The following is a 505,510-nucleotide window of genomic DNA, read 5'->3' as shown; positions in this document are numbered from 1 at the left end:
AGACACAAACACACATGCACACCCTGGTACTGCAAGCTCGCCCACATTGCACTGGCCCTGTTTCTGGTGCTCACTGAAACTGGGCTGCGATGCCCGGCCACAGAGTGTGTCAGGCAGACCACCGAGTAGATGCTCTACCTGGTATTGGCTGTGATCAGCTGCCAGAGCATCTGCTAAACAACGCTGTGGCATCCACATTCAGAGAGCCGACCACGGAGCATTCCGGGTATAGTGTTGGTTGTAGGCCCCAAGGGAGTCAGGGAATGAGCAGCGTTGGGGGTGGGGCACTAGTTTTGGTCACAGGAGGACTGGTTTCAGCAGCAAGGAAGGTCATGGTAAAGTTTTTAGCAGGAAAAAATTGGTAGCATGGGAATTCAGGAGGGCAGCTAAGGCACCGGCAGGCCACAGGGGGGAACCCAAGGGATGCATGTGGCTGATGGGCCATGAGTTGCCACCTTGTGTACAGTGTAGGCTGGTGGCTCCGATGGCAGTGGGGTGGTGGATATGCTCTGGGTTTCAGTCTGAACCAGTCAGAACTCTAAAGGAGCTATCCAAGTTAGATAGCTCCTTTGTTGTTCTGACAGGTTCTGGCTGAAACCCGGAGCAGATTCACCGCTGTATTGACATCAGAGCCACCAGCCTACATTGCTCGTGTTACATAAAGATTGAAGTGGGTCCTGCAGTGCAAAGTGCTCCTGTTCAGTGTGCCACCCAGCCAGCACTTCCCTTTTGCAGGCTACTCCATTACGTGTCTCCTTTCCCCAACAGTCAGTCAACATTCCATGCTGTCTTGGATGTGGATGATGCCATTTTGGCCGTATGAGGATCTGCACCTGGAGAATGTTGAAAAGTCTGGTGTGACTTACAGCAGAGCTGGTTTAGATAGAGAAAGTGTGGCAACACAGCATCTAGTACTGGAGGCAAAAAATGCAGGGTAAAGCCAGTTTAGAAGAAGTTCAAACCGACTTACTTTATTTGTGCTTTTATTCACATCGTCAGAGAAGGCTATCTAACACTGTTTAACTACAAGCGCCCCCTAACGCTGGGTGCATATGTAAGTGAGCGAAGGCGTGAGATGTGATTACTTGCTTCCTCTCTGGAGAGGCCACATGTCCCTTGTTGCAGAGCCAGGAGAAGGAAGAGGAAGGGGAGGGAGCAGGAAAAGGAAGTGATCAGACAACAAAGGGGATGAACAAGACATGCAGCTGTTGCTGCAGCAGATTCTCTATCGCCCCCTTGTGTCTGGAAGCATGTGGAGTTGTTCCTATTACCAACAGAGAATGAGTTCACTATCAGAATATAGGATAAACGGTGATGTGGGATCCTTCGTTTCTTTTTTTTATCTTTCATCCTCTCCCCAGTTAAGTACTGAAATTGTCTTTTCTTTCAAATTAGTCTTGTCTCTTCACATTCTGCCTTTCTCGTGATCAGCTTCATCTCACTTCTTCCATTCTTTATTGCTGTGTTGCATGAACTATTTCAGTACAGCCAAGCATCGTTTAGTCCTTAAGTTCACTTTTTCATTTCATTCCGTAGATTTTCCTGCACCGGTAAGGAGGTGAGGGGAATCTGTTGGTGTGTTCTTTAGTATTGTTTAAAAAAAAAATTATAAAGAGGTTGGTCTTTATAAAGAGCTATAGAAAGAGACAGTGATGTGCAGAATAAAGATGATAATGTCAAGCCCCAACAGATGGCATCAAATGCAGGAATGCTTGTTACCCAGCAGGGAAAAGACAAGTATAAGAGGGTTTTTTTTTCCTTTGGGAAGTAATTACAAGAACATGTTGCATTTGAACAAACAAAGTTCAATTATGTGCTTATGTTTTTGTACATGTTACCTTCATTTTGGCATAATCCCCATCTTTTGATCAGTTAATTCTTTTTTGGAAAACAAGGCCTTTATATTGCTTTAACAAACCAATGTAACAGGGAGGGAGGGAAGGGAGGGATTAGTTGATGGTGCATTAGGTGGTTTGATTCTGGGCCTGGAATGTATTATTGATACAGTGTCATCAACATACATGGTGTTTGAACGAGAATCGGGGCCCGGTATTGCTGGGAGCGAGTGCTGTACTGAAAATGTCTCCCATTTTTTCCCGACCATTCTCATTCAATTGGATAGAAGAGAAATTGCTTTCGAAAAGAAATCCAAAGGAGAAGAAATTTCAGAGAAACTCTCATGGGTTGGGTTCAGGGTGCTTGTGCTTGCCTTACTTACGAGGTGGCCGAGGGGTGCGTGTGAGGGTCCCGTCATTCATTGTACAATAACCTCTGTGGCAGCCTGTAGCCTCCTCAGCTCCCCGCATTTAGTTAAAGCCCAGGAAAAGACAGCGTGAGGCAATCCCTCCCATGGGGCCTTTTCAGTTCAGGAGGAGCAAGCGGCCTGGGAGGCTGCAGAGCAACGGAGAGCTCTGTAACAGAAAGAAAGCACTCACCCAGCGCCCTTCGCCACCTCGCCGAGATTAGGGGAGCTCAAAAACACCACTAAAGAAATTCACATAAATTATGAAATGCCTCGAGAACGATGCAGAACAGCGGAAGCCTCGATACCGTTGATGCTGTCGCCACTTGCAGTGGCAGCGGACAAAAGGAAAACCCTTGGGGGGCGGGGGAGAAGCTGCCACAGTTCCTACCAATGGTGAACCAAATGTGAGAAGCTGTTGGGGAACTTCTCCTCCTCTTGGAGCAATTTGGTGAAATGGTGTCCCCCTGCCCCATTTCTCTGCCCGCAAATAGTCTGGAGAATTTTGAGAGGCCGTTTGCGCACAGCATTAGCGGGAGCCGCAGATGTTACTTCAGCCTAATCTTGGAGGGGGAAGAGGTAATCCAGCACCACGTTTTCTCCTCCTCCTCCTCCTGCAAGGGTCATCGTGAACCACACTTCTGAGCTGGCCCAGGGATTCCTCCCAGGCTTTCATCTCTGCTGGCTACTGAAATAGCTAGCAGGACCCAATGCCTGTTCCTGTTCCCTCGATCGTGGGAGATCCGCCAGTCTTGCAAGAGCAAGACCTCAGATGGCAGCCCTCCCAACGAAGAGTAACATAAACACTGCCTCCAAGGAGCTTACAAACTGAATTCCCAGCAGGGAAGACAATGGGTGGTGGTGGTCGGGGCGGGCCGGGGCGAGGGGGATGAATGGAGGAAAAGGAGAGGCAAGAGCAGCAAACAACACGAAGACGAGGAACAGGAGCGGGAAGTGAAACGGGATGAATGTAAAGAAAAGTCGTTTAGGGTGCAATCCTATGCATATTGAGAGAGAGAAAAGTCCTACAGTTCCCAGCATGCCCAGCCCCTGGACTTGGGCCAGAGAGCACCAGGTTCAAATCCCTACACAGCCATGAAGCTCCCTGGCTGAACTTATGCCAGCCACTGTCTCTCAGCCTCACAGGGTTGCTTCGAAGATTCAAGGAGGGAGAATTCATATATACCGCCCTGAGTTCCTTGGGAGTTAGGGTAGTATAAAAATGCAATAATTTCAGATTGGGACCAAGACTAATGTAATTTCATTTATTATATTTCTGTACTGACCCATAGCCAAAGCTCTCTGAGCAGTTCACAGAAATTAAAAACCATAAAAAATACATTATACAGTGTACAAAACTATTTACATAAGAACATATAAACAGATGGCACACACACAGACAACATACACCTAAAAATGAGTTTAAACAATCAGCCAAAAACAATCCAGGACCTGATTAATAACTCCTTGTATGCTGCCAAATGCATGAGAGAAGAGGGCAGTTTTAGCTTGGCGCTGAAAAGATAACATTGTTGGTGCCAGGCAGGCCTTGTTAGGGAGGTCGATCCAGAATCAGGGGGCCACCGCTGAGAAGGCCCCCTCCCTTGTTGCCATCTTCTGAGCCTCCCTTGGAAGAAGCACCTGGAGGAGGGCCTTAGATGGTGAATGTAGTGTATGGGTCAGTTCATGCTGGGAGTGGTGCTCCATCAGGTATTGTGGTCTTGAGCTGTGTAAGGCTTTATAGGTCAAAACCAGCACCTTGAATCGGACTTCAAAACATACAGGTAGCCAGTGCAAGCGGGCCAGAATCTGTGTTATATGTTTGGACCTTCTAGTCCTTGTTATCAATCTGGCTGCCTCATTTTGTTCAAGTTGCAGCTTCTGAACCATCTTCAAAGGCAGCCCCATGTAGAGCGCATTGCAGTAATCTAACTGGGAGGTTACCATAGACAACTGAAGCCAGGTTATCCCTGTCCAGGTAGGGGCATAGCTAGGCCACCAACTGAAGCTGGTAGAAGGCACTCTATGCCACTGAGGCCACCTGAGCCCCAAGTGACAAAGATGGTTCCAGGAGAACCCTCAAGCTACGAACCTGCTTCGGAGGAGTGCAACCCCACCCAGAACAGGTTGAGCACCCTCCATCCAGTCAGGAGAACCGCCTTAGGGCAAAGACCTTGTGGCAAAGGTGGGTTCTGAAGGGGGTTTGGAGAGTCCTGGCTGCATGTGGGGGTATCAGGCATAAGGAGCAGATGGGTGAGAAGCAGAGCTGGGGGAGTGAAGGGTACCTGTATGAATATCTGGGGAAATTGGGGCAAGACCTTGGGGAGCTCTAAAGAGAAAGACAGTGGTGCTTTTGATGTAAAATACTTTTTTTCCAGGTGTACGATCAGTGGGATGTGATTCTCCTGATCCTGCTTGAGATTGTGTGCTTACAAATCCCAAGATGTACTTACCTAAGTCTCTTTCCTGACTTTGTGTTTACAGAACAAACATTGTCTGCTTGAAGCTGGAATCAGCTGCACAAAAGATTTAATCAAAGCCAAGATATATCCCATTGTTCTCTTTATTAGAGTCTCGGAAAAAAATATCAAGAGGTTCAGGTACGTTGAATGTCCTGATAATTCTGTTGTATTCAATGGACGTCGCTAAAAGGATGTTATCAACAAGAGGGACAAAAACTTGCCATTTTTTCCCTCTCATGTAGCATTTTTCTTTCTGTTCTATCCCATATTTTGCTCCTTCCTCCTCTTGGGAAATTCAACACGAGGGCAGATCAGGGATGCAAAAATCCAGACACTCAGTAACCACTGGTGACTTCAATTAGTCTTACATATAAACATAATAGAAAATTATAGAAAATGATTACACAGTGGCATTATACCCCATGGAGGATCGAAAGGATGTCTAATTTATCAGGGTTACTTAGACTACACTGTCAGGTCCCTGCTCTCAAGGAGCTTACAGAGGGTGCTGTTTGTTGAGTTTTGTATTGTAATTTACTCTTGTAGCTTTTTAATTTGTTCCCAGAAAACGTTTGTTGTTGGGTGGATTAAAAACAGAATTAATGAATGTGGGATGTAGGGAAGGAAGAATGCAAGGAAAAGTGGTTAAAAATGCTTAAAGACCTGTTGCAGTTGGGAATGAGGATTAAGAAGATAAGCCCAAAGCCACACAAAAGAGGCTTGATTTCATTTATCATGCATTTGTAAACATGTGTCCTACAGGTATGTCTATGGGAGAGCCAGGGTCAGCAACAGCTCTCTGTTGGGTAAACATTTTGTAGCACTTTCTCACGATTTTCAGTACCCGTTTTTGCTCAGGTGTGCAGAAAGAGGTTTGCAGGACTTTGAAAGGAAGGAAAAAAAGTCACGTACGTGTGTGTGTGTGTGTGTGTGTGTGTGTTAACACGTGTCCCTTGTTCTTTGTATTTGGCCTGCTTGCACAATGCAGGAAGCTGCTACCAAAGCCAGAGATAGAAGACGAGTTATTACGGATGTGCCGTCAGAATGAAAAAGAACTGGAGGGCTTGCCCTGCCTTTATGCCTCCTTGGAAGCAGACACCTGGAGCAGTATTGAGGACCTCCTCCGAATCATCAAGGAGAAGGTTTGGGAGGAACAGCAGAAAACCATCTGGATCGATGAGGATCAGTTGTGAAACACAGATCCAACCTGTGACCTGGATCCTGCTTGGTAACCTGACAAAGCAGTGCTGGAGGCTTTGAGAAATCTCTGATGTGAAGCCCGCAGTCCCTGTTCCATCTTTATCGGCTGCTGGGGACTCTCAGCACTGGCAGAATGTTGAATGTGAGAGAACGGTAAAGCCAAACCGAACAGGGAGCATTCAGCAATGGGCACCCCGGATGCCACTTTGGGATTCTGATCCGGATTCTGCCACCGGAGAGCTTTGCTCCTGGGCCACAAGCGTCCATCTGTTCTGGAGCTACAGCCACTGAAGGTCGGAGATCTCAAAGAGGCATTTGACTTATAAATCTAGTACTGTGGTTCTCAAAATGGGAGAAGGACAGTCACAGTAAGGGAAGTTTCATAATTGCTAGGGAAGACACAGATGCCCATCAACACGGATGCCCATCGACATAGACACCCATCAACACAGCCTCTTTGGAGAGGTGGATTTAACCTGATGGTTGGGGTGGGGTGGAGCGGTATGCTCAAGACCATAAAAGAGCGTATTCCACTGGAGAGATTTCAGCCTGCTTGATAGCAAAAGAGCTCCTAGGCCGTATCTTCACTACAAAATGTGTATGGGTTTTCTGCCAGTTTGTCATGGCTTCTGCCAAAGAATCCTAGGAATAATGATTTTGAAAGGGGCGCACAATTATCTGTTTGAGATCCCTAGCCACCCTCCCTTTCCCCACATGGCATTACACTTCCCAGTGTCCCCTCAGGATGGGGAATGACTGTTACATACAAAGGTCTCAAATATTTTGCAGTTTCAGTTTTCAGATAGAAGATAGCAATTTCAGAAGGCGCAAACTATTGCCTGAAAATACTTCAGTTGTGCAAATATTCACCTTCTGCCCAGTCCAGCTCTGTTCAGCACCATAGTTTCCCATGATTATGGGTACTGCTGCTTTGGCATCATTATCCCCCACCCCCCCTGCTACTGATGCTTCCTCCTTTTTGGATTAGCCACATGGATGATCCCACCCAGGCAGGGATCGCGCAATTCAGGATGACATCACATCTCCACATAGCCAGTCAAATATGGCTATGTGATGACATCACTGAGAGCCATGCAGAATGCGGGCAAAGCAAATGAATAGGTGAACACTTTCTCAAGGAGTGCTGAAAACAAAACAGGAGTAATTTTTCAGCAGTGCTGGAAATGTTAAGAATAAACTCTTCAGTAGTTTTGCCTGAGCTCTCCTGTTAAATCAGCTTAAGTCCATCAAGTAGGTATGCCCTCAGTCTTAAAAACTTTGGCCATCTGTACTATAAAAGAATAATTTGCCAGGCACTGCTGCCATGTGCCTATGCACCTCACTGGGGCTTGCATGGGGCTAAAATAAATTGCGGTTGCACAGCTGTGCCTGGCAGATTGTGTCCTGTGTCTGCAGTAACCAAGCACTGTTCCTATCCAGCCCTTTGAAGAATACAGATCGCCAAAGGCTTTGTAGCTGGCAGCTAGAACAATTCCCCTACTTTAAAATCTTAAATTAAGTGGTGAGTTTTTCCACATACCCATAGCAAGCTGCCTTGTCACTTGCCATATTTTCTTCTATAAAAACATTTATGAGCACATAAAAATAACAGGCGCGCGCGTATATATATATATATATATATATATATATATATATGTGAAATGCTATGGTTTTTATTCCTTTAGCTGATTGCAACCAGCTCTGGATTGAGAGAAACAGATGCAAGAACTGAAATCAAATGTGGTTTTTGGTAAAGTTGGTACCAGTACTTGAAGAGGGATTGTGTGTGTGTGTGTGTGTGTGTGTGTACACATGTGTATGTGTGTGAATGATGCTTTATGGTTTTAAGTTAAGGTGGAATTCAGTGCCTGCAATAATACAAACAAGTAAATTACACAGCTTTTCTCTTCCAATCTGCTTTGCCCAGATGATCAAATGATTTTGTATTATATAAAGCCAGTATCATGCAGTTCAGCACATAAGGGATTTGTTTGCTTGTAAGGATTTCCTACAAACTTAGTTTCACAGCATTTGATTTTTCTTTTTGAGCCAGCACACTGGCTGGAGGCAAACCCGTCAATCATTTCTTGCTGTAGCAGGGAGCACAATTTTGGGGAGGGGGCAGGCAAGGAAGTGAGAATGTTTCTCCCCCTATGAAGTTTAAAATGGAGATTAGCTCCCGTGGTTGTAAATGCGTCAGCAGTCCGCTTAGATATTTCTCTTCGGAGAGCCCTGCTGATTTGGTTTCAGGGCCTTCGGTTGGCAGCACGGGGTGCATGATCAAACTACAACTTACACACACTGGGCAGACTAATCAGAGAGCTGCAGGAATACTGAACATTTGTATCATGAGGACCACTGGCCCAGGCCAAGTTCGTACACAAACTTCTAAGGGTTTGGGGGTTTTTTGAGCAGCACAAATTACTGTTCTGTGCCATAGGAGCTTGAGGGAGACCAAGCGAAGCTCAGCATAGGAGGCAGCGGAGGCTGGTGGCTCCAATGTCCGTTGGGCAGTGAATCCATTCTGGGTTTCAGTCCGAACTAGCTTGGTTCGGACTTAAACCTGGAGCCAACGTATGGACTGTGAAAAATCTGCTCCGTCTGTGTTTTGTGGCTTATCGGGCACCTTGAGTTCCTCGTCCGCTCACAGACTGACACAATTTTTTTGTCATGAGGAAAAATACGCAAATAATTACATAAGAGGTTTCGTAACAATTTACCTAATTTGCCTTAGTATGTAGCATTTGGCGTATTGTCCCCCATTCCATTCAACTTTTCCTCAGCAGAAACCTGCGTAGTTTTCTACGAATAAATATGCGTAAATTTTGGGAAAGTAAAAAAAAAAACTCTGCGGACTCTGCGCAGCCTGGCGGGGGGGGGGGGGGCGCTCCGCAGCAGATTCCACAGGTCGGATTCTTAGAAATCCGAGCTCATTTTAGCCCATCTCAAATCTCTCCAGCATCCCTATTCACCACCCCACTGACGTCAAAGCCACCAGCCTCCACTGGTAGGAGGGTTGAAACACATCATGGGCTAGGGGGAATTTAAAGATCATCCAGTACAATAGAAATGCTGAACCTCTTTCAGCCAGAGAGCCAAATTCCATTTTGAAGAAACTCTCGGGGGCCAAATTGCAGGGGTGGGCCCAAAAAGCAAAGGGGCAGGGTGAAAATACACCCAATACTGGCATATTTTAGCTTATAGCTCTTTCTGCCAGCAACGAAGCCTTAGGAGAGGCATTTCTACCTTTTAGATTGGGGAAAAAACTACAGAAAAGCCGGGAAAACACCAAACGATTGACCGTTGAGTGAAAGGGGTGTGGCCATCTGGGAAACTCCATAGGGCCAGTTTTATCCCCCAAGCAGGCTGGATTTGTCCAGCAAGCCTGGGACTCTGCAGTCCTGCAGTACAGGGTGACCCACAGACCAGGCCTTGCTCCCAAAGCAATTTTGTCTGGCCCCTGATGAGCCTACCAGATTTTAAACGAGGTGCTGTTTTTAACTTTTCCTTGAAGCGGACAAGTAAATGAGACATGTTTGCTTCAGAGACATTGTAGGTATTGGCCATGTGCCTTCTGGAAAAGTGAACAGTCATTCAGGAGATCTTTCATTCATTCCTCCATCCCCTCCCCGTCTCCACCTGACTGATTATTTTTTCCTGCCGTGGCCCTGTAAAAATGCCCAAACAACCTACCGGTCCACCTTAACCACATATGCCATTGTTCATTGTTTGGTGGATCCTCCAAATCAGGCTTCTTGAACCAGGCACCGGGCAGATGTGTTGGACTACAAATCCCATCCTCACCAGCCAGCATGGACATGGAGGATGCTGGTTTGGGAAGGCTGCTCCAGGTCTTGGAGAGAGTTTTCATGCCAGGGAGAGATGCCTCCAAGAACATCCAAGGCCCATAAATTACTCTGCATGTGATTGGAACATGACATCAGTGGCGTAGGGGTAAGAGCAGGCACTCATCATGACAGTGCCCCTAGCCATGCCCCCCGAGAGAGCCCCCAAATGCAGGCAGCTGTGTTGATCCTTATCAACAGTTCTAGCAGTTTTCATCTCCATCAGGAGCAGGTCTTTTTTTCAATTGGTCTTGATTACCCATTAAAGACGGAGCCATGACAACAAGGATAGAGTACAACCATATATTGTTGCTGGGACCATCCATTTCTCCCCCAGCTACTATGAGGATGACAGCTAAGCTCAGAGAAAACAGAGACCCCTGATGGGTGGCCGACGTCGTCATTGTCTCTGCTAATCAAAATGTCCCGGTGCTTCTACCCTGGGAGCCCTGGCCCCACTACACTGCGTAACACCAGTGGAGTGACTTCAGAGATAAGTGATGGTGCAGGCTGGCCCTAAGGTAGCTTTTTATAGCCTTGGACATGGTAGGCAAGGCGAGTCAATCAATTGTTAAAATCAAAACACTTAAAACCTAATCAAGACACTAAATCCTTTAATTGGTTGGCAATCCTGCGAGAATGCTTAACAGCTTCTGTCCTGGCAATGTTTTCAAGCAATGTTACAAATGTTTTCTGCATTTATACAGAATCAGTTTAGGGCCAGAGCAAATTTTTGTGGGCTCTGCACTATCTCCCTTATTGCACCTTTTGTTAAACATAGGAGATTTTGCAGTTTGGAAACCTGACTCCTTCAAACACCCGGTCCTGTGTGACATCTATTAAGTGATTATTGACTTGGAAGTTGGTGCTGCATAGATCTTGCTGCTCTTTGAAACCAAAGGATGAGTTATGCCCTCACGTTTTACCACAAAGAACTGTTCCCAATGCAGCTTTTACAAGGTTAAGGGGTTGTTATTTCTGCTTCACTGTTTCCTTGTTGCCCATCTGAACAGCATTAAGAAAGCATGGGGAAATGGTCAGGTAATAAATATGGCTTTGCTCTTATACTACTCTTTTTATTATTTCCCATCCCACAGCTTTTCCCATTCATGAGGACTAGCTGCTTTATTAATACACTGGATTAGGGGACTTGCATGTTACTCCAGAGTTTTTCTTGGACTGACCCCTTCAGCATTATTAATGAGTGGGTTAGGGGAGAGGAGGGGCCGCGGTGGCTTAGTGGTTAAGACGCTGGACTGCAGACCGGAAGGTCGGCAGGACAGCAGTTCGAGACCCGAGTGCCGCGTGACGGAGTGAGCTCCTGTCTTCAGTCCCAGCTTCTGCCAACCTAGCAGTTCGAAAGCAAGAAATTGCAAGTAGATAAATAGGTACCGCCTCGGCGGGAAAGGTAGCAGCGTTCCGTGCACCTGGGTGTTCAGTCATGCCGGCCACATGACCACGGAAGCGTCTTCGGACAGCGCTGGCTCTTCGGCTTAGAAACGGGGATGAGCACCGCACCCTAGAGTCGGGCACGACTGGTTGGGGACACCTTTACCTTTTAGGGGAGAGGAAAGGTTGTTCAGTGGCAGAGTAGATGCTTTGCATGCAGAACACCCCAAGATCAATTCCCAATACTCTGCCACATCAGGTGGTAGGTGAGGAAGGGTGAAAACCCTGCCTGCAACCCTGGAGTGCTGCTGCCAATCAGTGTTGACAGTAATCGGATAGACGGACCAGCGGCCTGACCGCGAATCAGGCAACTTCAGATATTCTAATGGTTATCTTCGAAAACAGCCCCACATCCCTGCGAGTCTCTCAGTCTGGCTTTTCACCTCCTCATCCATTTTGCTGCTGTGGGCAGCGAGGTATCATTAGAAAACTGAGAAGACGAGGAAGATGATAGATTACAAGGCTTTCTTTTCTTTTCTTTAAAAAGAATGTGATGCATATGGTCACAGCAGGCACGTTATTGGCTCGCAGCATTGAACAAATATACCGCCCAGCATCCATTTAGTAGTGTAACTATTGTTCCAAAATTCCACATGCTTCATCTAGTCACTGTGAAACAGATTCCACATCTATATTCCGATTTCTCTCATTGACTAGCATTGCCAGTTACTCTAATTGGGTGTCAATTTCTAAAGTCTCACAGCATTTAACAAGCTCATAACACTGTTATGGCTTGGATCCAGTCTTAGTTCATAACACTGTTATGGCTTGGATCCAGTGGGGCATGACTAACATGCCCCACTAAGTGCAAAACCTCAGGTCTTCCTGTCCCAATCTGGCCGCTGGTGTATCCCCGAAGGCCATCTCCCTTCCCCTGGCCATGCCTCCTTCACTTGGCCCCACCTCCTTTTCCCCAACCACCAATTGTTGGCTGGCTTCCCAGGTTTTGCGCCAGTTTTTCCCCATTGTAAAAGGCTCAAATGCCTTTCCTAGGGCGTAGTTACTGGCAGGAAGAGGTTTAAGCTACAATAGGTTGGCATTTTTGGCCCTGCCCCTTTTGCCTTTGGCCCTGCCCACCACTTGTGGCCCCCGAGAGCTTCTCTTAAATGGAATTTGGCCCTTGGGCTGGAAGAGATTCAACACCCCTGGCCTAGTCTAAGTATGACTAAGGGTCTGTATCCCGTCTGTGTCACTTTTGCATGTATTCCGTCATAGGTCCATTCCACCTCAATTTCTGCATCGTTCCGTGATTATTATTTTTTAAACAGCATGAAAATTTACATTCATTTTCATACACAATTTTCTTTAAAGTATGCACTTTTATATGCAATTTTTGAGCCAAGAACTGCACTACAAAATTGCGGAGTGCAAAGGAGAACTGTCTTCCAATCCACGTATTCATCCAGGAAGTGCGAATTAGGTCAGGCTTTTAAGGTCAGGCCCTGTATCTGCAATTTGGAGATAATAATAGCAACCTACTTTACAGGTGGGTTTTTAAAGATCGCCACGGTAATGTTCGTGATGAGCTTTGAATGCTCTAAGCATTTTATAAGTGCTAACCATCATTACTACAGAGCTTAAAAGTACTTTCAATGTCACTTCGGAAAACGGCCTCAGAGGATAAACACGGCAATCCTAAAAGTGCCCCAGTACAACTTCTCATTTGAATTTTTAAAACCCTTAACTCAGAATTCCAGCATGTAACAACTGGGAGCTTGAGCACAGCTGAATTGTCTTCTATAAGTTCACCTTGCCTGGCACGTTTTTCTCTCTTCTGTTCTTCAGCTGCAGAAGCCCTCTGATGTTCAGATCACAAGCAGCCTTTTCAGGATTACAACCACGATTAGTCAACACAGAGAGGGTTAAAAGAGCGAGAGAGAGAACCCCTTCCAACCAGATGGCGAGCGATAGGAAAACTGCTTGAGTGTAAATATCTACCCCAGAGTGACCGCTTCATCAGATATTGGGCATCAAAAAGCATCCGACATCTTAGAAGCAACAGCTGTATTGATTTTATTCTGATACGTGGATAGAAGAGAGAGGAGTTTTCTGTTGAAGCAGGGACAGTGGCAAGCAAGTCAGGATGGCTGCAGGGCTGCCTTGACCAGGGATCTCCGATAGCTGTTGCTTTTCACGTTCACGGCCTGGATGAAGACTGGGGTGGGTGTCACTAGCTGGTCAAAGCTGAGGTATCAGACTGAAATGAGTGGGATTTGGGAGAGGCATACAGGCAAGCATGCGTACAAGGTGGCGGCAGAGTGCAAGGAAGTAGCCAGGCAACGTCTAGGCAAGATCATGGCCCAGGTGACCCCTCCAACCTGTCCCGGAGGCATGTATGGCCCGGCCAAGGCAGGGGGAGCAAATGGAGTGCCTGGGGATGTCGAGCCACGCTGCAGGGCCAGCATCAAGGGGAGGCATGGTTGGGCACCGCCAAGGGCCCACATCCCAGCTGGGGCCCACTGACAAGGCCTGCTTGGAATGGCTCCTCCTCTTCCCCACTGCAACTTGCTTGTTCACCCGCCTCTTGCTCTGGCCCAGGCAACGGCGGTGGGGCAGCAGATGCCATGGGCTACTTGTTCCCTGGCTTTCTGCCTGCCAAGCCAGCAAGTGGTCGCAACAAGGAGGAGAAAGCCAGAGCAACTGGCAACAAAGGGGAAGAAGGGAGGCTCACCGAGGGAGGGCCCCATGGGGGGTATCTTGCCCAAGGGCCCTCAACAACCTGGAGCCGGCACTGCCGTGCTGGAACCTGAAGTGCCCTGCGGGCGGGGGGGGGGTGCTGGTGGTGAGCCTCCTCTCTGCACCTGCTTGCCTTTTTCGGCGTTTTCCACGGTGTCCCTTGAGCCTCCTGAGCTGACTTCACGGCCCATCCCTGGTAACCCTGAGAAATGGAGCCATCCTCTCGAAGTCGGCCTCCTGTCAGCAGACAGCAGCTCTCTGCCACCACCGCTTCTTCTTTTTCTGCACGGAAGCAATCCGTGCTTCCCTGGCTCTCGCAGCCATCGGGAAGCTCTGCTCATTATCAGATTGCTCGTTATTAATCAAAGCAGCAACAATGAGACGGAGGAAGCTAAAATACGGCACGGCCGGTGCTTCATTTGTTCCCATTGATTTCCCCATCACGGTTTATTACTGGTATTTACTTCGTAAGCCTCCAAAAATAAGCCACACGACATGGCACGGCGCATTCCCGAATTCTTCTGCTAAATGGTCTTGGCGCTGGTTTATTTCCATGGTGATAAGAGCAGCCAACTGGGGTCATGCTCTTCTTGAGGGTGATGCAAAGTGCCCTCCTGTTTCCATGTAAAAGAAGCCACAGTTTTTCAGAGCCAGTAAGACACAACTGTGGTAGCACCAGTAGGCCTGTGTAAAATGTCTCACTTTTCCAGAAAAGGCCTGGAATGTAGTATCAGTCACAGGATTCAGTTTCCAGAAATGTCATATTTAATTAGTAATATTTTAAAGCAAGTTTCTAGCCCTTAAGACTCTGAAGATACGCCTTGGTGTCCTGCATAGTTCCTTGCTCCTGCATATGGCTAGCAAAACCAGAATAAATTATGCAAAATAGTGAAAATTACAGAAGGGGCGATGCAAAATAGATAAATTATACAACCATGTTTAATTTGCATTATTTACTCAGGTTGCAAAATTCGGCTTTTCTTGGTGCAGAATGTTTATGTTTTTAGTCCTTGGTTATGTGCCATGGGTGCTCGGTAACTCATGAGGCCATTGCCCAGTTAAAGAAATCTCAGTCCACTAATCATATGAGCTTTGTTGTTGTTGTTCAGTTGTTCAGTCGTGTCTGACTCTTCGTGACCCCATGGACCATAGCACGCCAGGCCTTCCTGTCCTGCGCTCTCTCCCAGAGTGTGCTCAAGTTCATATTCATTGCATCGGTGATGCTATCTAGCCATCTCATCCTCTGCCATCCCCTTCTCCTTTTGCCTTCAGTCTTTCCCAGCATCAGGGTCTTTTCCAGGGAGTTTTCTCTTCGCATTAGGTGGCCAAAATATTGGAGCTTCAGCTTCATTATCTGTCCTTCCAATGAGCGGTCAGGGTTGATTTCCTTTAGGATGGACTGATTTGACCTCCTTGCAGTCCAGGGCACTCGTAAGAGTCTTCTCCAGCACCACAGTTTGAAAGCATCAATTCTTCGGCGCTCAGCCTTCCTTATAGTCCAGCTCTCACAGCCATACATTACTACTGGGAAAACCATAGCTTTGATTAGACGGACCTTTGTCAGCAAGGTGATGTCTCTGCTTCTTACTATGCTGTCTAGGTTTGCCATAGCTTTCCTCCCAAGGAGCAAGCGTCTTTTAATTTCATGGCTACAGTCACCGTCTGCGGTGATCTTGGAGCCCAAGAAAGTAAAATCTGTCACTGCTTCCATTTCTTCCCCTTCTATATGCCAGGAAGTGATGGGGCCAGATGCCATGATCTTAGTTTTTTTAATGTTGAGTTTCAAACCAGCTTTAGCTTTAGTCAGTCAGTTTAATCTCTTGATTGACATTTGCATACGTTTGCATATGGGTAAAAACGATAGCTGGTTTCTTTGTTTTAGATGATGGGCAGCGGATGTGGTGGCAGGCATCGTCTTAGAAGAGGTGTTCCCTGAGAAAAGGGAATGGCTGTTGTTCAAGCTGGTATTGGCACTGGCCGTTACAGATTTTATATTTAAAAAATGCTGCCTGGTGAATCAGGGCATTTTTTTAAAATTAAACATTTCAGCCCTAGTAGCCAGTTATTTACTTCTCTTGTCGCCTTGACCATGTGACTCCCCTCCTTAAATCCCATCCATTGGCTTCCTGTCTCCCCCCTCCCCCAGCTCCTGCACAAGCTTTTTGTCCTTCAGACCCCCAAGAGCCTTGCACCCCCATTATATCTCCACTCCTTTCCTGATACATCCCTTCTCTGTAGCCTTGCCTCATTCAGCACCCTCAGCCATCCAAAAGTCTCCTGCTCCCTTGAGTGATTCCACCCTTTCTCCCTTCCTGCCCTTTACGCCCCCGGAACTGCTTCCTGTGATGCCTTTATATGACCACCTCCCTTACTTCTTCAAGCTCCTCTTCAAAGCTCTCCTTTTCCATGAAGCCTTTGGAACACTCCCCTAATTCCAATACCTTATTGTAATTGTGCCATAGGAGAGTCTGGCTTTCCATGCAGAAGGTTCCAGGTTTGATTCCCGGCTTCTCCAGGTAGGGCAAAAAAAAACCTCCTGCCTGAAATCCTGGAGAGCCTTGGCTGCCTGTCACTGGCCTGGCTTGCATGGCATAAAGGAGGTTAATAAGCCACGGTGGCTTATTAATCACCTGCACACATGCAAACCTTGTCACTGCCAACAACACTGGATTGGGTAGACCAATGGTCTGGCTCAGTAAAAGGAAGCTTCCAGTGTTCTTTTGCTAAAGTACATGTAATTTTTTATCTGCATCTATTTTAGATTGCGAGCCCCTCAGTTAGGGACATATCAGTCTTGTTCTTTCTACAGTGCTTATAAATAAAGCACTTGATGATACACAAACTATCATACCAATGTCATAACAATCTTATCAGTCCTATCAGTCTACGGAACCCCGGTATATTCCCATTTTATACATAGTCTTCATTGGGAACTCCTATAGACAATTCTTAAGGTACATAACACACTCTAAAAACAATCTCTAATAACTGATATTGTTGAATGATTGTTTCACTTCCTGAATAGATAATTTTTTCAATGGTGTGCTGGTCAGTGTGGCAAAATAGCCAATTATGTTTCTAGGTAGCGAGGGAGATAGTCCTTCTAGAAGAAAACCCCAATACTGTCTTGAAAGTAGGAATTCTGGTTTTCTCCAACGCACTCTTCCCAAAATGTGTTAGTACTCCAGAAGCCAGTCACCAAACAAAAGATAAACGCCTCCAATCAAAAGATAAATGCCACTATATGAATAATAAATAACCACCTCTAGCACTGGTTTACAGTTGTTTCTTTTCCCTGTCTGGTAATTCATGTTCTTTTGGGTTCAACCTCCTTAACAAGATAGGACAACACTGCACGCCTTGCCTGGGCCGCATAGATAATCTTGGCCAGGTGTTCAAGACCTGGTGAGATGCAAATGCTTCCCAAGGGATGGCGACCCAACACCCCATACACCCTACGGAATGCTGAATGCCCCAGCTGAAGACGTTCTTGGGTTTACCAGCCTTTCCATTATTCTGCTCCTGCTTACCCTGTGAAGTTCATTCAGCCAAGCCTGTGGCATGCCAGGACAAGGGGTCAAAAGGTCCCATCCCCCCGCCTGTCCGAACAGATCAGAGATGGTGGATGATCCAACAGAGATGAATAAAATACAAGGGATGGAAGATCTTGACATCTTACCCACAACCCCAATAGATGTGTCATCCCCAATACAACTGTTTTGAACCTACAGATCCAGCGCCAAATCAGCCCTGTGGGGTTTCATACAGTCTTTCCTCGAAACGCAAAGGCTGCAGCCATGGCTGTGGTCTAGGCAGAAGTCGGTTAATTTGGGACTTAATGCCTCTGCCTGCTGCCTCCCTTCTAAAACTTGGCGTGTGTCAAGAAACAAATCTGAAGGAAAACAGCGTAAGACTGCACTGCGAGATCTGATGGCTTTAAAAGAGGGTTGGATAAATGGAAGGAGGATAGGTCTCTCATTCGCCATCACAGAGGACCTCTGCAAAGAGAGGCAGTATATGTAGCTGTGAATATCAAATGCTGTAGATAAACAAGGGAAGGCCCTGTCTCTGAGCCTCTCAGTGATGCAGCTAGGTGATGTTAGACCCAGAGCTTCATGGTCTTACAGGCAGTGGGGGCTGGTGGCTCCACACCTTGGATCACTCCTTTAGAGTTCTGACTGGTTCTGACTAAAACCTGGAGCGGAGTCACCACCCTGCTGACCTCAGAGCCACCAGCCTGCACTGCTTAAGGGGGTCTCCCCTCTTTAGATGGTAATGTGTATTACTTCACTTACGTCAAAAGGTGGTAGGCCAGCCCTGCTATATTCTATAAGTGGGACCCTGGATGTCTGCCTACCCCCCCCCCCGCCTGCCCGCCCGCCGCAAGTCCTGCCTTGATGGGAGAAAGAAATCCTGGAATATTTTCCCCATGGCATGCACATGATCTGTGAAACTCACCATTGCAAGAAATCTTGATAGCCAGTGGGGTAAGTTCAGAGGACGACTAGGGATACGCTGAAGAGGAAGGAATATCAATAGCTATTAACTAAGGTGGTCTGGGAATGCATGTTCATAATGAGTATTTGGCTGTTTGCTGGAAGTCAATAATGGGGAACAGACTATTAAGTGAGTCCATCTGGAACTAACTACCATCAGGAGTGCAACAACAGAGGTTGCATAAACCCATTGGTCTGAGCAAGCAATGCCCATCTTATGCTCTCAGCTGAGTGATGTCAAATTCCGCTAGAGTGAGTTTTATTCTTCTGGCTTTTTTTCCCCCTTTCCCCCCATAACTTTTGTCCTTGGGCTGAACCTTTGGTTTCCTTGCTAGTTTTCAGGAGTAGCAGGAAGGATAATTGAGCAAATGTGCAAGAGGGCACCAGGCCAGTAGGGGTTAAATGAAAGCTAAGTTGATCCCATCAGCAGGACCAATTTGGGGGTCACAGTTTGCTGGAAAGAAGGCTGGGAAATATCAGTTTGAGGCCTTCATATCGTAAATGTGTTTTTACAAGAGCAAGCTTTGTGACTGATGGGAGGAAAAGGTTGGAAGGAGGGATACGAGCTCATTCTCTCTCTCTCTCTCTCTGTCTCACACACACACACACACACACACACACACACACCAGTGATGGATGGGACCAGAACCAGGTTCAGAAAGGTGAGCAAGATTCAATTCAACGGTATTGATTAGAGACTGGAAGCATTAAATATCTTTGTTAATCTGGCACTGGTTTCATTCATACTTTATTATTGTTGTTATTAGAGCCCATAATTTCTTGCAGTCATCTTGGAATACTGACAACTGTTTTTTTTTTCCCAAGTTTTTCGCCCTGTGCTCTTTCCTCTGTGTGCATTTATAGCAATGGAAGACAATTTTAAGACACTTACTGGGGTTTTGTGTGTGTGTGTTTTTGTGTGAAGAGGTGTAGCTCCCTCTACTGCTGAAAGTAGATTGAACTTCACTTACCACAAAATATTAAGCCATGCAGATGCAGAATGCCTGTTTAGGTATATAATAAGCCATGAAGCTTGGAAACAGATGGCTCCTTCTGTATTAACCATTTAGTTTGGAAATGCTACCCTTTGTTCACTCACTTTTTATGGGACAGCGAGCATTTTACTTGTTAGCAGCACTATCCAGAGGTGCTTACAATATTCTCACCAAAAGAGACACATGTCTAGTGCAGTCTATCTTCTGGGATGCACACCCCAGTGTTCATGCACACACTAGGGATGTCAGAGAAATCCGCAATGGAATCAAATGAGTTTGGATTTCTTTGACTTTGGCCCATGGATTCTGCAGTGGTTTTCCTGAGTAGCACAGATTCTGTGGACATGCGTACTGTGTTTTTTGTTTAATTTCCAGAATTATATGCAAATTTAGTCATAAAAGAAGAAAAAATACACTGGAAAATGCACATTTTCCCCACAGGCTAAACACTGGGGGGGTAGGATTTGCACATTTTGGGGGAATACGTGCATTTTTGCAGGTGCAAGTTTGTGCAAATGCAAATTTGCACATGTGCGAGTTTGTGCAAATTCAGGAAATTGTAAAAAATCTGATTCCATCAATGAGTGGACGATGGAATGAAAGGCACCTGGCCATCCATTAACGCAGACAGAATGGATTTTAGAAAAGCCATACAGTCCTATATTTCACTTGGTTCTGTATGCCTGCTGATTGGCAGCTCTGAGCCATTCAAAAGGTTACACAGAATGAGGTGGTAGATGTCTGGACTCTACCACAGCAAACTGCAGCTGGGAATGGATTGTATTTTTGAATACTCCCTTCTCTCCTCTCCCCTCCCCACCCCACCCAGCAAAAAGCTCCTTGCATGTTTTGTGGTGTAGTGGCTAGAGTGTGAGAGTAGAAATGAGGAGACCCAGGTTCAAATCCCCACTGAGTCAGAAACATCCCTGAGTGGCTTTGGGCCAGTCACTATTTCTCTTCCTAATCTACCTTTCAGGGCTATTGTGAGGATAAATGGGGGGGGGGGCGGCATAGAGGAGAACCATGTACACTGCCTTGAGTTCCTTAGATATAAATGAAATGAATAAATTAACACTTGGGGGGGGCTTTGCTAAATTTTGCCCTCTGATGTGTTCGTTTTCTATATAGAGGGAGTAAATGGGAGCATTCAAAAACATGACTCCCCATATGTAGCTGGAAGTGTTAGAGTTCAGAATGCCCCCTTCTCCCCAAACCCTGTCACGAAAAAAGGCGAGTAAGGGGAGACATGGAAGAGCTATACAAAACTGTATGGTGTGGAGAACGTGGATAGGGAGACATGTTTCTCCCTCTCTCAAAATACTAGAACCCGGAGTCATCCTATGAAGCTGAGTGGTGAGAGATTCAGGACAGAGAAAAGGAAGGGCTTCTTCACACAGCGCAGAGTATGGAACTCGCTACCACAGGATGTAGTGATGGCTACTGGTTTGGATGGCTTTAAAAGGGGGTTAGACAAATTCCTGGAGGAGAAGTCTATCAATGGCTACTCGTCCTGATGCCTAGTACATGCTACCTCCAGTTTCAGAGACAGTATACCTATGTACACCAGTTGCTGGGGAACATGGGCGGGAGGGTGCTCTTGCACTCATGTCGTGCTTGTGGGTTTCCTGTGGGCAGCTGGCTGGCCAGTGTGTGAACAGAAAGCTGGACTAGATGGGCAGCAATGTCCTTTCCCTTTGCTTGGAAGAGCAGATAGGAGCCCTGCTTTTATTTGTCTGCTGTTTTTTGCACGATGCAATTTTCCTCTTCTCTCAACGTGGCGACATAGGGTAAAGCGTTGGGTCAGGCCCCGCTGCTTTATGATGGGAAGTAATGGAACACATTATGTTTGACAAGGGGGAAAAGAACCCAGCCACCCTCTCTGGATCAAGCTGTTTTCAATTCTGCAAGAGCCACACTCGAGACCTGGTCACCTTTCAAGCACCGAGCAGAGCCATATGATACAAACGCACTCGAGTGGAGCTTTATTGATTTGAGCTCTATAAAATACATGGAGAGCCTGGAACTTTTCAGCAGCTCTCCTACTTGGGTCCAAATTAGAGACAGTCAGTGCCCCATGGGCTCACTGCCCCCATGTCATCAGGTTTCAGGTCTGCAAGGGTACTAGCTGCCAAATGGAGGAGACAGAGGTAAGTGGCATGGTCAAGGACAGAGACTAATTTCCAGAGGTGTCTGTAGGCCAATAGTGTAATCCGTTACAAGTAGGCAGGCTGGTGCTGGGTCAAGGTCTGGCAACACAAGTTAGAACATCTCATGTTAGGGAAGCCTAAGGCGGTAGTTATATCGAGCCAGCTGGATCCCTGCTGGCTTCCCAAATCAACTAGATCACTAGGCTGATGAGCTTCAGTACACCTTTTAGCCATTATCCAGGTGGTGCTGGAGAGCAGCAAGGGTCGAGCCGGTAACTCCCTCTGCCTGTGAGCTGCTCTGGTGACACCGAAAATTTGGATCTTACTGGCTTTTCAGCTTCCTGTTGTGGTTACCTGATTGAACATGGTTTAATTAATAAAACTGGTAAAAATACTGGTTGGTGGGTAACTTCATCTCTGTATTCAGGCCAGTCCACTGTGCAACATGCACAGGGCCGGACTTGCCATTACACAGCCTGAGGCGATTGCCTCAGATGGAAGATGTTGGGAGGTGGCCTCAAGGTGCCAAGCAACCTGCCCTGTGCCCCCTAAGTTAGCTTGCTGCTTTCAGGCATGGTGGAGAATGCAGTCTGATGGCCAGTGTTGAAGAAAGATTCAACTGCCAATCCAATTGGCTTTTGTACATGGAATGGGACAGGGCACCATCTTGCTGTTTGCCTCAGGCATCAAAATGTCTTGAGCCAGCCCTGATCTTACACCCAGAATATCCAGTGGGTTTTGCAACAAGGAACTCTAAATTCTGCCATTGGAATATGTTAGCAAAAGCAAAGGATTTATGCCCATTTCCTTAATGTGGCCACAAATTATTGCTCAGCTGCAGTTGAAAAATGCAGAATTTTTAGAAGGGACTGGAATGGTGGTGGGCAGTGAAGGGGAGCAGAGAAGCAGGCAGAGGAGGAAATGGGGTGTGTTGAGGCTGAGCATTAGCTCAAGCCAGAGGAAGTGTTGTTCATCATTCTGTACTCTCTTGAGTTGCAGTCCTAGATGCAGTTACCTGGCCCACCAGGTAACTGCGTTTAGTTGGAATTAAATCCTACAGAGTTCAGTGGGCTGAAAAACTTGTGGTCCTCCAGATGTTTTGGCCTACAACTCCCATCGGCCTTGGTCAGTGTAGCCAATGGTGAGGGGTGAGGGGAGTTGTAGGCCAAAACATCTGGAGGACCACAAGTTTTTCAGCCCAATGAACTCTGTATGATTTAATTCCAACTAAATGTATAAAAACTCAGGCTCCACATCACGGTAAGCAGGGTCCCCATGCCAGCCTTAGCATCTGATAGCTACTTCTGATGTTAGCATTTCTCAATTTGTTTCCGCAGGTCACACCCATGTCTGAGACCTTTATGTTTGGGTGGTTGGGTAAAGCAGGAGGATTCTGGCTTTGTTCCCTGCAGGCAGAAGAGGAGGGTGGACAAATGGACTACTGGAGGACGGGCATGGGAGGTGCCGCCATATGAGGCCTTGGCAAGGGTCAGGATTGAGACAGTTAGGTCCTAGGGAAGTTGGCAATTGGTCCAAGTGAACTAGCCAGAAGAAGCAAATGCCTGGTCCAAAACAGCGAGGAATCAAGACCAGCAAACAAGGAGCAGAGAGGCCAGGGGTAGGTGTGTGTGTTATGATCCAGGTAAAGGTCAAGATCCAAGACACAGCGGGGGAGGGCGGGAGGCACTGGAGCTTAGGAAGAATCCTCAAACCAAATTTCTCAGACTGAGGAGCAAGTTCTAAGACTAGGCCTTTATAAGACTTGGTGGACCAAGACTGGTCCTTGGGGTCACCTGACGGAACATTCAGGGAGGCCGGCACTGCAACCTAAATGGTGCTGTCACAGCCCAGAGCTTAGCGATGGCGGACTTGCGATGAAGCCAGAACACTGTTGGCTCAGGAGGGTAAATAAAGCACTGGAGCAGACCTCCCAAACCCACCGCCCTCTAGATGTGTTCGACTAAAGTGGCCATGCTGGCTGAGGTGCTGGGGATTGTAGTCCAACACACCTGGCAAGCTTTGGATTAAAGAGCCCTTTGTTGTTGCCCACTTCTCATCTGGGAGAAAGCAACTGAAGTACTTGGTTTGGGAAGGTTTGGGAAGGCTGCGTTGGATTCTAACTGTTGCTCTCTCTCTCTCTCTCTCTCTCTCTCTCTCACACACACACACACACACACACACACACACACACAAGCACACACAGAGAACACCAGCCCCTTACAGGCATCTATTCTCCTGGTAGGACCTGAGACCAAGAGATTGTGGCTTGCCTATGGGCCACCCAGAGAGCTGGTAGCTAAGCTAAGATTTGAAGTGGCAAGGCCTTGAGGACTCGTATCACACGTTCTCGCTGGATACTTGAGGATACTGTGCGAAACATTCCTTCACACTTCCTGAGCCCGCCCTTAATCATCCCATCTGCTTTTCCTCCAGCCAGTAAATATCTATTTCATGTCCAATCTTGAAAGCTCAGTGATAAAATATGAGGCTGCATTCAATGATCTAATCATAATACGTCAATATTTTTGGTGCATAAAATTGAGCTGATTGGACGCCAGGATGATGGAGTGTGATAGTACTGGAATCCTTTGAAACCGCTGCCCCCTCCCCCATTTCTTCTGAGAAGCGTTGCATTTCTCCAGATCCCCCTTTTCTCGTTGACACTGCTAACGTTAAAGTTAAGAATAAGCAACCGGCGCTCCGGGGCTAAAGTCAGCCCCAAAGGCAAAATTTCCATCTGGCTCCCAGTATAGCCCCTGGTACCAAGAAAAAAACCCCCACAATACACACTACTGTTGTAAAGCACAGGGCAGGGGGAGGATTCGAACTGGGGCTTCCAGCAGCCAGCACCTAACATCCCATGCCACCAGCACAAGTCTGGCAAACTGATCTTAATCCTTCAAGGACATGCTCTAGGCTGCAGTACCCCCACCCCCCACCCCACTTCCTCACCCCTACCCTGGATCCTGGAACCCAACAATCTGGATCCTGAGCCCTGACAGATATTTCAGTTGCTTTCTCCCAGATGAGAAGTGGGCAACAAAGGGCTCTTTAATCCACTTTCCTGCAAAGTGAACAGCAAGAGGGAGGCTTTGGCAAAGCCCTTCCTTCAGGCGCCTTAGCTGCTCCTGTCCAGGCATGAGCCAAGATGGAAGGAAATTGGAGTGAATAGCTGCTGAGGTGCCAAAAGGAATGGCTCTTGCCAACACCCTTCATGCTGTTCACCCTACAGGAGAAGGGGTTAAAGAGCCATTTGTTCATTTCTCAGATTGGGAGAAAGGGGCTGAAGGAGTTACGGAGCCCTTTGCCCAGGTCTTGGCTCAGCTTAGCAAATGTGAGCTAATGTTGCTGGCCCTTCAGGCCTAGCTCAGCTGAAAATATGCCCCCTCTTACAAATTAATGCCTTCCAATGGGAAAGACTAGAGATCTCTTCAAGAAAATTGGAGATCTCAAGGGAACGTTTCGTGCAAAGACGGGAATGATAAAGGACAAAGAAGGCAGGGACCTAACAGAAGCAGATGACATTAAGAAGAGGTGGCAAGAATACACAGAAGAACTATACAGGAAAGATCTGAATGTCCCTGATAGCCATGATAGTGTGGTCACAGAACTTGAGCCGGACATCCTCGAGAGTGAAGTCAAGTGGGCCTTAGGAAGCATTAGTAACAACAAAGCTAGCGGAGATGACAGTATTCCAGCCGAGCTATTTAAAATCCTAAAAGATGATGCTGTTAAAGTGCTGCATTCAATATGCCAACAAATCTGGAACACTCAACAGTGGCCACAAGACTGGAAAAGGTCAGTTTACATTCCAATTCCAAAGAAGGGCAACGCCAAAGAGTGTTCAAACTACCGCACAATTGCGCTCATTTCACATGCCAGCAAGGTGATGCTCAAAATCCTACAAGCTAGGCTTCAGCAGTATGCGAACCGAGAACTACCGGAAGTACAAGCTGGGTTTCGAAGAGGCAGAGGAACTAGAGATCAAATCGCCAACATTCGCTGCATCATGGAGAAAGCAAGAGAATTCCAGAAAAACGTCTATTTCTGCTTCATTGACTACGCTAAAGCCTTTGATTGTGTGGATCACAACAAACTGTGGCAAATTCTTAAAGTGATGGGAGTACCAGACCACCTTACCTGTCTCCTGAGAAACCTGTACGAGAGTCAAGAAGCAACAGTAAGAACCAGAGATGGAACAACCGATTGGTTCAAAATTGGGAAAGGAGTACGACAAGGCTGCATATTGTCGCCCTGCTTATTTAACTTATATGCAGAGTACATCATGAGAAATGCCGGGTTGGATGAATCAGAGGTCGGAATTAAGATTGCTGGGAGAATTATCAACAACCTCCGATATGCAGACGATACCATCCTAATGGCAGAAAGCGAAGAGGATCTAAAGAGCCTCTTGTTGAGGGTGAAAGAGGAGAGTGCAAAAGCTGGTTTGAAACTCAACATTAAAAAAACGAAGATCATGGCATCTGGCCCCATCACTTCCTGGCATATAGAAGGGGAAGAAATGGAAGCAGTGACAGATTTTACTTTCTTGGGCTCCAAGATCACCGCAGACGGTGACTGTAGCCATGAAATTAAAAGACGCTTGCTCCTTGGGAGGAAAGCTATGGCCAACCTAGACAGCATAGTAAGAAGCAGGGACATCACCTTGCCGACAAAGGTCCGTCTAATCAAAGCTATGGTTTTCCCAGTAGTAATGTATGGCTGTGAGAGCTGGACTATAAGGAAGGCTGAGCGCCGAAGAACTGATGCTTTCGAACTGTGGTGCTGGAGAAGACTCTTACGAGTGCCCTGGACTGCAAGGAGGTCAAATCAGTCCATCCTAAAGGAAATCAACCCTGAGTGCTCATTGGAAGGACAGATAATGAAGCTGAAGCTCCAATATTTTGGCCACCTAATGCGACGAGAAAACTCTCTGGAAAAGACCCTGCTGCTGGGAAAGACTGAAGGCAAAAGGAGAAGGGGACGGCAGAGGATGAGATGGCTAGATAGCATCACGGATGCAATGAATATGAACTTGAGCACGCTCTGCGAGAGAGCGCAGGACAGGAAGGCCTGGCGTGCTATGGTCCATGGGGTCACGAAGAGTCGGACACGACTGAACGACTGAACAACAACAACAAGGATTTAGCTAGGGTGAAAGTGCCTCTAGCTCTGTGGTATGTTCAGAAAGTCCTACAAGCAAAACCATGAAAATCCCAGTTTCTAAATCAATATAACACTAAGGATCAATCCACATAACCATTGAGCATGTTGCTGGTTGATCCCAAATAGGTTTCCGCTTCCATCCCTCTTATACTATAGTTTGCTTGTGGCTAATGGGTTGTATATCAAGGTTCCATTACAGGCTGACATCCTGGTTGGGTGCACCACTGCTCAGCTCAGTAGAATATCTGAGGATCTCCACAATGGCTGCCAGGATCCAAAGAGCTACTTTGGGCATACCCAAGAGCTGGCTTGCTCCCAGTGGGATTTTTTATTAAACAACAAGCTTTTAAGCCTATATCACAAATGGCTTTTGGGAGCCCCTTCAGGCTCAAATGATGTATGACATGAGACACTGTGGGTTGGGTAGTACCAATCAGGGATCACGTAATGAATGGCATTGTATCACAACATTATGTAGCCAATCAGGCGGGATATAAATGTAATAAATAATGAAATAATGAAATAATCAGATTTGGCTATACGATGACATCCATGAGGGAGGCTGAGAGGGAGGTTCCTGGTTTTGATCCCACCCAATCTAGAATCACACAGTGAAGAGGAGATCATCATAATGCTACATAGCCAATCAGCATTGCCTAGGTGATTACATTCCTGAGTGCACGTGAAGGCAGCTTGATATTGAGAGCAAGTGAGGCCAGTGTAAATGAACAGATGAACACTTTTGCAAGGAATGCTGAAAAAGTGACACTAAAAATGTTCATGCAAAACCTCAGCAGTATTAGCTCTGCCCTATTAAGGCATTAATCTGACACATAGAATTGGCAGATTTCCCTAAATTGGTCCAGAAATTCCATGTGTCAAACTTAATTCTGCCTGTTCTAGTGGTAGTGGTAAATTTTGAAGTGCTTCATAGTTCTTACAGCCACGCCAGACCAAATATGCAGACAGCTGTGTTCTCTCTCTCTCTCTCTCTTCTCCAGTGTGTGTGTGTGTGTGTGTGTGTGTGTGTGTGATATATGTCTTTGTAAAGCTAATGTGTCTTAATTTCTCATTCAAGACCAAGCCACTCCACCCCAAACCACTCTGCATTACAACAGGGATAGCTCAGAACAATATATCGCCCTGGTTCTCAAGGCATGGTCAGTTCCTCGGTTATTTAAGACAGGAATTGGCATGGCCATGCAGGAGCAAGTGACCATACTGTCTCCCACCCACTTGCCACTTCTGCTTTCCAAAACAACCCAGGAACACCCCATTCCTGGGGTGTTATCATTATGGTCGAACTCAGAACTCTGTTAAGGGCTTAAGCAAACCACAGGTGATTGTTGGGTTAACTCTGGGTAGTTTAATCCTTAAACAACCCAGAGTTCTGGGTTTGGATATCATGATAACAATGCAGGAATACTGAGCCTGGGTTATTGGTTGAAAGTGGAAGTAACGAGCACACAGGAGGCAGCGTGCTTGCTCAGTCCTGACAACTCCTGGGTTAACAACCCAGGAATTGTCATGATGTGTGAACCAGGGCCATTGTTGCTGGAAAAATCCATTTCCCCCCAGCTACTGTGAGGATTGCAGCTAAGCTCACAGGGTGACAGATTGCATCACTGTCCCTGCTAACCAAAGGGTCCTGGCACTTCGACCCTGTGAGCCCTGACTCCACTACAACTCTGGCCTGTTCTGACATGATGGACATGCTCCAGACACTTCTTCCTGCTTCCCTGCACATGGCAGAAAGGGCTGTGGAAAACTGGCTTCAGGATGACCTTCATTTGATGCCAGCTCGGTTTCCTTTCTTCCAACTGCTCTTGCCCTGCACCATCTTTCTTCTGCCTCTCTTTCTGCTCCTGCTCCTCTTCCTTTCTTCAAGTTATAAATTAAAAGTCAATCTCATTAAAATCACAAGTAATCATTCAGTAGCTGGCGCTCCTAACAATTCTATACAGGGGGACCCCAGCTGCCTCCCATCGCTGTAATTCAATCGGGACTCAGCGGCTCTTGTTCGCAAACTGCTTGAGCAGCATTTTCTGTCCAAATTTATGGTGCCGGTAGTGTCCAAAGGCTGAATTACAGCTTTGGGGTTGGATGGAGGGGCTGCATTATTCTGCATCGAAGCCCTGCATCTTGACAGGCGTGGAGCGAGGAGGAGCCCTCTTGTAATGCAGGCGTCACTGTTCCCCAGCTTTTATGTCAACCGCTAGAAAGCCTCTGGGAATCAGGAAGCTGTCAGCACAACGTTACCAGTAAACAACAAGGTTGCGGAGTCGCCAGGCAATAAATAAAAACTCTAAATAATAGGAAATCCAATCAGCTGGTACTAAAATAGGATTTCTGCGTCTAGCTGGCATTGTGTGGTGAACAGGTGCTGTCTCGCAGCCATATGTACATGTTTGTTGTACAGCTCCACTCCTTAGGGGCATTTTCTCTTCTGAGCTTTTGCGCCACCATGGGGTGGCATTGCTTTATTTGCACATCATATCACCATCAGTGAGGATGCTGTGTGGTCTACTGCAGTGCAGAGAAAAAGGATCGGTATTGTTCTCCCAAGTCCTAGGATGATTCCACTCCTCAAACATCCCGTTGATTCTTCCTGACCTAGCAAGGCTATATATACTTCTGGGTCATGCTTGGTTCTTTATCTGGGAGACAGGTAAACTCTCTGTACTTGTGAGGCTCACTTGATCCAGGTATCTGTTTCTCATCTTTCTCCCTCCCTTGACCTGGCTGTTTCCCTCTCAGCCTTCCAACTGCAAGCATTTGTACCCTTGTACTAGATAACAGAATCTTGACTCTTCTGCCTGGGAGAAATGATCGTGTGAATAGGAGCAGAGCTGTTAGCTTTGATGTGTGGAATTCATCACCCTAGAGGATGTGTTCTGGAATGTTCCATGCATGTCAGCACAGAAGAGTGACTGAAACTGCCTAGTTACACTTGATGATGGTGTTTATGTCAGGATAACAACACTGAGGTTTTCACCTTGGAACGCTGATTGCCCAGGCGATGTCAGTGTTGCCTCTTGCACGAGTCTTCTGGGATTTGCAGATGTCTCCTCTTGAGTATGTCAAGATGCTTGCCAGATTCTTATTACCTGTGTCCAGATGCTTCTCAGGATCATTTGTTCCTTCCCATTCCATCGTTTTACTCCTTTCTTTTCCTGTTCAGATGGAAATATATTTTTCTTTTCCTAATTAACTCCCTGTCCCTCTGCTCTGGGTGGGTTTTGAGTGTGTGGTTTTGTTTTTTTTAAAGCATGATTTATTTCTGCCTTTCTGCATTCAAAGAGATGTGATACTTAATCTCTGCTGTGTGGACTCCCAACATGGCATCTCAATGAAATATCTATCACTCATATGGCTCACCTGCTGTCAGCTATCTGTTACTTTCCAAGTTTCACAGTGCTTGTTTCTTTATGGTCCTCTGCCCTTTATCTCTTATGCCATCAGAAACCAGTGTCCATGATTCAAGCTCATTTATTATTCTGATTTCTTAAAAATATTTACCACTTGGCCTTCCAATAGAATGTTCATGTTTTCCCACAATGCTGGTGGCTTCATTGTTCAGGTCTATTTTTATTAATCTGCAGGCCATTGGCTGTGGAATAATGATTTCATTAGTCAAAGCCAAATGAACTGATGTGGAGTCTTTCTGTCCACTGAAGAAGGGGCCAGTTGGTACTAACGATGTCAAAGAAATCTGCAATGGAATCAAATGAGTTTGGATTTCTATCAATCCGACCTGAAGATTCCAGAGTGCACCAATTTTTCCCAAGTTGCATGGACTCCGCAGACTTGTGGAACATTTTTTTTTTAACTTTCTGGAATTTTGTACAAGTTTGGTTGTAGAAAAATACATAAAATTTTAAAAATCACTGGCTGAAAATGCTCTTTTCCCCCATTGGCTAAAGCATGAAAATGTGCATTTGCACATTTGGGGGGGATTTGCACATTTTTGCAAATGTGAATTTGCGCAGATGCGAATTTGCATAAAGTTCTCTCTAAACTTCTGCTTTGTATTTAAATAGTTAAGTCCTGATCCTGTGCCCCTTGTAGTGTTTCATTAGGGACAACCCCAACATTCCACACAATTCATGTTTCCCTGAGCTTAGAATCCTGCACTAAACGGCGTCCAGAAATAAGCAGACAATGGGACAAAAGGCACCTGAAAATTCACAAAACACAGATGGAATGGAATTCACAAAACCCATACATCCCTAGCTGGTACCTCTGATATACAAAAGTAATAACAATGACACTGTCTTAAGCCCAAACACCCATAAAACAATTGCAGCTGGCCATGGTGTTTTTCAATTATGGCCCATAGAACCATTACACTGCTGTACCTCTGATATACAAAAGTAATATAAAAGTAATATAAAAGTAATATTTGCAGTGGTGTAGTGGAGTCAGGGCTCACAGGATCAAAGCACCGGGATTTTTTTATTAGCAGGGACAATGACATCATCTGCCACCCCCCTCAGACTTCCCTGATCCTTCTAAATTTAGCTGCAATCCTCTCAGTAGCTTAGGGATGTGTGAGCAATTCGTTCCGGTTCTTTTTTGATCAGGATCAGGATTTTTTGATCAGGATTTACCAAGTTCACACCTTCCGGACCACACGGACCCGGACGCATTCTGCAGTCAAAGTCTGTACGTTTCCGAGTTTGCCGTGTGATTCGCAGACCGCAAAAAACACATTTAACTGCATGCCTACATTTGAAAACTGCACGTGAAAAAATGCATCCTTTTGAAAAATGCTCACAAATATGCTGTAATCAATGGGAGAAGAATGACAACATTTAAAAGATGCTCACAGTTGATGCATGCACTTGGAATAACGCCCACGAAAATACACACATATTTGCAGGTGAAAAGGAAAAAAACAAAGCTTGCAATCTGATTTGGGCTCAACTCAGAATGAGCTTCAACATGGAGTTTGTAGAACTTCAGTGAGCCCATCCCTAGCTAGGAGATAAATGGATTTTCCTGGCAACAGTGCATTCTTGAGCTACCCCCACCCCCCACACACAAATATAATACACAGATAAGTTTCAACGCAGCTACCTGCATTTTTGGACTCTGGATGTGTGGCAATGAGGACTAGTATGATGAGTGCCTGTACTTCACAACTTACCACTACACTACTGCATATTTGTATGTAGTGCTGTGCCTGAGCACATGTGTTCTTTAAGGCTTAGAATGCAAGCCTATGCATGTTTAGACAGAAAATCCTATGCATGTTTAGACAGAAAATCCTATGCATGTTTAGACAGAAAATCCTATGCATGTTTAGGATGGCTGGGGAATGCTGGGAGTTGTAGGACTTTTTGTGTGTGTGGTCTAAATAAGATTGTGACTTAAGCTCTTACTGCTGGATGGCATCATTAGTGATGGGGTCGCTGGCCCTTGGACCAGTGTCTGGAGAACAGAGACGCCTGAGAATGCGGCAGTGGGCCTTCCACTAATGTTTAAAAACATCAGAGTTACAGCAAGCTGGAGCAACCAACAGAGCTTTTGCCGGGAACTGAAGCTACCAGCTAAAGCGAACATCTGTTTCCCCTTCAGATGTGGCGCTGCAATTGCCAACCATACATGAGTTTTATGAAACCCTGCTAATTTCCTGCTGGCCGTGGGATCTATTTATTACCCACCCACCTCAGTCTCTCTGTTTCAGTATTATCAGATGAAAAGTATTTTTGCTACACACTGCAGCGGGAAGGGGGAGAGTCCATGGCTGGCAGAGGGTGTGACGGCAGCTCTAGCCCGTTATTATTTGTTGTTGCTCTTGATGTTAGTAAGCAGTATAGCAGTTTGTAAAAAAACCTAAAAACTAAAAAACTTTACAGCCCCTTATATTTCATGACTGTGACATCTGCTGTTTTGCATTTAAACAGTTAAGGCCTGATCCTGTGCCCCTTGCCGTTTTTCATAAGGGACAACCCCAATATTCCACTCAGTGCATGCTCCCCTGAGCTTAGATTCCTGCACTAAAAGGCTTCCTGAAAATGCATAAGAACATAAGAAGAGCCCTGCAGGATCAGACCAAGGGTGATCTACTCCAGCATTCAGTTCCCAACCAGCTGCTCACGAGAAACCCACCAACAGGACATGAGTGCAACAGCACCCTCCCGCCCATATTCCCCAGCTACTGGTGTACACAGGCATATTGCCTCTGATACCATAGGTAGCACATAGCCATCAAGACTAGTACCTATTGATAGCCTCCTTGTCCTCTGGGAATTTGTCCAACCCCCTTTTAAAGCCATCCAAATTGGTGGCCATCACTACATTGTAAGGTTAAACTATGTACACTGGGATCATCTGTGTAAATTTTGTTCACTTAGATGGTTTGTCACATGGAGAATCTTGTGTAGGGATGAGGAGCCCAAGGCCCTTCAGATTTTTTTTAAAACTCTAGCTCCCATCAGCCCCAACCAGCTAATGGTCAGCTAGCAACATATGAAGGGCCACAGGTGCCCCAGCCCTGAGCTAGAGGATCCTGTAGCAAGAGCCCACCCTACAGAAAGCAACACTGCTTGCAGAGAACCCTGATGTAAGAGCCCTGTCGGATCAGACCAAAGGTCCATCTAATCTCTCTAGTCCAGCAATGGTGAACAGATGTCCCCAGGAAGGCCATAAGCAGGGCATGAATGCAGTGGCTCTTTTCTGTTGGCTCTCCTATCTGGTATATGTTGGATTGTGGGACTGCAACTCCCATAATCCAACACATCTGGACAGCACCAGGTTGGTGAAGACTGTGGCATTGCTTCTGTATACTGCCTCTGTGATTGGAGTTTCTGTGTAGCCATCATGGGAAATAGCCCATGATGTACCCTCCATGCTCAAAAGTTGACAACCACAACAGCTGATGCCCACCCCCACGACAGATCCCCCTAATCTGTCATGATTAACTAGATCCATCATTTAATGCGATCTATTTGCATCCTGGGCCTCCATCTTGGCTATTTAAATTTCTAGCCCTGCTCCTGACTCATTTCCTGTGTGTTGCCCAGTTAAGTACCTTGCTGAAGAACATCGACGGGAGAGCCCACACATCAGGTTCAAAAACATATTCTGCATCTCTCAAGAATTAACAATTTGAACAGTAGTTGGAAGCTTCGTGTTTTGAAAGTAAACCAACTCATTTGGCAACCCTGGCTTGGAATTCTAATGAAGGTGAACAGGCTTTGCTCCAAGAATTATGGAACGGGTGAAGATTAATTGACAAAGGAGCCATGACACACATATTTTAGTATTTACATTTTATCCCCCTTGGGAGCAGAAAGAAGAATATGTGAGGAAAATGAAAATTAAATGTGGCACACCTGACACAAATTAATAATGGAAATAGACTGATTTTGACCCTAAGGGCCTAGTTGAGGTTTCCATAATATTTAGCAGATATGTGCCAATGTTAGCAGGGTGCATGATGGGAAATTACCCTGGAGCTTAAGGGGGGAAATTAGTAGAACTTCAAAGTACTTACTGCAGCCAGAATATACTCACTGAGTGTAGAATACACTCTAACCACATTGTTTAATTACATTAAGCAAGACCCAGGCAGAGTTAAGCATTTTAAAATCCCACTGATGTCAATGGGAAAGTTATATACATGCTTAAATAAATCAATGGGAGTTGAAAGTGCTTCGTTTTGATTGGATTGTGCCCTTAGGGTGTAATCCTATGCATAGACAGGAAAAAATCCTACAACTCCCAGCATTCCCCAGCAGCCATGCTGGCTGGGGAATGCTGCGAGTTGTAGGACTTTTTCCTGTCTAAATACGCATAGCATTGAGCCTTTAATCTTTTAAATATAGATTTGGAATCTGCATCACTAATGCCTCACGGTCATTATGGTCCCATGTAGATTATAATCCATGTTTCCTTGGAAATAAGTTCCACTGAGCAAAATGGGTTGTGCTCTCAAGTAAGAGTGTGCAGTGTGGCTGCCTATTTATCCTACACAGCAACTTCAGTTTGCAGAGTTGAATGTTAAAAATTAAGGCCTGACCGTATGGACCCTGTAGTGTTTAGTATGGGATAAGAACGCAAGAAGAGGCCTGCTGGATCAGACCAAGTATCCATCTAGTCCAGCATTCTGTTCACACAGTGGCCAACCAGCTGTCGACAGGAAACCCACAAACAGAACATGAGTGCCACAGCACCCTCCCGCCCATGTTCCCCAGCAACTGGTGTACAGAGGTTCACTGTCTCTGATACTGCCACATTACACTTCACTTGTGCTCAGTTCCAACGCAGTGGTTGTAAGAAGACGTTGTCTAGTTGAGAATGTGAGGTATTGACCACTCTGTGAGGACTCAGCTTTGTTCTGCGGGTTTGGGGCAACCATGATAAGGCAGGCAGGAGCCTACCCAACAAATGCCCATGCCTGCAGCTCATGTATGTTCAGACACATCTGTTCCCTCCCCTTAGTGGGAAGGGCCTCACTAAACCAGCCTTCCATGGCTTGGTGCCCTCCAGATGTTTTGGACTAGAACTCCCATCATCCCTCACCATTGCCCATGCTGACTGGGGCAGATGGGAGTTGTAGTCTGAAACATCTGGAGGATGCCAGGTCTGAGAAGGTTACGCTAAATTCTAATGGATACCTCGTTCAAAAGACACAAAAAATCCCCATCCAACAGCATGCCATCTTCTGCCCATTAGTTCCCACTCATAAAACATCAGTCAATCATTCCAGACTAGCAATCTGCTTAACAAAGCGACTGGTCAGCTAGCAGCTGTAACATTTTCAAGCTGCATTCGTTGAAACATTGGTAACCTAAGAACAATTCATAAAAGCTCCAGTGAAATCGTGGGGTTGGATCCAGGATCTGCCTTCCACAAAAGAAAGGGACCGCCCGCAACTGGAAGGACTCTGCTCACGATTTGGGGGGTGCCCCCTCCTCCACCCCTGCAGCTCACCCCATTCAGCAGGCTCTCCTCCCTCACTGTGTAGCATTTTTAGGGGGTTGGGGGAGCGGAGAAGTCTACTTCTTGCCAGAGCAGTTGATCCAGCTTAAACCTGGATCCAACCCAAGGGGCCTTTCTTCCAAATAATGGGTTCCAGGTTAGAGTGGCATGTAGAAATTATGCTGAAGCTAAGCTCGTGGCATCAGCTGATGATTTGCAGCTGGCTGTTTGGGAAATCACTGCTCTTGAGAGGCCATGGACGTTCTGCCTGTGGTGTTTGGGTTATGAGGGCTCTCTCTCTCTCTCTCTCTCATGCACGCATGTCACCACTTGTTACCACAGCCTCTGTGATAGCCCTGTATACGTGAACCAGCCCTGGATGGGGCTTATTCTCATATGCAAAAGCAGGCATAACACAATGGCCCTAAGTTTTAAGTAACGTACGAAATTGGAAATGTAGAAGGATGGAAATAAGTGGCTGATACTGCTGGCTAGTGGCACAGGGCTGTCACTACTCACCTGAAAAAGATCGGTGCTGATTGTTTTTGCAGCCTGTGAGTGACGCTCATGGAAATGGTTACCCATTTCCTACACAGCACTGGCCGTACCATGCAGCAGGCTAAAGCAGTCTGCTTCAGAGCGCACCAGGAAGGGGTGGACAGATGAAGGCAACAACTGGTTTCCATGAATGGTGCAGCAGCAAACCTCTTTAAAACATTGGGGCTACTTTAGGTAGCAAAGGTTGCAATTCTAGAGCCACTTACCTGGGAATCATTGAACTCAATGGCACTGCCTTCTAAGTAGGTGTGCATAAGATTGTGCTGAACATGTCTTCATTCCATTTCATTTCTTATGTTTCTGTACCGCTCAATAGCCAAAGATCTCTGGGCAGTTTACAAAGATTAAAAACCTTAAAAATACATTATAAAAACCATTTACATACAAACATATAAACAAACAGCACACACAGAGACACACACATATCTAAAACAATTTTGAACAATAAAAAATCCAAGACCTGTTCAAAACCTCATCATATGCTGCCAAATGCCTGAGAAAAGAGGAAGGTCTTTTCACTGGCAGTGAAAAGATAACAGTGATGGGGCCAGGTGGGTCTTGTTGGAGAGATCTGCCATAACTCTGGGCCCACCACCAAGAAGGCTCCTTGGGCTGGTGTTGTTCCTAGATCATGGGTGGAGAACCTGTGGCCCTCCAGATATTGTTGGACTTGTTGTTTGTTCGGTCAGTCGCTTCCAACTCTTCGTGACTTCATGGACCAGCCCACGCCAGAGCTTCCTGTCAGCCATCACCACCCCCAGCTCCCCCAAGGTCGAGTACGTCACCTCCAGAATATCATCCATCCTTCTTGCCCTTGGTCAGCCCCTCCTCCTTTTGCCTTCCACTTTCCCTAGCATCAGCATCTTCTCCAGGGTATCCTGTCTTCTCATGATGTGGCCAAAGTACTTCAGTTTTGCCTTTAATATCATCCCCTCAAGTGAGCAGTCTGGCTTTATTTCCTGCCCTGACCATTGGCCATGCTGGCTGGGACTGATAGGAGTTTGAGTCCAACAACAGCTGAAGGTCCATAGGTTCCCCTCCCTTGTCCAAGATGTTTTCTTTACTATAGCATCTGCAGATGGTGTAATTCCATGCATCTGATGAAATTGGCCCTTTTCTCTGAAAGCTTCTGCCACAATCAACCTGTTTAGTCTTCAAGGTGCCACAAGACTCTTGTTTATAGATAGCTTTTTTTCTGTTAGCCATTTTTTTCTTTAATTGGCAAATTTTGTGTTTGTTGTTTTTAAGTTCCTTCTTAGATTTTTGGGGCAGTACTGATCGACAGTGGCAGGATCTCTATTTGTTCGGTGCTATGCTTTCCTAAATTTTGCTGCAGTTCTATTTCAGCTGATGTGATTTATGTTCATTCCCCCCCCCTTGAGCACAGCTGTGAAATAACATGAAATGTGGTCTGTCATAGAGATAGCATATTTTGAGCCATCATTTTCTTATTATATTAATATTGATCAGAAGTCTTCTCCTCCTGGTTTTGAAAAATGCACACTTCAAGAACAAGAGGAAAAGAAGAGGGTTTGATTGGTCTAGTTATAATAAGAATACAATGATCCGAAAAGTGCTAACTTCATGGAACACAAGTTTCTTTTTTCCTTTGTCGTCGTCTTTTTTCTTCTTTTTTTGCACATATAATAAAACGGAGAGAATGAAATGTGTTGGCCATCAACTCAAACGGCTTTAACAGGAGATTACACAAATTCATGGAGGATAAGGCAGTCAGCATGCCTCTGAATACCAGCTACTGAGGAACACGACCAGGAGAGTGATATTGCACTCATGGGCTTCCCAGAGGCATTTGGCTCTTGGTTTTGGGAAGCAGGATACCGGACTAGATGGAACTTTGGTCTTCTTCTTTTCTTATGAAGCCTATCAACTTCTGTTAGCCATGATAGCTAAATGGAACTTCCACATCCAGAGGCAGTGTACCTCTGAATGCCAGATGCTGGAGACAAATGATAAGGGAAGACTATTGCTATTCATGCCCCACTTATGGGCTTCTCAGAGGCATCTGGTTGGTCACTGTGGGAAACAGGATGCTGGACTAGAAAGGCCTCTGGTCTGATACAGCAGGGCTTGTCTCATGTTCTAATATTATGGTCTTATTGTCATGACCCCTGTCCCTTGGCCTTTTCAGGGTACAGGAGACATCTCTGACAAGGAAGAGGATCAGACTGCTCTCCCAGGGGAAGGATGGTCAGTCCTGTATTCAGGCCTTGCCCAGGCAGAAGACACAGCATTGCCAACATCCTCTGAATCAAAGGATGAACCACTGGCAGAACCTATATCTCCCCAGCCTTGCAGAAGTCTGAGACTACACAATCAGGTGAAGGCCTTTTAACAGTCCATCTAGCTCCTCCAGAGGGGTTGGAGCTGTCCATACAATGGATCATGGCTGTCTTCGTAAGGCTTCAGCTTGCTGCTGAGACAATACCCTCCTATGGTTCTAGTAGGAGAAAACTCCAGCCAGCAAAGCTCACTCTGAGCTATCCATGGTCCTGTTTCAGCTGCCCTTTACATAAGAGGGCATCCGCCTTTCCTTAGCTTGCCACCTTGACTGGATTCTACTTACCTGGCACAACTTTACCTGTCTAGATTTGACTGTTCTGCCTAGGCTGAACTCTCCTTGCTCAGATCTGGTCCTGACAGTTGCCTCTGGTTTCCTCTGGGAGCCTCAGGAAACTTCAAAATGTGACACTTACATTCTATGAGAGTTCCATGCTAATGTTCACTCCTACTTGCAAAAAAGGATTATTAATAATCTTACCTCCTGCTCATATATTATTTGCAGTATGTTGGTGGTTTTCAACTTTTTCATGCCTAGGACTAGGGATGCACTGTTTAATTGATCAGTCAGATTCATTGGGTGTTTTTAAATAACTTTTAATCAACTGAAAGGGGGCTTATGATTAAACAGGCAATAGATGGGGGGAGGGATTCAATGCAAGTACTTTAAAAACTTGTGGATGGCAAGTATTATCTTCAGAGGCATTCCTCTCTTTCTCTTGAATACAAGAATGACTCTTCTAAGATGTCTGCCATGACTCGTGTGTGCATCTTCTAAAAACAAAGTATGCTTCTTGCTGGACAGTGATTATTCTACCACATGGAAGCTTATGCAAATTGAACTGATCAACTAATCAACCAAAACTCATATGACTGAGCAGCTAAGATTTCTTTAATGGGATGACAGCCCTACTTAGGATCCACCTTTAATTAGCCCCAGTATTTGCTCCAAACATTTGTCAATTTCAGGGAGCGGAGGCCACAAGAGCAGTTGATGGAAAACTACAAATTTGGCGGCAAAGGGCAAGGGCTTGACATTAGGAGTTGAGGCAGCAGAAGGCTCAACTTTTTTTAAACAGTCACAGCTGCTTTCTCTTGGAAACCTGGCACATAGGAAAAGGACCCCTTCTTTCCAGTGTGGTTAGCAACTGAAAAATGTCCCTTTATTGGGCATCTCAGCTACTTGGCCTGCATCTTGGTTTGCAGATGCGAGTCAGCAGCTGATGTGTGTGATAGAACTGCTGTGGTTCACACTGGAACAGAAAGGGGTTAAAGAGCCCTTCTCTGCATTGGCTGCTGCAAGCTTTTTCCCACCCCATCAGAAAGTGTTAATAGGGGCATTAACAACACAAGAGCCCCCCTTCTAAATTAGACCAAGAGGCCCGTCTTATCCAGCATGTTGTTTCTCACTGACCTGGCTCACACCTAACGAGAAGCCACCATGGATGAATTCCCCCACAGGGCTTTTTGTCGCAGCAGCCATTTTGAATATTCAGGGAGGTGCACCGTAGCTTCTCGTTACATGCAAACATGGCAAGGATGGGTTGTTGAGATGGTTGACAAGCCACCCACAACCCATGGGCTGTTTTAGGGTGGCTTATCAACTGCCCCAACAACCCACCCTCGCCAGGTTTGCAAGTAATGAGATGCTACGGTGCACCTCCACTGCACCCTGAATATTCCGAATGGTGGCTGCTGCCACAAGTGGAAGTCCCATGGGGAAATTCATTGGTGGTGGCTTCTTGTTACATGTGAACCAACCAGGTGCCTCTGGGAAGCCCGCAAGTCAGACATAAAGACAGCAGCCACCCCCAGGATTCATCCCTGATATCATAGTGGCATATTCTGGTCACCTAACACAGATCTCATTGAGCTATCATGGCTAATAGCCGTTGATAGACCTCTCCTCTTCCATGAATGTGTCTACCCCCCTTTTAAAGCTATTGAAGCTCTTGATCACACATCTTGCAGCAGCGAATACCATAGATCAGTTACGCACTGTGTGACAAAGGACTTCCTTTGCTCTGCTTAGGCTAGCCTTCCCGAACCAGTACGCTCCAGATGCGTTGAACTGCAACTCCCATAATCCCACAGCCAGACTATGGGAATTGCAGTCCAACACATTTGTGGGGCACCAGGTTGGGGAAGGCTAGCATAGATCTGAATCTACTCCTAAATAATTTCCTTGGATGACCTTAATATTACAAGAGGGCAACCTCCCCCCACAACCCCAGCCCTCAATATGCTTTCTCCACACCAAGCATACTTCTATAAATCTCTATCATGCCTCCCCACACCCATTTCGTTGCCTGTTTCCTCCCTAAACTAAAAGGCTTTGGGGGCTTTCTTTGTGGGGAAGATTTCCAACCCGATTACTTTGGGATGAGTATATGACACATTATACACCTTTACCAGGGCTCTGTGCAGAAACTGATTAAGGAGGGTAACACCAAAGGGAAAAGAGATCTCCCTAATATACAGGGCTAGGTGGAAAGAAGAACCTATTTTGTTTCCAGAAGTCTTGAGACTTTCTTCTTTGTGGAGTAATGGTGACTCCTGGTGGATGAAGTTTAAAGAACGGTTGCACTTCTAGAGAGAGTCTGTGTGTGGGAAAACAGCATGCACTGCGCATGGCCACAGAGGGGGTGTGCATTGCCAGAGTTTACTGTGTGCCCAGTACAGAGAAGGTTCTCCATGGATCTGTAGAGATTATCTCAGCCAAGGAAAAATGTTGCATCGAAAGCTACCCTAAACGCACAGTTCTGCCTGCTCTCTAAACAGACAGCACAAAATACCGCTTCTCATTATTCCAGATTATCTAATTTGGAGCAAATATTCCAGTTTTTCTCATCTGGAGCACTTTATATCTTTATATCTGAAACTTTATATCTGTTTGGAAAGTCAGTGCTATAGTTATTAAGGCCATACAGAGACAAACTAGTTATCGAATGAAAGCACAGCACAGACTTCCCCTCCTAGAACCCTCCAGACAAGTTGGAGCACCACTCCCATCATTTCCAGCCAGCACTGCCAGTGTAGCTGTGGATGATGGGATGTGCAATTCAACACATCTGGAGGGCACCAGGTTGAGGAAGGGTGATGCAGAACATAAGAGTTTGGCAAATATCAAACAAAATTGGCATCAAAATAGAAAAAACCAGAAACTTGCAGTAAACACAAATTTTTGAAACCTCCACATTTTTTGGCTGTAAGGCCTCTGGTTTCAATATATTACCATGAGCCTCCCTGAATAACATTTTACAGATGAAAATAGGGATACCCTTATCCTGAAAATCCCCTATATTCTCACACCTGTGCCCCCAAAATCTATTGTATTGCTCCACAAGCAGTCCTTTGCATTTATTTATTCTCTAATAATAGGCTGTCCTGCACTGGCTTAGTAAAGCCATCTTATAACTGTCTATTTTAAAAGCATATTTAATAGACTGTTTAATCTCAAAACAGATATGCTTGTACTTACTACAAAATTCCTGTAATTCTAACATATTCACCAGTATCTTGGCAAGCGACTATGCAAGAGATGAAGGGGACGTAATAGACGTACTCTGAGGCAGTATTATTTAAAAGCAAAAAAGGGTATTAACATTAGAGAGCATAATTGTCCTATAGTTGGTTCAAAATGAACCTCGCCAGCTACAACATCTGAAATGGCAGACTGAGCCCTAAAATGACACCTTCATGTTCTTCATATGCAGCTTCATGCATGTGCACTAGAGGCAAGGTGAATCCATCCTCTGCTCAGGAATTCTCAAGATCAGTCCAAGCACAATGCGCTAGTACATGCCCAGTATTTTTAAGACATCCCCCAAATCTCCCTGAAAGTCCAAAAAACAGGGATAGTGACTTAATAATGGCAGATTTCAGGGAACAGAAAATAGGGACAGTTGGAGCACATGCCATTGGCTCAGTACTGAGGAAGATTTAGGAACATCCAAACTGCCCACAAGTTAGTTTTTTCTTCTTTTAATCATTGCACTAGGTTAAGGATAGAGGGGCCTGCCAGAGGAGGAAATATGAACCATTACCAGTGTATTCATTGTGCGCTTGTGTCTGTATTTGTGCACTTGTGTGTGTATAGCACAGCTGTTAACTGAGGTAGCCATGCATCTGGTGGTGGGCTCAGATTCGTGAAGGTTTATGCCACAATAAACTGACTAGCATTTATGGTCCTACAAGACTCCAGATTATCTTACCAAACTTATGTCTGTGCTTTCTCTCTCACAATCCTTTATGTTTGGATTTCCCTTCCCCTGCCCGGCCTCCTCTTTGTTCTGGTTTTAGTTATGAAAACGTATTTGTATTGTCCTATCTTCTTCTTGATGTTGTATTTGACTTTGTTTCTATTTCTGTTCAAAACTTAATTTTTGTATTAGAGTCTACTTCAACTCTTGGGGGGGGGGGGTGTTCCAGTCTTACCAATGTAAAGCAAAGTCCCTGCAAGTTCCCTCCCCTTCTGTCTCATGTTCTTTAAATATTCTTTTAATATGCTTCAGTTTATTTCTGTACAATGCCTCATCTATTTTCACACATATTTATATATAATGATGATGATTATGATGATGTTTCAAAGGGAACATTAGTGAGAGTAGTAACCAGAAGCCTTCAATGAAAGCTTGGACATCTGGGTCCCTTATCAAGGTGGGTGATGTCTGTTATGTTCATGAGTAGCAAGTCCCCAAAATAGGAGCTCCAAATTTGTGTCCAGTTCTGATGCTGGACTTTAAGAAGGATGTAGACCAGACACAAGGAACTTCCAGCCCATGGAGCCTCCCTGCGTCCCTCCAGGTTTGGGCTGTGCCCTGCAGAGGGCGTGGGGCAGGTGAGGCCAAGGAGCCTCACCTGTTTGTGATCGGAGAGAACAGTGGGGATTCTTCTGTGCGCCGCTCCCCCTCCCAACAGTGAGGATGCATATGGTGGGGGACTCAGCTGTCACTGGGAGGCATGGCCACTCTTCCCAGCACTGGCCAAGTCCCTTTCTCCATGCCTCTCTCAGCAGGGAGAAAGACAAAATGGGTGGGGCAATGACATCAGTGTTGCCTGCAGAGGGCCTAATGGGGGCAATTTGCCCCCCCCCTTCAATGTGTTCCCCACCGCTGATGTAGACAAACTGGAATTGGTTCAGAGGAAGGCAACAAAGATGGTCAGTGGCGTTGCCTGTTTCCTCCCTAAACTAAAAGGCAATTAACTTCATAAACTAAATTAAAAATAAGTTCTGTGAGGAAAAGTTGAAGGAGCTGAGTATGTTTAACCTGGAGAAGAAAAGACTGAAGGGGGACATGATAGCTCCCTTCAAATACCTGCAAGGCTGTCACACAGAAGAGGGCAAAGACATTATCAACTGCTCTAGAACCGCCCAGAGAGCTTTGGCTATTGGGCGGTATAGAAATGAAATAAATTAATAGATAGATAGATAGATAGATAGATAGATAGATGGCAAGACTAGATCTACTGGGCTTAATTTACAGGATGGTAGATCTGGGTTAAACCTTTGTAAGAACTTTTTAAAAATTATTTTTAATTCTGGTTATATAGGTCATTTATTTTATTTTATTTATTAAATTTATTAATCGCCCATCTGGCTGGTCACCCAGCCACTCTGGGTGATGTACAACATATAATAAAACAGTTTAAAACAATAAAATTCTACAATAAAAACATTTTCTAAAATACCCTAACCCACCCCAAATGCCTGCCTGAACCACATTTTTAATGCACGGCGGAAGCTTATTAAAGAAGGGGCATGACGGAGTTCCTTAGGGAGGGAGTTCCACAGAGTGGGGGCCACCACAGAAAAGGCCCTCTCCCTCGTCCCCACCAGTCTAGCTGTCCTGGCTGATGGGACAGAGAGAAGGCCATCCGAGGCTGATCTTGTTAAGCGGCCTGTCTGGTGTTGCTGGAGGCTCTCCTTAAGATAGGCAGGTACCCAACCATGCCTACCTTTGTCAGACAAACAAAATCTTCATTCAATATCTGATATTTCAGTTTCTATGAGGTATTTCAATATTACTTAATCGATTACTTTTATACTCCATAATTCCTTGCTTCCAGTTCTTAATTCCTAGGTCACCACTGACACATCAAGTTTCATTTCAGACATATTGAGAAGGGAGTCATGTTCCCCTAGATCTACGCTCTCCAGAGTACTGTATGTGCCGACGGAGGCATACACCTATGTTCTACGGAATTAACAAATTTGGAAGAACTTCTCAAAAGTAAAATAAGTTTGAAAATGGAACCAATTATTGGGGGGGGCGCTGATAGGCTCTCCCTCATTGAAGGTCTTCAAGCAGAGCGCTGCTGGCATCAAAGGTAGGCATGGCTGGGTACCTGCTGAGGGTCAACACTCCCGCAAGGACCCACCGATGAGAGCCCCAAGAGTTGCTCCTCTTTTTCACCTTTGCAACCTGCTTCTGCACCTGCCTCTCATTCTGGCCCAGACAACAGTGGTGGTGGGAAGAAGGAGCAGGAGATGCCACTGGAGATGCAGTTTCAGCTCAAACCTATAACAACGGCCATTCCTTCACCCACTGAGCCGAATTTGAATCCCTGCAGACTACATTCCACTTTGGGAGGAGCCTGAACTTGCAGAAAATGTGACCTCCCCATCATTTTTGAGAAGTGTGTGCCTCAGTGGGCAATTTTCATGTTTTTCACAGCTGCTATGCCATTTTTTCTGATTTTCATTATGCCTTAGAGAACTCCTATGCTGCATGGGTGGACAGCTTTTGTTCCTCGAAAAGGTCGCCTACCTTTGTTTCTGCATCGCACCCTGTTTTGTCTTAAGAAACTCCTATACTGCATAGATAGCCAGCTTTTAAGCTCCTCTGCCTTTATTTCTCCAGGACAATGTTGAACCTTTGGCTCTGCCATGGTGACCCCTTGGTGCCATTTCCTTGTTTGTGTGTATGGCTTGAGGTTTGCATGTGTGTGTGTGTGTGTGTGTGAATGAGGATGCCTGTGCATGTGAAAGGGAAGCAGACTGTGTGTTTTGCAGAGCGTTCCTGTTGCCTTCCCAAGGGATATCATCATCATCATATGCAACGGATTGTAATTATACTGTAACTGCAGTGTGGTATCAAGGAAGGCTGTGCTTGTTTGGCTGTAGTTGTCCCTGGGCTGCTTGTCAGATCTCAGAAAAAGGGCTTTGCAGGCTGGACACTGAAATACTGGGAGAATAAAAAAGGTCTTCACTTGGTGCCGGAAGGAGTACAACATAGGCGCTAGGTGAACCATTCTTAAGACAGCTCTACTGTGTTGTGCGGAGCAGGGTGTTCCCCTTTTCCTGGGAGTTTTTTCACATCCCTTGCTCCAAATAAGCTTCTACTGGAGTTCATGATGCTTCTTGAATATAACACTCTTTGGCATTAGAGCTGTGCAACTCCCAGGACTTTCTACTCCTGTGTAGGCTTCGGGGAGAGCAATCCTGTGGCCCCTAGGCAGCATCTTTGGGCCCATAGGATACCTTGGATTCTGGGATCCGAGGTTGAAGTCAGCACGCTGACCTTGCACGCAGGAGTCCGAGCTCCCCAGCCCCTCTCCTCCCAGCTGGCATGGAGAGAACTGTGCTGGCTGCCTCTACAAGGTCGCAGATGCTCCTCGGAGGGAAGGGGAAGGGGGTGTGCCGGTGGGCAGGGAAGAGACTGGGGAGGCCGCCTTACGCTAGAGCCAGGGGCCACCCCAGCCTCCTTCCCAACGCCTCAGCTAGATGGGCGAAAACTCCCACTTAGCTAAAATGCAGAGTGGGCGGAGCACGGAGGCGAAGGTTGAGGCTGGGGGCTCCAATGGCAGCAGGGTGGTGAATCCGCTCAGGGCTTCAGTCAGAACTCTAAAGGAGCTGTCCAAGGTGCAAAGCCAGATACTGCGACCCACCTTGGATAGCTCCCTCAGAGTTCTGACTGAAACCCAGAGCAGATTCACCAGCCCCTGACATTGGAGCCACCAGCCTCCACCCTGCTCCTGCTCTGCATAGGATTCCAGTCGGAGGCTGACAGGAATCGCAGTAGGACTGTGCCTTAAACGCGACGCTAAGCAACAAAGAGCGCTGGCAAGGGAAGTGCACCGATGAGCTGTAGTGGCCCATGCACTGCGCACTAATTACAACTACAAATGGCTGTGCAGCTTTGCCCACCCCGCCCCCTGGAAAAATCCCAGCAGATGCCCACGTTTTCAGGGTGCCCTCTTCAAAGCTCCTATTGAACGTTTTCATGGCTTGTGTCTCCCCAATCACCACCCATGTTGCTTTTGTCCGTTGTTTCTCCGTCATGCTGTGTTGGTGGCATCGGTTGCAAGGTGGGCACTTGGAACATGGAATGGGAGCTTCAGTAGCATAATAGCTTCAGTTGCATAGACTCCATGGGCTGATTCCAGAGAACAGCCAAAGCTGGGATTGAGGTCCACCACTCTGCCCCTGACAGCCGCCCAGCTCCAAAGCAGTGATGAAGCTGGAACTAAGCACAGCATAGGATACCGTCCCAGGCGCACAATGTGAAAGCAACACATCTGTTAAAGGTGTGGCCCTTAACAGCTCTGATTTCCTAACATACCAGAGTTTGAGTGAATGTGGAAAGCCCTTAAAAGATATGTTAAACTGAACGATGATAATTTTAATTGAGTATTTTTCCTCGTGGGCTTGATGCTTTTAAAATGAAGGGCTGTGCTCCATTTGAAGAGCTTCCCACATTCCAAAGATTGCCAGGATTTACAGATTTTAATTTTTTATTTAAAATATTTCTTGGACAACTATCAGGGCAGAAGCTCTCGCAAAGTGACTTATGGAAATAAAATAAAGAAGCACAGTTAAAATATTAAAAGTGATAAAAACATGAACACAGTGAAATAGTAATAAAGCAACAATAAAAGCCAACAATAAAACCTAGATTCCTTCATATGTGTCTTCTTTGACATGATTTCCGGCAGTTGTAATACTGGAAGCTCTTTCCACATTCTGAGCATTCGAAGTGCTGCTCCGCAATGTGAATTCTTTGATGTTTTTTAAGGCACATGCTAAGAGTGAAGCTCTTCCCGCATTTCTAAGCATTTATAGGGCCTCTTCCTGTGTGGATCTTGTGATGGCTGCTAAGGCATGAGGTCCTACTGAAACTCTTCCTGCACTCTAAGCATTTATAGGGCTTCTCACCTGTGTGAATTTGTTGATGTCTTTTACAGGCTCCACTGCGAATGAAGCTTTTCCTGCACTCTAACCATGTATAGGGCTTCTCACCTGTGTGAATTCGTTGATGTCTTTTACAGGCTCCACTGTGAATGAAGCTTTTCCTGCACTCTAACCATGTATAGGGCTTCTCACCTGTGTGAATTCGTTGATGTCTTTTACAGGCTCCACTCTGATTGAAGCTCTTCCCGCACTCTAAGCACTGATAGGGCTTCTCACCTGTGTGAATTCTTTCATGCGAGTTAAGCACTCCTTTCGTACTGAATTGCTTTCCACACTCTGAGCATTTATACAGTTTCTCCCCTGTGTGAATTATTTGCTGCAAGTTAAGGTCTGAGCTGCAACTAAATTGATTTTCACACTCCAAGCATTGAAACCTTTTCCCTTTTGTGTGAATTCTTTGACAGTCAATAAGGTTTATCTCCTCAGTGAAATTCTTTCCACAGTCAGAGCATTTCCACAGTTTCTACCTATTGTCAATATTCCTTTTGTTGGCTTCAAAAGGTGCTTCTGGTATTGGACATTCATGGAAGCTAGCCCCTTCAAACAAACTGGATTTGTTTCCTGACTTCTCTTCATCTTCTGTTTTCATTCTCTGCTGTTTGCCATTTCTATTGCTCTCCCTCCCATCAGCTGAAAGAACAAACCCAAGAGATGGGTATTTTAATTATCAGAGTAGTGGGGAGGAAGAGTCCTTCCAAATATATTAAATGGCCCTTTATAATCAAGGAAACTGACAACTGGAGTGGGACACAGACTTATTGTATTAATTATCACAATATGTATAGGCAGCCTTTTCAGACATACTGGCGTGGTTCACACATCACACAGCAATGTGTGTTTTTTAAAGAAGAAAACTCTGGGTAACTGTGAGCAAGCCAATGTACTAGTGTGTTCCAGCTTGATTGCTCTTCCTTGGCTGCTCCTGGCAGCAGAAGGAGCAAGAACAAACCCTGGGTGATGAGTGTGGCTAGTGTGGGGAGAGGAAAGCCAGAGTTCATGTACCGGCATCACACGAACCAAGCCAGGGATGAACCAAGCGGAAGAAGTCAACACGCAGACACTAGTGCCTGGCAACCCTGGGTTTAAAAAACCTCTGGATTACTGTGATGTGTAAAGCCTCCCAGTCCTTGCATGGCGGCTCACAAGTTAAGGCAGAATAAACTCATAGGAAAATCCAGACTGCAGTGCAAAATTCATTTTATAACATAGGTCTGGTTAAAGAAAAATAATCAGTAACCAAACTGAGCAAGCCTGTTTAGAAGAATATAATGGTTGATGGTATCTAAAGCTGCTGAGATCTAACAGGTTTGAACTTCTCCACACAAGTTCCCAGTGTATGGTGACCAAGGCTCTTTCCGTCACAAACCCATGAGGGAATCTGGGATCCAAATAGTCTCCACCAAGACCACCTGGCTTTGAGAGGCCACTATCCTCTCCCAAGCCTTGCCCTGAAAAGGCAGGTTAAATATTGGGAGATAACAAACACAACTTCCTGGTTCCAGGCTTGGTTTCTTTGACAAAGGCTGCACCGTGGAATCCTTTAAATTGGTGCGGACCGTGCCCTTTGTCAAAGTAGGATTAATCACCTCCGAAATCCCTAAATCTGACCTGGCTGCTTTTAATGGAACCAATGACCTAGGGAGGTGGTGGGCTCTCCCACACTGGAGGCATTCAAGACAAGGCTGGACAGCCATTTGTCAGGGATGCTCTGACCTGGATTCCTGCACTGAGCAGGGGGTTGGACTCGATGGTCTTATAGGCCCCTTCCAACCCTACTATTCTATGATTCTGTTACTCAAGAAGGACATGGATCCAGAGAACAGGTGAAAGGCCTCATCCCTGAGAGCAGCTCATGCACATCCTCAAGTTGCACAAGCTGAAAATATCCATAACAACATGACAAGAATGGTCCCACCTGTTTCCGACTTTCCCAGAACCATGGCATCCTAGACGGTGAGAATACAAGCGATTTTTCCCTTGAAGCGTACAGTACACACATCACATCAGGCTCCTGAACATGCCCTACTCTGCTCTACTGAGCCTCCACCAAGGAGACCATTAACCATCTTGAATAGCTCCACCCACCTCATTATGAACCAGTCCATCCATTAAGATGTTGGGGGTACCATTACCCACAGAGGCATGGTTGACAGGCATGCGAGAAAAAGCTTTTCCCAGACGGTGGAACATGCTACTCCAAGGACTCCAATTGGCCCCCGCTTTCTTGGCTTTGAGAAAGGAAGTGAAGAAACATCTCTATAATTAAGGCTTCCAAGTAAGATAGTTCTTTTAAAGTTTTACTATTTTTTATCATTCTTGTTTCTTATTGCTTTAAGCTTTTATTGTTTTATAATGTTAAAAATTAACAAATAAATAGGACCATTTCGGACAGTTTGGCCAGGGAGACTGTTGACAGCCAGGTGGACAATACACCAACAGAAACCCTGGGCTGCCTTGAGTTCTCAACACTTGGACAGGCACTCCAAATGGGCCGACGCTGGAACAGGGCACCTGACTAAGGAGATGCAATGTTTTCCAGGCCTAAAGTCGCAGGTTCAACCCCTCTCTACATGAAGGCATTCAAATACCAGTGTTGGGAAGATGCCACCTGAGACCTGGGGCGATCAATTCCAGTCAGAGCAAATAATACTGGGAAATATTTTTTGTATTTAAGACCTAGCATTCTGTAGATGTTTCCTCCACACACAGGTAATACACAAATGACCCTGTTCCCATGTGAGAGACTCCCATCCACCTTTTCCCTTAGCTGTTTCTCTGATAGATGTCTCAAGTGTCAAGCAGGTGACATTGAGCCGAAAGAGGTACTGGCCAGGAGAATGGGGAGCCTGAGAGACCTGACAAAGGGTACCCCCAGACCTAAGCACATGGCTGCTGCTGTCTCTCCTTCCTCAGCGGCCCCAGGGAATGGATCTGCCCCTTCTTTCCTGCCAGGAGAGGAGATCGGATCTGGGAACTGGAAGGCCTTTTAAAGAAGGCAGAAATAGTAACATTACTTTTGACATTTCCCACTATCACAAACATTCAGAGTGTCTGAAGCCCCTCTTCTCTATACCAGCCCAAAGAAGGTCAAAAGGAGGGTGCCACTGTTACCCTCGATGACCTTCTCACAATGCGCCAATACAAACAAAGAAGGGCTGCAATTCCACCTTCCAGGATCTGTCAACAAGACAAAGAGGAAGCCACATCCAAAGGTCCCCATTCCTTACCCAGAGAAGCCAGGTTCCCACAATTCTCCTCCATGACATCCTTATGCAGAGCCCTCTGGCCTGGATCCAGCAGAGCCCACTCCTCCGCGAAATGCACAGCGACCTCCTCAAACGTCACCAGACTCCGAAAGGAGAAGAAAACAATCATTTTCTCAGGACATATAACGTAGCAGTCCAAGAAGTCAATAAAGTTGAGGTAGTTGGAAGTTCTCCTTCTGAATGCCAGAGCTTCATGAGTGACTTTCAAAGCCTTCCTAGCAGCCATCTTGGATAGGAGCAAAGGGAAAGGGGCCAGTTTCTCCAGGCCCAGAGACTAGGGATGGCAGAGAATTTCTCCCCGAAACTTCGGGGGGCTGAGCGCCAACGTGTTTGGCCCCCCGAACAAGTTTCAGGAAGAAATTCTCCGCACCCCCCCACCCCCCCGGGACGGGACTTACCTTTGGCGAATGTCCCTCCCAGCGGCGGGTCCGGCCGGTGGTTCGTCAGGTCTTCGTCCGGGGCGGGAGCGGCAGCCAGTCTTTTGACCGGCTGCCGCCGCCGCCATTCCAATAAAAGAAAAAAAAAACGCCCCCGTGATAGGCTACGTGACGATTTACGTAGCCTATCACGGCTGACTTTGCAGATCTAGCCGTGATAGGCTACGTTAATCGTCACATAGCCTATCACGGGGGTGTTTTTTTTTTTTTTAACTTTTAATTTCGCGGCCGGGCGAGGCGCCTCCTCCCCGGCCTGAATTTCGGCCGGGCGAGGCGGGAAGCCTCCCCACCGGCCTGAATTTCGGCCGGGCGAGGCGGGAAGCCTCCCCCCCCGGCCTGAACTTTGCGGGGGGAGCAGTGAAGCGCCTCCCCCCCACCGCAAAAAGCTGCGAGACCAGGTAAGTGACTTTCGTGCACCCCTACCAGAGACATGTGCAGGAGACAAGAGGCACCCAGGCCTCCCCTACCTGTTCCGGCTGTGCAGAAATTGATTCCACTCCACCACAAAGCAAACGAGGCCTAGAAAGAACCCCCAGTGTCAGTTCACTCTCTCTGAATAACGTTCCTTCTCCTGTGAGGAAGACAACAAAGGTGGGAAGATATTTCATACTTCATAAGCGTTTTGCATTTTAGTTCTGTGAGCGGAATCAATCTTTTTGCACGTTGTGTTTGCACATAATTCGAAGTGCTGGTTTTTTATTTCTATAAAGGCTGAATGTACTGAAACACGACTGCTCTTTTTGACTACGTTAGAGAAAAGAGTCTTCTCCCATGTTGAAATAGGCTCCGCTAATCCTTACGTAGGAAGCTGGGACCTCCATCCTCCTCCTGCAAGATCCACCCGATCAGCGGCCTCCATGCGGTGTCTCAGGGAGCCTTCTGTACCTCAGGGAAATCCATGCCTGCTTTGGCTAATAGCCTCTCCGCCTGGAAAAGGAATGAGGAGCCCTGGCAGTGAAGGGAGGAAAGGGATTAGGAAAGAAAAGAAATGGAAGAGGCAAAGGCCATGGGCAGTGTTTTCTTACGGTTTTAACATTGTTTGACCTATGTGTCTACCGTTCAGTACTTTGGGACCTTTGACTGCCTGTTTACTCCCTATAGCAGTTAAAAACACTTCTAAACAAAGAGTACACCAAAAATTATTTTAGGTGGATCCAGTTTTGGTTTTGTAACAAGAATTAGTAAAGGAAGATATTTTTTGATCCCTTTATTATTTATATTAGATATATATTCACAACATCACATCAAAATATATTGTGCATATAATGACGTAAAACGCTTCTGTGGTTAAGCAGGTCCAATAAAGCAAGATCAGCTATTACCTAAAATCCAGGACAGTTGGCCAGTCTACTTGCATTCAGGTCTTCTTCTAAAGTTATTCTACTTCCTAAGTCCTGAGCACATAAGGATTTGGGTCAAAAACATATCCCTGGCATTAGAGAAAGTTGAATCCAAAACTCCCCCCCAAAACCGACTAGGAGGAGAGAAAGAAGCTCCCAGGAGTTCCCTGACACACATCTGTTGTAGGCACAGAAGCGTGGCGCTTATAAGTGCTAATCTTGTTCTGCTGGAGCGACAGTGCTGCTGGTTGAAGAAAGACCCCCTCCTTCCCTGGAACATCATAATCTCCCCGGGTGCCTTGTGATCCCCTAAAGAGGTCCTGCTATACACATTCAGAGCTTGCAGGGTGGTTGGAGGAGGCGGAGGACAGGGGATGAGATTGGGATGTCGCTGCCTTGATTGACAGGTAGAACATGTTGGGATTCTAGTGTGAATTTTTAAGACCACACTCCTCTGGAGCTCCAAGATGAAATGCTCTCACCTGCACCTGCTTCTCTGCCTGGCTCAGGAGGAAACCTTCTGCCAGGGCCACTGCCTGGGAACTGGTCTCCACTCCACATTCTCTGATCCAGCTCTCCATCTCCAGGAGCAGGATGGCCAGGAACTGCTCCAGGATCACCAGGTCCAGCATCCGAGCTTTCATGTTCCTTTCTGGCTTCAGCCACTGACAGCAAAGGTGGTGGAGTCGGCTGCAAACCGCTCGGGGCCCCTCGCCCTCCTGGTAGCAGAACTGCTTGAAGCGCTGGGGCTATGCATCTGAGCTGGTGCTCCTCCCAACCAGATTCTCCTGCACCATTCTCTCCCAGAGCTCTGCAGCGCTCCCTTCCTGGATGGTATGGGGGCTTTTTCCTGCCAAGTCAAAAAAACTTAGGTCAGCTAAGTCTTGTTCTTCCATCTCCACTGCCAACCGCATCTTACAGATCTCCTTGCTTTGCTGCCAACATCTTTCTTGAGGCAAGGAGTGCGTGAATCTGATGTAAGGTGAGCACATATTACAAAGGCTACAAGCCTCTCTCTCTGCATATATTACCCCCAAGGAAGAGGAGCAACCTGGCTAAGAAAGGCAGGTGAACGCCACAATTCAGAGGGACACTAGAGATAGGGGGTAAGCATCAGTCAGGGGGTTCCTCCTCCAAGGATGTGCCGACCCAAACCTTCATCTGGTTCATGACCAGAGACAGCTCGCTGCTGGGACAAAGAGGGCACAGCCCTGCCTATCGCTTTCCACCTCCCTTCTCGATCTCTTAGTCCTAAAAAACAACCCAGACCTGAAGAACGTTGGGCAGCCCTGTAAGTTCACATTTCTCCATTCTTTCTCTTCATGTCAGGAGCAGGGGGAACATCCAGGTTTCTGTGCTGCAGGGTGAGGGGTGCAGCCCTGTCCCATCACGCAAAGCAGAGGCCCGATGCTCCGGGCTTGGAAAGAGAAAGCAAGCAACCCCTTTCTTGCAGTCCATATCACAGCAGTTCTGTGCTGACTGTAAAGCAGACAGCTCCCTTCCTGGCCCACCATCTGGACATGCACTGTGAGGAAGCCAGCCCCCTACCTCCCACCATAGAAGCCAAACATGGAAGAGAGAGAGAGAATGTGGCATGTGCGACTATATGTAGAAGGAGTGACTGGTAGATGTGCGTGCATTTCAGGTGCTTCTGTTGGGGGCTTTCAATTCATGGGGTGGGGTGGGGACCTTGCCTATTATTAAAAATCAGTGTATGGGTTGGGGGCCATTTCATATTTTAGAAAATCAAGTTATGGGATAGGGGGTCCTTGCATATTATTTTTAAAGCAATTTGTGGTTCTTGGGCGGGGGCTCCTCATCTTTTTCAAAATCAGTCATCCATAATGCTATAACAATGCCTTGAGTAGGCCAGCCAAAAGATCAGAAAACGCACGCAAGCGTTTAAGATCTCCAGACCTCTTTTTTTTAATTTATTTACAATATTTATATACCGCTCCTCATCAGAAGATTTCGGAGCGGTGAACAGCATGATAAGAATAAAACAATGGTTAAAAGGGTTTTAAAAGTTAAAACATTTTTTAAAAAGACAATCCCAATGAAGTGGAGTTCAACAAACCACGGCTGGTCACGCAAGGAAGGCCTCTTGAAAGAACGTCTTCAGGAGGTGCTGGAAAGAACACAATGTTGGCGCCTGCCTGACCTCCAAAGGCAGGGAATTCCACAGGAAGGGGGCCACCACACTGAAGGCTCTTCTCCTGGTGGCCTCCAACCGGACCATAGGTCCATGTGGAACCACCAGGAACATGCCCTCTGATGACCTCAGTGACTGGGCAGGTTGGTAGGGAAGGAGGCGCTCTCTCAGGTATCCAGGTCCCGAGTTGTTTAGGGCTTTGTGCACTAGTGCTAATACCTTAAACCTGGCCCGGCAGCGAACAGGCAGCCAGTGCAGTTCCCTCAGCAAAGGAGTCACACGCTGAAAAGGGGCAGCTCCCGACAACAGCCGAGCTGCTGCATTCTGCACTAGCTCCAGCTTCCGGACCAGCCTTAAGGGCAGCCCCACACAGAGCGCCTTGCAGTAATCCAGTCTTGAGGTTACTAACGCCTGTACCACCGTGGCCAAGCTATCCCTGCCCAGGAGAGGCCGCAGCTGGCGAACCAGCCGGAGCTGGAAAAGGGCACTCCGAGCTGCCGCGACCACTTGGGCCTCCAGCGACAGCGATGGATCTAGGGGTGCCCCCAGACTACGGGCCTGGTCTTTCAGAGGGCGCGCGACCCCATCAGAGCAGGCAACGAGCCTGTCTCCCGGACCCGGGACCCACCCAGCCACAGGGCTCTTCGTCAGGCAAGGCGTCAAAAGGCAGGTTCGAGGACGGGGTGGGGTGGGACGAAGAGAGGAAAATCCGACCCCCTCAGACGAGCCCCAGGGTGCCCGGTGAGAGGAGGAGTCCCACCTCTTCCGACCACTAGGTGATACTACCAAAGCGGGCTTCAGTTTTCTTCCGTTGTTTACACCAACATCTAAACTCGCCTCCTGCTCGGGATGCCAACGCGGGAGCCGCTGAGCGTCTCCTTGCGGCCCGCTGGTCAGAGGTGCTCGGGGGCAGCCTTGAGAGCGCTCGGCCGAACTGTCGACAGGGAGGACGCGGCCCTCCCGCGCCGAGCAGGCCGCCCGCTGCCCGCCAAGCAAGCCCGCGGCGGCTCCGACGAGGACGAGGGCCCCGCCCGATCCGCGAGGGCGTCCGCCTCCTCTCCGTCCTCGGGATGGGAAAACTCCTCCCACTGCTCTCTCTCGAGGGGCCGGGGCTCTGTCCCCGCCCCTTCTTTCGGCCTGCCCCTCCTGGAGCGGAACTGCCCGATCTCCACTCCCACACACGCACGCTCCTACTGGCCCGCGGGCGCCGAGGCCCGCCCCTCCACTCCAGCGGCCTCCCTCCCCTTCGTTCTCTCCCTCCTTCCCGTCCCCAGGCTTCTTCCCGTCCCCGCCTCCGCGCGCGCTCGCCCAACGACAGCGCACGACGGCCCCTTGAGTGACACGAGCTAGCCCAATGCGTGGAGGAGGAGGAGGAGGAGGAGGAGCGGCAGCGGCAGCGGCAGCGGCTCGGCTCCGCCCGTTTTGTGGTGGGCGTGAGGAGTAAAAAGGGGCGGGGGGAGCGGAGGGAAGGGTCGGTAGAGTGAGTGACCGAAAAAGTATCGCGGGAGCGCGGCGCGGCGGTGCGCCGGGTCCCCTGCCGTCCCCGCTCCCTTCCTGAGGGAACGTCAACGGCTGAAAAGCGACGGTTGGGGGCCGCGGGGGGGGAGCTTTGCGCACAGGCGCGAGGATTCTCTTTCCCGCCCTTTCCGAGGCGGGGGGGGCAGGGAGACGCTTTTCTGAGGGGACGGCGGAGGAGGCGGAGGGGGAGGGAGACGGCGCCCCCGCCCCGCCCCGCCCCGCCGTGGGCCGCGCCTCCCCTCAGCAGCAGCGCCGAGCGACGAGGGGAGATGGGCGGGCCCGGCTCGTAGCTGCGGCGGCGGACGCGGCTGGTCGTCGTGGCCCGTCCCCCCGCGCCCACCCGCCCTCCTTCGCTGAGGCGGCGGCCCATGCCGGAGAGCGCCCCCCGCTCCGCCTGACGGCCGCCGACGCCTCCCTCCGCCCCTCGCCCACCCGCCGCCGCCGCCGCCATGTCCGGGGTGGTGCGGACCCTGAGCCGCTGCCTCTTGTCGGCCGACGCGGCCTCCGGCCGAGGAGCGAGCGGGGACGGGCCGCCGCCCCGTGAGGGGAAAGAAGGGAGCCGCGACGCGGAGCGCGAGGCGCGGCGCCGCAGCCGCGAGATCGACGCGATGCTGGCCCGCGAGCGGCGCTCCGTGCGGCGCCTGGTCAAGATCCTGCTGCTGGGCGCCGGCGAGAGCGGCAAGTCGACCTTCCTCAAGCAGATGCGCATCATCCACGGCCGCGAGTTCGACCAGAAGGCGCTGCTGGAGTTCAGGGCCACCATCTACGAGAACATCCTCAAGGTAAAAAGCGGAGCAAAAGAGGATAAAATACGTGTTGGGCGGAGAGGGGGGCGTTGGCGGCGGGGGGGAGAGCTGTATCCGGCGTTCGTCGAGCGTAAGCCCCATTCGTTTCTATGGGTCTACTCTGAGTAAGACCAACCTGGCGTCCAACCCTGTGTTACTCCGGGAGGGGGGACTGCGAGGCTCAGTAGACGTGATCGATTTGGGGTGGGGTTTCTGCCCCGTCCGCCTCTTTCCCAAATTCTTGCTCTCTCCTACCTTGCAGGCCTTGTAAATTTAAACCAAATGGGTTGGAGCCAGATTTAGTCGCAGTTGGAGGAGACCCATTGAAATCAATAGGACTTAAGTTGCTCGTGACTGAACCTCAGCCCCACTGATTTCAATGGGTCCACTCCAAGTATGACTAAATTTGCATCCAAGCCAGTGTATGTGCAGCAATTACATCAAGCCCTTCTTGTACTTCCAGTTAAAACTTTACGACAACCCCGTAAGGTAGGAGAGGGTTGAGGGAAGAGGCGTTTGAGGAAGGTGGGCTGTCAGGGCATGATAAAACACACTGCATATGCTGCTTTTCTTTAGTCGTCCATGCTAATCGAGGGTGGGCAGCGTGTGGCCCTTCAGATGTTTTGGCCAACAACTCCCATCATCCCTCACATTACCTATGGTAGGTAAGGCTGATGGCTGTTGTGGTCCCCCAGCTGTTTTGGCCTACAAGTTGCCTACAGCTGATGTAAGTGTTCAATATACACCGGCTTGGATGCAGATTTAGTCATACTTGGAGTGGACCCATTGAAATCTGTGGGGCTGAGATTCAGTCACAAGCAACTTAAGTTCCATTGATTTCAGTGGGTCTCCACTAAGTGTGACTAAATCTGGCTCCAATCTATTTTGTTTATCTTTACAAGACCTGCAAAGTAGGAGAGGGCAAGAGCTGGAGAAGAAGTGGATGGGGTAGGAATGGAATTGTCACAGTGCTTGGTAAGCATGGATTGCTGAGGTAGCATTGGTGCTTCATATACACAGTTAATGTTTCAACAACCAGGTAGGAGACTGCTAGAGCCCAGCAACAGGTGGAAGGGGCTTGGGAGAATCTGATGGCTAGGAGGACATGAGAGATGGGTTTAAGGTGCATTGATTTTTAAGGAAAGGCAACATAAGTGGTTCTTATTCTCTCATTTACTTATAACAACATTGTAAGGTAGGAGAGGGAAACTGGAGGTGTGGAGGTGGAATTCCTTGTTGCTTTGAGCAATTTGAATTGTAACTAGAGGTGAAATATGAGTGTTCTTAAAATAAATACACAAACTGGAGGGGGGCATATGAGCGATTAGTTGTCAGGGCATAGAAAATGCTTACTATAAGATGCCTTTCCTCCATAATCAGTGTGAAAGCTTCACATATTTCCATTTAATCCTTGCAGCAGCCATGTAAGGTAGGAGTGGGGAGAGCCAGGCAACTGGCACAGGGGATGGTATCAGTGTGGATACAAAGAGATGGGCTGTCAATGCATAATAAGGTAGTAACGATAGTAGTGTTATGCTGACTCCCCCCCCCCCCGAAGTGAGGTAACAGCAAGGTGTTAACAGATCTCTCCTAAAATCACAGATGGTGAAAATGAATACCTTTTGCCAGGGCTCTAGGAGGGAAGAAATCTGTAAAGTACACACTGTGTGGGCTCAGTATGTCCCTTTCTTTACCCCCACCCCAACCTCTAGAATTCAGAACAAATGCAATTCAGCAACTTGTGCTGAGATGGCAAGGCTTGTATAATCATAAAATGTGTAGTGATAAGGATGGAGGGAAGGAATAGTACTGGAAGAATACAGCTGAGCAGGCTATACACGCCCTGCTAACTGCACAGACTTGTTTTCAGATTTTGCTCTCCAGCCCTCAGGGGTAGAAACTTGCTTTAAGACACAGGAATCCAGATTTTCCATGGCACAGAGTATATAGTCCTAAATATTACAAGCAGATAGATTCTAGAATATTGGTTTTGGTGGCCATATTTTGCCTAAGGAGTAGCAATATTAGTTTGTTTCATAGAAAAGAGGACCATGCCTGTTTACAAGACTTAAAAATCCATTCTAGTGTGAGCTTTCGAGCCTACTTCATCAAATGCTTTTTTCTACAAATACTTATGCCATAATTAGCTTGTTAGTATTTAAGGTGTTGCAAAACTTGGTTCCCACCACTATCACCACAGTAGCATTTGTATGTTTGTGATAATGCTCAAGAGCATACTGAATGTTATTCCTAGGCAAAATACATCCCTTCTTGTTAATAGGGATAGAAATGTGCTCTAAAAATGGCCTGGACTACAACATTAGCATGACTTACTGCATAAAGTATATATGGCTACATTAGTGCTTTACAGGTCAATCATAGATGTTCTCATAATCATATTATGGACATATTGTGTCTAAAACCAAGAGGTCACTATGAGCAACAAGGTGGATAGTTGGTATTTGCAGGTAGATCTTGAGAAGGAGTGGTATAAACTAGAAAGAATAATTTAAAAAGAGCAAGAATGGTTTAGACTATTAAAAGCAATAAGTGATGAAGATTCAATAGCTGAAGAGGAAATAAGTGTAAAAGGAAAGGAGATAGTTTTTATCCTGGGGATGGTGAGGAAGGTGGTACACCTTGCTACAGGTTTGAATTGATCTTGTTCTTACAGCAGCTTATACCGTTATTAGTGGGTTGAATACAGGAAGGTGAAGAATCTCAGATCTAGCACTGAATTCTTGTGGGTAACATGCAAATAGATAGGGGTCTAGCATCTTTTCTTGTCACAATTTGTCTCATAGTAGTCATTTTTATTTTACATTTATATCTCGCCTTTTTCCCCTCCGAGGAACCCAAGGAGGTTTACATAATCTAACTCCTTGGCATTTTATTCTCACAACAACCCTGTGAGGTATGTTAGGCTGAGAGTCAGTGACTGGCCCAAAGTCACCAAGTGAGCTTTATGGACAAGTAGAGACTAGAACCCAGATCTCCCAAATCCCAGTCCAACAGTAACCACTTACCCACACTGGCTCAGAAACATTCCCATGATGGTAAACTATAATGCTGGAAGCAATTTGTATTGGTATTGTAAAAGCAAATGGGTATCCTCTGACTTTGTATAATTCGGTGTTTGCCTCTTTATTTATGGCAGTAAGGAACAATAGACAGAATACTCTGTGAAGTAAGCATTTTCACTGGATTTTGTTAGATTTTTTTAAGGTGCGATAACTGGTTAAGGTCGCAATCCTGTGGCCGCTAGTCAGCAGCTAGATGGCCATAGGATAGGTTGGTTCCCAGGAACCAACCTCCACCCCCTCCTGTGCTGCCTCGTAGGGTAGGCAGTGCGGAATGGGTCTGCACTCAGAAGAGGAACACGGAGCGGTGAAAACAGGGCGTTCCTGGGGGTGTGCCGAGGTGGGGAGGGTGGAAGTGGTATTCCAACGCTTCCTATGCATTGTCCAGCATCCACCCACCTCCTCTGACTTCCTGCGGCTAGACAGCTGAAATCAGCTGTCTAGTCATGAATGTGGGGTGGCTGAAGCGCAGAGGGGATGATCCCCTCTGCAGTGCTCCTGCCTTACATTGGATAGGCAGTTGCCTCAAGTTCAGAGTTGGTCGCCTATCCCAATAGGATTGTGCCCTCCATTTATAAAATAAGTCACAACTTGAGACCTCTTTCCTTGATGAATGATAATTATAATACATTTTCCCAGTGCACTTAAAACATGCCTTATTGACAGCTAATTAATAGAATTTTGAAATGTGGACTACCTTGAGCACATATAAAACTGAACATCTATTGTTAAATTATTTAAGAGCTCTTAAAAATGCCACCACCTGTCTGACCACACTACTGCTTTTGTATCTCTCTGAACCATTTGCCAATATTGTCCTGAGCATTAAAGTGCGAAACCTGCAAGCGTTTCGGTTAGACAAGCAGTACAGTAGACTATTTAGACAAAATACATTTTGATTTACCTCATTAAGTTTAATAACACTAACAGTTGCCATTAGTAACTAGTATAGGTATTTTTAATGAAGAAAGGAAGATATATGTTACATGCTCCAAGGTTTGAGAATGGATGCTTTTCCTACAATAAAAATACAGCCACGTTGGATTGAATGGCCAGTTGGCCATTTGTCATTAAAAAAATGTTACTTTTTCTGGTACTTCACAGATCTTATAAATGCTCCCCCTTGACTACAGCTCATAAAAGGATTTATAATCTTTTTGTGTTTAAAAAAAGTATTGGGGGAGGAGATATGTAGCCCTATATAAAAGTATTACTTAAAAGTGAGTGGTGGACTGCTTTAAATCAAAGCAATTTAAATCACCAAGAAAAATATACCAATTTAAATCTGGCTTCTGATTTCTAAACTCTTTCTTCCTGAGCAAGCACACATTATATCTCATTGCTTTAACAATTAGAATATATTGGTTTGGAGCCAAATAAAGCTTTTATGTAACCTGATGGCAAAATTCAGAACCTTTGACCATGCAGCCCACATGCTTTTTATACTATAAAATTGTGTCTGCTTATAGATGAGGTATGTACACATGCAAGTATACTAAGCAAGATCGCTTACTTGAAGGCTGAGGTTTCCAAATAAGGGTGCATAGAATTGAGGCAAGTTCCATTGAGCAAAGTGGAACTCACTTCTACGTAAATATGCATAGGGTCAGGTTGTCACCTGTCCAGAACTTTGTAGAAGGAAAGGGTGGATGGTAGTTACAGAACAAAATAGTATTTTTCCATCAGATGGGAAATTAATGTTTATGCTGTTTTGATGGTAGAGGTAGAGTAATATTAACAATGTTGGAATGAAACACAATGCAGAGCTCAGGGTTGTTGTTGTTGTTGTTCAGTCGTGTCCGACTCTTCGTGACCCCATGGACCATAGCACGCCAGGCCTTCCTGTCCTGCGCTCTCTCCCGGAGCGTGCTCAAGTTCATATTCATTGCATAGGTGATGCTATCTAGCCATCTCATCCTTCTCCTTTTGCCTTCAGTCTTTCCCAGAATCACGGTCTTTTCCAGAGAGTTTTCTCTTCGCATTAGGTGGCCAAAATATTTGAGCTTCAGCTTCAGGATCTGTCCTTCCAATGAGCACTCAGGGTTGATTTCCTTTAGGATGGACTGATTGGACCTCCTTGCAGTCCAGGGGACTCGTAAGAGTCTTCTCCAGCACCATAGTTCGAAAGCATCAATTCTTCGGCGCTCAGCCTTCCTTATAGTCCAGCTCTCACAGCCATACATTACTACTGGGAAAACCATAGCTTTGATTAGACGGACCTTTGTCGGCAAGGTGATGTCTCTGCTTCTGACTATGCTGTCTAGGTGTGCCATAGCTTTCCTCCCAAGGAGCAAGCGTCTTTTAATTTCATGGCTACAGTCACCGTCTGCGGTGATCTTGGAGCCCAAGAAAGTAAAATCTGTCACTGCTTCCATTTCTTCCCCTTCTATATGCCAGGAAGTGATAGGGCCAGATGCCATGATCTTAGTTTTTTTAATGTTGAGTTTCAAACCAGCTTTTGCACTCTCCTCTTTCACCCTCAACAAGAGGCTCTTGAGATCCTCTTCGCTTTCTGCCATTAGGGTGGTATCGTCTGCATATCGGAGGTTGTTGATAATTCTCCCAGCAATCTTAATTCCGACCTGTGATTCATCCAACCCGGTGTTTCTCATGATGTACTCTGCATATAAGTTAAATAAGCAGGGTGACAATATGCAGCCTTGTCGTACTCCTTTCCCAATTTTGAACCACTCGGTTGTTCCATGTCTGGTTCTTACTGTTGCTTCTTGACCCTCGTACAGGTTTCTCAGGAGACAGGTAAGGTGGTCTGGTACTCCCATCACTTTAAGAATTTGCCACAGTTTGTTGTGATCCACACAATCAAAGGCTTTAGCATAGTCAATGAAGCAGAAATAGACGTTTTTCTGGAATTCTCTTGCTTTCTCCATGATGCAGCGAATGTTGGCGATTTGATCTCTAGTTCCTCTGCCTCTTCGAAAACCCATTTGTACTTCCGGTAGTTCTCGGTTCGCATACTGCTGAAGCCTAGCTTGTAGGATTTTGAGCATCACTTTGCTGGCATGTGAAATGAGCGCAATTGTGCGGTAGTTTGAACACGCTTTGGCGTTGCCCTTCTTTGGACTGGAAATGTAAACTGACCTTTTCCAGTCTTGTGGCCACTGTTGAGTGTTCCAAATGTGTTGGCATATTGAGTGCAGCACTTTAACAGCATCATCTTTTAGGATTTTAAATAGCTCAGCTGGAATACTGTCATCTCTGCCAGCTTTGTTGTTAGTAATGCTTCCTAAGGCCCACTTGACTTCACTCTCTAGGATGTCCGGCTCAAGTTCAGTGACCGCACTATCATGGCTATCAGGGACATTCAGATCTTTCCTGTATAGTTCTTCTGTGTATTCTTTCCACCTCTTCTTAATCTCATCTGCTTCTGTTAGGTCCCTGCCTTCTTTGTCCTTTATCATGCCCGTCTTTGCACAAAACGTTCCCTTGAGATCTCCGATTTTCTTGAAGAGATCTCTAGTCTTTCCCATTCTGTTGTTTTCCTCGATTTCCTTGCATTGTTGATTTAAGAAGGCCTTCTTGTCTCTCCTTGCCATTCTCTGGAACTCTGCATTCAGTTGGATATATCTTCCCCTTTCTCCCTTGCTTTTCGCTTCTCTTCTTTCCTCAGCTACTTGTAAAACCTCATCAGACAGCCACTTTGCTTTCTTGCATTTCTTTTTCTTTGGGATGGATTTAGTTGCTGCCTCCTGAACAATGTTACAGACCTTCGTCCATAGTTCCTCAGGCACTCTGTCTATCAGGTCTAATCCCTTAAATCTATTCCTCACCTCCACTGTATATTCATAAGGGATATGATTTAGGTCATACCTGAATGGTTTAGTGGTTTTCCCTACGTTCTTCAATTTAAACCGAAATTTTGCAACAAGAAGCTCATGATCTGAGCCACAGTCAGCTCCAGGTCTTGTTTTGACTGACTGTATAGAGCTTCTCCATCTTTGGCTGCAAAGGACATAATCAATCTGATTTCGATTTTGACCATCTGGTGATGTCCATGTGTAGAGTCGTCTCTTGTGCTGTTGAAAAAGGGTGTTTGCTATGATCAGCATGTTCTCTTGGCAAAACTCTATTAGCTTTTGTCCTGCTTCATTTTGTGCACCAAGGCCATGCCTGCCTGTTATCCTGGTGATTTCTTGACTTCCTACTTTAGCATTCCAATCCCCCATGATGAAGAGGACATCTTTTTTTGGTGTTAGTTCTAGAAAGTGTTGTAGGTCTTCATAGAACCGATCAATCTCAGCTTCGTCGGCCTCAGTGGTTGGGGCATAGACTTGAATTACTGTGATGTTGAATGGTTTGCCTTGGATTCCTACTGAGATCATTCTATCGTTTTTGAGATTGTACCCCAGTACTGCTTTTCCCACCCTTTTGTTGACTATGAGTGCTACTCCATTTCTTCTAAGGGATTCTTGCTCACAATAGTAGATATGATGGTCACCTGAATTAAATTTGCCCATGCCTGTCCATTTTAGTTGGCTGATTCCCAAGATGTCGATGTTCAGTCTTGCCATCTCATGTTTGACCACCTCCAGCTTACCTTGATTCATTGAGCTGACATTCCAGGTTCCTAAACAATATTGTTCTTTACAGCATCGGATTTTCTTTTCACCACCAGACACATCCACAGCTGAGTGTCCTTTCGGCTTTGGCCCAGCCGCTTCACTCTGGTGCTACTTGGAAATACCCTCTGCTCTTCCCCAGTAGTATATTGGACACCTTCCGACCTGAGGGGCTCATCTTCCGGCGTCATATCTTTTAGCCTTGTGTTACGTTCCATGGGGTTTTCTTGGCAAGAATACTGGAGTGGGTTGCCATTTCCTTCTCCAGTGGACCACATCTTGTCAGAACTCTCCGCCATGACCTGTCCGTCTTGGGTGGCCCTGCACGGCATAGCTTATGGCTTCACTGAGTTACGCAAGCCCCTTCGCCACAACAAGGCAGTGATCCATGAAGGGGAAGATGTTTACATTCAGTTAGTTTTTGAGAGGTTAAGTTGTTATAGATGGAACTTCAAAATAAAATCCATCTCATTTATTTTTTTAAGAAATTTAATTTTTTTAAACCATCAATTTTTATCCACCTGGAAAGTGTCCAGCTTTCAAAATTGTGTTCCTCTATCTGAGCAATTACATTGGATTATAAAATGCATTCATTCAGCAAGGCATTAGTTGTTTTTGGTAAACGGGAGTACTTAATGTCAATTAGTTTGTTATCCTGTTTTACTGAAACTCTTCTGACATCAAGGTGTTGTCTTTTCTCCCTCATATCTTTCTGTTACAGGGCACAGTTACAAAAGGATGAAAGAAAGCCCCTAATCCAAAATTTACTTTCCGTTTCAAACAGGCAGTGGTCTAGGGTTGTTTTTTTTCCCTAGCATTTGTGGGTAAGGCTTCCCAAACATAATTTTTGCTTTGGCTTAAGTAAATATTCATTGGCTAACTATGGTTTTGTTTATTAATCAAGGCTAAGCTTCAGGGTAGTTTTTTAAATGAGAAGCACTAGTATTAGGAGTACACAGGCTTTGTTAGTTCAACATACCCACCTGGTATAGAAAAATATATAAAACATGTATGGTAGGGTTGTCACCTGAGCAACACAACTGACTTGGTCATATTGTAAGGGAAAAACCGGAGGCTGACATTTTAGGATCCCTGGAACTGGATACCTAAGCTCACCTACTTTAAACAGCCTCAGCTTGGCCCTGTGATGTTGTAGGCGAGGTTCCTTTGGGGACTGAGATAGTGTTCACATTCACTCAGATCTACTTAAATTCTACAAATAAGTACTAGAATAAAGACATAAGTTAAATGCATTTATTAAAGAAAGATTAAGTTTAACAAGCACACAAACCTTCCACTCAGCAACAAAGCAAAGATAAGGCATACTCACACATCCTACCTCTCACACTTGTGAACGTAAATACTCGTTCAATCTTGGTGACCTCCTTCCTAATACGTACTCCAAAATCTTTACATCTATTGGTCCACATCATCTCATGCGTCCCATCTCATGACACATTTCCCAGATACCCCCTCCAATCTCTGCTGCATCTTATTTCCCCACAGAAGAGGGGAACTGAGATACTTTGGGGGGTAAACAACTCCTCTTTACTTCTTTTCCTTCAAACCAGTTGCCCTTTGACAACCTTTTACTCATAGCCACCTCATCCTTAGAGAGAGATATGCAACCCCACCTAATAGCGTACATGGTATCAATTAAACCCCTAATCCTGTTACCCCTCTAAACTCTAGCAAGCTCCTAAGATAGCCATCTTCCCTACTTGCCTTGTTGCACCTTAACATTAACCCCTTAAACTCTGAACTCCCCATACCCCATATTGTACCCAAATGTAAATTGCAAGGCCCAAGAAAATCCTTGCAGTATGACTCATGCAGTGAAATTCTGTGTATGTTTGTTTGGAAGTACATACACCTATGTTCAATGGGCCTGACTCCCCAGTAAGTGTGTTGAGCATTGCAGCCTTAATGGATTAAGGGTGCAATCCTATGCATGTTTAGATGGGATAAAAGGCCTACAACTCCCAGCATGTGCTTTGGCAATTTCCATTTTCTAAAGATCTTATGCACATTTCCTCTTGACCACAATCCCACAACCTGCGAACAGGTTGTGTTAATGCTGGCAAGTCACAACTACGTCTTTTCTTGCATAATTTGTCTGCAGTTCTGTCTTTTATTATAGTTTCGATACTATAAGATGTCCACCATCACCATCATCATCATCATCATTATTATTTACATTTCTATATTGCCCCACAGCCGAAGCTCTCTGGGCGGTTTACAGAAGGACATCAACTGATGAGCCATGATTTCCTGCAGCAGTTGCATAAGCCTGATTAGATATTTGATCTTTAGACCAAGTTATATAAATGAGCTTTGAATAAGTATAATCCACACAGCCTCTTGGAACTGCATTATATGTAAAGTAATATGCAAGCATGTCTAAAAAGCATGAAATCTTGATCTGCTTGGGGCCAGTAACCTCTCAGCTATCTTAAGATTTGGGAAGCAAGGGACTTCAAATAACTTTTGGGTTGTCCATATCTAAGAAAAGTTCTGCAAGTTTCTTAAAACTGAACTTCACCTGAACAGATACAGGCAGACTTGAGAACCAGCTACAGGAGGTAACCTGGGGTAATGTTGTGAGTTCCTAGTTCCATTGTGTTTAAGATAGCAAAATTATCTTTTATGCTTGGGCTAAGTCTTTTGAGAAGTGTCCTCTTCATGTAGAGAACCTCAAAAGCTGGTTTGCTTCACTTCCTTGGACTTGTATGTAGATTAATTTCGTGATTAGCTGGTGATTGTTTGACCTTCAGTTGTCATCAGCGTAAGAGCTGAAATCTGGTTGACTTCTTGACAGGTGTATTCCGATATGCTGTAATGTTCTCTGTGAGCTGGGTGTGACACAACAGCACCCCTCCCCCCCCCCCGGTAAATTAAGCCACAGTGGGTTGTCATGTTGTGCAAACCAGGTCACTATCTTATTCCAAGTAGGTGGTCTTGTACTCCTCATCTCAGTTTCTTTATGGGATATAGAGGAAGATATGGCCAGCTGACTATGCTGTGACAGAGGCTAATGCATGCCATCACCATTTAGCAGTAGATGCTGCTTTCTTCCTAGTAAATAACCATTTACCTCTAACTAGTTTTTAGCATTCATAGTTCTAAGTATTTATTTATTTATTTCTATACGGCCCAATAGCCGAAGCTCTCTGTACTTACCAATGTTGAAAAACGATCCTTGAAGACATTCAGTGGACCATGAACTTTTCCAGAACAACAGTTCTCCTTTTATAAAATCTACCCTCCCTTCAGTGGGGGGGCGGGGGTATTACAACGCTTTCTTCCAGTGTTCTTGGGACAGAATTTAGTCTGAAAGATCAATACAGCCCTCAGTTGTCCCTGTGTCTTTCTTTTTAAGGTGCCACATTATATCTTCCAATCTTCTGATATAATGAGGTTGATGTTTTAGTTAAAAGATGAACAAGTTGACATTTCATTTCTTATATTTCTATACCGCTCCATAGCTGAAGCTCTCTGGGCGGTTCACAAAAATTACATTTTTTGCAGACATTTGCAGTCTATAGCTTCCTTACTCAACTACAATTCATATCTTAAGGGAGGATAACCCTTATCTAACACAGATAATCTTCTGGTGCTTCTGTCTTGTTGGTGGCTACCGCAGAGAGCTCTTTCTCAGTAGTAGTCCCTAAATTATGAACCAGTTGCCTAGTGAGGGCCACCATATTCAGGACCTTGATGTTTAAAAGTGGGATTGAAAGAGTTGTTTTTTGGGCAAGTGTGTTTGTTAGCTTTTATTGGATGCTGTATTTGTGTTTTCCACTAGAACAGAGGCCTGGAACCTCTGACTTCAGAGAGCTTAACGCATGCTTTGGGTGCTAAAAATTCTACTTACTTTTGATCTTTTACTAGAGCAGGGAACTACTCTGAGGTTGTTTCTAGCATTAAAATTACAGGTTAAAGTGTGAACACTATAAACTATAACAATTAAAAATAATTTTGTGTGTGATTATTCAATTCCAGTGCACTGTTACATATCGAGTACAGTTCTGAGCATGCATGTTTGGAGCTTTTTCAGTGAGTATCTCAGATCAGTTTGCACCTCCAAGGTTCCACTGTCATTTCTGTGCTTGCATTAAGACAACCCGCTAAGTCTCTTCTAACTTTCATTGGATTTACTTGGAGCCAGAGAATTGTCTTATAGTTTGCAAATATAACTGTAGCTGCAAATACGAAGACCTGGTCATTAAGCAGATTGCTTAAATTCTGGTAGGCTAAATAAAGTACAGTTTCTTTTGTTCCCGTACCTGTCACTTTAGTGCAATATAGAAATCTTGAGCTTTACACTACTCAGCTGGGGATAAATGATGAAATATGTTGTACTATTTAGGATGCTTGGCTTTAATTTCGTATGTGTAAGACTCATAAGGGCCAGAAGCCATGTGCATGGAGCAGGCAACCTAAAAGAGCAAAACAGACAATATTAGCTCATATCCTGGTTTCTCCAGTCTCCTCCCCTCCCACCGAAATGCACCCTTCTCCAAGGTTGAGTTCTTGACCTCAGAGAGCAGCCAATGTGTTTCTTTCTGTGCCGGCTGCAAGGGGGACATGGAGGGGTATCGGAGCTCCGATTCTCTCCTCCAAGGTTGGATTACTGTCTCTGACCTTGGAGCTGGGAATCTGAAGTATCCTGTGGCCCCTCAGATGGTTTCTGGGGGCCATAGGATTGCTCCCTAAGTCCTCTACTGTGCAAGTAGGGTGAAGAATTTCTACTGGTACTCTAAAAATCATAGTAGATCATACATCCTGGGTACTGTGTCATACCCATTAACCAATGAACCCTGGTCCCTGCCCAGCACTAAATATATGGCCTATATGCTCCAGTGTTCCAAATGCCCAGTGCTTTCTACCCATATTCTAGTCTAATGTGATGTATAGTTTTGGTAGAAATAACGTAGCATCTCAACTGATTGGGAAGATATGTAAAAAACAAAGGTAAATTTGTCAGCATATTAAAAGGGGGAACTGGGTGTATATGGAAATATTTGTTGTGTTTATTTGATATTTAGTACCAATGTTGGTGATGTCCTTGTCGCCTGGGAATAAATAACCTGCCATGAGATTATCATGCAGATAGATATTCATGTTTTTAGAGAAAAAGAAGTTTGGACTTAGGATACCAATGTGTTTCGTAGTAAGTTATACTGATGTGATGTATCAAATTTTTGTTTACACATCTTCTGTATTGTGTACATCGTTTTGCAAGGGCATGGCCATAGAAAGCTGCCAACAATACTTTCATTTTAAAAGGTCTGCATACTTTGTTGTTGTTGTTCAGTCGTTCAGTCGTGTCCGACTCTTCGTGACCCCATGGACCATAGCACGCCAGGCCTTCCTGTCCTGCGCTCTCTCCCGGAGCGTGCTCAAGTTCATATTCGTTGCATCCGTGATGCTATCTAGCCATCTCATCCTCTGTCGTCCCCTTCTCCTTTTGCCTTCAGTCTTTCCCAGCATCAGGGTCTTTTCCAGGGAGTTTTCTCTTCGCATTAGGTGGCCAAAATATTTGAGCTTCAGCTTCATTATCTGTCCTTCCAATGAGCACTCAGGGTTGATTTCCTTTAGGATGGACTGATTTGACCTCCTTGCAGTCCAGGGGACTCGTAAGAGTCTTCTCCAGCACCACAGTTCGAAAGCATCAATTCTTCGGCGCTCAGCCTTCCTTATAGTCCAGCTCTCACAGCCATACATTACTACTGGGAAAACCATAGCTTTGATTAGACGGACCTTTGTTGGCAAGGTGATGTCTCTGCTTCTTACTATGCTGTCTAGGTTGGCCATAGCTTTCCTCCCAAGGAGCAAGCGTCTTTTAATTTCATGGCTACAGTCACCGTCTGCGGTGATCTTGGAGCCCAAGAAAGTAAAATCTGTCACTGCTTCCATTTCTTCCCCTTCTATATGCCAGGAAGTGATGGGGCCAGATGCCATGATCTTCGTTTTTTTAATGTTGAGTTTCAAACCAGCTTTTGCACTCTCCTCTTTCACCCTCAACAAGAGGCTCTTGAGATCCTCTTCGCTTTCTGCCATTAGGGTGGTATCGTCTGCATATCGGAGGTTGTTGATAATTCTCCCAGCAATCTTAATTCCGACCTCTGATTCATCCAACCCGGCGTTTCTCATGATGTACTCTGCATATAAGTTAAATAAGCAGGGTGACAATATGCAGCCTTGTCGTACTCCTTTCCCAATTTTGAACCAATCGGTTGTTCCATGTCTGGTTCTTACTGTTGCTTCTTGACCCTCGTACAAGTTTCTCAGGAGACAGGTAAGGTGGTCTGGTACTCCCATCACTTTAAGAATTTGCCACAGTTTGTTGTGATCCACACAATCAAAGGCTTTAGCGTAGTCAGTGAAGCAGAAATAAACGTTTTTCTGGAATTCTCTTGCTTTCTCCATGATGCAGCGAATGTTGGCGATTTGATCTCTAGTTCCTCTGCCTCTTCTAAACCCATTTGTACTTCCGGTAGTTCTCGGTTCGCATACTGCTGAAGCCTAGCTTGTAGGATTTTGAGCATCACTTTGCTGGCATGTGAAATGAGCGCAATTGTGCGGTAGTTTGAACACTCTTTGGCGTTGCCCTTCTTTGGAATTGGAATGTAAACTGACCTTTTCCAGTCTTGCGGCCACTGTTGAGTGTTCCAGATTTGTTGGCATATTGAATGCAGCACTTTACTACCCTTTTATTAATGGGAAGGGCCATAGCTCAGTGTGATAGAGCACCTGCTTTGCCTGCAGAAGGTCCCAGATTCGATCCCTGGGTTCTCCAGGTAGGGTAAAGAAAGAGGGTTCCTACCTGCAACCCTCAAGAGCCACTGCCAGTCAATGTTGATGGTGCTGGGCTGGAGGAACCAAGGGTCTGACTCAGTATAAGGCAGCTTCCTATGATCCTAAGCGTTAGTGGTCACTTATACAAGCACTGGAGATGGGGAGAATGTCCACCACCGCCCACAGCCCTAAGATACTTCTGTGAATGTGAACAGCAATTCTGTACTACATGGAACTTCTAAATTAGCAAATTGACCATACAGGCAAGTTCTAGGTGGTTGCCAGAGTACCAGCAATGGTTACTTTTTGGTCAAGAATGGGACAACAGCTAAGTCTTGAAAACCTGTCATCCCTTATTTGGTGTATTCAGTAGAGAGTTTCAAAACTACTGATGGAGGGGTTGTGCTGTATTTAAATGGTTTTGTAACTCTCATAAGTGCTATTTCTGGTATTTTAATTAATGAAGGAGAAATGTGATGTTGCTATTTGTCTTAAAAGGAAAATGACCACCTGGAAGTTATACTTTTCTTTACCACATCTTGGAAAGCATTTGGGGAGGGGGTGGGACGAAAAATGCAGCCATTCCATGGGAGTGAGCACCACAGAAGAAACGCTTGTAAATTAAGAGAACGGGTATTGTGCGTTCCATGGTTCTGATAGGAAACTATTATGATCTCATTCCTCAGTGCAGAAAATCTTTCAGGCAGGAGCTGCAGCTGTGTGATGCACAGCTGTGTGATTTTTTTTTTAAAAAAAAAACTATATGAAAGCTGCCTGAGTGTAGTGAGACTGCAACTGAATGAGTTAAAAGACCTTTAGAGTCCTGGAGCCTAAGCAGGTGAAAGGTCATAACTGGCTTGTGTGGGCTGGGATGCTACATGCATATTTTCAATCCAGTTTGAGAGGCAACTGGAAAGTGGCAATGGGCACAGCTAGCACAATATGGCAAAAGTGTCAATAGTTTCCTTGTCATTGCTGGTCTATTTTACCACCTCTTGAGTTAAATGCTATTCTGCAAACAGGGCAAAAAGTACAGATGTAATGGAAAATATTGTTCAGTAGTTAGTTTCAATTTGTCTTTATTTCAATAAAGAAGGCTGCTCTGGGAGTGTAAACTTGGAGTTTAATATAATAATGTGATTAACCTTTCACATTTGTAAGATTTTTCATGCTGGTAACCCATTTCATCCAGAATGGAAACTCGCATAAGTGACATTGAATAGAATTTTACAAAATAGCATCAATTTAGAATTGCATTTTGCCTCTGCCGTTCACCTTTTGTTTTTCTCCAGCATGGAAAGTCCCAACTAATGCAGTGAATCCTAACACTGACAGTGGGTGGAAACCAAACAATACATGGGAATGAGAACAGGGTTTTAAGTGTTTGGTTGCAGTTCAGTGAAACAGAATCCTAACTGCATAACCTGGATTCATAGCTTCCTTTTACTAGGTTTAATAATTGTACGCTGTGCTTTGTACTGAAAGCATGCTCTTTGAACAATTTGTCTGAAGGATTACGTTGTATGAAGATGAAGTAATAGGCATTCAAGCTTAGTGTTTACATTAGGGAAGCTATGCTAGAAAGAGCCCAACTTGATAATAGTTACTTGAAGACATTTTTAATTAGCTGCCCTTGTACTGGGGATGGTACAATTCTTCCACCCAACTGAAGCTAACAGCTGTAAATCATTTAGCACAAATCAGTTGGAGTCTTCTGTTAATATGTGGAGATGTGGATCTTTTCCTGCTAAATCTTACATTTGAAACTTATTTTAAATCCTTTATCCTGAGGAAGACAATTACTGAGATACGCTCCTTGATTGTGTGAACAAATTCTGACGTTGATGCTAATTGAGAGGGGGTGATGAAAGAACTCCCGAATAGTCAATACCACATTGTAAAGTTGTAAAAATGGGTAGGACAATGTTTTCTGCTGTGATTCTTATGTGGTTTTAGCAGACATACCTCCATTTTAGAAAATGCCATAATGGACAGAGGTTGCTACTAAGAGTGCTATGATTGGGCTCCCTTTCTCTCTGCTTACCAAGAGCAGGAAAGCTGGGGGAGAGCAAAAAAATAATAATGCATATAAAACCTGGATAAAAGTCCAGTCATTAAAAGAAATATGCTTAGTTAAAACCTTATAGTCAACTCTGTTTATTCAAACTTGCTTTGCACTTAAAACTATGGGTGTTTGAAATCTGAATAAGTGTGCTTAATTAAAGCCTCTACAGATAGAAGGAAGCTGAACAGTAGATGTTAACTGATTGTACCAACAGAAATTGTAAGTACTGTTCTCACGAGTGAAAGCATTAACTGCAGGTGCCATGTCTGAGTTCATACTGGAAGTACTATTTTTAAAGATTTCAAAATATGACAATAAACTTAACAGCTTTCATCTTAAATGTTTAAACCTTGTTTTTAAAAATATTTTGTATTGCACTCCTACACAGTGTGGAAGCATTTTGCAGTTTGCAACAGTAGGGGTCAATGAACTTTTTCATAGAAATAGCCTCCCATTTCAACAAACTCTCTGAAGCTATCATGGCCTGTCGTATATTACGGTGACAGAACTGCCGAGTCAGTCTTTGCTGGGGGATACCAAACTAGGAAGCTTTGTGAAGGCTTCCATATATAACATTGTTCATTCATATCCCATACAGATTGTCCTAGTGTTTCTCACCAGTTCTGCAGCAACTATTGCTTTGATGGCTTGGTCTACTGTGAACAGAAATATATTGGGCATTGGGTACCATTTGATCCAAATTGTATTAGGGTTAGAATTTGACTGGTGAAAAAGAAAAGCTTAGTCAAATGACTAGTCAAATAAGAAGGAAGTAATTAGTATTGACAACAATAAAAAAACCCAGAATCACAAAACTGCTGTAGAATACTCCAGTCTTTTCCTGAAGGTTGCCAGAGCACCATGGAGGCATCTACTCCCCACGACAAAAGCTAAGGACTTAGTGGCACTCCTGACTTCCAAGTACTTGTAATCTCTGTTGCATTGCTATCTCCCCCCCCCCCGCCCAAATGCTGGCATCTAATGTAATGTGCCCTGTAAGCATGTGCAGAGTTCCTCCTGCTCAGAAAAGCTAGCAACTGAAAAATGACCAATAGGAGAAGCTAGGACATGTAGACAAATTGGGGAGGGAGAGGATTTTGTGGGGCAGAGGTGTAGTCAGGGTGTGCTTGTTCTTAAATGAGGAGATATGCAGGTATAACCTTGCAGAACTGGGGGCAAGGGGGCATCACATTTACCATTGTATCAGATGATCCTAAGAGACAGTTAAAAAGATTTCATAGAATATTTTACCACAGTCAAATAATGAGTGGACTATTTTTTTTCTGGCATTTCATTCCTAAATTATGTATTAAAAAAAAGGTAAAGGTGTCCCCAACCAGTCGTGTCCGACTCTAGGGTGTGGTGCTCATCTCCATTTCTAAGCCGAAGAGCCAGCGCTGTCCGAAGACGCTTCCGTGGTCATGTGGCCGGCATGACTGAACACCGAGGTGCACAGAATGCTGTTACCTTTCCCGCTGAAGCGGTACCTATTTATCTACTTGCAATTTCTTCCTTTCAAACTGCTAGGTTGGCAGAAGCTGGGACTGAAGACGGGAGCTCACTCTGTCACGCAGCACTCGGGTCTCGAACTGCTGTCCTGCTGACCTTCCGGTCTGCAGTTCAGCATCTTAACCACTAAGCCACCGCGGCCCAAATTATGTATAGTTATTTCTTTGAATGTATCATTTCTATTTTATTTTTTTGTATCACTAAGTGTGTTTTCCTTATTCTGTAGGGTTGCAGGGTTCTAGTTGATGCACGGGACAAACTAGGCATCCCTTGGCAGTACACGGAGAATGAGAAGCATGGAATGTTTCTAATGGCCTTTGAAAACAAAGCTGGGATACCCGTTGAGCCATCTATGTTCCAGTTGTATGTACCTGCCCTGACTGGTCTGTGGAAGGATTCTGGGATCAAAGAGGCTTTTGGCCGTCGAAGTGAATATCAGCTGGTGAGTAAATGGTGTGTTGAGCAAGTCTCTCCACAGTAATCTGAATGCTCCTTCAGTTTAAGAGCAGTCTTCTAAAATAACGTTCTGTTCACCATCCAAGAAAGCAGCTGAAGTTATATAAATTCTGATATAGGTAGTAGTTGACAATAATTTGAAACAGAGTTTCAAAACCTGTATTCAGTAAGAAATGAGACTACAAGAAGCAATGTAGTTATGAGATGCACATCTTCCTGACAGGAAAACTAGTTTGGTCCTCGGTTGGCTTCCTTGCAATTTCTTCTAGTTCTCTCTGACCGAACTTGATATTTTGATTGCATTATTTTATTTTCATCCTTTTACAGTTCTTAGTTTCTTAGCATATGCTAACTATATTAAAATGCACTAACCAGCTCCCCCTAAAACGCACTAACCAGCTTCCTCCCAACTGTGGCTCCTGGTAAGTCCCACTGTCTCTTTTATGCAAACAAGTCTTTGTATGACAAAAGCTTCATTGTGTATGTCAGTTACGTTGTCAGGTCTCTGTCCTTTTTCGGGCGGGCGGGGGGAGCAGGGGTGGTTAGCTACAGAATAAGAATTCTTTTGTAATCAGTATGAGACTCTCCAGCCCCCATATTTTTCTGTCTATGTATTTGAAAGGAATATATTGCTTTCTAAAGAGATCATATATAAGACCTACTTTGGGGGACTGCTTCTGTGTCAACCCAAACTGTAGAGAGACCACTTGATAGGCGGACTATGCATGGTATTTTGAGTGGGATGCTTGCTTTCCCATATTGTTGCAGAATAATCTTGTAAGACATAGCACAGTGATTCTTCTGGGCTATACAGCACCCAGGATGATATACGGATCTTGGTGTGGGGGGCAGATTCAGAACTTTTGGAAACAGAGGCGTTCAGGATTTTAGGAAGTCTTTTCTCCCCTTTTGTAATGGCTTCTGACAGCCAGCAGAGGAGAGTTGTTGTAAACTGTTCACCCCACCCTGAAGAACAAATCCCAGATCCATGATTTATCTCCCAGCCCTTAAAGTGGCACACAACAAAAAGGAAGCAAACAAGAATGCCCCTGCCTCATAATACTACAACCCAGCATCATCCCATGAAACTGATTGGTGGGAGATTCAGGACAGATAAAAGGAAGAACTTCACGCAGTACTTCTTCACACTTTAAATTATGGAATTCACTTCCACAAGATGTAGGGATGGCCACCAATTTGGATGGCTTTAAAAAGGGATTGGACAAATTCATGAAGGATAAGGCTATCAATGGCTACTAGTCCTGATGGCTATTTGTGACCTCCAGTATCAGAGGCAGTATACCTATGTACACCAGTTGCTGGGGAACATGGGCGGGAGGGTGCCGTTGCGCTTGTGCCCGGCTTGTGGGTTCCTGGTTGACAGCTGGTTGTCCACTGTGTGAACAGAATGCTGGACTAGATGCACCCTTGGTCTAACCCAGCATGGCTCTTAAGTTCCTATGCTTGGGCAAAGATCAACAGAAATAATATCCCATCCATTTACAATGAGACCAAGTATGTGTGATCAGCTTCCAGAAAGAAAACTCCCATCAGCCCCAGCCAGCATGACCAATGGTCAAGAATGTTGGGAGTTGGAAGTCCAAAACATCAAGAGGGTACCAGGTTGGGGAAGGCTGTACTAAGGAGTTTACTGAAGGCCATCAAACACAAGGGTCTTTTTTAATGTGTGCCTGAGATCTGTGTATCATATGCATATAACAAATATACCTATAAATGAGAATAAAATTGTGTAGTCTTGTGTGCTTTTTTGTCTTAATGTTTTACTTGTTGCTTGGCAGGCATTCAGTGATCTTGCCTACTTGGTGGGCACTAGTAAATTTAAGGGTTAAGAACCACTGACTTTGCACTTCATACATATTCAGTAGTCTTTACAACAGCCCTGTAAGGTATTTTGGTGGTATCCCCATAGTGCAGTTAGATGACTACGGTAGCAGCTTGCCTAAGGCCTTCTACTCCGAAATGGGATTTGAACCAGACGTTTCCCAGATCACACTTATTCATTGCACTATACCAGCTCTTGAGATGACTCTTATAGATCCAGTTCAAAAAATATTTCACTATTCTACACCCAAGAGAACAGGGAACCTGATCTCTGTATGAACCTGTCTAATAATTAAGATTTCATTAGAAGCCCTTTCACAAATGCTTCCATCATTGGAGGCGAGGTAGGTGGAAACTGAAGAAGAGACACTTTCAGTGGTGGTCCCCAGTCTGTGGAATGCCTTCTACAGAGAGACTTGCCTAGTGCCATTGTTAAGTTTTAGGTATATTTTTCCTTGTGGAAATATGAGATGGCATATCAACTACACAATTTGATCATGTATCTTAATGTCATAAAGTTCTTTAAATTGCTAAAAAAACAAACAAACCGGTAATTGTAAAAGCTGCTTATTTTGTAATATTAGATATTTTATCTTCTGTTATGGCTCAAAACTGCATTGATGCAGACTGGATAAAACGGTTCAAAGATGCAGTTTGGCCAGCTCATAAGAGGCTATCAGTGGTTACTAGTCCTGATGGTTACATGCTACCTCCAGTATCAGAGGCAATATACCTCTTTGTCTAGTTGCTGAGGAACATGAATGGGAGGGTGCTATTGCACTCAAGTCCTACTTGTGCATCCCACAGGCAGCTAGTCGGCTAGTGTGTAAAGAGAATAATACTGGTCTGGATGGTCCCCTGATCTGATTCAGCATGGCACTTCTTAGGTTCTTAATGCATTCTCTTTACATTTTTAATGCAGTAGTTAGTGCAGGGCAAATATTTATTGCAGAATCTTGAAAACTTGGAAATTCCAACTTTTGTTGGGAAGGGATGACACAACGTTTATCTCAGATACCACTTTACTGTGTACTTGACTATGGCATACATAAGGCTGGAAAGGTTAGTCTTGAATACAGCGTGGCAAGTCAACAGTTTGAAGTCTATTTACTGTATACAGCTGTAATGAAATCTGTTCTGCATTTGGGCTGATAGTTGCTCCATATGTATGATCTGGGACAATGTAGAGTAATGGTACCAACATAACACAGGATGCTGGATTAGATAGACCTTTGGGTCAGATCTAGCAGGGCTGCTGCGCTTAACTTAAGACAGCAAAATAAATTGAACTATTTTGTGGCTTAGCCTGTGTGCCAAAATGTAAACTTCAGTTTGAATGTCTTTGTATAGCTTCAGAAATAAGAAACTTAGGATGCAATCCCGTACTCACTCACTTGGGACTAAGTCCCATTGAACTCAATAGGGTTTAATTCAAAGTAGACTTGTCTAGATCGCATTGTTAAAATTGTTTGCAGTGGTATCTGCAGATGACCTAAACTGCAGACATACATTGAATGAGCTGCAGGTATTGAATTACTTATTAGGTGTTGCTTACTCCTTACCAGCATAAGTGAATGGTTGAAAGAGGTAATATGTTCCTGGGTTCATATATTCAGGAAAAAAACATCAGTGACCCATGGCTTCCATATGTCAGGGCTATCTGTTCATCACCCTGTCACAAATAGAGCCCCAAGAATGTTCTGCAGCAATTAAAGCTCAAAGATGATGCGTAACAGACTATAGTTTTCTGATGGTTGATACAACTTTGTCTAGCGATTTCCAGCAAGTACATATACATCAATAATGATCTTGGCCATCCATGCAGATGGTCAAGGAGGCTATTTACATTGTCAGACAGGGCCACCTAGGGTGTCTACCATCAGTAGAGATGCTCTAACCCTTTCAAAATAGTAATGGTTTAATTATCCCATGGCTAGTTCATATACCCCAGCTTCAGGCTTTCAGGAGTCTCCAGACGGCCATAGCTAGTGCATTTTCTCCAACTTTGAGCTAGTTGGGAAGGAAAGTTGTATTACTCTGAGAAGGAGCAGATGGCCTAATTCCTATTCATCACCAGCAGAAGGAAAGGAAGGGCAATGCCAAAAAGTAAACGAGAAAGATGCAAAACCTCAAACGGATACTCAGAAAGCAAATGTATTGTGGTGTGTAATATGCCTAACACATTTTGAATGTCTTCAGAAGCAAGAACACTTGCTCTGCAGTTGTTTAACAGCAATTTACTTAGAGCAGTTCTGTTTGGCGGAGTCTTGCTGAGAATTACCTGCATGGAGGAAGAAGAGAAATGGAGGAAGGGAAGGGTCCTCCTTCTCTGTCTCTTTGATCCTGCAACTCTGCATGCAACTTTGCCTGTATATCAATCCCATTGGTTTCAGTTGAAACCAACGTATGCGCAACTATGTGCAGATCTGAACCTTTCCTATTTTGGATACTCATTTTGATACTTTGTGTTGATGAAAACAAATAGTTTTCCAGCAGTGTTGTTAAATACTATGGCTGTACCTTGAAATATTTCACAATCTTACCTTTGGAGATTAAAACACTGTACTTAAGGGCAGCTAGGCTTGGAAACAGTCTGTCCATTCCCATCAGGAAATGTTGGCAGATGATGTGAGAAATGAGGGAGGAAACCACAGATCAAACTCTTGCTGAGCCAGTACCAAACAGTGGTAAAATCACTAGCGTAGCCTGCCCTTTTTTCTGTCTGGCACGGAAAAAGCTCTCTGTGCAGATAAAACTCAGTCCGGTGGGAAGGTCTTGGCTTTTGATGAAACAACTTACACATGACTAGGCAGGAATTCAGTCTGAAAACTTCAACAAATCTGCAATTGTTGTGAAGTAGCCAGCTTGTAGTTTTTCTTGAGATATAAGAAAAGATATAAGAAATAAGCAAAGATTCTTGAATAGGCAGTGTCAACCCTATCAATAATGACAAGAGGGCACATTGGTGCAAGTTGCAGAATCTGTGCTAGAACCCTGAACTACTTAATCAGCCCTCAGGTGTAAAGCTGAGAGCACATAGATTCTCAGGGGTTTTGTAGTAATGGCTTCTAACTGTCAAAAGCATGTGAATATAATGCTAGATAAATACTTTACATTGCTTACAATTCTGAGCATAGTTACACTCTGAATAACCAGACATCTGGGTTTTGTCTTTGGAGGTTTTTTCCTGTATGGAAGCCCTGCATGTTTACATTTCTTATTAAATGTATATCCTGCTTTTCTTCCAAGGAGGTCAAGGTGGTATAAGTGTTTATCTGCCCCTCCCCCATTTTCTCCTCACAACAGCCCTATGAGGTAGGTTAGTCATAGAGAAAGTAAGAATTAATTGGTCTGTCTGACAGAAAGACTGTCATCAGGGATGGGAAGGGGTGATGAATGAATATGTTCAAGAAATAAGATGCTTTGTTCAATTTTCTGCTTGGATTTTGCTCTGAAAAAATCAAAATATAAAAAGTTGCTTACTGGAGGCTTGCTATGTGTGCATGTTCAGACCACTTTAGTCACAATACAATCTCATGTCCAGATCTTGATTTTACTAGAAGCTAAAAACAAACAGGAAATGGTCATCACCTTCATTCTGTGCTTGCAAGTTCCCCAGAAGCATCTGCCTGGCTGCTGTTAGAAACAGAACATGGGACTAGATGGACCTTTTGATTTAGGAACATAGGAAGCTGCCTTATACGGAGTCAGACGGTTTGTCCATCTAGCCCAGTATTGTGGACATTGACTGGCAGCAGCTCTCTAGGGTTTTAGGCAGGATTTTTCCAATTGTACCTGGAGATGCCAGGATTGAAATCATCTGCTCTACTACTGAGCCACAACCCTTCCATGTATGTGTGTGACCTGAAGTCACACAAAAATATGAGTGCTTAGACACTAGGATTAGATGTGGAGGTCTGCAAACAACCATAATCTCACATTTTCCCCTGCTGTTAGGTCCCCAACCTCTAACTTCAGATTGTCCTGTTGATAGGATATCTAGTAACCAAACCAGGAAAAACCTCTTGTCTAGACATTAAAGAGAAATTGTCTAGCCTGACAATAGTTGGACCACTCATTTGAGTCAGTACTCTGTAATTCTTCATTCAGGCTTGTTCACTAAAAAACTTTATGTGAAACATTTGCAGTTGCATGTTTCACAACTAAAGGTCTACTATCATGAATCCCTCATTCTTTCACTTAGAGTGTATCCTTTATAAAAGGAAGATGGGTTGTTCTTCTTTCCCCTGTTTTTTAGCTGTGTTAAAAGAAAAGACTATGTGAAGCAACTGTGTAATTGCCTTTACTATTTACTTTAATGTCTCTCTTAAAAAAAAAAAAAGGTTCCAGAAACATCCTTCAAGGTGTTCTCTTGAGAAGATGGAAAACGTTGCTTTGAGTAGTAATTTACTGACACCTTTCAGATATCTTCTCTGTTTGCAACATTGATTTCTGCAATTTAGACTGTGGCTGATTTGTGCTTCATTTGGCTCCACTCCTGAACAAACTGTTGGTATGTGTCCAGAAAGGGTAACTTGCCCTACCGCATCACCAAAAGAAGCTGCTTAACTGAGCTCCATTTATTCATTTAAGCCTGGCAAATAAGCTTAGAAAACGTCTAGCAGGAAAGAAATGGCATATAATACATTGCCTTATGCAACATGTTTTGTCATTGATTCCTAATACTTTGGATCCCTCTCCGGTAACACTGTTAGCTCACGAGAAAGAACGTTGCAGTCTTGGATGCTAACGTTTTGCCACTCTTCAGTGCCATTTTAAGGGACATCTGAGTTGTGGTGTTGTCTGGACTATCTTGAAGAGATGTAAATATTTCCTGTTGCAAATCATTATGCTACAAAACAGTGTAGCCTTTAAGCCTGTGAGCAGAACATTGCAACTATTATCTAAGAATTGGAGCCTGTTACCTCCCTAGAAAGTTTATAAAAAGTTATTTAAATCAGTGTTCTAAATTGATCCCTTTTCTTGGTAATTTAAATCATTCCACCCTGGCCCCAAACCATACATTCATTGGATGAGATCAGCAGGAATGCTTGGTGCTTTATCAGGTGTGCAGATTATTAGAAATAGTACATTTTTGCAATTTAGAAGAAAGGCTAGTAGGACCCGCGTGACTATGTACGCACATCTCTAGTGAAAGCCCAGTAGCCTCAGAATAATTGTAATGTTATGGAGGGCTAGAAGATATAAACTTCAGCCTGGTGAGCAAGCTTTTGACTTGCTAGACAAATGTGAGAAATTTGTTAGCATCTAGTTTGTCAGACACCACTTACCCTTGAAAACCCGAACCTCAGTGCGTTGCTTGCTATTTCAAATTCTCAACTGAGAGGGGTTCCTGATACTAGCTTTATATTCCATTGCCTTCTAAGCCATTTCAGAAAGTGAACTGTTTAATAAGCACTGTTCTGGTGAGTCACCTTCAATCTCTACTGCTGTTTAGAGGTGCATGATTATAAAACTCATTTCTAATTCTGATATGTTATGATAGTGAATCACATTATACTTGAGAGAGGGCTAAGTGCCAAGTCCTTGTTGGTGTGTTTCTTCTGTGAGTATTTCAGATTGACTTAGACTAAGAAGTGTTTTAGGCCAAAGTTGCTGCATTCATATGTTCCCTTGCAGTGCCTAGCTTTGCCTGTTAAGAAATGAAAGACATGTTAACGAGTATCTGCAAAACTAGAGTCCACCCTATTGACATTTTTCATTTACTGAAGATAGCTTTGTTATCTTGGTTCACATCTTGTTTGCTGAGGTGGATACAAAAGGGACAAAAAACAGCCCCTGTTCTCATTCTGAAAATGCCATATGCCTCTCACTGGTGAAGGAGATCAGGAAGGGTCTGAAGCTGAGGCCATACCATTGGGCGGATTAGAAATGTAATAAATAATAAAAGCAGCTTTTAGCTAATAATTACTTTTGCTAATAATTAGCAAAATTAAAGAATTTATACAAAATGTTGCTTCAGAGCTACTGGAAATTGTGTGGTAGTTACTCTGTTGCGCAATGGAGGAAAAATCTGAATTAGGTATTACGTACAATTAGGTATTCCAAGGCTTTGTATTCTTAGAAGCATGCTGAATAACTTGTACCATTAACTTTTAGGGAAAGCTCTAGTGTAGAAAACTAGGTGAAAGCTCGCTGCCTTCTGACAACAGGGTTATTGTAGTCTGCAGCTGCAATGCTAGACTAACCCATTGCCAATTCACTACTAATGTGTTATATCAAGTTCAGTATCTAATTCATAGGGTATTTATTACAAGGTTTAGTTGCAAAGCATGCTAGGGCATCATTTCGAAAGGCAATACTGTTATCTATGTTCATGATGTCAGGCTCAAGAGCAACTTGTTTACTGCTCTTAACTCCAACTTGTACCAGTCTGCTTCCATTTCATTGCAGTGGCTCTTGCAATACCTATCCATGAATATAGATGTCAAAATTTGGGTTAGTTTGTGTCAAGGCACTGTTGTGGATTGAAGAAGTTCACATTCCTGAACTGTATAATCAGCTGTTTGTGAATTTAGTTTACAGTTGTAGTAGGGGGGAAAATGCATATATGCATTCATCATTTGTAAGTTAATGGAAATGCTGTTTGCCCTTGAAATCTATTATTTATTTTAGATCTCAATTATTTATTCAATTGCTACATCTTTTTACAAGTGGAGTTTTCATCTGTGCTGCAAATCATTAATAACAGTTATCTTGCTCGTCTGTATAGTCCTTACTATTCAAGGTAACGATTCTTTATGTAAAACATTGGTGGGCATCACATGGGCTGCATGCGGCCCTCCATGGCCATTTGTGCAGCCCCCACCTGGTCCCTGCCGCTGTCGCTGTTCCTGAAATCCTAATGATTCTGCTGGGAAACAAGGCACGCAGGGAGCATGTGCTTGTTTCCCAGCAGACTCATGTTCCCAACAACCCTGCAAACAGCTGTTTCCCAGAAGAATCATTGTTTTTGCAGAGAAATAGGGCATGCAGGAATGGCTTCCCTTGCACACTGTTGTCTCTCTGCAGAATGGGGCTCCTGACAGCCCACGAAACAGCTGTTTGGCAGGCTATTGGGCGCTCCATCCTGCTGGGATTATGGCAGCAGCAGCCATTTCTGCCAGTGGGGGAGCAGTATGACCCTAGCAGCATTCCGGGGGCCAGTACAGTCCCTCAAGCCCTGGAAGCTGCCACCCCGATGGAAGAGATGCTTTTCAAATCTTTTCATTTTTGTACAGAACTATCTAAATTGTGGTTTCACTAAAACATCAGATCTTTAACAAGCATGTGCAAGAGCTAACACTGAACAGAAGCCATTTAACACCTATGCAGTGTACTGTGTTAACTTCTTGTTTTGAATGCAAGTGTTAATACTGTGAATCTTAGATGAAGCTAATGTGTAAAATTCATGCTATATCTGCTTAACTCTTCACTTACTGATTAGTAAGGATTCCCAAGTTTCAAACGTGTTCTTTAATAGCATACATAATATGTGGCATGTTTTTGAAGGTGAATTAAAGGGAAATGTGTCAGGAATTGGCCCTTGGTTAAAAAATAGTAACCTTGCAGCCCTATCTTGCATTATCTGGCTTAGAAATGTTTACAGATCTGTAGTGATTTTTTTTATAAGAGGCAACATGGCTGCCTTGGTGTTACCTGTATATCTTCATGGACTTCAAGATCAGCTGAGAGTGTTCTCTTCATTATGTATCATCCAGGTGTCAGGTGTCTGCAGGGGGCATGCCAAGAAGGCCATTCCAAGTTTCTTTTCCATGAAGCATTTGGCAGGACCCCCAAATCCCCATAACCTACTATTACTAAACCTATAAATATGAAGTACGAGGAAAAATTAACAAAAATTGCTAATTTTTTAGTAACCATTACTATGGCATTTAGTGTGGTTAAATATTATTGAATTCAATTTTATAAATATACAAGTATATTTCTACTCAATTACATTATAAAGATTATATTCTGATTTCCCCCACTAAAAATAAAGTTTTTGCATCATGAGACTGAGGTCTATGAAGTATTTCTAAGACTTGACAATGAAACCTCGCTCACTGTTCACTATAGTGTTCTGACCCTTACTGTGTCTCATCAGGTTGTTAATAAATGAAGCTGTCGGGAGCAGAAAACTTTGTTAGTAAATTTGGTAACAATAAATCAACAGAAATCTTATCCAGTTGCTATATTGTTGCTTGATGCTGAAAAGCGCTTGATAACTTGCATTGGAGGTTTATCATTACTACCCTATCAAAATTTGGGCTTGCCTTGACTTGTAAATTGGCGTAAATTCGCTACTTTTTCCCTCAGTCACAAGTTTGGAAGACTGCTCTATCACATATTTATTAAATCCATATTATGTCTGTATAAATAGTTGCTGAACAAGATCAATTTTGATATGCTTAGAGATGAATGGAAATATGGAATTGGAATGTCTTGTATACAGACAGCAGCAAAATGCTGCTCTCACCCCTGTACATCTTGTTTCACTTGACCAGAAATTAAGGTTAATTCATCAGAAATTATTTTGAACATACTGGATGCCTTATCTCGTCAGGGGGGAAAAATACTTGTTTACTTATGCTAGTTGTTAGCAGTTCAAAAATCAGTATCACAGTGCTATCACTTGGTGTGGGCATGCCTCATAGTGGCTCCCTTTGGGGTAGAGCTTTTCCTGCATATTGCTTTAAAGACTTCATTGAAGTTCAGAGATACTCACATACTCCTGATCTGTGAACAAAGCAATTTTCATTTGTTTTGGGAATTGTCAGAACCAAAAAAAGAGGACCTTGTGAGCCTACATGATTACGAAAAGACTCTTACTCTAATATTGGAAGGACAAATCCATATCATCCATTTGATGGACAGAAGATCTTACTGCTCTTTCCATATTGAACATGCAGCTGTCTATCAGCAACAGCTCCCGGACACTTATTTGGACATCTACATCAAATAGCCCACACATTCACACACCTAGGTGCGCTCCTTTTTTTCTGTATGAACTGTAATCTTTCCCCTTCTACCTTAACTTCCTACCCCCTTTTCATTGTTGTGTTTAAATCAAACCTCAAAAAGTATAAATTAAACCCTCTGTGTCCCTGTTTTGCCACCAGACAAATCACAAGATATAAGGATACCATAGCTTTATGGCACCTATTTATAACATTGGATAGGTTTGTGTTTTGTGTTTTAATACAAGGCATATATATTTATAAATATTCCATATTTTTAAAATAGTATGGTTTAGGATTGATAAATATTGCATATATTTAAATCCCACCGACCCTTCTCGCCCCATAGCTTCAGAATTTCCAGAAATGTGCTTCTGTCTGCGGAAGTGCCCTTTTCAAAATCGGGATTAAGTAGGATTTGGTTCCATCAGCTTATTCTTGTCATTTGATTTTAACTTTTGTCTCACTTTGTCTATTGACACAGTGTGCATATTGTCAACAGCCCATGGTTAACATGGTTGTTGAAAATGCAGCAGGAGCGTGCATGCATGTTGGTTCCTGTACACATGCCTGCTCACTCCCACTGTGACAAACAACTCCGAGGCTTTACACTCTGGGTTATTTGTCCCCCAACAGCCCAGAATTCTAGGTTCGGATGTCATGATAAACGACCCAGGGACAAGGTGCAGCAAAAGTGGGTGGGTTCGTGGGAGACAGCGCACAGGCTTGCTTCTGCTGCATGTTCAACAACCACATAAAATGGGTGATAGTTACCTGCTCAGAGTCTTTGGCAGGAGAGTAAATCAGAAAATTGGTTGACTGCAATGGTAGATGTCCATACTGAAGAATGGAAGAGTTCAAAAATTTCAACCAGATTTATTTGTTTATTATATTTCTATACTGCCCAATAGCCGAACCTCTCTTTTCTCTTAAACTACAAAATATTGAATCTGTTCTTCCTGGATGAAGTGAGTGCTTGCAGGAGTTGTAATATGCCTTAGAGCAAAAGTCAAAGTAGGCTTAAACATGTCAGCACGTTAGACAACTTCTGGGGATGATTCTAATGTACACATTTGCTCAGAAGAAATATAGTGATAATAATTCTTATAGTCTGGCTTATGTATGACATACAACTTTGAATAACTGGCAAAATGGAGAACAGACATCACAGGTTTTCTGTTCTCATATATTCTTGGGACTTCTGAACTCTGCTCTACCAGAGTGGCTGGTATTTTTTCTTCTACTTGTGGAAGAGATAACATTGGGAATTTAGACTTTGATGCTCCCTTGTTCCCTCTGGGTAAACAAACAAAATAGGTGGCACTTTAGAACGTCTTTGTATGACAGCATGCTGACATATTACTATCAGCTTAGAAACATCATTGCATAGGCCTCTCATTCTAGATTAAGAAAAGATCTGTACTGGTAATAGCCATACCATGATAGAAGCTCTGTCTGTCCAAAACTGGATTTCTGGCTCTTATAAACCCCTATGCCTGCTGTGGTTGTGTAGCGGAGCTACTGGGGCAGCTTGTGCATCTTAACATATATGATCTGCCAAAGCTTGACACTCTAGCGTTTATGTGTTGCATTACCCGTGAAGGATTTGCTAAAATGGAGGTAATTTTTATAGTTGCTTTCTCTCTTTGTAGAATAAACTTTATTCTCAGTAACTGTGTACATTCTGGTTTTACTTGTCTAATCAGAACAGCAAAAAAGAAGAAGAATCTAGTTAAATCATTGTACGTGTGTGTGTTTGTTTTGTAACTGAAACGTTTGCTCTTTTTTTCAAACTTCTGGCCTGAAACGGTCTGGGCTAAATTTAGCACTGAGTTTCATAGCAGCATAATCAGGAAGGTAAAACTAATTGTGTTTCCTGGGACAAACAAAATAAAATGGCAAATATAGAGTGATAACCCTGTTTCTGATCTTCGTCGACAACACATTATTTTTCCTGAGGTAGTGGTTAATATGATGGAGATTTTTAGCAATTTGGAGAAAAATACCAGAATTGTTATGGCTTAAAAATATGTTTCAGCATTTTTAACACTAATGTTTCTCTTGGAAGCTGTCTGTTTGGGTGCTTCTGCATTAGTCTCCTGTCAGTTTTCCTTGGTGGCTGTTCCAAATGTCTAATGCATTAAACAAGGCCTTCTGTTTCTTTGAAGTATCACAAATGAAGAAGACACAAGTGTGTCCATAGAATGCCTTTAAAGACCAACTAATAAAAAGCTCCACAGGATTGGTCAGAAATACACTAAGAACAAGATATGAAGCTCGGAGTAATGTTGAAATATCGAGCCTGGCTTATATCTGGCCTGCTGCTCATAGTTCTGGATTCTCCAATTCCCAGATGTGGAATGACTCATTGCTGCTGCTCAACAATGGGAACTACTCCTCCTATGTGGTCCCACTTGACAAGACTGACTCAGAGGATATACAGCATTAGCAAGGAGATGTACAGTGCTAAAATGAATCATTTGTGTTTTTCTATTAACCCTTTCGGCAGGAAGAATAGGGATATTGATGAGAACATAACTTCTTATACAGAGAAGTAAACTTGCTTTTGGGAACTGAGCAACTTCATTTTTTCAAACTGAATAATAATAAATATAGCTTTCAGTGTTCTTTTTTTTAAAGATGGCTAAAGTAGGGCCAGAGTATTTCAGAATTCCTTTCTATCTTGTCAACATTCATTGCTACTATTTGCTTAGAGTCAGAAACAGATAAGACTTAATTCTCAGAGGGTGAGCAAACTGTGGATGTTTCAAATGTGAAACATGAGTAATTGTGATCTAATTCTACTGAATTCTGGGAGTTGTATCAGAATGTGTGAATTATGGCTGCCCACAAGTCTGGTTCTCTGGTATATATGTAATATGCTGTAACTGGCATAAACTGCTAATTTCCACAATTGATGGACAACATTAATAGCCCTAGATATTGGGATATATCCTCAACAGTTCTCTAGCACTGTGCATTCTTCTCTCCATTTTATGTTTGAAGATTGTGAGGTGAGTGTGTTGCAGTTGCTAGACTGTGGTAATACAGAATCCAAGTGTTCCCAGTCAGCAAACTTTGGCATGCCATCTTTGGCTCTTACTCCTGCATGGCCGCTTCAGTCATCTGGAAGGTATCATTTCCTCCATGGCTTGTTTCTAGACATGAAAGGATTGGAATTTTCATGTGAAGGCTACCTTCTTTAGATGAGAAGTGTTGAGCTTTACTCTGCTCAGGTCAGCTTGGCTGTATGTGTACCTGTTTCCATATACTAAGCTAACCAATTCAGAGGTGATCAATGAGATGATACTGCTTTAAAATCACTTCTATAAAATGGGATTTTTTTAACTTTAGGGGGAAAAACCTTACACAGATAGTGATGAAACAAATAGACTTGTGCCATCAAATTGCACAGCCCAAACCTACTGGGTTCTAATTTACTTGAAGCACCCTGCCTCTGGTACTAAGCCATTTTAGTTCTTCTGCCTGCTAAGGAAGCTCTGTCCCCCCAAATGGCTGCATATCTCTCAGCCTGAAAGTCCCCATAAACTGCTCCGTAAAGGGGCCGTTGTTGGCCACAGCAAAGGAGTGTAAACACCTCATAGAGGACTGCTACATCAAGGGCATTCTTCAGTACCGTGCCATGTGGTATGCTATAATAGACTTCTGCACATCAGCATATAAGCTATCGCCAAAGTATAGCTGTGTATAGAATCCTTGGTTTTAAATCTGAATTGAGATGCTTATTGTGTTGTGTTGTACATACAGACAGAAGACTTCCAGATGTTTGTAGGTTTTTTAAACTTTTCATTTCACTTAACAACTGCCACCAAGGATTATGGAGGGCATAAAAGGTTGACATACAGTTATGAGGTGAAATAAATCTAGTTTGGAGGAAACAGCTGCAATTCTCCCCTTTCTCACAAAATACTGAGAAGACCTGTTGAACTCAATGGGAGTTTTCAGTGTGTGCTGAAAACTCTCCCATTAACATCAGTGGAACTTAAAAATCTATCTAATTTGGCTGGATTGTGCCCATTCTCTAAAACAAACACACACACACACCTGTAGCATGAGTCTCGCAAAAACTTAAGGTTTTAAAGTTTTGTTGTAACTATTCAAGTGCTGGCTTAAACTCTGCACTAGAGGTTACTCTTCAGGTGACTGGCAGTGTAAAGAAATGGAGCACATTTACACTAAATGTGGTTTGTGGTGTTGCCTCCCTGTATGTTGAGGTTCTAAACAGTTAGGATGAAGGAGACGTATTCATAGCTCCATTTCAAATACCCTATGAATTCTGAACCCTTGATTTTTGCAAGCGGCAACTCTAAATATTTTAGTGTCCTCTGGTAATTTACTGTAAATTACACACCCCTGAAATTCAGTAGAGCTCCAACAGCATAATCTGAAGTATCTCTACTCTTCTGGCTCTCTTAATTGTCTTCCAATTTCATTAGCAACAAATTGCACAGAGTATTATGGAATATTACTATTTCTTTTGTATTTTTTTTTTTGGTAATTGCTGCAAAAGCTGTTTGTAGTTCAGAACTGCAGCTGCTTGGTCAGCATGGTGTGGCAAAGCGTGTGTGTGTGTGTGTGTGTTTTAATTGTTTTGATTGTGTAAACCTAGTCCAGGAATAAGATTAAGCCACAAATACCTTCTTCTCTCAACAGGGCGAATCAGTGAAATATTTCCTAGATAATCTGGACCGGATTGGCCAATTGGTGAGATCTGCTGCTTCTCTGCCCTCACCCCCTATCCCCATTACTTTTATGTATTATACCTTTTTATATGCTTTGTTTAATACATTTGAATCATATGACTATGAAGAGATCCAAGTATTGATCTTGAGAGTCATTAAGATGTGAAAAAAAGTAATAGGATTGAATGTTTGCACAAATGTAGAATATGCAGAACTAGAATCTCAAAGCAGAATTACTGTCTGTTTACTGTCTTCCACTACTGTCCTATAACTGTTCCCAGTTCTTTCTACTCTGTGGAGAAAAGCAGCTGGTCTTAAATTGAGGGGGAAAAAAATTAACCACTTTATGTACTATGTTCTGAATTTTAATGCCCATATTGAAAGCATTAGGATAAAAAGGATGTTTGTGTGACAGAGTAGGCAATACGGATATAGGCCACTTATATTTTCTAAATGGGATCTGAGCTGTGTGTATCTGTTGGTAAGTCAGACTTGTATGTTAACAGTGCACACATTATGGTTACCACATATAGACATGGAGTTGATTCTGTGTCTGCCAAAACATAACTCAATCAGTTCATAGAATATAATAAGCTGGGTTTTTTGGGTACCATTTGGTTTTTTGGGGTTTTTTTGAGAGGGTGTAGGTTTCCCCTGAGGCCATTGTTTAAAAAAATGAAGTTGAAGCATGAAGATAAGCCTGCATTGTTTCTTATACTGATTACACAACCTTTAAACATACCTCACCCATTCACTCTGTATGTAGCAGTGGCAATGAAACTTGGCTAGTGCTAGCAACAGTGAAACTTGCAGGACTTAGCTTATCAGAAACTCTGGATTTTATTGCATATGTTGCAAGGTTGCTACAGAACTTCAAAGGATATTTTCATGATACCGCGGAGGCTTATAAACTATTCAGATTCCTCCTTGAAATAGAATTTGCTTAAGGCCAGTTCATGAAATCAAACAAACATGGCGCAAATAGTTTGAGTGAAAGTGAGCTGCTTGTTGTGTGGCAAACTGGCCACATTATTTAACCCAGATTTTGCAGCTGAATAGGTCATGAGAGATTGGCTTTTAGTTCCTTCTCTTCCGCATTTCGTACCACCGAGCCACACTGCAACTTGTCTCTTCCTTGGTGGAACCAGCTGTTGATCCATTTTGACATGTCATCTTTCCCCTGCTTCCCTCTGTCTCTTCCTGCAGAACTATTTTCCCAGTAAGCAAGACATCTTGCTAGCTAGAAAAGCTACCAAGGGGATTGTGGAGCATGACTTCATCATCAAGAAGATTCCTTTCAAAATGGTGGATGTTGGTGGACAGAGGTCTCAGCGCCAAAAGTGGTTTCAGTGCTTTGATGGGATAACATCTATACTATTCATGGTCTCCTCAAGTGAATATGACCAGGTCCTTATGGAAGACAGACGCACAAATAGACTAGTTGAATCCATGAATATTTTTGAGACCATTGTCAACAACAAGCTCTTTTTTAATGTCTCCATCATTTTGTTCCTTAATAAAATGGACCTCCTTGTGGAGAAAGTGAAGAATGTTAGCATTAAAAAGTACTTCTCAGACTTCAGAGGTGACCCTCACCGGCTGGAAGATGTTCAGCGTTACCTGGTACAGTGTTTTGACCGAAAGAGGCGGAATCGCAGTAAGCCCCTCTTCCACCATTTCACCACTGCCATAGACACTGAAAACATCCGCTTTGTGTTCCATGCTGTGAAGGATACGATCCTTCAGGAGAACCTTAAGGATATTATGTTGCAGTGAAGGAAAATTGACCTCTCTTTATTGAAACCTAAGCCTAGTTGTAGACCCAACTACTACTTTTGTGGCTCTTGCGATGGGTTTTTTTTTTTAAAAGATCCATACTGTTTACTTGGCTCAAGAAGGCTGCAAAATAGCCAGTCCTGACAGAGGAGCAACAAGAGAAGGACTGTGAAAGCTCAGCTACTGAATCGCTTAACTTAGAAGCACTACTGAAAAAGTGACTGTTGTAAGAGCAGTGCCTTCTTCTGAACACTGAATAACATGGCTGCCTTCTGCCTTTTGAAAAGTGACCCTGAACTTCAGGGGGGGAAAACCATGTAAATAAGTTTTGTGTTTTTAATTAATGTTATTGTGCAACAGTGCCAGAATTTGCTGGCTGTAAAGCCTGTCTGCCTCACTGGTTTTGGGTGCTGAATTAACAAATCCAATAACATACTTCATTCTCTAATTGATACTTCTGTTTGGAAAATACATTGCAATATATTACATTCCTGAGTTCAGTATCCAGGTTTGACACATACAAAATTGTTCACCAGTATCCAGACTGTGTTTGCCAAGGTGGCTATCTAGCTTTTGTCTGAAAATCTCTCATTAGCTTCCCTCATATGGAAGTTCAGAACTGTAAATTGAATTTAACGGGCCATACAAGTACATTGATTTTTTTTTTAGCAGTTTTTATCAAAGGGGGCAGAAATCCAAAGCCTAGGCTGGTGCAACACAAGGCTTTACTTTGCACTACATATACAGAGTTCATTGCATGATGAGAAATAAGATTTCCACAGCAATACAGCATGAGGCCAGCACTCAAACAACTGATGCTCTAGCAAGATATCGTCAACTCTGTTCTCAAACCTAAAATGGGAACTATAAGAAAACTCCCTTTCAACATGACTGTTATCTGTCTCTAATATGGCAGCTGATGCTACCCTTTAGCCAAATTTTTGGTAAGCAGTGGCTGCCCATAACACCAAAGCCAAATATTCTTGAGAGCTCCACTTTACAGCTGCACTGAGTTTGGATAGAAGGACCCTGCTTTGACTTAATCCCTAATTTTGATGTAAGGATTTACTAGTCTATATAATATACTTTCAAAATATTGTATCAAGTCTAAACTTGTCCCTTTAAGGCTACTACGGAGTACTTGTGAATTTGCAGGAGGCTGTGAATAATGTTGATGTGAGCTTATTTTTAATTCTAAAATGTTGAATTTAACTATGGGTGCCTTTTCTGTGTATACAGATATTTCACATTCTGTCTGCTATGAGGTATGTATTAACCCCAAACCAAGACCTTCCTTTTCAGTGCGATAGTCATTATTCAGGGATCTTCTTAAACATAAGAAATGTTTACTGTGACATTGGTACCGTACTTGTCATAATAAAACATAAAGGGCTTTGTCTTTCCTGTATCATGTTAACAGAATGCTGTAGCTTATGCCCTTTTGGGACAATCGTGTCTTAAATGGGAGGCAACACTCCAGATGTTAATGCCACAAATAACACCAGCCTAAGAATCTCTTGTGATTTCTGCTTGGAAACATTTTAGGATATATTTTTTTCTTGTGTGGGTTACTCAAGTTTATATAAGCATGTTTTTGTGTGGTGTACTATACTTAGTAAACCAGAAATCTTCACTTGTAGTGATGTTTTGTGCAAATCAAACTATGTTTTGAAAATAAGGAAAATGTTTGTCTCCTAGTTTTTATGCAAAATTAAATATAAAAGACAGCAGCTACAGACATTTCAACATTTTGAGGATTCCTTACACTTGGGAAGTTACCTAGTGACACATCTTACTTTCTAGGACCAATTATTTTATTTCTTTATCTACTTCTAGACAAAAAAATAATGTTGCCATTTTGCCACATATAAGTAAAAGTATTAAAACAATTTTGCAGGTTATAAAATGCCTATTCATATATAAAGGGGAAACTGTCTCGGCTATGATTCCTAAATTCTCTTGAACGGCTAGAGTTATGTACGGCACAATCCTGTGCATGTTTAGGCAAGAAAAAAAAGTCCTATTACTCCCAGCATCCCTCCCTTGTAGGACTTTTTTCTGTCTAAACATGCATAGCATTGCACTCTTAACATATTTACTGGGATTCTTCATTGCTCCTTCTCTTGAAAATCATAATTCTGCATGTCTGACCGGACTCTTGATTTGCATTTTCAAGTAGTACTCTTTCCATGGCAAATGGCTGAAACTCTGAAGAGTTTCAAAAGTAAGTTGTGATACAACATATGTATCTGCTTTTAAAAGAAGTCAGAATTCCCATTGGACATTTTCACATTCCTAAAATAGCTCTTCTGTATCCTAGCCACTATATTTTAACTTGGTTCCTCACCAGTAGTTTCCTATCTAGAAGAAGACTTGAGTATTCAATTAAGAATTTAACTTGGATTCTTTCGCTTCCCGAAAGTGCCTCAGTTTTACATATAAATCTTTCTTTGGCCTTAATTGTCAGATAGTAGCACAAACTATTTTATAACAAGTCTTTAAAATCTGGACTATGCTACCATTTGAATTTTAAAATAAAAACCAAGAGCTAATACATTGTAGTTCTCAAACTGTTATTTTATTACAACTCCGTACCCAGAAATATACTTGTTTATAGAAGTATGGGCTACTATAGTAGACACTTGTAGAATGTAATATACTACTATGGCTTCTTTTAGTGTACTAAATACCGTCCTCTTTTGGTATGATGGGAGCCCCTTGCTGGGGCAAACATACTTGGTCATAGCAGGTTTTTGTAGCCAGATCAACTTAAATTCAATCTGGTCCACCCAGTGGACATTACAGTCAATTTATTTTGTGTTTAGGATGTGGTTAATTCTAGTTCTCCAGCTCTTCATCCCTTCAGAATTCTGTGGTAGATTTGGTCATGGTTAAACAAAAGGATTACAGCTATGACATTACAGTTGAAGCTTGATAGCGAAACTCTTTTCTGTGGCTCCGTGTGTGTGTTGTGTGTATGTACACACAGTTCAAGATGGATCTGTTTTAACAGTTTCAGAATTCACAGGGCAACCCAATTTAGATTATTCTCATTACTCAGTCCTATAAACCTTTTAATGTATGGCTTTGTAGGCAATATAATAAATCTCTCTTCTAATTATAGCACTTGACATATGTATGCCAATATTTTGCTCAGGACTCAAAATACATTTCCCTAGTCCAGCACAGTGGTATTGCGCTTTCTGCAGTCACCAAATTACTCCCACTTCCTTTCTCTTGCCAAAGCCACAAGACATTTGCCTTTAATTGTAACCCTTGAGAACAGTTTGTTCTAAGTACAATTGGGGGAGGGGGAGGATTCGTAGATGAAATGCTTGATGTAATGATTCTGACTAACCAGGAAATGGGATAGGCATAGAACAATCTATTAGAGGCCTTGAACTTTCGCTTTGGCATATTTTATACCCAATAAATAGTATTAAGCTATTGGCAGAGTTTCTCATCTGTTAGTGGAAGATTGCTGTGAAGAGTGTTATACCATCTATGATGAAGAGAGAGGAAAAGCATTCCCCATTATATATAATAAATACATGCATGTGCACACACAGTAAATAGGCTTGCTTATTTATATAAACTTGGCAGGAGCAAGGCCTTGAAAAGCATGCAATTTTTGTTTTCATGAAGTGGAAGCTGAAAGATGGTGTGAGTAGGAGAGAGCTGGAGTGTAGTACAATTCTGCCATCCAGACCAATTTCTGCAGGATGGGCAGAACTTACCTGGCCAGTTGTGAAACCATAACAAAATTTCCATGCACTCTGCAATAGTGACTGAATTGGCTGCTGCTCAAGTGGATGACATGATTTGCTACTTCAACCACCAGTTCTTCATGCTGAATTAAAGAACCTTCCATCAACAAGCCACGAAGTTATCTAGGGCTTGGCTCTCTTCCCATAGTTTTAGCCAGCTTGAAAGTTGCCACACTCCATATGGAAAAAAAAAACACCCTGCACTGACCTCCATGGTTGGCTTCCTGGTGATGCGCCAAAAATCTATTGTTGGAAGGGAGAGATGTGGAGGAGGGAAGGATCTAATTTCTAAATAGATTTTCAAGCACTGCTGCTTAAACACTGGCAGTCTGTGTCTATTGAAACAAAATGCCATCAATGGAGAGTCTGTGTGCTTTGATGACTGTCTCCAGAAGAAGGATTTGGCTGCTTATTAAAATAACATTGGCATCACTTGTAGCTATTGGCACACACATTATAAATCTTTTTTCAGCTTGCCCATTTGTTTATAACTGGGACATGCAAATTCAAGCCTCTTCCAGTGTAGTGTTAAAGGCTCTGGCCATGCAGAAGGTCTAATAAACTTCCTAAAAGCCAAATGTGTGTGTCCTTTTATAAATGCTCACAAAAGGAAGCCCTTTACAGCTGGAGCCCTGCATACCTTAAAAGATGGCTTACTGCATTGTTTCATGTCCATTAAAAGTAACCAAGAATGCCCTTTTTGTTGTATAATCAGTGCGCCAAGTTCAAACTGCAAAGGAACACAGTAGTCTTTTCAGCAGTTGCCCCACAATGCTGAAATTCCATTCCCCTGTTAAGGCGTGCCCGGAATGCTTTCTAGAGGCATTCAAAAACTGCAGGTAGCCATGTTGGTCAGTGCAGGGGTGGGCAATCTACATCCTACAGCAGGAGTGGGCAACCTCTAGGGGTCAATTCCACACCACCAGGAACCTACTGGGCGCTGCACCCTTCCACTACTGCTGTGCCACCAAAATTTGGCAGCAAAAACCAGCCAATTGTTCTCTTTGAAAGGTCAGATAAGCCTCCCCCCTTTTGGGGGGGCCAAAATTTGGCATGCTAACTGTGGCTTGTTCTATTAAAAAAGGAGAATCAGCCCTATTGTTGGCAAATTTGGTGGTGGGCACTGGAAAAAAGGCCAGGAGACCACATGTTGCCCACCCCTAATCTATAGTGTAGTAATACCTTTATTAGAACCTTCCTAAAGTCATGAGCAAGCTTTTTAGTTTCTAGAAGCACTGTAAGAGCCAAAGCAATTTAGCACTTTGTACTGCAGGGAGTGGCAGCACAATCAAAGGGTTGAATGCTGCTCCACACAAAAATCTACCTGCACCCACAAACTGAACCTGTTTGGGGTTATAGGGAGAGGCTAGCCCTGACTTGCTAGTTTAGTATGTTCAGGATCTCTCTTGTGGGCCCAAACAGCTGATCCACCAACTTGCATCATCAAAGATACAGCCCAGCAATAGCTATATCACATGAGACAAATGTGATATAGCTCCTCTCCAAAGACGTCCCTTAGCACAACTGGTTTATGGCATGTTGTGCTGGTTGAAATTGTACATAAGATGAGAGGTAAGTGGGTGGTACCCCCTCCTTTGCCTGTCTGAGAATATCTGCCATTTGGCTTGCCCACACCCCCATTGGTGGTTGAAGAAAGCAGCATAGATCCAAGTTGATGTGATTTTTGTTTTGTAAGCCACCTTGAGGGCTTTAATATTTTATTTATTTTATTTGCAGTACTTTTAAAGTGCCCAGTAACTGAAGTTCTCTGGGCGGTGTACAATGCATTAAAACATACAGTATAAATATTAAAATAAGAACAGCACAGAAAAAAACAAAGAAAACCAGTAGCAAAGAACAAAACCATTACAACATCTTAAAACCAGCAGCAGGATAGAGTATGAAAAGCAGTTTTTAAAATGCCTGGGAGAATAAAAAAAAGTCTTCACCTGGTGCCCAAAAGACCAAAACATAGGCACCAGGTGAGCCTCTCTGGGAAGGGCATTCCACAAATGGGGTGCCACCACTGAAAAGGCCCTCTCGTAGCCACTCCACCTCACCTCATTTGGCAGGGGCAGCTGGAGGGGTTTAAAAAGACCCGAAATAAATAGGGAACTGACAAAAGGGCTGTGTGTCCTCTTGTCCATCAAGTTCCCCAGTGATGCATATATACAGGAGCATAATTGTTAGTGTTTATATTGCACTTTTCAAACATTTGAAGTGCTCCACGTATATTCAGTAAATCCGTAAAGTAGGCCAGTATTATACCCATATTGCAGACAGAACAGTGGCTTGCTGAAGGCTACCAGTGAAGCAAGATCTAAACCAAGGGCTTCTCATGTATTGTTCACATGTATCCACTAGACCACATTAGCTCTAGAACAGTATACCATGCAACATACATCTAAAGGAAACTGGTGAGTTCTAAAGGGGCAAGAAAGGTATATGTTAGCTAATTTCTAACTTCAGCAAAACCTAAATTACTATCGAAAGGTGGTGAGAAACCTAGAAAAGAGTTGAGATGGAAGTGCCATAACATAACCTACTTGGAGTACTCTTGAATTGTGTGTGTTTTTAAACTGGTGACCTTTCGTAAGCACTAAAAGAGCATCCATAATACTTTGTGGCCTATTTTGCTGTGATAGGATCAGTTTATGAAAGCTGTGTATTAGATTTTTAAAATATTGTGGTGTAAAAAATGTACTTTTTAGCTCTGAATCAGCTTACTGTTCTGTATATATGAATTTTGTAAATCTATTAAAATGTGATTTGTTATTACTGTGCTTTAGAGTGTCTGCAAAACCATTTAACTTCCTTTAGGGAGCAACTGTTGTGATGTAAGCTAAAGCATACAAGGTCAGCAACCAGTGGCCCCTGTGTCAAATCCTACCTCCTTAGAAACTGACGGGCAAGACTGCTGCTTTTATCTAATTCCTCCCCTTCCCTTGCCAGAAAAATAGGGGTGAGGCAGGAAGGATGAGTCCATTCTGGCAGTGGTGGTTAAAGGAGGTTTTGCTATCTGACTATTTTTTGAGGAAGTTGTGGGGCTGCCCTGTCCTACCGCTATTGCTGCCTTAACAGTGGCCCCTAGTTACTGCTTAGATACTGCTTTTAAAGAATTCCAAATGATACCAGTTAGTCCATTGCAGCAAAAACAGTGATGTTAAGTTTGTTTTGTGGTACCTCAAAGACATAACAGATGTGGCATAGGATTTTGTAGGCAACAGCCTACTTGCATTAGATGCAAGGAATGGCAGATCTTGGAAATATATACATATACAACATTTCGTTTTGGAAGGTGAAGTTTAAGAGAAGGGTGACACTGTAAAGCACCGTACAAGTGCTGTCCCAAGATACACTGAAACTGAGCTACCTTCATTAAGTTATTTTTAAGTGAAGATAAAGGCATACAGTAAATATGAAAAGGTTGCAGTTAAAAGTGCCCCCGCCTAAAAATGAGTACCTTGGGAAAGGGAGGGTAATTTTAAACATCATTAGTTTTTGTTATTTGTAGGGGAGTTCTGCATGGTGCTTTGTTTTCTGTATTATATATTATGAAAAACCAATAAAACCCCAGCTTAGTTTGAAAAGACTGAAGACTGATTTACACATAGTAGCAATCTGTTGATGATAAGTCTCAATAACCTAGGAGTCAACAAACTGAGATATTGAAGAACTCTTGAGCTGTTTAAACTTTACAGCTCTGATTTGTTTTCCAGCCTTTCTGTAGTTTCCAGAGAAAGACATGGGAGTTGCAGCCAGAAGCCTTTCCTCTTGTAGAGGCATTTCATGCTCCACCATGGAATTAGGACTGCAGTTGGACTCAGCTGACAGCACCTGTTAAGTCATTTCAGCTGCATAGCATCCAATAATAGCAATGTGACCTACATCTGCGTCCCTTTCCCAAAGTTGTGCCAGATTTTTGCCTGCCAGATTTTTGAAAACTTTCAAGGCTGAACATATGAGAGTGTGGGATGCTCTCCCCACACCAATGCCTCCAAATCTGGGCTACTGCTAAGCACTCTGACCAAGACCGGTTGTTTTCCTTACATTCTGTTCTCCCCATCACTGCATACAACTGGAACTCTTCATAAAGGTAAAGGTGTCCCCAACCAGTCGTGTCCGACTCTAGGGTGCGGTGCTCATCCCCGTTTCTAAGCCGAAGAGCCAGCGCTGTCCGAAGACGCTTCCATGGTCATGTGGCCGGCATGACTGAACGCCGAGGTGCACGGAACGCTGTTACCTTTCCTGCCGAAGCGGTACCTATTTATCTACTTGCAATTTCTTGCTTTCGAACTGCTAGGTTGGCAGAAGCTGGGACTGAAGACGGGAGCTCACTCCGTCACGCGGCACTCGGGTCTCGAACTGCTGTCCTGCCGACCTTCCAGTCTGCAGTTCAGCGTCTTAACCACTAAGCCACTGCGGCCCTGGAACTCTTCATACATTATCATTTTTAGGGAAATCTGAAAGCTAAATTGAATGAGTAGCAGGAGTTTCTACATCACTTGGTGAAAGGAACACACTAGTCCCTGAACAAGTGGCAAACATCTATTTACAGGATGAATATGATCCTCATGTGCAGCAGGATAGATTCATTGAGATATTAAGGGGTGGTTGACCCAAAGTGCTTCCTCCCTTCCCTACTCACCTACTTGCTTTAGCTTTGGGTTTAAGAATACAAAGCTGGCTAGGGCTAGCTCTGATGCCATGTGGAGGATTTGGCTAAGCACAGCCGCCTTAGCCAAAGAGTAGTGTGAGAGAGTGTGAATGAGCCACTCCATCTAGGAAGGCAGTCTGGGATCAAGGTAACAGAATCTGCCTAGCTGTTTGTGGCCTCTGGCCAACAACTTGTACAAAGGGAGGGCCACTTCAGCGAGAGCATGGAAAGCCATCCCCCTGCTTGAAGGGGATTTCCAGTCAACCCCACAGCCATTGTTCCTCAGTGCATCCCTTTTGCCTTTGGATTGGCACCTGGGGCCAGCTGGTGGTACTCTGGATTTGGCCTTGGGGGGGCTCCAGTTGCTGATCCATACAGTCACCTCAAGGGTGAGAAATGAGTTTCTTTTCTCCAGTCGGTTTACTAAATGCTCACTCAGGATATCCTATCAACACTCATATTCATCATGTCACTATTTGAGACGGCAGGCAAATCATGTAAACTTACACGCAAGGTGGATTAAGGCAAAGCATCTTGTCTCCCATTGCTCGGAATCCTTAAGAAGTCAGCATCTAGTGGGGATCCCAGTGGAGCTCTCAGCTGTGTGGTCCAAGTATGTGGTGCGAGTCCTGAAGCGTGAGCTCACCGTGCTCACTTGGAGGCCATTTAAAAAGCCCCCTTGTGAGCTGCAGCTGAGAGACGTGAGAATTTCACAGGCAGGCTCCCAGTTCAGAATGAAGGCACTGGCCATGAGGGGCCTGGTCTTTCTTCCCTATTATACTGAATAACAATGGAGCTCTGTGTGCACATGGCTTGTAATTTTAAGTGGCTCCAACCAGTACGACAACTGGAACTCTTCTCACCCCCACCCCTCAGTCTGCAGCGTGACCTGGAGTTTGGTATTCAGCTTGCTCTCCCTTGCTTGCTGATCGGCCCTCAGCTATTCAACGTTTTAGCTCATGAGCCTGAAATCTAAAACAAATATAAAACTAGAAAGCCTCACTATATTCTACAACAAAGTGGCTGCAACCTCTGCAATTTACAGATTACTCCTGGTTCCACCCCAGTCAATCTATTCTGTGAAGCAAGCATCATTTAGAATCTGGGGCCTATCCTTTATCCACTGCTCATCTTCCTAGTTGCCATCCTGCCCTTCCATTAGCCCAGCATCTGAGCAAATGCTTGGTTTGTTCACCTGTGGTTCCCTGGAGAGGTATGCTTCCTGCCCCGTTACGTATTTGGGGGACTGTTCTCGATACTTCACATGAGGATAATTCATGGGTGGGGCACAGAAACGGAATACATAAGAACATGCAGGTGTGTATTGTGTACTTGTTCTTTGACACATGTCGAACGCTTGTCTTGTTTGTCTTATGAGCCTCTGCACTGCTGTAAATTATTTTTATTTCTAAAAAATATTTCCATATATTCAAGAAGAATATTTGCACAACAATTACACAACATTGGGCAGGATAGGGTATTAGAAGACAGAAACAGAATTCAAAGAGATCTTGATAGGCTGGAGCACTGGGCAGAAAACAACAGAATGAAATTTAATAGGGACAAATGCCAAGTTCTGCAAGTTTCTAGGAAAAAGAAACCAAATGCACAGTTAAAAGATAGGCGATACTTGGCTCAACAATACTACAAGTGAGAAGGATCTTGGAATTGTTGTAGATTGCAAGCTGAATATGAGCCAACAACATGATGTCCCTGCAAAAAAGGCAAATGCTATTTTGGGCTGCATATGAACTTCAGCACACTCTAGGAGAGTGCGGAGGACAGGAAGGCCTGGCGTGCTATGGTCCATGGGGTCACGAAGAGTCGGACACGACTTAACGACTCAACAACAACGAATAGAAGTATAGCTTCCAAATCCCATGAAGTACTAGTTCACTTCTACTCAGCACTGGTTAGGCCTCATCTGGAGTACTGTGTCCAGTTCTGGGCACCGCACTTTAAGGATGCAGACAAACTAGAGAGGGTTCAGAGGAGGGCAACCAAGATGATCCGGGGACTGGAAACAAAGCCCTATGAAGAGAGACTGAAAGAACTGGGCATGTTTAGCCTTGAGAAGACTGAGAGGAGATATGATAGCACTCTTCAAGTACTTGAAAGGTTGTCACAAACAGGAAGGCCAGGATCTCTTCTCGATCATCCCAGAGTGCAGGACATGGAATAATGGGCCCAAGTTACAGGAAGCCAGATTCCAGCTGAACATCAGGAGAAACTTCCTGACTGTTACAGCAATATGACAATGGAACCAATTACCTAGGGAGGCAGTGGGCTCTCCCACACTGGAGGCATTCAAGATGAAGCTGGACAGCCACTTGTCAGGGATGCTCTGACTTGGATTCCTGCATTGAGCAGGGGGTTGGACTCGATGGCCTTGTAGGCCCCTTCCAACCCTACTATTCTATGATTCTATAATTCTAGTGCTGAGTGGTCTTCTCCCTCTGCTTTAATCCACGACCATCTTATTTGTGCAGTCTTCATGAGGCGTCTCACAAATATCAAAAAGCAGCTTCGGGAATTGGAGTGGTGTGGATGGTGTGTTGTGAGGAGATGACACATACAAGACACAGGTACCATGTATCAGCAAAAAATTGTGTTTTTCTAGCACGTTGAGCATCCTCATTTTGTGTGTTAGTGTTTCAGCCAATGCAATTTGCCAAGCTCTTTCAACCCAGCCCTTTGGAGCACTTCCAAAACTTTGCTATCTCCAGCCCAACCACAGCTAATTGCATTCTGAGGTCTTTGTGGACTAGTGTTGTTTTTTTTTTTTTGACTCAAAGACTGCCAAAAGCAAAAATGCTCCGGACCTCTGAAGTGGATGCCCCATCAGGTATAAGCTGGAATACTTGTTTCTAGTACTTGGCCAAAACAGGACAGTGCAACCACATATGAATTTAAAAAAAAACCAAAAACCTTTGCATAGCATTCCCTACAATCTTTAGGTGAAAAAGATTTATTCATGCGGTGTGATTTAGTTGGAGTTAGGTGCCATCTATGCAGTAATTTTAGCATGGCTTCCTTAATCTGTGCAAGCGCCATTTGAAAGGCAAGTGTCTCCATATTGATTCCCATTGAGAAGTAGAGATACAAACTTCTACATCCACCTCCCACACTGCTTTTAGGATGCTTCCAGATAATAGGCTCCTAGCACTACCGATCAAAAGCCATTATGCAGGTATTCTGTCTTTTCCTCCTTGATATTGATCCCCCCCACCACCACATTAACAAATAGAATTGCACCCTTATGATTGCTCTTAGAAAACCAGCACCTCAGGGAGAAAGGTTCTGACTTTTTCCTAGTTTTGAATGTTTTCGTGGAGGAGCTGATATTACATGAGGGAACATTCAAGTGTTTGACTCTCCCCACCTGATCTGCTTGCTGAAGTGGTATAGATCACCGGTTAGATCCTTCATGTGAGGCTGCTTTGCCTTGCTTGCTGGAACCAACTTGTGGATGTAGGGGTATCCCTCAACTCTTAATACACAACAGGGAGCTGATAGAAACTCCTGTTCTTCTTGGATTTGTAAGGAACCCGCAGATTGAAAACTAGTTCCAGTGCTCAGCCCTGTGCCAAATTAAGCTCTGGGAAAACATGATGTGAATACATACACACACACACGCTCACGCACACATGCACCGGTTCTTGCTTAAAGAAGTGCTAGATAGATCCTCTTTCCTGCTAAAGCAGTTGCCATAGCAACGGCCAGGGTGCTGCAAACGCTTTTGTTAGCTGAGGAGGGAGGTGCGGACACATCTTTGCCCTCCCGTCTCCTTTATCACTCGGTGATAAAAATGGAATTGTCTAATCTAAATGTTTACTTTTAAAACATTCTCTCTTTCTCTTTCTTCCTCCCCTGATCTTTTCCGCACCTCCACTGGTGCATTCTGAATTTTACATTTATTTGCTGTTTTGTTTTCAAGTGCCAAACAGAAATATGCAGTGTTTGGGTTTATTTTCCACAAAGCATTAAAACAGCGGCAATATTTAAGCAACCAGCAGGGGGCAGCAACGAGGTTGGTTCACTCTGGTTTTCCAGATGTGAAGTTTTATTTGGGGGCGGGGGGGGGGAGTTTTCACCCAGTAACTCGCACACATCATCAGCCTTACTGTATTCCCAAGCCATTTTGTTTTGGCCTCTGCAAAATTACTAATTCTGCACATTATAGATTTCAAACTATGTTCTAGGAAGCTCTGCTTCCACCAACAACAGAACAGCTCCTTGAAAGAGAGCTTGTTGACCATCACTAATCTTCCTTTGCAATGTGCAGAGGCTAGAGAGTGTGGGGTGCGCTTCAAGTCATGTTCTCAGTTCAACCAGAGCAACGGTGCAACGGAACATCTGTCCTGTGTCCTGCACATACTGGGGATGTGGTGTCTTAGAACTCCTCCCAAAATCCTCTGCAAGTGCTGGAGTTCTGGTGCGGAGGTTGTCTAAGTTCCGCAACTCAAAACCCCATGTTTGTACACTATGATTGAGATGGTTTTATTGATTTGTTAGGAAGATTTATACTTTGCTGCCTGCTTCTAAAGTAAAATGTTTCTTTTTCAAATTTTTTACTTCAAGGAACAATTTCCACATCAACCTCTCCTCTGCTGCAAAGGCTTCAAGTGTCTGGGGACGCCAGGATGCTACAAAGCATGCATGCCTCTGAACTGCTTCATGACATGGTAAAGGAGCTCTACTTATTTATAGCTGGATCCTTAAGAAGGTGATGTTATCAGAGAGGTGGGGATGGGTCAATGCTTTAATCTTGGAATTCTAGTACTGATATATAAAACAAAGCTCATGAGTTTATGGCTGGGGGAGGAGAGTGGAGAACTTCCTTGTCTAAAAATATCTTTAATTCTCAAGACCGAAAACAAAATCCTATGCCTGGACCGGGTAGCCTAATATCACTCCACCTCTTCTCAGTATAGGGAAACTTTAGACAGGAGCCATGATGTGGCACCTTCATGATGACATACAGTTGTTTCCAGTGGGATGATAAGAGAAGAGGTGATAAGAGAAGGAATTTTTTGATGCAAATGGCTGTTGTTTTTCCAGTCCTTTTGCTGAAACAGGTGTTATATTAGCCTGAGCCTAATACAGAGTAAGGAAAGGGTGGGTTTCACATGTGCATCATAAAGCACAATTTCAAAAATCTAGAGTGCTTTCAGACAGATAGTTCCTAGTGCTTCCAGTCAGAAGGCACTGTGCAGTTAGTCTCTCATATTTCACCTTAATGGATTTTCTGTAGTGTGTGTGTGTATGTATGTGTGTGTGTGTATGTGTGTGTGTATATATATACACACACACACACACACACATATACACAAAAGAAGTAGTGGAAAAACATGGAAGTGTTAAGAGTAGAAGATGTTGGCCTGGTTTACACATAATGACAATGCAGAGTACAGGTTGAGTATGGGTTGTCGTTGAATTATGGGTTGTTGAATTGTGGATTGATGCTATGTGCAAACCATGCACTATGATTTAACTGAGTTGTTAACTATGAACAACCCAGCAAGCGAAGCCATGGTTTCTTTTTGGGTTGTGAACTCTGCCTGAACTCGGTCAATGGTGGACTATTTATTTATTCGTTCGTTACATTTCTGTACCACCCAACAGTTGAAGCTCTCGGGGTGGTTCACAAAAATTAGATTGCTTAGTCTGATCATTGATCTGATCTAGCATGGCTCTAGGTATCCTAGAGCAGTTCCCTTTTAGCAAATATCAACCACCCTGCAGGATGGCTTATATAAACATATGAAGGTGCCTTCTGCAAAATTACATCTGTTTATCCCTGTAGCAGCTCTCCACCACCTTGGGCAGAAATCTTTGCCTAGTCTTCAACCTGAGATCATTGATATGACTGAACCTGAGATCTTATGCACACAGAGTATATACTCTGCGACTGACTTGTGGGTTAAAAGAAGTGGCACTTTCCCCAGATTTTGTGTGTGTCTGGTGGTTGTGGTGGTGGTGCTTCTACCATTTCAACAAAGTCCAGCTGCCAAAGTCATAGAAGCCTATGTCAGACAGTACTTATGTACTGTTGATGTGGAAATTGTTCCTTGAAGTACAAAATTTGAAAAAGAAACATTTTACTTTAGAAGCAGGCAGCAAGGTATAAATCTTCCTAACAAATCAGTACTTATTCCACCTGGAACTGTGATGCTCTTTCCCTGGGCTGGATCCAGTTCTGTGCTTTTGAGGATGGCTTTATATATTTTGAGGAAGCAGCAACAGAGAATGCATGACAGCAGGAGCAAGCATGGTCCATTGGTTAGACAACTAGTGCCTGGGATTCTTGCAACAAATGTTCTACTAGGTGGACCTTGATGGGATCCAGCAAGGCACTACTTAAAAGTGATTTTATTTAAATTGGTCACCACAAATTAGCTTTGCCCAATGGCAAAGTTCTGGCATTCATCATGACATTCTACAGAGCTACACCCCCAAGGAGAGTCCAAAAATGCAGGCAGCTGTGTTGATCTATACCTGTGCGTGCGTGCATGTGTTATAGGTCTTTTGTGAACCAAATTGGTCTTCACTGTCCATTGGAGACCAAGCCTTCTCAAAACACTTCGCATTTCAACAGGGATAGCTCATAACAATATATTGTTGCTGGAAAAATCAACTTGCCACACCTCCCCACCACCCCAGCTACTGTGAGGACTGGAACTAAGTTTAGAGGGAACAGGAAAGCCTGAGCAGAGTAGCAGATGACATCATCATCCCTGCGAATCAAAAAGTGTGGGTGCTTCGACTATTTGAGCTCTGGCTTCACCACACCACTGGTTGTGCCTTAATTACTGAGCAATCCCCAGTCCACACTCCTGGCTTCTAAATGTGCAGTTAAAAACACACTGGTGGACCACAAGGATTTGTCAGTCCATCCCTGCAATAGAGCAGATGTTTTAAAACTATGGACTTAGTAGGGAAAATAATATTATTTTCTAAGGCTCTCTGATTTTTTAATGTAAATAGTCTGACCATGCATAAATGCATGGCCCTTTTAGCTGAGACACCCTCACTACTTCACATCAGTGAAGCTTGTGCTGACTTTATTATAGAGCCTGTCGACCTGTGTGGGAATTGGACAGTGCAGTAAAATACACTTTCTTGCTGGGCCCGTGTCAAGGGTTGACATGATGGGGCATCTGCCAGGGGCCCACAGCCCAGCAGAGGGCCCACTGACAAGAATTCCTGGACCTGATCCTCCTCTTCACCATGGCAACCTACTCGTTCACCTGCTTCCCGCTCTGGCCCAGACAATGGTGGTGGTTAGGAGGAGGAGCAGTAGATGCCACTGATTTCTTGCTCACTGGCTCTCTGCCGTCAAGCAAGGAAGGGGTAGCAGTGATGAGGAAGCGGAGGAGCAGCAGCAGGCAACAATGCTGGTGAGAAGGTAGACTCACTGAAGGTGTCTTGCCCAGGGGCCCCACAAAAACTGCAGCCAGCACTGACTGTCTGGCTTATGAACCACTGTCTGCACAAGAGAATGCAGAATTTGGTCATCCATCTCCAATGGAAGTTAGCTTTCTGATCTCCCAGGTTTCAATAGCTGTAAACTTTTCTCACCTACCCCTTGGTGTTCAATGAAGTTACAAGAAATGAATCTCCTGCTAAGAATGTCTGTGTCTGGATGCAGCAAACCAAGGATCTGCATCAGGAAGGACAATAAAAGACACCAATAGAAGAAGCTTGTTTTATTGCACTCGGGAAGTTCTTGGTTCTTTCTCTGACAAAACGATGAGAACTTGCAGTGAAACAGACGAGAGGCATAACAAGAAGAAACAAGACTAACAAAACCCACATTTAACCCACTGAAAAAATGTTTAGAAACAGGCAAAGTGTCTTGAACAGGGCTAGGTCTCTTCCTATTTCCACCGACGGGGGGAAGATTCTGCTCTCGCCAGTTTCCTGGAGCTGAGTTTCCTTCTCAAAGAGGAGAACTTGTCTCCCAGGACTTTTCTCAGCCCTGGACTGTCACTGGCAAAAGGCAGGTCTCTCCGGGTGTTAGGCAGACGTCCCGTGAACATTTCCCACCGTGCCAGAGCATCTACGGCCTGGTCCACTTGCAGAACCTCCCCCTCAGATACGTCCTTCTCGAGAGCGGCAATGCACATCTCGAGCCACATCGTGTACTCCTTAATCATATCCGAGGGCTTGAGGGCACCAGCCAACTGTTCCTGGCTGGGTGCGTCGGCCAGAGAACATGACTGTTCGTCAAGGTCGAGATCCTGCAAGGTGGAAATGGCTTGGCTACAAGTGTCTGGGGTCAGGGGCTCCGAGAGGGACGTTACCGCCTCGGAGTCATTCTCATAACCCATGCCGGAGTCTGCGCTGTGTGGCAAAATGTCCTCTGACATAGACAGATCGCTCGATTCTTGGCTGAGCCAGGTAGACGAAATGGTTTGCATCCAGGCATAGAGTTTCTGTGCCAAAGAACAAAGACAAACAAACCCGCCAAAAACCAGATTCCTTCTGTTGCCATTTCAGAGCACTGCAGTAATAATCAGGGCTGTCTGTGCAACGTGCGTACATACAGAATTTTGTACTGGCTGTGAATCCAGCATCGTAACAACCTTATCTTTTTCTCTCTTTTTTTTTTTGTAAGAAGAAAAAATGTTTCTAGCCCTTATGGCTGCAGAGATCAATTTGAAAGTGTGTGCAGACCATGCATGGTGAAATCTCGACACCTGGAGATAGTTGGGTGGCTGGGTCTGATCTCCAACAGTCACAGGATGGGACTTCAGTGCCATGCATAGCCCTTCCCTAAGCAGAATACATGATGCAAACAAAATGTGCACGTTCTCCTGCAGTGGAGGAGGATATCCTTATACAGCTTGCTCCTCCGACTCGCTCCGATAGGCAGAAACATGTGAATTAACTGAACTGCCCTCTCACATGGGGGAGCAACCTACCTCCAATTTCATTTCCTGCCTCAGCTCTGAGCAGGCGGCTGGAGTAGCTCCTCAGGCTCTCCTTTATAGGAGTTTCCTTTCTTCAGCCCTTTATAGCTATAGTTTGCCGCACTTCTTTTCTCTTTCTTCCTTTTCTGTCCTTCTCTACCTTCCCCCTTTTAGAAACAGACAGACAAACTTTCCTCTCTCCTTTTTAGAGTTAGGAGGTTTCCTAATTGCAGTGGTGACCAGGCCTGCGCTCGCAATGCCTGACTTCCACCTCAGAAATAGACAACCCTGGAATGTCAGGGGACTCTTTTGTGGAACCTATAGAAGGGGCCATGGGGACCTCCGGGAGCAAGTCTGTCTGGCTGAATAAGACTCCATCCGGCACCAGCCAAACACAGGCCAAAGCAGCGCCTGCCCTCCTAAGCACAGGTGGGCCTAGTAGGTGCAAGGCAGGCCTGACCCCGCTCAGGGACTGGGCAGAATCCAAGGACTCAGATGGGGTAAGTCCCAAGGGGCCCCTACCCCAGCCAGCTGCCCCCAATTCGCTCCCACCACCCATCACTGATGGCCAAGCACTTCACCAAGCGTTCTGTTGATGGACCCAGCAAATTGTCGCAAGGGAGGGAGTCCACCCGGATAACCCCCCGGAGCGAGCCAGCGCCTGGGATAAGTCCTCGGGCCTCCCCTCAAAGCCAGCTGGGAGCAAGCGTTGGAGAGATAACAGGGTCCAGGAAAGGAATTCTTCCTCTTCTCTTCCCTCCTCCCCCCAGTCAGGCATAGAGGCTGTTCCCTCATGGAAGCACCGCCGCCTTTTTTGTTCCCACCCTTCTCGGCATGGCCACCATTTTGAGCAAGCCACATGGGACAAACAGGCCATTCCCCCTTCCACGCCTCCTCATAGGTTGGCCTATTCTGCAAGGGGCAGCAGACACAAGTCCACAGAAGATCCTTCCCCTTTACCCAAAAGGAGACTAAGAAATGTCCATCCTGCCCCCAGATCATTGGATTCAGAGGCATCCATTTCTCTACTCATGTCTGAGGGAGAGCAGGGAGGCCTTTCAGCTGAGGAAGTCCCTACCCAAAAGCCCAGCCTCAGAGAGGCTTTTTCAGAGTGAGGACTTCTGATTAAATAAGGCCGTGAAGACCCTGGCCCTAAATTTTGAAAGGGGGCAGGAAAAGAAAAAGGACTCTGATCTTCCAGAGGGGGTGGCAGAAGTTTTTCCTGAGCACTCCCCACCCTTTTCTGTTGTTCACTTCCCAAGCACCTCTATGGAAGTAAAACAGGAGGAATGGGGATAATCCAGGCTTACCCAGGCCAAAAAGCTCTTTGCAAAAAAAAAGTTATACAATTTGCCAAAACAGGTGATGGGCAAATTGAAAGTGCCCCTGGTGGATGCCCCCATGGCTACCCTTGTTTCTGGCACCTTATCTTCAAAGGATGGGATGATACCCCCAAGAACCCAGAAAACAGAAAGGGGGAACTGCGGCTCCGTAGGGCCCATGAGGCTGCCTTATTAGCAATACGGGCCTCCTCCACAGTGTCGATCATGGCCAGGGCCTCCTGTATTTGGGCGAAGGACATTCTAAAAGATATTCCAGGGAATAATATTAAACTCCACCAGGCTGTTAATAAACTGCTTAAGTCAGAGGCCTTCATGGCCGATGCCAGCTTGGATGCTGTCCAATTTGCTGCCAGAGCCCAAGCAGCAGCTGTGTCAGTCAGACACCAAATATAGCTATTGGAATTGGAATGCAGATGCACACTCAAAATCTAACTTGGTCCTGGGTCCCTTTGGGAGCAATAAGCTGTTTGGGGATTCTTTGGAAGAAGTCCTTGTTGAGACAAAGGATAAGACAAAGGCCCTACCCTCCACCTCCAAGAAAGAGGAGCATAAGCCTTTTCTTCACGGCGGGGGGGTGTGTGTCTTCCTTTCATTCCTTTCGCCAAAACTATAGATCCCAAGACAGCAGAGGGTTCAAGTCCTCCTGGGGTGGGCAGGATCCCTACACAGGCAACAGCAGAACCAGGGGTTCAACAGATCCCCCCACCAATATATCCCCTAAGGGTCACTGGAGACAGCAACAAGCATGACTATCCAGCTCCCCCAGTGGGAGGGAGGCTTCAGTCCTTTTATCACCAATGGGAAGTCTCCACCACAGATCAGTGGGTGTTACGCACAATCAGACAGGGCTCTGTTTTTAACTTTCTTCAGACTCCACAATTTTTTCATCTCCTCCCCGAAGCCCAGGAAATCGGAGAAGCACCACCTAGTCCTGCAGGCCATATCTCATCTCATGGACATCGGAGCGATCGAGCCAGTGCCATCCTTGGAAAGATTGAAAGGCTGCTACTCAATATTCTTTATTGTCCCCCAAAAGAACGGGGACTGGAGGACGATATTAGACCTGAAACGTGTATATTGGTTCATAAAAAAGAAGAAGTTTTGGATGGAGACACTCCACACCATCCTCGAGTCTCTTCAGTCCGGAGATTTTCTGGCATCACTAGATCTCACAGAAGCTTACTTGCATGTTCCAATTCACCCGGCTCATGGACAATATCTGCGATTTGCCTATCAGGGGAAGCACCATCAATACAAAGCCCCCCCCCCAAATTCGGTCTCTCCTCTGCCCCCAGGGTCTTCACAAAGATCTTGGTAGCATTAGTGGCACACCTGCGGAGGCAGGGGATTCACCTCTATCCTTACCTTGACGATATTCTAATCAGGTCTCCCCCACTTCAATAGGGAATTTAATTTGTCCACAGGACGTTACCATGTCTTTGGTCACACGGTTTCCTGGTGAATGTCACAAAAAGTCAACTTTGGCCTTCCAGGGAACTGCACACCTCGGGGTGGTCCTGAACACACAAGCAGTTATAGTCCACCTTCCAATGGAGAGATCAGAAAAACTCCAGACCACGGTAAGACTGATCCGTCAGAATCCCATCGCAGACCTGATGGCCCTAGTGCAGTTGCAGGGGATCATGATTGCTACCATAGATTGTGTACCATGGGCCAGGAAAATGCTAGGCCCCTTCAGTGGCTTATCTTCCCATTCCAGAAGGACATAGCTGCCCAGAGACACATACCAGTACAGTTATCGCTGGAGGTCAGTCTTTGATCTTGTGCCTCTCCCCCACAATCCTCAAGGGCCGATCCTTCAGAGAGAGCCCCTCATTCCAAATTACAACAGATGCCAGCCTTCGGGGTTGGGGAGCCCACTGCGGATCTGCCAGGACTCAGGGGAAATGGAACCCAGAGGAAGTATTACACAGCATCAACTGGCTGGAGCTGAGGGCAATCCATCTGGCTCTTCTCGCCTTCAGCCACCTGATCGGTGCTTGACAACATGACAGGCAAGGCACATGTGAATCGCCAGGGAGGGACCAGTTCATGCACTCTCATGGCTGAGGCAGACCACCTCCTATGGTGGGCGGAGACAAATCTCATCTCCCTGTCAGCCAAGCATGCATTAAACACCACTGCAGACTGGCTGAGCAGACAGGACATCAGCCAGACAGAATGGAGCCTCAATCTGGTGGTCTTTCAGGCCATAGCTCAACATTTTGGTAGACTTGTTCACATCTCCTGAGAACCACAAGTTGAGAAGATTCCTTTCCAGGTATGCGGGGGAGGGTGCAGGAGACACAGTTTCCATTTCTGCTCCTTGGCCTACAGGCACGCTGTATACCTTTCCTCCAACCTCTGTGATAGCTTGCTCCTGCACAGAATCCAGACAGAGCAGGTCCATGTGATCCTAGTGGCACCAAACTGGCCAAGAAGGGCCTGGTACTCCGATCTTCTACACCTCTCGGTGGCATCATGGCCTCTACCAATAGCTCCAGATATTCTATGTCAAGGAAAAATCCTCCATTCAGACCTCAGCTGGTTACAACTCCACACCTGGCTTTTGAAAGGTTAGCACTAGAACACAGGGTTTACGACACAAGAATTGTATCAACTATCTTATCTTCCCACAAAAATCCCACTAATAGGATATATGAGCTCATGTGGAGAGCCTTTTGCAGGTGGTGCAGGAGGAAAAGAGAGAATACGATCACAGCCGACATCAGTGTGGTCCTGGCCTTTCTGCAAAATGGGTTGGACCAAGGTTGTCAGCCCAGTGCTCTCAAAAGAGATCACAGCCTTATCCTCAGTGCTATCTGGGTCTTGTCATAGATCCCTGGCAGCGCACCACCATATGAAATGTTTCCTGAGGGGTGCTTCCTTATTGAAGCCACCACCTATACATTATCCTACTTGGAATCTGTATAAGGTTCTTTAAGCCCTTACCAAACCCCTCTTTGAGCCTCTACAAAAGGTTTCACTGAAGTTTCTATCCTGGAAGGTCCTTTTTCTTGTAGCGATCACTTCGGCTTGTAGGATATCAGAGTTGGGAGCCCTATCAACTAGAAAGGAACTATGTGTTTTCCAACAGGATGCGGACGGACTTTGCCTGGATCCAACCTTCATTCCTAAAATCAATTCTGTTTTCCACAGGGCACAGGAAATCATTCCGCCATCTTTTTGTCCTAGGCCACATCAGGCCCTAGAGAAAGAATGGCACACGTTGGACAAAAAATGCACCGTTAAGATCTGTCTTAAATGGACTAAAGGTTTTTGTGTCTCTGAATTTCTTTTCATTTCTTTTCAGCCTTCCATCATGGGCAAGAAGGTATCCAAATCAATGTTGGTGCGGTGGATGAAGGCCTGCATTTTCCTTTGTTATGATACTTCTGGTTCTGCGCAGCCTAGGGGGAGTTCCGCTCACTCTACGTGGAGTGCAGCCACCTCTGCTGCCTTGGGGACCAATGCCCCCCTTGTTGACATTTGCAGGGCCATAACATTGACATCCGTGTCTTCCTTTGTGAGGCACTATAGACACCTTTGCTTCAGCCGAAGCATCTTTCGGCCGGAGGTTGCTTCAACAGGTGCTTGTGATTTGATTATTAGGGTTAGCAGCAACTTACCCTCCCAGTTTAGGCACCGCTGTTAGATGTCCCATATAAGGATATCCACTGCAGGAAAAAGGAATGATGGTACTTGCCATGATACGTTCATTTTCTGCAGTGGATGGAGGATATCCTGCCTGCCCGGCCGTAATCTGTCACTGCGGGGGGTGGGGCAGTATTCCTTAATTAGTTTTCTTCTTCTGGAGGTTTTTAATAATAAAGTTACTGAAAAATTTTGAGGCTGAGACATCTCCCATACTGGAAGTAGGTTGCTCTCCCACGTGAGAGGGCATTTCACTTCATTTGCATGTTCTTGCCTATCGGAGCGAGTGGGAGGAGCAACACAGATAAGGACATCCTCCATCCACAGCAGAAAATGAATGTATCATAGTAAATACCAACGTTCCTTTCGAAGCAATTCACCCGAAGTCTTACTGAGCGCTATCCTAGATTTGGAGACTTTGCCAGCCAACGCCCTCACATTCCTTTTTTAACTTGTGCAGCTCATAAGAACTAGAAACTTATAATTTTAGAAAAAACATATTAAAATGGGATTTTCGGGGATTCTTCACCCCAGTACCAAATTCCGTTCTTCTGTTGCAGTTGCGAGGACTCACAGAATAAACACAGCCCTGCCAATAGATATTAACACAATTGCTTCTGTGACTGTAAGGTGGGAAAGCTCTTTCAGCTCGAATTCAGTTTTGGAGGAGCTCTCAAGAGCACATTCCAGTGGTGGGCAGGGCCAAGGGCAAAGGGGGTGGGGCCAAAAATGCCAGTATACTATATCTTAAAGCTTTTATTGCTAGTAACTCAGCCTTAGGAGAGGCATTTCAATCTTTAGAACGCAGCAAAAACTGCACAAAAGCCAGGAAGCAGCCTAGGGAACTCTGGAGGGTCTGATTAGGCCCCCAAGACGGCCTGATTTCACCCCCAGGCCTGAGGTTTCTCACCCCTGCTATAACGTGAGCTGAGAGTCTTTGGCAAGGTGACACCATGCTTGCATGATTCCTGATTGCTTGCCATATGGAGGCTACATTCATGCTTTGCTGTCACAACCCAGTTAGTAAATCTAAGGCGGAGGAGGCCAAATCTAAGGCCGGAGTTCCCAACCCTAAGCCAGCTCAAGGTCCATAGAGGCATAGAGTGGGAAGGGACCCTGGAGGTTCTCCAGTCCAACACCCTGCTCATTGCAGGATCTGAGACACCCACACCAAGGGAGAGCGTTCTGCAGATTATCCAGAGGAAGAGGACTTGACGCCTGACTCTGCCCAATAGGCTGAGAGTTCAGGCTTCTCGCACCAAGGATCAGAATCCACAACTTGGCCTCTGCCCCACAGTCCCTTCCTCTTCCCTCTAAGGTGGAGATCACCAAGCCATAATGAAGAGCATGGCTGCAAGTTAGGACTCTGCCCCTTTAAATTCTGGCTCTTCCTTAAAGGGTGGGGCTTGGGCATTCAGCAGGCCCAATTGGCTCTTTAAGCGCTAGTTCAGCTCAGACAGAAGCATCAACCATCTTCCCTAGAGTGTTCATATATCCTGCAGGGTTCGCCTGCTACATCTGGGACCTGCACCTGCTCCTTGCTGCTGGATGACCCCTGCTTACGCTCAGTCCCCTGCAGCCCTTGTTCGGTGCCAAATTCAGTGCCTAACCTGGCCAGAACAGGACTTGTATTAGGAGGTCCACAGAGTGCATGTACAGGCTGATCTCACCATATTTATAGTCATGAGGACACATTCTGCTAATTCAGATTGGCTAGTAACCGAGTAGTTTTTGTTTCCCCCTCATAATACATGGCTTGGCTCACTTGTTTGAGCCGCCTATTGGTTTGTTTGTTTGTTTGTTTATAGGGTTTCTATACCGCCCAACTGGCAAATGCCGTCTGCTGTCAGGGTGGCTTATAATAATAAAAGACCAAAACAATGACAACAAAATAACCAAAGAAAACATACAACAATAAGGGCGCAATCCTATGCCTGTTTAGACAGAAAAAGTCCTGGCTGGGGAATGCTAGGAATTGCAGGACTTTTTTCTGTCTATAACAGGCATAGGATTGCGCCCTTGAAGTACCAGTATTAAACGTATTAAAATACTTAAAACATTAAGGAGTTGATTAATAATGAATAATCTTTAATTAAATCAATTTAATTATTAATTAAAATTAATAACCAGAGCAAGAGATTAAAGTTCAAATGCCTGCTGGAAGAGGAAGGTTTTAATCTGTCATCTAAATGTATACAGGTGGATTTCTCCGGGAAGGACATTGCACAGATGTGGGGCTGCTACAGAAAAGGCTTTTCCCTGGAAGCCACCCATCACACCACTGTAGCCAGTGGCACCCAGAATTTCTGCTCTACAGGCACCTTTTCTGTTCTTTGCTTCTGATACCCTCTGGTGGGGATTATAAACTGATCGGTGTTGAGCCAAAGACTAAATTATCCTGCCTTGCAGAAAGGAGGAAAACGACCATGACTATTCCTGGATTCTCTTACCCTGTAGCGCTCAATGAGCTTGAAGCCGACGACGTACTGCAGCTTCCGAAGGCATATTGGGCAGGGTTCCAGCGGCCGCAGCAGAACCTCATCCAAACTCAAGGCACCTTGCATGATGCACTGAAGCCAACGACAGTTTCCCAAACCAATGAGACGACAGATCTCGTGGCACGTGACCTTTCATTTGAAAAACCAAGAATAAATCAGGCCTTTCATTCCCTTGCGCTTCTCTTCCTCGCCTTGGGCGAATTCTGTTTCCCTTTCCCCTCTCTCTACTTGTCCCCATACAGTGAGGCACCCCGCCGCTTTGTTTTTTGCAGCCTTTCATTTTCTCCAGATGAGCTTTCCAAGAGCCAGTTCAACCATGCAGAAGTAGTAGGCAGCTTCAGCCCTTCCTGCACTGTACTATTCCAAGAGTTCAGGTCGAGGTTTTTCATATTTGAACTCTCCTTCAAGTCAAAAACGATCTACACATTGAAAACTAGCATGTCAGATTTTAGCATAGCTATCTCCCTGGCACTCCACTTTTCCACCTGCAGGGAGGGAATTTTTTAATGTGGGGGAATGTTCAAACAAGTGACTCCAACACCTGTAGTCTACTGTGGTGCAGTCCAGCAAGGGCTGCAGCCCTGCTTCAAATCCCCAAACTGACAATGCAAGACACTATTTAGGCTTAAAAGAGACCTATCTCATTGTGAGAGCGGCAGTAGTTACAATTACAGAGAGAGCCCTGGATGCATGTAAAAAACACTCTTTTACGTGGCGTTCCTTACGGATACGTGGAATCGGCAAACCTGACAATAATGCGAGGAAATGATTTGTAACTGCATGTTCCCATTCATTTCAGCTAGAATTGGGTTAACTTCATGGAACTGCTCGCATGAGATGCGAGCCAGAGGTTTTCACAGGCAAATGAGTGTCACACCGCTGAACGGGGAATTCATTTCAGACAGATTTGTCACCGTTTGTTCTGTCTGGTCTGAGTTGGTATCATTGCTACAAACCGCAGTTTTGTTTGTTCTAGGCAGAAAGGCTATGAATACATTGTATAAATAACATTTGTAAATAATTAACACTGACTTGGACCAAGGAAACACAGCACAACGCTTGCTAGGGAGACCTGTGAGACCTGGATCTAAACTGACCGGGTGACGGACCAACTCCTGACGATCGTGCTCACTTCCATGGTTTGACCTGCTTGCTGAATATATTCGGATTTTACTTTCTTAATCTATTTGCACATTTTTTCATCTCGCCTGTCCAAAGAGTCCAACCCACTACTACACGCTCTCTCATCCGATCGTCAAGCAAAATGGGCAGTAACCCATGAAATATTGCACCATCACAACCTTCCCCAATTTGGTGCCCTTCTGTTGTTTTGAACTACAACTCCCAGCATTTCTAACCATTGGCCATGCTGGCTGCGACTCAGTGGTCAACCAGGACAGCTTGCCTACTGTCTTTGGGTATACCGTTTGGATGGGGAGATGTTTCAGTTTCACGTCAGGCTTAGGGTTGAGCCTCAGGCTTGGGTTAGGGTTGGGAAGGCATGGGTCCCAGTGCAGAAACGGGGCCTCGGTAAAGCCTAGCTTGGCCAGATACACTGAGTGGTCAACCAGGACGGCTTCATTACTGTCCTTGAGTATACTGTGAGGTTGGGGAGATGTGAGGTATTGAGCTCTGACTTAGTCCGTTTTACTGTAGATGCTCCATGAGCATTTGGATTATAGACTAAGAATTACATTGAGTGAAATCCTTTGTTTCTTGATTGATCTTGATCTATCAAGTATGTTCTTTTCGTTGCCTTTATTTTGTTAACTTTAATTTGAAATAAAATAAAATGTCATGGAGAAACGCAGGTCCCATGTTAAGGGTCAGTTAATTGGTTTGGATCATAGGAAGCTGTTTTACGCCAGGTCAAACTCCCTGTCCATCAAGCCCACTGTTGTCTGCTCCTAGCTTGCAGTGGCTGCCCGGGCACTTAGTTCAAGAGGGATCTTTCCCTTTCCCAGCTACCTGAAGTCCTTCCGATTGGAGATGCCATCGGCTGAACTAGTGGAGGCCGGTGGCTCTGATGTCAGTAGGGTGGTAAATCTGCTCCGGGTTTCAGTCAGAACTCTAAAGGATCTATTCAAAGTGTGAAGTTCCTTTAGAGCTCTGACTGGTTTTGACTGAAACCCAGAGCGGATTCACCACTTCACTGACATCGAAGCCACCAGCCTCTACCAGACTGAGCCTGTATGCAGACCAAGTGCTCTTGCAACCGACCGATGGCTTCGTGGACACTGGACAGGTGCGCATCTCACCTTGCAACACTGGAGCATTTCCAGCATGTTGAAGAGCAGCACCTGGTTTCTGGCCTGCTCCACGACTTCATCGTGCGCTTCTTGTCTCCATGGAGATGGGTTTAAAGTGGTACAACCCACGTGGGGGAAGTCGCCAGAAAACCTGGCGAAGCTGCAAACGCCCACTTCTACAGAGAGAGGAAACGAGAGGTCAGCGAGGTCAGTCTTGTTTCCACAAACGCCCAGTCATCCGTGCTACACAGGAAAGCCACCCTTACACATCTGTGTGTGTATATGTGAGTCATCGGCTTTATAATTAAGCCATTTCAAAGATATGATTTTAAATCTGTTTCCAGCATTATTAAACCTCCCAAAAATTAGCTCATTAAGCAAGAGGGAGCTGCAGCTTACGATGATTATGGCTTGGATTTATAATGTGCATAGCAAAGAGATATTATAGCATTGGAGGTTAGTACCAATTGATTATTTATAGGGAGTGTGGGGGGGGCAGCTGGTAAATTTGTAGTTCGCTGACTCAATTCCCAGCATAGCTTACAATATAGAAATCAAAATTACAAAACGGCAATTAAAAACAGAAAGATCAAACAGTAAAAAGCAGCAGGTTTTATAAAAGTGCAGCATAAAATCATTAGCAGAGCTAGACCAATTAAATTACCATTTTAACTGGTAGGCTCCTATTTTTTGCACTTCTTTTCAACTTTCTTTCATCAACCTGCCCAATGTTCATTTGGTTGGTTTACCAGCATAATCATGGCCCTATATAAAGAGGGGTCTAAAGCCTGTCCAGCTAATTACCACCCCATGAGCCTCACCGACATCACCACCACATTACACATGCAGTGTCTGTTAAAGGAACTGGAATAGGAGGTTATAGAAAACTCCATAATAGCAGAAGAACTGGCAGGATTTCAGGATGTGAGGTTCACAATCCACCATTGTTTCACTCTTAATTACGCCATTCAAAAATGTACGGGAAGCGGGGGGTGGGGTGGGGGGAACTATTTGTCTGCTGCCTTTCAGGATCTGGCTTCGTCATTCAATTTCACTCCCTACTGCTCCAAGGAGCTTAAAATCTCAAGTTTGGCAGTGGGAGGGCAAATGGAGGGAAGAGAGCAGCGCGGGCAATGGGATGAATGCAAGCAAAAGTAGTCACTAGTGCTCAGATTTGGGTGCTTCCAGTCGAGGCTATTATTGTAATTGCCCTGCTTCATTCACAGAATTTTACAGGAGGGCCAGATGATGTTTTCTTCCATTTGTAACCTTCCCTCATTTTCCCACCACTTCTTCTGTCTTTTCTCTTAAAAGAAAAAGATCTGTTAAGGAGAGAAAGATGAAATAGCCCCACAGTGCCTTTGGACTGATAGCACTAGAAGATGTTGGTGTGCAAACACCCTTTCTAGCAGGTTGGGATCAAGACTGACAGGGTGTGGGGTCAGAAAGGGCTTCATGGAAAAGGTGGGTTTAGGGCTGGGGTTTAAAGGAAGTGAGGGACATTGATTGATTGATTACATTTCTATACTGCCCAATAGCCAATGCTCTCTGGGTGGTTCACAACAATTAAAACCATAAATACAACATGATGAAATAACACATACAAGTTTAAAACTACAATATAAAATAAAAACCCACATAGCACTGAGCAGCAGTGCAAATCGAATGAAACCTAGCAGCAGATGGCACCACACGAGGAGGAGTTCCACAGATAGGAGGAAATGAGAGAGAACCCGCAATTGCTTCTGGAACGGTGGGGTCCTAGTGTTACCAATCAAAAGGCACTGCATAGCTAATCCATCTTTGCCTCCTTAACAGATGTTGTGTGGTAAGGGAAAAAAGAAAACTGGAAGAAGCAGAAGGGAAACATGGAGGGGCAGGGTTACAAATGAAAGCCGAAGACGTCTGGACCAACTAAAAATCCCAGGAATGAGGCAGAGTGATTGCACAATAATATCCTCATTTGGAAACACCCAGTGTTATTCAGTATTCTAACACAGGGGTGGAGAACATTTGGCCCAGGAGCCAAATACAGTCCTCTTGGGGGCCACATCTGACCCTCCGGGTTCCCCCAGTCACCGATTGCACAGTTTTCCCCCCATTCTCAAAGGCTGAAATGCCTCTAAGGATTAGTTACTGGCAGCAACAGCTTTCAGCTACAATATATTATTTTTTGTAGTACTTTAGCCCCACCCCCTTTGCCTTTGGCCCCACCCCCTTTGCCTTTGGCAGTGCCCACCACTGGAATGCAGCCCCCCAAGAGCTTCTTTGAAATTGAATGTGGCTCTCAGGCTGAAAGAGGTTCCCCACCCCTGTTCTAAACAATTAATCGATACTTCTAGCTTAAAGCAGCCTTCCCCAATCTGGTGCCCTCCAGACATGCTGGCCTACAACTCCATCTGCCATTATAACCCCCATCATCTCCAGCCAGCATGGCCAATGGCTGGGGATGAAGGGAATTATAATGGGCATGCTGGAAATGGTAGCCCGACACATCTGAAGAGCACCAGGTTGGTGAAGGGTGGTGTCAGGGTGGAAACTGAGCCGACAGAACCCCAGAGCAGTTCTGATTCTGAGGAGGATCAGCAATTGGTGGGAGAGCAGCCAGCTCATCCCTCACAGGCACAGCAGCTGGCAGAAATTCCTCCTACTGGCATTCCTGAGATAGACAGTGACCCAGGCAGTGAGAGAGTGCGGGAGGGGGGCTTGCTGGACGCTCGACGCAGACGCAGGGAGCGATGAGCGATGGAGGGCGCGGAAAGGAGGCATAGCGCCCATTTGGCGCGCAAGCAACGGCCGCGTCCCATGGACCCAAGGGAAAGAGGGAGGATCTCTCCCTAGCCCATAAGTTCAGGGTCTTCAAGTGATTCTCCTTCAAACGGGGACCAACTGACTACCCGGAGCATAGGCTACTCCGCTGTTCATTGCTTAGTCGCTGGTGATAGCATCTGATAGAGTCATTAAGTTGTAAAAGGATTAAAGCCTTGAAAATAATCCTTTCATCTGTGTCTTGTTGGCTATTGGAGTGTACTGAAAGAGGCTGCCAGGGCGCTCCTGACAGGTGGCTTAAAGCATTAAACCATCAGCTTCTCTTTCTAGGATTAACAGATCGCGGTGATACTGAGCCATCATCAGATGCCACGTACTTTCAAAATTAAGTCATAGAAAACAGCAAGCTGCCTTATACCCGGACAGGCTCTTTGTCCATCTAGGCCAGTATTGTCTAACTGACTGGCAGGGTCTCAGGGGGAGACTTTGGAACTTCTGCCTGTCAAGCACAGGCTCAACCACAGACCCACAGTCCCTCGCACACTCGGTCACCAGGTCAGCATTTGAAATATAAGGAGCATTCCAGCCTTGCAGTGTCTAGAATATGGAGCATCTGTGATGTCCACTGGGAAATGAAGTCTGGGAACAGAGGGCAATGTTTTGAAGTATGGGGCAACTGGCAACTCTTAGTATGGGGCAACTCCCATGCAAGGAGCCTGTTTCCATCCCAGTCGCTCCATTCCCATTAAGTCGTGTTGCTTAGACAAATCCCTTTGGGTTGAAGGGGGGGGGTTAATTCGAGGACCCAGTGTGCTGTAGAGGTTAGAGTGTTGGACTAAGACTGGGGAGGTCTGGGTTCTAGTCCCCACTTTGCCATGCAGCCAACTTTGAGCCAGTCACTAACTCTCAGCCTAACCTACCTCACAGGGTTGCTGGGAGGATAAAATGTAGGAGAATGTAAGCCTTGGGTTCCTTGCAAGATGGGAAAAAGGCAAGATATAAATGTAATCATAAATAAACGATAATAATTCCCCTTCCCTGTTGCCACCTTGGAAAGACTGCGGGATATAATGCAAACCTTGGCCTGGCAAGAACTTGCTGAAGGTGAAGCTCCACGTCTCACATGGGTAGAGGTCAGCAAGGGTGAGACCCAGGACACAGAGGGCGTCCATTGGCTTGTTGTTCTTCAAAAAGGTCAGGATCCCATCTACAGGAGCAAAGATGGGGAAATACCAAATGAAACCTGCTCATTAAGACTTCGGTTGCCTTGGTAGAGAGATCTCGGCAATGTGGTTTGCGTGTGCATGTTTGGTTTCCATCTGCCAGTACAGCCTGCCCTATGTAAGGCATTGCAGACAAAGGGCCAGTTCACACAACCAGCAGCAGCCTCTGGGACCATTGTGGGAGCTGCTGCTCACACAGGGATTCCGTTTGTGGGAACCAGCAGCACCTCCAGGTGGAGGCTGCAATTTGTGTGAAAATGTGTCCTTCCTCGGCAAGGAAGAGACTTCCCAGTGATTGATTGGTTCTTCACTGACCGCTATCCTGCCCCCTCCTTTTATTTTCCAAGCCTTCTTCCTTTATCTATATTCCCTTTCTCTAATTTTGAATGTATGCCAATGTACACGAGCATCTATTCACCGTATAGGCACCTTGTTCATTTCTTGTGCTGCCCCTCCCCATTTTTTTATCAGAAGCTCAGTGCCAGCTCCAGGTTTTGGAAGGCCCTTGGGCAAGACACCCTTAGCAGAAGAATCATAGAATTTTAGAACTGGAAGTTCTTGGAGGTCATCTAGTCCAACCCCTGCTCAGTGCAGGTAGAACTGCTCCTACTTATAAAGCATTAGAACATAAGAAGAGCCCTGCTGGATCCAATCAAGGGTCCATCTAGTCCAGCATTCTGTTCACACAGTGGCCAACCAGCTGTCAGCCAGGAAACCACAAGCAGGACACAAGTGCAACAGCACCTTCGCACCCATGTTCCCCAGCAACAGGTGTACATAGGCACACTGCCTCTGATACTGGATGTAGCATATAGCCATCAGGACTAGTAGCCATTGATAGCCTTCTCATCCAGGAATTTATCTAACCCCCTTTTAAAGCCATCCAAATTGGTGGCCATCACTGTGTCTTGTGGTAGCCAATTCCATAATTTAACTATGCCCTGTGTGAAGAGGTACTTCCTTTTATCTGTCCTGAATCTCCCACCAGTCAGCTTCATGGGATGACCCCATTCTAGTATTATGAAAGAGGGAGAAAAATGTCTCCCTATCCAGTTTCTCCACCCCAGGCATCATTTTGTACACCTCAGTCTTGTCTCCTCTTAGGCACCTTTTCTCCAAGCTAAACAATCCCAGCTATTGTAACCTTCCTTCATAGGCTGCAATCCTATACCCTCTTACCTAAGAGTAACTTCATGGAGCCTGCTACTGAGTAGACATGGATAGGATTGCACTGTAAGTTCTCTAACCGGTTGTTATTCCAGTAATATTTTTAGAGTTCTTTTTTACACCTTAGTTTAAATCCCAGCAGAAGCTGGGTCCCGGGTAGCTGGCTCAGGTCGACTCAGCCTTCCAGCCTTCCGAGGTCGATAAAATGAGTACCCAGCTTGCTGGGGGAAAGGTAGTCACGACTGGGGAAGGCCATGGCAAACCACCCCGCTACAGTCTGCCATGAAAACGCCAGCACAAGTGGCGTCCCTCTAGGGGTCAGCAACAACTTGGTGCTTGCACAGGAGGAACCTTTCCTTTTCCTTAAATCTGATATAAACTTTCCTGAGCTCCTGGGATAGGTCAGGATGAATCTATCAATAGAACACAACCATAAAGCAATGCATCAGTCTAATCCAAGGTCTGTCATCTATACACACCCCGGCCAACTCCCAGTCTGTGTTAACAGCTTTTGCCTTGACAACAAAAGGATGAGTATATTTGAAAATAATGCCCCCCAAGGAAAAGGTGATCACAACTGTCCACCTGGTTGTTTGTTGTTGCACGTGCTGGGCATGACATGCCCTCCCATGGAAACATGTTGTTTCCTGCTTCACTCCTTTCCTCCCTGCTGTGTGGTCAAGGGGGAATACACTATCTAATGGAACTGAGGTGGAGGTGAGGGCAAGCTAAAGTTCCAGGCCAGGTAACTCACCCGCACCACGCCAGCTTGCTCTCCTGTCACCTTACCGGCATGGAGTTGCACTCTGTCTGAGTCCTGGTTGTGTCGGTAACAGCAATGGATGGAGGAGACCGAGACAGAAGGAAGGCACTTGACCCGGAGGCCCCAAAAGAAAGACTCGACACAGCTCCGGAGGGAATTCAGTAGCAAAATCCCAATGGGCCCTTCGCTCAGGTCTAAGGGCAGAAGCATCAAGGCAGTTACTTCGGGACTAGCTCTTGCATAGTAAAGCCGAGTGTGAAAAAAGTGACCCCACCCCACGGTTTTGCAGGAAAGAAAGGGGAAATCCCAGGGGTACAAACCTCTGATCTTATTATCTGCACAAAAGCCTGAGATAACGCACATGTTAAGTAATAATTGGTCTTTGCCAGGCAGGGCGGCGGGGAAAGCACTTGATTAAGTTGGGGAGTAGTATGCATATTAAGGATAGTTTTATAGGTAATGGGGATGACTTGTCTGCCAACTGAGAAAGCACCAACATCTCCAGTGGGTGAGAGCAATGTAGCAAAAAATCTTCCAGGTTCTTCAACTACATCCAAAGTAACATGAGAAAATGGATCCAGGGGATTTTGGACAGGGCCAGTTGCAAGGTTGAAGATGGTGGTATTGGTCCTGGTGGATATCCTATGGGGCTGGGAGGCGGCACTTCAAAACCCGGAGTGAGCCCTGACCCTGCCTGGGCCCATAGAGCACCAGCCTTAAATGTATTTCCCTGGACCTCAGATCTATTCCCCAAAGATCTGGGCGTCCATTGATGCCAATGGAAGATTTTTGTTCTTAGCTTAAATGTCAGAGAAAAAACTTAGAAAAGCTTAGAAAAAACTTCCATTTGTGGCACTGGAAGCTTTTAAGCTTAATTGTATGGGTTGGGGGCAATTTTCCTACAGGAGCGGAAAAGAGAGAAGTGGGAAGGGGAGGCAGAAGTGGGGAAGGGACAGGGAGACTTTGCAAATGAATTGCAGTTGAAGAGGAACTACTGATTGGAGTAATCTTGGCCAGTGTGCAAAAATAATTAAAGAATTTATTTTATCTGATTTGGATGAGAAATTAATTGGTTGTCATTGCCTTCTGTGAAATTTAAATACTAGTAATGATTTCTAAATGTGCATATATAGATATAAATTGCAATTGCAAATTGAACCTTTTGTAATCTGCCCAGAGAACATTAGTTATTGGGCAGATTAGAACTTTAACAAATACATAATAAACAAATTTTATGCAGATTTGTGTCCCAGGCCCCAAATCGTTTAAGTGCCTAGCAATGCTCCTCACCTGTACCCTAAACCGAAGTGATCTTGGGCAAAGATTCGGTTGTGCGTCATCACCAAGTGGTGGGCTAAGGAAGGAACTACAGGGAAACTACAGGATGGCAACTGTACTGCATGGCTGGTGTGGGCATAGTGGCACATCCATGGGCAGCCTCCTTGTTCCCTTACCTGCCTCCGGAACTCTGTCTCACAAATCAGGTTCCAATCCCCAGCGGGGCAGCTAGGTAATCTTAGACCATGGGACCAGTTGTCTAACACCAGCCTCCTCCATCCTGGTGTCCCTGAGGTATGCTGGACTGCAACTCCCAGCATCCCCCAGCCAGCATGTCCAGCCACATCTCGGGGTGGCAGGTTGGGGAAGGCTGTCTTACACCCACACACACTATGCAGCCAGTGTAAAGCTTGCACTTCTCTCCTCCCTCCGCCATTCCGTGCTTTACAGCTGCTTAAACACACTCAAATCAGCACTGCAGGAATAAATCAGGAGTTTGCCTCTGTTGCCCTGATGCTAAACACACGTACTTGGGAATAAGCGCCATTCTGGGGTAGAAAAGGATAATATGTTCTAAAAGTAAAAATAATAACCTGAGCATCTGCCTCACTATGCACATCCCTGCCTATTAACTATTTTTAAAATTAATAAGGGAAAAAAGGATGCTGCAGGGAGTAGCTTCAGCCCGGTATGCTCCTGCCAGCCCCAGGTGCTGACCCGGGCTGGTTTGCCACAGCCCCCATCACCTGCTGCTCTCTGAGATTCTATTTGGGGGCCCCCTGGGCTGTTGGGCTCTGGGTTTGCCTCGGTTTGCTGGCACCAAAGGCCTGGCCGTCGAGTTACCTATGGGTTGCAGGTAGATGTGCTTGCAGCAGAACTGCTGCTTTCTCCTCCGCAGGGAGCAGTAGAAGGTTTCAAAGTCCTCAGGGGCGTCAGGATGGCTGAGGAGCCAGTCAAAGGCGGTGCGGATGAACAAGCCACAGAACAGCGTCCTATGAGGGTTGTAGGCCTCGGAGAGGAAGAGCTTCTCAGCACTGGAGAAGGCCTTGGTGTAGAGCTCCTGCAGAGCCGGGTTGGTGGAGATCAGAGCATCCTTCAGTGCCCGGGGCCCAAAGCTGAACTCCTGAGCATGTCTGCACTGCAACATCGCTGACGACAGGCTCTGGTTCTGCAGTGCCTCTTTCTGTGAGGAGAGGACACAATGGTCAACGCCCAAACCCCGCCCTTTGCACTCAGGCAAGGTTCCCAAGGGAGTCCGCACGCTCAGAGATCCCCAGCCCTTTCAGGTCGATGGGCACATTTGGAATGTTGAGTGTCATGGGTGCTCTCACAAAATGGCTGCCATGGCAAGGGGTGGGCTTGCCATCCATAAAATGGTTACCATCAGCAGAGGCTGGTGGCTCTGATGTCAGTGGGGCGGGTTGCAGTGAGAACCAGTCAGAACTCTAAAGGAGCTATCCAAGGTGCTGCTGGTTACCGCAGCAGACATAGCTGGTCACAAAACACTCATTTCCCAAAAGGCAAACTGGGGAGGCTAAAAGGAAAGTAACCTGGCCAGGAACCTAAATACAAGGTAGAAGGGGGTGGGGGGGGTGTCTGAGTCCCAAAACCACTCTTTTGAACCCAAATAAAGGTGGTGCTAGAGGATGGCACTTTGCTTTTTGGCATGCCAGGCTCCCAGTTGATTTTTTAAAAAACACTTCTGAAATAAAACTAAAATCATGAGGGACAGGGAGCCTGTTGGGCACTAAGAGGGGTGTCTGTGGGCACATCGATGTCCATGGGCACCACATTGGAGACCCCAGTCTTAAGCACTGCCTGGAAGACTTGTGCTCCTGTTTAGGGAGCTGCAGTGTAGCTTAGTGCTTGAGTCAGAGCTGCGAACCAAGAAGTTGAGGGGCAAGGCAAGGGTAGCATCCAATGTTAGACCTACGTGGAATAGACCTACTGAAATGAGCGAGGCTTAAGTTACCATAGTGAACATTAAGTCCCATTCTTTCAGTGGGTCTACTCTAACATCGGATACTATCCCAGGTTTCCTAGCCCTGCTCTTGAATATCTTACAAACTAAACAGCAACAAGAACAGGGTGTATGCCGTTCGTGTTGTGTGTATTTAGGAACATTAGGAAGGTGCCTTGTACTAGATGAGACTATTGGTCTATTCTGACTGGCAGCAGCTTTACAGGATTTCAAGCAGAGAACATAGAAAGCTGCCTTCACAGAATCATAGAATAGTAGGGTTGGAAGGGGCCTACAAGACCATCGAGTCCAACCCCCTGCTCAATGCAGGAATCCAGGTCAGAGCATCCCTGACAGATGGCTGTCCAGACTTGTCTTGAATGCCTCCAGTGTGGGAGAGCCCACCACCTCCCTAGGGAATTGGTTCCATTGTCATACTGCTCTAACAGGAAGTTTTTCTGATGTTCAGCCAGAATCTGGTTTCCTGTCACTTGAGCCCATGATTCTGTGTCCTGCACTCTGGGATGATCGAGAAGAGATGCTAGCCTTCCTCTCTGGGACAACCTTTCAAGTACTTGAAGAGCGCTATCCTATCTCCCCTCAGTCTTCTCTTCTCAAGGCTAAACATGCCCAGTTCTTTCAGTCTCTCTTCATAGGGCTTTGTTTCAAGTCCCCTGATCATCTTTGTTGCCCTCCTCTGATCCCTCTCCAGTTTGTCTGCATCCTTCTTAAAATGTGGTGCCCAGAACTGGACACAGTACTCCAGATGAGGCCTAACCAGTGCTGAGTAGAGGGGAACTAGTACTTCCCGCTGTTTGGAAGCTATGCTTCTATTAATGCAGCCCAAAATAGCATTGGCCTTTTTTGCAGCCACATCACAGTGTTGGCTCCTATTCGGCTTATGATCGACAACAATTCCAAGATCCTTCTCGCTTGTAGTGTTGTTGAGCCATGTATCCCCCATCTTGTAACTGCATTTGGTTTTTGTTCCTAGGGCGGAACTTGGCATTTATCCCTATTAAATGTCATTCTGTTGTTTTCTGCCCAGCATTCCAGTCTATCAAGATCACTTTGAATTTTGTTTCTGTCTTCCAAAGTATTAGCTATCCTGCCCAATTTGGTGTCATCTGCAAATCTGATCAGCATTCCCAGCACCTCCTCCTCCAAGTCGTTAATCAAAATGTTGAAGAGCGCTGGGCCCAGGACTGAGCCCTGCGGTACCCCGCTCGTTTCCTCTCCCCAGTTTGAGAAGATCCCATACTGGGTCAGACCACTGGCCTACCTAGCCTGGTGTGGCTGGCAACAGCAATCCAGGGTTTCAGGCAGGATTCTTTCCTAGCCCTTTCCGGAGATGCCAGGGATTGAACCTGGGACCTTCTGCATGCCTTTGTCTGTTGATTAAAAAAAAAAGTTATGTTCCTAGCCTTCGTAACAGAAGAGCTGTGCTGGATCAGAGGCGAAGACCTATCTTGTCCAGCATTCTGCTCGCACAGCAGCCAATAAAATGCACCTGGGAAACCCACAAGTAAAACACAAGCACAATAGCACCCTCCAACTTATGTTCCCCAGTGTACTGCCTCTGATACTGGAGGTAATATATAGCCATCGCGACTAGTAGCCATTGATAGCCTTATCCTCCATCCTCATAGTTTAAGAGATGTTCATATATTCTTATTTTGGAAATCAGCAGGGACGTAACATATGACACAAGTAACTACCATGTCCCCCGTAATATGCGAGAGGCACATCCGACCATTTCCCATTGTGGGCACACTTTGTGGGCACACTGTGAAGAGCTGGAACCAACTATGCTTCATTCTCCCGCTGAAATACACTCTAACTAAACTCACCTTTTTCTCTCTCTCTTATGATAGTATAAACTTTTGCAAATATTGATTGAAACTTTTTTCAGCCCTGTGTACCCTAAACATTTGACACCGCAGAGTAGACATTTTTGGCTGAGTAGTGACCATATGGCCTTCGGTTTGCAAGTTTGTTTTGTAGTGCGATAGCTCTGTTTAAACATAGAGATACTGGAATGAAACCAGGTACACATATCCAGGGCACAATTCTACATTTCAAGTTTGAATACCACTTTGACCTGTTCTCCAGCAAAGGCAAGAAAATGCAAAATGCGACACCATCTCTCCCTTAAAGTCTGAGACATCAGAATGAATGCTGGGCTGACCATGTTAACATCATTCTGCATTTCATGTTCAAATACAGATTCAAGCCCCACATCTGCTTTCAAAATGTCCAGAAGCGATTGAGGCCTCTCAAAAATTAGTAAATATTTCCTGATCCCTGGGAGCTACAGCCGAATGGGCTTGATCAATGCTAGCCTCTTCTGTGATATTCCATTGGACTTTCTTCCCCGGATATAGTACAATAGTGTTCAGAGCCACTGTGGTGTAGTGGTTATAGTGTTTTGGAATGGGACTTGGGAGACCCGGGTTTTAATCCCCACTCGGCTATGAAGCTCCCCGTGGGTGACTTCGGGCCAGTCACTGACTCTTGGCCTAACCTACCTCACGCGGTTGTTGTGAGTACAAAATGGAGGAGGATCATGTAAGCCGTCTTGGGTTCCTTGAAAGAGGGGAAAAAAGCAGGATATAAATTAATAATAAATAAATAATAAAAATCATGCCACACTTCCCTAAATTACACTATATGCAATTTGCTGCCATCTCTTAATACATTATTCCCTTTGTAAGTCAGCTGCTATCAAGAGTGACAAGTACCGATGAATTATTCTCTTTGAAAGTTCAGCTCCATGCCACTCATTTTCTGCTTTGCTCTGGCACCACCTTCCTTTGATAGATATACTCTGGGGCGATAAAAACCAACAACAGCAGTACCGTAAAACACGGCAAGACCGTGCAGCAGAATGAGGCTGAGGGAAGAGTGTCAAAAGGTTTTGCATGCTGGTGTTACTTTTTGGAGCAAACGTCCTGGAAAATGTTCTACATTTTATTTTTATGCATTCTCTAGACAGTCATGTGTGATTTAGTTACAGGCTAGTCAAGCTTCATTATTTCTCATCTATTTCTCATTATTTCTCATCTTCATTATTTCTCATCTAGATAACTGCGTTATCAGTAACCAATAAAGCCAGGATATAGTTGACAGTGTCTTACCAAAATCCCCTTTAATTTATGTGCTATTAAGGGTGCAATCCTATGCATATTTAGACAGAAAAAGTCCTACAACTGCCAGTACCCCCCGGCCAGCTGGCTGGCTGGGGGATGCTGGGAGCTGTAGGACTTTTTTCTGTCTAAGCATGCATAGGACTGCATCCTAATTTGTTCAAGGTGCACAACTCGTTACATGTCTGTTTCTGACCTTACAGAGGTCACTGAAAATATACTTAATTCTCAGTGGAGGTTCTACACCTTTTGAACCAGCTACCCACAGAGACCCTCTGGGTTAAATCAACTGCTGACATTTAGACAGAGATATATTGATTGATTTTTCCCCCAGTAATTTTAAATGGATGTGATTTAGCAGTTGTATTGTTTCAATGGTTAATTGGTATTTTTTTATTCTATTCTTTTTATTAAAAAAAATTACAAATTGTACATTCCCTAGTCTTCCTATCAGCCAGGGAGGCAATGATAGATGGACATCCATCCATAGGTAGCTTGCAAGCCATCAATTTGGGCTACCTCTTCATCAGAGATGGAGGCATACATTATTCTTGTAGTCATTTGCATGCAAACTTGCAGAGATGCAACCTAGTCTGGGAGCCAATATTGATAAAGTGCTGGAATTAGATATGGAGTTGATAAAGTATTTTAAGTAAAGTAAATATTGATAAAGTGCTGGAATACGATATGGAGAATTTTCCAACGGTACGAGCTGTCCAAAAGCGGAACAGATTGCCTCAGAAGATAGTGAACTTTCCTTCATTTGAGGTTTCTAAGTAGAGGCTGGATAGCTACCTATCAGGGATGCTGCAGCAGCAGATTTCCTGCATCAGTGGGAGATTGGACTAGATGACCTTTGATGTCCCTTCAAATTCCATGACCTCAGTTCAGTTCCTGGCTCAGCCACAAAGCTGAGCCAGTCACCATCTCTCAGCCTAGCCAATCTACATCACAGGGCTGTTGTGAAGATAAATGGGAGGCAAGTGCATCAGCCTGGGTGTAAGGTATAACATTATTATTATTAATAATAAGATAACAAATAATAAATATTTATTATCGTACATGCTTTGTTTCCTGACGGGGCCCTGGCCCAAGACATCTTAGGGCTGTTCACACAGCACGCTAACCCATACTCAGTGGTTGAACCATGGGTTGTTTGTTGAACAATGGGTTAGCATGTTGTCTGACCCCAGGACATTTTTCTGCAGGGTGGCTTGTTAACTATGCAGCGTGGCATGTTAACCACCCTGAAGAACCCAACAACAAACCCTAGGTTCTCAAGGTGGCTTGTTCAAGAAAAATAAGCCACACTGCGTGGTTAACAAGACACCCTGCGGAAAATGTCCTGGGTTCAGACAACCTATGGTTCAACAAACCACTCACGATTCAACAACAACCCACACTCAACCACTGAGTGTGAGTTAGTGTGTTGTGCAAACACAGTCCTTATCTCCCCAAAAGACTGCACTGCAGTAAGCTCTCGCAATGCTCCAGAGCATCCTTTCTCAACCAGGTGCTTAACTCCCATCATCACCCAGAAAGCATGGCCAGAGAATGTCAAGTCTCAGCTCAGCCTGAGCACTGCATCTTAATTTGCCCTGCAGCATGCAAGAAAGAAATGCTGGAAACAAATCTCAGATTTGTTGAGAACTTCCTAAAATGCTGACATCTTAAGCAACTGCCTGGGTTGACTGTAGGGTAGGGTTTTTCTGCTTTGTTCCACCCCACGGCCAAATTCCCACCTCACTTTTCATATCCCAGCCATTCTGACATGCAGTAATTTAAGACGGCATTGTCCACATCTGCAAGGCCTGTCAGCTAAATCTACTAACACAGATGAATCGCTTAGTCACTCCCCAGTAAATCAAGAGAAAATTCATAGGCTATCAACCTAAATGAAAAGCCCAGAAGGCTCATAACGAACAACTGAAAAATGCCAGAGTCCTGAAAGTCATTCCTTTGCCAAGATTGACAACAGTTGTTGCTGTCGAGCCTTGTGGATTAAAGTTGTGGTCTCAATTTATTTTGTTGACAGGTCTTGAATAAGATTGTTCTTGATGGGGAGCCTGAGCTGATGACATGCAAAGAGGTCTTGAAAAAGCAGAAAATCTGAGAGAAGAGCACATACTGGGGAAAAGCTGAGGTGTGTCATTCTCAAAAACAGAAGACGCGTGTTCCTAGAGTTGCCAGTTTTGTTGGTTTGTTTTCTGGCAAGGCTCTTGAACTGTCAGTAGCAGCCTAGACTGTCGAAATGCAGCACAGCAGCAGTGTCAAGGGTAGGCATGGGTGGCCACCTGCCAAGGGCCCACAACCCAGCAGGGGCCCTGGAGTTGCTCCTCTTCTTTGCCATCACAACCTACTTGCTTACCATAGGTGCCACTGCCAACTTGCTCACTGGATCTCTGCCTGCCAAGCAAGCAAGTGGTAGTCATGGTGACAAAGAGGAGGAAGAGCAAGAGCAGCTGGGTGTCATCCTGCCCAAGGGCCTCCAAAATCTGGAGCAGGCATTGATGCAGCAGGTAACCATTTCCCCATCCCTTCACAAAAACTGGGGAACCACCAAATGATTGGTGGTTGGAGGAAAGGGGCAGGACTATCTGAGGAACCTTGGAGGGCCAGGTTAGGAGGCCAGGTGGGCCGGATTTAGCCCAAGGGCCTGAGGTTCCCCACCCCTGCTCTAAAGTAACTCAGGTTTCCCTTTTCAAACTAGGAGACTCCCACACGAACCAATTAGCCAGTGTGGTCTACTGTTTAAAGTCTCCACAGCAGCTAAACATGCAGAAATTAAGCTGGTGATGCTTCCCCCATCACTTTATCTCTATGCTATGAAGAAAAGAAAAACTTTACCAACTTTATTTTCTTGGGCTACAAGATCACCGCAGATGGTGACTGTAGCCATGAAATTAAAAGATGCTTGCTCCTTGGGAGGAAAGCTATGGCAAACCTAGACAGCATAGTCAGAAGCAGAGACATCACCTTGCCGACAAAGGTCCGTCTAATCAAAGCTATGGTTTTCCCAGTAGTAATGTATGGCTGTGAGAGCTGGACTATAAGGAAGGCTGAGCGCCGAAGAATTGATGCTTTCGAACTGTGGTGCTGGAGAAGACTCTTACGAGTCCCCTGGACTGCAAGGAGGTCAAATCAGTCCATCCTAAAGGAAATCAACCCTGAGTGTTCATTGGAAGGACAGATCCTGAAGCTGAAGCTCAAATATTTTGGCCACCTAATGCGAAGAGAAAACTCCCTGGAAAAGACCCTGATGCTGGGAAAGACTGAAGGCAAAAGGAGAAGGGGACGGCAGAGGATGAGATGGCTGGACAGCATCACCGATGCAATGAATATGGACTTGAGCACACTCTGGGAGAGAGCGCAGGACAGGAAGGCCTGGCGTGCTATGGTCCATGGGGTCACGAAGAGTCGGACATGACTGAACGACTGAACAACAACAATATAACAGGCTGCTGCTCAGGGCACAGGAGCAGGGGAAAAGTTGGCAACCTAGTCAATAGAAAAATAACCAGGCTAGTGAAAACCTACTGAAACTCCTGGGAAGCAGGGGTGCAAAACGTCAGGCCCTGGTGACCCAAGTCAGCCTCTGGGGTTCCCCAGATGGCCCTGCCCCATTCCCTTGGCCCCACCCCTTCCCCCAAACCTCCAGTCATTTGGTGGCTCCCCAACTTTGTTGGAGTTGTAGTTTCTTTTTGTTGCAGTTTCTTCCCCATTCTAAAAAGCTGAAATGCCTCTATAAAGCTTAGTTGCCGGCAGTAAGAGCTTTAAGCTAAAACCTGCTGCTATTTTTTGCATTTTTGGCCCCACTCTTTTGGCCTTCAACCCTGCCCTCCACTGGAATGCAGGCCCCAAGAGAGTCCCCCGGAAAGGAATGCAGCCCTCGGGCTGAAAGGCGGCTGAACATCCCTGGGTTATGGCTCAGCAACCTCTGGATCTGTATAGGCAAACTCATCATGGCCTTGAACCTGAGAAACGTGTGTGTGTGTGTATGTGCAGTGGAGGCGGGTAGGTCCGATGTCAGTGGGGTGGTGGATCCGCTCTGTGTTTCAGTCAGAACTCTAAAGGAGCTATCCAAGGTAGCTCCTTTAGAGTTCTGACTGGTTCTGACTGAAACCCGGAGCGGATTCACCACCCCACTGACATTGAAGCCACAGTCTTGCACTGTGCGCGCGCGTTTCTAAATCCTGTTTAGCATCACTGTCACTGAAGGTGCCCTTGGGCAAAGCCACTGCCTCTCTCCTCCTGACTTCCCCATTTGTAAAGCAGAGATGATCATGAGCAGGATGGGAGACCTCACTGTGCTAAAACCCATCACGAAGCTGTCGCAAAGTTAATAGCATTCGGCTCCCAGGTTCATAACACTCTGCCGAGCTCCCCCCCCCCCCTACGCACACATGCATTTTTGTCACTCCATATGAAAGCTGAGTGGAACACTACTTGGCCCAAAGATCCCAAAGTCTCTTCCTCTTCCTGATGTTCCCATTTTGTTTGTCCCCTGGCACTAGGAGACATTCAGGGGCATGATTCTCTTCTGCCATTTCTGATGTATCCGGTATTGAGACGACAAGGAACCAAGCGTAGATCATCATCTAGCGCTTATCAAAACAGAAACCGTGTCTGGAGAGGAGCCCAAGGGCAAATTGCAGCACTGCAAACTGCTCACGGCACCTTGTCCTTGCTTCGTGCTTCTCGGGGGAGACTTGATGCTTTTGGCAAATGGATCTTAATCTGGGTTTAACATAATGCCAGTTGTGTGTGTTTTTAAGTGGCAATATTACCATTTAAAAATTGCATACACAATCTAAGCACAGGCTTATGTATTCTCAAGATTCAACCGCTGTAGAACAATGGAACATGGATTTACATTACAGGGGTGGGCAACATGCGGCCCTCAGGCTCATTTCATGCGGCCCTCGGCCTCATTTCAAAAGCCCTCTGTATGCGATCAGTTCAGACTTCTGGCAGGAGCGGTCTGTCTCTTCCCTGGCAGCCCACTGCATCAGAAGGGGAGGGAGGGAGGGAGGGAGGGAGAGATAAGGAGCGCCCCCGTTGTCAAGTGGCTCCCAACAGATTACCCACAAGGAAATGAGGCCCTTGACAGAAAAAAGGTTGCCCACCCCAATTTACAAACTGGATGCATGTTCCTGAATACTGACTCCATTGAGAAATGAAGGGCAACATAACTTATGTGGTAGGCCGGTGTGCAGTGTGTGGTGAAGGATCATGCCCTGGGGAAGGAGCCCAGGCTGTCACTCCTTCCTACACCAGGATCAGCTCCCTTGGAAACTAGGTCAACTCTGGTGTAGGGAGGGGCTGTGGCCTGAGCCTTTTTCGTTCTGGTCAACTACACAAGCAGAAAAATGAGGTGGTAGAATGGATTCCACAGAGTTCAGGCTGCAAGTGCGAAACCCCATGTTCAATTGCTCTTCTGTGCGAAAATGCCCTGCAAGTCGAAATCTTTCTTCCAGTTGTGCTAGTTTTCTGCTTAAGGAAGGTGGTGGTTTTTTTAACACAACAAAAATGTGATGCTCCGCCTACAGCCTCAAGTGGTATCCTCCATTCAGCCACCCTTCAGCGTTCTTCCACCTCATTCAGCTACAGGTATTAGACCCAGCCACACCTTACCTTCATGGCATGGGAAGATTCTAAGAAAATAACGGGGGGGGGGGGCAGAATGTTCCCTCAACCTGCATTCGAACCTACCAGTGGCAAGAACAACGTCAGTGGAAACATGTAGCGGGGCTATTAATCATAGGAACATAGGAAGCTGCCTCCTACCGAGTCGTATTGTCAACACTGACTGGCAGCAGCTCTCCAGCATTACAGGCAGGAGATTTTCCAGCCCTACCTGAAGTTGCCGGGGATCGAACCTGGGACCTTCGGCATGCAAGGCATTTGCTCTGCCACTGAGCCACAGCCCCTCCCAATCCTTGTGGCCCAGCACCTTTTCAGCAGGGTGGGGAGAGAGTCCCATCTCTAGCACCTACCATTCTCAAAAGCTTTTTGTTTGTTTGGGCATGGAAACTCTCCGAACAGGAGTTTCCTTGCAATGGGGGCATGCTTTATTTAAAAACTGGCCAAAACCATGATGTTAACAGATATGCTACCCTAGGCCTTCCCCAACCTGGCACCCTCTAGATGCATCTGTTTGTAATTCCCATCAACCCCAGTGTTAAAACAACCAACAACCTATGCCAGCTGGGGATGATGGCCATTGTAGTCCAACACATCTGGAGAGCACCAGGTTAGGAAAGGCAATTTGAAGTCTTCCCCCATTTTTGATTTCCAGAGGGTATCCGTGTTAAGCCCCTTCATGGATCACTGCCTTGTTGTGGTGAAGGGGCTTGCGTAACTCAGTGAAGCCATAAGCTATGCCATGCAGGGCCACCCAAGATGGACAGGTCATGGCGGAGAGTTCTGACAAAATGTGGTCCACTGGAGAAGGAAATGGCAACCCACTCCAGTATTCTTGCCAAGAAAACCCCATGGAACGTATCACAAGGCTAAAAGAGATGACGCAGGAAGATGAGCCTCTCAGGTCGGAAGGTGTCCAATATACTACTGGGGAAGAGCAGAGGGTATTTCCAAGTAGCGCCAGAAAGAGTGAAGCGGCTGGGCCAAAGCCAAAAGGACACTCAGCTGTGGATGTATCTGGTGGTGAAAAGAAAGTCCGATGCTGTAAAGAACAATATTGTTTAGGAACTGGGAATGTAAGATCAATGAATCAAGGTAAGCTGGAGGTGGTCAAACATGAGATGGCAAGATTGAACATCGACATCTTGGGAATCAGTGAACTAAAGTGGACAAGCATGGGCGAATTTAATTCAGGTGACCATTATATCTACTACTGTGGGCAAGAATCCCTTAGAAGAAATGGAGTAGCACTCATAGTCAATAAAAGGGTGGGAAAAGCAGTACTGGGGTACAATCTCAAATACGATAGAATGATCTCAGTACAAATCCAAGGCAAACCATTCAACATCACAGTAATTCAAGTCTATGCCCCAACCACTGAGGCTGAAGAAGCTGAGGTTGATCAGTTCTATGAAGACCTACAACACCTTCTAGAACTAACACCAAAAAAAGATGTCCTCTTCATCATAGGGGATTGGAATGCTAAAGCAGGAAGTCAAGAAATAACCGGGATAACAGGCAAGCATGGCCTTGGTGCACAAAATGAAGCAGGACAAAGGCTAATAGAGTTTTGCCAAGAGAACACGCTGATCATAGCAAACGCTCTTTTCCAACACCACAAGAGGCGACTCTACACATGGATATCACCAGAAGGTCAATATCGAAATCAGATTGATTATATTCTTTGCAGCCAAAGATGGAGAAGCTCTATACAGTCAGTCAAAACAAGACCTGGAGCTGACTGTGGCTCAGATCATGAGCTTCTTGTTGCAAAATTTCAGCTTAAATTGAAGAATGTAGGGAAAATCACTAAACCATTCAGGTATGACCTAAATCATATCCCTTATGAATATACAGTGGAGGTGAGGAATAGATTTAAGGGATTAGACCTGATAGACAGAGTGCCTGAGGAACTATGGACGGAGGTCTGTAACATTGTTCAGGAGGCAGCAACAAAATCCATCCCAAAGAAAAAGAAATGCAAGAAAGCAAAGTGGCTGATGAGGCTTTACAAGTAGCTGAGGAAAGAAGGGAAGCGAAAAGCAAGGGAGAAAGGGGAAGATATATCCAACTGAATGCAGAGTTCCAGAGAATAGCAAGGAGAGACAAGAAGGCCTTCTTAAATTAACAATGCAAAGAAATCGAGGAAAACAACAGAATTGGAAAGACTAGAGATCTCTTCAAGAAAATCGGAGATCTCAAGGGAATGTTTTGTGCTAAAACAGGCATGATAAAGGACAAAGAAGGCAGGGACCTAACAGAAGCAGATGAGATTAAGAAGAGGTGGAAAGAATACACAGAAGAACTATACAGGAAAGATCTTAATGTCCCTGATAGCCATGATAGTGCGGTCACTGAACTTGAGCCGGACATCCTAGAGAGTGAAGTCAAGTGGGCCTTAGGAAGCATTACTAACAACAAAGCTAGCGGAGATGACAGTATTCCAGCTCAGCTATTTAAAATCCTAAAAGATGATGCTGTTAAAGTGCTGCACTCAATATGCCAACAAATTTGGAACACTCAACAGTGGCCACAAGACTGGAAAAGGTCAGTTTACATTCCAATTCCAAAGAAGGGCAACGCCAAAGAGTGTTCAAACTACCGCACAATTGCGCTCATTTCACATGCCAGCAAGGTGATGCTCAAAATCCTACAAGCTAGGCTTCAGCAGTATGTGAACCGAGAACTACCAGAAGTACAAATGGGTTTTCGAAGAGGCAGAGGAACTAGAGATCAAATCACCAACATTTTCTGGATCATGGAGAAAGCAAGAAAATTCCAGAAAAACTTCTATTTCTGCTTCATTGACTATGCTAAAGCCTTTGATTGTGTGGATCACAACAAACTCTGGCAAATTCTTAAAGAGATGGGAGTACCAGACCACCTTACCTGTCTCCTGAGAAACCTGTACAAAGGTCAAGAAGCAACAGTAAGAACCGGACATGGAACAACCGATTGGTTCAAAATTGGGAAAGGAGTATGACAAGGCTACATATTGTCGCCCTGCTTATTTAACTTATATGCAGAGTACATCATGAGAAACGCCGGGTTGGATGAATCACAGGTCGGAATTAAGATTGCCGGGAGAATTATCAACAACCTCCGATATGCAGATGATACCATCCTAATGGCAGAAAGTGAAGAGGATCTAAGGAGCCTCTTGTTGAGGGTGAAAGAGGAGAGTGCAAAAGCTGGTCTGAAACTCAACATTAAAAAAACGAAGATCATGGCATCTGGTCCCATCACTTCCTGGCATATGGAAGGGGAAGAAATGGAAGCAGCAACAGATTTTATTTTCTTGGGCTCCAAGATCACCGCAGACAGTGACTGCAGCCATGAAACTAAAAGACGCTTGCTCCTTGGGAGGAAAGCTATGGCACACCTAGACAGCATAGTCAGAGGCAGAGACATCACCTTGCCGACAAAGGTCCGTATAATCAAAGCTATGGTTTTCCCAGTAGCAACGTATGGCTGTAAGAGCTGGACTATAAGGAAGGCTGAGCGCCGAAGAATTGATGCTTTCGAACTGTGGTGCTGGAGAAGACTCTTACGAGTCCCCTGGACTGCAAGGAGGTCAAATCACTCCATCCTAAAGGAAATCAACCCTGGCTGCTCATTGGAAGGACAGGAACTGAAGCTGAAGCTCAAATATTTTGGCCACCTAATGCGAAGAGAAAACTCCCTGGAAAAGACCCTGATTCTGGGAAAGATCGACGGCAAAAGGAGAAGGGGACGGCAGAGGATGAGATGGCTGGATAGCATCACCGATGCAATGAATATGGACTTGAGCACGCTCTGCGAAAGAGCGGAGGACAGGAAGGCCTGGCATGCTGTGGTCCATGGGGTCACAAAGAGTCAGACACAACTTAACGACTGAACAACATCTGTGTTAAGGCTACTGCAGCAAAAACAACATAGGATCTTGTGGCTCCTTAACGATGAATGCATTGATTTTGGCATAAGCTTGCCTGAACTATAGCCCGCTTCATCGTGAGGTCCACACCTGTTTATGACCAAATCAGTGTGTTTGTCTTTAAGATGCCACAAGGCTCTTCGTCCTATTTTTAATGTGCTTCTGTTCTTTGTATGCCACTTTGGGGGAGCAGGGGCCTCCTGGCTGCCTTTTTAAAAAAGCATGAATAACCAGGAGTGCAACGGTAAATAAATTTTGAAGTGCAGGCACTTCATCATGACAGTTCACGTAGCCACGCCCCCAAAGAAAGCCCCCCAAATTCAGGCAGCTGTGTTGATGCATATAAGCAAACCAGTCCTGGCACTTTTCATCTCGACCAGGTTCAGGTCTGTCGTGAAGCCGATGGGTCTTAATCGCCCATTCAAGACCAAACCACCCAAAACACTTTGCATCACCACAGGGAACGCATCGCTGCTGAGAAAATCCACCCCCCCCCCCCCACTGCGAAGAGCGCGGCTAACCTCAGAGGGAACAGGGACGCGGGGGGGGGGAGATGACGTCAGCGTCCCCGCTAATCGAAATGTCCCGGCGCGCCACCGCTGCTAGGAACCCCGAAGTGCCCAGTCTCTCTGGAGAGCGGGGTGGGGAAGAGAGAGAGAGGGGGACGTGCCCCGGGAAAGCCCTCCAGCTCGGGGCGGGGAGCGCAGCCTGCTGGCGGAAGCGAGCGAGAGCGCGGGCAGTCGCAAGCCGGCCGGCCGGCCCTGCCTTGACCCGCGTCGATCAAGTTGGGAAGCCGCCCTGTCCACACGGACCGGGCCGGGGGCAATGAAGTCCTGCGCGCGGAGGGCCCGCCCGTCGCGCTCTCCCGGTCGCCCGCGCGCCCGGCTCCGGAACGGGTCTCCGCCGCCTTTGCAGCCCGCCCCCCGCCCCCGGCGCCGCCGGCTCCGATCCGCGGCGTCGCAAGTTGCCGCGGCGGCGCGTCCTCCCCGCCGGCGCGCCCCGGCGCCACGCGCCTCGGTCTCTCTGGGCCCGGCCGGGCTCGAGCACGCGGCGAGAGCGGCCGAGCGCGCCGACGCGTCACGGGGCCGCGAGCCGCTTCCCTTCGCCGGAGCCCCGCCCGAGTTGCCCGCTCCGCCGGCGCGCCCGGGCGCCTTCCGCTCGCCTGCGCTGCTGCGGCCGTTCCCGGACTGCACCTGCCCGCCCGGGGGAGCCGCGGAGCTCATCCTCCCGGAGGATGGGCCGGCCCGCCGCGCCCTCGGCACGAGCCGGCTGCCGCCTCTCGCGCCGGCCTCTCCCCGGCGCGCGACTCACCGCTCCGAGCTGCGCGGGGCGGGCGAGGGTCTCCGCTCCGCGGGAGAGGGCGGGGGCAGCTGGGGCGCGCGGCGGGGGAGAGCCGGAGTGGCGGCGGTGCTTCCGAGGACCTGACGTCGCTGATGGAGCGCCCTCGGGGGGGGATCCGAGGAGCAGCCGGGGGAGGGGGAGGCTGTGATGGCGAAGGGGAGGGGGGGCGCTCGGGGGAAGCCGGGGGGGAGTTCCGACGGGAGGGAAACGGACCGCAGGAACTCCCCCGCCCTCGCCGCGGCCGAATTGCTCTGGCCTTTTCCTGGCCGTTTTCCAGGGCAGCGCGTCAGGGAGAGGCGCTTGTGTGCAGGCCGAGACGACCCTTTTTTTTTAAGAAATCAGCGATAAGAACGCAAAAGATAACACCCTTTTATTTGCTTGTTTCTATCTATCCCGTTTCCCCCCCCCCCCGGGCCCAACAGCACAAGGTGGTGTATGTAGTTCTCCAGTCCGCCCCCCCCCCCCGGTTATCCTTGCATCAACCCTGCGAGGTAGGTTAAGCTCATAGCAACCGGTGGCCTCAAGACATCTAGCCAGCTTCAGCATGGCTGAGTGGGGGTTTGGAGCGGAACCTCTCCGGTTCACCAACTCGCCTACACCCTTCAGAGAGAGACAGCACTTTGCACGCGCTCTGTGGCTTCTGCCGTTACAAGTGCCGATGACCCATTGCAAAGGTAGTGCGAGAGAAAAATATTTGCTCCCCCTCCCCCCATCCATCGCTGTCTCTTTTTAAAAATTGCTTTCCATCAGTACGGAGAAGCAGTTGGCATGTTCTCAGAGGGCCTGGTTCACCCCCTCCCCAGAGAATCATTGGTTCCCTTTACGATGGCGAATGGCACTCTGTGGAAGCTCAGATACACTCTGGATCCTTACCCTTTTTAAAAAGTGCTCTTCCCTTTGAGGCCAAGGCACTCTGCAGATGCACAGAGGCACTCTGCTTAAAGTGTGATAATTTTGCAGGGGTGGAGGGAGGAAACTAGTACCAGGAGGCCAGGAGAAGCGAGGTGGAATTGCTATAAGGTGAGGGTGATATACCTGTGAATACCAAATGCTAGAGACAAACAACGAGGGAAGAAGGATTGTAGTTTTCCTGCTGTGCTTCTGAGCCTCCCAGGGGCATGTAGCTTGCCACTGTTGGAAACAGGAGATCGGGCTAGGTGGACCTTTGGTCTGATCCTGCAGGGGCTCTTCTTATGTCATCGTGGGCAGTGGCTGCAGTTTGTCTCAGATTTGTCCCTTGGCGGCGAGCGCTCAGCTCTTGCTCGCCTCTGGCATTTGCAAGAAGGTTATTAAGTGGGGAATGTCTCTCCATCGTAATTTCTCTCTTCCTTTGCCAGTTAATCATATCCACCTCCCCAAATAAAAGCCTGTGTCTGGGACGTTCCAAGCCACCCTTCCCTTTGCAGGGAAAGGATGAATTTAAGCATCGTCACCCATTTAAAGTCTGCCCCTTGGAAGGAGAGCGAGAACCGAGTTGTGCTCTGCTCTTTTCAGAAAGGAGGGTCAGTTCTGGAAACCAGTCTGTCCAATTTCACTAAAGTGTTTTAGGAGGGAGGGCCAGGATAAGGCGGGGCAGACCTCTGGGATTCCTGGCTCACCCCCGCTGGGGTTTTGCTGTTTACGCTTCTACATCCACCTCCTTGTCCCGTCGACCTCAAGTGCTTCGGCCGTGTTGCCTTGTGTGTCTGGAGCCTTGCCAGGGCCGAGCAGAAATGTAACAAGAGGAGCGTGCAAGACGGAACAGACTAAAGAAGTGTATTAAACCACAACAGAGTGTGTAATGGCGAACATCCGATTGAGCTGGTGATAGAAGGCCCCTGAGGAGCAGGATGTGTTACCAGGGAATGCTGCCTCTTTAAATCCCCAGCAATTTTACTTGAGAGGTGCAGTTCTGGTAGTTGACATGTCCTGCTGGGGGATATAAAATCTCAGACAGGCTCTCTGAAGTCTGCCGGGTCCAGATTGGCTTTCCTTGGAGTTTTCCCAGAATCAGTGGAGGCTGGTGGCTCCGATGTCAGTGTGGCAGTGAAGCAACTCCAGGTTTCAGTCGGGACTCTAAAGGAGCTCTCCAAGGTGATTTGCAATGGAAATATACCTTGGATAGCTCCTGTAGAGTTCCGAGGGTTCTGGCTGAAATGCAGAGTGGATTCACTGCCCCACTGACATCCAAGCCACCAGATTCTAGTGCCCAGAATCTGAGCTGCCCTTACCTGCTGTGTTACCTAGCGCTTCTGCCTTGGACCTGCTCCTCCTATTGAGCGACTCCAGCTGAAGGTTAGTACTTGCTGGAGCTGGCTACGTGCCCTGCAGGATCGTAGCCTGTCTGCACACAGGCTGATATTAAGAGCTATGAATCATATCAGCCCCAACAATGATGACTTTTATACTTCAGAGTTTCTCTGATGTAGCTGTGTGCATTTAATTATATCTCGCTCAGTGCCAATAATGGAAAGTCAACATAGGCCTCTAAAGTGCAAACAATCCATCCTGCATGTCATAATGAAATGGAAGAGCAAGGAAGACTAATGATCTAGAGAGTTTGCAGTTGGAAAAGGACTCAAAGTGGTGAGGAGGATGTGTAGCTCCATGGCGGGACGCTCGCTTTGCATGCGGAAGGTTCAACCTTCAGCGGGAAGAACCATCTTCGTTAGCATGGCTGGAAGAAAACAAATCCCGGCTGAGTATGTTTCCATTGATTAGGGCTCATTCACTACTGTATCATATTTGTTTTTATAAGATGCGATGTGTTTTGTAGGCCTCTCCTTCAGCTGGAAATGTGTCATTCTGTGATAAGATTGGGATTTCTTTGCATGCTTCTGAAACTATAGTTCCTATGGTCCTCCCGTCCACCAGTGAGAGCTACTGGAGCAGGTGGCCTGTGTGAATGTGACGTAGGAAGTCCCGCAGTTCAAATCTCAGCGATGAACCCTCTAGAGGATTTTGGGCAGGCCTCTATTATCTCCAGTTTAGCCAATCCCCATCTGAAAGATACACTATTGGGTTACCTTTCAGGGCTGTTGTACGGATTGCTGCAACAGCGTATGCAAAGCACGGGGTACTGTCTGTTATTATTTATGTATTGTTATTTAAGGTATTCTTTTTTTCTCAGCCAAAAAAAGCTCCCAGGGCAGTTTACAATGAATCAACAAAAAAGTCAATCGCTGTCTGCAGACTTACAGTCTAAAAAGACATGACACACAAGGAAAAAGCGATGGGGAGGGAAGAGGAAAAAAATTAAGTGGACTTTCAGCAGGGCTGGTGGAATCACCCTGCTTCCTCTTTCATCTCTTGCAGGGGGGTGAGGAGGAGCAGGCCAAATGGAGCAGGCCCTGATGTTCCCTTTGCTTGCTCCTGTCTCTCTCACTCCTTCTTTCCCACAGGGCAGTTGATGTCAGTTAAGCCTCTGTGTGTTGTGGGGTCGGGGGGGATGTGCCCTCTATCTTATGCCTTTTAGGGGGCAATCCTATGCAGGTTTACATGGAAAACATCCTACATGCATAGGATTGTGCCCGTAGATAGATAGATGTAAATAATATTTAAGAAAGGTTGCATTCTCCTCCAAAATCGTCCCTTGCAGATGTATAGGACTGGCTTTCTGTTGATAACAGAAAGGGGAATGTTTAACTACATTTGGTGCATTCTCATCTTGCATTTCCCTGAAATGGTCATTTTGAAGCATGAAGCACCAGTGGCATCTCTCCTGCAGTGCCAGAGTTGGGGGCGGAGGTGAGCGCAACCTGGCCCAAAAGATCATTAGGTTTCCGAGCCTTTGGTAGCCTCCCCTCAGTGAATAAATGGTGGCTTCTACTTTGCCAGCTAGAGAATTAGACCGAAAAATGCAGGTTTCCCCAGCATTAAGCATGCAGCACTGGCATGCAAAACTGAGCATGTCTTCCATAATCCTTCTCAGACAGATGAAAATAGGTGCTTGATGTCTCACTGCTTGGGGGGAAATCCGCCGTTGATCGTCTTCGGTGTTGCTGAATGCTGTTTGCTCCTAATTGCAGAAAGTGCTTCTAATCTGTAATTTGCACTGTTTATTTTCTCTCTTTCAAGCATTTATAGGAACACAGAAAGCTCTCCATGGCTTCAGGCAGTAGTTTTTCCAGCCTGGCTTGGAGATGTTGGAGATCAAACCTGGGATCTTCTGCATGCAAAGCAGGTGCTGTAGCATTGAGAAAAAAAAATGTGCAAAAGCTAGGAAACCACCAAAAGATTGGCAAGTGAGGGAAAGAAGCAATCCCAGAGGGCCAGATCGGGACCCCAGGTGGTTCAAATTTGGCCCATGGCCTGAGGTTCATCACCCCTCCATTTGATGTTCCCGCAATGGCCCGGAGTAATTGGGAGAATGTAAGGAGGGTGGGTGGTTCTAAGGGGCCCATAGCAGATTTCAGTGGTGCTTCTGCTCGCCACTGGTGAGCCCACTGGTTAGAACATAAGAACATGAGAAAAGTCATGCTGGGTCAGACCAAGGGTCCATCTAGTCCAGCATTCGGTTCACACACTAGCCAACCAGCTGTTGACTAGGACCTCACAAGCAGGACGTGAGTGTAACAGCACCCTCCCGCCCATGTTCCCCAGCAACTGGTATCCATAGACTCACTGCCTCTGGTACTGGAGGTAGCACATAGCCATCAGGACCAGTAGCCGTTGATAGCCTTCTCCAGGAATGTGTCCAACGCCCTTTAAAAGCCATCGAAACTGGTGGCCATTGCTACATCCTGTGGTAGCGAATTCCATAGTTTAACTATGCGCTGTATGAAGAAATCCTTTTCTGTGTCCTGAATCTCCCACCAATCAGCTTCCTGAGCTCCCTCCAACTGTGTGTCACACAGGGAAGAGAGTTTGCTTGTTGCTGCTCATCAGAGATGCTTCCCCGCCATTATGGATCTTCTCAGATCAACCTGTATTCAACTTCTGCAGTAAAGGACCCAGGATTTCCTGGCACACAGTCTGCAAACCATTGCCTTGGAGACTACCTAGTTTATCGAAGCATGAGCTATAACAGCTGACAATCAATAGCCTACTTTCATCAGGTGTGCTTATCATCCCAGACGGTAGTCTGTTTTATAGAGAGAGAAGAATGGCAGAATTATGCAATGCAGGTAGCCAAAGTCTCGGCTTTGGCACTGGGCAAACGTTCCTCAGACTTTGGGGTGCTTCTTTATATTCAAGTCTCTAGTCCTTGTGGCTGTGAAGGGGCAGCTTGGAAGTGCCTCTGCCTGGACTCTTGGAAATTGTGTGTGTGCTCATGAGAAGTTCCAGTGATCGGGATGGCGGCTTGTGCCCCCCTGTGGCTAGCAATATTACCGTGATAGTGGAAATGATACACAATAGCAAGCATGGCAATTTGCTGAGTAAGGATACCTTATACAGTAGGGGTGGGGGACCTCAGGCCTGGGCGCCAAACCTGGCCCTCTGGGGGTCCCCAGATAGCCTTGCCCCCTTTCCCCCAGCTACCAATCATTTCGTGTTTTCTTGGCCTTTGTGCAGTCCCCCCGCTCCCATTCTGAAAGGTTGAAATGCCTCTCCTAAGGCTTAGTGACTGGTAGTCAGAGCTGTAAGCTAAAACAGGCTGGCATTTGGGGCCTGCCCCCGTTGCCCCTGGCCCCTCCCACCACTGAAATGTGACGCCCCTCCGAAATGGGATTTCGGCCCTCGGGCTGAAATAGATTGCAGAATCTGGTTCCTCTTGGTACGGACGATACAGGGGTTAGAGCGGCCTTGCCCAACTTGGTGCTCTCCAGTTGGACTACAACTCCCATCATCCCCAGCCAGGGGCAGTCTAGCTTCTCTGGAGGGTACCAGGTTGGCGAGGCTGGGTTAGCACATTGGACCCAGGGTAGAGGAGACCTGAGTTCAAATCCCCACTCAGCCATGAAGCAGACCGGGTGACCATGGGCCAGTCGTTTTCTCTCATCCCAACCTACCTTGCAGGGTCATTGTGAGGCTAGCACGGGGATGGGGAGAATCAAGCATTCTGCCCCGAGGTCCTTGGAAAAAGGGCAGGATATTAGTGTAATAAATAAATTAAAAGGCAGAATGCAAGCACCCTTGTTTATAACAGTTATCAGCCATGGCTCTTGGGGAGGATTATACTGTGACATCCAGGAAATCATTTAAAACACACACACTTATCTGTATTGTCCCTGCCTCTTTGCTTACTATGATTTAAGAGCTACACGCATTTTCTGTCACTCAGATTGCTCGTTATTGGCTTTGCTTTTGCCCTTTGATAATTAAGCCATCTGACACGGCAGGGCCTTGGCTCACTATGAATTCTTGCCCCCGAGGCGTATGGAAGTGTGCTCCGGCAGGCCTGGCAGCCTGAATCAACACTGTATCGTTTTCCGCTCCAGGATTTCTTAATGTGATTATATGTATAATTTGCATCGGTGATGAGGAGCCGGATCCTGCTCTCCTTGGCGTCGCCTGGGAAACGCCCCACAGACTTGAGTAGGGGCAGGATCTGTCCTCAGGAGACATTCCGAGCTGAGATTTTCTGCAGTCTTATTAAATGCACTAGTGAAGTATGTTGATTAGAGGCGGACGGGGATTCTTCGCAGTCAGTTAAATCGCTCAGTCTGTTCCGCTTGGTTGGTATTTTGAGGGAAGTGCATTTCCAAAATGTAGGCCTCATTAAAAAGGTAAAGGTGTCCCCAACCAGTCGTGTCCGACTCTAGGGTGCGGTGCTCATCCCCGTTTCTAAGCCGAAGAGCCAGCGCTGTTCTGATTATACACTGTCCAGATTGATGCGTGGATTGGAACGTAATTATCCTTAGGATTCTGCACTTCTTCATTTTTTCTATTTAGTTCTCAGCTCAAAAAACATATGTGCGTTTAGAAACGTGTAATTTAGAACGAAATTCATCTTTTGCAATGAAAGTATGTTTATAAAGGAGTTTGAAAGTTGTTCAGAAATACCGTTTAAATATGATGTTTGTGAGGATTTTTTATTTAAAAACCTGCAAATTGACATGAAGGCGGAACGGAATGGGCACATGGACAAGCGTGGGCAAAACAAGCACAGCCCAGACATAGACTGATCCGTCCATCTCTATTCCTAGGTAAGTGTGCAGAAGTTTGCAGCCTGTGTGTTTCCTTTTCTTTCAGTTCTTTTCTGTGTCACTGGTTTGGGATTGGGGGGGGAGAATCAACCCTCCCACATCCCCCTCCAATGTTGCTCTGAGTAGAGGAGTCATCCCATCAAGGGCTCAATCTGCAAGACTGCAGCCCTATGTAATGCTCCAATATGAGCCCTTCTGTGCATTTACTCTCTTCCTTTTATTCATGTGTGTATCTCTTCCTCTAAGGCATTATTCAGCTCAAAAAGGACTCTTAAACCCTTCCCTCCCTGCTCCTGTTGTAGTGCCTGCATTAAGAAGCATAGTTCTTCTATGTAGTCCATGTGCTACATCCAGTGTGCCAAACGGCTGTGTTTCCTTGGGATTAAAAGTGCACAAGTCTCCTTAAAGCAGAGACAGCTTTGGGCTCCAGACTTAAAGCCCACCTACTCTTGGGTAGAATCCCAACTGTGGTAGCTTTCGCAGGAAGTGAATTGGGCTGATTAAAAGTACAATAAATAAGCAAGCTGCCTTATAGCAAGACAGACATTTGTCCATCTAGCCTTGTATCGTTTACTCCTCGCATCTCCAATGTGGTACCCGTGGGCACCAATGTGCCCCACGGATACCTCTCTTGGTGCCCGCTCAGCTCCCTGCCCCTCCTGGTTTTGCTTTCCTTTTCTTTTTTTAATTGGCTGGCATGCTGAAAAGCAAAGTGCCGTCGTCCAGCACCATCTTTATTTGGGTTCAAAAGAATAGTTCTGTGTTTTGGGGCATAGACCCCCACCTCTGCCTTGGACTTTGGTTCTTGGGCCAGGTTACTTTCAGCTTTATCAGTTTGCCTTTGGGACAATGACCGGCCACATCCACTATCGTAGCCATTTTATGGAGGGCCTGCCCTTTGCCCTTGTGGGCACTCTCAAAACCATTTTGTGAGAGTGCCCACAACATACTTGTACTTCCAAATGTTCCCCAAAGGGTTGGGGATCCCTGGTCTACTCTGATGGGCAACGGCTTCCCAGGGTCTCCAGCTGAGACGTTTTCCCCAGCTTTACTTGGGAGTTTCTAGAGAGATGGAGCCTGGGCCATTCTCCATGCTAATAATGTGCCCCAGCACTGAGCTATGGTCCTCCCACTAAGAAGTGGGGGCTGCCCACTGGGGATTTAGGCCCAGCTCTCCATCATGACAGATGCAAGTGCCTGCCGCTAGGAGATGCTCTCCATGTTCTCACGCAGAGAAGGGTCTTTCTCACCAGGTACTACCTGATCCTTCTCACTCAGGGGTGGTCCTCCAGATGTTGTTGGGGTCCAACTCCCATCAGCCCAGCCAGCATGGCCAATGGTCAGGGATGCTGGGAGTTGAAGTTCCAAACATGTGGGGATCTACCTTCTGCCCACCTCTAATCTAGATTAGCTCCTCCCTCTTCACAGGTTCTTCTGATCACTCTTGCTCCAAACCCCTCCTCTCTCTTTGATGGAGGACAAGAAGCAGAATCCAACAACAGCTGGTGGACCACAGGTTGCCCGACACTGTTTGAATGGGAGATGCTGAGAACTGAACCTGCTACCTTGCTTGTGCAAAGCAAGGGCTCTACCCCTGAGCAAAGGTCCCTTTCAGAATTTAAAACATGCACAATAGAATTCATAGCTGTAGGAGGAAGCATAAAAAATCGGACATAACATCAGAACTGTCTTGGTGGATCAGACTGAGCTGCACTGATCCAGCCCAGTATTATGTTCTCAACAGCAGGCAGCCCAATGTCTCTGTGTGCTCACAAGTGGGGCATGAGGGTGGGGGCCCTCCCGGGCTCGCATGCTTGTCTCCCTCCTAGCATTTGCTAACCAGGAGTGGAGTGCTTCTATCCAAGGGTGTTCTGCTGAGCTATCCCAGGTCATTGCTTTCGATAAACAAATGCAAACATGCACCAGCAAAGATGTTGAGCCCCTCAAAGTCCATGCGTGTATCCCAGCCTTCACGAACCTGGTGCCCTCCAGATGTGTTGGGAAAGCAACTCTCATCATTCCCACTCAGCTTAGCCATGCTAGCTAGGAATGATGGGAGTTGCAGTCCAACACATTTGGAAAGCACCAAGTTGGTGAAGGCTGGGATACACTATATTTTGTGACCTGGAAATCTCCCCGCTTAGCTTGACAGTGAGAAACGACACTGGATTTTTTATAGTCTCTACTTGACACTAATGGCCCACCATAGTTGCTTGTGTGCCCAAGTTTTTGTCTCCCAGTGAAATATGTTTCCCTCCCACCCCTGCAACTAGATAGATAGATAGATGATAGATAGATAGATAGATAGATAGATAGATAGATAGACTGACGACAGAGTATTAAAAATATATTTTAAGCTAAATGTTTTGGCTTCCGCCCTCCTCAGTAGCTGTGCTGTTACCCTTTAACTTAAAATATATTTTTGATGCTCTGTTGTCTTTCTATCTTCCGTATACATTTTACCTTAAGACTGACGGCATCCACAGTTGATCCAGGGCTGCCTCGTTGCTTTGCTGTTGTGCTGCTTTACACCATCCTCTCTCCCCCCGCTGCCCCCAAGTGAGAAAGATGCTTTAACAGTATTGACGTGATACTTTGCAAGTCCTTAGGAAAATGCAGTTGCTTGGTACAAACACTGGTCACTTAGCAACCAAATCTTTCATTTGTACGTGTTTCTAATTTTTAAGGAAATGAAGCTTTTGTTTTTTAATGGAGTGCAGCTTAAAAGCTTGTCCTGCTGCTTCTGAGAGTGAGTTTATGAGGATGGTGACAGTAAAATGGAGGCCAAATAGTCCCGTCCCCCCCCCCCCCCGGCAACACTTTACAAAGTCTTGCTGTGCTGTTCAGACACTACTTAACATAAGAAGAGCCATGCTGGATCAGACCAAAGGCTGTCATATCTCGTCCAGAGTTCTGTTCCCACAGTGGCCAACTAGCTGTCTGAGGGAGACCCACAAGCAGGACAGGAGTGCAACGGCGCCCTCCCGCCCATGTTCCCCAGCAACTGGTGAACCTAGGCTCGCTGCCTCTGATACTGGAGGTAGCATGTAGCCATCAGGACTAGTAGCCGTCGATAGCCTTCTCCTCCAGGAATTTGTCCAACCCCCTTTTAAAGCCATCCAAATTGGTGGCCATTGCTACATCCTGTGGTAGCGAATTCCATGGTTTAACTGCGCTGTGTGAAGGAAGAGTTCCTTTTTTCTGTCCTGAATCTCCCACCCATCAGCTTCATGGGAGGAGCTCATTAGGTTCTAGTATTATGAGAGAGAAAAATGTCTCCCCATCCACACTCTCCACACCATGCATAATTGTGCACACCTCTGCCATGTCTCTCCTTGCCATTTTTCCAGGCTAAACAATCCCACCTGTTGAACATCTCCCCTATGAGAGAAGGTTACCAGCCCCTTGATCAGTTTAGTTTCCCCTTTCTGTGCTTTTTCCAGCTCTACAATATCTTTTTTTTTTTGGTGCGGTGACCGGACGTGTACACCATATTCGTAGTGTTGTCGCACCATAGATTTCTGTACAGGCAGGATATGGGCGGTTTTATTTCCAGTGCCTTTCCCAATGATGCCTTCCTTGGAATTTGCCTTTTTCACAGCTGCCACCACATGCTGGGTCAACGTTTCCATCAAGCTGTCCACCACAACCCCAAAACCTTTCTTGCTGAGCCGCCGCGAGCTCAGATCCCATCAGCAGTCCTTGCTGCTTGACATGGCGAGGTCAGGGACTGGCAGGGGCATGTGGTTCCCGGCCTGGTTTTAGCCCTCCTGCGTTTGGAAGAACGCATGAATACAGCTGCAGCGTTGAAGCCACTGAGTGATAAACTCAGATGTGAACTCAGACAGGGCGTCAGCAGCTATTACATACCAACACCTGCCTTATACAGAGTCAGACCTTTGGTCCATGTAGCTCAGTACTGTCTGCACTTTACAGTGGGTGGACTGCAACTTCTGTCAGCCCCAGTCAGCATAACCAGTGGCCAGGGATGATGCGAGCTGTAGTCCAACACCACGAGGGCCACGTGCCTCCCACGTCTGATGACACTTGTGCGTATGCTGCAATCCCATTGCACAAGTGCCAAATTTGCTAGTGAGGGCAGAATTCAGCATTGCGAGAGTTTCAGAGTCATTTCTTAAAGAAGCCTCCAACTTTCAAGGTTGGCTGAGAGGCCTCCTGAAAGAAACTGGGCACAGGGGCAGTGTTATGCCTGTACACCAGCGGCCAGGAGAGGACGTTCTGTTTATGACCCGGCCCACAGGTCTTTGGGTTGGCATCTCCTCTCATTCTGATCCTGAACCAGGACCATCTGCCCAGGAGAGGTCATGGCCCTCTGCATCCATCGGACCAGGAGCCTGAGATGGAACTCCCCCAAAACCTCTCTGCAGACCAACAACATCTGGAGATGGCAGGGAATGAACTCAGGACCTTCTGAATGGAAAGTATCTGTTCTACCACTGAGCTACAGCCCTCTGCTACTACATCAGATTTTATATATATATATATATATATACACACACACACACACACACACACACACACTCACTCACTCAAGTTTTCCAGGAAGTTGGAACGGGCAAAAACCAGAAAGTTGCCTGTTGCTTCAGAGCTGGGTGCCAGCCCAAGACACATAGTCACCTGAGCTGCAAAAATCTAAACAGGGAGGGTGGTCGCTCCATCAGAGAGCATATTTTTTGCAGGCAGAAGGGTACCACATTCAGTCCTCAGCAATTCCAGTTCAAAGGGGAGTGGGGGCAGTGGGGAACCAAAGGTCAAGGTTTTTTTTATTTTTCTAAGAGGCATTTTTAAGATGGGAAGAGGCATTTCAACCTTTTAAAATGGGGTGGTAGTGGGGGGGAGAGGAAACTGCACAAAGGCCAAGAAGCCCCCAAATGATTGGTTGGGTGAAAGGAGGTGGGTCCAAGGGAAGAGACGTGGCCATTTGGGGAACCCAGCTGGGCTGTATTGGGTACCCAGGTCTGAGGTTCTGCACCTGTGCTTTACGTGTTCAGCCAGGGGTCTTTCCCAGCCCTCCACTTGATTCAAAAAGCCACCCCTCCTGCTAAGGCGGCCTGTGCTCATACTCCAAACGCAAGGCACATTTTCTCGAAGGTGTCTTCGAAGGTTTCTTGCTGTCCTAGCAAAGGAAAGCTACGTCTGTGCCATGCACAGGCAAGTCATCCAAGCCTGAGTTGATGAAATCAAACTGCAAGAAAACTAACTTTTATTGGCAACAAGACAAAAGTCCCGGTAAGACAACCAGCTACCTTACTCTGCAGGGACAATGGCCAGCAGGGTCTAAAAACACAGTTGGGCCAACCTGTCTGCGATACTAAATGAAAAGGGTTATTCCAAGATCAAGGATAGATTGCGCCATCGCAGAGCTCACCCCTGGAAAATGCCTGCATCGACGATGTAGCATGAAACCCACATCCAGATAACTCTGATGCTCATACAGAATGGTTCTTTTCTGGAAAGGTGCAGCCGGTTGTTGCTTCGCTACACGATTTGCTGCATATATGCGTAGTTTACATGTATACAGCGTAACAATACGTCCTGTGCACCTATCACAGTTACAAAAAAATTAGTCAAGCTGTATCTAGATCCCCCTTGAAATATCTCAATATCCATCAGTAACGGACTGCTCTTTAAAAATCACAACACCCTCTGAATACAGTAAGTCCTTGGCAGAATCAGCTCCCAAGGACTTACTGTATTAACAGTGTGCTATTGTTTTGAAGAGCAACGGGCTCTCTGTATTGCCAGGGGAGCCTACCTTGATACTGATGGCTTCGCTGGAGTTTGCATGTTGGTGATTTTATAGATCCATTCTTAACTATATACTAATCATAACCTTGTGACTTTGTTCGTTCCCTGCAGGTGTCTCTCAATTTTTCTTACATGCCATTTAGCCCCACTTTGGTTTTGACTCCTCTTGGATTATGTCCAGAAATGGCTTCCTCCACGGGGATTTTGGGCAGCGCCCATCCACACAGGAAGGGATTTTTGCAAAGTGGCCTGTTGTGCCCTTGGGGGTGGGGATGCCTTCTAGAGCAAGGACATTTTCCAAGCTGGGGGCCTCTGGGCCACCGCTTCAGTAACAGTCTGCTTCATTCTCTTCCATGCTCCCTGCAGCAGCCAGGATATCTTGCAAGAGGGACCGGGGGCTCTGCTCCAGGTGGTCACTGCTGACGTCCAGGGATCTCTGCAAACCCTCCAGGTCTGTCGTCTCTAAAATCAGGAGCAGGCGCTCTGGATCCTGGGAAGCCCTTTCAGCAGAGTCCCTGAGGGGATGGATCAAAGCAGATAGAGTTGCTCCCCTCGGCGCTTCCTCTGGCCCAGCAGCGGCGTCCGGCTCTAACCTCTTTCCCTGCTCCAGGCAGTTGTCTGTGCAAATCTTCGCTTTCACTGCTCGAAGGACCTCGCAGGCTTTCAGCGCGACCGGCCTGTCGCAGTCATGCAGGGCTCCAAAGAGGAACTCAAAGAGCTGCACTCGGCAGAATGTCTGCAGCAATTCAGAAAGATAGCCAGGCGGTCTGGCGGGTGACGAATGGGCCGCGTGCAAGCCTTCGATGAGCCCAAAGCGGCCGAAGGTCTGGGCAGCAAACACTGCGGCCAGTTCCAAGCCGGTGACCTTGACTTCCCAGTCCAAGTCTCTGTGCACGGCTTGGATCGCTCTGGAAACAAATTGCTCGGGGTTGGCCAGGACCTCCGGGTGGCCTTCCCGCAGCCAGTCCGTGAAGACGCCGACCACGGCTCTGCGGGGGAAGCCTTCAGAGTCGGTGGACAAGATGTCCAGCAATCGCGCTCCAACGCCGGCCTGGGCAACAACAACGAGAAAGGGGGATCTCAACACTGTTTTCATCCTCACCCCCGCCACCACCGCTTTTAAATCGTATGCCGCTTTCCCACGCGTTGTGCCCAAAGCAGCGCGCAACACAAGAACAGCAGTACCAGAACAAGCCTGCATATCCATACAACAGCTGCAATGATACATTACCATAACAACCCAAGCCATTACTTTCACTAACACCAACATAAGATTTTAGTATCAACCATTAAGGCACAATACCCATTTTTATTAATCTGAGACGCATCAGCCAAAGACAAACATGCCAAACCTTTCCAATGCATCGAGGCATTAACAAATATACAGCCAAGAACCGCTTCGCCCCAAAGTGCCAAATGCAAGAAACAGCAGCCAGGTTTCTCATAACCTGCAGCAGCTGATCTCTCCCATGCTAAACTCTCTCATCCTGGTGCAGTTCTTAGGGCTCCAGAGGAGACAAGGGGTGTGCGCGCGATGTTTAGTCTCTTCCCTTGTGCTCTGGAAGTTCCTGCTTTTTCTGTTTGTTCCGTACACTTTCTTCCTTTCAATCTAAAATACAGCTATACAGTATGGGGAAACTCTGACGGCCAGATTAGGCCCATGTTCTAGAGGTTTCCCTCCCCTGCTATATGCAATAGCAAACCCATTCACCAAGTGTGGACCTGTATGTAGCCAAAGTAATATCATCCAAGCAGACGGAGGGATTGTCAGGCTTGAGGGAACCCCAAGGTTTGTAGAAGTACAACGTAAGTTAGGAAAAAACCTAAGAGCCCCCCCACCCCCACCCAGAATAAAACCGCCAAATAAGGACTGAACATGCTCACTGGCCACAGAATTCTAGCTTATTGTTGGAAAGGCAAAAATAAGGAAAATTGGGGGTCGGGGGAGAATGCGATGGAATATCCTGGAAAAAGGCACATCATGCCAGCTGACACCCTAAATAGCAACACTGCACACTTGTTACATGTATGCCCCACCTTTCTTCCAAGGAGTTTAGTGCAGTACACATTGTTCCTCTCCCCATTTTATTTTCACAACAACCTTGTGAGGTAGGCTAGGCCAGAAGGGAGGGAATTCTGCAGCTTTGGTGCCTTCACTGAGAAGGCCCTGCTGCTGGTACCCATCAGCTGACTATCCAGCAAAGATGGACTAGAGGAAAGGGCCTCTCATGCCAATCTTAAGGTTTGGGTGGGTGAATCTGGGCAAAGGAGACCATTACGTCCCAGTCTGTTCAAGGCCTTAAAGGCTGACATGAGAGCTTTAAAAGTGAGCCCCGAAATGAACAGATATGCAAAGCAACCGATCTCAGATCAGCGTGATGTGCTCCCACCACCACTTGCCAACCAAGATCCTTGCCATTTGCACTTTCTGCAAAGCGCCGTTTCTGCAGTGCCTGTCGAGACGGGCCCCTGTAGATATCATCGCAATGCTTCCTCATCTGGGAGTCACCAGGGCACAACCTGCTGTGCTGCCTGGTTGGGCAAGCAGGACAAAATGTTCTTTGCAGGCAAGCACTGTACCTCTTTGTGACTCCCATTGTTCTCCAAGCTGGGCGTCGCGGGGCCAACGCTGCCAAGGAGGGAAAACTGCCCTGAGGCTTTCACAGCGCTGGCTCGCACGTAGCTCTCCGGGTCGTCCAGGAGGCCCCTCGCGAGCACCGGCACTTCGGAGCAGAGCAGCTCTCGACAAAACCACTCCTGCCCTGTGGAGATAAAGAGCGCTGCCAGCTGGCACTGCCTGTTATCTTGTTAGCTGTCCATGTCTGTCTCCAGAGGGAGGCAGCGTCTCTCTCTCTCTCTGGCTAATTCAGCATCTGCTGAGGACGGGTTTTGCCAAGAGCACACTCAGGCAGTATGGGGTGGCTTCCTGGCCTCCAGGCGCCTCACCAAAGCCCCCAAACCAGAGCAGACGCAGGAGCGTGGACATCTGTTTGCAGGAATGTTCCTGGCAAGTTACGTGTTGGCCCTCTGGATGCTTCTAGAAGCTCACAGACAGGGATGATGGGGACAAGACAACCCTGCTCCCACCTGCTCTCAAATCAAGGTAGACTGCTCCTAAATGTGGAGGTTCCCCTTAACCTCATCAAGGCTAGCGAGGAACCTCTCCTCTACGATGGTCCCTGGCCCCTCTGCACTTACCTCTCAGACCCTTCAGCGACAGCGTGAAATACTCCAGGGAGGAGTCGCGCACTTCCCAGCTCGGGCTGCACAGGCGTTTCTGTAACACGGGCAACATCTCTGCCCAAAAGGGGGAAAAGGTCACAGGCAGAATCATCAAATGTCAGAGCTGGAAGCCCTTGGAGGTCATCTAGTCCAACCGCCTGCGCAGTGCGAGTCAGAACTGCTTCTGCTTATAAAGCATTATGGCTGCGATCCTATACACACTTACCTCTGAGTAAGTCCCATTCGGGGCTTACTTGTGAGTAGACAGGTGCAGGATTGTACTGTAAATTAGGAACATAAGAAACTGCCGTATATGGAGTCAGGCCCTTGGTCCATCTAGCCGATTATTGTCAACACTGACTGGCAGCAACGGCTCTCCAGGGATGCAGGCAGGATTCCTTCCTAGCCCTACCTGGAGATGCCGGGGATCGAACCTGGGACCTTCGGCATGCAAACGGCCCTTGGTCCATTTATTGTGAACCGCTGAGGGATTTTATTAGATTCAGCGGCATCTAAGTGCCACAAACAAACAAACAAACAAATAAATAAATAACATGCAAAGCGGGGGCTCTACCACGGAGCTATGGTTCTTCCCTCTAAAGATAAGTCAAGATTCTAGCCCTCATGGCTGTGATTCAAATAGGAAGACAGGATTCTGCCTTATGCCCAGTCAGAGCCTTGGTCCACCTAGCCCAGTACTGGCGACACCAACTGGCAGCGAGGGCTCTCCAGGGTTTCCGCCCTACCTGGAGAAGCTGGGGATCGAACCTGGGACCCTCAGCATGCAAAGCAGGGGCTCTGCCACAGAGCCACAGCCCCTAGGCTAAGTAGCTGTGGACCCAGTCAGTGTTTGATGGGAGGCCAGTGGGAATGCCCAGGTCTCTGAAGGTCACTGTAGTCACTCAGATGTGCATTTTTGTACTTGTATATACAAGTCATCCTAGTGTCTGGTTCATGCAGTGCAGCAGAAATCGGCTTCCCCGCCTCCCTGAGCCACCATTTTACATCTGTTTCCCAAGCCATTGTTTTGTACCTGGTTCTGGCTCAGGAGTGTTGAACCTCAGGCCTGAGGGCCAAATCTGGCCCTCCAGAGTTCCCCAGAAGGCCACATCCCTTTCCCCCCAACCACCAATCATTGGGTGGTTTCCAGGCCTTTGCATAGATCCCACCCCACCGCCCCCAAATCTAAAAGGTTGAAATACCTCTCTGAAGGCTTCGTTTGTTGTTGTTTATTTGGTCAGTCGCTTCTGACTCTTCGTGACTTCATGGACCAGCCCACGCCAGAGCTTCCTGTTGGCCGTCGCTCCCCCCAGCTCCCCCAAGGTCGAGTCCGTCACCTCCAGAATATCATCCATCCATCTTGCCCTTGGTCGGCCCCTCTTCCTTTTGCCTTCCACTTTCCCTAGCATCAGCATCTTCTCCAGGGTACCCTGTCTTCTCATGATGTGGCCAAAGTACTTCAGTTTTGCCTTTAATATCATCCCCTCAAGTGAGCAGTCTGGCTTTATTTCCTGGAGGATGGACTGGTTTGATCTTCTTGCAGTCCAAGGCACTCTCAGAATTTTCCTCCAGCACCACAGTTCAAAAGCAACTGGCAGGAAAAGCTTTAAGCTAAAACTTGCTGGCACTTTTAGCCCCACCCCTTTGCCTTCAGCCCTGCCCAACACTGTGATGCGGCCCCCGAGAGCTTCTCTGAAATGGAATTTGGCCCTCGGGGTGAAAGGGGTTCTGCACCCCCGCTGGTGGATCCTGGGGGTTCTAGTAAAAAAAGAAATCCCCACAAAGCAAACCGTACCAGCTCAAGGCTGTGCACACTGGTGAAGTTGATGAAGCTGAACTGGCTTAAAATCTAAGCCGTCCAGCTCAAGGGATGTGTTTTCCGTGGAAAAATATGCTTGACTGCAATTGCGCACATCAGCTGCTAGGGGGCCTCTGTCATCCCAATTTTGGAGAAGCTCTCAGGGGCTGCATTCCAGTGATGGGTGGAGCCAAAGGAAAAGGGGCGGGGCCCCAAACACCAAAAACACCGGCGTATTGTAGCTTAAAGCTCTGACTGCCAGTGACTAAGCCTTAGGAGAGGCATTTCAACCATCTAGAATGGGGCGAAAACTGCACAAATGCTGGGAAACCGATGAACAATTGGTGGCTGGGGGAAAGGGGGTGGAACGCGGCCCTCTAGGGAACCTGAAGGGCTGGAGTGGGACCCCAGGAAGGCTGGATCCGGCCCCCCGAGCTCGAGGTTCCCCACTCCTGCTCTACTGTAACTGTGAGCTAATTTATTTATTGCTATATATGATGTTTATACCTTTGTGAAACTGTTTGTGCCGTCTGAAGTTATCAGCGGAACTGGATGGTTCCAGGACGCTCAGAAGCCATTTTAATGCTGCTTGAAATGCCTTCTTCAGAACCTGAAGGGAATAAAGGGGGACTCCTAGAAGCCTGCCAAAGAAACTCCCCCAAATTTGGCAACAGAGGAGAAATCTTTGCCTGCCTCCTCTCCAGCATTACATACAGGACCTACGGCACTATGCCTTCAGCAAATCCTCTGTTTGCCAGTGGCCACTTGTTCTCGATTGTAAAGGGGGCCTTAGACAGAGGGGGGAAGGCAAAGGCCCCCTTTACAATCGAGAACAAGTGGCCACTGGCAAACAGAGGATTTGCTGAAGGCACAGTGGCGTGGGCAAGGAACGTTCCCTCCTTCCAGACTGGGGAAGGTCATATCCTACAGTCAGGATGGAGCCTCTGGTCCAGGGTCAGGGTCGGGGTGAGGAACCATTTTTCTGTCAAGGGCCACATTTCCCCAGATGTAATCTATTGGGGGCTGCGTGCTGACAGTGGGCAGGTCCTCCCCTTTCTCTCTCTCTCTGTCACCCCCTTCTCTCTCTCTCTCTCTCTCTCTCTCTCTCCGGCACCCCCTTTTCTCTCCCTCTCTGACACCCTCTTCCTATCCAGCAGGCTGTCATAGGAGGGACAGTTCACACTTGTCAGAGGTCTGAACTGATTGCCTTTTGAAATTAGGCTGAGGGCTGTATGTAGTCCTAGGGCTGTAGGTTGTTCACCCCTGCTCTAGTGCCAAATCAGAAGCTAGTAGCCACCCCCCTCCCCCAACTGAGTGGAAGGGTGGTGGTGATTTAAACCTGAATTCTATTGACTCCACACACCTCCCGCAACATGCAGTGGTAATTATTATACCATGACCACAGAGGTGTTTGTGATAAATTTGCGGGAGGGAGAAGAATCCAAGTTCGGTTCTTCTGATCCGTATAGTCCAAATGAGAGGAGTACTTAAAACTGTAATGGCAGTATATGCCAGGCACTTATATAGGAAGCTTAAAGACTGGCTGGAACAGGATATGATATTGGCGGAGGAGCAGGCAGGCTTCAGGGAGGGTCGCTCTAGCATAGATCAATGCTTGGTGCTACAGCATCTCATTGAGAAATACATCTCAAACAAGGCCACCTTGCTCTATGTAGCCTTTATAGACCTTAAGGCAGCTTTTGACTCTATCTCGAGGGTCAAACTATGGAAGAAATTAGAGGCCTCTAACATTGATAGGCGCCTGCTCCTACTCATTCAGACTCTACATAGGGACACCTCCCTTAAGGTCAGATGTAGTGCTCACGGCCACCTTACAAAGGCTGTTCCAACACAAAAAGGGGTCAAGCAAGGCTGCATTCTCGCCCCACTTTTGTTCAACTTCTACATCAATTCAATGGTAGACCAGCTAAACCATACCAATTTTCATCCCCCCAAAATTGCAGGGAGGCATATAACTACTTTACTATATGCAGATGATGCAGCTATTATCTCAGGGACTCCAATTGGGCTTATAAGAGCATTGCGGAAGTTGACTGAATACTGCGAGGAAGAAGATCTGATGATCAATTATCAAAAAACAAAAATCATGACGTTTGCGAAAAGACCAAAAATCAGATCATGGATGATAAACCAGCATAAGATTGAGCAGGTCTCCCAATTCAAATATTTAGGGGTAGTCCTTCAAGCAAACGGTTCCAGGAAGGCTCACGGCGAATATGTGGCGTTAAATGCACAGAGAAGCTGGTCAGCAATAGCACAATTTATGAGAACGAAAGGCGACCACTATATCCCTTTAGCCCTCCAATTATACCAAGCAAAAGTACCAACGCAACTATTGTACGGCTCTCAATTGGGGCCTTTCCCGAATACCCAAATATTAGAACGTGTACAATCAAAATTTTTGAGGGCAATATTGGGTGTTCCTAGGGATGTCTCCAATGCAAAGATAAGATTAGAGACTGGCCAGATCAAAATTGAAGCTAGGGTTTGGGTGGCTATTCTTGTATACCGGCTTAGACTGTCATATTTTCCTACTGGCCTTGCCCCACTAATTTTGCAAGACGATTTTAAATCCAATTGGATTCAGTCAATTGAACAGAAAATAGCTTTCGTGGGTCTTCCCTTGCGGACTTTATTAAAGATGGGTTTTGAACAGGCAATGGAGACTATCAAGCAGCACATTGCAGATATTGAGAGACAAAGTGACCTCAACAGTGCCCCAGAATTCTATCTTATGGAGGACTACAGATACATCGTAATAGCTGCACCCTATCTTGAACAACTGGAACTGCATAAACATAGAAGGGCATTTACCTTGGCCCGTCTAAATGGACTCCCCTTGGCAGTTTTGGAGGGACGGTACAAAAAGATCCCCTGGTCAGACTGCCTTTGCCCCTGTGGCATGGAACAGGTAGAAACTACAGAGCACATTTTGCTGTGGTGTATATTTTGTAGAGATATTTGTGCCACACTCATCTCCCCACTGATGAATCGCTTTCTGGGACGTACAGGACAACAATATACCTACATATGGTTGTCTGACACTAATTCGACATTTACATACAGTGTCACCAAATTTTTTGCGGCTGTGATAGGTGTTCAAAGAAGGATGCTGAGGGAGCGCGGACTTACCTAGCTGGATGAAAGTCTGGAGTGTAATGCCATCCACCCAATATAGCTGATTTGCATTACATTAGTACTACACTGTGTTGAAGTGTCTATTAATTTGATTGGGGATATATGGCAGATAATTTTAATGTAGTTCCTTTTTTGAGCTGGTCTTTGACCTTAATAAAGTTTTATTCTATTCTAAACTGTAATGGCGCCCCGGCAGTCCATATCGCTCACAGAGATCAGGGTGAGCTGGCAAATTTATACAGCTGGCCTAGCATTAGCAGACAGTATGGGATTTGTTTATTTAGATTGTGTTTTACCCCGAACTTCAGCCAAAAAGACTCCCAGAGTGGTTTACAAAGATGAATAATAAGAGAGTCCCTGCCCTTAGACTTACAATCGAAAAGACACAGCACACAAGGGAAAAGGGAAGCGGAGGGAGGAGGAAAGACGCAAGTTCAGGCACCAGTTCTTAAAGTTACAGTTCTTACAGCTGCGATGGAAACAGTTCAGGTAGCCTGATGGAATGGCTGCTGGCCAGGTGACAGCTGGGAGAGCCAAAGGCAGCTGATCCCTCAGGACAGGCAATGAAACCGTGTGTTACTCGTCTCTCCCTCTGCTCTGCAGCTGCCACAAGGTGCCAGTTCTAAGAGACTGACCCCAAGAGAAACAGGCCTGCCTACAGGAGCCAAGAGCATGCCAGGGAAGCTAGCCTCTAATATCATCATCCTTAGCAACATTTATTTATTTATTTATTGCATTTCTATCCCGCCTTTTTTCCTCTTGCAAGGAACCCAAGGCGGCTTAGATGATCCCCCTCCTCTCCATTTTAGCCTCACAACAACAATCCTGTGAGGTAGGCTGGGCTGAGAGTCTGTGACTGGCCCAAAGTCACCCAGCGAGCTTCCGTGGCCGAGTGGGGGCTAGAACCCGGGTCTCCCGACTCCCAGTCCAGCACTCTAGCCGCTACACCATGCCAGCTCATTGCTGAATACTCCATATTTCATACTTACAGTAGGGCTGGTATCTGGACTTTTCAAGTACATGAGAAGAACATCAAAGACTTGATCCGTGGCTTCCTCATGAACCGAAGCTAAACACGTTGAGAAGAACAGTCAGGAATGATCATCGGGAATAAACAGAACTCCCAGACCTGCAGCGCACTTACAAATACAGATTTCCGTGTCTAATTTAATAGGGAAGATGGTTGAAACCAGGGGGTCTAGAATTCTGCCCATCAAAACAAAACTCAGATTTTGTGACTAGAGGACCAGATCTTAAGCAGGGACATTCTCAGAATTGCCATTGCCGTGCAATGGAAAGAGCCCCCTCTATTGTGGCACCACAATTATAGACCCCCCTCCATGCAATACAAACCCAGGGTTAATTGTGGGTTAAACAAACTTAACCTACAATTAGTTGATATGTTAATTCTGAGTGGTGTAACCTACGATTCACCCACAGTGTCCGGGTTTGCACGTAATGAAACAACCTCCGATCGGGCAAATTGGAGGTTGTGCACACGACATGGCTAATCGTGGCTTAATTAACCCACTTAATTAACCCATGATTTGATGCCGTTACATGCAAATGGGGCTGTTGTGTTATAAGGTGACTGTCTGAAAGGAAAGGTGCAAGGCAGGTGAGCATCCAAGATCAATGCAAAAGGAGAGAATAGTTTGAAAAGAGCCATCAAGGGAATTCAAACGCTCCCACTGCCCCAACGATCCTTGCACTGTTGCAACAACCCTGAAATCGAAGAATGCAGAATTAGGAATGGAGAGAAAAACTACTCACTTGCCCACCGAGAGAGCGCCCCAAGGAGACCAAGGGCCGCCCTCTGAACCCGGAAGCAGCCGATCAGGATTTTGCCAACTGTTGCTCCCAAGGAGGACACCGGAACGGCGAGGCCGACGCAAAACTGCAGAATGGTCACCACGGAGTGTAGCAAAGGCTTATGGGGGAAACCCACTGACAAGCAAGCCTGGGGAAGGAAAGGATACGTGAATTCCGGGCCAACACCCGAGGTGTATTACATACAGCGAACACGTGGCCCTCCAGATGTTGTTGGACTGTAATTCCCATCTATGCTGACTAGGGTAACTCCCTAGTCAGCATAGCCAGTGGTGAGGAATTATGGGAACTGTAGTCCAACAACTCGAGGACCACACCCCCACTCCTGATATACTTGTGTGTATGCTGCAATCCCATTGCACAAGTGCAAAATTTGCTAGCGAGGGCAGAATTCAGCATCGAGAGCGCTTCAGATACATTTCTTAAAGAAGCCTCCAACTCTGAAAGCCGGCCGAGAGGCCTCCTGAAAGAAATTGGGCACAGGGGCAGTGTTAAGCCTGAATGCCAGCGGCCAGGAGAGGACGTTTTGTTTGTGACCCGGCCCACGGGTCCTGGGTTGGCATCTCCTCTCATTCTGATCCTGAGCCAGGGCCACCTGCCCTGGAAGGGTTGTGGCCCTCCGTATCCACTCACTGTTTTTAGATGTCTTGCTGCCTTTTTATGTTATAATTGTTTGATGTTCTCCAATTAGTTTTACCTATATTTTAACTTGGGGGGGGGGGGATTTACGTGGAAGGGTTTCTTCCTGTGTAAACTGCCCTGGGAATTTCTACTGAGGAGCAGTATGGACATTTCTATCATGAATAAACAAATTATAAAATGAGATGCCTGTCAAGGGCACTATGGTGTGAGGCTTCCTGTCAGAAAACTGTCCCTTTAAACCCCCTGAAACGTAGCCTGCCGGGCAGGGCTCTGGGCAGCTACCAGGCCCCAGCTGGGGATATCAGAAATCGTTTCAGCTCTGAACTCCAGATTAATCTCTGCCCTCACTGTGGAGGCGACTGTGACCCTCTGAAATCTCCTGTCTGCCTGTCACCTGGCTGGAACAAGGCATGTTCTGGTACCTTCCAGAGCTCTTGCTTCTTCCTGAGAACTAGAAACCACAGAAAACTTAATGAAAGTATAATGTCAAGGAGAACGGGTTGATGCAATTCCCACATGTTATGCTCTCAGGGTTCCCCTTATGACGTGGACCCCCTGAGCAACTCCGTAAGGATCTCTTGCCTCCTTAAGAGTCCCATCTTCCTTCTTTTACCTTCCCCTTTCCAATAACATGGGGTTTAGGCTGTAGAAGTGGGGTGACTGACACTCCAGACACTTGGGGTTTAACCACAACAGTTTACTGGTAAATTAAAGCAAGCAAATGACAACTAAAGGTATTTACAAAATAGAGCTGGGTTACACAAAAGGCTTTAAGAGAAAATAAAAGTTGCAAAATGCAAGCTCCTTTACCCTAGCTGTCCTTAGACTTTTCCAGGCGGCTTCTTCCTGCTCCCTCTTCAGGCTCTGGTCTCCCCGACTCTGCTCTTACTGCTCTGGTCTTTCTGACTCTCTTGTTTTATACCCTCCTCCCCCCAAACCAAAAGTACGGTTTCAAACCTGATGAAATGAAACTTAACTGGGGAAATGAAACTGAAACTTAGCCCGGGAAATGAAACTGAAATGTGCTCCTTTCAGGGGTGTCCCCTCCCAACAAAAAACACCTAGGCCTCTAAGCCTGACCTTTTTTCCCTTTGCCTCTGTAAGCCTCACACCTTCACATCTGCAAATGAAGCTTATGTGCATAATGTATGCAGGTTGCATCGTTCAGCATAATTTAGCTGACAAACTTCTTCTCTCGCTCTTGTTTTTAAAGCATAAAACCTATCCAACCCTTGGCTATGCTAAGACGATGGTGTTATTGCCAATTAGCGCTGCTGCAAAAGGTTGTTTTGAATAGACTGACACTCTTATTGAATGGTCACAGGCTGTACTCTTCGCATTACATTGCCATTTAATGCCAGCCTCTACCCTTTGTCCCCCTCCTTACAGCACTGAACCTCTTTCAGCCCAAGTTCTGAACTGAATTTCAGAGAAGCTGTCGGGGGTCGCATTTGAGTGGTGGAGGGGCCAAAGCAAAGAGGGCTGGGCCAAGTTTCCAAAAATACAAGCATATTTCAGCTTAGATCTCTTCCTGCCAGTAACTAAGCCTTAGGGGAACAATTTCAGCTTTTCAGGATGGGGAAAAAATGTGCAAAAGCCGGGAAACCACCCAATGAGTGGTAGCCGGGCCAAAGGACAGGGGGGCCAGATGGGGACCTGAGGTTCTGCAATCCTGCATGCCTACATATACCTGACAACTGAAGGTCACACTCCATAAGAACATAAGAAGAGCCCTGCTGGATCAGACCAAGGGTCTATCCAGTCCAGCATTCTGTTCACACAGTGGCCAACCGGCTGTCAACCAGGAACCCACAAGCAGGTCATGAGCGCAACAGCACCCTCCCACCCATGTTCCCCAGCAACTGGTGCACATAGGCTCACTGCCTCTGGTACTGGAGGTAGCACATAGCCATCAAGACTAGTAGCCATCAACAGCCTTTTCCTCCAGGCATTTGTCCAACCCCCTTTTAAAGCCAACCAAACTGGTGGCCATCACTACATCCTGTGGTAGCGAGTTCCATAGTTGAACTATGCGCTGTGTGAAGAAGCCCTTCCTTTTCTCTGTCCTGAATCTCCCACCAATCAGCTTCATGGGAGGACCCTGGGTTCTAGTATTTTGAGAGAGGGAGAAAAATGTCTCCCTATCCACATTCTCCACACCATGCATAATTTTGTAGACCTCTGTCATGTTGTACTGGAACGGTCTTTAATATTCACTGATGTACACGCATTTTTTAATTATTTACCTGCTTCATGGAAATTAACAAATGGTCAGTGTAACTGGATTCTCTGCGCCCTTTTGACAGCTAAAAGACTGATATTACAACACTGGAAGGATAAATGCTCACCGCCTATAATGCAATGGATTGAGAACCTTACGACACTTTCAATATTTGAATGGGTGGCATATAGACGCCACCTTCAAATGGATCCTTATTTGGATATTTGGTCCGCTTTTGTTGATGCCTATATATATTGCTAGAAAGTCATATGCATTCCATATGTATTCATTGCTATGGATATATTCAAATCCACGTATGTATCTTTTAAAAAATGGGAAAAAAATTTTTAAAAAAGTTTTGCGGGTGCCTGCGCATGCCACATCGAGGACCCCTGCTCTGTATCATTGACTATCCTGGCTGGGGATGATAGAAGTTGTAGTCCAACACATCTGGAGGGCCCCAGGTTGAGGAAGGCTGCTCTATAACCTACCAAGCATTGGATCTCTTCAAGATAAGCCAACGACTGGCACAGAAGACTGACGCAGGAGGACCTCGAGGAGAGGAGGGACTCCACAGAGGTAGCGTTGGTGGGAGGCCCATCCAGCAAACCTGGTGGGGAAGAAAATGACATTTATAGAGCAAAATAGTTGTGTGATATGACTGGTAAGGGTCTGCAAAGGGGAGAAATCAAGCTGGTTGTTATCTGCAATGGAGGCATTCTAGATGAGAGCCAGTGTGGTGTAGTAGCTAGAGTGTTGGACTGGGAGTCCGGAGATCTGGGTTCTAGTCCTCACTCGGCCATGGAAGCTCACTGGGTGACTTTGGGCCAGTCACAGGTTCTCAGCCCAGCCTACCTCACAGGGTTGTTGTTGTGAGGCTAAAATGGAGAGGAGGATTATGTACGCTGCCTTGGGTTCCTTAAGGAGGAAAAAAGGCAGGATATAAATGTAATAAATAAATAAAGATGAAGCTGGACAGCCATCTGTCAGGGATGCTTTGACTTGGAATCCTGCCTTGCGCAGGGGGTTGGACTCGATGGTCTTATAGGGCCCTTCTGACCCTGCTGTTCTATGATTCCTCCACCCAGAAGTGGGGGGACACCATCTAAGACATTCCTGCAGATATTATCATCATTTCAATGTAGGCCCACACAAACGGTTTTGGGGCCTGTTCACCCTATTGTCCCACCTGCGCCTCCCGCTTCATTGGCATGGGCACTTAGCTTTGAAATGGCCTTGTAACTCAGCATCATACCTGGGAATTCTATGGAGTCCGAAGCAGCTCTACAAACGCAGCCCATCGGCAGGAGCAGAACATTCAGACTTTGCGTCTTAATCGCCTGTGGGCTTCAAAGGAAGAGGGGGCCGTTATGGCTCTCTGGCATTCTCAAGGACAGAACATCCCTGTGGCTTAATGCAGGAGCAGGCAACCTTTTCAGGCCTGTCGGCACACTTTGCAATTTGAGAAAGCATCGTGGGCACCGCCACAAAATGGGTACCCTGTAGATGAAAGCTCGGCCCACAACTGTCCGCCATCTTCATTTCCTAAGAACGTCCCTGAGCCCCATGCGTGGTCCAGAGACATTCACGGGAAAAGACAGCGACGGCAGCTAGAGGCCTCACTTGGCTTTGAGGAGATCCCAGTTGCCAGGAAGAAATTCTAATTTTGAAATAATTAAAAAGTAGGAGAGGTCGGGCACCTCAGCGGACACCAAGAAAGCTGTATGAGGCTGTGCTGGTGCCTGTGGGTGCCACATTGCCTACCCCTGGTTTAATGAATCTGAAACATTATTTTGTATATTAATATAAAATCCAAACACTCACTCACACACATGCACACAAGAAGATCTCCAAATCAAGTCTGGTTTGAATCATTGTGGTCTGCAAATGGAAGAGAGTGCTTTAGGTGGAAGATGATGCTTTAGGTCTGTGTTCCAAGGAGATTACAGATTGAGGTTTGACCATGGGGAGAGGACAGAAGGGGTGGGAGAATCAAGGACATCAAGGGGGGCAACATAATTCTCTGCTGGTTTACTCAGGAGTAAGTCCCACTGGTTTCAGTGGGTCTTATTCCCTAGTAAGTGTGCATAAGGATCACAGCCTTCGGCTTCATTTCACCTGAGGATGAAAACTAGAGGGCTTTGCATGGCTCTGTGGGAAAGGTGGGTCTGAATCCATTACAGCTGCCTTCCCCAATCTGGTGCCCCCAACAGATGTGGTGAACTACGACTCCTATCATCCCCAGCTGGCATGGCCATTGGCAGCTCATTGGGCCACACTGGCTGGAGATGACCGGAGTTGTAATCAGCACATCTGTTGGCAGGAACCAGGTTGGAGAAGTCTACGTTAAGGCAACCAAAATACTTAATGATTGCTTGGCAGCCCTAAGTCAGGAGGCCCATTAGCCATTTGGCTTCAAAGTTCAAGAGCATCCACTCTTACCATGCCTCAAGCTTCAAGAGTCCCAAGGCCAGGGGACCAGCTTGCGCCAGGCTTAAGTTCTTCAGAGCGAGGGTTACCGGCTTCCAAAGGCTGCACTCGTGACAGCTGAATGCAGGAGACCTACAGGAGGGAGGCACAGGGTGAGTGGGGTGTGCGCACAACCGGCACGGAGCGGCATAACTTCTGCCTATGCAACCTGTCTGCCAAGACCCTACTTCATGCCCTCCCATTCCCACGGCTCATGTAAACCCCTTCTGAAGTCTGTTCCAAGAACATCCGTTGGTTCTAAATGCGACAGCCGACTTACCAGGTGGAGTGACCTCTGCCAAAAGTTTGGCAATGGTTCCCAATTCATTTACAGGCATAATTCAAAGCACTGGTTTGAACATTTAAGGCCCTAAACAGCTTTGATCTAGATTAGGGGTGGGCAGAAGGCAGATCTCCAGATGTTTTGGACTTCAACTCCCAGAAGCCCTTGCTGGCACAGCCAACGGTCAGGAACGCTGGGAATTGAAGTCCCAAACATCTGGAGATCTGCCTTCTGCTCACCCCTGATCTAGTTTACCTCCTCACAAGTCCTTCTGACGAGGCCTTGCTCCAAACCCCTCCTCTCTTTGAAGTTAAATTGATGGAGGACAAGAAGCAGGGCCTTTTGCACAGTGGCACCTTCATTATGGAAATCCTGCTGAACTTGGGCGGGCATTTCTGTTTCTACCTTCCAGAAAGTAGTGAAGACTTCTATTCCAGCAGGTGTTTGTAGGGCAAGGCTGAAGTTACTAGGGCTGTTCTTAATTGTGGCTGATCTGCTGCTTCAGTATGTTTAAATTCTTGTGTTTTTTGTTGGATCTTCATACTGCCCTTAATTGTAGGCTCTACTGTATTTCATTTTAAGTTGTGAGCTGCCTAAATGGACCCAGGGGACCATGTGGTCAGCAAAACATTTCAAAGAGTGGGAAAAAAACCCTAGGAATGTACAGATTTTGTATAACCCATTCCGTCTGCATTTTGTCAGGTGCCTTTTGTTCCAACGTCTGTTCACTGATGGAATCGGAGGGTTTCCAGTTTCCTGCATTTGCGCAAATTCACACTTGCACAAATGCGCATCCCCGACACAAATGTGCAAATCCCCCCCTGCACATTTTTGGCCAGTTTTTTTTTATTTTATGTATTTTTCTATGACTGAAATTGTGTAAAAAAAACCTGGTCTGTAAGTCCACAGAATCTGTGTGACTCGAGAAAAGCTGGTCCATTGTGGAACACGTGGGATGGATTCAAAGAAATCTGAACTCATTTGATTCCGTTGTGGATTTCTCTGACATCCCTAAAAAACCCTGATGTATCCTCTCCGCTTTGTCTTGCAGTCCAAGGCCATTCAAAGGTGCCATAGCGTGACACTTTGAACCAGAGCTTCCCCTGCAATGTGGCTGGAGGGACAAGGCTACAGACACAATCAGGCTTTGGGGTATAAAGCAAGGGTGGACAATGTGTACTCCTCCTGAAGTTGTTGGAGCGCAATTCCCACCATCCCTCAACACTGGCTATGCTGGCTGGGGCTGATGGGAGTTGCAATCCAACAACATTTGGAGGGCCACACATCCCCCCTCCCCCAACATAAGGTCTCCCTTATGAAGGTCTTTCAAAGCTCTGGTTTTTGCTTGCTTAGCTTTGGCAGGATTTCCAGAATGAGGGTGCCACTCCAGAAAAGGCCCTGCTTCTTGTCCTCCATCAAGATACAAAGGTCAAATGTGACCCCGGTTCCCCAGAAGGTGGGCCTGTTGTCTGGAACCCATGACCTGCTACTGAGCGACTCCAGCAGAAGCTCCCAGGACCCACTAGGTTTGGCTTGACTGGGATGGGCCACAGCTCTGGGAGAACCAGTCGAGGTGTGGATGCTGTCCCACTATCTTCCCCCACGTGAACTAACACTGCCCTATAAAAAGAGTAAGACCTGGTTCACACGTAATGACAACCCATGGTTTAATTAACCCATAGGTTGTTGCCTTACCCAGGGTTTACCCATGATTTGGCTGCCAGACCAAGCAAACAGCAGGTTGTTTTTTCAATTCCTGGGATGTTTGGTTCCCATCCCCTTTGCCCACTCCCTCTCTGTATCCCACATGCCTTTGCAACAGTGTAGTACTGGCATGTAGAGCAACTGGGTTTTCTTTTACTGCTCTTGCCTGCTGCTTTTGTAGCCTGGCAAAACAAACCATGAACAGCCTACAGTTCTGGGTTTGCCTATAATGACAACCCATGGTTTTGACAACCCAGACTTCACAACCTAACAACAAACCATGGGTTTTTGTGGGTTGTTCATGGTTAACAACACATATTTAACCCTGAGTTCCAGATTCACACGTAACGACAACCCATGATTCACCAACTCATACTCATGTAAACTATGGTTTAGCATCACATGCAAACCCAGCCTAACCGTTGGTGACTGAACAGACCACCCACCTTGCCATGCTAAGGAACAGATCCACCAGCGAGTGTCCAGCCAGGACCGACTCCTCCATCAGAAGGGACCCAACCGTTTCTGCTATCCGGGACCAAAGCACTTCCGTCCATTCATCCTGGCTGTGTTCAAATAACGTCGTTAGGAGCTTCAAGGAATGTTGGACACGGGAGGAGGAGCGGGACTGAAGCGACTCCTCCGCTCGAGCCACAATCATTCGCGCACAGGCCGGCCAATCGCAGTCCTTCGTACTGAGAAGGCGAGACGGTTCGGACTGCACCGAGAAGATGAGCATGTGGGCAAGAAGCCGATTGGCTCCTGAAGCAACGAATAGGCTGCGGTCTCCTTGAAGGGTGAAAATCACGTCCAGGGCTCCTGGTTTAAAAAAAAAAAACCACACAAGGGGGCTGACAATATTGTGAAAATACAGCTCTTCTGCAGGAAATTGTCTCTCTTGGGGCTTTTATTGACTTATCAATGACAGTATTTTCAGTGACGGGGCTGAATTTGATGGCGCAATTATGTGTGAAGATATTTTGACTCTGCTGCAGTAGGGGTGAAAGAGAAAACGTTAACGATGGCACCGGCTAACAATGCGCAGTAGCTTTTGTTCAATTGATTATTTTGTTCTTTCTTTGTTTGTTACATTTAAGGAGCCCAAGGCAGCATACATCTGCCTACTCTCCATTTTATCCCCACAACAACCCTGCGAGGGAGGTGAGGCTGAGAGTCACTGATTGGCCCAAAGTCACCCAGTGAGCTTCATGGCCAAATGGAGACTAGAACGCAGATCTCCCCAGTCCAACACTCTAATCAATATACTGGCTCTCAGATTTAAATCTCACATCTTCCTGTACTCTTTTCACTCTCTCAGTACTACTTGTATTAAGGTGTGAGTAATATGCACATTAAATTCAATCATTTAAAAGGCAAGGCGATCAGCTGTAAGTGCTTTATAGTACAATCCAATATACAACTACTCAGAAGTAAGCACCATCGCGTTCAATAGGCCTTCCTCCCAGGTAAATGCATATAAGATCACAGCCTCAGTTACTGGGCAGTCATTTAAATGATGCAGCTGGTCTACCAATCTGAGCTGTAAGCCACAGTCGCCAGTAGGGCCTTGTATACTATAGGGAGAAGGTGGGCAATACGCTGAAATAATAAATAATAAAAAGTGAAATAGTTAAAAGGTTTCATTTATTCGGCAGTGTCACTTCTGTTACCAATGATCTCCACAAACAAGCAGATATTTCTACTAGCCATAAGGAAACACAGGCATGAAGCCCATATCTATCAAGAAAACAAGCTGCCCAACCAGCAAAGCCAGGAAAGGAGAGTTCAAAGGACTTTAGAGTTTGAATGGTGTCCCACCAGCCCTAAATGAAATTAACATCTCCTTCTTTTTCCCAATTGGGGCTGTTGGTAGAAGCCATGGCTCTGCACTGAGATTATGATGCTTTATTTGTTTAGCATCATCAGTGTGCACACCGCTTTACAGAGTACAAAAGAACAGCTCCCTACCCCAAGGAGTTTACAGTCTAAATTTGACAGAGAGGAAACGGAGGTGAGGGTAAATGGGGGAAGAACATTTCATTTCTATACCACCCTGTACCAAAGCTCTCTAGGCGTTTGCAAAGATTAAAACCCTAACAATACAATATAATAATGCAAAATCATTATCAAACAATGTTAAACAATTATCAATAAAAATCCCAGGACCTGTTATAAACCTTATCATATGCTGTCAAATGCCTGGGAATGGAGGAAGGTCTTGATCCGGCACTGAAAAGATGACAGCATTGGCACCAAGCAGACCTCCCTGGGGAGAGTGTTCCACAACTGGGGAGCCACTGCTGAGAAGGCCCTCTTCTTTGGTCCCATCCTCTGAACCTCCATCGGTGGAGGCACTTGAAGGAGAGCCTCAGGTGATGTTCACAGTATATGGGTTGGTGCATACCAGGAGAGGCTCTCTGTCAGGAATTGTGGTCCCGAGCTGTGGAAGGCTTTATAGTTCAAGATGTGATTAATTCAGCTATGGGGTTCAGCTTAGTTACAGGAGGACATGGGAGCTAGGGACTGGAAACAGGATTCCTCGGGTAAGACAGCCATGGTTGTCAGAGATGGTTTTTCTTTTTGAAGGTTTAGAAAGGCCCAGTGCCTCTGCTATACTCTCAGCTGCAGACACAGGTGCGACGTACACATCTGGGCAAGGAAAGCATCCAAGCAGCACTTACCAGAGTTGCACAGGAACTGGAAGGCGCTGTAGTGCTGCAGCATCGTGTACGCCCCCTGCACCCAGCCACTGCGTATGGACATGTCTTCCCACAATGCACTGCCAAGGGGTCCCGCTTCTCCGAAGGCACCAAACACCACTTCCCCCTGCTGAATCAAGAACAGTGGGTGAAAGAGGATAAATATAAGTTACTCCAGGCATTTGACAGCATATGATAAGGTTTTTAATGGGCCCTGGGATTTAAGATTGATTGTTTAAACCTGTTATAATTTTGTACATCAGTTTTATATTATTATATTCTTGGGGGTTTGATCTTTGTAAACCACCCAGAAAGCTTTGGCTATTAGGCGGTATAGAAATGAAAAATGACCATGAAATTACGAAATTATCATAAAGAAAATATCCAAGTGGTCAATGGGTTTCACCTCCATTTTTGTCTGTCAAGTAGAGTAAAGATGTTAAATGGACTACCCTCTGTCAACAACTAAGACTTAAATTTGATGCTTTTTGGTTTGTCTTTGGATTTAAAAAAAATATTAGAAAAAAGAAGAGTAGGGAAGGAAAATCATGTGTTGCATTTCTAGAGCTGCCTTCCTGACAGAGATCTCACTGTATTGAAGTAAGGCTGAAGGCTGCCCACAAAAGATACGGGCAAAGCTGGGACAGAGGCTATGAAATCCTGCCTCCCACCCCCCATGCCAAGCCAAATGCAGGGTCTCTTGTCAAATTTTTCAGCTTCCATTTTTAGTGAAAAAGCAACCCTGGAGGTTTCCCCCTGCACTTAATACAGATGTAAGGAAAAATCTGCAGGTGGTACTTACCCAACTGTCAGTGGAGGCTGGTGGCTCCATTGTCAGTGGGCCAGTGGATCCTTTAGAGTTCTGACTGGTGCTGGCTGAAACCCGGAGCAGATCTACCGCCCCACTGACATAAGAGCCACCAGCCTCCACTGACAGTTGTTTAATAAGTAGTTGATGTGCCCTTTACTGTTCTGGCCAGTCACAAAAGGGCTTAGGAAGTTGAGATTGTTGGTCCATCTAGCTCAATATTTTCTACGCTACAGATAGGCTACTTGGCGCCCTCCAGGTGTTTTGGACTACAACTCCCATCACCCCCAGCCAATGGGGGCTATGGTCCAAAACTTTTGGAGGGCACCAGAATGCCTACCCCTTGTCTCCAGTGATTGGCAGCGGCTCTCCAGGGTTTCAGACACAAGTACTCTTCAGACTTGCCTGGAGATGACAGGGATTGAACATGAGACCCTCTGCATGCAAAGGATGTGCTCTACCACTGAGCTACAGCCCCTCCCCAAGGTGATAGATTTGGGGGTGCCATTAAAGGGTGGGAAGCAGTCAATCATTTATTTGTTGCTCTATTTTTACCACCAGTGTTTGAGGGGGAGTATTTTGTACATCAGGCGTCAAAATCCCTTGGGCCGCTTCCGCAAAAGTACCAGGATGAATGACAAAGATTTGGCACTTGCTTCCTAATTGCATTTCATGTAAAATTAGTTAACAGCGCAGGCCTGTATCCTCACCTCCTAACAGGATTATTCCTGTTCAGGATTTCAGCCAGCCACTCCCTCAGGCTCCCCAGCTTTTGTCTTTCTGAAAATCTGGATTTCCCCCTGAACATGCTGCGAACTCCCTCTTGTTTCTCAGTAACCCCATTTTGGCTTCAAACCTGCTGGCACTCACCACTCCAGTTTGCTATTAGGCACAGCGATAGTCCTAAGGTTCCGCTTTCTGTCTTTGCAGCGATAAAGTCTAGAAACCCTATCATCTGACGATGCATCCTGATGAAAGGTTCACCGGCAACACGCACTGTGATGTGATCAAATGCAAGCGTACAACAGGAAGCATCGTCTTTACAGCCTACAAACACCTCCAGCATTTCACAAGTACAAGCGCTTGTACCATCTCAAAATCTGACTGACCTGTAGGTGTTGGAAACTGCTTTCGGAGGCAGCAAATATCCCCGTGAGCCGAAGGACAAAGGAAAGGATACTGGGATTTGGCTCCTCTTGTCTGAGCACTGCAAGGATCAGCTCCGTCAAACATGGATTTTCCTCTAACAGCAGCAGGCTGGGTCCTAGAAGTGTGGCGGGGAGACATCAGGGAAAGATCCTGTTCAGATGTTTAGTTACGAAGCAGCAGTCTCACAGTGCAAGCCTATGCATGACTACTCAGAATTAAGTCCTATGGAATTCAGTGGGACTTCCTCCTAAGCGAGTGTGTGCAGGATTGCAGCCTCAACCTATTAAGAGATTTGGCACACCCTGAAAATACCATCTTAATCTGGATATGGAATCATCGTGATATTATGGCCCCAAACTCCTAGTCTTGTTTGGGGGTGGGGTATCTGTGTGATACCACATTCAAATCCACATGGTACAACCTGAACCAGACATCACTTTCTCCCCACTGGGAGGGATCAGTCTTTTACTGGCTGAATCTTTTACTTATCTCCATGACTCCACGACAAGTAACAAAGCCTTTGGCAGGGGGGACACCCCAAAATGTATCACAAACACAAACAACCTGGACAGAATTTTTAGAGACCTCTGGAGAAACCAGACCTAGAAATCAGCCTAGCTGCCTAGATTATAGGTTTATAAAACCAGAAATATCAGAAATAAATAAAATCATGATGGGTGTTTGGAATTATACAGCCCATGTCTCTTCTGCTTCTTTAATCTTAATAATATTTAGGGTAAAATCCAACATCAGTCTTACATAGAGTAGACCCATTGAAATGAATGGGACTTAAATGCATCATGATAACAAAAGTCCCACCCATTTTAATGGGTCTACTCTATGTAAGACTGATGTTGGATTTTACTTTTAATCTTTATAGAGAGTTTTCAAGTGTTCAAAGCACCTCACATGCATTGTCTAGCTGTAATCCTTACAACAACCTTGTAAGGTAAGCCACTATTATTACCTACCATAATATGGATATGCTAGATGGGGTGACAGGAGTTCATTTCATTTATTACATTTCTATGCCACTCAGTAGCTAAAGCTCTGTGGGTGGTTTACAAAGATTAAAAACTTTTAAAAATACAATATTGTGCATAATATAAAAAGAGTTTTGCTACAAACATATAAACAGACAGCAGACACACATACACACACACATATCCAGACAATATCCCATGAGCTGATTAAAAACCTATCATATGCTGCCAAATGCCTGGGAGTAAAGTTTTAACGTGGCGCCAAAAAGATAACAATGTTGGTGCCAGGCAAGCCTTGCCGGGGAGTTCATTCCATAACCGGGGTGGGGGGCAACACCAAGAAGGCCTTGTTACCACCTTCTGAGCCACCCTTGGAGAAGGGCCTGAGACGATGAGCATAGTGTAAGGGTAGGTTCATGCCAGGAAAGGTGTTAGCAGTCCAGCACTTCAGGTCAGCGCCAGGTTGGAGTAGCCTGCCCTAAGGCACAGCATCAGTGGATGGGTTTCTCACCCCACCTGTGAGGAGCCCTTACAAAATCAAAGGCTAAAATGTCAACCTACCAGTCTTGGTCAACGTCTTAAACCAGTCTAGTAACTTTTCCAAACAGGTGTCATCTGAAACAGGGGATCTTGGGTCTGCCAGAATGGTGCAGACTGAAGGCAGGAGTTGGGAACACTTTATGTCCATGCTGCGCTTGAGGCTTGGTTTGGTCTTCTCATCAAAGGGATGTAACAAGACTGAGCCTGCAATACAGGGAGAGCTTATCCTCTTAAGGGAAAACTGAAGATGCAAAACTGCATTAGAGTTAACAGCCCACCAACGCACAGATTATTGGGGGGGGGGGTGTCCCTTAGCCACTGCTTTTGAAGGCTACAGAAGGGGCAGAGAGGCAGGATTTGGCTAAACTGGGTAAGAGACAGGAAGTGGGGATTGCAAATTTCACCAAGAGTGCAATCCTATGCATGTTTAGACAGCCTACTACTCCCAGCATGACCCAGCCAGTAGGCTTTTCTTCTGTCTAAACATGCATAGGATTGCACCTTAAGGGGCCTCTTATTTTCCCCTCCATAATCCAGACCTGTCTGCAGCCCAATCCTATGCCCATTTACAAGCCCTGCCTGTGAGGCCTGTCTGCAGCCCAGTCCTTCGCCCCAAATAAAGAGCGGACAGTTACACTGAGCATACTCCCAAGTAACTGCACACAGCATGGCCTCCTGGAAATACAAAACCATGCACACCCACAGAAGACCGACTTTATCCGTGTTTACTCAGAAGCAAGAACCACCGATTTCAATGGGGCTTCCTCCCAAATACGCGTGCACAGCCGATTGCTGTCTTACTTGCGAGTCAGCCCCAGGGATCCCAAAGGAACTGGCTTCTAAGCATGCACGCAGAGGACCGCACCGCAAAGGCTGCAGCCCTGTGCGCACCGAACTGGGAAGGCAACTCCGCTGCGCGAAATGGGGACTGCGCTCCTGCAATGGCCCATCTCGAAGTGAAGGCGCGACATCCTTTCACCTGGCAGCACCGGGGACATCCTTACCTGCTCAGCTCCTTCCCTAGCAAGAGCGACTGAGCATGCTCAGTTCATCTCAAGCATTGAGCATGCTCAGTGGGCGTAACGGAAGCCCCCTGTTCTTTTCTCGCCAGCCCTTGACGCCTGTGCACAAGGGGGGAGTCTTGTTGCAGAGCGGGGCTGGGCTGAAGGGGCAAGTGGATTTCCTGGTAGATTTCGGGATGAGTTGTAGCAGATCGGCAAGGATGGTGTAGCAGCAGCAGCAGCAGCAAATTATAGTGCTGAAATGAGAAAGGCTTTGGGGAACCAGGCGCGAACGTTTGTATGGAATGGGGGAACTCTGCCCAGTTCTGGGACTCAAGAGAAATCCTTGGGCTCCGAATTCTGTCCTTCTAAGGGCGCAATCCTAAGCATGCTAGACAGAGAAAAGTCCTACAACTCCCAGCATGCCCCACGCACCCGGACTGGGAAGAAGGTAGGTGGGGGACTCTGCCACTGCTGAGGACTTCAGAGGAAGAGGAAGCAGCGGCGCTTTCGCTCTGTATAGATCCAACTCCGTGATGACCTGCTGAACTTTGCAACTAGGAATTTAGTGCATCGATTAGTTTTTTTTTTCCTTCTGCCCCCCCCTCCCCTTTCCTTGTGTGTTGTGTCTTTTAGAGTGTAAACCTGCAAGCAGGGACCGTCTTATCTTTGCAAGCTGCCCTGGGGGCCTTTTTGGCTGAAGGGCAGGATAAAAATGCTATAAATAAAGGTTGGTAGTAAATAAAGTCTGAACGAATAAACGACAACAACAAACTAATCCTGATGACTATATGCTACCTCCAGTATCGGAGCCAGTGTGCCCATGTACACCAGTTGCTGAGGAACATGGGCAGGAGGGCGCCGTTGCACTCATGTCCTGCTTGTGGGTTTCCCCTCGACAGCTGGTTGGCCGCTGTGTGAACCCTCGGATCTGATCCAGCATGGTTCTTCATACCTTATGTTGTTTTTCAGTAGGTCAGCAAGGGGTCCTGACTCCCAATTGTTTAACAAGTAACAAGAAAATGATCCCCCTACCCACCCACCCACCCCTAAATGAGGCTGCTGAAAGGAAGAAAGTTTGGGGAGGAGAGGGAAACGAGTGGCCTTTTACATGAAAAGACTGTGAGCTGCTCAGTTCAGTTACTGAAAATAAATTCCTAGGCTCAGAATGTGCTCAGAGGCACTCCGTTCTTTAATTCTAAGGGTGCAATCGTATGCATGTTTACTTAGAAAAAAGGCCTACAACCCTGGCTGGGGAATGCTAGGAGATGTTGACTTTTTTCTGTCTAAACACGCATAGGATTGCGCCCCGTTAAGTGCATTATGCCTTTTGTGCCTGGCTCTGGTTGGCCGACCTTGGGGTGCTAATCAAAATCAAAGTAGATCCTACAAGTCTGACGGCACTCCTGTACCTCATTCCTCTAAAGCAGCGGTGAGGAGACTTTAAGTCCGCAGGATCTACTTTGTTGTTGATGCCGTTGATTTTTTTTGTTTAATAAACCCTAAGATCCACCAGCTGCAAAATACACACACTTAGCATGCAATCCTATTTACATTTAGACGGAAAAAAAGCCCTACAACTCCCAGAATTTGTGATATGTTAAAGTTAGAGCAGGCTAAAACACATATGCAATGAGATGTTACAGGTAGAGCAGGCGGAGGGGATATAAATTGTATCTTGAGAAAAATCCAGAAAAAGTATATCCAGAAGCGCAGGACATCTGGCACAGATGAAGCATGCTGTGTTTCCAAATTCAGCGATACCTACAAATTATATTTGTGTGTGTGATGCGGTGACTTTAGGCCTTAGACTGCAATTTGGTTGATTCAGTTGCACAGCCAGATCCCACGCAGGGTTACACAGAAGCAAATCCCACTTGTTCAGTGTGGCTTACTCATATGGAAGTGTGCACTGCATTAGAAGAACCATGATTACAGAGTAAATCCCGCTGACTGCAACAGTGTGCTGGAGGATCCCTGTACACGTTGACTCTGAAGTAAGCCCTGCTGTGACTGCAGGGTAACCGTGTAAAGCAGCCTCCCCTGACCTAGTGCTCTCCATATTGTGTTGGACTACAACTCCCATAATCTCACAGCCTGCGATCATGGGCTTTGTAGTCCAAGCATCCGGGGGTCCCAGGGTGGAGAAGGTGGCTGTAAATTGCTCAGAGGTAACAGGCAGGCAGCCCAGTCCTACGTACTGGGAAGTACGACCCAGTAGGCTCCGGTGGCACGCAACTCCCTGGCAAGTGTGTGCACAGGACGGCGCCCTGCAGTCTTAAAACACATGCTCGCTTTAGGGGAAGCCCCACCGAGCGCAGCGGGGTTTACTTTTGAGTAAACCCGCATAGGATGGATCGGGGCCCTTGCGGGAGTGTCGGCGGTGTGCAGGTCCGAGTCGAGGGGCCCTGATCCCGTGCACGTTTACTCGAGAGTAAGTCCCAGGGGGGCGTGTCTTACGCGCGCGTAAGCGCAGCCTCCCGCCTCCGTCTGAGCCGCCGGACCCGCTGCTCAGCGGAGCCGCTTCTGAGCATGCGCGCCCGGCCCGGCCCGGCCCGGCCCGGCCCAGCCTTGCCTTCCCGAGGAGCAACGCCGGGCAAGCGCTCGTTCGTCCGGCGGCTGCCTGGCAACTCCGGGAGCGGAGCCGCTGGGCCCAGGCGCGTCCCGCCCCGCCCCGCCCGATCCCATCCGGGTCCTCGGAGCCTGGTTGCCGTGGCCGGTTGCCATGGACTCCCAAACCCGGAAGCTCGGAGGCGGCCGGACGAAGCCCGCCTGAGCCGCCGCCGCCGCTTCTGCCGCAGCTCCCTCGGGTGACACGGTGGTTGGCCTGGCCTGGCCTGGCCTGGCCTGGCGGGCGGCGCGCGACGTGTGGCCCCCGGCGCCTCCCCGTTATGTCTCAGGGCCCCAGCGAGGCCGCCGCGGAGCGGGAGCTGGAGCTGGTGAGGGCGGCGGGGAGAGGGGCGGCGCGGAGCTCGGGCGGCGCGGAGGCGCGAGGGGCGCCCGGGCCGCGCTGGGAACGGCGTGTAGTGCTGGGGGAAGTGGCTGCCCCCCCCCGCCCCGGGCCCGAGCGCGGGTGCCCCTTTCTCCCCCCCCCCGCCCCGGGCCCGAGCGCGGGTGCCCCTTTCTCCCCCCCCCCGCCCCGGGCCCGAGCGCGGGTGCCCCTTTCTCCCCCCCCCGCCCCGGGCCCGAGCGCGGGTGCCCCTTTCTCCCCCCCCCCGCCCCGGGCCCGAGCGCGGGTGCCCCTTTCTCCCCCCCCCGCCCCGGGCCCGAGCGCGGGTGCCCCTTTCTCCCCCCCCCCGCCCCGGGCCCGAGCGCGGGTGCCCCTTTCTCCCCCCCCCGCCCCGGGCCCGAGCGCGGGTGCCCCTTTCCCCCGCCCCGGGCCCGAGCGCGGGTGCCCCTTTCTCCCCCCCCCCGCCCCGGGCCCGAGCGCGGGTGCCCCTTTCTCCCCCCCCCCGCCCCGGGCCCGAGCGCGGGTGCCCCTTTCCCCCCCCGCCCCGGGCCCGAGCGCGGGTGCCCCTTTCTCCCCCCCCCGCCCCGGGCCCGAGCGCGGGTGCCCCTTTCCCCCCCCCGCCCCGGGCCCGAGCGCGGGTGCCCCTTTCCCCCCCCCGCCCCGGGCCCGAGCGCGGGTGCCCCTTTCTCCCCCCCCCCGCCCCGGGCCCGAGCGCGGGTGCCCCTTTCTCCCCCCCCCGCCCCGGGCCCGAGCGCGGGTGCCCCTTTCTCCCCCCCCCCGCCCCGGGCCCGAGCGCGGGTGCCCCTTTCCCCCCCCCGCCCCGGGCCCGAGCGCGGGTGCCCCTTTCCCCCGCCCCGGGCCCGAGCGCGGGTGCCCCTTTCCCCCCCCCGCCCCGGGCCCGAGCGCGGGTGCCCCTTTCTCCCCCCCCCCGCCCCGGGCCCGAGCGCGGGTGCCCCTTTCCCCCGCCCCGGGCCCGAGCGCGGGTGCCCCTTTCTCCCCCCCCCCGCCCCGGGCCCGAGCGCGGGTGCCCCTTTCTCCCCCGCCCCGGGCCCGAGCGCGGGTGCCCCTTTCCCCCCCCCGCCCCGGGCCCGAGCGCGGGTGCCCCTTTCTCCCCCCCCCCGCCCCGGGCCCGAGCGCGGGTGCCCCTTTCCCCCCCCCGCCCCGGGCCCGAGCGCGGGTGCCCCTTTCTCCCCCCCCCGCCCCGGGCCCGAGCGCGGGTGCCCCTTTCTCCCCCCCCCCCGCCCCGGGCCCGAGCGCGGGTGCCCCTTTCTCCCCCCCCCCGCCCCGGGCCCGAGCGCGGGTGCCCCTTTCCCCCCCCCGCCCCGGGCCCGAGCGCGGGTGCCCCTTTCCCCCGCCCCGGGCCCGAGCGCGGGTGCCCCTTTCCCCCCCCCGCCCCGGGCCCGAGCGCGGGTGCCCCTTTCTCCCCCCCCCCGCCCCGGGCCCGAGCGCGGGTGCCCCTTTCTCCCCCCCCCGCCCCGGGCCCGAGCGCGGGTGCCCCTTTCCCCCCCCCGCCCCGGGCCCGAGCGCGGGTGCCCCTTTCCCCTGCCCCGGGCCCGAGCGCGGGTGCCCCTTTCCCCCGCCCCGGGCCCGAGCGCGGGTGCCCCTTTCCCCCCCCCCGCCCCGGGCCCGAGCGCGGGTGCCCCTTTCTCCCCCCCCCGCCCCGGGCCCGAGCGCGGGTGCCCCTTTCTCCCCCCCCCGCCCCGGGCCCGAGCGCGGGTGCCCCTTTCTCCCCCCCCCGCCCCGGGCCCGAGCGCGGGTGCCCCTTTCCCCCGCCCCGGGCCCGAGCGCGGGTGCCCCTTTCCCCCCCCCGCCCCGGGCCCGAGCGCGGGTGCCCCTTTCCCCCGCCCCGGGCCCGAGCGCGGGTGCCCCTTTCCCCCCCCCCGCCCCGGGCCCGAGCGCGGGTGCCCCTTTCCCTCCCCCCCGCCCCGGGGCCGAGCGCGGGTGCCCCTTCCCCCCCCCGCCCCGGGCCCGAGCGCGGGTGCCCCTTCCCCCCCCCGCCCCGGGCCCGAGCGCGGGTGCCCCTTTCTCCCCCCCCGCCCCGGGGCCGAGCGCGGGTGCCCCCCGCTCTCCCCTGGAGTGGAGCGTGGTTGCTGCCAGCTTCCTCTGCTTTCCCCCCTCCAGTTTAAAATGCATTCTTAAAATGACGAATAGTCCTGTGAAACCTTAAAACCCAAGAAATACGCCATGGCATAAGTTGTCTTTTTTTGGCATATGGGCTAGAAGTTCAGTTTGGCAGTTACATGAAATAGGCAGAGACTGTCACGTGCGTATCTATGGTGGTTGCACGCTGAGATGGATCAAGAAAGGTGGATTAAAACGTCCAGTGAGGTAGAGAACCTGCCCTCCAACGAAACATTTAATGCTGCTGGCCTGTGTGCACTTTCTTGGGAGTAAACTGCACTGGACTCAGCTGGATTTGCAAATACACACTCATAGGATTGGATTGCATGAAACTGGGGCTTCTTAGATGAGAAAACTAAGATGGGTTGGGGAGAAGGGCTGATAGAGGTTTATTTTTTTATTTATTGAATTTATTAATGGCCCATCTGGCTGGTCACCCAGCCACTCCTATGTTATGAATGACATATGGACAGTGTGCAAAGAGAACTTCCCCCTTCCTTATTAATACTTAATTACTAGGGTCACCCAGTGGGATTGATAGGCAGTAGCTTCAGGACAGGTCAAAGGAAGTACTATATGTGGCACATCATTAATTTCTGGAATTTGCTGCTGCAAGGTATGATGCTGGCTGCTGGTTAACATGACTAAAGTAAAGGGTTATACACATAAAAGGTCAAGTCTGTCAATGGACATAGCCGTGCTGGAACCTCCAGGTTCAGAATGCCTGATCCAGTTTCCAGTGGCAACCAGTCACAAACAGGACATGAAAGGAATGGCCATATCCTGTTCTTTGCTCCCAGCATCTCATACTCAGAGGTTTTTCTTAACTATCATGGTTCATGGAAGATTTCCCCAACCTGGTGCCCTACAGATGTGTTGGACTACAATGCCCCTGCTGACTGGGGGATGCCGAGAGTTGTAGTCCAGCACATCTGAGGGACACCAGGCTGGGGAAGGCTGCCTCATGGCTATTGACACACCTCTCTGATACATATTTTCTTGTGTGCCAACATTCACACTCAACGGTAAGATCACACAGCTGTGCCAATGCTCTTCCCCAGAGGTGGGCAACTTTTGGCCCTCCAGTTGTTTTGGACTACAACTCTCATCAGCCTTAGCTGGCAAAGCCATGGTGAGGGATGATGGGAGTTGCCAAAGCATCTGGAGGGACACAAGTGGCCGATCCCTGTTCTACCCTTTCGGTCCTTAAGATGTTTCAAATTTGAGATCTTCTGCTGTGCTGTTTCTGTTGCCCAGGCTGACTTCTTCTATAGATGGGAATGTGGCCCCTGCATTTATATCTTGTGGCGAGAGGAGTGGCCTTGAATTACAGTGGATTTTAGAGTGCAAGGATTAAGATGGGCTCACTTTAGGAGGGGCCGTGGCTCAGTGGTAGAACACATGTTTTGCATGCAGAAAGGCCCAGGTTTGATCCCTGGCATCTCCAGATAGGGCTGGAAAAATGCCTGCCTGAAACCCTAGAGAGCTGCTACCAGCCAGTGTCAACAACATTGCGCTAGATGGACCAACGGTCTTACTCAGTATAAGGCAGTTTTCAATGTTCCTATCTCAGTACGACATCTTCATATGCATTCTGTCTTAAAATTGTCGATGAGGCTGCATCTCAGAGGTGCTATGAGTAGTTTATTAGCGGGGAAGAAGACATTTACAACTCAATCCTATGTATGTTTACTCAGAAGTAAGGCCCACTGAGTTCAGTAGGGATTACTCCCAGGTAAGAATGCATAGGACTGTAACCTTAGAAAGTTTATTTCTCAGTGCCTCAGAACCTTCAGAAAGAAAGAAACATCCAGTGTCCACTTAATTTACCGCTTGATAGATTAAAATTTGCTCACTTCTCTAAAAACTGACACATACCAATTAATGAGCCAAAGTTTTATTTGATTAATGTACTACTTTAACCAGACAGAGCTTTTAGGCAGCCATAGATCTAATCTGAGGTACCTGTGACATGCAGATAGTAGCATCTAGTGTTCTCAGTGTTTGCATGTTTGAGATCTTCTGCTGAATGTTGTTCTATCTCTGCCTGTTGAGATTTATATCTCTTACATTTAACTCTTCCCCAGTAATGAAACAGAGAATATCCTGAATTGTCTAGTTGCTAGAAAATCCTACATACATTGCACTCTTCTGTCATTTGCCTTCAAACTGTGCAGTTTTGCCTGTTTTACACTCTGATCACTACCATAGCTGAGTAAATTGGATAGGGAGATGTAGACCAAGATCAGATGCTTGAAGGATAAAACAAATAATCTGCCAATATGCTGTGAAGAATGTGACTTCAGGAAATTAAAAACTCTGATGTGGCGGAAATGGCACATGCCCGCCTGGAGTGAGCCGTCAGAAAACTGGTTTATCTTTTCGTGGTGCCTCCTTTCCTGCGATCCAGCTTTGAAAAGGCAGCCTCCCCCCCCCCCGCTCCCCCATCTTTTCAAGCAGTGTGAGCTCTAGATCTAATCTAAGGACAGGGCTGGGGTGTATAAGACATGGTGAAGGCAGCAGCGGAAATGAACTGCAGGGCCCTTCCTTCAAGGATGACATATTTGCAAGGAGTAAATAAATCCACACACCACTGTTTTTAAAGGAAATTAAAATTTTAAGCTGTTCTTTCTTGCCAGTATCAGGAAAGGACTGTAGATCTTACCCATGGAGGAATGAATTAATTGCAAAATGTATTTCTACACCTCTCCTAGTCAATCATAGAAGTGCAGTATTTGGTTTGCAATTTGACCTACTTGAATTTCTCAAGTCATTAGAAAGAAGCAATATCATAGTCCTCATGGTTTCAGAGAGAAACTTCAAAAATGTAGCATGTATTGAATGGTGTGTTCAGAAGCTCAATTCGCCTTATTGGTGTTCCTGAATGCAAATGTCTTTTTTCTTTTCTTTTTTATTGTGCATTTTGGCAGGGAGTTGTGCATTTTGAAAAGTGCACATTTTTCCAGTTGAAAAATGCATTTCCCCCATAGGCTAAAGTGTAAAAATGCTGATTGTGGGTGTGGATGTATTCATTTGCACAAGTATATATTTCCAGAAGTCTGCGCTTGTGCAAATGTGCATTGTTGAATGCAGATGCAAAAATTGCAGAAAATGTCTGAGAATTGCATTCCTGTTGGTGTTCACATTCAAGGCTGAGAATGGAACACGTTCGCTTGATTTGAGAACAGGAACAAAAGTCTCATACATACATACTCAGAAACTAGAGAAGGGCTGGCCAAGGCTTCCAGTTTCCCTTCATGGCTTCCTCTCCCAAGGTTACTATGCCTTGAGACTACAGCCCTTTCCCGTCAAAGTACACAACGATTTCCCTGCACTACAGCGATTGTTGCTCAAAACTCTTTAACATCCCAAGTTGTTGACGACTGAGGTAGCTGGCTTCAGAAGAAGGCTGGGCAAGTGAATGGAGTGCAGGAACATCAGGGTCCATTAACTATGGCAGGAGTTCTCAAATGTTCTGCCTTTAGTGAACTTTCTCCACATCAGTCTGTTTTTCAGTCTGTAAGCCCTTTGGGCCAGAGACCTGTCTTCTCTTCCTCAACCATATATGTGTGTGGATTTATTTATAAATAAATACGTGATGGTGATGGTAATCGTTCTTCAAGGAACCTCCTACACGTTGCCAAGGATCCTGGGGAATATTTAGGGACGTGTGTTTCGGATGGGGTTGCTGGTGAGGCCTGTTGGACCTCCCTGTTTCTCACATAAACCACATCCTAGCGCACACACCCAAAGCTCTCTTGAGGCTGCACATTGCAGGGGAAGATCAGGTGTGGCTGGCCAGCTGCCTGTGGAGGAATCTTGTCTTTGTTGCTGAGCTTCTCTGATGAATCCCCTGATAAGCTTCTGAGTTTGTAGAATCGGAGTTGGAAGGGGCCATTTAGGCCATCGAGTCCGTGCCCCACTCAGTGCAGGAATCCAGTTTAAAGCATCCCTCACAGATGGCTGTCCAGTTTCTGCTTGAATACCTCTAGCAATGGAAGGCCCACCACCTCCCTAGGCAGTTTGTCCCATTGTCTGACTGCTCTGACCTTTAGGACGTTCTTGGGAACACCGTTAAAAAGCACTGAACTACGGTTGCTACACAAATCCTATAGTGGAGAGTTATATGTTACCTAAACATTACCTAGCTGAAATGGCTTGTACTGTTATCTGCTTCCAAGTAGCATCTCACCATCACAGATGGGCTACTAGGCTGGGTTCTTATGAATTTCCTGGAACAATTTCGATTGCATGCAGAAGTTCCCAGGTTCAAGTCCAGGCATTTCCAGTTAAAGCAGGGGTGTAGAACCTTGGGCCAGGGAGCCCAATCTGGCCCTCCAGGGATCCCCATATGGCCATGCCCCCTTCTCTTGGCCCCACCCCAACCACTGATCGTCTGATGGTTTCCTGGCTTTTGTGTAGTTTTCCCCCATTCTGAAAGGTTGAGAAGCCTCTCCTAAGGCTTAGTTGCCGACAGTAAGAACTTTTAGCTCAGATAGGTTGGTATTTTTTTTAGTATTTTAGCCCCACCCCTTTTGCCTTTGGCCTCACCCACCACTGGAACGTGGCCCCCAAGAGCTTCTCCAAACTGGAATATGGAACTCGGGCTGAAAAAGGTTTGACAGCCCTGAGTTGAAAGTTTTCGGGTGACAGTGCTGGCAAAGTCCTTGGAGAGCAGCTGCCAGCCAGAGTAGATCAACCTTCCCCAACCTGGTGCCATCCAGATGTGTTGGACTTCAACTCCCAACAGCCAGGGAGTAAGCCAGCACTGCCAATAATGAAGAATGATAGGACTTGTTGTCCAACACATCTGGAGAACACCAGGTTGGGGGAGGCTAATGCTGATGGGCCCGTGGTCTGACTCAGTGCTCCTACTTGCATGTTATGCTAAGCAGTGGTGGGTTAATTAACCCCTGGAGCTTTGCAGCATGTCCGGATGGCAATTTTGCATATTCAAGCCACAACTGCAGCTTGTTGTGTTGTGCGAACCCAGCAAGGGCGGGTTGTTGGGTTGTTAACAAACCACACACATCCCAGGGGCTGTTTTAGTTTTGTGGATGGTTTGTTAACCACGCCAGCAACCCACCCTCACACAACATGACAAGCTGCAATCAGGGCTTGAATATGCAAAAGTCACCTGGACACAACCCACTATGTGTGGCTTAAATAAGCTGCAGTGATCATGTGAACAGGGCCACTATATGGCAGCCATGTATGCAGATATTTTTACATATCATTCTTTAATAGTACCATATGTTACAATATATGCATATTTATTCCACAGGTAGAGGACAGTCATTCTGCAGTAACCTATGACTCTGACACAGAAACAGTGAGTTGGACCAGGAATGTTATGTTTTTAAGTTCTCTGGTGTTTGCTGGTGAATTTCAATACAAAATAATTTTCTGTTTCAGAAACTGAAAAAGAAAACATCTCACAAGCCTCCAAAATCACCAAGTAAGCACATCCAAATCTTTCAACGTGACGCCCTTACCCTGAAACAATCTAACTATAGTGAAAGATGTGATTCTGTCTGGCCTTCCTTGGTATGAGAGAGGTTCCTAAGCAAGAGGCAGGAGAGTCTGAATTTTCTGGGACTGGGAACTAGGATTTTTTCTCCAAGAGCTTTGAGAAAGGTGCCTACTGCAGAACGAGTAGAGTTCCCAACTGACTAGTTTACTAGTAGCTACTGTTTGCTACTTGGCTAAGGAGTTCAGCCTCTATTATGTTAGGCAGCGGTCAGGAACTACATATATTCCCATATATGTGCATGACTCCGAGTTCTCTCCCTTCCCCAAGATCAGTAATGACTCTACGGTGAAGGGCCCATTCATCCCTCATGACTTTACTCACATGGTTTGCAAAAAGCTTCCTTGTTTCATTTTAAACTTGTAGTGCTGAGGGGTTTTTTTCTTGCCGTAGAGTCTCCATACACCTCTAGCACGTGTCTTCATTCTAAAAAGGCTGGATTTCCGAGGTCCTTTAAGGGCACAGAGAGCAAACGCCGTGAAATCCCCTTGGTTAAAGCATCAAGGCAGCTGTGGTGTGGATCTCTCAAGCAAGGTAACCATATGGGAAGGCAGTTCCTCCTTCTGCAAGCTTCTTATTGGATTGTCTTTGTAATGTGAGAACAGGTGCAGCGCTCTTGCTCCCCATGCCATGAAGATAACATGAGAAGCTTTGGCTCATGCTGGGAGGAATTCACCCAGGCGTTGTCCCATGTTCTGTGAGGGGTGATGCTGGCATGGGGAGGAGGTGTAGGGCATGCTCCTCCCACGTGGCCCTACGTGTCTCACATTACCTTTGGTGGTGTGGAAAGGAGCATGCTGCAGTGGCTGCTGTTGCTGTTGTTACTTCTTTTCGCTTACACCCTGTCTCTCTGCCTGAAATGAGGCCCCATGTTGTGACGGTCACCCGAGGAGGGATCTGAATAAAGAATGTGGACTCTGCTGTCAGTGCATAATGTCGTTCATAATTGATATGCAGGTGATAAAACAATATGCTGAAAATCTTAGCGGCGAAAGTCTGCTAGTGCAGCCTTCCCCGACCAGGTGCCTGCCAGATGTGTTGGACCACAGCTCCCATCAGCTCAGCCATTGGCTGTGCTGCTGGGAATTGTAGACCAACACAGGTAGAGGGCGCCTGGTTGGAGAAGGCTGTGTTCATGTTACTTCTTGTTTAGACAGTGAAAGCAAGATGGAATGATGCCGATTGCTTCATCATAGATAAAGAACCAGGGGCAGACTTCAGGATTGTACATTCGCACCAGATCCATTCTTGTGGCGGGTTGAATGCACCATCCCATAGGCTTCTCCCACTTGCATTGGTTACTGGTGCATTGGACCTGAGTACACTAGTAGGCTGTTGGAGCCCTCAAGTAACACCTTGATTAAAATGCCTGAGTGGGTTATTCCTACTCTGTCGTCATCAGCTGACACCAAATGAATTTGCAGTGAGATACTGTTTTGTCTTAGTGCTTTGACATATCTGTTCTAGAGCACTGCTAGCACACTGGCCACTTTCACTGTCCTAACAGCCCAGTCCTAAACACTCTACCTGCTGGGCTGGGCTGGGCTGCTTTTCTTTGGCTATAAAGTAGTTCAGCCCAAACTGATGCGTACTCACCTCTGGGTTCCCTCCCCCTCTCCCTAGGTACCTGGATGGGTCATGCAAAACCAGGCCTCGACATAGGTCCTGCACTCTCTACTGTCCCTGGCAGCACTCCAGACTATCTGAAGGAAGCTTTGGGCATGAAGAAGCCAAAACATGCTCGCTCCTCCATCAGCGGTGAGTTGACTAAAAAGGAATTGCAGCCCTGTTTATTTTATTGTTTATCTGTAGCATTTTTAATGCTGGTCCTCAGCCAAAAAAGCTCCCAGAGCGACTTACATATAATCAATTAAACAAGATAGGCCCTGCCCGCAGGCTTACTGTCTAAAAAGGCATGACACACAGGGAAAAAGGAATGGGGAGGGAAGAGGAGAAAAATAATTATTTTAGCAGGGTTGGTGGAATGACCCTGCTCTCCCTCTCATCTGTCTCTGTACAGCTTTCTGGAATGGCCGTTAGATGAGGATTAGAGCAATGGTGTATAATCTTTTAAAATCAATAAACAGGATGTACTTATAAAATACCATTTTCATAAAGCCATTGATTGTCAAATGATTTCTCATCAAGCCTCCTACAGAAAATAAGACACTGAACCTCTCCAACTATAATAGCCCCCAGCCCAAAGCATGAAGATACCCATGCTTTAGCATAGCAGATAGTGAACTGTGAAGCAAAAAGCTTGCCATGGAGTCACTAGGTGGCCTTAGGCAAGCCGCGCCTCTTAGCAAGCCTCGGCTCTCCATCTGTGAAGTAGGTATAATAAAACTAGCCTTCCTTGCAGAACAGTTGTGAGGATGATTGAGGGGACATATGTTAATTGCTTTGAACACTTGCTCAGCATTATATAGATGCTTGGTATTACTTGTATCTTTCTTTGTGGCCATTGTGCTGCATTTCTCCCATGAAGAATGAAGGACTTGCTCCGTGAGGAAGAGAAGCACCACATCTCCTGGTGTACCTGCACTTCTTACTTGTACGGGCCAATTCTCAAGCCTTGTGAGGCTTGGGTTGCACATCGGATCCTGTGTGATTTGACACTTGTGCTCTCATCCTGCAATGGTACCAGCCCCAATTTCCAGATGTTTTCACTGTCGGCGCCCGTTGGGTTAATCGGGTTGCCTCCTCAGAACTCCTATGCACTGGAAAGGTTTCTGGGGTATATCATGAGGAATGCCAATGATGTCTGTTGAGCCCTGCGGTTGCTCCATGTGACAGAGAATGCACCCCTAGATTGCGCTCAAACCACTCTGGCATCCATATGGAGTTGAGGAAGATCATCAGTGGTGGACAGGCTGTCCTTCATGGAAGCTTGTCACTGAAGAACTCCCAGGGTTCCTTGAAAATCCTGGAGCACAGCAAATCAGTTTCAACTCAGCAGTATCCCATGGTGAACTTGTGATGTAGAGAAGGCCTTTACAACCTATGTGTTGTAGCAAAAAGGTGCAGCGTATACGTTTTTGTTAATGGCGAATGTCCCAATGAAGCTGCAACATTTGCAGTGCTATGAAGCACAATTGTTTTATTTAACCTCAGCCTTCCCTAACCTGGCACCACTCTCCAGATGTATTGGACTACATCTCCCATCATCCCCAGCCAGTATGGCTATTGGCCTATTTTAGCCTCTCAAAAATATAGGAATTGACTCTCTGAATTGCTATCTGTGAGGTTTTTGTAATGGAAAAGGGTATTGTGGTCTCGGAATGGTTCTATCATTCTTTATAGCTGCCACTTGCTTTCTTTTGATGTGTGTGTGGGGGGGTCTTTTCTAGGCTACATCCCTGGAACTCCGGACTACAAAGAAAAGGAAGATATGTATGATGAGATAATTGAACTAAAGAAGGTATGGATAAACATTTACATATTCTGCATATCTGTACACTGTGCAGGACATAGTTACTGGAGAATCTTAGTTGTCATTAAAAAAAAAAAAAGTTTGATCTTCACAGTTGCAGAGAGAAGTTGGAAAATGTGCAGGGAGCATCTGCTCAGGAACCACAAGTGCCATGGACAGGATTTCCTGGAGGAGAGAAGAATCGTGTGCCTGTATTCTGTGTGGTTCTGGTCCATTTTCATGACATAATGTCCCTATTTGGCCTGTCCCAATCCTCTCTTCCCTCCCTGTTTGCCTTCTGCTACCATATTCATTGCCTAACTATTTTGCTACCTATCATTTAGTGAGGTTTCTCCAGTTTCCCCCTCCCTGGTTGCATTGAAAGATTCCCAGGACAGTATGGATGGGGACTATGGAACTGGAGAGTGATGAGGGGTGGGAAGCACATGGGTGAAAAAGCAGCAAAAGACAAAAAAAAATGTTTTACTGCTTCATCCATTCTCTCCATTAGTTTGCACATTTCTAAAGGTTGATGCCTGTAGGCTGGCAGCTTTGTCTTGCTTCTTTAGAAGGAACCAAACATGTGCAAAATAAAGAATATCACAGATTTTTATTTACCAAGGAGCTGCAAGGAGAAGCTTGTAAGGAGCCTGAGCCATTTCCACCTCCCTCTCTTTGTTGTAGACAATACATGCCCAGAAATGTGAAGCAGATCGGATGAAAACAAAGCTTCGGCGACTGGAAGAGGAAAATAACCGAAAGGACAAGCAGATTGAACAGCTGCTGGATCCCTCTAGGGTAAGCCATGTGCTCCTTGGTCAGTAGTGCAGTTAGCTCACTCAGCAGTTACAAAGCCAGTTACATTTTAGCTTCTAAATATCTGTGTTCCAGACCAGAGATAACTGATATGCTGTACTACTTAGGCTGTTGTTGTTGTATTGCACAATTGTAGAATAGAAAGAAACATTTACTATTGTTAAGCTGCTTGATTTGATGGGTGCTTAGTAAGTAGTTCTAAAAAACCCTACAGTTGTACAGCCCAAGACACATTTTATCTTTATATTATTTGTATCCTGCCTTTTTCAATTACTGAAGTCAAGCTGAGAGGCATGAAGGTTGCCATCCAAGCAGTGACCAGATCCATACCTACTTAACTTCAGTAAGGCGGCTGCATCATGTTCCACCAGATCATGTCCTGGGACTGTTTATGATTAGAAAATCTGTACCAATGTGTTAAGAGGTGGGAAAATCTGAAGAATAGAAGCTTAAGGGTGCAATCCTATGCATTTTTAGACGAAAAAATGTCCTGCAATTCCTAGCATTTAATGCTGGGCGTTGTAGGACCATTTTTCCTTTTAAACATGCATAGGATTGCGTCTTAAAACATGTAAGAAAATTTTGTGAATGAGAACTAGAAGAATAGTGGCTAAGTTACTGAATTGTGGCCCAGGAATATCCCTGGTTCTTATCTTTCCCCTACCATAGAGCCACTAAGTGGCTTTAGGCACTCTCTCTTTCTCAGCTCCCATCTGCAATATGGAGATAGAAATACTTGCCTACCTTACAGGGCTTTTGTGAAGACCACAAGACAATGGACGTGAAGTACTTTGAAAAAAGTGCCATACCAATGCTAACTAGTAGTATCCTTGCTGTAAGCCTGTTGGCCAGGCTCATCTTTCTTTTTATCTTGTGCAAAGTGCTTGGTTTCATGAAGCGCTGTGTAAATAAATAATGATGTTTCACTCCTTGTTTTTACAGGGCTCTGAGTTTGGCTGGCTACGGACAGAGCAGAAAAATGATACTAGCACGGTAATTGCACCATTTCTTTCCATCTTCCTAGTTTAATGTTTGTTGATGGGCCTGCACGTTCTGGATTTGTACAGCGACCATGTTATGAAACTACATAAAACAGTGCACAACTTGAAAGTGAGAATAAAATGCCAGATTCCCTGTGGCATTTCAGTGCATTCATGCTTGCATCTGGATTGTCCTGATATTCAGAACCCCGTTATTTATTAAAGTGTCTAAAATTTCTAAGAACTGTACAAGAACAGTTGAAAGACTAACATCCATCCAATGAGAGAGTGGAAAAAGCAGCAGAAATTGGTTCAAGAAAGGAAAGAATAAGGTTGGCTGAAGAACTGTCGAGTTTGTAGGTCATTGGCATAATCGTTGTATTGAGGACCCAATGAACAGAATTGGACCAAGGGGAGGAATGTAAAGAGAAGTAGGCCTAATACTGATCCCTCAAGAACTCCTACAGAAAGTGCAAAAATTAGTTATACTGTTAAAAATTCTGTGGTCAGACTATAATACATTAAAAACATAAAATACAAACAATAAAACAATGAATAAAAACAGCATGAAATAAAACTAAGATAAAATCACCAGTAAAGAGTAAAAACACCCCACACTTTGTTTTCCCATGCTTTCCCTTGCAGTGTTGCCAGATGATCTCAGTCCCTCAGGAGGTTCATATTTATCTCTGTTGTGCTAATCTTTGTCTTGCCTTGTATGGGTTTGTAGATGACACCGTTTGGAGTGGGGGGATTCTTGATTTATAATTGTGTACATGCAGCATTATATGCGACCTTTGTTTCAGGAGAGGCCCTGTGTTCTTTCCTCTTGATAGATGATCAGTGGATTGAAGCAGAAGATTCTTAGATTGGAACAGCAATGCAAGGAGAAAGACAACACTATTAAGTAAGCTGAATTTTATTTATCTAATACAGTGTTTTTACCATGCCTTTCCATCCTTGCGGAAGCTCAAGGTTTCTAACAATAAATCAGTCCTAAAACAGATTAAAAATGTACACATCATAACTACGCACCAGTTAGCAAAAAAATAAAAATAAAAAAATCAGAAAACCAAGAACAAACCCCTATAAAAGGACCAAATGGCCAGTGTGCTTTTGGCACAGACCAAAAACATGCTGAAATAACAGCATCTTGACTGGGCATCTAAAGGCAGAGAGGGAGGAAACCAGCTAGATATTCCAGGGCAAAGAACTTTGCAAAGTGGGTACCACTGAGAAGCCCCTGCCGCACCTACCCATGGGTGGGGTATGGAGTCACGAGTGTACCTTAGCCATGGCTGAGATATGGGGCAGGCCCCTCTGATGAAGTTCTAAGAACGAGATGAAACCTTGGGGGTTCTCCTGGAGCTTGAGGTTCAGGTGGCCTCAGTGGCATGGGGTGCCTTTTACTAGCTTTGGTTGGTGACCTAGTTATACTACTATTTGGACAGGGATAACCTAGCTTCAGTAGTTTATGCTCTGGTAACTCCCAAGTTAGATTACTGCAATGTACTCTACATGGGGCTGCCTTTGAAGACAGTTCAGAAGCTGCAGCTTGTGCAAAATGCAGTGACTAGATTGATAACGGGGACCAGACGGTCTGAACATATAACCCCAATTCTGGCCTTCGTGCACTGGCTGCCTGTACATTTCCAAGCATGATTCAAGGTGCTGGTTTTGACCTATAAAGCCTTAGATGGCTCTGGACCTGACAGAGCACCTCTTCCTGTATGAACCCACCCATACACTATGCTCGTCATCTCAGGCCCTTCTCCAAGTCCTTCTTCCAAAGGAGGTTTGGGGAGCAATCCTGTGCCCCCTAGACAGCAACTAGGGGACACAGGATTTTTCAGTTTGGGGGCATTGAGGTCGGAACCAGGGCTCCGACCTCACAGCACAGGAACTGTGCTCCCTGCCCCCCTCCCTGCAGCTGGCACAGTTCTCTCCACACTGGCTACATCTCTGCACTTGGAAATGGAGTGTGGAGACAGGGAAAAGGATGCGGTCCTGGTGGCGGGGAGGGGAGGCTGCGTTACACAGCTTTCTATGTGCCACACAGCCTCCTCTCTCCCACTCCGAAGCTCCCTGGCTAGAGAGGCAAAATCTCCTGCATAGCCAGACATGCAAGGCAGCTGGAACATGGAGGCAAGGATCACCTCTGTGCTTTGGCCACCCTGAAATGGATATATGTCAGCCTCTGAGTTCGGAGGCTAACGACTATCTCCATAGGATTGCATCCTTGGAGGATGGGACCAAGCTTGAGGGCCTTCTCGCTGGTGGCCCCCCAATTATGGAATGCTCTCTTCAGTGATGTCCACCAGGCATCAACACTGGCATCTTTTCAGTGCAAGGTTAAGACTTTCCTCTATTCTTAGGCATTTGACAGCATATGATAGGGTTTTTAACAGGTCCAGGGATTTCTTACTGTTGATTGTTAAGATTGTGTGTGTGTGTGTGCATGCGCACGTGCGTACATATATTTGTATTTAAATGGTTTTTATATTATGTTACAATACTGTATTTTTAAGGTATTTAATCTTTGTAAACCGCTTTGGGTGGCATAGAAATGTGATCAGTGAAATGAAACTTAATGAGAGTAAGGTCATAGGGGAGGAGGTGATCCATACAATATCCAGAGCACATGCATGGCTCTTGCATTAAGGATTGTATTGTCATGGGTAGAGAAAGAGATGGAGAGATGATTGCAAAGCATTTTGTGGCCAAAGCTGATGGCAAAAGCAGTCCAGTTCAGGAGCAAGCTGGCCCCTCTCTGACCCTGTTTAACTATAGATTGCCCCTTTGATGATTGCCCCGTTTTTGACAACCTTTAAATTATATGGAAGTGCAGTTGCTAGGAGGTGCAGTTGCTTCTGCCATTGTGTGACCCAGTATGGTTCCTCAGGACACTGGGAATTTCAGCAGTCGGGTGGCCTGGCACCCCCGTTGTTCAAGAGAATGTAGTGCAAGCTGGGAGAATAAAATAGGTAATGTTGTGGTTCTCAGGCCAAATTTTTGCTATAAATATTGTTGGAACAATCATTAATATTTGTGATGTTTGGGACTGCTGATGATATTTTTGTGTATGAATATGGGGTGGAAAAGGAGTATAAGTTGACTTCACTGTTAACAAATCTTTATAGTTAATTTTTGCCGTTTTGGTTCTACCCATCATACTTCTGCTTGTTTTTGGATTATTAAAAAGCAAACTCCAGACAGATGTGAAGAGCACTAATGTGGAAGAAATGAGAATTGCCCTGCAGACCTATTATGAGGAGGTAGGCCTTTATTAAGCTCTTGCTTGTTGAAAATAGGAGAATGTAATTAGAAAATTTAGATGGGAACCTGGAGCGACATAGTTTCGCCTCTTGGAGCTCAGTCAGGTGTAGTGGAATGTATACACTAACTGGACTTGAGGTCCTCTCCCAGAGGATCATGGGTAAATATGCTTATTGTTGGTGCTGATCTACCTTGTACATTCTTAGAGTAGAACTTCACTGCAAAACCCCCACTCCTTTCCAGTGCTTTGTTGTCGGAGTTTCTTAGGGCTGTAATATTTAGGGGTGCCAACAAAGCCGTGTGTGACCTCAGAGGTGCACAGTCATGTACTGTGATGCAAGCTTGGATCACAAGCGGCCACGTACAGTGTCAGTGTACAGAGTTGTGTTCTGGAAACCCTCTGCAGAATTGTGAGGAGTCCTGGTAGTCAGCTCTTGGATCACATGGCACAACCCCTTGAGCATCAAAATGTTGCCATATTGTCTTGCCTTGCTTCTTTTTGTCCCTCTGATGCAGCATTGCATATTTACAAGATAGCTTCTTCTGCATCTTGGTCCTTGCTCTACCTTTCTGTTAATATAGTCTGTCTGTTACAGATCCAGCGACTCCAAACCCTGCTGGCAAAATCAAAGGCTGTGCAACGAAAGTATGTTTATTTCCTTGGGGCTGTATGCATGTGTATAAGTTTTTACTGTCTGATTTCTATACTTCACTAATTGCGGTGAAGTAAGAGGATGTGAAAAGCTTTAAAAAAATTCTCATCATATAGATGTTGTTTTGGGTTTCTTTCCCCACATTTGTTTAACTTCATAACATTCCATGTCCTAACTATGTTATATCCATCGGACATTTTCATTTTGGTTAGAGGTATTTACCTCTAAGATATTTAATCAGTTGCAGTTTTAGATTCCTATCCACATATGATGAAAGCTGTACCTGTTAAGTCAAGGCAGTGGCTTCTTAAAGGCTCTAGTGCCCAGCCTAAAACCTAGTTAAGATGAAATGTTTGAATTTAAGTTAATTAAGGCCACAATCTTAACAGCCACTTACGTAGAAATAGGTTCACTGAAATCAATAGGATTTACTTTAAGATTAAAGTCCCACTGAAGTTTGTACCTTCCCTGATCCTATAATCCCTATTGATTTTACTGCACCTTATTTACAAAGAAGTGAAAAGCTTCAGTGAAAGCACTTCAGACTCTAGCTAAACCGTCTTAAATTCAACTATTTCATTTCCACTGGATTATTGTCAAGGACACATTCCTCTAAAATAGAGGCATACATTTTATACCAGAATCAAGATGTAAACCATTTGAAAGCAGATGATCAGAAGCAATGAAGAAAATTCTGACATACTTTAATTTAAAAAGATGATCCCTAGACCTGCCTCCCAAATGGATCCTTTTAGACTAGAGATTGATGGTATTCTGTGTAGTTATTTAGCCACTTAAAGAGCAATCCTGTGGACCCTAGACAGAGTCTGGGGGGCGATAGGATAGTTCGGATTCCTGGATCTAAGGTTGGGGTCAGTGTTCTGACCTCAGAGCCAGGAATCCAAGCTCCCCTCCCCTTCACAGATGGCATGGAGAGAATTGTCTCAGCTGCATCTCCAAGGTCGCAAAGGTGTCCTTGGAGAGGAAGGAAAGGGGGTGTGCTGGTGGGCGGGGAGGGAAGGGGAGTGGGGAGGCTGGCTTATGACATATCTCCTGGGCTCCCCAGCCTCCTTCCTTCACACTCCACAGAGCCCCAGCTAGATGTGCGAAAACACCCGCTTAGCTAAAATGCAGAGCGAGAGGAGCGCAGAGGTGAAGATCGCTTCTGCCACTCCTCCTGCTTGGCATTGGATGGCCATTAGCCTCTGAATTCGGAGGCTTGCGGCCATCCCCATAGGCTTGCACTCTTAGGTGCTCTCAGGTAAATGCTTCAAGGAAATTGTAGACCTTCCAGTATAGAAATAATGCAACAGGTCAGGGCTGTATTTTGCGTAGTTAGTAGTAAGGAATAGATTTGGAAACTTGGGAATCTAATTTTGTATTGGTTAAAAAGAAGCACATGTTCCTAGTCCTTATGATTACAAAAGGGGAAAAACTTGGAAAAAACGCAAAGAATATTAATCTACCCAAAGTTCAGAAAGAAGTGAAGCCACTAGGCAATACTTCCAGTAGTCCAAGGGATGGGGTCTTTTAAGTCCTGCACAGCCATTCCTCCCTCTACCACTAGGATGGGTAAATAGTGATAAATGGATGAACACGTTTCATTCTTGCAAAAAAAAAAAAGCCCTAAAGATTCAGCTTGCGTTCTAAATTTGTGCTAGTAAATATGAGAACACCCCTTGTTAGGGCAAACCCTTCTGGAAATATGCAGTGGAAAGAGCATAAGGTCATTACCCTTTTTTCATTAGTCATTAATTCCATCAATTTGTGTGATCAAAAGGGCAATGTTTTTTAATCAATTTTTTTATTGTGAGTTTCAACAAACCAAACAGAAACAAAACAAAGAACTGGAAGTATAACAACATGCTTTAAAGTCCTCAGTTTCAAATGTTACAGCATTTTAGGAAAAAGGAAAGAAGAATAGATCACACATAGTCTTCAGTAAAAAATATCCATATATGTGTCCATTTGCAAGTGATACCTATATACCAAATGCTGCTAGTGTTGTTAGATTTTCAATCCATTTCATTATGAGCGGTGAGCTTTTATCCTTCCAGTACTGTAATATCAGTCTTTTAGCGGCTAGGAGGGAACGAAAAATCTATTTACGCTGACCATGTGTTACATTCCAAGAAACAGGTAAATAGTTTAAGAGAACATGTACATCAGTAAATATTAAAGAGCTTTCCAAAACGAAGTTTATCCATATGATAACTTCCTCCCGAAAGGAGGCAACTATTGGGCATTTCCAAAACATATGAATAAAAGAAGCATTGACTGCATTACACCTCCAACAGCTACCCGAGTTAGACAGACCTTTGTTATTGAGATGTTATGGCGTCCAATAGACCCGAAACAAACGTTTTGCTGAATAAGACATAAGCAGAGGTCCAAAAAGGCAGTGTTAAGGTTACTAAATCTGTGCCATTTCATGTTTCATCATACGGCCTAAAGCAGGTCCGGATGTTGCATTTCTGGCATGTCTTTGGTACAGGCTAATGGGCTGCAGTTGGTCCCACCTAAATCTACTTAGGGTGCAATCCTATGGCTGCTAGACAGCGGCTAGATGGCCATCGGATTGTTTGGTTTCCAGGAAGCAACCTCAGAGTCTGCGATCCAAGGTTGGTTCCTGGAAAACCGCCTCCCCGCCCCCTCCCCTGCCCCCTCATAGGCGGCGTGGATTGTCCCCGGGCTCCACACTTAGATGAGCAGCGTGGAGCGGTGCAAAAGCAGGCGTTCCTGGGGGCGGGGAGGGGCAGGGAATGTGGAAGTGCCGGTACAACACTTCCTATGTGTCGTCCAGCCTCGCCCCACCGCTCTGAAGTCCTGTGGCTAGATGGCCAAAATCAGCTGTCTAGCCGCAAATACAGGGCAGCCGGAGTGCGGAGATCCCCTCTGCGCTCCTCCCACCGTGCACTGGATAGGCCGTCGCCTCCGCGTTCAGAGGCGGCTGCCTATCCCAATAGGATTGCTCGCTTACTAGCTTTATATGAACCATGCCTCAGTTTCTTTCTGTTTGTCTCAACTTGAGCACTTGCGCTATATCTTCAAGTGGCCCCTTGTAACACACAGACACACGACGAGAGGGACAAAAAGTCCAGCCTGGTTTAAGGCAGCTTCCTTTGTTATAAATATTGTGAATTCATCCAGAATAAAGTAACACAATCTTGTGAAGGGCTCCTTCTTGCACACATGTAAAAATTGCTGATTGGATGGAGTGAGAAAATTGATATAGTTTGATACAGGTGATATAGAATATGTACCTTTTTGTTCCTTTCTTTAAAAAACAAACCCAACAACCTTAGTTAATAGGTTTGTTTCATTAACATGAGCATTTCGGGAGTCCAAATGGGGATGCATTCTAGTGGGACTTCCTATTCCTAGAAAAAGATTCTTAACTCTAAAAGTTGACCAGATACTATAGACATCAGGTGAAAGATTCAGAGGAGGAAGAAAATTATGGAAGCTCTGAAGGAAGAAGATAGAGAAAGGTCTGTGCGATCAGAGGAAGACTGGAGGAGTGTGGAAATCAAGGTAGCTTTGGGGAAATATAGAGTAAGATTAACTTAATTTTGTTTCTTGAATGCCACTGATACGAGCGACATATGTGTAAGGGTGGGAATGCTGGACCGGTTATCTCAAAGGTGAGGCTTTCGTCCTGGGATGGCAGTACACAGAACATGATCAGACATGTGCCTAAACCACGAGGACCACTGAGGCTGTGATCCTAAGGATGCTTGCATATAAAATGCTTATAGGAGAGGGGGCTTATGCCTGGGTTCTACATCTCAGATGTAAATAATGCATTTGTTCCCTCTTTGGGGCCATTCCATACTTACCTCTGTTCCCATGCTTTATTGGAACAAGTGGATTAAGAATGGTGGTGATGATAATACTAGTAGCATAGCATATACATAGTGCTTTACACAGTACAAGAGGACAAGACCCTGTCCCAGGGAACTTAGAATCTAAAATGTTTCACAGGAGAGAGAATGGAGGCAGGCGTAAATGGGAAGAATGTGCAATTTATTTATTTATTTTTATTCCATTTCTAGCCCTCCTGTTTTCCTCATGCAAGGAACCCAAGGCAGCATACATGATCCTCCTCCTCTCCATTTTATCCTCACAATAACACTGTGAGGCAGGTTAGGATGAGAGTCAGTGACTGGTCCAAAGTCACCCAGCAAGCTTCATGTCTGAGTGGGGACTAGAAACCGGGTCTCCTGAGTCCAACACTCTAACCACTACACCACACTGGCTCTCTTATTCTGATTATTTCAGTTACAGATACTGAGGCCTGGTATGAAGGCTAGGGATTTGTGTCAAACGCTTTATGGAAAGGGTGGGTTTTGAGGAGTAGTTTGAAAGAAGTGAGGGATGTGGTATCACAGAGAGGTTCTGTGAGGCAGTTCCAGGGATGAGAAGTGAGAAGGAAGGAAGGGCGGAGTCATTTGAGGGAGCAGGAGATCTTTGGATGGCTGAGGGCCTGGAGGCGCGAAGGTCATGGGCAGGGATGTATCAGGATATGAGCCCAGAGAGATGGGGCCGGGGTGGGGAGGCCATAGAGGACTTTGAATGTTAGGTTGTCTGAACAAGGTTCAGTTTTCTCCAGGGCACCACTGGCTCCAAGTTTTCGAGGGCCCTTGGGCAAGACACCCTCAAAGGGACTCTGCCTTCTCACCGCCATGGTCACCAGCTGCCCTTGCTCCCCCCCCCCCATTGCTACCACTTGCTTGTTTGGCAGGGAGATTGCCCGGGAGCAAGTAGCCAGGGGCATCTGCTGCTCCTCCCCAGCATTGCTGTTGTCTGGGCCAGAGCGAGAAGCAGGTGAACAAGCAGGCTACACTGGCGAAGAGAAGGAGCAAGTCCAGGGGGCCCTTGTCAGTGGGCCTCTGCTGGGATGTGGGCATGCAGCAGGGGCCCAAGCATGCCTGCCCTTGACTCCGGCCCTGCTCCCAGGCCCAGCAGCACGATCTTTGGACAGAGCTGCTTCTCCTTTCTGAAGGCTTAGTTTCAGAATTTGGTTTTAAGTTACAGGTGAAACTACTTTATATTTTAGTTTCTTTGCTTGTCTCATCCACAGCAGCTTTTGATCTGAGTAATTCCTGCCAAGTTCATGAAGGGCGACCTTTGTTCAAAGGCCCTTTTTCATCAGCCTTCAGTATCCTGGCCTTTTTGGTCAGATTTTGTTGCAGATATACACACTGAATATGAAGTCACAACTTTCTCTTGAACTAGATATTTTTTAAAAACCTCTTTGTTTTTTTAAACCTAGTCTGGAAACTGTTAATTTATCATTAGGATCTATTCCACACTCATAAAGTGCACAAAATCTATTGTACATAAGAGAGGTGTCAGTTAAAGACAAGTATATCTGTAAGTAGAATGTTGTTTATCTGGGACCTAGGAAGGAGAGGTTCAGAGCAATGACCCACTCTGACCTTCTCCCAAATCTCCTCTGTTGTGGCATAATCCATTGCCTCTACAGTATTAAATGGACTGAAGTTTAGAACTTCCCTTCAATCTGGATACTTCTACATGCTGTGAAGCAGGCTGGTATGGGACCAGCTTTGTGATGTATGAATTTTAAGGGGCAAGATAGCACTCCGTCACTGATGGGTAACTTGTCAGGAGTTGTATCCAGTTCATGCAGCATGCTGATAGCATTAACTCCTGTCTTGTGTCATTCTCGAGATGCTGCTGATGGTATTAATGATATTTGTAGCTGTTTTTCCTCTAAGGAGGTTGGGACATTGCACATGGGGGTATTCCATGTTATCCTTGTAACAACCCTGTGAAGGAGATTAGGCTGAGAGGATGTAAGCGGCCCAAGGTCACTCTGTGAACTTGATGGCAGGGCGGGCATTTGTACCCAGGACTCACTGTTCCAAGTCCAGCACTCTGTCCACTACATCACACCAGCTCTCAGTTCTGCTACATGTGAAAATAACTATAGAGGGGCACGTTTGCAATTAATTGCTGCTGTTTTGTGGCTCGGTCAACTTGTTGGTCCAGTTAGTTGCATTTTACATTATGCTTTTGGTCTTGGCTGCAGCAGTGTTTTCCCCATTTGTACCTGCAGATCTCCTCCTGAGAGGAAACAGCCGAAGGTGCTCAACACTGCTGTCCTGCAATTATCCAGGAGCATCAAAGAGTTGCAAGATGAGAATCGGACACTAAAAGTAGATCTAGACCAAGCTCTGCGAAGCTCTCCTACCTCCAGTAAAGCAACAAGTAAGTGCTGTCGGAAGACCAGTGGAAGAGGTATGGTCTGGCTGTCCTGGAAGAGGAGTGGACTGCAGAGGTATGGCCTGGCTGTTTAAGGCTTTACCGCATCCTGGGTGGGCCAAATCTCCAGCGTTGAGGTGGAACCTGTCATGATCCTCCAGGACTACAGCCAATAGCCCTTAGCTCTGCCGCATGCAGTGAGCCTCCAGGACTGACATTTGGAGCATCTTCTGAGGTAAAAGTGTTCTCAAGCTCAAGACTGGCCTGCCCACCATAGCTGACCATTGGGACCTCCTAGTCAGAAAGAGCTATAAAAGGCTTCCTGCTTGAGCTGGGACTTCCCCAGGGCAACAGCAGCCTTCCTGGATCTGGTGTGTTTTGGTTTCCTCTTTGGCTCTGTCTTCTGGCTTGTCCTTCAGCATTGGCTCCTCGTTTCTGGCTCATGGTTCTACTCTGACGACTGCTTACAGCTTTGAGGGAACCAGAGTGTAACTGAACAGACTCCTCAGGTGTGGTCTAACATAGGGGGAAGTGGAAGTACAAAAAGCATGAAGGGCAAACTCAAGCATTTGTGGGGACCTAATAAGAGGCAGGAATGATAGGGCAACCCGGAGGTCATATAAAGCAGCTTCATGGGTTGTCAGTTGGCCACCCCTGGTGTTAAGCAGAGGGAGTGCTCAGAAGACACTCCTTGGGCCCCTACTAAGCCTCTCTGCAATCTGATACCTTACTTTTCAGCAGCTCTCCTGAAAACATGCTCAACTATTTAATGCTGAAGAAGAAAGTATTATATGAGAACAACTATTTTAGTAGCTGTTGAAACACTATGTGATCTTTTCCTGTTTATAAAACCAGGGCATGTCCCTCACTTGCCCCACCTTAGTTAAACCAGTAGGAGGTAGCTTGATTTGATGTCAAAATCTCTCAAGATAATCTGCTGTTCCAGCTTTTATAAATAGTGTCTCTCAGATTCCTGCGACTCGGACCTTTCCTTTCAGGGATTTATGTCTCTTGCAAGTCTGACTTCCAGTTTGAAAACTTCGTTAACTTTCCTCAGATCACACTGAATGGAGCAGACAGAGGCTGGTTCGGCGGATTTCAAAGTTGGAGAAAGTGAGTGACGGATAGCCATCTTAGAGCTGGTTGGACAGAAACCATTTCAGCTGCTGAGTTCATTGGGCCACTCCCATTAATCTGTGACAGAGAGACACAACCCAGGAACTTGCTTGTTTTTATACAATATTATGGGCCAATTGGCATATTTTTAGGGTGTGGCCATTACTTTACCGTGCAGTCTTTTTGGTCAGGGGGCTCCAGAGTTGATCTGGACTGGGGTTTGCATTCAGATGAGAGACAAAAGAAACAAAGGCCTTTTCAGGAAGTGGCCTCTGCTTTTTTGAGAGGGTATCCTGGCTTATAAACTGCTTCTACTTTCAGTCAGTTCCTACTTGCAGGAACTACTCAAACCTCAAAAGTGTTCGCTAGTAGTTGCCTCTGGCATAATGTTCTGTGGCCATAGGTGATTCCTGCAGGTGAATGTTTTCATGCTAGAGCAGGGTTTCTTGTGCCCCTAGATCAGTAGAAATACATGGAATGGGGTAATGTGCAGGAAAGGACTGTCAATGACCATTGCTTGTTTTCCATTTCCAGAAAATGGATGAGAAGCAGAATGGCAGGTTGCAGCTTTCAGAGACCAACATGTCACCGTTGCTCTCTCCATTGGCTTCTGCACAGCTGGATCAGTCAGTTGCTAAGGAATACAATCCCCCAGAAGAATGTGAGCATCTCTGTAGACTAGTGAAGAAGCTGAAAAGCCAAAGGTTTGTCCTTCAAAATCAGCTGGCTGTTAAAGAGTTAAGTGTCTAGGTGTCGTCTGACATAGTCCAGGTCTCTTTTGTTGCAGTCTTGGAGGATAAGGTGAAAGAAATTGTCTGAAAAACTTCTTGTTCTCTCTGAAAGCCTTACATCATTTAATTTCTTTTTCTTTGTCTATTTCTGCTGGTTAAAGTATTAAAAAAAGAAAATTAAAAAATAAATCCTGGGAAAGCTGCTTTGCATACAGCAAATATGTGCAAAAGCCAGGTTTTTGTTACCCAGTATCTAAACTCATACAGTTTGCTGTAGGATTTTCCTCAATCCCCCTCCACAATCTCACCAAGTTGATGGAGACCCTGAACCTGTAGGATAGTTGTTCGAACCCACTAGGAGCCACAGAACTGGCTTGGCAACAGCTGCCTCAGGGAGTGTCTTTGCCTTAGAACCATGAATCCAACCCTTCAATTTCAAGCACAGATATGAAGCATAAAGCTTCCCAAGCACAGGTAACAAACTGATTGGATGATCATTGGAAGGGTCTGATCACTCTTCTTTTTTATATAAAAGCAGCATCTTCGCTTTCTGCCAATTTACAGGCACTTTCCCAGAATTGTTTACTATAGTGAAAAGTGTGGAATCTACCACCCATTATTGGCCTCGGCAGGTATGCCGTCGGGACCGGCAGCCTCTTGAGATGACAGTCTAGAAATGTTCTCTAGAAGTAAGGTCACTAATTTCTCAGTGGCTGCTAGTCCTAATGGCTACATGCTACCTCCAGTGTCAGAGGCAGTATGCCAGAACACCGGATGCTGGAGAACATAGGTGGGAGGGTGCTGTGTTTGTGGGTTTCCCATCAACAGTTCATTGGCCACTGTGCGAACAGTATGCTGGACTAGATGGACTGTTGGTCTAATCCAGCATGGCTCCTCTTGTTCTTATGTCCTTACAGGAGGGTCACCAGTGATTCCAAAAGCACAGAAGAGTCTAGAAACATGCATTTATTAGGATCACTAAGCTTATGGAAATATTGTTCCCATAAATATGGTGGACTTCTTCTTAAGGTGCCATCTCCTATCGGAGGTCAGCTATCATTACAGCTATTTTCGTTTTTGATGCCACCGCCGTGAATAGTTGTATAGAAGTACAGCTGAACCATTCATCAGATTCTTTAACTGTGATGTTCATCTTCTTCCTATTGATCTTTTTCCCTCCATTTTCCCTTGTATAATGAGTTGGAGTATGGCGTCTCTTTCGCCTCGAATAATATGACCAAGGTATTGTAACTTTCTTCTCTTGATGGTCTTTGCCAATTCTGTTTGTTTGCTTACTCTGCATGGTATCTTCTCATTTGTTACTCGATCAGTCCACGGTATTTTCAGCATGCATCGGTATATCCACATTTCGAAGGATTAAATTTTCCTCAGATTGTTCTTCTTAAGTGTCCAAACCACTCAGTAAAATAATATTGAGAACACGTAGCATCTTACCATCTGAATCCTTACAGCAAGTTTAGGGTCCCAATTACATAATAAGTGTTTAATTTTAACAAACACTGTTCTTGCCATCTCCACTCTTGCGTTTATCTCTTGTGTTCATTCATTTCTTTCATCAAACCAAGTTCCTAGGTATTTGTATTTTGTGACTCGCTCAACTGGCATATTTATTGTAATTCACCAGTTGGACATATCAATGCTCCCGATACTAATTTCCAAAAATTCACTAGTATTTCTAGTTAGTGAAGCATTCAGCAACATTTGCTTTCTTGTGAGTTTGCCATTTCCTTAAGGCTATCATATGTTTATATTCCTTTGTAACCTGAAAATAGATATTTGGAAAGACTCTTTCATTATTTGAGCTATATTTATAATCTGTCTTAAGTTTTCCCCACTTCTTATAACAGGATTTAGCAATCCAATTTGTTAACCTTATAGAATAAGTATGGTCAGTTGCTGCTCTGTATGGATTTGCTTCAGATGCCTTAGCATTGGTTGTACAAGCCACATGCTCACCTCTTGCTGCGGGTACTTTTATTAGGAACGTAGGCAGAGGCATGCTGGATCAAACCAAAGGCCTCTCCACTCCAGAAACAGATTGAACAGATGGAAGCCCACAAGCAGGACATGAGTGCAACAGCACCCTCCCACTTCCCCAGTTGTGTTCCCCAGCAACTGGCATACACAGGCATACTGCCTCTGATAATGGACAAAATATATAGCCATCATGACTAGCAGCCATTGATAGCCTGATCCTCCATTAGTCTGTCCAATCTACTTGTAAAGCTGTCCAAGTTGGTGGCCATAACTACATCTTGTGGTAGCGAAATCCATAATTTAACTGTGTGTGGTGTGAACAAGTGCTTCCTTTCCTCTGTCCAGAATCTCCCATGACTCAGCTTCATTGGATATCTCCCTATCCACATTCTCCACACAGTGCATAATTTTATATACCTCCATCCTGTCGTGTGTCCCCCGCACTTACTCACCTTTTTTCTCAGCTAAAAAGCCCCAAATGTTGTCACCTTTCCTCATAGGGGAGTTGCCCTTGATCATTTTAGTTGCCCTTTTCTGTACCTTTTCCAGCAGTGTTGTAAATATCCCTCATGTTTGTTTGAGATATTTAGATAGAGATACAGCTTTTCTTATAAAACTTGAAACACTTTACACAGTAACAAACAGCAGCATTACAATAAAAATACACCCCCCCCAAACCCATTGCCCACCTTTGGGGGCAGTTAGGTGGGCAAGTATACAAGAGAAGGCCTTTTTTGCCGTGGCCCCACACCTCTGGAATGGGTTGGCATCTGGGATCTATCAGGCCCCATCACTGCAGGCTTTTAGGGAGGTCTTGAAGACTTCATTTGTTTACTCTGCCGTTCTCCTGATTATGTTTTATTGGACTGTTCTGATCTGTAGCTGCAATTACGTTGTAAGTTTTTAGTAATGTTTTATTTCTGGTGTTCATTTTATGAATGTCTGCTGCCTTATTATTGTATAAGTTTTTATTATATGACTTTTAACGTTGTAAGCCATCTTGGGAAGGTTTCTGCTCCGAAGGCAGCCTAGAAATGTTTTAAATAAATATAAATAACCTAACAATAAAAAAGAAACTAAACTTCATTTTTCTTCACTCCCCCTCCCCCATTCCAAAAGCAGTAAAAGTTCTCTCAAATAGAAAGGTTTCCACTGGATTTTAATACTGTCTGCCACCCTGTGTATGCAAAATAGGAAAGCCATTTTTAGATCTTAAAAATGAATGAAGGATTAAACCGCTTTTCTAAATGGTAACAGTGTTGGGCATCTCAGGTCAGATCAAGAAAGGTTGACACACCAGGAAGGCTGTCCTGCAAGATCTGACAGGTACGCAACAGGATCTCCTGTAATGTGGAAGAGATGCACAATCCAAGCATTGTGCCCTGGCCAGAAACCATCATGACATTGCAAAGCATCTTTGGGTGTGCCTCTCAGGTGACTCACTGCTTCCTCAGTGCCTCTAAAAATGTAGCCACTCCAAACCTCTGCCTGTGTTGCTTATGCTGTAGGGCTGGCACTGTGGATGTATGTGGGCTTAACAGTTCTGTGGGAAGCTCCGTGCTAATGATTCGTTTCATGCTTTTGCAGGGAAGAAATCCAGAAGCTAACAGAGAAGGTGAGAGAACTGGAGGAAAACCAAGAAGCAAATTGTAGACAGGCTAGAAGTAATGCCACAGAACCCTCCGATCAGGTAAAACCCACAGTTTGATGTGTCTGGTACAGCATGTCGTCTCCTGTTGACTCATCTGGCTTCTGTCGAAGCCTCTGTGTGGGATGCTTGATGCTTCGGCATTGTTTGGCTGTGGATTTTAATAGTTTCTTGGATTGCTTCCCTCCTGAAGCCTTCCTCCAGCCAAGTATTGAATTTTACATTTATAGTGTGTGAAAGAGAGAGTGAGAGCGCCTTTGGTACTCTCATGGTAGGTGGCTGGTAGAGAATGATGCATGGCCTCATAACAATTAAGACTGGATTGGTGGGAATGTATAGCTTAGGGTATCAATGGAGAGGGAATGCATCGTCACCAGTAACCTGGCTAGGAGATCTCTGTCCTTGCTTGCTCCCATGCTGATTAGTTAATGGCAGGAAACTCCTCGGTGTGGAAAGGCCACACTCTCTCTTTGCCTTGGCTCTCATGCAGGATCAGTGTTTGGAATTGGTGTTTATTCTCTCTCTCCTCCATCCACTCCTTCCTTTTCTCCCCCCTAACCCTTCTTGTCTCAGTCCCTTCTTTCACTTGTCTGTAGTTCTTACCATGCTGCTTTCCTTTTGCTCTTGGCCATGTCCTTTATTTTTTTCCTGCTTTTCTCCCTCATTCATTTGTTGTTCTTTCCATTTCTCTAGCATACCCCTCCCTCCTTAATTCTCTGTCCTTGCACACATTGTCCACTCTTTTCATCCTTCTCTCCTCCTGCACCAGTTACCTTTCTTCTGCCATTCACTCTTTAATTCCCTCCCATTTCCAAACCTTTAATATAATAGATAGGAAAGGCATATATCAAATGACTGCTTATTGTTTAGCCTTATAGTGGCCCAGTTTGGACTTAATGCTAAATCATAGAGTAGCACTATGAGAACAAACCTGATCAAGCCTCAGGCTCACGAACTCCCCATTCTTTCTTTGGATCCATCCTGAGGAGGAGATTGGAAGCTTCTGCTTCCTGCTTTAAACTAACTGCAGTTTGTCGTTGTGTCCGAAGTGGTCCAAACTGTGGTTACTTTAAACCATGGTTTATTGAAACAAGCAAGATCAAACCGTGGTTTCTGATCTTAGATTGTTTCAATAAATCAACTTAGACTAACTGCAGTTCCTGGTTTGGATATAACAAAAAACTCTGGTTAGTTTAAACCAGGGAGCAGATGCCTCCACACTCCTCCTGCTTGAGCATGCTCATTCACATAGCGCTGAACCAGCCTTCCACAACTTGGTGCCTTCCAGATATTATGGACAACTCCCAGCATTTCTGACCATTGGCCAGGCTGTCTGGGGCTGATGGGAGTTGAAGTCTAAAACATCTGGAAGGTGCCAGGTTGGAGAAGGCTGCACTAAAGTATGGTTCAGCATTATTTCAAAATTGAGCAAATAATATCATGTATGTCCAGACAGATCGACAAAAATTATGTATAATGCAGATTTTTTTTCCTGGACAGTGGTCAAGAAATAGGTGGTCAAATGATCAGCATTCAACCCTATCCTCACCTCCCCCAGAGATTTATGGGGTTTTAAAAATGTGTGTGTGCGTGTTTGTAAGTATTAATTAATTAATTGTTTTGCAGTGCTGGCACAAGGAGGTATTCATTAATGTTGGTATCTTCTCCCCAGCTGCCACTTTGCTTTGAGGCAGTAATTCTCACTCCTCTGGACTGCTGCCTGTCCATTCATTTTTTTCCTCAATGTTCTTTTAAGGGCCAGCAGGAATTTCACTCCAGATGTCAAGAGTTGCACCCAGCTTGCGTGCTTAATTTCAGGGGTTCAAATTTGGGGTTTTCACCTCCTTGCCCTCCTGAACATCACAGAAAGGAACAAGCTGCTCGAGCCATCCAAAGACGATGGAAAGCTTATAAAACCAAGGTGAAGCTTTTTTAGTTGTGCATCGGGACATATTATGGGAGCAGAAGAGCAAAGAAAACTTAGCAGGGGATGCGGGGACAGTTGTGCAGGGCAGTGACACCCTTTGGCATCTGGCCCCTTTTGGCTCCTGAGCTTTCACCATGTAAATGTTCACATGGTTTCAAATCTATCTTTGCAACCATAGGGACTAGGAATTTGGGTGTTTCTTTTTCTGCACGTGTACAGTGCAACTGCAGACTTGCTTAATGTTCAGTGCTTTCCGTGTATGCACTAGGCACAGGGATATTGGGAACAGGCTTTAGCTTAGTGGTAGAGCATGTGGTTTGTACACAGAAGGGCCCAAGTCCTGGCATCACCACTGGAAAAGGATTTCAGATGGCAGAGCTGGGAAGTACCCTTGTCTGAGACTCTGGAGAGCCACTGCCAGTCAGCGGAGACAAAACTGAGCTGCATGGACAATGATGTAACTCCATCTGTTCAGACATAAATGTTCAGATACGGTTGAGTAATATGAATTACACTGGGGGGCAAATATGACTTGACTTTATATGCTTCATTTTGTTGCAGCTGTTAAGTTCCTAAATTTTCCTGTAAGCTCCTCTGGAAAAACTTGTTTGTAAAAATGAAATATAGATATAGATAATAACTGCAAAATATTTTGTGGGCCTCTCAAACTTTGTTTCCGAGTGCCAGGGGCATATCCCGAATCTAAGAGATGGCAGTGAGAGGCACACACAAAATATGTGAGCAAGCTTAATTCAAAAGAGTAGGAAATACTTTATTTTAATCCACTGTTCATCCATTTCAGATTAAAGGGGTTGCACTGGATAAGGTGAGTAGGTCTCACCTCCATACGTGTCAGTTCAGGGATGCTTGGTGTCTGTGTGCAGCATGTACACCTGCATGCCAGGTGGAATTCTTGGATGGCCAAAGAGGAATGCAGTTGATTTTGTTGAGGCTAATGGTGGAATACCATGTGTGTTACTCAGAAGTCAGCCCCACTGGGTTTTATGGGGTTTACGCCCAGGTAAGTGTGTATAAATGAACTTGAGCACGCTCCGGGAGAGAGCAGAGGACAGGAAGGCCTGGCATGCTATGGTCCATGGGGTCACGAAGAGTCAGACACTTCATATGTTTCAGCTGCCCCTATTTTCTGGTCCCTGTCTTTATTTTTGCCCTTTTGAAGGCAGAGAGTTTGTCTGTAAAATGTTGTTAGTGTGAGTGTCAAACTGCACCTGAGGTTAAATGCATCTTTGCATCTAACATGCATGTTGTTGTTTTTTAATGCAAATTGTATTGGGTGGGTGGGCAGTGCTGATAATTAACAAAATCAAAGCAGGCATAGGAAGGGGTTTTAACCCTTTCCTTCCCTGAAGAAAATTCCTCTTCTCTTCTAATGTGGGTTTTTGCTTTGGGAGGGTGGGGGAGGGGATCCCTCATTGGTACTTCATTTAAGGTTCATTTACCATCTGCTGTGTTTTAGTTTATGTATTTTAGTCAATCTTGATCTCATCTTTCCATTTCAGAAATTGCCCAGAGCAACTGACAATCCAAATCGGAAAACAATTTGAAAGACAAACACACACAACCACTTAATTGTATCTTTAATCGCTTTAAAAAAAAGAGAATTAAACAAAGACAGGATAGCAGATAAAGAAGTAACCAATACAAATTAACCAGGCAAATTAAATGCCTGGTGGTATAGAATTGTCTTAAGGCGCAACCCTATGCATGTTTAGACAGAAAAAAAGTCCTACACCTCCCAGCATTCCCAAGCCACCATGGGTGGCTAGGCTATGCTGGGGGTTGTAGGACTTCTTTCTGTCTAAACATTCATAGGATTGCACCTTTAAGGTGGCAAAAAGAAATCCGGGAGGGAGCCAGATGTTTCTCCTAGGGCAAGGAGTTCCACAAGCTGGGTGCAGCTATGGAGATAATCTATATACCATATATATTAACCATATATAATCATATACCATATATATTAGCATATTTTAGTTTAAAGCTCTTTCTGCCAGTCGCTAAGCTTTAGGAGAGACATTTCAACCTTTTAGAATGTGGGAAAAACTAAAGTCGGGAAACCATCAAAGGAAGGGTGGTTGGGGAAAAGGGGGCATGGCCTTCTGGGGAACCACTGAGGACCAGATTGGGACCCTAGAAGGGCTGGATTTGGTCCCTGGCCTGAGGTTCTGCACCCCTGCCTGAGGGTATCCTGGTCCTAAATGGTTTAGGTTGGAGATGGGGAACCTGTGGCCCTCCAGATGTTGTTGGACTGCAGCTTCCAACATTCCTCGTCATCGTCTTGGACTGAAAGAGGTTCAACACCCCTGAGCAGTCTTGCTAGACTGATGGGAGTTGAATCCAGCAACATCTGGAGGGCCACATGTTCCTCACCCGGGGTTTATTAGGGCTTTAAATTAATAACCACTAATAACAAGTATTTACTGTAAACAATTGTGTGTGTGCACGTAGTCTGCTGCCTGATTAATCAGGGTACATTTTTAGTTGGTTTTTAAAGAATCAATTAATCTAACCATTTAATTGATTTCAAAGTTGCAGGCCTACAACTGGTAGACAGTTTACATTGCTGCTGTTTTGAGTCAGGCAGTGTCCTGTACCGTTGTCATATTCTGTACCAGGAATGGAGACTTCCATATGATGCAATCACCAGGACACGACGCTTGATGATTTCATCAGCTGGCAAAGCCTCATGGGTAGATGAGCTCCCAAGACATTGACATAGCTTCACCAATGAAATGTTAGCTGCTAAGATACAGTTGCATTTGACAGGTTGGATCATGTGTAAATTCCCAAATTGAATTTTTATTGTGGGGTTTGCACATGGGTAGGTTTCTCTTACTGTTTCTTTTCGGCCAGAGCAGTCTTTTGAATTGTGGTTCAGCATGCTTTTTGACTGGCAGGGAAACATTTGTTGCACAGGGAAAACAGTCCTTTGCTGGAATACCATTTCTCCCTCGGGCTGTACTTTAATTTGTAGCTGCCATCTTACAAGGGAGAACACCCGTTTATTTTTCTCTTTCTCTGTGTGCGTCTTGTTAGGTGGCTGTTGTGCTCCAGGCAGCTTTCAGGGGACATTTAGCTCGGCAGAAACTATTATCAAGTAACACGCAAGGTCGAAACTCCCCCAACATACCAAGCACCGGAAACAAGGTAACCATCGAGGCAAGCAATGATAAAAGTCAATCTGCCCCTGTCTTTTCCTATGGTATGCAGGCAGTCTGCAGGGCAGAGGGGCAGAGGCCCAAATTTTAATCCTGGTTTGATACCAACAAATTCCTCCTCAATCTCTATCATGTGAGTTTGCTATGATATTGTTCCATGTTCTCCCATGTCCCCAAGAGGGAAAACCAATCTTTTACATCAGGGGGGTTGATGTAAAAGATGTAACCTCTTTCAGCCTGAGTGCCACATTGCATTTTGGAGAAGTTCTCGGTACAGGGGTGGAGGGGCATTCCAGTGGTGGGGCGAAAGGGACAGGGCCAAAAATCCCAGCACGTCCCATCTTAAAGATCTTACTGCCAGTAGGTGAGCTTTAGGAGAGGCATTTCAACCTTGTAGAATGGGGGAGAAATGTGCAAAAGCTTGATGATCCGGGGAAGGGGCATGGCCTTCTGGGGAACCCCAGAAGGTTGGCTTTGGCCCCATGGCATGAGGTTCTGCACCCCTGTTTTACAGGTTCATTTTCTTTGTGAGAACTGAGTAACATAAAAAGAGCCCTGCTGGATCAGACCGAAGTCTATTCTCCCACTATCTTGTTCTCTACCAGATGCTTCCAGCATGTCCACAAGGAGGGCATGCAGGCCTCCTCTGTTATTGCCCAGGAGCAGCTGCAACCCAGTAGCATATACCATCTCTGAACCTGCAGGACCTATATAGCCATATCATAGCATGAAGACTTTGGCATGGATCCCTAAAACTGCAAGCAGGGTTCAGGGAACAAGGCTTTTGCCCTCCCTGCCTGCTGCAGCTCCTAGTGCCCCACCAGAAGCCAATCCTGAGGGTCAGGGGGCCCTTGGACTGGGGAGGGATATGGCATGAAAGGCTGCAAGTGGTGGCAGGGACTCAGCAGAAATCATGACCCCTCGCTTACTTTAGCAGAAGTGCTGTTCTGCTTTCACTAGACACCTTGGGATCCATTGTGGTTTTTAAAATGTCTTTATATACAAATATATACAGTTTCACTTTAGGGGAACAGGCAAGCACCCAGACTGACAGTATTATGCATTCAGTGGAACCAGTTCCCCCAAAGCAAACAACATTCACTTCGAATCCCCCAAACGTTGCTTCTTGTCAACTTCCTGCAAAAACTCCGGTTTCTCTCTTCTTTGCTGGCTACGTTCTAACTCCCAAACTATTTCAATTGAGACCTCACCCAAATGGTTGGGGATGTCCAGTATGTAGTAACTACCACTTCAAAAGCCATCAGTGGCCATTTGAGCAAGCAGTTTTTAGCCATCGGTGCCCATTAAAGAAACACATATTGTCTCTAAGCTTTTGTATCTATATCTTCACTTGACACAACAGAATAGTGTTCCTGTTACAATATTACTCCTTAAAAGTTGCAGATTTATTCAATACTTCCAAACACTCCATAGAAGCTGTTGTTCCTTCTCTAATATATAGCATCTTGTTTAACGTTGATTGTATTTCTTACCAAAGGCTAATTGTTGAGGCAAAGCCTTTTTCTAGGATTGTGCAACAGGCAACTTTGCTCTTACCAGAAAGTTAAACTTGATGTGATGTTTACTTAAGTTATCTTTCAACTAGCCCAACAAAACTACCCTTGAGTCAAGGGAACAGCTATCTCATCCTAGGACAAGCTTGATAGAGGTCTGAGTTTCCCTGTGGCCTGTTTCTAATTCCTGTTATCCAGCCAGAATCTGAGAGCCACCCACATCCTGTGAGCGGAACTCCAAATTAAGAAAATAATGTTCTCTTTAGGTATTCAATTAATATTTTGAATAAATAAAATCAAAATACATTCTTTTAGTTCTCATGTTCGCTGTTACTATTGGTTGATTGGAATTTTTGGCAGGGATTGATAGCTGGGTAGAACTGGGAAAGCACTGGTAGACAGAGTTGGACAAGATCTTGGGGGAATGTGAGTATCACTGGATTACTGGCAGCTGAAGCACAGGGGAGGAAATCATTTGCAAACTGCTGCTGCTAAAGATTTCAAACCTGAATTGCCTGAATCTCTAGAATATGTGATTGGAGGTCCTAATATTTAAAATTCTGCGTACATGAGCATTTTCTACAAAACACGAACAAGCATCAAATCCCCCGCAGAGCCTGCCAAATTCTCTAAAACATTCACAATTGGGAAATTTTGAGAGCCGTAGATTCCTCTGATGTTCAGCACTTCTTGGCCAGTCCAGTGTGCTGCCTCTCAACCCAGAGGTGTCTTATCTTGAAGGTTTGAATACTTCATATTCAGCATCCTTTGTTATCTTGCAGCCACATACTGATGGTGCCATTTTTTTGTTACTTAGCAAGTTGCACAAATCCCAGATCAGCTGCAGGAATCTAGTCCTATCCACAGAGGACTACAAAAGCAGGCAGTTGCTGCTTGCTGCTGATGGCTAAGGAAGGCTCAGAACTGAGGGTGGAAATATCAGAATCTGTTAAGGTGCCAAAGAATGTATTAAAGACCCAACACCTGCTTGTTCTGATTCCCCTTCTAGAACCTGGATTTATCTCATGGGCCCAGCTCTTTGCATTTAGCTGCTGATTGCACAGCAGAAGAGGAGGCTGCGAGGCTCATCCAGTCTGTTTTCAGGGCTCACGTAACACGCACACAACTTCAGGAAAGGTGAGTCGGGAGTAGATTGTTTTCATGAGCCTCAAATTTCAGTGTTTCAGTACTAGAATAGTATCAATAGCTGTATAAAGTTTGACCGGTGTTGCAAGGGAGGGGTGGGGGAGAGTTCTGAAGGCCTGCTAACACAATCAGTAGTAATCTGGAGCCAGTTCTCCTAAGATTGCAATCCCTATGTTCACAGACAAGGAATTCCAGGCTGTTTCAGGAAAAAGACGTGGGTTTTTTTCTGACTGGATTGTTTGCAGGTTGCTGTAATTGCCTATAGAACTGTGAACTCCTCTCCCCAGAAGGGGCTGAAGGCTGCTGCTAAGATACTGATCCTCTGGGTTCAGTCCCTGGTGTCCCCAGTTAGAGACTTCAGGGAGCAGAACTCCTGCCCAACACCAGAAAGAAGACTTTGCCTCCAGCACAGGGGTGGGCCACCTGCAGCCCCCGGCCTAATTTCAAAAGGTCTTCGCAAGCAACCAGTTCAGACCTCTGGCAAGCGTGAAGGATGAAGAGAGGGAAGGGGTGGCCCCAGCCCCCACCAACATGTGACCCCTGGCAGATGACCCCAGGTGAAGTGTGGCCCTTGACAGAAAAAAAGGTCCCCTACCCCCACTCTACCCCGTGGCTCCATAGATATATGTACAGCTTTCTGAGGACACAAAACAATGGTGGGGAACCTCAGGCCTGGGGGCCAAATCTAGCCCTCCTTGAATCTTGATCCAGCCCTCTGGGGTTCCCCAGATGGCCACGCTCACTCCCCCAGCCCCACCCCCTTTCCTCCAACCACCAATAGTTCGGTGGTTTCCCAGCTTCTATACAGTTTTCTCCGCATTCTAAAAGGTTGAAATGCCTCTGCTAAGGCTTAGCTACTGTCAGTAAAAGCTGTAAGCAACAATATGGTGGTATTTGGGGCCTTGCCCCTTTGCCTTCAGCGCCCCCCCCCCCCAGCACTTCACTGACATTGAATTTGGCCCTGGGGTTGAAAGAGGTTTCCCACCCCTGACATAAGAGGTTGCCTGATTCACACCATATACCCCACTACTGTCAACTCCAACTGGCAGCAATTCTTCAAGGCCTCAGGCAGAGTAGTTTCCCAGCCTTGATGTCTGAGAACCTTTTGCTGGAGATGCAGGAGACGGAACCTGGGACTGTCTGCAAGAAAGCTTATATGCTTTTCTAATAATCTAGGACCCCTCTTTGAAGACAATAGTGTTGTTGTTTTTAACAAAAGGAGCATTTAGAAATGCAATTCTCCCTGCATCTGGAGTCAGAAATGTTCTAATTCCACAAGCTCTCTATATACGATTTGATTTTGCTGAGCATGTTGATCAGCCCTAATTGGCCTCCGTTCAAATCCCACCTCTTGTTGTGGTCTGTAGACAAACAGGTGTTTTCCCCATGTGTCCAAGTGAAAAAAGCAATAACAGCACAATAAAGATTCTGAAACCCTTTGACGATTTCAAGTGCTGTATAAACGGATAAAGTAGCAGGACAGGGTAATGGAGGCTGTCACAAATGTGATATGTACAGCTGTCTTGTGACACAGCCGTTTCTGCATGGCCTGTTCGCTATATGTGCACGGCAGAGTTGTGAGGCATCACAGTCTTCATGCCAGAGTGAGATCAGATATCCTGCAAGGTCTATACATGATAAGGCTTGAGTCCTAAGGACATAGCCCATCGTGAGCTTTCTCAAGGCGCGTGTTGCATTTAGGTGCCATTTGCACAGACATGCAGGCGAAAGGCATGCATGCAGTTTCCACGCGTAAAGATATCACAGGCAGAATTGTCATCTATTCCTGATGATTGTCTTTTCCATGTCGGAATATCTTTGCTTTTGCAGGTAAGCCATGACTTGGGTTCCTTGGACTTGATTTCTGCAGTGCAGGAAATGTATCCTCCCCCCCCCAGTTGATGTATTGCCCCACCCCTCACAGTAGCTTTAAATCCTATTAGATGGTTTCCAGGTAGAGATTAAACAAAGTGATGGATTATCAGAGCACCCGCCTGCCTACATACCCTCTTCTGATTTAGAGCTGCAGACCTCTGAGAGTTCTTATCGTAGATCTCATTCTTTATGGCTGGATCCCTCTAACGTTCAACTTCAGTTTCTGCTGGGAGGCTGTTTTACGACTCATGCCAGTTCTCCACATATTTTGCAGGCCTCTGATCTCCAACCCTGGGAGTGAGAGAGCAAGCCCAGCTGCTAACTGTGGAGAGAAGAAGCCAGTCTGGTCTATATTTAAATATTCACCTCTAGTCTTCAGTTCAGCACTTCCTGGTAATCTCTTACTTCTACAGTCTGGGCTGGTGGTCATTCATATGTGTGCACAGTCACACGATGGGTTCTGGGACAATTAATCTTCTCTAAAAGGTGAATGCTTATATATGGTAGGATCAGCCACTGTCATGTTTGGCAAGGAGTTACTACAATTCCTTGCTTGGCTTGTGGCAGATATCCATAACAAGCATGTTGAATTTGTTGTTGCTATGCACCTAAAATGTCTACGCGATGTACAAAAATTACAACAGGTCCTGCTCTCTGTCAGGGTGGACACTGAGCCCATAGAATCCCAGAGTAGTTCTGATTCTGAGGAAGAGCAGTCGCTCCTGGGAGAGGAGCGCGCTCCTCTTTCCCAGGGCCCGCAGCTGACGGAGATTCCTCCCATCAGCATTCCTAGATTAGAAAGCAGTCCAGGGAGTGATCAAGCGTGGGAAGCAGTCTTGGTGGACGCGCGACGCAGACGCAGAGAGCGGCGCCAGATGGAGGGCGCGGAAAGGAGGCGTAGTGCCCGGTTGACGCTCAAACAACGGTTGCGCCCAGAGGATCCAAGGGAAAAGGGGAGGGATTCTCCCTAGTCCTTAAGTTCAGGGGTCTGCCAGTAATTCCCTTTCAAACGGGGACCAACTGTTCCAACTTAGGGCATAGGTACTCTGCTGCTCAGATCTAGTTGCTACCTGTAGAGTTGTTAAGTTGTAAAAGAAGAATAAAGCTTTGAAAAGAATCCCTTTGTCTGTGTCTGGACTTGGCTACTGGATGAGACTGAGAGAGCCCTCCAAGGAGCCCTTGACACTCTCAGCCTTACAATCCAAAGGTAAATACATTAGGGAGGAAAGGAAATGGAGAGTAAAAGGGAAAGAAAAGTGATGGGGAGAGTCAGAATAAAAAGCTGTTTTATGATCTTTGGGAAAGGTCATCCTTTCCATCCTGGCAACATCTGAAGCACATTTGGTGGGGACTGAAAAGAGGGCCTTTTTGGTGGCTGCTCCCAGACTCTGGAATTTCTTATCAAGGGAGGCCTATCTAGTCCCAGCTCTGAAGATGGATAAACTTAACTTATCATGGCTACTCTAAATTGGTGGTGTGTTTTACCTGTGTTCTGTTTTTTCACTTCGTATTTTTATTGCTGTATTGGTCGTTAGCCACCTTGAGCACTATTGGTGGAAAGGTGGGATACGGATTTAACCAGCAAACAAATGAAGACATAAAGCAGGAAGGAAGGGACTTTTTCTCCCTCTTCCCGTGCATAATAGCTGGTGGAGGCTGCTGCTGGAGCCCCAGAGGGCAGAGGCAAGTTGGCAGCTGCACCAGTGGGAAGGGCCGTCATGTTCTCTCCCTGTGCTAAACTGCCGATGAAGACTGCGTTGGTGATCGTAGTAGCCGCTGTAGATAGTGAATCTACAATGTGCGTATCGGCATTCTCCAACCTGGTGCCCTCCAAAAGTGTTGACTGGCTGGGGGATGGCACCTGGTCGGGGAAGGCTGGTCTGTATCTGTCAGGGTGGAAACTGAGCCGATAGAACCCCAGAGCAGTTCTGATTCTGAGGAGGATCAGCAATCTGTGGGAGAGGAGCCAGCTCATCCCTCACAGGCACAGCAGCTGGCAGAGATTCCTCCTGCCGGCATTCCTGAGATAGATAGTGATCCTAGCAGTGAGAAAGTGCGGGAACGGGGCTTGCTAGACACTCGACGCAGACACAGGGAGCGACGAGCGATGGAGGGCGTGGACAGGAGGCGTAGCGCCCGTTTGGCGCGCAAGCAACGGCCGCCTCCTATGGACCCAAGGGAAAGAGGGAGGATCTCTCCCTAGCCCATAAGTTCAGGGTCTTCACGTGACTCTCCTTCAAATGGGGATCAACTGCCTACCTGGAGCATAGGCTACTCTGCTGTTCCTTGCTTAGTTGCTGGTGATTAGCATCTGAAAGAGTCATTAAGTTGTAAAAGGATTAAAGCCTTGAAAAGAATCCTTTCGTCTGTGTCTTGAGTTGGCTATTGGAGTCTACTGAAAGAGGCCACTAGGGCACTCCTGACAGCATCTGTGTGCAAGGCTTTTAATTCCATTTGCCTTTCCTCCAGTGGTGGGTGTTGACCCAGAAATTTGCAGGGGGTGGTTCTGGCTATAGGGGCCTTGTCTATGAGCCCCATCCCATGTTTTGCCATATTTACCTGCCCACAGGTGATTCATGATGATTTCATATTTGTTTGGTTATAATTCACCCTTTTCAGAGGGCTCAGGCAGGTAACAGCAGTTGTCTTTTGAAATGCTCATGAGCTTAAATAAAAATCACATTGCTTATTCCCGCTCAGCTGCAAACTAACTGGCACCTCCTCGTTTGAGCCAAGACAAGGAAGAAAGGGAGCGGGTAACCAGAATACACAAACAGGCTCCTCCCATAGATGACGGAAGTTGCAATATCCCATTTTGTGAGATTTCTACCTGCCTGTGTTTCTGTTACACAATCACTTCCAGTGGAGACGTTTTCCCCTCTTCAAATCGGTACAGCTTTTGGTGTGGCGCTTGTGGTGTCAGTGTGGGCATCGTAGCTCAGGTGTGTTTTTACAAGCCTCAGATCGGCCGTGCAAATGAGGTTCTGACTTGAAGGGGCTCAAAGCATGCCTAAGGCTAAATAGGGCCTCAGCTCTCGGCCTTTCAGTGGAGTGACCGCTTCATTGATTTTTCAATTGTTATAACTTTTATATGTCGACAGCCGCTTCATCACATCGATTTTTTTTTTTAACACAGGCCACAGAGTAGGTATCAATTACTGTTTACTTCACAGGGTTGTTGTGAAGGTTAATGACCATCATTATTTAACTGCTTAACTGTTCTAGGTGAAACCAGCAGTCCAAAATGCAATTCAAACTTATCAAGCAAAGGGGTCAGCCCATGGGGCCAGGGGAAGGAAATAGCTGCAGTGTCCATTGCATTGATGCTATTTATTACCTGAACTGGAGTTGAACTGATCATACAGAAATGGATGGCTTTCCCTATTAGTATTCCTTGATGGCTGTCTTCCATTCTGACTTAGAGTAAGTTTATATCTTGGACTAAGCACAGGAGAAACTCTTGTCTGTATTTAGAAACTCTAGTTTGGAGGATTGGGGAAGAGCCCTGTGCTTGCACGCTCGCTCACTCCCTTACACTCCATGTGTGTTTTATTGCATTACCTTATGGTTAGATGAGATCATACTTTACTGTGTTTGGCCGCAATGCCCATCTATGGTTTGATCAAGCCCGGAAGTAATGCAATAAGTTGTCTGTTTGACGAGGGAAGGGAAGTGGGGAGCATACTAGCATAGGGCTCCCTGTTTGGAGGATTGTCAGAATGCACTTCCCTCCTCTTTCTCTCTCACTGTGTATGTGTAAATAAACGCTAGAAACCCTGAATGTTGGCGTTTACCAGTAATCATTACCATTTTGGGAGGCCAGTGGTAAATGTCAGATATTTCTGGTTTGGTGGTTCTTGAACCAGTTCAGTGGTTCTTGAGATTTACCAGTAAATGGCAGATATTTCTGACATTTGCTGGTTAATCTTAAGAACCACCAGATGAGGCTTTTGATGATGGTTTCCATCTTTTACTGGCAAATGATGCCATTTTCTAAGGCAGAAGCCTATGATAATTCCAGTACATTTCCTTTGCCCCACTGCTGGGCAGAAGTCATTAAATGCAAATCATGTCCCTGATTTGACAGTGTGTATTAACATGGTACAGGTGTGTGTGTGTGTGTGTATAATCCTAATAATTGGCCTCAGAAGAAAACGTATTTGGCCTGGATAAAAGGGAATGTTGTTTGTTTTAGGGGTATCTTAACCTACATGCCAGGGGACAGTGAATTCATATAACTGATAGGAAGTTCAGATGAATGAGGCTCAGAAAAAGTTGGGGGTTGTAATTGTTTTTTAATTGCTTAGAGCCTAAACTTAATAGAAATATATACTGGGAGACAAATTGTGTTGTGTTTATCTCCATCAAAACATAATTAGAAAGTCTCAGAAGGTCCTGAAACTAAAATATACCAGGTGGGGGTGTGGTAGGGGGTTACAAAAGCACAAAAGTGCAACGAAGTGATCAGGCTAATAATTGGTTGTGTCTAGTTCCAGAGACAGAACTTGACCTTTTTTTAGATCTAAGCAATTTGTTTTGTGAGCTGGACCTCTTAATTATTCTGTCTTCTCCAAGGGAATTTTCTTTGTTTGCCTCTATCCTTAGCACAATTAGTCCGTACATCATCCCATTCAAAATTGTTCTCCCCCCCCCCCCAACACACACACACTCATTCTGTCTCACCCCAGTAGCCCATAAGGTTACATATGCCGATATAGTCTTTAACTTCTCTGACTTGTATCACTTAAAAAAAAAATCCAAATGAGTGCAAGATTTGGCTACAGTTCTCGAATAGTTTCTCAAAATATTACCTAGTTTATACAGGGCACTTTACATAATAACGTAAGAAGAGCCCTGCTGGATAAGAGGGAAGGGCTATAGCTCAGAGGGTAGAGCACAAGCTTAAGATGCAGAAGGTCCCAGCTTCGATCCCCGGCATCTCCAGGTGGGGCTGGAAAAAACCCTGCCTGAAACCCTGGAGAGCCATTGCTGCCCGTCAGCGTCAACAGTTCTGGGTTAGATGGATCAAGGCTCTGACTCGGTATAAAGTGGCTTCCTATGTTCCTGTCTGTCTTTCCATCAGACCCAAGATTCATCTAGTCCAGCATCCTGTTTCCCACAGTGGCCAGCCAGATACCGCACGGGGAAGCCCACAAGTCAGGCATGAAAGTAACAATCCCCTCTTATTCTTTGTACACAGTGTCTGATACTCAAAGGTAGACTGCCTCTGGTCATGGAGATTCCATATAACCATCATGGCCATTAGTCCTTGTTGAACATCTCTTCCATGGATTTGTTCAGTCCTCTATTAAAACCATCTAAGGTAGAGGCCATCATCCCATGCAGCAGGTAATTCCAGAAATTAATTTACAAGCTTGAAAGAGCTCAAGCCAGTTCAGCCTGATTATCTTTGCAGCTGTGCGAGGTACCAAAACGTTCTAAGAGGCTGACAACAAAGCAGCCTTCACTTTGAGTGATGGTGTACCCCATGATGTCTTACAACATTTTAGAGGGTTCCCAGGACACAACTCTTGGCTTGCAGGCAGCTACATACCATCCAGAGACTGCAGCCCAACCTTCTCTGTGCTGTTGCAAAGGATCCTGAGATGTACCTCTCAGATCATGTGATGATCCAGCCCTTTGGACCATGGCCTTTCAGAGGTCAATGCAGTCAAAAGCCAGAATATTCGGTAATTTTGCACGTTTCCTGATCCATGAATATTTGTTTGTTTGTTTGTCATATTTTTATTCTGCTTTTCAGACAAATATTGTGTCTCAAAGTAACTCATGCCATTAAAAAAAAAATGAGACACAGGCCCTTGCCCCAGGTTTACAAACTAAAAATACAAAAATAAAGATAAAGCATACAAGAGAAGGGGAGGAGAGAGACAAGGTAGAGAAGGAAAATCAGATTGACAATGCCAGAAAGAAGTGGTGAATTAACAGGAATTTATATCTCTTTGGGGCCAGGTTAGTCTTCCCTTGCTGATGGTATTCTTGCTGGGATAGAGGCGGTGCAACTTCCTGGTTCTGGCCAATGACTGGAACCCATAATATAAAAGCTTTTGTGTGACTGTTCCAGTGAACATGACTTTATTTTTAGTGTTGTTTTTCCTTTTTCATTTTTAGGACTGATCATAAATGTTGCTGTATATGTTGAGCGAGTACTTCAGTGCAAAATGTTGCTTACACCGTGCGCTACCATTTGAGAAGGATTCATAATATTAAAATCAGTCTTGCGTGGCCAGTAGTGATGGTTTAATACCTGTCTTTCATTTGCTCAGAACGGGAGATGCCATGTTGCAGTAAAACCAAAAAGGGGGCAGTCAGATTTATATGCGACTGCAGGCCATTCTGGAAACCTAATGGCCCCAAGAACATTATTCTTCCCAGAAAGATTTGTGCTTCTGCCCATTTTGTATCAACTCTCCTGTTTCCTTTGTTCTTCTTTTAGCCACATCCTCCCAGACTCAGCTGCAGTCCTCTGCCTCACCTCCTGCAGATGAGGCTCACTCGGATGACTCGGATGATATCATCATGGTGTTGACATCACCGGTGAAGAAAATATCGTCTTTGGAGTTCAGTGGCCATCTGTAGCACTCTACCATGCGCTCCTAGCTTTTTGAAAAAAATACATCTTGGCTTTGCTTGGCCAGGTGAAGCTGTCCAGTGATGACGCAGGGCTTAGTTCTCCATGAAGGAGATAGCTAAAGGTGGTTAAGGCTGCATTTGCTCAGTGGTTTTGATGGGGATTAGAGGGGGCATCCATTGTAGATCCATTTCCCCACAGTTCACGTGCACTGGGAAATTCTACCCTTTCTGCTCCCTGACAGCTGCAGATAGAGAGAGGTACCGCCTTTTTTTTTTTAGGTATCTCTTCTTTCCACAGTTTAGATACTGCGTGCTCAACACTAATGGCACAAGACACAGCCATGCCAGTTCACCTGGTCAGTGAAGCTGCACAGCATGAGGTATAGAAGTGGGAGTGGGGGGACCACCAAACCAGCAGCTGTGTTGAGTTCTCCCCTCTGAGGATATGTTGCGTTAGATGCTTTGGAGAGGAAGGACTCGGCAAAAGGCTGGTTTTTTGATCTGCATTCCTGTGTTACTTGTAACATGTAGCTGTGCCTTAAAACAGCCAGGTCTGTGGAACCACTGTGCTGGCACAAAATACAGAAATACAGCGAGCTTTACTTTATTTGAGCCAAAAGCAACCAGAGCCAAATGCTTCAAAGACTCCAAACCACAATGATATCTCCTGGAAGAGGGAGACAATTTGCTGAAACTATAGATGATAAAGGAGTTAGGAGTCACATCTGGCTGTTGGCTTTTGCTAAGTAATACCAAATCAACAGAACAAGGCTTTAACTTCTTTATCTTCTGGCTCTCGTCAGACTGTCTCTCTCCCTCACTGGAGACATTCCTTTATCTCTAAACCATTGTTGTATTAACAACCATAGTCAACTGGCATAGACCATCTCTTTACCTTTTTTTTTTTTAATCATTTTTTTAAAATCACACTTACTTTACCATTCATAAGAGTTAAGTGAACCTTTAAAGCTTGCTTTGAGCTTGCATTCCGACCAGTAACTTTGTGTGATCACCTTAGGGCACAATACTATGCATATTTAGAGAAAAAGTTCTACAACTCCCAGCATGCCCCAGCCAGCTGTGCTGGGAACTGGAGGGCTTTTTTCTATCTTAAATGCATTTCTATCTTAACACTGTGCCCTTGGGAACATAAGAAGCTCCCATATATCAGGTCAGACTATTTGTCCATCTTCTCTAGTGTTTTGTATTTGGACTGGCAGCAGCTTTCTAGGATCTGAGGCAGAGGGGCGTCTTTCCTGTTACCTGATCCTTTTAACTGGAGATGGCAGGGATTGAACCCGGGCCCTTCTGCTTGCAAAGCCTCTGCTCTGCCACTAAGCTCTAGTTCATTTTACCACCGCGGCCACTCAAGATAAGCTTTGGAATCCAAATTATTATTTTTTTGTACGAAGGATACAGCACCCTCCTCTGTCATTATTTGTGACTAGACCAATCATCCAGATTGACTGATGGTATTAAGGAGCCATAGCAATTGCTCATCTTCTTTCCTGACCTTATGAAGCATAAGGTGGAGGGGCTCCCCTTCACCAGTGATCATCCTACTGATTGCACTTTTACTACTTTGCAACCAAACAACATTTACAATTGAGAAGAAATGCCTGTGATCACCATCCTGCCCTGCCGGCAAGTCCCAGAAATGCTGAGGATGCTCCCTACTGTAAATAAAAAAGTTTCAATGATAAGATCAGGCCCAATACGTCCTCAGTGGGAAGCAAACAGGAGTTGTTGCAAGATTACAGAAATGTCACACCAGGGCAAACTGGAAGCGATATCATTATCAGCTGAACTAATGGGCGGCACTGGCTATGCTGCCTATGTCCTGAAACAACATTTCGGAAACCAGCATTAGGGAGGGCATGAGTGGATCCAAGGGGAGAGTCTCTTCTCCCAGTTGCCATGCAACTTCTGTTTACTAGCTCTGCTTTACTGGGGCACCCAGAGGCTCCCCATTACCTCTTGAGGTGAGGTGGGGAGAGAAATGGGGGGGACTGTTTACCAGCTCTTAGAGCAAAGCATACATGTTCTACAAAACCTCTTGATAGAATTCTTCCCAGAATGTACATCCTGTAGAAAACTTAACACACCAAGAAAAGAAGCTCTAGATAAACTCTCTCCCTGATGTACTAGGTTTCTGCATGTGGGGAATCTCTGTAATGGTGTTTTTTGAAATGGTAGCATTCAAGCATGCAAGACCCCATTCTTCACTTGCAGTTTAAAGTGATACCGCCCAGGTTCTCCACTATGTATTTCGCTGAATGTGAAGGTCAGATATGAAAGAAAGCTTCCTGAAAAATTTCCTCAAGAGACAGATTTTGAAATGGTTGTTTACTTTCCAGAGTGAGCATGAAATAATAATATAAGGAACATATATGTAGGTTCGTCTTTACAAGTAAAACAGAGCCAAGATTTTAGCACACCTATTTTAGCACACCTTAATTAAATTTAGTAAGTACAACTGGGCACAAATCTGTTGCACAAGGCACTGGTTGGCTGCTCCTAGTGTAAATTATTCCTCAGAAAGAACCAGCATCTTATTTTGGGGATGGACGTATGTAGGATAGTAAAATATACAATCCATTGAGGTCCAAATAACAGGCATCCCCTATGTACAAGTCCATCTTTTAGGGCTAAGAGAAAGCTACCTTTGGGATAAGCTTACTTTTAGTAATTGTAAACATCATTGCCAACAATGTTTGCAATTAAAATATTTCCAAGCACTGTGGTGTTTTATACGGTATGTATTGTGTACTGTAATGCTGTTATGCGGGGAGTGTGGCTGCAAAGCCACTGCCCAATAACTACATTCTTCTCGTGGGGTGGGGAAGCATGTGAATTGTCACTGATGTCATACAAAATGTGATTCTGATATGAGCACAACAGACACTTGTAAATGCTCAAATGAGACTTAAGAAAAAAGAACCTAATTAACGGCACCATCCTATGCATGTTTACTCAGAAGTAAATCCCACTGTGTTCATTGAGGTTTACTCCTACTGTGTGTGCTTAGGACTGCAGCCTGAGTTTGATTAATTTAGAACAAAACCAGTTACAGTACAGTTGGCAGTGCAGGTGGTGTGGAGTGGGGCTTGAATGCACAAGCCAGCACATACTCTCCCCTTCTAGGTGTGAGGTACACAGCTCAGAAACTGTCTTCCTAAGGCTCTTGCCTTTTTGGAGTTGGGAAAGCAGAGACACCTGCATGTCCACACAGTTTGCCAGGAGCTGCTGCACATAATTATGCCCCCGGAAAAGTCGCAGCTCAGGCCTGCCCTGGAGGTAATGCTGTGTTCTGAGCAGGGTGGCACCAGTTGGCTCTGCATCTTGGATCTATGTTGCCCCACACAATGATGAAACAAAGAACCATCCCCTCGATAACAAGAGGCCTACCAAGTCAGACCAAACAGCCATCTATTCCGGAATCCTGCTTCCCAACCAGATGCTCTGGGAAGCCCACAGGTAGGGTTCCCCCACTACTGCTTCCAAGCAACTGGTATTCAGTTGCATACACTGCCTCTAAATGTGGAGGTTCCATATCGCCCCCATGACTCATGTCCACAGAAGTTGGCTCTTTGTATGCAGGCTTGTCCGCTAGAGTTTTGTAGCGCTTAGCAAAGAGGAGAGGAAAGACTCATCTGCTTTATTGGCTGGAGCCGCTCAGCCTTCATAAGATATCATTTCATACAAAGTCAAGGAAACCCATTGGCTCTTTCAATGACAAGGGTTGCGGGAAAGAAACACATTGGCTTTTTGTGGCAAGGATGACCGTTTGAATCTTCCGTAAGCATAAAGCTCTGTTCCTTGGAAGATACTGCTTGTTGTTCAGCTTCCAGTGAGTCCCCTGACCCCCACCCCACCCCGCCACCATCCTTAACATAAAAGAAAGAAATTGGCTCCTCCACTTATGCTGAATGCTTGTTAAGTCAGGGTCAGAGTCTGTTCTTTATCTGACACTTACTGTCATTCATGCCAGTACTTGCAGCCAAGAAAGATGGCTACAGCACAGAGCAGATGAGTTTTGCTTAATCCCATCAGTGGAAATGCTGTCTGTAGCGTTTCCAGGGGCAGCTGCTGGGAGCTGTCCAGAGCAAAGGCAATCAGCAAAGAGAGGTTTACACACGATCGGGTAAATTAATTCCGGCTGCTGTTGCAGTCACATGATTATCATTGTCAGGGACAGAAGGTGGCTCTGGTGTGTCTTCTGTACAGCTCTATATGCAGTTAGGTACTATCAACGCAGGGAAAGATACTGGCATGCAGAAGTTCTGTACTGACATGGGAGTGGGGGGATTGGAGGCTATAATTAAAGCTCAAGAAGTATCTCTGCAGATGACAGTGAGTCGTCAGACTTCGATAGATAACTTGGAGGATGTACAAGGGCCAAGACAGGAGTGAAATGTTTCCCAGACTCTCTTCCTAAGGGAGCTACTAGTATGAGTAATTTGAAGGAACTACATCTTTTGCACAACAGCGAGCAGTAATAGAGAGCCAATAACAAAGCACCTATGAGCAAGATGCAAGGAAGAGAGGTTTGCATTTCTGTAGGACCATGAATTGCTTTCAGTTTGGTTAATCTGTTGGGATTTGGTGCTCACTGAATAGCTTGTTGCAAGGGGTGGGTGAGTATAGACCCCAAAGGTTCCTGGTTCTAGCCCAAGAAATTTCCTCACAGCATAATAAGCTGCATGGGTCAAAAGCTAAACCTCCAACCCCTGGAATCTAGATGAAACAATCCATATCCATTCCCTTTGAATGCCTATCTTGCTTTCCTGACAGAATCTGGTTCAATATCCTGGAGACAGAGGTTATAATTGTGCTAAATTCCTCCAGAGGTGATTCGGTGGCTGCTGCTTTTACTGGTCTGTTTTTCTTCATTTTTTTTTTTTAAACCTCTGAATTTAGATGACTCCTTGTTTAATTAACTTACGGTATTTTGTTTTGTTTAGTGTAAGCCACTAAGGATATTTTAATAGAAAATAGGTGTACAAATGTTTTACATGAATAAAATTAAAAACTCAACACTTTTGAGTTTCAGCCCTCATTCTTTTATAATATTTTTTTCTGTTAAGGAGTTAGTTGTTAAGAGGGAAAACTCCAAGTAGATTATGGAGATAGGCCCTTAAATCCTATGAGTCTGGGATATCTCTCCACCAGAGAGATTTCTGTGAACCTCCCACAGAGCTTCGTCTCTTGGGCGGTATAGAAATAGAATGAATGAATAAATCTTCCTTTAATGACAGATTGGTATCCAATGTTAGCCCTACCTCAAGTAGACCCACTGAAATGAATGTGACTTCAGTTAGTTGTGATGAGCTTAAGTCCCATCATTTCAATGGGACTACTCTAGGGAGGACTAACATGGGATACTACCCACATGCTAGAAGGTGTAATTGCCTCAGCTTTGCAACTGCATGGATGCATATTGAAACCACTCTGTACAATGACTTGGGCCTCTAAAGTGCTTTAGGTAAATCTTATGGACATCTTTGGGATTGTTAAATCCTGGGTTAAGGTAGGAGATGCCCTAGGTCCATACCTCGTTGTGTGGTAAGTAACAATCACATCCAGGCAAGGGGAGAGAAGGTGGAAGAGAGGGCTGTATTTTTTTCAACTGCCTGTGTGTGGACAGGTGGGTCAGCCCGTTCATTTTTTTGAGGACTTATCTAGAAGAGTGGTCTTTTATGTTTATGTGCTTGCTATTTTAATTCTGTTTTCCTAAACAAATATTGATTTTGTTAAGCAGTTGCTTGATTTGCCCCAAGAGATAATTCAGCTACAATGTTGTGCATGCTTATTTCTGGAAAAAAGATGCAGGGAAGTCAGGAGATGAAGCAGCAACAGCTGAGGAAACCTTGGATATGAATGTGAAGATAAATAGTAAAAAAAAGCTTGCTCTCTCTCAAGAAAACATTTCAGAGGAATTTTGGTGAGAAGAATCTTGCGAGTAGCCTTTACAGCCCTAGTGTGTCTCATTCAGCTGGGGAATAATGTGACAAAGAAACCTTTGTTGGTGTAGAGAGCCAAGAGCCATTTCATGCAGGTTTGTACAGCCGAAGGTTAGCAGCCTTTGAATTTGCTAGTGGAGTAGAAGAGGGTGCCAAGAGCAGTGCTGACGGACATCTGGTACATCAACCTCTTTCTGACTTCCTGTTGTCTACTCCCCCAACACAGCAAAGGTCATAGACTGACCTTCTGGCATTTGTCATAAGTAGGGGGGGAAATTGCATGCAATTTTTTTTGTTTAATCCAGCTGCCCCCCCCCCCTCCATCTCTGAGACCTCAGTTCCACATCACAGACTGCTGGATACTTCGATATAACATAAACTAAATTTCTGGTATCCTAATTAAAAGCAGGCATTGGTATCCAGGTGTCTGAAAGTTTCCATCATGTGAGGTGCTCCTATAGATTCATTGCTCCCTTCAGTAACAAGAGCTACATTCAACAAGCAGAAGGATGAGCATGAACATTTTTGTGATGGACAAAATGTTAGAAAATAATGAGTGGTTACACCAGCAAATACATGTTTGCAGTGACAGTGCAATGTTATGCATCCAGGTGTTGCCATGTAGTAGTCACATGCATCTCAACCTGCTCCTCTAATGCTGGAGTATGTGGGTGTAATGATGCCTTTGGCTGGGTACATGTGCATAGGAGTCCTACAGTAGGCACATGAGCATATGGCATCATCTTGAATGTGCTATTTACCCACTTGCTGCAACAGCACATTTTTTGATGATCCAAGTCGATGAGAAGCTGCCACTAGCAGGGAAAGCAACAAGGTAATGATTCATCTAAGAGAGAGAGGCACACCCACGCCTCTGCCATGGAATGCATGCCTGTAATGAGCAAAAAGAGCCATATTGAAAGTGTTTGCCTCAACCGTTGCCACTGGAGGTACAGGATGAGATGTACCAGTGAGCACTTTGTAGGTTAGCAATTCATGGATGTCCAAATTTCCCAACACTTCTATGGTGTCCTAAGTAGGAAGTCGTTTCACCCTACTTCATGGTAGGTGGACTGCTCTTGACTCTAACATGCAGGATATTTATTTATTTATTAAATGTATTAATCGCCCATCTGGCTGGTCACCCAGCCACTCTGGGCGATGTACAACACACCATAAAACAATTTAAAACAATAAAATTCTACCATAATTTTTTTTTAAAAATACCCTAACCCACCCCAAATGCCTGCCTGAACAACCACGTTTTTAATGCACGACGGAAGCTCATTAAAGAGGGGGCATGACGGAGTTCCCTAGGGAGGGAGTTCCACAGAGTGGGGGCCACCACAGAAAAGGCCCTCTCCCTTGTCCCCACCAGTCTAGCTGTCCTGGCTGGTGGGACAGAGAGAAGGCCATCCGAGGCTGATCTTGTTAAGCGGCCTGTCCGGTGTTGCTGGAGGCGCTCCTTAAGATAGGCTGGGCTGGCACCATATAGGGTTTTAAAGGTCAAAACCAACACCTTGAATTTGGCCCGGAAAACAACTGGTAACCAGTGCAACTCCTTCAGCACTGGAGTGATGTGGTCTCGCCGGCGGCTGCCTTTAATCAGGTGAGCCGCCGCGTTCTGTACCAGCTGCAGCTTCCGAACCGTCTTCAAGGGTAACCCCACATAGAGCGCATTACAGTAGTCTAAACGAGAGGAGACCAGGGCATGTACTACCGATGGGAGCAGATGGTCGGGAAGGAAGGGGCGCAGCCGCCGTATCAGATGGAGTTGATACAGCGCTGTCCGGCTCACAGCTGACACCTGAGCCTCCATGGACAGCTGGGAGTCCAAAATGACCCCCAGGCTGCAGACCTGGTCTTTCAAGGGTAGCCGTACCCCATTCAACACCAGGTCAACATCCCCCAGCCTCCTCTTGTCTCCCACCAAAAGTACCTCGGTCTTGTCAGGGTTCAGCTTATTCCTCTTCATCCAGCCACTCACCGTCTCCAGACATTTGGACAGGGATTCTACGGCCAACCTTGGTGAAGATTTGAATGAGAGGTAGAGCTGCGTGTCATCCACATATTGATGACACTGCACCCCAAACCTCCTGATGATAGCCCCCAGCGGCTTCACATAGATGTTAAATAGCATCGGGGAGAGGATGGAACCCTGTGGCACCCCACAAGTAAGTGGCCACGGGTCCGAAACCTCCTCTCCCAGTGCTACCCTCTGGTACCTGCCGGAGAGGAAGGGCCGGAACCACCGCAATACAGTGTCTCCAATGCCCAACCCCTCCAGGCGGTCCAGGAGGATACCGTGGTCAACGGTATCAAAAGCCGCTGAGAGGTCGAGAACAAGGAAGGAGCATTCACCCCTATCCAGAGCCCTCCTCATATCATCCACCAAGGCGACCAAGGCCGTTTCTGTCCCATGCCCAGGCCTGAAGCCCGACTGAAATGGGTCTAGATAATCAGTTTCTTCCAAGTGTGCCTTCAACTGCACCGCCACCACCCGCTCAATCACCTTGCCCAAAAATGGCAGATTTGAGACTGGGCGAAAGTTGTTCAGAACTTGAGGATCCAAGGAGGGCTTCTTTAAGAGCGGTCTTATCACTGCCTCCTTGAGGGCTGATGGCATCACTCCCTCCTCAAGGGAGGCGTTCACCACTGCCTTGATCCCCTCACCCAGTCTCTCTCTGCAGCTCATAATGAGCCAAGATGGGCAAGGATCAAGTAAGCAGGTGGTCGGCCTTACAGATGAAAGCACCTTGTCCACTTCATCAGGAGGAAGAAGCTGGAACCGATCCCACAAAACCAGTTTGCCACAGGCCGCCTCTTGCTCACTAACAGTATCCACAGTGTGCAGAGTAACACACCTAATCTGATCAATTTTATCTGCAAAGTGCCTTGACAAAGCCCCACAGGAGGCCTTAGAATGCTCCAGTGGTTCCGGAGCCACAGGACCGACCAGGCAGGATGGAACGGTCCTTATATGCCTTGCACAGGCATTGGTTTAAGACTAGAATACCCAGTTATCCTCTCTTAGCAGACAGATGCAGACATAAGAGGGGTTTTTTAAGTGGAGCACCTCCTTCAACGCGTCTTCTCTGTATTTCCATTTCTAAGTCTTTCTGGTAGGTTCAGGACAGAATTCACTGTCACAAGATAATCGCGATGGAACTTACCTTTGATGGCTTTAAAGGGGAATTAGACAAATTTATGGAAGAGACAGGCTTATCCATGGCTATTGGTGATGATAGCTAAATTGATCATCTGTGTTTAGAGGCAATACAGCACTGAAATACTAGTTGTGGGAGAGGAGGACAACAGCACGCATCGCATCTGCTTAGCCTTGGGGGAAGCAGGATGCTAGATGAGAGCTGCTTTTGGTCCACCAGGGCTCTTATGTGAGATGTGGACAAATTCATGGAGAAGGCTATCAATGGCTACTAGTCCTGATAGCTATACACTACCTCCAGTAACACAGGCAGTATGCTCCCCAAGTTTGCTGGGGAACTTGGGTGGAGGGTGCTGTTGCACTCGTGTCCTACTTGTGGGTTTCCTGTGGGCAGCTGGTTGGCCACTGTGTGAACAGAATGCTGGACTAGATGGATCTTTGATCTGTTCAAGTGTGGCTTTTATATTCTTATGAGATAAATATTTACAATGGAGCCAATGAGATTTTTATTCTTTTCCTCTTCCATTGTATATACATAAGCATATTCTAATCCATGCCGCCGCTGCCACCTACCCCACAAGATTGCTACTTAACAAGGCTGACTCAAGGCCTTTTTTTATCCTGTGTCAGTTGGTTACCATTTTTAGTTCTTAAACGAAATCAACAGAAGGTGTGGGTGGAGGAGGGTGGCAGTAGCAGTCATGTGGGAAGCACCTTTAAAATTATAGAGTGGAAGACATAATCGAGTCATAATTGGTATGGGACTGCTCACCATCTGCTTTCGTGTAAGCAACATTTCCTAAATACGATCAAGTTGATCCAAGATATTAGACTCCCTTCCCCCTACCATATCTGGGTACCTGCTTCTTGCCACATGGTTAGACTGGGCCTTTTATTAAAGCGAACTTGCAAATGCTCACCTGAGAGTGGGATTGTGCATAGAGCAGCTCTCTGTTTCCAAACTCATTCTTGACTCTTCCAAGTTTGCTCAGCATAGTTGTATAGTCCCCTTCACTTAGTGTGAGGTATGTTTATTTAATATTATGACATTTTTATGACACCCACTAACACAAGTTCTCAGGGCAGCTTGCAATAAAAGAGAACTGATACCAAGGTCATCTCCAAAGGCCGTTCTCCAGAGGTCCCCACTAAACGGGGTGAGGCAGGTGGCTTCTGGGAAGACAGTCTTCTCAGTGGAGGTGCCTCAGCTCACCTGGCACCAACGCTCTTCAATGCCAGCAGAAGACCTTTTAATTTTCCCAGGCTTTTTATTCAAAGCCTTTTAATGATCTATAGATCTTGTGACATTTTTAGCATTTAAGAAGACCTGTGAAATTTCTGGTGCTGCTGTTTTATTATATTTGTTTTAACTTCTGCTGCTGCATTTAGGATATTATCGGTCTGTGGTTTTCCCGTTGATTTATCGGTTCTCTTTAATTGTAAGCTGCTCTGAGAACATTGGTTTCTGGATATGCAAATAGGTCTGAGATGAGAGCAGAAATCAGCAAACACTCCTGCTGTTAGAAAAGCACCGATGGCTCCCTAAAGCAGCTGGCAAAAGCAGTGATTATTTCCTTGTGCAGTTCCTAGCGGGGAGGGGAGGGGGGAGGGTTGCAGGATTTTAAGGCAGAATTAAGTTCATATTCATTGCATCAGTGATGCTATCTAGCCATCTCATCCGGCAGAGGATGAGATGGCTAGATAGCATCACTGATGCAATGAATATGAACTTGAGCACGCTCCGGGAGAGAGCGCAGGACAGGAAGGCCTGGCGTGCTATGGTCCATGGGGTCACGAAGAGTCGGACACGACTGAACAAAGGCAGAATTACCATCCCCATCCACTCAGCTTTCCAGTGATACCTCTGCCCCTCCAACTTGCAAAGAGGTTCAGAAGGAGGACAGCCTTTCAGAGGTGTGGGGGACAAAGATAGAAGAGGCTGGATTTTTGCTGCCACTTATCCTCAGGTTGGGCCAATGCACTGAAGTATCACATTGCTCTACATAAGAACATAACAGAAGAACATAACAGAAGAACATAAGAGCCCTGCTGGATCAGACCAAGGGTCCACCTAGTCCAGCATTCTGTTCACACGGGGGCCAACCAGCTGTCGACCAGGAAACCACAAGTAGGACATGAGTGCAACAGCACCCTCCCACCCATGTTCCCCAGCAACTGGTGCACATAGGCTCACTGCCTCCAGTACTGGAGGTAGCACATAGACATCAAGACTAGAGGCTATTGATAAGCTCCTCCTCCATGAATTTGTTCATTTGGCAGACTGCGTCTGTGTGCGTAGTGGCTCAGCGCATGGATTTGGCTGTTTTCTCTATCTCCCCCCGCCCCCGCAACTCCCATGCACAAAGATGGCATAGAGACAAACCTCTGGAGCTTTGAGTCGGGCAGTTCAGAAAGGACTGCCTCAGTCAACATGTGTTCTCAAATCAGCACCTATGGTTAGGAATGCAAGAAAGCTGCCTTATCAGTTGTCAAAACTTTTGCCCATCTCGCTCAGTATTGTTTACAAAACTTACACTAATTAACAGCAGCTCTCCAAAATTATAGACAGGAGCCTTTCCCAGCCCTACCTGGAGATGCTAGGAATTGAACCTGGGAACTTTGGGCATGTCAGAAGGCCTTGGGGGTGAGCTAATACAGATCCGCTACTGGATTGATATGCAAGGCTATTTTTACAGTGGCGTTCTTTTCTAATAATGTTCATAGACTCCGGAGATTATGTTGCTATGTTTTGAAGCAGTTTTTAATGGTTTTAATCTTTTGCAAACCGCCTTGAGGATCCCTCAGGACTGAACATGCAGGGTCTTAAATATTTTAATAGCTTGCCACAGGGAGCTATTTAGAGTAGCATCTTCATGGCTCTGCTCATGTACACTGGCAATCATTCTTAAATTATACATAGGTGTTTCATCGATTCTTCCCAGCAGGATAACTATCAGTTAAAACAACTTTCTGAATAGTGACAGGTGAATCTGAACTTTATCAGGAAGAGATTTTTATCCTCCTCCAAAATAATTATTTCATGTGGCTCCATGATACTGATACAGCTTATAGTGAAGAATTCAGAAGCCTAGAAACACGGCAGACACTGAGTTGGACTGAGACCAGAAAGCCCCCAAGTTTACATCCTCATATCGTTGTGAGGCCAGTGTGGTGTATTCCTTTTTATTTATTTGTTTGTTACATTTATATACCACTTTCTTTCCTCCAAAGAACCCACGGCAGCTTACATGATCCTCCCCCCTTTATCTGCACAACGCTGTGACGTGGGTTAGGCTTAGACTGGCCCAAAGTCACTCAGACTGCAGTTCTATGGCCGCTAGCCAGTGGCTAGATGGCCATAGGATTTTTTGGTTTTGGGGAACTGACCTCAGAGCCAGCACTCCAAGGCTGGTTCCCAGAAAACTGCCTCCCCTCCCCCGCCGCCTCGTAGGTGGTGCAGTTTGTCCCTGGCTCTGCGCTTGGAAGAGCAGCACGGAGCAGGGGAAAAGGGGGCGTTCCCAGGGGCAGGGATGACAGAAGCATTGGTATGACACTTCCTATGTGCTGTCTGGCCTCCCCACCCCCACCCCGTGTTGCTCTGGCTAGACAGCCAAAATCGGCCGTCCAGCCGCAAATGCAGGGCGGCCTGAGCACGGAGGAGAAGATACCCTCCGCGCTCTGCCTGCCCTGCATTGGATAGTCGGTCACCTCTGAGTTCAGAGGAGACTGACTATCCTCATAAGATTGCGCCCTCGGTGAGCTTTATGGCTGAGTGGGGATTAGAGTCTGGGCCTCCTGAGTCCCAGTCCAACACTCTTAACCACTACTCCACCCAGTAGCGAATAGAGTGTTGGACTTTGACCGGGGAGACTTGGGTTCAAAGTCCCATTCAGCCACAAGGCTGACTGGGTGACTTTGAGCCAATCACTCTCTGTCTCAGCTTAACATGGTTGTGAGAATAAAAGTAGAAAGAAGGGAGAGATGTATGCTGCCCTCAGCTCCTTGGAGGAGGAGGAACTTAAAAAGGATAATGCACCTGCTCACTAGGTCCTCCTTCCCCAACGTGGCACCCTCCAGATGGGTTGGTCTACAACTCCCACCATCCCCAGCCAACATAGGAGTTGATGGTGGGAGTTGGAGGGCAGCAGGTTTGGGAAAACTGGTTTACAGTGATCTCTCCTAACAGGAACCAACCATACCCACTCAGGAAAGCGTAGAGCATGTAACACTATAAAATGTACTAGCCTATCAAAGGTTTTATTGGCCAGCTTGCCAAAATATACCTTTATTAGTCCTTGCTGATATACTGTTCGCTTGAAAGGAAAAAAGAGAAACAGTTTTTATAAAGCTTACCTACTTGATCACTTGGAAGCAATGCTTACTTGCCATAGTTAACCAGGCAACCATTGCCATTTACCATCCAGGTAAAGGTGGCATTACATTCTCTGTACACTGATAAGCATATGTATAAGACAAAATATATCTTGCATGTTGTCTGAAACAGAAAAAAAAATCTGTTGAGAAGATGCTCCACAGCCATTAAAATAGCAGCAACACATTTATTGGGACAAAAAACACACAGTGTACACAAGAATTGTTAGAGATCAAGGGTTGTGAAAAGTCCCTCACTTTTGATGGTATATAGTTTTAAAAATGGAGAATTCCACATCCATACACAACGCTTGATTGCCTGCCTTTTTGAAACTGCTTTAATTAGATAAGTTTTCCCATTTTAGTATGTAGAACAGTTGATGACCGGCCATTTAATCTTGACTAATCTCATTGTGCTGACTTTGTTACTATTTTTTTCTTGGGAAACATTACTTTAAATGTAGCTAAAACGGGTTTTTCCCTCTAATGCACTGGTGATAATTAACACAGGGCTATTGCTTAAAGACAAAGAGATGTGGTCCATAAGTTAAGCAGGAAAACATGTGATCTACTTTCTAATTAAAATGGGATCCACACTTTGGACAAGTTAGAGAATTTTTATGATATACAGCAAGATGTAATTTTCATCTGGCACATTCTTCCCTAATGCAAAACATTTCCATGAAGGTCCCCCCTCTCCCTGCCCATACACAGACGCCTTTGCATGAGGCCCAGCAGTAAATTTGGGATTTTTTAAAACAATGACTACTTGTTATCATGTTCTGTTTCTTTACGCCATCTTGAAGCTAATCAGAACAAACTTATTTCTAGTCCTAAGAGGATATATTTTCCTTCCATTCAGAAACAAAGGTTAATTTCACACAGCCAGGATTGGCTCTGGATTATTCCAACATGGGGCTGGCCTAGAGCCAATTTTATGCTATATATGTATTCAGTTACTCCATGGTAAGCATGTGACCAAGGCTTAATTTAAGCCAGGGTACCCATAGCTTTGTTCCAAAGCCCAGGGCCTGTTTTCAATGCCAAGCAGGACTCAGTCCTGGGAATGAATTAATATGAAAAGTGTGTGTGCGCCTATGTAGAATGGTAAAACAGAATTAGGTCCCGCATCACTAGGATTAGAAGAAAAACATTCCAGGTCAGAAGGCATGAGTTTGGGGTTAGATTTATACTTGGCACTTTCACAGTTTAGAAAATCACTGCATGTGACAAAATGGCATAAGAACATAAGTGCCCTAGCTGGATCAGACTAAAGGTCCACCTAGTCCAGCAATCCGTTTCCCAGAGTAGCCAAGCAGATGTTCAAAGGAAGCGCACGAAAGCAGGACTTGAAGACTCTGGACCAGTTTGCATGATCAAATTAAATAAGCCATGGTGGGTTGCAGCATGTGCTGGCTGCCATGGCTTGTCGTGATAAACGAACCCAGGCAGGGTGGCTTGTCTCTGTGGTTAACAAGCCACCTCAGAACCCAATTACAGCCCATTGGTTCTGGGTGGCTTGTTACTCACAGCAATAAGCCACCCTGTCCAGGTTTGTAGGTCACGATAAGCAGTGGCAACCACCCGCCACGGCTTGAATATTCACAATGGCAGTCGGCACGCGGTGCAACCCGCCATGGTTTATTTAAGCCATGGTGGGTGCTGGCAATCATGCAAACCAGCCCAGAGTCTTTAAGTCCTGCTTTTGTGGGCTTCCTGGAAGCATCTGCTTGGCTACTCTGGGTGCTGGATGGGGTGGACCTTTGGTCTGATCCAGCTAGGGCACTTGAATAAGCCACAATGGGTGCCACTGATTGTGTGAACCAGGTCAATAGCTCTCTCTTGGTGATTCCCCTAGCAACGGGATTCCATGGCATGCTCCCTCTAATATAGGCATCATGACTAATAGCCACTGATGGTTTCCTCCACGAAACTGTTTATTCCCCCTTCAAAGCCATTGAAACTAGTGGCCATTGCCACATCTTGCAGGAATGAATTCCATACCTTAATTATATGTTGTGTGAAGAGGCCCTTTCTCTTGTCTACCTATCCATTTCATTACATGACCACAAGTTCTAGTATTTGAGAAAGAGAAAAAGTTCATTCTATCCACTTTCTTACCACCATATGAAGTTTTATAACCCTTTATTATATCTCCCTTTAGTAAGCTCTTATTACTTTTTCCTAACTAAAATTGTTGGATGGACGTTTAGCATATTTGCTTGGGATTTTGAAGTGATCCCTCATCCTCATTCTTCATGTTATTTATCTGAAGCATTTTTACACTGCTCTTCAGCTGAAAAAGGCTCACAGAGCAGCTTACAAGGATCAATAATAAGCCAGTCCCTGCCCTCAGGCTTATAGTCTAAAAGACATGACACAAAAGGAAAAGGGATTGGAGGGAGGAGGAAAAAAGCAAATTCAGGCACAAGTTCTTAGGACACTTGCAGACACAGGAGTCCTCCTAGCACTAGCAGTAGTCAGAAGGCATGGGGCAGTTATTTCATTAAACCTTTAATAGATTTTTCATGGTAATAAAGAAGATAGACGAAGTGGTGGGAAGGAGGATGACACGTGGATGATACAAAAATATCTGCTCCATCAGCCTGGGTGTTGCTTGATTTAAATATATACAGTCATAGAGTTGGAAGGGACCATTTAGGCCATCAAGTCCGATCCTCTGATCTGTACAGGAATCCAGTTTAGAGCATTCCAGACATGGCTGTCCAGTCTCCGCTTGAATACCTCCAATAACAGAGAGCCCACCACCTCTCTGCACTGCAGAGAGGTTCCATTGTCTGAGTGCTCTGACCATTAAGATGTTTTTTCTGATGTTCAACCAAAATCTGCCTTCCTGTAACTTACACCTGTTATTTTGCAAAGTGGAACTATCAATTCCCGTGAATTTGAAATTATAGTTCTATTGATACAACCTAAAATCACATTTGCCTTTTTTGCAACCACATCATGCAGCTGACTCATATTCAGCTTGTGATCAACTACAACTCCCAAGATATAGGAAAGGAAAGCCTGTTTAGAGTTTTAAGTTTGTCCAGCCTGTATATTCTGCTGTCGATAGATTTTTTTCCTAAGATGTACACCAGCCTCTCCAAATATGCATGGCCAGTAGTCAGAGATGTTGGGAGTCCAAAATATCCAGGAGGCGCGAGGCTGGTGTGCAGAAATGCACACGCAAATATGCTCAGCAACTTGCCTAATTAGCCTGTGTTTTACAGGTTCAAAAGCAGCCTGTGGAAATGGTTTGTGAAATGCCTGAACTTGGGGTAAGCGGATTGCTTGCTTGATGCTAGCAGTTCTGAGGCTTCAGGAATGGCAGGATTTGCTGGTATCAAACTTCAAAGCCAGTTGCTAATGATGAGCCTAATACATTGGGTTGTTACCCAATTAAAGCACTTTTCGTTGATTAACTGTGCTGATGTAACTCATTAATTACTTAAATATGCTCTACTCTCTGAAGGTAAAGTTGCCTTCCCTGATGTAACCTGGAAAAGTTAGCTGTGTTCACCTTACTTTTTAAAGACATTAGTGTAATGTATAGCAGGGGTATCCACATTTTGCCAATGTAAGCCTCCCAAAGTCAAGAGAACTATTAACACTGTCCAAGAGTAATGTAGAAAACCACTTTCCTTAGGATACACTCTGCAGGAAACTGCAGCCACTCACAAGTTCCTGCCCTGGGTATCCATATCACAAATATTTGGGGGGGATAAGTTTAGAGTGTGCAAGAGATATACAGTAAAACACAACACAACACCATATTGCTGCAAACATCCTTTCTGGATATGCAAACTCACCACCTCTAAGCTTTTGTCTATCATGCTGGTGGAAGAAGCTTCCTGAAAGGCTTTTGTTGGCTTGCACTGGGCAAGTGGGGACAGAAAGGGAACAGTATAAATGTAACCCAAAATGTTGGGTGGAAACTGAAAGGGAACAGTATAAATGTAACCAGGGCAGTGTTGTGGTAGCATCAGTGTGCCAAGCTGGTGCACTGACAGTGGCAGTTATGTCAGCAGTGAAGGCCCAGCAGTGTGCATGTATGGTTAAGTGATCTTGTTTTATAAAGCAAGTGGCATAGGCAGGACAGATGCCAAGTTAGTAGTTTGGTACGAAGAATAGTCACATTGTTGAGCCAAAGCAGCCTGCTGCCTGTGTGGCTACAGTAATGCCAAAGCAGCAATGTGCATGTGAAGCGTGCATGGCAAAATGATGTCCGATTTGCTTTAATTAAGTGAATGGTGTGAGCAGCACAGATGTTGGCTTAATAGGCTTGTATCTGAAGAGCGCTGTAGCAGCAGTGGCTGTTGTGCCAGTGGTGTGGCCACATCAGTACCAAGGCACTGTGTGTCTTAAAAAGCAATTTGGTAGCATCTGAGGGCCAAAGCAGCATATAAGTGGCAGCTGCCACATCAGCCAGTGTAGCAACAGTGATGCCAAAGCAGCTTGTGTGACGTGTTTCTGTGGTAAAACAACATAATTTGTTTTAAGGAAGTGATGTGGGGCAGCAGAGATGCTGATCTAATAGACCGGCATCGGGACAGTACTGTGGTGGCATCAGTGCGCAAAAGAGATGAGTAAGCAGCAACAGCTGTTTAGTGGTGTGGCGACAGTGGTGCCAGGGCAGTCAATATAGTCAAACAGTGTTATTTGTTTTAAGCGCCGAGGTGGTGTGTCGGTGTGAGAAAGCAATGTGTAAGCAGCGGCTGCCATGTCATCCAGTATGGTGCGAGTGGCGCCCTGCCAACGTTCGTGTGGAGCACGTGTGGGAAATCAACATCCGATTTGTTCCCAAACAAGCGACACGGAGCAACACTGATGCCAACCCGATAAGACTGGTATCAGCACAGTGCAGCAGTGGCATCGGTGCGCCGCAGCCACGCGCTGGCGTTGGCTGTCTCAGTGCTTTGGCAACATCGGTGTGCCAAAATACCACGCGTCTGGTGAAGTGATACAATTTGGCGGCATCATTGTGCCCAAAGCAGCGGCTGCTGTGTCAGCCAGTGCGGCAACAGGGGCGCCAAGGCAGGATGCACGCCGAGCGTTTGTGGTTGGAAACCCATGTCAAGATGTGTGTTTAAAACCCTGCGTCAAGATTTGTGCTCGTAAAGGGGCTGGTGTGTGGGCCACACAGATGCCAAGCTTACCCACGGCTAACAGGGTGGCCTGGGCATGTGTGCCACAGCCGTGGTGCCAAGCGTGTGTGTCTGTGTGTGTGTGTGAGGCCTTTTCGTGCGAGTGTATGTGGCAATGATGTAGTTTTGCTCTCCCCCAGAGCCGAGGCCTGCTCCAGGAGGCTGCTGCTCGCCCTCGCCCTCAGTGGGGCTGGCTGAGCCCCCCCGCTTCCCTCGCCCTCAGTGGGGCTGGCTGAGCCCCCCCGCTTCCCTCGCCCTCAGTGGGGGCTGGCTGAGCCCCCCCGCTTCCCTCGCCCTCAGTGGGGGCTGGCTGAGCCCCCCGTCCCTCGCCCTCAGTGGGGGCTGGCTGAGCCCCCCGCTTCCCTCGCCCTCAGTGGGGGCTGGCTGAGCCCCCCCCCGCTTCCCTCGCCCTCAGTGGGGGCTGGCTGAGCCCCCCCGCTTCCCTCGCCCTCAGTGGGGGCTGGCTGAGCCCCCCGTCCCTCGCCCTCAGTGGGGGCTGGCTGAGCCCCCCGTCCCTCGCCCTCAGTGGGGGCTGGCTGAGCCCCCCCCCGCTTCCCTCGCCCTCAGTGGGGGCTGGCTGAGCCCCCCCCCCGCTTCCCTCGCCCTCAGTGGGGGCTGGCTGAGCCCCCCCCCTTTCCCTCGCCCTCAGTGGGGGCTGGCTGAGCCCCCCGCTTCCCTCGCCCTCAGTGGGGGCTGGCTGAACCCCCCCCCTTTCCCTCGCCCTCAGTGGGGCTGGCTGAGCCCCCCCCTTCCCTCGCCCTCAGTGGGGCTGGCTGAGCCCCTCCCCTCACAGCCCGCCCCCCGCCGCTCTTCCCCCCTCCGGCCCGTCCCTTTTCTCACCCCACAACGGGCACCGGCGAGCGGCTCGGGCGGCGCCAAAAGGGAGCCGGGTGGGCGGCGCCAGCCGAGGAGGCGGAGAGGCGAGGCGAGGCTCTCGGCGAACAAAGAGCAGCAGGAGCCGGCGCTGAGGGGGCGGCTGAGCTGCTTGGGTCGGGGGCCGGGGCCATGTGGGGCCGGGGGCCGCCGCCGCCGCCGCCGCGGAGCTGCCGCCAAGGGCGCCGGGCCTCTGTCGCCTGAATCGCCCCGTGAGGCGAAGCAGGAAGGCCGGGCGGAGCGGAGCGGAGCTGAGGCGGCGCTACCCGTTTCCCCCTCATGGCAACGGCGGGACGAGGCTGCGGGTGAAGGCGGCGGCGGCGGCGGCGGCGGCGGGCCGTCTCTGAGGGGAGCGAGCGGAGCGGAGCGGAGCGCAGCGCGGGCCGCGGGCGGGCGGGCGGGGCGGGGCGGGGAGAGGGAGCGCGGGGCTCTCTCCCCTCGGGCCGGGCATGGCGGCGGGCGTGAGCTACTCGCCCCCCTGGTGGGTGAGCCTCTTGCACCGCCTGCCCCATTTCAGCCTGCGCTGGGAGGCCGTCGGCGACGACTTCCGACCCGAGGACTCCGAATACCAGCAGGTGAGGAGGACGGAGGGCGCGGCGCGAGGAGGCGGGCGGCGCGGGTGGGTTCCTCGCGCTGTTGCCGAGTTATTCTCCCCCCACCCCTCCCCAATTGCCCTGGTGCCCACGTTCCCCTCCACCCCTATTCCCGCTTCCTCTGACCCCCTAATTTTCCCTCCACCGACCCCCTAATTTCCCCTCTCCCTCTATTCCCACTTCTTCTGATGCCCACTTTCCCCTCCACCGACCCCCCACGTTCCCCTCCACCCCTATTCCCGCTTCCTCTGACCCCCTAATTTTCCCTCCACCGACCCCCTAATTTCCCCTCTCCCTCTATTCCCACTTCTTCTGATGCCCACTTTCCCCTCCACCGACCCCCCACGTTCCCCTCCACCCCTATTCCCATTTCCTCTGACCCCCCAATTTTCCTTCCCCCCCTATTCCCAGTTGCCCTGATTCCCAATTACCCCTCCACCCATATTTCCAATTTCCCTGATTTCCAATTTCCCCTCTACCAACCCTCCAATTTCCCCTCTACCCCATCCCCAATTTCCCTGTTTCCCAATTCTCTCCCCTGCCCCCAAATTTCCTCCTATCCCAATTTTTCCTGATTCCACCCTATCTAGTCACAATCTGATTTTCTTATAGTGGAGTTCTGGAACTCCTGTTTGGGTTTTTTAATTGAGCCTCTCCTTACCCCCCATTCTATCCATATCCCTCCCCCATTTCTCTCATTCATTCTCCTTCATCACTTCCTGACTTAACCCCATTCCACCCCATCTCCCACACACCTGAAGTCTTAATTTCTTTTTTACTCCCCTCATCCCCAATTTTAATATTTGGGGTTCACTCTGAGGGGGAGTTTGGGAACGGTCTGCTTGTATTTATCCTCATACAACCTCACACCTTCTCACCTCTTCTCCCCTCCTTACCTACGCAGTCAAGCTCCCTTCCTAAGAGGAATTCAAGCAGTTTAGTATTACATCTGTTATATTTTGTATTGGTCTTCCTCACTCAGTCCAGGAACACCTCACTTTTTTTCTTATCGGACACACTTGCTACACATGCAGTCCCCCCCCCCTCTTTTCCTCATAGTGGGCTCACCTCTATTCATGCTTCTTTTCCTCCTCCCCACATGAATTCCAGTGTTTCCCCTGCATATGTCCCTTGTTAGTATTTGATGAGGGGAAAGGTAGAGGGGCTTAATGAAACCCACAACGTGCCCTCTCCCCAGCCTTCTAAAATCATGAGCTGAGGGGGCTGTCAGAAAAGGTAAGGTGACTATGTCCCATCTCATTCCCTATAATTCAAACACACACACACACACACACACACAATATGCAGTCTTGCTTTCTAACAGGAGTTTTAGCATAACCTCTTTAATCTTCTTTTTCCCACCCCCTATCACTCTCCCCTTTTTCTTTCCTACAAATGCTTCAGGCTGAGGAGACATCTTCCTGATCTGTATCTTTCTACATTTATATCAAACTTCTCCATTCACCAGCCTATGCTTGTTTTGTTTCCACATTTCAGGTTTCCTACCCCACTTCCTCCTTTGAGTCTAGTTAATATTTTTAGCAAAAGCAAGATTTTTTTTCCTAGAACAGCCCTTCCCCAACCTGGTGCCATCCAGATGTTTTATATTTCAACTCCCATCAGCCTGAGCCAGCTGGGAGTTGTGGTCCGAAACATTTGGAGGATGCTAGGTTGGGGAAGGCTGTCCTAGACTGTACTATTTGAAGCTCTGAATGGTTATTTATTTACGTGTTCGAATGGTCCCCAGTGCACCCAAATGTAGAAAACAAGCAAATTCAGAAGGAAGCCAGGCTGGACTTTTATCCTTGACATGCTTGTGTTCTACATGCAGTGAGGTCTGTTTATGAACAGTATTCCAGCAGAGGGCTTCCCTGTTATGATGTGAACTGGTGCAGCCTAGGGATAGCTTTAGAGCTTGATTCAGCTGAAAATAAAAACTGAGCTTTAGAGGTTTAGGAACAGTCCCTTCATTTAGCATCTACATGTTGCCCTCATTCATTCTTGTTTTCCCCACATGTGCAAACCTTGAAGCTTTCAATTCTCTATCCTCCTTTTCTTATAAGAATTCCTCTGCTCTCCTCCCTTCTTACACCCCACTCACATTAAAAATAACTGCTACCCAAAACAATACGGGAACTTGGAATAGGCCCTGTTCTATTTGTCTCAAAGGATTTGCGGCTGTGGAAAGTGCTCTCCTCCTTCTCACAAATGTCTTTCATTATGGAAGTTCCTGTTGAAAAAGTGGGGGAGGCTGAAGGAGTGTCACCTCATATTAAGGGTGACTGCAGAAGACCTCTCCCTCTCAATCTGCTTCCCCCCCCCTCGGGGTGGAGGTTGGGGGTTAATTTACAGCAAATCATCAGTATTCCATCTTTGCATACTTAGGTATGTGGAGGTGGCAGAGGAGGAATTCAGGCTTCAGGGATGAGGGGTTGGATTTGAATTCCCCCTGCCCCCTTTCAGGTTCAATATGAGTCCATATTGCACTGGGTTCTTCTTTCTTTTTGTTCATTCATTCGATATTTTAGGCTGGAATGGCTCATGTCTTTGAATCCTAGACAGTTGGGAAAAACTGTGGTAGTTTTTTCACTTTGCCTTTGATTTCTCCCCCCGCCCTCATCATGTAGTTTTGTTTTTGGCCAAAGTATTGGTGTCAGCCTTTCATAGTAATTACTTTCTGAATGTGTATGTGGGGGAACACAAGAGGTTTCATACCAAGTCAAGACAAAGGTGCATCTGTACCCCATCCAGCAATCCTGCAATTATTTGGTCTTCGACTGAAAGGTCTGTTGTCACTCTTAAGAGTAGCTAGCTGTATCCTGCTGTTATTAAAACAAGTGGCATAATATCTCTTTGATGCTGAATTTACAAGGAGTCCATTTTTTCCACAACTTAACCTGAAATCTTTGCTGATGGTTTGACTAGCCATCTAATTGAAATGCCCGTGGACAGCATTTACCTTTGTAGTTTTCTTCCTGGCTGTCATTTTTGGAGTGGAGTTGGTGTGAGTGCTGTCTTGTTTTGCTGTGATCTTTAGCTTGGAAAATACGATTTTGCATCTCTTGGTGTACTTGGTTACATTGGCTGCAGTAGTAATAAGCCTGGAAATGGTAGTGTATCTGTGCCTCTCTTGAACTTTCTTTCATACACAGAGGCATTGTTTGAAAGCTGATCATTTACAAAATTGATCTGAAAATGAAGTGTGCCTTCACCCTTATCTGCCTGCCTGCCCTTCATGATCAGCATCAAAGCCCTTTTCACTTGCCAACCTTTAGGTGCAGTTAGGTGGACAAGGACATGAGAGAGGGCCTTTTCTGCAATGGCATCATACCACTGGAATGGGTTGCCATTGGGGTTCTGTCAGACCCCATCATTGCAGGCTTTTATGAAGGCCCTGAAGACTGGCTTGTTTACTCTGGCTTTCCCTTGACTATGTTTTACAGGATTGTTCTGGTTTGTAGCTGCAATTGCACTGTAGAATTTTAGTACTATCTAGGTATTGCTGGTATTGTTTTTATGAATTTTGTTTTATTTCTGTATTTGTTTTTATTATATGGGATTTATTGCTGTAAGCCATCTTGGCAGGGCTCCTGCACTGATAGGCAGCTTATAAATATTTTAAAGACAAAATAAATACAGTAATTAAGAACTCCCCTTCTTTCTCAGATCAAACGTATTTTTTGCCTGTGCAGTGTGGCTTTCATTTCTTTTAAGGGTATACGTGTTCTGTTTTGTGTTGAAATAAAGGCATGTGGGGTAAAATTCTCTTTACACTAAAGCTCCCAGTTTTGTATTCTGTCCTGTTTGTTACACAAAAAGAACTGGCTTCTTGGAGGAATATATTTGATAGCCTAATAATTGGTCTTGATTATCTTATGAGACTTATTTTTCTAGGCTGTTTTAATATGCACCTAGGTACAGGCTCCTTAGCTGCAGGAGCCTTTGAAAGACCTGGATGTAAAGAATCTGTCAAGAAGATTACTTTAAAGATGTTGCGTATGCAAAGTACTGAATAAGCTGCAGTGTCATTTCAGTATTGGTGTATGAAGAAATAATTTATTTGCATCTTTGATTGCAAATGAAAGCTCGGATTTCTGCCCATTCTTTTCTTAGTACCTTGTATCCTTGACTTTGTACTGTTGAAGTAATTGTGATTGACAGCAGCATAGGAGTAAGGGTAATGAGAGGATAAATAAAGGTAGGGAGGGATAGGAGAATGTGCTTGTAATGGTGTGATAAGTATTGAGATGCTGTACCTGGGTAGTGACAGACCTTCACAACTTGTCTGTGCTAAACATTTGTAATAGGATTTATATTACACAGAGAGATTTCAGTTGTTGAGATGGCCTTCTGAGAAATCTGAGGTCAGTTTCTCAGATACAGTGCATTGACTGAGAGAAGCATTTGCCTCTAAGTTATTTACATTCTTTGTAAACCCACCTCCTCAATGCACTTAGATGCCATTTTCTGTTTTGTATATACCTCTATTTGTTCCTGTTCTGTCTCCTGCCATACACTGTGGGCCAGACAATAGCAGACCACCTTAAAAAAAACAGCCAATTGACAATATAGGAACACTGAGAAAATATCTCTGAATAGAATAGTTAATAATATCTGATTTCTACTCAATCTGTGATTGTGACCAAATACTGGTGAGTTTAAAGTACATTAAAGGCTTATTAAGTTGCACAGGCTTTTGAAATGAGAGGAAAATTTAATATGGTGATAGTGGTGTTCTAAAATTTAAAGGTTAGCTAGAATTGCATTCAGCGTTACGATTGTTGTAGTGTTTTGTTTTTCCCTTAGTAAATGAGCAAATTTTATCTCCAGGGAAGTACAGTATAGACATGAAATTTCTCACGAAATTAAGGCATAGATGTTCTCCATTCCAAAATATATCCATTAACATTTCTAGTCTTGTCCTTGTTGGGATGGGTGAAGAGGGTGGGGTGGAGGAGGAAAGGGAATTGCTTATGCAATCGTTAGTTACTGAATGAGTTTGGATGTAGTCTTTTCTTTTTAATAGTTAATACTAGCTGGGTTGTCATCAGTATCTGTGTACAGTGATCAGTATAATTGGTAAGCTGTAGTGGAAAGCAACAGATGAAGGATGTCCCTTGAAACCTATGCACAGCATGTGGAGTTTTATATTGTACTCATTCTGCTGCTTTGAAATAAAAATCCTTCTTGTGTTTTGAGGAAATCCTGGAACATTGTTCTGAGTGTATGTATGTACACACTGAACTGTGTTCTATTCCTCCTCTCTCCAGAGAGACCACATACAAGGCTTTATTTGCCTGGAGGCTGGAGCCTCTTATGCATTAAGCATCTAGGCTTTCTGCCGTTGATACATGATGTGATCTTCATTGCAAAAATGATTTTGGAAACTAATGAGTTAGTGACTCTTGGCCAACCTTTCCTATTGTGATAAGAAATCCTCATTTCCTTGCTCTGTTTGGTCTAAGCTATGTGAAGGTTTTACATGTCAACATCAGAACTGCCCTTGATTCTTTTCTTTGTTTACAGAATTCTTCCTTCCCCTGCTTAACTTCTTAGGGCTTATTCCTTAGCCCTCCTTAAGCCCAGTATGAATGTGTGAAAAAGCCGGTCAGTGTGTCAGAGTCAATATTCATGCATTATTGCCAGAGGATGTGATGTGGGATGTAAAATACTTTTGGTTTTTGTTGTTGTTATAAAGTGAGACTGTTGATTCCAGGTATCAAAGCTACCTTAGTATCCCTGCTAGCACAAATTAGTATGGCTAATATCTTGAACCCATTGTATCTTGAACAATGATACAATGGTTGTATCTTGAACCCATATGTCTACAGAGTCTTTCTTTGGATTTTCATCTTCCTTGGAACATATGCACATACACATGCAGCTTTCACTTTTTAGTACAGGTTGTCCGACCTCCAACTTCCATGTTTGCTTCCTTTCTTATGTCCATAATTGCTCGAGGGTTAAGAGAATGGGAAGCTGAAACATATGGAGCTTCCCTGAATCTCTCACTTTTTCCAGGAGTGTGTCTGGTCCTACTCTTCAGCTGCCTAGCTTGTTAAATGAAAGACTGATGTGCATACCTTCAAAGTACATTGCCCTTTTCTTTGGTTTCAGTCTTTGAGAACTATAGCTCAGCAGTAGAGTATATGTTTTTCATGCTTAAGGTCCCAGGTTTAATTTCCAAATCAACTAGCTAAAAAAGGCCTCTTGCAGGAGCACTGGGAAAGACCCTACTTGAAACCTTGGATAGCTGCTGCCAGTCAGAGTAGATAATGCTGGACCAGCAGTTTGTTCCAGCATATGGCCCCTTTATATGTTCATATCCTGTAGAGTGTTCTATCAGGCAAACCTTCCTTTTCCCTATCTCAGCCTTCTGTCCCATTCAGTATGAATCATTGTGGTACAGAAGCATTTCTCTTCAGACAGGAAAGTCCTTTCTTCCCCCCCTCCCCCCAGCTTTATCTGTGAGTCATACCGTAATGTTTTTTACTTAATAATGAATCATAAACCCAATGCTAAGGATAAGGAGCTGTGCAGAGCCAATGTTTCTGACAACATCGTGCCAATGCTGCTTTCAACTGCTTTGTTTCTTACCAACAAACTAAAGAAATAAAATCTGTAGAACACTGCAATGCTTACACTTTCAAATTAGCACCTGATTCAACATACCACTCTTTACATGCTGTAGTGGCACCCTTGACTGTTTATGTACAGGAAATAGAACCCCCCCCCCCCGGGTTTTAGTCCAGGTAAATTGATTTGCTGAGATCATAACTCATGGAAGCTTCCAACATACATGGTTAATTTATTTCCTAGTAGCTCTAGTCCAAGAAATTAAAACAAAAATAGTGTAGCAGTTGCTATTTGACTATCTTAGGAGTGATTGCTGTTTGACACCACATTTTTCTAGCAGCAGTAAAAGCACAATTCTTGGCAGGAGCTGTTTACATATTTCATTATAATTGTGTTTTTATCTTCAGTACAGTGCCCAGATATATGGTGTCTTATAAATCTATAAAGTTAATTAGGGGCCATGCATTTACTGCTTGCATTCTTGTCGGTGCAACTTAGTCTTTTTGTGTAAACAGATCCTTGTTTGTTGAGATTAGAGAGTATAATTTTTGTCCAGGCTTTGAGGTTGGATGGTCTCTGCACAGCTACCAAATTCTATTTCCTTTGCAGCTACATTTAGGACTAATTCAAAACAAAGTTTTTCAAATGTGTAGGATCAAAGTGCCTTATGGATTTATCTTTTATATTTACACTAGCTGGTAAGAAATAACTGTCATAGGAATAGTGACACACACAAAAACATTGGTAGCCCAAACAAGAAAAAAACAAAACAGCATCTTCCCACCGTTCTGAAGATTAAATGGCTAGTTCTTATGCTGTGGAAATTATTTTTTTTCTGTTTATGTAGCAGGTGGCAGTGTTTTTTATCTAGTGTTAGAAATCTAGATTGAAGAAGGGAGGTCTATAGTAGCCAGCCGTTCCTGTAAATTTTCTCTTCTGAACAATGGATTGGTTTCAGTGGGTCTACTCTAAGTATAAGTTTGGATCTAACCCATAGACTGGGTTTGGACAATCAGCAGGGGAAACAATGCAAGGTTAGTTGTTCCCCCTGCACGTGCTGGTTGTTTGACTGAGATTACCCTAATTACCTGTGCCATGTCGTGGGTTGCCGTGTTGTCCAAACCCAGTGCGCAGTGCGGGCCTAGGTCATTATCACCCACTCTGCGTGCCATGTTCAGATGACACGTCAACCCACGGCACGGGTATTTAGGATAATCCTGGTCCCGCGGCTGGCACACATAGGGGCAGGGGAAACAACTGATGCTGTGTTTCCCCTGCTGATCGTCCAAGCACACCCATTGTTTGATAAATGTGGAACTACCTCTGTATGAATTTTTTGTCTTTATTGTCTCTCTTTAACCAGGGAATTCATCTTTTCTGTACTGAGCAAATATAATGAAGTTACTTTGTAGGGTTTTTTTTAAAACTCAGAACACCTAGATTCAAGGGTTTGCTCAACTGGCTGGTCTTGGGCAAGTCTATCTACCCCAAACTGAGTTATGAGGAGAAACAAAATGAGACTTGTAAAGAATTCTGTATACAATGATCATAAAACTCTACTGATGCCTCACTTCTTCCTTGAAGTTCCTGCATTGAACACACTATTGCTGTCAGCTGTCTTAAGCACCATTTGACGGAAAGGTGGGATACAAATTTAACAAACAAATGCAATCAGGACATTGTTCTGTTTAACCAAGGACTGTCTTCTTTGACTGGCAGCATCTCAAAGGTTTTTCCTATCCCTACTGAGATCCTTTAACTGGATATTTTTGGGGACTGATCCTTTTTCATGCACAGTATATGCTCTGCCACTAAGCTATGGCTTGTCCCCTCAGTTTGGTGATACTGGGGTTTGAACTTGAAACCTTGTACATTCAAAGCTTGTGCTCTATTGCTGACCTCTGAATCCAAACTCTGCATCCAAACAAAGGTGCATTGTTTTTCTATGGCTGCTCTAGGAGCCTTGTGGACTAGTAGTGCAGGGCACACATTTTGGAAATATAATAACAAATTTGGTGATCTTGTTCACTAACTGACATGTCATTTCTTCAACTCTGGAGAAGTTAGATCTGTTTCAAGTGTGGGTACGTTACCTCTTCGCCTCTGATTTTGCATATTGCATTGAGGCCATAGCTTGCAAATTTGAACAGACTTTTCAGTACCCTCGACAGTTCCCAATACTTTTTTTAAAAAGACATCACAGGGTGCAGTGAGCCAAGTCTCAGATGTGGAACATGGTTTGAAGCATGGTTTCAGCCCTGAAAAATGACTTTGAATGCCTCTGAATATAGACAGTGGATTTTCCATGTCACTGATTAACCACAGCACCTACAATTAGGGGCAAATATTACATTCTAGAATATTTGGCTCCCATGAAGGCTTGAACGTTGGCACTTTTCTTCTTAAAAATATATCCACTAGGAAGCTATGAAAGTTTAAACAAGTGTTTAAGACTAATAATAAATATATATCTTGCTGGAGCTGAGACTTGTCCTTGTATCATGTGGAAATGGCTTTTAGGCTGAGTGTATAATGTTTTGGTACACGACAGTCCAAATAAGTTACCTTTTCCTTTTTAACTCTGGGAAATGCTCCACTAAAGCATCCCCATATCTTTGTGTTTTTAGGAGGTCTTCCCAAATGCCTTCACATTTTTACCTGTAACTATGAGGACTACAAAACATGTTTTAAAATGCTAAGATTGTCTTATGTCTGACAGTTGCCTGATTTTCATATTTTGCAGGCAGATTTCTGGGCAAAGAGATGTGAATGTTGCCAAACAAGTTTCCATCCTTTTTCTTCCATCTCTTCTCTCCTCCCCCACCCCACCACCATTATTAGATTTCCATTTTACTGGTGTTTCCCACTTGCTGTGCTTTTCTACCCTCCTGTCTCAAACTTTCCAGTGAGAACTAATGTTCTGCCTCTGTCAACAGATGAATGTGGTGGTACCTGATAAGAATTATTTCTTATTCTTGGAAAAGTGACAGCAGTGAGGCAGAACATATAGCCAGGAATGCATCCCTCCAAATTTATACATTACCCCAAAAAATCATTCCAAGTTCAGGTTTGTATCAGCATACACATCTTTCATGAGCATCTGGTGTGCAGATGTAAAGAAGGGAAGATTCAAGCGAGAGAGAGAGAGAGAGAGAACATTCACTTGCTTGAGTTAGCCTGCATTTCTCTGTGCTGGCATTCTCCTGAGAGCTGTTCAGTATTGGAAACTTGAGACTGTAGTTCAGGATGAAATTATTAGAAAACCAGTAGGTCTGAATACATCAGTCTTTAGCAAACAGTACACTGAATTGGCAAAAAGTACTTGCTTAGGGTGAGGTATACTCTGTGCCAGAAAACTGATATTCATCTATATCAATGTGGCAGACTAGAGAATTATCTATGTCTTACATGTTTTCTCCTTTACTATTTTGCTCTGTTTTTTCTGCAATTTCCTTGGTGCATATGGTTTATAGAATATATACGGGCAGAAGGCAGTCCACAGTCCACTGGTAGACCACTTAGCACCTGCTGGTTGCTGGGATTCTTGCAAATAATACTGTACTAAGTGGAGCTTGGGCTCATCTGCAAGGCACATCTTGTATACTTAAGCAAGAGTGCATATTGAATCACTTTAGACAGATTTGATATGTGTTGAGACTTGGTGTGTTTCCCATGTTGTGGTGTCATGTCATGAGTCTCCTGCCAATCTTTTTTGTTTATTTGTTTGATAACCAAATGTGGATGTACTTGTGCAACTAGGCCTAGGAAAGGCATGAATTTTGAAAGAAGAGAACAAATTCCAACGCCATAGAGATGCTTAACAATAATTTCCCTTCTTGTCTTAAAACACTGTTCTTTTCAACAGTAGAAACTAGCAATAAGGATCCAATCAGCGTTTCTCTAATTAAATTTCTTCTTTAATATATGTGCTAAGCTTTGTGCAAAGATTTGTTTGCTCCTTTTGCCATTGCTTGGGACTGTCTTCAAATCACTAGATCACCAAACTGCAGGTATATAGTACACTTCCCGGAATTTCTGTGGGCTTTGTATTGTATGTATTTGTGTTTGCAAAGAGCAAGATTTAATAATTGTACCTAAATGACTCATATCACCATTTTACATGGGTTATAACAGAAACCCATTTTACATGGGTTATAACAGAAACCACAGTATATGCCAGTTCCTATGTTTTGAGGAAGTACTGTGTTGTTTCTCACTGAAATGTTACAAATGGCTAGTAGAAGGAAATAACCTCAGCATTTATATGGTGTGCTAGAGCAGAAGTAGGCAATGCAGTCCTCTCCAGATGATCTGGACCACAATTTCCATAATCCCTGACCAATGCTCATGCTTGCTGGTGCTGATGGGATTCATAGTCCAAAACATCTGGAGAGCACCATATTGCCTACCTTTGTGCTATAGTGATAAAAGAAGTTCATGTATAAGCCAGGGTCCGAAGATCTGTGAAACTAGCTCCATGAGAGCTTCAGTAGCTCTGTATGCTGCATATTAAAACTGCTTTAGAAACGGAGGGAAGTTTTGCATTGATATGGTATTGGAGCCAGCTGTTTAAAACAGCATGGAGACAACTTCCACTAGACTTACATAAACCCCTTGTATGAGCCTTACCAGCTTTTGGGGCCCATGTACTTAGTATATAAGTAATCTTTACAACAGCCTTGTAGACCATCAACATTTCACTCATAATGTAGGGAAGGGGGCTGAGACGATAAAGAGAGGTTTGCCTTAGGCCACCTAATGTTTATAGCAGAGGTAAGATTTGAACGGGGGAGCTGCAGTTGCATATCGGAGCCCAGTGTTAGTATGATAATAGTGACGATCTCTTTTGAATATATTCTGGTATTGTCTGAGGGCGGCTTAGGCAGACATAGAGAAGATGAGGTGGTGTATAATTTGCACAGTAATATGTACCACCCCTTTCTGTTCCTACTTGATATGTGCAAAAAAATGAAAGTAAGAGCAGCATACGCATGTGTTCCCTTGATTTATTGTACTGTCTTTTGGAGGAAGACCTCCATAATATGGACTGGAAACCTTCTCTGACCAGGAAGTGGAATTTTCCAGGCACCTGTTTTTACTTTTCTTCCACATTTAAATGGGAAACATGCACGGCAGAAGATGACCCCCCCCCCCCACTAGCAATCAGATGATGATAATTGGAAACATCCACTTAATTTTCTTATCCTCTGGGGTGATGGTGGGGAACTAAAGAAACTTTTTCACAATTATATTTCTTATTGATTACCTCTGTAGATTATGGTTGTTATGCATTGGACAAACAGTATTTGAATATACTATTCGCCTTCCTGATTGCTAGTGAGTTGTGTGGCCATACGGGGATGTAACCACCACCTTCCAGGCAACACTAGTTGCTACCTTTAATCCATCTGAGTAGTCACTATACTTTGAATAGAGCTTCATGTAATAGATGAAGCTACCCAACTCAGCTATTAATGACTTCTTTTAACCTAGCATTCCATCCAGCATTAACCTCCAGGTTTGCTATTATAAAAACTGCCCTGTTCCTCATTACTTTTGTTACCTACCTAACAAGGGACTTATGTGTTCAGCTTAAGTCTGGAGACAAATCTGAGTAACTGCTGGATTTTGTTTTTTCAAAAATGGGGAATTGGCTATTGTGTTGTGTTTCTTTGTCCCAGCATCTCTAGGAATAACTTGAAACCTGCATAGCACCTAGGAGAGCCTAATCCAATTAAGTCTGCCACCTTTCTTACATTCCATTTTAAGAGTGTGAGCAATGCAAACCTTAGGGCTTTAATACCAACCCAGATTCACTGCCCATCCCCCTTTTGTGTAACATCCAGCCTGATGAGTTCCTGCGAACTTGAAAGCTTGCTCACAATTAGGACCAACCAAAATGAAACACAATGAAGATATTGCTCTACTGGGGAATGAAAAAACTGGATACTGCCAGAGAATGGCAGGGGCTGTAGTTCAGTGGTTGTGCACTTGCTTTCCATGCAGAACATCTTAAATAATAATAGATGCATGATTTTGACTTGAACAAGGGTTCTGGATAGAGGAGAGAGGTTTGAAGTATGAGCACTGAAGGCCAGAGAGAAGATTGCAATAGTCAAGGTGGGAGAGGACTGAAGTGTGAACCAGAGCTTTGCTAAGTGGGGTTGATATTTTTGATATGTTGTAGAGGGAGGAACAACATGAGTTGGCTGTAGTCCGAATACAGAGAGCACAGGAGGAGAAAGAATGAAAAATAAAGCCAAGACTTCTTGCCTGATCAGCAAGGGTGAATGGTGGCGTTGTCACTGGATACAAAGAATGTATGAGGCAAAAAGAGAAGTTCAGTCTTGGATGCAAGACAAGCAGTTAATTCGAAGCAGTCATACTAAGAAATGATGTTTTATCTTAAGATAGGGTAACTTCATAGCTACTTCCAAAGATAACTTCATAGCATCTTCCAAGATGTGAAGGGGAATCTATTTTATTCTTAGTGTTTCACTTAATTAAAACTTTAATAGCTAAGTAAGTGTTTACAAATAAGGGGCCCTGCAAAATGTTGCAGCGTGGAGCATTGTTCAGGATTCCAACTGTTCTATTTCATTCCCCCACCCCCTTGGTTTTCCATTACCTCCCCCATGCAACCATCAAATCATTCCATGCCCACTAAGCATGCTCAGTCCTCATTAGGCTGGTTTGGGGGAGTCTCCCCTGTTGCGTTCCCCCGCCCAGGATTATTTATGCTGCAAACTTTGGAGTCCCCCCACTTTGTGTGTGTAGGTGGCACCATTTTGGCTACATGAACAACAGCACTTACCTCTGAACATTTGAAATTGGGGAGTGGTGATAGTAACTGAAAATGGTTTATTTTATGTCATTCTTTTCTGAACGTTTAGAGTGGGTTTACCTTACTAAGAGAGAACCCCATAAAATCCAGACAAAACTTTAAATTACATCTGAACCCTAGCTGCAAAATGCCAGCCCAAATTTCAAAATCTTACGTAGCACGCCTGCATGATAACGTCTCCAAGAGGATGGAATTCACAATTGTGGATCAACCACTGAGAATACTCCTCTATTCCTTGTACAGACTTGATGAGTAGAGTTAAATCTGGGCAGTTCCAGTAGATTTTGAGGATTATGGTGGGGCATGCAAGATTAGTTTTTTTTCATCGTGCTGCACTGAAAATCTCTGAACCATTTACACTGGGAATGTAGGAGTAATAACTGTTCATGTAGTTGTGTAACACTCCATAAATATTACCTGTTTAATGAATAAATATAAATTAGGATTACTAATGGGAGACTATGAAAACTTATGGCACAATAAATTTTAGTTTTTAAGGTGCTACAAGGCTACTTGTTTTTTTTTTTTTCCAGATCTTATTGACTTATGTTTTTGTGTTTGAAGTTCAGACTTTCAGGATTTGTGTCTTTTCCCCTTAAGATGTTGTTTGGACTGACTTAGAATTCATATGAAGTTACTGTAAGAGTTCTCTATTTCATTCCAATAACTGTGTGTTTGTGTATGTGAGCCAGAAAGCGTTAGCTATGGTTTAATTGTGCTTGTTTGTAGAAGTAGAACAAGGTTGCAATGTGATTGCTGCTGCTGATCTTTTTCTTTCTGTCTCCAACCCCCCTTCAGTTCTCAGGAAGGGCTGAGAAAGCTGATGGAATTTATGAAATTCAGGCTTCGCTGTAGTGGAAATCTGTTTTCAATTTTTGCCTGGTCTTGAGAGATTCAAACTGAACTATAATTGTTAAGTTCTCGAGTGGAGTGGGGGGTGTGGAGCTGGGTATTGAATGTGAAAGTACAAAGTAAGCACTTTGCAGACTTCTATTTTGCTGCCTTGTATTCAAAGGAAGATTTATGACGGCATCAGAAGCCCTTTGTATTCAGTTGCCTGACTTGCAATGACATTTCTCTACTAAGTTCGATCCAGCTGTCACTTGCTGGAGGGACAGAACCTATATGACATATTGGATTGGAATGTGATGGAGAATGGCTTGACTTGTTTCTTCTAATATTCTTTTAAATGAAGAAATGGGAGAGAGATCAGCAATTGTTAATCAAGGTTTGGTATAAAACTCTATGGTTCAATGAATACCTGATAGAATTTGCTTACTATGTAGTCCAATAAAAACTGCTGAAATGTATAATTTCATTGATATAGAGCATTATGACACTTGAAAGTTATGTGATAAACCACTCTTGCTAAGATAGAGTGCATGAATTAAGGGGTTTGCCATTCTTCTGTGTTTTATTTCTAGACAGCCATGGGTTCATAAAGTGTTGTCTTCCCATTTGTGGAGCTACTAACAGAAATAATGGAATGATGGAAGGTATGTCTGGGGATGTAGTATTTACTTGTCTAAAACAATTTATACCCTGTCTTTATGCTATGTATTCTCCAAGTTGCCTTATAATCAAGAAAACTGTAAGATAAAATTCAGTTTTTCCCTAAAAACTATAAAACACTATGCAAGCTAAATTACAAAATTAAAATGGCAGCAATAGGCAACCAATTAGAGCAACAAAACAATTTGTTTGCTGATTGTTTCATATCTTAATACATTGGTTTCTGGGCAAATGATGCTAACTTCAACATACTCAGCAGTTGGTGCATAACTTCAGCACAAACCTTCATGAGTGTTGAAGCAACAACCTTATATAAATGTTCTGTTGAGATTGTTTTAAGTCGTCATAGACCTTAGTTTACTTATATTAGGAATAAGCCTAACGTGATGTTGAACCATAAGAAGTTTTGTTTCTCCGTGTTCACTGTGCATCCCTCCAGAGAATGCCTTGGAAACTGGCATATGCTCCCAGTGTGCCTCTGCTCTGCACTATGAAGAGTGCATTAGTAGTGTGCATGGTGTGCAAGAAGCATTCGACTGGGGTGTGAATAACAAGTTTGGACACTTCCTGTGGCTTGACTGTTTTTATTCATCCTGAAAAAGTTTAGTCTCTGTTGCCTGCCACACTCTCCGTTCCTGGGGACATTTGGGGGGAAGTGACAGATGCAATAAACTCTTGTTGACAAAAAGGAAGGATGGGGAGATGCCAGTCTATAAGACCTCTGTCATTTTCATGGAAAAATATTGTTCAGGGGAGTGCTTGCTTGCATCCATATGAGAGAACACTCTTAGTTTCCTAAATAGTTCTTCGTATTGTTTGGTCTGGGATTTGCTCTGTCCAGGGGCTTGCAATTTGGTATTAAAAAGTTCTGCAAACAAGTTCTCTTTGTCTTCTAAAAGAGCGCTCTCTTCCCAGCCACCTTCCAGTTGCTTCCGTGGTGCACAGAAGACTCTTGCTAGATCTTGGGTATTTTTCCATGCTCACAACTGACCCTTCTGTTGCCCTCTTCCAATATATTCTGTTAATTATGACTGCCTGTTAGTCTTAAGAGGAAGCGAGGAGAAAAAGTGCAGGATCTGAAATCTTGAACTGGTGATTTCTGGGTATTTTACTCACTACTAGCATTCTGAAGATGAAGTTCAAGATAAGAAACCCTCTTGCTAAAAGTGCTAGTGTGGGGTAGTGATTAAAGCAGGGTTGAGAAACTTGTGGCCTTTCAGTTGTTTTGGGCTACAAATCCCAACATCCCTTACCATTGTCTATGCTGTCTAGGGCTGATGTTAGGCCATAACAGCTGGAGGGCCACAAGTTGCCCACCCCTGGGTTAGAGCGTTGAACTAGAAATGGGAAGTCCTGAGTTCAAATCCCTACTTGGCCATTAAGCTTACTGGGTTACTTTGGACACCTCATTATCTTTCAGCCTAATTGCAGGGTTGTTGTGAGTATAGTGTGTGTGTGTGTCTGTGTATAGGAGCCATGTATACCACCATGAGCTCTTCAAAGAAAAGATGGGAAAGAAATGTAATAAATAAATATGTCCAATCTTGGTAGTGCATTCTACAAAGTAGAATAACAGAAACCTGGAAAAGAACTATCATGTTTCTGATTCTGAAACCAGGTAAAGATCCAGCAAATAAGCAATCATATAGACCATCGCTTTAATGAATGTGAACTATAAAATCATGGCCACTGCACTAGAAAATATGCTAAGTGCAATTATACCACATTATCTAATTGTGGAAAAGGTGTGTTTCATGAATGGAAGGAAACTAGCAAATAAGTCATAAGTTGTATAAAGGGATTATTGCAAAAAACAAAACAAAAAATTAGAACATCTGTTTATGATGCACAGAAGGCATTTAATATGATGGAATGGCCCATTGTGGAGGCTGTATTAACTAAGTACTGAGTAGGGAATCAAAAGGGATTCAGTGATATATGATAAGCATATTTCAAGGATTACTATGAATAATAGATGACGATGATAACAACACAGCCAAAGAGAGCTGCTTGCAAACTTTTGGTTGGTCCTAATAAGTTGTTGTTGTTATCATTGTTATCATTTTTATTATTTATTACATTTCTGTACCGCCCAATAGCCGGAGCTCTCTGGGCGGTTTACAAAGATTGACATAAAGGAATTGCCAACTGGATTTTGGATTTCCTGACAGATCACAAATAGGTTATCTATAATATTAGAAAAAGGAATACAGCAAAGTTGACCCCTGTCCCCAACATTGTGTCTTGAAATGTTAGCAGTAAGAACCAAAAGGACAATTAAAGGTATGATTCTCTGAGATATGGAAAATAAATTGTACTATACGGAGATGATATAGCACTAACACAGTGTTCTTTACTGGAAGACCTGCGAAACACTGGCAACACTCAAGCATTTCAGGTGCAGCTCTCCGCCCCCACACGCACTCACTCACACTCTCTCTCTCATATTAACTGTCCTTTTGCAGTAGCGATTCGCTCTTAGCAGAGGTTGTTGAGCAGTGGGCTGGCTGCTGGGATCTGGGCTACCAGAGGAGACATCGGGGTGGGGATTCAGGAGACGTGGCACTCATCAGCTGTAAGGTGGTGATGGTGGGAGGAGTAATCAGCCAATTAGCTGTGGTAGGGGAGAAGCTCAAAAAACAAAGAGCAATATGATCTGCTCACTGCAGTGCTGCACTGTATAGGTACTGCAGGTGGAGGGGAAATTGAATGTGCAGGTAAGAGGAAAAGCAAGATGGGCCTGCACTGGGCGATTGCCACACTGAGTAGAGCAGAGCCCTCTCTTGGGGATGGGAAAAAGACTCATCCTCATCCAAGGACTAAGTGAGCCTATTAGAATTTGCCTGCCTGGTGACTTGGTGACCGACTGCTGAGGCCTTGCTTGGACAATGGGGAGGTGAGGCCTGAAAAGACCTCCAGCCAAGCTTGGTGTACATCAGTCATTGCTTGACAGGAGGGGAGAGAGGAAAGGCCACCCACAGCTCAGTAATTGCCCCCAAGTGGCCCTTGGTGGTGGTTCCTGGAGTCAAAGTAGCTGCTGCTTGAAAAATAGTGAAGATCACTGCACTAACAGATTCAATAAACTCTGAAAAGGATTTTTTTTATTAACCATTCAGGAATATAGTTGAGTCTTGAGACATAAACTAAATGAGTCTAAGTCTGAAATATTAGGAATCAATAGAACACAACAAGTGTTTTAATTAGGTAATATATCTTCAGAAAACACCTTGCAAAAAGGAATTCAAATATTTGGGTATATATCTAGCAGCAGAAGTATCAGAATTGTTTTCCTTGAATTGTATCCTAGGCTTCAGCAGTATGTGAACCGAGAACTACCGGAAGTACAAGCTGGGTTTCGAAGAGGCAGAGGAACTAGACATCAAATCACCAACATTCGCTGGATCATGGAGAAAGCAAGAGAATTCCAGAAAAACGTCTATTTCTGCTTCATTGACTACGCTAAAGCCTTTGATTGTGTGGATCACAACAAACTCTGGCAAATCCTTAAAGAGATGGGAGTACCAGACCACCTTACCCATCTCCTGAGAAACCTGTACGAGGGTCAAGAAACAACAGTAAGAACCGAACATGGAACAGCCGATTGGTTCAAAATTGGGAAAGGAGTACGACAAGGCTGCATATTGTCACCCTGCTTATTTAACTTATATGCAGAGTACATCATGAGAAATGCCGGGTTGGATGAATCAGAGGTCGGAATTAAGATTGCTGGGAGAATTATCAACAACCTCCGATATGCAGACGATACCACCCTAATGGCAGAAAGCGAAGAGAATCTAAACAGCCCCTTGTTGAGGGTGAAAGTGGAGAGTGCAAAAGCTGGTTTGAAACTCAACATTACAAAAACGAAGATCATGGCATCTGGCCCTATCACTTCCTGGCATATAGAAGGGGAAGAAATTCAAGCAGTGACAGATTTTACTTTCTTGGGCTCCAAGATCACCACAGATGGTGACTGTAGCCATGAAATTAAAAGACGCTTGCTCCTTGGGAGGAAAGCTATGGCAAACCTAGACAGCATAGTAAGAAGCAGAGACATCACCTTGCCGACAAAGGTCCGTCTAATCAAAGCTATGGTTTTCCCAGTAGCAACGTATGGCTGTGAGAGCTGGACTATAAGGAAGGCTGAGCGCCGAAGAATTGATGCTTTCGAACTGTGGTGCTGGAGAAGACTCTTATGAGTCCCCTGGACTGCAAGGAGGTCAAATCAGTCCATCCTAAAGGAAATCAACCCTGAGTGCTCATTGGAAGGACAGATCCTGAAGCTGAAGCTCAAATATTTTGGCCACCTAATGCGAAGAGAAAACTCTCTGGAAAAGACCCTGATGCTGGGAAAGACTGAAGGCAAAAGGAGAAGGGGACAGCAGAGGATGAGATGGCTAGATAGCATCACTGATGCAATGAATATGAACTTGAGCACGCTCCGGGAGAGAGCGCAGGACAGGAAGGCCTGGCGTGCTATGGTCCATGGGGTCACGAAGAGTCGGACACGACTGAACGACTGAACAACAACAATAAAAAAGATAAAGGAAGATTTGGACAAACAGTCCAGATTGCAACTTTCTTAGACAGCAACAGTAAAGGTGGACATAATTCCAAAATTAATATTTTTATTTTTAACATTACCAAATTATATCTGAAGAGAAAAAATTAAGTATTTTCTTCCTTGGGCCAACTGGTATTTTAAAGATGGTTGCAAACTTTAGACTTTCACAGAAACATCTGGAATATAGGAAGCTCCCTTATACTGAGTCAGACTATTGGTCCACTTAGCTCATAGCCTAGTGCTATGTGCATGAGCAGAAAAGAGGCTACGCAAAGCCTTGGGCTGATGCGCTTCCCCTCCTGCATGACCAGGAGGAGAAATAAACCAGAATTTCAGTGTCACTTTAGCAAATGTTTTTCAGTGCAAGTACATAATGGACATATAAGGACCACTCTATACTGGAAATCTGTAGACATCTACATGCTTCCAGCTTCCACCCAGAACACACCATAAAATCCATTTCTTATAGCCAACCCCTACAATAAAACCCATCTGCTCAGATTTGTCAGTACCCACCCAACAAAGTGAAAAAACAGATCAACAGAGCCAGGCTGCTGCTCAGGAATAACCTGATAGACCCAGATGAGAAACAAAATAATACAATTTGTTGTCACCTATCATTCTCAGCTAAGACCACTCAAACATATCAGGCAGTATCTTATACTGCTGCTGTGCTCCCATTGTTTCTTTTACACTAGTGGGATTCATTGCTGGCACTACAGGAAGCTAGCACTGTTGTTCTTGCTGCCACAGACTTACAGCTACTCTGGAAATCTGTGAACTAGGAATCCTGGTTTAAACAAACCAACAACAAATGCTGGGTTGTTAACAAACTAGAATTTATTTTAAACTCTGGATCATTATGCTTTAGGTATTAAGTGATTATTTGATATTTATGTATGTTGTGATTGCTTTTGATGTTTAGAAACAAGTGCACAATGCAACCCATATCTGATGCAGTGGTTGTTACAAGTTGCATAATACTCTGTGAGAAGAAGAAGAGATCTTTAGACTGGGTTTTTGTTACACTTTGGTCTAGCAGTAGGGCATATACATTTGCTGCATTTACATTTGGTTGTGTTTTTTTTACAAATGTCATTGCCATTGAATGGGAGCTGCATGATTTTGTTTTTAAAAGAATGAAAAAATGTAAAAGGCGGATACCTTCAGTGTTTAACTTACTTTGAAAGGTACAAAAATACCTTCCAATAACCCTTGTCCAGTACGAATCTCTGAGCACTGTATACTAGAAAAGCTGTTTGAAATCTTAGAACATTGCTACATATTTCTCCTTCTGCAACATGTTGGATCAATACAACCCATCATTCACTCTTTCCTCTTGCTTTTTTTTTTTTACTAGCAAATAATAAGATTAACATTTCATCATATTCCCTTTCCTTCCAGCTTGACTGCTGCTAGCTTTGCTAAACCCAGACTATGTAACCTACCCACCAGCATTTTTTAAATTCTCTCCTAAAATTGAGATTGTATAACAAGATGTATGGTTTAGCCATCTAAACTGTCTCGGAAATGGGCAATAACTCAATGGTAGAGCACATGTTTTGCACACAGAAGTTTAATCCTCTGCATCTTCAGTTAAAGAATCTCAGGTAGTGGGGCTTGGAAAGACCTGTCCTTGAATTCCCAGCCAGCATGGCCAATGGTGTGATTCTGACCAACGGCCTGATTTTGTTGAAAGATAGCTTTGTATGTTCATAAGAACCTTTCCTTCTCTTCCCGATTGGTGTTTATTATAGACCCAGTATAGTATTTATATCTATTTAAAACAACTATGCCACGTAATGCCTTCGACCTCAGTCCAATTATAATGTTGCTGTTGGTACTTAATGCTGTCAGCTGCAAGTTTGCTAAGCAAGAGAACTTGGATTTAAGCCTATTGTGTAGATGGAGTGTAGTTATCGAGCTGCCTGAAGGTTTCCCAATCTGTTGTTAAACTGATTGATCATCTGATCCAAAAATAAATTTTTGTGCAAATAATACTGATGAATTACTTGATAAACTCCTGTTAACACTTTCAGTGAAACGTACATAGAAAACATGCTACCCACTGGACACCATAAAGAACAGCTGTGGTGAAAATCATTTAGGGAGCAATCCTATGGCTGCTAGTCAGTGGCTAGATGGCCATAGGATATGTGGTTTTCTAGGAACCAACCTCAGAGCCTGCTCTCTGAGGTCAGTTCCCAGAGAACTGACCTTCCCCCCCCTTCCATGCTGCCTGCGAGGCAGCGTGGAACAGCCCTGTGTGTGGAAAAGGAGCACGGAGTGGCCAAAACAGGGTGTTCTGGGGGGCATTCCAGGACGGGGAAGGCGGAAATGCCAGTACGACACATCCTATGTGTCATCTGGCAGCCTCCTTCCCTGCTCTGCCTTCCCGCAGCTAGACAGCCGAAATCAGCTGTCTGGCCGCAAATGCAAGGCAGGAGAAGCGTGGAGGGAACAATCCTCTCCGTGCTTCTCCTGCCCTGCATTAGATAGGCAGTCGCCTCTGAGTTTGGAGGCGGCCACCCATCCCCATAGGATTGCACCCTTCATTCTTTTGGATACCATTTGAGTGGATATTTACTTGAATGCAATACCTTTTTCATCAGTTTTTGTAGTGTTAAAGGAAAAAAATTAAAATAAACGACCACCCACATTTTAAAGTTAAAAATTCCAAAATGTAGTGCAATTAATCTTTCAGATTCTGCATATATATTGTTGTGTAAAGAAATTAAACACTAAGCTATTTATGAATGAAAAATCAAATTTATGAGTATAAATTTAGGGATATTATTTCTTATATTCCCATCCTACCTTTCAGACAAAGGACCCCAATATAGAACACTAAGAACATTAAAACAATTCTATAAAACAGTTTAGCAGCACAGATAAAGTTGTGTCTTTAGCTGGGAGAAAATATTAAAGAGGAGTGTAGAAGTTGGCAGTCTTCAAAAGATCTTAAAAGTGCCCAAAAAGCAAGGGAGGAGGAGATTGTGAAGGACTACAGGCAATAGGTTTAAGTTGCTGGAACACAATTTTTGCCTAAAAAAAAAAAAAAAAAAAACTTCCCACAAAATATGACACAACTTGTAATAACCACTGTATCAGTCTTTGGGTTGCTTTGTGCACTTGTTTCTCATATTCAACAGCAGTCAGAAAATACACAAATAGCAAGTAATCAGTGAGCCCATCTAGCTGAAATGCAGAGTGGGAGGTGTGATGTGCTTCCCCCTCTGCATTGGATACTCATAAGCCTCTGAGTCTGGAGGCTTCCGAGTACCCATGGTGGATCCAGTAGGATTGTGCCTTCAGTCTCTAATGTGTCCTTTTGGGGGTCTTCTACAGAAAATCAGTAGACAGCAGTTTTTAAAGTTTTAAAAGGAGCATTTCTTCATACAGTACTATGGCGGACTTGTGGCTTCCGGAAGGCTTACTGTTTTGAATCAGAAGCTTTGCTGGGCATTCAGAATTTGTCATGCACTTCTCTGGATATTGGCCCAAACTTTAATCCATGGACTAATGGATTACAGGACTAATCCAAGTCCTGTAAAAACAACAACACATACACACACGGTTTGGTTCCTGAAAACTTTATGGGCTTGGCCAACATGTGTTCAAAATGTTCTTTAGCCATGAGAGGTAAAAACATTTTAAGACAAAGGACTGAGCTTCTAGGGTTTCCAAATCTATGGTATATGTGAAACTGCAGATGTACACAGTGCTCAGCCCTGAGCAATGATTGTGAACAATTCTGTTGCGTGACTGGAAGGACACAAGATGAATGAAAAGCTGTTCACCAGATTTTGGGTTGTCTTTTGCAGTTGGATTGAATTTATAGGAAATGTGGGCTGCTTTTCAGTTAGCTAAAGTGAAATGGAACAAGATGGCTTTTCAAGGCCTTAATAAATTGGTTCACGTGGAATATGAAACCAAGAGTCTGTATAGTGTGTGCTCGCTCTCTCTCTCTCTCTCTCTCTCTCTGTGTGTGTGTGTGTGTGTGTGTGTGTGTTTAATGGGCTTCTATTCTACAGTACACCTGTGTGGAATTGTTCCACAAAAGAACATCTGCTGGAGCAACAGTTAAAATTCATTTTCTCTCCCCCCCGTCCCCCAGCTTGAAGATAGATGCCTTACCACAGCTTATTCTCTAAGCAGAAGGTGGAGTGGGACATGACATTGTGCAGAGATCTTTAGAAAAGCCTTTTAGAAAGCTGGTTTCTGCTTTTATTACCTTAAAATATCCCATTAAGTGCCAAGGGAAATCTAGTTTTTTGTCCACCTTCATTTGTTGCAAGGAAGTGAAAATACTGTTCTTATTCTTTCTACTCAACATGTATGCTAGCATGATTGTTGACATTAACATTGCCTAACTATGGCTTAGATAAAGGGTGAACAAAAGATAGGCCATGATCCACCAGTGGACCACTAGCCATTCTTATGGTGCTGTTTGCTGAAATTATTGCCAAGAATGATGGACTACGTGGACCTTGGCCGGATCCAGCAAGGTACTTCTTACATTCTCAGGCAAGAGTGGCTATGCAGGGTCAGTTAAAACAAACTGGTTATGCTTCAGCTGTCATAAGCTGAAGCATTCAGAGATCATAAATATGCACTCCAGCTTTGTAAATGTAAAACACGTCGGTCAATTTCAGGAGTTCTGGTATGAAAAAAGTAGACCAGGTGCAAGACAGAAGTTAGCCCACTATTGGTTTATATAGAGTGTTTGCTGTATATATCATTTGTGTCTGTTCCTTGCTTTTCTTTCTAAGTGGGTGTCAGTTGGGCTCTGGATAGAGGAGAAGTCACTCAAGGCTCGCTTTTCCTATGCCTACAAAGAAAGAGGGAAGTGGACAAGCTTTTCTGGCTCCTTTTCATTATGGCTTAGGTAAAAGGGCTACAAGGTCATAGAGAAAAGGGATTCCTGTAAACCTGGATTCTCGTAATCTATGGGGCTGTTTCAACCACTGGGTTGGTTTGAACCATGGGTTGTTTGTTGAACTGTGTGTTAGCGTGTTGTCTGAACGCAGCCAGGGTGGTCTGTTTAACCATGTAGTGTGGCTTGTTAACTACCCTGAACAACCCAGCAACAAACCATGGGTTCTCAAGGTGGCATATTCAAGAAAATAAGCCACACTGCATGGTTAACAGGCCACCCTGGCTGCGTTCAGACAATACGTTGAGTGTGGTTTAGTGTGTTGTGTAAACAGCCCCAAAGGCTTCAAGGTAGAGGGAGCAGGGACTCAAGCTGCTCCTTTCATGGTTTTATGACACCTGCCACCTTGCCTGCCAGATATAATGGGCAGGTTTTAAAAACAAAACAAAGTACTCCAAATATATACATATCTAATTTTCTTCACAGGGTTTAAATCAGATGATGCTTTGGATTCAGACATGTGTATACATGTGTATCACGCACTCACACACACCAGCTAAACCCATGCAGCTTATTTATTTTATTTCTTGTGATATTTATATACTGTTAAATGTAATAAAATCCCTAAGTAGTTCATATATAAATATTAAAATCACATTTATAATACAATATTAAAAACACAACATTAACCCCCCCAATTCCTTTTAAAAGAACTAGAGAACATTATTATGAGTTAAATCCGATATAGGATAGCATGTACCTCTCAGAGAGCAAGGCCTAGATGACACATGTGTGTGATTGAACATAGCAATTTCCTTTTATTAAATTTGAAAATTGGTTCTTAAAAGCCTTCGCAAACAAGCCTGTTACTGGATTATCCTAGCAAGGGCATCTTGAAACCGCACTTATAAGATGAGCTTGTTTCCCTATGACAACCACACAATTAATTGTTTGGCTGTTTGATCCTCTTTAATGCTTTTTGCAGGATAGGAAGCTGGGGCTGCATGAAATACATTGGCAAGGAAATGGAGTAGTTGGGATGTAAATGTGAGTTCCTGCTAACTGCACTTGCAACGGGAGATGACACCTGTGAAGTGTTATAGTAGGAATCTGCATTCTTTTAGAGAGAAGCTAGGATGAATTTATATAAACTGTTACATTTCTGATCTATTCTGGTAGATTTATTCTTTAGGAAATAAGATATTCTAAACATGCTTTTCCTTTTAATTTAAAAAAACATTTTTTATATCCTTGGAGGAAGCTGTGGGTGATGCAGGTTGAAGCAAAACGTCAGTTCCTGCTTTTTACGCCCTGGGCATGAATTCCAACAGGATGTTTCCAGGAAAAGGATTGTAAAAGTGTGTGAGGAGAATGAACTCTGATCTAGAGGATTATATGTAACTGCCAAGATTCACAGGTTGCCCAAAACACAGTTTTTCTATGTACTAGAGTAGGGGGTAAAATAGGTCTGAAATTCCAGGAGAAAAGAAGAATTATTTCGTCAATGATGGGCTAGAAGTCAACATAAATAATCGAGAGGCAAATCCATGTATGTGCCAAGTTGTCATCCTTTCTTACATCCTACAAACATATATTAGTTTGTCTTAGAAGCATATGTACTTGGGCCAAATAAGGTTTTGAGCTATATGACAATACAGTATAATGTTGAAGAAGTTGTTAATATAATATATATCTTATTAATTAAATAAAATAAAATAATGATTAAATAAATTAAAATAAATAATATCTACAACATATGACTGACACTTCCTGCTGTCTCTTAAAACTGGGACAAACATAATTTATGCTTCCTTCATCTTGGTGACATGCCTGTTTGTACAGTGCTTCACATGAATCTGGCAGCGGTTGAACCCAATGTGTGAATGTTTAAACTGCTGTATCTAAATGGAGGAAATCTATTCCCAAAGCAAGAAGAGATTGACCAAGCTGATTTTGTACCTGTAACTGAATTGGTTTGTAGCTTATACATTTTAAAAACTGATGCATCATTCTTGGGTAGACAAGCCCTTAGGCTAGCTTTCCACATTCACTGTGATCACTTTTATGTACATAATAGAAGCAAAGCGAGACATAATTAAGCTGCCACTTTCTCATAGGGAAATCAGAAAAGTGCTGTCTTCATATACGCTGTTGGAACAAAGGTTGTGGCATTACTGGCATACATACCACCAAGTTTCCATTTGGTTGCAGTTTTAAGATCTCTATGTGGGTGTCTTTTGCTCACTTTTTACTATATATGGAAGCTTGTTTCTGGCTTCAAACCACTTCTGAAGAATGATGAGCTTTTAAAAAAGATGCAGAGTTTGCTAACTGCCTCTGTCTTTCCTGCTCCTTTAACACTGAAGCTGTTTTCTTGCACTCACTGTAGACGTAATAGTCCTGATAAATATGCTCAGTCTTATTGTTTCCCCTTATGCTATAGAGATAAGGACTGCCAGGAAGAGGTATTGGTATTTATGTCATTTTGTTGTTTATTGGGGAAGGCAGCTCTCAGCAAAGCTAAAAAGAAATAGTTTAAGCAGAAAGAGTGGACAGAAATAGGTCACACAGAGGAGACAATCAGCCACCGTGCATAATTGTAGTAGTATCTGCAAATATGCATACTATCCCAGCCTAAGTACTCTTATCAAGCATATTAATTAAAAATCTACTGGCCCACACAAACCTCTGCCAGCCACTTGGAGCAAAAAATAAAATAATTCTAATATAGATTTTATATGTATTAAAATAATGGGACCATAAACGTATTACTGTAGTGGCAGAAGATGTGTACTGGCTCCAGAGGTTAGGGTGGTGGTTGACAGAGAAGGGCCCATTTTTGTGGTGGCACCTCACTTACGGAACTCTTCCTGCAGATGAGGCCCACCTGGGACTTAGGATGTGGAAAAGTTTTGCCTTGACGCTTTGCTAACCACACAAAGAAGACAAAAGATTTCACAAACAAGCAGGTATTTCTCAGGGGTGAGAGGAGAGGAGCTCTCAAGGAGAAAAATTCAAATTGATTCAAATTCAAACTCTGAGGACCTGGTCATGCATCTTCCAAGTGGTTTCTACAGTGTTCTCAGCTTAAGTGTTCGAGCTTGAACAAATCAGACATTTGGAAGGAGAGGGACAGAGCCTAATGCAGGGTGGGCAACTTGTGGCCCACCAAATTTTTTGGCCTACAGATCTCTCACAACAGTATAGTCAGTTGTGAGGGATGATGGGAGTTGTAGGCCAAATCATATGGAAGATCACAGGTTGCCCACCCCTGGCCTAATGTATTGGCTTAAAATATCAGGTTGGTTAAAAACCTGTCAGAACAACCTGTCTTGGAATAACTCCATTTCTAAACTATCTTTCATCCAGACTAGTTCTCAGTGTGGCTTAAACAAATAAGCATTTGAATTAAAACCAATTAAAAATAAATTCTGAAAAGTCTGGCATATAATCACAATTTAAAAGTAGCAAGAGGCATCTCTTCAGCTGGAACTGAATACAGAATGATATTGCCTTAGGGTATTGCTCCAAATAGGTTGTGCACTTCCTTTAAGAGCCATTGACATGCTATCAGAGGAAGTATTGCTCTTTCAAAACAGCAGATTACCTTGCACCTGCATCACCTTGCTAATTATTCTAGTGGTGCCAGCATGAAGTATTTTGAGAGACATGAGCTGCATTCCTAAAAATACCTCCAAATTGGAGGCAGGGGTTCAGATACTACTGGTGCCTTGCAAACTGCTTTTTATTGGTTACTAGCATGAAACAAGTCCAGTTTGGTGGTGGTTCGCAAGACAGAGGCCTCCCTAGGCAAGGACCAACTGTTACCATAGGAGATGTGCCCCCTTTTTGTCAATGGAATTTGAAAGTTATTCATAACAAAGACATAATATTATTTGTACTTGCTGTAACATTCAGTAACATCAGTATTTTAAGAATCAAGAATCTCCACCCTTAATCTCCCCTCTGTCATATGAATGTAACGTTTTTCTGTTACTGCAGCTTTCCATATTCAGCCAGCCCGCAATTGATGGGTGGTAGAAGTAATTTTCCTGCTCTGGCAGCAGTGATTTTTGCTGCTCTTAATAGGGTTATGTAAGACACTCCATGTCTTCATCTACAAACATAAAAACTAGTCTAATGTTTTGGCTTTCCCTTCTAACAGTAACGTGACTTGGAGTTCCTGATTTCCGTCTTTGCTACCACAAATTCAACTTGCATGTGTGAGTTTTTTAAATAAACTAGAAAAATCATTAGCAAGGTTGGTTTATTGCAATGTACAATTAGCCATGAGGGGAGATATGGGCAATATTGACAACAGGGCGTTCCTGAGTTAAACAATCCAGGAATTGCCTTTGTGATGTCCTAACCAGCTCGTTAGATGGTGTGTGCTGACCATTTTCTTTACAATGTGATTTCTAATTGCTTCATTCTGAGTGTGCAACAGTACAGAATTTCTTTAGACCTGTCAGTTACAGCCATCACTTGAGAAGTGTTTCAGTCCTGAAACACCAGACGCCATGACAGAATGACTCACAGCTGTAAGAATGATGGCAGAAATAACTTCCCCTCAGTTATTTGTTCTAGTCTGGAGCAGGTGGTAATGCAAAGGGGTGATTGCTGAAAGTCTTTAATGAACCCATGCAGCATGTGCTGCCTGTTAATTAAGACAAGGAGTTGGTAAAATGCAGTGTCCTCTTCTTGCTTCCCCCATGTGCTTGCACGTGCGCTCTCCCTGGAATTCCCTGACAATTTAAACCTCAGCTGAAGGTTTCGTAGCAAATGCTGAATACCAGTAATATTTTCTTCTAGTCTATAGTACAGCTGAAAGATATTTCACAATTGGATAGCAATACAGCATTGAGAGAAGCATATGCATGAAGTATAATCTTACAACACCTGCCTGATCTAACCTTTCCATCAACTTATTCTCTGTCAGGGAAAAGGCTGATCTATGCAACTGTTGGGAATTCAACAAACATCTTAGACTCTCAGTTGCTCATACCCAGCTCTAAAGTCTTATCCATGGCTGAGTGAACTCCATACATCTCTGGGTTTGTCATGGAGACAAAGAATCTGGGGCAAAATGTGTCACGCTAGGAATCTTTGTTTACTTTTTAAGAAGTTGCTGGTCATTATGTTTGTGGAGAAGTGCTTTGCTGTTTGTTTTTTGAATGTTGAGTCTATTGAATATTTGGTCAAAGTGTTTAGTGATTTGGAGATAGGGCATTGACCTGCATCTCCCATTGGCTAGGCCTATGCATTCACCTTTTCTGATTGCTGCACGCTACCCTGCATCTCTTCATATTTGATATCCTAATCCTTACCAAAAATGTCCAAAGTTGGCAGGAGGGAGGATGAAGAATAATCTGCTTCTCAATCTGTAACTGGGGCTGGTTACAAGGAGCATGTGACTCCCTTGTTACAACAGCTTCACTGGCTACTGGTCTGTTTCCGGGCAGAATTCAAAGTGCTGGTTTTGACCTCTAAAGCCCTATACTGCTTGGGACCAGGCTACCTGACGGACCACCTTTTCCCATACAAGCCTGCCCAGGTCTTAAGATCTTTGTGAGAGGCCCTTCTTTTGACACCAGCTCCAGAGGCACATTTAGTGGCAATGTGAGACAGGGCTTTCTCAGGGGTTGCTCCCAGGCTGTGGAACTCCCTGCCAAGAGAGGCTAGGTTCACTGCTCCCTCTCTGCTGTCCATCTGCCATTAGGCAAAGACCACTTTATTCAAGAAGACCTTTGGTGTGTAAACAGGTCTGTTGGGTTGAGTGTTGTTCTGTTGTTGCTCTGTTTTTATTTTATTTTAATGCATTGTTTTATTGTTTTAATCAGCTTTTATTTATGATTATAAGCCACCTTGAGTGCTATTTTTTGGTAGAAAGGTGGGTACAAATCAAGTAAGTGAATGAATGAATGAATGAATGAATAAATAAAGAAACATTCCTTCTGGTCCTTCTCACTGGGTGGAAAGGGTTTTTTTTTTCCCAAGAGCTTCCTGTTAGATGTACAAATTAACTAGTGGCAAGGGCCAAGTTCTACCTTGCACTGTTCTTGAACAAAGGGTTTTCTCCTTCTAGCAGTGAGAGAAAAGCAGTGATATTTTTACTGCTGGAACAACAATTAGATCATGCTTCCTTTGGGTAAGTCCATGGGAAGTTGTCTGAGGAGAGGAGATCAAAAAGCATTAGGTTGGTCAAGGAGGAAATGTGTCTGAGACGCTAATGCTGTGCAGACTTCATTTTTTGGTACCAAAGGATTTTTTATAATGTGTTACTTGTTTATCACTTCTGTTTTGAAATGTGTGTTAAGTAATCATATTCATCTGAAACTCTGTTATCCTAAACTCGACTTTTCCTTCCACCAGTACCACCCACTTATCATAATGTGATATTCAGAGCACAACTGAATACAAAATCTTGTTGAATATTGTACTCATTGGTGCTCTTCATAGAACTGTAACATGTTTGCTATCACTTGCATTTCTTGCCATTTTGGCTCTATTCTGTAAACTGTTCCACCCCTCCCACTATAACCATGAATAAGTATAGATCAGGGTAGGCAACCTGGTACCCGCCAATGGTCAGGGTTTATGGGAGTTGTAGGACAAAACATCTGGATGGCACCAAGGTGCCTACCCCTTGTATAGATACTTGGGAGATGGTAAAAGCTTATGCTACAATAGCTTTGCAAGTCCCTAAGCCTCTAAGGTGCCACAGGACTCTGTTTTTCTTAAGCAGGCTAATACGGCTATCCCCCAAAATAAAATTGTATAAATACCAGTCTGCTTGTTTGCACTTCTGATTACTGGCCTTAGCGAATGTACAAAACATTCAGATAACTTCAGTCCTTTCAGACCCAGGACCCACCTTTCAACTTCAACCTGCAACATGGGATCCATTTTTATTTTGTTTATTATATGTCTATCATCTTCGTTACGTTGTTTGTCTGGTCATGTAAAAAAGACAGGGCTCCTAGCTGTGCAAAAGATGGAATTGTGGTAGGTTCAGTTTGACACCCACAATTCCTTTTTCTACATACCTAATTCGACATGGAGCTCTGGCTGATTATAATTATAATATTATTATATCACACATACATGAAAAGCAACTACACACACACACCATAACTTCATATAGATAGGAAACATCATTAAATAATTGAATCCAGTTCATTTAATTACATGTCCACCGGTGCTAAATTACCTGGCCCATATTGATTCAAAACATTGGATAAAATCCAGTTTCTCTGAAAAGTCCTTTGTTGAGTTACTTCTTCCTTCTCACAGGTGGTTTATATGCAGTAATCTTATTAATCAGCATCATATTCCAGATTTTCCTTCTCCATTGAGAATAAAAGGTGATTTCAAGGAGCTCTGACCTCTTTAGCATCTGGTCTCTTCTGCCTTCTATTTTTCTTGAGGGGAAAATAGTGATGCTACTCATGCAACCGTCAGTCAGGTGTGACCTACTTGTGACCCATCCATTGAAAACCAATGCATTAGGCAAGTAGGTGAAATTGGGCTATATTGTAATATAAAATTTGCCTAGATTATGGGCAGGACAGGACTGGCTCCAGGTTTGAACAGGCCTCAGCAAAGTGTCCTCTAATGGGCCCCCTTCTCTGTCAGTAGGCCTTGGTGTAATAGCAGCACTCCAAGCAGTTCTAAAGAGCTGTATCTGCCCACCCTTTTAACTTCCCATGATGCCTTGGAGTGTCAATAGGTTGACAGCATTGTGGAAAATCCAGCTGCCTGGACCTACTCAGGGTGCCTTTTTTTTAAAAAAAAAGAAGGGCTGAGGGTAGACATCCGGAGTGGGCCCTGCTATGGTGCTGATTTCCTGGCAAGCTAGCCAGGGATGCCAACTGCTGATTCAGGCCCTGTTGATGAGTAAGTGTCATGGATCTTCTTTTTATAAAGTATGTACATGTTGACTCACTGCTTATACAAAACTATTTTCCTCTTCAAGCCTTTGGAGCATCTTGAAAAGGAGAAAGGGAAAAAGATACTGTCTTTGTGCATAAACGTATTTTTGTATACAGAAGTGATGCTCCTCCTTTGCTGGTATCCCCTGACCACTGAGGGAGGAATGGCATGCGCTATGTGAGGTTGTAGCCATTGTGTTGAAGCCATTCTGACACTCCTTGAATGGAGGAGGGATGGAGGGCTGAACTCTCTCTGACAGCCATCCTCTTGCCTCAATAGGTTTTCATGTTGCTGTGCAACTGTGAAATTCATCAGCCCATCACAAGTGCGGTAAGAGTGAATAAATCTAATATGCCTTATTCAATTGGTTTTAAGCATAGACAGATTTTCTTAGCTCACTTTTCACGTGAGGGAAGGAAGCTTAGAACATAAGACTTGTCTTAAGTGCTAACCTCTTTCAAAATACTTTTGTGCTTAAATAGAAGAGTGATCCATCAGCATCATCAAGCAGATTTCTCACTCCACCAATCTAGTGCTTTTGAGTCCACAGATAACATTCCTGCCAATCCATGAAGGAGTCTGATTGGGCTGTTGCTGTTTTTGGAAGCTCTAGTTTTCCTTCACTGTAGCAGTATTGTGGGTGTTTCATTTCGTTTTTTTTATGCCCTGCTTTCTTTGCACTCGGGGAGAATTTTTGACATGTACATTGCTCAGACAGCTGTCTCACAAACTAGGTATCGGTTTTGGGTCTTGCTTCTATAAGGATCGAAACTTGTGTCATTTCTCAATACGCTGAGATACCTGGCAGGGCCAAGAGTTTGTGCTCTCACCACCTAGCCATTGAAAGTTTAGTGTTTCCTTCCCTCACTTCCTAATTTGTGATTGACCATGCTTTTATCATTACATATGAACTGGGTAAACTATGGTTACTGAAAACCATAGTTTGCCCCGATATCAGAATTGGAGGCTGTGGTTTGAACTCAGTTTCTGATTCTGATTTGGAAGAAAACTATGGTTTTCAGTTTCCATAGTTTACCTGATTTGTATACAATGACGGACTGTGGAAATTGCAAGCCAGGAAGTGAGGGACAGAATTAGAACTTGCAGTCCTGAGGTGCTGCAGCCCCCAACCATATGTCAGTTGTGGTGAACCTGGCCAGTGTTGACTGCTGGAGCACTATGGCAGGATAAGGTGGGCCGGCTACAAAGCGGTACCCTTCCTGGTCAGGTCAGGAGTTGGGAACTCTCTTGAAACAAGGGAAGTGACTTGATCATACACAGTTTTAGTGTGGTAGCCACATTCCCATGGCTATCGCATATTTTCTTTCTACGTTGCAGTCCATGAGGGCAGTGTAAGGAATAGATTTATCTTGCTTTGTATATGGTGAAAATTAATGCAAAACCATCTAGCAAGTCCCTAGTCCCCTAAGGTTCACTCAAGATCCTGATTCCCTCTTTCTATGATAGTTGATTCCCATAAGATAGAGGAATACTTTGCTACTCAGTCGTATCCAACATTTGAGCAGCAAATGTTGGATATAAGTGTGCAATAATGGCAGAGGTGTGTGTGTGGAGTAGATGCAGTATAGTTCTCCAAAATGGTGTTCATGTATACAAAATAGGTTTCCAGTATGATAGACTTTCAAGGAGGGTTTGGACAGCTGTTTGTGTGCAGATGGTTGTCACTTAGAACCTTCTCGTAAACATAACCAAGTAGCTAGCCTTCAGTTAGCTGGATCAGGCCTGTTCCTGGAATAGACTTTTTTTCCCTCAAGTTATTTTCATTATAACTGGAATGTGCATGCAGAGTGAAAGTTTTGGCTATGTGAAAAGCCTGTTTTGTTCTCTCCAATATTTGGCAGCTTTCAGTATGTTCAGGGAAAATCTACTGTGTAAGTCATTTAGGCAGTTTGATTGCTGTTAGGATCAAAATAGTTGGGCTCTCTTTCTCATTGGCATGACATAAAGTTTCGAGACCTGAAAACCTTATTCACAAAAAGAGTGATGGGATTTTGAGCATCCTGACAGAAGTTTGTGGGTTGCACAAAACCTCCACTGCTCAAGCTGCAAGTTTCACCCCTGGTTTCGAAACAATTTTGTTACTTGTGTCCTTCAGTCCTTTAAAATTTAAAGTCTCTACTGCTAACAGATATTTATTTCAAATAGTTCTAGTTGTGGAATACCCTTCCAGAGAAGTCCACCCCTTCCTTTCTGTTCTTGGAAAGTGGAGAAGGGCTGGGGTATTTAGGAGGACTTTAAAAAATTAGAATGGTAATTCAGGCTGACAAACTGAATTTGAGACAATGATTTAAAAATTCTTTGTGTTCTTCTTTTGCATGTGTGTACTTACAGGGGCCGCGGTGGCTTAGTGGTTAAGACGCTGAACTGCAGACTGGAAGGTCGGCAGGTCAGCAGTTCGAGACCCGAGTGCTGCGTGACGGAGTGAGCTCCCGTCTTCAGTCCCAGCTTCTGCCAACCTAGCAGTTCGAAAGCAAGAAATTGCAAGTAGATAAATAGGTACCGCCTCAGCGGGAAAGGTAACAGCGTTCCGTGCATTTCGGTGTTCAGTCATGCCGGCCACATGACCACGGAAGCGTCTTCGGACAGCGCTGGCTCTTCGGCTTAGAAACGGGGATGAGCACCGCACCCTAGAGTTGGACACGACTGGTTGGGGACACCTTTACCTTTTTTACTTACATGTACACGTTTGTGTAGTCCTTCTAATTTAGTACTGTCTATACCAGGGGTGGGCAAAGTTAAAGAAAAGTATACCTAGGATTTCAGCCTTAAAGCAGGGGTAGGCAACATGTAACCCTCCAGATGTCTTGGCCTACAACTTCCATCATCCCTCGTCATCAGCTATACTGGCTCAGGCCGATTGGCATTGTAGGCCAAAACATCTGGAGGGCCACAAGTTGTTCACCCTTGGTCTACATTAACCGGTAGCAGCTCTCCAGAATTTCAGACAGAAGCCTTTCCCAGCCCTATCTGGAGATACTGGGGACTGAACCTGGGATTTCTGCATGCAAAGGATGTGCTTTATCACTGGGCCATGATCCTTTTACCCCATCATCATGCCTTCTGAATTGTGCTTCTTGATCATTAAAACCATTAAAATGTTGCAGTTGTTCAACTCTGAATATTCTTTCTAGTGGTCCATACCACATTTATATCTCATGACTCAAACAGGCTCTGCTTCTGCTGTTCTAATAAAAGACCAGTACTTTCATCCAAGAGCATGTAGCTATATTCTTCCTGGTCTCTGTATCTTAGATGGGGACCAGTGAACTTCAAAAGCAAAACTTTGCAATATGACCAATCCTAAATTTTCTTCACGAGAAAATATCCATTTTTCATTTTGATTGCAGAAAGACACCTGGGTTTCATATTGTTGGCTTTAGCAACAGAAGAAACTCAGACTGTTCTATACTTAAAGCCAGCCAGAAGTCCTAATTCTTTCTAGAAATCTGCAATGTTCCTGCATGAGGCCTCTCGTTGCTGAGTAGCTACCCTTGGCAGGGCCTGCAGTACCAAGGAAAGAACTTAATGAGGCTCTAAGCCTTGTCAGTGGTTCAGAAATACAGGCTCCAGCTGTAGCTGTGGTGGGTCTTGGCTGGGCTTTTTATATGTTTCTTGTCTGTTACAGATCTTAAGCAGCAATGACCTGGTTCACATGATCACCACAGCTTAAACAAACCACAGCAGCTTGTTTAACCCCCAGCACATTCTGGGTGCATGCCGGGCACAATTTGAATAATCGCTGCCTGGGCGTGGCATATGTTGTCCAAACCCAGGTGGCATGGCTTATTGGAGGGTTAAACAACCCTCAGATAACCCATAGGCTGTTGTTCGTGTGATCGTGCAAATTGGCCCAATGTTTGTTCCTTGATATTTTGGGGGGAAGGCTTTATTTACTGTAAATACGAAGCTGGAAAGCCAACTGAAAAGTGCCGCCCCCTTTTATAGCAATCTCTGCATTTATATAACAAAGAACTGACTTTTGAAATGCACAATTTTCAGAATGTCTTTTGCTTGGCTTCTTTGTTAGTATTGAGTTTGTGGTGAGGGGAAAGTCTTTACTGCTCGGAATGGCTGATTGTGTGTGCAATCTGTTCTTGTTTAAAGAAAGAACAATAGTATTTGGTGCTCATGGTGGCAGAGAAGAACTTAAAATCAAGGACCAGAAAAAAATTGGTTAGTTACAATTATATTTTTAGGAATGATTTTCACTGTATTTTTTAATAGATGGACACACAAATCCCAATGTAAAAATCACATGTATTCCATCAAAAGTGAACGTTGCATGCATGCGTTTCTTTTTAAGGCATGCGTTTCTTTTTAAGGAATGCTGAAACAATGCCAGGAAATGATATATTTATGGTAAGTGACAGAAAGATTGGCACCCGCTGATCTTAGGCTGAGCGTGTGAACATTTGATCATATTAGTGATATGCTCTTACTTTGAAATAATCTATATTTACATGCATCGAATTTTCAGATTTTATTTTCATGCAGTTGAGGTGCATAGAAAGGGTTAATTCCTCCTAGTTCAGATGCCATAACAGGTGAGAATTGGGGTCCGGAGGGATGTGTGTGTGTGTGTGGGGGGGGTGGCATTGCTATTCTCTTGAGTCTCAAGATCAAATCCTAACTTTGGGTTTAGAAGCTGGCACTGATCGTACTTCCTAACATTTTTCTCCAGTCAACTGCTCGATGTGCACCATGTTTTAGCAGTACTGCACAACTTCATAATCACACTGCTTTGTGGGTGTGTCATTTGCCACTTGATGTTCACAGTAGGGTCATCTTGAGGTCTGCTGTTCTTATTTCTTTGTCATCATAGCTGCCAATGAAGGTTCATCTTTTGTTGTATCTGATGCTTCAAAAGAGGGAAACAGGACTCCCCCCCGCCAACCTATTTAGTTATACTGCATCACATTGCTGGAAGGAACCTTTGTCAGGCTGTACTGCATGCTGTACATTCAGGGGTGAGGAATATGTGGCCCTCCAGATGTCGCTGGACTGCAACTCCCATCAGCCCTAGTTAGCATAGCAATAGTTAGGGATAACGGGAGGTGCAATCCAGCAACATCTAGATGGCTACACGTTCTCCATCCCTGCTATACAGAAATAGGAGTAAGATGAGTTTTTCCAAATGTTTCTGATAATCCCATGAAGCTTTCCAACTAGTACAGTCTGAGTTTGCATTTCCCAAACCTTATCACTAACTAGTGTTTGAGTGATGTCTTCCCTATAATAATAAGCATCATGATCACAATATTTTTCAGGTGCATTTATCTCTCTGCTGTGTATTTTCTCCATATTGGAGTATTTTCAACCTCTTCTTAACTCTGATCTGCAACATGAGATCTGCTTTTAATTTCCCACCTGTATTTGTTTTTACCTTCTCTCTCAAAAAGAAAAATGGTTGTTGTGATGCTGGTGCTACCCACATTAGTTTGGGTCTTGGTCCAGTTCCGAGTCATGCCCAACCACTTGACCTCCAGTGCTAAAATTTCTGGGTCTTGCTTGTGCTCTCCTATATATTTCAGAAATGAATGTTGTTGGAAAGTATGGGCAACTAATATATAAAACACTTTTCTTCTCTTTTTTGGCAGACATCCTGCACATAATCAGTTTTATATGTGATCTTCCAGTGATTACACATGAGTACTTCCTTTTAAAAAAAAATCTATTCAGTATAGCAAGCCAATCCATCTTCAGAACAGTCAAGTAGATTTTGTTTGTGCTTGTGCCTTGGTAAATATGAAGAAAAGGTTGCTGCTTGCTAAATGTTCATACTACAGCAAACCAATTAGCCTTTAAAGCACTGCAGTACTTGAGAGGCTGTATGCCTGCTACAGACTAACATGGCTGCTCTGCTGGAATTTGTCGCAATACAGCTAAATATATTTTGTCTGTGTTTCACTAAGGGCATGTCACAGCCCATGCAACAGTCAATGCTGTTGGTGATACAAAAGGATGGAGTTCCCAGCTAGACTGGGTACTGAATCCGGCTTCAAAAAACTGACCTAAAATCGCCCATGTCCCTGTAAACCAACTGTAGTTGTTAAAGCAGCCTGAGGACGTTACATGTGGCAAAACCTCAGGTTGTAGGTTGGATCGTCTCCTGAGCTGAGCTGATTTTATCTGCTGCCTTCTGCTTTTAATTCTTTGAGCTTTAGGGTTTAAAATATTCAAACCACTTGTTTCAGCAGCCTCTGGTAACATGCCAACAGATTAGCTCATCTCTGTCACAATTTAGGAAGCTTAGATATAGTTTGGCATAATGTCTGAATTGAGAAACCGCCATTGCCACAAATGCTCCATCTCCAGAGGTTGTCACAGTGTTGGAGGAAGGAGTGAATGTATGTTGTGAGAGGACCAGAAGCTGATCTGGCAACATCACGGTTAGACTATTGCAATGTGCTCTATGTGGGGCTATCCATAAAAAGCTACCAGAAGCTTCAGTTGGTGCAAAACGCATCAGCTAGGCTGCCAACCAGTGCACGTATCACCCCAATACTGAAAGAACTGCACTGCTTGCAAATTGTTTTCCAGGCACAATTCAAGTTGTTGGTTTTTAACCTTTAAAACTCCAAACGGCTTAGGGCCTAGGTATCTGAGTGACCATCTATCTCACTATGAACCTGCTTGGTTACTAAGATCAGCAGGAGAGGGCCTGTTGAAGACACCCTCACTTACAGAGGCCTGCGTGTTGAGCATGCAAGAAAGGGCTTTTTCCTGTGTTGCTCTCAGACTCTGGAACGCCCTTTGGAGTTGCAACCGTTCCCCACTCTCTCTGCATTCAGGAAGGGGGTAAAGACACATCTTTTTAATTTGGCTTTTTATATTGTTATGGTTTTTAAAGTGTTTTAAAGGTTTACTATGTTTTTATTTGTTTGATTTTTGTGTTGTTGTTTTTTGTAAACCACCTTGATGTGTTTTTCCAGAAAGACAGTATAGAAATGTTCTAAATAAATAAATAAAACAAATAAAACAGACAAGTAGCACCAAACTGTAGTTTGCCTGTTGTACATTTGTAAACTGAAACCATGGTTTTGGTTCTCAAATCTCTGGCAGTGTGGTATCTGAACTAAGCCATTAACTTCTAAAAAAGAGTTTTTAGAAAGCATATCCTGCCACTGCAGAATATTTGTGAAGGATACACAGTAGCTGATACTTCACCAAACTCAATATAATAATTTACTCTAATACTGAATGTGATACTGACTTCAGTATCTATTTCTTTAAAGCTACAAGTATCTTTGATCAGGATGCTGGCATCCGGAGCCCACTTGAAATTACACATGCCTTTCCCAGGGCTTCCAGATCCACAAAACTGGAAGCCTTTTGATGTATCCAGTCTGCCAGAGACAGCAAAAGCCATCTCTTTTTAACTGACATTTTGATAGTCCATCTCCTAGACCCAAAAGCTCAGAAGAGGATCTTCTTGTTTACATGCTGCTATTCTGATTGGTGAAACTTATTGGTCAGTCACCCCTGCCCCCCAATTCAGCCAAACATATCAACATTGGAATATGGGTCTTTATTCCTTTGTCACTCAGGAGGGCCAGACCTCCTTTAACAACCCGAAGATGCTGTGCATATTGCAACTTTCTAAGTGATCTCTGCATTGTGCGTATTTTACCTCAAAGAGTTCAGTTTAGTTTAGCAAGCTTTTTAACTTTATTTTCAAGTATCCGAGTGGTGGTGACCTGCAAGGTGTGTGCCATGTTTGTTTTCTTGCCTGGGAACAACATGGCCTACACGTGCAACAAGTGCAAGTTGATCACACTGCTGGAAGAAAAAGTAAGAGGACTGGAGGGGCGAATGTCGACCCTCCAGGGAATAAGAGAACACAAAGGGTTCTTGGACAGAATGATGGAACTACAGCAGCAAAGCAAAGTACAGGAGTTAGAAGAGCAACAGCAAGCTGAGGCAGAAGAGGGAAATGCTGAGGTGAGGAAAAATGAAGTAGAGGATACTCCTTGGAAAAGGGTGACAGTTAGGAGCAGAGGAATTAGAAGACACTCAGCACCAGTGGAGGCAGTGGAACTAAGGAACCATTTCCAGGTACTTGAGGATGAGACTGGAGGAAAGCCTGCAGAGGAAGAATTACAGGGGAACCTGCATGAGAGCGAGCAAGAGGCTGAAGGTCAGCCAAGCAGAAGCGATGAAACCAAGGCCTACAACAACAAGAAGAAAAGAGGAGGAGGAGTGGGAGACTCCTTGCTGCGTGGGATCGAAACCCAAATATGTCACGAAGACCTGTGGACTCGCCAGGTATGTTGTCTCCCGGGAGGACGGATTAGAGACGTGACTGAAGGGTTGCCTGCACTCATAAAGCCCACTGACAGGTATCCCTTTCTTCTCATCCATGTGGGAACAAATGATACCGCCAAGCAGAGCTATGAAGAAATCATGTCAGACTTTGAAGCTTTGGGAAGGAAACTCAAGAACTTTGGGGTCCAGATAGTTTTCTCATCCATCCGCCATGAAGCCAGATTCCAGCTGAACATCAGGAAAAACTTCCTGACTGTTAGAGCAATACAACAATTTGTAACTTTGTCCAGTTAACAGACTTGAAAGTGAAATGGAGCCACTTGAGAATAAGGTAGTGGTTTCTGCATATCCATATTATCTGGGACTCTCCAGATAAGCGGAATTACACTAAAGAACATTAAAAGAAAATAAAAAAGTCCAAGACCAGCCCAAGAAGGACATATGTTTTCAGGACTTTCCAGCATCAGCAGTATGTAGAGAGCGGTTGAGCCACAATGTTGAAGGTGTGTGAAGGGGGGCAGGGAGTAGAGAAAAACTGAGGAAGTGAATTGGTCTGCTTAAAAGTCATAAACCACATCAGCCTAATTCTAATCCCCCTCACTCCATGATACAATAACCTGTATCCTGGAAAGAGGGTGGATTCCAGGAGGGCAGAAAAGATAGCACCGTTTCCTTTACCCACGCTCCAGAAACCAACCCCTCCCTGCTTTATAGCAATAAAATACTCAGGCTTGGAACTGACAGCCGGCCTTGAATTTGAACCATCTAATCTAGCAGGGAGGGCTTACAGGAAGGTAGTAAGGAAAAAAATTCCCTCTTCTTCATCCCCTGGATACCTTCCCTGCCTGCACGCTTCCAGCACCACCATAAGAAGTCTCCTGGGCCACTGGAAGTGATTGTGTATACGTGGTAAGGGATGGTAGAGCTCAGTGGTAGAGCACCTCCTTTGCACACAGAAGGTCTCAGGGTTAATCCCCGAGATCCCTAGACAGGGCTGGGAAAGTTCCCTGTCTGAAATCAGGGAAAGTCTCTGTCACTCAATGTAGAGTAAATAATATCGAGCTAGCGATCCGACTCGGTATAAAGTAGTTCTTTATAATCATAACATTTTGTTTTGGATCACCACTTTTATCATCTTAATTGTGTTTCTGAAGCAAGCAGAACTGTATTGTCTACTGCACTCTCATTTAACAGGAAAATCTCTCTCAATATGTTTCCACTGAAATGTTCCTCTGGTACCGGATAAAGTTTGTACATGTGTTGCTGAGTCTCCTCCCCCACCCCTTCCATATATAGTAGACTTGCTTCCTTTTCTCCTTAATTTTCCTGGTAATTTGTTTTTAAAATACATTTCCAGTCATTTTATATTATTGTGCAAGGTGGACTTAGGAAAAATAAATGGCTGCTTAGATAATGGATTTCCATCCATTGCTTTTTGGTAATGTCGGTCCAGTTATTTATCTTGATGGGTGGGGTGGCGGCAGCTATTCTAAAAGGTTCCATTTGCTTTAAAGATGGGGATCTTAATGTATTTTTTTATATCCAAAAAGCTTCCATAACTTAAGTTGTAACAAACTGGACCCAAAGAAACTTCAGCCAGAACAGGCTTTATAATCCCATATCCAGTGCCTAGAGATAAACTCTGGGAGGGTGGGAAAGTGACACCCAATCTTATGTGAATTCTGAATCTGCTTCCATCGTGGCAAAGCGTAATAGCATAACTGTCTTTCAGGATGATGGCCTATCTAGCCCAGTTCATCTTTACTTTCTCTTACTGGTGGATAATTCATATTAGGGCAAGGCTAATGTTGTTTGTAGCCATCACTGGTGACAGTCTTTCTGGATTGAAGTGCTGAATGCCGCTTGTTATGACCTATAAAGTCCTATATACAGCTTGGGACCAGGCTCCCCCAAAGCCTGCATTCTCCCACACAAGCCTGCCTGGGCTGTCCCCCAGTTGGAGGCACATTTGGTGGGGACATGAGAGAGGGCCTTCTCAGCAGCCGCTCTCAGGCTCTGGAACTCCCTGCAAAGGGAGGCTAGGTTGGCCCCCTCTTTGTTGTCATTCTGTTGGCAGGCAAAGACTCTTTTATTCAGGCAGGCCTTTGACATATAGGATGGTCTGTTGCTGAAGGAGGTTTTAATTGGTTGAGTGCTGTCTATTTCTTTTATTCTGTTTTTAATTGTGTTTTAATGGCTCTGTTTTTATGTTACGTTTTCATTAATTTTTTGTTCTTAATCTGTATTTTATTGTTAGCCAGCTTGAGCATAATTTTTGGCAAAAGGTAGGACATTGAATGAATGAATGAATGAATGAATAATCAAATGCCTGAATCTAAGATGAGAATACGTGTTCCTTTAGTGTAGGTCACCTGAGGTCAATTGCTGGAGCTGGAGGCTTGAGCTGACCAATCTGGGAAAGCTGGCAAAGCTGAGAGGTCCTGGTCTGTTGACCAAGGGCAGAAGCCAAGACTTCTAATATTTATATTGAGCCTGGCCAATCCCGCTTCATGCTGCCTGTCGGTCATAGGCATTGATGGAGGGTGCTGTTATGCTCGTGCCCTGTTTGTGGTTTCTTGGTTGACAGCTGGTTGGTGACTGTGTGAACAGAATGTTGGACTAGATAACCCTTGGTCTGATCCAACATGGCTCTTATGTTCTTTCACCCCTATCATTTTCTCCGACACCAAACGTAGGTAGTCCTGTGACTTTCTGTTTGAAAGCAAAATGGGGCTACCCCAAAATGGGGTAGTGGTTTTTGCATATGTGGGGACACAGGCATGCTGACTTGTATTTGTCTGTCAGTTTAAAAGAAAAATAGTTTAAAAACAAAAACAAAATTACTCAGGAAGGGCTTATGTTCAGTGACTTTAAGGAACTGCAGAATGTTGAGGTCATTTGAGCCATGTTGAAGGTGGAAATAAGAAAATGGAGGTGGTGGTAGTGGGGTAGGGGGAATTGGCCAGTTTGAGCCCCTAACATCCTGGGTGTATGGGGGGGATGCATGCAACAAGATTTGTTGTTGTTGTTGTTCAGTCGTGTCCGACTCTTCGTGACCCCATGGACCATAGCACGCCAGGCCTTCCTGTCCTGCGCTCTCTCCCGGAGTGTGCTCAAGTTCATATTCATTGCATCAGTGATGCTATCTAGCCATCTCATCCTCTGTTGTCCCCTTCTCCTTTTGCCTTCAGTCTTTCCCAGCATCAGGGTCTTTTCCAGAGAGTTTTCTCTTCGCATTAGGTGGCCAAAATATTTGAGCTTCAGCTTCAGTATCTGTCCTTCCAATGAGCAGCCAGGGTTGATTTCCTTTAGGATGGACTGATTTGACCTCTTTGCAGTCCAGGGGACTCGTAAGAGTCTTCTCCAGCACCACAGTTCGAAAGCATCAATTCTTCGGCGCTCAGCCTTCCTTATAGTTCAGCTCTCACAGCCATATGTTGCTACTGGGAAAACCATAGCTTTGATTAGACGGACCTTTGTCAGCAAGGTGATGTCTCTGCTTCTGACTATGCTGTCTAGGTTTGCCATAGCTTTCCTCCCAAGGAGCAAGCGTCTTTTAATTTCATGGCTACAGTCACCGTCTGCGGTGATCTTGGAGCCCAAGAAAGTAAAATCTGTCACTGTTTCCATTTCTTGCCCTTCTACAACAAGATTACCCTCCCTAAAACTATACGGGGGTGATTAGAAGGATGGAACAGAAAAGGGATATATTTTCCCTTCCCTACTTTCCAGACCCCCTCCCGCCTAAAAAAAGATACATAGTGATATGGCATGGTGGGGAAGAGTTTCAGGGGAGTGGGAAAGGAAAAAAGAGGTCCCTTCTTACTCCCCCCCCTTGAAATTCCCCATACCACTATAAGCCCTGAATAGGCTTCTGTTCCATGCTGGATAGGAGGACTCCTTTTTAGAGACTTCAGGCACGCTGCAACATTTTCTTACGGACCCTCACTTGTTCCCTTCCATGGCTGTGCAGTTACCTGATTTGGCTAGGTTTCAAGCCACAGTTCCGGGTCTGTCCTAGAGTCATTGACACTTGATACTGAGAGTTCTTTTCACAGAACGTTGCCAATTTTTCTCTCCCTTCCCCCCATAGAATCTGGAGATTGAATAAAGGTTCCCTCACTCTGTAATGTGTAAATGTTTCACCCGTATCCCAGTACCTCTCAACTCATAGAGCACAAGGGCCATAAAGAGAAGGAAAGAGTTTATGATATCTTTCCACACAGCCTAAATGGTTCCCACATTATGAAATAATGTTAATGAAGTATGATGTTCAGCTATTTGGGGGTTTACTGTGTGCAAATAGTTGTGCAAATAAACTGGTGCTAAATTTAGTAATCTAGTTATATGGAGTATCTCTTAAAAGTGTAACCCCACTTGTATTACTGTGTCTAAGCTAACCTGTATGTTAGGAAATGCAAAACAACCGAAGCATCCATTTTGTTGGACTTTGAGAAGCCTTGAGTGAGGAAATCCGTCTTTTCAGCAAGCGCATTTGGTTGACAACCTGCCAAATTTGAGCTAAGCTTCATTTAATAATGATTTAGTCTGTGGGGATGTGTCAGTACAAACTGCATTTGGAGAGTGGGAGCGATTCTCCTTGTCTAGATCATTGTTCTGCGGAGGGGCTTTCAGCAAACATTACAGGTAAAATGGAAAAGAGCAACTTCCCTGCAGGAACATCTGTATAATTTGTGAGTGGGTCCTTGTTTGAAAATGGGATGGGGGTGGGGAGAGAAGCAGGTTGTGTTGTCCTTGACACATGCAGTTCCTGACTGAGATGTGACATCATCTCAAATATGGGGAAAGTCCTCTCTGTCTTCTTCTAATGCTGCTTTTAAGTAGGAAGCTGCTGCTGGTGGTGGTGGTGATGATGATGATAAACAATAGTATTTTATCCTACCCTTCCTCCAAGAGTTTCAGGGAAGTATACATTCCCTCTCCCCTTTATCCTTACAAAAGCCCTGTGCAGTAGATTAGGCTGAGATGATGGCTGGCTAAAAGTCACCAAGCAAGCTTTGTCTTCACCCCAGTCCAGGTCGAATACTACAACATTTCTCTTCAGTGTTTGGAGGGCAGAGCTCTCTGGAGGGCAGAGCTACATGCTACTTCAGCAAACTTGTGTTTCCCGTGTGTTAGTTAGACTCATGCTGCTGATGCTTTCCTCCATACTTCAATGCAGTTGAGAGTTTTGGAATCCTATGTGCTGGTGGGCATCCTGTCTAGGAAAGGGGCTCCATCTGTTGCTAATCCCTCCTAGCAATTAGATTTGTGGAGGCCTGATATTTGCTGATAGCAGCTTCCTGTGAGCTAGTAGTCTCACCTGGTATAAGTCAGCTTCATAGGTTTGTCTCTGTGTTCTAAACAATATCTATATTCTGAAAGCCTGGGCCAACTTATCTGTCACTCCACAGGCAATCTGAATTTGGCATTATTGGCGGTATCATTCTGCAAACACTGGTATTTGCTTAGCTGAAAGCCTGTGGAGCTATGGCACAGAAATTCCCAGCAGGGTAAAGTGCAAATCTATGTACTTTCTCTTTGGTAGGTGCGTTTATATTTCAATTGTGTAGTGACAGACAACCTCTGTTTTTAGGAACACCGTTTCATTTAATTATACTTTTTCTCTTTTAAAAATGTATTTAAGGAATTTATAAGCTGTTTTTTTAGAGCCATGCCCTCCCACAGTGATACATTACAAGAATAGATACAAGACAGCAATATGTAGGCATATCAGAGGGGAAGAAAGCAGATACAGACAATTGTTCTTTAACATATGAGCCTATGAGTCATTTGCAGGTTAGTCAAAAGCAATTTTTAAAAAAGAGGTTTTGAAGACTTGTTTAAATTATTTGAATAGTGGAAGTGAGGTGCAACCCCATTGGGAGGGTGTTTCAAAGCTGAGAAGCCACCACAGAAAAGGCTCTGTCCTTTGTGAAGAGAGCTTCGGCTATTGGGCGGTATAGAAATGAAATAAATAAATAAATTTGTGCTCGATAACCTAACTGATCTTACAGGTGGACATGCAGGCATGGCCTCCAAAGCAGATCTCAGTGTCTGGGCAGTGTCATATGGCTGAAGGATGTGCTTTGTATAACCTGGTCCCAAACTGTTAGGTCTTTGAGTGTTAATAACAACACTTTTGACTTGGCTTCAAATAGTATAGGCAGCCAGTGAAGCTGGCACAAAACTGGTGTAATATGTTCAGATTTCTTGATCCTAACCAGCATCCATATGGCTGTATTCTGCAGTAGCTGAAGCTTCCGAAACATTTTCAAAGGCAGCCCCATGTAAAGCACATTGCAATAATCTGGTTTGGAGGTGACTAGCATGTGGATAACTGAGGCTAAGTTTGGCTGCTCTAGACAGGCGAACCAACCTAAGTATTCCTAACCTCTGTCTCCACCTGGGTTTCTCCAGATAGTGGTGAGTCCAGAAGTGCCCCAAGGTTCTGTTCTTTCAGAAAGAGTACAAGCCCATCCAAGATCATCCTAGATTCTACACTATCTAGGTTAGCTGATGTCCCAACCTACAGAGCCTCTGTCGTGCTTGCTTCTGCTTGTTCTCCCTAATCTATTCCAACACGATATCCAGATATTTAGTCAGGAAGTCCACTGCCTCCCTTGGACTCTTAGGTGGAAAAGAGAGATAAAGCTACATGTCATTGGTGGCACTGCAGTCCAAACGTCTGGATATCTTCTCCCAGTAGCCTTCATATAGATATTGAAAGCCGCTTCTTTGACTGAGGAAGTCATCTTACTGTGAAAAATGCAAGTGCTTCTCTGTAATTTTATCAGAATTGCAGCAGGAGGAGAAGGGCAAAAGAGATGTAGCTGATTAAAAATAACATCCTCACTACTGCACATTTCTGGGACAGATTTGTCTGTGGACTGAAGGGTACTAATATTACTATGTTGGCACAAATCGCTTGGGCTCCGTTCCAGGTATTTAAGCAGAGTTGAAATTTGGGCATATTTTATAGTCAGCAACTTCCAGATTTGTGTCCAAAAAACAATTGGTTCAGGTTTTTCGGGGGGGGGGGGGATTCTGCATTTAAAGTGCAGAAAATGGATAGATCTGAATGATAAAATGTATTCCTTATGTGGGTTGATTCAGATGTAATGCCAAATTATGATTTGGTACTATGTGAATGAGCATTTAAGGACTCTCAAGCTTTTACATTTCCTTATTCCCTTGCATGCCTTTTCTTCTTGGCTTGCAGTGAACCATTTGCCATTATACCCACCCAGCAAACTGATTTGCAGTTTCCATGCAAACCAGCATTGGCAATCAGATAGTGGTGTGGGTTAGGGTTGAGTGGAAAGTACTCACTGTTTTTTGTTAACATTTTCAGCAGAGTTGAAAGACACCACTCTCTTTGGCTTTTTTGTCGGGGGGAGGCGGTGATTTGCTTGATAAGTATTTTGCCTATTCAGGAAGCATGACTCTCACTCTGAGTTGGTTCTGCTTTGTACTTAGGGGTGTCATTTGCGAAATCTGATTGGCTACATAGCATTATGACATCATCACATTTGTGCTGTGATTCTTAATTGGCTTGGATTGCCCATGCCCAGTTAATCCAGAAAGAAAGCACAGTATTTAGGAGTGGGGGAAGTGGCACAGCAGCAGCAAGGGACATAACAGAAGTGAACTGCATTGGCCTGCGGATGGGGTGGTTGTGGGAAATGCACATGGTAAAAGGTTTTTGGAAAACTTTTTTAACTCCTCAAAAGCATCACTTTGGCACAGACCTAGTAAGGTAGAGATTGGCTACTGACCGTGTGAGGGTTCATCCTGACCCAAAACGTTTTCCATCTGGCCCCTAAAATAGCCCTTTACCTGCTACACTGAGAGGACTCCTCTTATTATGCTTTTCAGCTGCTTTCTTGCCTGCAACCTGCGGGGGGGAGGCCTTAACCGTACACATCCCCCATGTATTGGTATGTTTAAAGCCCATTTGCCTGTGTCGTGGTTTGAGTTGCTATCATATTTTATTAAGAGCCTAAATTATGGTACTATGAAGAATGTTCTTTGTTTGGCTTTCAATCTAATATTGTGCATAAAGGAAGGACTCTGCAAAGTCTCTGTTCCCATTCTTGTTCCTGGGAAGGAGTGGAGCTGAGCTCTTTATGTATGCCTTAGCCTTTCCCAGCCTGACGTCCTCCAGACGTGTTGTAGTCCACTTCAACAGGAGGGCGCCATGTTGAGGAAGGCTGCCTTTGCTCATGTGAATGTCAATATTGTTGTCCTTCAGCCCTCTATAATTCAAAAGATGGCTCTATTAAAAATTAGTTGTAACGAGTCGTGTCAGGGTATTTAGCAAAAGTGGAAAGGATTTTTTATATGAAAACAAAAATATTTATATGAAAACAAAACAAATGTTTGGAGCAATCTCCTGTTGCTTAAATAATTCAGATTCAGGGTCACATTGCCATACACATATCTTGTGGGAATTTATTATGTGCATAATCATCTAGGACAGATTCTGGTGTCCAATTCATTTTGTCAAGTGTGATTATAAAGTCCATCCACCTGAATAATTTACTTTAAAATGTTATTGCATGTTGCACTGGCAATTATATGGAACAGAATCTTCATTTAATGATGAAGGTGGAAAAGCTGTAAATGTGAAATAGCCCTGAATTAAAATTCAGCTCCCTGATGTCATGACTTGCCCTGGATTTAAAAGAGGAAGTCCAAATTTGTTGGCCTCTCTGAGGATTTTGTGAGCAAGTTACTTGCTCATAAAATACTCCAGTCTATAAGAATATTCATACAGGTATCGCTTTTTAAAAGAAAAATCAAGAACCCAACCTATACACTTTTAAACATGAAGAAAGACAGTCCCTGCCCTCAGGCTTAAAATCTAAAAGTGTTTGTCAGATTCATGTCAAAGTGCTAACATTGTTAAGTTAAAATTTGAATTTTGCTACATAGTAATGTCAGGATGGATTTTGCTCCTTGCTTTGCCTGTGAAACGTACACCTTCCAACAAACTGAGGAATACAGATAGGAACACACATTGCATAAAGTATTCCGTATGTAGGGATCAAGGGGAGGAAGTTACTGTATCTTGTTGGCAGTTTTAAGCGAGAGTATGACTGGCTGCAGATTTACCACTATATACGTGAAGCCTTGCCAGATCTTTATGGCTTTGAGTTGCAGTCCATTATTGGGTATACATCAAGTGTTCATGGGTAATACTGCCCACATCAGATAAAGGCTTTAATTTAAAAATACATGGAGATAGCAGCTTTAAGACATAAGAAATTGTGTTGAGTAAATGTCATTTAACTATATGTATATATATTTGTCTATCTCAGGCCCTGTTGTTGTTGGGTGGCGTCGCTTTGTCCTGCCTTGCTCTGGATCTTCTCTTCCTCCTCTTCTATTCCTTCTGGTTGTGTTGTCGCCACCGCAAAACTGAAGAACAGCTGAATGCCGATTGCTGCTGTACAGCCTGGTGCGTCATTATTGCAACTCTAGTTTGCAGGTGAGTCCTACCCCTTGCCTTTTCCTCCCAAACTAGCTGAAAGGTGAACTAAGCTAACCTTAGAGAAGCAAAATGAAGTTGCCTGCTCACTTTGCCAATGCCACCATCTTACCCATCTATTTACCCAGAGTTATAGCTCTTCAAACATAACCTTTACCGGTCTCATTTTCATTTATTTACACTCCTAGTAAGTGTAAATATACGTTATTTCCCACATCTAGACAATGCTGCTCACTGTGCTGTTTAAATCAGTGTACATCTGTGGTGAACCTACTGAGGAAGTTTGCGTTGGCTTGTGTCACCTCTTCCCTCCCCATTTCTTTTTCTTTTTGTATCATGTCTATTAGATCATGTGCCAGTGAGCAGGGACTATCTTATTTTTTAAATCTAGATGCATTGTAAGTTAATAATAATAATAATAATAATAATAATAATAATAATAATAATAGCTATTTTAGATTATCTTCATGTTGCACTGAGAAATAAGCCCACTTTACACATTACTTACAGTGGTGTAGTTATAGCTGCCTCTAGCTGGTTTGTAAACCTTGTTCAGCATAAAGGTTCACCAGGGTTATACAGACTTGGGAACAGAAATCCACATCACAAAAGGGAAATGTACAACTCAGTTTTATTGATTATTGGCCCACAAGTGTCCTGGCTAGGCTAGAAGTACAGGGGAAAGAGCATTAGTCCTGGTTAAGTAGGGTTATGCTTGGTAAAGCAGGGTCACAGCAAGGTAAGGAACGGTCAGAAGCCTCAACACCATACTGTAGGGGCTTCTGTGACTGGAGTGTTTCCTCCCAGGGAGACCTGTTGTCCCAGCAAGGGACTGCAGGCAACTGAGGCCTCAAGGAGGCTGGCGGGCTTAGAACTTGCAGAGGATCTGCCCCTGCTAGATGCTAGCTCTAGCCCTTAAAGGACCCATGGTTATTTCAGGAGCCTCTTGCTCCTTTGTAGCCAATGGACAGGAGAAACTGTGGAAGAGTAATTCTCAGAGTGTGAGGTTGAGGGGAGGGCTATGTCCTCAGGCCTGGAAGATATATGAAGAGGTGCTGAGGTGGTTCTTGCTTAGACGTGTCTCTCTGCCAGGTGTTCCTTTTATTTTCAGCAAAGCCAGTATGCAGAGATGCAAGCTTTATGCTACCCTGCAGTACTAAGGTCATCCAAACAATGTAGTAGTGTCAGCAAACCAATATAGCAAGCTCAGCAGAACAATCTAGGAACATGAGTTCACAAATGTTAGCAACATGTCTATGACTACTTTTATAATTAGATCTTAAGCAACCTCTTAAGCGACTTCTCTCTACCCTCTTAGTAATGTCTTGTTTTAGTTCCTCCTGGACTATGTTCTTTAGGCCCTCTCTTTATGCTCATGTCTGTGGCCCCTTGCTAACGTCATCAGCAGTTGTGCTATATGCATTTGTTTCATCTCATCAGCTGATGTTCATCCTCATGAAAGCCCTGATCCACACTGTGTGCACAAAGAGCACCCCCTGTAGCCAGGCACTCATTTTCCTTTGGAACCTAGGCTTTCAGGTTTTATGCTGATCCAGGGAATGTCCACATCTTTGGTCCACTTTATTAAGCTGTGTTACGTGGCTATGCTCCACACTGGCATTGTCATTGTGGTCCATGCCCACAAAATCTGCCTTAATCAGATAGATGAAAAATATAATGCCCCAGAGCAGCTTGAGAGCAAATGCACCAGTCCTGATGACATGACCATTCCCAATGGTGAAAATATTCCAGGCACCTGGAACTAATTGTTCCATTGTTATATGGATGCTCTAACACCTCATGCATTTGTGGGGAGGGAGTGGCACCGCATTCAGTTGGCCACACATACACCCACACACCACTCCCTTTGCGTGTGCCAATCAGGATTTCTCCTTGCTTGGATACATGGGAGGAACTCTGTGTGCATGTGTAAATCATCAGTATGTATACAGCCTGATCTTGTCTGATCTCGGAAGCTAAGCAGGGTCAGCCCTGGTTAGTACTTGGAAGGGAAACCACCTGGGAATCAGGCTTCCTGCACGGAGCAGGGGGTTGGACTCAATGGTCTTGTAGGCCCCTTCCAGCCCTAAGATTCTATGCCTATGTCTCACATGCGCTGGATGTGTTGATGGTGGGGGTGTGGCTGCTTGGGAGGCTGGGGGGCAGGGACCTGGTGGGCATGGGTGGGGCTAGCCTGTGTGACCCTGTAGACCCTTCATGTGGTGTTATAGTTTGCCTTATGTTTGTGAAATAGGAGCAGCTTGTACATTTTATATCATGAAGTCAAAACACTTAGGGGGGGAAAGCACTTTCAGTGCATGTTAAATAGGAAAGTATTCTTATCAGGCCCTCATATGTCCTTGAAAGCTAATTTGCAAGCATCTGATTGTGGAAATAGGGTGGTGGTGGAGATTTGGAAAGTTACCTGGGTTTCATTTTGACTTATCAGTATCTCCATGCACAGAGCATACTGAAAGCTGCAGGAGGGGGCTCCCATGATCGTAATGCTTTCCTCTGAGAGAAGCATGTGGAAGTAATCTATTCAAGGTCATGTTGTCCTCTGGTTAGAAACAAACATGCCATTTTGCAGTGTCAAGCTGGCATGCTATCTTGGTTTGTTTTTCTTGCTTTCAGGAATATCTCAAGTATCCTTCAAGGGCCTGTTCTTGTGTGCTTCTCCCATAATTTTTCTAAAGTCTGTGGAAAGCAAAACTTCGCTATTTTGTCGTGTTGCTATTTTTTTTTTAAGGCTACTTTAAAACAAAAGGAAAAAAGGGAAATTTCCCCACCCAAAAGATATTGATAATTACTGAAATCTGTGGAGGATTTATTGGCTTGGGTTTGAACAGCAAAAGCTTCAAGTGCAAACAAGTGAGTTCGTTCACCTCCTGAGGTTTTTAAAACAGGGCAGACAATTGAGGGGATGGGATCCCTCATTTCTCCACTCTTGGCTGTGGGAGGATGAGGATGATTGGGATTGGGATTGTGGCATGTAGATTCTTCTGGTTGGAAGGGTAATAATGGGATTATTTGCCAGCAGATAAATCAGCTTTCATGGGGCCCTTTTCTGAAGTGGTGAAACATATTTAGGAATGGGAAAAAGTGCTGGCCTACGAGCACAGAATCTTGAGACAGATTTGCTTTCAAAAGATGTCTTTCGCTACATGAGAAATTACCTTTACCCATCCACAGAGCTATTTTAATGCCTCTCTGTAGATTGCCCTTTTCAAAAGGCTGAACAGTAGTTTAGATAGAAGAAACCCCACCCAAGGGTCCTTGTAGCAATTTCCGATCTTGGTACCTTGACCTAATAGAAATATTCACCCCAGTCTCTTGAAAGTGCAGTATTTCTAGCCCTCTTGTTGGAGCTTTCTTGGGAACTCATTGCCACATGACCAACAGATGCATGAGTCTATAGCAAGGAGGTCAGAGAGATCAAAGGAGAAGGTCAGTGTCTCAGGAGAGGATGTAATATTTTAGTTTTGAGAGGAACAGTAAACTTTTGCATTATTCTTTCCCGTCCTGAATGTATAGTTGGGTCATCCTCTAGCACCTTTCCTCAATCTACGATGAAGCATTTCATTTGCACATTTTGTTTTTAACAATGCATGAGTTGAGGAGAAAGTCATTACAGCAAATTTTATTAAGCACTGTGATTTGATGGCTATAATTATTTTGTCCTGGATGAAACTGGTGTTAACTGTTTCCTGATTCAGATTAAACTCCACACTAGATCTTGAGCACTATAGCAATTGCATATGCTTGAGAGACTGAGGCAGCTAGAGCAAGGATGCTGCTGCTGTCCTGATGCAGCATTTGAACAGGTGATGAGGATAAATGAGGCAATGCCATCAAGTCCTTCCAGACTGAGGAAAACCTGAGGGCATTCACACTGTTTTCAATGGAAGGAAATAACACCTTTCTTTTCTTCAGCAGCATTTTGATTCCAGGACATTCCTGTCCCTGGCCAGGGAAAGATGTAATGCTGCCCCATCTCTTAACCATGGTTAGGTGATTGGGAGCACCCACTGGCTCACATGCTTTTCTCCATTTTGTGCAGGCATTCTCCCTTCTCTTTCAGTTTCAGAGCAAACTCCGGTTAGCATTACACCTACACCAGCATTACTGTGAAATGTAGTTCACACTAAACCACAGTTTACAGCCATCATTAGAAGCTGGGGCAGACATAACACTAGCCACAGTTTCCTCTGTTTGCCCTGTCTGTTGGCTTCCAGAATTCAGAGGTGCTGAGAAAGTGATAAGATACAGGTTTGCTTACAAGGAGATTTTACTTGTACTTACAGTGCATAGGTGTACCCAATCATTGGATCAGACAAAAGCTCTGAACAAAGAGCTGTGCTGCAAGTTGACTTGCATAGCAGTGAGGTAGTATGACAGGTGCAAGCATTAATTAGAGTTCATCTACAACTTTCCCAGCATAGCCTAACAGTGCATAGTAACATATTTGGCAGAAGCAAGACTACCATAACTTTCCCAGCACATACACCTTGTTCTGTTTAAGATAAACAGAGCTTCACTTCTCAGGCTCATCCTAGGTTCTGATAAGATAAACAGTGCCAGGCTCGTTAGTATGGAATGTGTGGTGGGGGGACTATATTGGCCTTTGACTTATCTTACAAGCTGAGAGGCCTGCTTGCAAGGGATTGCAAGGGATTGCTATTAATAATGAACCAAAGCAGAGAGCATTATGGATCTCTAAGCCTCTCTAAAACTACTATTAGCTTGCTTACAGGCCTGGGGCCTTACATCCTCCAAAACTGAATGGGAGAGGGTATATACAAGTGAGATGGAAGGATGGAGAGGAATGTGAGAGCCAGCAGGCACTCCTGATGGCCTAACTATGATAAGCAGATGGAACTGCACCTGGCCTTGGAAGAACTGAGGTCTTCCTTTGATATTTCTATATTCTTAATTAGTTCAAACTTTTTGGTGTTTCACGTACCGGCTTACCAGTGAGTAGTTCAACAGGGCATTATCTTTCTTTTCTCCCCTTCTTTCTGGAATGCTGCTATCTTGATTTCCCTAGCAAGTAGATCTACTGTTTCTGATACTTATTTGATGCTCAACTGGTTCCTTGTTCCTCATATAATGGGAAACCCTCATATCTAAATTTCTCTGAAAGTACTGTGCTCTGTCCTCTGCCTATGAAGCTTATTTGGCATTCTACAATTGTTAAAACAGAAAGGGGAGAGAATAGATTGATGTGGCTGACCAGCAGAAGAGTCCAGGAAAAAATTCCCCCTCTGAAATTGAAGCTGCTCACTTACAAATTTTTTCTTTATTGAGAACAATCTTCAATTCTACAACTGGAATTTAATATGTATGTCTGAGTATAATGTGAGTGCTTGCACACTTCTTTGTGCAGCAAAGGACTGTTTTGTATCAGATTTTGTGAGCAGTTCCAGAGAGATAGCCTTGTATTTGGCTCTTATGCCAGTGGTTCTAATTCAGGGTTTCTCCAGTGCAGCTACCAGAACTTGGGATGTGGCCACGGAGGCTCTAGTTCTATTGACTTTTATGGTATATGTTTGTGCTGTGGAGGTACTTGCAGCTCCCCTATATGTTCAGTGGACTTGCCTGTAACCACTCATAAAAGTTCAAGAATTACTGCTCTAATTTTTTAAAAAGGCATTTGGCATGTTTAACTTGTCATAGGACTCTCTGTAGATTTTGTGAGATGTGGGGGCAGGTTTGTGGCCTTGGGAAATAGTGGATAGTATTGGGACTGAGGAAAAAACTTGACAAGCAAGTGGACAGGAACTGGGCGCTATGAGTTCAGGAAATGGTGCAGATTGGAATTGTGCACTGGAAAACATCTCAGACCACCTCGTATCTTGAACACTGTAGCAGATATAATGTGCAAACAAATGTTGAAAGATTACTTTTACAGCTCCCCCAGAAATAGCACTTCCCTAAGTGTTGAAGAATAAGGTGGTAATTAGATGGAAAAATTAACTCATCCCCAGGAGTAACTTCAAGGTGTAGGTGTATGGGTGTGAGTGTGTGTTTAAAGGGCTCAGCTTGTAAAATTCCCTTTTAATTAAAATGTCTTGCTGTCACTAGAGTATTAACTTGTAAAGATGAGACTATAATGGGTGGCGGGTCTCGTATTGGCCTGGGACAGGGAGGAGAGGCTTTAGCTGATGTCTATCTTCATCAGTTAATCAATTGCAGCCAGGATCCTTGTCTTGCTGCTTCAGTTTTGTGCTGAAAGAGGAAAACGGGTTCTTGGAGTGTCCACACATGGCACCTACTGTCAGGGCACAACTCTGTTTCTGTATTTTCATTGGTGATTTAAGCCATGATGGGCAGTTTTATAGTCTCTGGATTGTACATGTTCTCCAAAGATGTTTATTTCACCCCATAGGTACTTGTTATAATTCTGAATATCCCAGTTTTCTTTTAATTATGCATAATTAGTGAAAGACCTGTCTTATTTAGTGAGTGGAGAAGGGGGAGAGCTGGAGACTTCCAGTCCATTTCCCCAACTCCACTCGACTCCGCCCATTATCAGTTCTGGATGATAGAGCAGGGACACATTTTGGAACATACACCTCTTCCTGCACCTTGCTCCGCCTACTACAACAATAACAGCCTCAGGGAGGACCATCCTACCCTCTACTGTGTCAGGGGTGGTAGGCTGGTTTTGCTCCCCACCACAACACTGGTGAAGGTGTAGCACTTTGCTTTTTCTTCCTTAGAAACAAACAAATGACAGCCATTCATTAATATGGAATAAATTAAAGGACTATGCCTTGGGGCTAAATGTTTTCCTTGCCACTGATGACTTGAACCATTAAGAATTAAGCCTGCTCCTGTCTGCATAGCCTCTTCATGTGTTCTGCATCTTGATCACACTACAGTGTGACTACACACTAGAGTGTAACCAAGATGGCCTGATGTAAAAGAGGACAGGGCTCCTGCACTTTTAGTGGTTGTGCGGAAGAGGATATTTTAGCAGATAAAGCTTGTCATGCAAGCTACACCTGCTCAAATTCCCTCTTCTGCACAGCTGTTAAAGGTGCAGGAGCACTGTCCTCTTTTGCATCTGGCCACCCTGAATGTGACAGAATGTTGGGGGAGTGGATGGAGAGTGAGAACTTGGTTCATTTTATAGAGCTGTAGATATATTAAATAGTATAGGTATGCATTTTTTATGGACTGCCCAGACAGCTTTGGCTATCGGGCAGTATAGAAATGTAATAAATAATAAATCTGCTCAAGGTGCGTGTGTGTGTGTGTGTGTGTGTGTGAGAGAGAGAGAGAGAGAGAGAGAGATTTTCTATGGCAAGCAAAATGGAAATGGAGACTAAGACTGGGTTCACACAACACAACAGGCCACACTCAAGGTTGTCATTGAACTGTCGGTTGATGTTGAAACATGGGTTGTTGTGTTGTGTGAACAGAGCTGTGCTAACAAACCATGATTTGTTAACGATGAACAAATCATCATTCACAACCTGACAACAAACCATGGATTCTCTTGGTGAGTTGTTTCTGGTTAACAAATCATGGTTTGTTACCGCAGCTGGATTCACACAACACAACAACCCATGGTTCAGTGACAACCCACGTTAAACCTATACTCAACTGAGTGCGGGTTGTCATGTTGTGTGTACCCAGCCATTGTCCCGAACCTTTCCCCGTTGTGCTTGGAGAGAAGCCCTCATGGCTGCAGAAATATCTGAATGCTCTTTTCAGTGCTGGGCTAACCTCATTGCTGGTAACTGGGCCCAGATATGGGCTTGGAAATCTCTATTATAGTAAACTTGATATGATACAATGTATTTTTTATGTTAAATGTTGTGATTGAAGTATTGGGTTTCGGTTCACATTGTACAGAATACAGATCTGGAAAAGCAGACCCCATTTCTTTTAAAGAAACTATCCCCATCCTGATGCTGTATCTTTCAGCTTATTAAATTATTTCATCAGGGCATTTGCCTTTTCGCATGGCAAAGGAGCTTTCTTCTCCCATGTGGCCCATTATTTCACCTCCAGCTGACCTCTGTTCAGTTCATACAAAAACTGTGTGCATTAAAGCTTTTTTTTTTTTTTTTTAATGGATCAGTTACAATCAGTGGGGGATTATCCTCTTTTTGCCTGATACAAAGATGAAAGCTTATCTCATCATGAAATATCTGCCGTTATTCATGAGAGAAAGTTACGTTCAGGAAATGGTGATCTTATTAGACGGTCAGTATTTATTTCTGCCCTTGGTCTTATGTCACGCTAGGTGACAGATTATTTTCACTTCTCTCCGTCTGGTGGAGTGGCATCATATAACTTAAAATCTCAGTTCTCCCACTTTTCACTGAGAATAAAATATGCATCCACAGGATACACAGCATGACTGCTGTTCTTGCCAGCATTGTCTTCCCGCCGTTTAGATGATGGGTGGATAACATATTCCTTTCCAAGTCCATGCAGCACTGCTTATTCAGAAAAATCATACCAGTGTGTCAGATTTATTTTTATTTAAAATATTTCTACCCCACTTTCCCTTAATACTTGAAATGGCTTATGATTAAAAAATCATAAAACTTAAACAAAGAATAAAATAAAATTAACAATTTATTTTAAAGAACAATAAGCAGAATCAAATAAGAATTTCCAAATCCATATCATTATACTACTTTTATTAGGTCAATGCAAAGGTCACAAAATACTGTGCAAGCTTTCAAGCTCTACAGAACTCTTCAGCAGGCAAGATAGTAAACAGAGAAAAAAAATGGTGAGGGGAGAAAGTGGCTGATGTTCAAGCCATGGATTGTGTATTTGGTTACAGTCTTTAAAATGGAAAGTGGAAGGAGTCTGCAGACATTCAAATTAGGCTCCACCAGGTACAGAGATGGCTCCAGGTTGCACCTGGGATATTCCCAAGGATTGGTGGAAAGAAAAAACAAATAATGGTTGATCCCCCAATTTTGAAAATATAAAATCCAGGTATTACTCTAACACTATATCCTTAGATATTTTCAAAATTGGTTCCTTGGTAGGTAGAAAACAGAAGAAGAGAGAAACTAGGCAAAGTTTATATTAACAAAGCTGGAGATAATTTTAGACAGTGTCTGAATCAAATGAAATTCCAAGAGAATAACATCTTCACCCAATGCCTAAATGACAGCAACATAAGCACCAGGCAAACTTCTCTGTGGAGGGTGCTGCAGAAATGCAGCCCCACTATTGGCAAAGGCCCTGATGCTCTTCTCCTAATCTCAGAAGGTGGGGGCACGCAGAGGAAAGCCTCAGAGGATGGCTTCAGTTGATGGGCAGGTTTATGGGAGAAGGCAGAACTTCAAATACCCTGGGACATGGCTGTTGTGGGCTTTATAGGCCAACCCCAGCACTTTGAATTGTGCCAGGAAGCAAACTGGAAACTAGTGACTGGAGTATTACTGTCATCATTGTATATACTAATTGTGAATTCGTTCTCTGAGTGTGGATCCTTATGTAGCCAAAACTTTCACGCAGTAGGCAGGTATCAACAGGCTGCAACACCAAGATTTGGGAGAGGGGTGACCCCCCGCCCCGCAGTCTAATGAGGACTGAGCAAGCTGAGTGGCTACAGAATTCTGGGAGGTGGGGGGGTGGACAGGAAAACTAGGAATGGGGTGTGGCCAAAGGAGAATCCTGAAAGAAGGCCTGGCTGGAGCACATCTGGTTGCAGGTCCCACTTTTTACTGCTTGTTGTGGATTTGTAGCTGCCTGTTGCATTGCAGAAGCAATGCTTTGATTTATTCTGACCTTCTATAGGTTTCTGGATAGGAATTGGTGTTTCTTGCTTCTAGAATTGTACCTTGTCAAGAGTGTGGCTGAAATTTTTTTATTATTACCTCCATCTTCTTCCAACATCATCACTAAATTCAGGTGCTGTTTTCTTTTAACTGTATTTAAAACATTATTTGGAAGAAATAGGTTATCTATTGTTTGATTCATTTTTTAAATTAATATACCTCCCAGGGGGAAGTAGATGTGAACAATTAGTTGCTTCCATGGTGGAATGAGGATGGGAACAATACCTCTAATGCCAAAATTCCCAGCATGGGAATTTGGCTTCTCTCTCACCCTGTGGTGGTGTAGATGTGACAATCTGTCATGCCGATAGGTCATGACTGCAGTTAGCTGATGGGAGCAATGAGCCCTGCTTGGGCATCCCCCTTCTGGACTTAAAAGGCTAGAAGAGGCAGCAGTGGTCACTTTTTTCAGCCTGGGTGGGTATTTTGTGAGGGAGAGGAGGCTAATGTCGCGATGGAACCTTTAAAAAAAAAAAAGCAGGTCCTTCAAAAGTGACATAGTATACATGGTAACTCTTATCATAAACATACCAAACATGATGCAGGAAAGCACAGACTCTACATGCTGGCTTTGTCTCATTCTAAAGCATGAAATGTCTGCAGCTGCTTCCTCCTGGGTCTTTCCTCTTCCTAAATTCTCTGACTGGAAGCTGCTGCTGTTCTAAGAATAAGTCTTTCCTGCACCAAACAAGTCTGAAGGGTTTGGGGGGAGGGGAAGTTCTTTTTAGACAAGGGAGGCGACCAAAGAATGCAGATTCTTCAGTTTGAAATGGAGGTTGCCACTTTCTGACATCAGTAAAACCCTCAATTCATTCTTCCTATGTGTGCATTCCAATGCCTATTCCACAGGTTTCTCTATTGTGTGCCTTGTACTTCGCCGATTTCCCCCTCCTGAGCTTTAGTTTTAGCTAGGAGCTTGTGCAGAAACACGAGCCCTGGGCCCAGGGTGGCTGCTTAGGGTATTGGAGCTTGTTGCTTCTATGTACTCCATTGCTCAGTGCCAGAGCGCATTGTAGCATTCTGCTCAGCCTGGAATTTGTAGCAAGGGCAGGACCTGTAGTTTCCCTTTCTGTAATCAGTGTTTCCAACTGAAATGATTTCAGCATGCTAAAGGAAAGACTTACTAGGGTGGGAAAGAGGGACTGAAAAAATATTTTCTTGTAAATAGCATTATAACAGTGTGCCTTTTGCTTCTTTGAGAAGTTGCTAAGATAAAGGTCATCCGACATGACAGCTGACAAAGAAAAGGCAGAACTGCTCAACTCCTGTTTTGGCTCAGTCTTCTCCCAAAAGAGGATCTGTGTCCCACCTGGCATGTGTGACTGAAGGGTGCAGGCTGAAGTGCAGCTTGAGATTGACAGAGAGATGGTCAGGGAATATCTAAGCACCTTAAATGAGTTCCAAGTTGCCAGGTACAGAGGAATTGCACCCTAGGGTGTTGAAGGAACTAGCGAATGGACTCTCAGAACCATTATCTATTATCTTTGAAAAATCCTGGCGAATAGGTGAAGTACCAGAGGACTGCAGGAGGCATGTGTTCCAATCTTCAGAAAGGAAGATCCGGGGAATTATAGACCAGTCTGACATCTATACCTGGGAAGATTCTGGAACAGATTATAAAGTGCTTGATCAGTAGGCACCTTGACACTAATGCAGTAATCACTAGAAGCCAGTATGGATTTGTCAAGAGTAAGTCCTGCCAGACTAATTTCATTTTTCAGTCGAGTAACTTTCTTAGTAGATGGTGGAAATGCTGTGGACATAACATAGCTTGACTTCAGCAAGGCATTTGACAAAGTGCTCCATGAAATTCTGATTAGCAACTTAGTTAGGTGTGGGCTGGATGGTACTACTACTAGGTGGATCCACAGAACCATACTCAAAGAGTAGGATGCCTGGGCCCTGTACTCTTCAACATTTTTGTTACTGACTTGTAGGAAGAGGTGGGGGGAATGCATATCAGCTTTGCAGATGACACAAAATTGGGTGGGATAGCTAATACCTTAGAAGACAGAAACAAATTCAAATTCAAAATGATCTTGACAGATTAGAAAACTGGGCAGAAAATAACAGAATGAAATTTAACAGAGACAAGTGCAAAGTTCTTCATTTAGGGAAAAAGAAATCAAATGGGATGGGAGAGACCTGGCACGGCAATAATATGTGTGAAAAGGATCTTGAAGTTGTAGTTGATCACAAGTTGAATATGAGTCAGCAGTATGATGTTATTGCAAAAAAAGCAAATTCAATTTTAGGTTGCATCAACAGAAATATCGTTTCAAAATCATGGGAAGTGATAGTTTCTTTCCATGCCCTCCCTTACTGCACATAGATCACTTCTTTCCTATGTCAACATTAGGTCTTTTTCTGAAGGGTTGGTAGTCCTAATAAACGAACCAGGCAGATAGTTAAAAATTGGCAGAAAACAAATCATTATTTTGCGAGACCCATTTTCCCCAAGCACATTCCCACATGACGGGACACTTTGTACACAGGGCTATGCGGTACACAGAAGCATATCCATTCACTTTAGTAACATCTGAGGCATAAATCTTTCACTACGCTAATGTTCTGGTTAACACATTGTGTGGATTTATGAAGATAACTTCCTATAGTTATGTTTGTGCAGCATTTAGCCTGAAGAGCAAGTGCGAATGTTGCTACTAGTTTTCTTTTGGAATGGATGGTTACTTGCCTTGTTTAAAAATGAGAGGTTTTTTTGTGTCGGTAATGGTTTCTTCTACTTATGAGGCAGGAAGGATACAGAACCTGGCAGGAGTTTAAGATGGTAACCTGGAAGTATTGAGATGGAATCCAGAAATTAAGGATCTCCTGTTTCATCTTCTTAAACTGAAGACTTAAAGCAAAGGTTTCCAAACTGTCATCTCCTGCACTTTGGAAACTTAACAGGGATTCCTCAATGGGATCAGTAGTGGTGGACAGTCTTTCCTGAAAGACTGCCTGCCCACAACTCCTAACATGCCCTGACATGTGAATCTACAAGGGCATGTGCTTGTAGTTTGTGCAGAGTGAGGTCCAACAGGCCTGTCCAGTCCACCCACAAATTATATGCATCCTTGGACATGCCTCAGACTCCTCTGCAACGTGTTGGGGTTCTCAGCAGATGGAATTGTAAACTGTTCCCCAAATGTAGCAAGCTTGAAAGCACTGTCTTAACGCTCATATGGGTGGGCCATCAACTTTGTATATTACAATATTAGCTACACTGAGCACAAAATCCAGAAAGAAAGCCAAGGAAAAACAGTATTTTTTTCATATCCCTCCTCTATAGTTGAATAGTTCTTTTGTTTGTGCAGTACGGAGGGATTACAATTACCCAGCTGCAATCTTGCTTACAGCCCAGAGCATGCTGTTCTCTTCCTGTGGAGAACTTCAGATGAGGAGGAGGAAGCTTGCTTTTCAAGTCAGTAGCTGCCCATATAGATTGAAATGTGCTACTCTGTTGTGTTTTGTCTCTTCGCAGTGCTGGCATAGCTGTTGGCTTCTACGGAAATGGGGAGACCAGTGATGGAATTCATCGCTTGACGTATTCCCTACGTCATGCCAATCGCACTGTTGCTGGGGTCCAAGACCGGGTGAGTGGAAGAAGGCTCCCCTAAAGAGTAAGGGTGGGTGTGAGATTGATGAAACCTTACGCTCAGGTTCTCATCCACCTGTGTGTCTGCCTCTCTGTTCTTAACTGCCTCTCAACAAGTACTTGACAGATTCCATTAGCAGAGGGAGAAGCATTTGTATTCCCTTTCTATCCTTGTTCTAAAAATATCCAAGCAAGTCAAACCTGTTAAATAAAGTAACATTCTGTCATGATTATGCTTGGTTCAAGCTGCTGTGTGTTAATGTTTTTCCTACCCTTCTGAGCACTGACATTCCAAACAACAACAACAACAAAAACCACACAGTTAATTTACAACTGTGCCACCCGATAATGAGGCTGTAAGGGACTGCCTTGTATGGAAAACATAGAAAACAAAGATCGCAGTGCTAGTCCATTAGGAAAAAAAAATCCACAGTTGGATAATACCTTTATTAGGATCAAATTAAGTGCCACAAAAAAGTGTGCAAGCTTTTGATTTCTCCAGAACTCTTCAGGCTAGATTGTACAGAAAGCAAGAGGTGGGGGAAACAAAAAAGTACAAAGATTTGGGCAGATGTTGTGACCATGAGGCCTGCAGTCTCTTAGACTCAGTCTCAAGATGGAGATTGCTCAACTGGATTTTGCTCTTTTTTTGCCTTATATGGATGGACTCATACCAATGATACAGTCAGGCCAGTATTTTCTACTCTGACTGGCAGTAGCAATCCTGAGCCTCAATTAGTAGCCTTTTCCAGTCTTACAACCTGACATTACTAAACTAGAGATGCAGGGTTCAATTCTTGGCAAAGCATTGATGGGCCATTTTATTCCAAGGCAGAAAGCAAACTTTATAGGGGAAAGGATCCCTATTTCTGAAGGTCTCACAGTGGAGATATTATGAGTGATATCTGAAGCACTTGTGGTTTTTACTGTGAGAAAGTGGAATGTTTTGCTCAATGGATACTGACTGCTTTTGTAAGGTTCTCAGTAGAATATGTGAGCTGGTCACGGAAATGTGAAACCAGCTAAGTTATCACATCCTTCTCCATTTTCCAGTGATTCGCAATGTATTATAGTATGATGGAGCTTTGGCTTTATAAATCCAGTTTGTATCCACTAAATACAGAATTGTCAAGATCCACTTGTGCATAAATTACTTAGGAAATTTGGCTGACCTCAGAATTGTGGATGCACTTTCAGAGCTGATCTGCAGACCATGTTTCAGCACCACACTGGTCCCTTGATAGTAGAGCCAATTCAGGTTGTGCCACCTCTGGGTATTGGACAAGGTGTTTTGCTGCAGCACAATCACAAAGAGAATGGGGTTCTCCCTCTTTTCAACAGAGCCCCCTAAATCTCTGGTCAACAAAGCCCCCTATCTGTAGAAGAGGCAGGCAGAATTTGTCAATTTTCACTTAAGTAGATTGTGCTTGTAATAATGACTGGTCCTTGTCCTCCAGCAGCAAGAGGTAGGATGCTAGGTGAAGCTCTAGGAGTGAATCAGTGCTTCCTGCCTACCTGTCCTAATTTCTTGCTAGCAAATAATTGAGATTGTTGGTGTGCGTTTTTGTGTATGCTTGCATTGCCAAGGGCATGCAAGACAGTGTCCTAATGGGACAAATCTGTGGAACTCGTTCTGCTCCCTCGTATATTGGGGAGCTACAGGCAATGAAACAGGCTGGACATTGGCTAGAGCACAAATGGCGCAAGTCTCGAAGCGAAGATGACCGAGCACGCTCTAGAGCACATAATCGTGCCTATTGTGCAGTGGTGCAGACAGCAAAGAAGGCTTACTTTGCTGCCTCCATTGCATCCTCAAGTAGTCATCCAGCGGAGCTCTTTTGCATGGTCTGGGGGCTGTAAACCTCCCCAGTGAATGGGGCCCTGGTCCCCTCAAGGACCCGCTGTGATCTTTTTACATCACACTTTGAGGACAAATCACTTGTCTCTGCAGTGAACTTGTTGCTGTTGTTAGAGCAGTTCCAGTCGAGGTGTCTGACCCCACCATCTGCCCCATTTTGTGGGATCAGTTTCAGTTGTTGCGGCCTGATGACATGATCAAGGTGCTTGCAACAATGCGACCAACCACGTGCCCTCTAATAAAAGCTAGCCAGGGGGTATGACTGGGTGGATCCAGGGTGTGGTGAATGCTTCCCTTTGGGAAGGGGTGGTCCCTGCTGTTCTTAAGGAGACAGTAGTGTGACCACTCCTGAAGAAGCCCACTCTGGACTCAATGGTGTTAGACAACTGCAGCCCAGTTGCAAATATCCCTTTTCTATGGAAGGTTCTGGAGAGGGTAGTGGCGGAACAACTGCAGGCAGTCTTGGAGGATACTGATTATCTAGAATCATAGAAGAGTAGGGTTGGAAGGGGCCTACAAGGCCATCGAGTCCAACCCCCTGCTCAATGCGGGAATCCAAGTCAGAGCATCCCTGACAGATGGCTGTCCAGCCTCATCTTGAATGCCTCCAGTGTGGGAGAGCCCACCACCTCCCCAGGTAATTGGTTCCATGGTCGCATTGCTCTAACAGTCAGGTAGTTTTTCCTGATGTTCAGCTGGAATCTGGCTTCATGGAGGATGGATGAGAAAACTATCTGGACACCAAAGTTCTTGAGTTTCCTTCCCAAAGCTTCAAAGTCTGACATGATTTCTTCGTAGCTCTGCTTGGCGGTATCATTTGTTCCCACATGGATGAGAAGAAAGGGATACCTGTCAGTGGGCTTTATGAGTGCAGGCAACCCTTCAGTCACGTCTCTAATCTGTCCTCCCAGGAGACAGCATACCTGGTGAGTCCACGGGTCTTTGTGACATACTTGGGTTTCGATCCCAAATCCCAAATCTGGCTTCCTGTAACTTGAGCCCATTATTCTGTGTCCTGCATTCTGGGATGGCCGAGAAGAGATCCTGGCCTTCCTCTCTGGGATAACCTTTCAAGTACTTGAAGAGTGCTATCATATCTCCCCTCAGTCTTCTCTTCTCAAGGCTAAACCTACCCAGTTCTTTTAGTCTCTCCTCATAGGGCTTTGTTTCCAGTCCCCTGATCATCCTCGTTGCCCTCCTCTGAACCCTCTCCAGCTTGTCTGCATCCTTCTTAAAGTGCAGTGCCCAGAACTGGACACAGTACTCCAGATCAGGCCTAACCAGTGCTGAGTAGAGGTGAACTAGTACTTCCCAGGATTTGGAAGCTATGCTTCTATTAATGCAGCCCAAAATAGCATTGGCCTTTTTTGCAGCCACATCACATTATTGGCTCATATTCAGCACGTGATTGACAACAATTCCAAGATCCTTCTCGCTTGTAGTGTTGTTGAGCCACGTATCCCCCATCTTGTAACTGTGCATTTGGTTTCTTTTTCCTAGGTGCAGAACTTGGCATTTATCTCTATTAAATGTCATTCTGTTGTTTTCTGCCCAGTGCTCCAGTCTATTAAGATCACTTTGAGTTTTGTTTCTGTCTTCCAAAGTATTAGCTATCCCACCCAATTTGGTGTCATCTGCAAATTTGATCAGCATTCCCTGCACCTCCTCCTCCAAGTCATTAATCAAAATGTTGAAGAGCACTGGGCCCAGGACTGAGCCCTGCGGTACCCCGCTCATTACCTCTCCCCAGTTTGAGAAGGTCCCATCAATCTGGGATCAGTCTGGGTTTCGTTCTGGTTTCAGGACTGAATCAGCCTTGGTTGCCCTGATGGATTACCTTTATCAAGAGAAGGACAGGGGGAGTGCAACCCTGTTAATTCTGTTTGATCTCTCATTGGCTTTTGATACCATTGACCATGGTATTCTCCTGGATCGACTCCATGGGATGGGTATCGGAGGCACTGTGTTACAGTGGTTCTGGTCCTACCTGCAGGGACAATTTCAGAGAGTAACATTGGGTGACCATTCCTTAGCCCCTTGGCAATTGAGCTGTGTGGTTCCGCAAGGTACCATCTTGTTCCCAGTGTTACTTAATATCTATATGAAGCTGCTGGGAGTGGTCATTAGGGGATATGACAAGTGCCATCAGTATTCTGTTGACACACAGCTCTATCTCCTTGTGACATCTGAGCTGTGCAAGTCCTGGACCAGTGCCTGAACTCAGTAATGGGCTGGACGAGGGCCAATAAACTGAAACTGAATCCTGGCAAGACAGAAACCCTGAGGGCGAGTCATTCCTGAGTCCGGGAGATAGGCTCATTGCCTGTTCTAGATGGGGTTGCACTCCCTCTGAAAGATCAGGTCCATAGTTTGGGGGTACTCCTAGATCCATCACTGTCACTGGAAGCCCAAGTGGTCATGGTGGTTCGGAGTGCCTTTTACCAGCTTTGGCTGGTTCAGCAACTATGGTCCTACTGGACAGGGATAGCTTGGCCACAGTGGTACAGGCGCTAGTAACCTCAAGACTGGATTACTGCAATGCACTCTATGTGAGGCTGCCCTTAAAGATGCTGTGGAAGCTGGAGCTAGCGCAGAATGCAGCAGCTTGGCTATTGTTGGGAGCTGCCCCTTTTCAGCATCCAACTCCTTTGCTGAGGGAACTGCACTGGCTGCCTATTAGCTACTGGGCCAGGTTTAAGGTTTTAATACTCGTGTACAAAGCCCTTAAACAACTCAGGACCAGGATACCTGAGAGAGCACCTTCTCCCTTACCAACCTGCCCGGTCACTGAGATCATTAGAGGGCTTGCTCCTGGTGGTTCTACATGGACCTATGGCCCGATTGGAGTCCACCAGGAGAAGAGCCTTCAGTGTGGCAGCCCCCTTTCTTTGGAATTCCCTGCCCCTTGAAGTCAGGTAGGCAAAACACTGTGTTGTTTCTGGCACCTCCTGAAAACAGCACTGTTCCAGGAGGCATTCCTTAATTGACCGGTTATGGTTTTTATTGGCATTGTGTTTTTAAAGAAGTGTAATTTTAATGTGATGTTTTAATCTTTTTATGTTTTTACTGTTTTATCCTTTGTGTTCACCACTCCAAAACCTGTTCTAGATATGGAGCTGTATATAAATATTGTAAATAAATAAAATTCATCTATAACATTGCACCTGGCTAGATTACTCATTCTTGAAGTAAAAATGTTGAATTGCTGCCTTGGGGCATCTCTTGTGAAGTTGCCCTTCAGCTTGTTGGCCCTTGGCTCTTCTACTGGTGCTCATGTGGAGACTTTTCGTTGAACATCAGTCTTTGTTTATCCACAGGTTCATGACACTGCCATCGCTTTGAACAAAACAGCAGAGCCCAACTTGGGGGATCTTGAGGTAATGTTCACCAAGCATGCGGATTACCTGCGCATTGTCCAAAAACTCCAGGGACTCTTGGATGAGCTGGTGAGGCAGACAACAGAGATTCCTTTCTGGAAGAATGATGAGGTCTCGCTAGAAGAACTGGCAGTTCGTATTGATCTGTATGACTGGTACAGGTGAGCAGTATGTACTCTTGTGGGAGATTTAAATACATTTGTTCTGGCTGTTGTGGGGTTTGTTTACTCTGAATGTGTACCATGTTAATTCAGCTTTAGCTTCCTATATAATCTGCCATTATAGTTTAAGGCACTAGGGCCCCCCACCCCCCGCCTTTCACATAGAAACATTTTTAAGCATTGGCCAATGGTAATAGGTTACATCTGAATTGGCTTAATGATATGATGGCATGTAACTCTAAGCAAAAAAAAAAGCAGTCATGTTTTTACACCAATGTAATTTCATTTACTTCTTAAAATCCTGGGGATCTTTATCCTGGGTGTGGGAATTGAAGGTCACATCTCTTGTCTAAGACTTGTTTGACTGTTTTGTATGCTGGAATTGGGTTTCTTAACCATACTTTTTTTGGGGTTGCCACAGATGGCTGGGATACCTGGGCCTGCTCTTGTTCCACGTACTGATCTGTTTGCTGGTGCTATTTGGACTAATTAGAAACTCAAAGGCCATTCTTATAGGGTAAGTTGATGTGGGATCAGTAACTGAAGGATGTTAAAATAAGTTGATCTTCATTTCTATGCCATTCAGGACTTTCATATACTGACTAGGTTCACACAACGTGATAACCCATACTCAGGGGTTGAGTATGGGTTGAGCATGGGTTGTCGTTGAACCATAGGTTGTCATTGAACTGCGGATTATCGTGTTGTCTGAACCTAGTCATGCTAACAAACCATGGTTTGATAACCATGAACAACCCATGAAGAGAACCAATAGTTTGTTGTTGGGTTGTGAACTGTGGGTGGTTTGTGGTTAACAAACCATGGTTTTTTATCACAGCTAGGTTCAGACAACACAATACGCATTTCAACAGCAACCCAGGGTTCAATGACAACCCATACTCAGCCCTAGAATGTGAGTTATTGTGTTGTCTGAACCCAGCCAATATTTTGGGTAGTGCTTACTCAGTGACTCAGTTCATACAATCACCACAGCTTAAACAAGCCACAATGGCTTGTTTAAGCCGTGGTGCATGCCAGACACCATTTGCCTAATTACCCTCTTGGCCGCAGCTTGTTGTGTCATCCGAACTGAGGCGGCTTGTCTTGTTTGAGAGGGAAACAATCCTCAAATATCTCAGCAACAGGCTGTGGGTTATTTGATAGTTGATTCCCCCTCAGACAAACCACACTGCCCAGATTTGGACAACATGACAAGCTGCACCCAGGTGGGCAATTGGACAAATACTGTCCAGCATGTGCTGGCACGTGGTGTGGCTTAAACAACCCACCATGGCTTATTTAACCCATGGTGATCATGCAAACCGGGCCAATGAGTCACGCTTGCCACATTTGGATAGGTCATCTAAAGTTTTTCTGATAAGACCATGGATTGGATCTAGGTTTAGGCATGTGCAACTGGGCTTGTGGAAGTGGACTTCCCTGCCCTCTCCTCCACACAGCAGCTCCTCCAGCCCCCTGAGAATGTTACACAGAAGGTCAGGAGACCCTGCTGTAAATGGGGTGAGCTATGGTGTGTGTTGGGGAGAGGGATCCTCCAAAATCTTTCGTGAGTGGAGCCCTTCTGTCAATGGAAGGCAGATTCTGGATCCAGTCCACTGACTTTATTTGAGGTGCACTGACAGATTTTATTGGTGAAACTATTGCAAAATTTCACTGCTTTTGTGTCCATCTTCAAACTTGGAAAGATAAGTATTGCTCCCCAGAGCTAACGTAATTCTAGGGGTCTCTGGCCTTACCTCCCTATGGAAAAGAAAGGTAAACACAGTACTGTGACTCCAGCTGAATCTCTCTTCTCATGCTGCAGAATTTATTAATTTATAACATTTATATCCTCCCTTTTCTCCAAGAAGCCCAAGGCAATGTACATAATTCTCCCCCTCTCCATTTGTTTCCTCACAACAATCCTTTGAGGTAGGTTTGGCTGAGAGTCAGTGACTGGCCCAAGTCACCCAGTGAGCATTATGGCAGAGTGGTCACCCCAGTCCCAGTCCAACACTCTAACCATTGCACCATATTAAGCCCCATGCACCTATGGGTTAGAAATACTATATTTGAATAGCTGCCATGTCCCTGCCTGTAGGAAATAGGGCTAGACGTTGTGTAATAATAAACTTTGTTTAATATGGCCAAGATGATGACCTTTATCTGAGCAATTCACCTGCCCATTGGTCATTTGTAGCATGCATAGGATCTTACTTATTTTTCAGACACATTCAGGTCACCAGTATCTAGCTTTATTGAACCCAGAGTTTAATTAGCGATGGGCTTTAAATTATTGGGGGGGGGGGTAAATCTAGCCATTTCTGAAAGAAAAATACTTCCTAGGAGAATATGCTTCTTGGCAACAAAATGATAAACATGCTAAATGAAGACATCTCGTTGCTTTGCCACATGCTTAGGGAAAATGCAGAAGAGCAACATAGTTCAAGCTCTCTGATCTATACACTTGATTACTAATGTGCATAAGGATAGCCTATCTGTGGCTTCCTTGCTGCTAGTGAAAGTATATTGCACAAAATATATTCACACAATGCAAATCGTTATCTCAATTAAAGCCCTTGTTTTGACAAGTTGAAATCTTTCAGGCATTTACATGTGTTGGTTTTTGTTATGACTTGAAGTCACAAGACGTGGCTAGAGCTTGACATTTAAGGATTTGCAAAGCTCTCTACACAGCTGGTGCTTCTGTGGTACCACAAGATTCCATTGAACTGGATACAGACTTTTATTTAAAGATGCAGTCCTCTCCTCACCTGACCTGGGAGTAAGTCCTATTGAACTCAGCGCTTCAGAGTAAATATTCATAGGATTAAGCTGTTCAGCTAATAATATATGGCAATTTTCAGGGTTGTAATTTGTGTATGCAGGAGGCAGGGATTTTGAAATGGAAAAATGTTAACTTTTCTTTTAATTGCCCAATATTATTATCATTCCCACTCCATATTGCCGACCAAGCATTAAAAAGAACTCAGAGTGGTTAACCGACTTGTAATGGATCTGCCTAGAATACTGCACTAAAACAAATGTTTGAAGATTATCTGCAGATCCATGAGGGCCAGAAACATGATCCAGTTGAAATCAGATTTCCCCCCCTCCCCAATGATCTTGAGCCCATCATTTCCTGTAATTGTTAACAAAACCATCTATATTTGTACTGTTGAGACCATGTAACAATGCACCTTATAAAGAGCATACATCACATCCTTACTTGGATGTAACAATATTATGTTAGGCTTGAGCAGCATCTGCATACATTGGAGAGCCAGTGTATTTAGTGGTTAGAGTATTGGACTAGAACTTGGGAGATCTGGGTTCTGGTCCACGCTCAGGGCATGAAACCCACGGGGTGACTTTGGGCCAGTCACTGACTCTCGGCCTAACCTACTTCACAGGGATGTTATGAGGACAAGTTGGAGAGGAGGAGGACCATGTAACCCACCTTAGATTCCTTGCAAGAGGAAAAACGGCAGGATATAAACGTAATAATAAATAAATATACATTGAGCGGGTTCGCACGATCACAGTGGCTCAGCATGACTTATTTAAGCCATGTCGATCTGTGGTGCCTGCAGGTGCCATCCTGAACCAAGCCATTATCCCTTTGACTAGCTATAATTTTTGCAGTCTCTTCTTTCTGTTTGGGCTTTTGTTTTTGATATAGGAGAGGTGTTTCCTGATGCTTGGGTGTAATTTTCCATGGTAACTGGCTGTGTGTTTTTCTTGCATGGGGAAGAGCTTAAATTTTAATGAAGAGTTAGCTTATTGCCATCTATGTACACTGTACTGAAAACCTATCTTTTAGTGTTGAAAAGACTTGGTTATTAAAGAAGACAGCATTTTCTGGTGGTTTGATATTCCAGGCATTGGAGACCTAACAATTGGTTGTTGGTTCTTAGGAATTCAAATAGCAGTGGTGGTAAGGGCTGAAATCCAAAGAACTCATTTAGGAGTGCCCAAAGCTTGCGGATAACCAGTGAGACTCCCCCCCCACACACACACACACCCCTTTGGATTGCTTGCCCCATGCCATATCAACACTCCTTTTGAAATGTCCTTTAGTTTCAAAAGTTTTTCCATGACGTTTGGGTTGAGTGGGGCAGATGCTGTAGAAACATGAATCTGCTGTCACCTTGGGCATACCAAATTGCTTGTGTGGATCTTCAGTTCCTGCTTGTGGTACTCTCAAGAATGACTGGTGGTACCTGTTAGCGTTCCAAAATATATATGTATTCACTCCAGTCTGCAATATGTGTATTCTATTGATCATCATCTTGGCAGCACCAGCTCCAGGTTTTTGAGGGCCTTTGGGCAAGACACCCTCAAGGGGTCCCCTCCATCAGTGATTCTACTTTCTCACTGCCATTGTCCCTAGCTGCTATTGCTCCTTCTCCTCTTTCTCATCATTGCTTCCACTTGCTTGCTTGCCAGGCAGAGAGCCAGTGATCAAGTAGGCAGTGGCATCTACTGCTCCTCCTTCTCACCACCACCGTGATCTAGGCCAGACAGAGAGGCAGCTGAACAAGCAAGGTGCAGTGTTGAAGAGGAGGAGCCAGTCCAGGGGACTCTTGTCAGTGGGCCCCCACTGGGGTGTGGGCCCTTGACAGATGCCCAACCATGCCTACCCGTGATGCTTCCTCTGAGATCAAGGATGGCCCATCAGGAGCATATGGGCCTGATCAGGCATACAACCTGATTGGACAAAAAGTGTCATATACATAGTCACATAATATAAGACATTTTCTTCTGCCCTACAGAATTACAATCAGTATGTAGTAAAGATTTTGCCAACAGTTTCACTTGCAAAGAAAAGGAAAAAAGCGAGTAGTTCCATGATGCTCCATGCTTCAAGGTTACATCCATGGTTGGGCTTTGTATCTAATGGCCAGGGTGATGGTTACTCACTGGAACTTTTAGAGATCGTGGGGTGCAAAGTAGAGTTCCAGGCCAGCCTCTTGCACAAGGATACAGAACTTTGCCATCCCTGGTTTTGGCAGTAGCACCAAACCTTCATCACAGTGCCTCCTCATAGTCAGTCCATATAGGATGGGAGGATTTAAAGCTATTGCTAATGTCCATTCAAATGTCATATCCCCTTTCAAGGTTGTGAACCAGTAGCATTTGGTCTTGTGGAGTCTGGGTGCAGAAAGGAAAGAGCAAGTGAGTTTCATTGAGTTAAAATTTGCAGAGTCTGAAGAAAATGAACTGCAGTCCTTTGGCTTCATTCACGTTTTCTGCCAAGCAACCATTTCATTAATAAGTGGCCTGGTTTCAGGTTTCCTGTAAAGAATTCCTTATATAGTGCTCATCTGAATTCTGTATTAAGAGGCCAGGGTGCTTACTTAAGCAGCCACATCTTCAAATTGCCAGTTACAGAAAAATAAGTTGATTGGTAGCTTCCCCTCTTCCTTATTGTTTTGAACTCTGAATTATAACCTTCATTGAAGATTAAAGGTATTAGAGCTGGAGCCAATGTGTCTGCCAACTGAGTGTGTTTCTTCTCCTTCCCCTCCTGCAGAGTGTGTCTTCTAGGGGTGCTTGCTCTCATTGTGAGCTGGGGGTCCCTGGGTCTGGAGCTAGCTGTTGCTGTGGTAAGTGGCTTAGATACAAAATTTGCACACTTTGCATTGCAACTTAACAAGGCAAGTGAACAAACCTCTCCACTGGCACTATTTGCTGCTAGATACTAATTAGTTGCCTGGGCGCAGCCTGTCATGTCATGTTATCCAAACCCATGGCTTGTTTGAGGGGGAAACAACCCTCAAATAACCTTACAACAGGCCATGGATGTGGGTGGAGTGGGAGGTCTGTGTGTGTGTTCCATATCCCTACACCTGATGTCCACATAGGTGGGGAGAACAAGAATGGGAATCCTCCATCCATTGTACTCCATCCATTGCAACGCCTCTGTTTTTGGCAGCAGGCATTTGGGATTGAGGTTCAAAGATGGTGTCCGTATAGAGACAATGGAGCCTTGCTCTTGTTTTTGTTTTTACTGGATATGTTATTTTTCTCTACTTCAAGGAAATGGTGAGATATATCTTGCCAAATGAGAGGTAGTTAAAATGAACCTTAAACCCTTTACAGCAACTGGAGAGCTGCTATAGGTATTACCTATTGCCTTTTAAAAAAGAACAGTTTATACATTCAGCAGAATCAAGTGGTAATGTTTTTCCTAGACTGGACTGCTTCAAGTATGTGTGTGTGCTGAGGGGACGGGGGGGGGGGGGGGAGTTTCCATATTTGAATGCTCCTCCACCAAAAAATAAAATATCCCTGCACTGAGAAAACTAGCCAAATTCTCCCTACCAAGCCAATTGTCTCCCTTTGGGGATGCAGGGTGTTTTTTTTTAGGGTGGGAGAACATTCAAACATGCACGTGGGTTGTACATTTTTCATCCTGTCCAACACAAATCTGACTGACTGATTGAACTTGCACCTATTCTTCAGGAGCGCCACAAGTTCTTAAGTATATCAGCTGGAAACTTTCTTACCCCAGCTTCCCAAGACATGATTGAAGATCAAATTGGGGAAACAGTAATATCCAATGGGGCTGAGATGCTCAGCTATTATTTCTTCTCTTGCAATGGATTGTACCCTCCGTTTTTGGCAGCAGTTCCTTACTTCTGCATTGTTTCTGCTCTTGTCTAGGGTTCCAGTGACTTCTGTGTTAACCCTGATACCTACATCTCCAGAGTGGTAGAGGATCATGCAGTGCTTGCTACTGGTAAGGATTGGTAGAGCAGCTCTGACAACTGCCCGCATGTTGCTTTTAATCGGTACTGGTGTTGGCAGCGGTTTGATCACATGTTTGTAGAATGGCAAAGAATGGAGGAACACGTTACAGAGGAAGCGGTGGAAACAATACTGGGGTAGAGGAGTTTCTCATAAAACAAAGGATTGCTGTAAGGATGGATAGATCTATACCAGGGGTGGGCAACATGTAGCTCTCCAGTTATTGTTGGACTGCAAATCCCATCAGCCCTGGCCAGTATAGCCAATGGTGAGGGCTGATGGGAGTTGTAGTCCAACAACATCTGGAGAGTTACATGTTGCTCACCCTTGCTCTATGCACTCCTTGAGGTTTTTCTTGCTTTCTCTAGTCCTTCACATTAATAAGGTGGCAGGAGATGGAGGGCAGGAGAAAGAAGGACTTTCTGAAAAGGCAAAAAAAATCCCAGCCAGACCCCAAACACTATTGTCAAGAGTTCAAACTGCTGAACTGAAATAAGTCCAAATTCTCTCAGAGAAAACCAAAATTATGTAATCAAATTATTCATATTACACACACGCACGCGCGCACACACACACACACACACACACACACACACACAGAGTTTAATTAATTCTGTTTTCAAGATGTGTCAAATGAGTTCTGAATTTTAAGGTTTGGAGAAGCTGAGGAAAAGAGGGATATAGATGGACTTTGTCCTTGCTGCCCAGCAGACACCAGAGAATAAGTTGTTAAAAAGTAACAGAAGACTTTCCTGCTGACTGATAGGAGCAGAGCATAGTTTTTTGTGGTTTTCTGAGCCTTCAGCAAACATTGGCCAAGATGTTCTCAGCAGCCATGAGAGCTAGAGACTTGCTTCTTTACAAACAACAAAAAAGAAGTCCAATTGTTACTATGAATTCTTCTTTGTGGCCTCTGTGCATCACACGTATGGGCTCTGTGCCTGCGCAGAGCCTCTACTTGGGAAACTTCCATAGCTGAGGAATGCTGTTTTGCGCAGGAACCCTCCCGCACCATCCCACTGTGCATATCCTAGCAGGTTTCCACCAATCTCCTCAGTTCCTTTTTGACCGTCGTCACAGTTGCCTCTCCAAGAACTTTGTCCATCTTGTTAGTGCGGAGGACTTTAGTGCTGAGGTTTATGTTCATTTTTCGCCCTTTCTCTTTCTGTTTTTTTCTTACTGTTATTTGTCTTTTAAAAAAAAAAGTAGATTAGAATAGTTCGTTTCCTTTGTCTCTTGGCATATGGCACTGAAGGCCCCCTTCAGAAAGTGTGTCTGCTGTGGCAGTATTTGCCACCATCTGATGGTCACTCTTTATGCCTTCTTTTTCGTGGGGAGGCTCACGTCACTGAGACTTGCCACCATTGTCAGTCTTTTTTGGCAAGCTCATAAAAATCGTTGCAATTCTGTGTCAAAAAGCTCTTTAAGTAGTGGACAGTGAGAAGTCCAAAGCTCATTCAGGAGCCTCAGGAGCTAAGAAAATGCCGAGATCCGAATTAGCCTCTCCCCCTCAATCCTCATCAGAGGTGGAGAGAGCAGACCCACCTACTCCTGGCTGTTTGCTGGTAGTTTCAGTGGCTAAGAAAATCTCCAAAAAGGCCAAGTGCACTAAGCCAGTGGCGGAGGCAGTGCCTAAGAAAGAGAGGAAAAAGGAGGTTAAAAAGACCAAGATCCTTGGAGTCGGGGATCCATCCTCCCCCACCTCTCGGTTCCATTTGCCTCTTTGGTGTTATGACAAAGAATATCATAGTAGACACGACTCCCCCTCAACAGGAGTTGGATTGATACTTGGGCTGGTTTATGCCTCCTCCAAGGTCGTATCACTGTGGTGACTGGTCACTCAGAAGAGATTATGATCCGTATTACCATCATGCGAGATATTGAGGAGCAGCCTCTCCTCAATACAGATTGCGCCCATCAGCTTTGATTTCATGTCCTTTAGATATTGATGCGTTTCAACAGCCACCTCCAGCACCTCCGAGTTCAACCTCATTGCAGCTACCTAAAGACAACACAGAGTGAGCTCCTCCAAGTCACGCCTTGCCGGCCCCAGCTGTCCAGGAGCAGAGTGGGCAAGTAAAGGCTATGAAGCAGATGGAGTTATCTAATGACTCAGTAGAGGATTATCAATCTGATTCTTCTTATTCTTCCATCCCGCCATCTATTTAGTCTCCGGATGATGTGGTGGATACCTGGAGTAGACCTTCTCCTTCGGAGGATTTGGGCCATTTTTCAGAACAAGTCTTATGAATGGCGCAGTCTTTGGGAGTAGAGGTGCAACAGCTGATGGAGAAAGTCCAGGATCTGGTCTTTGATGTGGTGCATGCTGAGTCCTTGGTGCTGGTATCAATCCTGTTTTTGCCAACTCTTCTTCAAACAGTGAAGCAAATCTGGTCTGTACGGTCTTCGATGGCTCCCACATCTAAGAGATTGGAGTTGATGTATAAAGTGCAAGAAAGGGGTTGATGTGTAAAGTGCAAGAAACATCCTGATTTGATAACAGTCGAATCAGCTCAGGGCCGGTCTCAACAATTTCATGTGTCTCAGGTGGACAAAGAAGGATGTAGGTTTGACCTCATGGGTCAAAGATTTTATTCATCTGTAGCATTGGGACTTTGTGTTGCTAACTACCAGGCCATAATGTCCCATTATCAATTATTTCTGTGGGAGAAGATGGATTCCCTATGCGTGTATCTGCTGGACGATCAGAGAGAATTGGCCAGAGTGTTCCAATCCAAAGCAGTTCAACTTTCACGCCAGCAAATCAATACTGCACATCATCAGGTGAATTGCAGCATGAAGTCAGTGGGGGATGCAGTTGCACTGAGGCGTCATGCATGGCTCCGGTCCGCAGGCTTAACCCCTGAAGCCCGTTCTAGGATTGAAGACTTGAAGATAGAAGAAGGCCAGGATCTCTTCTTGATCATCCCAGAGTGCAGGACACGGAATCATGGGCTCAAGTTACAGGAAGCCAGATTTCGGCTGAACATCAGGAAAAACTTCCTGACTGTTAGAGCAATACGACAATGGAACCAATGACCTAGGGAGGCGGTGGGCTCTCCCACACTGGAGGCATTCAAGATGAGGCTGGACAGCCATCTGTCAGGGATGCTCTGACTTGGATTCCTGCATTGAGCAGGGGGTTGGACTCGATGGCCTTGTAGGCCCCTTCCAACCCTACTATTCTATGACTCTATGACTCTATGACTTACCTTTCAATGGAGAAAGTCTGTTTAATTCTAAGATGGATGACCAAATGGATTCCGTACAGAAGTCTAGAACAACAGCAAAAAAGATGGTACTCGGACAACCTCAACAACAACAATCATACAGATCTTGTCATTGGTTTGGACAATAACCTTCATATTATTGGAAGCAAGTGGCGGACCATACCTCTTGATACCAACTGCAACAGCATCAACAAAGGAAGCAGTATTTCGTTGCTAGGTTTCACAACAACCGTTCCAAGCCTGACAACTTCTCTAAGCGGCATCCTTGAGTCTGTCCCAGTCCCAGCTGGTCATCATCTCCCCGTCCTGCAGTTTCACGATTGTCTTTCTTTCTTCCTCCCTACTTGGTGTCTGATAACTTTGGATCTATGGGTGATGGCTGTTGTTAGTCACAGATAACAAGATTGAATTCAACAACCTTTCCCCAGTGGGAATTGTACAAGTGACTCCACCATTGGTAGCATTACATCTAGAAACTGAATCCCTCCTTCAGAAAGGACCCATCCAGTGTGTCTCCTCCAAACAGAAGAACGAGTTTTTTCTCCCTTTACTTCACAGTTCCAAAAAGGGACAGCAGACTGTGTCCCATTTTGGATCTACGGAAATTGAACGAGTTTATCACACCCAAGAAATTCAGGATGACTACACTTTCAACAATTCTCCCCCTCTTTCAGAAAGGCATCTGGTTTGCAGTGGTGGATCTCAAGGATGCTTATTTCCAGATAGCAGTCAAAGAGTCATTCCAGAGTTTCCTTTGCTTTGCAGTAGGTCCATATATGTTTCAGTTCCGTGTACTACCATTTGGACTTGCGACAGCACTGAGAATATTCACGAAATGTGTAGCAGTAGTTTGCACATATCTCCGACTCAAAGACATAGAAGTTTAAAAAATGCTGCATACAAATCTGTCAGTACAATACACTACTTTAGACATCTTGAATTCTCCCCATGTCCCCAGCATTTGGACAACTAAAAGGTGGTGGCTTAAGAAAGCCTCGGCATGGAAGAAGACTTTCTGAGACATGGGAGAACATTGTGGAAGTATATGTGGCATAATAAAGGAGAGAGAAGGAATGGGCATTTCACTTTATGCAAGCTTTTGTTTTTCTGTAGGTTCATTATGGAATAATGTATATTTATGTATATTTATGTGCAAATGGGGCTGAATGCCTGAGGAACTGTACAACTTTGACCAGTTTCCATAATGAACCTGCATTTACTTGGAACACAAGTAGTTCTGTATATAAGGAACAGTTGGGGCAAATATAGTTCTGAGTTGCAACAGCTTGTACTATGTCGATGATTTCACTTGAAAAGATCAAAGTGGATTTGGCATGATGGTCGTGTAAACAATAGGAAACCCATTCATGTAGCAAAAGTGCAATTCTTATTTCTGCAGATTGATTTTTTGGCTTTTTGTAGTTCTGGGAATCTGAGAGATCTCCCTTTAAAAACAAACACAAGAGCTATAATCTCTATTTAGATGTATGCAGCCCCCCCATTGTACCACATTTGGCAGTTAAATAGACTGGAACAATGACAGAGAAAAAATAAGTGTTTCCACCATCCTTAAAAATGTAGCTGTAGCTCTGAAATATAAATGCAACCCCTTGAGAATAATCTCTCCTTCTGTTTTCAGGGACTATTTTAGACACTGACTATTTAAAAAAAATCATCTGCTATTTAATTTTTCAGATAACATGGGTCTGTAATAAAGTGTGGAAGCAAATGCTACAGCAATAAAGCATTAAACAATGAAATCCCATTTTAGTTGTGTAGATCAAAGGTTGCTAACTTCAGTTTGGCATGGCCTACGTGGTGTTTTTTTATCACTGTGATTCACTTCTGTGTGTTTTAAAGTTACAGAACAATACTGCACACTCAGGATCTCTACTACAGATACAGACCTGGTTTGCACATAAAGCTAACCCATGGTTTATTTAACCCATGGGTTATTGAATTCTGGGTTGATGTGCAAACCCAGCCATACTATCAAAGCATGGTTTGTTAGCCACAAACAACCCAGAAAGAAAATCCATGGTTTGTTTTCAGTTTGTGAACTCTGGGTTGTTTAAATCATGGGTTGTCGTTACGTGTGAACCCAGAACCACTGGCTGTTTTGCCAGGCTACAGAGGTGTCAGATAGAGAGTGGTAAAAAAAAAAAAACCCCAAACAGCTGCTGTACATTCTAGTGCCTCAAATGAATTTGGGATACAGGGAGGGAATGGGTGAAGGAGAAGGGAAACAAACAACTCAGGGACTGAGAAAACAAATGATGGTTTGTTCAATCATCTGCCAGTTAAATAAACCATGGGTTAATCATGGGTTAAGAAAACCATGGTTTAGTGTTACATGTGAACTGGGTCTATGGCTTGAGTGATCCTCCTGAATTTACTCTTGCTCAACATTCACCTTGTCCAGCATTCTTTGCAAGAACCTCAGCAGGTAGTAGGCAGTGCCCTGGAAACAGGTCATTTGTTGCCCTCATATAGATAAATGAATGATTTGTTGCAGTTCAGCAGTGGGGTGGGAATGATTTGCATTACTGCCTAATAAACAGGTGCTCAGAATTCTCCTTTATGGGATTTTGACCGTCAGCAATACCGATACTTAAAAGCTAACAACTGCAATGCTATCATTTCACTAAACTTTCTATTTTAATGGTCTTGCTTTTAGCTGATAAAATAAAACTATTAAAATGTTATAATTTGTGAATGCAGTTTATAAGTTAAGTCAATAAGCATATAATGATCTCAGCAAAATATAAAGTAACTCATTTTCTCTCTTTGGAAAAGCATGTGTTACATATTGCCATAATCAATGAGATGCGTATATATACAGCTAAACACTTTTTTTCACCAGGAGACAGCACTGATTTTAAATTGGCGCACTTTATAATCAGTCAGTCATTAAATGGTTAATGCATCAGCTGATGTCTCTGCACTCTGTATTAACAATTCAAAGAAAATTAGGAACGAAGGTAAAGGGAACTGAAATGTTTGCCCAGTTTCTGCACAGATGTTGATAAACAGTCAGGGGATGAAATCCAGGTTTCCTGTCTCAGGGTCTTTATATAAACCCGGCATTCCACTGTATTTAGCACCGGGAACCCAAAGCTCTCTGTGCTAATTTATTAGGCTTAGTAACAGAGGCTCTTGACACATGTGACAAAGGGGTAATTGAACATCCTACCTGAGTAATGTGCTCTCTTGGGCTTTGTCTCACCTAATCTAGACTGAGAAAGGTAGTGGATGAATGATGCCTTCAATTTGGGTCTCGGTAGGTAACAGTCCGTTTGACAAAACTGTGTTTCGATAGCAGCCAAGGTGGGAAGGCGGGGAGAGGGAGGATAGATCACTGAACAGCTCCTTGGGTGAGCAGGTGACAGCTGTAGAACATGTGTAGGATTCATTCTAATAGAGCCTTGAACAGTTTTTTTAAATGGCAAAGATGGTTTTGTCAACAATATATTTAGCTTCTTAATGTTTTAGCAGCTGTATCTCTGTGCTGATAACTCCCAGGGTACTTGCAAGGCAGCATTTGTTAGTAACTAGTGCTCTAGGATTTCCCCTGCAGAAAACCCAGATTGGTTTCTTCATGATTCATGAAACAATCCTCATCTTACTAACCTCTTTATTTAAAAAAATAAAAAGATACAGTGGAAGGGGACAAAAAACTATTTAGTCCATCCATTGTACAAAAGGCAGGACTATCCACCCTTCATATAACATCATGCTGCAAGGAAGAGAATAGGGCTGCTGCAGAAAGGTATCTTCAGGACAAAATGGCTCCAGAATTTACTTGAGATAAGAGAGCCAAGCCACACACTGCAGTCTGGGTGGCTAGAAGTGCACAGAGACAGCACAGAAATAGCAGAAGCACAGCAAAGGGTTTGGGGGCAATGGAGATAAGTTAAAATCCTGGTCAGCAGCTAGTTTTCCTGGGAAAGCTATTGTGAGAACAGGTGGAAAGTGGCAAGCCAGACAGCATCCTCCCCCGCTCTCAAGGTGGGACTGCCTGAAAGTTCCCTCGCCACCACTCCATCCACATATGCACCTCTTGCTTCAATGGTATTCTTCAGCGGTTTGCATTTTTTATCTTATTAAAAAAGAAAATAAAACTTTTGCAAGTGTATTACACTGTACCTTAAATGCATCTTCAGTTGCTGATATATTATAACACACTAGACATGAATAAAATGTCTCCTGGTTTGGTTTTGCCCCAGAAGCTTTTCTAATTACTTTGAACCTTTCAGAAGTTCAGTCACTTTATCCTCCATATTGGGCTTGATATTGACAACTTCACAATCTGCAGGCTGGTTATTGCAAAGATAAAAAAGAGGAAATGCAAGGTTTACTCCATCGATACTACCCGTTTTTTTACCCTGGTTCAGCTACTCTGGATTTGCTATGGGGTTAAGTGAATGGTAGTAGGCCCTTTGGTGTAGGGAGGTCCTAATGCTCACTGAGAGGTGTTGAGGTGAAGTTGCAAGCCTGCACTGGGCCAGATAGAGCAACTGTTATAGCTATAGTGCAGGTAGGGGGAACAATCTAAGGGCAGAATCCAATGGGGTGCTTACGTCCCCACCAATTCTCTTTTGCCCCACAGATTCTGTTGCGCAGGTGGTGGGTCATGCTGATTCCATTGCACAAGCAGGACTCACCACTTGTGCAACAGAGATTTAATGCTTCCCAGAGGAAGCCCCCAAATGAGCAGAAACCATCATTTCTGGATCGGGACAGGTCGGCAGAACGCCCTTATGTGAGTTCCGTTGATTTGTCCTGTTCCAGAAATGCGTGTTTTCGCTTGTTTCTGGTTGCCTGAGAAGCATTAAATCTGAGGGTGCCACTTGCGGACAGAAATTGCAGGAATCAAGAGAATCTGCAGGGACATAAGCACCCCACTGGATTCTGCCCTAAGACTCATCAGGATTTGACAGTCCACAGAGCCAGGTCGAATGGCTGAAGAAGGGTGACCATTTGGAAGAGCACTGCGATCAAAAGAGAAGGAGGGTAGCTCTTTCATACTTTACTTACATGGTCCAAATAATGCCCAAAGCTAGATGGGTTGAGTTTGAAGAATTACTGGTTGTCTTGTCATCTTAGGAGATGTCCTTGAGCTGGGAAACCTTTAATATCAGAGTTTTCTATTGTCTTGGCTTAAGAAAAAACAACATAAAAATTGATCTCAGTGTTCCTCAACAAGGATATATGTTGGAGGTCAATAGCGTTCTAGCCTGGCTAACATATGTGATCTTCTGAATGACCTTGTGATCCTGATATCCGTAGTTGATATATGGGACTCTTTCATTTAATTGCAAGATAATGTGACATTTCACCTTTCCCTTTAGAAAACAGCAGTGAATAGCAAAAATTGAAGTACTTTAAAAAATGCCAAAGTTGTGCTGGCATTTTTCTAATCTTGCAAGTTAAATGACACAGAGATAATCTGATTAAGTGTTTCATTATCATCTCCACTTGTCAGTGTAGAGATGTGCTTCTTTGTTGTTTTTCCACATGCTGTGTGTATAGGGTGGTGGGTGGGAATGGAGCAGAGGAGGGAAATTAGACAATGTGATAGAAGGGGAGGCTGGAGTCTTGTATACCCAGCTCATCCAGTATTCATTAACTGTGATAAAGTCGGTGGAGTCAAACACTGATGGCATAATCATCTCGCACTGCTAGGAAAACCCCAGAGCAGCCAATGTGTTTGTTTTCAAGGCAGGAGACCATTTGCTAGTCCCAGTCATTTTCACTGATTGTGTTTTATTACCAAATGATTTAGTAAAGTTGAATGATGAAGTACAATCAGGCTTCTGTGTCCGGATAACTGGCTGGAATTATGCCATATCTGGACTGAAGACTGCCTCATTTCTGACAGTTCTATTATGGTTGGAGGTGGAGAGTAATGTGCAAGGATGGGAGTGCTTGCTCTTAAGCAGTTGGCAAGGACTTGGAGCTAGCCACCATCAGTCTTTACATGTACCATGTGTGGTCACAACCCACTCACTAAACATTAACTTTTTAAAAAGAGAAATGACACTGTGGGAGGGATTGATTTTGAGTGAAGAGGGTTATCGATTCTTTCTCCACCCACTATTTCTTCACTCCAGATCATCCCCCCAGTTGCTTCCCCCAAATATGCATTTGGAAACCTGCAGGGGAGAAGTGGCTGGGTAGCGGGGAGGTCTGAAGTGGCAGGGACAAGTGAGTAAAGGTGAAATAACCATTCCTCTGTTGCTTCTCTGCCCCAAATTGCCACCCTTCCATGCAGCTTTGCAGCAAAAAAGCAGACTGTCCCAGTTTTGTTACATGCATTTGTGTGTAATGTTCCTGAAACCCAAATAAGCCAAAGCACAGGCAAAAGGGCTTTTCAAGGAGCTTCATGGATTCCTCTCTATTATACACAACAGCCACTCAGAGAGGCAGGCAGTTCGCATGACACGGCTGAGTGATTGTGGATTATTTAACCTATCATGAGCTGTGGGTGTGGATTATTTAACCCACGATGAGCCGTGGGGCTTGCAGGGTGTGTGCAGCCACCATTTTGAATACACAACCCCCAGTTAGGGGTTGTACCATGTTATGTGACCTGGTTATTCAAGGCTTAAACAACCTTTGCATAACCCTACTACTAATTGAGGGTTATGCAAGGGTTGTTTAACCATCAGATAACCCATGCAGACTGGTTTTGCATAACAGAGCACAACCCCTGATCACCCCAATCTGGGGCTGCGTATTCATAATGGCAGCTGCATGCACCCAGAACAGACCACAACTCATCATGGGTTAAATAATGCACAATGAGCCGGTCGTGTTGTGCGAACCAGGTCAAGCCTTTCAGTCCCCCCCCCAACCCAGTGTGAATTGGGTGTGGTCAGGTTAAATCTCATTTTGCATGTGAGAAAGCAGGGGCTCTTATTGCAGGATGGGGCTGTTCTGGATGCTGAATAGTTCTTAGGCACCTGTTGCCTATTCCTAACATCATGTTACTACATTTTCTCTTGCCCTTTTTCTAAGAAACTCAATGCAGGATACATGTTCTCTCCCCCTCTTCCATTTAATCCTCACAACAACCCTGCAAGGTAGGTTGGGCTGAGAGAGTGTGAGTGGGGATTTGAACCCGCACCCTCCTAGTCTACTGCCTATTCACTTAGACCACGCTGGCCCGACACCATTCTGGTCTTGCTTGCAGTTGAGCAAAGCACAAGGCAGGCTGCAAAGACTGAATTCTCCTTGTGTGTGGGGAGAACTTCCTGGTGTTGACTGAGGCATAGTGACAAGGCGGTCTGTGCTCTCCTCTGCTTCTGCTATTCATGCTCTGTGAACAGGATTTCAATTTCCAGAGCTGTCAGTGTGGCATCCCCCCCCACACACACATACACACACACTCACAGAGGTGAATCAGAGACACACATGACACAACCTGCTGGGTACATTTGGAAGTTGAGCTGAATTATTGATTTTCTTGGCTCTTCTCCTCGAGCTATTGAAAAAGCAGTCCATTTGGCTGATACAGTTACAATCGGCAATAAGCAGGGACTTAATTTTGCATTCTTCTCACCAAAGTAGTCACTCTCTTTTGGGACCTGAGTAAGCACTCTCACCCAGACATGTAAACCAGTATGCTCAAGTGACTCAAACATGCATGTGTGTGATACAGATGCGTCCGTGTGGTTCTTTGGAAGAGAAACAGGTGTGCATCCAGATCCCATTGTCCACATTGCATATGGCATCAAATGCAGAATCAATATGGGCTTTGTGGCTTGCGCAGCAGGGACTCTCAGAGGTACTTGCTTTGACTCATTTCCTATACTTCTGATTTGGTGCTCAAGCACTGAATGGAGAGTATAGCAAGCTACTCTTTGGGAATGCCTGAGAGGCTGGCTGTGACAATCATGCAGGCTATATGGATGCTTCAAGGAGAAAGTGCATCTGCTTCTCAAATCTAATGATCACCACTGGGATGCTTCTCCTGCTTAATATTATTAAGCCAGTGCTGTGAAGGAGTGTGTCTTTTCATTATTGATTCATTACTACTTAATAATCACCTTGAGCTAGGACTAGACTAGCTGGAGCACTCTCTATTGATGTCTGATAAGCTCTTGATCTGTGTTGAATCATTCAACGGATATGTTATGCCCATCAATCCAATTTGTGCTATTTTGAAGGAATGGTCATGCCCTAAAGTTAGTCCCATCAGCCTGAAGTTGCGTTTCCATAACCATAAGCCAACCGCATTAGGTTATTTAGGCGGATGTGCTTTATCTTTGTGTTTCGCTACAACATGATCCAACACAACAGTTGTGTGTACTTAAGCCCATTGAAAATAGTAGATTTATGTGTGCTTGGTGTTGGACTCTTTATTTTATTTGTTGTATAATTTTGCTCAAAATATATAAAAAAGTTCCTCCCCCACCCACACCAGCCTACTATCCAAGGAGAGATCATGCATGGCTATCCCAGCAATCTGCTTCCAACAGTACAGAAAGCTACACTCTTTCGATGGAAGACAAAACTACCTTGGAAATGTAGGACCATACTTCTGCAGCCCAGGAATCAAGAGCAATGTTTTGTTTTAAAAAGAGATTGTACTCTAGTTCCCACCTCGCTTTAACTTTAACTTCTTAACTATAGTTAACAGATGGGGATTTCCCATTTCTTTCTGTCACTTCTATCAATCCCCCCGCCCCCATCCTTAACCCAGTGGTTTTTACCATGATTACGGGTTACATATGCTTCAATTTTCACCGTGGTTAACTAAGCAGGGTTCTTAGGGTGATAACAATAAGTTAAACAAAGAATATTTATATGTGGACAAAGGAGAATCTGGTGGAATAAGTTTTCATTAAACCACATTTGGGTCTTTCTCAACTGGGAATCATAGAATAAGGCCACATTTATGTCAGACTTGATCCCCAAAAATATGTGCCACGGGGCAAGTCCACCCTACAAGAGTAAAAAGATACTAATTTCACTTTGAATTAGACTTCAGTTGAACCACATCCTTACCAAGAGAATGAGCTATACTGCTTATGGATCAGGTGCAAACAAACAGCTGTCATAGACCAAGAGTGAATTAGTTTCAACTAAGTTTGGCCACACTAGCATGCTTATGCCGAGTCATAAACATGGTCCAACCCTGAAGAGCTCACAGCTAACATAAATAGAATCTAGGGACATCCTTTGCTGTGTGTGTGTGTGTGTGTGTGTGTGTGTGTGTGTATGAGTATATAGGTCTGTATATGTGTACAGTTTGTGGATCTCTAGTACGCTGACTCCGCTCAGAAAAGTCTTGCTCGTCAAAAGAGATCTGGATGCACAGGCTTTTTCTCTAGGTCAGATACTTAATCTCATGGACAGCTGTCCATGCATAGCCATTCATGGCACAACCCTTTTGGTAATACACATACAGAATTGCTGCTCACCCAGTTTTTACTGGTGGCTATTTAATGGTTCAGCTACAGACATAAGTCATCCCAAAGAGAGAGATTCAGTGGGAAGAGATGGAGCAGCAGCTGGAAGCAGCCCCAAGGCAGGCTAATAAATTATAAATAACAGCTGTTGGGTTCCCTTGCTAGCATGCAGAAGCAGGCTGGCTCTGTCATACCACTCTTCCTCCAGTGTGTATGGTAAATGGTGTATGCATTTTATTTAAATAGACCCGCTTCTGAGAAAGGAAGAGCATTGAGAGCATTAAGATCCTCTGTCCATCATATAATTGCCAATGGAGATTTGCCTTTCCAGTATTGGAGGATATGTCTTCTGCTATCAAAAGAGCTTTCAGAATCCATTTCCATTGTCTGTCCAACAGTTCCTGGAGGACTGGGATGTAATTCAAAAGAGCATGGATGCTATTAAACTGCAAAGATAATTTTAAAACAAAATACAGAAAATAAACTCAGTCCAGAAGGAAGCCACTATAGGGCACACCTACATCATTTGGGTGACTGATGCCAGATAAATTCCACAATGGTAACACTTCCCTTGGCAAGCTTGAGTTGACATGCTCAAGTAATCAATTTATCTTCGGTCTCTTATGCACACTGTGGGGGGAGGAAAGTCTGCTTCCCTACAGGAGTCTATATGCAAAGATTGTGAAAGCTCAAACTGTTGAATGGAAAGTAAGGCTGCATGCAGACATACTGCAAAGAGGAGTAAGTGCAAGGGAATGGGGTATTGCTGCAGATCGCTCCCTACTTCCTTTTCCCTACATCCCTTTTCTAGCTCCACATCAAAAACTGATTGTCGTAACTGATAGTCATCACAAGGAGTGGTGGGAGAGAGATGGTTTCATGATTGATGCAAGGAGGTCAGAAGAAGGAAGCCAGCTCTTAAGTGGTGTGATATTTTAGTATTGCTTCTCCAGATTAGCCATATCATCAATGAACCACAAATTGTTTGTTTTGAGACAAAGTTGTATATTTTTAATCTGGTGCATCAGATGACACCTGGTAGGGAGAAATGTTCGCTCAGAACAAAATCTTCAGGTATTGCAGGAATAACAAGGTGTAACCAGAGTCAGATATGAAACCCTGATTGCTACCTCTTCTTTTGTCTTCATTTTTAACAGATACTCTGAACTATTACCTTGTTTGCAATGCTGGCTACCCAAATCCCTTTCAGCAGGTGAGTGCCTTCAACCCACACACATCTTTTGCTAAGCCGTACTTTGACATGACTGGAAGTCTTAACAGTAAGTCGCAACACTAGCTTCTCCTAAATGTTGGAGTATTTTTCATCTGCTGATGACAAGGAGAGCCCAACCACATATAACAGGAGCAATGGGCAGAAGAAAGATGTGCGATTCAGCTGTACCATGTCTGGCTATGATCTCATCTTCTCTCAAAGCAAATGTCAGGAAAGACTTTCCAGCATATGATATGGGGAGAAGCAAGGAGGACTCTTAATTAAGGTGAATGTGGAGCTATGTGCAGTGGCAACAGAGCTGTGCCTTCTAATACAGGTTACCACCAAACACTATAAAGCAGGCTGTTTTCCCCACAAAATCCCTCATTCCAGTTGCTTTTCTTTCAACCAGGCTCAGAAACCAGATACTGCCCCAGCTTGTTGGGGGGAGGGTGCAGTCTGGGGGAGGAACTGTAGAGAAAAAAGCAGGGAAGGGTTCAGCAACCCCCTTTTCCATCTCAAGTCATTTCCCCACCCCATTTTATAGGTGTTTCACAGCAACCTGAAGAGATCAGTCTCCTCCCATCATATGTCATTCCATCCTGAGCCGGAGGGACTAGGATTGTCATTCATGCAAAAGAATCCAACCATTTTCGGTACTTGGTGTGGAAATTTCCACTGCTCTATTGAACAAGTACAATCCCCTTGGAAGTTCTTGGCTGCAAATTCTGTTAAAGCAAACAGGATCTTCTCCTGAATGTCACTGTGTTGTATCACCTGATCTCACAGGGGGTCAGGCTGTGTAAGAAATTGGCTGGGGCATTGCAGCAAAAGCCCAAGGAGATGCAACGTAAAACTGTGTCATCTCCCTTGCACAACTTTTGAAAATAAAGATTTTTCTCCTTAAACTTGAGACATGCATACTATCCTGTTATGAGATACCAATTACATTGTTATCCCAGTCTTCATTTAAGGAGCTCAGAGTGGCATGCAAGGCTGTCCCTTTTGTTGTTGCAGCAATCCTGTGATGCTGACTGGCTCAAGGTCACCTTGTTAGTTTCATTGGCAAGGGGAAATTTGAACTCAGGTTTTACACACATGTGCATGCATGCACGCGCGCTACCTTATTCTGACACTCTTTAACACCTAACTGCCCTAACACTTTTGTGTGGGATGTTGATGGTCACTAATATAGATAATTCTTCAATAATTCAAGGTAACTGCGATTAAAAATTCAGTAGCTGCACACAGGCTGCTTACCTTGGCCCTAAGGATTGAGACATGATATTTGTGTTGAGCAGAAGCTGTCAGGAAGCCACAAGGCCTTGGTAGAAATGCAGGATGATGTGCTGAAGCTCATGAGGTCAGCCATCAAGGAATACCCCGCTTCCAAGGTAAAGCTTCATGATTTTTTTTAGCATTGTTTGAGGATGTTGCTTCATTCCTTTTCACAATCCCTGCAAAGAACAGCCTAAAGTTTGCATTCAACTTCTATCCAAATCTTTGTTTATAGGAGTACCTTAGTCGAATTCAGGAAGTTCTGAACTCCACAGAAATAAACCTGCAGCATCTGACTGCCTTGGTGGACTGTCGAAGTCTGCATTTGGTGAGTGCCAGAGGGCAGCAGATGCATGAAATAACAGGGTGCTTGGTTATAGATATGATAAAGACATATGATATGAGAGGTCAGGATATGGTGTACTGTGAAAGCATAGGATGTAGACCATTTGCTTCTCTATCTTTTGGAAAACCAGGTAGGACCCTGATGGCCATGAGTGTACCTACTGCAAGGACACTAGACATCTTGTATAATCTTGAGTTTCACCACAGTCTGACAGCTTAAACAGATTGTGCGGCATGTACTACCAGCTGAGCCAAGTCTGGTGGCCTTCCCATCAGAATAAAAAGTCCAGCATTCACATTGGCAAGCTACTGCTTCTTTCCTTGGCTACAGGATGGGCTGACAGGATTGATAATGGTTCTGTGTAAAAGGGGAGGGACATGAAGACAGATGGACAGTATGCCTAGATATGGTGTATTACCTGTTACTGATTTTCAAAACCAAGAGCTGGAGAGAAGGACACCCATTTCCTGCCCCTCCTTTTTCAAGTATGCATAGCTTGTGGCTTTATACTAATAATACCTAATAGGTTGCACATGTTATCTCTGTAATCCTTACGTGAACCCTGTAAGGTATATCGTTGCCTGCATATGGCAAATGTCTAGTGCTGAGGATGGGAGAGAGCAGCTTGCCTAAACCTAGTGACCAGGTTAGCACGTAACAACAATCCATGGGTTGTTGGGATCACACTGGAGTGGATGCCTGCTTGCTGCTTCTGCTTGCATCCGGTTGAGAAAACAACCCAGGAACTTCAGGTTGTTGAGGGGGAAACAGGCCAGAGTTTTAATCCAACAACAAACCATGAGTTAAAACTCTGGATTGTTCCTTCTTAATAGCCCAGAGTTCCAGGTTCAGATGTTACAGTGAACAACCCAGGAACAGGGCATTCCTGCAAATTGTTTTCTAAACTGGACGCCAAGCTGAAGCAGCAAGTGGGTGGTGGGCAGCGTGCTTTCTCTCGTGCCGCCACAACAACCCATAGGTTAATTACCCAGATCACAGAGTCTATGGCAGAGGTGCAGCTCAGTAGTTCTCATAGGTTTGTTTATCTTTATATTTTTGTGTTTGTATAAAAACATGGATGGAAAGTGAGCAATTAAAAAAATTCAGAAGTGCCCTTGACAGACCCACAAAAGTAAATTCAGCATTATGTATGTTTGTACTGCAGATTAAAAGCCAGGTAACGCTTATTCTGTGTTGCTAGTCATCTTGAGCTTGAAAGTGTTTATTTCTTTCCATTAGGATTACATCCAAGCACTGACAGGCTTCTGCTACGACGGTGTGGAGGGGCTTATCTACCTGGTTCTCTTCTCTTTTGTCACAGCCCTCATGTTCAGTTCTATAGTGTGTAGCGTCCCACACACTTGGCAGCAGAAGAGGTATGTACACAAAGAGAGGAAATACTGGTGTCGAGTGTTTGGACTACAGCGTGCCAAAGGCTGAGGAAAAGGGGCCAGTCACTCTCTTTAACTTGAGCAAACTACACAGGCAGTGTGCTGCAAGGGAAGATGAAACCCCTGGGGAAACCAGCCAAATGGCTGTGGGAGATGATGTCATCTTGACTGTATATGTGGCAGTCGTATGTGGCCATGACTACAATCTGCCTACCAAATAACCCCGAACAACCCTTACTGGCCACAACTCTTTGCTCCCCATGGTACTACTCAAGATCATATATTCAGGGCGCATAGACCTTCTTCCTTACCTCAATTCGCCACAAAAGAGGCATTAAAATAGAATTGGCAAGATATTTTAGGGAGTACTGATTAACAGGGAAGTAAGTCTTCCTGGAGGGACTATTTATTTATTAATTACATTTCTATACCACCCAAGAGCTGAAGCTCTAGGAGTGTCATTCATGCAAAAATAAAAAAGCTTAAAAACATGGATTAAAAAAATCATTTCTGCAACCATAAAATTTTGAACTTTTGTATAAAATCCCATGTTGCTGACCCATAATTCCTATTGGATAGCAAAGGTTCACTGCCACCTTGTGGCACTCAATGCAAATTACTTGATGAGCGATTGTCTGGAAACCAAACCTCATTCAATAAGTGATTCCTGGATCATACTTTGAACGTGATGGAACTAGCATGGCTTTCGAAAGACCAATAATTGGGAGAGTTATTTGGTCTCAGAGATAATCTGCTGATTAAGTACGCCCAGGCAGAGTTTTACTGGTCCTTTCCCTCCTTCCTCCCTCAGATGTCCATGAACAGGTGGCAAGTCTGCCTACCACTTAAGAGTTGCCAAGCATTGCATACTTTGAACCCCATCTGCATTTGTGTTGCTTTAATTTACTTTTAGCAGTCTTTGATGTGATTTTACTTTGAGAATATAACGTATACCTTTTCTTTTCTGTTGGCTATCGCATTAATTTCCAAAGCTTGTCTATGGCTTTGCTTACTGTGTGAGATTTGAGGGTTTTAAAACAATTAATGTCCATAGAGCTGTTTCGATAAAGTCACTCAGAATGTTTTTACAAAAAGCTATAGACACAAGAAAAACATTCTTCCCTACCTCCCCCTCACATCAGGTGTAGCCACAAATATGAAATCCTGTAGTGTCTAGTTATATAAAATAAGGAAAAGCAGAAAGTAGATCAGGATCTACTGGTAGATCTCTGGGTGATTTCCAGAAAACTGGCAAAGGTCTCTAACTCTCAGTAGACTTAACAATGACAAATACAGTTGCAAGTTTTAAAAAAAAACCCTCTGTTATTGCTGGCCTTGTGCTAATCACTTATTTCTCAGCCTCAGTGTCCTGTCCCTGTAAAATGTTGTTGTTGTTCAGTCGTGTCCGACTCTTCGTGACCCTATGGACCATAGCACGCCAGGCCTTCCTGTCCTGCGCTCTCTCCCGGAGCGTGCTCAAGTCCATATTCATTGCATCAGTGATGCTATCCAGCCATCTCATCCTCTGCCGCCCCGTTCTCCTTTTGCCTTCAGTCTTTCCCAGCATCAGGGTCTTTTCCAGGGACTTTTCTCTTCGCATTAGGTGGCTGAAATATTTGAGCTTCAGTATCTGTCCTTCCAGTGAGCCCCTGTAAAATAGGAGCATATTAATTTGTTGCCATTGACCAGGTTTTTGTAGAACTCTGCTGGCAAGTTTGAGTTTTGTGTTAGGATTCATGGTATATAGTAACTCAGATGTAAGCTAGTATTTGTTTATGCAGGTGACTGCAGGCTCATGGGTGCAGTTGGTAATTGGCCCTGCCTCCTCAGCCACCATTTTGTTTGTGGCTCCCCTCCCAGCCAAAATTTTGCTCCTGGTTCTAGTTGGTGGATTTTGACATCCTAGTAAAAACATTTGATCCTGCAAGCGTAGTCTGCCCACCCTAGTGTAAATCACTCCTGGGAATTTTCAGTAGTGGCTAATAATGCTAATAGGCTGTCTCAATCTTCTGACATGTTGTTAAAAATGGTTGTGTATATGTGGCCTCCCCTGTACCCCACTGTCTTAATACTATTCTGGTCTCTTAGATTAATTTTACATTCAGAAGCTCTAGAGATAAGTTGTATTCGTCTCCACCCTATACTGATTTGATGTTATCTGGAAGGCTTTGTGGGAAGAACAACTGTGGGAACTATGACAGGCTTAGAAAGCCCAGATGGCAGTTGTGGGAGGTCTGCATAATTCTATTCTCAGGGACGAGTTGGTTGCTGTGGGAAGTAGCCTGTTGCCTCATTGAACTGCCCTCTGTGACTACTCAGAAGTGTGTGTGTGTGTGTGTGTGTAGCAGAATAAGATTAGAAATGCCGTATGCTTGGACTGCTTTACTTTGGAGCAGCTCTAAAATGCTGGAGAGAAACTTTGATTTTTTTTCCCCCTGCTGTCTTTTGCAGGAGCTCAGATGATGATGGAGAGGATGAATCTACTGCTCAAGGGAACAGGCAAACACACGACAACTTGTACAGGGTGCACATGCCTAGCCTTTACAGCTGTGGAAGCAGCTATGGTAGTGAGACCAGCATTCCAGCTGCAGCACACACAGTTAGCAATGCTCCTGTCACAGAGTACATGTGAGTAGATGTTACTCGATGGAAGAGCAGATTATTTGTGTCCATAGGGTGATGCTTTCAGTCCCTGGCATCTCCACTTCAAAGGATCTTGGGTAGCAGGATGGAGAAAAACATCTCCCTGAAACCTTGGAGAGCCATGCATGTCAGAGCAAATGTTACTCAGCTAGATAATCTAGTGGTCTGACTCGGAAAAAGGCAGCTTCATATATGAAAAGCCCTGTCAGGATTGAGACCAGGGCCCCTGTGGTTTCTGATCATTCCAGTTCTGATACAGAAATGGAACTAGAACCAGAAAGTGGGGGAAGAAACTCCCCAGGGGTCTCCAGGAGTTGGGGAAGAATCTTCCCAAGGCCTTGACAACCAGGTGGCCCAGGCCAAGACACCACCTCCACCTCCCCCCCCCACTCCACGGGAAACCTAGTCCCTTCCAAGGAGGAGGAGGGACGTGACTTGGTTGATGCAAGGGCGCATTGTGGGTCTAAGTGGGCGGAGTTAGGGAGTGACTTGAGATGCTCTGTCAGAATAGCCTCTCACTGGAGCGTACGAAGAAGGGAGTCTCCCTAAGGCTTAAGCCGCTTTTGGGGTTTCACCGTAGCTGCCTATCATCAATTGGGTGGCAACTTCCTTACCTTGCAAAAACCTTCCCTAATAGAGAGCTCAGGATTAGCTATTTAGGCCATGGGGCAGTTTTTGAGTTTTGCTGATGCTATATTATAGAAAAGCCTAATAAAAAGCCATGATGAACTTGAAGTTCAAGTCTCTGTTATGTTGGTTGTGTAGAGGGAGGGCTGTTCATCCTGACAGGCTCCTCTGTTCTGCGGCTCTGTGTATCTGAATTGATCCAGGTAGTTAGTTACTTTTGAGCAGGGAAAGGCAAGCTGGTGTCCTCCGGGTCTTTTGAACCACAGCTCCCATCCCTGACCATTGGCCATACTGGTTGGGGCTGATGGGGGTTATAGTCCCAAACACCTGGAGGCCACCAAGCTGCCTACCACTGCTTTAGAGATAATGTACAGAAACCAGTAGATGCAGCAGTTACTACAGGAGTACCAAAAAAAGAGTTGTTTGTGACTGCAGCTGTTAGCCAGCTTGCTTAATTCATTCTGAAAGCATTGAAAGAGTATAAATGGATATTTGTAGAGCTTAATGGGAAAAGACTCTTCAGTACTTTGAGATTGGAAACGCTTGCCAGTAGCAAATAAACTGTGCAAGATGGATGCTTAGGAAAGACTTAACTGCTGTGTGTTTAAAGGATTCCCAACATTGTCTCTGTAATGGAAGGAATGAAACATCCAGCACAAGCTTTAAGTGTGCAGGGTATATGAGATGATTCTTTGCCCAGAGTGAAGTCAGAATGATATACAGGTTTTGGCGGCTGGAATTTTGGACTGGGAAATAATGTGCCCCTTCGGGCATACCCACAGGATTAGAACTCTTTGTGGGCGTGGTCAGTCTCTCCTCTTGCCAGTCACTGCCCTTGAAGATTCTTCTGCTCCCGTAGAGCCAAGGGGATAACACTCATCAGCGTGATCTGCTTTTGAACTGCATTTTCCTGTTAGGGCTCTGTTCACATACCCTTTTAGCATACAAGATCCTAAGACCAGTGAATGTATCCAAAATTTTATTCCAAAATCATTGTGAACCAAAAAGTGGGTAACCCTTTCACACGTGACTTTTTTTCCGCCTCCCCCTCAGGAGCCAGAATGCAAATTTCCAGAATCCCCGCTGTGAGAATACTCCTTTGATTGGCCGGGAGTCCCCACCTCCCTCTGTAAGTCTTTATTTACTGCTTTGAAGGGTAAAACAGAAATCTGCTTTGGAGATGTGTGCGGTCAGCTCCATGTACGTCCTCGTTAATAAAACAAAAAGGCGAGCCCCTCTTGCAGCCAGAATCAACTACACGCACTTGCAACCTGTTTAAATATCTAGGTACCTTTCGAAAAAGAAAAGTAAAATGCATGTTACCTTGATCTTGGGGGTACACGTGTGAACCACTTACAGAATTCTGCAAACATATTCTGCCAGGAAATCCACAGGTAAACTCTTGTCATAGTGGTTCCTGAGATTATAGTGGACACTGTGTTTCGACATTAACACTGCATCCTTCTCCAAAATCTGTCTTGAAGGGGACCTGGAAAAGCATACCATTCTGTGTTTTTAGGGGGTTCCGTTTGCTGTTTTGATATGTGCAATGTTTCCCTTTTTTGTATCTAATTTTCAGAATAGGAAAAAAAAAACTTTCATGGGAGGTGTTTCAGGCTCAGCTTTGTTTTAGTTACTGCTTAGTTTCTTTGTTTGCAATCTTGTACCAACCTGCAATATATCAGCCTTCGCTGTGGTGAGTTGATAGTCTGCTTTAGCACCCAATTGGGATGCAGAATAACATAAATCCATCTTTATTTTTCAAAGAGGAGGCACTCTTAAGATGCCTGATCTGGTCTTGTGGAAGTGCATTTAGCCTTCCTCGACAGCAAACACATCCTTCCTAAAAGGAAAGCAGTGAGAATTTTAGAAGAGCAAATGATGACAATCTTTTAGTCAGAAATACATTTTTTCCCTTTAGGTTCTTGGCTTTTCTGATTTTAGAAAGCATGCAGATTTTCTCAGCCAAAGTGTTGGCTTTCCAGAGGAAATGCAGATGCATCCTTAGGCATATTGTTGTAAATGATTACTGTTCTGGCAGGGAGTGTGGTGATGGTGGCGGGGAATCTGTTGCTGCACGTGCTTTATATACTTAATACTGCATCCTAGATCTGTTTGTTGAAGTTCTTTTCAGAGCAGGATTCAGCCACAGCATTTTGTCTACTGTAAAACTGCTGCTATTTGACAAAGGGAATCGTCATTCTCCAAGGTCCTAACGGAGAAGCATTCCTGAATGTTCAACAGTTGTTGCTGTCAGTGGCCTGAATTATGGGTCTAGTGACATGAATTGTGCGTTTAGATTTGGAGAGTGGGAGATGGGAACTTCAGATAGGTGTGGTGGGAGCACAGTATCTTAGCTGAGGACATGGGGTGGGCAGAGTTCCTGCTTTTGGGGTTGTGGGGAAAAGAGACACAGCTTCTTTCCTGTAAAACTAAGGGGTTCCTCTCATGCATGTGACAGGCAGTTACCTATGCCATGCAGTTGAGTCCATTTCAGATATCACAGAGGAGGCAAAGTCCACATGAATGGTATTTAATCCTCATTCTAAGCCCAACAGCCCATTGGTCTTGTCTGACTAAGCGTTATTTACAGTACGCGAGTGGCATGGCCATTCCTCATGCCACCGTTTCATCCCATGGGATCAAGTGCTCACCTATGGCCGGGTAAAACCCAGATGGACGTATGCTGTGAGTGGGGCTTGACTCCACAGCCTTTACTCACTTTGGCCACTATTGAGGGGTAAGAGATCTGCAACTCAGAGCAGACTTAAGAGATGGTGCACTGTCAGTCATACTTTTTGGCTCAGCTTCTGTTGTGGAAATGAAGGCAAAACTTCTCCTAGAACAGGAGATGCCTACTTCATTGTTTGTCTATTCTTTTTGTGCCCTTGGTCATTCCTTCCCTTGTTTCCTCCCCCCTCCTTGCTCCAGGGTTAGTTACCATAGGATGGTAGAGCCCTCCCTGTCATTGGCATACACCCCACAGCGTTTCACTTGCTTGCACTGTGTTTTTCATGCACGTTGAGGCTGCACTCTCTCTTTTTCTCTCTTTCCTGCATCATCACAGTTGTATTTGGCTGCCATGGACAGTAGCAGCCATATGAGCTGGCAGTTTAAGCCCTCGGACAGTGCTCGGACGTATTGGTAACAGCGCCCGCAAAATCGAACAGGTACTGAAACAAGGTCCTTCTCGCTGAACTCCTCCTCCCACCCCCCTGCCATCCCTGCACTTATTTCCCCAGGCCAGTGCCGAAGTCTTCACGTTCCTTCTCCCTGCACTTCCCACCCCATCCCCTTCCTGCCCAGGGTTCATGCTAGCTAGGCCTGCCCTGGCGCTTAATGACAGAGCAGCATCAGCATCTTTCCTTGGCAAAGCTTCTGTGGTCATTGTGGCAGTAAAAGTCGCACCTCTCAGAGCTGAACAGAACAACAGTAATTCTGTAATCAAAACGGTTCTCTTCTCTTTGCTTAAGCCTCACGTTTGGACGCTGCCAATTGTCTTAAACTTAAAATGTCACTCCTGCTAATGGGAATTCCCACATCTGAGAATATAGTTTAGCTAGTTTATATCAATCAAAGCTCTTTTACGGAACACCTATTTGTCTTCCCTTGGACTCTCAGTGAATCTCTTCCACTTTGTATCACAGTCTCTGCAGTGAAACACATTTAAAAAAATGCTACCACATAAAATTGCATACTAAAACTTCTAACAACCCAAAGCACTTCTTGAACCCAAAACACTTAAATTTTGGCAATTCATCTTTTGAAATAGCCTCCAGCAGCGTTGCACGTACTATCTTCCTCCTTTTTGTTAAATATTTACAAGCAGGGTTTCTTTCACAGGAAGAACGCTACTCATGTTCCAGTTCAAAAACTTGCTTTTCCCCTGGCTCCCAGGAACTGGCTGTAGAGTTCTTTATTCTGTTCTAACGGGGGTTTTTTCCCATCGGCTTCTAGTGCACAGTATAGACAGTGCCTCCCTAGTATTCATCAGAGTAGCAAATAAACACACTTGTTGCCATACACTGCTTTCTTCTTCCTATGTTGCTAAGTGGCATGAATTCCGCAAAAAGCAGCTTCTGTATAATCTTAAGGAAAAGGGCTGTAGGTGTAGCTTGGTGATAAGAGCGCCAGCTTGTATACCAAAGTTTCCAAATTCATTTCCCAGCATGCCCAGCTGAGAAAGGAGAAGGACTGTAGCTCCAGTAGAAGAGCAAGTGCTTTGTTTACAGAAGGTCCCAGATTTAATCTCCACCATCTCCAAGGAAGGCCGGGAAAGACTCCTTTCTGAAACCCGGGAGAGCCAGGTGCTTCTGCCCCATGTTGACAGTACCAGGCTAGAAGGAGCAAGGGTCTGACTTTGTATAAGACACCCTCCTCTGTCTTACACGGCACTGCAAGTGGTGTGGCTGGAAAAAGCCTCTGCCTGAGACCTCAGCTGCTGCCAGTTCCACTAGCCAGCACTGGGCTGGGTGGTCCAGTGGTCAAACTAAATATAAAGCAGCTTCATATGTTCATTGTTTGTGAACTCAGTGACTTGGACACATCGAGGTATAATTTTGAATCCCAGTGCTAGGTATTTGTGCAGAGTTTATTCCAGTATCATTTTCCCCCTTAAAACAAAACAGCCCGCCATCCTGAGCACTTATCTATCAAAGCAAACTGGAAAATGCCTACACAGGCTGTAATGCAGGGTCTTCTTTTGTTTTGTTTTTTCCAGTTTGGGTGGGTGGGTTGGTTGGGATGGTCCACAAGCCACAATCTGCATCATTTCCCTTGACCTGTTTGTACACATCAAGCTATTACACCTCCACATCACCCATTCCTGCTGGGGCTTTTGTGCTGCCATCCTGCGCTGGCTTCCATTCTCTGCGGTCACTTGCCTGATCTCCATTCTTGCCGCTTCCTTGCCATTGGCTTGCTCTGCTTTGGCGTATGCTTGTGGGTCTCTTGAAATGACAGCTGGGCTGTCAAAGAAACAGCCTTGTCTTGGTGCACTCTGTCAAGCGCATGAGTGGGGATCTGTGTATGTCATTTAATGCATGTTGCCTGTATTCTCCAGAATGCCACTGCATTTTCCTCTCTTATAAGCAGTCGTGCATTAGCCTTACTTGGGCAACCAAGTCTTGGGGCAGTGTTGCCTTATTCACATGGATGTTAACAACGTTGTCCATTGCGCTGTTGTATATTTTGTAATGTTCTGTATTACAAACGTTGTATTTCAGGCAATTTATTTTTCTGAGAGAACACTTGACAGCTCTGTAGTCCAGACTAAACTTCCTTGCTAGGGAGAAGGCAAAGTTTCCTAACCTTGTTTTTAATGGGCAGTTCTTGATCAGAGCACTACCTAATCTTTAAAAACAACGGCACAGCAGCAGTTACACTAGATGCTTAAAAATCAGCCATGCTATTTTGGATTTTAGTGGGAGGGGGCATAGAGGTTCCGGGAGTTCGGGTAGAGATCCAAGACTATAATAAAGACTAAATTGCAAAAAAAAAGAAAAGTGTTTTAAGAACATGTTGTGATCATTGTTTTTACCTCATAGTCACCATAGCAACATGATCAATTCAGTTCGAACAGTCACCCTCTTTTGTGTTTGAAACAGAACAGTTTCTTTCGTTTGGTATATATGCATCCCTAGTACATAGGCCTGTTTTTCAGTATTTGTAACAATAGATACTGGGGATGTTTAACCAGTGAGCTGGCCAGACGTCTAGGGGCTCCTGAGGAATATTCACATGGGTTCTGAACGAGGTGTGGGGAGGAGGGGAAGAATTGCTCTCCCTATGTGATGCCACCTGTTTAAGTTGCCTGTAACTAGGTTTTTGTTCAAACACAGTTTCGATCAGTGTAGTATATCTGTGGCTCTTCTGTTGGACAGATACTTGTACTTTTTGTTAAGGACCAAACCAAGTATCTCATGGAGTTTTGCAGTGCTTTTACATGACTTGTTCTTTTCCTTTTGTAGGAAAAAAATACTGCAGGAGTCTGGGATCTTGAGGACTGGCAGGGGGGGAGGGGCTGCTTAACATTTTACACAACAAGATGGGGTCAAAAACAGCTATAAGGGGAAAAAAACCACAAAAAGTAAATGCTGCAAGACGTAGTCTTGTTCCCGATGTGTTTTAAAATTATCTTAATCAAGGGAAAGTTCTTAGAAAAAAGGTTCAAAAAAGCCCTTCATACTGTAGCTAATGTGGATCAGCTTAGGCTAGCCATTTGTTCAATCAAGATTCCACCCTCCCCACTGCTTCCCACATTTGGGGGGAAAACAGGTCCCCACAAAAAAGAATTCTGGAACTTTAGTTTCGGCCCTAGTTATGAAGTAGCAAATTGAGTAACGTCTGTGTGGAACATGTGAGCGCATGATTGTCATGATTGCTGTGAAGATGTATTTAGCAAACTGTCATCTCAGCCCTCCAAAGTGAAAGTGTTCAGTGCAGATAAGAATTGATAAATGTTCCAGCAACCCCAAATGTGTGTATATGGACTGCATATACTGCAGTATTAAGCACCAGACAGGTTGGCTCATGCATGAAACAACTGGACAAAAATATTTTGCCTTCAGCATCACTTCGGCTCCTGAGAGTGACCAAGAGTTATCAACAAACTATTGTAGTTCTTGTGTGGTTAATGACAGTTCAAGGTATTAAAACTACGTCTGTCTGTCTGTCTGTCTCTCTCTCTATATATATATCTATACATGTTCACAGTGTAATTCAGGTAACCTTTCTTAAAAATATTAGCTGCCCACTTTAAATGGCGGAATTCATAATAAATACATTAATAATGAAGTGAAGGAAGCCTGTGTGGTGTAGTGGTTAGAGGGTTAGACTGGGACTTGGGAGACCTGGCTTTGAGTCCCCGCTCTGCCATGAAGCTCACTAGGTGACTTTGGTCGCATCACAGACTCTCAGCCTAACCTACCTTACAGGGTTGTTGTGAGGATAAAATAGAAAAGAGGAGGATTATACACACTGCCTTGGGTTCCTTGGAGGAAAAGGTGGGATATAAATGTAACAAAGAAATAAAAATACTGTATGCTATTTAATAACCTTCTATTAAAGTTGGGGTTTTTGAAACAAATTAAATCCAATGGTTTCTTTTAAAAGATTGCTTCCCTTCCCCCCTGCCCAAACACAGTCACTCTTATTTTCAGAAATGCATAATTAAGGATTGCATTTTTACTGCTTTTACTGGCTGTGGACCTAGATGCCCCTTTTTAAGGGAATCCTTGGTCATGTTGTAATTGGGCTACAATCCTGTACACACTTACCTAGAAGTAAGTTCCACTGAAGTCAATGGGACTTAATTCGGAGTAGACATTCATAGTATTGAGCTGTTAGGGACTTTTCCTCCGTAAGGATGTGAGGTCCACCTGCATATAATTTGATAGGTAATACGGTTCGTATATATGTCAATTGAGATAGCTGTTTTGAGTTAACTAGAATCTCTCATATCCAGTCTACCTAATACTATTTTGCATTTATAGGGTCTTATAGGCCACTTCCAACCCTACTATTCTATGATTCTATTATTTGGTTGTTTTGACAGAACTTCTGCAAGTATTTCATAGAGTACTTTCATATTATGGTCTTTAATAATACGAAGTACTCTAACCTTGAAAGATTAAACCAATGCATTACTGGAAACACATGCTGTTGAATTGTACAACATTATCCTAGTATGTAAACTTGTTTTCAAATAACTTACTGTTTTTGTTCTCTTAAATTAATATAGCATGTCAGTTTGTTCCAATACATCCCACATTTTCTTTAACTAGTCTGCACTTCCTCATGTCTTTCTACTTAGTTTGTCTGTAAAAGGCATGCTCCCAGTTTTGAGGTAACCAAATAAAACAAAAGTTAATCCAGACATAGACATAGACTCATAAGGTTGGAAGGGGCCTACAAGGCCATCAAGTCCAACCCCCTGCTCAATGCAGGAATAATATCCTGCATTGGGTCTCTTATCCTAATGCAAACGGATGCCTACTCTGCTTTACTAAAGCAACTGCCCTTTCCCCATTTCTCAAATTTGGCCTAGGGGGTATATTGGAAATAGATTTAGCAATGTCCACATAGCTCTCTCTGAACTTGTTCATGTCATAGAGAAGTAGAGAACATTTCAGGCTAGCTTTGGGTTGTTGTTGTTTTAAAAGTGTAAGAGCAAAACGTCCATTTCATTATGAATCTTCCGTGTTTTATCATCTTTATCTCCTGTTACTTTACAGGAGTACTTCTGGGTTAACTGCAACAACCTTCAGAACATCATTAGCAGGAAGCAGTTGACATTATGTAGGTGACCATGACCCTGTCCAAGAAGAAAATCTGCCTTTCCATTAAAAGCAGATGTTAATCCCATTGAGGCAGGTGCTGCATCTTCCTGAGTGGAAGTAATAAACAGTCTGGTAGAAGCTCCATGTGTAATTATTTGAAGAGGTAGATATCTTTTTAGGCCTGTGCTGAGGAGCCAGGTTTACAGCCCAATCCTATATAAGTTTACTCAGAAGTAAATGCCATTTTGTGCAGTGTCATTTACTGTCAAGTAAGTGAGCATTGATTGCAGCCTGAGTCTGTCACCAGGCCCCTAGTATACTGGCTCAGTGGTTTCAGGAAACTAAGCTGACTAGATTGTTGTTGTGGAGTTACATCTGTGATAATAGCAAGGTGGATCTCCTGGGAGGGGAAATACTTCTTTGGGAATTTTTTTTATTATTTCATTGATCTCATGCCTTTCTTCCATCATGGAACTCAAGGCAGCATTGGAGTTCTCAGGTGGTGTCCCATCCAGGCACCAACCAGACCCAGACCTGCTTAGCTTCGGCAAGATTACTGCATTGTGTGCCTTCAGTCCATGCCCTTGGACCATTCAATGAGAAATATATCTGGTTCTTTCCCCCTTGTTACCATTCCATTGGCAGATGAAATCTTTTTTCAGAAGCATTGTCCTCTGGCTGAAAGGGGTGCTCCACAAGGTTCTTGGCCTGTTACTGGTTTAATGCAGCTTGATTGCTTTTAGGTTGGAATGTATTATGAATGTTAGGACTTGCTGTTATTATATGCTGCTTCGAGTGCCTTTATAAATGCATGAAATCATTAAATCTATAACCAGCCTTTTATGAAGCCCAACACATTTTGTTGTATTAAATGGCAAAAAAGCAGGGCTGTCAATCTCTCCACCTTCCCACTCCTCTTTCTTGCCTTGAACCAGTTATTACAACAATGTCTCCAGAAAACTTGGCACTGTATTATATCCCAGCTTGGGCCTAGCTTAGGATGGGTGTTTTCAGTGGTCTTCTCCTGGACAGCCCACATTTTACAACACATACTGTTTGCTTGAATCCTCCATGTTTTTGCTCATAATGTATATATTTTTCCCACTCATCTCTTCCTATGCCTGATTGAAAGAGGAAATCTGGTGAGCCAAAACTCTCCATTTGTATGTTGGGTAAACCTGTGGTCTTTTTTCTCCTTGCTACTTAAACAAAGAGCATTGGGTTGAGCACTGCAAATATTTGGTAATTCGTATGTCTTCTAGGGTTTGTCTACACTACAAACATTTCGATTTTATGCCAGTTTAACTGCCAAGGTTCCCTCCTCCCCCCTTCCCCCAAATCCTGGGACTTATAGTATGGTGAGTGTGTCAAGAATCCTCTGATAGAGAACCATAGCTGCCTCCCCATTCCCCCTACGGAACTACAATTTCTTAAGGAAATGGAATGACACACAAATCGGTTTAAGTCTGTAGTGTAAATATATTTCTTACATGGGAACACTAGCAGCTATTGGATTTGCCCTGCAAGAATCTTTCCCCTTTTCTGTGTCTGGGAGCCTTGGGTTCTGACATTTGTCATTGCCTATGACAAATCCCACCTCTTTGGTGGAGGCTTCTGAAAGGATTATTAACCATTCAGTGGCCTGGTTTGCACATAACACTAACCTATAGTGTGGGGTGTTGAATTCTGAGTTGTCATGATGTGTGAACATGGCCACGCTAACCAGCCATGGTTTGTTAACCCGGAAAGAGAACCCATGGGTTCTTGTTCGGTAGTGAACTTTGGGTTGTTTAAACCTTAGGTTGTAGTTACATGCAAACCTAGAACCATGGGTTGTTCTGCCAGGCTACAGAGGCAGCAAGCAAGAGCAGTCAAAAACCACAGCTGCTCTACATGCCAGTACTACAGTGCTACAAAAGCATTTGGGAAAAGGGAGAGAGTGGCAAAAGAGGAAGGAAACAAACAACCCAGGGGCTGATTGATCATCTGCCTGACAAACCCTAGTTGGGGCATCAAACCATGGGTTGACCATGAGTTAAATAAACCATGGCTTAGCATTATGTGTGAGTTAGGCCAATAAAAGTGACTGCAAAACTTAGTGAAAGGGGATGCATTAAAAAAAATCCTTGCATCTTAAGTTCTTCTCACCAATCAATCTGAATTGATATTCCTCCTTCTTTGTTTTTTCTTTTTCTTTTTGTCTTTCTCTAGTACACCTCCAGCATGAGAGCCAAATACCTCGCCACCAACCAGCCTCGGCCGGACTCTGGCAGTGTGCATTAAAAAACTAGAACATGTTTAATTAAAAAAAATGGAACAAAATGTGCCAACTGCTGCCATCCTATGCTGTCCTCGCAGAACAGCCCTGCTTTTTTTCTGTCCTGAATCCAGCTCAGTTGCTTTTCCTGCTTCTCTTTCCCAATGGCCTGGTACCTGTTCACTTGGGGCAAGCCTGCGTGGAAGTTTATTACAGATTATGGCTCTGCTTACTTGCACCTGAGTGTGTTTGGAGAGAGAAATGAATACACATGCATGCACACACATGCAGGAGACTCGCCGGTTCATCTGTATTGCCCCGCTGTGTGTGGGATCAGAATTTGTTGACAGCCAATCAGGAAATTGCAAACAGTTGCTCATCTCCTTCCTGGGCCTCTTTCTAATCCATAGAGGATGAAAATGATCTGATGAACCAATCATTAGAAAAAGTGGATCATCGTACAGAAGTTCTGTGGATATGACATGCTAATCCAAGGCAGCCATCTTTAATGCGCACACCATCATAGCTCAGATGCTCCCAGCTCTTTCTGCAAATATCTCCCCTCTGTGCTTCTCTGGAGACGTCACTCCTCCTTCCAGCATCAGTGAATCTCCCACTTAAAATCTGGGAGGCCGTTTGTTTCATCCATTCTAGAATGAGAAGGTCTGCAGATTCAGTCTTCTCTTCTATGGTTATTGGATACCTCCAATGCAAAATTACTTCTCTCTCTTTGTACCTGGGCCTAAATTCCTGGGGAGAAGTAGTGGGTTTCCTGCACCAGCTACTCTATGTGTGTGCGCACACACGCATGCACGAACACACGCTGGTTGTGCTGTACCTGCCCATTCCACTTTGTTGCTATACTTTCTAATAGCTATCAGCAGATATCCTTTGAGATTGATGTACAGACATGAAACTGGAGCCAGCAATCCTTCTGGTGCCAAAATATTCCAGGAAAATATTTAAGGAGCATTTGGCAAGTGGGGGGAAGCTTCTAGTCTCTGCAGTTATCTGCCTGGCATGCATTTAATATGCAACAAGAGCAAACAAGAATGCCAGCACAAAGGGCTTCATAGCTAATATGTTCCCTCCCCGCTGGCAGAGTAGTCTGTCCAACCTTTCCATTATTGATTCTTCTGAGTGTTGGGACATGTCTTGAGTCTTGAAAGCATTGACTTGAGAAATAGTTCCCTGGGAGCTCTACAGTAAATCTGAAGATTTATGCTGCTCCTGAGTCCCAGGATCAGAAATCAAAACAAAGGTAAAATACTGTGATGTCACAACAGGTTTGGGGAGGAGGAGCCTTCCCCCTTTTGGCCCATCATGCTAATCCCTCATCTTAATTGCACAAACCACATGTGGCCAAATTCCAGCTGCGTCTTAAAAGTGCTGCTTAATGGACAGCAAAGATCCATTAAGATAAAAAGTAATGCATGCCTGCACCAGTCCACAACAGCATTGAAGGTGCTTTACTTGATAAGAATAAACAGGAAAAAACGACATCCCATAAGGAAACACTGAACATGGAAGGCTGTTTTCCCCTTCAGTGTTTTGGGTTCCTGTATGGTTAGGGGGAAACCTCTGCAGTGTCAGCTGGGATACTACATCACTGTTTAGTGTCCCCTCACTTCGTTGTGAGAGCCTGGGAGCTCTCATGCAAGTCCATGTAGAAGGCATTGTTAAACTAGACAATATAGTTATCATTTTTCCCTTTGCTCAAGACAGTATTACAGAACTCGCCAGACTTATAACCCATATCTCTATCCTCCTTTAGCTCTTTGCTGAATGAAGGGACACTGCGATACCTTTCTGTTACACATTTTGCACATTCAAGGGAAAGATGCATACACCTCCTTATGAATAAGTTACTTCCTCCAACAGGTGCAGAGATGACTGTCTTCATCATCTTGACACTTTCAGTCAGTTTTCAAAGAAGCTCAGGGTCAGTTCAGCTTTATGTGCATATGAACGGCATAGTTAGCTTTTAAGTGCATCTCTGAGTCTAGAATTAAAGTAATAGAGCACCCAGTATGGTTAGGAGAGATGACTAAAATTTAAGACCAGTTGTATTTGTTTATGTCAGGGGTGCAGAACTGAAGGCTGGGGGCCAACTCCGCCCCCACAGGATTCCTCAGAAAGCACCCTGGCAGCACTCCCTTCTAACCACCAATTCTTTTAAGTTAAAATCTGCTCATATATTTGGGTTTTAGGCCTTGCCTCTTTTACATTCCTGCCACCACCACTGGAATGTGGCCTGTGAGAGTTTCTTTGAAATGGAATGTGGCACTTGGGCAAAGGTTCCCCACCACTGGTTTTTGTAAATGTGCATGTGTGTATACACACATCTCCAACCTAATGAGGGAGAACTACTTTCCATCAATCCAGCCCCACAAAATGGTCCATCTTCCCATTTTAAGGGCCACACCACATATTACACAGCAACAAACATTTATTAAATAAATTAAATAATAAAATAAACAAACCTGGATTTGCCACTGAGTGCATGCTTATCTGGGCTGTATGATGCACATGTTTTCCAAACACTTTTTTGTTCATGCTTCACATTTTGAAGTATGCAGTTAAAAACAGAACCTTAGGTGTACGCCTACATTTCCTGAAATTTCCTGCAGACTATACTGGAGAAGCAGTCCTTAAAATAGCACTCTTATTATCATGGCAGTTGTTTTTAAAGGCAAGGAAGGCAACCGTTCAAACAAAGAATTTCCCCCCTAGTGCTAGGAGAAGAGAAGAGTAATAGTAAAGGTATGAAATGCTCTAGGAAGTGCTGTCCTTAATGATACTAAGGAAGGGACCAATAATCATGTTACAGTAACCACTATAGAAATAACCTTTCTTCCAAGGAGTAGCCATCAGTTATGATGTGAAGAGGAAATTCCGTCTGGGTACACCAGTGGATCACAGACTGACAACTGAAGCCGTGCTTAGTGTCTTCAAGTGAATTTCTAGAAGGAGACCATATGGAGAAAATCTAATATTATAAGACACACTGCAAGGTCTCTGTATACTGCTTGGATTCTGTCGCTAGACTTGAAATGACTTCTCAGCTTACATAGAGACTCACAGCACCCAACTGTCCCATTGCACGTAATGCAGGACCTCAGTATATCTTAATTAACAAGGGCACAACTCAACTTGGTTTTTTAATGAAACCTTTAAATACATATATATATGATATGGATTCCTGGGTGACATCAGCAGCACATGGGGATCTCCTGGGGCAAGTCTAAATGGATCTGCTTCAGAAAAATGTGTGTGTGTGTGTGTGGGGTCGCTTGCATGGTTATAAGGAGAGGTGCACGCAATGGTGTCCCGCAAGTGAGGTGATGACTATACAATCTATGGCGTGAGCCCAAAGCATCTATGGTTGCAGCATGGCTGTGGAATGGGCTTCTCAGGAGTTGTTGTCATCATTTCCCCCACCCCTCCAGAGCCAGCTTCTAAATAGATTGATCTGAAATTGCTGACTGGCAGGGGTTTATCTTTTAGCTGGCATCAGTGCCTATCAGGGCTCTTAAGCATTTTTGGTATAGCAAGTGAAACCCACAAAATACTTTATTTTTCTCTTTCCTAATTTGTATGAGTTTTTAAGTAATGTGATGAAATCTCAACACCATATTGCTTGGAATGTGTCCTGGCTGACTTCCTCAGCAACTCTCAAATCATTTCAAAACTATCACCATAAGTTTTACTTGGTAGTGTTTCTGAAATTCCAGAGGAATAAGCGACTAAAGTCTAGTACTGCCTGGGCAGAATCTGAATGAGGTGACAGTATGTTGGAATGGGGAAATGGAATAGTAAAGACTCTTTACTTTTCTTTCTCTCCCCCCTCCCCCCCCGCCCCTTGAGCACATATGCGGCCATCTGCTTGTCTGGTTTATTTAGTTGTTTTTCCATACCATAATCACAGCACTTCTTAAAACAAAAATTGTGAACCAAGAACCTTATCAAGCACACAAACATCTCCACAATGTGAAATGTATATAGCATGTTGGACTCCTTGTGTCCAGTATTCAAGACTGCATTGTAATCGTTTTTTTAAAAAAAGGAAATTGAATCAAGACTTGGCTGTGAATTTATTTTTGTGTGTGTGCTGTCTTGGAAATAAGTGTAGTGTTTGTATCCTGTATGTAATATTAGCTGACGCCATTTTGAGTTCACTTTTGCTTATTTTTTTTTTTTAAGGGTTCAAGGTAAGAACTTGGCATTCATCCCTGTACCCAAACCTGAGGAGTCAGATTCTCCTCTGCTGTCTGCAACCCTTGTTAAAAAAAAAAAAAATCACTTAGAACATCCTTTAATTTAGTGTCTCAGGTGTGGCCAGCTTAGCAATGATGGAAGGAGTACAGTTGAGTGGTTTGAACTTGGCCGAAATGCACAGGGAAGGACTGAAATTACTCAAGTCACGCTGACAACAATTTTCTTGTGCATCACAGTACTTCGAGGATAATTAAGGGTAAGATTTCCAAGAATAATTAATGTGCATTAGGGATGGTTGCTCAGCCCAGGCTCATGTCGACACCCAGATATTTCAAGTCTGTCCAGCTTGTGACCCCCCAAGACAAACAATACAGCTTTGCCAGGGGCTCAGTATGCTGCCTGAATTGTTGCTGCCTGGAACATCAGAAAAGCTGGAGATGAAGCTCTTGGTGGGCCACAGTATGTGGACTTGGGCTTGGTAACAAGTTGTATTTGCCTTGAGATAATTTAGAAAGCATGCATAGTTCCTACTATTTCTCCCTTCTCTGTTTATGAACATCTGTGTGTTCCCAACCTGTGTAAACTGAAGGAAAAGGGAAGAACTCCACTTATATTTTGGAGTTATCAATGTCCTGGTGGCTGACAGGGCCAAGAAAGGACTGAGCAGTGGCGTCCTATTTAGTGGTTGTGTCTGTTGGACTGTAGTTGACTATGGCTTCATCTGAATACAAAGCAGAAAGGGGGTGAAGCAAAAGAAAGCTAGTTACTTTTGTACTGTTTTGTTTCAATATCTCGTTAACATGCAATGCAAATTCCTTACTGTGCATGAAAGGCCGAGGCATAGGACCATTTCATGTGACTGTGTGCATCAGATCATAGCTTATAGCTATTGTGGGACAGTCTTGGTTGTGTAAATCTTTACCACAGGTTCATAAGGTACCCATCAATGGAAGCAAGTTTTTGTGATATGGTGGTTCAACACCTTCTGAAAGTATTTTTTAAATCCACACAGATGTAACCCAATGTTGACTTATGCAGCTTTGTCCCCCCCACCCCAGCCATCTCTCTCTCCTTCACTCCCCTTGTTTCAGGGGAGTAAACTGAGTCTCTGTTGGTCCCCTCTCTCTTAATTTGTCATAAGCAAGGTGAAAGGTAGGAGGCATCAAATGCCTGTCAAGCCCTTTCTGTTCTAGGGCCCGTCTTCCATGAGGAGTGATGACTGGGAAGCTGGGATTTGAGCTCCCTGCACCCTACAAGCATTTGTCTCTCACACACTTCTAGAATTTCCAGGCTTTAGTTCTAACTTGTGTGGTGAATTTTCCTCACCATAAGCACTACCTGCATTACTCAGGTTCCCACTACTGCCAACCCTTTCTTCCCCCCAAATATTTTCCATTATTACTCTAGTCTCACCTGTTCATCTTGTAACTAGTGTCTGTGTGTGCTGGTCAGGATCCATAGAACCATGCATCTAGTTCTGCACTCTTGTTTGGACTTGTTTCTTGAGGAGTTGCCCCTTGTTCAAGGAGAGAATCTACAGGGCACACAGTAGCCACCCCTAGAGTGGTTCTTTGAATCACTGAGTGTGTGAGAGAGAGTGGTGTACAGCTGGTTGCAAGATGACAAAGTTTGATCCTTGGACTGCTAGTTGCTAAAACCAGGAACTCCACTTAAGGTGCTGGGACATTGCAAGCATCTACCAGTTCCCATAACTTTTACAGAGTGGGTTGTTGGCCAAAGGAGGCAAGTAGAGATTCAAACATTTAGAGCTGTGCTATTGTAATAGCAGGAGAAAAGTTGGTGGGACCACTGAAGTGGGAGTTGGGATCCCCTAGATTTTCTTTAAATTATTATTCTTGCACACATTTGCTATGTGAATTTGGTGGTGGGATTGGAATAGGGGAGATCACTTCGCTTCACTGTTCCTCAGTTATCCTCTGTGAATTGGGTGTCTCTGTCCTCACCCATCTGTGTGAAGTTTAGCTTTGACATCCTGCAAAGGAAGTTGCAGGAGTGTGTAGATATTTATAACGGAAAAACAATGCCCTTCTGTCTTGGTAGCGTTTGGACCAAACAAAAAATATTGAGGCCAGTTTTAGCGTGGCTAGAACTTGGGCAGGTAGGAGCAGTGCTAAGTATCATTCCTTACTTTCAGTATAAGAGAGGGGCTGCTCTACTCTGTCGGGATCCTTCTAGGTGCTTAGTGTATTCAACAACAACACTGTCCTCTCTATGCAACGTTGGTTTTCCTTTTTTGTACCCCATCCCCACGGTTCTCACTCAGAACCTTCTGCAAGGGCTCCATCTTCAAAGAACATTGAAGTCACTGGCAAGAACATTGCCGATTTTATTCCCCACCTTTGCATCACATGTTTTGATGCTGTAACTTTTAACTAGGATTTGCCACCTTCTTAACAGGCCGCTGTGGCTGTGCTTTTCATTAGCAAGGTCCAATGTGCAGGCTAAATTAGGAGGTGGAAACATTTATCTCATGCTGTGAAAAGCTTCACCTACTGATTTCTGCACCTCAGGCTGCTATGAAAGGCACAAGAATAAGCCAGGCTTTGTATTGTCTTTCCAGTCCCCTGGAAATCCTAGAGATAATGCTGGTCCCAGATTCCTTTTTAGCAGGAGTAAACCTGAGAATTTCCTGTGGATTTAATTCTTCTGGTGTTTCCCCTACCCCACCCTCCTCCCAACACTTCATGTGCACAAAAACTTTCCAGTAAGGATTAGCTGACTCCCCCACCCCCAAATCTGGTTTTGTTTTGAACAACAATGGTTGTATATCATACCACTTTATATATACATATATATATTTATTTATTTATTTATATATATATATATATATATATATATATATATAAAAATAAAATAAATTTTAAAGCCTTTGGACATAACTAGTTCTTTTCAGGTGTTCTGCACTTACCCCAACTTTTGAAATTTTGTGGGGGTTTAAACTGAGGAGTGAGCCCATTTTTGTATCCTTTTACTTTTGTTTTATTAAATTGTACTGTAGCTATTTTTACTGGTTTTGTGTGGTTTTTTCCCTGTTCTGCAAATACTAAACAAAAAAAATTCTAAATGTAATTTCTGTGGTTTCTATTCAGCTTGGGTTTAATGTTTTAAAATAAACATCTTTGAAAAGGCGTGGCACTGGGCTAACGAGTCATTTTTTAGATAATTATGGTGTTCCTTGAGACTTTATCTTACATTTACATTTGTATAACATATATATTATGAACTTGAGCACGCTCCGGGAGAGAGTGGAGGACAGGAAGGCCTGGTGTGCTGTGGTCCATGCAGTCACAAAGAGTTGGACATGACTTAACGACTGAACAACAACAACATATATATTGCGTATATAGGACTGTGTATCTAACACAAAAGCCTGAAACAGGCTAGCTTAAATTCTGCAACAGGAAAAGCTGTGGGTGTGGGGGGAGGAATAGTACACCTGCTTTGTATGCAGGAGATCTCAGCTTCGGTCCATGGCAATTGCTTCCTTGTTTGCCCCTGCCTCTATCCCCTCCCCACTTCCTCTGTTTCCCCTGTGTTGAATTTTAGATTGGAAGCTCCTCAGGGCAGGGACCTGGCCTCTTGTACTCTGTAAAGCACCATGTAAACTAATGGTGCTACATAATTCTTTTTTTAAAATATGCAGTGAAAGGTTCTCAGGTATCCTGCCTCTTGCTCACTAGCAATCTTAGGATATTGTCTGCACCAGCGGTGGACGACTTGTGACCCTCCAGATGTTCGGGTCTACAGCTTCCATTATCCCTCACCATAAGCTATGCTGACTAAGGCTGATGGGAGTTGTAGGCCCAAACATCTGGAGGGCCACAAGTTGCCTCCCCCAGTCTACACTGTAAACCAGGGTGGGCAATAGCCATCAGCCTAATTTCAAAAGCCGTCTGCATGGGATCTGTTCAGATGTCCCTTTCCTGGCAGCCAGCTGGGTGAGAAGGAAGGGCGGGGGGAGAAAAGGAGGTGGCAGAAAGTGGGGAAAAAAGGTGACCCACTCACTTTTGGCTCTGGCTCTGCCCCTGCCCATCGCTGGCTTCACTCCCACTCAGTGCTGATATGTACCCACCCCGCAACTACACCCACGAGAGAATGCAGCCCTCGACAGAAGAAAAGGTTGCCCACCCATTCTATAATCTTACAACTTTTATCATAGCCAACGGCAAAGGTAGGGATGGTCAGGCCCCTGCTAAGATCCCTGACCCCAGCAGGGACCTGCTGACAAAAGCCCATGGAGTTGCTGCTCCTCTTCACCATTGCAACCTGCTTGTTCACCTGCCTCTTGCTCTGGCCCAGACATCGAAGGAAGTGAGCAGGAGATGCCGCGGCCAACGTGCTCCCTGGCTCTCTGTCTGTCAAGCATACAAGTGGTAGCAGTGATGGGCCCTCAAAAGCCTGGAGCTGGCACTGTCTCTTGTATCAGTTCATATGTTATGCAGTCCTGCTGCTTGTTGGAGCAGCACTCTCCCTCCCAATAGGCCTGACCAGACAGTGCCTGCAGGCTGATGAAGTGGATTATTCTAGGACTAGGATGTAAAGTGTCCTTGGAGAAGAGCAAACCAGGAACTGGTGGTAGGTCAGGTAAGCAAACTTCGTTACATGAAAGGTTCCCATCTCTGCCTCTTCCAATTTGTGCTTGCTCTCAGTTTTGATTTTTACAATGTCTTCGGAAACCCCTAGTATTTCTCAGCTAGTTTCAAATGTTTATGCTGCACTAGTTACACCAGGTGGCAGCATCAGCCTATAATCCATGTCGAAATGTTCTGCCTCTAGTAGAAATAGGGCCAGAACCAATTCCTCAGTAAATACAACCGCACTGACTGTTTTTAACAGAACAGCAAGAGCCATTTTATCTATTTAGAACAGCGGGGGGAAAGCCCTGAATGAGTTTGCTAATAGCCCAACAAAACATCAAGTTAAAACAAGTTTATTTAACTGAAAAGGAAGCCGTGGGCTGATGCTGGGACTGCGCATTCCGCAGAATAAAGTGGTAGAGTGGACTTCAGACTCTTTCCCGTTCGAAAACTTCCCTGCAAGTAGAAAATTAGCACAACAGGCATTCAGCTGGCCTAGAATTGTTCTCTGATCTGTGTTTACTTTTATGACAATTTGCAGGGAGGTCTTTTGATGTGAGGGATAGGGAGGGATGGTTCTGCCAGCTTCAGTTTCTCATCTTTCCAATCTGTAGTTTGTTCCATCCCATTTTTGCACCAGTTTGCGACTTTTAAAAAATGGTATGCACAAAAAATGTGTATGCATTTTCACATACTTTTTTGCCTAATGTATGAATTTTTGCAAACTGTTTCCCCTTGTGTGATGCTTTTTTGTACATTTCCCCACTAATATATGCATTTTTCTGTGCACTTTTCCCTGTTATATGCTTTACTGTACATACTTTATGTTTGGATAAATGTGAATACCAAAGGTTGACTGTGTTCCAGTTCATATATTGATTCAGGAGGTGTGAATTTGGTAAGCTTATATCAAAAGGCAGTGAAAATTCTCCCCCAACCCTAGTGAAGGAGCATTGACCATGTTACACCACATAGTCTAAAACAGTATAGTCCATTCTTACCACCTTCTTGATTACACTTGAAATGATGAGACTTTAATTTCTACTTGAGAGGGGAGGATCAAGCTCAGACCCCTGGTCTGGTGTGGTTTTCAAAGAGGAGTTGTATTCAAACATTTTGGCAGCGACCCAATTACCTTACTAGCGTTGACATTTTACAGCAGGGGTGTGGAACCTCTTTCAGCCTGAGGGCCGGATTCCATTTCAAAGAAGCTCTCTGGGGCCACATTCCAGTGGTGGGTGGGACTAAAGGTAAAAGGGGTGGGGACAAAAATGCAAACGCTACCAGCATATTGTAGCATGAAGCTCTTCCTGCCATTAACTAGGCTTCAGGAGAGGCATCTCAACTTAGAATGGGGGGAAACTGCGCAAAAGCTGGGAAACTACCAGACGATCATGTATGGGCAGAAGGGGTAGGGCCAAGGGAAGGAGATGTGGCCATTTGGGGAAAGCAAGAGGGCTGGATCGGGACCCCAGAAAGGCCAAATTTGGCTCCAGGCCTGAGTTTCCCCCATCCTTTTTCCTGGTTGTAAACCCATGCACGCTTAATTGGCAGTTAGTTTGATAGAATGCATTGGGACTTACTTTTGAGTAAACCTGTACTTGATCAAGTATTTTGAGCTGGTGTAAACACACTTCCCTCAACCACATTTTTCTGTGATATGCTCACACATACATGGCACATCCCCCCCCCCCCCACACACACACAGGTGAAATTCTCCTGAGAACTGGATAAGGGAAATCCCATATATGAGCTGCTCTGCACCCAAGTTTTAGGTGGACAGCTATGTCCGTGTACAAAGCAAAGTGTAGAGTGGTCTTTAGACTGATGTGAGGCAACTGCAAACCACTGCTTGTTTAGTGTAAACAGCGAAAGAGGCTTCGGCAGAGTCCTTTGCCCTCATGATGCACTTTAGCTTCTCCTACAGACAACACCGAAACTTGAGGGGCCTAAAGGACGGACCCTGCCAAAGGGCTCTGTAATTGGGGTGGGGGGAGAAGGGGTTAAAGAGCCCTTTGTATCTCATCTCGTGAGAGGCACTGAATCCATGAGTGGATCCAATGCTTCAACACTTGCTCACTCGAAAATAGAAGAAGAAACCCTTAAAAATTACACACTGAACAGGCTTCTATAATTTCTTTACTTTTTGCTCTCCAGTTTGAGGTGACTTTGGCTACCATCAACAGACCTGGTTGCAGATCATTTTTTGTCTTTAATGAGATGGACACACAGCAGTCTGGTGCATCAGTTGGCTTCAGCATGAACACTGATCCTGTCAGGGTGACCGTGTGAATATTTTACCAGACTTGAGCTTCCCGCCGAGGAGTGAAACATGAGAACAACAGCTTCAGTGACCTCTGTTGCTTCACCCTTCAGACTCTTCTTAGACTCGCCCCCCTCCCAAACACACACACACACACACTCTCCACTTAATCACCCTCCTCTCCAGCAAGGCAAAGGATTCCATCCATGTCACTCTGTTGCACACATCAGAATGTACACACCCACTTTTTACCCACAGAAGTACTTAGTTTCACGAGGAATACATCATGTAGCAGAGGTGAAGCTGGCTTAGACAATTGGTCCATCATTCCAGACTGATGTTGTCTACTTTGTCTTTAGACTGAAACTAAAATAATTATATATGGTAAATTGTATATCTCACCTTGCTTCCATCACAAAACACAAAGCAACTTATATCAGGCTCCCATCCAGGCACTGATCAGGTGCAGACCTCCTTAGCTTCAGCAAGACAGCTGCATCATCTTCCCTCAAACAATGTCCTGAATTTTACCCTTGCCTGGTAGGAAAAGTACCCCATGTACCCCAGGACAAAGTGCCCCATGATATCCTGATGAGCAAACTAGCTCGAAGTGGGCTAGATGAAACAACGATCACGTGGATCCACAGTTGGCTACAGAATCGGACTCAAAGAGTGCTTCTCAATGGGACCTTCTCAAGCTGGGGAGAGGTAACGAGTGGGGTACCGCAGGGCTCAGTCCTGGGCCCAGTGCTCTTCCACATTTTTATGAATGACTTGGAGGAGGAGGTGCAGGGAATGCTGATCAAATTTGCAGATGACACAAAATTGGGAGGGATAGCTAATACTTTGGAAGACAGAAACAAAATTCAAAGTGATCTGGATAGACTGGAGCGCTGGGTAGAAAACAACAGAATGGCATTTAATAGGGACAAATGCCAAGTTCTGCACCTAGGAAAAAGAAACCAAATGCACAGTTACAAGATGGGGGATACGTGGCTCAACCACACTACGAGCGAGAAGGATCTTGGAATTGTCGTCGATCACAAGCTGAATATGAGCCAACAATGTGATGTGGCTGCAAAAAAGGCAAATGCTATTTTGGGCTGCATTAATAGAAGCATCGCTTCCAAATCCCGGGAAGTACTAGTTCCCCTCTACTCAGCACTGGTTAGGCCTCATCTGGAGTACTGTGTCCAGTTCTGGGCACCACACTTTAAGAAGGATGCAGACAAGCTGGAGAGGGTTCAAAGGAGGGCAACAAAGATGATCAGGGGACTGGAAACAAAGCCCTATGAAGAGAGACTGAAAGAACTGGGCATGTTTAGCCTTGAGAAGAGAAGACTGAGGGGAGATATGATAGCACTCTTCAAGTACTTGAAAGGTTGTCACAGAGAAGAAGGCCAGGATCTCTTCTTGATCATCCCAGAGTGCAGGACACGGAATAATGGGCTCAAGTTACAGGAAGCCAGATTCCGGCTGAACATCAGGAAAAACTTCCTGAGTGTCAGAGCAATACAGCAATGGAACCAATTACCTGGGGAGGTGGTGGGCTCTCCCACACTGGAGGCCTTTAAGACGAGGCTGGACAGCCATTTGTCAGGGATGCTCTGACTTGGATTCCTGCATTGAGCAGGGGGTTGGACTCGATGGCCTTGTAGGCCCCTTCCAACCCTACTATTCTATGATTCTATGATTCTAAGTAGTATTCCTTCTCCTTGGCAATTGTAAATGCTGTGGTCGTGGGTTTCCTGCATCAGCAGAGAGTTGGACTAGTTGACCTTCTGAGGTCACTTCCAGATTTTATCTGCCCTTTTCTGCACGGTTCACAGCTCTACAGTATCCTTTTTGAAATGGGCTGGCTGGAATGTAAACCTTTGCAGTTTTGGAGGAAATCCCCTATTATCGCAAATGGGAAGTTAATATTCCCCCTGCGCTTGGAAAGGAGAAGCACCCCAGCCAGGAACACTTCTGCCCCCAGATTTGAAAAGCTTTAGTGGATCTTGGAGGTTCACTTGTAGAACTTCGTCTGTTCATTACTGCAACACATGGCACTCACCAAGGCAAAATAAGTTCTGAGTTTTCTTGACAAGGGTTCATGGTGTTATTTGGCTAACATTCATTGCCCTAGTTGGAACCTGCTTAAAGCCACCTAGCACCTACAGAAAGTCTAGGAGAGGCTTCTGATAAAAGGTCTTCATGGAAGAATCGGTGTAATATGTTGACCCGTCTAGAAACGTAAGAACCTGTCTTTGCCCTCCATCTCTTCTCTGAAATATGTGGCAGATCTATCCTGATAAATGCCTCTCTATTTAGAGTGGGATGAACAGCGTGCCCAGATGTAAGTGCTGCTTTAGTTAATGACAGTGGTGTGGTGATCTGTAAAAAGCAGCTGTCTGAACAGGAGACAGAAGAGCAGTTCACAGTCTCCGAGTGTGAACTGGGAAATCCCGAAGTTTTCCCATAAATTCATGAGGTGGTCTTAGGCCAGACGTACTCCTTCAGCCATAGCTCCCTACATGCAAAGGTGCTGTAAACTGATCATAGAACAGCGTTTGTTAGGACATTACATGGCCTAAAGTAAAGCTTAAAATCACTGTTCTGTTAACTTCCTCCTTACGTCCTTCCAGTCCCAGCTTAATTACAAGTCTCTGCTGAATGGTTTACTTCTGACTCCCTGTTGTGCTTCTATAGAGTTGATGCCATGTCCATAATTCTATATGTAGCAAACACGACGAAGGCTTGCGTCAAGGGTAGGATGGCTTAAAGCAGGGGTGGAGAAACGCAGGCCCAATAGCTGTCTGGAGTTTGCCAGATGGCCCCACCCCCTTTCCCCTGATGGCCAATCATTTGATGAGTTTCCTGACTTTTGCATGAATTTCCCGCTCCCCCCATTCTAAAAGGTTGAAAAGCCTCTCCTAAGGCACAGATACAGGCCGTGAGTGCTTTAAGCTTAAACATGCTGGTCTGTTTGGCCCCGCCTTTTTGCCTTTCACTCCACCCACCACTGGAAGGCGGACCCCCAAAACTTCTCCAGAATGGAATTTGGCCCTCGGCTTGAAAGAGATTCCCATCTCTGGCTTAAAGCGGATTAAAATGGTTAGCTCTTTTGCCCTTTGTAGACAGAAGAGCAAATGCTGCCTCTGGAATTCATTGCTCAGCAGTTTTTTTGAGGCGTGCCAAAGGTGGATTTTCCAGGATCTATTGCAGCTCTGATAGCACTGCCAGTTAGCTGTTGAGTCTTGCTTGCTAAGGGGACAAGAAGGTTTATTCAAGAAGCGGCAGGCCTTGGCCAGACGGTGGTGAAAAATGGCTTCCTCCCATGGCAAGCGCCCAAACCTCACTGCTGAACTGTGGAAGGCCACGCAGGCTGTGATCACTGCTGAAGCATTACAAAGCAAACAACAGGACCTGGTTTTTCCCAGCCGAGTCCCCATGCATCATCTTCCCCCCTGCAGCCTCTCTGCAAAGTCAGTGAAAGGGAAAATAGGTTTTGCTGGGATAATATAAATACAATTTGTTAAGGGCATGAATATATTCAGGAGCTGCAGTGTCTTGCCATCACGGGAACACAGAGGTCTTATTGCCAATTCGTACATCCAGACAGGGCATCTGAAATGACTGTGTGTGTGTCTTTTTCCACCAGGCTTTACCACTTGGTTGGTGATCAGGTATGGCAGGAGGCATCAGAGCGGTTGATGAGGAATGAGAGACTAGAGAAGAGGTGCAGAGAAGGAGCACCAGCTTCAGCCCCCACCCACAGAAGCAGTGCTGGCTCCAGGGTTTTGCAGGCTCTTGGGCAAGACACCCTCCATGGTCCCTCTCCCTCATAGAATCATAGAAGAGTAGGGTTGGAAGGGGCCTACAAGGCCATCGAGTCCAACCCCCTGCTCAATGCAGGAATCCAGGTCAAAGCATCCCTGACAGATGGCTGTCCAGCCTCTTCTTGAATGCCTCCAATGCCTCTTCAGTGAGTCTCCCTTCTCACCGCCATGGTCACCAGCTGTGACCACTCCTCATCCTCTTATCATTGCTGCCACTTGCTTGAGCAGAAGAGAGCCAGTGAGCAAGCAGGCTGTGGCATGTACTGCTCCTCCTCCTCCTCAGGACCACCACCATTGTCTGGGCCAGAGTGAGAGGCAGGTGGTGAACATGCACATACAATGCTGAAGAGAAGGAGTAGGTGCAGGGGCTCCTATCAGTGGGCCCCTGCTGGGGTATGGCCCCTTGGCAGATGCCCAACGATTCCTACCCTTGACCCTGGCCCTGTGTGGAAGGCACCCTGCAGCAGCAGCAGCAGCACCACCAAGAGATGTAAATGTATGAGCTTAACATTTACAAAAACTCTCCCTCTAGTAGTCAAAACCTTACAAGTGAAACCTACCACGCTGGTTACTTACTTACTTACAACATTTATATTCCGCTCCACATCTAGACAGATTCCGGAGCGGTGAACAATCAAAGATTAAAAAAACCCTCCATATTAAAAACTGTTAAAAATGAAGAAGAAAGAATACCAGTAAAAACCATGGTCAGTCAAGAAAGTCTTCCTGAAATAAAGATGTTTTCAGGAGGTGCTGGAAGCAACGCAGTATTGGCGCCTGCCTGACCTCCAGAGGCAAGGAGTTCCACAGAAAAGGGGCCAACACACTGAAGGCTTTTCTCCAGGTGGACTCCAATCGGGCTATAGGTCCATGCGGAACCACCAGGAGCATGTCCTCTGATGACCTCAGTGACCTGGCAGGTTGATCAGGGAGAAGGCACTCTCTCAGGTAGGCTGGTCCAGAGTTGTTTAGGGCTTTGTACACTAGTAGGAAAACCTTAAACCTGGCCTGGTAGCGAATAGGCAGCCAGCACCATTCCCTTAGCAAAGGAGTTGCAGGCTGAAAGGGGCAGCTCTTGGCAACAGTCTGCAACAGCTTCCAGAGCAGCCTTAAGGGCAGCCCCATAGCGTGCATTGCAGCAATCTAGTCTTCAGGTTACTAGCACCTGTACCACTGGCCAAGCTATCCCTGTCCAGGACAGGCCGTAGATGGGGAACCAGCTGACGCCGGTGAAAGGCACCACAAGCTGCTATGGCCACTTGGGCCTCCAGCGACAGTGAAGGATCTAAGAATATCCCTGAGCAACAAATGTGGTCTTTCGAAGGGAGCACAACCCCATCTAGAACAGGAAATGAGCCTGTCTCCTGAACCCAGGAACCACTCGCCCCCAGGGCTTCCGTCTTGCTAGGATCCAGCTTCCGTGCACTGGCCCTCATCCAGCCCATTACTGAGTGTAAAAAAATTATGTGGAGCGTAAAAAGACGTCCTAGGCTAGAGTACCAGATGCCAGGTCATCATTGCAGGGTAATGATAGGCTGTCCCCCATGAGGTTGCGAACTTCCAGAAGTATCCAACTGGCTGCTGCTGGAGACAATGCTTTGATGGATTAAGCCAAAGGGTCTTCTATGCCAACACCCCGTTTCCACAGTTTGTAATCCTATATACAGTCAGGGCCAGAAATATTGGAACAAGGATAACTGTTTTGGCAGTTGGCCTCTGTACACCACCACATCGAAGTTGAAAGGAAACACACCCAGATGGGAGCAAAGTCAGGACTTTCTGCTGTAATTCAAGGGGTGAGACAAAAGTGGGGCACTAACCATTCAGTAAGTACAGCCAGTGGCATACACACACACCCATCGTTGGTGGCTCATAAGTAATGTGTGTCTTTTTCCACCAGGCTTTACCACTTGGTTGGTGATCAGGTATGGCAGGAGGCATCAGAGCCAGCCTCATTTCAAACTTAAGGGTTGCCTTTAATACCTGGATGTAAATCCTTTACAGTCAATGACTGGCTGAAGTCTGGAACCCATGGACATGACCAAATGCTGAGTTTCCTCCCTCGAGATGTTTTGCCAGGCCTTTACTGCAGCTGCCTTCAGCTGCTGCTTGTTTGTGGGTCTTTCTGCCTTCAGTCTTGTCTTCAGTAAGTGAGAAGTATGCTCTATTGGGTTCAGATCAGGGGACTGACTTGGCCATTGAAGAACATCCCACTGCCTTGAGAAACTCTTGGGTAGCTTTTGCTGTATATTTTGGGTCATTATCCATCTGCAATATGAAGCAGCGTCCTATCGGTTTGGCAGCATTCGGCTGAATCTGAGCAGAAAGTATAGCCCGATACACTTCAGAATGCATCCTGCTGCTTTTATCAGCAGTCAGGTCATCAATAAACACCAGTGACCCGGTTCCATTGGCAGCCATACATGCCCATGCCATAACATTGCCTCCACCATGTTTGACAGATGATGTGGTGTGCTTTGGATCATGAGCTGTTCCTTTTCTTCTCCATACTTTTATCTTCCCATCATTCTGGTACAAATTAATCTTGATTTCATCAGTAGAAAGAATCTTATTCCAGAACTGGGCAGGCTTTTTTAGGTGTTTGCTGGCAAAGGCTAATCTGGCCTTTCAGTTCTTGAACGTTCCCAGTGGTTTGCACCTTGTTGTGAAGCCTCTGTATTTACATTCATAAAGCTGTCACTAAACTGTATATGTTGACAATGACATGCCTACCTCCTCAAGAGCATTCTTGACCTGGGTAGATGTTGTGAAAGGGTTCCTCTTCACCATGAGCAGAATTCTGTGGTCATCCACTTTAGTTGTCTTCCATGGTCTGCCAGGCCTTTTGCTGTTGCTGAGCTTGCCAGCTGATTCCTTCTTTTTCAGCATGTTCCAAACTGTTGTATTGTCCACTCCCACTGTTTTTGCTTTCTCTTTGATGGGTTTGTTTCCTCAGCCTAATGATGGCCTCCTTCGCTCACATGGACACCTCTTTGGACCTCATGTTGGGAGTTCCAGTGAACAGCCACCAGATGCAAATGTAACACTCAGAACCACCTCCAGGCCTTTTATCTGCTTGATTGGTCATGGGATACCCAGGCCACAGGCCACACCTGGCCATGCAGCTGCTTGTCAGCCATTCGTTCCATTACTTATGAGCCACCAACGATGGGGGGGGGGTGTATGCCACTGGCTGTCCTTCCTGAATTGTTAGTGCTCCACTTTTGCCAAACATCAAAACGTTTTGAATTACAGCAGAAAGTCCTGACTTTGCTCCCATCTGGGTGTGTTTCCTTTCAACTTCAATGTGGTGGTGTACAGAGGCCGACTGCCAAAACACGTTATCCTTGTTCCAATATTTCTGGCCCTGACTGTACCAGGGGTGCTGAACCTCTTTCAGTGTGAGGGTGAAATTCCATTTCAGAGAAGCTCTCAGGGGCTGCATTCTAGTGGTGAGTGGGGCTAAAGGTAAAAGGGGTGTGACCAAAAATACAAAAATGCCCGCATGTTGTAACTTCAAGCTCTTCCTGCCAATCACTAAGCCTTAGAAGAGGCATTTCAACCTTCTAGAAGGCAGAAAACTAGAACAAAAGCAGGGAAACCAAACAATTGATGGTCAGGGGAAAGGGCGATGCGAACAGGAAACATTAGGCCAGTCCATTTCCGGGCCCGATTCAAAGTGGTGGTATTAACATTCACAGCCCTAAACGGCTTGGGGACAGGTTATCTGAAGGATCGCCTCCTCCCATATGTGCCTGCCCCGCCAAAGGAAGTGAGGTGGATCGCTACCAGGAGGAGGGCCTTTTGTGCTGTGGCACCCCAGCTGTGGAATGAGCTCCCTAGAGAGGTTCGTCTGGCATGTGCGTTGTACTCCTTCCAGCGCCAGGTGAAGACCTCTTTATTCTCCCAGTATTTTAGCATTTCAGCTTCCTAGTCTTCCTCTGGTATTTTAAATCTGTATTTTAAATCTCTGTATTGCTGCAAGGTTTTATTCTGGTTGTACTGTTATATTATGGACAGGCATGGGCGAATTTAATTCAGGTGACCATCATATCTACTACTGTGGGCAAGAATCCCTTAGAAGAAATGGAGTAGCACTCATAGTCAACAAAAGGGTGGGAAAAACAGTGATGAGGATTTACAAGTAGCTGAGGAAAGAAGGGAAGCAAAAAGCAAGGGAGAAAGGGGAAGATATATCCAACTGAATGCAGAGTTCCAGAGAATAGCAAGGAGAGACAAGAAGGCCTTCTTAAATGAACAATGCAAAGAAATCGAGGAAAACAACAGAATGGGAAAGACTAGAGATCTCTTCAAGAAAATTGGAGATCTTAAGGGAATGTTTTGTGCAAAGACGGGCATGATAAAGGACAAAGAAGGCAGGGACATAACAGAAGCAGATGAGATTAAGAAGAGGTGGCAAGAATACACAGAAGAACTATACAGAAAGATCTTAATGTCCCTGATAGCCGTGATAGTGCAGTCACTGAACTTGAGCCAGACATCCTAGAGAGTGAAGTCAAGTGGGCCTTAGGAAGCATTAGTAACAACAAAGCTAGCGGAGATGACAGTATTCCAGCTGAGCTATTTAAAATCCTCAAAGATGATGCTGTTAAAGTGCTGCATTCAATATGCCAACAAATTTGGAACACTCAACAATGGCCGCAAGACTGGAAAAGGTCAGTTTACATTCCAATTCCAAAGAAGGGCAACGCCAAAGAGTGTTCAAACTACCGCACAATTGCGCTCATTTCACATGCCAGCAAGGTGATGCTCAAAATCCTACAAGCTAGGCTTCAGCAGTATGCGAACCGAGAACTACCAGAAGTACAAGCTGGGTTTCGAAGAGGCAGAGGAACTAGACATCAAATCGCCAATGTTCGCTGGATCATGGAGAAAGCAAGAGAATTCCAGAAAAACGTCTATTTCTGCTTCATTGACTATGCTAAAGCCTTTGATTGTGTGGATCACAACAAACTGTGGCAAATTTTTAAAGTGATGGGAGTACCAGACCACCTTACCTGTCTCCTGAGAAACCTGTACCAGGGTCAAGAAGCAACAGTAAGAACCAGACATGGAACAACCGAGTGGTTCAAAATTGGGAAAGGAGTACGACAAGGCTGCATATTGTCACCCTGCTTATTTAACTTATATGCAGAGTACATCATGAGAAACGCTGGGTTGGATGAATCACAGGTCGGAATTAAGATTGCTGGGAGAATTATCAACAACCTCCGATATGCAGACGATACCACCCTAATGGCAGAAAGTGAAGAGGATCTAAAGAGCCTCTTGTTGAGGGTGAAAGTGGAGAGTGCAAAAGCTGGTTTGAAACTCAACATTAAAAAAATGAAGATCATGGCATCTGGCCCCATCACTTCCTGGCATATAGAAGGGGAAGAAATGGAAGCAGTGACAGATTTTACTTTCTTGGGCTCCAAGATCACCGCAGATGGTGACTGTAGCCATGAAATTAAAAGACACTTGCTCCTTGGGAGGAAAGCTATGGCAAACCTAGACAGCATAGTAAGAAGCAGAGACATCACCTTGCCGACAAAGGTCCGTCTAATCAAAGCTATGGTTTTCCCAGTAGTAATGTATGGCTGTGAGAGCTGGACTATAAGGAAGGGCGAGCGCTGAAGAATCGATGCTTTCGAACTGTGGTGCTGGAGAAGACTCTTACGAGTCCCCTGGACTGCAAGGAGGTCAAGTCAGTCAATCCTAAAGGAAATAAACCCTGAGTGCTCATTGGAAGGACAGATACTGAAGCTGAAGCTCAAATATTTTGGCCACCTAATGCGAAGAGTAAACTCCCTGGAAAAGACCCTGATGCTGGGAAAGACTGAAGGCAAAAGGAGAAGGGGACGACAGAGGATGAGATGGCTAGATAGCATCACCGATGCAATGAATATGGACTTGAGCACGCTCCGGGAGAGAGCGCAGGACAGGAAGGCCTGGCGTGCTATGGTCCATGGGGTCACGAAGAGTCGGACACGACTGAACGACTGAACAACAACAACAACAACAGCTGTTATATTGCGGTTTTAAGCTTTCATATTTAATATTGTTTTATGCTGTGCTTTGTGGTTTTGATTTTTGTGAACTGCCCAGAGACCTTTGGCTATTGGGCAGTATAGAAATAAATATACATAAAATAAACCCTGGAAGCCTGGATTTGACCCCCAGCCTGAACTTCACCCCTGCTACACACTAGCTGCCAATTCATTCTCCGAGCACTGATCTTATGCAGCTGAAATGGTACCAGCTGTGCACAAGAGGGAGGTATCATCATCAGGCTCAGGGGAACTCCAGAGTTTGGAGAACCACCAGAAAACCTTCAGACAACAAACCCTAAGGGAGAGAACCCCGCAAACACAGCTAAATGAGGACTGAGCATGCTCAGTTGGCACGAAAGGGGAATGGTGAAGCCGTGGGAAGGGGGAATGGAATGTCTTGCAAGAGGGCATGGCTGGTGGAACCCCTGAATAAGATTATCACGCTGCAGCTTTTTCTTGCAGGTCCTGCCCATCTGACCAATCTAAGATTTACTTATATTGCATCTTATAGTACAAGGGCTGTGATTTTATCCCAGCATGCATTTCAAGATTCACACACACACACACACACCAGAGTCATGTATCATTAACCAGCCAACGAGCTGCTTTATTGAAGGCAAAGAAAAGATGGCTACCACAAAGGATCTATGGTAACAATCAGGTTTAATTCCCTGAGAACATTTATCCTTGTTATTTTTCCCCCCACCTCTATTTCTTGTTTTTTTAAAAAAACAAACAAACCCCACAAACATAAACTACTTTACGAAAGACAAAAGGAAAAGAAAAAAGAAATCAACAACATCCCAGATACTGGGACATATAAATTAAGGGTGATAGTTACAAAAGACTTTTTCCATTTCAAACAGATTGTATAGATGTTTTTTTTTTTCTGATCCACAGAAAATATTTTTTTTAAATCCACAATTTACAAAGTTACATAGGCCTCAGTTTTAACAAAAAGGCACAGTAAATAACACTGTTGCAATAATATATTTACAAACACTACCCAGTATGGGCTATTTTTTCATTTGGGATGGAAGCCCACAGCACTTTCTCTCTCTCTCTCTCTGCCCAGGGCTCCATGAAGCAAAATACTGTACAGAGTTTTGCACGCAAGGATTGGTACACCTGTGTATGCAAACTTATGTCCAGCTCTTGAGGATGCGTGGAGTGGAGTGTCAGCCTCTAGCTTCTAAAGGTTCAAATATCCCACTTTTCATCTCTCCTACTTAGAAGGAAGAGAGACGGAAAGTGGCGTGTTTGAGATTTAGCCCCCCTGGAGAAGATGCCCCAGAGCAAACTATACATAGAATCACAGAATAGTAGGGTTGGAAGGGGCCTACAAGGCCGTCGAGTCCAACCTCCTGCTCAGTGCAGGGATCCAAGTCAGAGCATCCCTGACAAGTGGCTGTCCAGCCTCACGGGCAGAGGCATTGCACGGAAGGGAGACAGGTGAATACCGATGTCCAGTTTCCCAAGCGGTAAACATGGATAGGCGTCACCACTAGACAAAGTCCTCAGCCTATACCATATGTTAGAATGCATGGCAGGAAGAGAAAAATCAATCACGCCATGTTTTCATTAATACACATGACTGAGCAAAACCATGGTAGGAAAACCTTACCACTGAGTAAGCTGACCACCTGTACTGGGTCACAATCCCATGCACACCTACCTAGGAGCAACACCCATTCAGCACCCTGGGACTTCCTTCTGAGTAAACCTATACAGGATTGCACAGTTGCAGTTCTATCGTGAGCATTCATTACGTATTAAACCTCCTCCAACACCACTCTTCCATAAATCTAATTATTCTAATAATACTTCACATTTGTGTAGCACTTCCAAATGTCCAAAGGATTTCATAGGCATTATCCAGTTGTAAACCTTACAACACTCCTATAAGGTAAGCCTGTATTATTATCTCCCAATACTACAGATCAGGGGGCTGAGGCTAAGAGCGAGCGGCTTGCCCAAGGTAAGGGCATGGAGGAAGCGAGATTTGAACTGAAGACTTCCAGATTTGTAGCTCCCTCTCTCAGCCACTGTGCTACCACCAACTCTGTTTATAAATGCTTGGCATTTCATCTTGATAAACACTCTATAGGTTCCTCCCGTAGCTCTGAACACCTTTACAGTGCAATCCTATGCAGGTGTACTTGCAAGAAGTCCCAGTATGTTCAACAGGGGCAAATATGCCCTAGTAAAAGTGTGCAGGTAACTGCTACAGCAGCCTTCCTCAACCTGGTGCCCTCCAGATGTGGAGGACTGGCTGAGGGTGATGGCAATTGTAGTCCAACACATCTGGAGATGTTGGAGGAGCTAAATAGGCAAAGTGGTGGGAATGCAAGCGTCTCGGTCCTGTAAGTCTCCCTTCCGTGCCACCATAAAAGCAGGGAATCCTCGAGACCAGCTCTCAATGCAACGTTTGAGAAAAGCAACCCTCCAGAACTCAAAGGGAATTTAAAATATACACGTACTATGAGGAGGGGGGAGAATTCCAAAGGGGGAGCATAAAACACACACAGAGACACAACAATAACACGAACTTAAGTTTGTAAACCTTCATCTGAAAAGTTATCCGGAGCCTAACAAGCTGGGAGGAGCAAAAAGGAGGAGGAATGCCTGGGTTAGATTTAGCAATATAAAGCAGAAGGGAAGGCAGTGAAAGGTTTATGGCATAACCCAGCTAAACATTAGGCAGTTCAGCATCCCATCAGTGTAATGGGTGCAATTTAAGTACATGCTTAGCTTCTCCCATGAAGTTATGTGATTTTAAAAAGTGCTTAATTTTGGCTGGATTTTTGCCACTTGTGGTTTTTTGTTTTGTTCGTTTAGCTCATGCTGCTTTTCAGAATTCAGCAGTAGGGAAGAGGAAAGGGAAGCATAGCAATATAGTAGCAGAAAGGGAACAGACCCACATCCATTGTACAAGAACACAGCAAAGCAATATGCAAAAATGCCCAGGCTGGCTGGTTGAGGGTGGGGTGGGGGACATTTCACGCTCATCCCAAACCAGCCAGAACCACTTGCCAAAAGAGGCAAGGGCTTAAAGAGCACTTCCATCCCGCCGACATGACCCCCGCCCCGTCGAAAGGGGCAAACAGCAGGCACACCAAAATATCAGTACACTGAGCCTGCCTAGAGAGTGACGGGGCAGAAGGAGAATGAAGGGGCCGCACAGCAGCCTATAAAAACATACACGCACTGTGAATTAACCACAGTAATAAAGAGGCAAGCGCTTCACAACAAAGGAAACACGCACACACGCAAACACGCGGGTCCCACGAGTTCTTCGGATACCGGGGAAACTCGGGACGAGGTTAAGAAGGGGGACACCTTGTCTCTTAGTAAACTATGTTGAGAGGGCACCAAGGCGTGTCTGGATACAGCAAGCAGTGGATGGAGCGGAACCTGCAAGAAAAGAAAGGAGGGGAAATCAACCCTGAACCTGCCGCTGATAATCCAGATCATCACTATCATGGGATTAATTAGGGCTGTAACATTAATTAAATTAGGGGCATCTTTCACAATTTCCAGAGGAGTAGCTGTGTATATCGCTCCGGGAGAGAGCGCAGGACAGGAAGGCCTGGCGTGCTATGGTCCATGGGGTCACGAAGAGTCGGACACGAATGAATGACTGAACAACAACAAAGCTGTGTATATGTGTTTTTTGCTGGAACACAGCCTAAGGGGCTGTTTATGCAATATACTAACCCACACCCAGAGGTTGAGTGTGGATTGTTTGAACCGTGGGTTGTTTGCTGAACCATGGCTTAGTGTGTTGTCTGAATGCAGCCAGGGTGGCTTGTTAACCATCCTGAACAACCCAACAGCAAACCATGGGTCCTCAAGGTGGCTTGTTTGAGAAAATAAACCACACTGCATGGTTAACAAGCCACCCTGCCTGCATTCAGACAACACGATAACCCACGGTTCAACGAACAACCCACTATTCAAAACAACCCACACTCAAGCACTGAGTGTGGGTTAGCATGTTGTGTGAACAGCCCCTAAGAGTCTTAGTGGGGGTGAGGAACCTCTTTCAGTCCAAGGGTCAATTCCACTTTGGAATTTGGAGAGGCATTTTGATCTTTTAGAATGGGGGAGGGGGGTGCAAATGCTGGAAACCCACCAAATGATTGACAATTAGGGAAACGGGGCTTGATCTGGCAAAGGGGGTGTCCCCACCATTGCCTTAAAAACTAACATATGTATTATGGCATAAGCATTTGTGGACTAGCTGAAGGAGGCTCTAGTCCACAAAAGCATATACCATAATAAATTTGATAGTCTTTAAGGTGCCACAAGACGCTTTATTTTTTATTGTTACGGCTACTTATTACATTTATATCTAGTCTTCAAGGAACTCAACAGTACATACACGGTTCTCTCCCCCACCCCATTTGATCTTCACAACAACCCTGTGAGGTATGCTAGGCTGAGAGAAAGTGATTGTCCCAAGGTCCCCTGGTGAGATGTATGGGCCAGAGGAGATTCGAACCTGAGTCTCCCCAAGCTTAAGTCTAGCATGCTAGCTAACATCAATAAAAAATGGATTATAATTGATCAGAAGGGCTTTTAAAAAACACTATTTTAAAAAAGTACTAACAAGAACTAGAGTTGCAGGCACCATCTGAGAAGAAGCATTTCTTGCCTCGCAGGATGAAATGCCTCTTCTAAAATGGCATCTGCTATGAAATGCCACGCAACATCTCAGAATGCTTGTTCTTCAGAACTATTATTTAGGCCTTTGCAAACAAATGCAGATTTAAAATGGACTACGCCCACAATCCTACATCTACTGGTAGACATGTACAGGATTGTACAGTTAAAAAAATACACGGTTAGACTGTAATCCTATATGCACTTTCCTGGGAGTAAGCCCTACTGAACTCAGTGGGGCTTACTTCTAAGTAGACCTCTATAGGATTGCATTGTTAATCGATTAAGGGCGCAATCCTATGCACGCTTAGACGGAAGACAGTCCTACAACTCCCAGCATTCCCCAGCCAGCTATGCTGGCTGGGGAATGCTGGGAGTTGTAGGACTGTCTTCCGTCTAAGCGTGCATAGGATTGTACCCTAAAGTTTCTTTGTGTGGCTGCCCTAGTATATGTTGGGCTGGATCCGGACTAAGACAGGTTTAGAGCAGACCCACTGAAATCCATGAGACGTAGGTTAGTCATGACTAACGTATGCCATTGATTTCAATGGGGCTACTCTAAACATAACTAAGCCTGGCTTCAACCCCTTACTTCTAAACTTCCTGCCCCCCCTCCCCCTATGAAAACATTTCAGCTCTGGCCTCTTAGAGGCACACCTGCCCCTTTGCCCCACTCCTGTCTACAGGGCAACTCGCTGCTCACCTGGACGGATCCTCTTCCACCGAGAAAGCTCCCTTCAAATGGATCGAATTCCTCTTGTTTTCAAACATTCCGTAGCTCAAGGTCACCTGTGGCGGCGGGAGGAGAAACACTGAGTTTGATCGGATAAGAGGCCAGGATGCTTCTCTCCCCTTCCCCATTCCTTTCACTGAACTAGAATTGTTTTCGGCCCTGGGCCTAATGCTCCTGCCTGATTAAAAACATCATCGCATACTACAGTTTGAGGATGGTGCCTGGGCCAGAGCAAGAAGGAGGTGAAGAGGAGGACCAAGTCCAGGGGGCTCTTGTCAGTGGGCCCCTGCTGGGCTGTGGGCCCCTGGCAGGTGCCCATCCATACCTAGCCTTGACATCAGCCCTGCACATACCCCTCCCCACCACACACACACTCAGGCCTTCTCTGTTCACGCTTCGTGCATAATATCACAAGGAAAACTCAGACAGGCTGAGCAGGGATTTTACCGGACAGCGGCTCACCTCCAACTTGTATTGGGGCTTTCCCATTTTCTCCTCTGTGAGTGTGCACACACACACGCGCACACCAGCCTTCACCAACCTTGCACCCTCCAGATGTTTTGGGCTCCAATGGTTAGGAACACTGGACGTTGTAGTCCAAAACACCTGGAAGATGCCAGGCTGGGGAAGGCTGTTCAGTATTGTGTAACTTTGTATTTGCTATTTTCAAATACAGCTTTATTGAGCCCAATGTGTATTGAGTACCTTCTCCAGGGAACGTTTTGCAACGGAGTTGGAGACGAAAGGCCCTGCCTAAGAGTACCCCTGAAGAAGATATTAATTTTTGTGAACCGCCCAGAGGGCTTTGGTTATTGGGCAGTATAGAAATGAAATAAATAAATATTCAAAATGTGTTGTGCTCAATAAACGTATTTCTTTGCAACCTGAAGGGTCACTTCCAGCTTGTATTGGGGCTTTCCTATTTTTTCATGTGTGTGTGTGTATCAATCAGCCTTCCCCAACCTTGCACCCTCCAGATGTTTTGGACTTTGATGGTTAGGAACACTGGGAGTTGTAGTCCAAAACACTTGGAAGATGCCAGGCTGGGGAAGGCTGTTCGATATTCTCTATCTTTGCGTTTGCTATTTTTCTAAAAGTTAAAAGAAAACGATGCCCAGGCTTGCGGCCTTAAGAGCAAGGGTGGGCAACATGTCTCCTCCCAGATGTTTTGGCCTGCAACTCCCATCAGCCTCACCACTGGCTACGCAGGCTAGGGCGGCCCATGTGCTGCCCTCCCTGCATTACAGGGTTGTCGGCAGCTGTTTTTTTTACCTGATTGTGAATCTCCGACTTGGGTACTTGGTGAAGGTTCTCTAGATGGGAATGGAAGAGGTTACTCCGGGTGAGCTTCACTCCCAGCACAGATTCTATGATGTACCCAATGGTGCAGTCATCTGGGAGTCGAATCTTTTCTGCGGTGCTCATAAAGTGGCCACCACTGTAGAGAGATTGCAGAATGGAGGAAGGATCAGTATTGTGTGACGAAACAATGCACAAGGCTCCCTAAGCTAGGTTAGGTGGAATAACTGCTGTTTTATTCCCCCCGCCCTGACCATTTTTTAACACAAAAAATAAGCAGAACACATACAAACCCCCAATGCTTCATACATTAAAAACCCTAGATCTGGGATTGGCTGATATCATTCTTAGATTGTTCTCCCTGCCCAACATCTCCTGATCCACCTATGTGTTTTGAATTTGCAAGAATACACACTCAAAATGTTTGTTAAGGCCTATCTCACCTGGGTTCAGTAAATTCAGTGTAAGAATTTAAGAAGCGCCTTGCTGCGTCAGGCCAAGAATGCTGGCAACTAGCCAATGATAGACGGTCCAATAGAAATTGCTCACCCTTGTACTAAATCAACAAAAAAGCCCTTCTTGGATCAGTGTGCTTCTCAGACCTACAGATCCTTCAGTCTTAAAAATTGGTCCTGGACCCAGAATTTGATATCCACAGAATCACAGGTTTCATTTATTTAAAACACACACACACGCATACACGTACGGGTTTCTGTCCCTTGAGACTGCAATGTTAGGTGGAGAGGGCAAATGCTTGGTGAAAAGTTCAGCAGCTGGTAGAGATGTGGCACTGAGCCTCGAAGACCAGGGCTTCTTATGTCTTGCATAGCCTTTTTCCCCTCCCACCCTCGAACTCAAACAGGCAGAATAAATTAAGCAAAACTTGCAAATCCATGCACATCCTTGCCTGGCTTAATTTAGAGAGGTCACAGAATGCAGCCTTGCTCCAACTGGAATTTAGATTTGGTTTCAGTGCTAAACCTACATGAGCCCCATTCCTCCCTAGCATGAAATTCCATCTTCTCTCCCTCACCATGGCCTTAACCACTGGACTGAATTTAACCATGGTTAGAAGTAGCCAGGATCCCCCCCCCCTCTTAACCAGGGTTTGCAAACCCCACTTCAAACCATGGTTCAGAGGAAAGCTGATTAGGATGCAGACAAAACCTTTAGCCACTGGGGGGAATTCAAAGAAAAGACTAGAAAGGTTTGAGAGGAAGCATACATCCGCTTGTTCCATTCCTGATCTCTAAGTCATAGTTAAGGTACTGAGACAGTATGCCTGCATCAATCCATTGCAGCCCTTGCCTCTGGGTAAAAAATTGTGTGGTTATCCTCTTTCCCCTTGCCTATTTTGAACCCCTTGCTCAAAAGGTGAGGTGAGGATCCACGAGATGAGTCCCTAAGAAATTCTTGCATGAGAGTCAGACATGAGGGATGTACTGAAATTTCCAGACCCTTAGCGATGGCTTTGCCATGCTAGATTCTCCACCTTATCATCCAATTTGCACACCCTGACAAGGTACCCTTAAGAAAACACAGTAACATCAGGCCCTCAAGTGTTAGAAAGATACCTTACCTAGCCCAGGGACTCATCTTCAGCGCCAGCCCACGACTGATGCAGAAACCAGCACCACCCGTGGCAAACCAAAAGTGGACCGGATGCTATGGGGCAGGAAGAGTCAAAAGATCAGATTCAAAGCGAGTTCCCGACACCCTTTCAGTTGCTTATTCTATGCTCAGCTCCAGCAAGAGGGGAATTTGCCAAGGTTTGCCGAGGGGAATATTTGAACCAACGCTTCCCATCTGTGCATTGGAAGCTCAAACTAGTTCTAGAAGAACAGCGCCTATGGCAGCCTCCTCCTGGCCATGCTTCCAGCCTATGGGTGCTGACTTGGAAACCAGCAAGTGGTCAGAAGCTTTTATGGAGGGCTTTTTGCATAGATGGCTCATTCAACACACTCGATCCAAACAAGCCACATAGCTGCCATGTTTTTTGTTTGTTTTTTAGATGACCCAGGATGTATGGGCATCTCCCATCAATGGGAACATTTCCTGTGCCTCTAGCTTAAAGCTAAATTAACATGTGAGAGAAACTCCTGTGTTCCTGCCCAATTATTAAGATTATCTTTGGGGACTCTTAGCTGGGTGCCGACACCCACAGTGGTGTGACAGGCAGCAACCAGAAAAAGAGCCTTCTCTGTAGTGGCCCCATGTGTGGAATGCCCTTCACAGGGAGATCTGTCTGGCATCTTAACTGTGTATAGTTAGGCACCAGGTTAAGCTCTTCTGGGAGGCATTTCATATTGAATCTGTTGCTCCGATTATTAGCTTTACTGCTGGCTCTTTAATCTTTTAATCTTTAAATACCTTAATATTTTGCAATTTCCATTAGTTGTATTTATTGTTTTGGTTGTTGTTTTATTGTTGTTTTGGCTTTTTTAAAATGATGTTTGCCACCCCCCCAAGGGCATTTGCCATTGGGTGGTATATAAATGTAATAAATAAATAAATAAAATAAACTTCTCAAACATTCAGGGCAGACCGAAGAAAGCATTTCTTCACACAATGCATAATTCATCCACAGAATTCACTGTGCTCCAGCTTGGATGAGTTTAGAAGGATACAGTGGTGGCTGGTGGCTCCGATGTCAGTGGAGTGGTGAATCTGCTCCAGGTTTCAGTCAGAACCAGTTCTGGCTAGTTTTAACTGAAATCTGGAACAGGTTCAATGCCCCACTAACATCGGAGCCACCAGCCTCCACTGGAAGAACATTATCCAAATTCAGAGAGGATAAATCTATGTAAAAATAAAAGCCACGAGAGCTAAATAGAACCTCCACCGCTAAGAGCAGTCTACCTCTGAACACAAGCAAGACGAGACGATCGTTGAATTCAGACCCTGCCTCTGGCCTTCCCAGAAGCATCTGGTTGGCCACTGTAGGAAATGGGATGCTGAACTAGATGGACCCAGCAGGGCTCTTACTTTAGAAGACTACTAAATGCTACATCTTTGTGTCCATTCACACATTCCTTTTTATTGCTCAATGACATCAAGTGACAACTTGCGTGTGTGAATGGACAGTTGCATCACTGCAGAGAGAACCTCCATATCGCCCCAAGTCAGCTCAAACAATATCCTGACCGAGATAATTTACGCAGTGGCATCAAGCGTCAAGCAATCGACCTATGCGAAATAACCCTGAATTTTTCTAGCCTTGCAGCTCTTCCTGTCCACTTACCATCTTGTTCTCGCTGGTCCTCTCAGTGGCCTGGATGGGCCTGTCCAAGCTGGGTTTTCCGATGTAGATGTCTTGTGTGTGGGGATAACTGGAGAGCAGCTTCACCAGCATCCGAACATTTACATAATTGTCATCATCCACATGGCAAAACCACCTAATAGCAGCAGTGACAACAAGAGGCATTTGAGCTTGGATGCAGCACAACAGAATCCAACACTCATGTATAGGTTTCCCATGGACAATCCTCGGCACTTAAAAGATTCGGCCTGGCCCATAGTTCACTGATCTGCATAAAATTTTCACATGCTAATTTGGATTTACATATGCAAATATAAAAATAATTACGAGGATTTATTTAAATTTCACAGAAGCCACAGCCAGACAGTTAATTTCTCAATCAAATCACCTCAAATAAAATAATTCAATTAATTTGCACTCCATCCAAGAGCATTCCAAATCAGCAGTTCCTCTTCAGTTACAATTAATTTGCAATCTCTCACTGTCTCTTCCCCCACATCTCTCTTTCCCTCCAACCTTCCATTAAGATCAATGGAAGTCGTTTTCCTAAGCTTAATTGTGGGGGGGGGGGATCCCCAGCATGTGGGGAGAGTTAACCCTTTCCTCTCCGGCTGCAATCCCCCTTGAAAATCACTCCCTGCATGGCAATTAAACTAAGAAAGAACTCCTTCATTGGCATCATTGGAGACTCAGGGCTCTGGGGAAAAATAGATTTGGGGCTGTGGAAAATAGATTTAGGGCCTGGATCAACCAGAAAACCTGGCCTTCACCATCACTTATGCAAAAGTTACAGCATGCATTCCAAAGTACCACAGGTTTCAACCATTCCTCAGTACACAGGATTGCCATGTTAATGCATAAAAGGAGTGCCTTAGCTGTCATCGACTGGAAGCAGTAGCTTGTGCATATTATGGGAGGATTCCTAAGGGGACAAAATAGGTTCAGTGCCACACCACAAGTGATGTTCCCGAGGTGGGGCTATGCTAGACTTTCCACGGCTACCAATGTAAGCCAGTTTTAGTTGCATGGGTTTTTGTGCTTTTACTAAAAATGTGCAAGCTTTTGGGATCTCCAGATCTCTTAATCAGGGATGAAGAGATCTGGAGATCTCAAAAGTGTGTACATTTTTGTGCTGTTTTGGTTGCCCTACTAAAGGTATTTAATTGATATGGTTTTAGGAATTTTGCTCATGGCCAACATGGCTAACTTTGCCTTTCGAGTGCTTTTACTGGTTGCTTTGTTTTTTCAACATTGCTTCAGACAATTAATTGGGAAACCAGCCTATGGGAATGCAAGAAGATCTCTCTACAACTGAGGTCATGATCCTAAATCCACTTACTCTCTAAAAGTTTATTTGTCACACTCAGTGGGGCAATTACAGAACTAAGGAGAAACAGGATGCTGAAGCAAACCACTGAGTTCAGTATTAATTATCATTACTATTAGTAGCAATATTATCTGCACTGACTATTAAGACCATCCCAGTGTTACAAGCAGGAACCTTCTGAAGATCATGCTGGAGACGGTGGGGGCTGAACCCGGGGCACTCTGCATGTGCTCTACCACTGAGGTACAGGCCTTCCCTAAATTGGCGAGAGGATTACTTCCCCTCTTCCCTTCCCCATCTCTTACTTTCTCCCAGATTCGATGAATTTGTCGTATTCCACCGCCATCTTGCACGACAGGGCTTGGCGGCTGTGGGCAGCCGAACAGTTGGTGTTGATGACATTTCCTGGGGGGGGGGGGGGAACCGGGAGGGGGAATGAATGAGAGAAGATGGTGAGTCTTTCAAGTTTCTACCCTGCTTTGGAAATCACCCTGCAAGATGGCAACTGTCTTACTAAACGATAAAGCTGCCTTCCAATGAATCAGACCATGGGTCCATCTGGGCCAGTACTGTCTGCTCTGATTGGCAGGAGCTTTCCCAGTTAACAGGCAGAGGCCACCAAAACTAGGGATGTTGGTGAAATCTCCAGTGGAGTCAAATGAGTTCAGATTTTGTTGACTCCGACAGACGGCTTCTACAGCAGACTGGCTTTTCCCGAGTGGCGCAGACTTGCAGACTAGCGTTTTTTAGGGTTTGGTGGGGGTGGGGGGGTGGATTTGTACAAGAAAGGGAATGAAATTCCCATACATCCCTAAGAAAAATCCAATTTCATCAAAGGGTGGATGACAGAACAAAAGACACAAGACAATCCGCAAAACACAGACGGAAGGGAGTTAACGAAATCTGTACATCCCTAACCCACACCCGGAGATGCCACGAACTGGAACGTCCACAAACAGCACCTGCTGTGCCACTGAGCTATAGCGCACACGCACACACACGCACACACCCCTCAGTATTGTGTCCTGGGCTCCGTTCAAACCATTCAGGAAAAGCAGAGTGGATAGGACTGGTGTGACCTACCAAAAACCCCCAGCTTGATGACAGAGCCAGATTGGGACCCTGAGCTGGCCGGACTTGGCCTCCCTGGACCAGAGGTTCTGGTGCAGAACATTAATGGAGCAACATGACCAAAAAGGGGTCTCCCAGGATCCCTTGGACCGTTGCAGAGGATTCTGGGATCACAAGGAGGCCCAGGGTCCTCTGCAATGCACCTCTCACACCACACGGCTGCCAAGGGCTACAAAATGGCCCTGACTTGGTTGGCCAACAAGAACAAAATGGCTTCCCAATGGCTGGAGCCACAGCCAACTGCCTGTACACTTCTACCCTCAGCCCACATGGGTCCTTCGCCACATTGCCCAGGTTTTTAAATACTGGGGATGAAGGAATTCAATGGATCTCTCTCTTTCGGTGCCCAGTTGTTTTGACCAAAGAGATGTTTCTTTGTTCCCAAGCATAGACAGCCAGACTTAGCGAGGGTTAACTCAGAAAGGAGTGTGTGTGTGTGGGGGGGGGTAACTGCAAACTGGATCCTGCTAGCCCCCCTTTGATGGATGGGGGGGCGGGAATACTAGGGAGAAACTCTTGTCCTCTTATTCAGGCAGCATTTTCCCATCAGTTGCCACCTGTTACTGGCTGGGATGTCTCGAGGGGAATCCATTCAGGGCATGAATAGAGGACATTAGCATCAGAAGAATAGAGGGACCTGACCCAGTCTTCAGAGGGGGAGGGGCAGTTCCATAAACACCCGCTGAGTAAGTTCCCCCCCTCCCCACTCCAGTAAGTTAATCAGCCCCTTCCCTGGGAACCCAGCCACAGCCGCCAGAAGTGATATGTAAGACACCTCTCTAAACTTCAAACTGGTCAACTCACCTGTTCTCTTCTTCAGCTCTGCATCCTCACCATCCGTGAAGATGAATGTCTAAAGACAGAGATAAAAATGATATCAGAACAAAGGTTAATTAGGAATGCCCCCACATCTTCCTAGTTACCTCTGCAGACACGGCCACATTATGGAAGGCTGAGTGTTCGAATCGCTTATTTGCAATAAGGAATATGTGATTCGTATGTAGGATTTCAAAAAAATAATTAACTAAAATTCCACATGCAGGTGCCTGCCAGGCTCCCTGACCCTCCTGATTTTTATTGTATTGGTTAAGATCAAAAAAATTAACTGGGAGGCTGGCATGCTGCAAAGTGAAGTGCTGCCTTCCAGTGCCATCTTTCTTGGGATCCAAAAGAGTATTTGGGGGCTCAGCCCCCACCTGTGCGTTGTCCTTAAGGCTTTTTTTTTAAGTCTTAGTTTTGTGACCAGCCACGCCCAGTATGGTAGCCATTCTGTGAATGAGCAAGCCCACCCCATGGTGGCCATTTTGTAAAAGTGCCCACGACACCCAAAATGCCAAATGTGCCCACCAAGCCAAAACGGCCGGGGACCCCTGTTCGAAAGGCCCTGAGTGGATGACTTGCTTCATGGCGCCCGTGCCGGCTCCAGGTTTCGGAGAGCCCTTGGGCGGGACACCCTCGCTGTGCCCCTGCCCTCCGTGAGTCCACCTTCTCGCCGCCATTGTCACCAGCTGTGACTGCTCCTCCTCTTCTTTTTCCTCGCCACTTGTCAAGCAAGCGAGTGGTAGCAGAGAGCCCGGGAGCAAGTCGGCAGCGGCGTCGCCTGCTCCTCCTTCCCACTCCAGGCCAGAGCGCGAGGAGGGGAAGGAGCAGCTTGTGATGGCAAAGAGGAGGAGCCAGTCTGGGGGCGCTGCGGCGTGGGGCCTCAGCAGCTGCCCAGGCGGGCCCACCCTTGGCGCCAACCCTGTGTGGTGCTACCGTTTCAGCCTCGTTCGCTGTGCCCTTGAGACCAGTGCAGCACATTGAGGGGTCTACTCCATGATGATGCTTGCATTAATTCAGGGATCAGGCACACCTGCAGCAATACCAGCCCCGCCCGTCATCACCTTCTCCACCCACCCCCGTGCCAAACTGAACATGCCCCAGTCGATCGGGTGGCATGAGGTGCCTGGCTCATGGCCAGCGGGCCTGCCTGTGCCCATCGTGCCGGATCCCGGGATGCCCACCTGGATCGACACAATTCTTTGCACCTGTCCCCAGAGGGGAGTAATCGATAAATGATGTGCATCAGCATCAGCGCCAAGAACAAAAAACTGAGCCTCTCTGTAACTGATTCACCTCCAACCGCCACCTGAACCCCAGCCAAGGCAGCAGGCACAGCCCCGCCCGCCCGCCCCTGCCACCTGCCTGGCTGCACTTTCTTATTTACATAGGTAATTCCTGGCATCTGCTGCCTGTGGGGTGGGGGGGAGGCCTGGGAAGGAGGGAGGAGAAAAGGAGGGGGGTCCACGAAGGATCTCAAATCATTCCAACTGTAGTAAACAAAGACAGAAAAAAGGGGTGGAGGAAGGAAGAAACAGCAGCCAGCTGCCGAAACTTTTATTAAAGGCAAGAAGGGGAGCGGGATGGAGAGAGAGAGAGTCCAATCTGAACTGCAAGTCTGTAGCCACCCATCATTCACTCCGGCTTGGGCAGTGGTTCCCTCCCCGCCCCTGCCCCACTCCACTGGAAGAATATAATGGGGGTGGCATGGGGGGGATGCTAGGGAAAGCAATGCACTTGTTAACAATAGATTCTTGCAGCCAACTTAATGCAGGAAGAGGGGAACTAAAGTTGTGTTTGCTCTCAATTAGCATACAGCTGGGCTGGTTAACAGGCCTGAAGGAGGGGGGGGGGGTGAGATGCCTCTAAAACAACTTGGTTTAATCACTGGCTTAGGAGCATAGCTAGGAAGAGAAGACCCAGCAGGAGCCCTGGAGACAGAGGGAGAGAGGAAGAATGGGCCAGACGGAATGCAGCATCCTCCTCGCCACTTCTGATTTTTCTTCTTTAAAAAGTAAGGTTCTAGTCCTTACGGTTGAAAAAACTGTTTGAAAGTGAGCAAGTGAGTGGGTAAATGGAAGGGAAAGTGGACTTGCTGCTAAAGGGAAAAATGATGCTTGAGAAAAAGAGTTTCAGCAGAAAAGCAGGGGAGATTCACAGCCTAGAAAAAAGGGAGGTTGGTTCCTGCTTTTCCATCCTATCTTAAACCAGTAGTCCAGTCAACCATCATCTGCAAGGGCTGTGTGTATTAATTTTTTAATCCCATGCAAGAATGGAATTTGACATTGTGGATACAGAATTCAGCATTCTGATTATTTCTATTCTACCTTTCCTTTAAAAAAAAAGGTGCTAGTCCCTATGGATATAGGAATTGGGTGAAACATGTAGAGACAAAATGTGCTGACATCTCAGAAGTAGACTGTGCCTGAGAGTGCTGAGTTAAGATTTCCAGGGTGCATGTATGTGTGTGTGGGGGGGGCATCTTTTGTGGCTGGCATAGCTCTTTGGCCCTTCCAAAACAAGCAGACGTACATAGGTGTGTACCCACCATGCTGCAGAACCCACCGTTTTTCGGCAGAGGATTAGGGTTGTTGAAAGTGGGTGTGCGTGGTTCGCACACAAGGTATTCACTGACCACTGCTGGGCATTTTCCAGCAGCACTGCAAACAATGGGCCTTTTGCCAGGCTGGTAGCTGTGCCTGGCTGGGGTGAGACTCCAGGAGGTGGAAGGATGCTTGGGGAGAAGGTGACAACCCTTGAGTGCTTCCTGTAATACTGAATCAATGCTCCATGCCGAACAGAGCAAGAACACTGTGCCTCAAACTAAGGTCCAAATCACACATTTCCCTCCACCCCACCAAGCATCGCTTCAAATGTTTTAAGCCAACTCTAAAAAATGCGAAGTGCGTGAACGACAAGAGTATCTGCCAGTGTGAAACATGTTAAAAGTGACCGCTGCATGAGAGCCATGTGTAGTGGATAGAGCAGCCTTCCCCAACCTGGTGCCTTCCAGATGTTTTGGACGACAACTCCCAGAATTCCTGCCCATGGGGCTGGTGGGAATCGACATTCAAAACAACTGGAGGGCACCCAGTTGAGGAAGCCTGGGTCAGAGTATGGAACTCAGACTAGGTCAGGGGTGGGCAATTTGCGACCCTCCAGATGTTTTGGCCCACAACTCCCATCAGCCCTTGCCAGCATAGCCACTGGTGCAGGCTGATGGGACTTGTGGGCCAACATCTGGAGGGCCACATGTTGCCCCCCCCTGGACTAGGGAAACCCTGATTCAAATTCTTGCTCAGCTATGAAGCTCACTGGGTGACTTTGGGCCTGTCATGCACTCTTGACCTGACCTACCTCACAGGGTCGCTTGGGGGAGAACCACATACCCCCACCTTAAGGTCCTTGGAGGAAGGGCAGGAGAAAAGTGAAATAAAAACAAAACAAAGATGTTACAGATGCTTCCACTGATCGTGCCACCCAGTTACTCCTCCGTTCGCCCTTCCTGCTGCCCGAATGCCACTTCATTCAGAGTTGGGGTGTGAAGTGATTCAAGGCGACCGAAAGCAAAATTCCACTTCAGTCAGGGCAACTTCACACCCTCACAATGCGTCGCCTCGCCCCTCTCTTTTGGACACAGAGGGGCAGGAGAGGAAACAGAAGCGGCGGGGAAGAGGGGACAGAGCTCAGAATCTGCTCGCAACCCCTTCTGGGGAATTTCATTTTTTTAAAAAAAATTAAAAATGGAAAAATGTTTACTGGATTACATCAGGCCTGCTGTCTCCGGCAACTGTGCCTTTGCCTGCTCCCAAAAATAGCCCCTTAGCTAATCCATTCGCTGCCATAAATAGACCAAAGGAGATTAGTGTTTTGTTGTTATTCTTTATTACTGGACTGCATCGAAACAGTTTATCCTGAACATGCCAGGGACACTGAACTTGCACCCCGGGAGTGGAGAGAGAAGGGGGACAATGCAGCAATCCTCTTGGGGAGGGGGAGAAACCCGGCCGGGTCCTTCCGACAGGAAGAGACCCTGAGACGTTTTAGAAGGGAACTCTGGAAAGTTGCAGCCTCCCTGCTGCCTTGGGCAGGAAGGGTACAGCCTGTCCGCAACCCTCGGTGTCACCTCCCAGAACAAGCTCGTCTCAGCAGGTCCCCTGCCCCCCCCCGATGCAGTACCCCCCTTCCTGCCTCTGCAAGAGCGCAGCCAGGAAATTCAATTAAAATCTCCAAACAATTGCACCCCCTCTCTGCCTCTTGCAAACACACTCACTCTTTCACAAACGGAACTGGCCTTTGTTTCTTATCACTGAGCCATGAGTGGGACCCTGTTGTTTTGTCACACCCGCCATCCCCAATCTACCGCTCTCCAGTTGTGTGGGACTACAACCCCCATCATCTGCAGCCAGCACACCGCCACTGGATCTAGGCTAAGTTCATCAAATTTTGCCCCCAAGGAAAACAAGGGGACGGGTTAGTTTTGGCATGTACATCCCACCGATTTCAATAGCAGCGAAGGGCAACTCAAGAGCAAAGAGGTTCCATGAAGGGTTTAAGCTTCCTGGAAGCCTCTGACACCGACCAGCATGCACCCTAAACCGATGTGCGGGGAGCTGGTGGCGGTTCGTCTGTGGCGACAACAGGCACTCTAAACATGGTCGGAGGTACTCTGCCTGAATCCCACTCCTTGATCAGCTGAGTCATCAAGCAAGGAGATTCAACAAATGCGCTGCCCAAGTACATGGAAGCTGCCTTAGAACAGCTTCCGGCTCTTTGCCCCTTTAGCCCAGTCTTTTCTACAGTGGCCTCCCACAACCCAGTGCCCTCTAGAGGTGTTGGACTCCAAGACCCATCATACCCAGCCAGCTGGTCTCCTACAGTCTGGTCTGCCACAGAGATGTCTTTGCAACTAGGAAGGGGTTGAAAGGGAAACTTTTTCTGCACGCAAAGCATGCGCTCTCTTACCGAGCTGAGCTATGGACCCTCCACGTAAGATCTCAATGCAGCTTTGCTTCACTGATTTTTTGCCCCTGCCAAGTGAGCCTTTTCAAACTAAGCTGGGGGGGGGGGGGAGGCTTCTCTTTCCTCCCTGGGCTTACTCCGTGCCCTGCATTGTCGGAGGACCCTGGCCTGGGGACACGCAGGAAACTACATTGTTTCTGAAGGCTGCAATTTAAAGAAACACAGGATGCAAAAAGCCTCTGAGAACAATAGCAGACACCCACAAGAATAAAGCCCAGGACAATGGCGCTTTATCCCTTCAGGTTTCTTGAGATTGCTATGGGACAGACTTTAAAGGGAAACACTGGGCCACAAACGTGTGATGTTGCACCCTTGCTCTGGTCACGCAGCAACCTTCCAGGGTGGGACAGTGCCAACCCCAGCCAGATCGCTCCCAATGACACACCGTTTCACCCTCTTGGCTCAGTTTCTGCTTTGAACCCACCAGATAAAGTTAGGGACCACTCATGCGCTTTGAACACCCCTGTTCTTTTCATACCAAAGAACTGCTGCCTGTGAATCACTGTACGCGCCCATGAACACCCACTATATACTTTGCTGGCTCTCTCTCTGCTCACCCATCGACATTTATTCTGTTATAGCCTGATCAGCAGTATCACACTTTGCAATAAACCCTCACCAGATGAAACGGCAGTCTAGAAGCTTCCTTGTGCTTTAATGCTCATGTGCCTGCATTTCCATGCATGTGCGCTAGGGACCAGAAGCATCCACACACCCTACTGAAGAGATTTAGCTTGTTATCTGAGGAACAAGTCTAGGGGCATCTACATTCAACCTTTAAAAAATAAAAAATAAAAAGACATCCCAGAAGGCAAGAGTGCCTGTCATCTACTGGGGGCCAACATCAGAAAACAAAAAGTATCTCTAGTGAATAGAAACAGCTGGAGTGTATGGTGGTTCTACACCTGGTTGAAACTGAGGTGGTGGAGTCTGGCTCATGCCAGTTTGGTCAGATAACAAGAGTGCGTCCCCCTCTGCCTAATTTCTGGTTTCATTTGTGACTCATTTCCCCTTCCTGGCAGCAAAGAAGGCCAAGCTGCAACGGCTAAAAGCAGAGAAAAGGTTCTGAGTTCATTGGCAAGGATGCCCCTCCCTCCTACCATGAAGCAACTGGACCCGGGGAGGAGGTGGACGGGTACCCCGGGAGACTGCGTAACCTTTCCTGCTCTTGCTCTTTGCAGTGAGATTTCACAGCGTCTGAAGAGCTGGCTACAAAAATATCTTCAGGAAGATGGCAAGAGAGGCCTGCAATTGCACAAGTCTTTCCCCTCCCACCCACTTCTGCACAGACAGCGATTTCAGTTTAAGGAACTGAAGCAAAGCAGTGTGGCGCAATTAACCCCGTGATCTCTTCAGCCCAAGAAGCACATCATGTTATTTTCTTCTCCCTGGAAGAGGAACAGCACAGATCTTCAATGGAGCAAAAGCCAACTGTCACTAAGCATGCTGCAGTAGCATGAAATAGAGTAAAATCTAACAGAAGTCCTGCACAGACTAGACCCATTGAAATGAGTTGGATTTAAGTTGGTCATGACTCACTGAAGTCCCATTCATTTCCATGGGTCGACTCTACGTAGGACTTATGTTGGGTTTTGCCCATAGTGTGTATGTACTATGCATCACAGTTCTCTTGAGATCCTTGGGGCTCCCGTACCTCTCTTCCCAAGGTCACACAGCACTTTGCGGAAGCATTTCCAGTTCTTGCAAACCTCAAGAATTTATTGGGTTTGGAATAAGGCAATCAAAACCAAGCACGTTTATGGGAAAATAAACTTGTGCAAGCTTACTGTTGATTTGTTTATTTTGTTTTGAGCACCATAGCTGGGCTGTCCATTTGATTTTCTTGGACCGGAATTTTGGTGTTTCTGATGCAAGTGATAAACACCACTGGAATAGAAGCTTGGTGTTGTTGTTTTTAGAAGCTTGGGCTAATTATTCACTCTCAACTTTGCCTCCATTACAGGGTTGTTGTGATAATCAAATGGGGTAATCCCCCCCACACACACACACACACCCTGCTCCGTATGTTCACTGCCTTGTGCTCCTTTGGAGGAAGGGCAAGATACAAACAGGATCAACACATGTGTCTTGGTCTTCTAAAACTGATTTTGGTATCTTTATCTTTTCCTTCCAACCCCCCACCGCCCAAAAAAACCCCTGAGGCAGGTATGGTGCATGATGGGATGTGGATAAAATAATAAATGTTCTATTTCCCCCCACTGATATCCTACCTTATTCCAAGGAGCTCAAGATGGTAGAGACGGCTCTCCCTCACACCTCCATTTTATCCGAACAACCACCCTGTGAGGTTGGTTCAGTTGAGAGGTGGCGACTGGCCCAGGATCACCCAGTGAGCTTCATGGGGTAACTGGGGATTTGAACCTGGATCTCCCCGGTCCTAGTCCAACACTCTAACCACTAAACCGCATTCTGGCTCTCAATTCTCAGTCCCGCAGTTCATCCCACACCTTGAAAGCCAATGAAAGCAGTTCCATAATAATCTTTTTAAAAGATGATGATGAGACATGATATTCTGATTTATGCTGTCCTTAGAGAAGGGTTTTAACATCTGCAGGAATGATCCCTTTGAGGATGTTCCTCCTTCCATGTTAACACCCTTAGTACTAGCCACAGGGGTGCAGGGAGGGGTGCGGGAGAGACACACAGATCTAAGCCCCAAATTGCTCCAAGCAGATCTCTTTAAAAAAAGAAAAAGTTTGCACTTTTGAAATTCACCCTGGATGGGTGGAGACAGGCCGGGCTGGATAGTTCCAGTGTCTTTCGCTGCATCTCTCCCTGGACAGCCGGAAAAGTCACTTATGCCAAGAAGGGAGGGAGGACAAGACAGCAGCCGTTCGAAGAATGAGCCCTTCGGCTTAGCCGTTTCAGAGTGGGATTATTTACTAGAAACAGAATTTCAGCCCAGCCCTTGTGTACAAAACAGACCAATGCAAATGCCCATCTTGGGGCAGGACATTCCGCTCTTGCAAATGCAGGCCTAGGAAAAGCTCGCAGAGCTGTTGTCGCTGGCACAGTGTCCCAAAAAGCCCAGACCCGATCCTATTTCAGCAAGGAGCCTGCGGTTACAAGGCATTCAAAAAAGACACGGTGCCTCTCTCTTTCTTTCTACCCTTGTGCTGTTGAAAAACAGGAAGAATCCACCCCTCTGTAATTTTAAAGGCCATTATTTTTAATAATCCCGATTGGGACAATGGAGGCCTTGTGCAATTAGGTGCCCACACGCCCCTCCCACCTCGCGCTCTGCATATGCCGCTCCAGGACTTGGGTTTCAAGTGCCATTGTGCAGCCCTGAATGGAAAGGCTGCGTCGCCCGGGGCGTGCGATGCGCCGTGCCGAGGCGCTGCAGAGAGCCTCAGAAGAGGCAGCACGGGGGAGCGGGCAGAACATTGGCGAGGCATCAAGGCAACAGGAGAAGAGCAGGCAGGGGACCCAGAAGGGAAGGGAGGAAGGGCGGCCTTCTGGATTCCCTCTGTGGCACATCACCCAAACCTTGGGGTGCCTGAGCCGCTTAGAGCCTGGCAGTTCCCTCCCCTTAGCAGGAAATAGGAGCCTAAATCCCAGAGTGCACAAATATTCATTATGTAGCTGTCTCCATCTCTCGGGCTAGCTGAGTGCACAGGAAGCTGCCTTAGACTGAGTCAAACCATGGGTCCATTTAGCCCAGGACTGTCAATACTGCCTGGCACCTTCGAGATGTGCTGGACCACAACTCACAGCATCCTCCAACTCTGATCACTAGACCACACTGACTTTATGGGGAATGTTGCCCTCAGGGCAATGGGTCCCACACCAGGGGTCTCTGCAACATGCAATTTCTCCCTCTGCACACGCCCAACGATCACAGCGAGTGGCGTTTTCCTGGTTTTAAATACGAACCTAAGAAGAGCCCTGCTGGTTCAGTCCAAAGGCTGATATTGCCAAGCATCCTGTTTTCTACAGTGGCCCACCAAATGCCTCTAGGAAGCCCCAAGGCAGGACAGGAGTACAACAGCACCCTCCCACCCATGTTCCCAAGCAACTGGTATACACAGGCATACTGGCTCCGGTACTGGAGGTAGCATAGGGCCATTTGGACTAATAGTCATTGACAGCCTTCTCCTTCACTCTAACCCGCTTTTAAAGCCATCTAAGCAAGTGGCCATCTCTCCTGTGGCAGAGAGTTCCATAGTTTGACGATGCGCTGAGCCAAGAAGGGCTTCCTTTTGTCTGTCCTGAATCTCCCACCATTCAGCTTCAGATGATCCATGCTTGAAATTGTGGAAAGAGAGGTGAAATGTATTGGTTATTCTGGAAGGAGAAGAGGTGGCAACTTAGGAATCTCCTGCTCCTAAATTTAGCTGGAATTGCTGGTACTCAGAACCTCCCAACTCACCCAGCCACCCCAATCCCAGGCTCCCTCTGCAAAGCCTTTCCTCCACAACCCCGGCAACCTGCCGCTCACTGCTGCAACAAAGTGGCCAGAACTGGTAGGTCCACTCCTGCCAGTGCAGGCCATTAGATCCAGTTGAGCAGGGAGTGGCCCGCACCTGTGTTTGGAGTGTAAACAGTAAACACAGCCCTGTTGGTTCTGTACACAGGAACGCACTGGGGTTTATGGGGCGTGTGCACAGCACACAGGCACGCACCCGAGCTGGCTATTCTCCCCCAGGGCAGGGACGCCAGCCAAGGTGCTGTGAAAATTTGGGAACTGCAGCTGCTCGGAATGTGTTGTCCTGGAGGCAAATATACATTCCTTGCAAGGAGAGAAAGAAGAAAAGAAGAAAAAGAGAAGCAAATTGCTTAGCACTTCTGAAAAGTAGAGCATAGGGCAGATCAGTCACGGTGGGGCTGCGTGTGTGTCTGAGCATACAACGCAGCCCTGAAAAGTCTATACAGCTGTTTAAAAGCCCAGGTCTCCAGCCCTCATGGGTTCTGAAGATTGCTCTGGTATTGAAGAGGGGCTACAGCGGAGCATAAGAGCACATGCTTTGCATACTAATGGTTCAGCCTTTGGCTGAAAAGAAGTCCATGTCACAGCAATCAGCTGATTAGTAAAAATTGCAGCATAAATAGAGATAGCCCTTTGACAGTACAACTCCCCTCATCTTTGCATCCACATTGCTTCTCCCATGACCAGTGAGCATCACCCCCACCATCTTTGGCCGTGCCCGTTCTTCCAACAACAACAACAACAAAAGAACACACAATTTCATAAGAGTTCCTCTAAGCACGTACAGAGAGCTTTTCCCTCCTCTCCTCTGAGCAAACTGCATCCTGTTCCCACACACTTAAGAGCCAGTGCAGTGTAGCAGTTAAGAGTGTTAGATTAGGATGGGGCAGACCTGGGTTCAAGTCCCCACTCATGCCTGCCTTGGGTAGTCTATCACTTTCTCTCACAGGGCTGTTGTGAGTATAAAGGGATGGCGGGGCGGGGGGGAGAAAGAGAACCATGTATGGTGCCCAAAGCCACATAGAAGAAAGGTGGGATAAAAATAAGGATAAAGCTATCAGTGGCTACTAGTCATGATGGCTATGTTTTACCTCCAATACCAGAGGCAGTATGCTGGGGAAGACAGGCAGGAGGGTACTATTGCACTCATGTCTTGCTTGTGGGCTTTCCAGAGGCATCTGGTTTGGCCTCTGTGGAAACAGAACAAACGCTGGATGAGACAGGCCTTGGGATGGATCCAGCAGGGCTCTTCTCATGTGCTTCACAGAAGGCACATGCACACATCCTCCAGGTCTGATGGCTCCCATGGAGGCCTGGCTCTTGGCACCGCACTTAAAAAAAAAAAAAAAGCTCTGCGCCCGCTCCCTTGGACAGCTTCTGGAGAACTCCATCCAAGAGAAACGTTTTTGAAGCTTCGAAAAGCTTAGATGGTGGGACTCCCCTCCTTCCACGGCTGAACTTTAAAGCAGGACGGCAGGTATCACCTGACCGTGCCAGCTCACTTCCAGCGCTGGGTATGGGACTCTGCCATGTACCCAAGCAGCCCTGCCTGCCAGCGGCAGAGAACAGTGGACCACCCGCCTTCCTTAACCCCGAGCGGAGGGCGATCTCTCCTCTGACGCGCCACGTGCTGAAATAAGAGGCACTTTCTTATGTGATCCTGTTAAGGCAAATCCTCCGACTCAGCAGGAATTTGGTGGGTTTGGATTCACTCGCATCTGGATTTTCCTTTCCCCTCCCTTTCTGGCATCACAGTCTCCCCACCCCACCCCTCCCCCCACCCCCTCTCTCTCCCTCTTTCTTTCTCTCTCCCCCCCCCCCACCCTCTCTGGCTTCCCAAGTATTTATGCACTGAATCAACCGCAACTGTAAGAACTCACTTCCAGAAGGAGAAGGCGGGGTGCGAAATAATGACTGTTCTTCAAGATTAGATAATCCCGAGCAGGAACAGAAAAGGAAGGAAGAGAAAAGGAAGGCCGTAGAACAAAGAGCCCTCATGGCCCTCTAAAGCAGTCTTCCCCAACTGGATGCCTTCCAGATGTGTTGGACTGCAACTCCCATCACTCTCAGCCGCCATGGCCAATGTTCAAGCTGCCTGGGAATGATGGGAGTCACAATCCAACACATCTGGAAGGCATCCGATTGGGGAAGGCTGATCTATATAAAAGGAAGACTTTGGGCGGTTGTGGGGGGGGGGGGGGGGGACGAAGCAGTTAAATATTCTAGCCGTGCGGGATTTTCTGTTCAAGAGCACAGGAAATCGGTAGCAGTGGTGGCAGCAGCTTGTTCGGTGTGAAACAACAACAGACTGAACCCAACGGCGGAGTGTAACAGCTCGCCCATGCGCCTGCTCGCCAGCACGCAGGGCTTTTGGCGCGGCGTGGCCCGGCATGTACCATAAGTCTCATTGCCATCATTTAAAACAAAACAAATGCTTCTGGGTCTACCGCTGGCGGAGTCGACAGTTGCTGGAAATGTGCCACCGAGCCCCAAAACGGTTATTAGCAGCTCTGGTGTGTCTCGGAGGGTATTTCCGCCAGCAAGCGGGCGTCTGTGCCAGCGGTGCCGGGGGGGGGCAGGGGGGAGGAGAAGCAGGCGGAGAATCAGAGGCACTGCTTGAATTAAATCTCTGGAGTCAAAACAATTGCACTACAGCTACAGATCTGTCTGGTTCTTTCCAATCAGGATGAGAAGCATGCCATGCTGTAGTGGAGCTGGGCTCACAGGGGCGCAGCCCTGGCACTTTTTGATAGCAGGGAGGGGGGGGATGCTGACATCAGCTCGTCCCCTCACCTCCCCATCTCCAGATTCCCTGTTCCCTCTGAGCTGAGCTGAAATCCTCACAATAGCTGGGGAAGGGGAGAGGAGAATAGGGAGAGGAATTTCCCCAGGGACAATAGATGGTTCCCTGTTGCCATGCAAAGTGTTTGGGGGTGGTTTGGTCTCAAATGGGCAATTAAGACTGATTAGCTTTTCAAAAGACCTGCTCCTGGTGGAGATGAAAACTCCTAGAACTGGTTTGTTGATATGGGTCAACACTGCCGCCTGCATTTTTGGACTGTCCTTGGGGGCGTGGCTATGGGCACCGTCATGATGAGCGCCAGCACTTCAGAAACTGGGAGTGTAGCCCTCCACCTCTCTACACGCCTGGCCAGGTATGCCGCACCACTCTGCTCCAGGCCTTCCCTTCTTCCTCTGCTAGATCAAAGGCCTCCCTCCTTTAGCCTGATGCTTCCCTCAGCCCTTCTACCCACTTTTCCTAGGCATTTCTCTTTACACTTTATTCCGCTGGATCTGAGCAGCTTAGCTAATGGAACCCAAGCGACCTCAAGGCAACTTAACACCAGCAGGGATCTTTCTGTCTGCCAGCCCACCTGGGCCCTCTGTGATATCACAGCAGCTCAGCCAATCACTGTCAGAGGCTTCACCACCACAAGATCTCTTGGTGAACTGCAGTCTAGGTGTGACCGCTAAAGACACTGGGCATCTGCAGAAAATACCTAATTTAAGGATACATATTCAAGATCCCTGAATGCAGATGCATTAACTCTCAACTTAAGGTCATGAACCTTCATTTATAAGCCTAAACACAAATCATTTAACCATTCTCAGCCACTGTGTGTTTAACCACAGAGGTGAATTTTTACCACTGTATCCATGATGCATGCTTATGGGTTTTAAAAAATGATTCTAACCTTGTTCTGGCTTAATCAGTCGAGATAAAAAGTTATGGTCTTATGCATGTAGCATAAAGATCTACATGGGCCAAGAAAAACAGAGTAATACCCAATTACCACTGGTGGCATTTGGTTGAAAAACAACTTTTTGTGAAGCTTTGCCTATCAGGTCAGCTGGAAGAGATTTTTACCATATTACGAGCACTCAGGCAAGTCACTACTTACAAGCCTGAAACAAAGTATGTCACAATTCTCTTTCACTCTCGTTTCTCACAACAGATGCAGGACCAAGAACCCAGGAGTGATTTCTCTGGGCCTGCTCAATGATCCCATGGACCAACAGGAACTTGAACCCAGGTCCAAGACGTCACTTTCCCTATCCAAGTACGTGCAATAACCTTCTGAACCAGTTGCAACTCTTTTAGGAAGCCCACCAACTCCGTCTGATGGTTTATACATCCTGCTCAGGAGTTTAAGGTTAAGATGATGATAGTAATAATGGATTTTTAGCATACCTTTTAGGGTATATACCCTCCCAAGGCAGGTTACAACAAATAAAACATTAAATTTCCAAAATTTTAAATAGCACTTAAAAACAATTAACATTAAAACACAGCAGCAGCTAAAACAGTTCTTACATATAGTGTCTTTAGGGTTTTCCTAAAGGCCAAGAGGTGGGGGGTGGCGGGGAGAATGCGGATTCCCTGGGGAGGGCATTCCAGACTACAAAGTCTTGCACAAGACCATCACTACAATTCTGAGAGGCCACGCGTGGTTCTTAAGCATTCCAGGTCAGGTAGAGAGAGGAGCACTCGTCCACCACATTACACGTTTTGCCAATTCTGCATTAATAAGATAAACAAGTCAACTGCAGCCTTTGGGGTTGTGGTTTCTGAAGTAGACCTCGGAGCTGAGCCTGCTACCTACACCTTGTGCTACAACCACAGGAAGGAAGGATGTTTGGTTTTAGATCTTATAGCCACTTTTTGCAAATACTCGGAATGCAACAGAAAGAGGAAGGCTAGCTGTAAGGGAATTCGCTTCAGTGTGGCAGGTTGACCGGGGGGGGGGGGGGGGAAACACGCCCACACTGCCTTATTGAAATTATTATTTAAATAATAAAGTTATTATTTAACTTTATAACCCACCGTTCATTCACAGGATCCCAAAGCTGTATATACAGCACTATGCCTCATGCTATGGCATGATTTCACACGTACCACTTAAAGCCCTTTGAGCTTCTCTCTTGCTAGTGGTAGGCATATGTGAACAACAAAAATGCAGTTATACAAATGCATTTTGGGCATTAAAAATAAATATCAATGAGTGGCCAGGCAGGAAAGTGGATTTACAAGTGGAATTTCCTGTGCTTTTCTGAGTCACCTGTGAACCGATGCATTCTCATTTTAAGCCCAGCACCCAACATTTGTCCCATGGAGGGGGACACATTTGCAAATGGCTTTTCCCACATTTTAACCTCTCCTCTCAGTAGAGAAGTATCTTCTGGTCACTATCAGCAGGTGCAGCTCCCTATGAACATAGGTTTCTGCAGCAGGGACATTTCCTTCACTCCATCCCCACCTAACCATTGAGTGGGGAAAGCTTCATTAATTTCACCCAAAATAATTTTTCCCCATCAAAGAAAGACATGTATGCACACCAGCACAGGAACACACAATAATACTTTACTTCAGGTGTCTCCAGCATTTTTGGACTCATGGGCACATTTGGGACTTTGAGAAACTGCTGTGGGCACCACCACAAAATGGCCCCCATGGAGGATGTGGCTAGTCACATAATGGCTGCTGTGGAGGCGTGGCTAGTAAAAAATGAGTTAAAGTGGGCGGGGGGCAATGAGGCTAGAAGGGAGGGGGAAACAGCAAGGCCAAAGGGTGGAGGGGAGAGAAAGAGTAAGGCTAGAGGCTGGGAGGGGGAAACAGCAAGGCCAAGGGGTGGACAGGAGAGAAAGAGCAAGGCTAGAAAGAGAGAGAAGGAAGACTGCCCTAACATTTTACAAGGTTTTTATTTACTCATGGGCGCCACACTGGGAACCCTTGCTTTACCTCAAAAATAAAACTACTGCAGGAACTTCAGTGAAACTGTCAAGGCCCCTGACCTTGCCAGTTTACCCGAGACCAGACCAGAAAGGCGGCACTGGTGAAACTATGAACGTTTTTCCTAAATCCTGTCAGTTTCACCAGAGAGGAGCAGTGGTGGTTTAGACAATAGCAGGCAATGCAGAAAGAGAGATTAGACTCCGTCAGGCTATACCCACCCAACCCATGACAGCATCCCAGTATATGCTGTCACCTCATACCCCTCAAACCCAGAGAAGTATGAACCAGCAGCTGGGACAGGCAAACACAGGTGCGGGGGGATGGAGTGGCTTCTCCTGCGCTAGCTGTGTGGGGGTTGTGCTGATATCTGAAACAGGAAAGGCGTAATTTGTCTAGGGTGGTGATGTGGGGGAAGATTTCTAATCGTTAAAGAACTTGAAATGGCGCATGAGATTTTGGCCTAGATGGTATTAGGCAGCAGTGGTAGTAGTAATTCCTACGGAATTTCCCACACTGCTTTGAAGAACCCCAAAAGCTCGGTGCCAAGGGCTGCAGGGAGAACAGAAACTGTGCAAATGAGGAATAGAGGAAGACAAGAAAAGGAAGACCCAACTCTTCAAACTGAGAGATACAGCCATCTGCTTCTTTAATGCAATGACGACTAACTCCAGTCATTTCCAGTCATTTCAATGACTCCAGTCATCTAAGCAGCATCAAGGCAGGATTGCTGTAACAGGCTAACAGTTAAAAGCAAAAGGACCCATGAGCCTGCCCTCTTTTCTGATCCAATTTACAAAGTGATGCGCTTCAGTTGAGCTATATTCATGAGGGACTGTCATCTGCTGCCGAGTTAGCACGTCACTGCCGAACCAGAAGCGTGGGAACCCTGGTGTCTTAAAAACAGGAGTCGCTGTGTCAGTAAGGGGCTTCACAGAACCATATAATTTTAGAGTTGGAAGGGGATCTTGGAATTCATCTAGTCCAACCCCTTGCTCAGTGCAGAAATCTTGCATGGCACTTCTCTTCGTTCCACATCGATTTGCCATGTGCTGTGCAGAGATGGGATGCTCTCAGCTGGCACAATGGCAGGAAGGACCATAGCTCAGTGGCACAGCAGCCGATTTCCATGCAGGAGGTCCCAGGTTCGATCCCCAGCATCTCCAGGTATGACTTGGAAAGAATCTTGCCTGAAACTCTGGACAGCGTTGCTGCCAGTCAGTGTTGACCATACCAGGCTGGATGGACCAATGGTTTAAGGCAGCGTCGTATGACCCAATGAAACTGCATGCAAACATGGCCAAAATCATCTACCTCAACCCAAAATCATGAAGGGAAAAATCTAGCTTAGTCTAGGAGATATACCAAAAAGAAAAGCTACACCTATGATCAGTGAAGGCTTCTGTAAAGATTGGGGGTGGGGGAGAAGAAAGAGACCATTCTGAATCTAGCTCCTAGCCAAGAATCAGCCTCTGTCCCCGCACTGCAAGCTTATACAGGCTTCATGCCACTTAAACTGTTGTGGCTTATCCCAAAGAATCATGGGCATTTTTTTTTTTTTTTGCAAAGTTGCTACGACGACTGTTAGAAGTCCTGAGCACAGAAGTGGGCATAAAGTAGCTCTCCGGATGTTGTGGACATCAACGCACAACATTCCTGACCACTGGCCATGCTGACAGGGGTTGATGGGAGTTGAAGTCCTGAACATCTCCTGCTCACCCCTACCTATTTCTTTCTTTATTACATTTCTATACCACCCACTAGCCAAAGCTCTCTGGGCGGTTTATGAGACAAAGCTTAACACCATAAAATACAATAAGATAATAAAACATAATATAAAACCATAAATTCAAAACAGAATAAAACCAAAGTAGGAACCAAGATAAGAGCCAGCAGCAGTGCAAAGATCTAAAATTGCCAGGTGAGCCTCTCTGGAGAGCTCATTCCACAACTGAGGTGCCACCACTGGAAAGGCTCTCTCCTTAGTACCCACCCACCTCACCACATTCGTGCTTTTAAGTGGGGATACCGCACACAAGTATTCCACCCTCCCATCAGAATTATGGGTTTCTGGGAAAAGTTACACTAGCTGATGTCTGTAACACAACCAGGCCGGGAGTTCTGCATGCTCACCCTTCACTTTCCAGCACCCTGTATCCAAACAGCTTCTTGAAACAAAGCTTTGGCTTTTCTTTGCCACGGGCCACAGCATTAAACAAAGCTGCCAAGACTCCCTTTTCAGTCAGAAAGTGCTAAGCATGTGAGCATGCCCAATCGGCTCAAGCCTCCTCTGGCCCTCTTGGCTCTCGCCCACTTCGGACAGCATCAGCTCGCCTTCCAGCGCTTGTCCCTCGAGTGCTGGAGGAGAGGTGTCGCTCAGCCGGCTGTCAGGCGGGCATCTCTCCAAGATGCAACCCACATTTCCCATCGCTTCCCTAGCCCCCACGCCCATCTCTAGGCAACCTGACCTGGACATGGCTAGCTCCAGCTCTCTCTCCCCCCCCCATACACACACCGCCACCCCGTTCCCACAGAAAAGCACGGCACAAGCGGGTTGCAAAGTCTTTTCTCAGCCCCGGGGAGAAAAGGGGCTTTGTTAGCTTGCCTGGGGAGACAGCGTGAGAGCCAAGCCGCGAGGCACTGGGAAGCCGAAAGGACAAACGACATGGAACAAAAACCCAGAAGAAAGACCAAGTCCCTGAGAGAAAAGGGGAACCGTTCCCAGGACTGTGTGTAGGTGCCTGGGGCCATTACCCACCTCCAGCTCCCACACAGTCATCGCAGCTCAAGATCCATGCATACCCTCAGAATTAAGCGCTTCCAGAGAACTGAGCCAGCAGGCACCGGCAGGCCTAGGAGAAAGATGGAAAGCGGCCAGAACAGCTCCAGTCAAAAGCCAGGTTGACCTTACAGCTTGTCAGTAGCAGATCGCTACACCCGCGTGCAACAGAAGTAGCACAGCACTGCAGAGATCCACCAGCGGGATTTTTCGCCTGGCAGATTATTATTTTTTTTAAGGCCCCGGGGAGTGGTTGGAAGAGAAAGGGCTGAAGACAACAGAAGCATGAAGGACAGGATGAGATGGATGCTTTCTATGAAGAAACCTGGATATCTGGACTTAGCATGCTCAAGGCAACATGAAAGAATGGCAGCCTCTACTGTTCAGAAGGCTCTTAAAAGGGGATGGGAGGTGGACGGGCAGACACACATCTCCATCACCTGTAAACAGGATACTGAGACAGCAGCCCACGGTGCCGCCTGCCACCACCCAGGGGTGGCCCGTTGCTTTGTGCAGGTAGGGAAGCGCTGATCTGTATTGGGCCCCATGTGGTTAAGTAAGAAACAGAGAGTAAGAGCACGAGTAAAGGAGTGTAAAATGGCATGTTTGTGCGTCTAAAAAAAGAGATCATGCCCTGCTTTGCACTAATGATCTTCAAGTCACTTGAACATCTTATGTTCTCTTCTCTGTGCATTGGGGGGCTGCAGATGGAACAGAAAAATGATCTCCAAAGAGTGCTTCTGTGTTGCTGTGTGGATCTCTCCCCCACCCTTCCACCCTACCTTCTTTGCAGGCATGATCTCAATGTTAATTTGCCTCAGTTCCCCTTTCTGTACAATGGGTTGCTGCTGTGGATAACTGTGACTCTTTGGTTCTGCCAACCTCTAGTCGCCCTGTCCTCTGCCCCACCAGTCTCAATGAGTACCAGCTGCCACTGCTATCACCATCCCTGCTGTATCCAGGCTGCAGTGTTACCACATTGACCAATCCCATGGAGGTCAATTGAGGGCCTAACCGACAATCCGTGCTGTTAACCGACAGGTTTGTGAGAGAGCACAGGTTTGATCTCATAGCTAGAAGCCTGGGCTTGGATTTATTTGTTTATTACATTTATATGCTGCTTTTTTTCCTCCTTAAGGAACTCAAGGCGGCGTACATAATCCTCCTCCTCTCCATTTTATCCTCACAACAACAACCCTGTGAGGTAGGTTGGGCTGAGAGTCTTTGGGCTCACTGGCCCAAAGTCACCCAGTGAGCTTCCATGGCCAAGTGGGGACTAGAACCCAGATCTCCAGACTCCCGGTCTGACACTCTAGCCACTACACCACACTGGCTGATACTTGCTACTGATGTAGGAATCTCTAGTCCAAATCACCACTTGGCTACCAAGCTGCGAATTGAGGACTGCGAAGTCTTGCACGAGTCACTACATCCAAACCTAAACCACCTTGTGGGGTTGTTACAAGGCAGAAGGAAAGGAAAGATGCTGAGCTCCTTGGAGGATGGGGTGGTCTGCGAAATATTAACAAGTGTCATAAGGATGATCAAGGATCCAGATCTGGTGGATATTTTGTGTTCCAGGTACTATAAGCAACAATAGGTGAATCTGGTTGCCCAGCAGCAACTTATCAGTATGCACATGTAACCACCTGATAAGATGGTCATCTATGGCCTTGCCAAGTGGGAAGTGGTCCTTTATGCTTTTGCAATGGATGCAAGGAAAACAGCAAGTTTTTCCTTGCTTTTCACAGAGATGAACAAATTTACCCAATGGTTACACACAACCCCGTGACTAAAGATGCCGCACTATCACCCATATGGATGCAACATCAGATGCTAATTTAGTCCACAAGGTAGAGAGGCTGCAGCCTTGGCTCTTGAGGGGTCTTAAGTAATCATCTCTGCCTCAGTTTCTCCATCTGTAAAAATAAAATAAAGTATCCATTCTGCAAGGAGGAATGAAAAGCTCTATAAATGAAAAAAAGAGTCTCAATCACTAGTACTGTTTGTGTCTACTTTAAAAAAAAAAAAAAACTTTCCAAGTCTTCGTTGGTGATAACTTGTGGGACATCCTGGAATACCAGCCACAGTTCTGGGGAGGGGATGGGGAGCAACATGATGTTCTTTGCCCTGTCCCAGTTGCTCTAAACAAGCCTGAGAATTCTTTCCCCCCTCCTCTTTTCTTTAAGCTAAACAGCCTGGCCTTTAGTCTCTGCTTTACAGCTGACAAGTCCAGTCCAGCGACACAAATCGCATTTCATGGCCTTCATATCCAATCTTCTTGAGGGGGAAAAAGTAAAAGAAGAAAAGAGGGAGGGAGGAAAAGAATTGGTGGGGGGGGGGAATAAACAGGCATCTCTGGGGATGAAAAGGGAGAATTCTTAATTCCTGCTGCTGTAAACCCAGGGAAGGAACCCAGGGAAGTTGGTTAGAGTTGTTCAAAGGGAAGGATGTTCCTGTCCTCGGCAAATGTCCTTGGCTTTTCCCTCTGCATGTTCTTTACAGACATATTATAAGGGTACCACACAGTTCCACAGAACATCTCCACCCCCTTCTAACTGTCCACCTCACAGGAGAGCTCAGCTACAAAAGGCCTGGTAGTGGTGTCTTCTTCCTTCCTCCATGCTACAAATTATAAAACGGTTTGAAGCCAGTTCCAAACCATGACAATTTATCCACAATTTATAGTTCTGAAGGTGCGGAGAGATCTGTGTTTAGAGATCCTTAATCCTTTCGCAGAACTACACACAACCCTCAGAGTTGCTTGCTTAGGATCCATGGCAGTTGACCAAGTCTGAAACTGGTTTAAAATGTGTAATGTAGACACAAAGCACAAAAAACATACAGCCAGCAATTACCTTTGGATGCCCTTATCAGTTCATCTGATAATCTGAAGAGGAAGCATTATGGTACCCGCTCCCTCCACTGGCAGGAGAAAACATGTTTAGACAACTTGGGCTGCCAGTCTTCCTCAATCTGGTGCCCTCTGGACGTGTTGTACTACAACCCCCATCATTTCCAGCCACCTGGCTAAGGATGACGGGCGTTGCAGTCCAACACATCCAGAGGGTGCCAATCTTGGGGGAAGGCTAGCCTAGGGGTTAAAGCTCGGTTTGTGCCAGGAATACATTTTTCAAGCACCAAGCTGGAATACAAGAACGATCAAGAGGGGGGGGGATCACCTGGGCATGCACAGAGTGCCTTCCCTTCACCAGTAAGTCACCACAGCCCAATCCCACCACACATTTGGGATTAAAGAGTGGCTTCAACCCCAATACCTCTCTTGTTAAGCAAAAGACTGCCCTGCACTGGAGCGCCACTGCAGCACCACAACATACACAGGGCAAAACAAGCCTCTCTTGCCAGAAACCCAGCTCCAGGATCACAGCAGAGAGAGAGAGAGAGGCTGGCTGTGTGGGCTTGTGGTGGAGGAGCGTGCCTCACTTTCCCACCCTGGGGGGCAAGGGCGGAGACAGTACACATATAGGCACTGGGCTTGCCGTTACTCGCCAGTCTGTAGCCTGCCTGCTCATTAGCGCTTCCTTGGCACGGGCTGGCATCATGCCTCTGCCTCCCTTTTGCTGCAGGCCCCCCACGCCTCCTGGATGGGTGCGAGCTAGTCACGGGGAGGGGGGAGTCACACGCGTGCCTAACTTGGACACTGGGGCTTAATGTCCAAGTTAATGTCCCGCCAAAAAACACCCCATTTTCAACTGCAAAATGCTCACGAGGAAGAAGGCACCCCTGAACGCGGGCAGAGGGTCTACCTATTGCCAGTAATCATGGGGCTTAACCCCCCCCCCCGCCCAACGCATCACCAATCCCAAGCTGTGGACGCATGTGGAACGCTCAAAGAAAAAGAGTGCCCTTGAGACTGTACAGAGTGCCTTTCTCCCATCGCTAGCCACAAATTGTCAGAGCAACTTGGATGTCTTGGCAGGCTAGGGCACCTATCTTAGATAAATAAATAAATAAACTGCCCACGACCCATCCCATAACTGGGGGCGGGGGGGGGCTGGGTGAGGCAGTCCCTCCCTTACCATGTCCTTGTTGCGAGAGATCCAGGTGTCCAGCAACAGCTCCATCCTGGACTTGTGGAACTTCTTGGTGGTCTTGACGGCGATGAAGACATCCCGGGGCGAAATCTCCTCCAGCGGAGGTCGCGACTGCTGCCGCCCTGCGCCCGGGCTGCCGCCGCCGCCGCCAGCCGAGCGCACGGCCTCCCTCTTCCCGCGGCTCAGCTGGGTGAAGTAATCGGTGAAGCTCCTGACCTCCGGGAGGCTCTGCCCCGCCGCCCCTCCGGCCCGCAGCTGCCGGAGCAAGCCCCGGGAGGCGGCGGCGGCGGCGGCGCCGTCCTGGTCGCCGCGGGCGCCGTCGAAGGGCTGCAAGAGCAAGCCGGCCCCGCCGCCGCCCAGGCTGAGCACCTGCCCTCGCTGCTGGTCCAGCACCAGGAAGCAGGTGAGCATCGAGCCCAGCAGGGAGAGGAGAAGCTTCTTCCCGCAGCTCTTCAGCATCGCGGGGCTGCTGCGCCTCAGCGCGCGCGCGGAAGGCGGCCGCTGCCCCGAGACAGCCCGACGGCGCACGGCCGCCCTGCGAGGGCCGCTCCGGGCGTGCCTCGCCGGCCTCCTGCGGGAGCCCTGCCCTCTGGGCCGCCTCCTCCGGCCGCGCGACCCTCCGCGCCGGGCGCCGGGCGCCGCCCTCCCCGAGCTCAGCCGCGGCGCACACGCTCGCCGCCCGCGCCGCACCGCTTCCCCTGCCGCCGCCGCGCGCGCGCGTCTGCCGCCTCCCGGGCGCGGGGCTCGCGGAGCCCGCTGGAAAGGGGCGGGGCGGGCTCAGGCCGCGCCCCTCGGGGGCGGGGCGGGGCCTCTGCGGGGTCCCGCCTCGCGGCGGGTCTCCCACGTGGCTTGGCTGCGAGGGGGCGAGCGGGGGAGGCTTCTCCCTCGGCTGGCCCAAGCCTCTTCTTGCCAGGGAAATGGCAAAAGTGAAGAAGCCATCGATAGGGACGCCCACGCCTTAAAACAGGGGCAGGCGTCGATATTAAAATATATATATATACTGGGCTGCAGCTCCTGCCATTGAGAAGACGGTAACATAAGCCTTGGGTCTGGATTTGAAGCAGGGGATCGAAGCTTAATGCTCAAATATTTCGGCCACCTAATGCGAAGAGAAAACTCCCTGGAAAAGACCCTGATGCTGGGAAAGACTGAAGGCAAAAGGAGAAGGGGGCGGCAGAGGATGCGATGGCTGGATAGCATCACCGATGCAATGGATATGGACTTGAGCGCGCTCCGGGAGAGAGCGCAGGACAGGAAGGCCTGGCGTGCTCTGGTCCATGGGGTCACGAAGCGTCGGACACGACTGAATGACTGAACAACAACAACAACAATCGAAGCTTAATAAAGCATATTTTTCCAGCGCTAGGCATAGCGCTGCTGTAATACAATCAAAGAGTGCCTCTGAGCGTATGCGGAATGACCTCCCTGCCCTTCCAAACGCAGTTCAGCTGCTGCACTTAGCTGGGATTAAGGGTCAGGTCTTCAGAAGATGGGGGCATCTCATTTTACCCCCGCAGCGGTCCTGTGAGGGAGGTCAGGCACGGGCGGAGGCGGGGCAGAAACTCCGGAGGAGCCACAGGTTAACAGCAGAGCATAAGATTCGTATTCAGAAGATCCCCTATTTGGTCCTTGGAACCTCCAACTAAAGGGGGGGGGACCTTTTTTCCTGTTGAGGACGGCATTCCTTTGAAGGTAACTGCCTGGGTGCCACATGGTGCTGCTGGGCAAGGCCACCCCTTTTCTCTCTCTGACACCCCCTTCATAATATTTTATTATTTTATTTCATTTATTTCATTTCTATACCGCCCAATAGCCGAAGCTCTCTGGGCGGTTCACAAAAATTAAAACCAAACAGCGCACAATAAAACAATTTAAAATATATAGAACGTTAAAACCACAATATAACAATACAACCACAATAAAACCTAGCAGCAGTGCAGGAGTTTAAAATACAGATTTAAAACAGCAAAACTAAAAGTTCAGAAAGCTAAAATGCCTGGGAAAATAAAAAGGTCTTCACCTGGCGCCGAAAGGAATACAATGTAGGTGTCAGGCGAGCCTCACCAGGGAGCTCATTCCAGAGCCGGGGTGCCACAGCAGAAAAGGCCCTCCTCCTAGTAGCCACCCGCCTCACTTCCTTTGGCAGGGGCTCACCAAGAAGGGCCACTGAGGATGATCTTAAGGTCCAGGCAGGCACATATGGGAGGAGGCGATCCTTCAGGTAACCTGGCCCCAAGCCATTAAGGGCTTTAAATGTTAACACCAGCACTTTGAATTGGGCCCGGAAATGGACTGGCAGCCAGTGCAGCTGAAAAAGTACTGGCGTAATATGAGCTCGCAGGCCAGTCCCTGTTAACAGTCTTGCTGCCCTACTTTGGACCAGCTGAAGTTTCCGGACCGTTTTCAAAGGCAGCCCCACGTATAATGCATTGCAGTAATTCAGACGAGAAGTTATCAGAGCATGGATAACTGTAGCTAGGCTATCTCTGTCCAGATAAGGGTGTAGTTGGTATACCAGCCTAAGCTGATAAAAAGTGCTCTGTGCCACTGAGTTCACCTGTGCCTGAACTCAGTGGCACGGAGCACTTTTTATCAGCTTAGGCTGGTATACCAACTACGCCCTTATCTGGACAGAGATAGCCTAGCTACAGTTATCCATGCTCTGATAACTTCTCGTCTGGATTACTGCAATGCGTTATACGTGGGGCTGCCTTTGAAAACGGTCCGGAAACTTCAGCTGGTCCAAAATAGGGCAGCAAGATTGTTAACAGGGACTGGCCTGCGAGCTCATATTACGCTAGTACTTTTCCAGCTGCACTGGCTGCCGGTCCATTTCCGGGCCCGATTCAAAGTGCTGGTGTTAACATTCAAAGCCCTTAATGGCTTGGGGCCAGGTTACCTGAAGGATCGCCTCCTCCCATATGTGCCTGCCCGGACCTTAAGATCATCATCAGCGGCCCTTCTCCGTGAGCCCCTGCCAAAGGAAGTGAGGCGGGTGGCTACTAGGAGGAGGGCTTTTTCTGTTGTGGCACCCCGGCTCTGGAATGAGCTCCCTAGTGAGGTTCGCCTGGTGCCTACATTGTACTCCTTTCGGCGCCAGGTGAAGACCTTTTTATTTTCCCAGGCATTTTAGCTTTCTAAATTTTTATCTTTGCTGTTTTAAATCTGTATTTTAAACTCCTGTACTGCTGCTAGGTTTTATTGTGGTTGTATTGTTATATTGTGGTTTTAATGTTCTATATATTTTAAATTGTTTTATTGTGTGTTGTTTGGTTTTAGTTTTTGTGAACCGTCCAGAGAGCTTCAGCTATTGGGCGGTGTAGAAATGAAATAAATAAATAAATAAATATCAGAGCATGGATAACTGTAGCTAGGCTATCTCTGTCCAGATAAGGGCGTAGTGAGTCAGTGCCAATCTGGACTGGGCCCCATGTGGTTAAAGTGAGAGAGCGAGAGAGAGAGAAATTGTGTGTCTGCAAGAGATCACCCAATGCGTTACCCTAGCGATGCTGAAGTGACTTGCCCTAGCTTCTCTCCTCTCTGCCTTGATTGCGGCGGGATTGTCACTGAGGGTGTCCCAACTTTGGAAAAGGGAATTGCTTGCGGCTTGCTACAGATATGGGGGGGGGGATACAAGAGTAACCCGCAGCCCCCATTTTGTGTTTCATCCCCAGAACAATCCTGATGATGGCTTTGGGGAAGGGGCAGAACTCCGTGGTAGAGAGCACCTGCTTTGCACGCAAAAGGTCCCAGGTTCGATCCGTGGCGTCTCCGGTTAAGATGATCCCCAGCAGCATAGTGCAGCTTTCCATAACCTGGCGCCCCCCAGATGTGCTGCACTACAAATCCCATCACCTCCAGCCAACATGGTCGCCCCAACTTGGCACTCTCCGGAACTGCTGGGCTATAAATCCCATCATTCCCAGCCAACACAGCCACCCCCACGTGGTGCCTTCCACATGTGTTGGACTGCAATTCCCATCATTCCAGCTACCACGGCCACCCCACCTTGATGCTCTCCAGACATGTTGGGCTGCAACTCCCATCAGGCGATACTGGAGTAAATGGACCAATGGACTGACACAGCATAAGTCCGCTTTAGTTTACTCCTATAACCTTAATGTGTCTGTCTTTGAAGGGTGGTCATGAGCATCCCCTTGAACCCAACCTGCGCCTGCTCTTGACATGTCTTGCTGGGTGCTTTACAGGGGTCCATATCAGCCAGGGGTCCCGCCATTTTAAGTCAGAGCACTCCACTGGCCTTGTGCGGAACAAACCGTTTGCATACGGCAGCCTGGCGGACAGATGTCACTTGCTTAATGCAGCCCACCGTTACCGAAGAGTGTTTTCCAGTGGAAACGGGGGTGGATACACGAAGCATGGTCGCTCTGTGATGAATGATAAAAGTACGATTAGCTGCAGCAATATGGTAGGCACCTGGTGTGGTACCGAAGTCCCGGTTCTCAGGGCTGTGATTGCTTACACACGCACAGTCTTTCTCGGGGTTGTTGTTAGTTCCCTTGCCACTTTCAGTGCTCTAGAAGGCCATCACATAAGACCCATGTTGGACAAGACCACATGCCCGTCTCCTCGGGCGTTCCATCTCTGGCACCAACGCCCAGCATACTTGGTTGTCCGTTGAGGCCCATGAACCCCAGAAGGGCCCACCGGGGGTGACACACACCCTATCTGGGGGCCCACCGCCACTGCTGCTACTTCTGTTTCACTCCCGAACTGTGGCAGGCACGCCACAATGTCTTTTATAACGGCTTGTCAAATTCGGCTAATTCTTGGAGGTGTAATGCAGTCACTTCTTCACTTATTCATATGTTTTGGAAATGCCCTATGGTTGCCTCCTTTTGGGAAGCAAAAGTTTTTATATGGATAAATTTTGAATTGGAAAGCTCTTTAATATTTACTGATGTGAATGTTCTTTTAAATTACTTACCTGCTTCTTGGAATGTAACACATGCTCAGCATAAATGGATCTTTTGCGCCCTTTTGGTGGCTAAAAGACTGATGCTACAATACTGGCAGGTTGAAAGCCCAGCACCTATAATGCAGTGGACTGAAGACTTAATGATGCTGGCAACTTTTGAAAGATATATGGCCATAGCTTGCAAATGGATATATGGCCATAGCTTGCAAGATATATGGCCATAGCTTGCAAGATATATGGCCATAGCTTGCAAATGGACTTGTATGTGGATATCTGGTCTGCTTTTACTGAAGTTTACGTGCAACCTATTTTTTCTCCTTTTTCTTTCTTTCTAGAATATTGTAATATTTGAAACTAAGGATTTTAGAATATGCTGTTATTTTTTGTTATTCTTTTACTTGGGGGCTTTTTTGGTTTTGTTGTTTTCTGTTTGTTTTGTTTGGTTGAAATTCACAATAAAATATTGGGGGGGGGGGAGCTGTGGTATGCACTCTGCCAAGAACTAAAACTGCCCCCACCCCCCTCAAGCTCCGTAGAAAGGGTTTGAAGACACATCTTTTTAATGTAGCCTTTTACATTATGTAGTTTTAATGCCTTGGGCCTTGGAGTCCTCCATCTATCCAACGCCAGTATCAGAGGCAGTATTCCCGTATAGAGGCAGTGTGCCTATGTACAGCAGTTGCTGGGGAACATGGGTGGGAGGGTGCTGTTGCGCTCGTGTGCTGCTTGTGGGGATCCTGGTCGACAGCTGGTTGGCCACTGTGTGAACAGAATGATAGATGGACCCTTGGTCTGATCCAGCAGGTCTCTTCTGATGTTCTTAACGCCCTGCTGGCCAAAGCTGGGCAGGGCGGGAGGAGGACAGAGGTTTTTACAGCCTCTCATTCCTCCGATTTTTGTTATTTTCAGCTAGATGGACCCAGAGGCTGACTGAACTTCCAGCAGACAGGACAGAAAGGCTTGTAGATCCAGTGGATTGTCTCTCCCCTGCCTTCTCTGCCTTCCTGCTCTCCCCATGGTGTAGTGGACTCAGCCCTGACACTTTTTTTGCTAGCGGAGGTGCTGAGGTCATCTGCCACAGCCCCTCAGATTTCCCTGTTCCCTCAGGGCTTAGCTGCAATCCACACAGTAGCTGTGGGGAAAGGATTTTCCCCACAACAATATATTGTTCCCTTTGTGATGCAAAGTATTTTGGGAATGGCTTGGTCTTGAATGGGCAATTAAGGTCCATTAGGTTGACAAAAACTTGCTCCAGATGTAGAGAAAACTGCTAGAACTGGTTTGTTGACGGGGCATTTTTTACTCTTCCTGTACTTCAATATTTACCACAACACTGCTGCTCCCGCTCCATCCTTTTCCGGGGTCACTGTTGCAGAACGTTCCACAACAGCTACTACAAGGGGTGGTGGGGTGGAAATCCTCACTTGGATTTTCCCCTCCCCATCACTACATCGACAGAATTGGGGCAGGAAATCCGCAATATCCTATAGCCCTTGGGACACCTTCCCAGGGACCATAGGATTGCTCTGTTAATGTTTTACTACTGGTCCCTGTTTTTAGTTGTTTTAAAAGGTTTATTGTTTTTAAATTGTTGTATACTCCCTTGATGGCTTTCTAGCAAATAAGGTGGTATATAAAGGTTAATAATATATTAACCAGTATGGTGTAGTGGTTAGAGTGTTGGACTAGGACCCTGGAGATCTGGGTTCTGGTCCCCACTTGGCCATGAAGCTCAGTGGGTGACTTTGGGCCAGTCACAGACTCTCAGCTTAACCTTAACCTCACAGACAAACTGGAGAGGCAACAGAGGAGGGCAACAAAGATGACCAGAGGACTGGAAACAAAGCCCTATTGTGGAGAGACTGAAAGAACTGGGCATGTTGAGCCTTGAGAAGAGAAGACTGAGGGGAGATATGATAGCACTCTTCAAGTACTTGAAAGGTTGTCACAGAGAGGAAGGCCAGGATCTCTTCTCCATCATCCCAGAGTGCAGGACACGGAAGAATGGGCTCAAGTTACAGGAAGCCAGATTCCGGCTGAACATCAGGAGAAACTTCCTGGCTGTTAGAGCAATACGACAATGGAACCAATTACCTAGGGAGGTAGTGGGCTCTCTGACACTGGAGGCATTCAGGATGAGGCTGGACAGCCATCTGTCAGGGATGCTCTGACTTGGATTCCTGCATTGAGCAGGGGGTTGGACTCAATGGCCTTGTAGGCCCCTTCCAACCCTACTATTCTATGATTCTATACCCCACAGGGTTGTTCAGAGGATAAAATAGAGAGGAGGAGGAAGACCATGTAAGCTGCCTTGGTTTCTGTGCAAGAGGGAAAAAGGCAGGATATAAGTGCAATACATAATAATAAACATTATTTATGTTCCCTTACATAGGAACAGGAAGTTGAGCATACTGCCAAATTTAAAACATTTCCCCACCCCCCAGTTTCCAAATTATTCTAAAAAAATGATGGCTTTGCGGAGGAGGGCGCCAATTGGCTAGTATCCATGACACCACCAAGAGACTCCTCATCCCAACTTGTAGAGTAATATGTGGCTTGTTTATTTATCTATTTATTTTGGTAAGATGAAGGATAAATATATAGATGAATAAGCAATAGATGTGCCACATTAAAAAAAAAATTACACGGTCGACAGTCCTGATGTACAGCAGCAAGGGTGAGACTGATGGAGTTCAACTTTCTGGAATATACAAGTTATGAAAAAGATGGACACATATCACGAGTATTGAACTCACAATGACTGCCCTGAAAATCTCCCTTCTGTCTGTCTTTTCCCTTTATACCGCTGTCCTGATTGCAGTTGCTTGACACAGTAGTATTTATAGTCCCTGCCATGGTCTGATGCAGCCCCCTTGCAGAAGCTAAACAGGCCAGGATTTTCTGTGTCTGGATGGGAGACCACCTGGGAACCCTATGTATGTTTCCTTGAGTTTCATGATGAAAGAAAGGTAGGATAGAGATGTACTCATGAATAAATAATGAAATTATAGGGGCACAATGGTTTTGAAGAATATGATTTCAGATGTGTATGTCCTAGAATCCTTTGTAATGACCCATAGGTGGCTGGGCCATCAAGTCCTCTCCTGTAATGATTTCTGGTTCTGCTGAAGCAAGGAATGTACTTAAGATGGTTTATTTATCTATAAATGCAAAAAACAGTCTTTGTTATTTATTGGACAGAAATTGCAGATTTATTTACTGAAGACCTTTAGAAAATGCTGCTTCTGTGAAGATGCTGTAATATATAATTCCCTCTATTTTTTATGTTCAGGCTGTGAGTGCCACTGCTTATGTAGCTAAAATGCCACCACTGACACACAAGATATGGGGGAACCACAGGGTTTGCAGAAGTGCAAAAAATCTTTAGGGGGGAAAAACTCAAAGGGGAGGGACCCACCAAAACACTCCAGTGAGGACTGAGCATTCAGTAGCTACGGAATGCTGACTGGTTGTTGGGGGACAAAAATAGACAACTAGCGGGGAGGGGGGATGGAATGGAGTGGCTGGAATCCTGAACACCAGTACTCCCTACTGCAACATTTTGTTGCAGTTGCTATCTATCTAATCTATCTATCTATCTATCTATCTTAATCATTACAGTGCAATCTTGTGCATACTTAGTTGGGAATCAGGTTCCATTGGACTCAGTGGGAGGAATGTCTGGTGAACATACACAGGGCTGCGTTGTTAAAGGGGTTAATTCCTTGATTAATCCTTGCAAGGCAAGACTGTTGATTAGTTAAAAGCACATTGCCAGTTGATAGCCCAGGCAGTTTAGCTTTTCATGATGAGCCAAGTCACAAGTACAGACTCTATTCCTGGAATGAACTTGATGTACAATTTCAAGTGGGGAGGCATGGAGATAATCCACACAGCAGAATGAGCAGCGTCACCAAATCCATGTTGGTTAGGCTGTGAGCTCGGAAATAGCACGGGCCCGATAGTGTGATCCTAAGGGTCGGTTCTCAGTATCCTTTGACACGCTCAGTTCCCCGTGGGAATTGCAGATACGGTGTCGTGTGTGTTTGCATAATCTATTATGGGATTTTTCAGTGCTGTAAAACATCTCTCAGCACTTCCCGTTAGGCATCATGATTTTGGGGGAAGTGGATGAGAGGCAGCCATGGGACAAAAGAAAAGTGCACTCTGCATGGCCTCTCTAAAACCACTCACAGTTCTAAAAAAATGACTGTGTACAGCTTGAGGGAGGGGCTGATCACATAGCTATATGCTGTATTATACAGGCACAGTTAATTAACTGTGCAGTATTCCCTTAAGGACAATTTAGCCTCCCTCTCTTCCCCTGGACAAGCAGAAAGCCTGCTGCAGGCATGCATTAAAAGCCTTGCCTGGGAGTTGTATATAACCCCATGAATAAACTTCTTTAATTAGCAATACACAAGTGCATGCAATAATCAAGGTTCAACAGATGATACAGTATCTATTGCTGGATCTGCACATTGAATGACTGCTGTTATAAACCATTAAATGAATGTATGTCCTGGGGATGCATACCATGAGGCACAAGGGAGCAGTCAAGTATTCGGACAGACAGTTTTGGAAGTAACATCAGCTTCTCAAAAGCAAATAGCATGCATTTGGAGTCCCCATCTTAAGGAAAGTTCTTCTTGACAATCAGCTGCAAAAACCTCAGACTGATTTCATTTCATTTATTGTATTTCTATACTGCCCCATAGCCAAAACTCTCTGGGCGGTTCACAAAAATTAAAAACCATTAAAATACTTTATATAAAGTATAAAACCATTCATGTAAGGACATAAAATAGATAGCACATGCAACAACAACATATATCTAAAACAATTTAACTTTCATTGTCTGAAATATTTCTACTTCACCTTTCCATAAAATATCCGAGGTGGCTAATTATATTTAATATGCAGCTAACAGCACTTAATACCTAGGCCATATTTTCCTATGCTTCCTTGGCTGTCTACATTCCAAACTGCTTCTCTCTAGCACCCACACAAGCAGATGTGATAGCCTGTAGCTAGTAGCCATCAGCCATCAAAGGCTATCAATGCTCATTTAAGCAAGCAGTTTCTAGCCATCATTGCCCAAAAAGGAAGTATCTATTAAACTGTGAAGCTAAACGAAAGCTTGAATTAAAAAGTCATCTCTCATATCCAAAAGGGATGCTTACAGCAATCTTTTGTACTGGCTGGACCTGTCAACCTTCAGGTGTGTACTGCTTTAATTTGAAATTCCTTCTTGTCCTGGCAATGAACTTGGGAGTTTTCACGCCTGAAACCAGGAACGCGCACTTTGTTATCAGAGATTTGCAAATGATCCCAGAATTTACAGAGGGTCATTTTGTGCAGAATTTTCAAAGCCTTCTTAATTCAAACTTCTTCTGCACAAATGCTTGTTTTTCTTTCGTAAGCAGGGGTGGGGGCCAGGGATAGCAGAGATGCAGATGAATGCAATTTTAATTTTTAAGATTTCTGAATTCAATGCGTAAGATCCCTAGAGGCAAGAAGTTCCTTATTAGCAAAGGCACTGAAACAGAAATCCATATACACAAATCAGAGGCCGTTTTCAAAGGACACCACAACAAGGACGTGCTCTGTCCCAGTGCCTTCACTCTCCTGCTCTGGAAGTCTCCCAAATGACTGGAAAGACATCAGGCAGATGTTCTGGCCCTTGTCAGGCCAGCTGCTGCTGTGTATGGCCAACCGGTGCTTTGCCATTGCCGCATGGTGCCAGCAACAAAGATCTGTCTGTCCAGTTCAGCCTGTCTAAGGCCTGTGAAGTGTCAGCCTCACAAAAGCTTCACTTTTCAAGGCCCCACATAAATTGATTACCAAAAGCTTCTTTCCCCTTCACGTTCGGCTGCAGGCAAAAGACTGGGCCAGCGTGTGTGTGTGTGTATGTGGGGGGTGATTGCAGTTGCGTGCAGCCTGTGGTTTTATTGCATGGGGTCTCCGGGCTCAGAAAGAGCGCGCATGCCAGCAGCTGGGCAAAATACATTTCCTTTCCTCTCTGACTAATTGTTTCATCAGAGGGCAGCTCCCTAGAGAGGACGGTGGAGTCCAGCCGTGCGTCCCCTCCCCAGACTTCCCCTCCAGGCGTCGGCTCTGGTTTTTTGGCTTGGACTGAAAGATCTGACTGTCTGCTGAACCCAGGGCAGATGGATTTATGTGGCAAAGCCTCTTCCCTTTTCTCTCAGCAGGAAACTTTGACCAGGAAGTTCAGGTCCTATCTCCAAACTGGCCGCACACTATAGCAGGGGTGCAGAACCGGACTGCCTTGGGACCCAACCTGGCCTCCCAGGGTTCTCCAGGAGGCCATGCCCCCTTTCCCCCAAACAACAATCGTTTGATGGTTTCCTGGCTTTTGTGCAGTTTCTCCCTTGTTCTAAAAGGCTCTCCTAAGGTTTAGTTACTGGCAGGAAGGGCATTACGCTGAAATATGCTGGCATTTTGGGTATTTGGCCGTGGAGCCTGGTGGCTTCGATGTCAGCAGGGCGGTGAATCTCTTCCAGGTTTCAGCCAGAACCAGTCAGACTTGGACAGCTTCTTTAGAATTCTGACTGAACCAAAACAGGATATTTTTCCCAACCCCTTAGAAATATAGCAACAAACAAATGTATATTGTTTGTGCATTCACAGGTCTAATTACTGCAGAGGCCTATACCGATAATTGTGCTGTATGTGAGATCTACAATGTGTTTCTATATCTGTGTGTGTTTACTTTGGGGCAGAGCTCTTGTTCACTCGACCATCTACTTAGCACTAGACCACTGAGGAAGACTGTATGTTGAAATGTGTTTGGTTTTTTTGGTATTGGTTATTTTTAGCATTGTTACGTGTTTATAACACAACGACATCGTATTCTCTCTTATGGTCTGATGTATATTTATTTACAGCACAATAACAGTGTGTTCTTATGGCCTTTATGTATGTGCTTTAACTATATAAAAATGTCATTTTTAGATTTTGTTCCAGTTATATTTACTGTCATCAGTACACTCAACCCAGTTGTTTTGGTTCTGACTGAAACCCAGAGCAGATTCACCACCCCACTGACATTGGAGCCCCCAGCCCCCACTGGTATTGGGGGTCTGCCCATTTTGCCTTCTGCTCCACCCACCCCTGGAATGAGTCCGCCTTCTCCAAAATGGAATTCAGCCCTCAGGCTGAAAGAGGTTCCACACCCCTGTACTACACTATTCATGTATTCAGGCACTGTGAGCTAACTGTGCACTGTATATCCCAGCTTCCAGATTGCTGGTCAGGGATAATGGGATTTGCAGCTCAACAACATCTCAACAACTTCTGGAGGGCCACAGGTTCCCCTCACCTCTGGCCTAGGAGAAACCCTACTGCAGGCCTGTATTAGGATTCCTGCCAGGGGGGTGTAAATTAAGTCACTGGCACTTGTGTGAAACCTGAATTCAGTAGTCAAGATTCAACAGAGAACACACCATGTGGACCTTATGATGATGGACCACCAGCCAAAATTGCCATCATGACTAATTGTTCTTCACAGACAGTGTCTCCCCCATAAATTTGTCAATCCCTTTTTAAATCCCCAACTTTTCATACATGACATAACCCTCCACCAAAATACTCACCACATTGCAAGAAGCATGCATACTATTAACCAAGAAAGCGTGACAAAAGTTTATTTCGCTGCTAGCACACGGGCCGGGCACCCACTTTGCACATCAACTGCCTAATCCATGAGCTCAAGGTGAAACGAAGTCTAATCCTCCCTTTCGCACATGAAAGCATGCAAGCTTTTTCTGACATGGAGACTGTCTCCATGTTGGCAAAATGTCCCAGATGAAGCCACCTGCTTCTCTGCTCTCCTCGCTCAAATGATCCCTCGCTCAAATATACCCGTCACTTTATTGTTATTTTGGTTGATTGTTTGTTGGCCTCGGCGCCCGGAGACTCCACTCTCTTTGTGGGAAGCCGCAGTGCATTATTAGACAAAGGAACCTCCCCCCCCCCCACTACCACTGGCCTCCCTACTTCAAAAGAGTTTATGGCTCAGTACAGGATTAAAAAAGAACAGGTGGGTGTTGCAAGCATTGTGAAGAATGGGGAGGGAGAGCAAAAGTCAACAATGAAATTCAAACGCATGTGCAATACATTTTCTTCTTTATCTGGAAGGAAGTGGATTCCACTGGGGGTTTGTTCGTTGGTTGGTTGGTTTGTTTCGAGTAGGGACCATGATACACAGATTGTGGCTGGGCACCATACAATTCCCTGTACAGTAACCCCCCAACGTACATCAGCTCACAACTTGACCCCAACGGTATGTAAAATGTCCCCCTGACCCATTACCATTTCATGCTCCATGTCTTCTCTTACGCGTTGTGATTTTACAGTTATGGTTTTACTGGGATTTAAGAGATGCATTGTGTTTTCTGTAGGCTGCCAACCACCCTGTGAGGAAGGCTCTTTGTGAGGAAGAGTGGGATATGAAGCACAATCATCGAAGGAGAAAGAGAAGGAGAAGTTCATAGTGCTGTAGTGATATTAACCAGCACCCTCATGACTTCTCTTTTCATCAGAAGGTTTCCATTAACAGGACATCATTGGGGTCAGATAGATTCCATGGAAGTAAATAAGCGCAGCACATTCAAAGTATTGAACATAAGAACATAAGAAGAGCCCTGCTGGACCAGACCAGCGGTCCCTCTAGTCCAGTATTCTGTTCACACAGTAGCCCACGGGAAACCCACAAGTAGGACATGAGTGCAACAGCACGCTCCCAGCCATGTTCCCCAGCAACTAGTCCATGTCTCCTAGCAACTGGAGGTTAAATTACCTCTATTTGGTGAAGCGGTAATTTAATGGAAAGGGAAGTCAGCCCACAAGTGAGCAACTCTAAGAAGCAAAACCAGGCCACGTGTTTTGTTCATCTCAGGGATGCAACTCAAAATGACATCCTTGTGGCAAGTTCTATCACTCTCACCCCTCACATCCAGGAGTACTTGTGTGACGCAGCGTTGTGAAGTTCCCTACTCCTGATCTGTGTCATTGACTGCCACTGGAGAGGGAGGGGAAACCACGTGGTGCCAGTCCACATGGCTCAGAGAAACCAGCACCAGATCCACATGGCCTGTGCAGGCCATGCAACTGGCTTCCTGCACTGCATATGGGCATGCCTGAAGGCTGGTCTGGAAGCTATAACTGGTGCAGAACTTTGGCTGGGCCAAGGCTGGACAGGAAGTAGATCTCCAGATCTTTTTGGACTTCAGCTCCCAGCATTCCTGACCGCTGACCAGGCTGGTAGGGGCTTCTAGGAGCTGAAGTCCAAAACATCAGGGCATCTACCTTCTGTCCACCCCTGGCTTAGGCTGTTGAGCAGGGTGAGCAGTCCTCAGCATATAACACCTGTGCTGAAGGAACTGCACTTGTTGCCTATTTGCAACAGGGCGAGATGTAATGTTTTGCTGCTAGTATACAAAGCTGCAAACAACTTGGGACCTGGTTACCCGAGAGACCGCCTGCTCCCTTGTAGACCTTTTCAGTCCTTGAGGTCATCTCGTGAGGCCTTCCTAGTGATACCACATACTCTTGAGGTCTACTCTGCGTTTGTTTGGAGCAGGATGCTTAGCATAATGGCACGCACTACGTGGGATAATCCCTCTCCTGAGATTAGACATGTGCCGACACCTTTTATCTTTAGGCGTATGTTGAAGACACATCTTTTTATGGATACCTTCCCTGTGCAATTCAGCCTACCTTATACATATGTAGATACACTATATTCTGTGTATTGGTTATATATTTTTCTGTGATTTGTGTACATTGCTTTGAAATCTGTGGATGTAAGCAGTTTATAAATACTCATCAAGCAAGCAAGCAAGCAAGCAAGAGCTAGAACCAAAGATAAGAGAAACCGGGGACCCCTTAACCCACCTATTGCCAGATAACAAATTCATTGCATTTCTGCTGTCTTCATTTGCTCTCTTCACTTTAGTCAGTTCATCTTTCGATTTAAAGGCAGGTAGCTGTTTGGGAGAGACGTTTATTTGAAAGGGGCTACGAAATGAAAGGGGTTGTGAGAACAATGACATTCACCCACTTTTTTGGACATGCAGTCCACAGGCCTTTGATTGCCCATCATCCTTCTCTCCAAAGAGAGAGAACATTCAGCTTTGCTTTATCTCCAGGACTGCAGACAGGGAGGTACGGGCAAAGTTATCGTGGGGCGCCAGAGAGAAAATGGGGCAAAGCTCAAGGGAACTGTATGTGGCCAGGGGATGCTCCCCTCAAAGGGAGCGTGTGCATACAAATAGCATGCCAGGCCCAGAAGTCCTATCCACAGCTCTGTTATCTCTCTCGAATGCCTTCATCAGCTGTTAGATTGGCCAGTGTTGCCTAGTGGTTAGAGCATTAAACAAGAAAAGCTAGTTACAAATCTCCACTTGACTGTGAAGCCTACTGGGTGACATTAGGCCTGTCTCTATATCTCGGCCTACCATATTGTTTGGTGCTGGGAGAGAGAACCGTAGACTTTGCATGGAATGAAATATAAGAAATTTCTCATTTGTGCGTCACTGCTTGGCAAATGAGAAGAATAAATGATGAATGAATTGAGGTGGAATCGGAGATGGAACGGGACCCACAAGTGGAGCTACACCGCGGAGTCCAACAATCCATCCTTGTATAAAGGGAAGATTCTTGGGTGGGGGTGGGGGGAGATTATCTATGGAAATGCAGAAGGGTTGCACTGAACGGGGCCTGAGAAAGGTTGACAGTGAGACAGAGAAGCAGCCAGGCAGCAATGAGAGGGAACAACAGGGGACCGGTCTCCTGAAAAGGGGGGCAAAGAAGCAGGAGAGAGCCCCATTGTGTAGCGGGCAAAGAGGGTCACCAACAAGTTAAACTGGTTAATGTGTTGGGGCGGCTTCCTTAGCACCGCTGTAAGGAAGCAAAGCAGCGAGACAAAAGGCGGAGGGGGAGCATTCTTCCCAGAAAAGCCGGCTCTCTTTAAAAGGATTTCATTTCTTTTCTGTCCGTTGAATGGAATTTCGTGGTGACTCCTTCAAGGCTAAGGGTTGTGTTGTTTCCCCTCTCTCTCCCTCTCTCTCTGTCTCTTTGGTGGCAGGAGTGGGCAAATCTCCTGGCTTCCCTCCCCTCCACATTCTTCTCTCCACAGCAACGTTGAAAACCCCATTGTAGCCGCCATTGTCGCAGGGGGAGATGGGTCTGAGGGACACCAACGGGCACCGGGGAAAGCTGGTGGCCTGAGGGGGACATCCCTGCATAGCCTAGTTCCTCCTGCATGTCGTTCAGGCTGACTGTTCACATGGCGGGGGGAATAAAGAGGGAGGGAGGCTGGGTTGGTTTGATGGTTCTTGAAGGCTTACGCCACCCTGTTCTGGTCCTTTTTGAGGGCCCTTGGGCACAGCGCCCTCCACCATCACTTCTCACCGCCATGGCCCCCAGCTGCTCTCGCTCTTTCTCATCTTTCTCCTCATGGCTCCCACTTGCTTGCTCAGCAGGCAGGGATCCAGGGAGCAAGGAGGCTGCGGCATCTCCCGCTCCTCCTGCTCGCCACCACCGTTGTCTGGGCCAGAGCTAGGGATGTACGAAACCTCCTTACCTGGAGTTTGGATGTACGACCCCCCCCCCCCGGAATCCTCGCCGGCCAGCTCCGCTCCGAAAAGAGCAGGGACGCAAATGGCATCGGCTATGCCATTTGCGTCCCTGCTCGTTGCCGTGATAGGCTACATAAATATTTACATAGCCTATCATGGCAAAGAGAAGGGACGTAACTGGCGTCCGCTACGCCGGACACCATTTGCATCCCAGTGGCCGGAGGTCTGCCAGTGGATGGAGCCGTGATAGGCTGTGTAAAGATTTACGTAGCCTATTACTGCAAAGAACAGGGATGCAAATGGCATCCACTACGCCGGACACCATTTTCTTCCGCAGGATGGCAGTGGATGGAGCGGACCCATCCGGTAGCAGGTAGGATCCGTTCGGGGGCAACTTCGCGGGGTGGCGGAGGTGGGTGGTCGGTTCCACCACGGACTCCGAGGGATTCTTAGAATCCGGCCTCATTGGAGTCCGTGGCAGAATTCTCCAACATCCCTCGCCAGAGCGAGAGGCAGGCGAACAAGCAGGTTGCCATAGTACAAAGGAGCGGCAACTCCAGGGAGCACTCGTCAGGGGGCCCTTGCCGGGGTGTGGGCCCTCAGCAGGTGCCCGACTATTGCTACCCCGATGCCAGCCCTGACGCCACCTTAGGCTGTTTCTGTGAGAAGCAGTCATGGCCAGGTGTGTCTCAGTCAACACACAACTGAGCCACACAACCGACCTATGCTAACTCCAGGAACTTGAGGGGTGGGGGGCCTTGGGCAATATGTCTTCAGCGGACCCCTTGAGCTTGGAAGAGGTGGGCTCTGCAAATGCAGAACTCTCTCGCATCACCTCTGACTGTCCTGGATGTTTTGTACAAAGAAAGACCAGCGGCGGAAGCCTCATGGCCGTTGCCATGCTCCAGCCAATCAGAGGCACTTTGTCAGAAGACTGCTCATGAGGAGGTCTTTACTCTTGAGGAGACCTCTTTGGCACACAGGCACTCCTTTGCCTAGCCACCGCTCTAGCCAGCATTCTCAGGGGCTAGGTGGTGGCTACCAAGTGTGCCAGTGGTGGGGGTGGAACTAGTCCATGTGGCCCCACCAGCCCCTAACAGGCTTTTTTTCAATTCATGGAGGGGCTCGTGTGAACCCCCTTATAAAAGATCTCATTTAGCTTCCTGTCTGGCATGTCAACTAAGCCAGCCTTCTCCTAGTCTGGCGCCCTCCAGACGTGCTGGACTACAACTCCCATCATTCTCAGCCAGCATAACTGGGAGTGATGGGTGTTATAGTCCAACACATCTGGAGGATGCCAGGTTAGAGGAAGGTCTTCCACGACCATCCCCATAGATAACAGATCGTCTGCTACCACATTTCTCATTCCACTTTGGGGGTGCAGGCAGCATTCTGCGCTAATCCTGTGACTGTCCCCTCCGGGAGAGGATGCTGTTGTAGTCAGTGTCGTTGTAGCATCGTTCCACAGCGGAGCCCCACGATGGAGAGGCTGGGAGTTAATTCAACTGCGCAAGTTTGCCAACTGTTTCCTTTTGGAAAGAAGCGTTTTTCGCCAACAGCGTTCCAGACAATAGCAAAGAAGAGCTCAAGCCACCGCAACTGCCTTCCTGAGATGGTACAAGGCAGGCTCCTGCCCTGCTGGGACACGCAGGGAAGTCGGAAGGCAGCGCATTGCTCAAAGGAAACGGTTCTCAATCCTTCCTCCTTGGCTTAATTTGCTGGTTTGGCTCCACATTTGCCATTGCCAAGGGAGATCCCCGTTCAGGGCCTTGTTCACACACGCAGACTGCATTTGTGGCACCACGGCTGCCATACATCAACACAACACAGCTGCACTTCCAGTTAACAGCATCCATGAGGACTAGAAAGGTGCGCTTTGGAATTAAAGCTCCAATTTCCAGGAGAGCCACCTGAACATATGACCTTGTTTTATATTGGCACAGACCATTAGTCCAGTTAGCCCAGATTGTCTGTTTCGACTAGCTGTGCAGCTGTTCAAGGTCTCAGGCAGAGAGATCTTTCCATAGTTTTGCTGGGGATTGAACCTAGCACCTTCTGTATGCAAAACATAGGCAGCCTGTTGGCCACTGTGTGAACAGAATGCTGGACTAGATGAACCCTTGGTCTGATCCAGCAGGGCTCTTCTTACGATCTTATGTGTTCAATCACTAAAACCCAAGGCTAGAATATCCAGAGCTGCAGCGAGGGCTGGGCTCGTGGGGCCAAAGTCCAAGGTCTCCCAACCAGGAGACCCCAAATGACTACCCAGAGAGCATCAGGTAAAGGTGGTCATGGCATCAGCACTGGAGCCAGCAGGGATATCCAGCACATGCATAACATAACATTCAAAGCCCTAAATGGCATGGGGCCAGGTTATCTGAAGGATTACCTCCTCCCATATGTACCTGCCTGGACCCTAAGATCATCTTCAGGGGTCCTTCTCCAGGAGCCCCTGACAAAGGAAGTGAGGTGGGTGGCCACCAGGAAGAGGGCCTTTTCTGCTGTGGCCCCTTGGCTGTGGAATGAGCTCCCTACAGAGGTTCACCTGGTGCCCACATTGTTCTCCTTTCAGTGCCAGGTGAAGACCTTTTCATTTCCCCAGCATTTTAGCATTCTAGTCTTTTAACTCTGCTGTTTTAAATTTGTATTTTAAATCTCTGCATTGCTGCTAGGTTTTATTCTGGTTATACTTTTATACTGTAGTTTACGCTTTCATATTTTATATTGTTTTATGTCGTATGTTGCGTTTTTAATTTTTGTGAACCACCCAGAGAGCTTCGGCTATTAGATGGTATAGACATGAAATAAATAAATATACAGATGCTCATTGTATTATTTTTGCTTTAAAATATATATTATCCTTTTCTGAAACCAAAGAGTACTTATTCCCACATAAATGGGTTGAGCATCAGGGAAGCAGAAGCAAACTCCATTTTATCTGTGTAGTCGTGATTGTGCTATGATTTAAGCAAATTTAAAATACAACACTGCACATTTTCAGAGTATTTTTTCATGTGTGTGTGTGTATTGGCAGTCTCTCTCCCCCCCCCCCAATATATCAGGAATGTAGAAGCACTTGGTGTAGGGCAGGGGAAGAGAAGAGAAAAGTTAGCTGTGTGCTTCACAATTGAAGTAATACACATGGCCAACTAAAGGGTCTGTAGGACCATTACATCCAGGGTCTAAATTTACCTAGCTACGCCACTGACATTGACTGGGTTCACACAACATGCTAACCCACACTCAGTGGTTGAGTATGGGTTGCTGTTGAACTGTGGATTAGTGTGTTGTCTGAACCCAGGACATTTTCCACAGGCTATTAACCATGCAGTGTGGCTTATTTTTCTCGAACAAGCCACCTTGAGAACCAATGATTTGTTGCTGGGTGGTTCAGTGTGGCTTATTTTTCTCGAACATGCCACCCTGCAGAAAATGTCCTGGGTTCAGACAACACACCAACCCACAGTTCAACAAACAACCCATGGTTCAACAACAATCCACGCTCAACCACGGAGTGTGGGTTAGCCTGTTGCATGAACAGCCCCAATATCTACGGTAAATGATCAGTGTGATTGCCGTACCATGAATTGCCCTGATGCAGAGGAGGACTGGCAATCAAATTGTCCTAGCCATATAATATAGCAAAGCAGGTTTATGTCGATACTGAACAGGTCTTAGCTCAGTGGTGGTGCATACAGAAGGTTCCACTTTCATTCCCCAGCGGGCCCGGCCCAGGGCTTCTTGCTGCCTGACAATATGGGGCCTCTCTCCCCATTCTAGGTACAGAATCTTAGTTCAACCCTAGCAGTTGAATCTTACTTCAACACTGGAGGAGGGACAGGGTCCTCCATGACACCCGAGGGCAGCAGTCTAGCTGGCGTACAGGGCAGCTCTGCACTCCAACACCTGCTACCCCCCATCAGATAACGCCTGGACAGCAGACTGAACAGGTAGGCACACAGGTCACCCGATCACAGTCTTCCACCCTCGGGTGAGAAATACTGTATTTCTATGTCAATTCTAATAATGATTTCTAAATCTGTATCTATGCATACAAATTAGCCTATGCAATTTTTACGCAAATAAGTGTCCTCATTTTTGTTGGTCCACATCCTCTTTTTTTTGGCAATTTATAATTGGCCACCCTAAACTGGGATGAACGGGTGAAACTTGAACCACATTAAAAAGCTATTGTTGGATCTCTTTCTCTCTCTCTCTCTCTCTCTCTCTCTCTCTCACACACACACACACACACACACTTAAGAGGACATTTGGAAAGTTGCTGCCTTTACTGTGCATAATGAACAAGGCACCCTCTCTTATTTTGTTACAGATTGCCCAGTGGTTTGAGGTAACTGCCTTGGTGGATGGATCACACACACACACACACACACACACACACACACACACCAGTGTTCCTGGCCCAGCCTGATTCTTTTCCACCCCCTATAGTTCTCCAATTCAATCTGGGGGAGAAAAAAGACCCTTTTTTTGGATCCAGACCAATCCACTGAGCACACGTCAACTGAGCACTCAACCAAAGGGAGCAATTCACACTGGAATTTGGGCCTTGTGCCTTTTTAACTATTGCCTTAAAAGGGGGCTCAGTTGGTTGCTGGCAGATCCGTGGGCCCTGATTACATCGGTGGACTGACATTTGTGTTCTGCCTTAATCATGCTAACCTTCAACATTTCTTTTTGTGGGCTTTCCAAAAGCAGAAATCCTCAAGGGAGATGTCTTCTTCTGTGTTACCTCCCTTCTCGTGTTGGCAACACAAGCCGTCTTTCCTCCCCGTCCCCCCCAGATGGGAGCTGCTGAAAATCATGTACATCTGAGCTTGTCTAAACATTATGAGCAAAATTAAACTTTGGCAAGGGAGCAGCGCAGCAGGGGGCGGGGGGGGGGGCGACTTCTTCAAATAACTGGTCATTCATAGGGATGGGTGAGAAATTCTTTCCAGTTTGATTCAGATATGAATTTACCAAAGTTCGCAAAGTTCTCCATATTTGGGACAAAAGGAACTTGAGATTTTAAAAATCCAGATGTGGGGGAAAGGGACAGATTCATCCATCCAGGCTCATGGCTTTGAGTGCTTTGCTCCTACAAGTCTGGGTATGAATCCTTGTGTTTTCATCAATGTCAATGCGTAGTAGGGCTGCCACCTCTTTTTTCTGACAGCCTCCTCATCAGCTATATGGGAGACAGGTAAATCATTTATTTATTTATCTATTTACTTATTGCATTTATATCCCACCTTTTTTCCTCTTGCAAGGAATCCAAGGCAGCGTACATTATCCTCCTCCTCCTCTGCATTTTATCCTCACAACAACAACCCTGTGAGGTGGGTTGGGCTGAGAGTCTGTGACTGGCCCAAAGTCACCCAGTGAGCTTCCATGGCCGAGTGGGGACTAGAACCCGGATCTCCCGGCTCCCAGTCCAGCACTCTCGCTACTACACCATGCTGGCTCATAGTTCTCAGCTTTCTGGGAATAGCTCTACCTATTGCATTTGGCCAGTGCTGAAGGATGAGAATTTCATTTCAGTTCTTTTTTTATACAAATTTACCAGAATTAGAAAAACTCTTCATATTTGGGAGAGAACTTGAGAGTTAAAAAATGTGAAGTGGGAGCAACACTGACAGATTCACCAATCCTTGGTTCATTTATGGAATTCACCACCACAAGATGTGATGAGAGGATGAGAGGATGGCTGTACCATATGCTCTACCTGCCCCTATTTAGCAAGGAGAGTCCTTAACAATCACTGGGTTTGATCCCTGTTTTGTCCCTCTGTTTTTTCTCTTGGGGATGCTTTGTAACATTTTGTTGCTGTGTTTCTAGATCTTCAAGGTTCACCTCTTCCCCAGAGACTCTAAAAGACACATCTCTGAATGGGCTGAAGGACACAGCTTAACTTTATTGCTCATGCATGTTATATAAGGGAGAGGGCCTTTTCGATGGTGGCCCCCCAAATTATGGAATGATCTCCCCGATGAGTCTCACCTGGTGCCAACATTGTTATCTTTTCGGCTCCAGGTTCAGACCTTTCTCTTCTCCCAGGCATTCGGCAGTACATGATAAGTGTTTAATTGATCCTGGAATGTCTTATGGTTATGGTTGTTTGTTTTTGAGATTGTTTGTTTGAAGTTGTTTTAGATAAATGTTTCTTTTGTGTATATTGTCTGTTCATGTGTTTTTTTATGTAAATGGTTTTTAATCTCTGTATATTGTATTTTTAATGTTTTTAATCTTTGTAAACAGCCCAGAGAGGTCCGGCTATTGGGCGGTATAGAAATGTTAATAATAATAATAATAATAATAATAATAATAATAATAATAATTCTACATGAAGGTTAAGGCAAAGTAGATGGAATGCAGCTTGGTGATAGAGTACATGGTTTACACACAGAAGGTCCCAGGTTCAACCCCTGGTATCTCCAGCTAGAAATTTTGGGTAGCAGCTGATGGGAACAAATGCCTGAGACCCTGAGGCAGTGGAAGCTGGTGGCTCCGATGTCAGTGCGGCGGGGGATCCGCTCCGGGTTTCAGTCAGGACCTTGGATAGCTCCTTTAGAATTCTGGCTGGTTCAGACTGAAACCCAGAGCAGATTCATCGTCCCACTGACATCGGAGCCACCAGCCTCCACTGCTCTGAGGAAACACTGCCACCCGTAGTAGACATTAGTAGGTTGGATGGACAAATAATTTGATCGAATATAAGGCCGCTTTGTATGTTCCTAAGGCACCATACAGTGGAGAGACTGTCATTTGACTAGGGATGTGTGAGTGAGCAAACCCCCGGCTCGCCAAACATCCTCCGGATTCCATCTCGAAGCTGCTTCCAACTCGAATTCATACCGGATTGCAAGCTTTTTTTTTTTTTTTTCACATGAAAATCCATGGGTATTTTTGTGCGTTTATTTCCAAATGTATGCATCAAGTGTGCATATCTTTGAAATGCATGAATTCTTCTCCCACTGATTAAAGCGTGTTTGTGCTCATTTTTCAAAAGTATACATTTTTTCATGCGCATTCTTCCAAAGTACGCATGCTCTCGAACATGTTTTGGGGATCCCCGAATCACATTCCAACTTTGACTGCAGATTGTATCTGAGTCTATGTTCAGTTTGGAAGGTGCAAACTGGGTAGATCCTAATGAAAAACAAACTTAAATGAATTTCTCATACATCCCTACATTTGACACACTGCCTTTCTTTTACTATCGCTTACAATCTGCCCTAGATGATTAAAAATAATAATAATTTGACTTTGAGTAATATGGACGGACTGGGTACCCAGTTGTATTCAATATTAGTCCTGCTTAGAGTAGACCCATTAAAAAGAATGGGACTTAAGTTAGACTAACATTGAATATAACCCATTATCAATGATGGCTCTATTCACACATGCAAGTCATCACATGATAGCTGCAGTCATCAAGTGATGAAGGTGCATGCGTGAATGAGCCTGAAGAGGCCAATATTAAATAGAAGCCTTCATTATGGCAGTTTCAGATGCAATTAGATTTCATTCCTAAAACACAAGGGGTTGCTGGGAGGCAGGGGGGAATAATAGTCCTTTGTTGTTGTTGTTTTAAAAAATTAAGGACTTAAGTTATATATTTTTAAACATTTTAAGGATCTGTGGGTGCATGTGTATGTATATGTATGTATGTGTATGTATATGTGTGTGTGTGTGTGTGTGTGTGTGTATATATATATATATATATGGCCCTTAAACATACAGTCATTGAAATTTGTCAGTGAGATGGAATGTTTTCTTCATGGCTAACCAAGGAGGGCTCACCCTCCCACTCTTTCCCTGGGGAAAGAGTTATTTAATCTCTTAACCACATACAAATATACACTTCGAAACAAATCTGCATTGGGAAAGGATAAAGATGTCTAGAAGAATGGCTTCTAAGAAGAAACAAAGGTGGGAATTTCCCCTTCCTCCAAAAAGAAAAAGAAAAAAAAAGGAACAATAATTGTGGCACAGTTTCCCATCTGGAACACACTTAATGATGCCTCTTGACTGTCTACATCAGCCTTCTTCAATTTGGTGCCCTCCAGATGTGTCTGAAGGCAACTCCCAGAATCCCCCAGCTAGCCATGAGACCCCCCTACTGGTCTGCTTGGATGGCTTAAAAGGGAATTGGACATATTCCTGGAGGAGAAGGCTATCAATGGCTACTAGTCCTGAGGGCTCTATGCTACCTCCAGGATCAGAAGCAGTATGCCTATGTACACCAGTTGCTGGGGAACATGGGCAAGAGGGTGCTGTTGTAGTCATGTCCTGCTTGTGAGTTTCCAGTGGGCAGCTGGTTGGCCGCTGTGTGAACAGAATGCTGGACTAGATGGACCCTTGGTCTGATCCAGCAGGGCTCTTATGTTTTCATGTTCTCTCACTAAGTGAGGTGATCTGGATTGCATTTCAGAGATGGCGTAAACATCAGTGGGTCTCACCGCCTGTGGCTTGGTCACCTGATCCCTCCAACTCCCTCCAATCTGTCTTAGATCAGAGCCTCACACCCAACTCCCTTGTGGGCATGGGGGAGGGATGGCTTCCTTCTCTCCCATCACCACCAGGCGAAGAGATTTCTGCAAGGAGTCTGCCTCTGTTCCCAGGGCCTGCATCAAGAGTAGGCATGGCTGGGCACCCACCGAGGGCCCACAGCCCAGCAGGGGCCCACTGAGGAGTGCCCTTTGGAGTTGCTGCCACTTGACAGCTGCCGACAGTTCACCTCTTACATCCTCTTTAATGATGCTACCAGGGTAGTGGAATGGAAAGTTGGACTTTCTGTTCTTCTGTTCTGATCGTTCTTCTTCTGATCAGCCAGGAGTGGAGCAGAAAGTGAAGCGTTAACTCCTTTTCCTGGAGAAGGGAGGGCCAAACGAACAAAATATTATGCCCTTCCCAGATAAAAGGAACCTTCCAATGACAGGGCTTGACAGCACAGGATTTGCTATGAAATAAACATTTGCAGATAACATTGATCAATAACAGGACAGTAGCAAAGAGGAACAACTGGGAGGGACAAGAAGGAGGAGTCAAAGGGTGTCCCTAACTGAGAACAACTGGGGAGAATCGTACCGATAAGATACTCAACTCACCTTCCACGATCTCGCTCTCCAGCGCCACTCCTGCTGACCAGAAGGACACATCACTGAGTCCAACTTTCTGTTTTCAGTCGGCGGATTGCAGCAGCCAGCAAAAGGATTTCCAAAAATGGTCTCCCCAGAACAAGGTTGGGAGCAGCGGAGGCTGGTGGCTCTGATGTCGGTGGGGCAGTAAAACCGCTCCGGGTTTCAGTCAGAACCAGTCAGAACTCTAAAGGAGCCAGATGGCTCCTTTAGAGTTCTGACTGGTTCTGACTGACACCCGGAGCGGTTTCACTGCCCCACCGACATCGGAGCCACCAGCCTCCGCGGTTTGGGAGGAACAAGTCTTTAGGGCACTTACCGCAGGACCCTCCTACCAAAGTGTGCCTCCGGAGAAGCAAAACAGACAGTATTATAAGATGTCACTTGAGACTAGGGGGTTGTCCTTTGCGACTGCCGTACGGAAGACTTCGAGGGATGCAGAAGTGAGACAGCTGCCCCATGAACTGAATGGGCATTATGCCTTTTGCTGGGGAGCATCCCTGGGGGTGATAAGCTAGGGCAATACATTCCTAACCCCTTTCAGTGGTGCAGCTGGGCAATTTAGACCCTGGAGTTAATGATCATACTGGGTGGGGGTGCCCTTAGGTGGCCACATGGGTTAATCCAGTTGTAAAGCACACAGCCAACATTCCTGGTCTCTCCTCCCTTCCTTTCCATGCTTCACAGCTAGCTCTAAATTCCTGATAAACAAAACAAAAAACTGTTTGCCAACCCTGATAATAAAAAGGAAAGAAATACTCTGAGCATTTTGAAATGCATGAAAATTTTGCATGTTTGCAGGAGCCAGGTTGACTGGGCCAAGGACACTCCACTGAGCCTCATGTCTGAGTGGGGATTTGGACTTGGGTCTCCTTGAGCCTAGCTTGAAGCTGCAACCACTACAGTGTTCTGCCTCTCCAGCTTCATTTGACTGTACTGCTTGGTGGACTACAGTTCTTCACTTCAACTCCCAGTATTCCTGACCATTGTCCTTGTTGGCAGGGACTTCTGGGACTTGAAGTCCAAAAGATCTGGAGATCTACCTTCTGCCCACCTCTGCTCTAGATCAAAATGGAAGGCACTTAACAACAGAGCTGCTAAGAATGGTTGTCCTCAGCAGAGCTCTGCCCTGGGTTCCATCTCTTGGTTACACCAGAGTGTGACAAAGAGATAAAAGCCAGGAACTTATATACCATTCACTCTTCTTCACATTCCCCATTTTGTCTGCCCTGCTAAACCATCTGGCACCCTCCAGATGTTTTGGATGACAACTCCCATCATCCCTGGCCATTGGCCATGCTAGGTGGGGCTGAGAAGAGTCATAGTCCAAAACATCTGGAGGGCACCAGGTTGCCTCTCCCTGCTCTAAGCTAACAGTTCAGTGTAAAAATGACAAATTCATGGTTTCTCTCCAGGCCCACGACCAGTGTCAAATATGTTATTCTTCTTAGCCTTGAACCCCAAGACACTCCTGTCTCGTGTTACTGTTTGAGCCCAGAATGCTTTGATCGCAGCCTCCTGTAATGCTGGGAATATTTTAATGTCTCCGACTTTGTTCCCATCCCAGCTGCTATTGTTTCTTAGGGAAGCATAAACATGGAACCCAAAGGGACACGGAGGGGGAAATTAAAACCGTTCCCTGTTCTCCTCGGTCAGCCCCCTAAATGACCTCCAATATCACCAAATAATCCTTCACAAAGCAAATTCTTCCTGGATTATATTTTAATATCTGCAAAGCCTCAAGCTGAAAAGGAAAACAAACGGGAGAGCAGCTCTCGGATCTCCTTGGGGAGAAAGGAGAGAAATAAACGAACAGCATGGATGGATTAGAGGGATCAGAAGACACTGGCCTGACCCCAGCATAGGGCAGAAGAGAGCTGGTGGTGACCAGGGCTGGGATGGGGTACGATTGGGCAAGCGTGCACTTGGCAACAACCAACAACACCCCCCAGGGTTCTACGCTTTAAGGATCCAATTTTGAATCAGGCAGGCATTTGGGGCGGGTTAGGGTATTTTTAGAAATAGGATGTTTTTAATGTATAATTTTATTGTTTAAAACTGTTTCTATTATTGCACATCTTCCAGAGTGGCTGGGTGACCAGCCAGATGGGCGATTAATACATTTAATAAATAAATAAATAAATAAATAAATAAATAATCCGAATAAGGGCCAAATGAAATGTGATGCGAGACGATTGGATCTCCCTACATCTTTGGTTGAAAGCCGCTCTCCCCCAATTTGCATGACAGCCACAGTGCTGTGTGTGTGGGGGGGTGTTAACTGTATCCCCCCTGCATGTTTTGCCCCACCCTAAATCCACTTCTCAAAGCTCATTCTTTGGTGGTGTTCATAAGACTGGTAAAAACAAAACAAAAACACACACACCCTCTTTTGGCAGGGCTTTGGCTGATTGTGATGGTTCTTATTGTGGTCTACCTCCAGTGAGCTCAAGATGATGTATGTGAACACAGTGGTGCTGTCAGGGTAGGCCTTCGGGGCAGATGTCTGGGCCCCCACTTGGCAGAACGAGCAGGAAGTTTCCCAGTCACAGCAGACCTATCTTGCCACATTTTGAAGTAAGTGTTGTAGTACACATTACCATCTGAAGAGGGGATCCCTTAAGACCATTATGCCCAGAGTCTAACATTACCTAACTACCCCACTCTGTGAAAATGACCATCTGTAGTAGTTTAGGCTGAGAGAGCACATCAGCCTGAAAATGCCAGCTTCAGATCTGAGCAGGGATTTGAACCCACGTTTCTTGGATCAAAACCCAGCACTCTAACCATGACATCACACTGGTGTGATGACTTCCTTTTAATTGGTTGCTTTGTATCCTGTTTGGTTTTATACCTGTGTTTGATGGTGTGTGTGTTTGTGTGAAAACCATTTGTAAGCCTGTGGTTGGCCTATAAAGTAGGATAGAGATGTAATTATTTATTTACTGTTGTGTCACCTGCAGTACAGCAGGACGACTTCTAAAACTGCTGGCTATAAAAATGTTGGGATGTAGAATCAAAATTATACTATATGCAGGCACTATGAATTAATGGTGTACTGTCCCTTTAGGTACAGACAGACATCCAAATTTCCCCTTCCACCACACTTGGCCTAGGGGAAACCCTGCTGCAGGCCTGTATTAAGAGCCCTGCCGCAGAGCTGTATATAATCCTGATTAATAGACTTGTTATGTCCCCAGCAGTGGCATGGAGCCTGAAAGAGGACTACTCAAGGTTCAACAAAAAACACCACACATGCACACGCGCGCACACACACACGCACACACACAGCAAGGCAAATGTGCTCAAATAGTGTTTGGGTAATCCTTATTAAAGAGTGAGCTATTTCCCACAAACCATCCAGCAATAGGGCTATAAGGTGCATGAACATCCCCCACGGTACTGTTGCTTCTCCATGTCATTCTATAGCCATGACCCAGTTTTTTCCACGGCAGTTCACAAGAACTATGAGCATTCCAGGCTCTTGTTCTCCTTCTGTTCCTCGCCGCTCTTTTACTCTCTGCCTTTGATTTTCATTTTCAGGCCTGTATGGGACAAAGTGAGCTTGGCATCGCCAAAGGGAGAGAACGGGTGCACCGTTGTCCTCTCCTTCCCGGTGCCCTTCTCTTTCCATTAGCCTTTGGAAACAAGTGTCACATTCAGAAGACAGACAATGCTGAACAATAATACCCCAGAGCAAGTAGATCGGGTGTCGGTTGCTTCATGGGACCCCAAAAGCTTTTTCACTGTGTGCTTTTATTTTCTTCTCTCTTTTTTGGAGGAAGAGCTTTTCAGAAAAACTCCGTATCTCTCAGATTAGGTTTTCTCCCCAGAGAAACCTGTTGTGTCTCTATTGTCTGGATGGCTGTGGGAATCGAAAGGCCCGGAGGTTAATGAACAATAGAGAAAGGGACTCTGCACCTAAACTCTGCCAAAGGCAAACCTCCCTTTCTCTCCCTCCTCTGTCAACAGACCTTGGCATCTTTATACCATTTAGGATTCCCACCTTTTAACCTGGCATCTTATGGACACAGATCTGCCATAAGCAATTCTCAAAGTGGGGTGGGATGCTATCCCATTTCTTTTCAGATAGACCTAAAACCATCCTGCTTCTTTTCTATGGACATGAACTGAGCCTAGCCTAATTCAATTTGTTGATTTATTCAGAGGGTTTATGAGCTGCCTGTCAGCATAACCTCCCAGGGCACCTGCATAGTTTAAAAGTATAAAATGGTACAAATTCAACGGCAACAGCTAAAACATTGTTGGCTCCTTGGAGGAAAACTCAAATTAGAACTTATGGTTGATTAAGGCTGCAAACTGATGCGTGTTACTTGGGAGTAAGCCATATTGAACTCAACAGGACTGACTTCTGAGCAAATGTGCAAAGGATTGCACTGATGCTTGCCACTTATGGCCACAATCTGTTGGACTTAAGTAACCTGGATCTCTGCATTGGTTATGGGTCTAAACCTTTATCATTTGGCTGCTTGTTATTTTTACTCCTACAGATGGAATGGGGGAATGGAGACAGGGACAGGCGAAGTTGCCTTATACTGAGTCAGAACATTGGTCCATCTAGCCTGCTGTTGTCTACTCCAGGGGTGGTGGACAAGTTGTAGCCTTCAGATCTTTTGGCCCACAACTCCCATCAGCTACCAGCCAGTGTAGCCAATGATGAGGGATGATTGGAGTTCTTGGCCAAAACATCTGGGAGCCACACATTGCCTTCTCAGGGTTTACCTAATTGCAGCCAGGAGGTGATTGGGGGGGGGGGATTACAGCTGGGGGGGGGAAATTACCCTTCACACACAGCACTCTGACTTTTACAAGTGACTCCCCAAGATCTCAGGTGAAGGGTCCCTTTCCTAACTTGAGTTCCTAGGGATGGGCAAGTGAGCAGTGTTCGAGAACACTGCGATTCTCTGAATATTGTCTTGCTGCTTGTCTCGTGCCAGACTCCTGTTTGTGTCTGTGATAGCTGCTTGCTCCGTGCAAATGGGAAAAGTGTGCAAATCAAGCAGTGATCGAACATGAAATTTGTGCAAATTCCCCCAGATTTCCTAATTTGTGGAATTTTCCACCTGACTACAGCAGGGCTGATTCAGTCTACAAGAGAAATACGTGGCAATTAGGAACTTTGTGCAAAATCGAGCTGGGAAATTTGTGCAAATCGAACGCAAGTACATGTCCAGCAATTTGTGGACATTTTCAGCAGACACATATTCTTGCTCACATTTGCGGCTTTGAACAGGGTATGCTCAGAAGTTTTGCAAGCAAAAATTAAATTCTCATTCATCCATCCATCCGTATGATCCTTTCAACTGGCGATATCTAGAATCTTCTGCTTACAAACCATGCGCTCTGCCACTGAGTTATAGACCTGGTTTGCATGATCACCACAGCCCACTGCCATGGTAGGTTGCATGCCTGAATTGCCGAAACTAAGTTGCCGATTCATGCCCCCCCACTGTGGCTTCTCATGTAGTCCAAACTCAGTGAGGGAGGCTTGTTGGAGTGGTTAAGAAACCGCCCCACAACCCTATAACAGGGCATGGGTTCTGGGTGGTTTATCAACCACCCCAACAAGGCACCCTCCTCAGGTTCGGAGGTCACGACAACATACACCCAGCAAGGGTAATTAAGGAAATGAGCTGGCATATGACTGGCATGCATGGGGGTGGTTACCAAGTCACCATAGCTTATTAACCACCCTCGTGTTGTGCAAACCAGACCATAATCAGTTCGACCAGATGACAACATTTAATTTGTCTCCTGTGTGGAATTGACCATCTTTCTTCATTGAGATTTCATCTCTATGAGAAATCACTGATGACCATAAAGAATATGGACCAAACTCCACCCCTAATACAGTTTTCTACTTAGGAATGAGCAGAGCTGGCGACTATGAATAATCCATAAAAATGGCAGCCACAGTCTGATGGTGCAGCTAGGTAGTGTCACGAGTAAGTGCTTGTTACAGGCTGAATCAAAGCCCGTGGTACATTTTGGCATCAGTAGGGTAGGCATTTAAGCAAATAGGTGCTTTGAGACACACTTTACTCCCATCAGTGTGGTTCCATAGACTCCCCTACCTGGCTGTGGGGGTTCGAGAGGGATAGCTCTTAGCGCTAGCAATCAAAAAACATTGTGCAGCTATTCCATCTTTTCTTCCTTAATGAATTTATTTTCTGGAAAGAAAAGAAGATGGAAGAAGCAGTGGGAAAACACAGGAGGGCTACAAATGGAAGACAGCAACGTCTGGATCCCACAACAAAATCCACGAATGAGGCGGTGTGGTTACACGCTAAAAGCCTCCTCTGGAGGCACCCAGAGACTCATGAGAAAGGACATGGGGAAAGTGGACAAATACAACCAAGCTGTATATCCTGCACCTTCTAATAGCAATCCAGAACGGTAGACTTTGATGTGCACAAGTTGGTACATCATGGAGTTGCAGGGGTTTCCAGAATGACATCTGCCAAAATCTCTTCTTCGAGACAACCTTTGAAAGGACAGGATCCCTGTCCAATCACGCATCTTGATTTGCATCAGTGCTGGTTAAAAGGAATCACGTGCGGACAATTTGATTGATTGATTTGTACTCCGCCTTTCTACCAAAAAACACACTCGAGGCAACTTACAGGCACAATTAAAATCGATTCAAACAATAAAACAATACACTAAATATAATAAAAACATTACAATTACAGAATGAAAAATAAGAAAAAGCGCTCAGCCCAGCAGACCCGCTTATATGCCACAGGCCTTCTTAAATAAAGCAGACTTTGCCTGCCAGGGGAAGGATGGCAGTGAGGGAGCCAACCTAGCCTCCCTTGGGAAGGAATTCCACAGTCTGGGAGCAGCTACCGAAAAGGCCCTCTCTTGGATCACTGCCAAATGCACCTCTGAAGGCGGCAGTCTCAAAAGAAGGGCCTCTCCAGAAGATCTTAAGGGCCTGGGAGGCTCATTTGAGAGAAGGCGGTCTTTCAGGTAGCCTGGTCCCAAGCTGAATAGGGCTTTAGAGGTCATAACCAGCACTTTGAATACCGCCCAGAAACAGACCAGTAGCCAGTGAACCTGTTGTAACAAGGGAGTGGTGTGCTACCTGTAACTGGAGCCAGTCAACAGCCTAGCCAGAGCATTCTGGACCAGCTGAAGTTTCTGAACAGTTTTTGAAAGCAACCCCACATAGAGCATGATACAGAAGTCCAGGAACAGATTATCTTTTGGATAAAGATGAAAAAAGCAAGTCATACTGGCACAGTATTTTACTATATATTGAGCGAATCAGTATATAGAGTACTGGCTGATCTGTTGAGAGTTCTGTTAAATTATCTTAAAGACTGCGTAGAGGTTTATGATATAGAAATGGTTATTAATGTATTTACAGCTGCCAAAATCTCAATAGATGCTCATTGGAAGGAATGCTCCCCCCCCCCCCCGGCTATCAGATTGGGGTTTTGGAATTTGGGATATTGCCATCATGATGAAACTGTATTATTATATCTGTGTAAGAGAAAATCACTTATTGGGAAAGAGGATTGTTGAAAAATGATGTATGTATTCTGGAATGAAATTCCAAGATAATGTTCATCTGTTCTCTCTTGTTTCATTCATATGAAATTGCTTGAGTTTATTTCAGAAGGAACTGATTTCTTATTTGATTTTGCAAAGTTATAATAAATTACTGTTTAAAAAAAAATTAAAAAGAAAAAAAATCACATCTTCCCGGCAATTGCAAATTGCGGTTTGGGGAACATGCTGCATGCATTGTCCCTTGGTCTAGGCAAAGAACAGCAGCCATGAGTATAGACTGAGCATTCCTTGCACTGGAAAACATTCAGATGGGAGGAACTCCAAAGGGATTCCCCTTCACAGCTGCCTGTTGCTTTGAGAGAACTAGGCTAGTAAGTGCAATTTACCCCCAGACAAACAAAAGACTGGGTTTGGGAGTTGGGCCAAGGCTTATGTGGGCCGAGCCAGCTGCTAAACAGACGTGAGCTGTCTTTGCAAGGTTGTTTTTCAAGGGCTGTGGGACTGTTCTCTGTGTAGGGCTCTTTCCCTACCCCCTTTCTCCCTTCACATCTGGAAAACAGCTCTCATCTGCCAGTAAACAGGCATCCAGGGGAAGGGGAGGGTTAACACTGTCCTTCCTTTGGGACACCCCAGAGCCAAGGTAGGAAGAAAACACTGAGAGGTAGAGAGGCAGCTGCCAGAGTCCACAACAGAAAAATAGCTAGCCATTTTTTTGTGTTTTTGTTTTCTAATGCAGAGAGAATGAGAAGAGCAGAAAAAAAAACTGATTCTATCAGTCTACAAGGGGGGGAAAGTTTCCTATGCAGCAGTCATGTTGAAGGCAGCAGTGCCATTGCCAGGGCAGAGGACTTTGGAGCAGATGTCCAGGACTCCACACAGCATAATGAGAGCCAGTGGGTTGTAGCGGTTAAGAGTGTTGGACTTGGACTCAGGAGACCCGGGTTCTAGTCCCCACTCAGCCACGAAGCTCACTGGGTGACTTTGGCCCAGTCACTGACTATCAGCCCAACCTTCCTCACAGGGTTGTTGTGAGGAGGGCTGGCTTATCAAAAGTACGTGGAGCAATACATATTATTGTTGGCATCTGGGGGACATCGCTTTGGTCAGGTCTGGTTTACACTGAGCATACCTGGATTTGGATCTAACCCACTGTATTTATTTCATTTCATCATATGTAAGCTGCGTTGAGCATTTTTTTTAATGAAGAGGCAAGATGCAGATACATTTCACATTTCTTACATTACCATCTAAAGGAAGGGGGGTGGGATGTAGGGCCCGTAGAGATCAGGTAGAGATCCAGGTGGCAAGCAGGCCGTGGCATCTCCTGCTCCTCCTTCTCACCACCTCTGTTGTCTGGGCTGGAGGGAGAGGCTGGGGAACAAGCAGGCTGCAATGATGAAGAGGAGGAGCAACCCCTGGAGACTCTTGTCAGTGGGCCCCTGCTGGGGTGTGGGCCCTCGGCAGCTGCCCGGCCATGCCTACCCTGCCGGTCCTGCATAGGACCATTAAGTCCAAAGCTGCACCATGGAACTGCTCATTGAAGCTGGTGACTGAGGTTCATCTCCATTATGTGCAAAGCTTCAAGTTCTGCTTTCTGCTCTTAACGCTGTGGTGTAGAGTTTAGCATGTCAAACGTAGACCAGGGAGACCCAGTTTCAAGTCCCTGCTCTGCCACACAGCTTCATGGGTGACCTGATGCCAGTCACTGTCTCCCAGCTTAACCTGCCTCAGAGGGTTGTTGTGTGAGGGCAAAGGGTGTGTGTATGTGAGCACTTTGGAGGAAATAAAAATATAATGAAGACACAAAAGCAGATGGGGGTTGATTGTTCTCTGGCCATTTGAGAAATCCTAAATGCACAAGGACTCAACAAAGCTGATATTCAACTTGTTGGCGTGGGTCATACGTTTGTAACACTGGTTGTGAAGCTGGATTTACTGCACAGATTAGAAACTGCCTACTGCCGATGTTTCACTGGTGATGTTAGTGACATGCTTGCAACACCCCCATTCTAATATCAAGGATCACAGCATAATAAGGTTCAAGGTTTGCTTCAGGTTGGAGGGGGGCCCTGGCAAAGTACCCTCTGTTGGCCCCTTCCTACATCAGCCCCCCCCCCAGTACTTCTGCTGGCGGTGGGCAGCAGGGCTACAATCTACACCATGTTTATTACCCACAATGCCTCCAGTGTAGCAGTCCTCTGGGAGAATGTGGGAAATAAAAATGGTGGGTGGTTCACTGACCCAGCCACCAGGTTCAAGGTTGGGATGTCAGAGAAATCCATTGGGGGAGGGTGGAGTTTGATGAGTTTTCCTAGGATCCACCCCGCCCCCGGAGTTTGTTCCAGTTCCTGCTGAGGTGCCTGACTTGGTCTGCTGCGGGTCTGGCCAGTGCATGGATTTTCCAGGTATATGTGCATTTTTCCTGCAGGTTCTGTAATTTGTGCAAATTTCTGAGCAACATGTGCTGAAAACAGCTGAATTTGCACAAATTGCTCAGAAATTTGTGAAAATTGCACAGATTTGCACAAATTACAGAACCTGTGGGGAAAATGCACAATAAAAGTTCCTGGAGTTCAAGGAAAAGCCCACAACTCAGCTTGCCAAATGGAAATTGAGTCATATACCCTGCAGAACTCCATCGAGTCAAAGAAGAACCAGATTTCCCAGCGACGGACACCCCTAGCTTAAGGGGGTCTCTCATTCCATCCCACACTCAGATGTTTAACTTGACCCTCCAAGGCAGGGCCAGTGTCTGCACCTGGGATCCTTGGGCAGCCCCAGCACCATGGCAAGGCCTGTAGCTGACACTAGGCAGGTGGGTCTGGGAGCGGCCATTTTAATTACCCACATTTAGGGATGTCCAGATTTTGTGAAATCAGTCCCATGTGTGCTTCATGGATTGTGCAGTGCTGTTTGTTCTGGTATCCATTCAGAGACGGATTTATTTTTTTAAAAAAACGTTATGTGGAAAAATACGCAAATAATTCCGTAAGAAGTTTCGTAACAACTTACGTAATTTATGTTAGTATTAACATTTAGCATATTGTCCTCCGTTCCATTCAACTTTTCTCACGTATATTTTCCAGTCTCAGCAGAAACATGTGCATTTCCCAATTTGTGTAAATTTGGGGAAAATTTTTTTTTTTAAATCTGAAAGTCCACGGACTCTGTGCGGCCTGAGGGGACCAGTCTGCGGCGGAGTCCACAGGTCAGATTCTTAGAAATCTGAACTCATTTTCGTCCGTCTCGAATTTCTCCAGCATCCCTACCCACAATGCCCCAGCCATAGCATCTCTCTAGGATATTACGGGAAAGTAAAATTCCAGGCTCTCACTGGCCCCACTGGGTGGGCCCTCATTTAAATTTCCTACAATGCCTTTGAGCAATACTACGTTGGGGGATTGTGGGTAATGAAAATGGTGAGCAGCTCCGAGCAATGCTGCGGCCTGCTGCGACTGTCAGCTGTCAGGCCCACCAGGACACCCATCAACGTAGGAGGGCCACTTCCAGAAGCCCTGTGCTGTGTGTGTGAGGTTAAACTCTGGATCTGGCCTTGGCCCTGGGGAGGGGAACTCATGAGCTGACCATGGGTAGCATCCAATATAAGTCCTATGTAGAGTAGAACCATTGAAATGAATGAGACAAGTTAGTCACAACTAACTTAAATCTGATTCATTTCAATGGGTCTACTTCACATAAGACTAACATTGGGCACTATTTTATTTATTTATTTATTTATTTATTCATTCATTCATTTCATTTCTATACCGCCCAATAGCCGAAGCTCTCTACTCCATGCATCCTACTTTGCAGAGGGCACGCCTCTGCTTAAAGGGTGGCCAGAGGGCAGTCCTCTATTGGAAGGCATTCTGTATTTAAAGGGCTGCATCCCTCCCCCGTCCCAAAAAAGTCTGGTTTAAGGATAAGGCACCCTAAAAAGGGACAGCAGCAGCCTTGAAGTTGCTGCCCATCCACACATAGCCCCTGGAGAGTAGACGGAGGAGCAGGCACACGGCTCGCCCGGTCACAGTCCCCCCCCCCTTGCAGTGAGAGATATTTTATTTCTATTGAAATTACCGTGACCATTTCTAAATGTGCATCTACGTAATCTAAATTTGCATCTAAATTTGCATCAACTGTTTTTTCCCTCATTTTTTATTATGCGTTTCCTCTTAGCCACCCTTGGAGCACAACCCTGAATCAGCAAGTAACCCAAACCATTTTTTTAAAGGCATCCCCCAAAGGCAAAAGTAAGAACAAACAGGCACATCGATTCACCAGGGCAGGGACTGGAAAATATCGGCAGTAGTCCCTGGTCAGTAGTGATTTGAGGGGTGCGTGAAACTCTACTCCTCTCTTAAAATGCAACAGGCTTCACCCTTAGTTTTACCCGAGGATATTAGCATAAAGAGAAAGCTGCAGTTCGTTAAAGTGCTTTCCGTAAGAGAAGCACAGAAAGGCTGTAAGGACAAGGCCCTTCTCAAGTCAGGGCCTTGTCCTTACAGAAGATCTTTGCAGGTGGCTGCGTTTCTGGAATCCCTCTTCCCTGTATCATATGACTAGCTGAAGAGAAAACACGACAGTCCATGAGGATTTGCTTCCATCTCTGATAATGTCAATTATGCTGCAGCTACTGCAGAGACGAAGCCCAATGCTATTTCGCGGGTGCCTAGAAATTAACCCAGACATGGACGAATAAGGGAGCTCAAATGCCTCTCCGTAAAGGAACACGAAAAGTACTTCTTAAAGCAGCACAGGGCTGACAGTCCAGGTGGGGTTGGTGATCCATGTGGGAGGTGGAAGAGGGAGGGAACGTTTGTATTGCCAAAGAAGAGGAAATGCATTGCCAAAAGACAGAGCAAAAAAGGGCACCAACTTGCATAACATCTGCACGTGCAAAGTTATATGTATGGCTGCAGATTTAGAAATAACATCTTAAATAGAAATACAATACATCTTACCATAACAGGGCATCTGTGTGCCTGTTGAGACAGTTGTCCAGATGCTAACTTTTGATGGGCAACTTCAAGGCCCTGTATGGTGCTTTGACTTTAAATCAGACTTGGATTGAAGAGCCCATCAAAAAGAGCCAGTGTGGTGCAATGGTTAGAGTGTTGGACTAGGACTCAGGAGTTCCGGGTTCTAATCCCCACTCAGTCATGAAGCTGAGCTGTGTGACTTTGGGCCAGTCACTGATTCTCAGCCTAACCTACTGAACAAGGTTGTTGTGAGGATCAAATGGAGTGGAGGCGGACTATGTAACCTACCTTGGGTTCCTCGCAACAGGAAAAAAGGTGGGATTGAAATGTAATAAATAAACAAACTAATAAATAAATAAAATAGAGGACACCTTCAAATAGATGACTGTCCTCTGCTAGCCCTCCAAAAAAGAGGGCTGTCCTCTGTAAAGTAGGACACCTGGCCACCCTCTTTAGTCTGGGGGAAGCCTCATACTAATTTTGGAAACAGGTGTGTCTTCACCTCCCTCATATATTCTGACCCATTTATGTTACCCCCAAAGATCCCTGTGCTGTCAAGACCTCAATTTCATTGTAGGCTGCAAAAGACCTCCTGAAACAGCCATGAGAAATATCAGCAGTTGACAGGGTGACCAGGCTCAAAGGCAGCTGATGGTTGGCAACTCCTAGGGCAGCCAACTTTTGGGTTACTGGCCTTGCTCCGCCTGGGCCTTTCAGAAATGTAGACACTGGAGCATTTGCCATGCATTTACCTCCATGCTAGGGTGACCAGATGCAGTGGAAAGCGGGACTCCCACACTTTTAAAAGTTGCATGGACGAGGGCAGATCGAGATTTTCTTTTGATCAGGTGCAACTTCTCCACATAGCACTAAGAAAAGCTATGTCTGCTGGAATTCTGTCTTTGACCTCACTATAAAAGAGACAGGAGATCCGTGCACAAACAGTATAGGGTGACCACTCATGAACAGGCAAAAAAGAGGAAATGAACCCCCCCCAAAAAGGACAAAAGAGTACAGTGGTTTGCATAACATTTGCATATGCTAATTTATATGTATAGGTGCACATTTGGAAATAAACATTATAATGTAAATAGAAATACAGTAAATCTCACCATATTGTGGAAGACTGTGACCAAGTGACCTGTATTACTACCTGTTCAGCCTGGTTATGGTGTCCAGCTGTTGATGGGCAAGAATTCTTGTAGTCCGTTATGTTTAGACAGGAACTGGAGAGGACCAGTGAAGGCTGGTGGCTCCAATGTCAGTGGGGTGGTAGATCCATTCCAGGTTTCGGTCAGACCTCAAAAGGACTATCCAAGGTGCTTTGCATCTTGGATAGGTCCTTTAGAGTTCTGACTGGTTCTGACTCAAACCTGGAGTGGATGCACTGCCCCACTGACATTGGAGCCACCAGCCTCTACTGGACAGGACAACAGTTCAGATTGAGGATGGTCCTTGAGGATGGCAGTTCAGATAGAGAATTGTTGTTTGCAAAAGAGGACACCTGGCCACCCTAGGCCCAAGACATGGTGTGCATCATGTGGGTAGGTGCACATCAGAGCTTCATCCGGTACAGATTCAGCTTGTGAGAGTGCTATGCCTACCTGTGCTGACAAGCTCTTAGAATCTCCAAATATACAGCTCAAAGGGCCTTCTGAATGGGCCCCTTCCAATACCTTGTTCCTGCGGGCAGGATTTCCTAAATCAAAACCATTCTCAACATGCTTCCCTGCAGCCTCTAGCTAGGACCTTCTTTTTCTTTTTTCCTTTCTTTTAATATGATTCACTCAGCCTCTTTAACAAGGCCAGGAATTTCCCTCGCTACCTAATTAGCTTCGGCAAAGAGACGTTGGCAATCGGTGTTCTGAGCCAGGGAGGAAACACGGCAAAACCAACACAGCGGCAAGTTCCCAAGGAGTCGTCCCCATTCACTTAATGGAAGGATAAATTCTGTCCATCACGCTGGGGACAGACTCGCAAAGGGTTTGTCCTGGGTTCTTTATGCCAGGCCTGGAATTCTCCCTTGCGTTCCCCCATTCCAGCCGAGTTGAAAGTGCCGCTATGTTACCGTTAATCAGGCAGAAACGCTCGTACAAAGCATCGACTGAGCCCTCTTTGTCTGAGAGCCTTTGGTGGCCGAGGGGCGGGAGGTAGAGAGAAGAGGTGGGGTGGGCTACTTGACATGGATCTGGAATGCCCTGGACAATAGCGCCGGCCACCTCTTAATTGGGATGGACGCTGTTAAGAGCCAGTGCAGAGCACCACGATGGTTGCATCCGCTTGGGAGGTACTTGGACAATGCTGGGAACTGGTGTGCATTCCAGAAGGAGGTGGTGAGGGGGGGGGCAGGGAGAAAGCCAAAGGAGTGTGAGCGGCATGCCAATGAGGAGCCCCCCCCCCTTCAGACGCTACAAATGATCCTTCTTCAAAGGGGCCTCGGTGAAGCATGGCCATGGAAGTGTCCATGAAGAGTGTTTATTTATTTATTTAGGACATTTCTGTACTGCCCAATAGCCAAACCTCTCACAGACGTTACAGATACCACAACCTGATGGAACACAATCTAAAACTTTTCAAAATTTAACACTACAATATTTTAAATTCATTTTTATTGTAAAATTTCAACAACAACAAAATAAAATTATTTGTGTCTGTGTGTGTGTGTGTGTTTAAAAACAAGACAAAAACAAAGTAAAGGCCAACAGCAGTATAAAAACCAATAATAATAATAATAATAATAATAATAATAATAATAATAATAAATAACACATTTACAAACAACAAAAACTGGAGGACTAAAAGGCATTGGGAGAATAAAAAGGTCCTCAACCAGCGCTGAAAAGATCACAACGTAGGCGCCAGCTGAGCCTCTATGGGGAGGGCACTCCACAAATGGGGTGCCACCATTGAAAAGGCCCTGTCCTTAGTGACCACCCACAGAATAAGACTTGTATGAGGTCTAATTTCCCAAGTAGAGGGCCGAATGGCTTGTTATCTGTGGCCTTCAGTTAGCATTTGAGATTGGCATCTGTCCAACTGGCCCCTGCAGCTGTGCTTTCTGCTTGATATGCAGACTTTGTTTATAAAATTTGTGTATATTAATATTTATGATATTTATTTAATATTTATAATATTTATATAATTAAATATATTTATATAGGTAAATATTATGAATAGATAATATTGATTTATTCTTAATGGTATATAAATATATAATATTTATAATAGTTATATACCACTTAATATAATAAAATCTCTAACCAGTTTTAGCAGGGGATGATGTTAATACATCATATTATAAATACATAATATTGATTTATTATTAGTGGTATATAAATATATAAATAGTTATAACAGTTATGTACACGTCATATAATAAAACCTTGGAGGGAGCAATCCTATGGCCGCTAGTCAGTGGCTAGACGGCCATAGGATATCTGGTTTTCTGGGAACCGACCTCAGAGCCCATGCTCCACGCTCACAAGAGGAGCATGGAGCAGCTGAAACGGGGCATTCCAGGTGGCGTTCCAGGGCCGGGCGGGTGGAAATGCCAGTACAACACATCCTATGTGTTGTCCAGCAGCCTCCTCCCCTGCTCCACCCTCCTGTGGCTGGACAGCCAAAATTGTCTGTCTAGCCGAAAATGCAGGGCAGGAGAAATGCAGAGGGAACAATCCCCTCCATGCTTCTCCTGCCCTGCATTGGATAGGAGGTCGTCTCCAAGTTCAGAGGCGGCCGCTTATCTGCATGGGATTGCACCCTAACTGGTTTTAGGGGATGATGTTAATAATCTCCCTGTTAGGAAAAGCCTTAGTTGCTGTTCTTCTGTGCCCTCAGGCACAGCAGAGTAGGCTAGGCTAATTTTTTTATTATTATTTTATTTTTATTATTTTACCCCGGGTCATTTGGAAACCCTACCAATGTTACAGCTATAGAGAGAAGAAGGAAACCTATATGTTTTTCATTTCAGTTTCATTGAATTGAACTGCATGTTCCAAGTTAAGATTGCATATTTAGCATTAAATAATAGTGCTGTACCGAAAATTTTGACCATTCCCATTCAATTTGATAGAAGAGAAATTGCTTTCGAAAGGAAATCCAAAGGAAAAGAAATTTCAGAGAAACTCTCATGGGTTGGGTTCAGGGTGCTTGTGCTCGCCTTACTTACGAGGTGGCCGAGGGGTGCGTGTCAGGGTCCTGTCATTCACTGTTCAATAACCTCTGTGGCAGCCTGTAGGCTCCTCAGCTCCCCGCATTTAGTTAAAGCCCAGGGAAAGACAGCGGGAGGCAATCTCTCCCATGGGGCCTTTTCAGTTCAGGAGGAGCAAGCGGCCTGGGAGGCTGCAGAGCAACGGAGAGCTCTGTAACAGAAAGAAAGCACTCACCCAACGCCCTTCTCCACCTTGCCGTGATTAAGGGAGCTCAAAAACACCACTAAAGAAATTCACATAAATTATGAAATGCCCCCAGAACGATGCAGAATAGCGGAAGCCTCGATACCGTTGATGCTGTTGCCACTTGCAATGGCAGCGGGGAAAAAGGAAAACCCGGGGGGGGGGGGGAGAAGCTGTGCCACAATTCCTACCAATGGTGAGCCAAATGTGAGAAGCTGTTGGATAATTTCTCCTCCCCTTGGAGAAATTGAGTGAAATTGTTTTCCACACACCCCAAAACAAAAAGTCTGGAGAATTTTGAGAGGCTGTTTGCACACAGCTTTATCAAATAAACATACAGCTAGCATTTTCTAGAGCTCTTTAAGGTGCTTCCAGATGGATGTCTAAGTATCAGAAGACATTGTGCAGGAAGGGTGCAAGTGGATGATGCTTGGGAAGAAACGCCCCAGTAAAATTCCATGAATGTGGCAGGGCAACTGCAGGACGAAAGCCTGGTCTGGAATCACCCAGAGGAAAGACACCCGTCAACTCACAACAAAAAGATGGGGAGGCACCATTTGCTTTCATGTCTGGAGCACCCCTCCGGCACTTTCTGTTCTCCGTGCCGTCATCTCTCCACAACCAAGGTGACATGACCGGTAGGAATTTCCAACCCAGGCTTTGGGGATTTACAAGACTGGCAAACTGCAACAGAGAGGGATCATGTGATAAGCAGCACCAGATGAGGAGAAGGAGAGAAATTTCTCCAGAGTGGAAGAGGATGTCTCCTCAGGGCGAGGAAGAGAAGGGACAGAAGGACGAACGGAACACATTGCGCAGTGGATAATGCAGACATCCTCAGTCAGTCTTCTCCAGCTGGTCACCTTCCAACCTGTCTTTGATGACAACTCCCATCATCCCCATCCAGCATGGCTGTTAGAAAAGGCTGCCTTAAATCAGGAGGACAGAACCTCAGGGCTACAAGCCAAATCTGGCCAGACTGGGGTCCCAATCCAGCGCCCCAGGGTTTGCCAGATGGCACCCCCCTCCCCTCCCCCCCTTCTCCCATCTGCTAGTTGTTTGGTGGTTTCCTGGCTTTTGCATGTTTTTCTTCCCCATGCTAAAAGGTTAACTTAAGGCTTCGTTACCGGCAGTAACACCTTTATGCTAAAATACGGCGGTAGTTTGGTGCTGCCCCCTTTGCCTTAGGCCCCTCCCACCACTGGACTGTGGCCCCTGAGAATATGTCTGGCATTGCATTTGGCCCTCTGGCTGGAAAATGTTCAACACCTCTGCTGTGATCAATTGTCCTCCGTTGACTTAAATACTGACTGCGGAAGACGTGCCAGACAAATTGAATTGTTTCACAACATGTTGTTATCAGCAGTTTAAGAAAAGACTTCCCCCACTGCAGTGTGCGAAATGGCCGGCTGCGCACTGTACACTGCCTTAGTGTTCATGCGCACACATCCAAAGATGTTTGTGCTCAAGAAGAGACGGACCCCTTCTGCCCCTTCACCACCACTCTGAGATTTTTAACTTCTAGAGATGCTCCAGAAGGCACTGAGCTTGAATGCAGGCGACTGCAGGAACATGAGAAGAGCCCTGCTGGATCAGACCAAGGGTCCACCTAGTACAGCATCCTGTTCACACAGTGGCTAACTGGCTACCTGTGGGAAGCCCACAAGTAGGACATGAGTGCAACAGCACCCTCCCACCCATGTTCCCCAGCAACTGGTGTACATAGGCATGCTGCCTCTGGTACTGGAGGTAGTATATAGCCATCTGGACTAGTAGCCATTGATAGCCTTCTCCTCCAGGAATTTGTCTAACCCCCTTTTAAAGCCATCCAAATTGGTGGCCATCACTACATGCTGTGGTAGTGAATTCCATAGGTGAACTATGTGCTGTGTGAAGAAGTCCTGCCTTTTATCTGTCCTGAATCTCCCACCAATCAGCATCATGGGAGGACCCCACTGGGTTCTAGTATTTTGAGAGAGGGAGAAAAATGTCTCCCTATCCACATTCTCCACACCATGCATAATTTTGTACACCTCTGTCATGTCTCCCCTCACTTGCCTTTCTCTAAACTAAACAGTCCCAGATGTTGTAACCTTCCTTCGCAGGGGAGTTGCGCCAACCCCTTGATCATTGTAGTTGCCCTTGTCTGCACTTTTTCCAACTCTGCAAATTGTACTAAGAAATGTTTAACAAGATTACCGCCCCCTCCCCATAGGGACTGTATGAGCAGGCAAGCATTCAAACTGCACAAAATGCTTTTATCAGGCAAAATGGTAAGGGAGCTACATTACAAGCATATCCAAAGTAAATGGATTATGCACTACTGGGAAATATCTGCAATTCTTTGTATTTTGGAAATCTGCTGAAAACATGTGCACTGTCAGGTTATCTGTAAAGGAGCGGATTAGAAAACAAAACTGCTCAGCTGTGGAGGGTCCTTATGGGATAAAACCATCAATTATACTCTTTTGCATACTATGTACCGTAATGAATTGGCCAGTGATCACATACCCTCTAATCAGATATTTCACAAATCTTCTTTGCACAGGGAGTCATAGTTTAATATTAGAAGTTTGCCTTGAATGAATTTATTGTTTGTGCTTAGAAAAACTCAGTTATTATTATTTTTAAAAGAAAAGAACAGACACTTGAAACATTTGGAATTACAGATCCTGGCAGGGACCCCGTAATCCCCTTCCTTCATTCCAACAACTGTCCACTGTAATTTTGTTATCAGCATTTTCTGGTTTCCCATATCTCAACCACCATAAGGATAAATGTAGGATAAGTGACAACCTGGGATCCCAGCACGTCTCTCCATCACGCCACATGGAAGGAACCCAGAGCCATCTGTTCTGTAAGACAGTTACAGGGTTCCCAGGCTTTTCGGTGTCCAGGAAGGGCAGCAGGTTTGGGGGGAAGGGCTGGTTAAACAGCGATGAATCCTCCAGACCAGATGCTAAGGGGGTGGAGACGAGGTAAGGGAGGCGGTGGACTCTGAGTATGGGAAACCTCTCTAGCTGCATCTGTATTAACCTCTCGTTGCACCCGTTGCTGTCAACCCAGGCAACAAGAGAAAGGCACTAATTGGCATCTCTGTACGTTTAAACATTTGGCAGATGGAACTACTCCATTTATTTACATAAATGAGGGATTACAGCAGTGAGCAAGCCCAACAACCAGCTACTTCAATGAGGTCTAGCAGCATGCTCTGCCCAAGAGGTGTTGAAACAACATTTCTCTTGCAAACCAGATAGCACATTTGAGCTGTAAACAGAATGTTATTGCTCCAGAACAACAGGAATGACATTTCCCCTTAACACAGCCAGGGGATTAGCCTCATTCCAGCCATGATAGCTTGATAATTCTGCAAAGTAGAGCTGAGCCAAGGTTGCTCAGGTACCAGTTTTCTGAGACATCGTCTCAGAATGTCCTTTTTCAGGCTCCCCTGTACAGGGAAATCACCCCACCCCCAATTCTCTGCAATAGGCTGTTGAATTTCAAGTGCAACTGTGGATCAAATCCAATATGTTCTAATATTGTTGAAGAAAACAATGCGTTTGGCCCTTACTTCTGATCCTCCTTTCTTAACCCATTGCTTCCTGTGGCATATTGAATATATCTTTATAAACAGCCTGTACTTGTAGTGGAAGAATCCATTTCCCTCTCTGATGCTCACCTGGTGGCGTTTGGGCGCACCGGGTGTGATTGTCATTGGTTTCCTCTCTCTGTGTGGCCATTGCAGCCTTCCATAACCCAATGCCCTCCGGATGTGTGGAAAACAACTCCCATCACCCCACAAACACATATGGGGGGCACCAGCTTGAGGAAGCCTACTCTATTGGCAAGAGTGAAGAGCTGCCTATGCTGCTCTGCCTCACTATAGGATGGTTCTGTTGCCATGTCTTACGCTTATCTTCCTCACAGGGTTGTTGGTGCCTGGATACAGAGGAAGAGAAACCAATATTTGTTTGCCATCTTGAGCCCCTTGGAGGAATGCCATAAATAAACTTGTGGGTTTTTTTTAACAAAATAGGAGGCAAACTCAATAAAGCATTTTAAAGAGTAATGTGTGAAAATGTCCTTTAATACATAGTATGGCTTTCAAGGATGAATACATATAGCAGAGCAGGGCCGGCCCTGCCGTTAGGTAGAGTGAAGCAGTCACATCAGGAAGCAGATGCTGGGAGGTGGTAGCAAGGTGTTGGAGGAGAGACCTGTGTGCCATGCAGCCTGCTCTGTGCCCCCTAAGTTAGCCTGCTGCCTTCAGAAGCAGCGGAAAATACTGTCCCATCCGTCCAGTTGGCTTTTTTTTAAAGAATGGGAGGAGGTGCCATCTTGTTTGCTTCTGGCAGCAAAATGTCTTTGGCCAGCCCTGCAGCAGAGTGAGTGTCATTGGACCTTTGGCCTGATCCAGTTCACTTGAGTTGGCATGTGCAAACGTTTTCGGAGGAGTGTGCATGCACGTTTCACCATGAAGTTTGTTCAGTGCACAAAGGAAACATTGCACCAGGATGATGTATTTGACATCGTTCTTGGCATTCTTGAAAAGGGGTGCAGGGGTTAAGCTGGTACTCACACTTGAAAGCTAGAAATGACTCTTGAACTTGCGCACTATTCTTTATTTCAGAGATCTTTCCAACAGAGAATACCAAAGAGGTGAGCTAAACCAGACATTTAAACGTGCATGGCCAACAAAACAAATCTTCTTGAAATGGAGCTGTGCTTGAGAAAATGAGGATGAGCCCTGGAGAGAGGGAAAAGTCATCGAAAGAATGAATGCAACTTCCAGTGGGGATTTATATTCAAGTTGGAGATGAGGGAATTTGTTTATTTTAAATTTAAGCATCACTTGCTTAAACGACCTAAGAAAATAATAGAGTTGGGAGCTATTCAACAACTGGAACCTAGAAGAAAACATGGCAGTGTTGAGTGTTCCTTAGGAGTGTTCCTAAGCAGGGAACCTCCATTCCTCCTCCTCCTCCTCCCTGATTTTCTGTTTTTTCCTCTCAACAGTCCATGAATATTCCATGGCTGCTGGAAACCCTCAATTCTCAGCAGGGTATTTTTTGAGGTTCCCTGCTTAAGTTTTTCCCCCTAAAGAGTGTATTTATTTAGGGTGCAATCCTATGCATGTTTAGACAGAAAAAAGTTCTTTAACTCCCATAATTCCCCAGCCAGATGTCTTCTGTCTAAACATATATAGTTTTTCCAAACCTACCTGGAGAAGCCAGGGACTGAACCTGGGACCTTTGGCATGCAAAGCAGGTGCTCTACTGCTGAGCGCCTCCAGGAAATTCCTGACTTGTGTGGCAGATAACTTCCTCCTGTTGTTCAGTCGTTCAGTCATGTCCGACTCTTCGTGACCCCATGGACCATAGCACGCCAGGCCTTCCTGTCCTGCGCTCTCTCCCGGAGCGTGCTCACGTTCATATTCATTGCATCCGTGATACTATCTAGCCATCTCATCCTCTGCCGTCCCCTTCTCCTTTTGCCTTCAGTCTTTCCCAGCATCAGGGTCTTTTCCAGGGAGTTTTCTCTTCGCATTAGGCGGCCAAAATATTGGAGCTTCAGCTTCAGTATCTGTCCTTCCAATGAGCAGTCAGGGTTGATTTCCTTTAGGATGGACTGATTTGACCGCCTTGCAGTCCAGGGGACTCGTAAGAGTCTTCTCCAGCACCACAGTTCGAAAGCATCAATTCTTCGGCACTCAGCCTTCCTTATAGTCCAGCTCTCACAGCCATACATTACTACTGGGAAAACCATAGCTTTGATTAGACGGACCTTTGTCGGCAAGGTGATGTCTCTGCTTCTGACTATGCTGTCTAGGTTGGCCATAGCTTTCCTCCCAAGGAGCAAGCGTCTTTTAATTTCATGGCTACAGTCACCGTCTGCGGTGATCTTGGAGCCCAAGAAAGTAAAATCTGTCACTGCTTCCATTTCTTCCCCTTCTATATGCCAGGAAGTGATGGGGCCAGATGCCATGATCTTCGTTTTTTTAATGTTGAGTTTCAAACCAGCTTTTGCACTCTCCTCTTTCACCCTCAACAAGAGGCTCTTGAGATCCTCTTCGCTTTCTGCCATTAGGGTGGTATCGTCTGCATATCGGAGGTTGTTAATAATTCTCCCAGCAATCTTAATTCCGACCTCTGATTCATCCAACCCGGCATTTCTCATGATGTACTCTGCATATAAGTTAAATAAGCAGGGTGACAATATGCAGCCTTGTCGTACTCCTTTCCCAATTTGGAACCAATCGGTTGTTCCATGTCTGGTTCTTACTGTTGCTTCTTGACCCTCGTACAGGTTTCTCAGGAGACAGGTAAGGTGGTCTGGTACTCCCATCACTTTAAGAATTTGCCACAGTTTGTTGTGATCCACACAATCAAAGGCTTTAGCGTAGTCAATGAAGCAGAAATAGACGTTTTTCTGGAATTCTCTTGCTTTCTCCATGATGCAGCGAATGTTGGCGATTTGATCTCTAGTTCCTCTGCCTCTTCGAAACCCAGCTTGTACTTCCGGTAGTTCTCGGTTCGCATACTGCTGAAGCCTAGCTTGTAGGATTTTGAGCATCACCTTGCTGGCATGTGAAATGAGCGCAATTGTGCGGTAGTTTGAACACTCTTTGGCGTTGCCCTTCTTTGGAATTGGAATGTAAACTGACCTTTTCCAGTCTTGTGGCCACTGTTGAGTGTTCCAGATTTGTTGGCATATTGAATGCAGCACTTTAACAGCATCATCTTTTAGGATTTTAAATAGCTCGGCTGGAATACTGTCATCTCCGCTAGCTTTGTTGTTACTAATGCTTCCTAAGGCCCACTTGACTTCACTCTCGAGGATGTCCGGCTCAAGTTCAGTGACCGCACTATCATGGCTATCAGGGACATTAAGATCTTTCCTGTATGGTTCTTCTGTGTATTCTTTCCACCTCTTCTTAATCTCATCTGCTTCTGTTCGGTCCCTGCCTTCTTTGTCCTTTATCATGCCCGTCTTTGCACAAAACGTTCCCTTGAGATCTCCAATTTTCTTGAAGAGATCTCTAGTCTTTCCCATTCTGTTGTTTTCCTCAATTTCTTTGCATTGTTCATTTAAGAAGGCCTTCTTGTCTCTCCTTGCTATTCTCTGGAACTCTGCATTCAGTTGGGTATATCTTCCCCTTTCTCCCTTGCTTTTCGCTTCCCTTCTTTCCTCAGCTACTTGGAAAGCCTCATCAGACAGCCACTTGGCTTTCTTGCATTTCTTTTTCTTTGGGATGGATTTTGTTGCTGCCTCCTGAACAATGTTACGGACCTCCGTCCATAGTTCCTCAGGCACTCTGTCTATCAGGTCTAATCCCTGAAATCTATTCCTCACCTCCACTGTATATTCATCAGGGATATGATTTAGGTCATACCTGAACGGTTTAGTGGTTTTCCCGACGTTCTTCAATTTAAGCCGAAATTTTGCAAGAAGCAGCTCATGATCTGAGCCACAGTCAGCTCCAGGTCTTGTTTTTACTGACTGTATGGAGCTTCTCCATCTTTGGCTGCAAAGGACATAATCAATCTGATTTCGATATTGACCATCTGGTGATGTCCATGTGTAGAGTCGCCTCTTGTGCTGTTGGAAAAGAGTGTTTGCTATGATCAGCATGTTCTCCTGGCAAAACTCTATTAGCTTTTGTCCTGCTTCATTTTGTACACCAAGGCCATGCCTGCCTGTTATCCCGGTGATTTCTTGACTTCCTACTTTAGCATTCCAATCCCCTATGATGAAGAGGACATCTTTTTTTGGTGTTAGTTCTAGAAGGTGTTGTAGGTCTTCATAGAACCGATCAACCTCAGCTTCTTCGGCCTCAGTGGTTGGGGCATAGACTTGAATTACTGTGATGTTGAATGGTTTGCCTTGGATTCGTACTGAGATCATTCTATCATTTTTAAGATTGTACCCCAGTACTGCTTTTCCCACCCTTTTGTTGACTATGAGTGCTACTCCATTTCTTCTAAGGGATTCTTGCCCACAATAGTAGATATGATGGTCACCTGAATTAAATTCGCCCATGCCTGTCCATTTTAGTTCGCTGATTCCCAAGATGTCGATGTTCAATCTTGCCATCTCATGTTTGACCACCTCCAGCTTACTTTGATTCATTGATCTGACATTCCAGGTTCCTAAACAATATTGTTCTTTACAGCATCAGATTTTCTTTTCACCACCAGACACATCCACAGCTGAGTGTCCTTTCAGGTTTGGCCCAGCCGCTTCACTCTTTCTGGCGCTACTTGGAAATACCCTCTGCTCTTCCCCAGTAGCATATTGGACACCTTCCGACCTGAGGGGCTCATCTTCCGGCGTCATCTCTTTTAGCCTTGTGATACGTTCCATGGGGTTTTCTTGGCAAGAATACTGGAGTGGGTTGCCATTTCCTTCTCCAGTGGACCACATTTTGTCAGAACTCTCCACCATGACCTGTCCGTCTTGGGTGGCCCTGCACGGCATAGCTTATGGCTTCACTGAGTTACGCAAGCCCCTTCGCCACAACAAGGCAGTGATCCATGAAGGGGAACTTCCTCCTACAGAGTCAGAAAGTAGAGGAAGGAACTAGAGGATCGGCTATCCTTGACTTGATCCTAACCAACAGAGATGACTTAGTGGATAAAGTAGCAGTTACAGGAACTCTGGGGGAAAGCGACCATGTTGTACTTGAGTTCATGGTTCTAAAGGAAGCAAAAGACGAATGTAGCCAAACCCGTACCCTGGATTTTGGGAAAGCTGATTTTAATAAACTCAGAACAATGATCAGCAAGGTCCCATGGCAAGCGATGCTAACGAGAAAAGGAGTCCAAGATGGGTGGGAGCTTTTAAAATAGGAAATTCTCAAGGCACAATTATGAACAATTCCAACAAGAAGACAGGGAGGAAGACAACAGAAGAAGCCAATGTGGCGTCACAAAAAGCTAAGAGATGACCTGAAAATAAAAAAGGACACATACAGGAAGTGGAAAGAAGGCCAAGCAACGAAGGAAGAGTACAGGCAGGTAGCACAGAATTGCAGGGATGGCGCCAGGAAGGCTAAAGCCGAGAACAAGCTGAGGTTAGCAAGGGATGCTAAAATCAACAAAAAAGCTTTCTTCAGCTTCGTGCATAGTACAAGGCAGAGGAAAGAAATGGTGGTTCAGCTATTAAATAAGGATGGCAAAATGATAACAGATGACAAAGAAAAGGCAGAAGTGCTCAATTCCTACTTTGGCTCAGTCTTCTCCCAAAAGAGGGTCTATGACCCGCCTGGCAAAGGTGAAGTACAGGCTGAAGGGGCAGGATTGCAGCTTGAGATCGATAGGCATATGGTCAAGGAACACCTAATTACTTTGAATGAGTTCAAATCTCCAGGGCCAGGTGAACTGCACCCTAGGGTAATAAAGGAACTGGCAGAAGGACTCTCAGAACCGCTGTCTATTATCTTTGAGCAATCATAGAGGACAGGGGAAGTGCCAGATGACTGGAGGAGGGCTAACGTTGTCCCTATCTTCAAAAAGGGTAAAAAGGAGGAACCTGGGAACTACAGACCAGTCAGTCTGACATTAATCCCTGGGAAAATTCTGGAGCAGATTATAAAACAATCCATCTGTAAGCACCTTGAAAACAATGCAGTGATTACTCAAAGCCAACATGGCTTTATCACGAACAAATCCTGCCAGACGAATCTGATCTCATTTTTTGATCAGGTAACCTCCCCTGTGGACTGTGGGAATGCTGTAGACACAATATACCTCGACTTCAGCAAAGCTTTCAACAAAGTGCCTCATGATATCCTGATGAGCAAACTAGCTCAAAGTGGGCTAGATGAAACAACGATCAGGTGCATCCACAGTTGGCTACAGAATCGGACTCAAAGAGTGCTTATCAATGGGACCTTCTCAAACTGGGGAGAAGTAACAAGCAGGTTAGCTCAGGGCTCAGTCCTGGGCCCAGTGCTCTTCAACATTTTGATTAATGACTTGGAGGAGGAGGTGCAGGGAATGCTGATCAGATTTTCAGATGACACAAAATTGGGCCGGATAGCTAATACCTTGGAAGACAGAGACAAAATTCAAAGTGATCTTGATAGACTGGAGTGCTGGGCAGAAAACAACAGAATGAAATTTAATAGGGATAAATGCCAAGTTCTGCACCTAGGAACAAGAAACCAAATGCACAGTTACAAGATGGGGGATACATGGCTCAACAACAATACAAGTGAGTAGAATCTTGGAATTGTTGTAGATCACAAGTTGAATATGAACCAACAGTGTGATGTGGCTGCAAAAAAGGCCAATGCTATTTTGGGCTGCATTAATAGAAGCATAGCTTCCAAATCCTGGGAAGTACTAGTTCCCCTCTACTCAGCACCGTTTATGCCTCATCTGGAGTACTGTGTCCAGTTCTGGGCACCACACTTTAAGAAGGATGCAGATAAGCTGGAGAGGGTTCAGAGGAGGGCAACGAAGGTGATCAGGGGACTGGAAACTAAGCCCTATGAAGAGAGACTGAACAAACTGGGCATGTTTAGCCTTGAGAAGAGAAGACTGAGGGGAGATATGATAGCACTCTTCAAGTACTTGAAAGGCTGTCCCAGAGAGGAAGGCCAGCATCTCTTCTCGATCATCCCAGAGTGCAGGACACGGAATAATGGGCTCAAGTTACAGGAAGCCAGATCCCAGCTGAAGATCAGGAAAAACTTCCTGACTGTTAGAGCAATATGACAATGGAACAAATGACCTAGGGAGGTGGTGGGCTCTCCCACACTGGAGGCATTCAAGACGAGGCTGGACAGCCATCTGTCAGGGATGGTCTGACTTAGAGTCCTGCATTGAGCAGGGGGTTGGACTCGATGGTCTTATAAGCCCCTTCCAACCATACTATTCTATGATTCTGTGATTCTATGATTCTATGGTCCCACAGAGAGGGGGGGGGGCTCTCTCCTCACTTCTATAGATTCCTTCACTGTACCTTGGCAATGTATTCTGTATAAGGTATCAGAGGCCAGGGAGATGGGCTGGTGATGGCAAGTTAATTTCTTGACTGGCCAGCATCCAACGCAATCTGTCCTTGCATATTTCCAGGCTCCGCCTATTGTCCAGGCCTTGCCGACCCTCTTCCCCCACCCCCTGCCGAGGGTATAGCTGGCAGCTGCTCCAATTAAGAAGCCCTCAAAACAATGCCGTCTGGCATCGGTGGGAGCAACCAGGCCCGGGTTTGGCGTTGCTTGAGTTCCCTCAGGAAAGTGCTGTGCCTGCAATGCAGTCCCCCCCCCCCGGTGACCTTTGGCCCTCCATCCTTTCAGGAAAGCACCTGCCAAACATGAGCACAAAACACACAGGGATGGAGGAGCATATCAGCCATCCCTAAGAGTTGTAGCAGGCAGCCAGAGAATATGGCACCCTCCCTGACCCACGAACAGGGATGGACGACTCTTTCACCATTAGTTTCTCTGAGCTTCTCATTTTTCCAGTCTTAAATTTTGTTTGTCTCAACTTTGAGAATTTCTTCTATCTCTAATTTGGTCCATCCTGAACACTGAGATTTTTAAAAAATCTTTTTGCATGAAAATAGATAAGCATTTGTGTGCACGTTTCTCCTAATACTGTATTTTTGTATGCATTTTACCTAATACATATGCATTTTTTTGCAAGTGGTTTTCCTAATATAACACATAGTTGAACATTACATTTCTCTAATATATGTATTTTTTCATGCACATTTGGATTGGAGAACTCCACTGCAAAATTTGGAAAAGTGCTAATACCAGAGAGTAACTGAGTTTCAGTTCTCATGGGGGTTCAAAAGTGGAAAATTAGGTAAGTTCGCATTCAGATGTGAACTGAACACATTTCTCCCCGTCCCTGCTTACAGATGCTTTAATGGACCCAGTGACCCAGAACAACATTGCTTAGTTTTGTAAGGCGAGAGGTGGTTTAGCTCAAACAAGTCCCAAAATTTAACGGTTTTACCAGAAAATCCTGCCTTTTAATCCAAGAATTCAGGTCAACAACATTTTTTTTGTTTTGTTTAGAGAAACCACATTTTGAATTGCATTACTGTAAGAACATAAGAACAGCCCTTCTAGATTAGATCAAAAGGCCCATATAACGTAGCATCATGCTTCTGACAGTGGTGAGCCTCATGCCTCCAGGAAACCTATGAGCAAGACATGAAGACAACAATTCACCCCTGTTTGTTCCCCACTGTCTAGTTTCCAGAGTTATATTACCTCCGAATATGGAGATCCTATTGAGCCTTTGCACAAGCTGCCATCCTTTACAATAGGGCTGTGCATGGACCCCTCGCTTCGCTTCGGATGCCGCTTTGAACCTTCTGAATTGGTCCTGCTTTGCTTTGGACCGATTCAGGCCCCATCCGCTTTGACTTGGATCCAAATCCGAAGTGAGATTCGGACATCTGAATCACTCATTTTTGGCATTTTCACCTTGACTTGCATGGGAAAACACAAACGGCCATTATTTTTCAGTTTTCATGATACGTACATGAAATTTGGAAAACTCTCAGCCCCCCTGGAGGGGTGTTCAGCTGCCAAATTTCAGGCAATTTGGGCCAGTAGTTTTTGTGCTAGGCACAGGTGAAATTAGACTTTTTTCAAGGAAATCTCTCAAAGCAAAGAGCTATAACTTTTCACTGCACAGACGTACATGAACATTAGGGAATGCACAGCCCCCCTGGAGGGCACCCCACCTGCAAAATCTCAGACAGTTTGGCTTACTAGTTTTTGTGCAAGATGCAGGTAAAAAGTGCTGTTCTCAGAAACTCAAACCAAAGTTCATAAAGGGATAATCAGGGGCTGAAGCGGTGAGGAGGTCACTATCCCTAAACTCTGCTGTAGGTTTCTTTGAAAAGCAAATAACCCCTTTCCCCTAGTACTGCTTTCCTATTCACAGTCAATAACCTCAGGGTCTCTTTGGCTGAATTCACTGGCTGGTAGGCAGGAAGCAAACAAAGACAGCAACCCTGCCAGGCGGGCACATTGACTTGAACGAAGAGCAACAGCCGTTGTCTGCTGGACTGACAGAGGCAGGAAGCAACACAGCAACCCTGCAGGAGGGCACAGCAGCACCTTGCCCACCTCTGCCCCTGTCAAGACCCCGAAGATGCCTCAAATTGTGTAGTATTATATTATTTAAATAATAGCTGTCAATGTGTGTAGTCCTTTGCCCACTGTTTTTTTAAATGTGGACCGTGTGTGCCCCTTTTACACACACTGTTTGCTTGTCCACACAGCACAAGCACGCAAACACACACACTCACACACGGGCAAAAGAAAAGCAAACACTAAACTACAAGCAAGGGGAGGAGGGGACTAACTATAATCCTAATGGAAGAGAGAGAGGATTATTATTATTATTATTATTATTGAAAAGAGATCAAAAATCGGAAGGGAAGAAATACAGTAATTGAGAAGGGGAGGTGGAGGGGAGCCAAGAACAAGGAAAGTGATATATATATATATATATATATATACACACACGCACGCACGCATGCACGCGCGTGCACGCACGCACACAATCAAAGTAAGGACAAACTAGTGGTTGAGAGAGAATTGAAAAGGTGTGTGTATGCATGTGTTGGGGAGAGATAAGCAACTACAGTGAAATTTTCTGGAGCTTTAAATGAACAAACAACGATGAATGGTAAACCTATTACAGAAGGGTGTGGTGGGGTTGGGAGACACTAACACAGCTGTCATAGATGCGCTTTCTTCTTGGCTTTGTTCTGCCAAAGGAGAGTGGGAAGGGTTAAGGCTTCCTCTGCCATGCCCGGCAGAAACTGGCCCAGTTGCTCTTGGTGGCCGCAGCAGAGGCAGGATAGGACTGGAGCCAAGAGAGAAAGGCCATGGAGCTTCCCTCTTGGCTCCTGTTCCATCCTGCTGCCGCCGCCGCCACCACCACCATCACTGCACACAATGTCAGGACAGCGTCAGGACAGCAGGAGGCTGCTCAATTATCAGGCAGCTCATGCACCCCAATGGATCATCTTGCGCCCCCCCAGGGTGTGTGCACCCCACTTTGGAGACCACTGCTCTAGCTTCTAATCCTCTCTGGTAACACCACCATTCTCACAAAGAGCAAACAGAGGCTCTCAAAGCAAAGCTCACTCACTCCTCCTCCTCTCCCCTTCCCCCTCCCTCCTCATCTTCTGCTCCTCCCAGTGGCCAGATCTCTCTCCAATTGATATATTTGATGCCTCTGCCTCCTCTCCCCTTCCCCCCTCCCTCCTAATCTACTGCCCCTCCCGGTGGCCGGATATCTCTCAAATTTATCCATTTTGCACCTCTGCCTCCTCTCCCCTTCCCCTTCCCCCTCCCTCCTCTGCATGATCTTTCACAAGTTAATACATTTTGGAGACAGCCAGTGTGGGCTGCTCAGGCCTTCAAATACAGAAGACCTTCAAATAGAGGACTGTAAAGACGGAGACAACATGGTCATCCTAAAACACCCCCTCCATTTCCCCCCAGCTCCTTCCAGCTTCTAGGTCCTACACAGTTCCCATCCTAAGATGCGTGTGCCTCCAGTGGAGTCATGTGATCCCCCCCACTTGCCTTTTTGAGAATCTGATTAACCAACAGCACCTTTAGAACAGTGAAAGCTGTGTTTGCCTCTGGGATGTGCAGTTTCTCCCATCCCCCTCCTCTGGACCTGCTCCCACCCTGCACATCCAGGCTCGGGGATGGACAGAGATGCAGGGCAAATTGTCCTTATCTAAATGAGTCCTGATAGCCATAAGACTGAATGTACAGCTCGCAGGGGGCTTGCTTGGCCTCAAACACAGCATTAGTGGTGCACATGGTTTGCCCTGGGGGATGAAAGAGTGGCGTGCAAACTCTCTGTGCTGTCTCCACTCCCTGGTTTGCTTTTCAACTGAGTCATATATGTTATCAGCCTCTCATGTGGAAACATCCGGACCTGATCTGCATACATAGCAGAATGAGATGGTAAATAACCTAAGAACATAAGAAGAATACTGGTGGATCAAGCCAAAGGGCGATTGGATTCCACATTCTGTTTCCCCCAGTGGCCAACCAGATGCTCCTAGGAAGCCAGGGAATTGGTATAGCTATATGTATTTACTAATGCAGATTAGCACATTAGCGTAAGTGCACATTAGCGCAAGTGTGCATTAGCACTAATGCACTAATTCCTTCCCAAGCAAAAATGCCAAGGTTTATGAAACTCTTTTCTAGTAAGATATAGATCAATGTCAAGACAGATCATCCCATACACCGGAGTTTTTAAGCTAATGGTGAATTAGTGGAAGTACAAGAACATTCTGGTTAAAAAAGTCAAATTCTGTCAGTGAGCAGTGATGGAAAGAAGGACGCCCTGACAATCTGTGAAACACAGACTGAACAAAAATCTGTACATCCCTAGCCATAGCTCAGGGGAGGCATGGTCCAAGACATCTGGAAGGCACCAGGTTGCCTACCCCTAGCCTAGGAGTACCAGGTGTTGCAGGAGAATAGCAGGGGTGGCTTTCATGCCCTGCTCGGGTCACCTTGCTGGAGGCACCTGTTTCACCGGTGCTGGAAAGAGGATGTAGGACTATATCCCACTGGGTTCTTCTCATCTATTTGCAAAGGGGGCAAGGTGACTGGACCAATAACAAGTAAGATAGGAGCAGTCAATAAAGTCGCAGGAAATAAAATGTCTGTGTCTAATATTGTGTGTGTGTGTGTGTGAGAGAGAGAGAGAGAGAGAGAGCAGAAGATCACAGAAACAGGAAGAATGTTGTGGCTGGGAGGGGGCATTACGGACGGCTGCAGTAGCTAGGCTGACAAAGCTTTGCAGATTTTCATTTTCCATCTCTCTCTCTCTCTCTTGTCTAATTTGCCTGTTTTAACTTGTCCATATTCCTCGCTCAGGAGATGTGCTGGAAATCAAAAGCAGATGCAGCCAGCATTTTGCCATAGGAAAGGCTTTCATCATTGTCTGAGGCTCATTTAAGTCTTGGACTGGAATGCAAGCTGAATTTAAACAACATACAGTATACAAGCACGCACACACACATCGGGAGGAGATGGAACTTTAATGTGGATCTATAGCAGTCTTTGCCGACCTGATGTCCACCAGATGTGATATGTGTCAATGTCCATCATCCCCAGATAGCTGGGGATGATGGGAGTTGAAGTCCAACACATCTGGAAAGCGGCAGGTTGGGTAAGGATGGTCTGTAATGAAAGAGAGTCCTTCTCCCCTTATTACTCCAGGTCTGTGGGGGTGGGGGTGTAAACATCACACCCTCCAACTGGCCCTATTTAGCAGGATCAGTCAGTTTTCCAGGAACTGCCCTTGGTAAATTGCAGGTCCCACATATATCCTTCAATATTGCATGGGTAAAAATGGGGTCACACTTGTAATGTCCTGTTTTGCCAAGAGGCAAAGGTTCTTTGTAGGATTCAGAAGCGAGAAGCACACAGGTGGATAGAAGTCAAGGAGTTTATGAAACAGCAGGCAAAATGATACAGAGAAACACAAGATACTGATTCCGAGCAAGATAGCGGTCTCCCCATTCAGCTGTTGGGAGCTCCAGGTGAATGACAATGGAGAGACCCCAGCCAAGCAGCCGGCACCCAGCACCTCCATGGTCCAGGTCTGCATCGAAGCTCCCTGTGGGCAAGTCTCTGGTGACTTTTATACCTGAGTATAATTAATCACACCTGGGGTGATGGTCAGATTCTGAGGTCTCATGATGTTCATACATCCTTGTACCACCCAAAAGATAAGCTAAAACAAGTGGACAGTGGCCAACCTAAATGATTCAAGGTCATAGGCTCCCAAGCAGACAGCTGACCTTGGAAAGTAAAACCTCTAGCCCAGAGGTGTGAGAGCTCTTAAGGGGGGCAGATTTTTAAGGTTCTCCAGGAGATTCAGGCATGCAAGGAACGATTGCAGTATGCCACTCTCCTATCTCCTCGAAATACAGTGGTCTTCCGGTGCATTCCCTCTATATGTCCCTATTTCCATACCAAGGGTCACCACTCAAGTCATCGCCCATCATTCCTCATTGCCAAAGGGTCTGCTTTGACTCAGGTTCAATTCCCAGCAAAGATCTCAGGGTTGGGCAGGACAAAGTGGGGACGTGTGGTAGAATGGGTGACACCAGGGGTGTTGAACCCCTTTCAGCCCGAGGGCTGAATTCCAATTCAGAGAAGCTCTTGGGGTCCACATTCCAGTTGTGGGTGTGGCCAAAGGGCAAAGGGGTGGGACCAAAAATACCAGCATGTTTTCCTTTAAAGCTCTGACTACCTGTAACTAAGCCTTAGGAGAGGCATTTCAACCTTTTAGAATGGGGGCAAAAACTGCACAGAAGTTGCGAAGTCACCAAATGATGGGTGGGTGGGGGAAAGTGGGTAGGGCCAGGGGAAGGGGCATGGCATTCTGGGGAACCCTGGAGGGCTTTATTTAGCCCGCAGGTGTGAGCCTCTGCACCCCTGAGCTAATGACTGAGATGTACAGAGGTTATCCTTGGAATGTTAAAATGAAAGTCATTCAGGGAAGGTGATTCATCCTTCTCATCCTTCCCTGCTCCTGACACCCAGCAAAGGGTGGATCTTATGATCTGTGTTTGAAAGAAGCTGCATGGAAGAGAGACAGACAAAGACAGAAAGACAGACAGGCAGGCAGACAGACAGAGACAGAGACAGAGAAAGGAGTTTTGGACAGTAAGCACATGGGGGTGAAGGTACCTCTCTCTGGGGATTTGAGATGGGACACTGGAACTATAGCACGCAAGGAATGTTTAGGCTGCTTGCCTCCACCTATGCCCTGCTGGTGTATCTGTAAATAAACCAGACTTTACAGAAGCACCCAGAGTCTCCAGCAACCTCTCCTCTGAAAGGAAAGCCAAATGCGGGTCATAAGCACTGGTCCCTAGCATGCCTCAGTGCTCAGGGAGGTGGGCAGGGTGTAAAAATATGATCACCCATTGCAGGTAACATGCTAGATTTTGCCCTTCTGCTTTATCTGCTTCCATCAGGGGTAGGCAACGTGGTGCTCTCCAGATGTTCTGAACTACAACTCCCACAATCCCTTACCATTGGCCATGCTGGCTAGGGCTGATGGGAGCCATTGTCCAAAACTTGGGGTGAGCACCAGGCTGCTCACCCCTGCTGTTGCTGATACATCACATTTTAAACCCTGGACTTAACGGTGTTCGGGGGAGGGGGGCTTTTAGATGGCCGTACGTTTTCCTCTTTGCCACCCCGCAACCTCATCCATGCCTTACAACTGCTTCTACATTCTCAATATGTTAGAACAATAACAACAAAATTGTTTGCTAACCCTGATTTTAAAAATAATAATGCTCTGAACATGTGCAATTTTGCATTTTGAATCCACTTAAATCGTAGCACTATCATGACTGCAGCAGAGGCAGGGGGGATGGAGTTTGCTTCTGCCTTCCTCCTCGCCTTCTGCTCTCTTGGTGGTCATTTGGGGGCGACTGGGTTCCGGGGCCCTGGATTTTGGTCTCAAAGTCCAACCCTCGGTGGCCCACTGATGGCAGTGCCCTCTAGGTGAAGCACCACGGAAGACACGTTGGTTCCTGGGACAGAGGCCCCTGCACCTCCTGTCGAAGTTGAAGCGGCAAGCGGTGGAGCACAGTCGCTTGTGAAACACGACTGCCTGGATGGCTCTCAAACTGACGGCCACCCGGCCCAGCCCAGCCCAGCCCAGCCCAGCCCAGCCCTGCAGTGCCCTCTTGGCTGCACAAGGAGCACAGTGTTTACATTTCAGATGACGCCTGTCCTGTTGGCTGGCCTGTACTTGCCAATCTGTGTCAGACACCGCAGTCAAAAAGAGCCGCAGGGGACGAACCGCCCGCCATGGGAGCCCCACCTTCATGATCCTGGCTTCATCCACAGAGCAGACAAACTTCCCGCTCTTTCCCCTCCCACAGCCCGCCTAGGGGTCCCGCTTCGACAATGGGTGTTGGAATGTTCCTCTTCATAAACAAGAGCTCGGCAGGCGTCCAAAACCTTTGCTCAATCTTGCAGCCTCGAAGCCAAGTCCCCAGAGACAACACCTCAGCTAATCCTTTAGCAGCTCATCACAAGGGAGAGGAATGGGGTTTGGGGCGGGGGGGGGGGAGAGACAGAGAGAATGTACCAAACCGTTTTTGCCATCAAGAGGCTCCGGGCATGTTTCTGAATATCCTTCCACGTGAGGCGGAAAGGCTGAGGCCTCAATGTATTTTCATACAAAAAGCTAGCATTGTCACACATCCCTCCATCATTAGGCTCACCCCTGGTTATATTTGCCTCTCCCGTCTGTCTCTGCTATCTACTGCTGTTACCTCCACCATATTATCCAGGAACAGTTCTAGGGTGGCCCCTAGTGCACTGCCAAAAAAAGAGGAAATGGTAACTTTCCAAACAGAGGACTGTTCTCTGTAAAGTACAAACATAAGAATGTAAGAACAGCCCTGCTGGATCAGACCAGTCCAGCATTCTGTTCACACAGTGGCCAACCAGCTGTTGACTGGGAACCCACAAGCAGGACATGAGTGCAACTGCACCCTCCTGCCCATGTTCCCCAGCGACTGGTATATGTAGGCATACTGCCTCTGATATAGCCATCAGGACTAGAAGCTAGTGATAGCCCTCCATGAATTCATCCAGTCCCCTTTTAAAGCCATCCAAAGCAGTGGCCATCACTACATCATTCGGAAGTGAATTCCACAGGACACATGGCCGCCCTAGGTTCCAGGTTTGAAAGGGGTCCTAGCAAGGTTCCCCTCTGGTGATGGCTACCAGTTAGTGCCACCCACACCCCAACGGGCTGTGGGTTTATGGGGTAGCAGCAGTTGGGTCTGGAAAGAGACACTACCCACCCCTTTAATTTAACACAGTGTCCCAGAGCAATGGTACACTGAGAGTTCTAGAGCACTGTAAGACATTGGAATGGTAGATCACTTTCCTTTCCAGACCCCCAGCATGTTGGCCTGAGGTGATGGGAGTTGTAGTCCAACAAGTCTAGAGGGTGCTAGGTTGGGGGTGGCTATTATTTATCTGCCTCCCCCAAGTCAGTGTTATTTGCACTTTCCCCGAAAGCTATATGTGAAATGCAAAGATGCACTTAACATCATGTCTAGTCTGGCCTGGAAGTTATTTAAGCTCAGTCACGAATGTAACCAGCCGCACAAATAGAAGGACTGTCTGCACTTGGCATGTTTTTTTAGTAGCGGAGGGCCTTCCTTTGCACACCCACCCACACATGCACACACACATACATCCACACACTCAAGGATTCAAGCCCAATCGCTACATTCCTCTCTTGGAAAATAATAATTTAAAGAATTGACCGCCAGCCACAAGCATCTGTCAGACCAAGTCTGTTCCCAGGATAATGGAAACACAACCACTGAAGAACCCTCCCGCTCCACGGGATGGGGGGAAAGCGACTATTTGTTTTTCAGCAAGATCCTCTCCTTCCTACATGCTCAGTTTGAGCAGTGCAAGGAAGACACAAAGGCATTTAATAAGGCAGGAAGCAGGCAAGGCAGTGGATTTGTACCAGTAAACCGGGAACAGGGCCTGCATATTCTTCTTCTTAGTCAGGGATGAACCCAATCTTATGGTCAAAGTCCCTAGTAAATCAGTGACTCTATTTTGTCTTTGAGGAAGGCTTGGGGCTGGGAGGCAGGGGGGCAGGGGGCATTCTTGCACTGTTACAAGAATGCCCTATGAAGAGAGACTGGAAGAACTGGGCATGTTGAGCCTCGAGAAGAGAAGACCGAGGGGAGATATGGTAGCGCTCTTCAAGTACTTGAAAGGCTGTCCCAGAGAGGAAGGCCAGCATCTCTTCTCCATCATCCCAGAGTGCAGGACATGGAATAATGGGCTCGAGTTACAGGAAGCCAGATTCCAGCTGAACATCAGGAAAAACTTCCTGACTGTTAGAACAATACGAGAATGGAACCAGTTTCCTAGGGAAATGGTAGGGTCTCCCACGCTGGAGGCATTCAAGATGAGGCTGGACAGCCATCTGTCAGGGATGCTCTGACCTGGATTCCTGCACTGAGCAGGGGGTTAGACTCGATGGTCTTATAAGCCCCTTCCAACCCTACTAGTCTATGATTCTGTGATTCTGTGATTCTATGAATACAAGAATATCCCCATTTTCATCTGTAAAAGGTTGGAGGAATTACTAGCATCAAAGTGAGATATCTGGGTGAGAAGATAGGGGACAGAAAATAGGACTTGAAGGAAAAGTTTGGGGTCCAGTTGGCAGATCTGAATCTTCCATTGCATGTGAACTTGTCTTTAGACACTCACCTTTTAGGCCTATCTGGAGGGTTTATTCCTCCCTTGGGATTTCCCAATGGAAAATGTGTGTGTGTGTGTGTGTGTGTGTGTGTGTGTAATACTCCTGTTCTTTGCCTCCCTTGAGACCTCTAGTTTAAAGATTCCTTCTGAGTTTACATCATCTGGGCTGCCTCCTCTCCTAAAACATATCTCTCCTAAAACATATGTATACGCACGTATATATGCTTGTTCACCTAAAACGTGAACGTGGACCACATTTGAAGGGTGACTGGTGCCGGAGAGCAGTTTGACTACAATCCGTAGAATCTGCTTCCACAAGATGTGCTGAGGATTGCCACCAGTTTAGATGGCTTTAAAGGGGGATTAGACAAAGTCGTGGGGAGGGTAAGGCTACCCAAGGCTACTAAACATGATGGCTATATATTATCTCCAGTATAGGAGGCGATGTGTGTCTGAATGCCAGTTGCTGGGGACCATGAGCAAGAGGGTGCTGTTGCATCCTGTCCTGTTTGTGGGATTCCCATGAGCACAGGAACATAGGAAGCCGCAAAGGATCGAGATATGTAAAGGTCCATCTCCTCTCCTGATCTTCAGAGGATGCTCTGCTTCACCATCTGAACTGCAGCGGGTGGCATGCAGGACAGAGTTTTAGGGTTGTCAATTAAGGGGATTTCAAAAATACCACATTAGGGCATTGGACCAGGGGGATCAGTGGGCGGAGCCAGAGATGAGTTTGGACTGGTCAGGCAGGGAAGGAACCTGCTGACTGACAAGGAGTTCGCAGGACTATGTAACACCAGCATTGACGCCTCAATGCTCCTGGATACACACACACACATACACACACACACACACACACACACACATATCCTTTTCTGTGGTGGCCCCCACTCTGTGGAATTCCCTCCCTAGTGACCTCTGCCATGCCCCCTCTTTGATGAGCTTCTGCCGGGCTTTAAAAACCTGGATGTTCAGGTGGGCATTTGGGGTGGGTTAGGGTTTTTTAGAGCAGTGTTGTTTTGTTATGGTTTTTGTTGTTGTTGTTGTTCAGTTGATTATGTAAATTTGCTATTAGTATTGTACACCGCCTAGAGTGGCAGGTAGCCGGCCAGATGGGTGGCTAATAAATAAAATAAATATATGCTTGTACACACACACACACACACACCTATCTATATCTATATCTATATCTAGATCTAGATCTAGATCTAGATCTATATCTAGATCTATCTATTTATATCTAGATGATATAAATAGAGAGCCAGTGTGGTGTAGTGGCTAGAGTGTTGGGCTGGGAGCCAGGAGATCCGGGGTTTAGTCCCCATTCAGCCATGGAAGCTCACTGGGTGACTTTGGGCCAGTAACAAACTCTCAGCCCAGCCTACCTCACAGGGTTGCTGTTGTGAGGATAAAATGGAGAGGAGGAGGATTATGCATGCCGCCTTGGGTTCTTTAAGGAGGAAAAAAGGTGGGATATAAATGTAATAAATAAATATCTGCCCAATTGAGCCTGCCTCTGCCTTGAATGGAGAATATAAACCCAAACACTAGGGCAGGCATGCACAGAAGTATCTGCGGAACTCATTGCCATGGGCAGTTATGACAGCCATCGCAAAACAGATTTTACAAAATTAAATAAACTGGATGGGATGCAATTGGGCAGAATTTATGGGCTGTTCATAGAGATCACTGCATTCACCATGGCGCTAAAGACCGCTGACTTTTAGGGGGGATGAAAGGATGCTGTGTGCATGTTTCAGGGTTTTAAAAAGCAGGGGGAAGAGAGACGCCATGGCAATTGCAGGGCATTTGAACTTAGCACTCCATCTGAAAAAAGCTTTTTATGTTAACCTTCTGTGTCTGTCTGCTCTCAGATTGGACAACCCCTCATTAAATCTTCCTGAGAAGAGGCCTGGTCTGTTACTCTATTGGACCCTCAGCCATGACTCTACACACCCACCATTTTCAGCAGCAGCTCAAAAAATCAGGTTTCTAGGAGACCAGCAGCAATTACAGCAGGACTGTGTTCTCAGCTGCTCCCTGAAAAGAACCAAGCGCATATTTTGGGGTGGGGCGATGTGTGTGTGTGTGTGTGACACCAAACCCATTAACAAACTTTGGCTCCTCCCGCCCCCAGGCTGCCTTGGGACTCTGCACTTATCCATAGGGTGTCCGCTTGTGAATCGCCAAAGAAGGGGATATGCTTAATCAAAAAAGAAGAAATCCATCTGCATATCCCCATTTATTCACACAGACGCAGATTATTATAACTTAAATAGAAGTACAGTACATTTCAGCTGAGTGGGGAAGACTGCGACCAGGTGACCTGCGTGTTCAGGCTGCTGTCCAGGTGCGAATCATGGATGAGCAACTTCAAGGCACTTCAGCTCTTCTTTTTGATGGTGCTTTATCTTTCAAACGGACTTGGACAGGACAGCCTTTCAAAGAGAGGACAGTCCTCTGGCAGCCCGTCAAATATAGGACTGTACTCTGTAAAAAGAGGACACACCGCATCCACCCCATTGATCCTGAAATAAGAGGCAAATCAATGCTGCCTCCAGGTTTCTGGGGCCCTTTGGGCAAGACACCCTCCGTGGGCCCCCTCAGTGAACCTTCTCACTGCCATGGTCACCAGCTCTTCTTCCTGTTTCTCATCACCGCTACCCCTTGCTTGTTTGACAGGCACAGAACCGGTGAGCAAGTAGGCCGTGGCATCTCCTTCTCACCACCACCAGCATGTTGCCTGGGCCAGAGCAAGAGGCAGGTGAACAACCAGGATGAAAGGGTGAAGAGGAGGAACAAGTCCAGGGGGCTCTTGTTAGTGAGCCCCTGCTTGGGTATGGGCCCTTGGCAGCAGCCTAACCATTCCTACTCATGACGCTGGCCCTGGAGTCAACCTATCAAGAATCAAACAGTGTGCCCGATCTTGTCTGATCTCGGAAGCTAAGCAGGGTCAGCCCTGGTGAGTACTTGGATGGGAGACCGCCTGGGAATCAGGCTTCCTACATTTGATGGTCTTGTAGGCCCCTTCCAACCCTGTGATTCTGTGTTTCTATAAGATCCTATACCTGGGAGGGCTTAGGAGAAGGTTAGTGCAGAGCACTGCAGATGTATTATGAAGATAGCAATTATTAGAACAGAGAGGGGATGGGATTTGTTGCCCTTGTCAGAGCAATAGCTTCTTTCTATTGCTGCTGGCTAAGGACTACCAAGCAGCCACCACTAGGCAGAGGACAAGATGCCCCATGGTGAAAGATGCCATTGGAGGGATGGAGAAATGAGGCTGAGTTGCAGGATTTGGGGAGCCCTGGCTGGCTGGGGGATCCAACACCTCTGGAGGGCACCCGGAGAAGGCTGTAATAGAACTTGGATTTACCGAGGTGGTGGGGGAGGCACTATGTAGTTTTCCCACCTCGGATGCCAGCATTTCTTGAGCCTGCCCAGCTGCCACTGGCTGAGGCCGTCGTGAGAATCAGCCTTTCATTACAGGACGACACTGGTGAGAATGAAAGGCGTGTGCTGGGAAGCGAGCCACCTGTGGGAATGGCCTTCTCCCAAGAAAGGGCTCGGGAACTGTGTCATTCCCTTGCATTCATCCACAGTAACTCTACTGGAGCAGCTCCAGATGGACAGACGGGGGGCTTTAGGTTCCAATTCTACACACCTGGGTGTATGAGATAAGTCGTTCCCGGCGGGTCCAGGAAGCACTCACTCCCCCGTCCGAGGCAACACACCAACAAAAACAGCTGTTCTTTATTTGGCTCCTATGAAACCGAGAAGGAGGAGAAGAAAAAGAGACAACATGTTTCCCACTCTCCCCTTAAAAGACGCTGGAAGAGGGGGAGCCGAGAGAAAGAGAGAGACCTCGCAAGCACGCTGGAGAAGTGCCATTGTTCTGAGGCAAACCAAACTGATGGTGACACTGGATACTTCCTCCCCAAAGCTGTAAACACAGGCAGGCCTCTGTGGCTGCAGGTTTGGCCTTTCCCACAACAGACAATGAGGAGACGTGGGCCGGAGTGCTGGCGGACCCCACATCTGCCACTGCCGGAACGCAGCAGCCAGCTCATGGCGGGAAAGAGCTGGAGGAAGGGAAACAGCATGGTGGGGGTGGGGTGAAGCCCCAAATGAAACATTAGCTGGTGGGGAAATGTTGCAATCTGAGTGTGCATACGGGTACATGTCTGTCTACTGTGTACTCGTTGGGTTGGACCTGATGGTCTTATAGGCCCGGTCCAACCCTACTATTCTATGATTCTATGATTCTGCTAGTAAATACAGCTTGTCTACTATAAGGATACATAATGTTCCCAGCTGATACTGGAAATTGCCCCCTGCCCCAATCTCTGAATTTTGCATGGGGAAATCCCACCTCCTTGCTTATGTTTCCATAAATTTGTGTACATTCCCTCCACACACCCTCCCACACCCAATTCCCCGTGAAGAGGGAACTGAAACTCCTGCAAAAAAGCCTGGTTTGGGCTAGCTCTGTGTCACCATGTTCTTTTGAGAGATGAAAACTCAATTCATTCTCTCTCTCTCTCTCTCTCTCTCTCTCTCCCCCCTGCTTTCAGACATTTTTCAATAACCTCAAACTGTGTGCACAAAACCTTAGCTTTCTAGTTGGTTTGGAAGTACTTCAACTATTAAATTTGTCCCTGAATGGTTCAGGTGCTTCCAATCCAACTAGAAAGCTAACATTTCATACACACACATTGAGACACCCTAATCTCCCCCATTTTAAGGTGCAAGCAGACAAATTTCTCATTTTCATGCACTCCTAGTAACTGGGTTCACTCTGACTATGTGTGTGCCATATTCAGGCTTTCCAGCTGCTTGCAAAACACCCAGGGAAGAGCGAACCAGTCTACTTCCTGTCTGTGTAAGTTTTGCATATGTTCAGTCAAAAAGTCTGTTCCATCCTGTTTCTCCATCTGTCTGCAGTAAACACACACACCAAAATTTGCATTTATTTTGATACCCAATTTTCTATAATATATATGCACATTTTTGTAAGCCTTTTTTTTAGCTGAGAACTGCATCACATCAAAGATGCCTGAGGTTTATTTATGATTTATTTGTTACATTTATAGCCTGTCTTTCCTCTAAGGAGCCCAAGGCGGCATACATGATACTCCTCCTCCTCATTTTATCCTCACAACAACCCTGTGTGGTAGGTTAGGGTGAAAGTCAGTGACTGGGTTCACACAACACACTAACCCGCACTCAGTGGTTGAGTTTGGGTTGTTGCTGAACCGTGGGTTAGCGTGTTGTCTGATGCCAGGACATTTCCCCCAAGGTGATGCAGTGCAGTTTATTTTTCTCGAACAAGCCATCTTGTTTGAGAACCCATGGTTTATTGCTGGGTTGTTCAGGATGGTTAACAAGCCACACTGCATGTCCTGGATTCAGACAACACGCAGTTCAACAAACAACCCATGCTCACCCACTGAGTACAGGTTAGCGTGTTGTGTGAACATCCCCACTGACTGGCCCAAAGTCATCCAGTGAGCTTCAGGGCAGAGTGGGACTAGAACCCGAGACTCCCCAGTCTGAGTCCAACACACAAACCACTACCCCCAGTGGCTCTCCTCCCCCTTCCCCCGGGCTATATACCTTCCAGGATGCTAGAGCCCTGGTGGCTGTCTGAAGGTTCCAGCTGTTAACACCCTGGCCCTGATCCAGCTGTATTCATAGACAAGGCTTCAGAGGAAGCCTATTTTCTGAGAGGTGTAAAAACAATGGAGGTGTTCTCATGGTTCTCCACCCTGGGCACTCCGTCATTCCGAGACTTCATTCCACTCCTACCTACATCACCAGCGTGCAGCTCTTTGAACCTTGACTCTGGGGCAGGGCGGGGGAGCAGGAGGAGGGGAGGAGGAAGATGAGGTCACCCACAGAGCCAGTGACCAAGGCCTCGGTCCTTGGAAGCCACAGACCTCCAAAGGCTCACATAACCAAACCGTGATTTCCCAGGCCAAAGGCAAGGGCCTGGCTGCATCGAGCAAACTCGTTCTCCCTTGCCTTGGGAATCGGAGTCATGATCTAGATCGAGAAATATGAACGGAAGTCTTCCTTCCAAGTCCTGCTAACGCAGCAAGGCTGGGGGAAAAGAATGAGCTAATTCCACTGCGTGGAACCAACAAATCCCAAGATCTTCGCTGCGTCCGCTGCACTTGGAGAGCTGTGACTGACGGCAGTTTAGCGGGTCAGGGAAGGATGGTGGGGGGAGGGATGAGGGAGTCCCTGCAGCTACCATCTGTTACAGCAACCTGGGGGTCCCAAATCCCGGGAGAAGTGTGCTGAGGAATGCACGCTCAGATGATGCATATCCCATCTGTTTCCCCTTCTCCGCAACAAGAAAGGGAAGCTCAGACTCCTCTGTCTGCAGAGCAAGTCGGTGTGGAAGCAAAACAGAGATCCAGTGGAACATTTCTAAATGGAAATGGCACACACACATACATACATACACACACATACATACATACATACAGTACTGTGCAAAAGTCTTAGGCCACCATTAGATTTGTTGTTTTAGCAATGGTATAATGACCATATATAATTATTTCTCAGTCTCTTCATTAGAATACAACCAGAAAATACAGGAAATTTGGATGCAGTATTCAACAATAGAAAGAAAATAGAAAAAACCCAGCTTCCATAGGCTAAAGTGGCAAGTATTTAGTGTGACCTCCCCTTACACTAGAGTAACAGCAGGCGCCTGGCCAGGAATGGTCTTCGTGGAAGGGTAGCAGCCAAGGAACCACTTTTGCAGAAGGGGAACAGGGTGAAAAGGCTAAGATATGCTAAAGCTCACGAACACTGGAATGAGGATCAGTGGAAAAGAGTATTATGGAGTGATGAATCCAAGTTTGAAATTTTGGGGTCCAATCGTCGACATTATGTGAGAAGAAGAGTTGGAGAGAGATGGACAAATGAGTGCTTGCAGCCTTCAGTAAACATGGAGGGCCTGTCCTGGTTTGGGGCTGCATTTCTGCCAGTGGTGTTGGCGATCTTGTCCGTACTGATGGGATCATGAATGCTGAAAAGTACAGACAGGTTTTTAATTCATCATGCCATTCCTTCTGGAAAGCGCCTGATTGGGAATGTTTTCATTTATAAGCATGATAACGATCCCAAGCACACTGCTAATGCAGTGAAATCATATTTAGCGAGGAAAACAGCTGATAAAACAGTCATGGACTGGCCTCCACAGACTCCAGACCTGGGAAGTGCTGAACTCTGGGAAGTGCTGAAAGGAGCCTGGTATAATATACCAGAAGATTACTTCAGAAAACGTCAGGACAGTCTCCCCAAAAGAGTTCAAGGTGTGCTTAGAGCCAAGGGAGGTCACACTAAATACTGACTGTTGCCTGTACATATTTCCTGTATTTTCTGTTTGTATCTTAATACAGAGACCGAAAAATAATTATGGATGGTCATTAAAACTTTGCTAAAACAACAAAGCTGGTGGTGGCCTAAGACTTTTGCACAGTACTGTGTGTGTGTGTGTGTATTCCCTTCATCCCCAAGCAGTCAGACGTCTTAGGGGCAGCCTTTAACCAAGACAGCTGAGGACTGTATAAAGTTGCTTCATACGGAGTCAGACCACCCAGTATTATCTGTTCTGACTGTCCAAACATAAGCCCTATGGATTTCAGTGGGTCTGCTCTAAGCATGACTAAATTTGGATCCAAGCTGAGACCAGATCACTGTGTGACAAGGTCAGTGACAGCACACCTTAGTGTTAGTCATTAATTAATTAATTAATTATATTTCTTATCCACCCAGTAACTAATGCTCTCCGGGAAGATTACAAGCAGTTAAAAAGCTAAAACGCCATATAACTATTAAAAATATAAAATGCAATATAAATATTGAAAAGAATAAAACACAGTAGATTGCAAAACAATAAACAGTACACAAATCGATAAAACAGCCATGATAATCTAGAACTAGATCTCTAAAATGCCTGGGAGAAAAGAAAGGTCTTTACCTGGCAACAAAAAGATGACAATGTAGGTGCCAGGCAAAACTCTTTGGGGAGTTTATTTGTGTATTTATTGCCAAGATTTATATATCACTCGATGTTTTCCAAGATTCCCAACCGGTGAACAATAAAAGAGGGGACAAAAATCAAAATACAGAATTGAAACGTTTAAGATCCAATTATGTCAATAAAACGGTGGCTGGTCCATCAGGGATATTTGTTTAAATAAAAAAGTTTTCAGCCAGCGCCATAAACGAAACAACATTGGTGCCTGCTTGACATCAACAGGCAGGGTATTCCGCAGCGACGGAGCAGGAACACTGAAGGCTGTACTCAAAGCGGACTCCAAACAGACCACAGGTCCATGCAGAACCATGAGGAGTAGGAATGTTGGAGAAACCTGCAACAGATTCAAATGAGTTTGGATTTCTGTGAATCCAACCTGTGCCTTTGGAAGCAGACTGGCTTCTTCTGAGTCACACAGATTCCGCAGACTTGCGAACCAGGTATTTTTAACTTGGGTGTGTGTGTGTGCACAAATGCATGCTTGCACAATTAGCGCAAATGCACACTTGCGCTAATGCACACTTGCGCTAATGCACACTTGCACAAATAGAATAAAATTCTCATACATAGATTAAAAAAATCCAATTGTGTCAATGAGTGGATGATGGAATGAAAGACACCTGACAATCTGCAAAATACAGATGGAAGGGATTTAATACAGTCTGCTTATCCCTAATCAAGTACCTCGTCTAACGACCTCAGTGATGTTTGGGTGCAGTCATCCTATGTGACAGTGACTCTGTCTCTGTAAGTTTGCCAGCTTCTGCATCTGAACTTCCCAGGGGCTGCTCTGGGCTGATTCCAGCATCAAACCATGAGCCTTCAACTTTAAAACTTGGGTCACCTCAATAGGTACAGGGTGCTGCTTTCCATCAGTTAGTGCAAGCCTTGCAGAAGGCCCAAGTTCATCTCCAGCTTAAGGATCTCAGGGAGCCAGACTAGGAATGGCCCCTCTCTGCCCATGACCTCAGAGAGCTGCTGCCAATCAGAGTAGGTGATACTGAGCTAGATGGACCAATGGCCTCTCTCAGCATAAGGAAGCTTTGAGACCTGCATTAAAATGATGGTCTGTAGGGGGGGCAGAGAGGTAGAGTCAAGGCAGGCCAATTGAGGATGGAATCCAGCTAGTCAGAGGCAGATCCAGAAAAGGAATCTGGTGGGCTGAAGTGGAGCTTGGCCAAAGTGGAGCTTGGCAACTAGGGATGGTGCTTTCCATCCTTAGTTCTGCTTATTTGTAAGGTGCAGAGGACAGACCTGCTTCTTCCAGTGGGGTAGCCAGCTGCAAGGATGGTCAACCAGCTAGTACATTACAGGTCTTATTCGGGGCCAGTTTTATTAGTTTATAAAGTTTTATTAGCGATTGGCTGGCAGTCCTTTTTGCATCGGGTTACCCTATGCTCATTCCTCCCAGCCTTGCAATCTCTCACCAGCCCTCCAGGAGTCATGGGTAGAGCGTTCTACCAACTGAAACCATTGGCCCATCAAACCATTGGCCCATCAAACCATTGGCAGCAGCTAGGGATGTTGGAGAAATCCATAACAGATTCAAATGGGTCCAGATTTCGAATCTGACCTGCAGATTCTGCAACGGACCAGCTTTTTCCGAGTCACACAGATTCTGTGGACTTGCGGACCTTTAAAAAAAAACTTTTGCAGGGGATTTGCACAAGTGCACCTTAACGCAAATGCGCATTTGCAAAGAGGAACAAAATTCTCGTACATAAAATCTGATTCCATCAATGAGCAGATGAAGGAATGAAAGACATGTGACAATCAGTGCAACACAGATAGAAAGGATTTAACAACATCTGAACATCCCTAGCAGCCGTCTTTCCCAGCTCTGCTGCCTGGGAGCCTTTTTAGCCAGGTCTGTTGTATTCAGGTGGATTAATGGTACGTTGTCCCTTTCAGCCAGGGACAGGGAACCTCCAGCTCACAGGCCAGATATGGCCCATGAGGGTTTCCCATCCAGCCCACCAGCTTCTATTCCAGGCCCTGTCCAATGCTCAGTGCTAGAGAAAGGCAGCCTTTCTCTAGTCCTAACCAGGGAAACCCTACTCTTATCCCTGCTCACTGACTGGAGATAAGAGTGGCATTTCCCTGCTCAGTGCTAGAGAAAGGCAGCTTTTCTCTAGTGCTGAACAGGGAAATGCAGCCCCTTTCTCTGTGCAGAGAGAGGAACCAAGCCCTCACCCCATTCCTCTCTCTGCAAGGAGAAAGGAGTCAGATGATGTCAGGGGAAGGGCTTGGGGGGAGGGGGGCTTCAAGAGGGAGGGGCCTGCCTCTGACATCATCTGTCCCCCAGGGGGTGTCCCAGGAGACAATCCAGCCTCTGAGACCAGATCAGTTCCCCACCTGTGCCTTACGCCCAGCCCAGCCTCCAGACTCTCCATTCCCTCTCTTCCCTTGGAGTAGGCAAAACCCTGCCACGGGCCTGCATTAAGGACCCTGCCCAGGGAGCTGTATACTGCTCTGTTAAATAGATCTTGTCATGAGTCTGAATCCAGTAGTCAAGGTTCAATAACAGACAACGCACTGGGGATTGGCTCCAAGAGCTTCTGCATGCCAAGCATGTATGCAAACATAAAGCTCTTCAAGCTGTTACCTTTGAGCTGCAAAGGGAAAACTCTTCCAGGTGTTTGTTAGACCAGGGGCAGAGGCTACGAGTTTCATTGGCCAGGCTTGAAACACAGGGAACAGATGTTGGAGCAAAGTTTCCCATCCTCTCCCATGCCTCCGAGATGCAAGCAGTCAGCAGATGTTGAAGGCTACAGCCTCGTCATTGATTAACCCAAGCCGACGGGGCTCTATCTGCCTCTGAGGCTTAATCACAATCCCAGTTCCATTCCCTTTGCTTAAATGCCCTGCAATTGCCCGCTCAGCAACAGATGTTTTCTTTGAACAGAGTGAGCTAATGTGTTTTTGTGCTGGTCTTTTCGATAGCTGGAGCAACCAAATATCATAACTGCTCACAAACACATACCTTCTTAGGTGAGGTGTGGTGCCCATCCAGGAAATCCAGTGTCTAACAAGCCTCAGAAGACAATGAGCATTATATCCAGCAAAAAGGAAAAGGCTGGCTGGAGGTTGTTAGAAGCGATAGGGTGAAGGGTGCAAGCAAGCAAACTGGATTTGCCAGTTGACCACTAATAAAACTTTAGGGCACAATCCTATGGGGATGGCCAAACTCAGAGGTTCACGGCTATGCAATGCAGAGCGGGAGAAACGGCGGAGGTGATCTTTGCCTCCGTGCTCCTCCAGCTCTGTGTTTCTGCTAGACGGACTTTTTTGCCCATCTAGCTGAGGTGTTGGGCAGGGGGAGGGAAGGAGGCTGGGGAGACCAGAGGACTCCTCATAAACTGGCCTCTCCAGTCCCCTGCCCTCCCCGCCCACAGGAACGCCCCCTTTACCTTATGTGAGGGATGACTCTAAGAGCCTTTAAGTGTCTGACAGCTCCGATTCTGAATCAGAGCAGCAGCTAGATCAAAGGCCAGGAGAGGGACCCTCCCTAGTGAGCCAGAATGCTGGAAGAGAGTCCTCCCAAGACCCTGACCAACAGATGGCCCAGGCTGAGTCCCTGCCCTCCCTGCACCATGAGAATGCAAGTTTCCGAGGAGGAGGATTACGAGGAAGAGGAGCATGACTTGGGAGACGCTAGGGGGACGACGCAAAGCCAAGTGGGAAAAGTGAGGGGCAGGGCTCAGGCACTCTGCCCAGATAGCCACTCTTGGAAGCCACCCTAGGAGGGAGCCACCCTAAGGGAGGGGCATCACTGCGAAGCTAGCTGGGCTGTGGGGTTCATACCCCAAACTGCCCACAACTTTCTCTCCCTTTGGTTTGTCTCCTCTGCTTAGAGATTGTTGATTAGTTGTTTAGAGCCTGAGAGTTTTCCTTGAATTTGCATTTGTAGAGAGACTAGGCTCTAGCAAAATAAAGTCGCATTAGCCTGAAGCTTTGTCTATTGTGGTGTTGATTGCAAAGGGAAAGGGCGATCCAGTCCTGACACCTTCCTGCTGAGGTTGCTTTTGCGACCTTGGAGAGGCAGCCAGCGCAGTTCTCTCTGCGCTCGCTGGAGGCGGGGGGAGCTCTGCCTCCTGGGTTTGAGGTCAGAGCACTGACCCTGACCTTGGATCCAGGAACCTGAACTATCCTATGCCACCCCCACCCCCTGACACTGTCTAGCGGCCATAGGATTGCCCTCTGAAAAACTAATAAAAATGACCCAGCATGAGACCCATAAAATACTGGCTGGTTGGCAATATAGATGGGGAGAAATTCATTCAGTTTGCATTTTTATGTGAACGTATCTCATTTCACACTTTCGAACCAATACACAACCGAAACTCAGTTATCCTTCAAAATTCACACATCTCCAAATTTTGCAATGGGGTGCTCCAATCAAAATATGCATACCAAACATGTGTGTATTAGGGAAACATGCACACGGAAATGCATATATTTGTGAAAACAGAATTCAAAACACAGTACATTAGGAAAATTGCTTGCAAAAATGTGTGTATTAGGTAAAATTGCATACAAAAATGCATGTAGTAAGAGAAAAGGGCACCAAAATCCAGATGAATTTTCATGCAAACTGTGTATTAAAACTTCCTCAAATTTCGGGGGAACCAAACTTAAGTGTGGGAAAATGAAAAACTGAGAAAAGCTGAAATTCACGGTCCATACTTAGTTGGCAGTCCTACTTGCGATTGGCTACTCTCCTGAGAGCAACAGCTAGAGACCAGTGGAGGCTGGTGGCTCCAATTTTGGTGGGGCTGTAATTCCAGTCTAGGTTTCAGTCAAAACCAGCCAGAACTCTAAAGGAGCTATCCAAGGTGCTGAGCCTAATTGGGGTGTGTGGTTAAGAACCTTGGATTGCTCCTTTAGAGTTCTGGCTGGTTCTGACTGAAAATCAGAACGGCTCTACAGCCCCACCACAATTGGGGCCACCAGCCCAGAGATAGAAAATTCCAGATTCTGCCAAGCTCTACCTTAACCCACCAGATATATTTTCTGGATCTGCTTCAGAGTAGCCAGATTCCATCCTTGATTGACCAGCCCTGGCAACATCTCCAAGCTGAGTGCAGCTGCAGCAGAAGGGGTGGAACAGTGAAACCAGAGTGGGTTGTGAGTGCAGAGAGGGGTTCCCATAAAGTAGATTGCAGAAGTGTTCTGAAATGACAGTTCCTTCTCAGGGATGTCCCCATTCTGCAAAAAGTGCCTCCTGCGCTTCATGGTTAAGAACAGTGGAACACAGCTGGTTTAGGACACAGCTGCTCTGTTACTAACCAGGGGTTGCTGCATTAATCATATTTCCCCAGTGCTGAAAAATCTGTGCCAGCTCTCTTCCAGGTTGTTTCCAGGAACAGTTCAAAAGTGCAGGTGTTGACCTATAAAGGTTTGCTCATGCATGCACGAGCACCTGTGTATACTAGAGATATATGAATTTTGTTAAATGTGTCCCGTCTGTGTTCCATGGATTGTCAGGCGTCCTTTATTCCATCGTCTGCTCATTGACGGAATTGGACTTTTCAAACTGGAATTTCGTTCTACTTGTGCATGCACGCTTGTACGCTTATGCAAATCCACACTTGCGCTACTGCTCTATTTTGCTAATGTTCTAATGCGCTAATGGACATTAGCGAAAATGTGAATTATTGCAAATGTGAAAAACCAGTCCACAAGTCCACAGAATTCACGTGACCCAGAAAAAAACAGTTTATTGTGGAATCTGCAGGCTGGATTTGTAGAAATCTGAACTCATCTGAATCCTTTGCGGATTTCTCCGACATCACTCTGACACACACAAACATACATTTAAATGTTAAGCCCCCCCCCCCAGGTTAGCAAAGGAGGTTCAGGTAGGGATGCTGCAGAACAAAGTGAAGTCCCAAAACAAAATCTGATATTTGCCTGTCTTGTTTGACCTTCATTCCCCCTGCCCCCTCCTCTTCCGCCTCTGCTGTATTGCCAGACCAGAGCTTTGTGATCTCATGACCTTCCAGCCTGGAGCTTGGAGCTTGCACTTCAGCGTTGGTGTGACAGCAGATCTGACTGGAAGAGGTGTCAAAAGGGTAGATGTCAAAGGGTTGCAAGAAGCACATATGTGCATCAGCGAGATGCACAATGGCTCTGTATACTGCAAGGGCCCAGTGGTGTCATTAGGCGGCTTTTTCTGTAGCTTCAATGGTCGCTTGGTGTTTCTCCAGTGGAATGTCCCAGCAAGCAGATGGCAAAACACGTTTGTTGGCTTGGAGAACATTTCTGAGCTGCAGGAAGGTTACGAGTGGGAGAGCGAGAGAAGGGAAGGAAGGCGCAAGTAAATATCCCTCCAGATGTTCGGATGAGACACAAGAGAAACAGCAGCAGGGTGGGCCTAAGGAGAGGCTCGCTCACTTCTGAAAGCAGCTTCTATCTTCTTGGTAGATCATCTTCCTGTTCCAGGGTGTACTATTGGCTACTGACATCTCTCTGGATTGTATTGTGTGCCTTGCCAGTTGGACTGATGGCATTTCCTTAAACACTAAGCCCTGGGCATATCCGATAGCATCTTCTACAATAACATCCCACATCCCTGTGAGTCTGTCTGTCTGTCCGCCTCTCCCTTAAGAACCACATCACTGGTGCAGGCAGACAACTGAGAGGGGGAGCAAAGGTGGTGCTGGGGGAGCCTGCAACCTTTCACCTCCCCAAAGCCTCTTGCCCCTAGGCAAGACTATCACTTTCTAAAGCTTTTATAACGTCGATTGGTTCTAAGCCAGGAGTGGGCAACTGGTGGCCCTACAGATTATTATTATGATTACATTACAGTCATATCCTGCCTTTTTCCTCCTGTAAGGACCCCAAGGTAGCTTACATGAGTCCAGAGTAAGAATTTCCCCAGTTTGGGATTCCCCAGGCTAATTGCAAGCCAAGCCCATGATATCAACTGGAGCTCAGAATGAGCTCACGCATACAAGGAGCTAATATGAGCTCATTTTGAATTGATCCCAAATTAACTCTTTTTAGGAAATCAGAAAAGAGCTGGGGAAAGTTTTGCATCACCACTTTGACGCTCCACTGTCAAATCCATTGATACCAGCAGGAGATATTTATTTATTTGTTTGTTACATTTCTATCCTACCTTTTCTTCCAAGGAGCCCAAGGTGGTATATGTGATCTTCTTCCTATTCTCCATTTTATCCTCACAACAACCCTGTGAGTTAGGTTAGGCTGAAAGTCAGTAACTGGCCCAAAGTCACCCAGTGAGCTTTATGGCCGAGTGGGGACTACAGCCCAGTTCTCCAGAGTCCCAGTCCAACACTCTAACCACTACAGCACAGATGTGGTTGGACTCCAGCTCCCATCAATCCCAGCCAGTCAGGGATACTGGGAGCTGTAGTCCAACAACATCTGGAGGATCACAGGTTGCCCATACCTGGAGACTCTCTGTTAGACTCTCTGGAGCAGGGATGCAGAACTGCTTTCTGCCCGGGGGCTGCATTCCATTTCAGAGAAGCCCTCGGGGGCTGCATTCCAGGGGTGGGCATGGCCAAAGGCAAAAGGGGCAGAGCCCAAAGTACCTGCATATTTTAGCTTAAAGCCCTTCCTGCCAGTAACTAAGCCTTAGGAGAAGCATGGCCAGATCTACACCTTGTGTCATATCATTACTATCCCATCATGGTAACTCTATATCCCTAATGTGCATTTGTAGGACATTTGTTACGGTATTTTGGATAATGTGGAATAAAAAGCAGGAAATAACACTGAGATAGCAGCATATCGAATGCGTAATGTGCCCCAACAGTTATCAGTGCACTTCAGTACCGCTGTAATGCAGTACTGTAGGTCTCATGGAGAAAGCAAGAGAATTCCAGAAAAACGTCTATTTCTGCTTCATTGACTACGCTAAAGCCTTTGATTGTGTGGATCACAACAAACTGTGGCAAATTCTGAAAGAGATGGGAGTACCAGACCACCTTACCTGTCTCCTGAGAAACCTGTACGAGGGTCAAGAAGCAACAGTCAGAACCAGACATGGAACAACCGAGTGGTTCAAAATTGGGAAAGGAGTACGACAAGGCTGCATATTGTCACCCTGCTTATTTAACTTATATGCAGAGTACATCATGAGAAATGCCGGGTTGGATGAATCAGAGGTTGGAATTAAGATTGCTGGGAGAATTATCAACAACCTCCGATATGCAGACGATACCACCCTAATGGCAGAAAGCGAAGAGGATCTCAAGAGCCTCTTGTTGAGGGTGAAAGAGGAGAGTGCAAAAGCTGGTTTGAAACTCAACATTAAAAAAACGAAGATCATGGCATCTGGCCCCATCACTTCCTGGCATATAGAAGGGGAAGAAATGGAAGCAGTGACAGATTTTACTTTCTTGGGCTCCAAGATCACCGCAGACGGTGACTGTAGCCATGAAATTAAAAGACGCTTGCTCCTTGGGAGGAAAGCTATGGCCAACCTAGACAGCATAGTCAGAAGCAGAGACATCACCTTGCCGACAAAGGTCCGTCTAATCAAAGCTATGGTTTTCCCAGTAGTAATGTATGGCTGTGAGAGCTGGACTATAAGGAAGGCTGAGCGCCGAAGAATTGATGCTTTCGAACTGTGGTGCTGGAGAAGACTCTTACGAGTCCCCTGGACTGCAAGGAGGTCAAATCAGTCCATCCTAAAGGAAATCAACCCTGAGTGCTCATTGGAAGGACAGATACTGAAGCTGAAGCTCCAATATTTTGGCCACCTAATGCGAAGAGAAAACTCCCTGGAAAAGACCCTGATGCTGGGAAAGACTGAAGGCCAAAGGAGAAGGGGACGGCAGAGGATGAGATGGCTAGATAGCATCACGGATGCAATGAATATGAACTTGAGCACGCTCCGGGAGAGAGCGCAGGACAGGAAGGCCTGGCGTGCTATGGTCCATGGGGTCACGAAGAGTCGGACACGACTGAACGACTGAACAACAACAACAACAGGTCTAGCCTATGTCAACATTTTTCAACCATTTTCTCAATGGAGAAACTACTGCACAAGAGCTGGGAAACCACCCAACAGCTGGGGTGGGGGGAAAGGGGGTGGGGCCAGACAAAGGGGGTGTGGCCGCCTGGGGAGCTGCGAGGGCATTTTGATTGCCTGTGTCCAGAAGCACCCCGAGATATAACTGTGCCAATATTCAGTGATTATGGTGCGACCACACTTGGAATACTGTGTACAGTTCTGGTTACCACACCTAAGAAAGGATATTGTAGAGCAGGGAAAAGTGCAGAAAAGGGCAACTAAAATGATCAGGGGGCTGGAGCATCTCCCATATGGGGGCAGGTAACAACAGCTGAGATTGTTTAGCATGGAAAACAGTAGGGTAAGGGGAGACATGACAGAGGTGTACAAAATTATGCATGATGTGGAGAATGTGGATAGGGAGACATTTTTCTCCCTCTCTCAAAATACTAGAACCCAAAGAGGTCATCCTTTGAAGCTGACTGGTGGGAGATTCAGGACACAAAAAAGGAACTACTTCTTCACATGGCATGCAGTCCAACTATGGAACTCGCTACTACAGGATGTAGTGATGGCCACCAATTTGGAGGGCTTTAAAAGGGGGTTGGACAAATTCCTGGAGGAAAAGGCTGTCCATGGCTACTAGTCCTGATGGCTAGGTGCTCCCTCCAGAACCAGAGGTAGTGAGCCTATGTACACCAGTTGCTGGGGAACATGGGTGGGAGGGTGCTGTTGCACTCATGTCCTGCTTGTGGGTTCCTGGTTGACAGCTGGTTGGCCACTGTGTAAACAGAACGCTGGACTAGATGGACCCTTGGTCTGACCCAGCATGGCTCTTCTTACGTTCTTATGATTATGTCAGTGTAAATGAGAAAGAACAAATTAACAATTGAACGAATTAATGAAAGGAGCCCTTCGGCTTGAAATACCCTGAGATAACTACACCAACATTTAGTGATTATGTCCGTGCAAAAAAGAAATAAAGGAAATGAGGGAGAGAAGGAAGGACAGAAGAAAGCAAGCCAGCAAGCCAGCAAGCCAGCAAGCCAGCAAGCTTTCCCCTTATTTCTGTGATCTGTATTGTGCCGCACAAACCCACTCTCAGGACAAGCTCTTTTCTGCTGGGGATGAAAGCGGATTTCTTCCCTTTCTTTCCCTTTTCACTCCGTCCCTCTGTCTTTCTCTCTTTACCCCTTAGGAAGGCATTTGCTTGAGACTAATTGAATTTTCTGCCCAAGGAAAGAAAGACAAGACGCAAAGTGAGTTAAGTTACAACGTCAAGACACGGAGAAGGAGCATGTTAACCGGTGCCGGGGACAGCCCCTCCAGCTTAACAACGCCATTGGATGCTGTCCCCTCTTGTTAAGGAGGAGGGCAAAAGGAGGGGATATTTATTCTGTCCCTTTCTACAGGTTCCCCTTTCAGGTCACCAAGCGCCCCTTCGGGCCCCCCACTGCCCGGACCTCTTTTGAGCCAACGGCAGCTGGTAGGTTGCGAAAGGGGCCCTGCATTGTTCTCTGACACACTTTCAGTTTTCTTTACAGAAGTGGGTAAAATGCACCCAGGGCAAGGGGGGGGGGAGAGAGAACCTTTCCTCCCCTTCCTCACCTTGTCGTCATTCATTTCCTGGGGTTTGGGTGGGGTGGGGGTTTGATATAGGCAAAGGGATGAGAATGGTGTGTGTGTGTGGCGGGGGTACATGTCACAAAAGACAGCCCAGCAGTCAAAACGTTTAGAGTGAAGGAAAGGGAGTGGGATGTGTTGCATCGTGGTTGTGGTGGGAGAAGACTGGGGGTGTTGGAAAGCAGATGGTGCTCTGGAAGGGAGGGAGGGAGGGAGGGAGGGAGGGGTGGGGGACATTATTTCATTGATGGGAGGCTTGCTTTGAGCAACCAGCTGAAGAGAGAAAGAAAGAGAGAGAAAACAGAGGAAGGGATGAGAAAGGCCAGAGCCCAATAAAAGATGAGTTTGGGGAACTCTTTCTTCCCAAATAATCCGACAAAGAAAGCTCTTTCTTTTCAGTTACAGCCGTCCCGAACAGGAAGAACCTCTCGTTAATCGCCTCAGTGCCACACGAGTTGGCTTTGCTCCGTTTGGCTGGGACCCAATATTTCCTGTGTAGGGACGTGAGGCCGGCAGGCCCAAAACCTCTCCAGGCAGGAACCTCACAAGGTCTTCCAGGTGGCAACAGATTCGCCATCTGTGTGTGGAAAGCCTCCGACCACATTCTGCAAGGGGCCGGGGCTTATGGGAGATGTAGTCAAACACACCTGGAGGGTGCTGGGTCAGGGGAGACTGGCTTAATGGAACAACAGGGGGTGGGAAGAATGGTTACCTCCATACCCTACTAGCCTCCATACCTTGCAGGCTTCCCAAAAACATCTGGTTGGCCACTGTATGGACCAGAACACAATGTTGGGCTGGGTGCTGGACCCTGGATCTGATTCAGCAGGGCTGCTCTTATGTTGACTAGGATGCTGCATTTGCAATGGATAGCATGGCCACTTCTGAATCACCAAAAAGGAGGAAATGCACCACCCAAAAAAAGGAGGGCAAAAGAGGAGAGTGATTTGTATCAAACCTGCATATACTAATTCATATGTATAGATGCACATTTAGAAATTATCATCATCATCATTTCTATACCTCCCCATAGCTGAAGCTCTCTGGGTGGTTTACAAAAGTTAAAACATTAGAATACAATCTTCAAAGTTTAAAGGCCATTTATGAAAGCACACAGACAATATACACAAACGACATATAACTAAAAACAATTGAACTGTCAGTCATAACTAAAAGACACATCCAGGACCGATTAAAACTCGTAATGTACTGCCAAATGCCTGTGAAAAGAGATAGGTCTTAACCTGGCACCAAAAAGATAATAACGTCGGCGCCAGGTGGACCTCATTGGGGAACTTGTTCCACAGATGGGGGCCCACCACTAAGAAGGCCCTCTCCCTCGTTGCCGCCTTCCGAGCTTCCCTTGGAGGAGGCACCCAGAGAAGGACCTTAGATGCTGAATGTAGAGAATGGGTAGATAAATTACAAGAATTATAAATTATAATAATTTCAATAGAAGTAGAGTACATCTCACCAAGGTGCAGACGACTGGGACCAGGTGACCCATGTGCCTGCCTGTTGTCCAGGTGCTCACCATGGATGGACAACCATTCTGATGGTTCTTTATCTTGAAACCAGAATTGAACAGGACAGCCTTTCAAACAGAAGACACCTTTAAGTAAAGGATGGCCATAGGAACGTAGGAAGCTGCCATACGCTGAGTCAGACCCTGGGTCCATCTAGCCCAGTATTGTTGACACTGACTGGCAGCAGCGGCTGTCCAGGGTTTCAGGCAGGATCTTTTCTAGAGATGCTGAGAATTGAACCTAAAACCTTCTGTGTGCAAAGCAGGGGCTCTGCCACTGAGCCATGGCCCCTCCCCACTAAGGGTCTTCTGGCAACCTTTCAAATAGGGGACCATCCTCTGTAGAAGAGGACACATGGCTACCTACGCTGTTCACAACACCAAACAGCCAAAGCTGGAAGGGGATAGCGGGGGGGGGGGGGATACTGGGGTGCGGGAGAGAAGAACCCAGGCTGTTAGTCTCTCACTTCTCGGCAAATCTCTTCTTTTGCTATTGCCTTGTGTAAGAGGTTGACGCTGAAGGGCATGCGGCAGCTCACAGTCACAACTCGACTCCAGACCTTCCTGGCCTCAGTTTGACTCGGATTTATTTCCCTTCAGCCTTTGCCCCAGTTCTCTCAAGCCACCCTTTGGTCAAAGCTTTCTATTTAAAAACCCAGCACCATGCCTGATTGTCCACCTAGCGCTAAGGCAGGCTAAAGGATAAATATTTGCCTAAACTATTATTAGAAGGGGAGCGCGCGTGCAACCGCAGCAGAGCATGTCCACCGCTCGTTTTGTGCAGTCCATCACTCTGAACACAGTATTTTGTGGAAACAGTATTTTACTGGCTCTGCTGCCACCTGAAATGAAAGAGCAAAGCAAGATGGCTAGATGGGAATCTTGTTGTTGTTGTTCAGTCGTTCAGTCGTGTCCGACTCTTCGTGACCCCATGGACCATAGCACGCCAGGCCTTCCTGTCCTGCACTCTCTCCCGGAGCGTGCTCAAGTTCATATTCATTGCATCGCTGATGCTATCTAGCCATCTCATCCTCTGCCGTCCCCTTCTCCTTTTGCCTTCAGTCTTTCCCAGCATCAGGGTCTTTTCCAGAGAGTTTTCTCTTCGCATTAGGTGGCCAAAATATTTCAGCTTCAGCTTCAGTATCTCTCCTTCCAATGAGCACTCAGGGTTGATTTCCTTTAGGAATGACTGATTTGACCTCCTTGCAGTCCAGGGAACTTGTAAGAGTCTTCTCCAGCACCACAGTTTGAAAGCATCAATTCTTTGGCACTCAGCCTTCCAGATGGGAATCTAGGGAAGGGCAAAACAAGTGACAAAGAGGTTTTCGTTTCTTAAAAACAACGACATGCTCAACATTCCTTCATTGCTGAGTTGCAGAAAATGCCCAAAGCATAGCCATGTTAACACATCACAAAAGAAAATGTCCCCTGGTTTTGCTCCCTCCTCATCTCTCTGCTCTTGTGAGCTGAAGTTTATCAGAAGAGATTTGTCTTTTTGTGACCCCACACCTCACCCTTAGAAAAAGAAATCCACTTTGCAGAATTGTCTCTGAATACAGTCCACCATTTCTTTTTGTGGTGACCACCATTTCTCCCATATACACAATGCACCAAAGAACTGGAGATCATAATGGCAGCCTCTTATATGAGGTGGTCGGTCTAGGAAGAGGAGTGGGTGCTGCCATTTCTGTCCTGGCTGACTTAGCTATATGAGCTCACAAGGTCTTGAATAAGGCCTGAAGGGGATGGAGTTCAGGGATGGCCATCCCTGAAAAAGCCAGTTCTTTTTTGACTTGATGCAGTTCCATGGCTCGATTTGTGTTTGTGAGCTCAGACATTTGTGCAAATGTTGGCACCTGCAAAAAAAAAAAGTGCAGAATGCCCGGAAAACCCACAAACTGGCCTGATTCACTGCAGATTGAGTTGGCCACTGCAGTGGGAACTGAAATGAAGTCCGGGGGGCCAAACCTAGGAAAACTTATTGAACTCTATCCCCCAAATGGATTTCTCCAACATCCCTAGCAGAGTATCGACAGGAGCTGTCCAGCAACAGAAGCAGGTAACAAGTTCCAGGTACAGAGCATAAATACCAAGCTTAGGCTGTGCAGGACTGAGGAATGCTCATCACCCCTTGACCTTCTTTAACTTTGCTTGAAACTGGGTGGCAGCCATTAAGGCTGGCTTGCAGATATAAGGACTTGGTTTTGTGACAACCATTCCACTCAAGAGAAAGTCTCATTGCTCTTTTCAATTTTGCATCCCTCCAGAGGCTTAAAATAGTGGTAGTGGGGAGACATTCTGAAGAACCAGCTCCAGAGAGTATATTACACATAGGAGTTTTTATTGGGTTTGCCCACAGGGTCTGATTTTTCCATACTTACTGACATATGTTTGAGAACTTAAATATTTACAGTAACTCTGCAATATTTATGCTGAGCTATCTTGTGAAAAGCAGGCCTCAGCCATCACAGATTCTCTTGTTGAGGGGGGGTGTCTGAAGTTACGTTAATCTTGTGACTGCTGTCTTCCCACTTCAATGAACCTCTCCCAAAGCAAAAATAAATATCTCCTTTATTTAAAAAACATGAAACATGTAGCATCCATTGGGCTGACAGTAGTCAGTGTTGGAAAAACTGGTGTGACTTACAGCAGACTTGCCTCATATAGAGAAAGCATGGTGACACAGTATTTGGTACTGGAGGCAATAAATGCAGGGTAGAGCTGGTTTAGAAGTTCAAATCAACTTACTTTTTTTAGTGCTTTTATACGCATCGTCAGGGAAGGCTAACTTTGTTTAACTAGTTATGCGACACCCCCCCCCCCCGAGCATGATGAATTTTAATTGCCCCTGGATGCGTCTTTAGTTATGACTGACAGTTCAAAGTTATTTTAGTTATATGTTGTTTATGTTTACTGTCTGTGTACTTTTGTGTAAATGGCTTCTAAACTTTGTATATTATATTTTAATGTTTTAAAATAGCCAGTGTGGTGTAGTGGCGAGAGTATTGGACTGGGAGCCAGGAGATCCTGGTTCTAGTCCCCACTCAGCCATGGAAGCTGACTTGGGTGACTTTGGGCCAGTCACAGACTCTCAGCCCAACCTACCTCACAGGGTTGTTGTTGTGTGGATAAAATATAGAGGAGGAGGATCATGTAAGCCACCTTGGGTTCCTTGCCAGAGAAAAAAAAGGGTGGGATATAAATACAGTAAATAAATAAACTGCAGATCTGTGGTCCATTCCACCCACCCCGCTTCTCACGGGATTTTTTAGTGAGAGCCAGTGTGGCGTAGTGGCTAGAGTGTTGGACTGGGAGCCCAGAGATCCAGGTTCTAGTCCCCGCTCGGCCATGGAAGCTCACTGGGTGACTTTGGGCCAGTCACACACTCTCAGCCCAACCCACCTCACAGGGTTGTTGTTGTGAGGATAAAAGGGAGAGGAGGAGGATCACGTAAGCCACCTTGGGTTCCTTGCAAGAGGAAAAAAGGTGGGGTATAAATGCAATAAATAAATAAATAAATAAACTTCTGTAAACTGCCCAGAAAGCTTCTGCTGTGGAGCAGTATAGAAATGATGATGATGATAGCAGCATCCCCTAATGCTGGGTGAGTGTAAGTGAGCGAAGGCATGAGATGTGGTTACTTGCTTACTCTCTGGAGAGACTGCATGGTGCTTGTTGTTGCAGAGGCACAGGAGAAGGAAGGAAGAAGGAAGAGGAAGGGGAGGGAGCAGGAAAAAGGAACTGAACAAGCTATAGGACATTTTCTATCGCCCCCTAGTGTCTGGATGCATGCAGAGTGGTTCCTATTGCCCAACAGTCAGAAAGCGTATCTGAGAAAGGGAGAAAAACTGCATTGTACAGCAAGAGTGGGCAACTTGTGGCCGTTCAGATATTGCTAGACTGCAACCCCCATCAGCCCTAGCCTGCATAGCCAGTGGAGAGGGATGATGGGAGCTGTAAGCTAATAACATGTGGATGGCCACAAGTTGCCCACCACTGCTGTATAAAGAATTGCTGATCTGGAGATGGAAAAAGGAGGGAAGAGGAGACTTCATTTTTATTACTCTTCTTTCCAATGCTTTACATTAGGGGTGCACAGCCTCAGGCCCGTGGGCCAAATCTGGCCTACTGCAGATGGCCAAGCTCCCTCCCTCTGGCCCCATCCCCTTTCCTTGAGAGTCAATCATTTGGTGGTTTCCTGGCTTTTGCATGTTTTTTCCCCATTCTAAAAGGTTGAGGTGCCTCTCCTAAGGCTGAGTTTACTGGTGGGAAGAGCTTTAAGACCAGCTAAAATAGGCCAGCCTCTTTGGCCCCACCCCTTTTGCCTTTGGCCACACCCACTACTGGAATGTAGCCCCCGAGGGCTTCTCCAAAATGGAATTTGGTCCCCGGGCTGAAAGAGGGTCAACGCTCCTGATTTTTATAATTTTTATAATTTATATAATTTTTATCTCCAAAGGATTACTTCAGGGGCGGGGGGCATTTAAAGTACCCCCTTATCCTCACAACACCCCAGTGAGGTAGGAATATATGAACACAAGAAGCTGCCTTATACCAAGTCAGACCCTTGATCCACACACACACACACACACACACACACACCAAAATGTGATTCAAGTTGTAAAAAATGTTTGGCCAATGTACCACTCCCGTTAACATAGCTGAGAAAACTGTGGATGAAGGGATTTCCCTTTTGCTTCTGGGCCCTCAGAAGCTGATCCTGATTTGCCTGGAACAGAACGTAATTTTAGACATTGCAGACACTTTGGGACATTGTCCACAGACACCAGTGGGAGTGCCGACGTATCTTCAGCCGCAGAGCTTTCCAGGACAGACAAGGGACTGCCTCCAAAAGCATTTCACACCTTGGCTGTCAGAGCAAGCAAGATCCAAGGCCCTTCGCTCGGCCAAAATCTTAGCATGTTATCCAGCAAATTACATTCTGGTCTCTCCCTAAAATCCTGCTGGGAGAAATGATTTTAAAAAATGTATTTAACCAGAAGGAAGCACAAAGTCTGATGAAGACCTGAAAGTCTGGGCATATACTCCATGCTAAAAGAAAGAAAGAAAAGAAAACAAAAGTTCTTTGGCAGTTCCAGGAAAGCTAGATTGTGAGATCTGTATAAATCAGGTATGCATCCTCCAGTGTCCCCTATCTATTGATTGATTGATTGATTGATTGATTTTATTACATTTCTATACTACCCAATAGCTCTCTGGCTGGTTCACAAAAATTAAAACCACAAAGTACAGAATAAAAACAGTATAAAATATAAAAGCTTAAAACTATAGTATAAAACTACAACCAGAATAAAACCTAGCAACAATGCAGAGATTTAAAATAGAGTAACAGATTTAAAACAGCAAAGTTAAAAGTCTAGAATGCTAAAATGATAAAATGCTGGGGAAATAAAAAGGTCTTGACCTGGTGCTGGAAAGAGCATGACATAGGCGCCAGATGAACCCCTCTAAGGAGCATATTCCACAGCCGGGGTGCCACAGCAGAAAAGGCCCGCTTCCTGGTAGGCACCTGCCTCACTTCCTTTGACAGGGGCTCCTAGAGAAAGACCCCTGAGGATGATCTTAGGGTCTGGGCAGTTACATATGGGAGGAGACAATCCAGCAGATAACCTGGCTCAAGTCGTTTAGGCCTTTGAATGTGAATACCAGCAAGTGAATCAGGCCCAGATTAACTAGGGACAGCCCCTTTTTCTGATCCCCTCTTTTGCCCCTTTTTTGCGGGGGGGTATGTGTGTGCCTTGTTAAAAGTTTATTACTGCAAGCTGCCTGTATTGTCAAGCTGCAGAGTTGGGTTCTCTAGGAAGTCTCTGAAGCCTTGCTCCCCGCCTGCCCCCCCCCCCCTCGGCCAGTACTGGCAATCTGATAAGTGACTCTGCTGGCTTCTGAGAGGGAGGCCTTAAGGAGTAGAAACTTGCTTCTTTTCTTTTAAAATTAGGATTGCCAGATCCCCAGACTTTAAATGGAGGGATTGGTGATGTCATGAGATATGGTCTCATGATATCACAGGGTTGTCAACTTGTGAAAGTAAAAACAAACAAACTGATATCTGGGTTGGGCCTGGGATCATGGCCAAGCAGTAAAGGGATAGGATCCAGCAGTTAGGAGATGGAACCAGAGATATGAAGGTCAAGAAAAACGGGGGTGGAGAGATCAGGAAAAAGACTGCTCCCTCCCTTTGGGAGAAAATGGAAAGTCTCTCATCAATTATGGGAAACTTTTAACAACGCTTTTTATAGTTCCACGTCCAGCATGCTTTCAACAATGAGACCAGGGCAATCCAATACTCCAGTATGTGGCTTATTTATGAAACTATTGATGTTGTATGTGCAAGTTGCATGTGCAATAGGCAGGTATGCATCAGTTTAGTCCAACACTCCTGCACACTTAGGGTCAAACTAGCTGTGACACTGTTCACACAACTGGCAACTACATGGACGCATTCTTTTCCTTAACACTAGGCATGGCGTGTCTGGGTGCAATCCAGATCAAGACCCCAGTAGAAGATGAGAAACTAAAGTCCCACTCTCCCTCCAATCAGGGCGACAGGTGGCATGTTTAGCTTGGCCTGGAGAGGAAGCCATCAAATGCGTGGCCGTGCCGGACAAGCTGATACCTCTGAGAATTAACACTGCCCTAAGTCTCAGGACCAAAGCTTGAGACCTGATGGCAAACCCATCGAAAGCGAGCACCGTGACTTGTCAGGAGTCCGAATTCTGCAGAATGATCACATACATTCTTTGCTTTCTTTGTGTTCTTGCAGAATACTCACGCACACGCACGCACACACACACACACACACACACAGCCTGCATTGCTTACTTGTAAGGAGATGCTTTGCTCCAGCCCTTGTTCATTTCTCCTTATGCAGGAATGAACATTTGAACCTCCCCACCCACCAAGCCATCCCATTGGCCTGCAAAAAAAGCCTGGCTTTTTCTCCAAAAGGCAACAGAAAAAGCAAGCAGCACAGAGATGCTTAACTTGGGCATGGTTCAACACTGTCTCCCTTTCTCTATGCACACACACACACACACACACACACAGAGAGAGAGAGAGAGAGAGAGAGAGAGAGATGCAGACAAACACAGACACCTGAGCCCTCCCTTCCTAGCTCTCCCCTATGGACAAGTCAGAAGGCAGGATACGAGGCATCACCCTTGCCAAAGGAGGCATAGCGCCGGATATCCCCTTTGCTCTCTCCTGCCCTGCCCTGCTCTGCTCCACCCTGCCCATGGCATCAGGGGTCAGGATTAGAAAGGTGCCAGGAGCCATGTGCTGTCCTGAGGCGCATGCCCTGCTGTGTCCTTCCACTTCCCATAATTTTCCTTCCCTCGCTGCAACTCTGGCCAACGTTTCAGGAATGGGGAACACCCTTTTCCTGCTTGGCACCCCACATGTGACGACGCCTGGCTGTTGTGTCGCTGCCGTTTTCCTGCTACTTGACCACAGAAAACATCAGCCTGGCCTGTGTCCCCTCTCCTACTGTCGCTCAGTTTCAGCAAATTGCGGCTGCAGTCCTGTGTAAGCTTACTTAGTGTGTCCCATTGAACAAAGCGGGGCCTTTACTTCCAAGAGGCAGATGGCTGGGGCCCGGAAGGTGTGTTGGCTCATCACAGGCTGCACAACAACAACAACAACAAATCACCCAGACTGCACAAAACACACTCTGTTGCAATATTTGATGGTGGGAAATGCTATGCTTTTCCCACAACTAGCATGATCACTGATAATGTGATCGCAGGTACCTATTGGATAGTGACAGTGCTGTGAATGCCAGGAAGGGGGACTGTATTATAACTGTAGAGGTGAGGCTCTTTTGTGCTTCTGGTGGCTGATCTTGGCTCTCAGGCTGCTGCAGCTGCTGCTTCTCTTCCTCTTCAGGCCTCAGACTTGAGAGGGGATTAGCCACACCCTTATTCCTTTGCCTCCCTCTCCCCCTTTGCCTGGCAATCACAGGCAATCAAGGTTATGTGCATTTTGCGATTCTGCCAAAGCACAAACAAAGGACAGAATGTGGTTATGGGAGCAGAATGCATAGTTCTGAGAATCTCAACTTTTAAAAAATCAAGTTGCTAGTCCTTAACGTTCCAAGTCTGTGAAATGGGAAGACCATGCACTATGTGGCACCTTAATGTTCATGCCTATGTTTTTATAAGTGTATGGATTTGCAAGAAGATGCATCCAGTGTTCACTGAGTGATTTAGCTTCTACACAACCCAGAGAGGGAGCTGAACTCTGGACAACTTTAGTAACTCACACAAGCAGAATCTTAACAAAGCATCCCCCAAGACAAAAGTAGGATGAGGGATTGACCACAAACAGGGACCAAAACATGGAACTGTTGCTGGTAAATTTGGACCGTTGGACCATACGGTGTTCTACAAACAGAAAACCAATTTGATTGTTTCCATAATTCACATATTCATTCAACAAATCATTCTCCTATACAATCTTCAACACCAAAATTGGAGATAGATGAAAAATTCACATCAGCCTTCGTTTCAGATGATGGCTGAAATTCAATTTTGGAGAAGCATTTGTGGGCTGTATCCCAGCAGTGGGTGGAGCTAAAGGCCAACGGGGTGGGGTCAGATATCGAAAATACCAGCATGGTTTAGTTTGAAGCTCTTACTCCCTGGAACTGAGGCTTAGGGGAGGCCTTTCAACCTATTAGAGGGGGCAGGGACTGCACACAAGCTAAGAAGCCACCATAGGATTGGTGAGGAGTGGAAAGGGTGGGCCAAGGAAAGGGGTGTGGCCATTTGAGGAGCCCCGGAGGGCTGGAATTTGGCCCCCAGACCTGATGTATTGTGCCCCTGTCATACATTAACCATGCAAACAACTTGCAAACATGTACAATCAGAAAACAAAAATGAGAGAGTGGGGGGGGAACATTGACTCATGTTTTTTAGGAGGACGCAGAGGGAGATAACACACACATATTTTGGCTAACGTTCTAGCCAAGACTTTTCCCTGTGGAGAGATAAAGAGTGACAGAGAACGAGAGAGAAAGGTTACAAATTTAGATCTTCCCAAGTTGATCAGGAGTCGTCTCGGGGGCTGGATGAGAAGTGGGAGACATATTTCAAAAATAGAGTCACCCTGGAGCGTCTCCAGCAATGTAATCCATCAAACAGTAAATTAAAAACAATAACTCTCACCCCAGCTGCCTAAATAAGAACAGAAAGAAGTCCTGACCTGCCTAAATTGTGTTTGTTTGTGGCCCCACAAGCAAACTCCTACTCTCCTTGGGTGAATGAAAAGGGTCTGAATATAGAGCCTTGACTTAGGCTTGATGGGAGAACAAGCTAGAAGCCCGCAGGAATTCTGCCTCCAGTGAGCTGTTCCCATTTCAAGCACTGTTCTGCCCACACAACCATAAAACTAAGATCTCTCTCTCACTCTCATAATCCTGTCTGCTCACTGCCCACCCCACCCCCTGGCGAGTCCAGCAGCATTGCACCAGCCTTACATCAGGAGAGGAAGGGGGTTCCTCTCCTCGCTCCATACCCAGATTACTCCGCAAGGCTTACATTTTCTACTAAGGCATTGGCTTAAACCTTTACAATCCATCCTCAGCTGACTCTAACCAAGTCTATGGATGTGTCACTACATGAATAAAGTCATTCATATTACCTTGTCCCCCGCCTCTGCCTGTCTTCCCCAGTGTCACAAATGTAGTTGTAACCTCCATGGGGGTGGAGACCTCTTGTTTTTGTCTACAGAACCCAGTCATGTGCCAGGTAAATGTACATTAGTATCCCTGTGTGACTCATTCAATCAATCACCTGTTAACAGTAATCTTAATCCAGGTGGAGATAAGAACATAAGAAGAGCCCTGCTGAATTAGACCAGGGGTCCATCTAGTCCAGCATTCTGTGCACACAGTGGCCAACCAGCTCTCAACCAGGAAACTAGAAGCAGGACATGAGTGCAACAGCACCCTCCTGCCCATGTTCCCCAGCAACTGGTGTACACAGGCCCACCACCTCTGATACTGGAGGGAGCATAGAGCAAATTTGTCTAACCCCCTTTTAAAGCCATTCACCTGAGTGGCCATCACTACATCTTCTGGAAGTGAATTCCATAGTTTGACTATGTGCTATGTGAAGAAGTCTTTCCTTTTATCTGTCCTGAATCTCCCACCAATCAGCTTCATGGGGTGACCCCATGGGGTTCTAATAGTATGAAAGAGGAAGAAAAAAGTCTCCCTATCCACATTCTCCACACATGCATAATTCTGTACACCTCTATCATTTCTCCCCTTAACCTCCTACAGATTTTACCCACAATGAAGATTTCTTACATTTTCCCAAGCTGTTCCCTAGTTGTGGGCAGCCGGGTGTGTGTCATTGTTTTTCATTGAAATGCCGGCTGTGATTTTGCAGTCACCAAGAGCGCCTCTAGTTCCCTCATTTCAGATATATTTTCAGCACCTCGGTCAGCGCACAGAACCTGTTTCAGCCCAAGGGCCAAATTCCATTCTGGAGAAGTTCTCAG

General features: G+C 45.7%; 8 protein-coding genes and 1 pseudogene across 29 annotated transcripts in view; 4 read left to right on the top strand and 5 right to left on the bottom strand.

Moving 5' to 3' along the window:
- The window catches only part of CARD11 (caspase recruitment domain family member 11), a 137,673-nt gene extending 126,728 nt beyond the window's left edge, over positions 1-10,945 (top strand). For all 8 annotated transcript variants that reach the window (XM_084818275.1, XM_084818276.1, XM_084818279.1 and 5 more), the window contains 2 exons: positions 4,727-4,842; positions 5,693-10,945. In XM_084818275.1, coding sequence (XP_084674401.1) covers positions 4,727-4,842; positions 5,693-5,897 — 321 coding nt within the window. In that variant the 3' untranslated portion in view covers positions 5,898-10,945. The remainder of the gene's footprint in view (positions 1-4,726; positions 4,843-5,692) is intronic.
- A 36,235-nt stretch (positions 10,946-47,180) lies between these two features.
- LOC146336506 (uncharacterized) lies at positions 47,181-51,147 on the bottom strand (annotated as a pseudogene).
- On the bottom strand, positions 47,181-56,819 carry LOC146336505 (uncharacterized). The gene is made up of 7 exons (XM_084817864.1): positions 56,603-56,819; positions 55,479-56,526; positions 53,181-53,548; positions 52,159-52,285; positions 51,826-51,929; positions 50,883-51,004; positions 47,181-48,285 (listed from the first exon to the last, which is right to left on the bottom strand). Exons 1-4 carry the CDS (start codon positions 56,817-56,819, stop codon positions 52,245-52,247), a joined length of 1,674 nt encoding a protein of 557 aa, XP_084673990.1. The 3' UTR covers positions 47,181-48,285; positions 50,883-51,004; positions 51,826-51,929; positions 52,159-52,244.
- On the top strand, positions 56,623-99,466 carry GNA12 (G protein subunit alpha 12). The gene is made up of 4 exons (XM_084818272.1): positions 56,623-57,150; positions 75,412-75,627; positions 91,118-91,168; positions 92,353-99,466. The coding sequence occupies exons 1-4, from the start codon at positions 56,818-56,820 to the stop codon at positions 92,920-92,922; spliced, it is 1,170 nt and encodes a 389-aa protein (XP_084674398.1). The 5' UTR covers positions 56,623-56,817; the 3' UTR covers positions 92,923-99,466.
- A 9,574-nt stretch (positions 99,467-109,040) lies between these two features.
- On the bottom strand, positions 109,041-143,303 carry AMZ1 (archaelysin family metallopeptidase 1). Its single transcript, XM_084818271.1, has 9 exons — positions 143,179-143,303; positions 131,694-131,751; positions 130,448-130,556; positions 128,049-128,388; positions 125,954-126,121; positions 123,853-123,981; positions 120,015-120,181; positions 117,709-117,885; positions 109,041-109,784 (listed from the first exon to the last, which is right to left on the bottom strand). The coding sequence occupies exons 4-9, from the start codon at positions 128,350-128,352 to the stop codon at positions 109,227-109,229; spliced, it is 1,503 nt and encodes a 500-aa protein (XP_084674397.1). The 5' UTR covers positions 128,353-128,388; positions 130,448-130,556; positions 131,694-131,751; positions 143,179-143,303; the 3' UTR covers positions 109,041-109,226.
- Positions 143,304-155,477: 12,174 nt separating this feature from the next.
- On the bottom strand, positions 155,478-180,624 carry BRAT1 (BRCA1 associated ATM activator 1). Of its 4 annotated transcripts, none has more exons than XR_014785507.1 (15): positions 180,556-180,624; positions 179,573-179,755; positions 177,989-178,143; positions 176,054-176,201; positions 173,819-174,191; positions 171,359-171,478; positions 170,172-170,263; positions 169,408-169,526; positions 165,997-166,183; positions 165,213-165,292; positions 161,572-161,674; positions 159,243-159,341; positions 158,625-158,806; positions 156,004-157,095; positions 155,478-155,958 (listed from the first exon to the last, which is right to left on the bottom strand). XR_014785507.1 is itself a non-coding variant. In XM_084818264.1 (14 exons), exons 2-14 carry the CDS (start codon positions 179,697-179,699, stop codon positions 156,370-156,372), a joined length of 2,511 nt encoding a protein of 836 aa, XP_084674390.1. In that variant the 5' UTR covers positions 179,700-179,755; positions 180,556-180,624; the 3' UTR covers positions 155,917-156,369. The 4 variants fall into 4 exon arrangements, 2 of the variants coding, with proteins under 2 accessions (XP_084674390.1, XP_084674391.1); XR_014785508.1 differs by having other exon boundaries at positions 180,353-180,573; XM_084818264.1 differs by having other exon boundaries at positions 155,917-157,095.
- IQCE (IQ motif containing E) lies at positions 180,607-228,260 on the top strand. Of its 4 annotated transcripts, none has more exons than XM_084818266.1 (21): positions 180,607-181,007; positions 190,912-190,955; positions 191,039-191,081; positions 191,547-191,687; positions 192,777-192,911; positions 194,504-194,574; positions 195,250-195,363; positions 196,324-196,374; positions 197,198-197,268; positions 199,564-199,636; positions 200,234-200,283; positions 206,373-206,524; positions 207,576-207,631; positions 208,169-208,338; positions 211,951-212,053; positions 213,768-213,932; positions 214,741-214,764; positions 216,993-217,103; positions 219,638-219,765; positions 221,924-222,042; positions 228,104-228,260. In XM_084818266.1, exons 1-21 carry the CDS (start codon positions 180,815-180,817, stop codon positions 228,244-228,246), a joined length of 2,157 nt encoding a protein of 718 aa, XP_084674392.1. In that variant the 5' UTR covers positions 180,607-180,814; the 3' UTR covers positions 228,247-228,260. The 4 variants fall into 4 exon arrangements, with proteins under 4 accessions (XP_084674392.1, XP_084674393.1, XP_084674396.1 ...); XM_084818267.1 differs by lacking the exon at positions 180,607-181,007 and adding an exon at positions 183,302-183,491 and having other exon boundaries at positions 190,908-190,955; XM_084818270.1 differs by lacking the exons at positions 180,607-181,007; positions 228,104-228,260 and adding exons at positions 183,302-183,491; positions 222,434-222,759 and having other exon boundaries at positions 190,908-190,955.
- Positions 228,261-247,829: 19,569 nt separating this feature from the next.
- TTYH3 (tweety family member 3) lies at positions 247,830-395,788 on the top strand. 9 transcript variants are annotated; one of them, XM_084818259.1, is made up of 17 exons: positions 248,248-248,338; positions 263,201-263,272; positions 280,940-280,990; positions 298,270-298,439; positions 311,742-311,853; positions 317,031-317,251; positions 317,673-317,768; positions 322,788-322,860; positions 323,921-323,996; positions 337,808-337,863; positions 339,165-339,257; positions 339,377-339,469; positions 340,727-340,863; positions 343,330-343,506; positions 345,202-345,277; positions 347,216-347,318; positions 354,639-359,015. In XM_084818259.1, the coding sequence occupies exons 3-16, from the start codon at positions 280,946-280,948 to the stop codon at positions 347,294-347,296; spliced, it is 1,506 nt and encodes a 501-aa protein (XP_084674385.1). In that variant the 5' UTR covers positions 248,248-248,338; positions 263,201-263,272; positions 280,940-280,945; the 3' UTR covers positions 347,297-347,318; positions 354,639-359,015. The 9 variants fall into 9 exon arrangements, with proteins under 9 accessions (XP_084674384.1, XP_084674382.1, XP_084674381.1 ...); XM_084818260.1 differs by lacking the exon at positions 347,216-347,318 and having other exon boundaries at positions 248,144-248,338; positions 354,639-358,754; XM_084818253.1 differs by lacking the exon at positions 263,201-263,272 and having other exon boundaries at positions 248,147-248,338.
- Positions 376,215-411,624, bottom strand: LFNG (LFNG O-fucosylpeptide 3-beta-N-acetylglucosaminyltransferase). The gene is made up of 8 exons (XM_084818263.1): positions 410,893-411,624; positions 388,856-388,904; positions 387,226-387,325; positions 385,576-385,729; positions 383,914-383,999; positions 382,308-382,473; positions 381,006-381,091; positions 376,215-379,051 (listed from the first exon to the last, which is right to left on the bottom strand). The coding sequence occupies exons 1-8, from the start codon at positions 411,364-411,366 to the stop codon at positions 378,985-378,987; spliced, it is 1,182 nt and encodes a 393-aa protein (XP_084674389.1). The 5' UTR covers positions 411,367-411,624; the 3' UTR covers positions 376,215-378,984.
- Positions 411,625-505,510: the final 93,886 nt, after the last annotated feature.

This window comes from Heloderma suspectum, chromosome 12 (genome assembly GCF_057233095.1).
Source record: "Heloderma suspectum isolate Gila_16-S chromosome 12, 16-S_ref, whole genome shotgun sequence".
NCBI classification, from domain to species: domain Eukaryota; kingdom Metazoa; phylum Chordata; class Lepidosauria; order Squamata; family Helodermatidae; genus Heloderma; species Heloderma suspectum.
The sequence above is the reverse complement of the archived record's forward strand: the minus strand, read 5'-3'. Positions and strand labels throughout refer to the sequence as shown.

Bases quoted from the DNA above. Each gene is read 5' to 3' on its own strand.
- TTYH3 (XM_084818253.1), top strand. From the start codon at position 248,213: ATGGCGGCGGGCGTGAGCTACTCGCCCCCCTGGTGGGTGAGCCTCTTG. The intron at 317,252-317,672 runs GTGAGCAGTATG...GGGTTGCCACAG, and splicing joins GATCTGTATGACTGGTACAG to ATGGCTGGGATACCTGGGCC. The intron at 340,864-343,329 runs GTATGTACACAA...TGTCTTTTGCAG, and splicing joins CACACTTGGCAGCAGAAGAG to GAGCTCAGATGATGATGGAG.
- LFNG (XM_084818263.1), bottom strand. From the start codon at position 411,366: ATGCTGAAGAGCTGCGGGAAGAAGCTTCTCCTCTCCCTGCTGGGCTCG. The intron at 385,730-387,225 runs GTAAGAGATGGG...TGCTGCTATTAG, and splicing joins TTCATCGAATCTGGGAGAAA to GTGGTTTTGCCATGTGGATG. The intron at 384,000-385,575 runs GTAAGTGGACAG...CCTGCCCCATAG, and splicing joins GGACCAGCGAGAACAAGATG to CATCCGGTCCACTTTTGGTT.
- LOC146336505 (XM_084817864.1), bottom strand. From the start codon at position 56,819: ATGGCGGCGGCGGCGGCGGGTGGGCGAGGGGCGGAGGGAGGCGTCGGC. The intron at 56,527-56,602 runs GCGCGGCCCACG...CCGTCCCCTCAG, and splicing joins GGCGCTGCTGCTGAGGGGAG to AAAAGCGTCTCCCTGCCCCC. The intron at 52,286-53,180 runs GTGAGAGCATTT...TTCCTTTTCCAG, and splicing joins AGGCAGAGAAGCAGGTGCAG to GCGGAGAGGCTATTAGCCAA.
- GNA12 (XM_084818272.1), top strand. From the start codon at position 56,818: ATGTCCGGGGTGGTGCGGACCCTGAGCCGCTGCCTCTTGTCGGCCGAC. The intron at 75,628-91,117 runs GTGAGTAAATGG...TTCTCTCAACAG, and splicing joins GTCGAAGTGAATATCAGCTG to GGCGAATCAGTGAAATATTT. The intron at 91,169-92,352 runs GTGAGATCTGCT...CTCTTCCTGCAG, and splicing joins TGGACCGGATTGGCCAATTG to AACTATTTTCCCAGTAAGCA.
- AMZ1 (XM_084818271.1), bottom strand. From the start codon at position 128,352: ATGTTGCAGTGCAGACATGCTCAGGAGTTCAGCTTTGGGCCCCGGGCA. The intron at 120,182-123,852 runs GTTTGCATTATA...CTCTCTCTGTAG, and splicing joins CAAGTTCTTGCCAGGCCAAG to AAGTGGGCGTTTGCAGCTTC. The intron at 117,886-120,014 runs GTGAGATGCGCA...TTCAAATGAAAG, and splicing joins AAATGCTCCAGTGTTGCAAG to GTCACGTGCCACGAGATCTG.
- IQCE (XM_084818266.1), top strand. From the start codon at position 180,815: ATGAGAAAGGCTTTGGGGAACCAGGCGCGAACGTTTGTATGGAATGGG. The intron at 181,008-190,911 runs GTGGGGGACTCT...TTCCACAGGTAG, and splicing joins CCGGACTGGGAAGAAGGTAG to AGGACAGTCATTCTGCAGTA. The intron at 208,339-211,950 runs GTTTGTCCTTCA...ATGCTTTTGCAG, and splicing joins AAGAAGCTGAAAAGCCAAAG to GGAAGAAATCCAGAAGCTAA.
- BRAT1 (XM_084818264.1), bottom strand. From the start codon at position 179,699: ATGGACATAAAGTGTTCCCAACTCCTGCCTTCAGTCTGCACCATTCTG. The intron at 174,192-176,053 runs GTAAGTGCTGCT...TTTTTAAACCAG, and splicing joins CCAGTTCCTGTGCAACTCTG to GAGCCCTGGACGTGATTTTC. The intron at 159,342-161,571 runs GTATAAACATCA...CCTTTTGGGCAG, and splicing joins GCACAAACAGTTTCACAAAG to AGATGTTGCCCGTGTTACAG.